Source organism: Artibeus jamaicensis, unplaced genomic scaffold (genome assembly GCF_021234435.1).
Source record: "Artibeus jamaicensis isolate MK-2021 breed Jamaican fruit bat unplaced genomic scaffold, CSHL_Jam_final contig_386, whole genome shotgun sequence".
Lineage (NCBI taxonomy): Eukaryota > Metazoa > Chordata > Mammalia > Chiroptera > Phyllostomidae > Artibeus > Artibeus jamaicensis.
In genome coordinates, this window is record NW_026521811.1 from 1,969,629 (window position 1) to 2,546,344 (window position 576,716).

At 39.0% G+C, this 576,716-nt stretch overlaps 4 protein-coding genes, 1 long non-coding RNA gene, 1 other non-coding gene and 2 pseudogenes across 7 annotated transcripts in view; 4 read left to right on the forward strand and 4 right to left on the reverse strand.

Moving 5' to 3' along the window:
- Positions 1-91,152: 91,152 nt before the first annotated feature.
- On the reverse strand, positions 91,153-115,766 carry TMEM64 (transmembrane protein 64; the record flags this gene model as incomplete). Its single annotated transcript, XM_037163197.2, has 3 exons — positions 91,153-93,001; positions 106,285-106,440; positions 114,981-115,766. Coding segments are annotated over 3 exons (1,131 nt in total), but the record flags the coding sequence as incomplete, so codon positions are not given.
- On the reverse strand, positions 107,885-108,045 carry LOC119062291 (U1 spliceosomal RNA). The gene has a single exon (XR_005084954.2). It is a non-coding gene; the product is annotated as a U1 spliceosomal RNA (small nuclear RNA).
- A 316-nt stretch (positions 115,767-116,082) lies between the features above and the next one.
- CUNH8orf88 (chromosome unknown C8orf88 homolog) lies at positions 116,083-308,183 on the reverse strand. Its single transcript, XM_053664719.1, is given in 5 exon segments — positions 116,083-116,322; positions 286,869-286,975; positions 297,296-297,371; positions 306,439-306,512; positions 308,105-308,183. Coding segments are annotated over 5 exon segments (576 nt in total).
- A 12,050-nt stretch (positions 308,184-320,233) lies between these two features.
- LOC119047619 (tigger transposable element-derived protein 1-like) lies at positions 320,234-321,306 on the forward strand (annotated as a pseudogene).
- A 1,002-nt stretch (positions 321,307-322,308) lies between these two features.
- Positions 322,309-361,673, reverse strand: PIP4P2 (phosphatidylinositol-4,5-bisphosphate 4-phosphatase 2). Of its 2 annotated transcripts, XM_037143063.2 has the most exons (8): positions 361,393-361,673; positions 346,044-346,189; positions 341,389-341,495; positions 340,274-340,397; positions 337,852-337,924; positions 333,675-333,727; positions 324,665-324,755; positions 322,309-323,888 (listed from the first exon to the last, which is right to left on the reverse strand). In XM_037143063.2, exons 1-8 carry the CDS (start codon positions 361,496-361,498, stop codon positions 323,716-323,718), a joined length of 873 nt encoding a protein of 290 aa, XP_036998958.2. In that variant the 5' UTR covers positions 361,499-361,673; the 3' UTR covers positions 322,309-323,715. The 2 variants fall into 2 exon arrangements, with proteins under 2 accessions (XP_036998958.2, XP_036998959.1); XM_037143064.2 differs by lacking the exon at positions 337,852-337,924.
- Positions 361,674-477,670: 115,997 nt separating this feature from the next.
- On the forward strand, positions 477,671-478,159 carry LOC128627339 (deoxyuridine 5'-triphosphate nucleotidohydrolase, mitochondrial-like; annotated as a pseudogene).
- Positions 478,160-505,863: 27,704 nt separating this feature from the next.
- Positions 505,864-506,322, forward strand: LOC119059604 (cytochrome c oxidase assembly protein COX20, mitochondrial-like). Its single transcript, XM_037159322.2, has one exon. It carries the CDS (start codon positions 505,872-505,874, stop codon positions 506,223-506,225), a length of 354 nt encoding a protein of 117 aa, XP_037015217.2. The 5' UTR covers positions 505,864-505,871; the 3' UTR covers positions 506,226-506,322.
- A 60,428-nt stretch (positions 506,323-566,750) lies between these two features.
- LOC128627337 (uncharacterized) overlaps positions 566,751-576,716 on the forward strand; it is a 23,794-nt gene continuing 13,828 nt past the window's right edge. The window contains exon 1 of the long non-coding RNA XR_008391499.1: positions 566,751-566,783. This is a non-coding gene — a long non-coding RNA (uncharacterized LOC128627337). The remainder of the gene's footprint in view (positions 566,784-576,716) is intronic.

The window sequence follows — 576,716 nt, forward strand, 5'->3', positions numbered from 1 at the left end:
CTTTTTCTTGTTGATATAGTTTGCGGTGAGTCGTTATAGCTCCCCTGTAGTTTTTGGTAGCTCATTGTGAGCTCTTTGAACTTCCTGATAACCAGTGTTTTGAATTCAATATCTGATAGGCGACTTGCCTCTATTTCATCTAACATTCTTTCTGAGGGTTCCTCCTTTCCTTCCATTTGGGGATTGTTTCTTTGTCTTCCCATTGTTTGTGAGACTCTTCTCATTAGCCTCAGCTTCTTAGATTAATCTATTTTGACACCCTGGGTTTATGGTGTGATCTTCTGTGGTTGAATGCCTGTGAATTTCAGTGGTGCAGTCTATTTGGGTTATCCTGTCTTTCTCTGCTTCCACCCACTCAAATATGCAGTAACTTTTAGCTTCTCTCCTACAGCAAAGTTCAGTTTGTCTCTCTGACTCTACTATTGGGAGGCCTCTTCTATGGGTCCAGCTCTGGTCTTTTCGTATTTTCAAGTTGATTGTGACTCTTGTGGGTAAAAGAAAGCAAAGACAAGGAAAGAAATGAAAGGAAGAAAGAGAGAAAAAGGTAGGGGAATGGAAGAAGGAGCAATAAGTTTAGAAAGAAAAGAAGAAATAAAACAGAAAATCAGAGAAAAGTGGACAAAAGTATCGAAAGATGAAACAGTAATAAAATTTAAAAGAAAAAACAGATTACTTGAAAAAAGCAAAAAGATCAAGCAAAGGAATGGAAAAAGAAAGAAAAGTAAAAAAAGAATAAAAATAAAATAAAGTAAAATGAAAAAACAAGAAACAAAAAACAAAAACCAAACAAAAAAACAAAAAATCTCCCAAAAACAACAACAAAAAGGAAACGTTACTTGTTGGTTTCAAACTAGCTGAACCGGTTTTTCTGGTTGCAGTTGGGTGAGGGTCGATTATTGCGATTTTTTTCAGCCATCTCCTCTCAGGATCTAGACTCTTGGCGCCTCTCCCCAGCTCCCTACAATGGGGAACTAGGACTTCCTCACAGTGCTCCCCTTCCAGGGGTTACCGCCATGGGCTGGTTTGTGGTGTTTGCGGGCACCTGCACCAGCCTAGTTGCCTGGTTCCCTTGGGATTGAGCACAGACCTGCCCCCATTCTGTGGGGAAGCTCTAGGCCCTCTGCCCAATCTCGGGTTCGCTGCCAAGCTGGGTATGGAGCAGACCAGGCTGTTGTGTCTATTGGATTCAGAGCCCCACGCTGTACCTCTCAGTTCTCCTGGGCTGGCAACCACAGAGTCCTTGGTTGGGGCCCTTTGTCCTCAGCACCCTGTCTGCAAACTCTATCAAACAAGTCTCTCCTGGCACCCCACCTTGCTTGACCGGAAAGGGGGGGTGGGGTTGAGGGTCTCAGCTCTTTCCCCAGTACCCCTCAGTGCCCGAGGCTTTCAGATAGTCTAAGGGGGATGGACTGGAAGCCGGGAGCCGATCTGAGGACTGGGTGCCTACCTAGAAATCTGAGGACTGGGTGCCTACCTAGAAACTCTGTGCGCACACCATGGCACGCTGCATGGTGTGGATGCCTTCTGCTCCTGTGTTTGTCTGGGTCCCCTGTCCAACCTCAGCCGAAAAATCCTAGGGACGGAGCAGCACAGTGCCAGGCACTGGACCCCCGAACTGTGCGCAGGCTGAAATCCCCTCAGCTCCCCTCTGGTTGGGCCACTTGGCAGGTCCCAGCTGAAAAATCCCAGGGAGGGAGCTTTCTGGGCGCTGAGGGTTGGCCTAGGCGCCATCAGGCACTCGCCCAGATACACTGCGTGTCCGGGCGACTAGTCCCCCAAATTGTGTGCGGGCTGAAATCCCTTCCACACCTCTTTACCTGAGCCACTTGGCTGGCCCGGCTGAAAAATCCCAGGGAGGGAGCCGTCCGGGCACTGACCGCTGTCCCAGGTGCCATTAGGCACTCGCCACTTGGTGCTGGTCCCCCAGCCATGCACTGGTGGAGATCCCTGCTGTTTCTCTTTGCTCTGTCCCCAACAATACTGTACCGCTGCTGTCTCCCTACCGTCTGGTTCCTCTGTGACCTTTGAGGTTTCTGGATTCTTATTTTTATATATGCTTGGCAACTGCTGGCTTGCTGGCTTCTCCTCCTTCGATCGGACAGGTTTCTCTCCCTTTTGTACTAGGAACTGGTATCTGCTCCATCCTACTCCATCGCCATCTTGAAAGCTCCCCCTAGGTGTGGTTGTTAATAGCTGTGAATTTGCTGTCCTTTCACTGTTCATATGTTTATCTTCTGTTTCTAAGTCCCTTTAACATTCCATATAATAAGGGCTTGGTGATGATGAACTTCTTGAATTTGACCTTATTTGAGAAGTATTTTATCTGCCCTTCAATTCTAAATGAAAGCTTTGCTGAATAGAGCAATCTTGGATGTAGGTCTTTAGATTTCATGACTTGGAATACTTCTTTCCAGACCCTTCTTGCCAGTAAGTTCTCTTTTGAGAAATCAGCTTACAGTTTGGTGAGAACTCTTTGTAAGTGACTGTCCCCTTAGCTCTTGCTGCTTCTAGAATTCTCTCCTTCATTTTAATCTTGGCTAATGTAATTATGAAGTGTCTTGGTATGTTCCCTTTTGGGTCCAACTTCTTTGGGACTTTCTGAGCTTCCTGGAAGTCTATTTCCTTTGCCAGAATGGGGAAGTTCTCCTTTACTATTTGTTCAAATAAGTTTTCCACTTGCTCTTCCTCTTCCCCTTCTGGTACCCCTATAATTCAGATGTGGAATGTTTAAAAATGTCCTGGAGGTTCCTAGACCTCTCCTCATTTTTTTGAATTCTTGTTTTTCATTCTTTTCTGTTTGATTGTTTATTTCTTTCTTCTGGTCCACCCCAATGATGTTCATCCCAGTTTTCTTTCCATCATTATTGGTTCCCTGTGCATTTTGCTTCATTTTACTTAGTGTAACCTTCATTGTTTCATCTAATTTGTGACTAAAATTAACCAGTTTCTGTGAGCATCTTGATCACCAGTGTTTCAAACTGTGCATCTGATAGGTTGGCTATCTGTTTGTTGCTTAGGCGTATTGGCTCTGGGTTTTTGAGCTGTTCTTGAGCCATAATGTTTTGGTCTGTTCCTGCCTCCTGCCTGTTACGTATGAGGGGTGGAGCCTTAGGTGTCCACCAGAGCAGGGCAACCCAGTCACTGGGTTGTGACCCTGTATGTGGGGGCGGGGTCAGAGAGGGGCAATAGCACTTATTCCACACTCTCTCTCAGATTTGGTTCCCCTCTGCTGCTTCCTGAAAGCAATTGAGCCATTCTGGTGCTGCTTCCCTTATGTGTGGGTGTTAGGGCTGGAATTAGATAAAAGTAGCCAAAAGGAACCCGAGGCAGGCTCCAGACTGTCTCAGCAAGGAAGATAGAAAGTACGGAAAGTACAAAGAGTGCTGAACAAGATAAACCGCCTTGTGCATGACCTTGTCCTTGCAGAAAAGTATCCATTGTTGCAAGCAGAGAACATAGCCATGTGTGTTCTCTCGAGATAGCCAGTTGCTAACAGCTACGTCTGCTTCTGTATTTGCTTGCTTGCTCACCCCAATAAAAACCCCAGGCTGAGCCCTGGCTGGTGTGGCTCAGTGGATTGAGCGCGGGCCTGCGAACCAGATAATCGCAGTTCGATTCCCAGTCAGGGCACATGCCAGGGTTGCAGGCAGGTTTCCTGCAGGCCAGTTCCCAGCAGGGGATGCATGAAAGGCAACCATACATTGATGTTTCTCTCCCTCTCTCCTTCCCTTCACCTCTAAAGATAAATAAATAAAATCTTTAAAAAAAAACAAACCCAGGCTGTAAGCGCCGGGCACAATTCTCATTTGCAGCCATTTTGGCACTGTGTCTCCGGAGACACCCCGAGAGTTCGCCCCTGCGCAGGTAAAACTTTGAAACTTTGGCCCATAAAGTTCCATCATAAACTCCTGAAGGCTTCCGACATTCGTTGCTCACATTTGGGGTATGTTACATGGGCTTGTGCACCCTCCAGGATCCTGTGGGTCTCTCCAACGAACTCTCTGTTAGACTGGGGGCCTCTCCTGGCACCTCAACCCCTGAAAGTTTTTTGAATTGGTGCTTTTAAGTTTTAATTCCTGGCTCTGGGGTCCTGGTTTGTGCGGTCTGTCTCACCGCTCACTCCTTTGCCTGGTTTATCTGCCCACGAATGTGTGACCACAGTCGGCCAGCCGCCTTGTGCCCTCACTGGGTCTGCCCATTGCCACCCCAAACCTGGGATCTGCCAACCGTCCCTGTGTGCCTGGTTTGGTCTGGCACCTTTTTCCTGCACAACCTCGGTCCGCCAGCTGCTGACTCTGCCTCTTACTGGTCTGGCTGAATTGTTCATTGTTGTCAGACTTCCGTACAGTTCAATTTTCTGTCTGTTTTGGTTGTGTTTTTGTTACTAAAACTTTGTTGTCTTTAAACTTGGTTGTGCAAGGAGGCACAATGTTTCCACCTATGCCTACATCTTGGCTTTAAGTCTAAGTATTATTTTTAACAAGTTATTTTATATATGGGGAAATTCATTACTTGAATAACAATAAAATTTTGAAAAAAGAAAAAAGTAATTTTCAAGCTTTAGTATTTTACATATTCTTCTGGGACAGTGTTTTTGTGATCTGTAATTCTGTGCTTATCCTTCAGTTGTTTACTTATGAATTTAAGCATGTACTTTCCATATGTAGGACCTGCCTGGTAGGCATGGCTATTCCAACTCAATACTGCCTCTTTATTTTTCAGCAAATACTAACAAAAACATACACAACCAGGAAATAAATATAATGATAAAGCAATCACACAGGTAGAGTCATGTGGGGTCAGCCCAGCATCTTCTTCCTTAGCTTAGAAGACAGAGGATGAAGGTGGAGGGTTCTTCATTGTACTGAACTCCTTTGATGGTGAGGTTTCTAGGATTCAGCTATTCTTCTGAAAAGAGGAATTCTTGAGTATCAAGAGCCATACAAACTATAGCATCTTATCTACCTGCAGGTATTAGTGTTTAATATGAAATCACTCTGCTGAGATTTCTTATAATATAATTGCTTTTGTTGTCTCCTCTGGGTTATCCAATACCTTCCCAGCCACAGACAACTGATGACAGATGGTGGAGAAGTAACATTTGATTGTTCTTTTGTGCTTTTCTATCCAAACTGATGGAAAGCCTGGCTCAAGTGGAGCTTTGTGTTCCTTAAATGAGTTGATTCACACTTTCCCTCAGGAAGACACATCTGCAAACTCCATGAGATTTTGATTATCATAAAATACTTAGTCAGATTGACCAGGTGTTATATATCAGTTTTGGAAATGCAAGAGTTAACATGTCAGTGAAAATATTTATTTTCCTATCAGTAATTGGTAAAGGAATTTGTATAACTGGAATATTTTTTTCTTTAGATCTTTTTTCTGTTGTTGTCTCATTACTGAGTGGAGGCTGTAAAGTCTTCTCTTAACAGTTGGCAGGGCATGGGGTTTAAGGTGTCCACAGTGCTGCAGGGGTGAGCCAGTGATGAGAGCAGCAGACACAGGAGGCATAGTGACTGTGACCTTTAATAATGACCTTAGTAGAAAGGGGTCAAACATCATGGTTACTGGCCAAGACACCTTATGTTTCTGTTCTCACTTATTCCTTAAAGAAAGGTCAAGTCAAGAGCAAGGACTTCATTCACTTCAGTACAGGATGGAGGGTGGAGGGTTGTAGAGCTTTTATGATGAAGTTTCAGCAGTTAAGTTCAGGGCAGGTGGATGTCCAGATCTCCCTCTTTAGCCCTTCTATTTGTCAGTGGTACCGATGAGAAGCAATGCTCATCCCATGTGTTTGCAAAAGACATAGGCAAAGTTCTTTTCCCAACATACTCCCCACGCCATACATACATACAAGGAACAGAGGTTTGGGGACAAGCAAAGACAGGAAAAAAGGCATCTAGACATTCTTGATTTAGGTCACTAAACCATGACTCTACAATGCAGGAAACACCTCTGGGAAGTCCAGCCTGGCCAGGGATCTTCCTTTCAGGCTATGCCCTCTGACATCTCCTGGAACCTCATGTTATATACAGCTCACAGGATATCCATCTCACTCCCCAAGGCGTTTATTTTCTTAATGTGACACACTTTATTTTTAAATGAATACTATATGGTCAACTTACTAAATGTACAGCAAGTAGAAATGCAAGGTCAGGAGGCATGACTGAAGGCACTTGTTCTAAGTCCCATGAAGGAGTCATGTGTGTGTGTCCTCCAAGGTGTCCCAGCACGTGGCAGTGACTGGCAGGGGCTTGATACTGTATCGGTTGAATTAATGCTTAAATGGAAGATGTAGAATTCATACTCCAATCTCTCATCCTTTCTATACCAACATCCTGGCTGTAGCATTCAAGCCTTCAGTCCCCTCTTAAATGTTATTATTTCACAAGGACTTTGCCTGACCTCCCTCCTGAGTGACCCTAGCCACCCATTATTCGAACTTTAGCACTGTTTTCTTTCATCTGGGACAAGTAGCAACTTGCTTGCTTCTCTCTCTCCCTCTCTCTCCCTTTCTTGTCCTTTTTATTTTCCTTTGGGGGGTCCACCTCCTCCACGAACCCTGTGGAAAAAGCATGAGGATTGGCAGGGCTTATTCCCTCATGTCCCATGTGATATACCATCATCTATGGAAATGCAGAAGCTCAACAAGAAAAATGCTCCTGGAGGCTCCTTTTAACATACCGTGACATGAATATAGTGTTTCTGGAAACAGAAAACACATCTGACCTTGGAGGATGTGTATGTGGTTTTTGACCCCAATATAAAAAAAAGTAAGTGATCTGCTCATGAAGGACAGTACCTGAACACCTGTCATGGTGGCACCTGCTGTGCCAGTCCTCCCTCTGTCAGTCTGATTCATACAGGTGGAGGCAGCCATTGTGCTCAGAAAGAATACAATCAAGCATGACCATGGCTGGTAAAGCACAATTTACTCTCTCCTGTGTGACTCACCAGCTGTGCTGTCTGGTGTAAAAAGAGTGTAAGTCACTCCAGCTCTGATAAGAAAGTAAGATATTAGGTAAGATATAGGTGCAAGCATGCTCAAGTGAGTTCTTTTAGTTTTTGGAACAACAAATGTTATCCCTCTATGTCCAGCTCAGAATTAATATGGCTGATGTCAGAAACCACTAATTGAGGACTTGCAGAGGACCAGTTTTTAACTACCGAACACTCTCTAACCCTCACGTCTAGTTAATGTTGGCTGATGATTCTTCTCTCACCTTTCACCAAGACTTGACATATTTAAATGTGGCAAAGCATTTCTCCTTGGCCAGATCTCCAGCTCCTTCTCCATTATCTCACTCATTTGAATCAACAACCAGGAACTTAGCTCCTGGGAGAAGATTTTGACACGGTGGTTGAAGATTTTGTCCAGTTCACCTTTGAGGATTTCTCCTCTAATTACCAGAATTGTACTGCTGGTTTCAGGTTCAGTAACATGAGAGAGAACAGATTACACTGCAATCTTAGCTCATGGTCAGTAGTCATGGCAATACTAGAAGATAAATCTTAGAGGAAGGAATCTTCTCCAAAGGGAAGAGTTTGTATCATGGCACCAGATATTTGCAGGTTCTTTTTTGGAAATAAATATGCCCTTTTTGGTTTAGAAAAGCTGTAAAAATCTATTTTAAAGGTACAGTGTTTTTAATTTTTTTTGAAGTGAAAAACTGCATTATATTTTCTAAATATCACCAGATGCTAAATCTCCTTTCCAGATTTTTGGCTGCTTTTTAAATCGTTCCCACTTGAGAATTACATCATGTTTTTCTAATTCATTCACAGAGTCACTAAATATTTACTGAGCACTCAATCTGTGCTAGCCAGGCACCTAGCAGGATATTGAGTACTCAGGTGGTTGCTGATTGAATGTGGGTGGAAGATAGAAGCATTAATATTTGTCCTATTGTGACATGAATCAGAAAGATATAGCTGAAACATAGAATGAAGAGAAAATATTATAATTCTTGTTCTGTGACACATGTAGAATAAAAACGATACTGGATATAACTACATTTTTCATTTATAAATTGAGATTTAAGTAACAATTGCATTTCTCTGTTAACTGGCACTTCTCTTCTATCTTGGTACCTTTGTCCAGGAGCCAAAGCCTTGTGTGTTGTCTACAGACTACTACCAAGAATTATAGATACTTACAGTCAATGAGGAGTTGGTGCCATAGGTGCACAGGAGGTCCTGGATGTTCATTCTTTTGCTGTCTCTCATCTCCATCTCTCTGTCTTTCTCTCTCCCAGGGATCTCATCCCCTTGTTGAATATCAAAACAAATCTTTAAAATTGAAAAATTACAATTTCATGCTGGAAGTTTGCACTTGGAATTTTGCCAGTGCTCCAAACTCCACAAGCCTAACACTTGACTGACTTAAACATCACATAAATTCTCTCTCTTGTTCCTATTTCCTCCATGGGGATGCTCATGGCTCCACTCACCCTTATGATCAGTCTTCCCTTTTGCACAGTTGCAACTGCAGTGGGTTGGACCTTGTCACTCTGTCCTGACATTATGATGTTTCCACTTACACACTTGACCCATCAGCCATCCTCTGCAAATTATCTTGCCTGATGCAGTGGGGTCAATAGACCTATGAGTTCCTGACCCACCTTCCTGATCAATTAATATGTTTGTGTGACATCCTTGTTTGGAATGTAAGTTGGCTGAAAGAGAGAAAATGTTTGGAGCATTGTAGTTACCTGCCAGAAAAGTGGGTGAGGGGGAGCTGGGGTGCTGGGGAGAGTTGTAGATGTCAGTCTAAAACTCCAGAGACCAAGTCTGTCCTGAGGAGCAGACAGAAGGGGTAGCTTTACTTGCATCCAAGTGACAAAGGTCCACGCAAAATTGGAAGAGGATATTCTCCCCCAAGGATCCCTGGAGACTTCATCAGGGCTCAGGAAGGTGATCAGAGAGTGACTTGGCCCAGTGGGATGACAGTCATGGAAAACAGCTCTGGGCTAGCTGTGTCCTGAGACCTCTCATCAGCATTATTATGAGCAACAGATCCACACAGAAGAGGAGAGTATGAACATGTAGTTGTGAAGCACATGCACATTATTATTCCTTCAGACCTGCACAGCTCTGAGTTCCCAAATACCTACTTAGCATTAACAATCTGCACTCCCATGATGAGGCTGACATGCATTTAAATATCTTTATTTACATTTTCTTATAAATGAGCTTGTTGTTTCTTTTAGAGCTGGGGTTGGTATATGATGCATTCTTTGTAGTGACAGTAGTGCTTTGGTTAAAACATACATATTAACATATATACACATTTATGAATGATTTGGTTTTGTAACAAGGCCGGGAAAATTATATAGGTTAACCCTAAATCAAGTGAACTGTTGCTTTCTTATGTTACTGGAGGTTTACTTTTTAGGACCCAGTTCTACTCATAACTTTTCTAGTAACCAATTATCTTAGAAATTAATTCTATATTTGAATTACTCTTTCCCTCCATAGCACTTTGTCTGAATGAGAGTCTCCTTTTTCACTTTAGATTTTTATGTGCCTTTATCTCCTAGCAGGACAAAGAACATCTTACAAAGTCAGTAATATAGCTGATCAGGTGAAAATTGTTTGTGGAGTGATTATATATATATATGTGTGTGTGTGTGTGTGTGTATTTTATATATATATATACACACTGAATATATATACATATATATACAAAATATATATACAGTGTGTGTATATATAGACAAAATTTAATAAACTTCACCAAAAAACTGCTCAACCTAATAAATGAATTTGGCAAAAGGGTGGAATACAAAGTCTGTATTCAGAAATCAAAGGTATTTTTGTACACCAACAATGAATATCACAAGCAGATATCTGCAAAAAAATTCCATTTGATGTTGCAAAGAGAAAAACAAAATACTTAAGAATAAACATAACCAAGGAGATAAAAGACTTATATACTCATAAAACTACACGACACTGAAGAAAGAAATCAAGGAAGACACAAACAAATGGAAGCATGTACCATGTTGATGGATTGGAATAATTAACATCATCAAAATATCCATACTACCCAAAGTAATTTATAGATTCAATGTAATCCCTGATAAAGTACCAATGACATATTTCACAGACATAGAACAAACACTTCAAAAACTTATATGGAACCATAAACAATCACATATAGCTGCAGCAATTTTGAGAAAGAAGAGCAAAGTAGGAGGGATCACAAAACCTGATATCAAACTGTATTACAAGGCCACTGTACTCAAAACAGCCTGGTACTGGCATAAGAACACACACATGGGCCAATGGAACAGAATAGAGAGCCCAGAAATAAACCCAAGTCTCTATGGTCAACTAATATTTGACAAAAGTGGCAGCAGCATAAAACTGAATACAAATAGCCTCTTCAATAAATGGTGTTGGGAGAGTTAGACAGCTACATGCAAAAAAAAAAATGAAACTGGATCATCAACTTAAACCATACACAAAAATAAACTCAAGGTGGATAAAAGACTTAAATATAAGTTGTTACACCATTAAAGTCCGAAAAAAAGTACATAGGCAGGAAAATCTCAGATATTCCATGCAGCAATATTTTCACTGATCTGTCCTCTAGATTAAGGTACATAAAGAAAAAAATAAACAAATGGAGTCTCATTAAAATAAATAATTTCTGCACAGCTAAAGAAAACAGCATTAAAATGAAAAGAAAACCAACCGTATGGGAAAACATATTTGCCAATAATACCTCAGACAAAGGTTTGATCTCCATGACTACACTCTAAGAAGACAAGCAACTCAATTAAAAAATGGGAATAGGACTTGAACAGACACTTCTCCAAGGAGGACATACAGAGGGTACAGACACATAAGAAAAGATGCTCCGTATTGCTAGCTAACAGGGAGATGCCAATTAAAACCATAAAGTGATGGCACTTCACACTGGTCAGAATGGCCATCATAAACAAAGCAACAAACAACGAGTGTTGGAGAGGATGTGGAGAAAAGGGAACCTTAGTGCATTGCTGGTGGGATTGAAGACTTGTGCAACCACTATGGAAAACAGTATGGAATTTTCGCAGAAGACTACAAATGGAACTCCTTTTGACCCTGCAATTCCACTACTAGGATTATATCCTAAGAACCCTGAAACACCAGTCCAAAAGAACCTATGTACCCCAATGTTCATAGCAGCACAATTTACAATAGCCAAGTGCTGGAAGCAACCTAAGTGCTCATCAGTAAATGAATGAATCAAAAACTCTGCTACATTTTACACAATGGAATTTTATGCAGCAGAAAGAAAGAAGGAGCTCCTACCCTTTGTGACGGCATGGATTGAACTGGGGAGCATTATGCTAAGTAAAATAAGTCAGGTGATGAAAGACAGATACTGTATGATCTCACCTTTAAATGGAACCTAGTGAACAAAACAAACAAGCAAGCAAGATATAACCAAAGACATTGAAATTGAGAACAGTCTGACAATGACTAGAGGGGAGAAGGGATCCGATTATAGGAGAAAAATGTGAAGAGTTTACAGGAATAATTATAAAGGACACATAAACAATAAGGAGGGCATGGAAACAGAGGATGGAGGTGGGGAAGTCTGGGGTGGGAGGGAGGGGTGAAGGGAAAGGTAGAAAACTCTACTTGAACAACAATTTTAAAATGTTTTAAAAAGAAGCAAATATATGTTGCATCTTGGCAGGACAAACAGCCCAGATGTTAGTTCTGCTCATGGACTGGAGAAGGCAGGAGGCCTGTTGGTGTTCTCCATCTCAGCTTCACTGACATTGGGTATTTCCTTATGCAGGATGTTTGCAGTATCCTACATGCTTCACCTTCAACCTCTACGTACTAGATATGAAGACCTCCCACCCCATCTCTAGCTATCACAGCCAAAAATGTCTGTATACACTGCCAAATATTCCTGGGGGTACCCCCTGATTTATAATTACTGAATTATGTTCATTTATGCAATGAATTATTTCATTAAATACATTTTTCTTCCCCTTGTAATATTTCTTCATTTCTTTAATCTGAAAGCCTTTTACCCACCCTTAAAGTAGATTACAAACTACTTTAGAAAACAAAATTAATCAGCTGACTTGCATAAATCTGTAAAAATCTTAGATATTTCTGAAAATATAGTATTCTATTTCTTTTTTTAAATTTTATTTAGTTATTTTTCAAGTACAGTTTTTTGTCTATTTCTCCCATCCCAGCCCCCCCTTTAAAAATTTTTTTAAATTAGTACTCTATTTCTTAATAGTCACTGGGACTTTGCATCAAATATATATTTATTAGTGTAGGGAACTTAGAAAATTTGTCCTTAATCACATCTAGCGTATCTACTTACTTGATCTCATGAGCAGGATCTCTCTTTGAAATGAAAGATTTTACTTTTTTCTGTTCAGTAAAAAGTAATCATGAAGGCATACTACAATGCAATTGTATATCTATTATGTGTTTCAACCAATTTACACATGAGAATTTAGTTGTGAAAATTAATTAAAAATTTCTGTGGACTTATTCTAATAGCAAAACAAGGAAGAGCCCAGGAAGCCAGTGACTGTTATTGTGACAGAGAAGACCTGTCCAATTCACAAGAGGTCTTGTCTTGCTTCCTCCCTGACCCTGCCCTGAGCAACTTCCATACTTTCATTTAATCCCCAGGAACTCAGTCCACTGATGTGTATTATGTGCTGCCCGCTCTACAGACACAGCTCACAGTACTGAGGACAAGAGTGCTCATGTGGGAGCTCACTTTCTCCAGGTGGGGGTTGGGGACATGTAATAAAAACTGAAATGTCATGTCAGATTGTTATGAAGCAGGGCATTGACAGGAGTCATGGGGGTAGAAGTATATTTTGTATATGCAGTAGTAATGGGAAGGTCTTTGAAACCTTGACATTGGATTAGAAACTGGAGCTCTGGAAGGGGCATCTTTTAGGGAAAGAGCACTTCTAGTGGGGAAGCAGTTTTCTTGGCCTGTTCAAGGAGTAGATGGGCAGTGTGGCAGAAATGGGCAGGCAGGGTTAGAGGGAAAGAACCTAGGATGGCGGATGGGGGACATAGGGCTAGGCAGGGTTAGAGGGAAAGAACCTAGGATGGAGGATGGGGGACATGGGCTGTCATCAGGAATAGCTCTTACTCTGAACTGAAGAGAGACCAATCTGATCAATAGTCAGAATGACCCTCTGTGGATCAGACCAGATGACAGCCAGTGAGGGAAACACTGAAGTCTCCCCAGTTTTACTGATAAGTAACTCAAGACTTAGTAAATTAATTCCAGAAATACACTCAGTATATCTGTGGTAGAATGAAAGCTACAGTCTAAGCCTCTTTCCTTTCCTGGCAAATCAAAAGAAACATGGACCCTGAAAGCTGGAGGCCGTCAATATATCACTAACATCACAAAGAGGAAAGGGAACATTGACAACAATCCATAATCCTTAGGGATAGGTTTATGATTTTTTGCCTTTCTTTAGTATTTGTATTTTAAGTACAGCTGTCACTTGATCAACATAGTCTTGAACTGTGTAGGTCCATTTATACACAGATTTATTTTTCAGTAAATACAGTTGGCCTGCTGGCCCTCCATCCATATCCCTGGGTTTAGCATTCTGGATTCAACCAAGCAAGGATTTAAAACAGCTGCAAGGGAAGCCCTGAAATGCAGAATCTAGTCTGGGCAACCAAGCCGTAGCTCAGACTCAAAGAAGTCTACTATTGGAAGGAATGAAGAGAAATTATATATTGGGATAAAATTAGCAGTTTGTCATGAGTCAAATTCAGGGAGAATATCACAAATGCCATAGAATTAAAGTCCTAGACAATAAAATGACTACGAATCAATGGATTAGAGCAGAAATATGTTGTCATTGGAGACAGACTGCAAAGCTCATCCATTATAGCTCAGTAGTTTTTGTCTTATAAGTGAAATGCTACAGGTTATTGTAGGTCTCAGCTTGTGAATATTCCAGTATCCCATTCCTCCAGCACTGTCCCCATAATCTTAAAGCAGGTGCTTAAACTTTTTTTTTGGTGCACTGAATGAACACTGGCATTTCAATAGTGCTTAGGAAGGTCCAAGCTCTCATAAAGCACCAGACATTAGCAATGAGGGTGATTGAATCACCATATCAGAGTCTTGTGGTGCCTATAAAAGTATGAACCATTGTGATACCAGCCCTGGGCTGACCTGGTGGCTATGTGTCATATGGAGCTCGTTGTTTCCTCTTGGTCTGCTCTTCCTTGTGAGCATCAATAACTCTGAAGCTTACTGTGGTCCTGATTTGACATCTTGCCATCTAGCTTACCTCTCATATGTGTAGTCAACATTGCACTTGATAGGATGCCATAAATGAATCAACTCAATTAAGGCAACAATAAATGTTACCACCTATTGAGTGAAATTGGATAGCAAGCCTGTAATGTGTCCATGGCATTCATAGTAGCCACACAGCAATAAAATACCATACACTGCTCAAACCACTCTTAATGGCCATCTTAGAAGGAGTTTTCAGTGTTTTTTTTTCTTGAATGCAGGTGTTTCATTGGAAGAGAAAAAATATTTGTAACCTTGGCAAGTCAAATGGTTTGCTTTACATGTTGATTTAGAATTCGAGCATAAAAGGTCACAACATTTTGTGGGATGCAGTTTTAAAGGTTAGTATTTTGTGTATTTGAATTAAAGATTCTGTTAGTCCTTTAATCCCTCCTAGAAGAAAGGGATTTGGAGATTGGATAAAACTGATACCAAGTTGATAAAAGGAAGGAAAGGCTCAGAGCACAGGGCATCTTCTTACTCAGATACCACATAAGAGGGAGTCAGCTTTTCTACATGGAATGATTTGCTCTCATATGCTCAATTAGAAAACTCACTCAGGACTGACAACAAGGACAAGATTGATTCTTCATCATCCTCAGGGAAACTGAAATTTTTTGTTGACTTGAATGTATCAAGTATTGAGACTCACTCTGGTGATTACCACTGTACATTTTGAAGTTTTACTTTCTCATTTGTGAACTGTGGCAAGTATCAAAAGAATTCATTTACTTGAAAGTGTTTTTAAACTCTTAAGAACATGTAAACATGAGCTCTAATGAAGATGATGAGAAGGCTGCTCATTGAAATGAATTTTTTAATAAAAAATATTCCATTAAACTCACCATACACAAGGATTCTGTAGGTAAAATTTGTTTTTAACCTTGTCATTTCCTTTGGTATCATATTTTTCCTCATCCTATAACCATACCCTTCTCAGTATCTAATCTTTTCTTGATAACTTTTTAGGTGTGGCAATGGGAACATCTGGTGTGCATGCTCACCTCTTCCCTGGAAACCCTAACATGACAGGTCCTTACAAGACCAATATCATAAGCTCTATAGTGGATCCACTGTGAAGTGAACATGAGGGTGATTAGGTGACTTATGGTTCTCACAATGTTAATTGAATTAATATTTAAATATACTTTTGAAAAGCAAAGAACAATTTTCCTCCTCAAATTCTGGCCTGTGTCAACTGGATAAGTGGTATAGGGAGAATGGTCTGAATGAATGTCACTGATCATAAAAATTATTCATAAACTTCATCAAGTACACTACATGATCATGGAATTTAACTCTAGATTCAAAAGTGCTATTCCTGAATATAAATCTTTTATTTCCTTTTTTTTGCAATCTAATATTTTTGCAATTTTTTTATTTTAATTTTTGTATTGTTGTTCAAGTACAGTTTTCTGCTCCCCCTATTACCCCAGCTCTCCCCACCTCCCTCCCCTGTTTCCATTCCCCACCCTTTGTTATTGCCCATGTGTCCTTTATAGTTGTTCTTGTAAACCCTTCACCCTTTCCCCCCATTATCTCCTCCCTTTTCTCCTCTGGTCACTGTCAGCCTATTCTCAATTTCAATGTCTTTAGTTATATTTTGCTTGCTTATTTGTTTTGTTCACTAGGTTCCAGTTAAAGGTGAGATCATATAGTGTTTGTTTTTCACCACTTGGCTTATTTCACTTAGCATAATGCTCCCCAGTTCAATCCATGCCATCACAAAGGGTAGGAGCTCCTTCTTTCTTTCTGCTGCATAAAATTCCATTGTGTAAAATGTAGCAGAGTTTTTGATTCATTCATTTACTGATGAGCACTTAGGTTGCTTCCAGCACTTGGCTATTGTAAATTGTGCTGCTATGAACATTGGGGTGCATAGGTTCTTTTGGACTGGTGTTTCAGGGTTCTTAGGATATAATCCTAGTAGTGGAATTGCAGGGTCAAAAGGAGTTCCATTTGTAGTCTTCTGTGAAAATTTCATACTGTTTTCCATAGTGGTTGCACAAGTCTTCAATCCCACCAACAATGCACTAGGGTTCCCTTTTCTCCACATCCTCTCCAACACTCGTTGTTTGTTGCTTTGTTTATGATGGCCATTCTGACCAGTGTGAAGTGGCACCTCACTGTGGTTTTAATTTGCATCTCTCTGATGACTAGTGAATTGAGCATCTTTTCATATACCTCTGGACATATGAAATGCCACTGAAGAAGGCATTGACTTTCAGTACCAGGGCAGCAGGCTGACTGAGGGACAAATATTCCCTTCCTTGGAACATTGGTGTTTTCAATGGGCTGTGAAATGTTGCTACTGTGATGTGGCCTGTGAAGAGATGAGACAATGATGGCTGGGCCTCCTACATATGGCACAGGGAGAAGGACAGCAGTTAACACCAAGAAAGCTTTCCAGGATGCCTTCCGTTTGTTACTGATAAACAGATAATTTGGGAGGTTAGGTCGAGTTTAAAGTTGGGGGACATGAATGCAGGCTGGGGAAGTGGGACACTGCAAAGTTACTACAGGGGAGTAATAACTGTGACAGTGACAGTAGTAGTAATAGTAGTAATAACATTAGCAGTCATAAGACTGTAATATTAAGGGCAGTAGTAATAGTAATCTTGGCAGCAACCATGGAACTTTTGGAGAAGAAGGGTGCGCAGTTGGACACAGTACTTGGCAGTCTGGATGTTATTGACAGTTGGGTTTGGTCTTCATTTCTAGATCTGTTGAAACCCCACTGGAAAGAAGCTCTTGAATAAATTCACTTAGGAAATGTGAATAGAACCAGATGCTCTTTCATATTTCCTTTCTCCTGACAACCCATATACCAAATATCCATCTGCCACACTTCTTTTCAGTATTTTTCCATTACCAATAAGATCCTTTGGGGCAAGAACTCTAATCACAACACATTGGAGTGTGCCTTAAACAAGGAGATGAGGGTAAGTTGAGAACTAAAAATTCATTTTCAATTTTAATTTAGAAAAAGACTTGACTCCTAAGAATTGGACAAAATGGTGTTTACACTCAAACCAGGTGAATAGCTCTGATGGAGCCAAAGTGTTAACAGATTTGAGGGTCAGATCAAGCAAGAGGGCTTTCACTCACCCCTAATATCTGTGAATTATGACTCTGCACTCAGAAGTCACTGAGCAAAGGACATAAAACCTGATTTCCACAGCTTGTCAAATAAAGACAAAGACACCTTGCTGTTAAAGTCCCAGGAACACACCTCCTCCTGACTTTGCAGAGCTCAGGAGTGAGGACACTTGTTGGCTCCAGTGAGGCACACAGCAAGGAGCAGAGGCCCAGGGAGCAAACATCAGAAACAAAACAATTTTCTCCCTTCCTCACATGCTCAGCTGCGCCCTTCCTTCAAAAGAAACACACAATCAGTACTACTAAAATCTAGACATGTTGTAGGGAGCAGCAGCAGCATCAGAAAAGTGATGTTTAGAATCTGGAGACATAGGTCAGAGTCTTGCATTACCATTAAGTCCTTGAGTGACCTCCAGTCATTCCATGTGATAAGGATTGATATTCAAATATCTAACAACTGATGGTGTTGGGTTCATAAAAACAGATGTTGCAGAATAAAAACATGGCAGTGAGGTAGGTGGGAGCAGAGCCCAGTTCCCTCTGTGCCCAGCTGGAACACCTAGCCAATCTTCTGAGGAACAGAGTTAACAGCCAACAAAAATCCCAGCTTACATGAAGTTTGGAGGCCAAAAATTACAGAGGACATTGAAAAACAGACAGCAAGGAGATTGTGCTGGGATGATAAGATCCCTGGGATCTATGTGGGGACCAAGACTGCTGCAGCCTCCAGCCTGGGGCCTGCCAGGATATGGGGAGGAGTTAGATCACCAGCTCTTTCCCCTATGAGAACAGGAAGGGAAGCCTGGCATCAGAAAGGATCTGGATGCTGGAAGTTGCTGGGTAAAATAGAGACAAAGTGGGAGACACACAGAGGCAGTACAAATCCATTGGGACTGTTGACACTGGCACCAGAGAAATTGGGGTACGGGGTGACATCTGGAGAAGGAAAAAATTGGGCCATGTTGGACCCTGACTCGGATAGTCTCAGGACTGACTGGAAAGTTGGGCTGTGTGAAAAGACAGGTGCTTGTTAAGAACAGGGGGCAGCTGCTTAACAAGTGGGCAGTGGGCAGTTCCTTTCTTCTTTGAAAGGAACTCTCAGCAGTGCCTGGCCTGCCCTGAGGGAGATTTCAGCTGCCTGTGCCCAGAGACAGTAGCTGAGCAGAACTGTGTGCACCTAGCATATCTCAGGCTCTGTGCCTAAGATTGATTCACACTGTGAGCCCAGAAACTGAGTGGTTGATCTGGGCCTGGCAGCCTACAGAGGACCTAGGCTGGCAGAGGCTGTGAAATTGTGACCCAGACCTGGTCCCCATCCTCTCAAAACCATAGGAAGGAAGAAAAGTGAAGCACAGTCCCTCTTTTACTGTGGCATCTAGGAAAAACAGCAGAACTTGTGGAACAAGTTTAAAGTAAGCAGGAGGCTTATTTTTTCTTTTTGGATACTCTCTATTTTTTTCCCTTCCCCAGGTGACACAATAAGACATGGAGTTACAAAGGGTCCAGAAACAGATAAAAAGGGGGAACAGATTGAAAGGCTAACTACAAAAAACTGAGAAACTAAGACAAACGTCACTTTGCTATACCACAGAGCTGGCATTTTATTCTTTATGTGTATTATTATTATCTTTTCACTATTTTTACCACTTTTGTTTTATTCTTTTTTAATAATTTTATTTAGCTATTTTTCAAGTACAGTTTTTTGTCTACTTCTCCCATCCCACCCCCCACCCTGTGCTCCCCACCTCCCTCCCATTTGTCCCCTAGAGCCAGGAATATAAAGGAAAGAATAAACAAATGAGATCTCATCAAAATAAAATGCTTCTGTGTGGCTAAAAAAAACAATATTAAATTAAAAAGACAACCACTTTTATTTTATTAGTATTTTTTCTCTTCCTTATGTTTAGTTTTCCTCATTTTATTTCTCTTTAATTGCACTGTTTGACTGGTTTTTCTTATTCTCTCTTTATTGTATTTTGATTTTCCTTCTTTCATTTTATCTGTGTTCCAATAACAACTATTCTTGATCAGGTACTTTCTATTCTGGTTATCCAAATCATATATATCTTGTCATATTACTGTTATTCCAGTACTACTGTAAATAACTGTTGTACCATACAATTGTACATACTACACAGTAACACTCCCTGATCTTAGCTCACTTTACTTTAATCCTGAGCATTATTATTATTGTGGTTAACTCTATTCTTTCTCACAATACCACTACTTTCTATCCTTTATTCTCACTATATCTCATCATCTAACCTTGCACAAGTGCTGTGTTTTCTGGATTCAGCTCACAGTCATCCTCCACTCTAACAAAAGTCTTATCTCTCTTTTGACTTTTATAAAAAGTGACTAGTTGGGTGAAATATCAAAGTTAATGCTATACTTATCCAAAGAATCTCCCATGTCTTCTATTTGTTGGTACTTTAAATCCCATAAAATACTCTCATGCTATCTTAATCCATTTTGCCTACACTCTGCCACTGATCACATATAAGAAGAGGTGGGAGCTTCGAACATCAGTATACTTGCTGGAGGAGAAAAACCACCAACAAAGGAACCACCAAAAGGTAAAAACACAAGTACAACAAGAGGGCCCAAACAAACAGAAGAAAGGGCAAACCTAGAGCATCCAGACAAGGATATCAAAGAGACCACACTACTCATCCTCATAGGATTCCTAACATACCCTACAAAGAGGGCTAGCCAAGCAAAACACCAGAAAGCACAGAAACAAACAAAAAAAAAAGTAATCTAAAATAGGGGGACAAAAAAGGAACAATTAAAAGGAATGGAAAACTCCACACTGAAAGAGCTAAACAATATGGAGGTAACCAAACTATCAGATATAGAATTCAAAATAATAGTTATAAAGATGCTTAAGGAACTCAGAGACAACTACAAAAAACTGAGTGAGAACTACATCAGCATGAAAAAGGAAACAGAAACTATAAACAAAAACCAGAAGAAAAGGAACAATAAAAATCTCAGAAATGAAAAACACATTGGAAGGAAATATAAGCAGGCTTCATGAAGAAGAGTATTAAATCAGCGAGTGGGAGGACAAGGTAGAAAAAACACCCAGAACAAGAAAGTAAAGAAAACAAGACTCAGAAAGAACAAAGAGGTAGCAAGGGAGCTGCAAGACAATGTGAAATGTAATAATATCTGTATAACAGGGAAACCAGAAGGAGAAGAACAGCAAGGGATAGAAAACCTATTTGAATAAGTAATGATGGAAAACTTCCCTAATATGATGAGAGAAAAAGTCACACAAATCCAGGAGTCACAGAGAGTCCCAACCAAGAGGATCTCAAAGAGGACCACATAAAGACACATCATAATTAAATGGCAAAATTCCAAGACAAAAAGAAACTCTTAAAGGCAGCAAGGAAGAAACATGAAATAACGTACAAGGGAGCCCAATAAAGCTAATGGCTGACTTCTCAGTGGAAACACTTCAAGCCAGAAGAGAATGGCAAGAAATATTTCACGTAATGAAAACCAGAGGTCTGCAACCAAAGCTACTTTACCCAGAAAAGCTCTAAATTAAGATGGAAGGCCAAATAAAAAGCTTCACACACAAAACAAGTCTAAAATAATGTACCTTGACCAAACCAGGTCTACAAGAGCTGCTAAAGAGACTGTGTTAGGAAAATGAAATAAAAGAGTGAGAGAGAGAGAGGTACAAGAAATGGCAACGAATATATACCTATTAATAATAACCTTAAATGTAAATGGATTAAATGCTCCAGTCAAAAGACATAGAATAGGGGAATGGATAAGAAACCATGACCCACACATATGCTGCCTACAAGACCGCCACCTCAGGAAAAAACACCTATACAGAATGAAAGTGAAGGGCTGGAAACATATTTTCCAAGCAAATGAACAGGAAAAAAATCTGAGATAGCAATACATGTATCAGACAAAATAGACGTCAAAAGAAAGAACCATAAAAATGGATGCAGAAGGTCACTTCATTATCTGAAGGGAAGAATCCATCAAGAAGATATAAACATTGTAAATATATATGCACCCAACATAGGAGCGCCCAAATACATAAAGAAAATCTCATACAGCAACACAATTATAGCTGAGGATTTCAACACCCCATTATCAAAAAATGGATAGATCTTCCAACAAAAATAACAACAGAGATATTGTGGCATTGAACAATGCCTTAGATCAAATGAACTTAACTGATATATAGAGAGCCTTTCCTCCCAAAGAAGCAAAATAAACATTATTTTCAAATGCACATGGAACATTTTCAAAACTAGACCACATGATAGGACACAAAACAATCCTCAACAAATTCAAGAAAATTGAAATTATACCAAGCATTTTCTCTAAGCATATGGGATGAAACTAGAAACCAACCTCAAGGAAAAAACTCAAAACACTCAAACTCATGGAGATTGAATAGCATGTTATTAAACAATTAATGGGTCAAGAATAACATCAAGGAAGAAATCAAAAATTTCTGGAGATGAATGAAAATGAACTGACAATAACACAAAACTTCTGTCACACAGCGAAGGCAGTCCTGAAAGGGAAGTTTATAGCAATACAGGCCTACCTAAGAAAAATAGAAATATTTCAAATAAACAACCTAACTCTATACCTACAGGTACTGGAAGAACAACAAATACAGCCCAGAGTAGTAGAAGAAAGGAAATAACCAAGATCAGAGCAGAATTAAATGACATAGAGACTAAAAGCACAATGATAAGGATCAATAAGTTCAGGAGGTGGTTCTTTGAAAAGATAAACAAAAATCAACTAGCCTTTATGCAGACACATTAAGAAAACAAGAGAGAGGACCCAAATAGACACAATCAGAAATGAAAGAGGAGAGATTACAACTGAGACCACAGAAATACAAAGGATTGTAAGAAATTACTATGAAGAACTATATGCCAAGAAATTTGAAAAACTAGGTGAAATGGACAAATTTCTAGAAAAATATGATCTTCCAAAACTCAATGAAGAAGAAGCAGAAAGTCTGAACAGACCAATAACAGCCTATGAAATTGAAGCAGTAATCAACACCCCCCCACACACACAAGCCATGGACCAAATGGTTTCACAGGAGAATTCTACAAAGCACTTAAGGAAGAGATAACCCCTATCCTTCAGACTATTCCCCCAAAATCCAACAGGATGGAAGACCCCCAAACTCTTTTTATGAAGCCAGCATCATCCTAATCCCAAAATCAGATAAAGACACAACAAAGAAAGAAAACTTCAGGCCAATATCGCTGATGAACATAGACACAAAAACCCTCAACAAAATATTGGCAAACTGCTCCCAGCAATACATTAAAAAGATCATATACCATGACGAAGTGGGATTCATCTCAGGGATGCAATGATGGTACAATATTTACAAATCAATAAATGTGATATATCACATAAACAAAAGCAAAGACAAAATCACATAATTATATATATCAATAGATACAGAAAAAGCATTTGATAAGGTACAGCACCCATTTATGATAAAAAAAAACTCTCTGCTGAGTGTGAATAGAGGGAGCCTTCTTCAACATAATAAAGGCAATATATGAGAGACCTACAGTCAACATCATACTCAATGGGCAAAAACTAAAAGCTTTTCCACTAAGATCAGGAACAAGACAAGATTGTCCACTTTCACCACTTTAATTCAACATAATATTGAAAGTCCTAGCCACAGCAATCAGACAAGAAAAGGAAATAAAAGGCATCCAAATGAGAAAAGACAAAACAAAATTGTCATTGTTTGCAGATGACACAGTAGTATACATAGAAAATTCTATAGACTCCACCCAAAAACTGCTTGACCTAATAAATGAATTTGTCAAAACAATGGGATAAAAAGTTCATATTCAGAAATCAAAGGCATTTTTGTATACCAAAATGAAATATCAGAAACAGAAATTAGGGGGAAAATCTTATGTGATATAACAAAAAGAAAAACAACAACATGAATGGAACTGGAAAGCCTTGTGCTGAGTGAAATAGGCCAGGTGTTGAAAGACAAATACCATATGATCTCACCTTTAACAGGAAGCTAAATAACAAGACAAACAAGCAAGCAGAATAAAAACAAAGACACTGAATTATTTGAAGATTACTATTACATATTTCTAAAGCATTTGGCTGGATTATAGATGTTTGCCCTCATGATTTTTTATTATTACAAAGAATCAATAGAAATAGTACAAATAAGTTTTATGGCAAAGCCTCAAAGGAACAGAATTTTCTTTCATGCACTCAAATTAAATGTTTCTGTACCTGCAAATATATTGTTTTGAGAGGACTAGTCTGATTACTTGATTTTCTTTTAAACTATTTTCATTTTTGGGAGCTAGAAAAGTAAGAAAACTGAGCATAAGATGCAAATTAAGAAAACTGCATTTCCCACCACTCAATTTAAGATTTCTCTACTTTTTTAAAAATGAGAATTTATGAAGAAAACTGCCTTTCTTTCCCTCTTCCAGAGAGCACATTTCCCCAAAGATGCAGAAGTGGTCAAGGGTGAGTTTGTGTTTGCAGTGATGTGCCTGAGTAGACAGAAAGGGAGAAGAGAGAAGAGAAATTAATTCATGATTTATGTTTCCTTTGACTGGAGGAAAGTTAATTGACTACATGAGGTAGTGCAGATGAAGTCAAATGACTTGAGGAAACTTGAGCATGTGTGTGTGTGAGTTTGGACACCCAACACCTGACATTTAACAATTAGCACATATTAAATTGGCAGCTGGAAGCACCATTCTGCACCAGAACCAGTACCCAGGTCTCAGCTATCTCAGTTGCTGGTGGTCCTGCCCTTTTTCTAGGACCTGCACATATTTCTTGGAGCAACTCATTCCTTGTTTATTGCAGACTATTCACCTTCTATGTGCATCCTCCAATTAGGCAGAAAAAGTGTGAACTTTGCCAAATATACTGCTGCTGAGAAAATAGAATCTTCAGTGAAGCTCTGTATTCTGAATTTCAATTAAATATAAATTTGTAACTCAGTGGAGGAGATGATTTTTAACAGACAGGTTTGAAAAAATAGTGTAAGCAATGACATAAATATTTAAGTGTGTGATGTTTTTCTTGTGGTCATTGTTAATTTTTTATAGTAAAATATTCCAAAACATTTCAAGAAACAATTACATCAAATTTTAGTCAACAGTTTTCTTATCTGTTAACCTTTTTTAGCTCTTTTCAACCTCAGGTCAAATAAAATTACAGTCATGGTATCACCTCCTGTCTGGTCCACTGAAAATGGCAGATCTGTTAACTGAGCTTAAAAGATTCATTTCTTCCTCCTTCAAATCAGCAATGTCTGTATGCATGAAGTCAGCCATGCATTTTCATTATTCTGTTTAATGGAAATGACTATTTTCCTATCCAAGTACTAGCCAGGCCCGACTCTGCTTAGCTTCCGAGATCAGATGAGATCGGGCGTGTTCAGGGTGGTATGGCCGTAGACAGGAAATGACTATTTTATAGAATGAAAGTGGCCATGTCATGTGGAGCTGCAGAAGCAATGCCCAGGAAGTGATAGCAATTTTACACACTTTTGTCCATTTCCAGCAGGTAAAGAACAGGGCACTTGAGCCCTTTCCACAGTCTAACCACTCAGCCTCTTTGTGTCAACCCGTACCTCTCACACCTACCACTGCCATCTTCCCTGCCCAGAGCACTGTGCAGGGTCCCTTGTGGGTGTGTGCATGTCCCCTTGACTTATCATCAATCCTGGTCCCTGCAATTGCCAAGGACTTGGCAAACCTCTCTGCAACTTGTACACTGCCTGCCACTCATGTCACCTCACTACCTGGAACAGACAATTCTGTTCTTACTCTTGAGTGGTTGCCATTCTCTCAGTGAAAATTACAGCAACTACAGCAATTTTACAGCTACTGTTTTTCCTCAGAATAACTAATAATTTCTAGTTTAATATATTTGTATCTTTTCTCATATAAACCACTGTTAATATTTTCTGACATAAATATATATCTCAAGCACTTTTAATATTATCTGATATACATGTACATATGTATAGATAGATGGATAGATAGGTAGACAGATAATAAAATATGTATGCATCAGTCTCTGTCTCCAGTTCCTGGCTCAGAGCTCCTGAGTGATAAAAGCTAGGCACTCACAGACACACACACATGCATGCAAAAACACTCATGCACACATGCACACACTACAAAGGATAGCAGACTTCTCCTATTGGAGGGATGCCCCAGAAATGGTGCTGAACTCCTCATGGGAACCCTCCAGTGACCCTTGAGACACCACCAAGAGGCCTGGATTCTAGAGAATACAGCCTGAAAAACTCATTTTAGAGTCATCCTTCATCATAAAAATTCATAATTAATTCATCACAAAAAGTTAAAGTGGCCCTGGCTGGTGTAGCTCAGTAGATTGAGTGAGTGCTGGCCTTGGAACTAAAGGATCACTGTTTGATTCCCAGTCAGGGCACATGCCTGGGTTGCAGGCCAGTTCCCAGCAGGGGATGCACAAGAGGCAACCATATATTGATATTTCTCTCCCTCTTTCCTTCCCTTTCCCTCTAAAAATAAATAAATAAAATCTTTTTTAAGAAGTTAAAGTGGAACCTAATTTAATACATTTTCAGTGAAGTAGATTCTGGAAACTTTCCTCTGCAAATTCTGAATATGTGTGTTTCAGATTTTGTTACCAACCATTTTTAACCAAGTGTACTGGTCATTCTTCCCATAATTTTCAGGTTTAGATTTTCCATACCTGGTATGTATAATTCTCTTTTATTTGTATTTTACATATAAATATAGAGGAAGTGCTCTTTCTAAAACTCCATTTAAAACTCTTCATTGAGGTCCCATCCCTTTGAGAAGAGTCCACATTCATGAACATGAGACCAGAGTTAGACTTGGCCTGGTTTTGCCAGCCCTGTGCCTCTGTCTATCCCTGGTCTCCAGCTCCAGACTCTCCTCTGTGTGCCCTTACTCAACTCAGACATCTTGTTATTTTCTGAACACACCAGGATATTTAATAAGCCTTTTTACTTGCTGCTTCTTCCCTGTGATAAAACAATTTCTCCAAATACAGTAAATTTTATATTTGCCTGAACAATTTTTGGTCACCTTTACAGACAGCTCTGTTGCTTTGCTTCTTTCTTCTTTTTGCCTTTCTCAATGTGCTGTCCTCATATTCAGGAAGAATTAATTGTATGATCTTTTCTATCACTTTGCTTTAGTGATATATTTATACATTTATTAGTTTAATGCCTGTTTATATGGATAAACTGCAAGCTCCCTGAAGGCAAGTTTGTGTTTATTTTATTTGTAATTATAACTATCCCAGTGTACAGAGCCAAAATTCAAGTTTGTTCATCCATTCTGGGCGCTCCAGGCATGGTCCTGGGCACTGACAAAACAAAATTGGACAAATCAGATCATGTCTCTGCTTCTATGAAGGTCTTAAGTTGGTAGGACATTAAAAATAAAAAGTACCTCTGTATCAGATGCTGATAATGATGTTTCATAAACAATTGCTCTATGTGTGGTCACTTTTTCCAGACTGCTCCCATTATCACCTGAAGTTTATCTGTCATCAGACTTTGAACTCCTTCAGGGCAGTTTTAATGTTGTCATTTCCCTGACCCAGATGCAGAGCATTAAGGAAACAATACAAAGGAAACTTTACCTGAGTATTTTTCAGCAAAAGCAATAAAGAGCACTCAGACAATAACTTTTTATTGAAAGAGTCAATTACCATCTTTGAAAATAGATTGACTGGAACCTAAGGTACACTGAGTTTGTCACAATTCCTTCCTTCTAGATGGCATCTGACAGCTGACAGTAAACTTTCATACTTTTACATTTGCTGTATTTGTTACATTCACTATGGGTAAAGCGTACTGAGGCACCCTTTTCATCCCTTACTCTAAGCTCTTGTCCCCTCTGGTCCCTATCAAGTCCCTGGGAACTGAAGTGTGGCAGCTGTGAAAGTACTGGGTGATCCCATCCATGACATCAGGGACAACAGGGACTGCTGCGGAGACAGTCTCTGTGCCCTGGGTCAGTGTAGTATTCTCTGTATGTCACACAAACTGTAACAAGTGACCTGGGGCTGTGGGGTCAGAGGAGGGAACTGAGAAGTGTGGGGGATTTCAGAGATTTTCCTGGGAAAGTTCAGAGAGAAAGTAAACAAATAGAAACAAGCAATGGGACAGAAACAGGCAAAATAGTGGTGGGCAGGGCCCTGCAGAGTGCCCGTCACCTGCTGTTCTGTGGGTAAACAAAGGATGATGTTTTTGGTTTTTGATGCCTTTTCTAATCACATTTTTTCTTCCTACTTAAGAAACATACATTTTAGTTTATTATTTTTTCTAAGGAAGTGTCAGAAAGTTGAATAGAATTCTCGACCAGTTTTCTTGGTGTGAAGAATTATTAAATATCAACACGTTGAGGCAATTTCCTTGACATTCTGGGGACAATATAGGCAGACCTGCCTGCCAAGGTTAATGTTAAATAACATGTCTACAATTTCCCTGGAAGAGAAGCTGATAAACTTGGGTAACTGATCTACAATAGCTTCATAATTCCTAATTGTATTAACAATTATCTATTATTTATATGACACCTGTTACTTGAGGTTTATTAAAACACATTAATTCTGCCAACTCTTTTGTGACCTGAATATGAAAATCTACTGGACAGGAAGAATTATAAGAATAACACAACATAAGATGTAATACTAACAGAGCCTCATTTTATTAAGTCACATGGCCACATACATTGTCTTATTTGGTCTTCATATTAATCCTCTGAAGAAGAGAATCTCATATTTCATAGGTGGAAATGACTTCTTGACCTTTTACATATGACACCTTTTTATAGTTCCATAAATTTGAATGCTGGAATAATAGGGACTCTTAGAAATTAATCTGTTTGCCTATTTTATAGATGAGAAAAATCAAAGCCCAGAGGATTTAAATGATATGGCTGTGTCACAGACTTTCCATTCATTTTTTTAATTACTTATTTTTACCTCTTTTACAAAGCTTCTGAGTTTCCAAACATAAAACAGAGTTGGCAACAGAACCTGATTTTCTGGATCTTTGCCTGGAGTTCTTAGTACATGAGACCTGTGTCCCTGGCCCCATCCACCCTCATTGTCTGGAAGTCCGCCTTGCAGTGTACAAAATACCATCCTTATATTAGTGGCTTTTTCCTCGAATGTCAAACCCAGTCACCTCATTTCTGAACTTCAAACAATTATTTTAGCACATTTTCTGTGATTTTGCTCCCTCTTTCACTAAAGACTATACATATGTCTAAGTCTCTTTAAAATTAGTCTTGGGGAGTCAGATTGTTGTTCTGTTATAATGTCATGGTCTGGCTGCTGATGGACCTCTGACCTTCCTATCTTACTTTTCTGCAAATAGTGGTCAGAAGTTCCATCTGCTCCAACTTGCAGCCACAGCCCTCCCCATCACTGACCTGCTCTTTTAGGGACAATGGCCCCTCTGCATAAGTCACATGATGTCTCAGCTATTCCTGGGGTAAAAGCAACCTGCATTCTCAGTGATGAACACATTGTTGGGTACATGTCACACACCTGATAAATCTGTCACAATCAAATACTAGATATAAAATAATATTAGTTTCAACCTTGCAGAACCTGAGTACATGAATGCACGTGCCCCTTAGAGTGCTCATGGCCACAGAGGTGACTCTCAGGGAGTTGTGGAGGAAGCAGAGGAAACTTTGAAAACTTACTGTCTACTGTCTGGTTTACCCACACATCCCACTGGGAAAGATTTTGCTTGTTTTAGATGCCACAAACTCAGCACAGTCACCGGTGTGTTCTGGATACATCAGAAGTGATGGAAAGAGGCCTGGCTGTTCTCACACAGTGATGGGAACAGCTTGTAGGTAAAAGAACAGAAGACTTCTCTGCCAACTTTAATGTTTTAGAATTAGAGGGAGTTGTCTTACACCAGTCAGGTCACAGGCTGCAGTTTTATACTATGACACTTAAGCTTTGCTGGTCTGCGGGAGAAGAGAGAGCAAATGTTTCCTTTTGAGGGGACAATGGATAGAGACACAAACAGATACTGGAGTGGCAACACAGAGGAGCAAAATATGTTTCCCTCTGCCTACAAACAGCCCTAAAAGTGTTCCTAGAGTTATGAACCCTCACATGTTCTTGGAAGTGTTCCTAGAGTGTTCCTAGAGTTCTAGACCCTCACATGTTCTTGGAAGAATTTATGAGTTTGTGCTTTAGAAAACAGCTGTTCCCATGACTTATGAGCCAACCAGGAGAATAAACATGACTGGTTGCATTGCCTTAGGTGATGTCCCTGCTGAACACTCTCATTTTAACTTTATCCTATTGAATGACACCTGGAGGCCTGTAAGCATTGCAGAGCCAAACACAATGGATTGCAGTCAACTTCACAGACTGACTAAAGGACAGGTATTGCCTGCTCTGTATAACATAATACACCTAATGAGATTCTCCAAAAGTCCACATTCTACTGAACTTTAACACTCTCATTGATAACCTGTCTCTCTTGATCCTCTCAAAGGATTGGGGGATGGTCTGACAGATAAAGATAGAGTTAGTTAGTTTGTTTTTTTAAATCCAAAACAAATACGTTGTTTTTTAGTGATCTGTACCTCTTTCTGTCAGACACATTACCCTCATCTGTGAATCCTATCCTAACTCACAGGAAGTGTGACAGACTGTGCTACCTCTAATGCCTCTGTTATATCCACACAAGTATTTGTGTATGAATGTCATAATAACCAAAAAACTAAATAGTTCTAACACTGATCAGCTGGTGAAGGGACACACAGCAACATGTCCATGCAATGGAGCAAGTTTTGTTTCAGCAGTGACAGGGAACTAAATCCTCAGACACATGCTGTGTGACAGATGCCACACACTGAAGTCTACATATTTTATCATTTCATTTATCAGGAATATCAAGAAAAGGCAAAGCTATAAAAACAGAGAGTGAATTTGTGGTGGCCTGAGGCTGGGGGTGGGACAGAGGTGATTCTCAGGGAGGGGGAGGAACACAAAGGACTGTGATAATGTGGCAAACTCTGAAATTTCACTAAGAATCATTGAATTAGACTCTGAAGATGGGTGGACTTAGGTAAGTGAATTATATTTCAATAAAGCTGTTTTAAAAATTGTATTTTGAGAATCAGCTCAAGTAATGCTTCCCTAAGAAGTTGTGTCTCACTTCTGCTCATCTCTCTTCTGGCTAAAACCCTTCCCATGGGCAGGGGCTATCCTCACTTTATTTCACATGTACATTTATGCACTATAATAATGTGCATCACTGCATATTTATACATCTAGATCACAAGACCAGTCCAAGCATACAACTGAAAAACATATTACATATTTTTCAGTGTTTGATAAATTTTAGCCAAAGAACTAAACACCATGCTCTAATTATGAGCGACAATGAAATTAGCATAATTTAAAGAGGATTTTTTTTCTTTTAACAAAATTCAGTTATTCATCTACAACTTTCAGAAGGGCACCAGGGTCAAAGGAGTCTTAGCTCCTTGCTCCGTGAAAGTACCCACACCTTAGGCCCAGGCCCTGAAGGTTTTGCAAGCAAATCCTCATGTAGTGGCCTAGGCACTGTATGCTGGATGGACCTGGTTGAGAGTCAAAGAAAGCAAAAACATCAGTCATTAAATTTGTGAATAAATGAATGATATTTTTTGCTCTTGCAAATATAAACTGCTATTTAAAATAAGATTTTTAAGTTATGAAGATGCAGTATATATACAAGATTTGAAAACAGAATCTTAGTTTATTAAGCACAGGAAGACATCATTGGATGGATCCAGGCACATAGAATTAAATCTAATCACCATTTGGTATTGTTAAGCCATCAAAGCAATTTTCATCAGTACCCTTTTATGCATATTCCAGCACATAGAAAACAGTAAGAAATACTGGTTTCCACAGTGCCCTAATTAGACAAAAAAAAATCCATTTGGATTCATCAACTGGGAAGCTTTATTTGGATTAACCATTGATGAATGGCCCACCAGGTGCTCCCAACACTATAGTGACAAGAATTTGTCTAAATAAATTCAAAAGCAATGTATTTATGGTAGCTCTAAATTATAAATTGTATTAGAAAAAAGATTTCAGAGTAGTAGTGTTTTTCTTTTGGGGATAGTTTTCTTAACTGTTCTCTGAAATATTGACTGTTCCTTGAAAAGTTTAGTTACATGATTTGACTTCAAAAATGATTTTGTCTCTTTTTGTTTTTAAAAATTATACAGCAATTGCTAGAAATCTAAGTGAAGAAAATAGAGAATAAGCCAAATCTCTTGGAAAAACAGGGGGATAGGAGCAGGATGAGATAATAAGTCAAAGAATCTGTTAATTTATAGTTTTGAGTATATGTGTAGAGACAGATCAAGCCTAATTAAGGGACATGTTTATGAATGCCAGCAGAATAGAGCCTGATCGGCACTGTTCTCATTATTAAAAATACTGCAAAAGGCCCTGGCTGGTGTAGCTCAGTGGATTGAGCGCGGGCCTGCGAACCAGACAATCGCGGTTCGATTCCCAGTCAGGGCACATGCCTGGGTTGCAGACCAGTTCCCTACAGGCCAGTTCCCAGCAGGGGATGCACGAAAGGCAACCATACATTGATGTTTCTCTCCCTCTCTCCTTCCCTTCCCCTTTAAAGATAAATAAATTGAAAAAAATACTGCAAAAGGCCTTGCCATATAGCTTAATTGGTTAGAGTATCATCTCAGTATGCCAAGGCTGTAGGTTTAATCCCCACTCAGGGCACATGCAAGAATCAACCAGTGAATGCATAAATAAGTCAAAGAGCAAACTGATAATCTCTCTTTCTATCTCTTTCAAATCAATGAAAAACGTTACTGCAACAAACAGGAATTCTTTGTTCCTATTTAGTGCCTCTTTTTTCTTTCGTTTTTTTTTTTAGTTTCCTCAACTTTGTTTCACTCTTTTAAAAAAATTATTATTTTATCTTCATCTGAGAATATTTTTTTCATTGTTTTTAGAGAGAGAGAAGCATGGATTGGTTGCTTTCCATATGCTCCCAGACAAGGGATGGAACCCACAACCTAGGTATACGCCCTGACTGAAAATCAAACACACGACCTTTCAGTTACAAGGCACACTCCAACAACTGAGCAACACCAGTTAGGGTTGCTTCACTCTTAAGTTCAGAGAATATCTTGTGAAGGTGAACATATTTACAGAAAATGTGCCCAATTCTATTTAATATTATCATACTCTAGAGAAAATAACTGGGCCCCAGAAAGACTAAACCAACATCAGGTATGGAATAAATTTTGCATCTGTCTGAAGCAAATTTCAGAATACAGCTACAGGTCCAACATTGGGGACATCCAGTGACTTCAGAGTGACCAAAACAAGCCACCTCATTTATGGAATTTATTGAAGGTTTAGATACTTTTTACTTTACTTGGTTTTTCAGAAGAGTAGTAGGTAGTGAACAAACTTAAGGACCTTAAATAATGACAACAAAGATAAATGTTCAAATGATAGAAATTATGAAATAAAAGGAACCTTGAAAAATGTCCAGTACAGTAATCCCAATGTAATCTCCAATCATCTGCTCCAACATGTATTATATTTTCATAAAATCATCTCAAACATTTACCTTAAAATATTTGAGGATCTGTTAAGAAATGGCAAATTCATTTGCTATGCTACTATTCCCTTTCTTCCCTTTCTCAGTATTTATTGGAGTTACTGATAAGATGTATAATCTTTCAGAAAAATTTGACATATATATGACCTACATCTGTTTCTTTGGATAAAGTAATGAGGTCAGACACATCAAGAGAGAGAAACCAGGAAGAAATTTAGCTTTGTCAGATCCATGTTTCTTGAGAGAACAGCATGAGGTAGGCTGATAGAGAAACACTTTGTTCATCAGGAGGCTGCAGGAGAAATGGAAAGGTAGGATGAGCAAGTTTAGGACAAGCTGGTTTGGGTAATTTCAGTGGGCTCCAGGGCACAGAGAATACCCCTGGTTGTCTGGTCTTTGCATTGTTAGGTATAAATTGGCAGATGTATACTGACCCATGTGAGAGGGGTCTGGGAGTGTGTCCTCAATCAGCTGCTCAAAGACAAGGAATTGTGCAACAGACAACATAGTGCAGGAGGCTGCTATAGTCAGGAGGGCTGTCTCCTAACAATGACCAGGAGTCATGACTCTCTCAGTGGAGCAAAAATTTCTCTCCTGGGAGTGTCTCTTGCAACCAAACAAAAGGTATTCTGATGTTCTTCCCAAACCCTGTTGCAAATTAATAGAAATGCATAAGGCAGAGCAGAGAATGTCAAGTATGATTCTCAGAAATACTATTTTTACCAGAAATACAATCTTTACAGCTTACAGGCAAAAACAAACATTGTTAATGAGTCATTTGGTGGCAAGTTTCTATTGAATCTAACCATTGCAGCTAGAAAAACTGAGAATAATCAACAGTTGATGTGTGGAAGCTCAGTGTGTGAAAAGAACTGTTGCAGCCTGGGAGGTTGGGGAAGGTCCCTGGGGCCAAGTGATGGTGGAGGAGAATGGGGCAATGAACAGCCCAGGCCCAGCAGCAAATCTGACCCCATTACCCCTGCTGAGGGTTTACCCTTAGGGAGGGAGGAAGTCAAGAAAAATTAAAAAAAAAAAGAGTTATATGACAGGACTGGTGTGGCTCAGTGCATTGAGCTCTGAACTTCAAAGCCAAGGGCTGCTGGTTCAAATACCAGTCAGGATACATACTTGGGTTGCAGGCCAGGTACCCAGCAAGGGGAGCATGAAGTGAACCATACATTGATGTTTCTCTCCTCCTCTTTTTCTCTCCTTTCCCCTCTCTCTGAAAATAAATAAATAATAAAAAAGAATTGTATGACAGAAGCTCATTAAGTTCAATTTTGTTCCCTGCAAAGCAACTGGATATAATTTTTTTCAGAGTGTGGTTTCATTATTCTTGATTTCTTATGTTGTCATTATTAAGAGTTATCAGTATGTTGCTAAAGACATTCAGAATGGGCAGATCAAATGCTGTACCACCTGTAAAACTAATGAAACTGCCTTTCACAGTAGGGGCATCTTCTTCAGCTTCCTAGGACCATTCTCAGACCAAGTGTTTGTCAGCAGTGTGGTGTGGATGAGCCAGGACCTGTGAGAAATTCGCATGTCAAACTTTGCAAATAAAGGAACTGAAGTCCAGCGCAATTAATAAAGTTGCCTGAGATCAACACAATTAGATTGTTAGAAGACTAGATTACCAGTCTCCTAACTTTTGGTCCAGTGTTTCTTCAACTAGTCCACAATTTTGAGCCTATAAGGACCAGCAAGAGAGGGACGAGGCTGCAGAATGAGAGTGAGTTCAGCTTTGCAACTAATTGGTGACAGAGAAAAGACGAGAACCCATTTTCTGCTTCTAAGTCCAGATATTACTTCTACTGTGTAGAGGTTAGCACTGAGCAGACAGAAAAGCATTGGTAAGTAGTACAGATATAGCAGCAGGACTGATGAAAGGATGGTCAATAGAAAAGTCAGAGAAACAGCAGTAACAATTCACTCTAATTGGAGACTGCTCATTCAAGACATCGGTACAAAAGATGGAATCAATAAAGCCATCTCGTCAAACACCGCAGGTTACCCAAATTGTATGATAGACTCACCTTTAATTCAGTTTCCTATTATCAACCCATGTGTGGACACATTTGGTTGGTAGAAATATTAATGCACAAGATAAGACTAACATCCATATAATCCTCAAATTATGTTTTAACATCTGACAAAATCCTCACATGTGGGCATGCTAGCTATGATGACTCTGTTGGATCAATAATTTCAGAATAAATTTGTTCACACACCACCCTTTACCTGTTGGGCATTCAGATATATTGAAATGATGTAAATGCTGCTTCCTGATGGTTTCTAATCTGTTCCATTTATATTGTTTACCAAAAGAAACTGAGTTAGAATAATAATAAATTGCAGTGGTCCCAGGTGAATGTCTTTAGTCCAGATGCCTCTGCAGCAACACTTTGCCAGCATTCTGGGGGCTGAAGAGAGGCAATTACAATTTGACCAGGGGGTGGGAGGAGGGAGACAAGGGTGCAGAAAAAATTGTGATTGATTGTCACACAGGCAACCAGACAGCAACATGATACTCATGTTCATTTTTCCATTCAGCCCTCAGAACATCTTTATGGAAAGCACTTAGATCCCCACTGTTGGGAACCACTCTGCCTGTTTTCAGGAGTTGTAACTGCCCCCCCATGGATAAGGCTGAGTGAGCAACCTTTGGACTGTGAGCCACTAAGGAGACAAAGCTTATCTCCCTGGCAGGAGCGCTGCTTCTGCTTCATCCATGTCTAGCCCCCACTGCTTGGTCGGCTAGTCGATGATGGGTAAGACCCCTCAGAGGTGGGCAACCTAAGCCAGAGACAATCACTTGGGATGCCCTCAAGGAAGGGCTGGGGGGTGCTGCAACAAAGAAGAAGTGATAGACCCTCACCCCCGGCTATTCTGACAGCCTGAGTCCCCATTTCTGTCTGGGAGAGCGCTTTCTGGCTCTAATACACTTAAGCCTAAAAAACTATGATGGGGAGGGCAGTGCAGCTCTCTACCAACTAGAGTGGCCCTGGGGTGATGGGGCATAAGAAAGAGTTTGTAAAGTCCTGTGAAGCCTGCTTTGCTAAGAGTGCTTTCATTCCTATGATAAGGGTCTGAACAGGAAATGAGTATGTCTCCTAAAGTTCTTGCAACCCCCTTACCTGACAGTGACTCAGATTAAGCCCCCAGATTTCTTTGAAATGCTATCTATTGTTTGATTCCTACTTGACACTGATTGATGACCTGTATTCCTGTGTATTATGAACCTAATAAAAGCCATTGAGGAAGGGGTTCTTGGTCCTTCTCTGGTGAGAGACTGACTACCTCTCCTCCCCAAGCAGATCATGCCTTGGTAATTTTATTTTCATCTGTGGCAGATGGAGGGACTTGCGGGCAAAGTTTACCCCACACCCCACTTCACAAATTCAGAGGAGGAACAAAGAAGCCATCACATGTCACATGTAATTGATAAGTGACTGGGAAACAAGAATTAAAGTTTACATCTTTCTTTAGTTTTTATCTTATTGATTTTTATATTTAGAGGATCTAAAATGTTTAGAAATAAAAGACACATCTAGGGCCAATCACCAATAAATAAATGTCTCAAATTACAATTCAGATCATTAAGCACCCAAATGGTTGGGATGTATTTCGAGTTTTGGTTTGATTCAAGCCCATATGGCCCCCATTCAGAGCAGGCAGACTGCAAACATTCAGCAATAATACCATGGAGTATATGTCTTAGAAATGACTACTTATAAATAACACAGTGATTTGCATTAAAAAGGCAGAACAGGCAACTAAAAATCATAGCATATGGAAAGTTCAGTACAGAACCAGCAGCTGTGACTCACTATATGTATTTGTCAAGTAATCATGACAGCATCTTACAAATACAAAATGAGTGAACAGCAACTCAAAAATCATTCTTTTTTCAGAATGAATAATGTAAGTGATCTGGACAATTACTAACACATGCTTCAATGCAGACAGAGAGAGAAGAAGAAAGTATCAGTCACTATTATAGAAACTCACTAAATTCAGACAGTGGGGAAATTCTCAGAAAAGTATCAGAATGAATTGTAGAATCTCAAAAATAAATTCAGTTTTCTCACTTCATGTCTCAGGGAGACTCTGTTTGCATTTAAAGAGAGTTTATCTATATTTAGTAGGTTTATCTATCTACATTTGCAGTGGATTTGAAAAGTACATGCATAAATGTTTGAAGGTATTATAAGAGACTTATCATCATTTAGAAGTTTCTGGTCTTCCTACCAGAAATGTTTTTTCTTTATCACATAAATATATGTCCAATCAAAATTTCCACAAGGTATAAGTAAAATAACCTGACATTTTCAGGCTTGCTGAAAGAATAAGTGAACAAACTGACAAAAGTGTTTAAACTTGATGAAATATGATGTGTTATTTTATCTCTTAATTACTTAGCAACTTAAATCCCATTCAGAGGAATGGAGATAGTGCTTAGCTCAATTATATTTCAGGTAATAATTTTTAAAAAAGCATTGCCTTTCAGTGATCATGCTATAGCTGATAGAGTAGTCTGCATCATTTTTCTATAAAGGGCCACACAGAAATAAGTTTAGGTTTTGCAGCTCATGTTGTTTCTGTAGGCAAATGCATAATTGAGTGTGGCTGTGTTCCTGTTTCACTTTATTTACAAAAACAGACAAAAGGTAGATGTGAACTAGACTTATTAAGATGAGCTTCTAGCAATCTATATAAATATAACATCTTTACATTGATGTTATATAACACCAAATATAATGCCTCTTCCAACTATGCTCCAATTAAAAAACAAACGGTGAGCAGACCTACTTTGCTAATCCCCATAACAAAATAAATGTAATAAGGACTTTCATGTTAGAATCCACAGGGCCTTAGTAATGTTAGAATTCAGCAGCAAAATGTAAAGTTTGATCTTGGTGAGTTAGCTGTGCAAACAGTTTTTTCTGTGATCATGTCTGTTGCAAGTAACACCTGAAATAGGCAGAGTTGTTTCTGTGACAATTTCTGTTGTAACTAACACCTGAAAAAGAGAGCTTCTTTCTTCAGGGAGAAGGAAGCATATTCCAAACTCCAATTACTTAGTAAAATGTGTAAATATGTCATAACCCCAACACACTTCATACCCTTTCTTTTTTAAGAAAATTATTTTATTGTTGTTCAATTACAGTTGTCTGCATTTTCTGACCCCCTACCCCCACCCCAGCCAAACCCACCTCCCTCCCTTGCTTCCAGCCTCCCCCTTGATTTTGTCTATGTGTGCTTTAAAGTAGTTCCTGAAAACACTTTTCCCCACTGTCCCCTCTCCCCTCCCCTCTGGTTATTATTAGATTGTTCTTAATTTCAGTGTCTCTGGATATATTTTGTTTGCTTTTTTCTTTTGTTGATTATGTTCCAGCTAAAGCTGAGATCATAAGCTAGGCAGATCGGTATTTGTCCCTCACTGCCTAGCTTATTTCACTCAGCATAATGCTCTCCAGTTCCATCCATGCTGTCATAAAGGGTACAAGATCCTTCTTCTCTCCTCTGTGTAGAATTCCATTGTGTAAATGTACCATAGTTTTTTTTATCATACCCTTTCTTTTTTAAAAAAGATTTTATTTATTTATCTTTAGAGGGGAGAGGAAGGAGAGAGAAAGAGAAATATCAATGTATGGTTGGCTCTCATGTAGGGGTGCTGGGAACTGCCCTGCAACCCAGGCATGTGTCCTGACTGGGAATCAAACCTCAATCCTTTGGTTTGCAGGCCCACATGCTACACCAGCCAGGGCCATACCCTTTCTTTTAAGCAGCTGTGAATATTACCACTGTTAGAAGCTAGAATGGTGACAAATGGTCAGAATTAGCTCGTGTAGAATTGAGCTCTGAGTGACAGTCCACCGAACTTCCCTTACTTTTCTCTCTGGTGTACACTTACATCTTCATTTCAGCAGGACTGTAGACTTCTTAGGGGTAGAAACACAGGTCCTCACCAACCAGGCTGATGATCAGTACATACTTGTTTTATGAAGAAATGAAAGCCTGATGATCATTTTCAATGCTTTTTTAGGAAATCAATCAACAGAATTCTAGGGCCCTGTACCCAGGTCGTTCTACCCTGGCTTTGTCAACAGACTGAAGATCTGTTTAGGTCACTTCCTGTGTCTCCACTCTGGGATTTAGATCAAAGGCACAAATGGCTCTGGTACTACCTGCTCACTGTGAGAGAGGTTGCGCCTGCCCTACCTTGGAACCCAAGGTTCTGACTCATGTGGCTGGATCACTGTTTAATCCCCCATCAACAGAATAGGGGTTTACTCTCCATTCTGAATGATAGCAGCAAAGTCTAATGTAGATTTAGGAATATAAAAGGGAGATTTTATTTGGGATTTTCAAATAGACTTTATATATATGATCATAAAATTCTAGAGTAATCAAAGTACAGTGTACTAGAGAAAGGGTGACTATCTGTGCACCCAGGGACCTGGACAGACTCCTCTTCTTCAAGCACAGGTAGACTGTGCAGGATTCAAATTGGGTCTATCACAGAGGAGAGCAGACAGTTATTGCTCCAATGGACAGTCATGAGGGTATTTTCTTGATGAGCTGTAGGGTGATCTCCTCCCTTATTTTCCAAAGAAATAGCCCTAACATATGAATCTGAGTTAATATGGGATGTTGGGAGGTGAAGTAATCATCAGGAAGTGAGAAAGACAGGAAGGCAAGAATGCAACAAGGAGCCAAGTACCTCTGAGAGCTACCACTGGCTGGGGACCCAGGAAAACCATTGCATACACTTTAGAGAAAGGGGCCAGCAATCAATGACCCTGTGTCATCTCCCTACTGTTTGAGAAGGGGCTGGCACAGGAGGCCATGTCAGGAAGTGGGCTGTTTACACTGTGACATAGGGACATCGGTTACAGTGTCAGAGTCATGGATAACCCATTAGGGAAAGGGACTTGTATGGGACAGATCCTTGGAGACGACATTGGAGATGAGATGGTAAAATGTATTCCTGGCAGAGGGACAGCTGTGAGGGCCTCCCAGCCAGGAAGTACAGGCCACTTTGGAGGGACAGGTGTTTGTATGCACGTGGCTGGAAGCCAGGAGCAAGCAGGGTGGGGAGGAGGTGAAGTGAAGAGGAGTCAAGGATAAGGTCATGGTTAACCTCAAACCTCACACTAAAAATGTGATCCAACATTCTGTGACATTTGTGACTTGTATAGAATAGGGATAGACCATAAAGGATTCAATAGTACAAACCTGGCAATCACTGGAACCTTGACTTCCTCACTGCACTGCCTCAGCACAGATTTCTGGGCCTCACTGCTCCTTTGGCTAGTCAGTGAACAAAAGATGAAGAGAAGCCTGTAACCACTGAACAAATAAACAAATGATATTTCAGAATTTCAGACACAAGAGTGTTAATAAAAGGGCAGTGAATAAACAGTGACTGACCTGTGCAGCTGGGATCATTAGGTAGGGCTTTTCTCCTGAGGATATTTAAGCTGAAGACTCAATGACCAGAATGCAAAAGACTAATGAAAAAGCATTTGTGCAGGGAACACACCTAGAGAGACTTTTCTGAGCAGAGATCTCAAATGTGAGTTCAGATGTAGTTGAAGGCAGGTCACATGAGGACCCTCACTCTTAGGGTCAGGCTGACAGATGTCACTTGAGGAGTTCAAACATTTAAGTCATATCCTATATGTCTCTCTCTCATTATATGGAAGTGAATTTTAAAATAAATGACTCATTCTTGCCTTTATGTCTATATGTAGTTTATCTCTTGGTCGGCCTTATTGGGTGATGAAATGTTGTAATATCCAAATGCTGTGCTAGGCCTACAGTGATCTTAAGAATGTCATTTCCAGGCCCTGGCAGGTGTGGCTCAGTGGATTGAATGCTGAACTGTGAACCAAAGGGTTGCTGGTTTGATTCCCAGTCAGGGCACATGCTCTCTACAGTCAATTAATATTTGATAAAGGGGGCAGTAACATAAAATGGAGTAAAGATAGACTCTTCAACAAATGGTCTTGGGAGAACTGGACAGCTATGTGCGAAAAAACTAAACTTGAGCACAAACTTACACCATACACCAAAATAAATTCAAGGTGGATAAAAGACTTAAATACAAGCCTTGAAACCATTAAAGTCCTAGAGGAGAACATTGGCAAGAAAATCTCCGATATTTCACGCAGCAACTTTTTTACTGATATGTCCCCTAGAACAAGGGACATAAAGGAAAGAATAAACAAATGGGATCTCACCAAAATAAAAAGTTTCTGCGTGGCTAAAGAGAACAGTATTAAATTAAAAAAAGCATTGAAGGACAAATACCATATGATCTCACCTTTGACAGGAAGCTAAAGAATAAAACAAACAAGCAAACAGAATAAAAACAAAGACACTGAAATAGAGAACAAGTGGGCAGCGACCAGAGGGGAGAGGGAAGGGAACTTAAGGGGAAAAAGAGGGAGGGATTTTGAGGAACAAGTATGAAAGACACAGAGATGAGGACTGGGTGGGGGGGAATGGGAGGGAGGGGGGAGACAGCGCGGGGGGGTGGGGTGGGATGGGAGAAATAGATTAAAAAAATGTACTTGAAAAGTAACTAAATAAATTTTTTTTTGCCAAAAATGTTGCATATTTATTTTCTTCCATCTTCAATATTAAAGTGACTACACAAAAATTCACTGATTTTGATGTTTTTTAAAATGCACAGTTATGACACCCGTCACAATAAAATCTAACAAAATTGTTTCAAATGAACTTAAAGGGAATTAAGCATTACTAGAAGCATCTTACAGGTAAAAAAAAAAAACAAATGAAACTTTTGACCAACCAATATTTGGGCACCTTGTGGTCCAGTCAAGTTGCCACATAAGAACAACTATCAAAGGAGGTAAAGTTAGTGAACTGAATTCCTGCTTCTCACGCTTCCTGAGATCTTAATCATATCCTTTGGCTTATCTGAGTCTGTGTCTTCATCTTTAGAATAAACACAATATCTTTGTCAGGAGCTGATGAGAAATTCTGATAAATTGTAAGCGGTATACAAATGGTGGTTACTACTGTGATTAACAACAATAATTATTACAATAATGGGCTGAGCTATATGTGTTTGATTGCTACCAGGGGATTTCTAAAGGTGAAATATTAACCCCAAAGAGTAGATTACAATTTCAGGAGGTATGAAGATTAAGGGGAAGATATTTCTGAGGATGGAGATTTTTCTGTGGCTGCTGCCTTGGCCAACACTTGGATTCATGGTTGCCTTTGACATATTCCACAATCCTTATTCCTGAGAATAAGGATTGCATCATGGTCACAGCCATGAAAAACAAAGTGCCTCTGGCTCTGCTCTCACTCACCCTGCAAGAACTAGGAGCCCTTAAGATTCACCCCAAATAGCTCTAAACCTTCCTGCTGTTTTCAGCAACCTTGTGCTCTTGTTGGCCTGTGGTTTCACAACTACCTCTCTCCCCTGCAGCTGCTATGGCAGAGTCTTTCACCTATACCTAAGCCAAAGTGGTCCATTCACCCTCAATATTTGCCACAGGCTCTGGCAGGGTTACTTAGCCCTCCCAGACATACCTTGGCTGCCAATGGCAACTACCAATGTCTGATCAATGTGCCAAAATCCTATACTAGACAGCTGGTATCTGGGCCACCTCTGGTGGGTCACCAAGGGGCTGGTATCAGAATATCCAGGCTCTCCCCCATATGTTCAGTGTCCTGCCAACAGTAAGGCATTTCCATGCCCTTTTATTATATATCCTTCTTTCCCATTGCCTCAGGGCTTAGAAGCAGGACTACACTAGTGAAGGGTGGTGGTGCTGACCAACTCTGTGCCACTGTCCAAGAATCAAGGCAGTGTGGCAAGAAGTTAAAATTACAGGCTCTAGAATCAGTCAGCTACAGCTGAGATCCTTTAATCAGTAACTTAACCTCTCTGAGACTCATTCTTCTTATTTATAAATAAATATATTGATAGCCCCTACTTCATATGATTGTTGTGATGCTTAAGTGAGGTGATCCATGTAATGAACTTAGTATAATGTCTGGCACATTATAAATACTCAAAAAATGTATACAATTCTTATTTACTACCATCTTTCACACTTAGGGTGAGTTCTTTCCCAGAGGTCTGTGATCACAAATGCTAATAAATTGGTGGCAACCCCAAGTCACTCCCTTATCAACATGATTGAACAAGTTTAAATCCTATCATGATCATAGCTTAAGCTCAACATGGGACAATTACTATAGTCAGAATCACTGTTTTTTGATTCAACAAAGAGTTTAGGTTTATTTCACATAGCATGACTGCTAACACCAATAATTATAAAGGCTAACACCTATTGAGTGTTTGCTATATTATTGGTACTGGGCATATAATAAGCTTTCAGCTTATTTAATCTTCATGACAACTCTATAAGCTAGGTGCTATTATTATCCCCATTTGACAGGTGGGAAAACTGAAACACAGAGAAATTAAATAATTTTCCCAAGGGTACACAGCTATTAAACAGTGGAAACAGGGCTCAAGTCCAACTTTCTAGCTTTAGAGTCCCAACACTTTTCTGAAACATTAGATTTTTAAAATATATTTTTTAATTGTATTATTTCTTTTATTTAGTTATTTTTCAAGTACAGTTTTTTGTCTATTTTTCCCATCCCAGCCTCCCCCGCCCCTTGCTCCCCTCCTCCCTCCCATTTCCACCCCCCCCCCTTAGTTCTCGTCCCTGTGTCCTTCCTATTTGTTCCTCCAAATCCCTCCCCCTTTTTCCCCTTAACTTCCCTTCCTTCTCCCCTCTGGTCACTGTCCCCTTGTTCTCTATTTCAATATCTTTGTTTTTTGGGTTTTTTTTTTTCTGCTTGCTTGTTTGTTTTGTTGTTTAGCTTCCTGTTAAAGGTGAGATCATATGGTATTTGTCTTTCAGCACCTGGCCTATTTCACTCAGCATAATGCTTTCCAGTTCCATCCATGTTGTTGCAAAGGGTAGTAGCTCCTTCTTTCTCTCTGCAGCATAGAATTCCATTGTGTATATGTACCACAATTTTTGGATCCATTCATTTACTGATGGGCACCTAGGTTGCTTCCAACTCTTGGCTATTGTAAATTGTGCTGCTATGAACATTGTGGTACATAGGTTCTTTGATATTGATGTTTTAGGATTCTTAGGATATAATCCCAGCAGTGGAATTGCTGGGTCAAAAGGCAGGTCGATTTTTATTTTTCTGAGAAAAATCCATACTGGATTTTCTGAGAAAATCCATTAAATTAAAATTTAATATTAAAAAAAATTATTCAAAGATATAGTCAAAATTGTAATAAAAAACAAAAAGTAAAATGTTATTGCTACTTAAAAAAAAACAAAAAACAACCAACTGTATGGGAAAACATATTTGCCAATGATATCTCAGACAAAGGTTTAATCTCCAAAGTATACAAAGAACTTACACGAATCCACTCTAAGAAGACAACCAACCCAATTAAAAAATGGGAAAAGGACTTGAACAAACACTTCTCCAAGGAGGACACACAGAAGATCCAGAGACACATGAAGAAATGCTCAATATAGCTAGCTATCAGAGAGATGCAAATTAAAACCACAATGAGATACCACTTTACACCAGTCAGAATGGCCATCATAAACAAAGCAAACAACAGCAAATGTTGGAGAGGTTGTGGGGAAAAGGGGACCTTAGTTAGCTGTTGGTGGGATTGCAGACTGGTACAACCATTATGGAAAACAGTATGGAATTTTCTCAGAAAAATAAAAATCGACCTGCCTTTTGACCCAGCAATTCCACTGCTAGGATTATATCTTAAGAAGCCCAAAACATCAATTTCAAAGAACCAATGCATCACAATGTTCATAGCAGCACAATTTACAATAGCCAAGAGTTGGAAGCAACCTAGGTGCCCATCAGTAAATGAATGGATCCAAAAATTGTGGTACACATACACAATGGAATTCTATGCAGCAGAGAGAAAGAAGGAGCTCCTACCCTTTGCAACAACATGGATGGAACTGGAAAGCATTATGCTGAGTGAAATAAGCCAGGGGTTGAAAGACAAATACCATATGATCTCACCTTTAACAGGAAGCTAAACAACAAAACAAACAAACAAGCAGAAAAAAAACAAACAAAAAACAAAGACACTGAAATAGAGAACAAGGGATAATGACCAGAGGGGAGAAGGAAGGGAAGTTAAGGGGAAAATGGGGGAGGGATTTGGAGGAACAAATAGGAAGGACACAGGGACGAGAACTAAGGGGGGGTGGAAATGGGAGGGAGGTGGGGAGCAAGGGGCGGGGGAGGCTGGGATGGGAAAAATAGACAAAAAACTGTACTTGAAAAATAACTAAATAAAATTAAAAAAAATAAAAATAAAATAAAATTCTAAATCTACCTTGAGTTTTCTACCAAAAAATAAAAATAAAAATAAAAATAAAAATAAATACCACTCTACTTGTACAAGCTTTGGGACCTTAAACAAATTACTTTCCTTTGCTTCAGTTTTTATTTATTTTTAGAGGGAAGGGAGAGAGAAAGAGAAGGAGAGAAACACAGCCCCAACTGGGGACCTGGCCCACAGCCCAGGCATGTGCCCTGACTGGGAATCAAACCAGCCACCCCTTGGTTTGTAGGCTAGTGTTCAATTCACTGAGCCACAGGATTCAGGGTGGAATTTGTAAATTTTCAACAGATACAGCTCAGTTCAGCTTTGAGGAGAAAGTCAAAATATAGTTGTTGCCACATAATAATATCCCAGTCAGCAATGAGCTCCATGCTGGTCCCACAGACTATAATGGGGTAGAAATACCTATCACCTAGAGACATTGTAGCTATCCTACAATGTTGATGCTGCTGTGAGTGGTCTCAGTTGTCCCATGTTCCAAAGCTCTATTGGTGAGTTTTCTTGTGTGTCTCATGATATTTAACTGGTCATTTCTGGTAGAAGTTGTGGAAATACTTTCTGTGCTCTGGGTTGAGGGAGTAGAGGGGTTCCTGCCTAGGGTTCATTGGCTTTCCCTTTATCAAAACATTATTGAGTTTCACTGTTTCTATCCTTGTACTAACATTGGTGTCACCCCAGTCCCTGCCCTATGAAGACAGCGTGAATTCACACCCTAACTTCAGACCTGGTGTTTGTACTTGATGTGGTACTTGTTGTTATGGGCAGTGCAGTGACTCAGTGCCCCTTCAAGCCACTGCATGTGGACAGAGGAAGTCTGCAGGATCCGTGGCTGGAGAGTTCCCTGAGCTCTACCAACTGGGCATCTAGCACCAACATTCTGCTCCCAGTGGTGGTGGGAGAACAGGCCATAGAACACCAACCAAGAACCGCAGGGATTGCTTTTTGTGTCACACTCCTATTTAGTTCCTGCTCTCTTTCCAGCTTACCTGATATAATATTTGATACATATTTTATCCAGTGTTTCTTTATATGTAAATCTGGAAGGGCAGGGCTTGTGTGAGCAATATCCACTCAGACCCCTCTGTTGCCTCTCTGATAGCAAAATCTTTAAAATTTGAGAAGCTATGCCTACCTAGCTATGATGCCATTACCCCTCATTCCAATTCTCTTCATAAGTTTTTATTTCCTTAATCACAAACATTCTTGAATTCATGTATTTCTACTTACCCATACCCTACATCTTCCCAAAGATATAGCTCAGGAGATAGTAATGAAGACAAGGGAGCTGGGACTGTGAACCCTGACCTCACTGTGGGGACATAGGGGTTCTGCCCACTTATGACACCTCCACTGTGCTGGTCAGGCAAGATATTGATGTGGCCATGATGAGGGGTCTGAGATGTGGGGAATCTTGGCACCCTCCTTCCTGGCTTCCTCTCATTTACCCAGTTAGTAACCATTTACCAAGCACCTCATGTATGCACTCTGTATGGAACAGTCTGTTGTTTATTTCTATCTTGTGCTATGGGTCACGGTATATAATATCCACAGCACTTGGTATTATAGGTTGTGGGTGACACAGCAGAAGCTCTGGGGACACAAAGGCCTAAGTTAAACTTTGATCTTAGAGTATGTGTCACCAGCTTGTACAGGGAACCACCACAGCCCAAAATATAGTCCACTTTCAATTCAGGATGTATTTTGATAACAATAATGTGCTAATGTTGTATAATTGGATGTTAACTACACCCTGCTGGGTAAGAATCATTATATTGTGGGAGTCTTTTATTTATTCATTCATTCATTCAACAAATACTAACTCCATGCCTTTGTGAGCCGGCCACTATTCAAGCCACAAACGTCTTGACATTGAATGAGATCAGATTAAAAAAGCTGGCCAAAGGCTACCCTGCCATCTGGCTCCAGGGTCTGGATTTAAACCTAGATCTATCTAACTACAAAAATGTTAGTTAGCTACTACCCAGTACTTCCTCCTGAATGTTGCAAGTGAACCTCGGTAATTGCGGAATTGTCCTCCTTTTTCTATTGCCTCTGTTTTCTGTGTCTTCCTTCCAGCCTCTCCTGGGACTGCTTTCTCTCCATAAAAAGCTTTTGAATCTGGGACTGACTCAAATTTTCACAGAAATTTAATATAATGCAATAAATCTAGTCAAATCTCAAGTATGCCACCATATTTTTCTTTTTTTTCATTATTTAACTATTTTTGAACTACAGTATTCTGTCTTTTATTCCCATCCCAGCCCACCCACCCCCAAGCCTCCCACCTCCCTCCCATTTCCACCCCCCTTAGTTGTTGTCCATGTGTTCTTTATACTAGTTCCTGTAAACCCTTCCCCTTTTTCCCCTGAAATTCCCTCCCCTCTCCCCTCTGGTCACTGTCTCCCTGTTCTCTATTTCAGTATCTTTGTTTTTATTTTGCTTGCTTGTTTGTTTTGTTATTTAGCTTCCTGTTAAAGGTGAGATCATATGGTATTTGTCTTTCACCACCTGGCTTATTTCACTCAGCATAATGCTTTCCAGTTACATCCAAGCTATGGTAAAGGGTAGTAGCTCCTTCTTTCTTTCTGCTGCATAGAATTCCATTGTGTATATGTACCATAATTTTTTGATCCATTCATTTATTGACGGGCACCTCGGTTGCTTCCAGCTCTTGGCTATTGTGAATCGTACTGCTATGAACATTGGGATGCATAGATTCTTTTGGATTGGTGTTTTAGGGTTCTTAGGATATAATCCCAGCAGTGGAATTGCTGGGTCATGAGGCAGGTCCATTTTTAGTTTTCTTAGAAAATCCCATACTGTTTTCCATAATGGTTGTATCAGTCTGCAATCCCACCAAAAGTGAACTAGGGACCCCTTTCCCCCACAACCTCTCCAACATTTGTTATTGGTTGCTTTGTTTATGATGGCCATTCTGACCAGTGTAAAGTGGTATCTGATTGTGGTTTTAATTTGAATCTCCCTGATAGCTAGCAATACTGAGCATGTTTTCATGAGTCTCTGGGTCCTCTGTATGTCCTCCTTGGAGAAGTGTTTGTTCAAGTCCTTTTCCCACTTTTTAATTGGGCTGCTTGTCTCCTTAGAGTGGAGTCCTATAAGTTCTTTGTATATTTTGAAGATTAAACCCTTGTCTTAGGTATCATTGGCAAATATATTTTTCCATACAGTTGGTTCTCTTTTTATTTTAATACTATTCTATTTAGCTGTGCAGAAGCTGTTTATTTTGATGCCATTTGTTTATCCTTTCCTTTATGTTCTTTGCTCTCGGGGACATATCAGTAAAAATGCTTGCTGCATGAAATATCTGGGATTTTCTTGCCAAAGTTCTCCACTAGGACTTTAATGGTGCCACAGCTTATATTTAAGTCTTTTATCCACATTGAATTTATTTTGGTGTGTGGTGTAAGTTGGTGCTCAAGTTTCCTTTTTTTGCATGTAGCTGTCTAGTTCTCCCAACACCATTTGTTGAAGAGGCTATTTTTACTCCATTTTATGTTACTGCCCCTTTTGTCAAATACTAATTGCCCATAGAGCCTTGGGTTTACTTCTGGGCTCTCTGTTCATTTCCATTGGTCTTTGTGCCTGTTTTTATGCCAGTACCAGGCTGTTTTGATACAGTGGCCTTATAATACAGTTTGATATCAGGTATTGTGATCCCTCCTACTTTGTTCTTCTTTCTCAAAATAGCAGCTGCTATTTGGGCTCATTTATGATTCCATATAAATTTTTAAAGTGTTTATTATGTGTCTGTGAAATGTGTCATTGGTACTTTAATAGGTATTGAATTGAATCTGTAAATTGCTTTGGGTAGTATGGACATTTTGATGATGTTAATGTTTCCAATCTGTGAACATGGCATGTGCTTCCATTTGTTTGTGTCTTCCTTGATTTCTTTCTTCAGTGTTGTGTAGTTTTCTGCATTCAGGTCTTTTACCTCCTTGGTTAGGTTTATTCCCAGATATTTTATTTTTGTTTTTGGTATATCAAATGGGATTTTTCCCTTGATTTCTGCATCTGCTGATTTAATGTTAGTATATAAAAATGCCTTTGATTTCTGGATATAGACTTTGTAACCTGCTGTTTTACCAAATTCATTTATTAGTTTGAGCACTTTTTGAGTAGAGTCTATAAGATTTTAACTATCATGTAATATGCAAACAATGACAGTTTTGTTTCCTCCTTTCCTATTTGGATGCCTTTTATTTCCTTTTCTTGTGTAATAGCTGTGGCTAAAACTTCCAGTACTATATTGAATAGAAGTGGTGAAAGTGGACATCCTTATCTTGTCCCTGATCTTAATGGAAAAGCTTTTAGTTTTTGCCCATTGAGTATGATATTGGCTGTGGGTCTCTCATATATGGCCTTTATTATATTGAGGAATGCTCCCTCTATTCCCACTTTGCTGAGTGTTTTTATCATAAATGGGTGTTGAACCTTATCAAAAGCTTTTTCCACGCCTATTGATATGATCATGTGATTTTTTTCTTTGCTTTTGTTTATGTGATGTATTACATTTACTGATTTGTGAATGTTGAACCATCCTTGCATCCCTGGGATGAATCCCACTTGGTCATGGTGTATGATCTTTTGGATGTATTGATGGATGTGATTTGCCAATTATGTTGTTGAGGATTTTAGCATCTATGTTCATCTGCGATATTGGCCTGAAGTTTTCTTTCTTTGTTGTGTCTCTATCTGGTTTTGGAATTAGGATGATGCTGGCTTCATAAAAAGAATTTGGGAGTATTCCATCCTTCTGGATTTTTTGGAATAGTCTGTGAAGAATAAGGGTTAGCTCTTCCTTAAATGCTTGGCAGAATTCTCCTGTGAAACCATCTGGTCCAGGGCTTTTGTGTGATGGGAGTTTTTTGATTACTGCTTCAATTTCTTTTGCTGGTATTGGTCTGTTCAGGTTTTCTTCTTTTTAATTGAGTTTTGGAAGATTATATTTTACTAGAAATGTGTCCATTTCCCCTAGGTTTTCAAATTTCTTGGCATACAGTTCTTCATAGTAATTTCTTACAATCCCTTCTATTTCTGTGGTATCAGTTGTAATCTCTCCTCTTTCATTTCTGATTGTGTTTATTTGTGTCCGTTCCCTTCTTTTCTTGATGAGCCTACTTAAAGGCTTGTCTATTTGTTTATCTTTTTAAAGAACTAACTCCTCTATTTCTTGATCCTTAGAATTGTGCTTTTAGTCTCTATGTCATTTAATTCTGCTCTGATTGTGGTTATTCTCTTCCTTCTACTTGATCTGGGCTGTCTTTGTTGTTGGTCCTCAAGTTCTTGTAGGCATAGGGTTAGGTTGTTTCTTTGAGATGTTTCTATCTTCTTTAGGTGGGCCTGTATTGCTATAAACTTCCCTCTCAGGACTGCCTTCCCTGTGTCCCATATGTCTTGGGTTGTTGTGAGTTCATTTCCTTTTCTCTCCAGAAACTTTTTGATTTCTTCCCTAATTTCATTCTTGACCCATTCGTTTTTTAATAGCATACCATTCAGTCTCCATGATTTTGGGTGTTTTGGGGTTTTTCCTTTGGGACTGGTTTCCAGTTTCAGTCCCTTGTGGTCAGAGAAAATGTTTGGTATGATTTCAATATTCTTGAATTTGTTGAGGCTTGTTTTGTGTCCTATCATGTTGTCTATCTTCGAAAATGTTCCATGTGCATTTGAAAAGAATGTGTATTTAGCTTCTTTGGGATGAAAGGCTCTATATATATTAGTTAAGTCCATTTCATCTAGGGTGTTGTTTAATGCTGCAATATCTTTGTTGATGTTTTGTTTGGAAGATCTGTCCATTTTTGATAGTGGGGTGTTAAAATCCCCTACTATAATTGTGTTGCTGTCAATACCTTTCTTGAAGTCCTCTAAGATTTTCTTTATATATTTGGGTACTCCTATGTTGGGTTCATATATATTTACAATGTTAATGTCTTATTGGTGGAATCTTCCCTTGAGTATTATGAAGTGACCTTCTGGGTCTCTCTTTATGGCCCTTTTTTTGCAGTCTATTTTGTCTGATATGAGAATTGCTACCCCAGATTTTTTTTCTTGTTCGTTTGCTTGGAAAATTTGTTTCCAGCCTTTCATGTTCAGTATGTGATGGTCTTTTGTCCTGAGGTAGGTCTCTTGTAGGCAGCATATGTGTGGGTCATGCTTTCTTATCCATGCAGCTATTCTGTGTCTTTTGTTTGGAGCATTTATTCCATTTATGTTTAAGGTTATTATTGATAGGTACTTATTCATTGACATTTTTTTTACCTGTGTTCCTCTCTGTCTCTCTTTTCTTTCCTTTCCTTAAGGCAGTCCTTTTAGTATTTCTTGTAGGGCTGGTTTAGTGGAAGCATACACTTTTAGATTTCTTTTGTCTTGGAAGCTCTTTATTTGGCCTTCTATCTTCATTGATAGCCTGGCTGGGTAAAGTAACTTTTGTTGCATGTCTCTGGTTCTTATTACTTAGAATATTTCTTGCCATTCTTCTTGCTTGGAGTGTTTCCATTGACAAGTCAGTAGCTAACCTCATTGGGGCTCCCTTGTATGTTACTTCCTTTTCTCCCTTGCTGCATTTAAGATTCTCTCTTTGTCTTGCAATTTTGCCATTTTAATAATAATGTGTCTTAAAGTGGGCCTCTTTGGGTTCCTCTTGATTGGGACTCTCTGTGATTCCTGGATTTGTGTGACTTTTTCTCTCAAAAAATTAGGGAAATTTCCTCTCATTACTCTTTCAAATATGTTTTATATCCCTTGTTCTTCTTCTTCTGGTATTCCTATTATTCGGATATTATTACTTTTCATATTTTCTTGCATTTCTCTTAATCCCTCTTCATTCTTTCTGAGACTCTTTTCCTTTTCCTGCTCTTATGTGAGATGTTTTCTACTTTGTCATGTAACTCTCTAATCTGATATTCTGTCTCATCAACTCTACTTTTAATACTTTCTACTGTGTTATTCAACTCTGATACTGTATTCTTCATTTTCTCTTGTCCCTTGCTAATAATTTCCATTCCTTTGTCATGTTGATATAGTTGCGGTGAGATTGTTGTAGCTCCCCTGTAGTTTTTGGTAGCTCATTGTGAGTTCTTTGAACTTCCTGATAATTAGTGCTTTGAATTCGATATCTGATAGTTGACTGGCCTCTATTTCATCCAGCATTCTGAGGGTTCCTCCTTTCCTTTCTTTTGGGGATTGTTTCTTTGTCCTCTCATTGTTTGTGAGACTCTTCTTGTTAGCCTCAGCTTCTTAGATCCATCTGTTCTGACTCCCTGGGCTTGTCTGACGTGGGTATTGTTACTCTGGCTTTTTTCCCCTGTTGATTTTCTTAGAAAATTTGTCTCCAGCCTTTCACTTTCAGTCTGTGTAGGTCTTTTGTTCTGAGATGGGGGTCTTGTAGGCAGCGTATGTGTGGATCATGCTTTCTTATCCATTGAGCTATTCTATGTCTTTTGATTGGAGCCTTTAATCCATTTAGATTTAAGGTTATTATTGATAGGTACTTATTTATTGCCATTTCCCCCCTTTTTATCTGTATTCCTCTCTCTTTCACTCTTTTCCTTCCTTTTCTTAAAGCATTCTTTTCAGCATCTCTTGCAGAGCTGGTTTTCTGTAGGTATATTCCTTTAGACTTCTTTTGCCTGGGAAGCACCTTATTTCACCATCCATTTTAATTGAGAGCCTTATTGGAAAAAGTAGCCTTGGCTGTAGGCCTTTGTTTTTTATTACTTGGAATATTTATTGCCATTTCTTTCTGGTTTGTAGGTTTTCTTTGGGAAATTAGCTGCTAGCCTTATGGGGGTTTCCTTATATGTTACTTCCTGTTTCTCTCTTGCGGCATTTAAGATTCTCTTTTTGTTTTTATATTTTGCCCTTTTAATTATGATGTGTATTTGAGTGATCCTCTTTGTTTACATTTTGATTGGGACCCTCTGTGCTTCTTGAACTTTATTTTTTTTCACTATCCAGATTAAAAAAGTTTTCTATCATAATGTTTTTTAACAGGTTTTCTCTGCTTTGCTCTTTTTCTTCTCCTTCTGTTATTCCTATGATTTAAATGTTGTTGCCTTTCATGTTGTCCTGCTGTTTTCTTAAGCTATTTTCACATTTTTTAGTCTTTTTTCATATTGCTCTTCAATCTGGTTATTTCTTTCTGCTTTGTTCTAGCTCACTAACTTGGTCCTCTGCTTCACCCAGTCTACTTGTAATTCTTTCAAGTGTATTTTTTATTTCAGATGTTTTATTCATTTCTTCTTGTTTCATGTTTATAGTTCCTTTTTTCTTTTTCATTCTGTTTTAGTTCCCACTGAGTTTCTTGTAGTTGTCACTTAGTTCCCTGAGCCTTCGTCCCTGAGCATCTTATAACCATTTTTTAATACTATCTCTGATAGTTTGCTTGCCTCTATTTAATTTAGCTCTTCTACTGGAGATTCTTCCATTCCTTTCTATTATGAGTTCTTTCTTTGTCTCCCCATTTTAGGTGACTCTTTTTTTTCTGTGTCTCAGGATGCTCTGTTTGCCAGCTTTCTTTGTGGGGTGAACTTCTATGGTAGGGTTTCTGTGAGACTCAGTGGTGCTGTTTCTTTTATCTCCTTGTCAGATGCTCTAGGGTTGCCCTTTCTTCTGTTGGTGTGCTCTCTTTTTGTACTTGAGGTTTACCTGTTGCTGGCTCCTTTGTTGGTGGGTTCTCCCCTCCAGTGGGCTTACTGGAAGTTGCAACTCCCACCTTGTCTTGTATGCTCTTGTACAGGTGCTGATAACAAAGCAGTGTTACCAGACCACCAAACATACGCTGGCAAAATAAACCCCCCTGCCACATCAGCAATCTCAACTGCAACTGCCCTAAAATTAAGAAAGATGAAGAGAGATTGCAAGTATTATAAGATTTGTCAAAGGTAATATGAAGTGACTAAAAGGGAGGAAAGTGTTATTGTGTGGTAAGAGGGAGGATAATTGATAAGAGTTGGGATAGAACTGAACTGAAGAGAGGGAGAGAACAAAATTTAAAATGCAAGTGAAATATGAAAGGGAGGTGGAAACACTGGGGTAAGAAAAGGGAAGAGTATAATATGAGGTTTGATATAAAATTGAAAAGGTACTGGGCCATCAGGAGCAAAATTGCAGAAAAACCACAGTAGAGTCAATAGCAACAACAGGTGAATGAAGTTTAATAAAGGTGGAATGGTAATAACAATATTGTAGAAAAGTGAAAAGTAAATATAAGATCTCTACAGTAAATAAAAATGATTTTGAGGGGATGGTAGAAGCAACCTGATAAGAGTCAGGAGTAAAGCCCAGGTTGAGAGAAAGGGGGAAGAGAGAGAAAAAACAATGAAATAAAATTCTTCACTCAACTGGTCAGGGGCAGGTAAGGCAAAATGGAGTAAGACAGCTGGAGAGTATTCTATGGGATTTAAAGTACAAACAGTGAAAAAATAGAAGTTCCTTTGCAGAAGGGTGCTCTGTGGGATTTGGAATAATAATAGTATGAATAAAAAGAATAAAAAGTAAAAAACCAAGAGTAGTGAGTTATATGGAATATGAGTGAAGTAACAGAAAAAAATCAAAATGCAATGTGAAAGGGAGAATAAAAAAACAAAATGAACAATAAAAACAAACCAAAAACTAAATAAATGGAAAGAAGAAAGGGAACTTTAAAAAAACATGCAAGTTCTGCTGAAGAGCAAAGTGAAATTTTGCTCTGCTATTAGTGTTCACCTTCTGACTTCTTTCTGGATCTCTCTGGTTTTCTCTCAGTTCCAGATCTTACTCTTACTCTTGAGGGGAAAAAAAACCCTGCCCTGCTGCTTCCTGTAAGCAGAGGAGGGCTGGGCTCTGTTCTTTTTTCCCCCAGTGGTTCTGCAGCATGGGGGCTCAGACTGGGCTACAATAATCACAGGTGCCCAGTTTCTAGCTCACTACCCACAGGGCACTGTGAGGCCTGCACTCTCCACTCTGCATTTCTGCTCTGGTGGCACTGATAAGCCACCTTGCTTTACACACCTTTGATCAATCCATGAGGTGCACTGAGTGGGAGCAAATCATTCCTGCACTCCTCCCTCTTTGTTGGCCAGGTCACTGCACTCTCAAGGTCTCTGCACTAAGTATCTTAGTTTCTCTTTTGACAAATCTCTCTTTGGGCACCGCTTCTGCTCCAAGTCACCACCCAGCTGTCCACACAGTCCAACCCTCTGGCAAGTCCAGTCTATCTCAGTCATGGCCAGTCTTGGCCCACCTCCTCTCTCAGCTCCAGGTGTTACTGGGATCCCCCCAACTCTCTGGCAATGTTGTGGCTGGTGACCATCACCCCAGCCTGGGTATTCCCTTGGTTGTGTGTCACTTGTTGCCTGTTCCCCCCCCCCCAGCTACTTTATGTGTCCAGGTCTCTCCTAGTGTGGGAAGTCCAAGACCCTCTCCAGGAGAGACCTAGACACATAAAGTAGCTGGGGGGGATTAAAAAAAGGGGGTCTGGGACTTCCCTGCCCTGGGAGGGAAAGGAGCTGCTAGGCAGCTATCACTGACCAGACTCTCCTCCAATGTATGTGTGGTAGCAGCTGTCTCTGGTGCCAGGCACAGGGACCTTCTCATTGGCTGATAATACCTTCTTATCACTTGTTTTGAAACATCTTCTGCACACTTTGGCTTCATATTGGCTCAGATTCTGCTGGCTATTCACTTTGTTTTTTGAAAGATCAGCTAAGAGTCCCAGTTGGGTGCAGGAGCAAATGGGCTCAGCTCCTACCTGCATAGCCACCATCTTTGGCTCTTTTTTCTAGAGACTTTACTAACTTCTTCTTTTGTTTCTTCCCACACAGCCCAAGTTTGAACTCTATTCCAACTCTACAAGGGGACATCCAAGTGCTTTGTTCTTATCTGTTCTTGTTGTTCCCATCTATTTTTTGCTTTCCTTTCCAAGTTAGACCTTGAATTTCTTCCACTGTTACTCTTCTCATCCCTCAAACATGGTTTCTTTATAGTTCTTTCATTTTTAATGTTTTTTCTTCACAGATAACTTGCCTTTTTTCTAAAATGTTTTGAAGATTTTTCTGTGGAGAGGGAACCAAGGCATAGAAAAAGCTTTAAAATATGTTCCTGTCATTTACAGAAGCATCCTGCTGTAAGGAAAAAGGAAAGAGAAAACATTAAAGAGTTTCTTTCTGCTTTCAGCTTATGTTGATGCGTAGATCTGAGGAGAAAATGGCATTTTTTTCTCATCAGTGTTTTGTGGTCAATGAATGCTGAGAGCTGATTCTGTGCCCCTTGCTCCTTGGCCTATAGCCGCCTCCTTCATTCACCTGACCCTGGATTGGTCTCCCACTCCTGGTTCACCTTTCAGGTAGAAAGTGTTTTTTAGTTGTTTTCAGGTATTATTGCTTTGCAGTGAATGTGTTTCTAAGATGGCTTTTGGGAGAGTACTTAAAAAATGGGCACTGACCAGAGTTGGAAGATATTGGTCAGGCATGTTGGGAATAAAAAGTGAGGTGATAGACACATTCAGGTGACTGGGTGGCCCTGAGGACCTGCTCCCTGGAACATGCCATGGGAGACAGTAAGAGAGCCACACCTTGAGGAGTCTGGGCCTGTGTAGAAACTTCCAAACTAAGGTGACTCAAGAATGTACAAATAAAGAAATCAGGCTTGTATTAGTTTTGTGTATGTGTGGCTTTAAGAGGGAAAACAAATTATCTAAATTGTTGAAAATTGGCATTTATTTATTTAGTACTAAAGAACACTAAATAGATACAATCAAATTCAAAATAAAACTTTAAAGTACCACTTTATGAAAATTAAATGCCAAAAAGTCCACATAATTTCAAACTTTATTATATTATTCAAAGTTTTTTTACCTTTTTTAAAATTGATTATGCCATTACATTTGTTCTATTTCCCCCCCTCCATTCCCCTCCACCCTGCACACCCCTCCCCCACCATTCCCCCCTTTAGTTCATGAACACGTGTCTCAAGTTCTTTAGATTCTGTATTTCCCCTACTATTCTGACTCTCCCCCTATCTATTTTAGATCTACTGTCTATGCTACTTATTTTCTGTACCTTCTCCCCACTTCTTCTCCCACTCCCCTGTTGCTAATCCTCCACATGATCATTTCTATGGTTCACTCCTGATCTAGTTGTCCTCTTAATTTGCTTTTGTTTTAGGTGTGGTTGTTGATAACTGTGAGTTTACTGTCCTTTCACTGTTCATCTTTTTTATCTTCTTTTTCTTAGGTAAGTCCCTTTAACATTGCATATAATAAGGGCTTGGTGATGATGAACTCCTTGAATTTGATCTTATCTGAGAAGCACTTTATCTGTCCTTCCATTCTAAATGAAAACTTTGCTGGATAGAGCAATCTTGGTTGTAGGTCTTTGGATTTCATGACTTGGAATACTTCTTTCCAGCCCCTTCTTGTCTGTAAGTTCTCTTTTGAGAAATCAGCTGACAGTCTGATGGGAACTCCTTTGTAGGTGACAGTCCCCTTAGCTCTTGCTGCTTCTAGGATTCTCTCCTTCATTTTAATCTTGGCTAATGTAATTATGATGTGCCTTGGTGTGTTCCTTATTGGGTCCAACTTCTTTCGGGCTCTCTGAGCTTCCTGGATTTCCTGGAAGTCTATTTCCTTTGCCAGAATGGGGAAGTTCTCTTTTATTATTTGTTCAAATAAGGTTTCCACTCATGACTGTTCCTCTTCCCCTTCTGGTACCCCTATAATTGGAATGTTGGAATGTTTCAAGATGTCCTGGAGGTTCCTAAGCCTCTCTTCATTTTTTTGAATTCTTGTTTCTTCATTCTTTTCTGTTTGGTCATTTTTTCCTTCCTTTTGGTCTACTCCCTTAATTTGCGTCCCAGTTTCCTTTCCATCACTATTGGTTTCCTATGCATTACCATTTATTTCAATTAGGTTAGCCTTCATATGTTTCTCTAATTTGTGACTAAAATCAACCAGTTCTGTGAGGATCCTGATCACCAGTGTTTTGAACTGTGCATCTGAAAGTTTAGCTATTTCTTCATCACTTAGATTTATCATCTCTGGGGCTCTGAGTTGTTCTTGAGCCATGTTTTTATCTGTTTGTGCCTTTTACGTTGAGGAGTGGAGCCTTAGTTGTTTACCAGGGCAGGGCCACCCAGGTCGCTGGTTTGTGATGCTGTATGTGGGGGCGGGGTCAGAGAGGGAGCAATGGTGGTCCTCTCCTCTTGCCCAGTCTGGCTCACCGCTAGCCCCCGCCTGTTTATCTGAGTGGAAATGTGCGAGCCTGCCGCCCTGCCTGGTGCAGTCTCAATGCTCGCTTCTTCACTGGTTTATCTGCAGGCAAATGCTCGACCAACTGCAGACAGCCAGCCACGCCTCTTCCCTGTGTCTGCCTATAGCTAGCCCACACCTGGGTAGCCCGCACCTGGGATCCGTGCCTTAGGCTGCCTTTGCACCACCCCTGTTGGGGATCTTTTTGGCCAACCTGCTCCGCTGCTGGCTTCACCCCTCTTACCGGTTTAGCTGAGCATTTCATTGTTTTCGGACTCCATATTGTCAATTTTCTGTGTGGTTTGGTTGCATTTATTGTTGTTAAAACTTTGTTGTTTTTAGATTTGGTTGTTCGAAGACACAAGCTGTTTCCACCTACGCCTCCATCTTGGCAGAAGTCCCCTCAAATTTGTTTTTTAAACTGAACTTTCCTTTTTGGGGTATGTAACCATAATTAGTGGTTACTTAATTAGTGCAAAGTGTAAAAATTTAGAAAAATGCAAAAACTCTAACATGAAGTAAAAGAGACAGTGACAAAAACTCATCCATATTTGATGCTAATTTAACTCAGGGTTCTCTAATGTTCCACTTAAATTAAGATTTCTGAAATTTTTCATCCTAGCTTTGGAAAGACACACTGAGAAGCTTATTTTTCAATTCCAAATGTCTCACCTTCTGATTCTCAATCAACTCAGTAGATAAAAATCCATGCAGCTTTTGGAAAAGAAAATAGTGCACACTCTCACACTCTTCCTTGGTTGTTGCTACACTAAAATTTGGAATCAGCAGTTTTATTGCTTCTCCTACCTGACCTGAGGGATGAAGCTGCACCCACCACTAATCAACTGACACACTCTCACACACATATACACTCACACATGCATATACACACTCAAACACACTCACACATTCACACATATGTGCACAAACTCACATATACACTCATATATGCACAGACTCTCTCACATACGTACACCACATACAAAACACTCACACACATGCACATACTCTCTCAAAAAGAGAGAGAAAGCGGCATCTCAACAACCCTTCCCACACTCACTCCAAGGTTTGTGAGGTTGAGAATTGTTGACCTGCTGCCATCCTGTGGTGAGGTACAGTACTACAGCTTCATCTTTGGACTTTCCACGCAAGTGTTGCTATATCAGAAATTCCACCAGGATTAAGAATGAAGTCGCTTTCAGCAAAACAAACAAGTAAGCAAAATATAACCAGAGACAATGAAATATAGAACAAACTGACAGTAACCAGAAGGGAGGTTGGAGGGGATAATGGGGAAAAGGAGGGAAGGGTCATTAAGGAACATGTGTAAAGGACACATGGATAAAGCCAATAGGAGGTAGGGTGGAGGGTGGGAGGTGGTGATGGTTGAGGTGGGTGGCAGTGGTTGGGGGGGGGAATGGAGACAATTGTACTTTAACAACAATTAAAAAAGATAGATATAAAAATAAAGAAATACAAAATTATTTAAAAAAATTAAAAAACAAAAAGAGAATGAAGGAACTTTCAAAAGGACTCAAAATATAAGGAGGTCTTCTAAAGGAGTTACAAATTCATTTCATCCTAAAATTGAGTTAGGCCCCTGAAAACACAATGTTGTTATTATACATATACTGTTTTAATCTTCAAATTTTGACAGCTACTTCTGAAGTCTGGATTCTAAGAATGACAAGGTGATATCTTGCTAAGCTAAATATTCTCCACTTCAATAAACCAGAAATGTCTTGTCAGGCCAAGTAAGAAATATTCTCTTTAATATTCTAAGCATAACACTGACCTCTTTCCTATCTTTTCTTCTTCACATCTGACTTGCTCTTTTTCTGCTTATAGACAACTTTTCTATACTTATGACAACCACATCCTCACTCTCCTTTCCATGCAACCTGAGAAGATTTCATACACACATGCCCTGTGGCCTAGAGCACATGGCCTGAGCTTGCTGCCCTGCTGGGTGACATTGGCAAGGACCAAAACCTGATGCTCAGGTGTCCTCTGTAAATTAAAACAGGACACACAACAGGCAGTTAATCTGAAGGTTACAAATCAGAGCCCCTTAAATAGCCATTTACCATGTCTTCTCAGCAAGAATGTAGCATCTCTATCTTCTTCCTGTCCAGCAGCATTATGAAATTTCATGCATTAAAAATTTTTTGAATATAAAAGCCAAAATGCCTCCCCATACAAATTGTCCTTTTCCTTTTTATATGGCACGTTGCTTGAGATAGACGATCAGTCATTGGAATTACAGACATGAACAGTTAGAGAGTTGATATGATCACCCAATCTCTGACTTCCAGTGCAAAGCTGGCCAAATCTATGTTTAAAGTAAACATTTACAATCAAGGTCAATTCCACCATGAGTACAAGGGTTACACTGGTTTGTGCTTTAAAGTGGGGCATGAGCTGAAGAGGGGTGGATTTTAGAGGTGTTCTGTGGCCAAATTTCTTATTGATGATACCTTGCAGCAAGACACAGTGAGCTGAGCAAATGCCCAGATGTTTGGCTTCCCATGGCTCTTCAATCAGTTCTTTTTTCCTTGGAATGTCCACTACTTAAACCCTCTCTTAAAGAAACAGAGAAAATCCAGGGCCATGTAAATCCACCTTTCAGAAAGCATTTGCCACTTGCTGGTCTTCAGGGAAACAGGGTTTCGGAATAAATTGCTCACCACAGGCTCCCTCTACTCATTAAGATAATCCTCACTGGTGTTTTGTTTTTGTTTTTGAAAAGTAAAAACATTATGTTCTTGACTTGTTTTAACAGGAATGTCAACATGAGTAATATTAAATTTCATTGTATCTGTGTTAATAGACAGAAGCAAATGGTGATTTCTCATCTCCTGGCTGTGCTCCCCACTATGGTCTGACTTGACCCACACCATTCTTACACTGACTGGATGGATGTAGGGAACCTCTGACTTTTCAGCGCAACCTCACGTTGTGTCACTCTTGGTGCTGGTTCCCCATGCCTGTCCCCTTCTTTTGTAAGAAGAGTTCATAGAGTTACCTGTGGCTGGAGTGTATCATGTACGCTGGAACGTACACATCAGAATGCTCTGTGACAGTTGCGTACTCTTTTGGGGGACATGTCATCTCATCAGTGTAAAGATGACATGATTTTTGCCTGTCATTCCTTAGAATCCATGGAAGAGAAATCATTCTCATAAAATCTCCAAACTCTCCATCAAGACATCTCAGATATGCCAAGAGGGTCCTCAGTTTTATTGTTGTTTTTGTTGGAATCACACAAATCTCGTCGCATGCCTGCATTACTGCTTTTGAATAACTAAATATTTTCTGTATTTTTACCTTCTTGGCAGTTAAATACCCAACATGGATCATTCCCATGTCTTAGTGTTATGCTTCATTAAAATCCACTCTATTTGCTTTCAGGAAAATGACATAATCTCAGAAATTTTTAGATTGAGAAACTGATTTGTCTGGGGTGAGGTTCCCAGGACTGCTTAGGGACACACTTGTTAAGTTAGTCAATTCTGTATTAGGTTGACAATTAATTTGTTTAATCTGAAAATCAGTAGCATGTCTTTAATCAGCCTCCAGTGTTTTTTACAATAAAAAATTAAAAGAATTAGGAAATATTGGCTCCCAGAGAAAGCACCAGAGGATTGCTTCTTATTCCTAATATAGAAATCTAATGAGCTCACAAAAGACCAGGTGTGGTGCCAGCTCTTGCCTCTGCTTTTGCCAGCTTTCATGATGTCTTAGGGATATTTTTTAACAAAATCATTTAGTGTGCAGACCCGGTGGCCTCTCCAGGGTGGGAACAAGTGTAGGATTAGAAAACATGAAACTACTACAGCTGTTTTTAATCCGCAGCTTAAATTGGTAGTGGCTAGAGTGAAGACAGGTCCTGGTAAGGGTGGAGCTGCAGAGAGTGCCACCATCTGGTACTGAGCTCTCAAGTGCTTTTTACACTCACCAGTTGCATCTTTGACTCCCTAGCATGACCATTTCACTTGCAGCCCTGCTGAACATGATGGCTTTACCCGCACCTGGTGTGGGAGTCCTCTGCCTGAGCCCCACACTTTCATAGACCCGCTTCTCTGGAAACAGAGTTCCAGACTGGACCAGCTGGGCCTGCAAGCTCCTCCTGTGTTTGGCCCTGATAATTTAGAACATTTATCAGAAAACAAACAGGTTCAAGGCTGACCTGTAGGTAAACCAGGTAGCAGCTAAAAATGATGCCTGGGTCGTTGTAAAATGTTGAAAATGTAGCTTGTGCACAAAAAATGCATTTTATGTGAACAACAATAAAATAATGGTGTCTTGCTCTACATAAATTTAAATAAAGCCATAAGCTATCTTCACATGCCCTTATTTTTTAGTTTAATTGTCAGTGAGTTACCAGCCTTCCTGAAAAGAACCAGTGCCCTGGGCCCTGGACCCTGGGCTCTGAAATCATCTCCACAGAGAGAAAAGTGTCTCTGAGGGGTTTCTACTGAACTTTAGGCAGGACTTGGGATCCATCCCAGCAGCTGCAGAAGTGGGTCAGGACCCGCTGCCATCAGCCCCACTCTTAGGAGTAAAATTAGGAAGAGGAAGAAGCTGATTGCAAAGGTCTTTTTTTAAAGATAAATTGAACAAGCAGTTTTGAGTATAAGTTGCCATGAGCCCCAGGAAGGTTTGGGAAAGCTCTGACAGTTGGCACAGTGACTATAGAAATGACGGCAGAAGTATGCAAACTCTTGTGTGCATCTTGATGACATTACCAGTGCTGAGGTGTGGAGTGGGATGGGCAGACCCCTTTCCACTGTTTCCCACAAACATAGGACACTGAGCTGTATTACACCAACTGGACAAAAAGTATCATAGGGCAACGCTTCTAACCCACATTAACTGACTCATTTAATGTTCCATGTTTTTTTAAGTTTTATTATTGGGCTTCTAGCCCCTATTAATAAAACTGAGTGTAAAACACTAAAAGAGCATTATTTTTAAAAGGCTCTTGATAAAAAAGATTGTGACATTTAAAATACTTGAGGTCCATCATATTCAAAGTTCAAAATGTTACTGCCCTGGGTCCTGTGGCTGCTGTAACAGATAAACAGGAATTTGGTGCTTAAGGAAACGTATTTGTTCTTACAATTCTGGAGGTCAGCAGTTGGGCTAAAGTCTGGGTGTGAATAGGCTGCAGTCTCAACTGGAGTAGTGCTGGACCCTTTATCTCCCTTCAATACCAATGCAGATTTTCCAATCTCTCTACTTTCTTAACATCACTTTTTCCTCTTCAATCCTTTGTCCCCTCTTACAAGGACACTTGTGATTATATCTAGGGCCCACCAGATAATCTAGCATCATCTCCCTATCTTAAAATCCTGACTTAATCACAACTGCCAAGTCTCTCTTGCCATCTAAGTTCCCATTCATGGTTCCAGGTCTGAAAGCAGGGGCATCTGAAAGCAGGCCATTGTTTGGGCTACCGCCAGTAGTGTCCACATGGCTCCTTGACTTAACTACTACAGTGTGAGCTTAGGAAGAAAACAAGTGGAGTGCCCAGACCTGTGGGCCCCAAGGACACAAGACTCCTCTTGGCCTTGTCCACTGTGTGAGCCCAGAGCTGCTAAAATTCCCAAATGAAACAAACTCAGGCCTGAGGAGCTGTGACTCCAGATCCCAACTTTGCAAAAGAGCAGGATGCTGGGTGCCAGTTGTTGAGCAGAAGTCGAAAGCCCACTCACTGCTGTGTCCAAGTGAATACAGTTACCTGCTGTCTCCTGTAAACCTGTTCCTAGGCCTGAGCTGTCGTCCATCAACAGCACTACAGAGAGGAGAAATAAATGGCATTAACTGAGTGACAGGTAGCTGGAAAGGAGTGCAGGGCGTTTTGTGGAGAGCTGGAAATACTCTTCTTAGACAAGGAGAGTCCATTGTCTAATGGACTCTCCTAAAGTCCATTAGATAATATCAAACGTGGGATCTCCAAACTGGACAACAGCAATTGAGTGGCAGATGGAAGGAATAGCAATGATTCTTCCCAGAAAATCATGGGCAGGAGCACTTCCTGTTCCAACAGACTGAAATGTGAGCTCCAGCTGAGTTCTTGCTGCTGGGCGACCATGCACAAAGTACTTAACTTTCTCATCCTTGGTTCCCTCACCTTACAACTTTTTCTAAGGTTATTTGTGGGTTACATGGCATCATCTACTATTGAGTGCCTGAACTGTATGCTGCTCATGCAGGCACAGTGACAAAGAGGGAGGGTGCAACATTGGGCTGTGACACAACTATGGACATGCAGTTCTGAGCAGTGACTTTACCTTTGGAGTGCATTGACTGATGTGCCTGGTACAGTGGTCCCCTGGAAAGTCATTGAGGTTCTAGTGAATTCTTGAATTTCACACCACCCATCCTATACACACCTGTGACATTGGCATCACAGCTCTATATTTCTTTCTTTCTTTTTATTAAACCACACCTGAGAATATGTTTATTGATTTTAGAGAGAGAGGAAGATAGGGGAGAGAGAGAAACATCAATTTAAGAGAAAAACATCAATCAGTTACCTCTTGTACACACCCTGACTGGGGGAATCAAACCTGCAAATGTTTTGGTATACAGGACCATGCTCCAACCAGCTGAGCCTCCTGGCCATGGCACAGCTCTGTACTTCTGATTTCCTGTGCATCTGGGTTGGTGGTGCAAGCTGCACTTTTGTATCACTACATCAAGGACCTCATTGAGAGTATGGACACTGATTGGTTTTTTAAATTATTTTGTTGTTCAATTACATTTGTCTGCATTTACTCCCCCACCACTCCCCCCACTGCAGCCAAAGCCACCTCCCTCCCTTGCTTCCACCCTCCTTGGTTTTGTCCATGCGTCCTTTATAGTTGTTCCTGAAAACCCCTTCATCCCATTATCTTCTCCCACTGGTTACTGTCAGATTGTTCTTAATTTCAATGTCTCTGGTTATATTTTGCTTTCTTTTTTCTTTTGTTGATTAGGTTCCAGTTAAAGGTGAGATCATATGGTATTATTGTGACATCAAGACACCTGCTGCCATAATCACGAGTGACTATTTTCATTCAAATTTCTGTTACTGCTAGCCCTGTTTCTGACAGCTTGTTTTTCATTTCATCCTCGAAACCTCAGTCTTGCCCTATGCCCTCTCATTTTAGTGTTTACACAAAAATGAGCCTTTTACAGACATTGTGAACCAATTTTAAAAGGAATGCTATTGGTTTTCCTGGATCCCAAAGATGTGATCCATCCCTCCTTTCTTTTGAATTAATGGTTCCATGACACTGAAGATGACTCACTGCTCTCCAGCCAATGACTCTCATTCTTAGAGAATGTTGTAAATCATGAACCAACTTCTAGAGGGCATGTACTAAAATTTGTTTGTTTAAAAATTGAAGTTGCTCTTTCATTTCTGAAAGGCTTTGAAACTATTTACAAATTAAATCAAGATGAGGCAAATAAGAATACAACAAGATAAATCATCTAAAGGAAACAGTAGAATTTCAGGTAGAGTCCAGCTTTTGAACAATACAAGTATATTTGGATTATAACTCTCTGGGTACTGCAGTAAAAAAAAAAAAGAAACACACTAGGACACTAAAGTGGACACATGTGTATTAGTATCCTAAGAAAACTTTGCTTGCAACTAAACTCACATAGAAATTTACTGTAATTGCCTTTGTCATAGCTGTCAAAGCTACTGGTGTCTTATAAAGATACTTATAAAGCATCTTTATAAGATGTAACATTATTTAAACAGTATTTTTATAGCAACACTGTGAAGGCAGAGGAATATTTTACATCCTAAACCAGTGATTATTCGCCTGAGAAAAGCTACATATTAGTGTGCTGGGGTGGCCTTAACAAAGTACCATAAACCCAGTCACTTAAACAATAAAAACATAGTGTGAGAAGTTTAGGATCGAGGTGTCAGCAGGATAGGCTCATCCTGGAATCTGTGGAAAAGTTTCTCTGAACTTCTGCCAGCTTCTGGTGGTTTGCTGGCTTGACACACAGCCCCTCTATGCCTGTCTTCATGTTCACATGGTATTCACCCTGTGTGCATGCCTCTCTGTCCAAACTTCTCTATGTTATAAGAACACCAGTCATGTTGGGTTAGGAGCCCACCTCACTCTAGTCAGGACCCCATCCTAACCAAATGACTCTATTTCCAATTAAGTTCACATTCTGAGTTTATTAGGTTAGAACTTCAACACCTGATATTCTGACATTGTTGTTTTCACACTTCTGGCCCTATCATAATCATAATAACCATCATAGCAACATAATGTTCTAATTGTCTCATTAAAAATATATATCTCTTGAAGAATACATTCAGGGGAGTCCAATATTACCTCCACTCTTGTAGTTACATATCTGGTTGAACCTTCACGCTCTGAATTTAAACAGACAAAAATTGAGTCTTGTCCCCACCAGTTATCAGTGTTGAGATCTTGCACAACATCAGGTATAAATAAGGTAGCTATCCAGTTAGACTTTAAGTACTGCCCCTGCTACATAGTACATGCCAATACATTTCAGAAATTATTTTTGTAGAAATTTATATTTTGTAAAACAAAGAATAACCTTGTAACTCAATGTGAATTAATACAGAGGCACTTTGTCATATTTTATTGGTAAAGAAATATAGGGGGTACATGTTCCTATCAAAATTAATGTTTAATGAAAACATTTTATGGTACATTACTAACATCACACATACTCAAGTAACATGACACATTCTTAACATTTATTATCAGGCATAAATGATGCTAAGAACCCAGACCTTGAGATGATTCTGCGTTGGTAACAAGAGAATATGCTATTCTGACGCATTATGGTAATATCTTACTTTTTAATCAAGTAAACAGTAAGCAACTCCTAGAAATAAGTGAGAAAACAGCACACATGTTGGAATATACCATGGAAAGTCTTGTTTACATATTTCTACATAGACAGCTTCTTACATTAAGACAAGATTTTGAGTATTTTAATTTTGTGGTATACATAAACTAATTATAAATATTCTGTGGCACACAAAAATATATATTTTTGCTGCTCTGACCAAAAATAGGTATAATTGTGATTCATTCACACCAAATGGCTAACAGTGTGTTGACATGGCTACTGTTGACATTTTTTTATTTAATGATGAAAGGAAAAAGAGGTCAGTACCTCTGACTAAATAGTCAGAATTACATGTTTTAAAAATTCTTGTGGCACATTGGTTGAAAATCGCTACATTAATTCAAGATTTTCCCTGAGGTGCTAGACATGTAAGGTGCTGATATAGTATCTCCATTTCATGAGGAAATGGAGTATAACACAATGGCTTTGGTTTGGAGACTCGGTGTATGGAGGAGGTGGTATTTTAAAAAATACATTTTAGTGTGCATCTATTCCAACTCCTGATCTTATCCAACCACAGTTGGGATTGACAGTTTGCTGTGTTAAACTTTTTCATGAGGTCTGAAAAGTGATGAATGCAGTATGTGATATACTCTTCCTTGTTTAACTAGGATTTTCTGAGAGTTTCACAGAAAGAACATTGTATCACTTCACTTTGATTATTAAGTGTTTTTAATTTTTACTAAATGGTTGTTTAAGTACAGTTTTCTGTCTTTTACTCCCTTCTCAGCTCACTCCCCCAGTACTCCACACCTCCCTCCCATTTCCACCCCCCCTTAGTTGGTGTCCATGTGTCCTTTATACTTGTACCTGTAAACCCTTCCCCTTTTCCCCAGAAATTCCCTCCCTCTCCCCTCTAGTCACTGTCAGCCTATTCTCTATTTCAATGTCTTTGGTTATATTTTGCTTGCTTGTTTGTTTTGTTGTTTAGCTTCCTGTTAAAGGTGAGATCATATAGTATTTGTCTTTCACTGTCTAGCTTATTTCACTCAGCATAATGCTTTCCAGTTCCATCCATGCTGTTGCAAAGGGTAGGAACTCCTTTCTTTTTGCTGCATAGATTTCTATTGTGTAAATGTACTCTAATTCTTGGATCCATTCATTTACTGATGGGCACCTAGGTTGCTTCCAACTCTTGGTTATTGTAAATTGTGCTGCTATAAACATTGGGGTACATAGGTACTTTTGGATTGGTGTTTCAGGGTTCTTAGGATATAATCCTAGCAGTAGAATTGCTGGGTCAAAAGGCAGATCCATTTTTAGTTTTCTTAGAAAATTTCATACTATTTTCCATAGTGGTTGTACCAGTCTGTAATCCCACCAACAGTGAACTAGGGTCCCCTTTTCTTCACAACCTCTCCAACATTTGTTGTTTGTTGCTTTGTTTATGATGGCCATTCTAACCAGTGTAAAGTGGTATCTCATTCTGGTTTTAATTGCATCTCTCTGATAGCTAGTGACATTGAGCATCTTTTCACGTGTCTCTGGATCCTCTGTATGTCCTCCTTGGAGAAGTGTCTGTTCAAGTCCTTCACCCACTTTTTAATTGGGTTGCTTGTCTTCTCAGAGTGGAGTCGAGTAAGTTCTTTGTATATTTTGGAGATTAAACCCTTGTCTGAGGTATCATTGGCAAATATGTTTTCCCAAACAGTTGGTTCTCTTTTTATTTTAATACTGTTTTCTTTAGCCATGCAGAAGCTTTTTATTTTGATGAGATGCCATTTGTTTATTCTTTCCTTCATGTCCCTTGCTGTAGGGGACATATCAGTGAAAATATTGCTGCATGAATATCTGAGATTTTCCTGCCTGTATTCTCCTCTAGGACTTTAATGGTGTCACAGCTTATATTTAAATATTTTTAACAATAAAACAATTGTTTTTATTTATTTATTGTTCAAATACAGTTTTCTGTCTTTTACTCCCATCTCAGCCCACCCCCCCAGTGCTCCCCACCTCCCTTCTATTTCCACTCTCCTTAGTTTTTGTCCATTTGTTCTTTATACTTGTTCCTGTAAATCCTTCCCCTTTTCCCCTGAAATACCCTCCCCTCTCCCCTCTGGTCCCTGTCATCCTGTTGTCAATTTCAGTGTCTTTGGTTATATTTTGCTTGTTTGTTTTGTTGATTAGGTTCCTGTTAAAGGTGAGATTTTATGGTATTTGTCTGTTTCTGCCTGGCTTATTTCCCTAAGCTGCTCATTTCTATTTTTATTATTATTTATTTTAAAATTATTATTCAACTACAGTATTCTTTCTTTTACTCCCTTCCCAGCCCACCCCCCGTGTCCCCCACCTCACTCCCCTTTCCACGCCCCTTAGAAGTTGTCCATGTGTCCTTCATTCTAGTTCCTGTAAATTCTTCCTTTTTTCCTCTGAAATTCCCTCCCCTCTCTCCTCCAGTCACTGTTCCCCTGTTCTCAATTTCAGTGTCATTGCTTTTATTTTGCTTGCTTGTTTGTTTTGTTATTTGGCTTCCTGTTAACAGTGAGATCATATGGTATTTGTCTTTCACTGCCTGGCTTATTTCACTCAGCCTGATGCTTTCCAGTTCCATCTAAGCTGTTGCAAAGGGTATGAGCTCCTTCTTTCTTTCTGCAGCATAGAATTCCATTGTGTATATGTACCATAATTTTTTGATCCATTCATTACTTATATTTAAATATTTTATCCACATTGATTTTATTTTTGTGTATGGTGTAACGTGGTGCTGGAGTTTCATTTTTTTGTACGTAGCTGTTCAGTTCTCCCACCACCATTTGTTGAGGAGGATATTTTTACTCCATTTTATGTTGCTGTTCCTTTTGTCAAATATTAATTGACTATAGAGACTTGGGTTTATTTCCAGGCTCTCTGCTCTGTTCCATTGGTCCATGTGCCTGTTTTTATGCCAGTACCAGGCTGTTTTGATTACAGTGGCCTTGTAATACAGTTTGGTATCAGGTATTGTGATCTTTTCTACTTTGCTCTTCTTTCTCAAAATTGCAGCAGCTATTCGGGGTCATTTATGGTTACATATAAATTTTGAAGTGTTTGTTCTATGTCTGTGAAATATGCCATTGGTACTTTAATAAGTATTTCATTGAACCTATAAATTGCTTTGGGTAGTATGGATATTTTGATGATGTTAATTCTTCCTATCCATGAACACTGTATATGTTTCCATTTGTTTGTGTCTCTCTTGATTTCTTTCTTCTGTGTTATGTAGTTTTCTGCATACAGGTCTTTTACCTCCTTGGTTAGGTTTATTCCTAGGTAGGAATAAATAAACCTAGGTTAGGTTTATTTTTCTTGTTGCTTTATCAAATGGAATTCTTTTTCTGACTTCTGTTTCTAATATTTCATAGTTGGTCTACAAACATGCCTTTGATTTCTGGATATTGACTTTGTATCCCACTGCTTTGCCAAATTCATTAGGTCAAGCAGTTCTTTGGTGGAGATAACAGAATTTTATATGTAGACTATCATGTCATCTGCAAACAGTGACAGCTTTGTTTCCTCTTTTCCAATTGAAATGCCTTTCCTTTCCTTTTCTTGTCTGATCACTGTGGCTAAAACTTCCAACACTATATTGAATAGAAGTGGTGAAAATGGACATCCTTGTCTTGTTCCTGATCTTAGTGGAAAAGCTTTTAGTGTTTGCCCATTGAGTATGATATTGGCTGTAGGTCTCTCATATATAGCCTTTATTATGTAGAAGAATGCTTTGTCTATTACCACTTTGCTGACTGTTTTTATCATAAATGGGTGCTCTATTTTATCAAAAGGTTTTTCCACATCTATTGATATGATCATGTAATTTTTTCTTTGCTTTTGTTTATGTGATGTATTACATTTACTGATTTGTGAATGTTGAACCATCCTTGCATCCCTGGGATGAATCCCACTTCATCATGGTGTATGATCTCCTTAATGTATTGTTGGATGAGGTTTGCCAATATTTTGTTGAGGATTTTAGCATCTATGTTCATTAGCGATATTGGCCTGAAATTTTCTTTCTTTGTTGTGTGTTTATCTGGTTTTCGGATTAGCATGATGCTGGCTTCAGAAAAAGAGTTTGAGAGTTTTCCATCATTTTGGATTTTTTTGAATAGTCTGTGAAGGGTAGAGGTTAGTTCTTCCTTAAATACTTTATAGAATTCTTCTGTGAAACCATCTGGGCCAGGGCTTTTGTGTGCTGGGAATTTTTTTATTTGCTGCTTCAATTTCATCTGCTGTAATTGGTCTACTCATTGAGTTTTTGAAGAGTTTTGGAAGATTGAGTTATGGATGATGATATTTTCCTAGAAATTTGTCCATTTCACCTAGGTTTTCAAATTTCTTGGCATACAGTTCTTCATAGTAATTTCTTACAATCCTTTGGATTTCTGTGGTATCAGTTATAAGCTCTCCTCTTTCATTTCTGATTGTGTTTATTTGGGTCCTCTCTCTTTTTTTCTTGATGTGCCTGCTTAAAGACTTGTTGATTTTGTTTACCTTTTCAAAAAACCAGCTCCTGGATTCCTTGATCCTTAGAATTGTGCTTTTAGTCTCTATTTCATTTCGGTTTGCTCTGATCTTGGCTATTTCCTTCATTCTAATAGCCCTGGGCTATCTTGGTTTTTGTTCCTCGAGTTATTGTAGGCATAGGGTTAGGTTGTTTGTTTGAAATGTTTCTATGTTTTTTAGGTAGGCCTGTATTACTATGAGCTTCCCTCTTAGGACTGCCTTCACTGTGTCCCTTGTTTTGTGTTGTTGTCAGTTCATTTTCATTCATCTCCAGAATGTTTTTGATTTCATCCTCGATGTCATTCTTGACCCATTCATTGTTTAATAGCATGCTATTCAATATCCGTGATTTTGAGTGTTTTTGGTTGGTTTCTAGTTTTAGTCCCTTGTGGTCAGAGAAAATGCTTGGTATGATTCCAATTTTCTTGAATTTGTTGAGGTTTGTTTTGTGTCCTATTGTGTAGTCTATCATTGAAAATGTTCCATGTGCATTTGAAAAGAATGTGTATTTAGCTTCTTTGGGATGAAGAGCTCTATATATATCAGTTAAGTCCATTTCATCAAGGGCATTATTCAATGCCATAATATCTTTGTTGATATTTTTCTTGGAAGATCTATTTTAGATAGTGGGGTGTTAAAATCCCCTCCCATAATTGTGTTGCTGTCAATATCTTTCTTGAATTCCTCTGAGATTTTCTTTATCTATTTGGGTGCTCCTATGTTTGGTGCATATATATTTACAATGTCTATGCCTTCTCAGTGGATTGTTCCCTTGAGTATTATGAAGTGTCCTTCTGGGTCTCCCTTTATGGCCCTTTTTTTTTAAGTCTATTTTGTCTGATATGAGTATTGCTATCTGGCTGTTTGTTTGTTTGTTTGTTTGTTTGGAAAATTTGTTTCCAGCCCTTCACTTTCAGTCTGTGTAGGTATTTTGTCCTGAGGTGGGTCTCTTGTAGACAGCATATGTGTGGGTCATGCTTTCTTATCCATTCAGCTATGCTATGTCTTTTGATTGGAGCATTTATTCCATTTACATTTCAGGTTATATTGATAGGTACTTATTCATTGCCATTTTTGTATCTGTGTTCCTGTCTCTCTTTTTTTTTTATTTTTCTTAGAGCAGTCTTTTTAGCAGCTCTTGCATAGCTGGTTTGGGGGAGGTGTATTCTCTTATACTTCTTTTGTCTTGGAAGTTCTTTATCTGGCCTTATTTATTTATTGAGAGCCTTGCTGGGTAAAGTAACCTTGGTTACAGGCCTCTGGTTCTCATTACTTGGAATATTTCTTGCCATTCTCTTCTTGCTTGCAGCATTTCCATTGAGAAGTCAGTTGCTAACCTTATTGGGGCTCCCTTGTATGTTACTTCCTGTTTCTCCCTTGCTACCTTTAAGATTCTCTCTTTGTCTTGGAATTTTGCCATTTTGATGATGATGTGTCTTGAAGTGGGCCTCTTTGGGTTCCTCTTGATTGGGACTGTCTGTGTTTCCTGTGTTTGTGTGACTTTTTCTCTTATCAAATTAGGGAAGTTTTCCCCTCATTACTTTTTCAAATAGGTTTTCTATCCCTTCTTCTTCTTCTCATTCTAGTATCCCTATTATTTGGATATTATTACATTTCATATTGTTTTGCATATCTCTTAATCCCTTTTCATTCTTCCTCAGCCTCTTTTCTTTTCTTGCTCTTTTTGGGTGTATTTTTCTACTTTGTCCCTTAACTCACTGATCCCATCATCTGCTTCATTGATCCTGCTTTTGATTCCTTCCACTATTCTTCAGTTCAGAAATTGTATTCTTCATTTCCTCTTGGCCCTTGTTGATAGTTTCTATTTCCTTTTTCATGTTGATATAGTTTGCAGTGAGTTCATTGTAGTTTCCCTGTAGCTTTTGGTAGCCTATTGTGTGCTCATTGAACTTCTTGAAAACCAGTGCTTTGAATTCAATATCTGATAGCTGACTTGCCACTATTTCATCTAGCTTTGTTTGTGAGACTTCCTTCTTTTCTTTCATTTGGTAATTGTGTCTTTGTCTTCTTATTGTTTGTGAGACTCTTCTTGTTAGCTTCAGCTTCTTATATTGATGTGTTTTGGCTCTCTGGGTTTATGGTGTGAAATTTTGTGATACAATACCTGTGAGATTCAGTCCTGCAGTCTTTTTGATTTACCAAGCTCACTGGTCTTGGGCTGTCATTTTAAGTTGGCTCTGTGTTTGTCTTTGGGTTTTGATAGTTTTGGGCTCTTTCTTTGGTGGGTCTTTCCCACCAGCTGGTTAACTGAGTCATTCTGTCCACCACCTCTTGTATTTTGTTGTGCTGGTTGAAGCTGGTTCTTCCGTGTGTACAAGGTTTTGAGGATTCTCTTTTGCAGTTGTTCAGTTGTTTGTACTGGGTAGTTTCTCCACTATTTAGTTGTATTTCCAGATAGGTCCTGGGTTGAGATTTGTGTGGTTTCCACTCCCTCCTTCACCTTCTTCTGCTGTTATATGTCAGTGGTTCCTTTGTTGTTGGGTTTCCTCTTTCAGTGGGTATCCTGGTGTTCACTGCTTTCACCTACTCCTCTGATATTTCAGTGTCCACTACCATTTTTGGTTTCTTATTTTCATATATGCTGGGGTACTGTTGGCTGTTTGTTCTGTTTCTCCATAGATTAGCTAGGTTTTTCCCCCATGTGTAGGGGGAAGTGGAATCTACTCCCTCCTACTCCATTGCCATCTTCCATCAAAACTATTCTTCAGAACTGATTTTCCCAACCACACAGGGTGCCAGATGGGGTAGAAACTGCACTGTTCAAGTTCCAGCTCTCCAGGGAGCTGATTACTAATTTTTAGGTCATGTTTATTCAAAGTTCAAATTATGGAAGCTTGACAGGAGTCAGCACAAAATAGAGCCCTGCAGATTATCCTTAATGAGGTATTCTTTCATCATCTATATTATTCCTCAACTTGAAATGTTTGAAACTATTTTTTCATACCTATCTTCAGTGCTTTGCTGTGTAGAGATGGCTTAGAATTAATGGGATATCCCTATGGATCTGAATAAGAATGTGGGGAAAAGGTAGCAATATGACAAGTTTTGGGCAGGATAAGAGTGGAAAAGAAGAGAAGAAATGGGGATTTTAGAACAAGATCTTGAAACTATTTTGAAATGTTCAGTATATAATTAACTAACTAAATAATATACAGGAAAAGACTGCAGTATTCTACTCAAAAGGTTTTAAGAATTGAGAAGAAAATATTGACTTCTTTGAGCTAGTTATCAATAGGGCATTCAATAGAGTTTCTTTAAAAAGAAATATACACATAGATGTTTTTAGTCATAGTTAGTTCGGTAATATCCCCTCCTCTCTCCTGGTCTCTCTCCAGCAGAAAAGGGGATGTTTGGGGTAGAAAAAATAATATTCAAGGAGTCCTCACAATTAAAAAATATGAGTGGTATGGAAAGTTTAGAAATATTTTTTAAATATTCTGATTGCTAAAACTCACCAAAAAAGGTCAGATTTTTATGAGCATCCAGTAGTCAAACTAATAGCAGGAAAAGAGCATTGAACTCAGCCTTATACAAACTGAAAGTTTTCTTTTAGCCATTTGCTGCAATTAGTTGTACTATAGAACAGATTTGCTCAAAATATAGAGAACAGATATAAATAATAAACTCCATTCACGAGAAGCATGTCATGATACTTCTCACTAGTTGTGGCAGACTTGCATGGTGAAGCTCTTTAAAGTTCTCAGACAGTGCTGGCATCAGACAGGGTGACTGTCACACAACTGAGGAGTAGAGACATTCAGGATGTCCCATCTCACATACGAGGTGCTGGATCTTCTGGTCACAGTGTACATTAGCACAGACTAAGGGGACTGGCCACTGAGCCCTGCCTTTTCCACTTAAGGGTCACATAACGTCATTAAACTTGTTTTTTCACTGAGAAAGTAGGGATAACCCTAGAGCCTCATTTCTGTTTTATAGGGTTTTTACAAGGATTAAGTGTCCTCAAATATGTAAAAGAACAGTGTAAACTATAAAGCTCTGTAAAATTTTAATGGTTACTACACATACAAGAAAGAAGTATTCGTTATAATTCACTTATAAATGAGCTTGATGTTTTGACCTTTCAGTGTAATCCACTGATAAGTATAAAACATATGTTTATTGATTCATAGTGGTGGTCAATTAACTTTATAAGACTGCACCCCAATAAAGTATTGAATCATTGAGCAAACTGTTCAACTCAATGTCTTTTAGAACAATCATTAATAACAGTTTTCCCAGAACTTTAAATTGAGTAGCCCTGTCCCTTTGGAGATACAATGCCAACATCCTCATTTATTTTCAATTAGAACTTAATTTGCTTTAAAATATGTTATCAAACTTCCTGGCCCTGAGCCATTTTAGGGTACAAGGAGCACATCTCATCCCTCTAGTAGGTCATAGAGACAACAGTGCTCTGAGCAAACACTTCAGGATCCACAGGACAGGGTACTGTCTGCTTGCAAATAGCATTAGATAAGACAGTTCTCAAAGATGGTATAAATAATAATAACTTTCCTATGTGACAACTGTATCCAAGTAATAAAATGAGTCAGAAAGAACATTTCACTCACTAGCAATATTGATTATAAATATCTAGGAAGAAATTATAAATTATTTTTCAAATAACATTGTAGAAATCTTGGATTAACAGTAACATGTATTACTGAATCAGAAAACTTGATACATTAAATGGTGTAAAATTGATTTAAAGGTTTAGCTAAACATTAAATACTCCAGAATGATCAAGACAATTTTAAAGAATAATAAAAAGAAAGGAATTTCTTACTGGATGTAAGAATGTTGTGTAATGTTACAGACATTAAAAATTTGGTGCTGGCACTAGAATAGATAAATAAATCAATGACACATAATAGAAAGGCCATATATAACCTCAGATGTGAACATGAAGTTATGTATAGCAAAAGACACATTTAAAACAGTGCCCAAATTTATTTATTCGGACAACTGGACAATCCGAGAGAAAACAAGTAGATAGATTCCTACCCTAGTGAGGTGAAAAGGACACCTGGGCTGGAGATTTGCATTTGGACATGGCTCTGAACATCCTGGCACAAGGGCCAGGACATGGGGTCTTAGTCGCCATTCCTGGGCCTACATGCCCCTGTCTACAGGATGGGTGTGTGCATTTTCCTACTGGGGTTGCCGGTGAACCCTCTGACATAGGACAAATGGGGTCTCAGCACAGCAGGATGTTCCAAGTGCTCAGCAAACATCAGGAAGATTGCTCAAAGAACAGTTTACAAGAAACTTTCCTGACAAAGAGCCCAGAATTAACATCAAATGTAAACACTTTATGCTTTTGTTCTTACAGAATTTCTATCTCTCTTGGTTATCAGAGTCCTTTCATGTGTCAGTCTGAATCACTTCAGTGCCAGTTCATTTAGATAAAAAGTCAAAGATAGAAACTATGAAAGCAGGAAGCAGCGTCCTGAGGGCCCAGGATGAGGTCCTGGGAATGACATTAGCAGGGCGGTGACTTCCACCCTGCAGCCTTTGCTTGTGCTGGTGGAAATTTAATTCTAGAATATTGAAGTTGTTGGGAGAGAAATGGGAAACAGTTTTAAGGGAAAGGAGAGCTGGAAAAGTACAGTATTCACTCACATGAGTCTCCTAAATCTACTACCTACCCGTGTGCCTCACTACATAACACATACCTGCTAAGCATTTTATAAGCTGTCTTTATCTTCCTGTTTTCAGATGTGACAACCAAAGTTCACAGATAATAATTGCTTGGCCGAGGTTATGTAAAGAAACAGAGGTTGTAGTCAGAGGGAGCACTTGTTCTTTTCTTCTTTTTTTTTTTTAATTTTCAGTGAGATCTTTTTTTTTTAAAAAGATTTTATTTATTTATTTATAGAGAAGGAAAGGGAAGGAGACGGGGAGAGAAACATCAATGTGTGGTTGCCCTTCACATGTCCCCAACTGGGGACCTGGCCTGTGACTCAGGCATATGCCCTGACTGGGAATCAAACTGGTAATCATTTGGTTCACAGGCCTGTGCTTAATCCACTGAGCTACACCACCCAGGGCTCTGTTCTTTTTTCTAGGCACACATATTTAATTAATAATACTTTTCTTTTATTCCCACCACCCTATCCCCTCCCACCTGGACCCACCTGTTCTCTGTACTAATGAGTTTTTCTGTTTTGTTAGTTTATTTTGTTCTTTAGACTCCACATGTAAATGAAATCATATGGTATTAGTTTTTCTCTGACTGACTTAATTCACTCAGCACAATACCCTCTAGGTCCATCCACATTGTTGAAATGGTAAGATTTCATTCTTTTTATAGCTGAGTAATATTCCATTGTGTGTATGCACCACTTCTTTATTCAATTGTTTATTAGTAGGCACTTAGGTTGCTTCCAAATCTTGGCTGTTGAAAATAATGCTATAATGAACATGGGGTTGCATATATATACATGTATTATTTTGCATTGGGGTTGTGGGTTTCTTTGGATATGTATCCAGAAATGGAATCTCTGGGTCATAAGGCAGTTCCGTTTTTAATTTTTGGAGGTAACTCCATACTGCTTTCCACAGTGGTGCATCAATCTGCATTCTCACCAGCAGTGCAGGAGGTTCCTTTTCTCCACATCTTCAACAACACTTGTTTTGTGTTGATTTATTGGTTGTAGCCATTCTGAAAGAAGTGAGGTAATACCTCATTGTGGTTTTAATTTGCATTTCTCTGATAACTAGTGATGTTGAACATCTTTTCTTATGTCTGTTGGCCATCTGCATGTCCTCTTTGAGGAAGTGTCTATTCAGGTCCTTTGTCCATCTCCTACTTGGATGATATTGGTTCCTTGTAGTAACAGCTGTTATAACCTGGGTCATGGGCATCAGAAGAACAGGTGAGGAGGCTGAGCTGTGGAGAACAGTCTGCCCCTGTTTTTTGAGCAGAAGTTTTAGGATGGTCAATGTGACTGATGTCACCACATGTGCACTGAAAATTCACTGGAGTAAAGAAGTAAAAGCCCTAAGAGATTCCTGTGGGAAATTTGTTGCTAACACAAACCATGTCTTGGTAGTTGATTGGCCAGAAAGGCCAATCTATTTAACCCCTCCACACAATAAAAAGAAATAGGTTGTATAATTGACACACATCTGTGAGACAAAAATTTTAAATGGAGCCTTTCCTGGGGTAAGATTTTCGTGATTTTTTAACAATTACAGGGGTGACAAAAGTAGGCTTTTTAGTCATTAGTACATGAAACAGAGTTTATTCTTTGTATTGTCATTTAATTATTGTACTATTTATTATTATTATTATCAACCTACTTTTGCCCAGCCCTATATTTATGCCTCCTTTCCATCAATTATGCTTACTGACTGCACAACCTTGAAAGAGTGGTTGTGAGGTGGATAAAAATCTGCAGTGCTCAGGCTGTAAACCTTTATCCTCATACAGTTGATGAGCTACCTGTCAGGATATGTTCCAATCTTATAATCCCTAAAACTTCATTTCTGCAGTGCTCATGAAAACCCTAAGCCACATGCCACTGAAGCTGGTTTTCTTCTGCTGAAATAATGCCTGTAATTACTAGACTCTATCAAGAAGATGGTGGAATTTAAGCTTATTGATTGGGGCTCATGTAGGATAGGAACCCCAAGAGCCAATGACTAAAAAGTCTGGATTTAGCTTTTGTGAATAAAAAATAGCCAGATACATACAGACAAATGTATGATTCCAATTGCATGAGGTACCTAGAACAGACACAGTCAGAGAGACAGGTGTAAGAGGGTGGGGACCAGGGTCTGTGCATCCTTGCAATCCAAAGATGAGGAAGACAACGCAGTACTGTGGTCCTAGCTCAGCGCTGGAATCAAACTATGTTCTCTGGCCATGACCTCTCTGTTAATAAATTATACCCCACAGCATTTAATCATCTTGTAAAGGGCTTGAACATACCCTTGATATGCAGTAGGAGCTCAGAAACAATTAGCTGTTACCTTGTACTCAAACCCTAGGACTGTCTGAATATGAGTCAGCAGATCATAGGAAAAATGGAGGTACAGGAGCTTCCCAAGAAATTAGAGGTGTGTCCCTAGAGGAAATGCCACACAGTTACTGTGGAAATCTTCTGCTCTGCTTCTAAGAGCAGTATCACAGTTAGACTAGATTGTGACATAAATTTTCCAAAGAATCATTCCAGATACATACAAATATGTTTCAGAGATACTGGGGGCTTGACCTCAGGCCCCCACAAGAAAGCAAATACTGCAATCAAGTGAGCCACACAAATTTGTACTTCCAGTGCATATAAACTTTGTTTGTGCTATACTATAGTCCATTAAGAGTGCAGCAGCATTATGTCTAAAAACAATGTACATACCATAATTAAAATTTTGTTGTTGCTTAAAAATGTTGACTATCATCTGAGCCTTCAGTGAGTCCCAATCATTTTGCTGGTGGAGGTTCTTTGCCTCTATGTTGATAGCTGCTGGCTGATGAGAGTGGCTGGTGGTTGCTAAAGGCTGGGGATAACTGTGGTAATTTCTTAAAATATGACAACACTAAACTTTGCTGCATTGATTGACTCTTCCTTTCAGAAGCGATTTCTCTGTAGCATGTGCTGCTACTGTTTGAAAGCATTTTATTCTCAGCAGAACTTCTTTCAACATTAGAGTCAGTCCTCTCAAACCCTGCCACTGCTTCATCAGTTAAGTTTATGTGATATTCTAAATTCTTTGTTGCCATTTCAGCAATTTGCATAGCTTCTTCACCAGGGGTAGATTCCATCTCAGGAAACTTATTTTAGTTCTAATTTTGTCTATCAAATCAGTGAGTACAAAAGGTCTATAATCTGAGTCTGAAAAGCTCAGTTCATCACATCTTCTCCTGTGTGTCTAACACAGAGATTTAACCCAGAAGGCATTTCATGACCACATGCATCTCTAGAAAACCTTCAGACTGATGTTGAAGCAGAAATTATAACTGAATTACACAGTTATAAATACATAACCAGGAGCTTCCAATCACTACTTAGGAATAATTTTCCTCTTCCTTCCTATTACTTTTCATAAATCACTCTATATTTTTTAAAAATATTTTGCTTCCTTCACTTGGTGGAAATTGTATCTACATGTAAGTCACTTTTTTCTATATGTCACTAACTTAAGTGCCCTAAAATTCATTTTTTTTATCTCAATGGCAAAGATTAGAAACTTATCAATTGCAATATATATTTTCCCATATGTTGCAAACCATCTATTTGTTTTCAGTTTATATGCAATTTTCTAGAACTTGATATTTTCAAAATGAGTTTAAAGTTCAGCCTTAATCAAATTCTATCAAGTTAAGTGGATGTGGAGTAAAACTGTCACTAAATTGGGTGATGGTCTTGAGTACTGTGCTCTGGACATCCCTTATCCCCAGGACAACAGAGGCTGGATACTTTTGGGTCACTCTTCATATGTGTGGTGACTCCCATGGGCCATGGAGCTGACTGGGACAGAGATGCAAGATGGGGAATAAGATGCTTCTGTGACTTTCTCTGATCGTGAGGAAATACTGTATTTTGATATAAGCTCAGGATGTGTCATATCAGTAAGCTGTAACACTAATATAAATTGTACATGGTTCATGTGCCTCTCTGAATTGATTATCTCTCTACTGACAATCAATTGGGATGTTTTAGAAAGAGAAAAAAGGGAATATGAGGTCTGACCAAAAGGTATCCAGCCATATAATATGAAAAATAGATATTTCTTTAAAAATATACAAGAAATATTGTACACAGGACAATGACACCTCAGTCTCCCTCAAAGGAGGCACCTTGGTACCTCACACAATCCTCCCAGTTGCCATCAGCTGCCCTGTCATATTTTCCTGAATCTCATCAACAGTCTAAAACCTCTTCCTTTTCAAAGGTGATTTTAGACTGGGGAAAAGCCAGAAGTCTCAGGGTGTGGAATCTGGGCTGTAGGGGGGTTGAGTCACCTGGGTGATTTGATGTTTCACAAAAATACTCTGCACCAGACATGATGCATGAGTGGGATTGTTGTCCTGATGAAGCTGTCAATCACCAGTTGCCCATAGCTGCAGTGATCTAAATCATCTGAATAGTTTCTAGAGAGAAAATGTTCAGGCTTAAAACAAAATTTGATGCAGATTCGTTGCTCTACTCACTCAGTCATTTTGCATGCAATGGCCACACAGTACACACATGCTTACTCAACAGCATCTACTGCCCCCACTAACTAGTACAGTGAAGTTGTCATTGTTCCTGCATGCACATTCCAGTCCACTCTCTGTGGCTGCCAGGTTATACTGATATACGCAAACCATTCTTATATTAGCAATGGTTGGACTTTTTCCAGACAGACATTGTATTGTCCTTTTGACTTTCATATAAAAAAATAGTGCAACTTCTTTTCCCTTCCTTATTATTTCATTCTCTCTTTTTTTTTTTTTAGATTTTATTTATTTATCTTTAGAGGGGAAGGGAAGGAGAGAGGGAGAGAAACATCAATGTATGGTTGCCTTTCATGCATCCCCTGCTGGGAACTGGCCTGCAGGGAACCGGCCTGCAACCCAGGTATGTGCCCTGACTGGGAATCGAACCGCGATTGTCTGGTTCGCAGGCCCGTGCTCAATCCACTGAGCTACACCAGCCAGGGCTCATTCTCATCTTCATTCCCCCCTTATGGCACCCTAGATGGCTCCCCACCACCAAGGAATCCTCTTTAACCTTGTTGGTTTCCTTCCAAGTTCTTTTTCAATGGTTTAATTATAAAGATTTTATTTAATTATTTTTAGAGAGAGGGGAAGGAAGGGAGAAACAGGGAGAGGAACACCAGTGTGAGAGAGAAACGTCCATAAGTTACCTCTCCCATGAACCCCAAGCAGGGAATTAACTTGCAATTCCCTGACCGAAAATTGAATCAGTGATCTTTTTTTATTATTAATTTTATTTCGTTATTTTTCAAGTACAGTTTTTTGTCTATTTTTCCCATCCCAGCCTCCCCCGCCCCTTGCTCCCCACCTCCCTCCCATTTCCACCCCCCTTAGTTCTCGTCCCTGTGTCCTTCCTATTTGTTCCTCCAAATCCCTCCCCCTTTTTCCCCTTAACTTCCCTTCCTTCTCCCCTCTGGTCACTATCCACTTGTTCTCTATTTCAGTGTCTTTGTTTTTTTTTTTTTCTGCTTGCTTGTTTGTTTTGTTGTTTAGCTTCCTGTTAAAGGTGAGATCATATGGTATTTGTCTTTCAGCACCTGGCCTATTTCACTTAGCATAATGCTTTCCAGTTCCATCCATGTTGTTGCAAAGGGTAGGAGCTCCTTCTTTCTCTCTGCAGCATATAATTCCATTGTGTATATGTACCACAATTTTTTGATCCATTCATTTACTGATGGGCACCTAGGTTGCTTCCAACTCTTGGCAATTGTAAATTGTGCTGCTATGAACATTGTGGTGCATAGGTTCTTTGATATTGATGTTTTAGGATTCTTAGGATATAATCCCAGCAGTGGAATTGCTGGGTCAAAAGGCAGGTCGATTTTTATTTTTCTGAGAAAATTCCATACTGTTTTCCATAATGGTTGTACCAGTCTGCAATCCCACCAACAGTGAACTAAGGACCCCTTTTCCCCACAACCTCTCCAACATTTGTTGTTTGTTGCTTTGTTTATGATAGCCATCCTTACTGGTGGAAAGTGGTATCTCATTGTGGTTTTAATTTGCATCTCTCTGATAGCTAATGATATTGAGCATCTCTTCATGTGTCTCTGAATGTTCTGTATGTCCTCCTTGGAGAAGTGTTTGTTCAAGTCCTTTTCCCATTTTTTAATTGGGTTGAGTGTCTTCTTAGAGTGGAGTCGTGTAAGTTCTTTGTATATTTTGGAGATTAAACCTTTGTCTGAGGTATCATTGGCAAATATGTTTTCCCATACAGTTGGTTGTCTTGCTAATTTAATACAGTTTTCTTTAGCCACGCAGAAGCTTTTTATTTTGATGAGATCCCATTTGTTTATTCTTTCCTTTACATTCCTTGCTCTAGGGGACATATCAGTAAAAAAGTTGCTGCGTGAAATATCTGAGATTTTCTTGCCGATGTTCTCCTCTAGGACTTCAATGGTGTCACAACTTACATTTAAGTCTTTTATCCACCTTGAATTTATTTTAGTGTATGATGTAAGTCTGTGCTCGTTTCATTTTTTTGCATGTAGCTGTCCAGTTCTCCCAACACCATTTGTTGAAGAGGCTATCTTTACTCCATTTTATGTTACTGCCCCCTTTGTCGAATATTAATTGACTGTAGATGGGTTGATTTCTGGGCTCTCTGTTCTGTTCCATTGGTCTATGTGCCTGTTTTTGTGCCAGTACCAGGCTGTTTTGATTACAGTGGCTTTGTAATACAGTTTGATATCAGGTATTGTGATCCCCCCTACTTTGTTCTTCTTTCTCAAAAGAGCAGCTGCTATTCGGGCTCGTTTATGGTTCCATATAAATTTTTGAAGTGTTTGTTCTATGTCTGTGAAAAATGCCATTGGTACTTTAATAGGTATTGCATTGAATCTGTATATTGCTTTGGGTAGTATGGACATTTTGATGATGTTAGTTCTTCCAATCCATGAACAAGGTATATGTTTCCATTTATTTGTGTCTTCCTTGATTTCTTTCTTCAGGGCTGTGTAGTTTTCTGCATACAGGTTTTTTACCTCCTTGGTTAGGTTTATTCCCAGATATTTTATTTTTCTTTTTGCTATATCGAAAGGGATTTTTTTCTTGATTCCTGCTTCTGCTGATTCACTGTTGGTATACAAAAATGCCTTTGATTTCTGGATATTGACTTTGTAACCAGCTGTTTTGTCAAATTCATTAATTAGTTCGAGCAGTTTTTGGGTAGAGTCTATAGGATTTTCCATGTACACTATCATGTCATCTGCAAACAGTGACAGTTTTGCTTCCTCCTTTCCTATTTGGATGCCTTTTATTTCCTTTTCAGTGATCTTTTGTTTTGTGGGATAATGCCCAACTGAGCCCCACAGGGCTTTCTCTATCATTTAATCCTACACGGAGGTGCAGGTATTTACAAGCATACCGACTCACAGAAACTCATCATAGGAATAAGAAATACAAAATTTTTTCAAAAAATGGCAGTATTTTTACTTAATATTCTACATCTTTCTTGTTTCTTTCACAAAACAGTACTTATTGGAAATGCCTCTGATTTACTGGTCAACATCTGGTTCTTCCTTCATGGAAGTAACTCTGTGTCCCACAGTGTGGACACATTAGTTTATTTGGCTACCCCCATGAACAATGTTCACTGTCTACAGTTGTTTGACACAGGACAATGCCAGATAACGAGGTATCAGCAATGCTGGTGCTGACCTTGAAGCCATAGGCTGTTCCTTCCCTGGGGAAGGTTTGCTGGATGTTCTCTGCTTATGGCCTTCCTGACTCATCAGTTACTTCTCAGTTTCTTGGAGGGTAAGGGAAACTGGAGCCAACATCAACTTCTGTTCAGAAACCAACAGATTTCAAAGCTCATCTCCCCAATATCAGAGCTCCCCAAGCCAACCTGGAGAAGCCCCCGCTCTTGTTTTCTCTACCACAAACCTACCACAGAATGAGGTCTCACCTGCACCCAGTAACTAAGTACAGAGGAGGAAGGTACTCAGATTCAATGTTTCCAGAATATACCCCAAGTTCATCTAAATAACCCAACGCACTGCTATGACCCTTGCCTACAACATGATTCCAAGCTGTTCTACTGAGTACTTGAAGTAAAAATGTGATGGTAAAACCAGTTAATTAACAACATCTGAGTAATGAACTAAATTTAGTTGAAACTACTCAATGCTCTAACCTGGCTGAGGTCAATTTAGTGTAGGACTGACTGTAAGAGATAATGTAGCTTTTTAACTAGCAAAGAATCCTTTAGTCTTTCTTACACTCCTTTATGGTCATGAATTGTACCCTAAGATGAATATCCTTTCATCAAAACATACTCTAATTGTATACCTACTTTAAGAATTGTGTAATTTTCAAGTTATTCTTTTTTGGTTCAATATACATTCTACTTTGGTTCAATACACATTCTGTAAGCCTTTCACCCAGCAGGATACTCTACAGAATAAGTCACTTTTAAGACAGAGGTATCAGTAATTACTCAATTTAGATAATAAACTTTGTTGAAACATGGCAGAATGATTAAATATAAATTTACCATATACCCAGTTTTAACCTCACCATGCATGTAATATTCTGAAAAATGCTCAATATTTAACTCATATTACAGTATACTATTGGTGTATGTTTTCTCCAGGCCCATCCACAGAGGGTGAACAGAGAGAGCAGAAAGCACTGTAGTTACAGGTAGTGTTATCAGTGAATCCTCTGGATACCACCCCAGCTGACAGTCGTTTGCAGCATGGGGTCACCCCCTTTGGCCTCTATTTTGTGTTCTAGCAAGCAATTTGGACTGAAAATGGCTACAAAAGATGAACATATGGCAGTGTTGGATCTGCTACAAATTAACAAGGACAATGTTATTCTGGGAAACAGTTATGGCAGCTGGAATGTTCTGTCAAAGAAAGTCATGGAAGCAGCAGGAAATAAGACTGGTAATATTTCTATTTACCCCAGACAGCTTGGCCAACCTAGGACAAATGTTTGACTAGCAGGTAGTGGGATACAGTTATCCTCCCTTATGCATGGTTTCTTGCCCTGGTTTTAGCTACCCACAGTCAACCATGGTCCAAAATACTGAACTGAAAATTCGGAAATAAAGTATTCATAAGTTTTAAATTGTGTGCTGTTCTGCGCAGTGTGATAAAATCTCAGGCCTTCCCACCCAGTCCCACCCAGGACATGATTTGTTCCTCTGTCCAGCTCTCCACCTGGGGTAGTCACTTAGCTGTCAGATTTATCAGATGGACTGTTGAGGTATCACAGTTCAAGTCACCCTTATTTTACTCAATAGCCCCAAAGCCATTTATGAAACTTTTATTATAGTATTTTGTTAACTATTTTATTATTAGTCATTGCTGTTAATCTCTTACTGTGCCAAATTTATAGATTTAGCTTTATCACAGGTGTGTATATGTAGAATGCATACTACACAGAGGGTTTGGTATTATCCATGATTTCAGACATTCACTGGGGGTCTTGGAATGTGTCTCTGCAAATAAGTGAGGACAAGTGTATTAGAAAAACAAACACAATGAAGAGTGAGAGCTGGACATCAGAATGTAAGAATCATCTGTACATAGAACCTGTGCTGTAACAATAACCCCTCAAGGACTGGATATTAACATGCACATTTCTAAAAGTACATGCTCCATTCTTCCCCTGGGGCATGTCTCTCTGTCCATTAAGTTATAGAAGAAAAGAAAGGGAAGAAAGAAGGAAAATCAAACTTTACCTTTTATTTCCTCAGGCACACATGTAATCTGGAATTCCAATTAGCTTTTACTCATGAGATGATGTTTAAAATCTCATCCACCTTAGAAAATACTTTAGATATTTTAAATCTCAGCCATCTTAGAAAATAGTTTGCAGGAATTCAAACTATTTGCAATTCAGAAGTGCCAAGTTATAATTCAGTTGTGGGGCAAGTAGAACAGTTTATGTTCAGTACTTGAGGTTACTAAAACTTCTGATTTAAATATCCTGTGGGGCAAGTGATTCCTCTGGGGAGAAATTTCCAGCTTAGAGTTGATCTTTAAAAAAAATTATATCCTAAATAGTTTACTGTACAGAAATCAGCAATGTCTAATTTAAACATCAGAGCGTGTTATAGTTGCCATCATTCTGACACAGTGATGGGCGTGGCTGAAACAAAAGCCCATCCCTGAGGTCACACTTTACCCTCTCAGGGGAAAGTCATCTTACAAAGGTTTGCAGCTGGTTACAAAGGCATAAAACAAGATTATGGCTGGCTCTGAAGAAACCCACAATTACTTCTGAAGATAAATTCAAAATACACATTCCAGTGGAAGAGATTTGGTTCTATTATTTTCACAAACCATAAAGTATAGATTTTGAGTCATTTCACAAATCAGATGATCAAATGAAAATAGACATGTAAGCACTTATTAATTCATATACATGTTTGTAAAAGGAGGTGCTATTTAAAAATAATTTACATAACACAATTTGGCACATAAATGAAATGAGTAACAATAAATCAGAAAATGTGTGAGTAACAATAAACCAGAAAATGTGAAAAATGTATGAAACGGCCCAGAGAATTAAAACTAGAACATATTTTCCATCAGATTTAGAAATTAAGTATATTGTATGCTTTTTAAAATGGGCATAAAGCAACTTTATACTGCACTTAAACACTCTGAGAAATCTAAAACATTTTACTTTCTAAATATAAACTGTATGACCAGAGGCAGTATTTGGGCAACATAAAAAAATCATATAGAAACATGTTGCTGCCACAGATCTAGGGTGTAGGGGGCAGGACAACACTTTGTCCTGGTCAGACAACATGTTTGACACCAGCAGCAGGGGTCAACAAGCAAATAGCATCACTGCAATGGAGGATGGAGACAATGACAGAAAACTGGGGGACTTCCAGCCAAGATGGAGGCATAGGTGGAAACACGGTACCTCCTCGCACAACCAAGTTTAAAAACAACAAAGTTTTAGTAAAAAAAAACACAAGCAAAACACAGACAATTGAACTATACAGAAGTCCAGCAACAACAAACCATTCAACCAGACTGATAAACCAGGTGAAGGAGTGAGCAGTGAGACAGACCACATAGGCCCCAACAGCGGGAAGCAGCAGAGGGGACTGCTATTGCCCCTCTTTGACCCCGCCCCCACTACAGCATCACAATCCAGTGACTGAGTTGCCCTGCCCTGGTGAACACCTAGGGCTCTGCCCCTGATAGGTAACAGGCACGAACAGACCAAAACATTATGGCTCAAGAAGAACTCAAAGCCAATAGAACTCAAAGCCAGAGCCAATAACTCTAAGTATCCAAGAAATAGCCAACCTATCAGATGCACAGTTCAAAACACTAGTGATCAGTATGCTCACAGAACTGGCTTTTAGTCACAAATTAGAGGAACAAATGAAGGCTAAACTAATTGAAATGAAGGGAAATGAACAGGAAACCAATAGTGATGGCAAGGAAACTGGGACTCAAATCAAGGGAGTGGACCAGAAGAAAGAAAAAAATGACCAAACAGAAAAGAATGAAGAAACAAGAATTCAAAAAAATGAGGAGAAGCTTAGGAACCTTCAGGACATCTTTAAACGTTCCAACATCCGAATTATAGGGGTACTTGAAGGGGAAGAGGAAGAGCGACAAGTGGAAAACTTATTTGAACAAATAATAAAGGAGAACTTCCCCAATTGGCAAAGGAAATAGACTTCCAGGAAATCCAGGAGGCTCAGAGAGTCCCAAAGAAGTTGGACCCAAGAAGGAACACACCAAGGCACATCATCATTACATTAGCCAAGATTAAAATGAAGGAGAGAATCCTAGAAGCAGCAAAAGATAAGGGGACAGTCACCTACAAAGGAGTTCCCATCAGACTGTCAGCAGATTTCTCAGACCTTATAGGCAAGAAGGGGCTGGAAAGAAGTATTCCAAGTCATGAAATCCAAAGACCTACATCCAAGATTGCTCTATCCAGCAAAACTTTCATTTAGAATGGAAGGACAGATAAAGTGCTTCTTAGATAAGATCAAATTCAAGGAGTTCATTATCACCAAGCCCTTATTATATGAAATGTTAAAGGGACTTATCTAAGAAAAAGAAGATAAAAAAGATGAACAGTGAAAGGACAGCAAACTCACAGTTATTAACAACCACACCTAAAAGAAAAGCAAACTAAGAGGACAGCTAGATCAGGAGCAGAACCATAGAAATGAAGATCACATGGAGGGTTATCAACAGGGGAGTGGGAGGAGGAGAAGGGGAGAGAAGGTACAGAGAATAAGTAGCATAGATGGTAGGTAGAAAATAGATAGTAAGGGAGGGCAAGAATAGTATGAGAAATATAGAATCTAAAGAATTTGAGACACGTGGACACAAACTAAAGGGAGGGAATGGTAGGGGAGGGGGTGTGCAGGGTGGAGGGGAATGAAGGGGGAGAAATAGGACAACTGTAATGGCATAATCAATAAAATATATTTTTAAAAAACTGTGCCTTCATGTTACTATTTCAGAAACAGCAAATCCATACTATTTTAAGTAAAAAATGAAGTGATTTTATTATATAAATGATGATTAACAGAGTACAGAAAATTTACTTATTTTTTTACCTTTACATATTTACTTAAAGTACCAAGCAACAATTGGAAGACTGATTACAAACTACCAAAAGGTATTTATTTGGTGAAATTATTCAAGTTATAAAATGTTAAGTAAATAAATGTACTCTAAAATACATTAAGTGTAACACAAGTATAAAAGTAGTGATCTTAAATTGATGACAAACTAACCAACAAACAAGAAGCATAAGAAAAATTTTTCTAGTTAGATAGAAAAGAGTGAATCAAATGTATTGTTCACTGTAACATAATTTTAAAAGCCAAACAAAGCAAAAGAACTAAAGAAGCAATTAGAAATAAAAAAAATACTCCAATACTATACTTTTTTCTACCAATAAAGAAAGAAGGATTTGGAGGCCAAATTATGTATTGTCAACTCAGATGGTTTGTACTGAGGTCTTCTGAGTATGGACTTAAAGCAATCCTCTCATTGTTACTCAAAGGTAAGAAAACATATGTATTATGAAGGAAAAGAAAAAATTATACCTGCAATAGCACAAAAAACTTACACATTAAAATCAAATGCACTTCAGTGTAAGACTAGACTAATCTGTTTTCAAAGAATTCTTTTGCATTTTAGTAAATCAGGGCAAAGATTTTACCCTAAAAGAAAAGGCAAGTTGGAAGTCTCCAATAAGTTAGAATCTTCTTGCCAAAAATGAGGTACCTTCCAGAAAATTTGCAGTCATATCTATAATCTTGGTTATTAAAAACAAACAAAACACTGAGTCTTTAAAGTCACAATTAAAGTCTATTAAAAATATTAGGTGATAAATGAATACAGATGTCATATGAATCCTGTGACAAATTACTGTATGCTAAACTCATAAGTACTACTAAAAATATAGTTCACATTTCAGAATTCCTGAGTCTTATCAGAGAAAAAAAAGTACTGAAACAAACTAAACAAACCTACTCAACAGTAGGGCAAATACAGATTTTGGATATTAAGTTTACATCATATTAAGATTATAGTTTTAAAGCTGAAGGCAATGGGACAAATATATATGTACTTCAATGAAATGATAAACACAATTTTAAAGCTTGTGTTTCTTAAAGAGTTTATTTATTTATTTTTCTCCTCTAAAGAGAGAGAAGGGAAAGAGAGGGAAAGAAATATCAATATGTGGTTGCCTCTCACGTGCCACCAGCTGGGGGCCTGGCCTGCAACTCGGGTATGTGCCCTGACTGGGAATCGAACTGTGACCCTTTGGTTCACAGGCCTGTGCTCAATGCACTGAGCTACACCAGCTAGGGCTTAAAGCTTGTGTTTTTAAAAAGGCATTTTGATCAAATAAGGCCACCTGAGTGACATCTTCAATGATGGTAAGCTCAACATTTTAAAGAAAGAACATTTTTATTTCAAAGCTTAATGATGAATGTAAAAAGAAAAAGTATATTTTAATGAAATGCTTGAGTAAGACTGCTGTGGGACCTAATGGGCCTGGGTATGTGCAAAAAGAACCATCAAGGCTATCTTTTACCAGCACCAGTCCTTGGGGAAGGGTCAGCTAAAGTTTCAGAACTTCCAGAAACCCCCTTTAGTTGTTAAACTTAATCACTGAGATAACCTCCAGTTGTCCTCCTTAGCACCCTTCACAGGGTGGGGCAGAGTAATTTCTGTGAGCAGAGCTATTGCCTCCCCTCAGGCTGATGCCACTTGGAGGGGAATACTCTGCCTGAGAAAGATGGCTTAAGGAGATGAACCTAAGGAGAGTAAAGTGATGCAACAAGATTAACTTCTCTTGCTTTGCACATTACACAGTGAAAATATAAGGTTTCTTAAGAGCACTTCATTCTTATGTCTAGGATTTTGGCTTGTGTGAAATGGCGTAAATGGCCCTGCAACAATGCAGTGCCTGCAAAAATACATTCAACTCAAAGTTAATGTCTGTTTCTAACTAGGAAAGCACAGGGAAGCAATGTGGTCCCACTTAAAAAAATAAAACAAAACAAAATCTGTTTATCCTTTCTGGAAAAACTACCAAAGCAAAGGGTACCCAATAGTATTGTACATTTAAAACTGCATACTTTTACTGGTCTTTATAAGTAAGAAAGATGCATACAGCTATTCGGGCACTTTATAAATAAAGACTAACCACAAAAATAACTGGGTCACTTCTCTGTTCATAAGTACCCAGAAAGAAAAAATTAAAAATATTAAAGTGCAGACCAATAGGCCTTTATGGGCATAACAATAATAATGGGGTGCAGCCAAAATTGCATCTATCTTCCAAAACAAGCTATGCAATTTAAAAACTAGTCAGTTTTGTTTGTGTTGTAATCGGGTTAGTCCTTGTCTCTGTCTTTGTGAGGAAACTGCACCTTGGACAGCATACCAGGCTCTCAACAACCTTGCACTTCACTAGAGTCACACAACATTGATTCCAGCTCCAGAGAATGTCAGCATCCGCTTGCTGTATGAAGAGCTGCTGGTATCTGGCTGACTGTCTTTTGTAAGTGAGGTTTTCAGTTCCATTTCACAACTTACAATAGCCGCATTCAATTCCATTTGCGCTCGATGGACAACATAAAACATGAGGCCTATACTTATAATAATCTGTAAATAAAATTAAATGACAATTAATATTTTATGCAGAAAAAGGAAATAAATACAATAAATATTTGGCTTAGAAATGCTTTAAACAGGATGCTTCTCAAATATGCTCAGGTGACATTTTTAAATAGTTCAGAGTCACTTATTCTTCTATTGCCTGATTCTACTGGGAGTATGAGCCAGAATCTATAAGTAACCATTATATGTTGTCAGGTAAACACAGGCAGGTATATATCCCTTCTAATCTATGTAAACAAAATGTTTGTTCCATAACAGTCATACCTATCTTGGATCCAAGATGGTAGAAGAATAAGTGGAAGCTGCACAAACCTCTTCCCAGGATCAAAATGAAATTACAACTAATGAATAGATAAAACACCCTAAATAACCAACAGAATACTAGCTGGAGAGAAGCCTAACCAAAGACAGATAGAAGAAACTGCTTGAGTTCAATGTGTCTGGTACAGAGTGTCAAGGAGGCATGAGAGGGCTGGCTGGGATCCCATGGGCAGCAGCTGAAGTTCCAGAGGGATAGTTCAGCACCTGTGAGGGAGGGCATACCCACTGAGAAGTGTGGGGTCTAAACTTCAAGCTGGGCTCTGCAGCCTACAGCACAGAGCTGGAAAGGAACCCAGATAACATACAGTTGTGAAGAACAGCGGGTATTCTTTCTGCCAGGGAGAGATGGCTGGACACACAGAGAGCCTCCTAAAGGGCCAACACAGCCACTGACTCTGGACTTTGGCAGAGGGATGGCACAGAGTGGACAAAAGATGCATGAGGAAAGTCTGGGTCTGGTGTCTCTATGGAGAGACCTGAAGGAAGAGCCATCAGAATTCCTGTGCTCACTCATTACCCATACAACAGAGGCCATCTTTCCCAGGCAGAGTATTCCCCTCCAAGTGGCATCAGCCTGAGGGGAAGCAATAGTTCTGCTCACAGAAATTACTCTGCCCCACCCTGTGAAGCCAAAGTCAGGTTGCTAAGGAGTACAACTGGAGGTTATCTCAGTGATTAAGTTTAACAACTAAAGGGGGTCTCTGGAAGTTCTGAGACTTTAGCTGACCCTTCCCCAAGGACTGGTACTGGTAAAAGCCAGCCTTGATGTACAGCTTTGTTCTTTCTGCACATACCCAGGCTCAGTAGAGGGAGCAAAAAGTTGTATATCGCTGATAGCTCTGACCAGATTACTCAGGGCCAGTCATAAGTAACATGTGACATACGTGTCAACCAGTGTTTGTAGACCTACCTAATATATATAAATAAAAACAAAGAGGCAGCCAAAATGGGAAGACAAAGAAACAGGCCCCAAAAGAAAAAACAAGAGAATCCTTCAGAAAAACTAAATGAAGAGATACAAGCAATTTATCAGATATAGTTTAGAGTAATGATTATGAGATGAACATGAAAAACAACATAGAAATAATAAAAAATGACCGGTCAGAAATAAAGAATATAGTAGATGAAATTAACAATATATTAGAAGGTATAAAATGTAGGATAGATAACACAAAGGATCAAATCAGTGGTTTGGAAGACAAGGTAGGAAAAAAAAAACAAGCAGAGTAGCAAAAAGAAAAGAGAATGAAAAAGAATGAGAACAGCCTAAGAAACATTTTGGACAACATGAAGTGTAACAACATCTACAACATGGAGCTACCAAAAGGAGAAGAGAGTGAGCAAGAGATCAAGAACCTATCTGAAGAAATAATTATCAAAAACTTCCCAAGTCTGGTAAAATAAAAGACACAAAAGTCCAAGATGTGCAGGGAGTCCCAAATAAAATAGAGCCAAAGAGACTTACATCAAGATACATCATAATTTAAATGGCAAAGGTTAAAGACAGGGAGAGAAACCTAAAAGCTGAAAGAGAAAAGCAAGTAGTTACCTCCAAGGGAGCTCCAATTAGACTTTCATCTGATTTCTTAACAGAAACATTTTAGACTTGGGATTGGCATGGAATATTCAAAATGATGAGAAACAAGGACATACAACCAAAGCACTTTACCCTGCAAGGCTATCATTTAAAATTGAAGGAGAAATAAAGAGCTTTCCAGACAAGAAAAAGGCTAAAGGAGTTTGTTAACACCAAAGCAGTACCGTAACAAATGTTAAAGGGCTTCCTTTAAGAAGAGGAAAGAGAAAAAGAGAGGAAAATAGTTTAAAAATAAAATGGCAATAAGTCTGTATCTATCAATAATCACCTGAAAAGTAAATGGCTTAAATGCTACAACCAAAAGATTGAATGGATAAGAAAACAAGACTCATATGTATCTGTCTCCAGGAGACCCACCTCAGATCAAAAGATACTCACAGACTAAAAGTAAAGAGATGAAAAAAGATGATTTCATGCAAATGGAAAGGGAAAAAAGTTGGGTCAGCAATACCTATTTGACAAAAGAGACTTTAAAATCAAGGCAAAACATTTATGCACCTAACACAGGAGCACCTAAATATGTAAAGCAAATCTTGATGGATATAAAAGGAGAGATCAGCAGATATAAGTCATAGTAGGGGACTTAACACCTCATTGATGCCAATGAATAGATCTCTCAGACAAAAAATCAACAAGGAGACAGCGGCCTGATATAACATACTAGAGTAAATGGATTTCATTGATATCTTCAGAGCTTACACCCCCAAACTGCAGAATATACATACTTTTCAAGTGTAGATGGAACATTTTTTAGAATAGACCACATATTAGGACATAAGTCTCAATGAATCTAAGAAGACTGAAATCATATCAAACATTTTCTCTGACCACAATGCTATGAAACTAGTAATCAATCACAAGAACACTGAAAAATATACAAAGACATGGAAGTTAAGTAACATGTTATTAAACAATTAATGAATGGGTCAACAAGATTGGGGATGAAATCAAGATAACTTGAAACAAATGAAAATAACACAAAAACCCAAAATCTGTGGGAAACAGAGAAAGTAGTTCTCAGAGAGAAATTCATAGCACTATAGGCCTCTCTTAAAAAACAAGAAAAAGCACAAATAAACTATCCAATTTTACACTAAAAAGAAATTGGAAAAAAAAAGCCCAAAGTGAAAGGGAAATGATAAAGATCAGATCAGAAATAAACAAGAGTCTAAAAAGATGATACAAAGATCAATCAATCCAATAGCTAGTTTTCTGATAAGATAAAAAAGACTGACAAAACTTTCACCAGACTCATCAAGAAAAAAAGAGAGAGACCCAAATAAATAAAATCAGAATTGAAAGAGGAGAAAATAATTACTGACACCAAGATGGAGGTATAGGTGGGTACACTTTGCCTCCTTGCACAACCAAAAGAAAGACAGCAATGAATTCAAAAACAAAAAAACAACCAGCACTGCCAGAAAATCTAACTATATGGAAGTCTGACATCCAAGGGGTTAAAGAAGAGACATTTACCCTGACTGGTAGGAGGGGTGGAGATGGGCAGCTGGGGCAGAGAAGATGCACAGCAAGGCTGTTGCTAGAGGACTAGGCAGGCAAAGAAGTGGCAGATAGTCCCACATTTGTATGCAGATAAACTGAGGACAACTGGAGAACGAGATAGACTGAGCAACCCAGGGTTCCAGTATGGAAAAAGAAAGCCTCAAAACCTCTGCCTGTAAAAACCTGTAGGTGTTGTGGCAGTGGGAGAAACTTCCAGACTCACAGAAGAGTTTGTAGGAGAGACCCACAGGGTACTAGATACATACACATAAGCCTACCCATCCTGGAATCAGCACCAGAAGGACCCAATTTGCTTGTGAGGGGGAAGTAACTGAAAGCCAGTCAAGAGCCAAGGGAGCAGCATTGCTCCCTCTTTCACCCCTCTGTCACATACGGTGCCACAACACAGTGATGTGGGTTGCCATGCTTCAGTGAATACCTAAGGCTCTGACCCTTACAATGTAACAGGTGTGCAAAGAAAGCATCATGGCCCAAATGAAAGAAGAGAAAAACTCCAAAAATAGAACTGAGCAATGAAGAAATAGTCAATCTATCAGATGCAGAGTCCAAAACACTGGTAATCAGGATGCTCACAGAAATGATTGAGTACAGTCACAAAACAGAGGAAATAGTCAAGGCTATGCAAAGTGAAATAAAGAAAAATGTATAGAGAAACAATAGTTGAAGGGAAGGAAATGTACTCAAATCAATGATCTGAAGCAGAAGGAAGAAATAAACATTCAACCAAACAAAAAGAAGAAACAAGAATTCAGAAACATGAGGAGAGGCTTAGGAACCTCCAGGGCAACTTTAAATGTTTTCAACATCCAAATACTAGGGGTGCCAGAAAGAGAAGAGGAAGACCAAGAAATTGAAAACTTATTTGAAAAAATAATGGAGAACTTCCCTAACTGGCAAAGGAAACAGATTTCTAGGAAGTCCAGGAGGCCCAGAAGGTCCCAAAGAAGTTGGACCCAACAAAGCACACATCAAGACTCATCATAATTACATTAGCCAAGATTAAAGAAAGGAGAGAACCTTAAAAGCAGCAAAAGGGAAGAGTTACCTACAAAGAAGTTCCCATAAGACTATTAGCTGATTTCTCACAAAAAAAAAAAAAAAAAAAACCTCACAGGCAAGAAGGGGCTGGAAAGAAGTATTCAAAGTCATGAATACCTACATCCACAATTAATCTATCCAGCAAAGCTATCCTTTAGAATGGAAGGGCAGATAAAGTGCTTCCCAGATAAGGTCAAGTTGAAGGATATATTCATCACCAAGCCCTTACTGTATGAAATATTAAAGGGACTTATCTAAGAAGAAGAAAAAGATGAAAAATATAAATAGTAAAATGACAATAAACTTACAACTGTCAACAACTGAACCTAAAAACAAACTAAGCAACCAAGTAGAACAGGAACAGAATCACAGTACTGGAGATCACATGGAGTGTTATCAGTGAGGAGGGGGAGTGAGAAGAATGGGGGAAAAAATATAGGGAATAAGAAGCATAAATGGTAGGCAGAAAATAGACAGGGGGAGGTTAAGAACAGTATAGGAAATGGAGAAGCTGAAGAACTTATACGTACAACCCATGGAGATGAACTAAGTGGGTGAAGAATGCTGGTGTGAGGAGATGGAGAGCTGAGGGAATAAAGTATAGAAAAATGGGACAACTGTAACAGCATAGTCAATAAAATATACTTAAAAAAAGGATAACCAACACCAAAGAAATACAAAGAAATATAAGTAAATATTATGGACAACTACACACCAACCAAACGGACAACCTAGACTGAATTTCTAGATGAATTTCTAGAAACATATAATCTTCCAAAATTAAATCAGAAGAATCACAGATCTGAATAGACAGATTACAACTACTGAAATTGAAGTATTTAAAAAACTCCCTACAAACAAAAACCCTGGACTGGATAGCTTCACAGGTTAATTTTACCAAATATTGTGGGAAGAACTAACATCTCTCCTCCTCAAACTATTTCAAAAAATTCAAAAGGAGGGAAAGCTCCCAAGCTCATTTTACAGGGCCAGCATTATCCTAATTGTAAAACTAGATAAAGACACTTCAAAAGAAGAAGAAAATTACAGGCCAATATCCCTGATGAACATAGATACTAAAATCCTCAACAAAATTGAATACAGCAATATATGAAAAAGATCAATACCATGATCAAGTGGGATTTATTCCAGGAATGCAAGGTTGCTAAAACATTCACAAATCAATAAATGTAATTAACCACATAAACAAAATAAAGAATGAAAATCACATGATCATATCAACAGATATGAAAAAGCACCCATTTATGTAAAAACTCTCAGAAATGTGGCAATACAGAGAACATACCTCAACATAATAAAGGTCATATATGACAAACCCACTGCCAGCATCATACTCAATGGGCAAAAACTATAGGCATTCCCTTGAAGATCAGGAACTAGACAGGGATCTCCACTTTCCCCTCTTGTATTCAACATAGTACTGGAACTTCTAGCAATAGCAATCAGACAAGAAGAAAAAATGAAAGGCATCCAAATTGGCAACAAAGCAGTAAAACTGTCATTATTTGCAGATGACATGATACTGTACACAGAGAACCCCAAAGAATCCACCTAGAAACTACTAGAAGTGAGATAAATAAATTCAGGAAAGTAGGAGGATAAAAAATCAGTATCCAGAAATCAGTTGCAATTTTATAAGCCAGTAATTAACTAACAAAAAGGGAAATTAAGAAAATAATTCCACTCACAATTTCTTCAAAAAGAAATAAAATACCTAGGAATATATCTAACCAATGGTGTAAATACTTATACTCAAAAAATTATGAGACACTGTAGAAAAAAATTGAAGATACAAATAATTGGAAGCCTATACCATGTTCATGGATATGAAAAATTAACATAATTCAAAATGTCCATACTATCCAAAGCAATCTATAGATTCAACATAATCCCTATCAAGATTATAATGTTGTATTTGACAGAACTAGTATTTCAAAATAACAAGTATTGTTAACAATACTTCAACAAGTACTGATAACAAGTATTTCAAGCCCTGGCTAGTGTAACTCAGTGGATTGAGTGTGGGCCTGCAAACCAAAAGATCGCGGTTCAATTCCCAGTCAGGGCACATGCGTGGGTTGCAGGCCAGTTCCCAGCAGGGGATGCACAAGAGGCAACCACACATTAATATTTCTCTTTCTCTCTCCTTCTCTTCCCCTCTAAAGATAAATAAATAAAATATTTTTTTTAAAAAGTATTTCAAAAATTTTTATGGAACCACAAAAGGCCCCACATAGGAACAGTAATCCTGAGTAGAACAAAGTTGGAAGAACCATGCTATGTAATATCAAAGTATACCATAAGGTCACAGTAATCAAAACAGCATGGTTCTGGCATAAAAACAGACATATATCAATGGAACAGAATAGAGAGCCCAGAAATAAACCCATACCTTTAAAGTCAATTAATATTTGACTGAGGAAGCAAGCACATACAATGGCCTAAAATAGTTTATTCAAATATAAATGGTGTTGGAAAAATTGGATACTTGCAGGAAAAATAAAACTAGACCACATTCTTATACCATATACAAGAATAAATTCAAAATAGACTAAAGACTTAAATATTAGACCCCAAACCATAAAAATCCTAGAAGAAAACATAGAAAATAAAATCTCAGACACTGCTCATAGCAATATTTTATTCGATATATCTCCCCAGGCAAGGGGCACAAAAGAAAAAACAAACAAATGGGATTATATCAAACTAAAAAGTTTCTGAACAGCCAAGGAGACCATCAACAAAATGAAAAGAAAACCCTATGTGGAATGTAAGAACATACTCACCAATTAATCTGATAAGCAGTAAACATCCAGAATTACAAAACTCAACACCTAAAAAAACAAACAATCCTATGAAAAAAATGGCCAAAGAACCTGAACACACACTTCTCCAAGGAGGTCATACACGTGACCCACAGACACATGAAAGGATGCTCAACATCACTAATCATCAGAGAAATGCAAATTAAAACCACAATAAGATATCATCTCACACCTATCAGTATGGCTACCATCAATAAATCAATAAACAAGTGCTGGCAAGGATGTGGAGAAAGGAGAACCCTGTTGCACTGTTGGTGGGAATACAGATTGGTGTAGTCACTGTGGAAAGCAGTATGAAGATACCTCAAAAAATTAAAATCGAGTCTTCCTTTTGACTCTGTGATCCCACTTCTGAGAATATATCTGAAGAAACCCAAAACACTAATTTGAAAAAACATAAGCACCCCTATGTGCATTGCAGCACTGTACATAATTGCCAAGATATAGAAGCAGCTCAAGTGTGCATCAGTAAATGAGTGGGTTAACCAAGTATGGGACATTTACACAGTGGAATACTACTTAGCCATAAAGAGAATAAAATGTTACTCTTTGTGACAGCATGGATGGACCTGGAGAACATTATGCTAAATGAAATAAGCCAGTCAGAAATAGACAAATACCATATGATTTCACTTATGTGGAATCTAATGAACAAACTGAACAAGCAAAATACAGACAGACTCATAGATAAAGAACAGTGTGACAGCTATTGTGTGACAACAGTGTGGCAGGGGGATTTTAGGGTGTGGAGGAATTGAGCAAAAAGGAACAAGGACTCATGAACATAGCAACAATATGGTGATTAGAGGGGTAGAGTGGTGTAAGAGGATTACATGGTAATAGAAAAATACAAAAAATAAAAATAAAATACTATTAAATAATAATTTAAAAAGAGAAAAGTCAGACCTGTCTCTGCACTAACAAGTTTCCTTTAGGAATAAGATGTGCTCAACAGAGGTAACTGCTGGCTGAACGTCACTGATATAATTAACATAGCTTCTATCTCTGTACAATGATAAATGCCCACAGGGATTTCTAAGCCCACTTAGAAGCACCACCATTTGCAGATGAAATACCTAGTGCAGTCAAAATTAGAAATATTAAGACCCATGGAAAACTAAAATTCCAACTTCAAAAATTAACAAGAAATTGTTGAATCTGAAAGTCTGTAGTTAGGAACAAATAAAAACAAAAGAAAACATGGCGATGGGTTGAAAATGCCACTCAAAGGGATTCTAGAGGAAGCATCACACAGAAAGTGTGGTTCTAGTCTTGGTTTAGTTGCTCAATAGTGATGTGATTTCAGTGAAGTCCCTAAAGCCATGTGGCTTTGATTTCTTGCACTCAACAGGAAGCTGTGGTCCCTATGTTTTAGCAGGCAGCACGTAGTTCATCAGAATGTCTCAGCAGCCATCTCTTCTAAGTGGTATTTATTCAAAGTTCTTTTATAAATCAGTTTTCTAGAGCTTAGAACCAATATTAAAAGAGAAAGAGGGTGGGGTAGGTGTTGTGTGATGTCCAAGCGTTTCCAAAGGCTGCTCAAACCACAGGTAACCCTAAAACAGAACATTGCTGTATTAAGCCTACCCATAATTTTAAATTTTATAGGAACAGTGTTCTAACTCCAAGTGCTGAGGGTGGTGGGGGTGAGGTAGAGGCAGTTTGGTGATGGAGGAGAGGTAGACTTGGAACAGGGGGACCTGGAACTCGGTCAGGGGGAACCATGAAGCACCTATTATCACTCAATACAATTCTAAGCAAATTAGATATTTTAAAGGTAGGGCTTTGAAGCTTGTTTCTTCTCTAACATGTTCTCAGAAAAACAAGATACAATTACTAAAAACCCTAAGTTTGATACTTAGCAGTGCAAAGTGACACCATGTAGAGATAGAGAAGGAAACACTGTTAGAACTAATGGGGAGAGATGCTAAGCATGGATGAGATGCCAAGTCCTGTTTGAGACAAGCTGGATTCGAGGTGCAGTGAATGGATCTGAAATAGGGAATGAAGCCTGAGCTGAACATTTACTAGGGCCCTAACACAGACAAACATAATAGCAATGGATGTACCAAGAAGAAGAGTTTTTAGAGTGAGACTAGAAAGCTTTGGCTATATATAGTGTTGAGAAACACTGATTTAGGGATGAGAGGAGGAAAAGATTCTGGTAAATGGACCAGGAAAGTGGAAAAGAAATCAAGATGCTAAGAGAAGAAGGTGTTCTTGTTCTGCAGTCTGACTGAGATGAGGGTAGTGGCAGATGTGGCAGCTTAAAAAACAGATGTGGCAAGACAACAGGAAAGAGGCTCAGACCCAGAGGCAAACCTTTCATTTCCCAGCCAGGTAAGCTGGATCCATGCACATGGAGATGTCCTTCTGGACCCCAGGGCCTGTTGGTTTGTAGTGGCTCTCCACATGCCACTTTCTAAGCTCAGTAGAGTATAAAATTTAAAAAATGACTTTTAAAAAGTTTCTTTATTAAAACAAAAACTTCAAGCACAGGATCTCTTCACCATCAACTAGAAAGCATGAGCAAAACATGGGAGGTTAGTAGAGTTCTCAAATGGAAACTGAGGGGTTTTCCATTTGAAGACCTGATTTTGCTGTTAAGCAAGAAGAGAGTCTATGAAGAATTGAGAGGCAAATAGAGGAAAGAGTCAAACTGTGATGAGGGGAGATGGATTAGAAAGTGTCACTAAGGAAACAGCTGGGATATGGAGCAGTGCTGAGAGACCAGCTGATGTCTGTAAACAATCTGTCTGGTTGTATAACTTCCCCAAAGGAAAAAGTGCAAAGCAGATGAGACAGATTTATCCAGAGTAGGGCAGGTGGGTGGACAGAAAAATATGGGCAAGGACAAGCATAACTGAATGAACAGACCATGGGATCTCAGCAAGATTCCTACATGTGGGAATCTTGATTTGGAATAGTTGTGCCTCCTGTAAGCATCTATGTGCTATTGCAAAATTCTGTGGACACTATGGACTCTGCAGACAGCTTTAAAACTGTTGCAGATTTGTGGTTCATTTCTAGCTAATGTGAGAAGTATCACAAAGACCCTAACTCCACCAACTGTAACTAACCTTCCTCCTTTTATCTTATGCTAATTTCCCTCTTTTCCCCTCGCTTTTCATTTATCTTCTGTGAGCTGAACCAAGTCCTTTCAGAAACAAATTTAGTTGTAATATCAATAGATCAGATCAAAGCATAAATATGTCTGCACTTTTTTGTTTGTTTTGGTGATTTGCCTAGGTTAAGAAATATTTGTCTTTTATCCATTTGTATCCTAAGGTTAAGTTTGCCAGTTTATGCAAAGTAAAAAAAAAAACAAAACAAAAAAAAAACAAAACAGTGGAAAAAGAAGACCCTACACTTTAAGATTCACCACTGACAAATGCCTGCTGTAACCCCAATGATTGCAGGTAGTTAATGAGATGCATAGAAATATACAGTACTGAAAACCTTCTGAAAGCTGTTAACATGAGGAATTCTAACTACTCAAAAACATAATGCAAGGGGAAAAAAGAGGTTTTAAGTGGATTACTCATTTTCAAGAAACTAAAGAAAAACAAATATGCTTAAATTTATACTAAACAAATCTGAGAATGCAGTGTATATCAGAATATTATAGTACTCAGGATGATTCTAAACAAATTATTACATAAATATAATGCATACAAAACTTAATAAGTGATTACCATTAATAAAAATAAACCAATTATAATAAAACTCCAAACCTAGATTCAGATTATTTAAAAACATTTAACTCTGAATTAAAAATAGTAAAGAAAAAACCCTGACTCTCCAAATATCAAAAATATTACAAAGTTTTCCTTCACAAGTCCTTTTATTGACAAGCTTTATTTATAGTTCATTATAAACATTCCTGGGTTTACTGTTTACTAGGCTTGTACTGCATAAGCATAAGGGAAATCAGTCTGGCTTTATTTATCATAGCAATGTTGATACAAGATACAATAGCTTCAAAAACAAGAGAAAAATGTCATTAATAGTATATCTGTAACATGATACCACATATTCAGTAATAGTATGAATTAAAACTAACAAGTACAGTATAAATAATTTTGGTTGGCTGTCTAGCTAGTACTATTGTTCAGCAGACTATGGTTCACTGGTCATGAGCATGAATGGTCTCTAGAGTCAACTGCCTCATCCTGTCCTTACATCTGTAACCTTAGACAAACTACTATCTGCTAGTGTGCTGACTAACAAGCTCTTGGAGATCACAGGTTGGGAATCTTGACTTGAAGCACCTGTTATTTTCCATGGTGTAAATATTTTTGCCATGATTAATTTTAAGCTACAAATGTTACATCACTGAGGGAAGTACTGTGAAGAGACGTCCACAGTGGTCTTGAGGTAATAAAAGTAGAGACCTCCTACAATTTTGCTAGGAATTAAATGAGCTTAAATATGAGGTCTGTCCAGAAAATGTGAAGTCATTGTTAATATAATGACAATGTTTTGCGTGCCTTCAGTGCAACATGGCAGTCAAGGAGAGTGGACTGGAATAAGCAATGTGTGAACAATGACACTTTCACTGTACTAGTTAGTAGGAGCAGTAGATGCCATTGAGTGAACATGTGTATTGTGTGGCCAGTTGCATTCAAAATACCTGTGTGAGTATAGCAACAAGTCTGCATCAGATTTTGTGTTAAGCTTGAACATTCTTCTGTGGAAACTATTCAGATGATTCAGACAGCTGCAGCTATGGAGAACTGGTGATTGGCAGCTTCATCATGACAACACACCCACTCACGCATCATGTCTGGTGCAAAGTTTTTTGAGAAATATCACATCACCTAGGTGACTCAGCCCCACTACAGCCCAAATTTGGCACCCTGTGAATCTGCGCTGCCTTTTCCCAAAACTAAAATCACTTCTGAAAGGGAAGAAATTTCAGACCATCAATGATATTCAGGAAAATATGATGGGGCAGTTGATAGAGATGGGGAGAACTGTGTGAGGTCCCAACGTGACTACTTTGAAGGAAACTGAGGTGTTATCGTCCTATGTACAATATTCCCTGTATCTTGTATCTTCTTCAGTAAATGTCTCTATTTCTCATATTACATGGCTGGATACCTTCTGGACAGATCTTGTATATGGCATGTAAAGCACTCATTAAAGGTTAGCTATCATCTTCATCATCAGCATCATCTTACTAAATCATCAAAATTTATGATAATTTTATCCTTTGGTATGTCTCAGGAGTAAAATGTATCACAACTAAAGAAATAAAATTTTAAGTCTTCCTATATGCAATTTAAAAGCACTGAATAAATGTGTCTAGATAGCAGGACTCTCCTCTGTTATCAACCTCTAATATGGTATTATATATACCCCAAACTATATTACAATTTGCATGGTAATAATACTGCACTATAAAAATCTTATTTAGATTTACAGCAGAATGCTTTACTTTTTATAAAGCAATTACTTTCTGGAAAACATTTGTTCTACCTCAAAATATACCAGAAAAAAATTTATACTGCCTGTATAATATTCTAAAAAGTACCAATAGAAGAGTTCAATAATTTGAAGATAAAGTAAGATAAAAACCCAACCCCACTAAATCTCACTAAAATTATTTTTAGAAACAGTAGTAACGCCTTGCACTAACTCAAAATAGAGCATTTAGTATTTGATGTAGTGAGGACTTCGAAAATAATCACTGCAGAAAGAACCTGGTTTTTGTTATTCCCTTTTTTGTTTAAGAGAATATTCATAAGTATCAATTCAGTTCTATATACTTTCATATAGCCACACAATAAAAAATATGTTGTCAAAATACTAAGTAAAATGAAAGAACAAAAAAAGACATGAAAAGGAAAAATCCTCTTAAATTATTTTCAATAAAATATGTTAGGTTTAAAACAACGTCACACAAGGATAAAAAAGGAAACCCCTGGCCTTCAACTCACCTGTAAACAAAAAACAAAATATCCACTAATGGTCTGTTCTGTGATGACATCTTCCATGGTCCGCAAGGTGGTACCGAGGTAGGAATTCAGGAGCTGGGTAGGAAGCAGTCCCACTGAAGATGCCATCAGATAGTTGGGTAAAGAGAGATCAGTCATCTAGAAGACCAAATTAAAGGGAATGGGATGATGACTTATTACCAAGAAAACTTTCAATGTTACATCAAACTGTGTGTATAAGTCTTGCCAGTGGTTTTTCCTTGGGGATAGAGGGAGCTGAAATACTTTACAGAGACCTAACTATTAAAAATAATCATAAATGGAATAGATACAAATATAGAATATTCAGAATGAAATACAGTTAAAACATTTTGAATATTCTATTATTCTAGATTAAAAGATAACATGACTATCTCTTTTTTCTTACATGTACATAAAATGTGCACAAATGGATCACTCTGTAAAAAGTCTTCCTCATGTCATTCTTCTTCATAACACTTAAATGGCAGTCTGGTCACAGGTCTTTGAAATCATGTCTGGTGCAAAGTTTTTTGGGAAATATCACATCACCTAGGTGACTCAGCCCCACTACAGCCCTAGAAGGACTTCCCAGTGCTGGAACTCCATCAGCTATACCCTGTCTTGGAGCATCAAAAATTTTATCTGTAAAATGAGGATAATAACTGCCACCCTACATGATTATTGTCAGGTCAGAATCAGAAATATTTTCCAGCAAATGCCTAGAACATGAGTGACACTCAAAAAAGGTAGAAATTATTATCATCATGCAATTCCACTACTACTGTGTGGATGCAGCTCAATTTAACAATTCTTTTGGTGTGGAACATTTAAATAACTTCCTTATGTTTTTCTTTGTATGTATGTGATTATGTATTCCTTTGTTGCCATTATAAAATTTTAAAAAACTATAATGAAAACCCTTGTACACTAACCTAACTATACTAACTACACTAACCATTATAGGAGTCAGTGTCCAAAATATTCCATAAAACCCATCTCCCAGTATTCACACAGTCTGTGATCCTTTCCCTATAGCTCAGGCTATACCTGGTAAGGTGTTTTAAGTAGCTCTATGGATAGGCCCAAGAGGTGAGGAACGGATGTCTTCAGGGAAGGGAAGCAAAGACCTGAGGCCTGTCCAGAGGCAAATTATTCACCAGTCAAACCTTAAAATGACTGTAGCCTGGCCACACCTTGACTGCAGGTGTTAGAGAGAACTGTCAGAGGCACCCAGGGCACTGCAAAGGGATTCCTGACCCACAGAAACTGAGATAATTTATTGTTTAAGCCACTCACTTTTGGAGTGAACTCTTACACAAGTTACTAATACAAAGTATTTTTCCACTTCTTTTAGGAAATTCACTAGGAGTGAAAATACTGGATCAAACTGTAATAACTGCTTTCCCAAAAAATGTCCACAAAGACTTACATACCTATCAATAAGTAATATACTACTGTCCATTTCATTATATCAACTTTAAGTATGAAATTTCAATCTTTCCCAGTTAGACAAGGATAAAAGTATTTCATCGTTGTTTAATCTGTACTATTTACACTGGTATTAGTTTTTTTCCTTTTTGCCAGTGAGAAAATGAACACAGTCCCCCACACCACAAATTATGCAGTTAAGTTTCCCACATTTGGGGAAATTGCAAGGGTCAGCACATCCAGAGTACAATGGATAAGTCTCGCCCTGGAAAAACCACCTTTGTGATCACGGTATCTCTCCTGCCAGGTAAATATAATAATATTAGTTTTAAATATACTTGGTTTTCTATTTGTATTTCTTTATGGCTTTATTTGTTCACGTCTGCACCTTTTAAAATTTGAATGTTAAGTATTTTCCTTATTTACTCATAAGGGCTCTTTATATAGTAAGGGCAATCTTTTGACTATTCTATGTTGCAAATATTTCCCTCTACAGTGTCCCTTACATTTTAATTTTGTTTTGGCATACAACTGTTTCTACATTTTTATGTAATCAAGTATTATGAATCTTTTCCTATGATTTTTTCATTGCTTTTAACTTTAGAAAAGTCTTTTTAGATCCTAGTGCTAGTTTTTACCTATTATTTCTTTTTTTATTAAATTTTCCTTTGTAACATTTACCACTTATTCCTCCTAGAATTTACTTGGCTTAAACATGAGAATATAAACTATTCCTCCCCTTCCCCAATAACTAATTTTCCTAGCATTAGTTGTGGAATAATTAATAACTTTTCTCATGATTTGTGATGTTTACTTTATTAGAAATAAAGTAATTGTATATACCATGATCTATATGGGGCTTTAATATGGTCTACTGATAGCTTAAATCTTGTACTGTAAAGACTATCAGTTAATATCTTTATTTCTCTCCTTTTAAAATATTTCTCTCCTTTTAAAAATTGTCATACTATTCTTAGTTATTTCTTGTTACAGATAAATTTAGGTTACTTTGTCATTCAAAAAATATTACTCAATTTTATAAGGTAAAGATTGTGATAAATTTACAAATTCATCTGGATAGAGCTAAAATCTTCAGAATATTCAGCATTCTTATCCAAAATGTTTCTATAAATTCTCAGAATATTTTACACCTCTTATTAATATTTACTAGTTTTATTCATGTATTATACATGATATTCATTTATTTCCAAGCATTTTATATTGTTGTTGCTACTGCTATTAATTTTAAGAATGACTTTTCCATGTCCTCACCTTGGTATTACTAGTATGTGAGAGTTCTGGTTCTTCTTTCACTGCAATCTTATTTTCAGTAAAGCAACATTCATCTGCACTCACAGATGATTAACTAGATGCAGTTCTGCTGGTTTGGAAGTTCACTCACAACCCGCTAACTAATTACTGACTCAGCAACTGCCCCACCAAGATCTCAGTGGCATCAACAGAGACGGAAAGTTACAACTAACCTACCTTGAAGGATTACACATGACAATACACACCAGCCCTTTAGAAACAAGCAAAGTAGGAGCCTTGTGTGCACAGCATTAGAGTGAACAGGATAAAAATTAGCTGCAGGAAAGGGGCCAACAGTGATCCGTGGAAGAAGAGGCTTTGGAAACAACTCTGAAAGGTATATCTGGGTTGGTAGGTAGGTGGGATGAGGAAGAGAATAAACAGGAACAAGACAGTGGGCAGGAAAGCATGGGCTGTACTGGACACTAGCATGCAGTCTAGGTTGTTTCTAGGGCACATGCAGAGGAATCCTGCAGAATGGGAAACCCTGCAGATGGGAAATGTACTTGGGTGATGCCTGTAGGGGTCCTGGAGTGACACTGGGGGGGTCTAGTTAAGGAAAGACATTAAGTGGGGTTAAGTTTTAGGAAGTTTCCTGACAGTATGGAACTCGTACTGGGATAAAGGACTTTTCTTTAGAATAAACATGTTAAATATATAAAATAAGTAAATATGACAAAAATTAATCTTATAATAATATTTTGCAGTTAGTAATAAAACATTACATGTTCTAGATATTATCTTCAAAGTGAATATATAATGTCAATGCAAATATTCAGACCATAGTTTAAATGTAATGAAGTTTCTCCGAATAGTTAAAAAGATCTTTACAGAATATGACAAACTATAGGTTTATAATTTTTACTCATTCAACAAAAATTTATCATATGCCTTCTCTACACAGGGCCCCACTCTAAGCAGACATAAAGATACAAATATAGAAAACCACAGCCATCTCTGTGGTCATTTTAAGTCATTTTGTGATATACTTAATGACAAAATGTTCATTACATTCAGTAAAAGGTCATAAAACTCATTTATAAAATTTACTTACAATGTTACAGAAGCAAAGCATTGCATTAACAAATACAAAGACCAGAAAAATAAACACTAAAATACTGACTGTTTTCTTCTTCAAGTAAAAATAACTTGTACTTTTCAAAGTTCTTACAATGAACACTTATTTTGTAGACAGAAAAAAACAAATACTGTTAAAATAAGTTTTTAAAAGGCTTCTCTGCTTTTAAAGATTTTTTTTTAATCTAGGAAGAGATAAAAGACTATAATACAATAGGCTAGAGATACAGATTTGTGAACTGTAAACTCATTTGGCACAGAAACTAGGAGGTCTTTGAAAAACTCAGCTCTTCTCAGACCAGAAGAACCCGGTAAGTCCAGGACTCTCCCATTTACCAGTAGTTTGATCTCGGATTAGCTACTTCACATACCATGCCTAGACTGACTTAGCTGTTAGGTAAGGATTAGGGTTGATGTGAGCATTAAATAACATGCATGTTACAAGAACAGAGTCTTGCATTTAGTAAGTGCACTATAAATATTTTTAAGTTAAAAAAAATCTCTGAATGTCGGTGTTCTCATTTTGGCATGCAGATAGAAAGAAATAGTACACAATGAACAAATATGTATTTTAACACAGCTACCCAGCAGGTATTAAACACATTTTACAACAGAAAGTATGGGTCAAAAAAAGTAACTATAAATAACTAAAGATGTCACAGTAAATGTTAAAACCAAGTCTGATTTCAACTGTGAGGCATTTGTTCCCTAAAGAACTCAGCTTCTCCATCACTGATACAACCTTGAAAGGCTGTTGTGATGATTAAGGTATTTCATGCATAAAATTCTGCTCTGTAATATGACATGGTATATAACATAGGAATAAGAGGATCTTTCATGCTATGGTCTATGTTTTTAAAGTTATTTTAGGTTTCAAAGATTTAACGATTGAAATAAAATTTCCCACATGGATTTAAGAAATAGAAACGATCAGTCTTGACTTTTTAAGTTACTCTATAGCCACAGAGAAAAGAGGAAGAATTATTTTTAGGGTCTCCTGTGCAATGAGAACAATAAAATTGTTCTCCCTTTGCAACTCCCTTTTGGAAGTTGCAAGCACTGACACAAATACTATTACCTATAAAAACCCAATAATCATGTACTATTTTTTGAATTAAAGGTAACATTTCACAGGTGGTAACTTTAAACTTTAGAAGTCCAGATGACCCCAAGTGGGCATCTTAAAGGAGAGCCTACAAGAAATACTTTCAGGTTTACTAAATTCAGAATGAAATGTTATTCCTGTGAATGTTTCCAGTTTTCAACTTTATCAACAATTTCCTTCTAGACAGCTTTACTCTTTTAGAATTTTATCTCCTCCTATACCTGCATTAATTGTCCTTTCTTATCAAACCAGTTTCTTTTCCCAGCAATTGATAAACAGAAAACCCTAAGTTTCAAGGCTACAGACAAGATTTGCTGTTTTAATCAGAATTATCATATCTACCTCTTAGAGTGAGAAGAGTTATATAAATTAATGTATTAAAGGGCATGTAGTAAACTTGGGATGGCAGAAGAGAGGCTGGAGAATAGTTATGAGGGCTTGAAATTTGTCCTGATGAAAAAAGAAAACCCATTTGAGGGTTTTCTGCAGGGGAGTACCAAGATCAGACCTGGCAGCAGTAAGACCTACAGAAACAAGATTACACAGAAAACAAAGGAGAAAAAAGCTTTAACTATTTCCTGGCAGAAATATTAGTGCATCTTTAAAAGAGGAAAAAATTTAAATGTGTGGGAAATTATATTTCTTATGATCTAAGAATTGATACTCTAAAGTTTACGTAGTTATTTTCTATTTAAAGAGTTTCCAGCCCTGGCTGGTGTGGCTCAGTGGACTGAGTGCCCACCTGTGAATCAAAGGATTATTGGTTTGATTCCCAGTTAGAGCACATGCCTGGGTTGCTGGCCATGTCCCCAGTAGAGGTGAAGTGAGAGGCAACCACACATTGATGTTTCTCTCCCTATCTTTCTCTCTCCCTTCCCCTCTGTCTAAAAATAAAAAAATAAAATCTTTTTTTTTAAAGTTTCCAAAGTGGGCTGTCAGCCTGCTTATCCCTTCCTAACACACATAGGAGCAGGAAGAATTATGGTTGAGAACAGGTAAGAAGGAGGAAAAGCCCTTCCTTCTTTGGTAAATTCACCTTTACAACCAGCTCTTGCCTCTAAGTGTAAAGGCCACTAGCTACACCACTGATAACAGTAACTGCTAACAGTTACTGAATGTTGACTATGTGCCAGGGAAAATACTGCCTTCACTGCACTAGTTCAATTAACCCTAACTCAGCAGACATTGTTGAAGGTTGTCTGTTTCTAAACCTGTGCCTCTCAGGACCACTACACTTCAGTCCTCTTTGAGGTGAGACCAGATACATTTCTTTAATCCATGGGCATTGAGAAAATGACTAGGAGGGAGGGGGCGGATAATTTAAAATACAAGAAAGGAAAAAGAAAATAAGAGAAATATGCCTGGAAAAGAGGGCAGCAGTGGAGGGCCAAAGGAGCCTGGGAGTGGAGAGGGTAGGAGCAGAATGAAGGTCTCAAAAGTAGAAGGAAAAGTCACCCTAAAACAACATCCACCTAAGCTTTCTTTTCACTTACATACCATAAATGAATTGAGTAAGCTGTTCAGGTTGAATGAACAAGATGTATAAGACTTGGCTTCACAAGGCTCTTTATGCATGACCACAAGTAAGAATTTTCAGTGTGATGCACCTTATAAACCCAACAAGCTCACCCCTCAGCTGTGCCAGCTCAGAGGGAGGTAGGGGCCCACCCTTAACAAGCTCCAAGACAACTGAGCCTCTGATTCTTACATGATAAAATTGTGCTAATAGCACCTATTTCAAGAGACCTTTTTTTCCTTCTTTTCTCTTGACCCCACAATGCCAAATTGAGAGTTGTCCCTGGGGGCAAGCTGTTTCAACTACATAATTATCTTAATTTGCACATACAAAATACAACTTCTTACTCACTTAATGTTAAAGAGACATTATCAAAAGCACCTATTTTTAATTAATAAATATGTAATGAGTCCTTATTCCTTATTATATAACAAAAGGAAGAAACAAAGCCATCAATGACATCTTGTCATCAGACTATAGTATGAAGTTTGACTCTATCATTTATTTACTACCTAGGTGACTTTGGGTAATTACAGTAATGTCTACTAAGGTCAAGATGTATTAACACATGTTTGTTAAGCCAGGCTCTATTACATGTATTTACCTGATGTACTCTTCTTAATAATCCTACAGAGTGGTACCACTAGTTTCCCCATTTACAAATAAGAGACTGAAACACAGAAAGAATAAGCAACTTGACCAACAGAGTCTGAGCAGCAAGACTCCCTGCACCAGCTCTGTGTTCCTTACTATCCAACAATGGACTACATGGCACACACAGTCACCTGCTGCAGGGCTGGTTTAAAGGCTAGACCAGTGAATGGAAAGAACCTAGAACAGCATGACCACAGCAAATGGACAAGAAAGGGATAAGGATTATAAGGATACAAGTATACTGAGGAACTAAGCAAACTTCCTTAGTCCAACCATCATTCAAAGTCTTAGGACACTTGATATTACCTGAGCTTGATGAAAGTTAACGTTTACACTTCTTACTGTAGGAGGTTGTGAAAGGGAAAAAATGAACCCTGAGTCCCTACCAATCTCCTGTAAATAAATGCCAAACTTGATCTCTACAGATAACACCTTATGTACTTCCAGGCCTCCACCAAAATTCAGTCCAGTCATTGATGCTGCTGGTTAGAGGCAACTCAAGATTTGCAAAAGGATTTCAAGAGAAAAGAAGAAAAAATCTTAATTTTGTCACAAAGAGGAAAGCTTTTTAGAATTATTATTAATAGAAAACAAAATGACAAAGTTTCTAGAGAGTAAAAATTATTTATTTTCTAAAGAAAACAATGTGCTAGAACCACTAACAATATATAATGCAAGCACTTCTATGGTTTTGAAAGCTATCTCTGTTTACTCTCACACAGTTTCTCTAAGTCTAGGTGAAAGGCTGAGTTCTTGAAAAATTTCTGCAAACTCTGCAGAATCAGTTAATTTGGGGAATTCAGTAATCTAGTCCAACCCCACAGGCAGGTAGATTGGTAATGTGTGCCCAAGTCACATCAACTGTGTGAAGAGGAGTCCTTTCTTGCAGGGCGTCAGTCTCCTCACAGGCAGAGATTCTGTTCCTCCATCAACTGCAGAAGGAGCAGACAAGCTACAGGAATTTAAGTACAATAGCAGAACATACAAGGGCAGAAAGTCTGGAGGCGTGTAAAGAAGAAAAACATGCTCACTGTGCACACGGTTACCTGGTGATTTCAAAATGAAGTTCCTTCAAAGAAATAAGGATGAGGATTTTCCTCCTTACATTGTATTTAAAGCAAATTAGGGGACAAAGACCTATTACAATTAGGAAACCGGGTGTGGAGTCAGCAGCTACAAGCCCCAGTGTTTACCTCATGTCATTAAACAGTGTAGTCAAACTGATTCAGGCGACAGAGAAGGCTAAAAATGCAGCTGTTACCCGTTGACTGTTGCAACGCTACTACAGAACATGAAAATTGAGCCTCAGTTCAACTGGAAATGGACATTTGCTTTCATCTCCAATTTCAGCCACGAGGGCTGTTCAACCAAACGCGTGCAGAAACGGGTTATTCTTCCTCTGCCAGACTCCCACTGAAGGCCTGTCCCTGATCAGCCTGCTGTGAACACTCCCAGGCTGCCAGAAAAAGTCACTGTAACTGATACTGTTGTCAACCTCTCGCTGGCACTGATCCCATAAAGCGCCCTCTCAGGCGTCCCAACCGCTTTAACACAAGCAAGAATAGGAGGGCCGCGGACGTCACTCACCGAGAACACTGCGTTCTGTAGCCCAAAGGGAATGGGAGTCAGCCTGGCCAGCGCCACCACTTTGAGGCCGCCAGCTCCCTCCACCACGCGGATGACCGCGCTCAGCCGCTCGCTGCCCCTCACCCGGGCGGCCACACGAGCCGCCAGCAAACGCCGGCACACCACGTGCGCGACGCCGGTGCCGAACAGGACGCCCGCCGCCATGAGCGCCATGCCCAGTACGAAGCCATACAAGTAGCCAGCAGCCACGCTGAGCACGATGTAACCCCAGCCGCAGGGGAACGATACCGCCACAAAGCCCAGCACGAAGAGCAGCAAGCCCAGCAGCGGCGGCAAGCCCTCGGCCCAAAGTAGCAGGTGCTGCAGCGAACGCCGGGCCAGCGCCAGCGAGGCCAGGCCCAGCGCGGCCAGCAAGCAGCCCAGAGTCAGGCCCCGGCAGCTACAGGCGCCGCCCGGGTACCAGCAGCGCGCCCGCCCCACCTCGGCCACACCGCCCACTGCCCCTGGGCCGCCCGCCGGGGCCGCGCCCTCAGCCGGCAGCTCCGAGGCGCGGGCAGGCCGGGGCACTAAGACCAACGCTGAGCGGGGAGTCGGCCACGTCCGCCCTCCCTGCCGCAGGGTCCGACAGCTCGGCGTCCGCACGCGCTGCCTCAGCCAGCCAGTCCCTCCGCCGCGGCGCCAGTCAGGCGTCGGCCCTCCAAGGCGCCGCGTCCGCTCAGGGGCAGCGAGGCCCCATACAGGCCTGGCGCCGGGCGGCGGGAGTGGGCGGCAGGCAGTAGGCGGCGATCAACAGTCTGATGGGCAGAGGGTCTGCCAAGGGTGGATAAACCGGGGACCTTCAGCTGCGAGCCCGCCCCTTTCCGGCTAGGGGGCGGGGTTCAGGAGTGGGGCGGGGTCTGGCGCCCTCGTCCCTCTGAACCCGCCCCTCGTGACGCACAGAACGACCCGGCCTGGGGCAGGAAGTGGGGGTCGCCTTTCTGTATCCTCAGACGGGCGCGCACAGCCCTCTGGTCCGGCTTGGTCTGTCCCATGCTCGGACCTGCCTCTGTCTTTGTCCGTGGTCTCAAGGCCTCTGTGGGACTCGCAGCAGATCTCATCTCCCTTAGGGACACTCGGTTGGCTCTGTGGAGGGCTTGCTAGTCGTAAACCTCCCCGGGTGGCGAGAGTCTACCAGGGTCTCAGGTAACCAGGCCCACCTGGATCGCTTCCTCCCAGCCCCCGGCTGAGTCAGACGCTTGGTCGAGGGGCCCTCAGACTCGCGGGCGTTTCCTCTTCCTCTTGTTTTTTTTAGGTTCGTGTCCCTGTGTTCCGCGCTCACGGTACCGCCGGGACTCAGCGTCTTCTGGGAGCGGAGGTTGACCGCACAGTCTCATTAGTCGTTGTGAGGACTGACAACAACGAGTTGCTGGCCTTGGTCTGGGATCGGGAGTCCGTGTCACCCTTGACCTCACCCCGGTCGCTAGGGACCTGACGGGACACTTTGGGGACAGCTGTCATCAGGTGCTTGCAGAAATACTGTTGGGTAAATAAAGGATCACAGTTTATAGGGGAGTCACGCAGGCAGGAGAACCACAAAGGGACTTAAGAAGCCATGAGGGCGGAGACAGTGTGCCAGTCACGGAACAAGAAAGACAGAAGCATCTACAGGTGGCTGTAATTGGATGTGGGAAAGAGGGACAAAGAGTCAAACTTAACACCCGGTCAGAGAGGAGGAAGGGTTGCTTGGCTGGGTGAAAACGGTAAAGAGATTAAGAAAAAAAAAAAAGTCGTAGACACTGGCAACAGTATTGTGATTAACAGAGGGAAAGGGAGGTGGGGGGAGGTAAAAGAGGGTAAAGGAGGAATAAATGGTGATGGAAAGAGACATGACTTAGGGTGATGAACACACAATACAATATATAGATTATAGAAATGCACACCTGAAACCTATGTGAATTTACTAACCAATGTCACCCCAATAAATTCAACAAAAAATAAAAAAGCATAATGCCTGGGTTTCTTATTCCAGGTAGGGGCAGGTACTGGGAACACAGTTTATGGGACAGGTAAAGAGTTAAGATGTGGCACATGAGAGAGATGTGAAATGTCTTGTGCAGTTCCACAGCAGCATTTTAGTATGCTTTTGAAAACGTGAGTGATGGGGCATGCCTGGGAAAGTGTGATGTTGATGTATAGGCATCAGTGGAAGCCTTGATGGTAGAGGCGCCACGAGTCCGGTTTTCATTCAAGTTGAGTCCCATTCATTCAGGATGAGCTGCACAGCACGTTATGCTCAGGAACTGTGAGCACTGCATTAAGTCGCTGATGCACAATCTTCCAGAACTCTCTCTTTGCCATGGAAATTGACAGTGTTCCACCATACCCTATCAGTCTGGGTCTTGGAGGGGGGATGATGTCCAATAAATCCCCACTACCCATGAGTGAGAATATAAACCTTGGCTGTTTTAAGCAGCTGAGATTTAAGGGTTTTATTTGTCACCAGAGCAGATCTTTGTCACTTCTGACCGAAGTGGATGAGAAAAGAAGAATGAAACCTTAGGGATACCGGAGTGTTCATTAGACTATTTGCATACAAGATAGAGAGACCTGTAGACCACCTTGATTAAAAGGGTGAAACACCAGTATTCATGTGTATATGAGTAGCTGTTAAGAACCTAGGGACCTTGAAAGACAAGCTGGTCTCATTTCTTTTCAATTGTATCTCTGTTCCTTACCTTTGATCTGTTGTCACACTATCAACTGGCAATTGATTTTTTTTTATCCTGTAATCCACATTGGGTAGGAGGACAATCCAGTTGCAAGAGCCTTTTGCTTGAAGCCAATCCTGAGCATCAAACTGGCCCAAGGTTGATTCACTCAGGTAAGGGGCTCACCCTAATCCAAACAGTGCCGCTCCAACACAAGATACTACTTAGCTCTCCTGGACTGGGAGCTCTGGTCAGGGCAATACAAATTATAATGGGACCTTTCCAGTTTTGTCCCACTCCAATTTAGTTTTTTCACAGACTTGTGAAAGTTACATTTAACAAGTAGAAATAATAGTTAATTGTGAAGAAGGGAACAATAACTCCATTATGAAGCAGTGTGATGGGTGCATCAGAGTGGTGCCACATGATTTGATGGCAAAGGGAGGGAGATAGATGATTCCAATGGGGTGGCTATTTCCAAAGACTGCTCTTAGTTCTGTTGCTGAATTATATGTAACTAGACACTTGGAACTGAAGTCTCTCTCAATACCCTGAGCTAATTGTGAGTTTAACCAATCTCCCCCAGCTCTTTCTGTGTAGCGTTAGTTGTGGTGGGAATTGCTCTAATCTCATCAATACACATCTTTCTAGCATGTTTCCAGTCTTCCTCTTCTTCACTGCTCTTCTTTACATGTCTGACCCAGAAGAAGGTCTTGATGCAGATGGCAGATAAGGTCTAGTGGAAATGGGGGAGGCATCTACTCATATCAGTTAAGTAATCATTTATATAATTAAGGAGAATTATAGGCTGCCTCTGTAAGTATAACTTCCAGTCCAGAATTGTCAAAAGATTTGTGTTATCAGTTTAAAGTATTTTCAACTCTGTAGAAAATAGTATCTCAGGGTTCAATTATAAAACTCTGTGAAAATGCCAAACCTTGCAGTTATTGTAATTCTGTTACTGTACCAGTTGCTGTGCACATAGTGCTGCTCAGTCTAGCCACCATATCAGTTAACACCATATAGGATATTAGGGAGAGAATGAGTATAGATTATCCTCTTTAAATTTTTGTTTAGAAAGTAAGAAAAAGAAAAATTTAAATACTGTCAATGAAAAACTGATATTATTTCCACAGAATAAATCTTTTTTAGGCACACATAATCATATGTCATTCAGTAGTATTAAGTATGTATAGCTTTTCAACTCTTCTCATAAATTAAGACTGAAATAAAATATATAACTAGTGAACATTTTTAAAAATTGGATTTATGCCAAGACTATTTGTGTCAGTCATTGGGTATGAATTAGGGAGAAAGGCCACACTCTGTTCATCGCTGGTATAGAGTGACCCATTTGGCTGACATTCTTCCCCTTGTATCTTCATGTTAGTCCCTCTCAAATCTGTGTTCTCAGTTGAACAGGAAGAAGCAGGACACCTCCCTAGGAAAGAGGATTCATCTTCAGTCAAAAGAAAAGAGTTAAGAAAAGCACAGGAAGAGTAGACAAGTTGTCTACTCAACCACCAAATAAGACAGTTACTCTTCTATAATTAGTGAAGGCATCTGTGATCCCATCATTTTAAAATACACACTGAGGGTGAGACTTTGCCCTCAAGGATTCATGTTCCAGTGTGAGAAGCATAAACAACATAGCACATGTTGTAATACATAAATGTATTACATAAATGTGATACATGTTGTAATACATAGTACAATACATGTTATAATATATAAACATGTATTACATCCTATGACAGCATAGAGGAAGGAATAACTACCTAGGAGTCAGAAAGTTTTAAATTTTGCAGCGCAGCAATATTTGAGCTGGATGTTGAATAATGAATATATACTTATTTATACCCTGCTCATTGCAGAAGGATTTAAAGTATCTTATAGGAGTTGATCATGGAGGAGCAGTATAGCATTTCGGAAGTGACAAAGGAAGTGACAAAGCACAGACGTATGAAAGGACACTGTGTTTGGGAAATGGCGATGAAATCTGAAGGCAGACACAAGGCAGATCTCATGGTCATTGTGTTATCCTCAAGAAGTGGTCAATATTAAAATGAAGGAGAAAATCCTAGAAGTAGCAAGAGATAAGGGGACAGTCACCTACAAAGGACTTCCCATCAGACTGTCAGCGGATTTCTCAAAAGAGACCTTACAGGCAAGAAGGGGCTGGAAAGAGGTATTCCAAGTCATGAAATCCAAAGACCTACAACCAAGATTACTCTATCCAGCAAAACTTTCATATAGAATGGAAGGACAGAGAAAGTGCTTCTCAGATAAGATCAAATTCAAGAAGTTCATCATCACCAATCCCTTATTATATGAAATGTTAAAGGGATTTACCTAAGAAAAAGAAGTTAAAAAAACATGAACAGTGAAAGGACAGCAAACTCACAGTTATTAACAACCACACCTAAAACAAAAGCAAACTAAAAGGACAGCTAGATCAGGAGTGGAAACATAGAAATGAAGATCTCAAGGAGGGTTAGCAACAGGGGAGTGGGAGGAGAAGCGGGGAGAAGGTACAGAAAACAAGTAGCATAGACAATAGATAGAAAATAGATGGGGGGGGGCAAGAATAGTATGGGAAATATAGAATCTAAAGAACTTGAGACACATGGTCATAAACTAAAGGGGGGTAATGGTGGGGACTGGGGGGTAAGGTAGAGGGGAATGAAGGGGGGAACAGAACAACTGTAATGGCATAATCAATTAAAAAATAAATTAAAAAAAAAGAAGTGGTCTTTAAACTTGAGCACATAAAAGTCCCCTGGAGGGCTTTTATAAACACAGATCACTGGGCCCCATGTCCAGAGGTTTGGATTCTGCAGGTTGGGGTGGAGAAAGGCAAGAATTTTTACAGTTTTTAAAAATTCCCTAAGTGATGCTGATTTAGCTGGTCTTGGGACCGCACTTTCAGAACCACTTCCCCAAAGTTTAGATTTTATCCTAAAGTCCAGCAATTTTTAACCTTTTTCATCTCATAGCACACATAAATGAATTCCAAAAATTCTGCAACACACCAAAGAATACATTTCCTGATGATCTGACAAAAAATAGATATAATTTTGATTCATTCACCTCAGATAGCTATTGTGTTGGCTGTTGTCATTTTTTAAATTTGACAATGCAGGGAAAAGAGGTCAGTGCCCCTGACTAAATAGATGAGTAGGATATTTTTAAAATTCTTGTGGCACACCAGTTGAACATCACTGCTATAGTCAATTGGGAGTACCTGGAATTTTTATAGCTTGAGAAAGAATCAAATTTGGATTTAGAAAGTTTCTTGCCAGCTATGAGGAGAACCTGGAGGGGGGCGGGAAACATTACTAGATTATGTCACATGTGCAAAAGACAAAGTTAGTGGGTCTCAACCTATTCATGGAAAGATGAAATAGACTTGAGAATGTCTTTAGGCTTGATCAAGATTATGTGCAACAATGGAATATGAAGAATGAGGGAAAGAAGAAATATCAGGATGTCAAAATTACATTTTATGGTGTATATGAAACACTATAATATTTGTTTTAAAAAAAAAATCTTATGCCACCAAAATCTTTAAAATGATTTCAACAAATTCACAAAGTTTCAGATCACTTTCTTGCCAGTGTTAGGCCTTTGCACCTAAAGTAGAGATGGTTTGGCCATGGTCATTCAGCAGTTACACCTAAAGATGCATGACATGAAGCCCACTGATAAAGGATCAAGTCTTCCTAAGGCAGAATCCTCTAGGAGTGCTGTTTACCCACTGTGCCCAACTGTGTATCAGAACCTTAGCTACAGCTATCTTTTCAAACTCAGTAGACTCTAAATAACTGCAGGAGGTGCCTCCAACCATGAAGGATAAATTGAGGCTGTCTGAAATCACAGAATGAAAAGTGAAGTATGTATGAGTCACATGACCCTAATTATATTGAATGCATAATAATGGATGGTAAGGTTTTAATTTAATTTCCAGGTTCTCCACCAACCATTGAGTTCTTAGCAATGTGTGCCTCAGGAATTTTTTTTCCTATTCTCTCTTTAATGTTGTTCTTCTTAAGGTGTCCAGATTCTGCTGACCCTCTTCTTGTGTTTTGTGCTGTTCTCTCCTTTTGCACGGCTGTCGAGATGGTCAGCTTCTTGTACAAACCCTTTATCTTTTTGCAACTTTTTTTCCATCAATGTAATATCTGCCAATGGCATTTCTGAGAAGGTTGCTTTCTTTAGTCCTCACTGCTAAGTATGTACAAGGCACTAGTTTGTGTTGCTTTTGGAGCTCATTAACCTTCTGTGACTCTTGCACTGGGCTACAACCTCTGTGTCCTGCTCCTAGGGTGATGGGGAAGGGGTAGTATGGGGATTCAGTAAGTAAATATATTTTGATCCTTTTGACCAGAAGAGTGACTTTCAGTTTGGGTCTAAACTGAAAATAAATTCCTCCCTTGGACAGAAATGTTGCCCTTTCTTTAACTACACATTAATCATAGTCTTTGGCTGTAGCCCTTCAGGAACTTTTCTGATTCACTTGGTCACTAGTGCGGTTAGAGTGGATTAGTAAGTAACTCCTTCTTCTAATCACCTAAGCCCTGAACTAATTGAGGGAGACACATGAGTCAGGGGAATGAAGATCAAAACTTTATTACTGATAGGTTTGATGGAAAAAGTCTTAAAATGAGAGTCAAAGACACTTGCTGCCAGTTTAGCCCTTTGAACAGCTCACCATAGGGAAAGTTTGAGTCTGTAAGGCAGGCACACTGCCCAAAGCCATTGTCTGTCACCCACCTTACCAGGTATTTTATTCCATCACCACATGGAGGAATAAAGGGGTAAAAAGCATGGAATGAAGATAAATACTTCCTCATGGAAATGAGAAGATCAGTCACTCAAGACACATGTTTTATAATAGATTTTAAATATAGTTATAAGAAAATAACAATGACTATGACAGTGTTTAACAATGGCTTTCAAACTGTAGAAAATAATTTATTCCTTTAAGATAATTAATGTCTATCACAATTAGCAATTTAAAAAATGTAGAAAGTAATATATATTTTCCAGGTTATGAATGAAGACAGTAAATGCTGTGATTTAAATGAATAATGTGTTGGCTTCACTAGTGATGTGTTCAACTTAAAAAATATATGATTAGGAGAGTGAAAAGTTTTAAAAGTTGTTTCATGCTGTTCATTGCTTACTCCATTCCTCTGTCCTCCGTAGAGATAGAGTGACAGCTGGATACATGACCAGCAGCTGGAAATGCTATTGGCCAGTCTCACTTGCAGCTCAGAGCAAAAGTGATGTGGGCAACTCTAGTTTCACTTTCTTAAAAGGAAATGCCTTGCTCTTTACTTTCTCCCTCCTTCCTGGGCTAACTAACACATTAAAGGTACCAGGGACCTTTAATGACCTAATGGAGCAGAGCCATTCTATCAGCCTATCCTGGCCAGACTAGAAGATGATAGAGAAGTAAGTTTCTACCTTATTTAGGCCACTATATTTTTATCAGCTTAACATTTATAATAACTAGTATAAATATTTATGCATATTTCTAAAGATACTTATTAAAATATGCAATAGAAAGAAATTTATACAATTAGCTCTTGTTGAACTGAAGCCCTCCCAAACATGTCTACTCAAAACCTATGAATGTGAGCTTGTATGGAAAAAGGGTCTTTGGAGACTTACTTGAGGGTCTAGAGATGAGATCATCCTGAAGTGACCATGTGAGCCCTGAATCAAATGACAGAAGAGGAAAATACAAAGAGTAGGGGAAGCCATGTGAAAAAGCTGGAAGAGTTGGGAGAGATTCTCCTCTGGAGCTCTCTCACTGCTGGTGAGACTGTGCAACAGTCTGGGAGCATGGCTGCCCAGCCTATACCTTGAGTTCAGGCTTCTGGCCTCCAAAACTGTCAGAGAATAAATTCCTTTTCTTTTCAATCCTCTTCATTTGTGGCAAGTTGTTATGGCAACTACATCACATAAACACAAGACAAAAATTACATGATCATATCAATAGATGCAGAAAATAATTTGATAAAGTACAGCACCCATTTATGACAAAAGCACTCAGCAAAGTGGGAATAGAGGGAGCATTCCTCAGAATAATAAAAGCCATATAGGAGAGGACTATAGCCAAAATAATTCAATGGGCAAAACCTAAAAGCTCTCCAACTGAGGTCAAGAACAAGACAAGGATGTTGGCTTTCACCACTTCTATTGAACATACTATTGGAAGTTCTAGCCACAGCAATCAGACAAGAGAAAGAAATAAAAGACATCCAAATTAGAAAGGAGGAAGCAAAACTGTTTTTTTTTTTTTTCCATTGTACTTCTTCCATTCTTGGCTTCAGTTTCTTTTTTTTTTCTTTTTTTTTAAATTTTTTTATTGATTATGCTGTTACAGTTGTTCTATTCCCCCTTTCATTCCCCTCCACCCTACCCCCCCATCCCCACCATTACCCCCCATTTAGTTTATGATCATGTGTCTCAAGTCCTTTAGATTCTATATTTCCCATGCTATTCTTGCCCCCCCCATCTATTTTCTATCTACTGTCTATGCTACTTATTTTCTGTACCTTCTCCCCCCCTTCTCCTCCTCCCACTCCCCTGTTGCTAACCCTCCTTGAGATCTTCATTTCTATGTTTCCACTCCTGATCTAGCTGTCCTTTTAGTTTGCTTTTGTTTTAGGTGTGGTTGTTAATAACTGTGAGTTTGTTGTCCTTTCACTGTTCATGTTTCTTTAACTTCTTTTTCTTAGGTAAGTCCCTTTAACATTTCATATAATAAGGGATTGGTGATGATGAACTCCTTGAATTTGATCTTATCTGAGAAGCACCTTATCTGTCCTTCCATTCTAAATGAAAGTTTTGCTGGATAGAGCAATCTTGGTTGTAGGTCTTTGGATTTCATGACTTGGAATACCTCTTTCCAGCCCCTTCTTGCCTGTAAGGTCTCTTTTGAGAAATCAGCTGACAGTCTGATGGGGACTCCTTTGTAGGTGACTGTCCCCTTAGCTCTTGCTGCTTCTAGGATTCTCTCCTTCATTTTAATTTTGGCTAATGTAATTATGATGTGCCTTGGTATGTTCTTTCTTGGGTCCAACTTCTTTGGGACTCTCTGAGCTTCCTGGATTTCCTGGAAGTCTATTTCCTTTGCCAGATTGGGGAAATTCTCCTTTATTATTTGTTCAAATAAGTTTTCCACTGGTGGCTGTGCCTTTCCCCCTTCTGGTACCCCTATAATTCGGATGTTGGAGCATTTAAAGATGTCCTGGAGGTTCCTAAGACTCTCCTCATTTCTTTGAATTCTTGCTTCTTGACTCTTTTCTGTTTGGCCATTATTTGCTTTCTTCTTGTCCACTCCATTGATTTGATTCCCAGTTTCCTTTTCATTGCTATTGGTGTCCTGTGCAATTCCATTCATTTCGATTAGTTTCGCCTTCATATGTTTGTCTAATTTGTGGCTATAATCAACCAGTTCTGTGAGGATCCTGATGACCAGTGTTTTAAACTGTGCATCTGAGAGTTTTGCTATTTCTTCATCACTTAGATCTATGGGCTCTGGGGCTTTGAGATATTCTTGCGACATTTTTGGTCTGTTCTGGCCCTTTAAGTGTGAGGAGCGGAGCCTTGGATTCCCAGGTCGCTGGGTTGTGACGCTGTATGTGGGGGCGTGGTCAGAGCAGGGAAATGGCGACCCCCTCTGCTGTTTCTCACAGCTAGGCGAGGATCAGCGCATTAGGTGGTTCACCTGGGCCAGGCCACTCAGAGTCGCTGTATGTGGAGGTGGGGTCAGAGCAGGGAAATGGCGGTGTCCTCCACTGCCGCTTGCCGCGGGGACCCACCGGGCTCAGGTCCAACCGCCCACTTCCTTGCCTGTCCACCCACGCACAAATGCGCGACCACAGTCAACACGCAGCACCGCTCCCCGCTGTCTCCCCCGAGGTCACTGGCCTGGTCGCTCGCTCAATCGCTCACTAGGTCCAAACCTGCGCCTGGATTCCGCGCATATGGATTTGGCGTGCCTGAGTCCGCCCGACCGAGTTTTCCTGTGCAACCCCGTTTCACCAGCTGCTGGTTTCTCCCCTTAGCGGTCAGGCTGAAGAATTTGTTGTTAACGGACTTCTAAAAAGTTTAATTTTCCGTGTTCTGGCTGTGTTTTCTGTTGCTAATATTTAGTTGTCTCTAAACTTGGTTGTGTGAGAAGGCACGGCACATCCACCTATGCCTCCATCTTGGCAGAAGTCCGCAAAACTGTTATTGTTTGTAGATAAAATGATAGTGTACATAGAAAATTCTACAGACTCCACCAAAAAACTACTCAACCTAATGAATGAATTTGACAAAACAGCTGGATACAAAGTCAATACTCAGAAGTCAAAGGCATTTTGTATACAAACAATGAAACATCAGAAAGAGAAATCACACAAAAAAATTTCATTCAATACAGCAAAAAGAAAAATAAAATACCTAGGAATAAACCTAACCAAGAAGGTAAAAGACCTGTACTCTGAAAACTACACAACACTGAGGAAAGAAAATAAGGATGAAACAAAGAAGGGGAAGCATGTACCATACTCATGGATTGGAAGAATTAACATCATCAAAAAGTCTATATTACCCAAAGCATTTATAGGTTCAATGCAATCCCTGTTAAAGTGCCCATGACATATTTCACGGATATAGAACAAACATTTCAGAAATTTGTATGGAATCATAAATGATCCTAAAAAGCTGCAGAAACTTTGAGAAATAACAACAAAGCTGGAGGGATCACAATACTTGATACCAAAGTGTATAACAAGGCCAAAACCTGGTACTGTCATAAGAACAGACACATAGACCAATGGAACAGAATAGAGAGCCCAGAAATAAACCTCATACTCTGTGGTCAATTAATATTTGACAAAGGGGGCAGAATCCCAAAATGGAGTAAAAATAGACTCTTCAACAATTGGTGTGGGGAGAGCTGAACAGGTACATGCAACAAAATGAAACTTGCTCATCAACTTACCCCATATACAAAAAGAAATTCGAGGTGGTGAAAGACTTAAATATAAGTCATGACACCATAAAAGTCTTAAAGGAAAATGTAGGCAGGAAAATCTCAGGTATTCCACATAGCAATATTTTCACCAATGTGTCCCCTAGAGTAAGGGACATAAAGCAATGAAAAAATAAATGGGATCTTAACAAAATAAAAAGCTCGTGTTCAGCTAAAGAAAATAGCATTAAAATGAAAAGAGAACCAACTGTATGGGAAATTTTATTTGCCAGTGATACTTTGGACAAGGGTTTGATCTCCAAAATATATAAATAACTCACTTGAGTCCACTCCAGAAAGACAAATAACCCAATTAAAAATGGGCAAAAGACCTGAACAGATACTTCTCCAAGGAGAATATACTGAGCACCCAGATACATATGAAAAGTTGCTCAGCATCACTAGCCATCAGAGAGATACAAATTAAAACCACAATGAGATGCCATCTCACACCAGTGAGAATGGCTATCATAAACAAATCAAGAAACAACGAATCTTGAAGAGGTTGTAAAGAAAAGGGAACCCCTGTTCACTGTTGATGGGAATGAAAATTGGTGCGGCGACTGTGGAAAACAGTATGGAACTTCCTCAATAAATTAAAAATGGAACTGCCTTTCGATCTGGCGATTGCACTGCTGGGATTATATCCTAAGAACCCTGAGACACCAATCCAAAAGAATCTGTACACTGCAATGTTCACAACAACACAATTTATAATAGACACATGCTACAAGCAACCTAGGTGCCCAATCAGTGTATGAATGGATCAAAAATCTATGGTTCATTTACAATATGGAGTACTGCACAGCAGAAAGAAAGATGGAGATCCTGCCCTTTGCAACATATCGATGGATCTTAGAGCATTATACTAAGTGAAATAAGACAGGCAGCAAAAAACAAATACCATATGATCTCACCGTTAAGTGGAACCTAATCAACATAACCAACAAGCAAGCAAAATATAACCAGAGACATTGAAATTAAAAACAATGACAGTAACCAGAGAGGAGGTGGGAGGGAGTGATGGGGGAAAAGAGGGGAGGGGTTATCAGAAACAGCTATAAAGGACACATGGACATAACCAAGAAGGATGGAATCAGGGGAGGAAGGTGGGGGTGGCTGTGGTGGGAGGGAGTGGTGGGGGAAAATGCAGACAACTCTACTTGAAAAGCAATAAAATTTTTAAATAAAAAGCTGCATAAAAAAATTGAAATCATCACAAGAATCAAATATAAGGACTCTATACAAGGAAGAACATTCAGCCATTACAAAGCTTCTGTGATTCAACAAAGTTGCCTTCACTTGTCAGAAAGCCAACTTGTCTATATTTTTCAGTTGTTTAGAGGGAAACATGAAGAGATAAGTGTAAATACTTTTGGTGTTAACCACTGCCCAGACAGGGCATAGATCCCCTGGAAACCAAAAATAGCTTGGCTATGCACTGTCCTCTGGAGTTCTAGATTGTCAACGTGGCCAAGATGATGGCCCAGCTAAGCATGAACACAGAAAACTTCCTGGAGCTATGACTAGAGAGAGATGACTTTTCCAGGCTTAAATATTTTTTGAGTCTGGGACTTTGACCCAGTACTAGTTAAATCACTGATGCACACCAAAGTGTCAGAAATGTCATCACTTACTGATAGAACATAGTCCTGCTTGAGCTTGTTCTTAAAGCTCCAAAGGCTTTTTCTTAAGCTAAATTTTTTCTCTAAGCTTTTACTTATCTTTTTAGTTCTATTCCTTAGCACCAGTAGAATATGAATGTTTTATAAAAAGTCTTTCTAATATTTGAAGACAGTCCTTATATCCTTATACACCAATGATGTTACAGTCCCAAAATAATCAAAGGGTAATGGTATCAAATGTTTGTTCCCAATGGCAGAATTTTGTTCCTTCTGAAGTAGTAAAAGTTGTTCATCCTTTATTTGTGGGTGGCAATTAAATCCTGAAGCATGATGAGATGGTAGCTGAATCCACTTTATCCCTTGAGTTACCTATCACATGGCTGAAGTAGACACATTTTGTGGGCAAAGGAAGAGAACATTGAATAGGTGCCCAGGGTATCATAGTAGGTTGATCTGAAAGGTTTGTCGCACAACCTGTTCTGCATTTAAAGATATTTTTTAAATTTATAGATTTTGGAGAGATGAAAAAAACGTCAATTTATTGTTTTGCTTATTTATGCATCCACTGGTTGCATTTTATATGTGCCTTGAGTGGAGATTGAACCCACGACCTTAATGTATCAGGTTGAGTCTAACCAACTGAGCAACCCTGTCAAGACTAGTCTGTTCTGCATTGTGAAAAATTGTTTGTTGCACTTTAAAAAGTGAGCAAGGGATCTCTGTTAACCTGTGCTTCACCATAACTGAAGACTTAGTAGAAAGCTCCAAGACCTCAGTGCCTGAAGAACCAATCAGGGCATAATCCCAGGGGCCAGGATCATCAAGTCTGGCATGACTCAGGTACACAGTTAAGAAATCATAGAAGAGAAAAAAGTAATGTAGCTGTACCTAAAGTCCAGAGTATGACAGGCTGAAATGGAATGGGCAGGTTGGGTGTCCCAGGGTTGAGCTTAGTGACACAGGTTGATAAAAGGAGGAGTTCCAGCAGAAAAATTTTCTAAGCACTCAAACAAGGCCCACACTGGCCATGAGCAAACCAGCAGGGACAGAGTCCAGAGGGAGCATTCAGCTCTGTATCAAGACTCAGCTGGAGGAAGGATGCAGCAGGAAGATCTCTGGGATTAAGCAGCCTCCTTGGCAGAAACAGACAGGCCATCAGGTGTGTGCTGTTTTCCAGAAAGAGGCATGATTTAGCTGATACCTGTGGCTAGTGACTTACTTGGGTTTGGAATGCTCTTCCCAGGTCACACATGGAGTCACAGGGGCCCCAGTGCTGAGGAAGAAGAGAATAACACCCTTTTCACAAATTTTCCTCAACTTCTCCCAAGGGCCTCCTTGGCAGAAGTCACAGCAAGGCAGAAGATAATGTCACAGTCAGTAGTTTTGTGGTTGTGACTGACAGAAACAAATGATTTAGAGAAGTAATCATCTGGCTTCTGTTTCTGAAAAGTCCAGAGACAGGTGTCATGTGTACTGTAGCTAAGTGCTGTAACAGTGGTGCTAGGTTTCTGCCCCATGGCTCTCTGCTGCTCTGTGTTGCTGTTATTGTGAGCAGACACTCCTGCTGAGAGGTCAAGGTGATGTTTAGAGGTGAAGGCGATTCTAGAAGGTCAAGGTTTATATTGTTGCCAGCCTGGGTACTGGATACTCTAGGCAGTTCTCATGTATTGCATTATCCTTACTTATTAAGAATTTTAAAATTAGAAAGACTATCTGTGTACATGACTAAGAGAAACACTATTTAATTATATGCTACACATACTAACTTTTGCAAAATTTTAGAGACAGAGAACAGAAGTCTTACAATCTTACCAAGACTCTGCACTGTCATGCCATCTGAGTAAACTTTCACATTTTTAGCTCTTTACTTGCATATCAGAATTCAAAATATTCCAAGGCCAGATTTTGAAATCATTTGCAGGTATATTGTTCTTGATAAAATGTGGTTAATTATTTCTAGCAGTAGAATATATCTGGATGTAGAGTGTAGCAGTAATTGTTTTAATTGCTGTCTTCAACTCTTCTATTTTTATATCCATTCTGTAGGACTTTTATAGTGTGGAAGTCACTACAATTTACAAATGCTATTCCTTTTCTCAGTGGATGTTATTTTTATCATTTGCAAATTTCCCTCTCTCCAGTCTGTCTTTCCATTTGGAGTTCAGCATGTACTTTTGGACTTAGTCCCCTGCCCACTCTCAATCCCATCACTTTGCAGTCACCTCATTTCTTCCATTGTTCTTTGGGGTATTCACAGTTATACTAATTCCTTTCATCTTTTCTGTTAAAGCCATTTGATTTCAAACTTTTTAAGATCATTTTGTATTTTTAATCTTACCTAGAGGATTATTTTCTGGCTGCCATCTCTTTCCTTCAATAAAGAACTTGGATTCTCTTTTAATTTTAGTTGAACTATCTCTTCCCATCAACTGCAATACACTTGCATGCAAATGGTGAATCAAAATCAATTACCACTCAAAATAAAAACCATACACTGAGGAAGCTAGGTGAATTATTTATTCATATAAATGCAGTGTGCTTTCTTACCTCACCAGTATCTGTCAAGTGGATGAAATCCATTCAGTTAAATGTTAACCCCAAGTTTTAAAAATGTATTTACTCACTTCCATCCCCCATGTCCAATGTACCATACAGTTCTGTGAAATTCACATTTCACAGATATAGGACAAATTTATATGGAATAATAAATGACCTTGAGTAGCTGCAGCAATTTTGAGAAAGAAGAACAAGGTAGGAGGGATCACAATACCTGATATCAAAATGTATTACAAGGCCACTGTAAATAATAAAATCTGGTACTGACATAAGAACAGACACATAAATCAATGGAACATAGTAGAGACCCCAGAAACAAACCCATGTCTCTATAGTCAATTAATATTTAACAAAGGGGGAAGGAGCATAAAATGGAGTAAAAGTAGCCCCTTTAACAAATAGTTCTAGGAGATTGGACAACTACAGGAAAACAAATGAAACTTGATCATGAACTTATGTCATACACAAAAATAAACTCAAGATAGATAAAAGGCTTACATATATAAGTCATGACACCATAAAAGTCCTTAGAAGAGAACATAGGCAGGAAAGTTGCAGATATTCCATTCAGCAATATTTTCATTAACATGCCCCCTAGAACAAGGGATATAAAAGGAAGAAAAAACAAATGGGACTACATCAATTTAAAAAGCTCCTGCATGGCTAACGAAAACATTAGCAAAATGAAAAGGGAACAAACTGTATGGGAATATGTTTGCCAATGATACCTTGGACAAAGGTTTGAACTCCAAAATATATAAAGAACTCACATGACTCCACATCAGGAAGACAAACAATCCGATTAAAAAATGGGCAAAAGACCTGGGCAGACACTTCTCCAAGGAGGACATACAGAGGGGCCAGAGACACATGAAAGGTATGCTCAGCATTCTTAGTCATCAGAGAGATGCAAATTAAAACCACAATGAGCTACCAGTTTACACTGGTCAGAATGGCCATCATAAATTAGCAAATAATAAGTGCTGGTGAGGCTGAAGAGAAAAGGGAACTCTCATACACTGTTAGTGGGAATGCAGACTGGTGCATCCATTGTAGAAAACAGTATGGAATTTCCTCAGAGAACTAAAAATGAAACTGCTGGGATTATACCCTAGTAATCCTAAAGCATCAATTCCGAAGAACCTATGCACTCGAGTGTCCATAGCAGTGCAATTTACAATGGCCAAATGCTGGAAAAAGCCTAGTGCCCATCAGTAAATGAATGGATCAAAGAACAGTGATACATTTACACAATGGAATACTATATGGTGGAAAGAAAGAACGAGTTCCTACTCTTTGTGAAAGCATGGATAGAACTGGAGAGCATTATGCTAAGTAAAACAAGCAAGGCAGTGAAAAACGAATACCATGTGATCTCACCTATATTTGGAATCTAATCAACAAAAGAAACAAGTGAGGAAAATAGAACCAGAGAGATTAAAATAAAGAGCAAATTGACAGTAATCAGAGGGGATGGAGAATGGGGTAATGGGAGAAAGAAGGCAAAGGGTCAAGTCAAGGAACATGTATAAAGGACCCATGGACAAGGACAACAGAGGTCGGGATTGAATATGAGAGAGGGGCTGGGTAGGGAAGGGGAGAGTAATGGGGAAAAAGGAGACAATTGTAATTAAACAACAATAAAATTTTTTTAATGAAATGAGTTATCTACTTATTTATTTACTCAACAAGTATTTATTAATCATTTGTAATGGATACCATTTGCCACATATTATGTATAAATGAATGAAGATTAACTCATATTTGTGGGAAGCAGGCACATTGATGGACCCAAAGTTGTTTTACAAATACCTCATGGAGGACTGACTTCTTGCCCAAATGGAGTTTATTGTCCCTAGGTATGTGCCAGGGGAACGTAAAAGAGCTCTCCACTAACATTTCTATGTCTAGGCCTGTCATTAACCTAGGATCTTTACAACAGTTACTTCTTGGTCACAAAATGCTATTTAACATATTTATATCACTGTTTGAGCAACCTATCTTCTAACAAAAGTTAGATTGTCTGAAAGTTATTAGTAGAAGACTGATTTTCAAAAAAATAGTTTCAAAATAGAAAATATGGATGATGGTGGCCAGATAGGTGGAAATGGAGTCCACTTCCCCCTGCACACAGGTGAAACATCTAGCTGATCCTCTGAGGAACAGAGTGAACAGCCATCAATACCCCAGCATATATGAATATTGGAGACCAAAATTTGTAGAGGACATAGAAAAATAAGGCAGTAAGGAGCGAGCTTCAGGACAATAAGGTCCCTGGTTTCAGCATGGGGACCAGGGTGGCAGCAGATCCAGGCCTGGCACCCACTGCATCTGTTGTAGGGTTCTTGGGAGAGAGCCATGTCAATGGCTCCCTCCCCTGCTAAACAAGATTTGAACAGCACCAGGAGAAACCAGGTTGCTTGAAATCTCAGGGAGGGGAATAAGGACAAAGTGGCAAACACACAGGGGCTGTGTGCGTCAGCTGGGGGGAATTGCGAGTTGGGCCGTGATGGGCCCTGACCAAGGTAGTCCATGGTCTGGTTGGAGAATTAGGTGGTATGAGAGGTCAGGCCCTTGTATGGAGTGGCAGGCTCCAGCAAGAAGAACTTTTCAAAAAGAAAGAGTGAAAAGGAAACACTGGGTGGCTGTTTGGGAGATTCTCCTGCAGCAGCCTACCCAGCCTTCTCCCCATGTAGCTGCTCCTGTGGTGGCTCAGAAGGCCCTGCACCCACACCCAAACCCCCCGAGAGAGTGTGTACTGTGGAAGGCCCTGCATGCACCCCTGCAGGCCCAGAAACCGTGTGCACCCGATCTGTGGGACTGGCTGCTAATAGTTTCACCACACCCACGGGCCCTGGAAGGAGCCTGACTCTGCCACCAAGAGGTAATGCTCACCCAAACCCTGTGCCCTCAGGGAAGCAGCAGAGGAGGCATGCACCTCAATCCACAGCAGCACCCCTGTACTGCAGGGCCGAACAGGAGATGCCCCTGCAGAGGAGCACTGCAGGGCTCAGGCAGTCTGCAATCCCCAGAATGACTTAACACAGTGGAGAGGCTGAACTAGCCTGAAGAGGTTCTGAGAGTCCCTAGCATCTAGGACAGCAAAGAGTGAGAAGGGGGTGTGTGAACTGTCCCTAATTGGTGCACCTCAAGGACAGCACAGCTGGTGGACTAAAGGCCTACGCTGGGCACAGAAGGGCACTGGAGGCCCAACAGTGAACTGAGGAACTGGGGCAGCAGCTAGTCAAGTGACACTCAGGAAAGGAGAAAGCAAAACCAATTCCCCTCCCCGTAAGCATGCTGCAGCCAGGAAGACCAACAGAACTGGCTTGGCCCATTTGAAGCCAGCAGGAGGCTTTTTTTTAGTATTTTTTTCTCTTAACTCCTTCTTCCTCTCTTTCCTTCTTTCTTTCTTTTGATTTCTTCTTCCATTCTCTCCCTTTTTATCTTGTCTTCCTTCCACCTCCTCCTCCTTCCTTTATTTTAAATTCCCACAAGTGAGACAATCCTAAATCCTCAAACCCTAGCACTGTGAAAAGACTAGAGTTGGACCCAAAGAAGGGTTACCCCACTAGCTGAGACTGTGAGACAAGTTTCACTTGGATACTATAGAGAACTTGAAAGTTATTGTATATTTGTATTATTATTTTTTCATTATTCTTACATCTTTTACTTTATTAGTTTTTTTGTATTTCTCTTCTTTCTATTTAGTTATCTTTGCTTGTCTGATTGAATTACATTGTTTGACTGCTTTCCCTTCTTTTCTTTTCCATAGTGTATTTTTAATTTACTGTTTTTCACTTCACTTGTGTTCCATTAGCACAATATTCTAGGTCCTATACTTCCTATTCTTGTTACCCAGATCACATAGAGTCTGTCATATGATTGGTACTCCATTATTATTGTAAATAATTGCTGTTCCATACAATTGCAACTTGTACTACACAGCACCCCTCCCAGGTCTTAGCCACTTCACTGTTTCCTGAACTTTATTACTGTTGTGGTTAACTCTATTCTCCCACACACTACACCTATTTTCTATCCTTTTCTTTTGCTTTACCACATAATATGACCTCCCAACAAGCTCATTACTTTCTAGACCCAACTCACAATTCTTTCCCCCCTAACAAGAGTCTTATCTACTTTCCACCCTTTCTTAAAAGTGGCTAGTGGCTAGGTGAAATACCATGGTTCACATTATATATATATATATATATATATAAAGGATCTCCTATCTCTTCTCTATAGGTTGGTACTTTAAATATCATAGGATACACTCTCCCTGAATTAAACCATTTGGCCTTCCCCCTCCAAGGATCACAAAAAAGAGGAGGTGGAAGCTGTGACTATCAGGAACCTACTGGAAGAGGACACCCACCAACAAAAGAACCACCAATACATAACAACAAAAGAAGGTGAAGGAGGGGACTTCCGCCAAGATGGAGGTATAGGTGGATGTGCCGTGCCTTCTCACACAACCAAGTTTAGAGACAACTAAATATTAGCATCAGAAAACACAACCATAACACGGAAAATTGAACTTTTCAGAAGTCCGTTGACAACAAATTCTTCAGCCCGACCGGTAAGGGGCGAAACCGGCGTCTCGTGAGGGGTTGCACAGGAGGACTCTGGTCAGACGGACCCAGGCGCGGAATCCAGACGTGCGAATCCAGACGCACGGGTTCCAAACGCAGGATTGGACCTAGTGAGTGACCGAACAACCCACCGGGTGAGCGACTGCTGAGGAGACAGTGGGGAGGCAGTGCTGCGTGTCGACTGGGGTTGCCTGTCTGCGGGCGAGCGGACGGGCGAGGGAGTGGGCGGTTGGACCGGGCCCGGCGGTCCCCGTGGCATGCGGCAGTAGAGGGCGCCGCCATTTCCCCACTCTGACCATGCCCCCACATACAGCGTCACAACCCAGCGACCTGGGAGTCCAAGGCGCCGCTTCTCACATTTAAAGGGCCAGAACAGACCAAAAATGTCACAGGAAGACCTCAAAGCCCCAGAGATAAATCTAAGCGACGAAGAAATAGCAAAACTCTCAGACGCACAGTTTAAAACACTGGTCATCAGGATCCTCACAGATCTGGTTGATTATAGCCACAAATTAGAGAAACATATGAAGGCTAAACTAATTGAAATGAATGGAATTGCACAGGAAACCCAGAGAGATGAAAAGGAAACTGGGACTCAAATCAATGGAGTGGACCAGAAGAAAGCAAATAATGGCCAAACAGAAAAGAGTCAAGGAGCAAGAATTCAAAGAAATGAGGAGAGTCTTAGGAACCTCCAGGACATCTTTAAACGCTCCAACATCCGAATTATAGGGGTACCAGAAGGGGGAAAGACACAACCACCAGAGGAAAAATTATTTGAACAAATAATAAAGGAGAATTTCCCCAAGCTGGCAAAGGAAATAGACTTCCAAGAAATCCAAGAAGCTCAGAGAGTACCAAAAAAGTTGGACTCAAGAAGACACACACCAAGGCACATCATAATTACATTAGCCAAAATTAAAATGAAGGAGAGAATCCTAGAAGCAGCAAGAGCTAAGGGGACAATCACCTACAAAGGAGTCCCCATCAGACTGTCAGCAGATTTCTCAAAAGAGACCTTACAGGCAAGAAGGGGCTGGAAAGAAATATTCCAAGTCATGAAATCTAAAGACCTACATCCAAGATTGCTCTATCCAGCAAAACTTTCATTTAGAACGGAAGGACAGATAAAGTGCTTCTCAGATAAGATCAAATTCAAGGAGTTCATCATCACCAAGTCCTTATTATATGAAATGTTAAAGGGACTTATCTAAGAAAAAGAAGTTAAAGAAACATGAACAGTGAAAGAACAACAAGCTCACAGTTATTAACAACCACACCTAAAACGAAAGCAAACTAAAAGAACAGCTAGATCAGGAGTGGAAACATAGAAATGAAGATCTCAAGGAGGGTTAGCAACAGGGGAGTGGGAGGAGGAGAAGGGGGGAGAAGGTACAGGAAATAAGTAGCATAGACAGTAGATAGAAAATAGATGGGGGGGCAAGAATAGCATGGGAAATATAGAACCTAAAGGACTTGAGACACATGGACATAAACTAAAGGGGGGTAATGGTGGGGATGGGGGGCAGGGTGGAGGGGAATGAAGGGGGGAATAGAACAACTGTAACAGTATAATCAATTAAAAAAATAAATTTAAAAAAGAAAAAAAAAGAGGCAAGAAAAAAAAAAGAAGGTGAAGGAGGGAGTAGAAGCCACAAAAACACAACCCAGAACCTATGTGGAAATACAAATAAGTGGTGGAGAAATTACTCAAAACAAACAACTGAAGAAGAGCCAGAGAGAATCCTCAAAACCTGCTACACGAGGAAGAACTAGCTTCAACACAACCTTCCCACATCTGCGCAACAGAATACAAGAGGTGGTGGACAGAATTACCCTCACTTAACCAGCTGGAGAGAAGGAACCATCAAAGAAAGACCCAACAATGATCAAAATGCAAAGACAAACACAGAGCCAACATAAATGACAGCCCAAGACTAGTGAGCCCAGGAGATCAAGGAGACTGCACCACTGAATCTCACAGGTCTTCTACCATAGACATTACACCATAAACCCAAGGATTCAGAACAGATCAATTTGAGAAGCAGACGAACAAGAGGAGTCTTACAAACAATTAGAAAACAAAGAACCATTGCCCAAATGAAAGGAAATGAGTAAGCTTCAGAAAGAATGCTAAATGAAATACAACTACGTCAACTATCATATATTTATTTGAAAGCAGTGGTTATCAGGAAGCTCAATGAGCTCACTGAGAATAGCCAGAGACTACAGCAAACCTACAATGAACTCATTACAAACTACATCAACATGAAAAAGGAAATAGAAACTATCAACAAGAACCAAGAGGAAATAAAGCATACAATTTGTGAACTTAAGAACACAATAGAAGGAATCAAAAGCAGGATCAATGAAGCAGAGGATCACATCAGCAAGCTGGAGGACAAGGTAGAAAATAACATCCATATAGAGTGAGAAAAGAAAAATACACTCAGGAAGAATTAAGAGAGATTAACAAAAATGCAGGACAACATGAAACATAAGAATATCATTATAATAGGGATACCAGAATCAGAAGAACAGGAACAGGGAATACAAAATCTATTTGAAAAAGTAATGATAGAAAACTTCTCTAATTTGATGAGAGAAAAAGTCACACAGATCCAGGAAATACAGACAGTCCCATTCAAGAGGAAGCCAAAGAGGCCCACTTCAAGACACATCATAATTAAAATGGCAAAATTCCAAGACAAAGAGAGAATCTTAAAAGCAGCAAGAGTAAAAGAGAAAGTCACATACAAGGGAGCCCCTATAAGACTAGCAGCTGACTTTTCAATGGAAATGCTCCAAGACAGAAGGGAATAGCAAGAAATATTGCAAGTAATGAGAACCAGAGGACTACAACCAAGACTACTTTATTTCAGCAAGGCTCTCGACTAAAATGGAAGGCCAGATAAAGAGATTACCAGACAGAAGAATTTTCAAAGAATATATCTCCTCCAAACAAGTGTGAGAGAAATGCTAAAGTGTTTGCTTTGAGAACAGGAAGAAAAACAGTGAGAGAGGAACACAGGTGCAAAAAAAAAAATGGCAATGAATGAGTGCATATCAATAATAACCTTAAATGTAAATGGATTAAATGCCCCAATTAAAAGACATAGAATAGTGGAATGGATAAGAAAACATGACCCACTCATATGCTGCCTATAAGAGACCCACTTCAAGACAAAAGACCTACACGTACTGAAAGTGAAAGGCTGGAAAGAAATATTCCAAGGAAATGGAAAGGAAAGGAAGAGCCAGAGCAGCAATACTCATATCAGACAAAATAGACTTCAAAAGAAGAGCTACAAAATGAGACCCAGAAGGTCACTTCAGAATACTCAAGGGAAGAATCCATCAAGAAGACATAAACATATATGCACCCAACATAGGAGCACCCAAATCCATAAAGAAAATATTGCAGGACTTTGACAAAGATACTGACAGGAACACAATTATAGTAGGGGATTTTAACACCCCATGGTAAAAAATGGACAGATCTTCCAAACAAAGTATCAACAAAGATTATGGCATTGAACAATGCCTTAGATCAAATGAACTTAACTGATATATGTAAAGACTTTCATCTCAAAGAAGCAAAATATACATTCTTTTCAAATGCACATGGAATATTTGAAAAGATACACCACATGGTAGGACACAAAACAAGCCTTAACAAACTCAAGAAAATGAAATCAGAGAGAGGGGAAAATGAAGTAGGATGGAGCATATTCCACTTTCCCCTACACATGGGAGAAAAATGTGGCCGATCTACATAAGAACAGAGCAAACAGTCAAGAATACCCCAGTATATATGAAAATAAGAGACCAAAAATTGTAGCCAACACTTGAAAAAAACAGACAGTAACAAGATGGCTGTGGGACAATAAGGTCCCAGGGACCATTGCAGGGACAGGAGCAGCTGTGATCTCAGCCCAGTGCCCAGTGCACAGTGCTGAGTCTACCACAAACTCCTTGGGAGCTGAGGGCCAGCCACAGAGCCCTTGGGAGAGAGCCAGATCAACTGCTCCCTCCCTCCCTGGCCAAGTAGGGTTTGAGCAGCACTGGGAGAGACCTGGTTGCTTGAAGTTGCAGAGGACAATAAGCACAAAGAGGGAAAAACACAAGGGCTGTGATCACCCACAGCATCTTTGGTCACCGGCTTGGGAGAGTTGAGAGTTGCAGTGTGAGGCTCTGACCTCGATAGTCACCAGTTTGGCTGGAGAATTGGGCTGTATTAAGCGCCAGTCTTGAGTAGGAGGAATTTCTCAAAAAGTAAAACTGTTTGGGGGATTCTCCTGTGACAGTCGCTCAGCCTACTCCTTACCCAGCCAGGCAAAAGTCCCTGCATTCTCCCATAACACTGGATAGAGTTCACTCCCAAACCCGCAGACCTAGGTTGTCTGTCCAGGCATGCGCCCCAGCACCCCAGTCCACGCAATGACCCCCAGGGAAAGAGTGCTCTGAAGAAAACCTGGATCCCCTGTGTGGGGTGCTGGGGAGAGGTGCCAGGCTAGCTCTTGGGAGAGTGTTCAAAGACTGGCTGAGTACACATCAGGAAGGGAGAAAGACCACACCAATCTCTCCACAGCCTCCTGCAGCAAGGGAGACCAGAAAAACTAGTTTGGCCAGTTTGAAACCAACAAGAGATTGGGCAAAGGGGAAGATCGCAGTGGAGTAGAAGGGGGAAGGATTCTTCGTCTGCCCACACATGGGAGAAAAATCTGGCTGATTTGTGGAGCAACACAGCAAATAGCCAACAGTGCCCCAGCACATAGAAAAATAGGAGACCAGAAAATGTAGCGGGCACTGAAAGCCCAGATGACGAGGACATGGCTGCAGGTCAATAAGGTCCGAGGTACCAGGGATATATGAGAGACCTACAGCCAACATACTCAATGGGAAAAAAACTAAAATCTTTTCCATTAAGATCAGGAACAAGACAAGGTTGTCCACTTTCACTAATTCTATTCAATAGAGTATCGGAAGATTTAGCCACAGTGATCAGGCAAGAAAATAAAATAAAAGGCATCCAAATTGGAAAGAAGGAAACAAAACTGTCACTGTTTGCAGATGACATGATAGTGTACATGGAAAATCCTATAAACTCCACCCCAAAACTCCTTGACCTAATAAATAAATTTTTCAAAACAGTGGGATACAAAGTCAATATGAAGAAATAAAGGCCTTTTTTTATACCAACAATGAAACAGCAGAAGCAGAAATAAAAAAATCCCTTTCAATATAGCAAAAAGAAAAATAAAATAACTAGGAATAAACCTAACCAAAGAGGTAAAAGTCCTGTATGCAGAAAACTACCCAACACTGAATGAAGAAAGAAAACAAGGAAGACACAAACAAATGGAAACATATACCATGTTCATGGATTGGAAGAATTAACATAATCAAAATCTTCATACTACCCAAAGCAATTTACAGATTCAATGCAATACCTACAAAAGTACCAATGGCACATTTCACAGACATAGAACAAACACTTCAAAAATTTATGTGGAGCTATAAATGACCTCAAATAGCAGCTACAGTTTTGAGAAAGAAGAACAAAGTAAGAGCAATCACAATACCTGATACCAAACTGTATTACCAGGCCACTGTAATCAAAATAGCCTGATACTGGCATAAAAACAGGCACATAGACCAATGGAACAGAACAGAGAGCCCAAAAATAAACCTAAGTCTCTACGATCAATTAATATTTGACAAAGGGGGCAGCAACATAAAATGAAGTAAATATAGCCTCCGCAACAAATGGTATTGGGAGAACTGGAAAGCTATGTGCAAAAAAATGAAATTTGAGCACCAACTTACACCTAAACAAAAATAAATTCAAGGTGGATAAAAGACTTAAATATAAGACGTGACACCATTAAGGTCCTAGTGGAGAACATAGGCAGGAAAATCTCACATATTTCATGCAGCAACATTTTACCGATATGAACCCTAGAGCAAGGGACATAAAGGAAAGAATAAACAAATGGCATATCATCAAAATTAAAAGCTTCTGCATGGTTAAAGAAAACAGTATTAGAATAAAAAGAGAACCAACTATATAGAAAAACATATTTGCCAATGATACCTTGGACAAGGGTTTAATCTCCAAAATATACAAAGAATGTACACAACTCCACCCTAAGAAGACAAGCAACCCAATTAAAAAGTGGGCAAAGGACTTGAGCAGACACTTCTCCAAGGAGGACATACAGAATATCCAGAGACACATGAAGAGATGCTCAATATCACTAGCTATCAGAGAAATGAAAATTAAAACCACAATGAGAAACCAATTTACACCGATCAGAATGGCCATCATAAACAAAGCAGCAAACAAATGTTGGAGAGGTTGTGGAGAAAAGGGGATACTAGTTCACACTGGTGGGATTGCAGACTGGTACAACCACTATGAAAAACAGTATGAAATTTTCTAAGAAAACTAAAAATGGATTTGCCTTCTGACCCAGCAATTCCACTGATAGGATTATATTCTAAGAACCCTGAAACACCAATTCAAAAGAACTTATGGGACTTCCGCCAAGATGGAGGCATAGGTGGATGTGCCGTGCCTTCTCACACAACCAAGATTAGAGAAAACTAAATATTAGCAACAGAAAACACAGCCAGAACACAGAAAATTGAACTTTTCGGAAGTCCGTTAACAACAAATTCTTCAGCCTGACCGGTAAGGGGCGAAACCAGCGGCTGGCGGAGCAGGGTTGCACAGGAAAATTTGGTCAGACGGACTCAGGCGTGGAATCCAGGCGCAGGGTCAGACCGAGTGAGCGACCAAGCGAGCAACCAGGCGAGCGACCGCGGGGGAGACAGCGAGGCAGCGGGGCTGCGTGTTGACTGAGGTCTCGCATTTGTGCGTGAGTGGACAGGCAAGGGAGTGGGCGGTTGGACCGGGCCGGCAGGTCCCCACGACAAGCGGCAGTGGAGGGCGCCGCCATTTCCCTGCTCTGACCCCACCTCCACATACAGCATCATAACCCAGCGACTCAGAGTGGCCCGGCCCAGGTGAACCACCTAAGGCGCTGCTCCTCCACACCCAGCTGTGGGAAGCGGCAGAGGGGGTCGCCATTTCCCCGCTCTGGCCACGCCCCCACATACAGCGTCACAACCCAGCGACCTGGGAATCCAAGGCGCCGCTTCTCACACTTAAAGGGCCCGAACAGACCAAGAATGGCGCAGGAGGATGTCAGAGCCCCAGAGACAATAGATCTAAGTGATGAAGAAATAGCAAAACTCACAGACGCACAATTTAAAACATTGGTGATCAGGATCCTCACAGAACTGGTTGATTATAGCCACAAATTAGACAAATATATGAAGGCGAAACTAATTGAAATGAATGGAATTGCACAGGACACCAATAGCAATGAAAAGGAAACTGGGACTCAAATCAATGGAGTGGACCAGAAGAAAGCAAATAATGGCCAAACAGAAAAGAGTCAAGGAGCAAGAATTCAAAGAAATGAGGAGAGTCTTAGGAACCTCCAGGACATCTTTAAATGCTCCAACATCCGAATTATAGGGGTACCAGAAGGGGGAAAGGCACAGCCACCAGTGGAAAACTTATTTGAACAAATAATAAAGGAGAATTTCCCCAATCTGGCAAAGGAAATAGACTTCCAAGAAATCCAGGAAGCTCAGAGAGTCCCAAAGAAGTTGGACCCAAGAAGAAACACACCAAGGCACATCATAATTACATTAGCCAAGATTAAAATGAAGGAGAGAATCCTAGAAGCAGCAAGAGCTAAGGGGACAGTCACCTACAAAGGAGTCCCCATCAGACTGTCAGCCGATTTCTCAAAAGAGACCTTACAGGCAAGAAGGGGCTGGAAAGAGGTATTCCAAGTCATGAAATCTAAAGACCTACATCCAAGATTGCTCTATCCAGCAAAACTTTCATTTAGAATGGAAGGACAGATAAGGTGCTTCTCAGATAAGATCAAATTCAAGGAGTTCATCATCACCAAGCCCTTATTATATGAAATGTTAAAGGGACTTACCTAAGAAAAAGAAGTTAAAGAAACATGAACAATGAAAGGACAACAAACTCACAGTTATTAACAACCACACCTAAAACAAAAGCAAACTAAAAGGACAGCTAGATCAGGAGTGGAAACATAGAAATGAAGATCTCAAGGAGGGTTAGCAACAGGGGAGTGGGAGGAGGAAAAGGGTGGAGAAGGTACAGAAAATAAGTAGCATAGACAGTAGATAGAAAATAGATGGGGGCCAAGAATAGCATGGGAAATATAGAATCTAAAGGACTTGAGACACATGGTCATAAACTAAAGGGGGGGTAATGGTGGGGATGGGGGGTAGGGTGGAGGGGACTAAAGGGGGAATAGAACAACTGTAACAGCATAATCAATTAAAAAATTAAAACAAAACAAAACAAAACAAAAAAACCAAAAGAACTTATGCACCCCAATGTCCATAGCAGCACAATTTACAATAGCCAAGAGTTGGAAGCAACCTAGGTGCCCATCAGTAAATGAATGAATCAAGAAAAACTATGGTACATTTACACAATGGAATTCTATGCAGCAGAAAGAAAGAAGGACCTCCTACCTTTTGCAACAGCATAGATGGAACCTGAAAGCATCATGCTGAGTGAAATAAGCCAGGCACTGAAAGACAAGTACCATATGATCTCACCTTTAACAGGAAGCTTAACAACAAAACAAACAAGCAAGCAAAAATATAACCAAAGTCACTGAAATAGAGAGCAGGCTGACAGGGACCAAAGGCCAGAGGGGAGGGAATTTCAGGTGAAAAGGGGAAGAAGGATTCACAGGAACAAGTATAAAGGACACATGGTCAAAAACTAAGGGGGTGGAAATGTGAAGGAGGTGGGGATCACTGGGGTGGGGGAATGGGATGGGAGTAAAAGACAGAAAACTGTACTTGAACAACAATTAAAATAAATAAATTTTTAACGATTTTATTTATTTATCTTTAGAGGGGAAGGGAAGGAGAGAGGGAGAGTAACATCAATGTATGGTTGCCTCTCTTGCATCTCCTGCTGGGAACTGGCCTGTAACCCAGGCATGTGCCCTGACCGGGAATCGAACCGTGATTCTCTGGTTTGCAGGCCTGCGCTGATTCCACAGAGCTACACCAGCCAGGGCAAAATAAATAAATTTTTAAAAATGAAATCATATCAAGCATTTTCTCTGACCACAAGGGAGTGAAAGTAGAAACCAACCTCAAAGAAGAAAAAAAAAGCCCAAAACTCTTAAAATTATGGACATTGAATACCATGCTATTAAAAAATGAATGGGTCAAAAATGAAATTAGGGAAGAAATGAAAGTTTTCTGGAATCAAATGAAAATGAACTCATGACAACCTAAAATTTATAGGACACAGTGAAAGTCGTCCTGAGCAGGAAGTTCATAGCAATACAGGCCTACCTAAAAAAGACAGAAACATTTCAAATAACCTAACCCTATGCCTACAAGAACTTGAGGAACAACAACAAAGACAGCCCACAGCAAGTAGAAGGAAGGAAATAACCAAGATCAGAGCAGAATTAAATGACATAAAGACTAAAAGCACAATTCTAAGGATCAGTGAATCCAGGAGCTGTTTTTTTGAAAAGATAAACAAAATAGGCAAACCTTTAAGCAGGCTCATCAAGAAAAGAAGAGAGAACCCATATAAACACAGTCAGAAGTGAAAGAGGAGAGATTACAACTGATACCACAGAAATAAAAAGGATTGTGAGAAATTACTATGAAGAACTATATGTCAAGAAATTTTAAAACCTAGGTGATATGGAAAAATTTCTAGAAAAACATAATCTTCAAAATGCAATAAAGAAGCAGAAAGCCTGAATAAACAAATAACAGCTGATGAAATTGAAACTGTAATCAAAAGCTTCCAACACAGAAATGCCTTGGACCAAACAGTTTCACAGGAAATTTTTACAAAGCATTTAAAGGAGAGTTGACCCCCATCATTCACAGATTATTCCCCAAAATCCAAACTGATGGAAGTCTCCTTAATTCTTTTTATGAAGCCAGCATCATCCTAAATCCCAAAGCAGATAAAGACATAACAAAGACAGAAAACTTCAGGTCAATACTGCCAATAAACTTAAATGCTAAAATCCTCAACATTATATTGGCAAACCATGTCCAGCAATATGTTAAAACGGTCATATACCATGATCAAGTGGGATTCATTCCAGGGATATAAGGATGGTACAATATTCACAAATCAATAAAAACATAAATACACCACATAAACAAAATGAAACAAAAAATCACATGATCATATCAATAGATGCAGAAAATGAATTTGATAAGGTACAGCACCAATTTATGACAAAAACAGTCAGCAAAGTCACAATAGAGGGGGCATTCCTCAACATAATAAAAGCCATATATGGGAGACCTACAGCCAATATCATACTCAATGGACAAAAACTTAGAGCTTTCTTGTTAAGATCAAGAACAAAACAAGGGTGTCTGCTTTCACCATTCCTATTCAACATAGTATTGGAAGTTCTAGACACAGCAATCAGACAAGGGAAAGAAATAAAAGGCATCTAAATTAGAAAGGAGGAAGTAAAACTGTTATTGTTTGTAGATAACATGATAGTGTACATAGAAAATTCTACTGACTCCACCGAAAAACTACTCAAGCTAATAAATGAATTTGGCAAAACAGTTGTATATAGTTAATACTCAGAAATGAAAAACATTTTTGTATACACACAATGAAATATCAGAAACAGAAATCAGGAAAAAATCCCATTTGATATAGGAACAAGAAAAATAAAGTGCCTAGGAATAAACCTAATCAAGGAGGTAAAAGACCTGTTCTCAGAAAACTACACAAAACAGAAGAAAGAAATTAATGCAGACACAAACAAATATAAGCATGTCCCATGCTGATAGACTGGAAGAATTAATGTCATCAAAATTGCCATACTACCAAAGTGATTTGTAGATTCACTTCTATCCCTATTAAAATAACCATGACATATTTCACAGATATAGAACAAACATTTCAGAAATTTATATGGAACCACAAATGATTCTTTTTTTTCTCTTTCTCTACTTTATTTTTTTAAATTAATTTTATTTAGTTATTTTTCAAGTACAGTATTTTTCCTATCCCAGCCTCCCCCGCCCCTTGCTCCCCACCTCCCTCCCATTTCCTCCCCCCTTAGTTCTCGTCCTTGTGTCCTTCCTATTTGTGCCTCCAAATCCCTCCCCCTTTTTCCCCTTAACTTCATTCTTTCTCCCCTCTGGTCACTGTCTCCTTGTTCTCTATTTCAGTGTCTTTTTTTTTTCCTGCTTGCTTTTTTGTTTTGTTGTTTAGCTTCCTGTTAAAGATGAGATCATATGGTATTTGTCTTTCAGCACCTGGCCTATTTCACTCAGCATAATGCTTTCCAGTTCCATCCATGTTGTTGCAAAGGGTAGGAGCTCCTTCTTTCTCTCTGCAGCATATAATTCCATTGTGTATATGTACCACAATTTTTGGATCCATTCATTTACTGATGGGCACCTAGGTTGCTTCCAACTCTTGGCTATTGTAAATTGTGCTGCTATGAACATTGTGGTGCATAGGTTCTTTGATATTGATGTTTTAGGATTCTTAGGATATAATCCCAGCAGTGGAATTGCTGGGTCAAAAGGCAGGTCGATTTTTATTTTTCTGAGAAAATTCCATACTGTTTTCCATAATGGTTGTACCAGTCTGCAATCCCACCAACAGTGGACTAAGGACCCCTTTTCCCCACAACCTCTCCAACATTTGTTGTTCATTGCTTTGTTTATGATAGCCATCCTGACTGGTGTAAAATGGTATCTCATTGTGGTTTTAATTTGCATCTCTATGATAGCTAATGATATTGAGCATCTCTTCATGTGTCTCTGAATGTTCTGTATGTCCTCCTTGGAGAAGTGTCTGTTCAAGTTCTTTGCCCATTTTCTAATTGGGTTGGGAGTCTTCTTAGAGTGGAGTGATGTAAGTTCTTTGTATATTTTGGAGATTAAACCTTTGTCTGAGGTATCATTGGCAAATATGTTTTCCCATACAGTTGATAGTCTTGCTAATTTAATACTGTTTTCTTTAGCCACAGAGAAGCTTTTAATTTTGGTGAGATCCCATTTGTTTATTCTTTCCTTTACATTCCTTGCTCTAGGGAACATATCAGTAAAAATATTGCTGCGTGAAATATCTGAGATTTTCTTGCCGATGTTCTCCTCTAGGACTTTAATGGTGTCACGACTTACATTTAAGTCTCTTATCCACCTTGAATTTATTTTGGCGTATGGTGTAAGTCTGTGCTCAAGTTTCATTTTTTTTGCACGTAGCTGTCCAGTTCTCCCAACACCATTTGTTGAAGAGGCTATCTTTACTCCATTTTATGTTACTGCCCCCTTTGTCGAATATTAATTGACTGTAGAGAGTTGGGTTGATTTCTGGGCTCTCTGTTCTGTTCCATTGGTCTATGTGCCTGTTTCTATGCCAGTACCAGGCTGTTTTGATTACAGTGGCCTTGTAATACAGTTTGATGTCAGGTATTGTGATCCCTCCTACTTTGTTCTTCTTTCTCAAAAGACCAGCTGCTATTCGGGCTGGTTCCATATAAATTTTTGAAGTGTTTGTTCCATGTCTGTGAAATATGCCACTGGTGCTTTAATAGGTATTGCATTGAATCTGTAAATTGCTTTGGGTAGTATGGACATTTTGATGATGTTAATTCTTCCAGTCCATGAACAAGGTATATGTTTCCATTTGTTTGTGTCTTCCTTGATTTCTTTCTTCAGGGCTGTGTAGTTTTCTGCATACAGGTTTTTACCTCCTTAGTTAGGTTTATTCCCAGATATTTTATTTTTCTTTTTGCTATATTGAATGGGATTTTTTCCTTGATTCCTGCTTCTGCTGATTCACTGTTGGTATACAAAATGCCTTTGATTTCTGGATATTGATTTTGTAACCAGCTGTTTTGCCAAATTCATTAATTAGTTTGAGCAGTTTTTGGGTAGAGTCTATAGGATTTTCCATGTACACTATCATGTCATCTGCAAACAGTGACAGTTTTGCTTCCTCCTTTCCTATTTGGATGCCTTTTTTTTCCTTTTCTTGCCTGATTGCTGTGGCTAAAATTTCCAATACTATATTGAATAGAAGTGGTGAAAGGGGACATCCTTGTGTTATTCCTGATCTTAGGGGAAAAGCTTTTAGTTTTTTCCCATTGAGTATGATATTGGCTGTAGGTCTCTCATATATGGCCTTTATTATTTTGAGAAATGCTCCCTGTATTCCCACCTTGCTGAGTGTTTTTATCATAAATGGGTGCTGTACCTTATCGAAAGCTTTTTCCCCATCTATTGATATGATCATGTGATTTTTGTCTTTGCTTTTGTTTATGTGATGTATTACATTTACTGATTTGCGAATATTGAACCACCCTTGCAACCCTGGGATGAATCCCACTTGGTCATGGTGTATGATCTTTTGGATATATTGTTGGATGCGATTTGCCAATATTTTGTTGAGGATTTTAGCATCTATGTTCATCAGCAATATTGGCCTGAAGTTTTGTTTCTTTGTTGTGTCTCTATCTGGTTTTGGAATTAAGATGATGCTGGCTTCATAAAAAGAATTTGGGAGTTTTCCATCCTTCTGGATTTTTTGGAATAGTCTGTGGAGAATAGGGATTAGCTCTTCCTTAAATGCTTTGTAGAATTCTCCTGTGAAACCATCTGGTCCAGGGCTTTTGTGTGATGGGAGTTTTTTTTTATTACTGCTTCAATTTCCTTTCCTGTTATGGGTGTATTTAGATTTTCTGCTTCTTTTTCACTGAGTTTTGGAATATCGTATTTTTCTAGAAATGTGTCCATTTCCCATAGGTTCTCAAATTTCTTGGCATACAGTTCTTCAGAGTAATTCCTTACAATCCCTTCTATTTCTGTGGTATCAGTTGTAATCTCTCCTCTTTCATTTCTGATTGTGTTTATTTGTGTCCTCTGTCTTCTTTTCTTCATGACCGTACTTAAAGACTTGTCTATTTTGTTTATCTTCTCAGAGAACCAACTCCTGGATTCATAGATCCTTAAAATTGTGCTTTTAGGTTCTATGTCATTTAATTCTGCTCTAATCTTGGTTATTTCCTTCCTTCTGCTTGCTTTGGGCTGTCGTTGTTGTTTTTCCTAGAGTTCTTGCAGGCCTAGGGTTAGGTTGTTTGTTTGAAATGTTTCTATATTCTTTAGGTAGGCTTGTACTGCTATAAACTTCCCTCTCAGGACTGCCTTCACCGTGTCCCATACGTTTTGGGTTGTTGTAAGATCATTTTCATTTGTTTCCAGGAACGTTTTGATTTCTTCCCTAATTTCATTCTTCACCCATTCGTTGTGTAATAGCATACCATTCAGTCTCCATGATTTTGGGTGCTTTGGGTTTTTTTCTTTGGTGTTGGTTTCCAATTTCAGTCTTTTGTGGTCAGAGAAGATGCTTGGTATGATTTTAATTTTCTTGAATTTTTTGAGGCTCGTTTTGTGTCCTATCATGTGGTCTATCTTTGAAAATGTTCCATGTGCATTTGAAAAGAATGTGTATTTAGCTTCTTTGAGATGAAGGGCTCTATATATATCAGTTAAGTCCATTTCATCTACGGTGTTGTTTAATGCCACTATCTCTTTGTTGATAATTTGTTTGGAAGATCTGTCCATTTTTGATAGTGGGGTGTTAAAATCCCCTACTATAATTGTGTTGCTGTCAATACCTTTCTTGAAGTCCTCTAAGATTTTCTTGATATATTTGGGTGGCCCTATGTTTGGTGCATATACGTTTACAATGTTAATGTCTTCTTGGTGGATTCTTCCCTTGAGTATAATGAAGTGACCTTCTGGGTCTCTCTTTATGGCCTTTTTTTTGAAGTCTATTTTGTCCGATATGAGAATTGGTACCCCAGCTTTTTTTTCTTGTCCGTTTGCTTGGAAAACTTGTTTCCAGCCTTTCACTTATAGTCTGTGATAGTCTTTTGTCCTGAGGTGGTCTCTTGTAGGCAGCATATGTGTGGGTCATGCTTTCTTATCCATGCAGCTATTCTGTGTCTTTTGATTGGAGCATTTAATCCATTTCCGTTTAAGGTTATTATTGATAGTACTTATTCATTGACATTTTTGTACCTGTGTTCCTCTCTGTCTCCCTCTTATCCTTCCTTCTCTTAAAGCAGTCCTTTTAGTATTTCTTGTAGAGCTCATTTGGTGTAGGCGTATTCTTTTAGGCTTCTTTTGTCTTGGAAGCTCTTTATTTGGCCTTCTATCTTGATTGAGAGCCTTGCTGGGTAACGTAGCCTTGGTTGTAGTCCTCTGTTTCTCATTACTTGGAATATTTCTTGCCATTCTCTTCTTGCTTGGAGTGTTTCCATTCAGAAGTCAGTAGCTAACCTTATTGGGGCTCCCTTGTATGTTATTTCTTTTTTCCCCCTTGCTGCCTTTAAGATTCTCTCTTTGTCTTGGAATTTTGCCATTTTGATGATGATGTGTCTTGAAGTGGGCCTCCTTGGGTTCCTCTTGTTTGGGACTCTCTGTGATTCCTGGATTTGTGTGACTTTTTCTCTTATCAAATTAGGGAAATTTTCTCTCACTACTCGTTCAAATATGTTTTCTATCCCTTGTTCTTCTTCTTCTCCTTCTGGTATTCCTATTATTTCGATATTAGTACGTTTCATATTGTCTTGCATTTCTCTTAATCCCTCTTCATTCTTTCTGAGCCTCTTTTCATTTTCTTGCTCTTTCTGTGAGATGCTTTCTACCTTGTCCTCCAACTCACTAATCCTATCCTCCACTTCATCTATCCTACTTTTGAAACTTTCTACTGTGTTTTTCAATTTGGAAATTGTATTGTTCATTTCCTCTTGTCCCTTGCTGATAGTTTCCATTTCCTTTTTCATGTTGCTGTAGTTTGCAGAGAGATCATTGTAGTTCCCCTGTATTTTCTGGTAGTTCTCTGTGAGCTCTTTGAACTTTGTAATAACCAGTGCTTTGAAGTCACTATCTGATAGTTGATCAGCCTGTATTTTATCTAAGATTCTTTCTGAAGTTTCTGCTTTTTCTTTCATTTGGGGATTGTTTCTTTGTCTTCCCATTGTTTGGGACTCCTCTTGTTAGTCTCTGCTTCTAAAATTGATCTGTTTTGAAACCCTGGTTTTATGGTGTGAACTTCTGTGTTATGATCCTTGTGAAGTTCAGAGGTGCAGACTCCTTGAAGTTTCTTGATGTTCTTTGTCTCCACCTACTCTCATGCTGGTCCTCGTGCTGGTCCCCGCGTTGGTCGCCTACCACTGCTGAATGTCCCGGCTCTAGTAGCCGCCTCCTCAAGCACCCAGGCCCGTTACTACGGCAGTGGCACAGGGGCTGGGAATGTTCCGGCTCTTGTATCTGGCTCCTCTGCCACCCAGGGCTTTCACAGGGGTTTGGAGTGTCCCGGCTCCCGTACCTGACTCCCTGGCATCCAGTCCAGTTGCTATGGCAGCAGCACAGGTGCTGAGAATGTTTCGCTCCTGTAGATGGCTCCTTTGCCACCCAGGGTTGTCACAGGGGTTTGGAGTGTTCTGGCTCCTGTTCATGACTCCTCAGCGTCCAGTCCAGTCGCTATGGCAGTGGCACAGGGGCTGAGGACATCCCGGCTCCTGTAGCTGGCTCCTCTGCTGCCCACGGCCATCACAGGAGTTTGGAGCGTCCCAGCTTCCATACCTGATTTCCCGGCATCCAGTCCCATCATTATGGCAGCAGCACAGGTGCTGAGAACGTCCCGGCTCCTGGCTCCCATTGCTGTCTCCTCAGGGCCCAGGCCTGTCTCTATGGCAGTGTCACAGGGGCCTTTGGTGTCCCAGCTCCTGCAACTGACCCTTCCGTTTCCCAGGCCGGTAGCTATGGCATCGGCACAGGGGCCGAGAATGTCCCAGCTCCAGTTCCTGACTCCTCTGTCTCCCAGGACCGTCACAGGGACTTGGAGTGTCCGGCTCCCGTACCTGACTCCCCAGCTCCCAGGCCTGTTGCTCTGGCGGCAGCACAGGGGCCGGGTGAGACCCAGCTCCAGTAGCTGACTCTGCTGCTGTCTGGTGTTTCAGCATCAGTCACAATCTCTGGTCTTTTAATTTCATAAATGCTGGGTAACCGATGGTTTATTGTGCTGTTTCTCTATAGATCTGCCAGGATTTTCACCCATGAGTACAGGAGCTAGCATCAGCTCTGTCTTACTCCGTCGCCATCTTCCCAGCATCCCCCCACAAATGATTCTGAATAGCTGCAGCAATTTTGAGAAAGAAGAACAAAGTAGGAGGGATTGCAAGACCTGATACTAAACTGTATTATAAGGCTACTGTAAACAAAAATAGGCACATGGACCAATGGAACAGAACACAGAGGCCATAAATAAACCCAAGTCTCTAAGGTATTTAATATTTGACAAAGGGGCTGGGCTTTATTAGCCATACCATGCAGACAGGTTTCCTCTAATCATAGTATCTTTTTCCTTACATTTAAAAAAAGATTTTATTTATTTTTAGAGAGCAGGGAAAGAAAGGAAGAGAAGGAGAGAAACATCACTGTGTGGTTGCCTTTCCCATGTCCCCCACTGGGGACCTGGACAACAACCCAGGCATGTATCCTGACTGGGAATCCAACTGTGGTTGTTTGGTTCGAAGGCCCAGGCTCAATCCACTGAGCTACACCAGTCAGAGGTTTGTTTGTTTGTTTGTTTTTAAGATTTTATACACAACTCTTGATCAGGTACTTTATTATATTCTGGTTATGATAAGAAATCATATTTCTTATAATGTTGTTCTACTATTATTGTAAATAATTGTTTTTCATACAATTGTACACACTACACAGTAACCCTCTCTGACCTTAGCTCACTTCACTTCAATCCTGAGCATTATTATTATTATTCTGGTTAAATCTATTCTTTCTCACACTATGTCTACTTTCTATCCTTTACTCTCACTATACCTCATCATCTAACCTTATACATGTGCTGTTTTCTGGATTCAGTTCACAATCTTATCTCTCTTTCAGGTTTTATAAAAAGTGGCTAGTTGGGTAAAATGTCACAGTTAATGCTACACGTATCCAAAGAAATTCCTACCTCTTCTCTACTGGCTGGTACTTTAAATCCCATAAAATACTCTCCTGCTGTTTTAATCTGTTTTACCTATGCCCTTCCACTGATCACATACAAGAAGAGATGGAAGCTGCAAGCATCACTATACCTCCTGGAGGAGAAAAACCACCAAGAAAGGAACTACCAAAAAGGTAAAAACCCAAGTACAACAAAAGAGCCCACACAAACAGAAGAGAGGGCAAGCCTAGAGCATCCAGACAAGGAGATCAAAGAGATTACACCACTGAACTTCATAGAAGTCCACCCTACAAAGAGAGCTAGCAGAGCAAAACATCAGGAAGCACAGAAACAAATGAAAAGAATCACCTAAAATAGGGAGACAAAAAAAGAATATTCAATCAAAAGGAATGGAAAACTTCCCACTAAAGGAGCTAAATAGAATAGAGGTAACCAAACAATCAGATATAGAATTTAAGATAATGGTAATAAAAATGCTCAAGGAACTCACAAATAACTACAAGTAACTGACTGAGAACTATAAGCATGAAAAAGGAAATAGACCTTATAAACAAAAAACAGGGAGAAATGAGCATTAAAATCTCGAAAATAAAAAAAACATTGGAAGAAGTTACAAGCAGGCTGGATGACGAAGAGTGTCAAATCAGTGAGTTGGAGGACAAATTTAAAAAAAAAACCACCCAGAAGGAACAAGAAAAGGAAAAGAGACTCAAAAAGAATGAAGAGATGGTAAGGGAGGTGCAAGACAAAATGAAATGTAATAATATCCATATAAGAAGGCAACCACAAAGAGAAGAAGAAGGACAAGGGGTAGAAAGCCTGTTTGCAAAAGTAATGATGGAAAACTTCCCTAATCTGATGAGAGAAAAAAGTCACACAAACCCATGAAACACAGAGAGTCCCAATCAAGAGGAACCCAAAGAGGCCCATCTCAAGATACATCATAATTAAAATGACGAAATTCCAAGACAAAGAGAGAATCTTAAAGGCAGCAAGGGAAAAACAGGAAGTAACATACAAGGGAGCCCCCATAAGGCCAGCAGCTTAATTCCAATGGAAATATTCCAAGTCAGTACAGAATGGCAAGAAACATTCCAAGTAATGAGTACCAGAAGTCTGCAACCAAGCCTACTTTACCCAGAAAGGCTCTAAATTAAGATGTAAGGCTAAATAAGAAGTTTCCCAGACAAAAGAAATCTAAAAGAATACACCTCCACCAAACCAGCTCTGCAAGAGATGCTAAAGGGACTGCCTTTAGAAAAAGAAGGAAAAGAGTTAGAGAGGAACACAGGTAAGAAAAAATGGCAAAGAGTAAGTACCTATCAAAAATAACCTTAAATGTGAGTGGATTAAATGCTCTAATCAAAAGACATAGAATATCTGAATGGATGAGAAAGAATGACCCACACATATGCTGCCTACCAGAGACCCACCTCAGGGACTTCCGCCAAGATGGAGGCATAGGTGGAGACGCCGTGCTTCCTCACACAACCAAGTTTAGAGACAATTAATTAATAGCAACAGAAAACACAGCCAGAACACAGAAAATCAACTTTTCAGAAGTCTGATAACAACAAATTCTTCAGCCTGACTGATAAGAGGGCGAAACCAGCAGCTGGCAGAGCGGGGTAGTATAGGAAAACTCGGTCAGACAGACTCAGGCGCGCGGAATCCAGGCGCAGGGTTTGCCCTGGTGGGCAACTCAGCAAGCAATTGCAGGGAAACAGCAAGGGAGCAGGGCCGTGGGTTGACTGTGGTCATGCATTCATGTGTGGATAGACAAGCAAGGGAGTGGGAGATTGGATGAGAGCCAGCAGCCCCAGCGGCAAGTAGCTGTGGCAGGCGCAGCCATTTCCCGCTCTAACCCCGCCTCTACATACAGCGTCATAATCCAGTGACCTAAGTGGCCCTGCCCTGGTGAACAACCTAAGGTTCTGCTCTTCACCCAGCTGCGAGAAACAGCAGAGGGGGCCACCATTTCCCCGCTCTGACCCCGCCTCCACATACAGCGTCACAACTCAGCAACCTGGGAGTCCAAGGCTCCGCTCCTCATACTTAACGGGTGCAAACAGACCAAAAATGGCTCAAGAAGATCTCAAAGCCCCAGAGCCTATAAATCTAAGCAATGAAGAAATAGCAAAACTCTCAGACACACAGTTTAAAACACTGGTGATCAGGATCCTCACAGAACTGGTTGATTATAGCCACAAATTAGACAAACATATGAAGGCAAAACTAATTGAAATGAATGGAATTGCACAGGACACCAATAGCAATGAAAAGGAAACTGGGACCCAAATCAATGGAGTGAACCAGAAGAAAGCAAATAATGGCCAAACAGAAAAGAGTCAAGAAGCAAGAATTCAAAGAAATGAGGAGAGTCTTAGGAACCGCCAGGACATCTTTAAACGCTCCAACATCCGAATTATAGGGGTACCAGAAGGGGGAAAGGCACAGCCACCAGTGGAAAACTTATTTGAACAAATAATAAAGGAGAATTTCCCCAACCTGGCAAAGGAAATAGACTTCCAGGAAATCCAGGAAGCTCAGAGAGTCCCAAAGAAGTTGGACCCAAGAAGAAACACACCAAGGCACATCATCATTACATTAGCCAAGATTAAAATGAAGGAGAGAATCCTAGAAGCAGCAAGAGATAAGGGGACAGTCACCTACAAAGGAGTCCCCATCAGACTGTCAGCAGATTTCTCAAGAGACCTTACAGGCAAGAAGGGGCTGCAAAGAGGTATTCCAAGTCATGAAATCCAAAGACCTACAACCAAGATTGCTCTATCCAGCAAAACTTTCATTTAGAATGGAAGGACAGAGAAAGTGCTTCTCAGATAAGATCAAATTCAAGAAGTTCATCATCACCAAGCCCTTATTATATGAAATGTTAAAGGGACTTATCTAAGAAAAAGAAGTTAAAAAAACATGAATAGTGAAAGGACAACTAACTCACAGTTATTAACAATCACAACTAAAACAAAAGCAAACTAAAAGGACAGCGAGATCAGGAGTGGAAACATAGAAATGAAGATCTCAAGGAGGGTTAGCAACAGGGGAGTGGGAGGAGGAGAAGGGGGAGAAGGTACAGAAAATAAGTAGCATAGACAGTAGATAGAAAATAGATAAGGGGAGGCAAGAATAGTATGGGAAATATAGAATCTGAAGAACTTGAGACACATGGTCATAAACTAAACAGGGGGTAATGGTGGGGATGGGCGGGTAGGGTGGAGGGGAATGAAGGAGGGGAATAGAACAAGTGTAACAGCATAATCAATAAAAAAATTAATTAAAAAAAAAGAGACTCACCTCAGGACAAAAGACCTACACAAGCTGAAAGTGAAAGGGTAGAAATAAATTTTCTAAGCAAACAGACAGGAAAAAAAGCCAGAATAACAATACTCATATCAAAAAAAATAATAAACTTCAAAACAAGGGCCAGAAAAAGAGAACCAAAAGGTCACTTCATAACACTCAAAAGAAGAATCCATAAGGAGACAAAAAAATTGTAAATATATATGCACCCAACATTGGAGAACCCAAATACATAAAGGAAATCTAGAAAAACAAGAAAGATATTAGCAGCAACACAATTATAGTAGGAGATATCAGTACACCACTTTAAAAAATAAACAGATCTTCCAAACAAAATATCAACAAGGATATTACAGTATTGAACAATGTCCTAGATCAAATGGACTTAACTGATTATATATATATATATATATATATATGTGTGTGTGTGTGTATATATATATATATATATATATATGCAACTTTGCCTGCAAGTCCCCCCGTCTGCCACGAATGAAAATAATACTAGCAAGACATGATCTGCTTGGGGAGGAGAGGTGGCCAATTTCTCAGAGGAAAAAGGCCAAGAGCCCCTTACTCAATGGCTTTTATTGGGTTGTAATGCACAGGAATACAGGAGGCAAGGATGAAACAGTAGATAACATTTCAAAGTAATCTGAAGGGTAAGTTTGAGTAAGTGTCAGAAAAGGGGGTTGCAGGAACTCTGGGAGACATAGTCATTTCCTGCTCAGACCCTTAACATATGAATGAAAACACTCTTAGCAAAGCAGGCCTCACAGGATTTTTAGGAACTCTTTCTTATGCCAGATCACCCCGGATCCCACTCTAGCCAGTAAGAGGCTCCACCTCATCCCCATCACAGGTTTTCAGGCTTAAGAGGATTAAAGCCAAGAAATGCTTCTCCCAAAGGACATGGGGACTTGGACTATGTCAAAATAGCCAGGGGGCGAGGGTCTATCACTCCCTCTTTGTTGCAGCCCACCCGAATCCTTCCATGATGACCTCCCAAGTGATTGTGTCTGGTTTAGGTTGCTCCTCACTCTGAGGAGTCTTACCCATCATGGACTAACTGACCATGCACTGGGGGCAGGGGAGTAAGCAGAGGCAGCATTTGCTACCAAAGACAAGTTTTGTCTCCTTGTGGCTCGCATTCCAAAGGTTGCTCACTCATCCTTACCTATGGGAGGCAGTTACAATTTCTGAGTTACAAAACCAGGGAGAGTGGTTCCCAACATATATAGAGCATTTCATCCCAATGAAGCAAAACATACATTCTTTTCAAATTCACATGGAACATTTTCACAGATAGACTAATGACAGGACACAAAAAAAGCCTCAACAAATTCAGGACAATTGAAATTATATCAAGCATTTCTTTGACCACAAGGGAATGAAACGAGAAAATTACCTCAAGAAAAAAAACTCCCAAACACTCAAACTCATTGAGATTGAATAGCATGCTATTAAACAATGAATGGATCAAGAATGAGATCAAGGGAGAAATCAAAAAGTTTCTAAAAAGAAATGAAAATGAACACACAACAGCTCTAAACTTATAGGACATAGCAAAGGAATTCCTGAGAGGGAAGTCTATAGTGATACAGGCCTACCTAAAAAAAAAAAAAAAAAAATCAAATAAACAACTTAACTCTAAACCTATAAGAACCTGAAGAACAACAAGAAAGACAGCCCAGAGAAAGTAGAAGAAAGGAAATAACCGAGATTAGAGCACAATTAAATGGCATAGAGACTAAAAGCACAATTCTAAGGATCAGTGAATCCAGGAGCTGGTTTTTTGAAAAGATAAACAAAATAGGCAAGCCTTTAAGCAGGCTCATCAAGAAGAGAAGAGAGAGGACCCAAATAAACACAATCAAAAATGAAAGAGGAGAGATTACAACTGATACCACAGAAATACAAAGGAGTGTAAGAAATTACTACTCACAACTGTATGCCAAAATATTTGGAAACCGTGGTGAATGGACAAATTTCTAGAAAAATATAATCTCCAAAACTCAATGAAGAAGAAGCAGAAAGCCTGAACAGACCAATAACAGCAAATGAAATTGAAACAGTAATTAAAAAAACTAAACCCCACATAAAAGCCCTGGATCAGATGGTTTCACAGAAGAATTCTACAAAGCATTTTAAAAAGAGCTAATCCATATTCTTCACAAATTATTCCAAAAACCCAAGACAAGGGAAGACTCCCTAACTATTTTTATGAAGCCAGCATCATCCTAATCCCAAAACCAGATAAAGACATAACAAACAAAGTAAATTTCTGGCCCTTATCACTGATAAACATAGATGCTAAAATCCTGAACAAAGTACTGATAAACCACATGCAGTGGTACATTAGAAAGATCATACAGTATTACCAAGTGGTATTCATCCTAGGAATTCACAGATGGTACAATATTCACAAATCAACAAAGGTAATGCATCACATAAACAAAAGCAAAGACAAAAATCATTTGATCATATCATAGATGAGGGAAAAGCATTTGATAAGATACAGCACACATTTATGATTTAAAAAACTCAGCAAAGTGGTAACAGAAGGAGCTTTCCTGAATATAATAAGGACTATATATGAAACACGTACAGTCAAGATCATACTCAATGGGCAAAAACTAAAAACTTCCCCACTAAGATAAGTAACAAGACAATGTTGTCCACTTTCACCACTTCTATTCAACACAGTATTGGAAGTCCTAGCCACAGCAATGAAACAAGAAAAGAAAATAAAAGGCATCCAAATTAGAGAAGAGGAACCAGGACTGTATTATTTGCTGATGGCATAATAGTGTACGTAGAAAATTTTATAGGCACCACTGAAAAACTGCTCAACCTAATAAATACATTTACCAGAATGGCAGAATACAAAGTCAATATTCAGAAATCAAAGGCATTTTTGTATACCAACAATGAAATGTCAGGAAAAGAAATTTCCATTTAACAGAGCAACAAGAAAGATAAAGTACCTAGGAATAATCCTAACCAATGAGGTAAAAAACCTGTACTCAGAAAACTACACAACAATGTAGAAAGAAATTAAGGAAAACACAAACATATGGAAACATATACCATGTTCATGGATCAGAAGAATTAACAACATCAAAATGTTCCTACTACCCAAAGCAATTTATAAATTCAAGGCAATAAAAAATACTTCAAGAATTTATATGAATTCATAAATGACCCTATATACCTGCATCAATTTTGAGAAAGAGGAGCAAAGTAATAAGGATCACAATACCCAATATCTAAAAATATTACAAGGCCATTGTAATAAAAACAGCTTGGTACTGTCATAAGAACAGACACATAGACCAATGGAAAGAATAGAGAGCCCAGAAATAAACCCAAATCTTTATGGTCAATTAATATTTTATAAAGTGGGCAGCAGTGTAAAATGGAGTAAAAATAGCCTCTTCAACAAATGGTGTTGGGAGATCTGGACACCTACATGAAAAAAAATGAAACTTGATAATCAACTTATACCATACAGAAAAATAAATTCAAGTTGAATAAAATATTTAAATATAAGTCAGGACACCATTAAGGTACTAGAGGAGAACATAGGCAGGAAAATCTCAGATATTCCATACAGCAATATTTTCACCAATATGTCCCCTAGAACAAGGGAAATAAAGGAAGAAATAAACAAATGGGATCTCATCAAAATAAAAAGTTTCTGCATAGCTAAAGAAAGCAGCATTTAAATGAAAAGAGAACCAACTGTATGGGAAAACATATTTGCCAATGATACCTCAGACAAGGGTTTGATTTTCAAAATATATAAAGAACTCAACAGAACTCCATTCTAAGAAGACAAGTAATCCAATTAAAAAATAGGCAAAAGACTTGAACAGACACTTCTCCAAGAAAGAAATACAGAGGGTCAAGAAACAAATGAAAAGATGCTCAGTAACATTAGCTATCAGAGAGATGCAAATTAAAACAACGAGGCACCACTTCTCACCATTCAGAATGGCCATCATAAACAAAGCAACAAACAACAGATGTTTAAGAGGTTGTGGAGAAAAGGGAACCCTAGTGCAGTGTTGGTGGGATTTCAGAGTGGTGCAACCATTATGGAAAACAGCAGTATGGAATTTCCTCAGAAAACTAAAAATGAAACTGTCTTCTGACCCACCAATTCCATGGCTAGGATTCTATCGTAAGAACACTGCAGCACCAGTCCAGAAGAACCTATGGACCCTAATGTTCATAGCAGCACAATTTACAATACCCAAGTGCTGGAAGGAAACTAAGTGCCCATCAGTAAATGAATGGATCAAAAAAACATGGTACATTTACTTAACGGAATTATATGCAGTAGAAAGAAACAAAGAGCTCCTACCCTCTGCGAGAGCATGGATGAAACTGGAGGGCATTATGCTAAAAGAAATAAGCCAGGCAGTGAGGGACAAATACCATATGATCTCACATTTAACTGGAATATAATCAATAAAAGAAATAAGCAAGCAAAATGTAACCAGAGACAAAGGAATTAAGAACACTTTGACAGTAACCAGAGGCAAGGTGGGAAGGGATAATGAGGGGAAGGCTTTTCAGGAACTACTATGAGGGACACATTGTCAAAAACAGTGGGGGAGGATGGAAGCAAGGAGGTGAGTGGGTTTGGCTGTGTTGCGGGGAGTGGGTGGGGGAAAATACAGACAAGTGTAATCGAAGAGCAATAAAATAATTATTTATAAAATGTAAAAAATTATAGTACATTTACACAATGGAATACTATGCAGCAGAAAGAAACAAGGATCTCCCAAGCTTTGTGATAGCATAGATGGAACTGGAGAGCATTATGCTAAGTGAAATAAGGCAGGTGGTGAAAGACAAATAACATACGATCTCACCGTTAAGTGGAACCTAATCCACAAAACAAATGAGCAAGCAAAATATAACCAGAGACATTGAAATGAAGAACAATGTGACAGTAACCAGAAGGATTGTGGTAGGGGATAAGGTGAAGGAGGGTGGAAGGGTTTTCAGGAACAACTAACTATAAAGGACACACAGACAAAAACAAGGGGATGTGGAATCAGGGGAGGGAGGTCAGACTGGATTGCATGGGTTGAGTGGGGGGGTAAATGCAGAAAGCTGTACTTGAACAACAATAAAGTAATTTTTAAAAAATTGTTGATAAGGTGAAAGGAGGTTATCATGAGCTAAATTACATAATTACTTTGGCTGTGATGGTCACCTGGCTGTTTGAAGCTGGGTATGTTACAGAACAGAGCCGCACACATACAAGGCCAAGCAGGGGTCACTATATACTATTACCAAAAGGACCCCCTACCAGGTTCGTTATATCCACCACCAGATAGGAAAGACATCTCTCAATGCCAGAGATTTGTGAAAAGGAAAGGAAAGGTTTATTTAATGCTATACAGACTTGAAGTAGTGACTTAATGTCTTCATTAAACTATCAAAGTCCTTTAGGATACCCACAGATGCCCACAGTGCTTCCTTCTCCCCCTACCCTAATTCAGGGCACAGTAACTCTGAAAAAGAAGCAAACATCTGTGTTTCAGGCCTCTGGTACCATCAGCTGTGTCACCGTTCAGACAGGATCTCTAATTAATCCAAAGCCATGTGGCACATTCTCATGGCCTACTGGCTAGAGTTCTTTCACCCTTCTTCCAGGCAGTCTCTCCTGCTTCCCAGGCCACGTGGCCAAAGGGAGCACCTCAAAGCCATGTGGTCCTCTTCTACCAGAGCTGAGGGGTTCCCGCCCTGGCCAAACCACATGGTTCTTCTACCCAAGCTGTAGGGATCCCCACTCTGGCAAAGCCACGTGGTTCCTCTCTCCAATGGCTGCTATGTCTCGGTTTAAATTCTAGTACCATTCTTCCTCTGTACCCCCATTTCCAACTCCTTTTACAATCAGTTAGACCTGCCAGCATTCCTGTATCATTCCAAGTTTAGTGAGCTGCCATCCTGAGTCTGGGCAGGTGTAGCCCCATGTCATGGAGCCAATCTTCTCCAAGCTCTCCCCAAGTTACATCTTGGCGGGGGGGGGGGTCCCTTTCCATCCCCCTGGCTCAGAGCATGGCTACCGCTATTTAACATATCTATGCAACCAGTTAAAGACTATAGATATGTTAAATGACCACGCCCTGGATTAGCTGCAAAGCTGAGGTTGTACAAAACAGCTCTGCATGTTCCTGCTCCATGTGTCCCTTTCCCCACTCACACCTGTGGGGGGAAGGGATGAGGACATCTTATATATCTTTTTTTTTTAAGATTTTTTCATATTATTATTTTTTTATTGATTATGCCATTACATTTGCTCTATTCCCCCCCTCCATTCCCCTCCACCCTGCATACCCCTCCCCCACCATTTCCTCCTTTAGTTCATGAACACGTGTCTCAAATTCTTTAGATTCTGTATTTCCCCTACTATTCTTACCCTCCCCCCTATCTATTTTCTATCTACTGTCTATGCTACTTATTTTCTGTACCTTGTCCCCCCTTCTCCTCCTCCCACTCCCCTGTTGCTAACCCTCCATGAGATCTTCATTTCTATGTTTCCACTCCTGATCTAGCTGTTCTTTTAGTTTGCTTTTGTTTTAGGTGTGGTTGTTAATAACTGTGAGTTTGCTGTCCTTTCACTGTTCATCTTTTTTATCTTCTTTTTCTTAGGTAAGTCCCTTTAACATTTCATATAATAAGGGCTTGGTGAAGATGAACTCCTTGAATTTGGTCTTATTTGAGAAGCACTTTATCAGTCCTATTCTAAATGAAAACTTTGCTGGGTAGAGGAATCTTGGTTGTAGGCCTTTGGTTTTCATGACTTGGAATACCTCTTTCCAGCCCCTTCTTGCCTGTAAGGTCTCTTTTGAGAAATCAGCTGACAGTCTGATGGGAACTCCTTTGTAGGTGACTGTCCCCTTAGCTCTTGCTGCCTCTAGGATTCTCTCCTTCATTTTAATCTTGGCTAATGTAATGATGATGTGCCTTGGTGTGTTCCTTCTTGGGTCCAACTTCTTTGGGACTCTCTGAGCTTCCTGGATTTCCTGGAAGTCTATTTCCTTTGCCAGATTGGGGAAATTTTCCTTTATTATTTGTTCAAATAAGTTTTCCACTGGTGGCTGTGCCTTTCCCCCTTCTGGTACCCCTACAATTCGGATGTTGGAATGTTTAAAGATGTCCTAGAGGTTCCTAAGCTTCTCCTCATTTTTCTGAATTCTTATTTCTTTATTCTTTTCTGTTTGATCATTTTTTCTTCCTTGTGGTCCACTCCCTTGATTTGAGTCCCAATTTTCTTTCCATTACTATTGATTTCCTTTGTATTACCATTCATTTCAATTAGTTTGGCTTCCATATGTTTCTCTAATTTGTGACTAAAATCAACCAGTTCTGTAAGGATCCTGATAACCAGTGTTTTGAATTGTGCATCTGAAAGACTGGCTATTTCTTCATCGCTTAGATCTATCGGTTCTGGGGCTCTGAGTTGTCCTAGAGCCATTTTTGGTCTATTCTTGCTATTAAGTGAGCGGAGCGAAGCCTTAGTTGTTTACCAGGACGGGGCGACCCAGGTCGCTGGTTTGTGACGCTGTGTGTCGGGGCGTGGTCAGAGAGGGAGCAACGGCGGTCCTCTCCGCTAGCCCAGTCCATCCAGTCACACTACTCGCCCCGGGCTTGTTTATCTGATCGGAATTGTGCGAGCCTGCTGCCCCACGCAGGCTTCCCTTCTCACTGGTTTCTCCGCACGCAGATGCTCGCGACCCAACGAGACAGCCCGCCTCACCTCTTCCCTGTGCGCTCCCATAGCTAGCTCGCATCAGCGCCTTCGGCTGCTCTGCACCGCGCACCACCCGGGGATTTTTTCTTGCTAACCTGCTGCGCTGCTGGTTTTGCTTCTTTTACCGGTTTAGCTGAGCATTTAGTTGTCCTCTGGACTCCGTATTGTGGATTTTCCGTGTGGCTTGGTTGTGATTGTTGTTAAAAATAGTTGTTCTTAGATTTGGTTGTGCACAGAGGCAAGGTGGATCCTCCACCTATGTCTCCATCTTGGCGGAAGTCAAGATTTTATTTATTTATCTTTAGAGGGGAAGCTAAAGTAGGAATCGACCTGACGGTGCCGACGCAACGCCCGAAGGCTCTTATATATCTTTTTAACATTTTCTGGACACCCTGAGTTCTGGGCCCCATTCCAAATTTCTATTTGGGGCCCCCCTCTTGGCTGCACCCTGTATCAGGTAAACATCCAAAATTTAAATGCATATATATATATATATATATATATATATATATATATATATAACAATTCTCTTCCTGAAAGTTATTTTTCAAACAAGCATATCCTATAATCTCTTTCATGATTTGAAGAAAAAAATAGACAACTTCTGATTTTGCTAAGCATGTCTGTCCCTTGCCTCTGACACTGGCTATTGGAGCCCATGCTGTGTGTTTTTGGAGCCTCTGTGGAAAACTTCATCTTAACCTTGACTCTCACCTCTATTTCTAACTCCTTATATTCAGCATTTGGGCCTCCCAGGGCCACATTCCTCTCACTAGTTAGGTATCACAATCTTTTCATTTCTGAGAGGTCTTACTTTAAAGAGGAAGAAGAAATAGCAATAGAACTCAGAATTTCTCTCTGGGGAAAGCATCATCAATTATTATGTATACCACACTATTACATACTCTAATTACTATGTAGGATTTATCATTAAAAATTCCCTGTACTGACACACAGACAAAATTCAGTAGGGGTGGGATCAAGGGAGAGAGGTGGGGATGGCCAGGGTCAGGGGAATGATGAGGGGAAATGCAGACAACTGTACTTGAACAATAATAAAAAATGCAAAAAAATTCCCTTTACTTTAGGTAAAACATGGAAGATGTGATAATACTAGCCAGGAAGCAATGCAACATCCTTGTAGACTCATAAAAGACAGGTTTTCATTCTTTATTATATTTTCATTCTAATCCTTTGAAATATTTCCTAAAAATAAAAAATATTATTGGACTTCAGAGCAACCACAGGAAAACATTTTCTGAAAAGCTTATTTGACATTTCACCTATTGCTTGAAATGATCTTGCATGTGTGCATATTTAGGAAAGAGAGGTGGAGACTCGGAGGTGGAAAAAGGAGACAGGTGTCTTCAAGTTGCTAACTGGTCCCCTAGGACAGAAGTCCTGTGTCAGGGCTCTCTAAACTTTATAACCTTCCTCCAATCTGGGCCAAATGTCTTCCTAGTGAGGCAGAAGGGAGCCCAGGTCCTTGGAAAGTCTGCTCCTCTAAGTCTTGGGGACATGATCACCTAGCAGACAGGGCTCTCCTGAAGGAGTCTGTGGACTCAGAAAAGAAGTCCTGACCATAGGAGTTTGCTACCCCTATCTGGTCAAGGAGTGGGTAGAACTGACACCTCACTTAGTTCATATGAATTTCAGGTGACTCATGTGTGTGTGTGTGCAGTTAAGACAAAAATGACAAGGTGGTAAATGGGAAAACATGGAACAGAGCTCACAGAAGCTGGGTAGGCTCAGGAGCCAGGTGGCACACACATGGCAGTCACATCACTGGTTCTTCGTGGATCTTTACTATAGCCTCTCCCAAACTCTGGGCGGCAGACCTGAATTACCTGAGCTAGGTTTGCAGAGACTCCCCTGTCTTTCCTTCCCTGGAGCTAAGGGCTCCAAGGGGCTATAAACAAAGAGAAAAGTGGACTTCAGTTACCACCTATGTTTGCAGAGCACCTGAGGTTTTCAGTGTGCTCAATGTGTATTATTTCATTTGTCCTCTATAACTTCTTTGTGAAGAACATTAGAACATGAAAATATACTTGTGGAAACTAAGTCACAAACTGGTAAATTGGTTTATTTGTAATCAAGCGATCTGGGGCTCATGCACATGGCAGCTTGCTGTGTGACCCAACACTTAGTGTTGAGAGAAACAGATTTTAATTTACAGGATTCCAGCCTTGTGGATGCGGGGAGGGGCTGGGAGCATTCCTGCTTGTTGCCCTGTTCTCCCACAAGACTCAGAACTTACCTTGCTCCCCTCCAGGCTATAAACCAAAACCATACCCCAAAGTTCCCCATATCCCTATCTGTTCTTAAGCCAGCTGCACAAACAGTTCTTGATCTCCTCAGGAATACACACTTGTGGGCTTCAGAGTCTCCATCCTCTTGCAGCAGATATCTCCTTCAGAATCTGGGGTATGTTTTGCTTAGCCTCCATGTAGTAGTCCAAGAAAACATGTTCCATGTTGCAATGGATTATGGCGAAGTCCAGGAAGGCACATGTCTCAAGACAGTGGCTTGTCTGTGCGACCTTCAGAGAGGCAAAAGTCTACAGTCTCAGCATTCCTGGCCACAGTTCAAACTTCCAGGGATCTCCCATAAATCCATGCTTAGTTTGGTAGGTCCCAGCTCTATCAGCTCTGCTGGCATCTTCTTCAGGAAGGTTTCCCAGCAGATTTTCTTTTTCTTATTCCAGCTCCTTCTTTACTACAGACTGCATGTCTGCATCCTGCACTACAACTTGCAAAGCTGCATCTCCTCATGGCTACCTCACTTTCAAACAGCATGGCTGCATCTTTCTCTCTCCCATGGTGGTCCAGCTCAGCTCTCTCTCTGCCCATCCTTATTTTAAATCCTGACCCAGAGCTTCCTACAGTGACCTTATCTTGGCTCCTCCCACAATGTGTTACATTTGCCAGTTACTCTGTTATCTTTTATCTTTTTTCAGCTACCATCTTTAGTCAGGCAAGCATTCATGACATAAAAGTCTCACCTCCCTGCCTCTCTTTAAGTCTCATCCCCACTCCCCACCTACTACAGCATGAGTTCTTAGGGTGGTAGCACAATTATTAACTAGCTATCAACTTGCCATAGATACACAAGTTATCCTAAGCTATTTCATCTCCTTTATTCCCACCCCCAACCAAGGGCTGTGGGCAATATGCCCTTTCGGGGACCCCTTGCTCTGCACCCCATTACATATTGATATCACAAAGTATGTGAGATTTAAACCAACAGACTGCCACTTGAAATTTTTTTAATTTAAGGTTTATGGTGGTCCCATATTTGAAACAGATTACAAATATGCAATTCTATCTTGTATCATGGTGCAAAAAACTCTGGTCTTAGATACAATTGGTCTTTGAAACAGTTAAACTCATCAGAGTTTAGCTGTGAATTAGCAAAGGCTGGAGACTTCCATGTTCTTGGTAAAGTTATTTTTTTATTTTGTTTTTGGCAAATGAACAAATAGGTGTCCAGAGTTTAGTGTAATATGTGAACATATGAAAGAAATTACAGGAAGAAGCAGATGATATTAAATGCTAAAACAGTAATAAACTGCTGAAATCAAAGGATGAGTGGTACATAAGCAAAGTTATAGGTAAGGGAAGTTTATACTTTTTAAATATACTCTATTGTCATCAGAGTAATAGGTGGAAATTTACTTATAAAGCAGGGAAAGTTATAGGCTATGTCAAACAAGGGATATTTAGCTTTTTACTTAATACGAGAGTGAAATATAGCCAAAGATATGTTAATATACTCGAGCAACATGCAAACGTATAGGTGGTCTCCTGAGTCTGGGTAGATTAACAAAAGACCCAAAAGCATCCCACTAGTTCAACTGTGTCTTTCCAAAAACTTTACTGACTATTCCAACACCATTTCTTCATTATTTATTCACTCTCTCAATATGCCACATTTATCATTTGCTAAATACTTACACTCAGGCATGTGTGAGCTCCTGTCCTCTTCTACTTGTAAAACTATCCTCCAGTGTCATAACCACATTTCTTGAATACTTCAGTATATTAGAAAATGTGGAAATACAAGTTGATTAACTCCTCTTTTCCAACCAGTTTATTTTCTATTTGACCACTTTTTACACAGTTTATAACAGCTATAATTGTTTCTTTTCAAGTCCTAAGGAAAAATATTTTTATTGAATTTGCATGAAACTTGTAAGTAATTTTGGGAGAATTGTCATTTTGTAATTATTATGCTTTTTTATGCAGGTGCATACCTATTTCTCCATTTAGTCAAGTATTCTTTTATGTCTCATTAAATCAATGTATAGATAATTTAACATTTTTGTTGCTTCTATATATGGTGTTCCCCTTCATATTCCCAACTTAATGGTGTAGTACATTGGAAAATAATTGATTTTTGTAGATGTAGTTGGTAATTAGGTTAGCTACTGTCCTGAGGAGCTCTATTTGTGACATTTCATTTATCTTCCTCTGATGATATCACAGGCTTGAACACTGAAATCCATTGCCACATAGTGCAAGAATCAACCAATTTTGATCTGTCTTCCAGGAAAAGTAACCAGGTTCTGCAAGGTCTTGTTTTCTGACTTGCTTCTCTCATTTTTCTTATCTGAAATTTGAAGATAGACTTTATTCCTGTTGTTGTTATGTAAGGTTTTGAATTCTACTTCAGTGTTATAGCTAATAGTTAATTATAACTCTATATTTTAAAATTTTATATATTATAGAACAAGATAAGTTTTCAATTACCAAATATAAATTTTAAAATGTTGTCGCAAAATACAACAAATACAAACTTGTAAAACATTAACGGATTTTTTATATATTTTCATCAGGAGAGAAAAAAACACAGAAATAATGAAATGATGAACACATATCGTATTTAACTTTATTGCCAATACATTGATACAGGCCATGAATAAACTTGACATTCAAAAAATGGAGATTAGAGTTAGTTGTGTAGTCAGATGAAGCTTTAAAAAATGGGCTGGATTTTAACAGAGAAAGATGGTAGAAGTCCACAAGCAAGGACTCTTCTTTGGTCTTTCAAGTAGGCTGTTCTGGGGTCTGGTTCTACCAGAGGCACTCATTTACATCTATAAAAGGATGTGGGTTATTGATGGGCAGGGTCAGTTTTGCCATATTTCACCTTATTTAGTTTCTTGTATGAGTGTACAAATACCAGGCAGTGATTTTGCAAATAATCTTGAGTTGAGGAAACTTCAAAACAAATTCCTAGAGCTGCGACAGTTAGAAACCCCAGGTAACCTCTGATGTAACCCAAATCCACAGGGATCCCTGTAAATAATTGTTTTTTGTGGTCACTTTTTACTGTCAGGCAATCCATTCAAACCCAGTCCATCCACCCCCAGCTAACCAAAAATAAGATGTGATGAGAAGTTATTGTTTGGTGTCATTACTTATGGTTTTGAATAGCTGTGTTCTTCCTCTTTGTTGCAATCTTTTTTTAAACATGGATTTAAAAATTTTTTTTATTGTTGTTCAAGTACAACTGTCTCCATTTTCCTACCACCACTTTCCCCTGCCCCACCTACACCCGTCTCCCATGCTCAATCCTACCTCCCTTTGGCTTTGTCCATGGGCCCTTGATTATAATCTTTTTAAAAGATTTATCTTTTTTCAATTGCCAGATGGAACACTTATGTTCTAACTCTTCTGCCTAATGAAATGATGTATACAAAGTACACATTTTATTTAAACAAAAAAGCTGGTTTATTTTGCCCAAAGATATTGTTCTCAACTACAGTTACTTTGGTGAAATTAAAGCTCTATTTCTGAGAAACTGATCCTTGGAATGTTAAAAGCTCATAATGGAAAGAGAAGTTAATGCAAACATTTCTAGGAGATACTCAGCTCAGCTATATGATCTTCTGTCATGAGAATCAGATTTGGTGTGACTCAGTCTTTTTGACTGAAGTAAAAAAGTGCAGAGGGAAAGTGTTTCATCTTTAAAAATTGGTCTGTGTTGTGTTTCTCAAATCAGACAGGCATCAGTTATTATCATATTGAATTTGTTTTTTTCCCTTTCTTGTTTTCCACTGCAAACAAAAATATCAAGTATTACTTAAAGATTATTTAGCTTGCCAAAATTTTTATTTGAATAGTATATTAAAATATAAAATTAATTTGTGGTGCGTTGCACCTGTGTATCCCCTGTAAGTCCAGGACAAGAGAGTAGGTGGCCACCCAGTGCTCTGTGATGACCCTGTGGGAAGATTTATTCTGTGACCTGATGGTTGTGCCCGGGCAACATGGCCTGTGAGGTTAAAAATGATCTGGAATCTCTGGGGTGGTTCAGAGGGGACACATTCCTAGAGTTTCTCTACACAGGAACAGAATTCAGTTTCTCTCCACTGGAACAGAATTGACTTTCTGTTTTGGATCACGTTCACTTTTCAAGACTACTGATGGCTCTGCAGGTGGCCTGACTTCTGATAGTCTGGGAAAGTGGTTCTTTCATTGTGCACAAATGTGTCAGAATACTGGCTGTGTTTTTTATTCTTCAAGATTAAATATCTACTCAAGCAACCCCTGAGCTTTTGTTTTGGAACAAAAATAATAATAATAATGACTTAATTATGGCTGACATTTATTGATCAATTACCACTTGGCAAAGAATATACTAAACACTTTCAGTATCTTATTTAATTCTAATATTTTATTTATTTAGATTCTGCTTTTTTCCTGTGTCCAAAGAAAGTGAAGGTAAAAAAAAACAACAACAAGATAATTCATTCAAGATCATAGCTAAGATGTGGACAAATTCTCAAGCCATTGCCTCATGAATTATCTTTGCTGGTTCTCCTTAGCTTGAATCAACTGTAGTTTCTAGTCAATTAAAAAAAATAAAACTCTTGGTTGTATGGAGAGAAAGAAGAAAATATTTTAGGATTTGTTCATCATAAAGTTACCTACCACGGGGCAACAAATTCCCACCACAATTAGCAGCTGTTGCATGCAGCCTTTGAGGGACAGGAATCCAGAAGTTATTTAACTGACTCAAAGATTGTCATGAGGTCACAGTCAAGTTTTGAGTTGGGAACTGCAGTCATCTGAAGTTCCTTGAGAAACTGCTGCCAAGTGGTTATTGGCACATTCAGAGGAAAAAGAGACAGTTAGTCATGTAGCTTCAGTTCTCATCTAACAGGCCTTTCCATAAGATGCTCATCACAGCTGGCTGTCTGAAAAGCAAGTGATTGTAAAGAAGAAACAGACAAAGACAAAGAGACTAAGATTATAATATAAACTCAGCAGTAACAATTTATCACTCCTACTGTATCCTATTCATTAGAGGCAAGTCAATAGGTCTTGACTGCACTCAAGAGAGAAGAATTAAACTCCACTTCTTCAAGGGAACAGTATCAAAGAATATGTTTACAGATTTTTAAACCACCATTGTGGTCAGCTTCTAACTTTGTGTGTTGAGATGAAGGGGGGATCTTTACCCATTTTTTCTCTATTAATATGTTTCCATTAAAATAAACCAAATTGATTTTTAGTACTCTGACATGTATGTCTGCTGCTTGTCTTAATTGAGTGCTCTTAGTGCTGAAAAATAGTGAAGATCAATTGTGTTTCATCTTTAAAATGATGCCTTAAGTCATATACACAAATGTATGTATAATGAAATAGTAGATATCAATAGATCCAAAGCATGTATGGGAGGGACACAAAAACCCCAAATTTATTTATTAAAAAGTGTGTACTTATTCTTACTTGTTTAAATTTGAGTCACCTTCAAAGTACTCTCCATTTGATGCAATACACCTATTGAGACATTTTCCCCCTGCTCATTTTGAATTAGTTGACTTTGATGCCTTTTAGTGCTTCTGCAGTTTTTTGTTTTACCCCTTCCACATCAGCAAAATGTTTCCCTTTTAGGACTATTTTTATTGGGGGAAACGAAAAATGTTGCTTCAGGTAATATTGGGTGAATAGGGAGGGTGGGGGTGTGGGTCATGCCATTTTTTATCAGAAAATGCTGAACACTCAGCATGGGTGGGCAGCTGTGCTTGTAAATCACCCATCATGAAATGGGCAAATGGGAAGATGGCCGCAGAGTAGAACAAAGGATTTCACTTCCCCCACACACCGGAGAAAAATCGGGCTGATCTGTGGAGGAGCACAGTGGACAGCCAACAGGGACTCAGCATATAGGAAATTAGGACTCCAGAAATTGGAACAGACTCTGAATGACCAGACGGTGAGGAGAGACAGCTGCTGGTCAATTAGTTCCAAGGGAACAGTGCAGAGGCCACAGGCCCTGTGCCGGGCAGCACCAGGGCCCAGGCCGCGTCAGGCCCTAGGCTGGTCTGCCTCAGTCTCTGGGAGCACCTCAGTCTCTGGGAGCTGAGGGCTGGCAGCAAGGACCTTGGGAGAGAGCCAGTCATTATCTCCCTTCCTACCCAGCCGGAGGCATAGTTTGAAAAATACCCAAAGAGATCTCTTTGCTTAGAGTATTAGGGAGAGGAGTGGGTATGAGGAAGCAAAACGGGGAGCTTTGATCACACTTGGAGTCTGTGGTCGCTGGCTTGGGAGAATTGAGAGTCACCCTTGCACTCCCACATAGCACTGGGAAAGGTTCCAGCCCAAGCCAGTGGGACCAGAGAAGCCTGGCTGGGAAAGCACATCCACACCCCAGGCCAGGACTGCAAATCCTGGGGAAAGTCTGCTCTCAGTGTGGCACTGAGGAGAGGATCTTGGGAGACTGGCTGAGTTCACCGAGAAGGAAGAAAAGCAGCACTAATTGACCCTCAGACTGCTGCAGCTAGTGTGACCAGAAGAAAGTGCTTGACCAGCTAGAAACCAACAAGAGGGGTTTTTTTGTTTTGTTTTGTTTTTAATAATCTTTTATTTTTTAACTTTATTATTGTTTTATCTTTCAATTCTTTTACCCTCTCTCGTCTTGTTTCTTGTTTTATTCCTTCTTCCTTTCTTTCCAATCCTACCACTTCTTCCTCCCTTCTGATGCCTTTTTTTTCTTTCTTTCTTTTTGACCTCCTTTTCCTCAAGTGAGACAAAAGACTTGGAACCAGAGTTGGACTCAAAGAAGGGGCATCCCAATAGTAGAGATAGAGAGACAAAATTCACTTAGCTATAAGAGAAAAACTACAAGTCACTACATATTTGGACTTTTTTCATTATTCTTACATCTTTTATTTTAATAGTATCTCTGTATTCCTCCTCTTTAGGTATAGTGTTCTTTACCTTGGCTGGATATATTGTATCACTTGACAGGTTTCCCCTGTCCCCTCAATCACAGTGTATTGCTAATTTACTGTCCTTTACTTCCCCTTGCCCAGTTAGCAAACTATTGAAAGTCCAATACGCCCTAATCTTAGTATATCATAGATTCTGTTGTATGATTGTTGCTTTAATATTGTAAGTAATAGTTGTTGCATGCTGTTGTAAATACTACACAACACTCCCCCCCCCAGATCTTAGCCCACTACAATGTTGCCTGAACTTTAATACTGCAGAGGCTGACTGTTCTCTCTCACACTACACCTATTTACCATCCCTCATTCTCATCTTACCTCAGAATCTGACCTCCCTCAACCTCACTCCATTCTGGATTCAAATCACAAGCCTTCCCCTCCCCAACAAAAGCCTTATCTTCCTTCCACCCATCATGAAAAGTGGCTAGGTGGGTTGAAGATTATGGTTGTCACTGTACACAGTTGGGGGAGCACCTATCTCTTCTCTGCCATCTGCTACTGTAAATATCATAGACTACCCTCCTGCTGTCATAAACCAGTTTGCTTTCCCCTCCAACTGATCACACACACACACACACACACACACACACACACACACAAAGAATAGGTGGAAGTGGTGAACACCAGGATACCCAAAGGAAGAGGAAACACAACAGCAAAGGAACCACCAACAGATAACAGAAGAAGGTTAAGGAGGGAGTAGAAACCACACAAACCTAAACCCAAGACCTATCTAGAAATACAACTAAACAGCAGAGAAACTTCCCAGAGCAAACAACGAAACAGAGCAAAACAGAATCTTTAAAATCCTGTACATGCAGAAGAACTAGCTTCAGTGCAACCCACTCTCACCAGCACAGCAAATTATAATGGGTAGGGGACAGAAGAACCATCAGTTCACCAGCTGGAGGGAAGAACCCACGAAAAAAAAAAGACCCAGAAACAACAAAAACCCAAAGACAAACTCAGAACCAATGTTAAGGACAGCCCAAGACCAGCTATCTGGGGAGATCAAGGAGACTACACCACTGAATCTCAAAGGTATTATACCACAGAAGTGCACACCATAAATTCAGGAAGCCAGAAGAAATCAATTTAAGAAGCAGAAGCTAACAAGAAGAGTCTCACAAACAATGGGAAGACAAAGAAACAACTCCCCAATGAAAAGAAAGGAGAAAACCTCAGACAGAATGCTAGATGCAATAAAGGCAAGTCAGCTATCAGATATTGAATTCAAAGCACTGGTTATCAGGAAGCTCAAAGAGCTCAAAATGAGCTACCAGAAACTACAGGGGAGCTACAATTAATTCACTGCAAAATATATCAACATGAAAAGGAAATAGAAACTATCAGCAAGAGCCAAGAGGAAATGAAGAATACACTTTCAGAGATGAAGAACACAGTAGAAGGCACCAAAACCAGGATCAATGAAATAGAAGATTGGATCAGTGAGTTTCAGGACAAAGTAGAATAAAACACCCAGAAAGAGCAATAAAAGGAAAAGGGGCTCAGAAGGAATGAAGAGGGATTAAGAGAAATGCAAGACAATATGAAAAGTAATAATATCCAATAATAGGGGTACCAGAAGGAGAAGAAGAAGAGCAAGGGATAGAAAATCTACTTGAAAAAATAATGATGGAAAACTTTCCTAATTTGATAAGAGAAAAAGTCATACAAATCCAGGAAACACAGAGAGTCCCAATCAAGGGGAACCCAAACAGACCCACTTCAAGACACATCATCAGTAAAATGGCAAAATTCCAAGACAAAGAGAGAATTTTAATAGCAGCAAGGAAGAAATAGGAGGTAACATACAAGGGAGCCCCAATAAGGTTAGCAACTGACTTCTGAATGGAAACACTCCAAGCAAGAAGAGAATGGCAAGAAATATTCCAAGTAATGAGAACCAGAGGCCTACAAACCAAGGTTACTTTACCCAGCAAGGATCTCAATGAAGATAGAAGGCCAAATAAAGAACCTCCAAGACTAAAGAGATCTAAAAGAATACACCTCCACCAAACCAGCTCTGCAAGAAATACTAAAATGTCTGCTTTAAGGAAAGAAAGGAGAAGCACAGGTATAAAAATGACAATGAATAAGTACCTATCAATAATATCCTTAAATGTAAATGGACTAAATGCTCCAATCAAAAGACATAGAATAGCTGCATGTTTAAGAAAGCATGACCCACACATATGCTGCCTACAAGAGACCCACCTCAGGACAAAAAACCTACACAGATTAAAAGTGAGGGGTTGGAAACAAATTTTCCAAGTAAATAGCCAGGGGAAAAAAAGGCAAGGTAGCAATACTATTATCGGACAAAATAGACTTCAAAAAAAGGGCCATAAAAAGAGACCCAGATGGTCACTTCATAATACTCAAGGGAAGAATCCACCAAGAAGACATTAACACTGTAAATATATATGCACCCAACATAGGAGTACCCAAATATATAAAGAAAATCTTAGAGGACATCAAGAAAGATATTGACAACAATACAATTATAGTTGGGGATTTTAACACCCCACTGTCAAAAATGGACAGATCTTCCAAACAAAATATCAACAAAGATATTGTGGCATTAAACAACACCCTAGATGAAATGGACTTAACTGATATATATATATATATATATATATATATATATATATATATATATATATATATATAGGGCCCTCCATCTGAAAGAAGCTCAATACAAATTCTTTTCAAATGCACATGGAACATTTTCGAAGATAGACCACATGATAGGACACAAAACAAGCCTCAACAAATTTAAGAAAATTGAAATTATACCAAGCATTTTCTCCAACCACAAGGGACTGAAACTGGAAAACAACCCCAAAGAAAAAAAACCCAAACACTCAAAATCATGTAGATTGAATAGCATGGTATTAAACAACAAATGGGTCAAAAATGAAATCAGGGAAGAAATCAAAAAGTTTTGGGAAACAAATGAAAACGAACTCACAACAACCCAAAACTTATGGGACACAGCAAAGGCAGTCCTGAGAGGGAAGTTCATAGCAATGCAGGCCTACCTAAGGAAGATAGAAACATTTCAAACAAACAACCTAACCCTACGTCTGCAAGAACTTGAGGAACAACAACAAAGACAGCACAGAGCAAACAGAAGGAAGGAAACAACCAAGATTAGAGCAGAATTAAATGACATAGAAACTAAAAGCACAATTCTAAGGATCAATGAATCCAGGAGTTGGTTCTTTGAGAAGATAAACAAAATAGACAAGCCTTTAAATAGGTTCATCAAGAAAAGAAGAGAGAGGACACAAATAACACAATCAGAAATGAAAGAGGAGAGATTACAACTGAAACTGCAGAAATACAAAGGACTGTAAGAAATTACTATGAAGAACTGTATGCCAAAAGATTTGGAAACCATGGTGAATGGACAAGTTTCTAGAAAAATATAATCTCCCAAAACTCAATGAAGAAGAAGCAGAAAGCCTGAATACACCAATAACAGCAAGTGAAATTGAAGCAGTAATAAAAAATCTCCTGAAGCACAAAATCCCTGGACCAGATGGATTCACAGGAGAATTCTACAAAGTATTAAAGGAAGAGCTAACTCCTATTCATCATAGGTTATTCCAAAAAATCCAAAAGAATTTATTTGGGATGGAAGAATCCCAAATTCTTTATGAAGCCAGCATCATCCTAAACCCAAAACCAGATAGAGACACAACAAGGAAAGAAAACTTCAGGCCAATAGTGCTGAGGAACATAGATGCTAAAATCCTCAACAAAATATTAGCAAACCGCATCCAACAATACATTAAAAAGATCATTCACAACGACCAAGTGGGATTCATCCCAGGGATGCAAGGATGGTTCAATATTCACAAATCAGTAAATGTAATACATTACATAAGCAAAAGCTAAGACAAAAATCACATGATCATATCAATAGACAAGGAAAAATCTTTTGATAAGGTACAACACTGATTTATGATAAAAGCACTCAGCAAAGTGGGAATAGAGGGAGCATTCCTCAATATAACAAAGGCCATATATGAGAGACTTACAGCCAACATCATACCCAATGGGGAAAAACTGAAAGTTTTTCCACTAAGATCAAAAACAAAACAAGGTTGTCCACTTTCACCACTTCTATTCAATATAGTATTGGAAGTTTTAGCCACAGTGATCAGAAAAGAAAAGGAAATAAAAGGCATTCAATTAGGAAAGGAGGAAACAAAACTGTCACTGTTTGCAGATGACATGATAGTGTACATGGAAAATCCTATAAACTCTACCCCAAAACTGTTCAACCTAATAAATGAATTTGGCAAAACAGCAGGATACAAAGTCAATATCTAGAAATCAAAGGCATTTTTGTATACCAAAAATGAAACAGCAGAAGCAGAAATCAAGAAAAAAATCCCTTTCCATATAGCAAAAAGAACAATAAAATACCTAAGAATAAACCTAACCAAGGTTGTAAAAGACCTGTATGCAGAAAACTACACAACACTGAAGAAAGAAAACAAGGAAGACACAAACAAATGAAAGCACATACCATGTTCATGGATTGGAAGAATTAACATCATCAAAATGTCCATACAACCCAAAGTAATTTACAGATTCAATGCAATACCTATTAAAGTACCAATGACATACTTCACAGACGTAGAACAAATACTTCAAAATTTTATATGTAACCATATATGACCCAGAATAGCAGCTGCACTTTTGAGAAAGAAGAACAAAGTAGGAGGGATCGCAATACCTGATACCAAACTATATTACAAGGTCACTGTAATCAAAACTGCCTGGTACTGGCATGAACACAGGCACATAGACCAATGAAACAGAACAGAGAGCCCATAAAAAAACCCAACTCTCTACTTTCAATTAATATTCCAAAAAGGGGGCAGCAACATAAAATGAAGTAAAGATAGCCCCTTCAACAAATGGTGTTGGGAGAACTGGACAGCTATATGCAAAAAAATGAAACTTGAGCACCAACTTACACCATACACCCAAATAAATTCAAGGTGGATAAAAGACTTAAATATAAGCCATGACACCATTAAGGTCCTAGTGGAGAACATAAGCAGAAAAATCTCAGATATTTCACACAGCAATGTTTTTACTGATATGTCCCCCAGAGCAAGGGACATAAAGGAAAGAATAAACAAATGGCATATCATCAAAATTAAAAGCTTTTGCATGGCTAAAGAAAACAGTATTAAAATAAAAAGAGATCCAACTGTGTGGAAAAACATTTGCCAATGATATCTTGGACAAGGGTTTAATCTCCAAAATATATAAAGAACTTACATGACTCCACTCTAAGAAAACAAGCAACCCAATTAAAAGTGGGCAAAGGACTTGAACAGACAGTTCTCCAAGGAGGACATACAGAAGATCCAGGGACATATGAAGAGATGCTCAATATCACTAGCTATCAGAGAGATGCAAATTAAAACCACAATGAGATACCACTTTACACCAGTCAGAATGACCATCATAAATCAACAAACAACAAATGTTGGAGAGGTTGTGGAGAAAAGGGGACCCTAATCCATTGTTGGTGGGATTGCAGACTGGTATAACCACTGTGGAAAACAGTATGGAATTTTCTCAGAAAAATAAAAATTGACCTGCCTTTTGATCCAGCAATTCCACTGATAGGATTATATCCTAAGAACCCTATAACACCAATCCAAAAGAACCTATGCACCCCAATGTTCATAGCAGCACAATTTACAATAGCCAAGAGCTGGAAGCAACCTAGGTGCCCGTCAGTAAATGAATGGATCAAAAAATTATGGTACATATACACAATGGAATTCTATGCAGCAGAAAAAAGAAGGGGCTCCTACCCTTTTCAATAGCATAGATGGAACTGGAAAGTATTATGCTGAGTAAAATAAGCCAGGTGTTGAAAGACAAATACCATATGATCTCACCTTTAACAGGAAGCTAAACAACAAAACAAACAAGCAAGCAAAATGAAAACACAGACACTGAAATAGAGAACAAGGGGACAATGACCAGAGTGGAGAGGGGAGGGAATTTCAGGGGGAAATAGGGGAGAATTTATAGGAACTAGTATAAAGGACACATGGACAACAACTAAGGGGGTGGAAATGGGAGGGAGGTGGGGAGCACTGGGGGTGGGTTGGGATGGGAGTAAAAAACAGAAAACTGTACTTGAACAATAATTTTTTAAAGAAATGGGCAAATGCATTGAAAGAATCATAAAAAAATTTTTTTCACTGAAGCTGAATGCAGCCTCTCACAACAATGCCAGCTGGCACACTAATACAGGTGGGTTCCTAGAATACTCACCCTGTGGCCTACCCTTCAGAAGATAATTTCACTTTTTGGTGGTTCCCTTTCATATAACCTGACAGGCAGTATATTTTTCTGTGTTTCAGAAAATATTAAAGATGGCTGTTGTGAAGCAAGCTTTTAAAGAAGCACTTCAAAGACACCAGCTTTCAGAGTTCCAGTTTTTTAATGACTGAAAATCCCTTCCTTAGAAATTATTCATTTCAGTCACTGGTTCAGCAGAAAGGCCTTGCTACAAAGGCAAGGTATTCACTTTTGCAAAGCAATGCCCTCAGGAAGCTTCCTTGGAGCAGAATGAATAATGGACTATCTAGAATGCAAAGCTTTGAATAGATTTTATAGGAATGGTTCATACTACTACAGTAGGAATAGAAAATAAGAAAGTATCACATTGTTCAATTAACCTGGAAGTTATCAGGGAGTAGATAGCATTTAAGCTGAACTTCAAATGATGGAGCAAAAGTCTGTGGGCAGAGATTGAGAGGACATGGTGGGAATGGAAATCAGTTTAAGGAAAATAAGTAACATAAGCAAATGTGTGAGGAACAATAAATTTTGACAGAAATTTGGAAATATAGTATGTTTTAAAACTGAAAAGGTCAGCATTCATGCTATCTCTACCAGAACCAATAAGTAGAGACAAGGATCAAATCTTTATGGGCACTTTATTCAGAAGCAGAGTGATCTGAGAAGATTGTGGGTTATATACCCTATTATCTTAATATCTCATCTCAAGCCAGTCATTTTTATAAGGAGAAGAAAAGGTAGGTAACTAGGTAAGGTGTTTGGAATTCAGAAAAAAAGAGTATTTAAGTATTTTGAACTTCAGGAAAAAAGGTTAATCAGATATAAGCTTCAGTCTGGTGATTTTCCTAGCATTCCTTTGTCTGCTGACCAACAATTCTTTACCTGTACCCTAGTCAGCAGACATTGTCTCCTTAGAGCACAATGACTCAGATACCATCTTGATCACTTTCAGTCCTATGGGGCACGAAGGTTGAATTGCTTGTGGGCCTCCTGGAGTCAAGGTAGGTCCAGTCATGAATTTCAGTTTTCAGAATAACAGCTTTCTATAGGCACTAATCACTAAACCTATTAACTATAACTAAATAAAATTAACTTCTTTGTTTAGGCTGAAAGGCAAATCGGCTAGGAAGTTTAGAGTTTAATTGTTCAGCAGTGGAGGACATTGAAAAATTTCAAGAGTGGGAGTAGGAAAAGTTGGTTTCTGTGGGTCAGTTACCTAAGTGAGCTCTTGTTTCATATATATTTATTTAGTTTCCTGCCACCTCTAAAATGAGAATAATGTTTACTCCAGTCATAATGTTGATCTTTATTTTTTAAAGAAAAGGTATTGGTTACATTATGCTACTTTGTGCATATCTATGTGTACATGGATTTAGGCAATTTTTATGAACTTGAGAAAGTTTTTCACTATTTTCAACAAGCATTACTTATTCCATCTAAAAATATAATGGACTATGATATTTTTTGTCATTTAAAAATGTCATTATTATTCTGATTCATTTTTAGTCATTGACAGTTAAAATGAATTAATAACAAAGCCAAGATTGCCAGTACAAAGTGTTTTCCTGTTTAAGTGTATGTTTACTGATCCACACATAGTAAAAGCCAAGATTTTTGGCTTACTACAAACAAAATGGCAGTTATACAAAATGTTCAGAGAATATTTATGTAAGGATTTTGTTGTTGTTTTTTCAGGAACATCAAAATATATAACTCATCATTCCTTTTTCCTCACATGGTTCTTCTGTATTACTCTGAAATCAGTATTTCAATAAATAACATTGGGGTACATGAGGGGTTAACTCATATGTTAAATCTGTTGTAGGAGAGATATGTCTTGATTTGCATTAATAGGAGAAATAATAATTATCTTATAATAAACATCTGTTAGTAACATGGCTTCTGCTTTCAAAAACATTAGTAGTTAATTGTGTAATGTGTACATTATTAAAACTGTAACAGTAAAGAGACAAATGAAAAGAAAAATCACCTATATGACTATCACCCCAAGAAAAAGGGCTGTTTTCATGTTTGTGTTCCCTTCCAAATCTTGCTGCCTTTAACTTTCTTTTTTACCCTGTGGTCATCCAGTCCCAGTGATTCATGCCTTCATGTTGTTCACATTTATTTTCTTCTCTCTCAATTTATGGTCTGGCAATGTTCAGCACAACCACTATAACTCTTACTGGGGTTCTTTTTCATTTAATTTTATTTCATTTAAAAATATTTTTAAATGTTTCAATTACAGTTGATCACAATAGTATATAGTTTCAGGTGTATAATCAGTGATTAGACATTTATATACCTTACAAAGTGATCATACCAACAAGTCTAGTACTTACCTGACACTACATAATTATTACAATAACATTGACTGTATCCCCTAAGTTGTACTTTACATCCCCAGGTCTGCTCTCTAACCACCAATCTATACTTTCACTGAGGTTCCTTGTAATGGCATCAAATTTGTTATTCTGCTTCCAGGGCTGTGCAGATGATGCTTTACCCTGAAGGATGAAAAATATTTCAAAAAAATACTACCCTAAAAACTTTACTCTCACCTCATTAACCTCAGGAAAATAGGAAGACTCTTTTCCAAATATGCATAAGATCCAGAAAACTCTGAGCCCTTCTTGCCCATCTCATGACTCTGCCCACCTCTCTGGTCCCAGTCTTCCAATCTTTATTGTGGGATTTCTTCCCCAGCCGTACTGAGTGGTTTACAATTCCTTGAATTCTGTATGGTTTCTCGATTCCATCAGGACCTTGCCATATAGTGGCCCTTATGAGTGTATGAATTTTTTTTCCTCCCTAGGTTCTTTCTTAGGACTCCAGTTATCCACTTTCTTTTCATCTGGCTGGCTCTATAATATTTCTGGTGATGCTACAGGACTTATCTTACATGTCAGTTCTACTGGGAAGCCTTCCCTGACCCCCAACAAGGGGAGCTGTGTACTTTCAAAGCACCTCTTGCATATCCCCATACATGGTAAGAGTAACAAATAGGAAAGCATCACTTGTCTAATGAATCTAGAAATTATCAGGAAGTCACTCGCATTTAAATTGAACTTCAAAGGATGGAAAGAAGGTCTGTGGGCAGAGGTTGCTGGGATGTGGTGGGAATGGAAGTCACTTTAAGGAAAAGAAGTAATGCAAGCAAACATATGAGAAACAAAGCATTTTGATTGCTGCTATTACTTTCCACTTGTTAGTCATCTCAACTGTCTTGAGGTATCTTCTGCTAGAACTAGTTAAGGCAACTGGCAAAATTTTGAATATATATTAGCTAACAGAGCTGAGGGATACTGCATATCACTGTTAATTAGGAATCAGCTAGAAGGGAACAGGGGCTAGGTGACTGTAATCCAGTTCTGGGCAGGCAGGGAGCCAAAGTGACTGTTGCATCAGAAGCTGGGAAGGAGGAGAGGAGGGAAGATTCATAGAATTTCCATCAAAGACTGTTTCTAAAATTTGAAACAACTGCTTGCCTAGGGCATCAGTATACTTTTCTGATTGTCCTACTCATGAAGACTCCCTCTCTCTAGCTGCTGGGTCCCTTTGGTGCCAGAGGCAGACAGGGTCCTGGCATAGAGCCAGCTGGAAGGGCTAGAAAGAAGAAAGGGGTTAGCTGCTTTAATCATGGTGCTCATATAATTTTCTATTTCAATGATGCTATCTTAAAAAAGCTATCGGTTGGCTCTGGCTGGGTTTCTCAGTTGGTTAGAGCACCATCCTCCACATCAAAATGTTCAGTAATTGTTCAGGGAACACACTAAGGTTGCCTGTTCGATCCCAGTCAGGGTGTATATGGGAGGCAACTGATCTATGTTTCTCTGTCACATTGTTTCTCTCTCCTTGCCTGCTTCCTCTCTCTCTAAAATCAATAAAAACATATCCTGGGGTGAGGATAAAAAAACCCCAAACTGTTGGTAAGCATCAAGTTTTCTCATAGTTGGGATTTTTCCTTTGTCCATTGTGTTGAAACTTGTCTTTAAAATGGTTTTGCCTATCACATATGTTCAGCTCATAATCTTTTGTTCTGACATTTCAGAGCTGTAACCAAAATTATAATGTGTCAGGACATGGTAGGTGAAGGTGAGTAATATTTTTAGTGTTTCTAGAAACACAAGCCTCATTTTCATAATAAAATATGAGTGAGAAGGAAAAAGAGACATATAACATAAATATCATATGAAATAGGTTGATGACATATTTAGTTATCTGTTCTTAACAATTCTAAATACTTTTCCCATATAAATATTTTAATAATGATGAAGATATATAGATACTGATTCTTATATGTATGGAAATACAAGATACTAGAAAAGAGATAACTATTTATTTCCTTGTCAATTTTGCCTTAATCTGAACAGATCACTCCTTACCCTACTATAAGGAAAACTGTACTCCCTAAACTCCTGAAATCAGGATGTTCACAGAGCTGTTTCTGGAAATAACAATTTCAGAATCCTTTAAAAGACTACCTTGAGGTTGTGACAAGACCACCCAAGGTAAAATAGAGAAACGCAAATGAAACCCATAATGAAAAAGGAAAAATACCAATATATACAATAAAATTTTAAAATAAAGTATTATAAAAAATGGTTGTTTTTAAATGTAATGTATAAATATATATAATAAAAACAGCAAAAAGGAGGAAAAAAACAATTTCAGACTCAAGTATCTGAAAGTATCTTGATTTGAATCCCAGTTCTGCTATAAGCAAAGGTGCAACCAAGGCAGACTCTGTGCACCATTCTTTCATTTGATTACCATGTTTTTCAGACTATAAGATGCACTTTTTCCTCCCAAATTTGGGAGCAATGATGGTTGTAAATGCTGCTGTTGAGTTCTGTTTACATTTACATCGGCGAAATATTATGTTATTAAATATTTTACCACATTTTTTGCTTTAAAAATTTCTTTCCTATTTTCCTCCTTTAAAACCTAGGTGCATCTTATGGTCTGAAAAACAGGGTAACTGATGTAAATAAATATTAAGAACTATACTTTCTCCCAAGGTTGTTAGGAGGATGAGATGAGATGTGTGTGAAGGTGTCTAGCAGTGTGTGTGGCCCATAATAGGCAGTCAAGAGAGACCAGTTAAGTTTTCATTTACAGGGTTGTTCCCAAGTTTCAGCCTTTGTTTTTGGAAAAGGTTGCTAAGCATGTGGTTGGGAGCTTTATTCAGCTATGGTAGATTATTTTTTAGAACACCCAAAATATTTTGTTTGTATATGGAAGAAAAATAATTCAACTGAGCAGCTAATGAATAATCTAATAAAAGTTTGGAACATTGCTTCTCCAAAGGAAAACAAATCAGGAGTTCCCATCCTGACTCTTTTTAAATAGATAATAACTGAATGCTGTGTGAACCTTTCTTTCCATGTAAGGACATCCACTTCATTTGATTATGAAAACCAAGTCAGGAGTTAAAGCTAACCACTGGTTTCTGGAAGAATTCAGTCTGGTAAATGCAGGGATGCATGTGTGTTCCAGCCTGACTAAGGAGGTTGCTACTTATGGGCAATGTCTGTCAATGACAATCATCAACCCAATGGAAATTAATTCTTTAGGTATAGGGAACATCTGGAAACAAAACATTCCTCCTAGTCAGCCACCTCCTCATGAATGTAACCAAAACAGATTGCAACCACAGAACAGACTCCTATAGCCCTGGGAGGCACAAGACAGAGTGTGGGACCTGCCTCCCCACAGTTGTAAGTATTCGGGGGCAGAACCCATGCCTCTGAATCCTGGAGGGAAGCAGAGAAAAGGTGTGGTGATGAGGGTGAGGGTGCTTTCTCCATCACATATAACAAACACCAGGATCACCCATCACATTCGGGGTGCTAACAGGCACCAAGGATGACAGGCACATTCAGGGTGTTAGGCACCAAGAGGAACAGAATAGGGAACAAAAAGTGATGTGACAGAAAACACTGTTTATTAATACCTGCTCCACTTTCCTGGTCACTGTGCTGTGTTTTTTTGGCTGATAGAAAAAGCAAGTGTTGATACAGAGAAACAGTAGGAAACTGGGAAACCCTTTCTGTCCCACAAGATTTAACACAAAATAACCGGGTCTTCAACCTGAGCAAGGAATGGACAGCTGTGGGGAATAGCCTGTGGTCATGGGCTGTTTTCTTCCCCTAATGATAGGCTGTCCAGTCCCTTGGTGTTTTCTCATGCAAATCAGAGATATAAGTAAAACTCATTGCTAAATGTTTGATGAGAGGGTAATTTTTCTGAGTTACTCATTTTAGACAAGACTTTATGTACAGGGTCTTTGTGTTATGCAGCTTATGGGACAGTTTATAAATGAGTCTTAAAGTAGCAGCAGAAAGATAGCAGCAATAATTTAAATTTCAAGCTAAATTCTTGGCAGCTCTTCATCTTCTGTTTTCACAATTCTGGGGGTTGTCTGAGGAATTAGGATGCAAATTCATTGCAGATCTACTTCTTCTCCTTACCCGCAATTCCAAAATTCAAAAAGTTCTGAATATTGAGTGCTTTGGTTTAATTGTTTTTTAGTAAGTTTAGCACCAAAATCCATTTGGTAGCAAAAACTATTTTAATATTCTGAATTGTGATGCAAAAACACCAGTGAGGTCATCAAGGGTGTTGCCACAACTGCACTGTGGGTGCCTGTCTAAATTCTGAAAAATTCAGCGTTTTGAAACATACCTAGTTTCAGTAAAAGAATGAGTTAAGGTGGCTAGATTAATCTATGTTCTGTGTTAATAGACCTTATAATTATTATTTCAGACCATTGGGTAGTAGTAGTGAGATAGGAGTCATGCAGGCAAAGTGAGTGTAGAGGAGATGGAGCCAGGATGTAGCAGCTAGGCAGTTTGTAGTCGGGATTCCGCCATGAGGCCTGCTGCAGTAAGGCAGAAAATGGCATGCTGCTGCTCTGATTATGCCCACTCCAGCTGACTCAGAAGCCATCAAAGACTCTTCCTTGCAAGATACTGACTCGGTACACGGGACATATGGAAAGGCCACTCTCTTGGGACTTGTGCCTTTCCTGGACTTCACCATGATCCAATGCAACATAGCACATGCTTTTCTAGACTATTATACAGAGGCTGATGACAATGTACCACAGATCCTGAAGGAGAGAGCTGCTGCAAGAGGATGACAACTTTGAGATCCGTAAGTGTGCTTTCCAGAGGAGATGAACTGTTTGTGCAGCTGGCTTAAGATAAGGATGTGCAGAACTATTGGGTATAGATTTGGCTTTTAGTCTTTTGGGGAGCAAGGGAAATGCTGGGTCTCAGGAAAAAACAAGGCTCCAAGCATATGTCAGCCCCCCGCCATTGGTGGAATCTTTGTTACAGAATGGACCCATGGTCGGGGGATAAGATTCTGTTACTGCATGGATCCCTCCTCCTCCGGGTTCCCTCTGTATTACATTCGCCTTGCCTGCTGCCTTTAGGAATTATGGTTCTCAATGCTAGAGTTTGGTAAAAATGAAAGGGACTATTTATCCAAAAGTTATACAGATTTAGAGTAATGGCAGAAAGCCACCATTAAAAACCTCAAAGTCCCTTAAAACACCCACAAACACATACAGTCCTTCCTTTTCCCCTTTGCCCAACCAGGCCAGTCAGGGGTACCATTTCTCTTATGGGAATTCTTTTATAGGTAACTCTCTCCTTTCCTCTTGCTGCTTTTAAGATTCTCTCTTTAGCTTTAATCTTGGGTAGCTTAATGATGATGTGCCTTTGTGTGTTCATCTTTGGGCCCAACTTCTTTGGGACTCTCTGAGCTTCCTGGACTTCCTGGATGTCTATTTCCTTCACCCGATTGAGGAAGTTTTCCTTAATTATTTGTTCAAATAAGTTTTCAGTTTCTTGCTCTTGTTCTTCTTTTGGCACCCCCATAATTTGGATATTGGAACATTTAAAGTTGTCCCAGAAGTTCCAAAGCTTCTCTTCATTTTTTTTTGAATTCTTGTTTCTTTATTCTGTTCTGGTTGAATGATTATTTTTTCCTTTTGTTTCAAATTGTTACTTTGAGTCCTGGTTTCTTTCTTGTCACTCTTGGTTCTCTGAATATTTTGCTTTATTTCACTTTGGGTATCTTTTATTTTTTTAACCAAGCTCAAGCAGTTCTGTGAGCATTTTGATTACCAGGGCTTTAAATGCTCCATCAGCTAGGTTGGCTATCTCCTCATCACTTAGCTCTCTTTCTAGAGTTTTGATCTGTTCTTTCATTTGGGTAATATTTCTCTGTCTCAGCACTCCAGTCTGGTTGACTGTTTCTTTAATTCATTGGTTGTTGGAGTTCCATGCAGTTTGATTTTCTGGCACTTCTGCTTGTTTACTGATTTTAAATTGCTCGTTATCCTTTTTTTGGTTGTGCAAGTGATTGATGGGCTTCTACCTCGCCTCCATCTTTGCCAGAGCTCCATGATTTTTATTTTTAATTACAATGGAGGCTGAGCTGGAGCTGAGGGTAGTTTTGCTCTCAAGATTTGCTCTCTATTGATATTATCATGTAGTTTTTATCTTTCACTTTGTTTATGTGATTTATGAGGTTTATTGATTTGCATTGTACCAACCTTGCATCTTTGGAATAAATCCCAGTTGATCATGGTGTATATTTTTAATGTATTCTTGGATCTGGTTTGCTAATATTTTGTTGAAGATCTTAGCATTTATGTTCATCAGGAATAGTGGCCTATAATTTTCTTTCTTTGTGGTATATTTATCTGATTTTGAAATTAGAATACTATTGGCCTCATAAAATAAGCTTGGGAGTTTTTTCTCCTCTTGAACTTTTGGGAATAGTTTGAGAAGGAGGGTTATCAGTTATTCTTTGAATGTTTGGTAAAATTCACCTGTGAATTTGTCCAGTCCAGGATATTTATTTGTTGGGAATTTTTTGATTATTGCTTCAATTTCGCTAGTTGTAATGTCTGTTCAGAGCCTCTGATTCTTCCTAATTCAATTATAGAAGATTGCATTGTTCTGAGAATTTATCCATTCTTCTAGATTGTCCAATTTGTTGGTAATATTTTCTTGCAATCCTTTGTACATCTTTGATATCATTTGTAAATTTTTCTCCCTCATTTCTTATTTTATTTTGGTCTCCTTTTTTTTTCTTGATGAGTCTGGTTAAATGTTTGTCAGTCTTATTAATATTTCCAAAGAACAAGCTCTTAGTTTTTATTGACCTTTTTTATAGTTTTAGAGTATATTTTATTTATTTCTGCTATAATTTATAATTTTATTCCTTCTACACACCTTGAGCTTTGCTTGTTATTTTTTCCAGTACCTTTAGTGTAAATTTAGATTGTTTATTTGAGATTTTTCTTGTTCCCTGAGGTGGGCTTGCAATGTTATGAACTACCCTCTTAGGATTGCTTTCACTGTGTCCCCCAGATTTCGGGTTGTTGTGTTCTCATTTTTATTTGTTTCAAGACAGGTTTTGATTTCTTCCTTGATCTCATTGTTGACCCATTCATTGTTTAGTTACATGTTATTCAGCCTCCATACAGCCTCCTGTATTTGTGTACTTTTTCAGTTTATTTTATTGTGGTTGATTTCTAATTTCATATCAATTTGGTGACAGAAGATGCTTGATATAATTTCAGTTTTATTTAATGTATTGATGCTGGTTTTGTGCCCTAACATATAGTCTGTCCCAGAAAATGCTCCCTGTACATTTGAAAAGAATGTATAGTCTGATGGTTTCTATTGAAATAATCTGGAGATATAAATTGAGTCCACCTGATCTAGTGTGTCATTTAAGTCCACCATTTCCTTGTTTATTTTCTGTCTGGAATATCTACCCATTTGTTGTCAATAGGGAGTTAAAATTTTCTATTATGATTGTATTACTGAAAATCTTTCTCTTCATGTGCCTCAAGATTTGCTTTATATCTTTAGGTGATATTATGTGGGGATTGTAAATAATGCTGTAATGAACATAAAGGTGCTTATGTTCTTTTGAAATAGTGTTTTGGGTTTCTTCAGATATTTTTCCAGAAGAGAGATAGTTGGGTCAAAAGGCAGATCTATTTCTTAATTTTGAGGCATCTCTACACTGCTTTCCACAGTGGCTACACCAGTATGCATTCCCATTAACGGTGCAAAAAGATTCCCTTTTCTTCTTATCCTTGTTAGCACTTGTTTATTGATTTACTGATGATAGCCATTCTTACAGGTGTGAGATGATATCTCATTGTGGTTTTAATTTACATTTCTCTGATGATTAGTGATGTTGAGCATCTTTTCACATGTCTATTGGCCATTTGTATGTCTTCTTTAGAGAAGTGCCTATTCAGGTCATTTGCCCATTTTTTAATTGAGTTGTTTGCTATTGAAGAAGTGTGTTAGTTTGATGTAGTTCTATGTGTTTCCAAGGGAGATAAAAAATATTTTTTTCTTTTTGCTGCTCTTAGTATTTTTCTTACCTTGTCTTCCAAATAGCTGATTCAATCCTCTGCTTTATTCAACCTACTTTTTATTCTTTCCAGTGTATTCTTAATGTCAGATATGTCATTCTTCATTTCCAACTGGTTCTTTTTCATGGCTTGTATTTTGTCTTTTATGCTGTTGAGCATTTTTATAACCATTAGTTTGAACTCTATCTCTGATTAATTGTTCTGCCTGCATTTCATTTAGCTCTCTTTATGGAGACTCCTCCTCTTCTTTCATCTGGGGCCTGTTTCTTTGTCTCCACACTTTGGCTGTCTCTTTGTGCTTATTTGTAAATAAGCACAAAGACTCCTAGTCTTTGTCAAGTGACCTTACATAGTAGGTGTGCTGTGGGGTCCAGTGATACAGTCTCCTTGATTACCTGAGAAAGATGCTCTAGGAATGTCCCTTATGTGGGTTATGTGGACCCTCCTGTTATAATTATGTCTTAATCCCACTCATTGGTGGAACTGATCCTCCAGATGGCTGACCATGAGTCACAATGTCAACCTTGGTGTGCAAGCTGCTGTACAGGGGCTGACAAAACAAAATAACAAAAACAAAAATAATAAGAAAATAAAATGAAACATAAGAATAAGAAAAGAAACACACAAATAAGAGAATAAGAAATAAAAAAGAATATGAAAAACAGGGAAAATTAAATAAAAGTTAAAGAATCAAAAATAAAAGTAGATTAAGGAAAGAAAGGTTAAAAAGTAATATAAAGGAGAAAATAGAAAATAAGACAGCCAGAAAATAACAAAAATGCAAAAAAATACAGTTTGCCTCAGCAGAGTTTTGTGCCTGCTGTGATCTCTCTTTGCATATGCTGTTTGTGAAATTTTTAGATCTGCTTTGATGTTGTCTGAGGTTGACCACTTTGATGTGTTGGTTGTGGGTCTCTTAGAGGGGAACTCTGATGGGCCTCTTTGGGGAACCAAAGACATGTGCCTGGCTCTCATTAACCAGTTTGAAGCTACAAGTGATCCACAGGTTGTGGCTGCCTCTGCTGGGTCTGTTTGTAGGTAGAAGGATCAAGTTGCACTGCAAGGCTGCCTTTTTACCAGCACAGGGCCCAGGGACAATTCAAAAAATGTCCAAAGGCACCTTCGCCTGCCTCCACCTGCCAGCTGGCCACTAGAGTTAGTCACAGAAAAGGTTCAATTGCTAAAAAGAGTCTCTGGAGGGATTGGAAGGATGGGGCTATTGGATCTCCCAAGAGGGAGAGGTGCTGTTCAGGCTTCAGGAAAAATGGGTGTAATTCTCTGCCCCAGGGCCACTACAGGTAGTAGGACCTCTGGGGCCCAGAGGTTGGGTCTTTCAGAAGCCAGGAGGATGTTTCTATCTGGTCTGTCATGATGGGACTTCTCCAATCAGCTTCACCGGAAAGTAGGGAGAATGGCCCCAGAAAGTGGGGAGAATGGCTCCACTGCAAAGCCGGTCACTGACACCTCCTAAGTCTGCCCAAACCTCTACACCCTGGCCTATCTGCTCACTCTTCAGCAGGACTTAAGAGTCACAGGGTGGAATAATATAAATTCTAGAGAGTGGGGTAACTACTTTACCCCAGGCTGATGCTTCTCAGAGGGGATTGCTCTGCCCAAGAAAGAAGGCTACTGCAGTATCAGAGAATGACTCAGTACAAGGGTCCTGGTAGCTGTTCCCCCATATCTTTCCCCAAAGCCACAAAATCTTGACTCCCCTCAGGTCACTCCAGTTCACACCACCCTCCTTCTGCAAAAGCCCAGTGTAAATACCTGCAAACAAAATCTGCATGTTGGCCCTTCAAGACAGTGCTTTTGTCTCCAGAAGGCTCCACATTTACCTTACCTACTAACCCCAGGTGGCTTTCTTTGCCTTTCTTTGGTTATTTCTCCTCTTCAAGTAGTCCTTAGTTGGTATTTCAGGGTAATTGTTTCCCAGTTTAGTTGTATATTCAATTTAGTTCTGGGAGGAACTCAGTACAAGATCCACCTACTCCACCGCCATCCTAAAAAAAAAACATATTGAGAGATTTTATCATGAAAGAATATTAAATTTTCTCCATCACTTTTTCTCCATTATTGAAATGATCACATGATTTGTATTTTTTATTCTGTTAATGTAATGTATCACATTAATTAATTTTTATATCTTGAATCATCCTTGCAGTCCAGGCATAAATCTCACTTGCTCACAGTGTATGATCTATTAAATATGCTGTTAGATTTGATGTGTCAGTGTTTTGTTGATGATTTTGCATTTAAATTCTTCAAGAATATTGGCTTTGCTGGTGAATTCTACATTTAAAGAAGAATTTTTTTAAAATTTTTTATTGATTATGCTGTTACAGTTGTTGTATTCCCCCTTTCATTCCCCTCCACCCTACCCCCCCATCCCCACCATTACCCGCCCTTTAGTTTATGACCATGTGTCTCAAGTCCTTTAGATTCTATATTTCCCATGCTATTCTTGCCCCCCCATCTATTTTCTATCTACTGTCTATGCTACTTATTTTCTGTACCTTCTCCCCCCTTCTCCTCCTCCCACTCCCCTGTTGCTAACCCTCCATGTGATCTTCATTTCTATGTTTCCACTCCTGATCTAGCCATCCTTTTAGTTTGCTTTCGTTTTAGGTGTGGTTGTTAATAAGTGTGAGTTTGTTGTCCTTTCACTGTTCATGTTTTTTTAACTTCTTTTTCTTAGGTAAGTCCCTTTAACATTTCATATAATAAGGGCTTGGTGATGATGAACTCCTTGAATTTGATCTTATCTGAGAAGCACTTTATCTGTCCTTCCATTCTAAATGAAAGTTTTGCTGGGTAGAGCAATCTTGGTTGTAGGTCTTTGGATTTCATGACTTGGAATACCTCTTTGCAGCCCCTTCTTGCCTGTAAGGTCTCTTTTGAGAAATCTGCTGACAGTCTGATGGGGACTCCTTTGTAGGTGACTGTCCTCTTAGCTCTTGCTGCTTCTAGGATTCTCTCCTTCATTTTAATCTTGGCTAATGTAATGATGATGTGCCTTGGTGTGTTCCTTCTTGGGTCCAACTTCTTTGGGACTCTCTGAGCTTCCTGGATTTCCTGGAAGTCTATTTTCTTTGCCAGGTTGGGGAAATTCTCCTTTATTATTTGTTCAAATAAGTTTTCCACTGGTGGCTGTGCCTTTCCCCCTTCTGGTACCCCTATAATTCGGATGTTGGAGCATTTAAAGATGTCTTGGAGGTTCCTAAGACTCTCCTCATTTCTTTGAATTCTTGCTCCTTGACTCTTTTCTGTTTGGCCATTATGTGCTTTCTTCTGGTTCACTCCATTGATTTGGGTCCCAGTTTCCTTTTCATTGCTATTGGTGTCCTGTGCACTTCCATTCATTTCAATTAGTTTTGCCTTCATATATTTGTCTAATTTGTGGCTATAATCAACCAGTTCTGTGAGGATCCTGATGACCAGTGTTTTAAACTGTGCGTCTGAGAGTTTTGCTATTTCTTCATCACTTAGATCTACAGGCTCTGGGGCTTTCAGATCTTCTTGTGCCATTTTTGGTCTGTTCGAGCCCTTTAAGTGTGAGAAGCGGCGCCTTGGACTCCCAGGTCACTGGGTTGTGACGCTTATGTGGGGGCGTGGTCAGAGAGGAGAAATGGCGACCCCCTCTGCTGTTTCTCACAGCTGGGTGATGAGCAGCGCCTTAGGTGGTTCCCCTGGGCTGGGCCACTCAGAGTTGCTGGGTTATGATGCTGTATGTGGAGGTGGGGTCAGAGCAGGGAAATGGCGGCGCCCTCCACTGCCACTTGCTGCGGGGACCTGCTGGGCCCTGGTCCAACCGCCCACTCCCTTGCCTGTCCACCCGCGCACCAATGCTCGACCACAGTCAACATGCAGCCCCACTCCCCTGCTGTCTCCCCCACGGTTGCTCGCCTGGTTTCTCGCTCGGTCCCTCACTAGGTCCAACCCTGCTCCTGGACCGTGCATCTGGATTCTGTGTGCCTGGATTCTGCGTGCCTGAATCCGTCTCACCAAGTCCTCCTGTGCAACCTCGCTTCACCAGCCGCTGGTTTCACCCCTACAGGTCAGGCTGAAGAATTTGTTGTTAACAGACTTCCGAAAAGTTCAATTTTCCGTGTTCTGGCTGTGTTTTCTGTTGCTAATATTTAGTTGTCTCTAAACTTGGTTGTGTGAAAAGGCACAGCACATCCACCTATGCCTCCATCTTGGTGGAAGTAGCTCAAGAAGAATTAATACCACCAACCCTTCTTAAACTCTTCAAAAAGGGTTGAGTAAGCATAAACACTACCAAAACTCATTTTCTAAGGTCAGCCAGAAAAAGAAACCTCGAGGAAAGAAAATGCTAGGCAGATATCCTGACTTAAATTCTTGACTTTATTTCTTTATTTTGAATATCTTAAATATTTTCCTACATTTTCTTCTGGCATAAAAATTTTGCTTTAGAGGCAAGATGGCAATGGAGTAGGACAGCAGATTCCATCCAGTTCTTTGTACACAAGGCAGAGAAACCTGTGGGCGGAGGAGAAGCCAGCAAGCCAGCAGTTGCCCAGCATATGTGAAAATAAGGGACCAGAAATCTCCACAGTCACAGAGGAACCAGATGGTAGGGAGACTGCAGTGGTACAGTAGAGTCTTGGGGACGGAGCAAACAGAGGACCAGCAGGGAATCCAGGGAGTTGCACAGTCCCGGGACCAGTGATCGGCGCATGGCGCCCCTTGATGAGCGCCCAGCATTCTGGACCAGTGACCCGTGCAAATCCCTATTTTGGATTCATCTGAAGACTGTGGCCTCCCAAAACAAAGTCAGGAGCTGAAGAGTTTTCAGCTGGTGCATGGTGGAGGAGCCAATGCCTGCGAGCAGTGTATCTGGGCGATTGCCAAGCGTGCTAGGGCCAACGTCCCCCAGGCTGCTCCCTCCCTAAAATTTTGCGCCTGGGCCTGCCAGCGGACCCAAACAAACACAGAAGCAGAAGGGATTTCAGCCAGCGCACAGTTCGGGGGATCAGTACACAACCTGCAGCCCGCCTTGACATGCGAGTACACAGCCTTTTGCCAGCGACCAGCCCTCAGATCGGCTCCCAGCTTTCAGTTCCTCTCCCTTGGACTATCTGGAAGCCATGGGCCTGCTGAGGGGTCCTGGGGAAAGAGCTGAGATCCTCAACTCCCTCCCTTTCTGGCCAAGCAAGGTTGAGTGCCAGGAGAGACTTGTTTGCTAGAGTTTACAGAGAGGGTGTTGAGGACTCTGTGCTTGCCAGAGTGTGGTTCTGAATTCAATAGACACAACTGCCCAGTGGGCACAACACCCAACCTGGCAGTAAACCCTAGGTTGGGCAGAGGGCCCGGAGTTTCCCCACAGAACTGGGGCAGGTCTGTGCCCTGTGCTCAATGCACTGGGAACCAGGCAACTTGGCTGGAGCAAGCACCTGCATGCACCCTGCAACACAAGCCACAGCAGTAACCCCTGAGAAAAGACCACTAAGAGGAAGTCCTAGTTCCGCATTGTAGCGAGCTCAGAGAGGCACCAACAATCTGGCTCCTGAGAGAGGGTTGGCAGAAAAATAACAACAATCCACCTTCAGCCAACTGCAGCCAGAAAAACTGGTTTGGCCACTTTGAAACCAACAAGCAGTGTTTCTTTTTTCTTTTTTTGTTTCCCTCTTTTTTTTTTTAATTTTATTTTACTTTATTTTATTTTTTATTTTTATTCTTTTTTAACTTTTCTTTCTTTTTCCTTTCCTTTTCTTTATCTTTTTGCTTTTTAAAGTAATCCGTTATTTCTTTTAAATTTTATTACTGTTTTATCTTTTGATACTTTTGTCCTTTTTTCAAATTTTCTGCTTTATTTCTTCTTCCTTTCTTTACAAACTTATCGCTCTTTCCTCCATCCCCCTACCTTCCTTTTTTTCTACCTTTTATTTCTTTCCTTGTTTTTCCTTTTTTTTTTACCCACAAGAGACACAAACAACTTGAAAATACAAAAAGGCCAGAGCTGGACTCATAGAAGAGCCCTCCCAACAGTAGAGTCAGACAGACAAATTGCACTTTGCTGCAGGAAAGAAGCCACAAGTTGCTGAATATTTGATTAAGTGGAAGCAGAGAATGACAGGATAACCAAAAGAGACTGCACCACTGAATTTTACAGGCATTCCACCACAAAAGTTCACACCAGAAACACAGAAATTGAAAACAGATCAATCTAAGAAGCTGAGGCTAACAAGAAGAGTCTCACAAATGATGGGAAGACAAAGAAACAATCCCCAAATGAAAAAAAAGGAGGAACCCTCAGGAAGAATGTTAGATGAAATAGAGGCAAGTCACCTATCAGATACTGAATTCAAAGCACTGGTTATCAGGAAGTTCAAAGAGCTCACAATGAGCTACCAGAAACTACAGGGGAGCTACAATAATCTCACCGCAAACTATATCAACATGAAAAAGGAAATGGAAACTATTAGCAAGGACCAAGAGGAAATGAAGAATACAATTTCTGAATTGAAGAACACAGTGGAAAGTATTAAAAATAGAGTTAATGAGACAGAAGGTAGGATTAGTGAGTTGGAGGACAAAGTAGAAAGCATCTCACAGAAAGAACAGGAAAGGTAAAAGAGGCTCAGAGAGAATGAAGAGAGATTAAGAGAAAAGCAAGACAATATGAAATGTAAAAATATCCAAATAATAGGGAATACCAGAAGGAGAAGAAGAAGAAAAAGGGATAGAAAATATATTTGAATGAGTAGTGAAAGAAAACTTTCCTAATTTGATGAGAGGAAAAGTCACACAAATCCAGGAATCACAGAGAGTCTCAATCAAGAGGAACACAAGGAGGCCCACTTCAAGACACATCATCATCAAAATGGCAAAATTCCAAGACAAACAGAGAATCTTAAAGGCAGCAAGGGAGAAAAAAGAAGTAACATACAAGGGAGCCCCAATAAGGTTAGCTACTGACTTCTCAATGGAAACACTCCAAGCAAGAAGAGAATGGCAAGAAATATTCCAAGTAATGAGATACAGAGGCCTACAACCAAGGCCACTTTACCCAGCAAGGCTGTCAATCAAGATGGAAGGCCAAATAAAGAGCTTCCAAGACAAAAGAAGTCTAAAAGAATATGCTTCCACCAAACCAGCCCTACAAGAAAGACTGAAAGGACTGCTTTAAGGAAAGAAAGGAAAAGAGAGAGGCAGAGAGGAACACAGGTACAAAAATGGCAATGAAAAATACCTATCAATAATAACCTTAAATGGAAATGGATTAAATGCTCCAATCAAAAGACACAGAATAGCTGCATGGATAAGAAAGCATGACCCACACATATGCGGCCTACAAGAGACCCACCTCAGGATAAAAGACCATCACAGACTAAAAGTAAAAGGCTGGAAACAAGTTTTCCAAGCAAACGGACAAGGAAAAAAAAGCTGGGGTAGCAATTCTCATATCAGACAAAATAGACTTCAAAAAAAGGGCCATAAAGAGATACCCAGAGGGTCACTTCATCATACTCAAGGGAAAAATTCACCAAGCAGACATTAACATCATAAATATATATGCACCCAACATAGGACACCCAAATAGATAAAGAAAATCTTGGAGGAATTCAAGAAAGATATTGACAGCAACACAATTATAGTAGGGGATTTTAACACCCCACTGTCAAAAATGGACAGATCTTCCAAACAAGATATCAACAAAGATATTATGGCATTAAACAACACCTTGATTAAATGGACTTAACTGATATATACAGAGCCCTTCACCCCGCAGAAGCTAAATACACATTCTTTTCAAATGCACATGGATCATTCTCAAACATAGACTACATGATAGGTCAAAAAATGAGCCTCAACAAATTGAAGAAAATTGAAATCATACCAAGTATTTTATCTGACCATAAGGGACTGAATTGGAAACCAACCCCAAAGGAAGAAACCCAAAACACCCAAAATTATGGAGACTGAAGGGTATGCTATTAAACAATGAATGGGTCAAGAATGAAATTAGGGAAGAAATCAAAAAGTTTCTGGAAACAAATGAAAACGATCTCACAACAACCCGAAACTTATGGGACACAAAAAAGGCAGTCCTGAGAGGGAAGTTTATAGCAATACAGGCCTACTTAAAGAAGATAGAAACATTTCAAACAAACAACCTTACCCTACGCCTGCAAGAACTCTAGGAACAACAAAAAAGACAGCCCAGAGCACGTAGAAGGAAGGAAATAACCAAGATCAGAGCAGAACTAAATGACATAGAGACTAAAAGCACAATTATAAGGATCAATGAATCCAGGAGTTGGTTCTTTGAAAAGATAAGCAAAATAGACAATCCTTTAAGTAGGCTCATCAAGAAAAGAAGAGAGAGGACTCAAATAAACACAATCAGAAATGAAAGAGCTGAGATTAGAACTGATACCACAGAAATAGAAGGGATTGTAAGAAATTACTATGAAGAACTGTATGCCAAGAAATTTGAAAACCTAGGGGAAATGGACACATTTCTAGAAAAATACAGTCTTTCAAAACTCAATGAAAAAGAAGCAGAAAATCTGAACACACTTATAACAGCAAAATAAATTGAAGCAATAATCAAAAAACTCCCATCACAGAAAATCCCTGGACCAGATGGTTTCACAGGAGAATTCTTCAAAGCATTTAAGGAAGAGCGAACCCCTATTTTGCACAGACTATTCCAAAAAATCCAGAAGGGTGGAAATCTCCCAAATTCTTTTTATGAAGCCAGCATCATCCTAATTCCAAAACCAGATAGAGACACAACAAAGAAAGAGAACTTCAGGGCAATATTGCTGATGAACATAGACGATAAAATCCTCAACAAAATATTGGCAAATCGCATCCAACAATATATCAAAAAGATCATACACCATGTCCAAGTGGGATTCATCTCAGGGATGCAAGGTTGGTTAAACATTCACAAATCAGTAAATGTAATACATCACATAAACAAAAGCAAAGACAAAGACCACGTGATCATATCAATAAATGCAGAAAAAGCTTTTGATAAGGTACAACACCCATTTATGATAAAAACACTCAGCAAAGTGGATATAGAGGGAGCATTCCTCAATATAATAAAGGCCACATATGAGGGACCTACAGCCAATATCATACTGAATGGGCAAAAATTAAAAGCTTTTTCACTAAGATCAGGAACAAGACAAGGATGTCCACTTTCACCACTTCTATTCAATATAGTTTTGGAAGTTTTGGCCACAGCGATTATGCAAGAAATGGAAATAAAAGGCATACAAATAGGAAAGAAGGAAACAAAACTGTCACTGTTTGCAGATGACATGATAGTGTACATGGAAAATCCTATAGACTCTACTCAAAAACTGCTCGAGCTAATTAATAAATTTGGCAAAGCAGCAGGATACAAACTCAATATCCAGAAATCAAAGGCATTTTTGTATACTAACAATGAAACAGCAGAAGCAGAAATCAAGAAAAAATCCCATTTGATATAGCAAAAAGAAAAAATATCTGGGAATAAACCCAACTAAGGAGGTAAAAGACCTGTATGCCGAAAACTACACAGCACTGAAGAAAGAAGTCAGGGAAGACACAAACAAATGGAAATATATACCTTGTTCATGGATTGAAAGAATTAACATCATCAAAATGTCCATACTACCCAAAGCAATATACAGATTCATGCAATAACTATTAAAATACCAATGGCATATTTCACAGACATAGAACAAACACTTCAAAAATTTATATGGAACCATAAACAACCCAGAATAGCAGCTGCACTTTTGAGAAAGAAGAACAAAGTAGGAGGGATCACAATACCTGATATCAAACTGTATTACAATGCCACTGTAATCAAAACAGCCTGGTACTGGCATAAAAACAGGCACATAGACCGATGGAAGAGAACAGAGAGCCCAGAACTCTCACCCAACTCTCTACAGTGAATTAATATTTGATAACGGGGGCAGTAACATAAAATTGAGTAAAGATAGCCTCTTCAACAAATGGTGTTGGGAGAACTGGACAGCTATGTGCAAAAAAATGAAACTTGAGCACCAACTTACACCATACACCAAAAGAAATTCAAGGTGGATAAAAGACTTAAATATAAGCCGTGACACCATTAAAGTCCTAGAGGAGAACATCGGCAAGAAAATCTCAGATATTTCACGTGGCAATATTTTTACTGATATGTCCCCTAGAGCAAGGAATATAAAGGAAAGAATAAACAAATGGGATCTCATCAAAATAAAAAGCTTCTGTGTGGCTAAAGAAAACAGTATTAAATTAGCAAGACAACCAACTGTATGGGAAAACATATTTGCCAATGATACCTCAGACAAAGGTTTAATCCCCAAAATATACAAAGAACTAACAAGACTCCACTCTAAGAAGACATCTAACCCAATTAAAAAATGGGTAAAGGACTTGAACAGACACTTCTCCAAGGAGGACATACAGAACATTCAGAGACACATGAAGAGATGCTCAATATCGTTAGCTATCAGAGAGATGCAAATTAAAACCACAATGAGATACCACTTTACACCGGTCAGGATGGCTATAATAGACAAAGCAACAAACAACAAATGTTAAAAAGAGTGTCGGGAAAAGGGGTCCTTAGTTCACTGTTGGTGGGATTGCAGACTGGTACAACCATTATGGAAAACAGTACGGAATTTTCTCAGAAAAATAAAAATTGACCTGCCTTTTGCCCCAGCAATTTTACTGCTAGGATTATATCCTAAGAATCCTAAAACATCAATTTCAAAGAACCTATGCACCCCAATGTTCATAGCAGCACAATTTACAATAGCCAAGAGCTGGAAGCAACCTAGGTGCCCATCAGTAAATGAATGAATCAAAAAGTTATGGTACATATACACAATGGAATTCTATGCATCAGAGAGAAAGAAGGAGCTCCTACCCTTTGCAACAACATGGATGGAACTGGAAAGCATTATGCTGAGTGAAATAGGCCAGGTGTTGAAAGACAAATACCATATGATCTCACCTTTAACAGGAAGCTAAACAACAAAATGAACAAGCAAGCAGAATAAAAACAAAGACACTGAAATAGAGAACAAGGGGACAGTGACCAGAGGGAAGAGGGAAGGGAATTTAAGGGGGGGAAGGGGAAAAATTTGGAGGAACAAATATGAAGGACACAGGGATGAGCACTAAGGGGGGTGGAAATGGGAGGGAGGTGGGGAGCATGGGGCGGGGGGGTGCTGGGATGAGAGAAATAGACAAAAAATTGTACTTGAAAAATAACTAAATAAAAATAATACTAAAAAATTTTTTGCTTTGTAAAATCTCATTATAATATAGTTTTGTGTATTTTCTTACCCTGTAAGTCATTTGTTCTTTACATTTAGCACACAAAATATTTTTACCTTGTGTTTCGAAGTCCAATAATGATACTGAAACATTTCTTGATGTGTTTGTACTAAGTTGATGTTCTTTGATGTATCATATGCTTTCAATATCTAATTTAAATATCTTTATCTCAGAAGAGCATTTTTGAATATAGGTTCCATATATTTTCTATTACATGGCTGGTTTCTGCACTTCTTTTTTAGAACTGTGTTGAAAATATGTAGGATATTCTTTGCCTATCTTTAATATTTGTCACTTCCTCTCAATTCCCTTTTTGTTTCTGGTCTTTATATTTAACATTTTCTTTTGATATTTAAAGATTACAAGCTGCTTGTTTTTATTTATGAAGGCATTATTTGTTATCTTTATATATACTTGTATCTAATTTAGACTTCATTTCCAAAAATTTTTCTTCTATTTCTGATTCATTTCTGAATTATATAACCTTATTTCTGGGTTAATCTCATTCACATTCATATTATTTATTTCATTTCTTCAATATTTTCTTCATGTTTACTAGCTCATTTTTATTTTTATATACTTTTAAGGTTTATATTTTATTCTCATTTGAGAGAGAGAGAGGGAGGGACAGAGAGAAAATGTCTATGTGAAAGAGAAACATCAATCAGTTGCCTGTTACAAATGCCCTGACTGGGTATCAAACCCATAGCTTAGGTATGTGCCCTGAATAGGAACTGAACTGAACTAGCTATCTTTTGGTGTACAGGATGGGGCATTTTGTGTACAGCCTTGACAAGTGTGGCTCCATTGGTTGGAGCCATACTGGTCAGGGCTTCTATTTCATTTTTTTAAATATATTTTATTAATTATGCCATTACAGTTGTTCTATTTCCCCCTTCATTCCCCTCCATCCTGCACACACCCTCCCCCACCATTCCCCCCTTTAGTTTATGACCATGTGTCTCAAGTTCTTTAGATTCTATATTTCCCATACTATTCTTGCCCTCCCCCCTATCTATTTTCTACCTACTGTCTATGCTACTTATTTTCTGTACCTTCTCCCCCCTTCTCCTTCTCCCACTCCCCTGTTGCTAACCCTCCATGTGATCTTCATTTCTATGGTTCTGCTCCTGATCTAGCTGTCCTCTTAGTTTGCTCTTCTTTTAGGTGTGGTTGTTAATAACTGTGAGTTTGCTGTCCTTTCACTGTTCATCTTTTTTATCTTCTTTTTCTTAGGTAAGTCCCTTTAACATTTCATATAATAAGGGCTTGGTAATGATGAACTCCTTGAATCTGATCATATCTGAGAAGCACTTTATCTGTCCTTCCATTCTAAATGAAAGTTTTGCTGGGTAGAGCAATCTTGGTTGTAGGTCTTTGGATTTCATGACTTGGAATACCTCTTTCTAGCCCATTCTTGCCTGTAGGGCCTCTTTTGAGAAATCGGCTGACAGTCTGATGGGGACTCCTTTGTAGGTGACTGTCCCCTTATCTCTTGCTACTTCTAGGATTCTCTCCTTCATTTCAGTCTTGGCTAATGTAATGATGATGTGCCTTGGTGTGTTTCTTCTTGGGTCCAACTTCTTTGGGACTCTCTGAGCTTCCTGGATTTCCTGGAAGTCTATATTCTTTGCCAGGTTGGGAAAATTCTCCTTTATTATTTGTTCAAATAAGTTTTCCACTGGTGGCCATGCCTTTCCCCCTTTTGGTACCCCTATAATTCAGATGTTGGAGCTTTTAAAGATGTCCTGGAGGTTCCTAAGTCTCTTCTCATTTTTTTGAATTGTTGTTTCTTCATTGTTTCCTGTATGGCCATTATTTTCTTCCTTCTGGTTCACTCCTTTGATCTGAGTCCCAGTTTCCTCTTCATCACTATTGGTTTCCTATGCAATTCCCTTAATTTCAATTAGTTTAGCCTTCATATGTTCTTCCAATTTTTGACTAAAATCAACCAGTTCTGTGAGCATCCTGATCACCAGTGTTTTGAACTGTGCAGCTGAAAGTTTTGCTATTTCTTCATGGCTTAGATTTATAAGCTCTGGGGCTTTGAGATCTTCTTGAGCAATTTTTTGTCTGTTCATGCCTGTTAATTATGAGGAGCAGAGACTTAGGTGTTTACCAGGGTGGGGCCGCCCAAGTTGCTGGGTTGTGATGCTGTATGTGGGGGTGGGGTCAGAGCAGGGAAATGACGGCCCCCTCTGCTGCCTCTCTGTGCTGGGGCCAGCTCGGTCGGTCCCGGTGTCTCACCGCCCACTCTCTTGTTGGTCTATCTAAGCACCAGTGCGGGACCATAGTCAACCCGCTACCCTGCACCCACTGGGTATGCCAGTCGCTCACTGGGTTGCTCACTGAGTCGCTCACTGGGTCCGCCTATTGCAACCCCACGCCTGGGATCTGCGCGCCTGAGTCCATCTGACCCAGTTTTCCTGTGCAACCCTGCTCTGCCAGCTGCTGGCTTTGCCCCTCTTACCGATAGGCTGAAGAATTTGTTATCAGACTTCCAAAAAGTTCAATTTTTCTGTGTTCTGGCTATGCTTTCTATTGCTAATATTTTGTTGTCTCTCAACTTGGTTGTGGAAGAAAGCACGGTGTCTCCACCTATGCCTCCATCTTGGCGGAATTCCGAAATCTCTCATTTTTAAATACTTGGTTACACTGTTTATCTGTTATGTGAGCTTGTCTTTCTGCTGTGTTTTTATTGTCTTCAGAAATGAAGACAAATACAGCTGTTCAAAATAAAAATCAACCATGTCATGGGTTGATACTTCAGTTGAGTCTGCTATTTGACTATCAAAAGGCAGCACAGGCAACAATATAAACAGACTTGTGAAGTAAACTCACCAGTGTTTTTGGGTCTCTGTAAGTCAATAACTTAGGAAGCCAGTGAATACATTTTTAAAATGGTTTTGACTATCCAGTGACATTGTGTTCCTCCTTCAGGGCAGAAGGAGAGCTTGAGATGCCTAAACTTTCCTGCTCTGTCTGGAATTAACATTGTTGTCTTGATTTTCCCTCAGGCTCACTAGAAGAAAACAGTCATTGGATGAACCAGCTAAGCAGACTCCAGAAACTGATAGACTGGAAAAGAAGGCGAGTACTTCCTTTTTTTTCCTCTTCTCTTCTTGTCACTTTTCATTAGATTCTGATATATTTTTTCTTGTCACACTGTATCCTTGGCTGTCCCATGGACAGCAACACAGCTATCATTCCAGGAAGGTTGTGAATGGCTGTTCAGGAGTTATTTGGCAGGAGTTAATTATTATTAAGGCAAATGTAGAAGCTCATGATAATTCTCATTCGCTCTACCCTCACCCCAAGTCGTACTTAAATTAGGATATAGGGATGAAAGTTAAATAAACCTGCATTATGCCTGACTTGTCAGTTATCAGCAACATGGGCAGCAATGCACTCAGTGATGCATGGCACCTCTGGGGGACCTGGTGATGTCTGGAAACATTTCAAGGTGACTCAGGGAGTGCCTTGCCTAACACTGAAAATGAAACTGCATACTCAGTTTCTAGAAATAGCCTATGAAGTAATTTTTAGCATTAAAACTACTAAGTTAGCAAGCAAGTTAGGATAGGATCATGTGTTCTTCAGAATTCTATGTTGTGTTTCCAGTTATTGTGTTTTCATTAACTAATTCAGTTAGTACCAAGTAGTGCAGATATTATAGTGATATTCTCATTAAACAGTTTTAATGGGAGTGGTGGCCTTTGTTAATTATTAAGAATACAAGTTTTCAGTGCATGCCCAGCACCAAGTAAAGAACATTTATTTTTGAGATAGAGTTACTGACTTTGAAGAATCCACAATCTACTTGTAAAAGCTCTATTCCAAAAATAATGAATTAGATTTTTTTTAAGAATGTGGTAGTGCAGTACCAAGTTCACAGTTAATGCTCAGTAAATACTTGTTGAGGTCCTGAGATGTCACAAAGAAGAGAGCAGATGCTAAAATATTTGGGTGCTGCTCTGAGGAAGTGATTACTGCAAGCCTGACACCTAAGGACCTTGTGTGGCTTGCATGGAGCCTTAAAAATGATGTCAGCTAGAAATTTTGCTTGCAAACAACAAAAATCACTCTTTAACAATAAAAAATAATTTTCTGGAAGAGTATAGGAGTGTTCATGGAATCAACAGACAGTCTAGAGACCTGGATTCAGGAAAAGTCAAGAGACAAAATAACTCTAGAGGTCCAGGTAAGCAAGAAATACTCAATTTTCTCTCAGGTTACCTCCCCTTGAATAAATGAGTCCCAACCATTTCCAGTCTGTTCAAATTTTGCTCAAGATTCCACTTTCCAGGAGAGAAAATGTAGTTGATCTTATTGGGGTAACATGCTAATATCTGGGATCAGGGAGAGGAGAGCCCTTGACCATTCCAGAGCCCTGTATTGAAATGAGAAGAGTTAATTAAATGAGAGAAAACAGGTTATCATTAAAAGTGGAGTAAATGCTGGTCAGCTAACAATCAAATGAACAAACAAATATTTGCTGTAGAGAAGTAAAAATTTAGTAAACAGGGCAGCTAGAGACAGTATTCAGGTAAGAAGCTGTCATGACCAAGGTTAAATAAGCCAGCCTGTTAGACTCTTCCATTTAGACAACTGGTTACAAATAAGATTATGTAGATGGATGGGGCCACAATATGCATGGTTTTGCAAACAGACTATGGGTTTGAACTTGGTCTTAGAGACAATAATAGGCATTTATTATTTTTCAACAGGTAAGTGACATAGCCAAAAAAATATTTTAGATAGAAAATTGGATAACAAAAATTCAAAATGGATTCAAATGAGAAAATTCAAAGATAGACCTACCAGAGCCAGCAGGAACAAAGGCATTTAAAACAGGTTGCAGACCTGGGCCCACTAGGCTCACTAAGAGATGGTCCTTGACTTGCAGACCTGAGCCCACTGGGCTCACTAAGATATGGGTCTTGATTCTCTCACTTAGAGATGGGTAGAGTGGGACCATTGATGGGTGTGGTGGGTAAAGGTGTCTGAGAATTGGAACCTGAATGTCTGAGACAATTACCATTAACAGAAAAGGCAGAGACCAGAGAGATACTATGTGAGGAGAGGTGAGAAGGTGAACTGGTTTATTAGATGTGTTCATTTCAAGATACAATAGGAAACTTTGGCAGAAGTACTCAGGTATTTGTAGGTAAGAAGTTGAGTCATCTCCACAAAGATGAAAACTCAAGTCCCAAGAATGGTGAGGCCTCTGACTGAGCCCAGGGGATGTGACCTTGGAGAGTAATTGACCCTCAGCAGCCCCCACATCAGTTTACAATTATCACTTTCTAGTCAGACAACCTAAACTGAGAGCTTGCTCCAAATCAATTTTCCTACTCCTGATTTCACTAATTGACATGTGAGTTGAGGCTAAAGAGATTCATAGGGAAAAAGTGGCTATGAAAATTAGTTTTGCAATAGTGGAAGCTCTGAAAATCTATGACCTCTGTTTGGAAACCAAAGCTTAAGAAAACACCAGAACTCAATTGTTAAATAATTTTGGATTCATTTAAAGAACACAAGTACCTCTTTTTGAAATACCTAGTTTTTAGAAAACCTGTCTTTATTTGGTGTCTTAAATTCATAGTTATTTTTAAAAATTACCTCAAATTTAGAAAGTAGATTTTTTTCCAACTTTAAATCAAAGTATTGTCACATCTCTTTCATTTCTAGTTTTTCTCCCTTCCTATTAAATGATTTTATTTTGAGGCCCAGGTCTGAGGTTTGCTGGATGTGACAGTACAGAATTGGTTCCAGCTTTTGGGGGGCTTGGACTGGCCTTTCTTAAAGAAAGGAAAGGCTCAGTGTTCTTCTACATCTTTTTCTTTACTTTGCTGAATTAGGGTTTTGGAGAAAAACAACCCAGTTGCCAAACAGTAACCAAGTGTATTTCCCTGCTGACTATTTTGTCCTCAGCAGTTGTTAGCACCAGGTTTTCTCTCCCCATAAAAGCAAATATATCAACCAGGAAACACATTACATTTTCTCTTGACTAAGTATTTATAACTCCTGCCTGTAAATCAATCCAAATATTACTCATAGAAGGAGGGACTTGGCATCACTACAAATTTCCCCAGGCATTCCTTTCGATTTCAATGTCCATGAATATTTATAGATACACATTGAGATTTTATCCCATGTAATACTTGAACTCTACAGAAAACACATGTAATGTTTAACAAAACAACAACAACAAAACCTTTTCATTGTTCATAAAGTCCTAAATGTCTCATCAGATCACAGGACATCCCTATTTGAAGGGGTAAAATTAAGGATATAACTTGTTTTAAGTTTTTCTTACCTTAGATTCAAGAAGGTAGAACTAAAAAGTGTTCCTGAGTTGGGGTTAGGGAAGGAGGTCACTGTTGTTACAGTTACTATCTTAGGGCACTTTTAATAATCCAGTTCACCTCTGTATGTACTATATGTTTGCCTCTGTAGAAGAGCTGTGGTTTAGAGGGGACATTCCTTCAGCCACTTATTTATTGAACTAACATTTATTGAGTGTCTACTTTATGCCAATGGGAGGCCACCAGTGAGCAAAGATAAGGCCCTTGGTTTCTGGAGAGACAAAAAAAATTATCAAGTAAACAAACCCATGAAATAGGAAATTTCAGAGAGTGAAATATGCTATGAGGGAAAGTAGAGATGGTAGGTTAAATACTTAAAGTGGGTGTCTGGGGAGGTGGTTCCAAGAAAGTGGTATTTGAGATATGAAGGAGCCAGAGAGGTGAATACCTAGAGGTGAGGATTTCAGGCAATGAATCCCAGAGAAGTTAAATGGCTTTCCTAAAGCACTACCACAAGGGAACTGCATGGCTACACCTCTGTCATCAACTAGCTCATGTCACTTTAGGGAGTGGATGTCTACACCTTCTAATTTTTGTACAATTGAAGAACAATTGAAGAAATTGAATTATGCACAATCATCACTTAAGCAGAATTCTAGGCTATACATTCTTAGAATGAAATCCTCTGAGAGTACTTGGCTTCACAGAAAAGTCCAGAGTTTTAGTAGTCCTTAATTTTTAGCAAATGTTAATAGTATTTTCCTTTGTTTCATATTCCCTTTTGAATAGAGCAAATTTAGCTAGTGTATAGCTATATTGTAGCAGTACCACTAACATCTATCTTGATCTCCCAAGCAATGGGGCAGGAATCACAGTAATCACTACTCAGCCTTTCTTTCCACTGTCCTACCCTTGTCCTGTATGTTCAATGAATCTTCTCCTTACTTTGTTCTTTAAATGGCATCAGTAAACTTTCAGCAACAACCGAAATGGCTCCTCACAACTGATACAGTGGGTGAAAGAGTCTTTATTGGAACAGCTCAGTTTTAAAACATCAGAATTATTTTATTTCCTTTCAAATAAAGTGGTTCTCTGGGTTCAACATTAGCCTTAAAAAAAAGCTGCCACTCAAATATATAGTGTTCCTTTTAATTAACTGATTTCTTGCCCCCTCCTCCATTTCTGTCTCTAACTAAAGTACCTCAAACTTGAACTTCTGGAAGAAGTCATTGAAGGCAACAGTAAATCTGTAAGTACATTTTTAGGTCAAATTTTAGAAATAGGTACTTGACTTCTAGCCAAGATGGAAGTATAGGTTAGTATCCTTTGCCTCCTCACACAACCAGAAGGACAACAACAAATTTAAAAACAAACACAACCAGAACTGACAAAAACTGAACTGTGTGGAAGTCCAATAACCAAGGAATTAAAGAAGAAACATTTATACAGACTGGTAGAAGGGGTGGAGATGGGCAGCAGGGCAGAGAGGACTTCTGGCAAGGCAGCAGCTAGAGGAGCAGGTGAGGCGACAGCTGGCAGACAAGGCAGTCCCATGTTTGCATGTAGATAAACTGGGAGAAGCAACTTAGGAATGAGACAGATTGCACAACCCAGGGTTCCAGCATGGGGAAATAAAACCTCAAATCCTCAGACTGAAAAAAACCATGAGGGTTGAGGTGGCAGAAGGAACTGCCAGCCTCATAGGAGAGTTTCTTGGAGAGACTCACAGGGTTCTAGAATGTACACAAAAATACCCACCCAGAAATCAGCACCAGAAGGGCCCAATTTGCTCCTGAGTAGCAGCGGGAGTGATTGAAAGCCAGCAAAGAGCTGAACCAGCAGCATTGTTCCCTCTCCAACCCCTTCCTCACATACAATGCTGCAGTGCAATGATGTAGATTGCCCTGCCCTGGTGAATACCTAAGGCTCCTCCCCTTAATGGTGTGCTGAGACAAAAAAAAAATGGACCAAATAAAAGAACAGATCAAAGCTCCAGAAAAGATATAACTAAACAATGAAGATAACCAACCTATCAGATTCACAGTTCAAAACACTGGTAATCAGGACACTCACAGAACTGATTGAGTTCAGTCACAAAATAAAAGAAGAAATGATGGCTACACAAAGTGAAATAAAGCAAAATATGCAGGGAACCATCAGTGAAGGGAAGGAAACTGGGACTTAAATCAATCAATTGGAACAAAAGGAAGAAATAAACATCTAACCAACCAGAACAGAATGAAGAAACAAGAATTCAAAAACATGACTTCCACCAAGATGGAAGTGTAGGTGGAAGTACTGCACTTTCTCACACAACCAAGTTTAAAAACAACAAAGTTTTAGCAACAAAAATGCAGCCAAACCACAGAAAATTGAACTATACAGAAGTCTGACAACAACAAACCCTTCAGCCAAACCGGTAAGAGGGGTAGAGCCAGCAGCAGAGCTGGGTCGGGCAGGAAAGATCCCCTGGACTGACCCGGGTGTACAACCCAGGTGCACCAACAGCCGTGGATGGATCCCAGGTGTGGAGTAGCGGGCAGACCCACTGAAGGCTGACCACAGTCACACATTCATGCGCAGATAAACCGGTGAAGGAACGAGCAGTGAGACAGACCACAGGCCCCAGTGGGGGGAAGTGGCAGAGGAGACCGCCATTGTCCCTCTGTGACCCCGCCCCCACAGACAGAGTCACAAATTAGTGACCTGGGTGGCACCTCTCTGACCACGCCCCCACATACAGCATAACAACCCAGCGATTGGGTTGCTCCACCCTGGTGAACACCCAGGGCTCTGCCCCTCATAGGTAACAGGCACGAACAGACCAAAATATTATGGCTCAAGAAGAACTCAAAGCCCCACAGCCAATAACTCTAAATGACCAAGAAATAGCCAACCTATCAGATGCACAGCTCAAAACACTGGTGATCAGGATGCTCACAGATCTGGTTGATTTTAGTCACAAATTAGAGGAACATATGAGGCTAAACTAATTGAAATGAAGGGAAATGCACAGGAAACCAATAGTAATGGAAAGGAAACTGGGACTCAAATCAAAGGAGTGGACGAGAAGGAGGAAAAAAATGACCAAACAGAAAAGAATGAAGAAACAAGAATTCAAAAAAAGGAGGAGAAGCTTAGGAACCTTCAGGACATCTTTAAACGTTCCAACATCCAAATTATAGGGGTACCAGAAGGGGAAGAAAAACAGCCATGAGTGGAAAACTTACTTGAACAAATAATAAAGGAGAACTCCCCCAATCTGGCGAAGGAAATAGACTTCCAGGAAATCCAGGAAGCTCAGAGAGTCCCAAAGAAGTTGGACCCAAGAAGAAACACACCAAGGCACATCATAATTACATTAGCCAAGATTGAAATGAAGGAGAGAATCCTAGAAGCAGCAAGAGATAAAGGGACAGTCACCTACAAAGGAGTCCCCATCAGACTGTCAGCAGATTTCTCAAAAGAGACCTTACAGGCAAATTGGGGCTGGAAAGAAGTATTCCAAGTCATGAAATCCAAAGACCTACAACCAAGATTGCTCTACCCAGCAAAACTTTCATTTAGAATGGAAGGACAGATAAAGTGCTTCTCAGATATGATCAGATTCAAGGAGTTCATCATTACCAAGCCCTTATTATATGAAATGTTAAAGGGACTTACCTAAAAAAAAGAAGATAAAAAAGATGAACAGTGAAAGGACAGCAAACTCACAGTTATTAACAACCACACCTAAAAGAAAAGCAAACTAAGAGGACAGCTAGATCAGGAGCAGAACCATAGAAATGAAGACCACATGGAGGATTAGCAACAGGGGAGTGGGAGAAGGAGAAGGGGGGAGAAGGTACAGAAAATAAGTAGCATAGACAGTAGGTAGAAAATAGATAGGGGGGAGGGCAAGAATAGTATGGGAAATATAGAATCTAAAAAACTTGAGACACATGGTCATAAACTAAAGGGGGGAATGGTGGGGGAGGGTGTGTGCAGGATGGAGGGGAATGAAGGGGGGAATAGAACAACTGTAATGGCATAATCAATAAAATATATTTTAAAAAAAGAATTCAAAAACATGAGGAGAGGCTTAGAAACCTCCAGGAGAACGTTAAGTGTTCCAGTATCTGAACCATAGGGGTGCTAGAAGGAGAAGACGTAGAACAAGAAATTGAAATTTAATTTGAACAAATAATGAAGGAGAACTTCTCCAATTTGGAAAAGGGAACAGACTTCCACGAAGTCCAGGAAGCCCAGAAGGGCTTGATCCTAAAGAGGTTGATCCCAAAGAGGTTGATCCTAAAGAGAAACACACCAAGGCTCGTCATAATTATATTAGCCAAGATTAAAGATAAGGAGAGAATATTAAAAGCAGCAAGAGAAAAGGAGACAGTTACCTACAAAGGAGTGACCATAGGACTGTTAGCTAATTTCTCAAAAGAAACCCTCCAGGAAAGAAGTATTCAAAGTCACAAAAGCAAGGACCTATATTCAAGATTACTTTATCCAGCAAAGCTATCATTTAGAATGGAAGGGCAGATAAAGTGTTTCCCAGATAAGGTCAAGTTAAAAATGTTCATCATCACCAAGCCTTATTATATGAAATGTTAAAGGGATCTATCTAAGAAACAGAAGATCAAAAATTATGAACAATAAAATGACAACAAACTCACAACTATTAACAACCAAACCTAAAAAAATACAAAACAAAAACTAAAACTAATCAAACAATAAAACAGGAAGAGAATCAGAGAAATGGAGATCACATGGAGGGTTATCAGAAGGGAAGTGGGAGGAGTAGAGAGGGGGAAAAGGTACAGGAAATAAGTAGCATAATTTGTAAGTAGAAAATAGACAGGAGAGGTTAAGAATAGTATAGGAAATGGGGAAGCCAGAGAACTTATATGTATGACCCACGGACATGAACTAAAAGAGGGGAGAAAGCAGGTAGGAGGCAGTGTGCAGGGTGGAAGAGAATAAGGGGGGGGGAATGGGACAACTGTAATAGCATAATCAATAAAATATATGAAAAACAGAAATAAGTAGTTGAAAATACTTAATTTCTTCAAAATTAATTACTATATCAGTGAAAACTTGAAAAAGTATGATCCATGGGCACATTTCATTTTTCTACAGTTAAGAAATATTCTTTTCTAAGTATATTTTATTGATTATTCTATTACAGTTGTCCCATTTTTCTCCCTTTATCCTCCTCCTCCTTATGCCTGCCCATCCTCTAGCATTCCCTGCCCTTAGTTCATGTCCATGTGTCATACATGTAAGTTCGTTGGCTTCTCCATTTCCAATACTATTCTTAATCTCCATCTGTCTATTTTGTGCCTACCTATTATGCTTCTTATTCCCTGTACCTTTTCCCCCAACTCTTCCCATCCACTTCTCTACTGATAACCTTCTATGTAACCTCCAGTTCTGTGATTCTGTTCCTGTTCTAGTTTGCATAGTTTTGGTTTTTGTGTTTTAGATTCTGTTGTTGATAGTTGTGAGTTTGTTGTATTTTATTGTTCATAGTTTTTGATCTTCTGTTTCTTAGATAAGTTCCTTTAACATTTTATATAATGAGGACTTGGTGATGATGAACTCCTTGAACTTGACCTTGTCTAGGAAGTACTTTATCTGCCCTTCAATTCTAAATAATAGCTTTGCTGGATAGAGTAATCTTGGATGTAGGTCCTTGCTTGCCTTTCATGACTTTGAATACTTCTTTCCAGCTCCTTCTTGCCTGTAAGATCTCTATTTTTTTTAATTTTTATTGTTGAATTACAGTTGTCTGCATTCCCCCCCCACCATTCTCCCCAACCCCAGCCAAGCCACCTCCCTCCCTTGCTTCCACCCTCCCCCTTGATTTTGTCCATATGTTCTTTATAATAGTTCCTGAAAATTCCCCCCATTGTGTCTTTTTAAAAATATTTTATTTATTTATCTTTAGAGTGGAAGGGAAGGAGAGAGGTATCAATGTATGGTTGCTTCTCATGTGTCCCCTGCTGGGAACTGGCCTGCAACCCAGGCATGTGCCCTGACTGGGAATCGAACTGCGATCCTTTGGTTCACCATCCTGTGCTCAATCACTGAGCTACACCAGCCAGGGCCCATTGTGTCTTTTGAGAAATCAGCTCACAGCTTTATGGGAATTCCTTTGTAATTAACTATCTCCTTTCCTCTTGCTGCTTTTAATCTCCTTATCTTTAGTCTTGGGTAACTTAATTATGATGTGCCATGGTGTGTTCCTCCTTGGGTCCAATTTCTTTGAGACTCTCTAGGCTTCCTGGACTTCTTGTAAGTCTATGTATTTCACCATATGGGGGGGTCTTTTGTTATTTGTTCAAACTAGTTTTCAATATCTTACTCTTCTCCTTCTAGCACCCCTATGATTTGGATGTTAGAATGCTTAAAGTTGTCCTGGAGATTCCTAAGCCTCTCCTCATGTTTTTGAATTCTTGGTTTCTTCATTCTGTTCTGGGGTTGGATGTTTATTTCTTCCTTTTGTCCCAATTGATTGATTTGAGTCCCAGTTTCTTTCTCTTCACTGATGGTTCCCTGTATATTTTGCTTTATTTCACTTTGTGTAGCCATCGTTTCTTCTTTCATCTTGTGACTGAACTCAATCAGTTCTGTGAGTATCCTGACTACCAGTGTTTTGAATTCTCTATCAGATAGGTTCTCTATCTACTCATTGCTTAGTTTTTTTTTCTGAAGTTTTGATCTGCTTTTTCATTTGGGCCATATTTCTTTGTCTTGGCACACTTGTTATGTGATAAGGGGTAGAGACTTAGGTATTCACCAGGGCAGGGACACCCTCTTTACTATGTTGGGGGCATTGCCTGTGGGGGAGGGGTCAGAGTGGGAACAATGCCACTTGCTTGGCTCTCATCTCACTTTCTGTCTCTTCCCTCACTTCCCACAAATAGATTTTGCCCTTGCAAGTGCTGATTCTCATGTGAGTGGGTTTGTGTACATTCTAGGACCCTGTGGGCCTCTCTAGTGAGACTGGGAGCTTCCACCACCACTGTAAAGCCCACAGAATTTTGTTGTTGTTGTTGTTTTTCTCTGCCTTCCCCATAATTTTTTATTTTTTATTTTTTTAAATTTATTTATTTTTTTGAATTGATTATGCTGTTACAGTTGTTCTATTCCCCCCTTCATTCCCCTCCACCCTGCCCCCCCAACCCCACCATTACCCCCCTTTAGTTTATGTCCATGTGTCTCAAGTCTTTTAGGTTCTATATTTCCCATACTATTCTTGCCCCCCCCCATCTATTTTCTATCTACTGTCTATGCTACTTGTTTTCTGTACCTTCTCCCCCCATCTCCTCCTCCCACTCCCCTGTTGCTAACCCTCCTTGAGATCTTCATTTCTATGTTTCCACTCCTGATCTAGCTGTCCTTTTAGTTTGCTTTCATTTTAGGTGTGGTTGTTAATAACTGTGAGTTTGTTGTCCTTTCACTGTTCATGTTTCTTTAACTTCTTTTTCTTCGATAAGTCCCTTTAACATTTCATATAATAAGGGCTTGGTGATGATGAACTCCTTGAATTTGGTCTTATCTGAGAAGCACTTTATCTGTCCTTCCGTTCTAAATGAAAGTTTTGCTGGGTAGACCAATCTTGGTTGTAGGTCTTTAGATTTCATGACTTGGAATATTTCTTTCCAGCCCCTTCTTGCCTGTAAGGTCTCTTTTGAGAAATCTGCTGACAGCCTGATGGGGACTCCTTTGTAGGTGATTGTCCCCTTAGCTCTTGCTGCTTCCAGAATTCTCTCCTTCATTTTAATTTTGGCTAATGTAATTATGATGTGCCTTGGTGTGTTCCTTCTTGAGTCCAACTTTTTTGGTACTCTCTGGGCTTCTTGGATTTCTTGGAAGTCTATTTCCTTTGCCAGATTGGGGAAATTTTCTTTTATTATTTGTTCAAATAGTTTTTCCACTGGTGGTTGTGTCTTTCCCCCTTCTGGTACCCCTATAATTCGGATATTGGAGCGTTTAAAGATGTCCTGGAGGTTCCTAAGACTCTCCTCATTTCTTTGCATTCTTGCTCCTTGACTCTTTTCTGTTTGGCCATTATTTGGTTTCTTCTGGTCCACTCCATTGATTTGAGTCCCAGTTTCCTTTTCATCTCTCTGGGTTTCCTGTGCAATTCCATTCATTTCAATTAGTTTAGCCTTCATATGTTTCTCTAATTTGTGGCTATAATCCACCAGATCTGTGAGGAAGCTGATGACCAGTGTTTTAAACTGTGCGTCTGAGAGTTTTGCTATTTCTTCGTCGCTTAGATTTATCTCTGGGGCTTTGAGGTCTCCCTGCGACATTTTTGGTCTGTTCTGGCCCTTTAAGTGGGAGAAGCGGCGCCTTGGAGTCCCAGGTCGCTGGGTTGTGACGCTGCATGTGGGGGCGTGGTCAGAGTGGGGAAATGGCGGCGCCCTCTATTGCCGCCGCGGCCGCGGTCTATCGTCACCGCGGCCGCAGTCTATCGCCGCCGCCGCCGGTCCAACCACTCACTCCCTCACTCGCGCGCAATAGGCAACCACAGTCAACACGCTGCACCGCCTCCCCACTGTCTCCTCTGCAGTCGCTCACCCGGTGTGTTGCTCGGTCGCTCACTAGGTCCAATCCTGGGTTTGGAACCCGTGCGACTGGATTTGTGTGTCTGGATTCCGCGCCCGGGTCCGACCGAGCCCTCCTTTGTAACTCCTCACCCGACGCTGGTTTCGCCCCTTACCGGTCGGGCTGAAGAATTTGTTGTTAGCGGACTTCCGAAAAGTTCAGTTTTCCGTGTTCTGGTTGTGTTTTCTGATGCTAATATTTAGTTGTCCCTAAACTTGGTTGTGTGAGGAGGCACGGCACATCCACCTAAACCTCCATCTTGGCGGAAGTCCTCAAGCCCACAGAATTTTTACATCCAAGGGTTTTGAATCTTTAGTTTCCTGTGCTGAAACCCTAGGTTTCGTGGTCTGTCTAGCCCCTGCATTGTTCCTCCTGGCTTATCTGTGCATCCGTGTGGGATCTCCTGCACAGTCCATTGCTTTGCCTTGCTGTGCATCCTCTATCCGGCTGCCCACCAGTCTGGATGAATGTTTACTTAACTCTTTTGTTGTTGCACTTCCATGCAAATGACTTTCTGACAGTTCTGGTTGTTATTTTTTTTAAATTGGTTGTTATCCTTCCTTCAGTTGTACAAGGAAGTGAAGCATTTCTCCCTACACCTCCATCTTGGCCAGATCTCCAAGATTAACCCTAATAAGTACTTTTGAAAGCACCTGCCATGTAATACCTGCAGAATGAAAGTTGTGTATGTGTGTAAATTGGTGAGTCACTGAATAATAGAATAGATGTTACTGGCAGAGAAAGGCAGCATTCAGATCAAATTATAAATACATTTCAGGAATCTAGGCTGATACTCGGTTCCATTCAATTATTTCCTGTATTGAGCCAGGGCTGGGCACATCATAAATGCTCAGAAATAATTTTTTCTAAGAAAAAACTGATACCCAGAGAAAAGGGAGCCTTTCTGTGCATCCACAGTATGTAGAGATAGAAAGGAAATAAACAAGTTGATTCTAATAGATACATTATGTACAACAAAAAGAAATTAGTGACTAAATTAACTAATTGAAAAGCAACACATACCCTGCTTGGTTATTTTACTTTATTTTCAGGCAAATATTTACAGCACATTCTATTTTGGGAAACTGGATGTTTGCATTTATATTTAGCAGAAATTTAGATTTTAAAATCTTGGGTATGTACAGAAAAAACACATTTCTAATACCTTAAATTTATAGATCTTGTAGGCTCAGTCACATTTACACAAAACAAAGATAGGACATATCTTTCATCTCTGCACTTAATTCTGCAGGCACTGCTTACCTGATACGAGGTGAGACTCGCTTGTCCATCTGTGCAAAATCATAGCACAAAGGAGTCTTCAGGTTTCACGATTTTACGATTGAAGATTACAGACCTTTTGAGATTATGATGGAAGCTATGAATTACCTTCCCAGGAAAAAAAATAGATGTGCACATTAATTTGTAGCTTATTTCTGGGACTTCATGATCCCTCCGTTCACTTCCCCATCCCTGAACCCCATCTATGAACTCCCAATTTCTATTTAATTCCTTTCATTCTACAGTATTATAAACCTTTCCACCAAAAAGTCAATGAACTAATAACAATAGTTGCTACATCCTACCTTGATGTAGCAAACTAAGTAAACAACTCTATGAAAACACTTATTACAGTCAAATAGCAATACAAGTGTATTAAAATTTGTGTGTATTTACCACCACCTGCTGGTCACACTTAGGAAATCCTAAATCTATGTTTAGTTTGCCTATTATAATGGTTATATTCTTTATTCTCTAGTAAATAAACATTCTTGTTTTTCTAGCCTCTTATTTTGATTTCTAATCTGAATATTTGTAAAATATCAGACTAAATAAGCTGGACTTGTGGAATTGCTACCAAACAAGAGGTCCAAGGGGGGCAATATTTGGCCCACCTAGGGATGCCAAAAACTGCTACAGAACAAGGGTCCCTCCCAAGGACAGAATACTGATATCTACTGGGCTCTTCTGTCTGCCGCCAATCGGAAAGACATCTTTCAATGCCAGAGATTTGTGAAAAGGAAACAAAATGTTTATTTAATGCTATGCAAACCTAATGCCTCCACTAAAATATCAAAGTCCTTTAGGGTACACACCTATACCCACACAGTGCTCCCTTCTCCCACTGTCCCAACTCCGGGTACCGTAAATCATGAAAAGAGCACATGTCTGTGTTTGAGGCCACTGGTATCGTCAGCTGTGTCAGGCAGGATCTCTAGTTAATCCAAAGTACTGTGGTACCCACTCATGGTCCATTGGCAAGAGTTCTTTGTACCCAGTTCCAGTCAAAGTCTCTCCTGTTTTCCAGGTCACGTGGCCAAAGGGGACACCCCAAAACTGCGTGGGCCTCTTCTACCAAAGCTGCAGGGATCCGCACTCCACCAAAAGCATGTGGCTTTCTTCTTCACCTGGCTGCAGGGATCTCCATTCTGGCAAAGCTGCATGGTTTTCCCTTTCACCTGGGAAAGAGAGGTCTGCACTCTGCCAAAACCACATGGCTCTTTCTTTCACCTGGCTGCAGGGGTGTGCCCTCTCCCCAAAACTGCATGGTTCTCCCCTACGTGACTGCAGGGGTCCTCACTCTGCCCCAAACCATGTGGCCCTCTCCTCACCTGGGCAGTTATCCCCTCATGTCCCGGAGCCAGTCTTTTCCAAGCTCTCACACAGGTGCCCTCACTCAGGGGCACAGCCCCTAGTTACATCCTGGGTAGAAGCCACTCCCTTCTCCCTGGCTCAAATCATGGCCACAGCTATTTAACATATCTATGAAACCAGTTAAAGGTCATCGATATGTTAAATGACCATTCTAGAGGTTAGCTGCAAAGCTGTTGCTATGCAAAACAGCTGTCAATAGCCCTGCTCCATTTGTCCCTTCCCCCTGGGGGGAGCTGAGGACATCTTATATGTCTCTCCAATATTCCTATACACTTTGGATTCTGGACACCATTCCAAATCTTTTTTGGGTCCCCCACTTGGCCGCACCCTGTATCAGAATTACTTTTTAAAAGACATCTTTGTTTAGGAGGGTGCGACCAGGGGGGCCCCAAAAGGATTTGTAATGGGGTCCAGAACTCAGGGTATCCAGGAAATATTGAAAATATGGGATGTCCTCACCCCCCACAAGTCTGAGCTGGGGAGATGGGATACATGGAGCAGGGCCATTGAGTTGTTTTGCTTTGCAACAGTTTCTCAGATAACCTCTAGAATAGTCATTTAACATATCTATAACCTTTAACTGGTTTCATAGATATGTTAAATAGCTGTGGCCAAGTTTTGAGCCACGGGGATGGAAGTGACTTCCACCCAAGATGTAACTGGAAGGCAACTCCCCAGCCCCCGTTACAGTGCCTTCATGAAAGCTTGGAGATGATTGGCTCCATGCCATGGGGCCACGTCTGCCCAGACTCACTATGGCAGCCCAGTAAAGCTGGAAGGATACAGGAGTGCTGGCAAGTGTGGCCGAGTATGGGAAGAGTCGGAAATGAGGCTGCAGAGGAAGGTTGGCACAGGGATTTAAATGCAGATGCGGCAGCCATTAAAGACAGAACCAAATGCTTTTGGCCAGAATAGGGACTCCCAGAGCCATGTGAGAGAGAATCACCATGTAACTTTAGCAAAGAGAACCACATGCTTTGGCCAGACTGAGGGGACCACCCCTGCCCCCTGCAGCCATGAGAAGAATCATTGTAGGGGAGCGGTTTGTCTTGGCCTGGCAAATGTGACTCAGCTCTGTATGGAAAACCTACAGATGTGAAGTGCTCGGCAGGAGCCAGACCTTCAAACCGAGTTTTCCCATGGGGATCAGGCCTAGAAAATACTTACAGACTGTTATGGCTTGCTCTTCTTGCTAAAACTCCCTCACTCTGGTCTAAAGCAACAAATGTATATTGTTTACCCTCAAGGTAATTTCCAAAGCCTGAGTGAGCTATCCCAAGGACAGAGCTAATCAGCTCATTGCCACCCCCCTCTGCATGCTATTTTTATTTCCTTGATTGTACCTAAAATGTAGACAATAATGATCTATGTGATAGATAATAAATCTCTCTATGATGTAAGACCCCAGGAAAACAATAAAAGCCTGTCTAGGCAAGGGCTGGGGCGCTCCCCTCTTGAGAGTGACTGAGGAACCATAGGCACTCTCCCCTTGAGAGAGTAGTCGTGCCTGTTCCCTTTTCCCACACAAGATTGTTGTCACTTGTGCATTGATTTTTGTTGTCAACCACAACAGGCAGACTGCTGGACAGGGCCTGCATCATCCAGCACCCAAACAGGGACACGAAGGCCATGAACCAAGGCTATCAGGTTGTGGTCAACACACCAACATGGGTGGAATGTGCACAAAAGCCCAGGTAAGGGCAGACTAACCCGAGTGTTTTTCAGAGGACATAGGGTGTGTTGTATTTTAGGAAAAAGGGGTATTTTTCCAAGGTCGTTCTCTCGGCGACCGCACTTTCTTTAGTAAGCAGAAGCCTTCCTCTCTCTCTCTCTCTGGCAATTGCCGTACCCTGGGGGCACACGTTGAGCATTTAAGAGCCACAAGGGTGCTCGCTGCAATAAAGATGTTGTAGACGATCGGCGGGTAAATACACACTCTTGGAGTCCGGAACCAAATTGATAAAAATTTTAATGGCCAAAGATTTTCCTGCGCAGGGGCGAACTTCCCCTATTGTGACCGGAGTCACGTAGCTACTCAGAGCTACAAAATGGAAGTCGCACCTGGCTTACAGACTACTGGGTATTTATATTTTCTAGCAAGCAAGCAAAGGCATACAGAAGCAGAGGTGGCGGTTAGCTATTGGCTTATTTAAAAACGGCGGGGGTCCCTGATTGGTGGGTGCTGCTGCTGGAGGGCACTTTCTGGCGGGCCTGGGTTAGTTACCTTATTTGGCTAGAATTTTAAACCCAATTGTTCCCTGATGTTTGTTCATTACCCTGTTCCAGGAACTGCAGATTTAGGGTTGGGTAATGCCCTAGCTGTAATTTTCCTAGCTGGGTATAACAAAAGACACCTATGACAGGATAAGTTGGACATGGGCCAGGACAGAACACTAGGTTTCCTGCCAACTGCAAGCAAAAGCCCATGAAATGAGAGGTACACTGTAAAAAACACTCACAAGACCATCCCTGCGGCACAATCCCCAATCAGGTTTTAGGCTTTGGAGAGAAAGCAATGAACTTTCCTTTCAATTAGCTTTTTTACAAGAGTCTCTGCACATTCTTTCTTTAAAAGCTGCTTTTTTTCAGCCCTTTTGATTCTGCCTTTTCCCTCCCCCCAACTGCAAATAAAAAAGCAGATAGTAAATGAGTGTTTCGGTTTCAACTGGACTCTGAAGATTGCTTTGAGAATTCATAGTTAGTTAATAGGGTTGTTTACGAGTGTCTCAGCCTCTTGCTGAGCATTGAAGATAAGAGGAAAATCCTCCCTCCAGCTTGAGATCTCAGGCATTCCTACCTGAGTAGGGAGGGGCCTTGGGGAGGTGTCTGGGGTCAATCCCTTTGACGTGTAGGGGCCTAAAAGGAACTTCTAATCACAATAATTTAACTTTGGGTTCAGTCAGGGAGTGTGATATAAAGGTTGGTCACCTGGCGCTTTGAGCCCTCCCTCGAAGTCTTAGAGGCATGGGAAAAACCTGAAACCCATAAGCAGGGTTAGGGTACAGTGTATACCACGCAGCCCTCCCTGACGGTTTTTGCCAACATTACATTTTTAACCCATCACACTATACTCCCTAATAGCTAATTAGATAGGGTTTAATATGGGCTGCAGAATCTGAAACACCAGGAATTGAAAGTAAAAATGGAAACTTTTAAACAAGTATAGGCTCTCTAAATCACAAGAGTAATGTTTTATGCTACTTTTGCAGTTTTTTTTTACTTTTGTTTTTAATTTAGTTATTTTTCAAGTACAGTTTTTTGTCTATTTCTCCCAGCCCCCCCTGCCCTGTGTTCCCCACCTCCCTCCCATTTCCTCCCCCCCAGTCCTCATCCCGGTGTCTTTCATACTTGTTCCTCAAAATCCCTCCCCTTTTTTTCCCCTTAAATTCTCTTCCCTCTCCTCTCTGGTCACTGCTCACTTGTTCTCTATTTCAGTGTCTTTGTTTTTGTTCTGTTTTCTTGTTTGTTTTGTCATTTAGCTTCCTGTTAAAGGTGAGATCATATGGTACTTGTCTTTCAATGCCTGGCCTATTTCACTCAGCATAAAGCTTTCCAGTTCCATCCATGTTGTTGCAAAGGGTAGGAGCTCCTTCTTTCTCTCTGATGCATAGAATTCCATTGTGTATATGTACCACAATTTTTTGATTCATTCATTTACTGATGGAACCTAGGTTGCTTCCAGCTCTTGGCTATTGTAAATTGTGCTGCTATGAACATTGTGGTGCATAGTTTCTTTGAAATTGATGTTTTAGGATTCTTAGGATAGAATCCTAGCAGTGGAATTGCTGGGTCAAAAGGCAGGTTGATTTTTATTTTTCTGAGAAAATTCCGTACTGTTTTTCATAATGGTTGTACCAGTCTGCAATCCCACCAACAGTGAACTAAGGACCCCTTTTCCCGACACTCTTTTTAACATTTGTTGTTTGTTGCTTTGTTTATGATAGCCATCCTGACTGGTATGAAGTGGTATCGCATTGTGGTTTCAAGAATGAAATTAGGGAAGAAATCAAAAAGTTTTGGGAAATAAATGAAAACGAGCTCACAACAATCCAAAACTTATAGGACACAGAAAAGGCAGTTTTGAGAGGGAAGTTTATAGCAATACAGGCCTACCTAAAGAAGATAGAAACATTTCAAACAAACAACCTTACTCTACGCCTGCAAGAACTTGAGGAACAACAACAAAAACAGCCCAAAGCAAGTAGAAAGAAGGAAATAACCAAGATCAGAGCAGAACTAAATGACATAGAGACTAAAAGCACAATTATAAGGATCAATGAATCCAGGAGTTGGTTCTTTGAAAAGATAAACAAAATAGACAAGCCTTTAAGTAGGCTCATCAAGAAAAGAAGGGAACGGACACAAATAAACACAATCAGAAATGAAACAGGAGAGATTACAAATGATACCACAGAAATAGAAAGGACTGTAAGAAATTACTATGAAGAACTGTATGCCAAGAAATTTGAGAACCTAGGGGAAATGGACACATTTCTAGAAAAATATAATCTCCCAAAACTTAATGAAAAAGAAGTAGAAAACCTGAATAGACCAATAACAGCAAAAGAAATTAAAGCAGTAATCAAAAAACTCCCATCACACAAAAGCCCCGGACCAGATGGGTTCACAGGAGAATTCTAAAAAGCATTTAAGGAAGAGCTAACCCCTATTCTTCACAGACTATTCCAAAAAATCCAAAAGGATGGAAAACTCCCAAACTCCTTTTATGAAGCCAGCATCATCCTAATTCCAAAACCAGATAGAGATACAACAAAGAAAGAAAACTTCAGGCCAATATCACTGATGAACATAGACACTAAAATCCTCAACAAAATATTGGCAAATCGCATCCAACAATATATCCAAAAGATTATACACCATGGCAGTTTTTTAAAAGCTGCTAAATATCTCCCTGGTAAGGAATCTTTAAACTTAGTTATTTAGGAAAAGTTGGGCAGAAGTTAAAATAGCACCAGGTGGTGTGAGATAAAGACTAGAGTCTCAGTCCCTCCTTTAAAGGATTTAATTTGAAAATACTAGTTTGCCTGAATTTTATTTTTGTTTCTGTTTTAAAAGTAACATCTCAGTCTCAAAATATTTTAATAAATAGAGTGAGATCTCTAATATTGTTACATCATAAAGATTCTACTCAGAAATAATTTAAATTTATTAAAAAAAGAAAAATATCTCACTTCCCTCAGATAGTGAAAAATACAGAAATGAAAACAATGAGAAAGTGTGTCTTTTAACCATTCTGAATCCTCTTTCTAAAGACCCAGGGACCGCTTCGGTCCTGGAAACAAACTATGCCGAGCTTAATATCTTCCCTCCCTCTTCTCGAACCTCCCTAAAAAATTTTCAAAGGCACTAAATAATGAGACAGCTCACTTTTGAACACACTGCAAGAATGCAGTAATCACCAAAAAAAAAAAAAAAAGACTTTGGCCAGGATAGCGGCATAGGTGGAGACGCTGTGCTTCCTCACACAACCAAGTTTAGAGACAACTTAATAATAGCAACAGAAAACACAGCCAGAACACAGAAAATTGAACTTTTCAGGAGTCTGATAACAACAAATTCTTCAGCCTGACCGGTAAGAGGGGCGAAACCAGCAGCTGGCAGAGCGGGGTTGCACAGAAAAACTTGGTCAGATGGACTCAGGTGCAGAATCCAGGCGCAGGGTTGGATCTGGTGGGCAACTCAGCAAGCAATCACAGGGAAACAGTGAGGGAGCAGGGCTGCAGGTTGACTGTGGTCACGCATTCGTGTGTGGATAGACAAGCTAGGGAGTGGGTGATTGGACAAGAGCCAGCAGCCCCAGTGGCAGGTGGCAGAGCCATTTCCCTGCTCTAACCCTGCCTCCACATACAGCATCATAATCCAGTGACCTAAGTGGCCCTGCGCCGGTGAACAACCTAAGGCTCTGCTCTTCACCCAGCTGTGAGAAACAGCAGAGGGGGCCACCATTTCTTCGCTCTGACCCCGCCTCCACATACAGCATCACAACCCAGCAACCTGGGAGTCCAAGGCTCTGCTCCTCATACTTAACGGGTGCAAACAGACCAAAAATGGCTCAAGAAGATCTCAAAGCCCCAGAGCTTATAAATCTAAGCCACGAAGAAATAGGAAAACTCTCAGACTCACAGTTTAAAACACTGGTGATCAGGATCCTCACAGAAATGGTTGATTATACTGACAAATTAGACAAATATATGAAGGCAAAACTAATTGAAATGAATGGAATTGCACAGGAAACCAATAGCGATGAAAAGGAAACTGGAACTCAAATCAATGGAGTTGACCAGAAGAAACCAAATAATGGCCAAACAGAAAAGAGTCAAGAAGCAAGAATTCAAAGAAATGAGGAGAGTCTTAGGAACCTCCAGGACATCTTTAAACGCTCCAACATCCGAATTATAGGGGCACCAGAAGGGGGAAAGGCACAGCCACCAGTGGAAAACTTATTTGAACAAATAATAAAAGAAAATTTCCCCAATCTGGCAAAGGCAATAGACTTCCAGGAAATCCAGGAAGCTCAGAGAGTCCCAAAGAAGTTGGACCCAAGAAGAAACACACCAAGGCACATCATAATTACATTAGCCAAGATTAAAATGAAGGAGAGAATCCTAGAAGCAGCAAGAGATAAGGGGTCAGTCACCTATAAAGGAGTTCCCATCAGACTGTCAGCCAATTTCTCAAAAGAGACCTTACAGGCAAGAAGGGGCTGGAAAGAGGTATTCCAAGTCATGAAATCCAAAGACCTACAACCAAGATTGCTCTATCTAGCAAAACTTTCATTTAGAATAGAAGGACAGACAAAGTGCTTCTCAGATAAGATCAAATTCAAGAAGTTCATCATTACCAAGCCCTTATTATATGAAATGTTAAAGGGACTTATCTAAGAAAAAGAAGTTAAAAAAAAACATGAACAGTGAAAGGACAACAAACTCACAGTTATTAACAACCACACCTAAAACAAAAGCAAACTAAAAGGACAGCTAGATCAGGAGTGGAAACATAGAAATGAAGATCACATGGAGGGTTAGCAACAGGGGAGTGGGAGGAGGAGAAGGGGAGAGAAGGTATGGAAAATAAGTAGCACAGACAGTAGATAGAAAATAGATGGGGGGCAAGAATAGTATGGGAAATATAGAATCTAAAGAACTTGAGACACATGGTCATAAACTAAAGGGGCGGTAATGGTGGAGACAGGGAGGTAGGGTGGAAGGGAATGAAGGGGGGAATAGAACAACTGTAATGGCATAATCAATAAAAATAAATATATTAAATTAGAAAAAAAGAGTAAATGCATTTGCCAATAGAAAAAAACTGTTTCTAAAAGTTATGAATATGTTCATAAATTTGTCAATCTAAAGCATACTATAAGTGAGATAAGAGGTGTAACGTGTTAAAGAAATATTAAAAATCCTCCTTGTTTATGCTGGAGCTGTGAACTTTATTTTAAAATTAAATATAAGTGTACTATCTCCCAAGGAGAACTAGCCCTTCTCCGCAAAAAACCAAGTATTATTATTTAACGTGGTACCTGTAAACACTAATTGTTTCCTTGCAGAACTGGCTATTCTCTTGAAAGAAAACAATTAGTTTTCAATTGAGTCACATAAGGCCCCTGGCACATAACCACTTTTGTCTAAAACATGTTTAAGCAGAACACCCCTCATACTCCTCATTTTCCTTGCAAACTCTAAACCAAAGAACTACCAAGTCCTAAAAACAAGACAATTAACTTGCTGCTCTTACTCACTGCAGCCTTTTAAAAACAGCAGAGAGCCTGTCTTTCCAAGTAAAGAAAAAAATGGAACTTTTAAAACTGGGGCTATTTTTCAGTCAACTGCTCCCTACCTATTACAAACCAGAAAGCCAAAAATTAAGACCTTAAAAGAGCCCTTCCAGAAGGGCAAAAGACCAGACCCCCAAAGCTAAACAGAAAAAAGAAATAGAAAAAGTTAAAAAATGTTTCTTTATCATTCTCAAGCTAAGCAAATTATTAAAGAATGCCCTGACTATCAAGCCCTTAGTATGGCACCTCCATCCACAGGAGTTAATCCTCAGAGACTAAGCTCTCAAATAATTTGACAAACAGATATCACTCATTATGCCCACTTTGAAAAATTCAAATACATTCACATTTCTATTAATACTTACTCTGGTGCCCTACATGCATCTGCTTTAACAGAAAAATCTACTAAACATATGCAAGCCCATTAGCTTGAAGCCTTCAGTCATTTGAGTCAGCCTCAGCAAATTAAAACTAATAATAGCTCAGAATATCTTGCCCATTCTACTCAAGCCTTCCTTCACATTGGACATCCAACATAAAACAGGAATACCTTATAATCCAACTAGTCAAACAATTATTAGACGGGCATATCATACCTTTAAAAATCTTAAAAAACAAAAAAGGAGGAGTCAGGAGTCTACCCCCCCAAAATTTGATTATGTTAGCTATGTTTACCTATAATTTTCTAAATTCTGATGAATCACTCTACACTGCAATTGAGAAACATTTTCAAAAGAAAGAACCAAAGTCATCTTATCCTCAAGTTTTATACAGAGATCTACTGGGAAATAGTACTTGGCAGAATCCTGTAAATCTCTTAACATGGGAAAGTGGGTATACATGTATTTCCATCCCTACAGGTCCTGTCTGGCTTCCAGCTAAAAGGGTGAAGTTTTATAACAAAACAGACATCAAGCTCTACTCCCTGAAGATGAAAACCAATCAGCTAGCAGACCAGGTGGCCCAACTGACCCTGGCCAAGTAGAAGAAAACAAGCACTGGGTTCTAGTGCCAAAAAATGCAGTTTATGTTACTAAGTATTTACTAATTTATTTTTCTGTTCTTATTGACACTTTGTGTTTTCCTTTAAATGAGCAACTTTATGCTGCAAGCAAAAAGCAATACAGTAATTATTATCAGTTTTCCATAGTAACTATAATTGGCCTGCATGCCCAGGAGAAAATTTATCACACTCAATCCCTCTCCAATTCCTCCTTGTACTTTAGGCATAAGCCACAAACACTCAGTCTCTTGGTCTTTGTGCAGAAGACTGAATGCTACTATTGCTTTTCTTCCCAAAAGTCCTTTTGTAGTGGAGAACTAGGGAGCTAATTAGAAAGTACTGGGTAAATTGAACAAAACAATAATTTCAGCTCTGCCTGAAATCCCATATACTAATATGTGGTGGAAGGAGCCTGGTACTGGGGCGCCCATAAACAAAATTGTTCCTCCCAACCACACTAGCCCTTAACATTACAATTGTTGGAAAATGGCCTTGCCTTTTATTACTAAAATGCATCTGTATATAAGAATTGTATGTAACTTTAAAGATATCCAAGGATGTTTTTATCAAATTAACCTTCTAAAACAAAATTAAGTCACAGTTTATACCTCTCACCCCTACTTGTTTTTAGCAATTCTAGGAACAACTCAAATCTTATATAACAAATCAACAAAAATTTATTCTTTGCTTGTTCCGGCAGGCTCCATATATGCCAGCTGTCTTACTCATTTCAATATTACTCAGTTAAGCCTCACTACAGTTTATATAGTTAGAAGACAAACTCAGATATAAATGCCAGTTAATGTAGCCAGAGAATGAAAAAATCCCCATAACATAATAGTACTTAGCAATGCGCTGGCCTCTTTAAAAGTCTGAAAGTTTGTTGGCACTTTGATTACATTTATTGTTTCTACTATAGTTGTCGCAGCTACTGTGGCCACAACAACCACTGCCCTTATTGGGTCAGTTCAAACTGCTCATACTGTTGATGTTCTCCTAACCAATTCCACTTTAGAAATGCTTCAACAGGCCCAGATTGATCAAGAAATCCTGACTCAACTTTCTGCAGTTAAATCATCACTCAACTAGATCAGTGAATGCCGAAATGCGCTAGTGATCCATAAACAGCTAACCTGTAATCCTAATTTCTCCAAACTGTGTGTCACCCCACTACGATAGAACTCCAGCCAATATTCCTGGAGTAATATTCAACATCACCTAAGAGAAACTTTTTCTACTAATTTAAAAAAACAAATCAATAAATTACAACTAAAGTTACACAAACAGTTGCAGAATATTCAATGTTTAATTAAACAAAAAATTCTTCAGACCCTTAATAATAATCTTATCTCATTAAACCCAAAACATTGGTTTGATGAACTTAACCTAAGATTATGGGTCACTGGAGCCTCTGTTTTTTTGCTAATTTTAATAATGTTTTGTATATTACAATACATTTACAAATTATTTGCCCAGGGTCACAAAAGAAACCAGCAAGTCTTATGGGATGTATCACCACAACAGACTTAACAAAAAAAAAGGGGGGTGGGAATTGTAGGGGAGCAGATTGTCTTGGCCTGGCAAATGTGACTCAGCTCTGTATGGAAAACCTACAGATGTAAAGTGGTGGGCAGGAGCCAGACTTCAAACTGAGTTTTCCCGTGGGAATTAGTGCCACGTCCACTGCCGCGTCCACTGTTGGATCCCTCTCTCCGTGACAAGGTCCTGAGAGGGGGTGTAAGACTTCAAGGAAGCAGTTTCCAACCTGGTGGATGTGGCATGGAAGGCCTTGCAATACCTATTGTGATTGTGCTTGCTTTAGAGATCATGACCTTTTTTGCTTTAATCATTATGAATACCCTGGCAGTGATTCAGATAGTGTGCCTGGACCTTTCCCGGCTCAATGAGCAGAATAATAATATCATACTAGAACGTCAGGGAATATAAGCACAAGGAAACAATCAGAACAATCTGAGAATTCAAGCTTAATCAATAACAATCATTAGAAAAACACCCAAGATAAGATAGAATACTCTAGGAAATCAGGAGATAATCTCACTACTTTCTTAGAAAGAATTAAAATACAAAACATGTTTATAAAAAGTACTCCTAGAGAAACTTAAAAGAAGTACCCTTGAAAGCCCCCTGCTACATAGGAACAGCCCCTCCTTTACCTTGAATAGGAATATATATCAACTAGACAGGCAAAGTAATAACAAAAGCTAGTTAGTTATTACAAACTGAACAGTTACTAGGGAGTCAGAATTTATGGTACACAGAAAAAACATTTTAAGCAAAAAAAGGTAGATAGCTAAATTAGACATCACGAGGGCTTTATAATAAATCTCCTATTTTCTCTACTCAGTCTAGTGTATCCTTATACCCTATACCAAATTCTGAGAAACTTTAATATACAATAAGATATTTTTAACTGTCTGATTAATGGCTCTCCTAGTTAAAATAATTTTTAACTGAATCTCTGGGAACTTTTGTACTTTTACTGATTGCCTTTGTATTGATTTTTTCTGCTCAAATGATCATGTTATACTACAAATATTAATCACTACCTGAAATGAGAATTATAAAAACCTGCTTGTACTTGCAATAAACGGAACAGAGCTTCACTGTCCTTTGAGGCGTGTTGTCGTCTGTTACCCAGCGCCGACGCCTTGCCCTCACCTGTGGGACCCCCTGACCCGCTGCGGCTGGACCGCGGCAAATTAGGCCTAGAAAATACTTACAGACTGTTATGGCTTGCTCTTGCTAAAATTCCCTCACCCTGGTCTGAAACAGTAGATGTTTATTGTCTATTCTCAAGGTAATTTCCAAAGCCTGAGTGAGCTATCCCAAGGACAGAGCTAATCAGCTCATTGCCATCCCCCTTTTCATGCTATTTTTATTTCCTTGATTGTACCTAAAATGTAGACAATAATGTTCTATGTGATAGATAATAAATCTTTCTATGATGTAAGACCCTAGGAAAACAATAAAAGCCTGCCTAGGCAAGGGTTGGGGCGCTCCCCTCTTGAGGGAGTGACCAAGGCACCATAGGCACTCTCCCCTTGAGAGTAGTCGTGCCTGTTTCCTTTTTCCACACAGGATTGTTGTCACCCGTGCATTGATTTTTGTTGTCAACCACAACAGGCAGACACTGCTGGACAGGGTCTGCAACAATCATCATGTAGCTTTAGCAGAGAACCACCATGAGGCTCTGGCAGAGAACAGACACACAGCTTTAACAAAGAATCACCATGCAGCTTTCTATTTCTTTTCCTGAGATACTGTACCTGGGACTGGGCAAAGGGGGAAAGAAGGACTGTGTGTGTTTGTGGGTGTTTTAAGGGACTTTGGGATTTTGATGAAGACATTAAGTCATTATTCTTAAGTCTGTATAACTTGAATAAATATTTCCTTTTCACCAATCTCTAACATGGAGAGCTTTAATTCTGTGGCAAAGGGAAAGGCAAACCTAGTACAGGGGGAACTCAGGAGAAGGGGAGGTCAACTTAATAATATTGTGGGACCCGCTTCCCTGGTGGCCAATCCAGGAAAACCATGGGAGACCACATGTGCAATAGCTTTAAAGTAATGCAACTACTTGTACATGCACAGTAAAAGTCTGCCAAAACTAGCCAGGAAGAATCCATCCTATAAGAATAGAGTCCCTCCAGCCCATGAGGTTAGTCTCTGCTTGGAGTTGACCTGCTCCCGTGTTCTCTGCTATAAACTGTGTGTTTGGCTCAAGTCTTCATCCCAATCACCAAGGATCTGGTTACTTGTGCCCACCTGTGACATTTGTATTTGTCTCCCACTCTCAAGTTTGTGAATCCAACCCATCCTCCTTTCTTTCTACCTGAATTTGGACATTGTCTCTCACCTAACCTGTCTCTGCATTTCTAGCCTTCTTTCTGCTTCCTACAACTGCTCTCCATCGGTATCTCAGTCTGCCATCGGAATGATTTTTTAAAACACAGCTCTAACCTGTCACTCCCTGTATTAAATCCACAGTGGCCCCTCAGTGCTACAGGGTTAAACCCAATCTTCAATTTTTCTTTTCCAGCACCCCATCTCCTGACTCCTCCAAATCATGTCATATGGGATTTTAGACACGGGCTAGTCAAAGGACTGGAAGGAACAAATCTGTCTTCCTTGAATTGGAAAAGCTTATTTTTTTAAAGTACAATTACAAACAGTATTAGATTAAAAAGACAACCAACTGTATGGGAAAACATATTTGCCAATGATACCTCAGACAAAGGTTTAATCTCCAAAATATACAAAGAACTTACACGACTCCACTCTAGGAAGACATTGAACCCAATTAAAAAATGGGAAAAGGACTTGAACAGACACTTCTCTAAAGAGGATATACAGAATATCCAGAGACACATGAAGAGATGCTCAATATCGTTAGCTATCAGAGAGATGCAAATTAAAACCACAATCAGATATCACTTTACACCAGTCAGGATGGCTATAATAGACAAAGCAACAAACAACAAATGTTGGAGAGGGTGTGGGGAAAAGGGGACCTTAGTTCACTGTTGGTGGGATTGCAGACTGGTACAACCATTATGGAAAACAGTATGGAATTTTCTCAGAAAAATAAAAATTGACCTGCCTTTTGACCCAGCAATTCCACTGCTAGGATTATACCCCAAGAATCCTAAAACATCAATTTCAAAGAACCTATGCACCACAATGTTCATAGCAGCACAATTTACAATAGCCAAGAGTTGGAAGCAACCTAGGTGCCCATCAGTAAACGAATGGATCAAAAAATTGTGGTACATATACACAATGGAATTCTATGCAGCAGAGAGAAAGAAGGAGCTACTACCTTTTGCAACAGCATGGATGGAACTGGAAAGCATTATGCTGAGTGAAATAGGCCAGGCATTGAAGGACAAATACCATATGATCTCACCTTTGACAGGAAGCTAAAGAATAAAACAAACAAGCAAACAGAATAAAAACAAAGACACTGAAATAGAGAACAAGTGGGCAGCGACCAGAGGGGAGAGGGAAGGGAACTTAAGGGGAAAAAGGGGGAGGGATTTTGAGGAACAAGTATGAAAGACACAGAGATGAGGACTGGGGTGGGGGAATGGGAGAGAGGGGGGAGACCGGGCAGGGGGCAGGTGGGATGGGAGAAATAGATAAAAAAAAATGTACTTGAAAAGTAACTAAATAAAATTTAATATTAAAAAAAAGAAAAGTAACTAAATAAAATTTAATATAAAAAAAAGTACAATTACAGGCAGAATGTGGACTCTTAAAATTGATCTGGGCAGAAAGCTGAGAGATAAGTATGTATGTAAGAGAAAAGAGGAGAGGACCCCAGGCCGTAGAAACTAAGGTGAGCAGCAGTGCGTGGTCCAGGCAACTCAGGCAGGACCTCAAACAAAAGCAGCCAATCAGGAAGAGAAGCAAGGCCGAGTTCAGTAAGAGCTATGGAGGTTTATGGACCCTCTAAAAAGCCACACTTGAAGGCAAGGTGAGGGCAATGGTCTGCACTCATGATTCTGAATCCTGGCACAACTGATAATATTTTTTTGATGGATGAATGAATGTTATATTTGTGATATCTATTGTTGGGAACTACCCCGCCTGGTTTCAAAGCTGTAACCACCCATGGCTAGAGCTGAGTAAAAAGACCTTGAGACCATAAGCAACTACAGAGGCAAAGCTTATCCTCCCAGCCAGGGGCACAGCCTCTGCCTGCTTCACTTCACCCTGTTTGGCCCCAGGTAGATAACTGGTTAGCCAATGATGGGTTAGACTCCTCAAGGGAGGGATGACCTAAAGCACTGTCATGATGGGGCCATCAGGGAGGGACTTGGGGGACTATAGATTAAGGGGGTGATGGACCCTCACCCCTCCTGAGCCCTCCATTTGTCTGCAAGAAGTCTCCTAATCTCTTGGCTGCCTTACTTCCCCTGCTTATCTTAAGCCTGAAACAATGCCAGAGGTGGGTGTGGCGCTGTACTGGAAAAGGGTGGTTTGCAGGGCAATCAAGCCTAAGAAAATGCATAAAATCCTGTGAAACCTACTTTGCTAATACCCTCAATTTAAATGATGAGGGTCCAAACATAAAATGAGTTTGTTTCCCCAAGTTTTATGGCCTTTTAGCTATCTGACTCTGACTCAGAATAAACCCTCATAGTTATTTGAATGTTATCTATTGTTTGATCATTACAGCCTGAGATGACTGAGCTTTACTTACATGTCCTGTATCCTATACAAATTAAACCCAATAAAGCCCATTGAGGAACAGGCTCAAGGCCCTTCTCCTTTGAGATATTGGCCACCTTACCCTCCCCAAGCAGATCACTTCTTGGCAGACTAATTTGCATCTGGGGGTGTGGGTGCGGTGGGCGGAGCCCCTCCTATAATCTGTAACACACCATGATAGTCTTCATGATGCCAAATCAGTAAAAAAAAATGTTATGTCACACAAACTTATTGAAGTTATTGACTAGACAAAACTTCAATTTTCTGGTATTTCCTATACAAGTGGATAAAATAGCTTCATACCACACATAGAGATGATTAGGAAAATCAAGTTGCTTCTTGTCTTTATTTTCCTGCAGTTAATTTTGATTTATCTTTTCCATTTCAGTATTTCTATATAGAAGCTTCCAAATTAATCTTGCTACATGATTTATGGGTTCTGGGAGAATAGTAATGTGTGAAATAGATACATTACTAGCAAGCTTTCTTTTAATAATTTATTCACTCATTCATATTTATTTCATTTTTCCAGCATGGTGGAATGTGCATGATGATTTCTGGGAGTTGTAGGAAAAGCTCTATGCATATTTCCTTTACCTAACCTTAAAATGTAGCCCATTTGATTATTTTCTGAAATCTCACTCTTTGAGGAATTTATTTCTTGAATTAAAAACAACTTTTCCCTTGGAGAAAATACTTTTGGTAATATTCCCACTTTAAGTTTTTTACTGATTCAGTAAAATACAAAAAGTAACAAAATTTAGATATGGGTCATGGGTGTCTTAGGAATGAGGAGAAATTATTGTGAGGGGGACTTAGGATGCAGAAAAGGACAAGAATTAAGTTTATTTCCTAATTTTTCCTAAGCTCTGTGGTAATTTTATTTTACAATAAAACTATAGATGATGATAAAGGTCATCACAGTTTAACTTTTATAAATGTCTTGAAATACTGCATATAAAAGGGAACAACAATAAAATAATTTTAAAAAAGAATAGTATAGGAAGTGTAGAAGCCAAAGAGCTTGTATGTTTGACCCATGGACATGAACTAAGGGGGAGAATGCTGGAAGAAATTGGGGTACTGGGTGGAGGGGGATAAATGGGACAACTGTAATAACAATCAATAAAATATACTTTAAAATTAAAATAATTGCTAATAAGTAGAAAGTATATAAAATTAGAAAAATGGGATGAAGGAAATGTTTGTTATTCTTATATATAGTTCTAGTTGGTTTTAAATGGCACAGAGAATATAGATCTCCTATTAAGTTCATATTTGTATTAAATATGGTAATAGAAGTAATGTAATACCTGGAAATTTAGTTGATACATATTTCACCTACAAGTTTTATTTTTGTGCCTATTTCAAGGCACTTGGTGCTATAATGCATAATGATACCTGTGGAACTTCAGGCAGAAGGGAACCCTAAAGCAACATTCTCAACTCTGTGCTTCCTGGCCTACTCTTTAAGATAGATCATGTTTCTTTTTATTCTCTAGGGGCAGAAAATCTATAGTCCCTTTTCTTAGCTATCCTATTTTTTTTTAATTTTTATTTAGTTATTTTTCAAGTACATTTTTTTGTCTATTTCTCCCATCCCAGCCCCCCCTGCCCCGTCTCCCCCCTCCCTCCCATTCCCCCCCCCTCCAGTCCACATCCCTGTGTCTTTCATACTTGTTCCTCAAAATTCCTCCTCATTTTCCCCCTTAAATTCCCTTCCCTCTCCCCTCTGGTCCAAACAACAAATGTTGGAGAAGTTGTGGGGAAAAGGGGACCTTAGTTCACTGTTGGTGGGATTGCAGACTGGTACAACCATTATGGAAAACAGTATGGAATTTTCTCAGAAAAATAAAAATTGACCTGCCTTTTGACCCAGCAATTCCACTGCTAGGATTATACCCCAAGAATCCTAAAACATCAGTTTCAAAGAACCTGTGCACCACAATGTTCATAGCAGCACAATTTACAATAGCCAACAGTCGGAAGCTATCCTATTTTCTAAGCATCCTAACAATCAAGATATTCTTCCATTTAAACTTCTTGCTGAAGTTAAAATTTATCTCCTTTTGTTTTACTTCCATAGAGAATTAATGTTCTCTTTTTATAAATACTTTAAAGAAAAGTTTCTGATGGAATTGTTAAATTACTACTACTAAGTCTTTTTTTTAAGCCTAAGTAACTATAAAAAGAAGTCTGGACTTCTGCCAAGATGGAAGCATAGGTGGAGATACCGTGCTTTCTCCCACAACCAAGTTGAGAGACAACAAAATGTTAGCAACAGAAAACATAGTCAGAACACAAAAAATTGAACTTTTTGGAAGTCTGATAACAACAAATTCTTCAGCCTGACCGGTAAGAGGGGTGAAGCCAGCAGCTGGCAGAGCGGGGTTGCACAGAAAAACTCGGTCAGATGGACTCAGGCGCGCGGATCCCAGGCGTGGGGTTGCAACAGGTGGACCCAGTGAGCAAGTCAGTGAGCGCAACCCAGTGAGTGACCGACATACCCAGTGAGGGTGCAGGGTGGCGGGTTGACTGTGGTCCTGCATTCGTGCACAGATAGACCAACAAAGGAGTGGGCGGTGAGACAACTGGACCAAGCAGGCCCCAGTGGCGAGAAGCAGCAGGGGGGCGCCATTTCCCTGCTCTGACCCCGCCCCCACATACAGCGTCTTGTTTCTTCTGTTCTGGTCAACTGTTTATTTCTTTTCTCGTCAAAACCTTTGATTTGAGTCCCAGTTTTCTTTCTTTCACTGTTGGTTCCCTGTATATTTTTCTTTATTGGACTTCTCATAACCTTCATTTCTTCCTCTATTTTGCGAGCATACTCAACCAATTCTGTGAGCATCCTGATTATCAGTGGGGTTTTTAAAAAATATTTTATTTATTTATTTTCAACAAGAGAGAAATAAAGGAGAAAGAGGGAGAGAAACATCAATGTTGGTTGCCTTTCAGGTGGCCCCCACTGGGGACCTGGCCTGGTATGTGCTCTGACTGGAAATCAAACCTGCGACCCTTTGGTTCACAGCCCACACTCAATTCACTGAGCTACACCAGCCAGGGCTGATTACCAGTGTTTTGCACTGTGAATATGATAGGCTGGCTATCTCTTCATCATTTAGTTGTGTTTTTACTGAAGCTTTGATCAGTTCTTTTTTAAAAAAATCATTGCTGTTCAAGTAATTGTCTACATTTACTCCTCACCATTCCCCCTACCTTAGCCATCGCTACCTTCCTTCTCTGATTTCTACTCTTCCTTGGTTTTATCTATGTATCCTTTATAGTTGTTCCTGAAAGCCCTTCCACCCTTTCACCCCATTTATCTCCTAACACCTGCCCTCTGGTTACTATAAGATTGCTCTTAATTTCAATGTCTCTGTTTCTATTTTGCTTGCTTGTTTGTTTTGTTGATAAGGTTTCACTTAAAGGTGACATCATATTGTATTTGTCATTCACTGCCTGGCTTATTTGACTTAGCATAATGCTCTCCAGTTCCACCCATGAAGTTGTAAATCAAATTGTAGGAGCTGCTTCTTTCTTTCTCCTGTATAGTATCCCATCATGTCAGTGTACCATAGATTTTTTGATCCATTCACTTACTAATGGGTGTTTAGATTTCTTCCAGCACTTGACTATGGTGCATTATGTTGCTGTGAACACTGGAGTGCATAGGTTCTTAAGGATTGGTGTTTCAGAGTTGTTAGGATATAATCCTAGCAGTGGAATTGCTGGGTCAAAAAGGAGTTCCATTTGTAGTTTCCTTAGGAAATTCCACTGTTTTCCACAATGACTGCACCAATCTCCATTCCAATCAACAGTTCACTAGGGTCCCCTTTTCTCCAGATCCTCTCCAACACCTGTTGTTTGTTGATGTTTCTGATAGCCATTCTAACCAGTGTGAAGTGATACCTCAATGTGGTTTTAATTTTCATCTTTCTGATGGCTAGTAATGTGGAGCATCTTTTCATATGTCTCTGGACTTTCTGTATTTCCTCCAAGGAGAAGTGTCAGTTCAGGTCTTTTGCCCATTTATTAATTGTGTTATTTGTCTTCCTGGAGTGGAGTCATGTGAGTTCTTTATATATTAGAAGATCAAACCCTTGTCTGACATATCATTGGCATATATGTTCTCCCATACGGTTGGTTCTCTTTTCATTTTGTTTTCATTGGCTGTGCAGAAGCCTTTTATTTTGATGAGGTCCAATTTGTTTATTTTATCCCTTATGTCCCTTGCTCTAGGGGACCTATCGTTGAAAATAGTGCTGCATGGAATATCTGAGATTTTCCTATCTATGTTGTCCCAAATTATATGTAAATCTTTTATCCATCTTGAATTTCTTTTTGTGTATGGTGTGAGTTGGTGATCGAGTTTCATATTTTTGCATGTAGGTCTCCAGGTCTCCCAACTCCATTTGTTGAAGAAGCTATTTTTGCTCTATTTTAGGCTTCTGTCCACTTTGTCAAATACTAATTGACCATAGGGGCTTGGGTTTATTTGTGGGCTCTCAATTCTGTTCCATTGGTCTATATGTCTGTTCTTATGCCTGTACAGGCTGTTTGGATTACAGTGGCCATGTAATATAGTTTGATATCAGGTATTGTGAACCCTCATACTTTGTTCTTCTTTCTCAAAATTGCTGCCTCAATTTGGTGTCCTTTATGGCTCCATATAAATTTTTGAAATGTTTGTTCTATGACTCTGAAATATGCCATTGATACTTTAATAGGGATTGCAGTGAATCAATCCATAAATTGCTTTGAGTAGTATGGACATTTTGATGATGTTAATTCTTCTAGTCCATGAACAGGGCACATGCTTCCATTTATTCGTGTCTTTCTTAATTTATTTCTTCAGTGTTGTATAGTTTTCTGAGTATGGTCTTTTACCTCCTTGGTTAGGTTTGTTCCTGAGTATTTTATTTTTCTTGTTGCTATATCAAATGGAATTTTTTCATTTCAGATATTTCATCATTGGTATACAAAATGCATTTCATTTCTGAATATTGACTTTGTATCCCACTGTTTTGCCAACTTCACTTATTAGGTCAAGTAGGTTTTTTGGTAGAGTCAATAGGATTTTCTATGTTTACTATCATGTCATCTGCAAACAATGACAAACAATGACAGTTTTGCTTCCTCCTTTCCAATTTTGATTCCTTTTATTTTTTTTTCTAGTCTGATTGCTGTGGCTAGGACTTCCAATACTATGTTGAAGAGGAGTGGTGAACATAGACATCTTTGTCTTGTACCTGATCCTAGTAGGAAAAATTTGTTTTTACCCATTGAGTATAATGTTGGCTATAGGTTTCTCATATATGGCCTTTGTTATGTTCAGGAATGCTCCTTTTATTCCCACTTGACTAAATGTTTTTATCATAAATAGGTGCTTTACCTTATCAAATGCTTTTTCTGCATCTATTGATATCGCCATGTGATTTTTGTCTTTTGTTTATGTGATATATTACATTTTTTGATTTGTAAATACAGTACCATCCTTGATCCCAGGAATGAATCCCACTTGATCATGGAGTATGGTCTTTTTAATGTATTGCTGAATACGGTTTGCCAATATTTTGTTGAGGATTTTAGCATCTATGTTTATTAATGATATTGGCCTGAAGTCTTCTTCATTTGTTATATCTTTATGTGGTTTGGGGATTAGGATAATGCTGGCTTCATTAAAAAGTTTGGGCATCTTCCATTTTTTAAAATTTTATGAAATAGTTAGTGAAGGATAGGGGTTAGCTCATTCTTAAATGCTTTGTAAAATTCTCCTCTGAAACCATCTGGTCTCAAGGACTTTTGTGTGCCAGGAGTTTTTTCATTACTGTTTCAATTTCTCCTGCTGTTATTGGTCTGTTCAGGTTTTCTGCTTCTTCATTCAGTTTTGGATTATACTTTTCTAGTAATTTGTCCATTTTACCTAGGTTTTCAAATTTTTTGGCATTCCATTTCATAGTCATTCCTTAAAATCCTTTGTATTTTTGTGGTATCAGTTGTAATCTCGTTTCATTTCTGATTGTGTTTATTTCGGTCCTCTCTGTTTTTTTCTTGCTAAGTCTGATTAAAGGCTTGTCAATTCCATTTATCTTTTCAAAGAACCAGCTCCTAGATTTATTGATCTTAACAATTGTGCTTTTAGTCTCTATGTCTTTTAATTCTGATCTGATCTTGGTTATTTCCTTCTACTTGCTCTGGGTTATCTTTGTTGTTGTTCCTCCTGTTCTTGTAAGAGTAGGGTTAGGTTGTTTACTTCAAATGTTTCTATCTTTTTTAGGTAGGCCTGTATCAGCATGAAATTCCCTCTCAGGACTGCCTTTGCTGTGTCCCATAAGTTTTGGGTTGTTGTGAATTCATTTTCATCTGTTTCCAGAAACTTTCTGGATTCTTTCTTGATCTAATTTTTGATCCATTCATTATTTAATAGCATGCTATTCAATTTGTGTGAGTTAGAGTGTTTTTGAGTTTCTTTCTTGAGGTCAGCTTCTAGTTTCAAGTCCTTGTCAGAAAAAAATGCTTGATATGATTTCAATTTTCTTGAATTTGTTGAGACTTGTTTTGTGTCCTATCAAGTGGTCTATCTTTGAAAATGTTCCATGCGCATTTGAAAACAATGTGTATTTGCTTTTTCGGGATAAAATATTGTGTGTGTGTGTGTGTGTATCAGTTAAGTCCATTTGATTTGGTGCATTATTCAATGACACAATGTCTTTGTTGGTATTTTGTTTAGAAGATCTGTCCATTTTTGACAGTGGGGTGTTAAAATCTCCTACTATAATTGTGTTGCTGTCAATATCTTACTTGAAGTTTTCCAAGATATTCTTTATATATTTGGGTGCTCCTTTGTTGAGTGCATATATATTTACTATGTTATGTATTTTTGGTGGATTCTTCCCTTGAGTATTATGAGGTGACTTTCTGGGTCTATTTTATGACCTTTTTTTTTTAAATAAACTAATTAGATTTTTTAAAGATTTTATTTATTTATCTTTAGAGGGGAAGAGGGGAAGGAGAGAGGGAGAGAAACATCAATGTATGGTTGCCTTTTGTGCATCCCCTGCTGGGAACTGGCCTGCAGGGAACCGACCTGCAACCTAGGCATGTGCCCTGACTGGGAATCGAACCGCAATCGTGTGGTTCGCAGGCCCGTGCTTAATCCACTGAGCTACACCAGCCAGGGCTATGACAATTTTTTTAAAGTCTATTTTGTCTGATATGAGTACGACTACCCTGGCTTTTTTTTTTTCTGTCCATTTCCTTGGAATATTTCTTTCCAACCCTTCACTTTTATTCTATGTAGGTCTATTGTTCTCAGGGGGGGTCTCCTGTAGGCAGCATATGTGTGGCTCATGTTTTATTGTCCATTCTTCTATTCTGTGTCTTTTGATTGGGGCATTTAATCCATTTACATTTAAGGTTATTATTGATAGGTACTTTATCATTGCCATTTTTGTACCTGTGTTCCTCTTTGCCTCTCTCTTTTCCTTCCTTTCCTTAAAGCAGTCCTTTCAGTCTTTCTTGCAGGGCTGGTTTGGAGGAGGTATATTCTTTGAGATTTCTTTGGTCCAGGAAGCTCTTTATTTAACCTTCTAGTTAATTGAGAGCCTTGATGGATAAAGTAGTCTTGGTTGCAAGCTTCTGGTTCTCATTACTTGGAATATTTCTTGCCATTGCCTTCTGGCTTGGAGCATTTCCATTGAGAAGTCAGCCTCTCATATTATTAGGGCTCCCTTGTATGTTACTTCCTGTTCTTCCTTTGCTGCCTTTAAGATTCTCTGTTCATATTGGAATTTTGCTATTTTAATTATGATGTGTCTTGAAGTGTATCTCTGGGAGCCTCTTGATTGGGACTCTCTGGGTTTCCTGGATTTATGTGACTTTTTTTCTCATCAAATTAGGAAAGTTTTCCATTATTACTTTTTCAAATAGGTTTTCTATCCTTTTCTCTTCTTCACCTCCTTCTGGTATCCCTATTATATGGATATTATTGTGTTTCATACTATCCTGAATTTCCCTTAATCCCTCTTCATTCTTTCTGAGCCTCTTTTCCTTGTCTCGCTCTATCTGGGTGTTATAGTGCAAGGGTGTTATCCCTCACACTACCTTGGAATCCAGCTCATTAATCTGTTCTTCTGTTTCATTGAGCCTGCTTTTGATCCCTTCTACTGTGTTCTTCAGTTCAGATATTGTATCCATTTTCTGTTGGCCCTTGTTGATAGTTTCTATTTCCTTTTTCATGTTGATATGGTTTGTAGTGAGTTCATTGTAGTTTCCTTGTAGTTTTTGGTTATTTTCTGTGAGCTCATTGAGCTTCCTGATAACCGCTGCTTTGAACTCAACATCTGATAGTTGACTTGCCTCTATTTCATTTAGCATTCCTTTTGAGACTTCCTCCTCTCCTTTTATTTGGGGATTATTTCTTTGTCTTCCCATTGTTTGTGAGACTCTTCTTGTTAGTCTGCTTCTTAAATCTGTTCTGACTCCCTGGTTTTGTGGGGTGAACTTGTATGGTAGAATACCTGTGAGATTCAGTGGTGCAGTCTCCTTGATCTCCCAAGCTCACTTGTCTTGGGCTATCGTTTATGTGGGCTCTGTATATATCTTCAGGTTGTGATTGCTGTTGGGTCTTTCTTTGGTGGGTCCTTCCCACCAGTTGGTTAAGTGATGGTCACTTTGTCCACCACCTCTTGTATTCTGTTGTGCAGGTGTGGGAAGGTTATGTTGAGGCATGTTCTTCTTTGTATACAAGGTTTTGAGGATTCTCTCTTGCTCTTATTCAGTTGTTCATTATATGTAATTTCTCCACTATTTAGTTGTATTTCCAGATAGGTCTTGAGTTGAGTTAGTGTGGCCTTCACTTCTTCCTTCACCTTCTTCCGTTGTTATCTGTTGGTGGTTCCTTCATTCATGGGTTTCGTCTTCCAGCAGGTATCCTGCTGTTCATAGCTTCCAAATACTCTTTTTTGTGATCAGTTGGAGGGGGATGGCAAAATGGTTTAAGACAGCAAGCATGTATTCTATGATATATACAGCGCCAGCTCATAGAGAAGAGATAGGAGATCCTTTGTATATGTATAGAGTTAACTGATATTTCACCCAACTAGCCACTTTCTTAGAAAGGGTGGAAAGAAGATAAGACTCTTGTTGGTGGGTGGGGAGGATTGTGAGTTGGATCTAGAAAGCACCAAGCTTTTGGGAGGTCAGATTATGAGGTAAAGTGAGAGTAAAAGATAGAAAATAGATGTGGTGTATAAAAGAATAGAGTAAACTCTATTACAACCGTAATAGAGTTCAGGAAACCTTGAAGGGGGCTAAGATCTGGGAGGGTGCTGTGTAGTATTTACAATTGTATGGAACAGCTATTATTTACAATAACAATGTAGCAACAATCATATGAGAGTCTATGTGATCTGGATAACAAGAATAGGAAATATAGGACCTAGAGTACATGCTAATGAAACACAAGTAAAGTGAAAGACAGTAAATTAACAATACACTATGAAAGAGAGAACAAGGGAAAGCAGTCAAACAATGCAATTTAACCAGCCAAGCAAAGAAGACTATACAGAAAGAAGAGAAATACAAAAATACTAATAAAATAAAAGATGTAAGAGTAATGAAAAAATAATACAAATACGCAATAACATGCAAGTTCTCTGTAGTAGCAAAGTGAAATTTGTCCCAGCTGTTTGGATGCCCCCTCTTTGGGTCCAACTCCGGTCTTGTCATAGTTCCAGGTTTTTTTCTCTCTCCTGTGGGAATTAAAAAAATAGAAGAAGAAAGAAGAAGGAGGAGGAAAATATAAAAAGGTAAAGAAAGAAAGAAGGAATAAAACAAGAAAGAAGGAAAGAGAGGAAGAAGGAGTTAAAAGATAAAAAATAATAAAAACAGCCCTGGCTGGTGCAGCTCAGTGTATTGAGCGCAGGCCTGTGAAGCAAAGGGTTCCTGGTTCGATTCCCAGTCAGGGCACATGCCTGGGTTGAAGGCCAGATGCCCAGTAGGGGACGCATGAGAGGCAACCACACATTGATGTTTCTCTCCCACTCTTTCTCCTTCCTGTCCCCACTAAAAATAAATAAATAAAATATTATTATTAATAATAATAATAAAAACAAACAATTACTTTTTTTAAAGCCTCATGCTGGCTTTAAACTGGCCAAGCCAGTTTTGGTGGTTCTTCCTGGCTGCAGCAGGCTGAGGGGTGATTGATTTTGCTTTTCTCCCTTCCTGATCAGCACTCAGTCAGCCTTCAGCTCAGTTCCATAGCAGCTTCTGGTCCACAGACTGAGGTGCACTGCCCCAGACCCTGGCCAGCAGAGTCCGCCTGTTGTGGCTGAAGATGAGAATCAATGTACAGGGGACAACAATCCACAGGCACAACTACTCTCTCAAGAGGAGAGTGCCTATGGGTGCCTCAGCCACTCCCTCAAGAGGGGTGTGCCCCGACCCTTGCCTAGACAGGCTTTTATTGTTTCCCTTGGGTCTTACATCATAGAGAGATTTATTATCTATCACATAACACATTATTGTCTACATTCTAGGTACAATCAAGGAAATAAAAATAACATGTAGGGGGGAATGGCAATGAGCTGATTAGCTCTGTCCTTGGAATAGCTCACACAGGCTTTGGAAATTACCTTGAGAATAGACAATAAACATCTACTGTTTCAGACCAGGGTGAGGGAACTTTAGCAAGAGCAAGCCATAACAGTCTGTAAGCATTTTCTAGGCCTGATTCCCATGGGAAAACTCGGTTTGAAGGTATGGCTCCTGCTCACCACTTCGCTTCTGTAGGTTCACTTCTGTAGGTTCACTTCTGTAGTTTCGACTCATACAGAGCTGAGTCACATTTTTCCAGACCAAGACAAACCAGTCTCCTACAGTGCACACTCTCCCTGTGACTTTGGGTGTGAGTTTTCAATCCTCTTCAGTGTGTACTCTCCTCCGGGTCTTTGGGTGTGGGCTCAGAGCCTTCAGCAGAATGCACTCTCCCTGGGTTGCAGGTGTGACTGCTTGGCTGGGCGCCTGCAGTCCCTCAGGTTTGGGTGCACATGCTTCCCAGGGCTATGGGACTTTGTGCAGAGCCTTCCAAGCCACCTCAAGGGTGCCTCGCCACTGGGTGGGGAGGAAGCCAGAGTGGCTGCTCTAGGAGAATTCCCCAAACAGCTGCGAAGGGTCTCTTTTTTTCCTTTTCCTTTAGAGAAACTCCTCCTGCTCAAGCCTGCCACTCTGTACAGAGGCCTGGCCTCTCACAAACTTCACCTTTTCAACCACACTGCAGACTGGGTCAGGGCCAGTCAGGGCCCACCTCTCAACTCTCCTCAGGCTGCATCCACAGACTCCATGGGTGGTCACAGCCCCTATGTGTTTGCCACTTAGTCCTTATTCCCTTCTCTGCAACTTCAACCAACCAGGTCTCTCCTGGTGCTGCTCAAACCTTGTTTGCCAGGGGAGGGAGCCATTGACCAGCTCTCTCCCAAGAACCCTGTGGCAGACCCAGCAGGCACTGGGCCAGGGGCTGCAGCTGCCCTCATCCCAATAGACCCAGGGACCTTATTGTCCTGAAGCACTCTCCTTACTGTCTGGTTTTTCAATGTCCTCTACAATTGTTGGTCTCCTATCTTCATATATGCTAGGGTACTGCTGGCTGTTCTGTTCCTCAGTAGATTGACTAGCTGTTTTGCCTGTGTGCAGGAGGAAATGGGCTCTGCTCCCACCTATCTCACTGCCATCTTCAGGTATTTGAATATTTTTGAGTTTTTTTCCTTCTACTTGGTTTCCAGTTTCAAGCCATTGTGATTCAAGAAAATACTTGATAATGACTTCAATGATCTTGAATTGGTTGAGGCAAATTGTTGATCTTGCTTTGTGTCCTACCATATGGTTTCTCTTTGAAAATGTTTTGTGTGCTTTTGAAAATAATGTGTATAAATGTGTATTTTGCTTCTTTGGGGTGAAAAGTTCTGTATGTATTAATTAATTCCATTTGATCTAGAGTGTCATTCAATGCCATTATACCCTTGTTGATTTTTTGTAGGAAGATATACCCATTGTTGACAGTGGGTTATTAAAATCTCCTGTGAACACTGTTGCTGTGCATATCTTTTTTGAAGTCCTCCAAGATTTTCCTTATATATTTTGGTGCTCGTATGCTGGGTACACACATGTTTACGAGGATTGTATCTTCTTGTTGGATTACTCCCTTAGGTATTATGTAGTGACCCTGTTTGTCTCTTGTTATGACCTTTCTTTTGAACTATTTTGTCAATGTAAGAATTGCTACAATAGCTGTTTTCATGTGTTTGCTCGGAATATTTTTTTTTCCTTCCCTTCACTTTCAGTCTGTGTATATCTTCTGTTCTGAGGTGGGTTCCCTTGTTGATAGCATATATAACAGTCATGGTTTTTATCCAATTATCTATCCTATGCGTTTTGATTGGAGCATTTAATCTATTCACATTTAAGTTTATTATTGAGAGGTACTTCTTCATTGCATTTTTTCCCTTTGCACCTGTGTTCCTTTCTCTGTTTTTCTTCATGTTTTTTAAGTGTGTACAAAGTTTATCTATCTATCTATCTATCTATCTATCTATCTATCTATCATCTATCTATCTATTTATTTAAATTGTTGTTCAAGTACAGTTTTCTGTCTTTTACTCCAATCTTCTTAAAGCAGTCCTTTTAGCATATCTTGCAATGCTAATTTGGTTGGAGATATACTCTACTAGTCTTTCTTTTTTTATTTTTGGCTGGGAAGCTCCTTATTTCATTTTTCATTTTAACAGAGATCCTTGGTGGGTAGTCTTGGTTGCAGGCCTCTCCTTTTCAGTACTTGGAATATTCTGTGCCATTCCATTCTGGCTTATAGTGTTTCTGTTGAGAAATCAGCTGAAAGCCTTATCTGAGCTCCCTTTCTTACCAATTGTTCCTGCCTTGCTGCCTTTAAGATTCTTTGTCTTTAAATTTTGCCATTTTAATTATGATGTGTCTTTGAGTGGGCTTCTTTGGGTTCAACTTGATTAGGACCACCTGTGCTTCTTGAACTTGCATGACATTTTCCCTACCAAGTTAGGGAAGCTTTCTGTCATTACTTTTTTAGACAGATTTTCTATCCCTTGCTCCTCCTCTTCTCCTTCTGGTATCTCTACAACATTAATATTCCTATGTTTCATGTGTTCCTGCAGCTACCTTAACCTATCTTTTTTACTTTTTTTGCTTTGTTACTCTAGGTGTTTTTCTCCACCTTGTCCTCTAACTCACTGGTTCAGACTTCTGCTTCATGTAGCCAGCTTTTAATGCTTTCTGGTGTATTCTTAATTTCAGATATTATATTCTTCACTTCCTCCTGGCTCTTATTCATGGTTTCTATGGCCTTTTTCATGCTGATGTAGTTCCCAGTAAATTCCTTGTAGTTATCATTGAGCTCCTTGAGTATCCTCATAACCATTATTTTAAACTCTATAGCTCATAGATTGCTTGCCTCAATTTCGTTAAGCACTCTTTCTGGGGATTCCTCCTTTCCCTTCAGCTGGGAGTTCTTGTTCTCCCCATTTTAGGTGACTCTTATTTTTTTGTGTGTGCATTAGCTTGATGTTCTTTGACTCCCTGTCTTCATGAGGTGGCCTTCTGTGGTAGGAGACCTATGGGACTCAGTGGTATAGTCTCCTTCATCACCTGAGCTTGTGCTCTTTGGATGCCCATTATGTAATTTATGTAGGCTCTCTTGTAATTTGGTTTGGTTTGGTTGTTATTGGGTCATTCATTAGTGGAATTTTCCTCTGGCTGGCTAAGAGTCACTGCTCACCACATCTTGTAAGCTGTTGTACAGGTGTGGATGGTGCAAAGAATCCTCTGGATTCCTTGGCATCAAAAGTCATATCAACTGAGATTCCATTGATTGTTTAGGTCACTTGTCAGAAGATCACTCGAACATCCATTTTGGGGGTACAAGCATGTGGGCTCAGCTGCCATCTACTCGGCTGCCATCCACCATAGCTTTTTTTTATCCACTTTCTTATTGATGAGAAAAACTTAGGCTGTTTCCTGATCATGTTTATTGTACATAATACTGCTGTGAACATAAGGGTGCATATATTTTTTCATATTCTTGTTTCAGGATTCTTAGGATATATTCCCAGAAGCAGAATCACTGAGTCAAAACAGTTCCATTTTAATTTTTGGAGGAAATTCTACATTGTTTTCCATAGTTCCTGTACCAGATTACATTCCTACAAACAAGTGCACAGTGTTCTTTTTTTCTCCACATCCTCACCAACACTTGTTATTTGTTAATTTTTCAATGGTAGCCATTCGGACAAGTGTGAAGTGATATCTCATTGCAGTTTTAATTTGTGTCTCTCTGATGATTAGTGATGTTGAGCATTCTTTCCTGTCTATGGGCCATCTGTATGTCTTCTTTGGAAAAGTGTTTATTCAGGTCCTTTGCCCAGTTTTTAATTGGATTGATTATTCTCCTGGTATTGAGTTATATAAGTTCTTTGTATATTTTGGAGATTAAACCCTTATAGATGTATCATTGGCAAATATGTTCTCCCATATACTGGGTTCCCTTTTCATTTTGCTGATAGTTTCTTTAGCTGTGCAGAAGCTTTGTAACTTGATATAGTGTCATTTAAAAATTTTCCCCTTGTTTCCCTTGCTCTAGGAGATACGTGTGTATTGGCAAAATATTTTACTGCCTATGTTTTTTTTCTACAATTTTTGTAGGTTTGTGATGTACATTTACGTCTTTTATCCATTTTGAACTTATTCTTATGTATAGTGTAAGTTGGTTTTCCAGTTCTTCTCCCCCGCCATGTACCAGTCCAGTTTTCAAATTAGGGTAGACTTTGCTAATTTAGGAATACATGGTAACTGAAAAAGTAAAATCTGGAATCAAAGATAGGTGAGGTGATGGGATGTCTCTTACATTCTCAACCTAACCTCTAGTCATATATTTACTGTAGATTTTAAGGACAGATATGTCTGGCTTAGAGATGATAGACTTGTAGGAATTCGCTGGTATATCTCAATTTAAAAAAAATTTATTTAATTATTGTTCAAGTACAGTTTTCTGTTTTTTTACTCCCTTTCCAGCCCACCCCCTTCCAGTGCTCCCAACTTCCCTCCCATTTCCACCCCCTTAGTTGTTGTCCATGTGTCCTTTATACTAGTTCCTATAAATCCTTTCCCCTTTTCCCCTGAAATCCCCTCCCCTCTCCCCTCTGGTCACTGTCCCCTTGTTTTCTATTTCAGTGTCTTTGTTTTTATTTTGCTTGCTTGTTTGTTTTGTTATTTAGCTTCCTGTTAAAGGTGAGACCATATGGTATTTGTCTTTCAATGCCTGGCTTATTTCACTCAGCATAATACTTTCCAGTTCCATCCATGCTGTTGCAAAGGGTAGGAGCTCCTTCTTTCTTCTGCTGCATAGAATTCCATTGTGTATATGTACCATAATTTTTTGATCCATTCATTTACTGATGGGCACCTAGGTTTGCTTCCAGCTCTTGGCTATTGTAAATTGTGCTGCTATGAACATTGGGGTGCATAGGTTCTTTTGGATTGGTGTTTTAAGGTTCTTAGGATATAATCCCAGCAGTGGAATTACTGGATCAAAGACAGGTCCATTTTTAGTTTTTTTAGAAAATTCCATACTGTTTTCCACAGTGGTTATACCAGTCTGCAATCCCACCAACAATGGATTAGGGTCCCCTCTTCTCCACAACCTCTCCAACACTTGTTGTTTGTTGCTTTGTTTATGATGGTCATTCTGACTGGTGTAAAGTGGTATCTCATTGTGGTTTTAATTTGCATCCAGTATATCTCAAATTTAATCTTCAAATAAGAAAGCCATTGATATGGCTGAAATTTTTCCTGATTCACAACTTGACTCAAGCAATTTCAATGGGATGCACTATAGCACTGGGAAAGTTACAGCTGAGTGTTTTAGCACAGGTTATTAAGGAATAGACTTCCGTGATTCCCTTGAATTTATTCAAAAAGCTTTAGCTTACATATACCAGACTTGAAATGTGTTATGAGAACTAGAATACAAATAAGTTTTGTTAATATTACTTCTACAGCCTTTGTGACAGAGTGCAAGAAGCAAGATCCATACCTGATTTACTCTCACATACCCTGCCCTTATGTAGTATTAGTACAGTTAAATGCACAAGGAAATGCATTTCCTCAAAAAAGGAATGAATAAGTGTTTTGATATCATTGTAAATACATTGGTTTTCAGTCATAAAAATTTCCAACAAACCCTGGCAATTGTAATTTGTGTCTACCCATCTTCACTTTCCTATCTTAAAACCACTGGCTCAATAATGTAGAAGGGAAGAAATATGCTTGTTCTTAATGGCATTTTGAGTCTTTCCATGTAAGAAAATACTTGAATAAGAATAAAGTAGAGAGGTCCTAGCTGTTGTGGCTCGGCGGATTGAGTGATTTTCTGTTGACCCAAAGGGTCGCCAGCGTGATTTGCAGTCTAGGGCAGATGTCTGGGTGTGGTCCAGGTTCCCAGTAGGGGGCGCAGAAAAGCCACACATTGATGTTTCTCTCCCTCTTCCTCCCTTTTCCTTTCTAAAAAAGAAATTTAAAAAATCTTTAATAAAAAGAATAAAGTAGTCAAGGAGGCTAAGGAATTAGCAGGAAAAATATCATGGCGAGAATACAGTATTTACAGTAACCTGATAGGTTTTTCTGGCCCAACTATACTTCATGATCTTGGATTAACTTCTACATACTCTTAGTGTTGTTAGTATATGCAATATGTTACTCTTTCTCTAGAGCATTTTCTAATTTAGAAAAATTGAGTGTGTATAAAACTGGATCATTTCTTGTTCTCAGAGTCCAAATTCAATACAATGTTTTTAATTGCTGGCTCTATTTTCTTTCAATTTTCATATAACATCTAATTTCAACAATGACCACTGGAATTTGACAGAACAGAAAGAAAAGTTAGGCCTGATTTCTAACGCAACTTTTTAAACCTATCTCACACAAGACTTTAACATCTGTTGGGGTATCCAATATTTTAAAGTGAAAGTTTTATAACCTTCTTGGACAAAAACCTGGAATTAGCTTATATATATTATGGTTTTAATTGTAATATGACTTCTAATATTTTTAGTAACTAGTTTTGTGCATTTTTTGTGTTCTATATTTCTAAAAGGTAAAGATAAAAATGATGAAAAATATTTAGCTGCATATATTTAGACCTAAAAAATATCTGAAGAAAAAAAAGCTATTCATTTAGAAATACAAGATAAGTAGTTTTGTATTTCTAAATGAACTCACAAATTATGATTTATAATTAGATTGTTTTTATTAATATTTTAAGTCTTTTATGTAATATAGAGCTTAAGAAATAAAGCAACTAAATCAGCCAGCATCCAGATATAAAAAATATAAACCAAGATATATTGCTATGAATTCTGAAATATAAAAATCACTCAAATGAGGCAGCAGCCCATTAGGCATCATAAAACGCCCACATAAAAAGAGTACGAGAATTCAATCTGTGGAGCAGAATATCCCTTGGCAAAAGAGAAAGTCTATGGTTATGGAAAAGTGTATACTCAAGAAAATAAGATCCTATTGTCAGCAAGAGTATTATTTAAAATGCTTTGAAAATAAATTTTAATCCTTTAATTTGTCTGTTTCTCAAAGCATACAACCAGACTTACTTCTTTGCTAATGGTTTGTCTTCAGGATATTTATATTCACTAGGGAAAACATTTCCAATTTTACAATGTATATATGCTGAAAAATATTTACAACACACCCACTTGTACCCAATCTTTCAGAAATGAGTACATCAAGGCATAGTTTGCAAACTACTGGTCATTACTGGATAGATTAAAAGATAACATGATTTTATCTACAGGTCATTTATAATCTCATTGCCAAGACAAACTCTATTAATATATAACAAAAATTTTCAGTTAGACTATGGCCATATTCCAGAAGATACAGTACAAACCACAGCTGCATAGGAAGAGTTCAATTTCAGCTCAAATAGTTAGGAATTAATGTCTAAGAAAGGTTAGTAATTTAGGGGGAAATAATCTCTTTAAGAATGATTTCACCTCGATCATACTTACTCCTGGCAAGTATTTTTATCACTTAAAACATTGCTTTTCTCTTCTCAGTGTCATGGTGGATCCTGAACAATTAGATGGCTCCAGACATTCTCTTTATGATCAAAGTGCAAATCACCTGTCTATCAAAATGTGAATTAGAAAATTTTCTGCAGCTATTAATTTATTCTATACTTTTAATACATTAATTCTAAGATGTACACTCTTCTTAAATGTCTTATGTGACTTTCTCTTTCTTGTAAAATTTACCTCAATTTTCAAAGTTCACTGTTATTCTCAACATTTGTTGTTTTGCTATACTGTAACCCCAAATCTTTTGTTCATAAATTCTAATATGTGAAAAAGCATATAATTAAGGGAATAAAATTGTGAAAAAGAACCTAATAAATAAAATATTTAAAATGTGAACTTTTAGAATATTATTTCATAGAACAGATCTATAGATGCATTATAAACTATAAAGGTTACTGTATAAAGGTTAGATCAGTGTTTTATGATTTTTGATTAGCTGGTTTTCTATGAGTGAAGTTTATTCTATAATGCCTACTCCTATGATTATTCACTTTATCTTATTTTAAAAGTTAATAGATTATCCAGTATGACGAGTTCTTATATATGCAGACAGACAGCAAGGAGTCAAGGACACAGAAAAAGGTTGTGTGAGGACATGGAAGTCAGCCAACAGCATACTAAGGAATGACTCCTCAGGAGAAGCCAACCTGCCAGCACCATGATCTTGGACTTCTGGTCTCTAGAATGTCAAGAAAATGCTTCTGTTGTTTAAGGTAAAAAAGAAGTTAATACATCACATTGCATAAAACACTGTTGACTATAACCTATAGAATCTCTATCCATCAGATTATAAACTGGTTTATCACAAGTGAAAAGTTCTGTGAAAACTGCCATTTTTAATATAACACCACTGTATAATTTATTAGCATCATAATTCCATGGATATGAGTCAAACAAATCAAGAAAAGCAGAGAGTTTTACTTTGGGAAAATCTGGTTCAAATTTTATGACATGTAATCTAGAAGGTTAATTTTTCTTATGAAAAATAGACATTTGTATTCCAAAATACTTGAATTAGCCTAAGTGAACAAAGAAGAAATACAGCACAAGCACACATTTTAGAGGATTAATAAAATACAAAAGGTACTACTTTCCAGTTTAAACACTAAAATGACTAAAAATCTTAGTTCCACTACAACTAAAACTATGTATCTTGTATTATACTCTGCTGTACAAGCTAATAAATTAAATTTTTTCCATAGTAAAATCTCTTGGGTTGATAAATGCTGCTAATGAAAAGACAATACTTATAGAAATTTGTTACTATGTTATTCTCTAGTCCAAATTCCTTTGAAACCACAGGTCTTCCAGGAAAAAACTATAAGTTAAGTTATTCCATTTACTTTTTTTAATGTTGGAAAGCTAAAAAAAAAGCCTAAGTCAAAATTTTTTAATATTTTAAATGTAAAATTTACCCCAAAGTATTTTCTCAAACTCATTTAGAGAACAGCAAATTTTACCAATATTTTTGTATACACTCAGTCCTCATTTGATCTAAATAATGTTTTCATAGAATCCACTAGACATAAGTAATACATTTTGACCTAATACATACATGCGCAAACATACATATATGTGTAAATATATGTCTTGGGTCATTTCTGAAGATGGGAAACATGATGAAACACCACCCGGCTCAAGAAGTACAAGATGGATGAATGGACGTTATGCTAACCTCCTTTTGGGACCAATCTTGAATTACAATTAAGTTACAGAGAAATCACTTGGAATAAACAACTCAACAAATAGCAAGAGAGAAGATTTATAACCTTAGACAGACATAAGAATCAGTTTCAGCACAACCTGACTGGTAAACAATGTGGTAAAGATTTGAGAAGGCTGGCTGGCCACTCACAGGTGGCAACACTTAGATCCCAACTCAGAAAAGTGGGATCTACACCCTAAGCTGGGATCCCCAGCCTAGAGCACCAAAGCCCATAGAGTACATAGATAACAACCAGCAGTGAAAAGCATCAAGGTTGCTCTCTACCAGAGACAATGACAGGAGACACACAGGCTTTTGAAAGGCCAACACACAAATTTTCATTTACAGTCAGTTACCCTGGGCTTGGCAAAAGTTGGGGGCAGAGTGGGCTAGAGACACCTGAGGAGAGGCAGGAGGCAGAGCTTTGGGGAGAGGATTGAGAGAGTAGATGATGAGATCCAGGTGCTGAGTGATCCCCCATATGGCAGCAGCCATTGTGTTCAGACAGACTACTCTCCTCCCAGTGGCAGTAGCCTAAAAGGAAACAATAACGCCAATGCCAGGAGAGACTCTGCCCTGGCCAAAGTGTGCTTAAGCTTGACGGCTGACTGCAGAGTGACTAAGTTAACAACTGAGGAGAGAGCTAGAGATACTAGATTCCTGGCAAAGGGGATGGGCAGACTGAACTAGAGACACTTGAGGAGAGGCTGGGGAAAGAGGCTTTGGGTAGAGAACTGAGAGAGCAGCTGGGATTCCAATGCTGAGTCATCCCCCATTCAGCAGCAGAAATCCTGCTCAGGCAGACAACTCCCCTCTGAACAGTAGCATCCTGAGGGGAAACAAGAGTCCTGACCCAGGAGGGATTCTGCCCTGCCCTATAGCCATTAAGCCTGACTGTTGAGTGTAGAGTGACTACATTAACAACTGAAGGAGACAGCCACAGACAGTAGATCCCTGGAAGTCTCTGACAGGGTCAACATCTGACAGCCCCACAGGCAGTTCCAAAAGAAAAAACAGTGCACTTGCAGAATAGCATACAGGAAGTGGTGGGCAGAGTGACCCTAAGACAACCAGCTGGGGGAAGGACCCACCAAAAAATGACCCAACAACAATCAAAACCTATTTACATCCAGAGTGCCAACATAAATGGCATAAAGGGCATTCCAAGTGCATCAAGATCAGGAGATCAAGGAGACTGCACCACTGAATCTCACATGTCTCTTACCATAGAAGTTCACAGAAAAAAGTCAGGGAGTCAAAACAGAACACTTTAGGAAGCAGAAGCAAACAACAACAGACTCACAAATAATAGGAAGACAAAGGGAAAAAAAACCAATCAACACCCTGGCTGGTGTAGCTCAGTGGATTGAGCGCAGGCCTGTGAACCAAAGGATCATGGTTTGATTCCCAGTCAGGGCACATGCCTGGGTTGCAGGCCAGTTCCCAGCAGGGGACACACAAGAGGCAACCATACTTGATATTTCTCTCCCTCTCTCCTTCCCTTCACCTCTAAAGATTAAAAAGAAAAAAATCAAAACCTCAGTGCTAAATGAAACAGAAGTTAAGTCACCTATCAGATATTGAATTTAAACAATGGTTATAAGGAAGCTCAATAAGCTCAGTTGAGAGGGAAAGGGGAGGAAAATGGCCACCGAGTAGGACGGAAGGTACTCCAGATCCCTGTACACGTGGGTGAAAAGCCTGGCTGAGCTACTGAGAAACAGCGTAATTAAGTAATAGATCCACAGCATTTATGAAGTTGGGAGAGCAGCGATTGTTAGGGAGGGAGACGCCAGTCAGCGGCAGGTACAGCGGCAGGTTAGTGGCGCATAGGGGAGTTGAGCGGAGACAAAAATGGCAGCGGGGACGGTGCCCGAGGCCAGACGGCCCCAGTGCTACAGCCGCAGCAACGGGGCTGTGACCAGCGAGGAGGCATCCTCCCCAGGTGCAGGGGTAACAAGCAGCCCTGGTAGGCAACCAGTGCGGGGGCAACAGTGTTCTCTTCCCCCCCCCCCCATTATGGGCAGCGGCAGGCAGAGGCCTGTGTAACTGACTTTACACAAAGAACAGAGAGCAACAAAAACGAAGGCTCGTGTTCATCTGCAGACTCTGTGGTTGCCAGCCAGGAAGAATTGAGAGGTCTCGGTGGTTGCCAGCCCTGGAGAATTAGGAGATGCATCGTTGCCACCGGTCTGGCTGGAGATCCGGCTGGGCGGAGAGGCAGGCTGTCTAGGGAGGTTTCTAGGGAGGTTTTTTTATTATCATTATATCCTTTTTGAAAGTTGACTGAGGTGCCCTCCTGCGATGGCTTGGTTTGCTTACCACCCAGCCTGGCAGTGAGGAAGTATTGTGCAAGAGAGCAAGAAAATCAGGCAGACTGGTGGGAGAGCGGGCGCCTGCATCCCAGTCTAGTAGCCTGGCTGGCACGCGCTGGCAACACAGCCAACAGAGAGGTCCTGCTGCAAAAAGAAAAACTGGTTTGGACAGTTTAAAACCAACAAGGGAAGTTTTTTTGTTTTGTTTTGTTTTGTGGGGTTGGGTTTTTTTTTGTAATCTCATTTATTTTGAATTTTATTATTGCTTTATCTTTCAATACTTTGATCCTCTTCTTTTCTTTTTCCTGTTTTAGTCCTTCTTCCCTTCTTCCCAAACTTATCGCTTTTTCCTCCCTTCTCTTGCCCTTTTTGTGCTGTTTTATTTGTTTGTTGCAGCATACTTGTATTATTTTTCTTTCATTATTCTCACTTCTCTTATATTCTAACAGTATCTTTGTATTCCTCCTACTCCTGTATAGGCTTCTTAGTCTTGGCAGGTTATATTGTATTATCTGACAGGTCTCCTTTGTTCTTCCCTACACAATGTATTTCTAAATTTCTATACCTTACGCCTCTTGTTTTCCTTTAGCACACTACTCGAAGCTCTACACTCCCTATTCAGACTGATCTCATAGAGTTGGTCACAGGATTCTTGCTCTAATAATACTGTAAATAATAGCTGTTCTATATAACTAAATACTTCACAACTAATCTCCCAGATCTTAGCCTACTTTACAAGTTCCTTAATTCTATTACTGGAGTAATTAACTCTATCTGCTCATACAGTACCCTATCTACTATTCCTTACTCTCAATTTACCTCAAAATCTGACCGTCTGCAAACTCACTGCTTTTAGTCTCAACTCACAAGCCTTACCTCCCCAACAAGAAGCTTATCTTTTGTTCATTCTTTCGAAAAGTGGCAAGTTGGGTTGAAGATTACAGCTAAGATTATATATAGCCTAAAGATGGTCTATCTCTTCCCTACCGGATGTGATTGCAACTATTATAAAATACTCTTCTGCTGTCATAAATCATTCGGCCTGCCCCTACAACTGATTACACACATACAAAAAAAGGAGTAGGTGGAAATGAAGAACATCAAGATATTGGCAGGAGTCTGCACCACTGAAATTCACAGGTATTCTACCACAGAAGTTCACACCATAAACCCAGAGTCAGAACAGACCAATTTTAGAAGCTGAGGCTAACAAGAAGAGTCTCAAACAATAAGAAGACAAAGAAATAATCCCCAAATGAAAGAAGAGGAGGAACCCTCAGAAAGAATGTTAGATGAAATAGAGGCAAATCAACTATCAGATATTGAATTCAAAGCACTGGTTATCAGGAAGTTCAAAAACCTCACAATGACCTACCAGAAACTACAGAGGAGCTACAATGAACTCTCCGCAAACTATATCAACATGAAAAAGGAAATAGAAACTATCAGCAAGGGACAAGAGGAAATGAAGAATACAATTTCCGAATTGAAGAACACACCCGAAAAGTTTAGAAATGGAATCAATGCAGCAGAAGATAGGATCAGCGAGTTGGAGGACAAAGTAGAAATCAACTCGCAGAAAGAGCAAGGAAAAGAAAAGAGACTCAGAAAGAAAGAATAGGGATGAAGAGAAATGCAAGACAATATGAAACATAATAATATCTTAATAATAGAAATACCAGAAGGAGAAGAATAAGAACAAGGGATAGAAAACGTATTTGAAAGAGTAATGAGAGAAAATTTCCCTAATTTGATGAGAGAAAAGGTCACACAAATCCAGGAATCACAGAGAGTCCCAATCAAAAGGAACCCAAGAAGGCCCCTTCAAGACACATTATCATTAAAATGGCAAAATTCCAAGACAAAGAGAGAATCTTAAAGGCAGCAAGGGAGAAAAAAGAAGTAACATACAATGGAGCCCCAATAAGGTTAGCTACTGACTTCTCAATGGAAACACTCCAAGCAAGAAGAGAATGGCAAGAAATATTCCAAGTAATGAGAACCAAAGGCCTATAACCAAGGCTACGTTACCCAGCAAGTCTCTCGATCAAGATAGAAGGCCAAATAAAGAGATTCCAAGGCAAAAGAATGCTAAAAGAATATGCTTCCACCAAACCAGCCTTACAAGAAATACTAAAAGAACTGCTTTAAAGACAGGAAGAAAAAGAGAGAGACAGAGAGAAACACAGGTACAAAAGTGGCAATGAATAAGCACCTATCAATAATAACCTTAAATGTAAATGGATTAAATGCTCCAATCAAAAGACACAGAATAGCTGCATGGATAAGAAAGCATGACCCACACATATGCTGCCTACAAGAGACCCACCTCAGGACAAAAGACCATCACAGACTAAAAGTGAAAGGCTGGAAACAAGTTTTCCAAGTAAACGGACAAGGAAAAAAAGCTGGGGTAGCAATTCTCATATCAGACAAAAAAGACTTTAAAAAAAGGGTCATAAAGAGAGACCCAGAAGGTCACTTCATCACACTCAAGGGAAGAATCCACCAAGAAGACATTAACATCATAAATATATATGCACCAAACATAGGGGCACCCAAATACATCAAGAAAATCTTATACCTCAGACAAAGGTTTAATCTCCAAAATATACAAAAAACTTACACGGCTCCACTCTAAGAAGACATCTAACCCAATTAAAAAATGGGAAAAGGACTTGAACAGACACTTCTCCAAGGAGGACATACAGAATGTTCAGAGACACATGAAGAAATGCTCAATATCGTTAGCTATCAGAGAGATGCAAATTAAAACCACAATGAGATACCACTTTACACCAGTCAGGATGGCTATCATAAATAAAGCAACAAACAACAAATGTTGGAGAGGGTGTGGAGAAAAGGGGTCCTTAGTTCACTGTTGGTGGGATTGTAGACTGGTACAGCCATTATGGAAAACAGTATGGAATTTTCTCAGAAAACTAAAAATTGACCTGCCTGTTGACCCAGCAATTCCACTGCTAGGATTATATCCTAAGAATCCTAAAACATCAATTTCAAAGAACCTATGCACCACAATGTTCATAGTAGCACAATTTACAATAGCCAAGAGTTCGAAACAACCTAGGCACCCGTTATTAAATGAATGGATGAAAAAATTGTGGTACATATACACAATGGAATTCTATGCAGCAGAGAGAAAGAAGGAGCTACTACCCTTTGCAATAACATGGATGGAACTGGAAAGCATTATGCTGAGTGAAATAGGCCAGGTGTTGAAAGACAAATACCATATGATCTCACCTTTAACAGGAATCTAAACAATAAAATAAACAAGCAAGCAGAATAAAAATAAAGACACTGAAATAGAGAACAAGGGGACAGTGACCAGAGGGGAGAGGGAAGGAAATTTAAGAGGGAAGGGGGGAGGGATTGGGGAAACAAATGTGAGGGATGCAGGGATGAGGGCTGGGGGGTGGGGGAGAGGTGGGGAGCATGGTACGGGGAGGCTTGGATGGGAGAAATAGACAAAAAACTGTACTTAAAAAATAACTAAATTTAAAAAAATGAGAAAAAAAGAGAAAATCTTAGAGGACTTCAAGAAAGATATTGACAGCAACACAATTATAGTAGTGGATTTTAACACCCCACTATCAAAAATGGACAGATCTTCCAAACAAAATATCAACAAAGATATTGCGGCATTAAACAACACCCTACATGAAATGGACTTAACTGATATGTATACAGCCCTTCACCCCAAACAAGCTAAATACACATTCCTTTCAAATGTACATGGAACATTCTCAAAGATAGACCACATGATAGGACACAAAACAAGCCTCAACAAATTCAAGAAATTGAAATCATATTAAGCATTTTTTCTGACCACAAAGGACTGAAATTGGAAACCAACCCCAAAGATAAAAACACAAAACACCCAAAATCATGGAGACTGAATGGTATGCTATTAAACAATGAATGGGTCAAGAATGAAATTAGGGAAGAAATCAAAAAGTTCCTGGAAACAAATGAAAACGAACTTACAACAACCCAAAATTTATGGGATACAGGGAAGGCAATCCTGAGAGGAAAGTTTATAGCAATACAGGCCTACCTAAAGAAGATAGAAACATTTCAAACAAACAACCTAACCCTGTGCCTGCAAGAACTCGAGGAACAACAAAAACAGCCCAGAGCAAGTAGAAGGAAGGAAGTAACCAAGATCAGTGACATAGCACTAATGAGAAAGAGACTATAAGCACAATTCTAAGGATTAGTGAAACCAGAACTTGGTCCTTTGAAAAGAAAAACAAAATAGACAAGCCTTTAAGTAGGCTCATAAAGGAAAGAAGGGGACACAAATAAACACAATCAGAAATGAAAGAGGAGAGATTAGAACTGATACCACAGAAATAGAAAGGATTGTAAGACATTACTATGAAGAACTGTATGCCAAGAAATTTGAAAACCTAGGGGAATTGGACACACTTTTAGAAAAATATAATCTCCCAAAACAAAATGAAAATGAAGCAGAAAACCTGAATAGATCAATAACAGCAAATGAAATGGAAGCAGTAATCAAAAAAACCCCATCACACAAAAGCCCTGGACCAGATGGTTTCACAGGAGAATTCTACAAAACATTTAAGGAAGAGCTGTGTAGGCGCCCAGGAGGCCTGAGAGGGGTCGAGGATAGGGTCCTGCACCGCAGATGTGGTGACTGGACCTGGTTTCCGGCCTCGGGGCTATCTTGGGATTGTTCTCTGACCCCTTGAGAAACTAGCCGCCTTTCCTTTTCCATCAACTCATATCTTTGGCCTGTGCGTCTTGTACCCGGAAGGTGTGTTAGTCTGAGAACATCCTGACTCTAGGGGAAGAGATAAACTTTGTAGGTCAAGGAAGTGAGCTACGGGCCAGAAGGCTTCTCCTTTGTTCTCTATGTACTCAAGATTGTATTTAAGACTGAAGACTGCGCAATAAACTTGCCTTATGCCAGCAGAGCATTTGGTCCTCTCCTTTGTTTTGTCCCTCGCTCAGCCTCACGACCACCCTTGCTGCAGCAGGCTGCGGCAGAGCTGACCTTTATTCTTCACAGACTATTCCAAAAAATCCAAAAGGTTGGAAAACTCTCAAACTCTTTTTATGAAGCCAGCATTACCCTAATTCCAAAACCAGATAAAGACACAACAAAGAAAGAAAACTTCAGGCCAGTATTGCTGATGAACATAGATGCTAAAATTCTCAACAAAATATGGGCAAATTGCATCCAACAATACATAAAAAAGATCATAAACCATGACCAAGTGGGATTCATCCCAGGGAGGCAAGGATGGTTCAATATTTGCAAACCAGTAAAAAACTAAAATCTTTTCCATTAAGATCAGGGACAAGACAAGGATGTCCACTTTCACCACTTCTATTCAATATAGTACTGCAAGTTTTAGCCACAGCTATCAGACAAGAGAAGGAAATAAAAGGCATCCAAGTTGGAAAGGAGAAAACAAAACTGTCATTGTTTGTAGATGATAGGATAGTGTACATGGAAAATCCTATAGACTCTACTCAAAAACTGCTTGAACTAGTAAGTGAATTTGGTAAAACAGCGGGTTACAAAGTCAATATCCAGAAATCAAAGGCATTTTTTATATGCTAACAATAAATCAGCAGAAGCAGAAATCAAGAAAAAATCCCATTCGATATAGCAAAAAGAGAAATGAAATATCTGGGAATAAACCTAACCAAGAGGTAAAAGACCTGTATGCAGAAAACTACACAGGCCTGAAGAAAGAAATCAAGGAAGACACAAACAAATGGAAACATATATCGTGTTCATGGATTGGAAGAATAACATCATCAAAATGTCCATACTACCCAAAGCAATTTACAGATTCAATTCAATACCTATTAAAGTACCAATGGCATATATCACATAGAACAAACATTTCAAAAATTTATATGGAACCATAAATGAGCTCGAATGAACAGCAGCTGCTGTTTTGAGAAAGAAGAACAAAGTAGGAGGAATCACAATACGTGATATCAAATTGTATTACAAGGCCACTGTAATCAAAACAGCCTGGTACTGGCATAAAAACAGGCACATAGACCAATGGAACAGAACAGATAGCCCAGAAATCAACCCAACTCTCTACAGTCAATTAATATTCGACAAAGGGGGCAGTAACATAAAATGGAGTAAAAATAGCCTCTTCGGCTATTTTTAGCCTCAAATGGTGTTGGGAGAACTGGACAGCTACGTGCAAAAAAATGAAACTTGAGCACCGACTTACACCATACACCAAAAGAAATTCGAGGTGGATAAAAGACTTAAATATAAGCCATGAAACCATTAAAATCCTAGAGGAGAACATTGGCAAGAAAATCTCAGATATTTCATGCAGCAACATTTTTACTGATATGTCCCCTAGAGCAAGGGACATAAAAGAAAGAATAAACAAATGGGATCTCATCAAATTAAAAAGCTTCCGCATGGCTAAAGAAAATAGTATTGAAATAAAAAGAACCGACTGTATGGGAAAACATAATTGCCAATGATACCTCAGACAAGGGTTTAATCTCCAAAATATACAAAGAACTTACTCAACTCCACTCTAAGAAGACAAATGGCCCAATTAAAAAATGGAAAAAGGACTTTAACAGACACTTCTCCAAGGAGGACATATAGAGGATCCAGAGACACATGAAAGGATGCTCAATATCGCTAGCTATCAGAGGGATGAAAATTAAAACCACAACGAGATACCACTTTATACTGGTCAGGATGGCTATCATAAATAAAGCAACAAACAACAAATTTTGGAGAATTTGTGGGGAAAAGTGGTCCCTAGTTTACTGTTGGTGGGAATGCAGACTGGTAAAACCACTATGGAAAACAGTATGGAATCTTCCAATAAAACTAAAAATGGACCTGCCTTATTACCCAGCAATTCCATTGCTGGGACTATATCCTAAGAACCCTAAAACACCAATCCAAAAGAACCTATGCACCCCAATGTCCATAGCAGCACAATTAACAATAGCTAAGAGCTGGAAGCAACCTACGTTCCTCTCAGTAAATGAATGTATCAGAAAATTATGGTACATATGCACAATGGAATTCTATGCAGCAGAAAGAAAGAAGGAGCTACTACCCTTTGCAACAGCTTGGTTGGAACTGGAAAGCATTATGCTGAGTGAAATAAGCCAGGTGGTAAAAAACAAATACCATATGATCTCCTCTTTAACAGGAAGCTAAACAACAAAACAAACAAGCAAGCAAAATAAAAACAGACACTGAAATAGAGAACAGGGGGACAGCAGCCGGAGGGGTGAGGGGAGGGAATTTCAGGGGGAAAAGGGAAAGGATTTACAAGAACTAATATAAAGGACACATTGACAACAAGTAAGGGGGGGGGTGGAAATGTGAGGGAGATGGAGGGTACGGGGGGTGGGCTGGAATGGGAGTCAAAGACAGAATACTCTAGTTGAAAAATATTAAAAGAAAAGAAAAGAAAATTAGATTTTTATATCTTGGCCAATTTTTTACCCTATTATTCCTTTATACTATAAGTTCCAGTATATGTGTGTGTGAATGCTCTCTCTCTCACATACACACACACAAAAGGTGTATAATTTGCCATTATATTGGTTTGCTTTATTATTTGCCTATTTTCAAAGTCTTTTGATGGTAGTTACAAAAATTTTGACAGAACCTGTTCCAATTTTGAATCTGAAGAGCCCTTCCACAATGTGCTGCTACTAAGGCAGATTCTCCAATCACACTGCCATGCTTCTTCAGGAACTTCTTAGTCCCCAAAGAGTGGGTATAATTTCTGAATCTGATACTGACGTGGACTGGCAGAAATAACATTGTTATTGGCCGTAACTGGTATTTTTGAAACCATTTTATAACCATTGTTCTCACAAAGAGTTTGTATGTCAGTAGTCCTCTAGGTTTCAGTCTTTTGATCCTTTCTTACTGTATATAGTCAGAGCAAAGACTGTTTTATTATATATGCCTTTGTTTGCCATAGGTATAGTTTGATTAATCATTGTATATGTCCATTAATGTTCTGTGCTTGGTATGTAAATTAAAAGTCGAGCCAGGTGTTGTTTCTTTTTCCTTTAAAAAATAATCTGAAATTATTAAACACATGAAACCAAACATGGGCATGCTCTCTTGCTACCGCTGTTCACCCCACATTGACCAAACTCTCTTTTGTTATTGTTCTTTTTTAAAATTATTGTTCAATACAGTTGTCCCCATTTTCCCTATACCAATCTCCCCCACAGCACCCACCCCCAACTTCAGTCCTACCACCATTTGGCTTTGTCCATATGTCCTTTATACATGTTCCTTGTACAGCCCTTCCCCTTATTTCCCCCATTATCCCCATCCGCTCTCCCCTCTGATTACTGTCACTTGTTCTTTGTTCTTTTTTTTCTTTTGTTCAAGGAGCATATACAGACACCTCTAATCAGAGCACAGATCACTTAAATACTTAATTGGGCTAAATGGAAGCAAAAACCATAATGCATGACATACTTCCTGCTCAAGGAAATCTTCAGACATTATGTCTGTGCAAGATCAGGCTTAAAAATAATGAGCAATGTCTAGCATTCACTCAGAGTATTTTGGGCACTATGGGGAAAACACCCAGACTAGATTTGTTTTCCCAAATCTAAAAAGGTTCTTTAAATAATCTTTTACCAAAATATAAAAATGATAGAAATTATATTACAATCTATTTATTCCCTAATCAACCAGAAGAAAATATAATAGGAACTTTAAAAGACAGTTTGTCATAGGGCATGAAAGTTATTTTGTCCAGAAAAGAGGTCACTTGCCATAACTTTATGGAAAAGATTTTGTTGGCACTCAGTAACTGCTCTTTCATTCAGTGTCTGATTTGCACCAGGCCATATGCTGGGCATTGGCCAACATCAATAGCAGGAGAGACATCTTTGCTGCCCCTAAACTTTAGGAAGGCCAGGATCTGGGGCAGGTGATCTAAAAATAAGATGCACAGGTTGGCACTGACCAGGTCAGATGAGCCTTATGGACAGACATAGAAGGGGTTTGGACAAAGGCATAGAAAAATCATTGAAAGCCAGGGCCAGCAGTCTCTGTATCTGTTGCATTGTAGAGCCAACTCTCTGGCTACAGAACAGAGACTGAATGGACAACAAGCAAGACTGGAAGCCAGGAGTCCTGTGACAGGTACAGAGGTGGGGCAGTGAGGAGGAAAAAATGAGAGGGCTTGGGAGTTAGGAAGTAGACTTGAAAGGATTTGGTGAATTACTGGACATTGGGTTGGAAGGATTGCAGTTCAATGGGTCTGAGTTGGTGCCCAGGAAGCTCAATGTCTTTAAGAAACATGAGCCAAGAATTTGGGAAAAACATGGCATTGCCCCATCTTCATGATTAAGAGGCTGGAGACCTAAACCTGGTGAGTGATGCTCCCTAGGTCACTTAGCCTGAAAATGTGTCACCTGTCTTGGTTAATTGGTACTTCATACTTATTTCTGTTTCAGTCTTCTGCCTTTCCTTGTTCTCCAGCAAACCCCTGGGCAGAGCAGAGGTGGCAGATCTGTCACACAGAGCATTAGGATGAGCGGCACTTGTGCTAGTAGAAGATGAGATTAACAAAATTTGTTGAGGGTCTGTCCTCATGTCAGACTTTGGCTACATGCTATACTCGTATTTTATCTCATTTAATACAGTATCATTATCTCCAATCTGATCAGATAAATTGAGACTCAGAGAGGTTATGTGATTTGTCTAAAGTCACATAGTTAAGACTTTATGGATCCTTCTTGTTCTGATTCAGGTCTATCAGGTTCCAAAGGATGTGAACAAGCTTATGCCATTGTCTAGTGCCTCTGCTGACCTGAAGCCACAGTGGGGTGAGGCTAGTGGGACCACTCCCTTTTTTACCATCATAAAACTACAAGATGGCATGTGGCTGAGCCGGGTTCAACTGAAGTCCCATCTTAAACCTAAAAGTTGTAATTAATCCCTGTTGGTATGATGCGGACCCTGTCTCATGGGGTCTACCATATTGTGGATGAGATACGAGAAATTCACACAGACTACCCATTCCTATTGAGGCAAAGGGATAGCATAGCTTTTCTCTCAAGAGGAGAAAAAGCCTTGGCCCTTGCCTTGAGTGGCTTTTATTGCTTTTCTGGGCCCATTACATGATGGTCCTCATTTACTATGCACAGGTTTGCTTTTGGTGGTTACCTTTTACAGAGAAAAAAAGAGAAGATGATACCGCTAATCATATCACAGAAAAAGAATATTTGCAAATGCAACAAGAAAGGTGGTTGAACCAATTATACTCCATACTGAGGAGGTATAGCAGACTGTAGGAAGTTACAGTAAGCACTTTCTGTCTCAATTCAGGGTGAGGGAGTTTTAGTAAAAGCAAGTCTCAAAGCTGCCTAGGTACATTGCAGGCCTGATTCCCCATGGGAGAACCTATCCATGGGTGTGGGTCCTGGGCATCAGACCTTGCTTTCCACTGGGAGCTGGGCTTATGCCACACAGAATGGTCTCCTACATTGGTAGGATTAACACTTCTGCTGAAATTGATTTTTTTAATTTATAAATAATTGTATTATTTATTTACACTTTTTATTATTGTTCAAGTACAGCTGTCTGCATTTACCCCCCACCACTCATTCCCACCCCATCCATCCCCAACTCCCTCCCCTGAATCCACACCCTCTTGGTTTTGTCCATTTGTCCTTTATAGATGTTCCTGAAAATGCTTCCAACCTCCCCCCATTATCCCCTCCAATCTCCCCACTGATTACTGTCAGTTTGTTCTTAATTTCAATGTCTATGGTTATATTTTGCTTGCTTGTTTTGTTCATTAGGTTCTACTTATAGGAGGAAATCATATGGTTTTTCTTTTTTTACCAGCTGGCTTATTTCATTTAGCATAATATTCTCAAGTTCAATACATGCTGTTGCAAAGGGTAGGAGCTCATTCTTTCTTTCTGCTGCATAGTATTCCCTTTTGATTCAATCATTCACTGATGGGCACTTAGGTGGTTTCCAGCACTTGGCTGTTGTAAAATGTTTTGCCATGAACATTGGGGTACATAGGTTCTTTTGAATTGGTGTTTCAGGATTAGTAGTGTATAATCACAGCAGTAGAATTGCGGGGTCAAAATGCAGTTTCATTTTTAGTTTCCTGAGGAAATTCCATACTGTTTTCCACTGTGTCTCCACCAGTCTTCATTCCCACCAACAATGTACTAGGGTTCCCTTTTCCCTACAACCTCTCCAGCACTTATTGTTTGTTGATTTATTTATGATGCCCATTCAGCTGGTATGAAGTGGTATCTCACTGTGCTCTTAACTTGCATGTCTCTGATGCCTGGTGATGCTGAGCATCTTTTCATGTCTCTGGGCCCTCTGTATTTCTTCCTTGGAGAATTATCTGTTCAGGTTCTCTGCTCATTTTTAAATTGGATTATGGTCTTCCTGGAGTGGAGTCATGTGAGTTCCTTATGTATTTTGGAGATCAAACTCTTGTCTGAGGTATCACTAGCAAATATATTTTCCATATAGTTGGTTCCCTTTTCATTTGGCTGTTTTTTTGTTTTGTTTTGTTTTTAGCGATGAAGAATCTTTAAGTGTCATTTATTTATTCTTTTCTTTACGTTCCTTGCTCTAGGAGACATATTGGTAAAGATATTGCCATGTGGGACTTCCGCCAAGATGGAGGCATAGGTGGGTATGCCATGCCTTCTCACACAACCAAGTTTAGAGACAACTAAATATTAGCAGCAGAAAACACAGCCAGAACACAGAAAATTGAACTTTTCGGAAGTCTGTTAACAACAAATTCTTCAGCCTGACCAGTAAGGGGCGAAACCAGCAGCTGGTGGAGGGGGGTTGCACAGGACAACTCGGTCAGACAGACTCAGGCACGCGTAATCCAGGCACGCAGAATCCAGGCACAAGGTTGGACCTAGTGAGCGACCGCAGGGGAAACAGTGAGGGAGAAAGGCTGCGGGTTGACTGTGGTCACGCATTTGTATGTGGATAGACAAGCGAGGGAGTGGGCGATTGGACCAGAACCCAGCGGGTCCCCACAGCAAGCAGCAGGGAGGGCGCCGCCATTTCCCGGCGCTGACCCCACCTCCACATACAGCATCATAACCCAGCAACTCTGAGTGGCCCAGCCCTGGTGAACCACCTAAGGCACTGCTCCTCCCCCAGTGGCTCGAAATAGCAGAGGGAGTTGCCATTTCCCCGCTCTGACCATGCCCCCACATACAGCCGTCACAACCCAGCGACCTGGGAGTCCAAGGCGCTGCTCCTCACACTTAAAGGGCCAAAACAGACCAAAAATGGCTCAAGAAGATCTCAAAGCCCCAGAGCCTATAAATCTAAGTGATGAAGAAATAGCAAAACTCTCAGACGCACAGTTTAAAACACTGGTGATCAGGATCCTCACAGAACTGGTTGATTATAGCCACAAATTAGACAAATATATGAAGGCAAAACTAATTGAAATGAATGGAAGTGCACAGGACACCAATAGCAATGAAAAGGAAACTGGGACTCAAATCAATGGAGTGGACCAGAAGAAAGCAAATAATGGCCAAACAGAAAAGAGTCAAGGAGCAAGAATTCAAAGAAATGAGGAGAGCCTTAGGAACCTCCAGGACATCTTTAAATGCTCCAACATCCAAATTATAGGGGTATCAGAAGGGGGAAAGGCACAGCCACCAGTGGAAAACTTATTTGAACAAATAATAAAGGAGAATTTCCCCAATCTGGCAAAGGAAATAGACTTCCAGGAAATCCAGGAAGCTCAGAGAGTCCCAAAGAAGTTGGACCCAAGAAGGAACACACCAAGGCACATCATAATTACATTAGCCAAAATTAAAATGAAGGAGAGAATCCTAGAAGCAGCAAGAGCTAAGGGGACAGTCACCTACAAAGGAGTCCCCATCAGACTGTCAGCCAATTTCTCAAAAGAGACCTTACAGGCAAGAAGGGGCTGGAAAGAGGTATTCCAAGTCATGAAATCCAAAGACCTACAACCAAGATTGCTCTATCCAGCAAAACTTTCATTTAAAATGGAAGGACAGATAAAGTGCTTCTCAGATAAGATCAAATTCAAGGAGTTCATCATCACCAAGCCCTTATTATATGAAATGTTAAAGGGACTTATCTAAGAAAAAGAAGTTAAAAAAAACATGAACAGTGAAAGGACAACAAACTCACAGTTATTAACAACCACACCTAAAACAAAAGAAAACTAAAAGGACAGCTAGATCAGGAGTGGAAACATAGAAATGAAGATCTCAAGGAGGGTTAGCAACAGGGGAGTGGGAGGAGGAGAAGGGGGGAGAAGGTACAGAAAATAAGTAGCATAGACAGTAGATAGAAAATAGATAAGGGGAGGCAAGAATAGTATGGGAAATATAGAATCTAAAGGACTTGAGACACATGGTCATAAACTAAAGGGGGGGTAATGGTGGGGACAGGGGGGTAGGGTGGAGGGGAATGAAGGGGGGAAATAGAACAACTGTAATAGCATAATCAATGAAAAAATTTAAAAAAAGATATTGCTGTGTGGAATATCTAACATCTTCTTGCTTATGTTCTTCTCTATGACTTTTATGGTGTTGCAGCTTATGTTTAAGTCCTTTATCTATTTTGAGGGTTTTTTTGTGTATAATATAAGTTGGTCATCAAGTATCATTTTTTTGCATGTAGCTGTACTGACTTCCCAACACCATTTGTAGAAGAGGCTGTTTTTACTCCCTTTTATGCTTCTGCCCCCTTTGTGGATATTAATTGACCACAGAGACATGGGTTTACTTCTGGGCTCTGTGTTCTGTTCCATTTGTCTATGTGTCTTTTCTTATGCCAGTAACAGACTGTTTTGATTACATTGGCCTAAAAATAAGTTTGATGTCAGATATACTGATCCCTCTCACTTTTTTCCTCAAAATTGCTATGGCTATACATGATCATTTATGGTTCCATGTAGTTTTTGATTGATTGATATATATCTGTGAAGTATGCCATTGGTAATTTTTAAAAGATTTTGTTTATTTATTTTTAGAGAGAGGGGAAGGAAAGGAGAGGGAGAGAAACATCAACGTGTGCTTGCCTCTGGCATGCCCCTCACTGGGGACCTGGTCAGCAACCCAGGAATGTGCCCTGACTGGAAATCCAACCAGAGATCCTTTGTTTCACAAGCCTGCCCTCAATCCACTAAGCTACATCAGCCAGGATACTGCCATTGGTATTTTAATAGGGATTGCTTTGAATCTATATATTGCTTAGGATAGTACGGACATGGTATATGCTTCCATTTATTTGCATCTTCCTTAATTTCTTTCTCCAGTGTTGTGAAGTTTTCTCAGTACAGGTCTTTTACCTCCTCATTTAGATCTATATGTTAAGTGCTTTATTTTTCTTATTGCTATAGCAAATAGGACTTTTTCCTGATTTTTGTTTCTGATATTTATTGTTGGTGTACAGAAATGCCCTTGATTTCTGAATATTGAATTTGTATTTTGCTGCTTTGCCAAATTCACTTATTAGGTTGAGTAACTTTTTTTGTGGAGTCTATAGGGTTGTATATGTACACCATCATGTCATCTGCAAACAATGACAGTTTTACATCCTCCTGTCCAATTTGGATGCCTTTTATTTCTTTTTCTTGTCTGATTGTTTTGGCTAGGACTTTCAATAATATGTTGAATAGATGTGTTGAAAGTGGACAACCTTTTAACTAGGTTGCTCGTGATGTTAGTGGGGAAGCTCTTAGTTTTTGCCCATTGTACATGATGTTGGTGTAGGTTTCTCATATATGGCCTTACTATATTCAGGAATGCTCCCTCTACTCCTACTTTGCTAAGTGTTTTTTATCATGTGGGTTGGTTGCTGTAATTTATCAAAAGCCTTTTATGCATTTATTTATATGATCATGTGATTTTTTTCTTTAATTTTGTTAATGTGATGTAGTACCTTTCTTGATTTGCAAACATTGTACCATCCTTGCATCCCAGGGATGAATCCCAGTTGATCATGGTGTATGATCCTTTGAATGAATTGCTGGATGCAGTTTGTGAATATTTTGTTGAAGATGTTAGCATCTATGTTTATCAGTGATATTGGCCTGTATTTTCCCTTTGTTGTTGTGTCTTTGTTTGGTGCTGTGATTAGGATGAAACTGGCTTCATAAAAAATAGTTTGGATGTCCCTCTTCTTGAACTCTGTGGAATAGTCTGAGAAGGATAGAAGTTAGCTCTTCCTTAAATATTTTGTAAAATTCTCCTGTGAAACCATCACATCCAGGTATTTTGTGCTGGGAGTGTTTTGATTACTGCTTAAATTACAACAGCTGTTATTGATTGTTCAAGCTTTCTGCTGCTTCTTCATTTAGTTTTGGAAGATAATATTTCTCTAGAAATTTGTCCATTTCACCCAGGTTTTCAAATGTCTTGGCATATAGTTGTTTGTAGAAATCTCTTACAAGCCTTTGTATTTCTGTGGTATGAGTTGTAATTTCTCCTCTTTCATTTCTGATTTAGTTTATATGGGTCCTCTTTGTTTTTTTTTCTTGATGAGTCATCTTAAAGGCTTGTCAATTTTGTCTATCTTTTCAAAGTACCAGCTCCTGGGTGTACTGATCCTTGGAATTGTGCTTTTAGTCTCTGTCTTTTAATTCTGGTCTGATCTTTGTTATTCCCTTCCTTCTACTTGTACTGGGCTGTCTTTATTGTTGTTTCTCCAGTTCTTATAGGTGTAGGTTTAGATTGTTTATTTGAAATTTTTCTGTATTTTTTCAGGTAGGTCTGTATCACTATGAACTTCCCTCTCAGGACTGTCTTTGCTGTGTCCCATAGGTTTTGAAGTATTTGTTCACTTTCATTTGTTTCCAGAAACTTTCTGATTTCTTCCTTGATCTTATTATTGACCCATTCATGATTTAATAGCATGCTATGCAGTCTCCATGAGTTTAAATGCTTTTTAGTTTTTTCCTTGAGGTTAGTTTCTACTTTCACTCCTTGTGGTCTGAGAAAATGCTTGGTGATTTCAATGTTTTTTAACTTCTTGATGCTTTTCTGTTATCCTATCATATGGTCTATCTTTGAAAATATTCCATGTGCATTTGAAAGAAATGTTTGTTTTACTCCTTTTGGATGAAAGGCTCTCTATATATCATTTAATTCTGTTTGATCTAATGCATCATTCAGTTCCACAATATCCATGTCAATATTTTGTTTGGAAGACCTATTCATTGTTGACAGTGGGATGTTAAAATCCCCTACTATAATTATGTTGCTGTCTTTAGCTTTCTTGAAGCCCTCCAAAATTTTTCTATATATTTGAGTGTTCTTATATTGAGTGTTTATATATTTATGTTTATGTCTTCCTGATGTGTTCTTCCCTTAAATATTATGAAGTATCCTTCTGTGTCTCTTTTTATGGCCTTTGTTTTGAAGTTTATTTTGTCAGTATGAATATTGCTACCTTGGCTTTTTTATTCCTGCCATTTGCTTGGAATATTTTTTCCAACCCTTCACTTTCAGTCTGCATAAATCTTTTGTTCTGAGGTGGATTTCTTGTATGCAGCATATGCGTGGGTCATGATTTCTCATTCTTCCATGTACTCTATGTCTTTGGATTGGAACATTTAATCCATTTGCGTTTAAGCTTATTATTGATAGGTACTTATTCATTACCATTTTATCCCCCTGGCACCTGTATTCCTCTCTCTCTCACTCCTGTTGTGTATCCTCTTAAAGCAGTCCTTTTAGCATATTCTGCAATTCTAGTTTGGTGTAAATGTATGCTGTTAGCCTTCTTTTGTCTGCAAAACTCCTTATTTCACCTCCCATTTTAATTGAAAACCTCACTGGGTAGTCTTTGTTGCAGGCCTTTGCTTTTCATTATTTGGAATGTTTCTTCCCATTTGCTTCTGGTTTCTAGTGTTTCTATTGAGAAGTAACCTACTAGTCTTATCGTGGCTTCCTTGTATTTTACTTCCTGTTTCTCCTTTACTGCCTTTAAAGATTCTCTCTCTTGAGTTTAGCCATTTTAATTATGATGTGTCTTGGACTGGGCCTTTTTGAATTCTCTTGATTGAGACCCTCTGTGCTTCCTATACTTGTGTGATTTTTTCACTCATGGAATTAGGGAAGTTTTCCATCATTAATTTTTCAAACAGATTTTGTACTCCTTGCTCCGTTCTTCTCATTCTGGTATATCTATTATACTGATATTATTATGTTTCATGGTGTCCTGCCCCTCCCTTAGCCTCTCTTCATGCGTTTTAAGACTTTTTTCCTTTTCTTGCTCTTTCTGGGTACTTTTTCTAACTTGATCTCCACCTTGAAGATTCATTCTTCTCCTTCATCACGGGTGCTTTTGATTTCTTCTGCTGTGTTCTTCAATTCAAAAATTGTATTCTTCATTTCCTCTTGGTTCTTGTTAATAGGTTCTATGTCCTTTTTCATGCTAATGTAGTTTGGGGTAAGTTTCTCATAGCTTCCCTTCCGTGTTTATAAATCTGCTGAGCTTTTTTTTTTTTTTTTTGATTGTTGAAAGAGCAACTACTTTTTATTTAGCAATTTGGCCTCAGATATATCTCTTTTTTCTTTATTTACTTATGTTTCAAGTACACTTTTTTGTCAATTTCTCCCATCCAAGACCAACCTGCCCTGTGCTCCCCACCTCCCTCCCATTACTTCCTGTCCTTGTGTCCTTCATACTTGTTCCTCCAAATACCTCCCCTTCTTTCCCCTTATATTACCTCCCCTCTTCCCTCTGGTCACTGTCCCCCTATTCTCTATTTCAGTGTCTTTTGTTTTTATTCTGCTTGCTTGTTTGTTTTGTTGTTTAGCTTCCTGTTAAAGCGGAAATCATATGGTATTTGTCTTTCAACACCTGGTCTATTTCACTCAGCATAATGCTTTCCAGTTCCATCCATGTTGTTGAAAACAGTAGTAGCTCCTTCTTTCTTTCTGCTGCATAGAATTCCATTGTGTATATGTACCACAATTTTTTGATCCATTCATTTACTGATGGGCACCTAGGTTGCTTCCAAATTTTGGCTATTGTAAATTGTGCTGCTATGAACATTGTGGTGCATAGGTTCTTTGAAATTGATGTTTTAGGATTCTTAGGATATAATACTAGCAGTGGAATTACTGGGTCAAAAGGCAGATTGATTTTTATTTTTCTGAGAAAATTCCATACTGTTTTCAATAATGGTTGCACCAGCCTGCAATCTCACCAACAGTGAACTAGGGTCCCCTTTTCCCCACACCCTCTCCAACATTTGTTGTTTGTTGCTTTGTTTATGATAGCCATCCTGACCAGTGTAAAGTGGTATCTCATTGTGGTTTTAATTTGCATCTCTCTGATTGCTAACGATATTGAGCATTTTTTCATGTGTCTCTGGATATTCTGTATGTCCTCCTTGGGGAAGTGTCTGTTCAAGTCCTCTGCCCACTTTTTATTGGGTTGGTTGTCTTCTTAGAGTGGAGTCATGTAAGTTCTTTGTATATCTTGGAGATTAAACTTTTGTCTGTGGTTTTGTTGGCAAATATATTTTTCCATACAGTTGGTTGTCTTGCTAATATAATACTGTTGTTTTTTTTTCAGCCATGCAGAAGCTTTTTATTTTGATGAGATCCCATTTGTTTATTCTTTCCTTTATGTCCCTTGCTCTAGGGGACATATCAGTAAAAATGTTGCTGCATGAAATATCTGAGATTTTCTTGCCAATGTTCTCCTCTAGGATTTTAATGGTTTCATGGCTTATATTTAAGTCTTTTATCCACCTCGAATTTCTTTTGGTGTATGGTGTAAGTCGGTGCTCAAGTTTCATTTTTTTGCACGTAGCTGTCCAGTTCTCCCAACACCATTTGAGGCTAAAAATAGCCGAAGAGGCTATTTTTACTCCATTTTATGTTACTGCCCCCTTTGTCGAATATTAATTGACTGTAGAGAGTTGGGTTGATTTCTGGGCTATCTGTTCTGTTCCATTGGTCTATGTGCCTGTTTTTATGCCAGTACCAGGCTGTTTTGATTACAGTGGCCTTGTAATACAATTTGATATCACGTATTGTGATTCCTCCTACTTTGTTCTTCTTTCTCAAAACAGCAGCTGCTGTTCATTCGAGCTCATTTATGGTTCCATATAAATTTTTGAAATGTTTGTTCTATGTGATATATGCCATTGGTACTTTAATAGGTATTGAATTGAATCTGTAAATTGCTTTGGGTAGTATGGACATTTTGATGATGTTATTCTTCCAATCCATGAACACGATATATGTTTCCATTTGTTTGTGTCTTCCTTGATTTCTTTCTTCAGGCCTGTGTAGTTTTCTGCATACAGGTCTTTTACCTCTTGGTTAGGTTTATTCCCAGATATTTTATTTCTCTTTTTGCTATATCGAATGGGATTTTTTCTTGATTTCTGCTTCTGCTGATTTATTGTTAGTATATAAAAAATGCCTTTGATTTCTGGATATTGACTTTGTAACCCGCTGTTTTACCAAATTCACTTACTAGTTCAAGCAGTTTTTGAGTAGAGTCTATAGGATTTTCCATGTACACTATCCTGTCATCTACAAACAATGATAGTTTTGTTTCCTCCTTTCCAACTTGGATGCCTTTTATTTCCTTCTCTTGTCTGATAGCTGTGGCTAAAACTTGCAGTACTATATTGAATAGAAGTGGTGAAAGTGGACATCCTTGTCTTGTCCCTGATCTTAATGGAAAAGATTTTAGTTTTTTACTGGTTTGCAAATATTGAACCATCCTTGCCTCCCTGGGATGAATCCCACTTGGTCATGGTTTATGATCTTTTTTATGTATTGTTGGATGTGATTTGCCAATATTTTGTTGAGAATTTTAGCATCTATGTTCATTAGCAATACTGGCCTGAAGTTTTCTTTCTTTGTTGTGTCTTTATCTGGTTTTGGAATTAGGGTAATGCTGGCTTCATAAAAAGAGTTTGAGAGTTTTCCAACCTTTTGGATTTTTTGGAATAGTCTGTGAAGAATAAGGGTCAGCTCTTCCTTAAATGCTTTGTAGAATTCTCCTGTGAAACCATCTGGTCCAGGGCTTTTGTGTGATGGGGGTTTTTGATTACTGCTTCCATTTCATTTGCTGTTATTGATCTATTCAGGTTTTCTGCTTCATTTTCATTGAGTTTTGGGATATTATATTTTTCTAGAAGTGTGTCTAATTCCTCTAGGTTTTCAAATTTCTTGGCATACAGTTCTTCATGGTAATGTCTTACAATCCTTTCTATTTCTGTGGTATCAGTTCTAATCTCTCCTCTTTCATTTCTGATTGTGTTTATTTGTGTCCCCTTCTTTTCTTTATGAGCCTACTTAAAGGCTTGTCTATTTTGCTTATCTTTTCAAAGAACCAAGTTCTGGATTCACTAATCCTTAAATTGTGCTTATAGTCTCTTTCTCATTAGTGCTATGTCACTGATCTTGGTTACTTCCTTCCTTCTACTTGCTCTGGGCTGTTTTTTTGTTGTTCCTCGAGTTCTTGCAGGCACAGGGTTAGGTTGTTTGTTTGAAATGTTTCTATCTTCTTTAGGTAGGCCTGTATTGCTATAAACTTTCCTCTCAGGACTGCCTTTCCTGTATCCCATAAATTTTGGGTTGTTGTAAGTTCATTTTCATTTGTTTCCAGGAACTTTTTGATTTCTTCCCTAATTTCATTCTTGACCCATTCATTGTTTAATAGCATACCATTCAGTCTCCATGATTTTGGGTGTTTTGTGTTTTTATCTTTGGGGTTGGTTTCCAATTTCAGTCCTTTGTGGTCAGAAAAAATGCTTAATATGATTTCAATTTCTTGAATTTGTTGAGGCTTGTTTTGTGTCCTATCATGTGGTCTATCTTTGAGAATGTTCCATGTACATTTGAAAGGAATGTATATTTAGCTTGTTTGGGGTGAATGGCTGTATACATATCAGTTAAGTCCATTTCATGTAGGGTGTTGTTTAATGCCGCAATATCTTTGTTGATATTTTGTTTGGAAGATCTGTCCATTTTTGATAGTGGGGTGTTAAAATCCACTACTATAATTGTGTTGCTGTCAATACCTTTTTTGAAGTCCTCTAAGATTTTCTTGATGTATTTGGGTGCCCCTATGTTTGGTGCATATATATTTATGATGTTAATGTCTTCTTGGTGGATTCTTCCCTTGAGTATGATGAAGTGACCTTCTGGGTCTCTCTTTATGACCCTTTTTTTAAAGTCTTTTTTGTCTGATATGAGAATTGCTACCCCAGATTTTTTTCCTTGTCCGTTTGCTTGGGAAATTTGTTTCCAGCCCTTCACTTTTAGTCTGTGATGGTCTTTTGTCCTGAGGTGGGTCTCTTGTAGGCCGTATATGTGTGGGTCATGCTTTCTTATCCATGCAGCTATTCTGTGTCTTTTGATTGGAGCATTTAATCCATTTACATTTAAGGTTATTATTGATAGGTGCTTATTCATTGCCACTTTTGTACCTGTGTTTCTCTCTGTCTCTCTCTTTTTCTTCCTGTCTTTAAAGCAGTTCTTTTAGTATTTCTTGTAAGGCTGGTTTGGTGGAAGCATATTCTTTTAGCATTCTTTTGCCTTGGAATCTCTTTATTTGGCCTTCTATCTTGATCGAGAGACTTGCTGGGTAAAGTAGCCTTGGTTGTAGGCCTCTGTTTCTCATTACTTGGAATATTTCTTGCCATTCTCTTCTTGCTTGGAGTGTTTCCATTGAGAAGTCAGTAGCTAACCTTATTGGGGCTCCATTGTATGTTACTTCTTTTTTCTCCCTTGCTGCCTTTAAGATTCTCTCTTTGTCTTGGAATTTTGCCATTTTAATGATAATGTGTCTTGAAGGGGCCTTCTTGGGTTCCTTTTGATTGGGACTCTCTGTGATTCCTGGATTTGTGTGACCTTTTCTCTCATCAAATTAGGGAAATTTTCTCTCATTACTCTTTCAAATACGTTTTCTATCCCTTGTTGTCCTTCTCCTCTGGTATCCCTATTATTCAGATATTATTATGTTTCATATTGTCTTGCATTTCTCTTCATCCCTATTCTTTCTTTCTGAGTCTCTTTTCCTTTGCCTGCTCTTTCTGTGAGATCTTTTCTACACTCTCCTCCAACTCGTTAATCTCATCTACTCTCTTATCGACTCTTTTTAATACTTTTTATTGTGTTCTTCAATTCGGAAATTGTATTCTTCATTTCCTCTTGTCCCTTGCTGATAGTTTCCATTTCCTTTTTCATGTTGATATAGTTTGCAGAGAGTTCATTGTAGCTCCACTGTAGTTTCTGGTAGCTCATTGTGAGCTCTTTAAACTTCCTGATAACCAGTTCTTTGAATTCAATATCTGATAGTTGACTTGCCTCTATTTCATCTAACATTCTTTCTGAGGGTTCCTCCTCTTCTTTCATTTGGGGATTATTTTTTTGTCTACCCATTGTGAGACTTTTCTTATTAGTCTCAGCTTCTTAGATTGGTCTGTTCTCACTCCCTGGGTTTATGGTGTAAAGTTCTGTGGTGGAATGCCTATGAAATTCAGTGGTGCAGTCTCTTTTGGTTATCCTGTCATTCTCTGCTTCCACCTACTGAAATATGCAGCAACTTGTGGCTTCTCTCCTACAGCAACGTGAAATTTGTCTCTCTAACTTTACTGTTGGCAAGCCTCTTCTATGGATCCAGCTCTAGTCTTTTCATATCTTCAGGTTGTTTGTGTGTCTTGTGGGTAAAAGAAAGAAAAGACAAGGAAAGAAATAAAGGAAGAAAAAAAAAGGCAGGGGAATGGAGGAAAGAGTGATAAGTTCAGAAAGAAAGGAAGATGGAATAAAGCAGAAAATCCAAAAAAAGAGGACAAAAGTATGAAAAGATAAAACAGTAATAAAATTAAAAAAATAACTGATTACTTAAAAAAGCAAAAAGATAAAGAAAAGGAAAAAGAAAGAAAAGTAAAAAAAAAGTATAAAAATAAAATAAACCCCAAAACAATAACAACAACAAGAAAAAAGGAAACATCACTTGTTGGTTTCAAACTAGACTACCCGTTTTTCTAGCTACAGTTGGCTAAGGGTTATTGTGATTTTTCTGCCAGCCCTCTCTCAGGATCAAGACTGTTGGCACCTCTCCCAAGCTCCCTACCATGGGGAAGTAGAACTTACAGCGCTGTTTTCCTAGGGGTTACCACCATGGGTTGGGTTGCAGGGAGGACAGGCGCCTTCACCAGCCAGGCTGCCTGGTTCCCATGGGATCGAGCACAGACCTGCCCCCATTCTGTGGGGCAACTCCAGGCCTTCTGTCCAACCTTGGGTTCACTGCCAGGCTGGGTGAGGAGCAGACCAGGCAGCTGTGTCTATCGGAGTCAGAGCCTCACTCTATGCCTATCAGTTCTCCGGGGCTGGCAACCACAGAATCCCCAGTTGAGGCCCTTTGTCCTCAGCACCCTCTCTGTAAACTCTAGCACACAAGTCTCTCCTGGCACTCAACTTTGCTTGGCCAGAAAGGGAGGGAGTTGAGGATCCCAGCTCTCTCCCAAGGACGCCTCAGCAGGCCAAGGGCTCTCAATGAGTCGGAGGGAGATGAACCAGAATTTGGAAGCTGATCTAAGGGCTGGGCGCCAACCTAGACACGCTGGGCTCATGTCAAGGTGCTCTGCATGGTGTGCACTGGTCCCTGGACTGTGCACCAGCCAAAAACCCTTCTGCTCCTGTCTTTGTTCCTCCCAAAAATTCCAAGGGAGGGAGATGCACGAGGAACTGCTCTGGAGCGCTGGGCGCTCTCCCAGACACGCTGCGCGCCAGGCACTGATCCCCCGAACTGTGCACCTGCCGCATACCCTTCTGTTCCTCTCTTTGTTTTGGTCCCTCAGCAGGCCCCGACCTCCCAACGAGGGAGCTGTAAGGGGAACTGGTCCGGAGTGCTGGGCGCCCGCCAAGGCAAGCTTGGTGCCCACCAAGGTGTGCCACACGCTGAGCTCTGATCCCCGGACTGTGAACACCCCAAATTCCCTGCTGTTCCTGTCTTTGCTCTGTCCCTGAGACTCTACTGTACCACTGCTGTCTCCCTATCATCTGGATCCTCTGTGACCGTCAAGATTTCTGGTCCCTTATTTTCATATATGCTGAGGAACTGCTGGCTGCCTGGCTTCTCCTCCGCCAATGGACAGGATTCTCTCCCTTGTGTACAAGGAACTGGAATCTGCTCCGTCCTACTCCATCACCATCTTGCCTCCCAAGATATAAACATCTAATTTTAAAATAATTGGGAAAGCAGAGCATGGCAGTTGGAAGCTAGTGAGGCAGCATCACAATGATTCCTAATGAGGGCCTCGTTGAGGCTGGACTCTGAGGAGATGAAACGAAAGATGCTTGAGGATGTGATTTCCTCCATATGGAACTTCCTTATCTATGTGGCCCTTCTGCGAGTCACTCCTTTTATTTTAAAGAAATTGGACAGCATATAAAGATTGAACATCACATGCGAATGCATGATATGAAGAACCTGGTTACAATTTCTGCTCTGCAAATGAATAGGCCCAAAAAGATATAAGAGACTCTAAATGGACATGAAACTTCCACTTAAGAACAAGTTTGGCTGTGGTAACTGACCTTCACAGCTAAAATAGAAAACTATTTAGGAAGTATGAAAAGACATTTCTTATGCCTGTGATATTCAACCTCTATGAATATTGCTGTAATTGTAAATAATGTCAAATTCCATTTTCTAGCAAGTATTAATTATATAAGAGAATTTCATCTGCAATAGCCGTGTTGTCAGTCATTTCTGTTGACCTTTTTACGTCTTTTTGAAATGCATTTACTGAAGAAGTACTCTAGTCATGTTTATGGAAGCCAGCACACAACTGAAACAACATTTAAGCATAGGACCATTTGTCTGTATTTTTAATAAATGTACCAATTAAGAAAAAAAATAATTGATAAGTTTGTGGCTGATGAAGTTTTTTTCTATTTAAAACACCATGTATTTTTCTGGGGAACAAAATAATGAAAAGTAGGGTACTAAATAACCAAGATAGGAAACCAGCCATGGACTTCAAGCTTGAAACTGGGTAACAAGCCTGAAGACCAGGAAACAAAATGGTCCTGGTTTCAGGAGTTCAGAATTCAATTTAAAATAAACTTTCTAGCAAATATGGCCTAAAATGCTTTCTCAATAGACTCAAAGATGAGAGCACCTGAGAGTACAGAAGTAAGGAGAGTTTACACTTACCTTTATATCAGCAATATGTTTTGGCACTGTCTTGGAAGAAAATTTTGTTTTTAAAATAGTAATATTCAGAGTGACAAATTCCAAGAGCTTGTACAAAAGTTCTAGGAGCCAAAAGTTTAAGCACCAAAATTCTTCATCTATACATGTTCATGTTATAAGAAATTAAAGAACTGAATCTGTATGTACCTTAATTATTTACAAATGCCTAAATTTTTTCCTCTTTGGAAATAATGTATTTTGCAATTACTTTTGTTCATGTGATCTGATCGATGACACAGTAGCAGCATTTTTCACTTTCAGTTTCATTCACCATTGTTTCCAAACCATCAATCTTTGCTAATTATGAATCTTAGACAATGTTATTCAAAACCTAGAGCAATCATATATTTGAAAACAAAAGCCTATTAAGTATTGTCCCTCATTCCCCTGAGAACTCCACAGCCTAGGCCTCTGTAAAGACTGTAAAGATCATTCAAGTGCTGGTCTTAAATCAGTGTGAAAGAAAACAGCAGCAAGTTCAGCAACAAGAAATTATATGCTATATATACATTGCAGCAAATACTTTATATTTGAGAATATTTATAGATTACATTTTCATTCTATTATTACAAGTGATGAAAAACAAAAGACTGAAAGTAGCATGCAGATTATAAATACACAATCTTCCTGTGTCATTAACCACATTTTTACTTGTCTTTCTTCCCAATTTATTTACAGAACTCCCTGCAAAGCTGAAACTGATTAGAAAATTTTTTGTAGTTTTATATATATATATATGTGTGTGTGTGTGTGTGTGTGTATCTCATTTTAGAAGAAACCAAATACCCAACCATCAAAATGAAAAATAAATTGAATTGTCACAGTCCATTACAGTTATTGGTACTAGATCCACTTTATTTGCAGGTGTCCAAACATAAAACAAATAATTCTTTATCTTCAAATTCATCTGTTTTTAAAATGTTCCTTAAAACTTTTGTTGTTTTCTTATAATATAGAAGAAAATGTTAATGAATACAGCTTTTACTAATTCATGTATCAAACGTAATACTGTGATCCTACTGTTTATAAATCTAAATGCATGTTATTGTAGAAATTAATAAAGTAACTCTAATTTGTCAAATAACCAAACAATTCTTCTATGTTTAATAAAACACATGTAATTCCTTTTAAATATATTATATTGTATTCCAAACCTGCTGTTTTCTTTTTGTGGTACTTAATTTTCAAAAAATGTTATTCATGAATATATCAAAATTAAACTCAATTCTAATATATAAGGAGTGTTTAAAATAATAAGTATGTACAACTTTTATTTTAAAAACAAAATATTAGAGATTGAAAGTCTACAATTAAAAAAGTGACTATTTTATAAAGCATTGAAGTTTACAGACCAAAGGTCACATGTTCCTAAGATCTCTAAACAAACAGAAAAGTTTAAACATAACTAAAAACATTTTTTTCTCTTTAAAATATTCCTGTATGTGAAGTGTTATGAAAAAAAGTTTAAATCCCTGCTTTAATTTTAAAAATAAGAATGGGATGGAGATTTGCAAGTTAGGGAGTTTAAATTAAGAAACACTGGTGTCTATATGAGTAAGTTAAAATTTTAAAAATTGTAATTAAGAAAAAGTTGTGAAGCCAAAGAATTCAAAATTCAAAAAATGGAGAACACAGGAGGTAGTCTGTATCTCAATTTAAGCCATTCTCAGCATATCTATATTCGCAGCCCTTCTCAATAAAATCCCAGTTGTTTTTCTTTCTTCTTGTTTTCTCTCTTTTTTGTATACCATTATAGTGTTTGTGAAAACTCTAAATAGAGGTCCTTCACTTCTATGGAAGCAAAAAACACAGAATGAAAAATCAATATATAATGAGAGATAAGCACCATCACAAGCACTTTCATATATTGTTGAGATTTAATCCTAACACGTGGGTATTATCATCCTTATCTGCAAAGGGAGACCAAAATATCAGGTTTGAATTCCAATTAATATGGCAGCATAGGTAAATAGGGCTTGCTTCCTTGCAAAGCCACATCAAAATTACAACTGAACTATAGAACACAACCATCACTCAGAACTATAAGAAATCAAGTTGAATGGAGTCTGACAACTACAGAATTAAAGAAACCATATCCATCCAGGCTGGTAGCAGGGGCTGAGAAGAGAACAGGCTGGTCTCACATAGACATGTGGTGGATACAAATTTGGAAGGTATGTTTCAGGAGTGAGGAGTCCCAGCCCCACAATAGGCCATCAAGCCCAGGGTTCCAGTACCAGGAAGATAAGTCCCCATAAGTCCCCTAGTTTTCTGGCTGCAAAAACCAGGAAAGATTGAGTCCTTGCGTAAATCCCTCCCATTGACCTTCCAACAGGAATAAGAGCTCAACTACAAGGGGAAGGTATATGCAGTCCACATGAAGGAAACACCTCAAGTACCCTGTTTGGGTGATGGGGAGGCTGTGCCCCTGGACCCTACAGGATACCTACTACATTAGGTCATGCTATGAAGACAGAGAATCATACCAGCTCTACCTAATACATAGAAACAAACACAGGGAGGACATCAAAATGAGGAGACAAAGAAAGATCCAGTCCAAAATGAAGGATATACTAATTGAAATAAAAAACGAATTATAGAGAAACAACAGTAGAGGGGAGGAAGTGAAAAATTAAATCAATGATTTGGAAAATAAGAAAGAGCAGAAGGAGAATAGAAAGAGCAAGAAATTGGAAAATTTATTTGAAAAATAGTGAAATGAAACTTCCCTAATTTGGTGAAAGAAATAGATGTGCAAGCTCGGGAAGCACAGAGTTCCAAACAAGATGGATGCAAAAAGGCCCACTCCAAGACATATCATAATTAAATTGCCAAAGGTTAAAGATAAAGAGAAAATCTTAAAAGTAACAAGAGAAAAGTAGTTAGTTACCTACAGAGGTGTTTCCATTAGACTGTTAGCTGATTGCTCAAAAAACAAAATAAAACAAAACAAAACTTAGCAAGCTAGAAGGCACTGGCAAAAAATATCCAAAGTCATGAAAAGCAGGAACCTACAGCCAAGATTGCTCTACCCTGCAAAAATATTTAGAATCAAAGGACAGGTAAAGAGCTTCTCAGACCAGAAAAGAACTAGAGGAGTTCATCATTACCAAACCAATATTATATGAAATGTTTAAGGGACTTATTTAAGTGTCCATCAGTAAATAAATAGATCAAAAAACCGTGTGGTACATTTACAAAATGGAATAGTACATAGCAGAAAGAAAGAACTCCTACCCTTTGTGACAGCATGGATTGAAGTGGAGAGCATTATACTAAGTGAAATAAGCCAGGAAGTGAAAGACAAATACCATCTGATCTTACCTATAAGTTGAACCTAATGGACAAAAAACCAAATGAGCAAAATAGAAGCAGAGACATGAAAATAAGGAACAAACTGACAGTGACCGAAGGTGGGGGGAGGAATAACAGGGGAAAGAAGGAGAAAGATCTAGTCAAGGAACTCATACAAAGCACCCATGGTAATGGACAATGGGATGCAGTCTGACTGAAAGAACAGGGGGTGGGTGGGGCAGGTTAGAGCAATGAGGGAAAAATTGAGACAACTGTAATAGAAAAATTTTAAAATAGCCCTGGCTGATGTGGCTCAGTGGATTGAGGGCTGGCCTGTGAACCAAAGGGTCACAGGTTCAATTCCCAGTCAGGGCACATGCCTGGGTTGTGGACCAGGTCCCCAGCTGGGGGCACTTGAGAGGCAACCACACATTGATGTTTCTCTCCCTCTTTCTCCCTTCCTTACCCTCTTTAAAAATAAATAAATAAAATCTTTTAAAAATTAAAAATAAAAAAGAAAAATAAACAATGAAACAATAAAGGAGGCTTATTTAAGAAAAAGATCAAAAATATAAACAATAAAAGGGAAATAAATACATATCTAACAACAACTGAATCTAAAAGACAAATGAAGTGTCACTGGTTCAATGTCCAGTCAGGGCACATGCCTGGGTTGCAAGCCAAGTACCCACTTGGGGGCACACGAGAGGCAATCACACATTGATCTTTCTCTCCTTCTCTTCCTCTCTCTCTAAATATAAATTAAAAAAAATACAAATGAAATCAATAAGAAAAAAGAGACAGAAGCATGGATATGGAGACTGTTTTGATGTCTGTCAGGTGGGAGTAAGTATGGAGGAATGGGTAAAGAGATGAGGGTATTAAGAAGTACAAATAGGTAGTTACAGAATAGCTATGGGGAAGTAAAGTACGGTATAGGAAATGGAGTAGACAAAGAACTTATACACATGACCCATGGACCTGAACAATGGTGTGGGGATTGCCTGAGGGAGTAGGGGACACTGGGTGGAGAGGGTAAAAACTGAACAACTACAATAGCATAATTGATACAATATAATAAACAAACAAACAAATAAATATTGCTAGGATGACTGGAGATCTACATAGAGGAAAATAAAAAAAGACTTTTACCTCATATCATGCAGCAAAATCAATTCCAGGTGGATTATTGAACTTAATTGGAAAACAAGACAATAGTACTTTTAGGAGAAAATATGGCATGCTCTTTTCATAACCTGTTGCATTTTCTTAAAATACAACAAGTTCATTCTATTTATTCACTAGAGTGGGAATTACATATAGAAATTGGTTATATCATACATTTACATTTACGTACTTTTCTGAATTATTTTCACAATGAGAACAATTAAAAATCAAGAGACAACAAAATGAAAATATCAATGACAAATATTTTGGAATCAAAATTAGAAAAGCACTTACTGATTTTTGAAGTACAATAAGATGATCAGGCAGACAGTCTGTTTTTTTCCTGAAGATGGAAATACTTGAGAGCTTCAGCAGGAAATCTCTGCTGTATTTAATTCTCTCTGTGTACATTAAACATCAAATGAAATGTTATAAAACACAGAATTTTCTCAGGTCATCTTTTTGACTCAGTACTTTCTGGGTGTCCCTTAACTGTCCATTATTTCATTAAATGAGTAGTTTCTATGCAAAAATGCCTGGCGGCAGAGGGTGCTTGCCTTCAGTTTTTCTTTTACAAGAAAAGGAAACCAATTAACCAAGGAAAAACTGAGGAAACAGACTATTTCAGAAAGTTGGTAATGGTATTTTCTTTCATGAGATAATTTAAGCCTACTAAAATGACCTTGTATTATAAAATATAACAGCAGTAATACATATAGGAAACAGATTCTACCAAAATGGAATGCTAATAAGCCTCTTTATATTAATGTACTAAAAATTTAATACGATCAAAATAAATTCAAGAAATATTTATTTTACACCAACTCTGTATCAGGCACTGTGTTAAGTAATGCTGAACAAGATCCACGACAGGGTCTCTATCTTCAAGGAGAAGTGTTGTGGACCGCTCTGCCTGGTTCTAGGAATTGTAACTCTACCCCCTGTGGCTAAAGGCCAGCGACTTCTGGAATGTGAGCTGCAGGAGACAAAGCTTGTCTCTGGTAGCAAATGCTGCCTCAGTTTCCTCCCTGCCCTCAAAGCTTGGTCAGAAGTCCATGGTGAGTAAGACCCTTCAGAGGAGGGCAACCTAGGCCAGACAGGACCACTTGGGAGACCATCATGGAAGGACTTGGGGGGCTGCAACAAAGCAATGAACTCTCATCCCCTCCACCCCCCCCCCGGCTTTGAGATCCCCATGTCCTCTGGGAGAAGTGCTTCTTGGCTCTAATCCCCTTAAGCCTGAATACCTGATGGGGAGCGGTGCAGCTTCTTGTCTTGCTAGAGCCTGTCCTGGGGAAAAATCTGGCATCACAAAGACTTCTTGACAAACTTGTGAAATCTGCTCTGCTAAGAGTGCTTTCATTCATATATCATAAGGGTTTGAGAGGAAATGAGTATGTCTCCTCAAAGTTTTGCAACCCACTTTCCTGACAGACACTGACTCACACTAAGCCCTCAGAGTTCTTTGAAAGGTTATCTACTGTTTGATCCTTGCTGCCCTGTATTCCTGTGTAATAGGATCCAATAAAAGCCCTTGGAGGAAGGGGCTCTCTGCCTTTTTCCCCTGAGAACCTGGCCACTGCTCACGGCCTTTTTCCTCTAGGAAACTGGCCACTTCTCCTCCCAAAGCAGATCACATCATGTCTCAGTCATATTTACTCTCATGGGGGCACATGGGGGGACTTTCGAGGAAACTCGCCCCCACAGGGAACAATGATTTAAATACCTGCAAACTTCTCATCAGAAAGTATCACAAAAATAAATCTGGGCCAGAAAAAATGGAGGAGTATCTTTAAAGGGCTATCTGACATAGAGTTCCAAAACCCTTTGGAATTTCCTGGGGAATAGAAATGTATTTCATTTTAATCAGATGGCTCTGGAAGGGCTATTGGATGGGGGCTGGTCATGAGAAAGAACAAGTCACAATTAGAAGCTTGGAAGTTTCAGCCCTTCCCCCACTCCCTGGTAAAGAAGGAGGGGCTAGAAATAAAGTTAATGATTGGTCATGCCTATATGATGAAGCCTCCATAAAATGCCAAAAGTATGGGATACAGAGAGCTTTCAGGTTGGTGAACAGAACCATGTACCAGGAGGGTGGGGTATCCCAACTCCACAGGGAGAATGTTCTGGCCCTTGGGACCCTTCCAGACCTTGTCTTATGTATCTCTCATTTGGCTGTTCAACTATATCCTTTCTCATATTGTGTATTATATAATACTGGTAAATGTGATTTATGTTTAAGTTCTATAAACTGTTCTAGCAAATGATTGAAACCAAGGAGGAGGTCTTGAGAGCAATCAATTTGTAGCAAAGGTAGACAAAATTTCTGGGTAATCTAGAAACCTACTTGAAGTGTTGACAAAAGTGGAAAGTTCTCTTGAGGGACTAAGCCCTTAACCTGTAGGGTCTGTACTAACCACAGTTAGTATCAGGATTGAATTACATTATAAGACATTCAGCTGATGTTAGAAAAAATTGCTTGATATATGGAAAAACCACATATATGATGTCAGATGTGAAGTTCTGTGAGTATAGGAGAGTATTGAGAGTGGAGCAGAAACATAGGAGGAGTATACATTTTTCCCTTCCTCATATTTAATGGAAAAAAATTTTCAGGAATACACGTGAAGCAAAATATATTTCTAGACTGACAAAGACAAAACATTTGTCACCAGCTAATTTGATTTACAGAGAATGCTAAAATTTAAAAAAAAATCTTCAGGTTAAAGGAAAATCATACTTGATAGAAACTTTAATCTTCAGAAATAAAGAAAAATAAAAGAAATGGTAAATGAAGAGCATGTAGTCAAGATGGAGTAGGTAAACTCTGAGCTCTCCTCTTCCCATGACCACGTCAAAATTATAACTAAATTATAGAACAGGCATCACTGAGAAACACCTTAAATCTAGCTGAACAGAACTCCTATGAATAAGGATATAAAGAAGAAGTCATGTGAAGGCTAGAGGGGCAGAAATATAGAACAGGCTGGTCTCACACCCATGAGTGGTGATTAAAAATTGGAAGGGGTATCTCAGAAGCAGAGGTCCCCCATAAGGAGTAAGGGGTGCCAGCCCCACACTAGCCTCCCCAACCAGGAGCACCAGTGCTGGGAAGAAGAGACTCATCAGGGGAAATACATGCAAGAAAGACAAAGGGCTGCTAGAGAGCAAGGCACTGCTCTTAAATGGCCTGCACACAGATTTGCTTGCTCAAAAGCTCACTCACTCTAAACTTGAGCACATGAGGAACAACTTGAAAAGTGCCATGGACAGATATAGAAAAACTAAATTAACTAACTTCAAGTTGAAGGCTGGAGAGAGAGATTGGGGCAACTCCAGAGACAAGAGTGCCAGCAGGCACCATTGTTCTTTTGTGGAGCTCTCTCCCTACCCAGGTGACCCAACACAGGTAGGTGATCAATCTCAATTAACCTGGCTAATATAATTCTCTCTACCCTGGTCACTCCCAGAGACTCCACCCCACCCAACTCTGTCACCTGGCCCCAGCCTCTTCCAGAGGCTCCACCACATAAATAGTCTGTCTCATCTCTCGCTACAGACCTTCCTCAAAATCTGTGAATCTCACACAACTGCTGGCTTCAGACTCTCTCAAAGGTCCACAAACAACACAAGCAGTTACCAGGTTCAGCTTGCATTGTGGTGCCCACCAAAGTGTCCCAAGTCCAGTACAAGTCTCAACCTGGCTCAATTCACACTCTCCCAAGCACCTCCAACCCAAGCACAAGCAGCAAGCAACCTCACATCACTTTGTAGCTCTTGACAAGTGGACCCAAGCCTGGCACAAATGGCAGCTGATATAGGCCCAAAAGAGAGCATTTCCCAAGATGCTCCAGACACAATATATGCCTTCATATATTGTGTATATACACAATATACGGCTTCAGATTACAGCCAAACCCTACCCAACCAGAACCACAATTTACATATCAGAAGGATGGCCTCATTTGGCACCAGAATCACAACAAAGCAAATGACACTCTGTGGGGTCAGGCCCTGTGTAACAGCTTCTCCTCTGTAGTTGCTGCAGGCCCTCACAGGCAGTCATCCTGAGGATTAATTTCCACCCACTAATGTGCTACCAGCGATCAATGCCCAAATACAATAGGAGAGCTCACACAAACCACTTAGAAGACATCTCTGGAGCACATGACTCCGGTGACCAGGGAGAATGCACTACTGGGCCCTATATGACATCTACTTTATAAGGCCACTCTGTTAAGACAGGGAAACATAACAGATCTACCTAATATATAGAAACAAGCACAGGCAATCAGTAAAATGAGATGAGAACCATGTTCCTAATTAAAGAACAGAACAAAACTCCAGAATGAAAGAACAAAATGAAAAAGAAGCAATCTACTAGAAGCAGAGTTTAAAATACAGTTTATAAGAATGCTCAATTAACATTGAGGAAGAGTATATGAACTCAGAGCTTCAGTACAGATATAGGAAACATCATAAAGGTAGAAAATATAACAGAACTGAGGAATACAATAACTGAAATGAAGAATACATTAGATTGAATTAACAACAGATTATATGAAACAGTGAACTGAATCACTGCTTTGCAAGATAAGGTAGTGAAAACATCCAGTTAAAACATCAAAAGAGAAAAAAATAAGGACAGTATAAGGATACTCTGGGACAACTTCAAGTGTACCAACATTTGCATCATTGAGGTGCTCAGAGAAGAGAGAGAGCAAAGAATTGAAAACATATGGAAAAAATAATTATGGAAAACTTTCCTAACCTGGTGAAGGAAACAGACATACAAATCTAGGAAGCACAGAAAGTCCCAAACAAGATGAATCCAAGAGGTCCATACCAAAACACATCATAAGTAGAATGCTAAATTGTCTAAAGACAAAGAGACTCTTAAGAGCCACACACACAAAAAAAGACAATCTGTTACCTACAAGGGAGCCCCCAAAAGATTGTGAGCTGACTTCTCAACTGAAATGTTGCAGGCCAGAAGGAACTGGTACAGATTATTCAAACTTATGAGAGACCAAGACCTTCAACCAAAGTTACTCTAGCCAACAAGGTATCATTTAAAATCTAAGCAGAGGTAAAGAGATAACCATATAAGAAAATCTAAAGGGATTTATTACCACAAGGCCAGTATCACAAGAAATAGTAAAGGGACTTTTTAAGAAAAAAATATAAAATATATGAAAAAGAAAGTATAGGAAAGAAAAATATCGCAATGACAAAGGCAAGAGTAATAGCAGTGGATTAATCAACTATAAAGGCAGAAATTGGAAGATTATGTTTAATTACAACCATAAGTTATGGGATACAAACAAACCCACATAAAAGAGATAAAATAGTGTCAAAAACATAAATGTGTGTAGGTGAATAAAATCTGTAGTGATTTAGTATGTGTTCAATTAAGCAACCATCAATTAAATAGACTACTATAAACATAGTTTGGCATATATAAAGCACATGGTAATCACTAACCAAAACTCTGTAAGACATATACAATCAAAAAAAAAAAGAAGAAAAGAATTCAAACATAACACTACAGAAAGTCAACATTCAAAAAAGAGAGCAAGAGATAAAAAAAAAGTAAAAGAGAAGAACTACAAAAAATCGGAAAACTATTAGTAAAGTGGCAGTAACTACATACCTATTTATAATTATTTTAAATGTAATTGAATTAAATGCTCTAATCAAAAGATGTAGTAGGGTAGCTAAATGGATTACAAAAACAAGACCCATATACATGCTCTCTACAAGAGACTCACTTCAGCTCAAAAGACACTCAGACTGAAAATAAAGGAATCAGAAAAGATATTAGGATGGGAAAAGATTTTATGCAAATGTGAGTGAAGCTGGGGTAGCAATACTTGTATCAGACAAAAAAGACTTTAAAATAAGGACTGTAACAAGACACAAATCAGGGCATTTCATAATAAATGGTCAATCTAACAAGAGACTTAACTGTTGAAAACATTTACACTCCCAGTGTAAGAGCACCTAAATATATAAAATGAATATTGACAGAAATAAAGGAAGAGATCAATATTAATATAATAAGTAGGAATTCTAATACTCCATTGACATCAATGGATAGATGACCCAGACAGAAAACCAACAAGGAAACAGTGGTCTTAAATGATACATGAGACCAGGTGGATTTAACTGATATTTTTAGAATATTTAACCGAAAAGAAGCAGAATATACATTTTTTTCAAGTACACATAAAAATTTTCTAGAACCAACTATATGTTAGGCCACAAAATTATCCAGAGTAAATTTAAGAAGACTGATATCATGTTGGGCATCCTCTTCAATAGCATGGTATGAAACTAGAAAATCAAACTGAGAAAAAAGCTGAAAAGTATACAAACACATGGAGGCTAAATAACATGCTACTAGATAGCACATTATTTAAGATTGAGATCAAGGAATAAATCAAGAAAACTTGAGACAAAAATGAAAATAAAATGACTCAAAATCCATGGGACAAAGACAAAGCAGTTCTAAAATTCATAGCAATACAGCACTTCCTCAAAATAAAAAAACTCAAAGATTCCTACTTCATATCTAAAGGAATGAGGGAAATTAAGAAAAAAAAGAGCTTAAAGTGAGTAGAAGTAGAGAAATAGTAAAGATCACAATAGGAATAAACAAAATAGCCTTAAAAATTACAAAGATCAATGAAATCAAGAGCTGGTTCTTTAAAAAGATATCCAAAATTGATTAAACTTTAACCAGTGTCATCAAGGAAAAAAGATATGGACCAAATAAATATACTGAGAAATGAAAGAGAAGTGACAACTGACACCACAGGTACACAGAAACTATAATGAACATTTACACGCCAACAAGTTGGATAATCTGGAAGAACCAGAAAAATTCCTAGGACCATACAGTCATCCAAGACTGAATCACGAAGAAAAAGAAAATATGAACAGCCTGATAACTACTAATTAAATTGAATCAGTAATTTAAAAACACTCACAAACAAAAGTTCTAACTAGATGAAATCACAGGTGAATTTTACCAAACATTTAAAGATAAATATAGATGCAAAAATACATAACAAAATAATAATAAAAAATAATTCAACAATACATTTAAAAGATCATGCACCATCATCAATTGGGATTTATTCCTGAGATGCAAGTTTGTCTCAATATCTACAAATCAGTTAACATGATACAGCACATATATAAAATGTAGGATAAAATCACATGATTATCAACAACTGCAGAAAAAGCATTTGACAATATACGCGTATGATAAAAACTCAGCAAAGTAGGGACAGAACTTACCTCAACATAATAAAAGCCATATATGACAAACCTGTAGCTAACATCATAGTCAATGGTGAAACGTTAAAAGCCTTTTTAAAAATTAGGAACAAGAAAAGGATGTCCACTTTTACCATTTTTATTAAAGATAGTATTAGAAGTCTTAGCCACAGAAATAAGACAAGAAAAAGAAATAAAAGGCATCCAAATTGAAAAGAAAGAAGCAAAACTGTCATTATTTGCAGATTACATAATACTATATAGAAAGAACCCTGAAGACTCCACTAAAACCCTATTAGGCCTAACAAATGAATTAACTAAAGTATCAGGATACAAAATAGATATTCACAATTTGTTGCATTTGAATACACCAATACTAAACTATCAGAAAAAGAAATTAAGAAAACAATCCCATTTACAATTGCATTAAAAAGGATAAAATTGTAATAAATTTAACCAAGAAAATAAAAGGTCTGTACTCAAACACTATAAAGATAAAAATAAATGAAATGATATACTGTACTCATAGATATGAAGCATTAATACTCTAAAATGTCCATACTACCCAAAGCAATGTGCAGATTCAGTGCAATTCCTATCACAAACCAATGGAATTTTTCACAGAACTAAAACAAATAATCCTAAAATTTATATAAAACCAAAGAAGACCCATAATAGCCAAAGCAAGCTTCAGAAAGAACGAAGGTAGAGGTATCATGTTACCTGATGGCAAAATATACTTCAAGGCTATAGTGGTCAAAACTGCATGGTACTGGCATAAAAACAGATGCAGGTACACACATACACCAATGGAACAGGTTAGAGAGCCCAGATATAAGCCCATGCTTATTTGGTAAATTAATTTATGAAAAAGAAGGTGAGAATATACAATGGGGAAATGACAGTCTTTTCAATAAGTGGTATTGGGAAAACTGAACAGATACAAGCAAACTCATAGGAATGAATCTTTATGACCTAGATTTCAGCAATGATTTCTTAGATATGACACAAAAATCATTAAGAGAACTAGAGAGAGACACAGACAGAGAAAGGGGAGAGCAGAAAGGGAAAGTGGTAAAGAGAGAGAGATAAAGGGGTCTAGTATCAAGTACTCTTACAACTTAACAACCAGAGGTAAACAATCCAATTAAAATATGGTCAAAGGACTTAAATAGAAATTCCTCCAAAGAAGAAATACAAATGGCCAACAAGCACATGAAAAAATGCTCAAAATGATTAGTCATTAGAGAAATGCAAATCAGTATTACAATGATATACTACTTCATACCAACTAGGATGCTACAATAAATAAAAATCCTAACAAGGATGTAAAGAAATTGGAACCTTCATATGTTGCTAATGGGAATGTAGAATGCTATTTCCACTATGGAAAACAGTTTGGCAGTTTTTGGGAACTGCCCTGTCTGGTTTCCTCAAAATGTTACACTTATAATCAGCATGTTACCAAACAAATCTACCACTAAGTGTATATCCAAGAAAAAAGGAAAACAGATGTTAAAACAAAAACTTGTAAACAAGTATTCATAGCAACATTATTTGTAATAGCCAAAAAGTAAAACTAACCCAAAAGTCTATCAACTGAGAATTAAGTAAACAAAATGCAGCACATCAACACAACAGAATGATATTCAGCAATAAAAAGGAAGTACTGCTATACATGGATGAATCTCAAAAACCTATAATAAGTAAAAGAAGCCAGACATAAAAGGTCACCTATTGTAAAATTCCATTAAATGAGATGTCTGGAATAAGTATATCCATCAAGACAAAAAACAGATTAGTTTTGCCAGTGGCTGAATGGAAAGGAGAATAGGAAGTAGTTGCTTACTGGGTACAAAGTTTCTTCTGGGGTAATAAAAATATTCTCAAATTAAATAGTTGTTATGGTTGCATAATATGATACTAAAAACCACTGATTGGTGCATTTTTAAAATGTTTCAAATGGTGAGTTTTACTTCAAGAGAAAAGAAACAAAAAATTGCCAAAAGATGCATCAAAATAATAGTAAAAGTTCATTCCAGCGTGACTGAAGAGCAACTGGTTTGTCCTGTAATAGGACAATGGAGGGTTATCAAAGGAAAGTCTCTTCTAGGATTCTGAGCATAACAAAAATATTATAGACAAAATTATTGGAGCATTTGAGAGAAACAATTAATAGTTGCACAGAAAACCAAGGCAAACATCAGCTATATGAAAAGGAGATGTGTATCTCTTAGCTAAGCAACTGTATTTATGTAGTCACATAATACAAAGACTGATAATGCTTTAACTGAAACTTATGAAATAGCTATGTAGTGGGAAGGGGATACAAAAGGTGAAGTGTGGGGACTGATGAAGAAGATGTAAGTTCTCATTTTCCAAAATATATAATATCAAAAAATGAGAAATTTGAAAATAATTTAAATATTATTTAGAAATATGAAATTAAATACTAAGAAAAAAGCTAATACAGTATTTTCATAACTTTTAATCTACATGCATAAATTGACAAATATTTGGACTCTAAATTATTTATTTTTTCATTTTATTAAAAGTATCTGGTGTAGAAGAGACTACTGATCCTTCATCAGAGTTCTTCCCTTCAGCTTTAGTAACAGAATTAGCTGGCTGTGCAGCTCTGCTTTGTGCAGCGTGACTAAGCTCTGGCCAATGAAGAATTAAATGGAAGTGTCATATGTAACTTCTGTGTCATACTTTTAAGGAATACTTCCTTTCCTCTAACTTCCTTCCTGACGGCTACATAGGGTACATGATGGGTGGAGCAGAAGCATTCATCTTGGGCAATGACAGAGAAACCATATGTTAAAGAGAGCAAAGCAAGTAAGACAGTACAATTGACCTTTCCACAATATGGGGGTTAGAGCTGCCAACTCCCCACTCAGTCAAAAATCCATGTATAATTTTTGATTTCCCCAAAACTTAACTACTATAAGCCTACCATTGACCAGAACCCTTACCAATAACATAAACAATTAATACATATTTTGTATATGTATTATATATAGTATTCTTAAATATATAATCTAGAGAAAAGAAAATGGTGTTAAGAAAATCATAGGGAAGAAAATTATATTTATGGCATTTACCAAAAAAATTAACATATAAATGGACCTTCACAGTTCAAACCCATGTTTATCATGGGCCAGCTGTATACATAGGCCAATAGCAGCTTCACAGAGCTGAACAAGTACACCAATTTAAAATTTTACATGACACAGAAGATATATAAATGAGCTTCTACCTTTTCAAGCCATTGTTATTATGGTCTCAACTTTGGAGCAATCAAACCTATAGTCTTAATAAAATGAACAGAAATCGACCAAAAGAATACAATAAAATTTCTCATGTACCAAAGGTTTGCAACTAAGCAAATATTAAGTCCACATAAATGCTAACATTCTCTTATAAAAATTTACCCTTTTTAACTGGAGACTGATGTTGCTGTTGGTCATTCAGTCCTTGAGAAAAGGTTTGCATTCCATTCATCTTACTCTGTTGAAAAAATATTCAAAAATATTCTAAACAATCAAACTATTAGCCAAGGCAAATTTGGGGGATAAAGAATAAGTAATGTCATAAGTGTACTTGTTAAAATAAGCAACATTTATTTGGGGGATGCAAGGTTGGCACACTATTCCAAATAAATAAACTTGAAACAACCATATAAACAAAATGAAGAATAAAAATCACATGATAATATCAATAGATGCAGAAAAGTATTTGATAAAATCTAGCATCTATTTAGGATAAAAACTCTCAAAGAATCAATGAACCCAGCAGCTTGTTCTCTGAAAAGATAAACAAAATTGACAAACATTTAACCAGATTTATCAAGAAAAAAGAAAGAGGACCCCCAAAAATAAAATCAGAAATGAGAGGAAAAGTAACAATTGATACCACAGAAATACAAAGGATTGTAAGATTATTATGAAGAACTATACGCCAGGGAACTGAACAACCTAGGCAAAATGGACAAATTTCTGGAAACATACAATCTTACAAAACTGAATCAGGAAGATGCAGAAAACCTAAAGAAACTGATAACATGTAGCAAAATTGAAGTAGGGATCAAAAGACTCTCAGCACGTAAAAGCCCTGGACCAGATGGCTTCACAGGTGAATTTTACCAAACATTCAAAGAACTAACACCTACCCTTCTGAAACTATTCCAAATAATTCAAGAACAGGGAAGATTCCCAAACTCTTTTTTACAAGGCCACTACTCTTTTACAGTGGCCTTTTTACAAGGCCACTACTAATCCCAAAACCAGGTAAAGGCACAACAAAGAAAGAAAAATTACAGGTCAATATCTCTGATGTATATAGATGCTAAAATCCTGAACAAGTATTTGCAAATCAGATCCTGCAACAGATCAAAAACATTATACACCATGTCCAAGTGGGATTTATTCCAGGGATGCAAGGATGGTATGATATTTGCAAATTGATTAACATAATACTTCATAGAAACAAAAGGAAGGAGAAAAATCATATGATTGTATCAATAGATGCAGGAAAAGCTTTTGGTAAAATTCAGCACCCCTTCATAATAAAAATACTCAGCAAAGTGAGAATAGAGGGAGCATATGCCTCAACATAATGAAGGCCATAAACAAAATACCTACTGCCATCATCATGTTCAATGGGTAAAATCTAAAACCACTTCCCTTAATATCAGGAACAAGACAAGTGTGTCCAGTTTCACAACTTTTATTCAAAATTGTACTGGAGATCATCCAGTAGCCTAACTGGGGCACATTCACATGGTGGCAATGGCAGGTGTTCCAGGAGCAGCAAGAAGAAAATGTACTATCTAAAACCCCTTTGACGGCCGTGGGTGGCAGAGGAGCCAGCTATGGGAGCCGGGAAATTTCCAGCCCCGGTGCTGCTGCCATAGTAAGGGGCCTAGATGCTTGAGGAGGCAGCTACTAGAGCCAGGACATTCAGCAGTGGTAGGCAACAACACAGGGACCAGCGTGAGGACCAGCATGAGAGTAGGTGGAGACAAAGAACATAAAGAAACTTCAAGGAGCCCTGGCTAGTGTAGCTCGGTGGATTAAGCACAGGTCTGCGAACCAGAGGATCGCAGTTCAATTCCCAGTCAGGGCACATGCCTGGGTTGTATGCTGGTTCCCTGCAGTCCTGTTCCCAGCATGGGATGCATGAAAGGCAACCATACATTGATGTTTCTCTCCCTCTCTACTTCCCCTCTAAAAATAAATAAATAAAATCTTAAAAAAAAAGAACTTCAAGAAGTCTGCACAACTGAACTTCACAAGGATCATACCACAGAAGTTCACACCATAAAACCAGGGTTTCAGAAAAGATCAATTTTAGAAGCAGAGACTAACAAGAAGAGTCTCAAACAATGGGAAGACAAAGAAACAATCCCCAAATGAAAGAAAAAGCAGAAAATTCAGTAAGAATGTTAGATGAAATAGAGGCTGATCAACTATCAGATAGTGAATTCAAAGCACTGGTTATTATGAAGTTCAAAGAGTTCACAATGAACTACCAGAAACTACAAGGGAACTACAATGATCTCTCTGCAAACTACAGCAACATGAAAAAGGAAATGGAAACTATCAGCAAGGGACAAAAGGAAATGAAGAATACAATTTCCGAATTGAAGAACACAGTGGAAAGTTTCAAAAGTAGGATAGATGAAGCGGAGGATAGGATTAGTGAGTTGGAGGACAAGGCAGAAAGCATCTCACAGAAAGAGCAAGAAAATGAAAAGAGGCTCAGAAAGAATGAAGAGGGATTAAGAGAAATGCAAGACAATATGAAACATAATAATATCCGAATAATAGGAATACCAGAAGGAGAAGAAGAACAAGGGATAGAAAAAGTATTTGAACGAGTAATGAGAGAAAATGTCCCTAATTTGATGAGAGAAAAAGTCTCACAAATCCAGGAATCACAGAGAGTCCCAATCAAGAGGAACCCAAGGAGGCCTACTTCAAGACACATCACCATCAAAATGGCAAAATTCCAAGACAAAGAGAGAATCTTAAAGGCAGCAAGGGAGAAAAAAGAAATAACATACAAGGGAGCCCCAATAAGGTTAGCTACTGACTTCTCAATGGAAACACTCCAAGCAAGAAGAGAATGGCAAGAAATATTCCAAGTAATGAGAAACAGAGGCCTACAACCAAGGCTACTTTACCCAGCAAGGCTCTCAATCAAGATAGATGGCCAAATAAAGAGCTTCCAAGACGAAAGAAGCCCTAAAGAATATGCCTCCACCAAACCAGCTCTACAAGAAATACTGAAAGGACTGCTTTAAGGCAAGGAAGGATAAGAGGGAAACAGAGAGGAACACAGGTACAAAAATGGCAATGAATAGTACTTATCAATAATAACCTTAAATGTAAATGGATTAAATGCTCCAATCAAAAGACACAGAATAGCTGCATGGATTAGAAAGCATGACCCACACATATGCTGCCTACAAGAGACACACCTCAGGACAAAAGACCATCACAGACTAAAAGTGAAAGGCTGGAAACAAGTTTTCCAAGCAAACAGACAAGAAAAAAAAGCTAGGGTAGCAATTCTCATATCAGACAAAAAAAGACTTAAAAAAAAGGGCCATCAAGAGAGACCCAGAAGGTCACTTCATAATAACTCAAGGGAAGAATCCACCAAGAAGACATTAACATTGTAAACATATATGCACCAAACATAGGGGCACCCAAATATATCAAGAAAAACTTAGAGGACTTCAAGAAAGATATTGAGAGCAACACAATTATAGTAGTGGATTTTAACACCCCACTATCAAAAATGAACAGATCTTCCAAACAAATTATCAACAAAGATATTGTGGCATTAAACAACACCATAGATGAAATGGACTTAACTGATATATATAGAGCCCTTCATCCCTTCATCCCTTCAGCCCTTCAAAGAAGCTAAATACACATTCTTTTCAAATGCACATGGAACATTTTCAAAGATAGACCACATGATAGGACACAAAACGAGCCTCAAAAAATTCAAGAAAATTAAAATCATACCAAGCATCCTCTCTGACCACAAGGGATTGAAACTGGAAACGAACCCAAAGAAAAAAACCCAAAGCATCCAAAATCATGGAGACTGAATGGTATGCTATTAAACAACGAATGGGTCAAAAATGAAATTAGGGAAGAAATGAAAACGTTTCTGGAAACAAATGAAAATGATCTCACAACAACCCAAAACTTATGGGACATGGTGAAGGCAGTCCTGAGAGGGAAGTTTGTAGCAATACAGGCCTACCTAAAGAAGATAGAAACATTTCAAACAAACAACCTAATCCCATGCCTGCAAGAACTCGAGGAACAACAACAAAGACAGCCCAGAGCAAGCAGAAGGAAGGGAATGACCAAGATTAGAGCAGAATTAAATGACATAGAGACTAAAAGCACAATTTTAAGGATCAATGAATCCAGGAGTTGGTTCTTTGAGAAGAGAAACGAAATTGACAAGCCTTTAAGTAGGCTCATTAGAAAAGAAGACAGAGGACACAAATAAACACAATCAGAAATGAAAGAGGAGAGATTACAACTGATACCACAGAAATAGAAGGGATTGTAAGGAATTATTCTGAAGAACTGTATGCCAAGAAATTTGAGAACCTAGGGGAAATGGACACATTTCTAGAAAAATACAATCTTCCAAAACTCAGTGAAAAAGAAGCAGAAAATCTAAATACACCAATATCAGCAAAAGAAATTGAAGCAGTAATCAAAAAACTCCCATCACACAAAAGCCCTGGACCAGATGGTTTCACAGGAGAATCCTACAAAGCATTTAAGGGAGAGCTAACCCCTATTCTCCACAGACTATTCCAAAAAATCCAGAAGGATGGAAAACTCCCAAATTCTTTTTATGAAGCCAGCATCATCTTAATTCCAAAACCAGATAGAGACACAACAAAGAAACAAAACTTCAGGCCAATATTGCTGATGAAGATAGATGCTAAAATCCTCAAAAAATATTGGCAAATTGCATCCAACAATATATCAAAAAGATCATGCACCATGACCAAGTGGGATTCATCCCAGGGATGCAAGGATGGTTCAATATTCGCAAATCAGTAAATGTAATACATCACATAAACAAAAGCAAAGACAAAAATCATATGATCATGTCAATAGATGTGGAAAAAGCTTTCGATAAGGTACAACACCCATTTATGATAAAAAACACTCAGCAAAGTGGAAATACAGGGAGCATTTCTCAAAATAATAAAGGCCATATATGATAGACCTACAGCCAATATCATACTCAATGGGAAAAAACTAAAAGCTTTTCCACTAAGATCAGGAACAAGACAAGGATGTCCACTTTCACCACTTCTATTCAATATAGTATTGGAAGTTTTAGCCACAGCAATCAGGCAAGAAAAGGAAATAAAAGGCATCCAAATAGGAAAGGAGGAAGCAAAACTGTCACTGTTTGCAGATGACATGATAGTGTACATCGAAAATCCTATAGACTCTACCCAAACACTGCTCGAACTAACTAATGAATTTGGCAAAACAGCTGGTTACAAAGTCAACATCTAGAAATCAAAGGCATTTTTGTATACTAACAATGAATCAGCAGAAGCAGAAATCAAGGAAAAAATCCCATTCGATATAGGAAAAAGAAAAATAAAATATCTGAGAATAAACCTAACTAAGGAGGTAAAAAAACTGTATGCAGAAAACTACACAGCCCTGAAGAAAGAAATCGAGGAAGACACAAACAAATGGAAACATATACCTTGTTCATGGACTGGAAGAATTAACATCATCAAAATGTCCATACTACCCAAAGCAATATACAGATTCAATGCAATACCTATTAAAGTACCAATGGCATATTTTACAAACATAGAACAAACACTTCAAAAATTTATGTGGAACCATAAATGACCGAGAATAGCAGCTGCACTTTTGAGAAAGAATAACAAAGTAGGAGGGATCACAATACCTGATATCAAACTGTATTACAAGGTCACTAAATCAAAACAACCTGGTATTGGCATAAAAACAGGCACATAGACCAATGGAACAGAACAGAGAGCCCAGAAATCAACTCAACTCTCTACAGTCAATTAATATTTGACAAAGGGGGCAGTAACATAAAATGGAGTAAAGATAGCCTCTTCAACAAATGGTGTTGGGAGAACTGGACAGCTATGTGCAAAAAAAATGAAACTTGAGCACAGACTTACACCATACACCAAAATAAATTCAAGGTGGATAAAAGACTTAAATGTAAGCCGTGACACCATTAAAGTCCTAAAGGAGAACATCGGCAAGAAAATCTCAGATATTTCATACAGCAACGTTTTTACTAATATGTCCCCTAGAACAAGGAATATAAAGGAAAGAATAAACAAATGGGATCTCATCAAAATAAAAAGCTTCTCCGTGGCTAAAGAAAACAGTATTAAATTAGCAAGACAACCAACTGTATGGGAAAACATATTTGCCAATGATACCTCAAAGGTTTAATCTCCAAAATATACAAAGAACTTACACGACTCCACTCTAAGAAGACATCTAACCCAATTAAAAAATGGGCAAAGAACTTGAACAGACACTTCTCCAAGGAGGACATACAGAACATTCAGAGACACATGAAGAGATGCTTAATATCATTAGCTATCAGAGAGATGCAAATTAAAACCACAATGAGATACCACTTTACACCAGTCAGGATGGCTATCATAAACAAAGCAACAAACAACAAATGTTGGAGAGGGTGTGGGGAAAAGGGGCCCTTAGTTCACTGTTGGTGGGACTGTAGACTGGTACAACCATTATGGAAAACAGTATGGAATTTTCTCAGAAAAATAAAAATCGACCTGCCTTTTGACCCAGCAATTCCACTGCTAGGATTATATCCCAAGAATCCTAAAACATTAATATCAAAGAACCTATGCAGCACAATGTTCATAGCAGCACAATTTACAATAGCCAAGAGCTGGAAGCAACCTAGGTGCCCATCAGTAAATGAATGGATCAAAAAATTGTGGTACATATACACAATGGAATTCTATGCAGCAGAGAGAAAGAAGCAGCTACTACCTTTTGCAACAACATGGATGGAACTGGAAAGCATTATGCTGAGTGAAATAGGCCAGGTGTTGAAAGACAAATACCATATGATCTCACCTTTAACAGGAAGCTAAACAGCAAAAGAAACAGAGCAGAAAACAAACAGCAAAAGCAAACAGCAGAAAAAAAATTGTATTGGAAGTTCTAGCCACAGTGATCAGACAAGAAGAAATAAAAAGCATTCACATTGGAAAGGAGGAAGTAGAACTTTTATTATTGTCAGAAGATTATGATATTGTACAGAGAAAACTCTATAGTCTCCACCAAAAAGCTCCTCAACCTAATAAGTAAATTTGGCAAAATAGCATATACAAAGTCAATATACAGAAATCAATGACATTTTTGTTCTTTCTGATTACATTTTTGTGCTTTCTGAAAGTTCATTTTGAACTTTCTGATAGTTCAACAATGAACTATCAGAAAGAGAAGCTAGGGTGGATATCCCATTTACTCCAGAAAGAAAAATGTAAATAAATATATTACCTAGGAATAAATGTAACCAAGGAGGTAAAAGACCTGTACTTGGAAAACTAAAGAACACTGAGGAAATAAATTGAGGCACATACAAATAAGTGGAAACATATACTATATTCATGTATTGGAAGAATTAACATCATTAAAATGTTCATACTACCCAAAGAAATCTGTAGATTCAACAGAATTCCTATTAAAAGAACAATGGCATATTTCACAGACCTAGACCAAATAGTCCAAAAATTTATATGGAACCAAAGAAGACTCCAAATAACCTCAGCAATCTTAAGAAAGAAGAACAATGGTGGAGGAATTACAATACCTGATATGAAACTTTATTGCAAGGCCACTATAATCAAAACAGTATGGTACTGGCACAAGAACAGACACATAAATCAATGGAACAGAATACAGAGCCCAGAAGTAAACTCATGTTTTGTGGTCAATTAATATTTGACAAAGGGGCATGGGCATAGAATGGAGTAAAGATAGTCTCTTCAATAAATGGTGCTTGGAGAACTGGACTTGTAAATGCAAAAAAATTAACTACAGCACCAACTTACACCATACCCCAGAATAAACTCAAAATGGATAAAAGACTTAAATATAAGTTGTGATAAAAATAAAAGTCTTGGTGGTAAAATATAGGCAGTAAATTTTCAGATATCTCACATAGCAATATTTTTGCTGATACATCTCCCAGGGCAAGGGGAATAAAGGAAAAAATAAACAAATGGAACTACCTCAAATTAAAAAGCTTCTGTGTGGGTAAAGAAACCATCACCAAAATAAAAATGAAACCAGCCTTATGATAGAACATATTTGCCAATCATACATTGGACAAGGGTTTGATTTCCAAAATATATAAAGAACTCATATGACTAGACACCAGGGAAGACAAACAATTCAATTTAAAAATGGGCAAAGGAACCGAAGAGACACTTTTCCAAGGAAAACTTACAGAGATGGTCCATAGGCATAGTTCAACATTACTAGCCATCAGAGAGAGACAAATTGTAACCAGAAAAAGATATCACCTCACACTTATCAAAATGACTTTCATTAATAAGTCAACAAACAAGTGCTGGCAAGGATGAGGAGAAAATAGAATCTTAGTACATTGTTGGTGGGAATGCAGACTAGTTCAGCCACTGTGAAAAACAGTATGAAATTTCCTTAAAATATTAAAAATGGAGTTGCCCTTTGACCCACCAATTCCACTGCTGGGAATATACCCTAACAATCCCACAACACCAATTCCAAAGAATTTATATACCCCAGTGTTTATAGCAGAGCCATTTAAATAGCTAAGATTTTGAAACAGCCTAAGTGTCTATTATTAAATGAGTGGATTGAAAAACTGGTACATTTACACAACAGAATATTATGCAGCAGAAAGAAGGAACTCCTACCCTTCACAACAGCATGGATGGAATTGGAGACTGTCGTGCTAAGTGAAATAAGCCAATTGGTGAAATACAAATACCATATGATCTCACTTATAAATGGAATCTAATCAACAAAATAAACTAGTGAGAAAAATAAAACCAAAGTCACAGAATTATGGAATAGACTGATAGCTATAAGAGGGAAGGGAAGAGGTAGGGCCTGACAGAAAGAAGCTGAATGGATTAGTCAAAAACATAAAAAAGGACTCATGGACATGGACAAGGGTGTGGAGATTGACTATGAGAGTGGGGAATGAGCTGAAGGAGGATGAAGTACAGGAAATTGGGACAACTATAATAGCATACACAAAAATAAATAAATGAAAATTTCTAAAACAAATATAGCAAAATATTTAGATTTGAAATTGCTGGGTAACAGGTATAATGAGTATTTTATTCTCTTTAATATATGCTTGAAATATATCATAAAATTTAAAAATATTTAAGCACTTAGCATAGTAGCTGGCACACAACAGCCATTTGATAAATGTTACTTTCCAGTCAGGCACAGTTCATGTTATAATGTCTAAGACTTACTCTACTAACTCCACTTTGTAAGTACTGAGCATTGCATGGATATTCATTTTAAAAGTTGAAAGGGAATACTGTTCCTGTTAGGAATGAAGAAAAGAAAACTATTTTAAATATCCATGTCTTCAATAGAAGATAAAATGGCACCTAAAAATCTTAATTATTCAGGATAGTCTAAATACTATTTTAAAATGTTTTCTGATCATTCACTTATTCAACACATTGTGTTAATTATAAACATGAAAATCAGAGATAAAAACCTTTGCAGTCTATTTTAAGCACATGCTCATAAATAATGATTATAAAATAAGTTATAGGAGATGTTCAGAGAAAATGCTGGGGGAGAGCTGAGTGGTTTGAGGTGTCAAGGAAGTCATCACAAAAATAAATAATTCAATCTGGGTTTTAAAAAATATTTCTTTAGGGACGTAAGATAGACAAGAAGTATAGAAGTATGTTGAGAAAGCAAAAATTAATTCCTGATTTACTAAACTTTGCCTAGTAAAACCCTACTCTCGTCTGGATCTTCAAAAGATATAATGATTCAATGAGAAGTTAGGGCTACTAGTGCACCCCCATTTACCTCTACAGCAGCCTTGGACTGAAAGGAGCAGTGAAAAACTAAATCTGTAGAGATGAGGGGGTGGGCAGTGTAAAAAAGTAAGTCACAGAAAGGAGCTGCTGACAATGGCTTTATATCCTTCCCTTTAGGATAAAATCTAAGACTTAACCCTATACAACTGTTTCTTCAGCACACTAGAAGGTTATAGCATCAGCACTGCTAAGCTATGATTCAGAAAACCCATTAATTTAATTTATCTGTCCTAAGTCACAGCCACCTTCAAAGGAAACATGCATGAGCAAAGTGGCCTACCTTATAAGAACCAAGGATGGTGAAAAAATGGAGTGAGGGATTGGCGCCTTTTCTATCTTTTCCACTTCACCTTTGAACACAATAAAAAGTTATTTTCGCTTTTTTTCCTAAATTAGAATACAGAAGCCATTCTGGCAACAAAAAATAAAAATAATAAAATGGTTAATATTCCAATTTAGTAATTAAATATCAAGTGTTTCAAGAGTTTTTTCAGAAGAGTAGTTTTTTAGTGGGCTGGGCAGAGGAGAGCAAAGAGGGAACAATTGGGACAACTGTAATAGAATAAAAATTTTAAAGTTTCCCATAACAAAACAAAAATTTTAATTTTTAATATTTCATTTGTTTAGATTTCCTGAATAATTAGAGTATATGTTCCAACTCAAGCACAGCCCTAATCTGTAAGTTGTTTTGCACTAATCTTTTTTCTCTTTGGAGTTAAGTATATTTTTTAAAGGCTTGTTCTCTCTCCAGCATGAGTGCTCTGCAGTCATAATAAAAGGGCACAGTTTGCATTGAGAGTATCATTCTGCACAGAAGCCAGTTAACCATAAACATTAGACATAGAAAATACACAAAGATGTTCTCATGTCAGAGCTATTATCCTACCTTACTTGATCTAGTAGACTAGTAAGAGTTCTTTTCTTTATAATACTTTAAAAATTTTTTGAGATCAATAGTTTTCATTATTTCTTTAGTATGTACCATAAACAATTACTTTATATATTATATTTAGCCTTTCTGATGCTAACTGGCCATTAACCCGTTAATATTTTAAGACATGTGCCCTAGATTACTCACCAGAGGCAGAAGTCAGATGATGAACAGGTCTTGCTGATCGAAGTGATTTACCAATCAATTTTTTGGTTTCTATTATCATGAAGACCTTGAGGTTCCATACTTTGGAGAAAAATTTTCATCTTCTGGACACATTTTTATCTTCTGGATACGATAACCAAGGTGCTTTAACATATATACAAATAACCACAACATTTATTTCAAGATACCTCTTTTATAAGTTAAGGTGGAAAACAAAAAAGAAGCATTTAAAACAATATTCAACAACTTTAGAGCTTCTGCCACAACTGAATATTCCCTTTTCAAAACATTTTCCTTCCTTAACTTCCCTCTTTTCTTTTGGTTTATTTCCTATTTCTTTAATTGCCTATCTTAATTTCCTCAGCTGACTCCTCTTTTTATCCCAATTAAACTTAGGAATTCTTCCAAATTTGGCTTTGGTTCTGCTAACCTTACCTATTCTCATTATTGCAACTATCTATACCTCCATGGTAAATAATATCCAACATAAACCTCTCTTTTAAATTCATTTATTTCTCTAATTGCACAAAGATATTTTCATTTATATCTTATCATAGGCACCTCAAATTCAACATATTCAAAATCAAAACCATCCAAAGCTGTCTCTCCTCCCATATTCCTTAAAGTCATCATGAACTCTCTCAGACTACCCTTGATTAGAAACACTCTCAACTGGACATCCTGAGTTAGAGACTCCACACCACAATCAGTCTCTAATTCCTGTCCATTGCATTTCTAAAATATCTCTCAAATTTATTTTCTTCACTTCCACCACTCCTCTTTCAGTTCCACAGTAGTTCTCAATTCTTCTCTTTAATCACCCAATCTGATTTAAATATTTCCTCTCCCTATGTTCCTGGGACACAGTGAATATGGCTACATCAGGGTATTCAGAAAGGATGTGCCAAACTATAAGGTACAATTTATTTGTATTTCATATTAGGCAAAAGTGAGAGACAGAATCTTCTTAAACTGAACAAATGGATAAATACAGCCTGTTTCTCTCCAAACTATGATCCCTTTACACACATACCTGTTTAAACTTCAGTTCCCAATCACCTCCTGCATTATTAATAATAGAAGCAGAAGCCAACATCCCCATCTCATGCCCAGCAAACCATTTACCTAAGTTACATTATTTAGTATTCAGAACAACTCTATAAATTAACCACTATTAGTAGTTAGAGTTTAGGTCTCAGGTCAGCCTACTTAGTTTCATATCATGGCTCTACCACCTATTAGAACAATGGAAAACAATAGCTTCCACCTCCTAGGTTTGATGTGAAGATTAAATCAGAAAATCTGTATAAAGCATTAGCACAATGCTGGGTACATGGTAAGACTTCAATAAACGTTAGCTTTATTTTTTATCCTAATTTTATATAAGGCTTAGGAAGTTAGGTAACTTGCCCAAGGTCATGACTCTACAAAATTATGGCTATGTCCATGCCTTTAGCCAGCATTCTACAACCAAGCTAGCTCCAACCTTTCTTTCCAACCTAGAACCAGGCAGAACTATTTAAGTTCTGGTGAAGTACCCTTGTGTGCTCACAAAGCACCCCTGTGTCTTTTTCCAATGTAGTACTTACTGCGATAGCTGCAATTACCTATGATCCTGTAACAGGGTGCAGCCAAGAGGGGGGCCCCAAAGAGGGATTTAGAATGGGTCCCAGAACTCAGTGTGTCCAGGAAATATTAGGATGTCCTCGCCCCTTCCCGCCAGGTGTGAGTTGGGGGAAGGGACACATGAAGCAGGAACATGCAGAGCTGTTTTGTACAGCAAGGGCTTTGTAGCTAATCTCTGGGATGGTTATTTAACATATCTACAACCTTTAACTGGCTGCATAGATATGTTAAATAGCTGTGGTCAAGCTCTGAGTCAGGGGGATGGAAAGGGACTTCCCCCTCAAATGTAACTGGGGGCAACTCTCTCTGGTTACAGCACCCATGTGAGAGTTTGGAGATGATTGCCTCCACACCATGGGGGCACACCTGCCCAGACTCACAATGGCAGCCCAGTAAAGCTGGAAGGATACGGGAGTGCTGGCAAGTGTGGCCGATTGTGGGAGGAGTCAGAAATGGGGCTGCAGAGGACTGGCACAAGGATTTAAACCCAGACTTGACAGCCATTGAGGAGAGGACCACACAGCTGCAGCTTTTCAGGGAGAGCCACGTACTTTTGTCCAGAGTGGGGACTCCCACAGCCCTGTAAAAGAGAATCACCATGTGGCTTTAGTAGAGAACGTCCACTCAGCTTTGGCAGAGTGGCGGACCACCCTTGTCCCCACAGCTTTGGTGGAGAGAAGAGGACCATGCAGTTTTGGCCAGAGTGGAGAATCCCTGCAGCTTTGGTAGAAGAGGGCCACAGGCTTTGAGGTGCTCCCTTTGGCCACGTGGCCTGGGAAGCAGGAGAGACTTGGCCTGGAAGAAAGGTGAAAGAACTCTTGCCAGTAGGCCATGAAAAGGTGCCACATGGCTTTGTAATAATTAGAGATCCTGCGCCTGGATGGCAACACAGCTTATGATGCCAGGAGCCTGAATCATGGATGTTTGCTTCTTTTCCTGAGTTACAGTAACCCAAATTAGGGCAGGGGGAGAAGGAAGCACTGTGGGTATCTATGGGTATCCTAAAGGACTTTGATATTTTAATGAAGACATTAGGTCACTACTCTAAACCTGTATAACATTAAATAAACATTTCCTTTCCTTTTTACAAATCTCTGGCATTGAGAGATGTCTTTCCTATGGCGATGGACAATCGAACCTAGTGGGGGTCCTTTTGGTGATAGTATATTGTCCACCCCTTGGCCCTGTGTGGACCTGTGTGGGGGCAACTTTCCTTGCAAGTCCCCCCGTGTGCCACAAATGAGAGTAAACATGACAGAGACATGATGTAATCTGCTTGGGGAGGAGAGGTGGCCATTTTCCCAGAAGAAAAAGGCCAGTGGCCAGTTTCTCAAGGGAAAAAGGCATTGAGCCCCTTCCTCCAAAGGCTTTTATTGGGTTGTAATACACAGGAATACAGGGTGGCAAGGATCAAATAGTAGATACCTTTTCAAAGAAATCTAAAGGCTTAATATGAGTCAGTGTCTGTCAGGAACAGAGTTTTAGGATTTCCTGCTCGGACGCTTAACATAAGAATGAAAGCACTCTTAGCAGAGCAGATTTCACAGGTTTATTGTAATAGCCATTAGTAGTAGAAACATACAAACAGCCGTTAGGCATCTGCAGTTCCTGAGACTGGGTAATAAATAAATGTCAGGGAACGGCTGGGTTAAAATTCCTAGCCAAATAAGGTAACTGACCAAGGCCCGCCAGATAAGACCCCCAGCTCCCAACCACCAATTAGAGACTTTCGCCGTTTTTTTAACTTAGCAACCTGGCTAATGGCTAACTGCCACATCTGCTTCTGTAACCCCGCATTCGCTTGCTCTGCCCTATAAGAACCCCGTAGTCTGTGAGCCAGGCACGACTCTCATCTGCAGCCCTTTTGGGCACCGTGTCTCTGGACACCCCCGAGAGTTCGCCCCTGCGCAGGTAAAGCTTGGCCACCAAATTTATAATTAGACTATTATTTTGTAATCAATAAAATTAGAGATCTTTGAAACCTATCTTCATCTCCGAGAGCGTGCATTGACTCATCTGTTGCCTACAACATTTATCAGGAAGTCTTTGTGATGTTAGATTTTTCTCCCAGGACATGCTTTAGCAAGGCAAGGAGCTGCACCCCTCCCCATCAGGTATTCAAGCTTAAGGGGATTAGAGACAAGAAGCACTTCTCCCAGAGGACATGGGGATCTCAAAGCGGGAGGGTGGGGGGTGGGGGAGATGAGAGTCCATTGCTTTGTTGCAGCCCCCCAAGTCCTTCCATAATGGTCTCCCAAGTGGTCCTGTCTGGCCTGGGTTGCCCCTCCTCTGAGGGGTCTTACTCACCATTGACTTCCGACCAAGCTTTGGGGGCAGGGAAAAAACTGAGGCAGCATTTGCTACCAGAGACAAGCTTTGTCTCCTGCAGCTCACATTCCAGAAGTCGCTGGCCCTTAGCCACAGGGGGTAGAGTTACAATTCCTAGAACCAGGCAGAGTGGTTCACAACAGACCTGTGTTCTGTAACAGTTTTTGGTGTCCCTGGGTGGGCCATTAATTGGCCCCCCCATCTGTTCTGTAACAGTCTGACTATGTAATTATAGCCCTTTTACTCAGGTATATTTCCAGTGTCCACCACAGTGCATGTTCAATAATATGTTGAATATATAAATGTTGTTTTGTTTCATCACATATCTGTACATTCAGGTGCTCTGTCTGAAGTTGCCTCACTCATTCTGCTGCTCCTCTTCTAAATTGCTATTCATCCTTTAAGACAAAACTTAAGTTCTTGCTACATCCTTGGAAAATGAAAATATCCTCATGTCTCAATAGTAACAGTAAATAAAATAGTTCACATAGTTATCTCATGTGTAATAAATTGACAAACTAATAATAATAATAATAATAATAATAACAATAATAATTTATCTTTCCTCCTACACTGGTCACTACTGTATTTTGTCTATCAGTTTTTCTAAAATGTAGCACAATAAATCTATTGCACTCATACCTCAAAGATATTGCGATTTAGATTACAGACCACCATGATAAAGAAAGTATCGCAGCAAAGCAAGTCGTAATCGTTCTGCTGGTGGAGGGTCTTGTCTTCCATTTGTAAAAAACACAACACATGTGAAATTCAATAAAATAAGGTATTTCTGAACATTCATTTTATTTTAGTAGACTAAGCTGAGGTAAAAAAAAACCACTAGATCTTATTTATCTTTGCATCATAATACCTGAAACATAATGACTTTCACCAAATAAATCTATAAATTTAAATACCTTTTAAATATAACTAAAATCTTCTTATGCTGAAACGGGATGCAGTTTTTCAAATTTTGATGCCATCAAAACAAAGTCAAAGGTAAAACTCACCTGACTTTGCACTGGCTCATTCAGAAAGAATTGTAACCAAATAATCATAAGCAGATCATTAGTCTAAGTGTCTGTTTTCCTAAGTATAAAATTGGGTTAATAACTACCTTTTAGCTTCAAATATATGCTCTCATATATTCTTAAATGCCTTTGTATATAATTCAAATTTTAAAATCATAAATTTATAAACAACATTTCAAAGTTAGAAATGATGAATAAGCACAGAATAGTTATTTTTTCCTAAACTTTAGAGGTAAACAAGCCACTAAGTACTCTAAGTTAACACCTATATAGCTTTGTAATGTGTCTGTTAACAGGTATTTCAACATAGTTATTAACAACTTTCTAAACAAAATTAGTGTCTGTATTTGCTGGCAATACAACTCTAGCATAACAGAAAAAAGTTATAAGCATAGTCGTAAAAATATTTCAAATATGTATTAAATATTTTTAATGTGGGAGGGAATATTTAAAATAAGGATCACAGAGAAATCTAATATTGCATAATTTAATGTTTATCATACTAATTTTAGTTGAGATCCTAATACTAGTATGTAGTCACTTTCCATCGTGTTTCCCATATGAAACAACATGAATCAGAATACAACATGAATCAGAATACAATAGAGTACTCTGACACATAGTTTCTTGTTTTTCATTGCTCAGCTGAAGTTGAATCAGTAGGTTGTGACATCTTTTCCAGTTCCCGAGCAATGAAAATCCACAGTATTCAAATAAAGGATTGTCAAAAGTTGGGGGATTACAGAACTATTATATAATTTTGAAACACAAGTAAATAATAATAAAAAAAGAACTTTTAGTGCTGCCTATCCTTTCAATTTGTAGTAGGAAAATTGCAGCAAAGGTTCCAAACATAGGAATCTACAAAGTTAGGGAAATTATAAAAGATGGTGCCGTAGACACACTGACATTAAAGGGAATGAGTTTAGGATGCATACTACATAACAGCATCATGTCTTGAACAGTGTTATTAATGAAAAACTAATTATTATAAAAGTGATCCACAGGATCATAATCTACAAAGGACAGGACACCACAAACCGAAGCCCAGTTCAAAGCTCAGTTTAGGTTAAAAAGAATAGACTTAACTGAACTATGAAGTCAGTATATAAAATATTAATAACTTCAATTTTATACTATAATGCCTGCTTCACTCACCGAATGTATAGCTCCAACAGTTTCTTAAGACTCAAGTGTAGGTATTTACATCAACTGATACAAAGGGCAACAGTTGCAAAAGAAACAATCCTACCTACCACACCAAGTATCAAGTAGTGGACCTCATAAAGTTTGCAGGTGGGGCAAAAGTAGGTTTACAGTTGTAAATGTGCAAAACACAGAGTTTATTCCTGTATTATTATTTATTAATCATTGTACCATTTCCCACACAAACAACTGTAAACTGACTTTTGCCACACCCTGTACACTAATCTTTTAAAATTAAAACTCTTTTTTGAGGTCTTATCACACACTAAATGCTCTAAATATATTATCTTTAAGTTCACTTACTTAATAACTGCTACTAATGAGTACTGACTATAAAGTTATGCCCTCATCTGTAAACTTGAGTGTTTGGTGAATAAAAGAAAGAAACCTGACTCTCCACTATTCCATGTGGACATTTTGTATGGGTTAAAAAATTAACTAGGAGTAGGGGGGACTTCCGCCAAGATGGAGGCATAGGTGGACGTGCCGTACCTTCTCACACAACCAAGTTTAGAGACAACTAAATATTAGCAACAGAAAACATAGTCAGAACACAGAAAATTGAACTTTTCGGAAGTCTGTTAACAACAAATTCTTCAGCCTGACCGGTAAGGGGTGAAACCAGCGGCTGGTGGAGCGGAGTTGCACAGGAAAACTCGGTCAGATGGACTCAGGCGTGTGGAATCCAGGCGCAGGGTTGGACCTAGTGAGTGACCGAGTGAGCGACCAAGGGAGCGACCGTGGGGGAGACAGCAGGGGAGCAGGGCTGCATGTTGACTGTGGTCGCGCATTTGTGCGCGGATAGACAAGCGAGGGAGTGGGCGATTGGACTGGAACCCAGTGGGTCTTCAAAGCAAGCAGCAGGGAGGGCACTGCCATTTCCCTGCTCTGACCCCATCTCCACATACAGCATCATAACCCAGCAACTCTGAGTGGCCCGGCCCAGGTGAACCACCTAAGGTATTGCTTCTCACCCAGCTGTGAGAAACAGCAGAGGGGGTCGCCATTTCCCCGCTCTGACCACACCCCCACATATAGCGTCACAACCCAGTGACCTGGGAGTCCAAGGGACCGCTCCTCACACTTAAAGGGCCAAAACAGACCAAAAATGGCGCAAGAAGATCTCAAAGCCCTAGAGCCTATAAATCTAAGGGATGAAGAAATAGCAAAACTCTCAGGCGCACAGTTTAAAACACTGGTCATCAGGATCCTCACAGAACTGGTTGATTATAGCCACAAATTAGACAAATATATGAAGGCAAAACTAATTGAAATGAATGGAAGTGCACAGGACACCAATAGCAATGAAAAGGAAACTGGGACTCAAATCAATGGAGTGGACCAGAAGAAAGCAAATAATGGCCAAACAGAAAAGAGTCAAGAAGCAAGAATTCAAAGAAATGAGGAGTCTTAAGAACCTCCAGGACATCTTTAAATGCTCCAATATCCGAATTATAGGGGTACCAGAAGGGGGAAAGGAACAGCCACCAGTGGAAAACTTATTTGAACAAATAATAAAGGAGAATTTCCCCAACCTGGCAAAGGAAATAGACTTCCAGGAAATCCAGGAAGCTCAGAGAGTCCCAAAGAAGTTGGACCCAAGAAGGAACACACCAAGGCACATCATAATTACATTAGCCAAAATTAAAATGAAGGAGAGAATCCTAGAAGCAGCAAGAGCTAAGGGGACAGTCACCTACAAAGGAGTCCCCATCAGACTGTCAATGGATTTCTCAAAAGAGAACTTACAGGCAAGAAGGGGCTGGAAAGAGGTATTCCAAGTCATGAAATCCAAAGACCTACAACCAAGATTGCTCTATCCAGCAAAACTTTCATTTAGAATGGAAGGACAGATAAAGTGCTTCTCAGATAAGATCAAATTCAAGGAGTTCATCATCACCAAGCCCTTATTATATGAAATGTTAAAGGGACTTATCTAAGAAAAAGAAGTTAAAGAAACATGAACAGTGAAAGGACAACAAACTCACAGTTATTAACAACCACACCTAAAACAAAAGAAAACTAAAAGGACAGCTAGATCAGGAGTGGAAACATAGAAATGAAGATCTCAAGGAGGGTTAGCAACAGGGGGAGTGGGAGGAGGAGAAGGGGGGAGAAGGTACAGAAAATAAGTAGCATAGACAGTAGATAGAAAATAGATGGGGGCCAAGAATAGCATGGGAAATATAGAATCTAAAGGACTTGAGACACATGGTCATAAACTAAAGGGGGGGTAATGGTGGGGACAGTGGGGTAGGGTGGAGGGAAATGAAGGGGGGAATAGAACAACTGTAACAGCATAATCAATAAAAAAAATTTTTTAAAAAAAGGAGTAGGGACATTTATGTATGAAGCCTTGCTGAATAAATGGATATGTTCTAATAATTTCTGTTCCTTCTATTTATAATTTTTCTTACAATATAAAATAAATTATGGGATTATTATGCTTTCTTTATTCTGTACACAGGATATGCTGTCATCATATCAATCATAAATTACAATGTAAGAAATATACTATGTACTGTACTTAAAAACTGGGGATTATACTTAATATTTCCAGCTTGACCTTACAAATTTGTTGAAAAGTTGCTAATGGTTCTGCTGCAATTAAGAAAAATGATCATATATAAAATTAAAGAAATAAACTGAGATAAGTAAAAAAGACCAGATTTCATCTACCTCATGTATATTCCCACATGATAACCAAATAAGATTTAATTTCCATTTTCCACTTCTAAATAGTACTTTTGCAAAGTTAGGATTCCTTGAATCCAAATACTGCTTGTAAGTTAAGAGCACCTACAGGCACACCTCAGAAACATTGCAGATTCGGCTCCATGCCATCCTATTAAAGCACGTGTCCTGGTGAAATGTGTTATAAATAAACACAACACTAGTGGTGTGCAAAAAAAGTGGAGTGCAAAAAAGTGGAGCCCAATACAAGGAGGTGTGCCTTAACCAATAAACCAAGATGAAAAGTATCATAAAGAGCATAGAGGGAATTAAGAGACAAACCATCATGATAGATAATGAAGACATTTTTTCATCAGGTTACACATTCAGGTTAAACATTGAAACTGAAATATCAAAAAGTCTTAAGCCTATAGAGTGTGTTCCATGATGTTTTCTATTTTGCACCTTCTCTTTGCAACTGACCAAATATTTTTCTCTGTGAAGTATCTTTCAAGTCAACACAACTGAACATTTAGGTGGTGCTTGTGGTTGTCAGAATGTGCAAACTGTCCTTTTACAGGCTTTTACAGTAGCATTGCCTCAAATACGATTAAATAAAACTTTTGACACAAATATTGAATGAGTCTGTTGCATGTCTGAAACTAATATATGATATTTAATGGTATATCCTTACATCTTCATTAACTATTTAGTTTTCTGTGAATTGACCATACATGGTTTTTGTTTGTTTGTTTGTTTTCTTATCAGGTTTTCTTTTCTTGTTGACTATAATTTCAGGTAAGTAGTTACTAGTTTGACATTTATTTTATTAGTAATAAAAACTACAGTAATATATAAACACATTTGCCCAAAATCATATATATACTGCATATATATATTACTCTGTGTGTATATACATGTATGTGCATTCATGTATATACATGTGTTTATACATATACACACACAGTAATATACTTTTAAAAATATGTGCCCAAAACACATTCGGGGAACTGGCAAAGAAAAGTGGTTCCTACTCCACTTTCTAGGATCAGGTAGGGTAACGAGAGCGCACAGTACCTATTTCTGGGCGTTTTGGTTTGGTTTGGTTTGGTTTTCTTCGCCACTCTACTGGAACTCAGCAGGAATGGCATGAACTTCGCAGGGCTTTCCCCTCCTTCCCACCTGCCGGCTCCCTTTCCCTCCATGACCTAAGCGCTTCTGCCCTCCCCTCAGTGTTGCGCAGTGCAGACATGCCCAGCAGCTCTTCCTACCCTACCTGACCTCTGGCCCTTGCGCATCTTGTCCTCCCCAGCACCTGGCACCTACCGCTTCAACATCCGTAAGGATTCGGGCTAGCAGCGTCAACATCTTTAGCCCCGCGGAGGTACTTGAGAGCTCCGTGGTCCCTCAGGCAATGACCTCCGCTGCCTGTAGGCTGGAGTTTGGAGCCTCCTGAGCGAACCCCAGGCACCTGGGGGGAAACGGGGACAGGGCCAAGGGCAGCTGGGAGACGGAGGCATGGAGGACAGTGCCGAGGAGGGCTGTGCGGGACTGGACGCTAAGGGGAGCGCTGTTGCTGGTCTAGAGCGGTTGGGAGTAGCGTAGAGGCAGGTTAGGAGGGACCAACGGTGGCTGGGGAACCGGGCCTAGCGTATCCTGGGGCATTGGAGGGCATGGACTGGGCGGAGGGCGGCTAGGAGAGTTTCATGGGCAGGTCAGGGGTAGCTGCAGAGGTGGGGCTCAGGGCCTGGGCCAGGGTACCTGGGGAGCTGGTGGGTGGAGCCGAAGGTGGTGGGAAGAGCGGGAGGGTGGGACACGGCTCCCGGTGGGGTGGTCGGGGAAGGGGTGGAGGATGGAGAAAGGGCGGAACACAGGTGCAGGGTCTCTCTCCAAAGTACATTTCCCCCTTTAGTTCATGAATACGTGTCTCAAGTTCTTTAGATTCTGTATTTCCCCTACTATTCTTACCCTCCCCCCTATCTATTTTCTATCTACTGCCTATGCTACTTATTTTCTGTACCTTCTCCCCCCTTTTCCTTCTCCCACTCCCCTGTTGCTAACCCTGCATGAGATCTTTATTTCTATGGTTCACTCCTGATCTAGCTGTCCTCTTAATTTGCTTTTGTTTTAGGTGTGGTTGTTAATAACTGAGTTTGCTGTCCTTTCAACTGTTCATCTTTTTTATCTTCTTTTTCTTAGGTAAGTCCCTTTAACATTTCATATAATAAGGGCTTGGGTGATGAGGGAATGGGGGGGATAGAACAAATGTAATGGTATAATCAATTTAAAAAATTAATACTTGTAAGAAAAAAATAAAAAAACCAAAGTGCTGACAGGCTTGCTGGGCAAGGACCAGACGGCAGGAAGAGCTAGTGGGGCCACAAGTGGGGCCCTGCTCCTAGGCTAGCAAGTATCTCCGGCTGCTGTGCACACGCGGTTCTTGAGGTCAGAGTGGTGGCCCTGCCCAGGAGTAGATAGGGTTGAGTAGAGGGCTGTTATGTGTGACAATTTGAGGCTCATAATTTATGTCGACATAACTCCTTCTGGATGGAACCCTTTGTTTTCAATCTTTTTTTGCAGGTTTATTCCCAGCCCTGGGGACAATTGTGGGGACAGTTATTGGGGCTGCATGACAGGATTATCTAGTGATTTGCAGCAGGAAGAGGAGTAAAGTGAGAAGCGTGTACCGGTGGGTATGAAAGAAGAGAGGTTGTGTAGATCCCATTTTGAGCCTTTTACAGTATTGTTTTTTCTAATTATTTGAAAGATCACTCTGACAACAGTATGAAGGATAGATTTTTTTAGAAAACATAGCAATATTAAATCTGCCATAGAAAGGTTTTCTCGAAAGTGTTTGCAATAACCCCAGGAGAGAACAGGGTCAGGAAAGTTGGGAAGTGAAATCAATGGAGTTTAGTGACAGTGGATGGATGAGGTGAGTGGATGGATTTAGGGTGACTCAGGTTTCCGATTTACAAGAACAAGTAAGTAGCCAACAGTGACATAATGTAGGGAATACAAAAAGCCGAACAGGTTTGGGGAAGGAAACATGAGTTCAGTTTGGGACTTGTAAATATGACATTATAGTAAGATAATTAAGTTGAGGTGTCTGAACAGTTATTTTATATAAAGGCGCAGAAAAGATATGCCCAGGCATGTTTAACATATAAATTCATAGGCATATTATAAATAAATCAAAATATTGGAAAGGGTTGTTGATTGAAAAAACTTACACATTCTACTCGAGATGGCATATAGGACTTGCACAGTTAGAACAGTCAGTGCTGGCTTCAGATCTACAAAGGATGGGCCTGCTTTCTTGTTAGGGGCTTATGCAGCTGGTGATTCTAAGTTGAAGACAATGCTCATTTACTATTCTGAAAATCCTAGGGCTGTATCTACTCTACTTGTTCTTTAGAAATAGAGTCACAAAGCCTGGATGATATTACTTCTGTTGTAACATGGTTTACTGAATACTTTAAGCCCTCTGTTCAGAATAAAAGATTTCTTTCAAAATATTACTGCTCACTGAAAATGCACATGGTCACCCAAGAGCTCTGATGGAGATGTACAAGGAGATCAGTTTTGTTTTTCATCCTTGTTAACACAACATCCATTCTGCAGCCCATAGATCAAGGAGTAATTTTGACTTTTAAGTCTTATTATTTAAGAAATACATTTTATAAGGCTACATAACTGCTGTATACAGTGATTCCTCTGATATATTTGGGCAAAGTAAATTGAAAACCTTCTGGAAAGTATCCACCATTCTAGATGCCATTAAGAACATTCATGTTTCATGGAAAGAGGTAAAAGTATATACATTAATAGAGTTTGGAAAAAGTTGATTTCAATCCTCATGGATGACTCTGAGGGGTTCAAGACTTTAGTGGAGGAAGTAACTGCAGATGTGGTGGAAACAGCAAGAGAATCAGAATTAGAAGTGGGACCTAAAGATGTGACTGAATTGCTGCAGTCTCATGATAAAACTTTGAAGGATGAGGAGTTGCTTCTGAAGAATAAGCAACAAAAGTCATTCCTCGAGATGAAATATATCTCTGGTGAAGAGCTGTGCACATCACTGAAATGGCAACAAAAGATTTAGAATATTCCGTAAACTTAATTGATAAAGCAAGGTTTGAGAAGACTGACTCTAATACTGAAAGAATTTCTACAGTGGGTAAAATGCTGTCCAACAGCAGCACATGCTACAGAGAAATAGCTCCTGAAAAGAAGAGTCAATCAAAGCTGCAAACTTCAGTGTTGCCATATTTTAACAAATTGCCACAGTCATCCCAGTCTTTAGCAACACCACCCTGATCCCTCAGCAGCCCTCAACATGGAGACAAAGACTCCCCACCAGCAAAAAGATTATTACTCTCTGAAGTCTAACATTATGGTCAACATTTTTTAGTAATAAAGAATTTTTAAATTAAGGTATTGTATTGTTTTTTATAATATTTTTTTTCTTTTGTGAACTGATTTTTCATGTCATTAGTCCCTCCTCATATTAAAAAGATTAACTCTTTCTACTGTCTTGAATATAATCTTTGCCAGTTTGTCTTATGGCTCTGCTTTTGATTATTTTCATATAGAAGTGTTCTTTTTTTCTTTTAATCATTCACTGGATACTTTCCTGTATGATTTCTGCTTTAGGGTTTTACTTAACATAATATTATGTAAATATTTACCTATATTTTATAACAAAATATATAGTCCAGATCCAAGGGCATGTAAGAAGTTAACACACTAATTCATTCAATCATTTATTTATTGATGTAACAAATATCTATTAAGCCCGTATACATTAGGCACTGTTATAAATGTTAGCAATAAAACAGCAAGCAAGATCACCAGGGTTCCCACTATCATGGAGTTATACTCCAAAAGGAACACAATCATGCAGCATGTAAAGAATGGGACCAAAGTAGGTTTATAATTGTGAGTACATAAAACAGAGTTTATTTTTATATTATTAGTTGTTAATTATTATATTATTCTCCATACAAACAGCTGTGAACCAACTTTGGCTTCACCCTTTAATTTAATATGAGATTTCAAATTAATAGGAAAAGAATGGATTATTAAACATATAATGCTGTTACTAGTTAACCATTAAGAAGAAAATAAATTAGATTTTTATTTCATACCTTACATAAAGTATATTACAAATAGATATAAAATCTATATTTTTAAAATAAAATCATAAAAACACTAGAAAAATAAGTAAATATTATATAAAGAAATATATGTTCTCAAATGTGAAAGCTTCAGAATAAGATCTCAAGGCAATTTTGGAAATCATATCTTATTTTTTAAAAATGGAGTATAACAAGGTGAGTTTTGAACAATAAGCTTTATTAGTGTATTTTCAAAGGTACATAAAATCCTGAGTTACCTTACTTACTCACCATTGGTTATTATTCACTCTTCAAAGTTTACATGTATTTTGCTGCAAACTCTGCGATTACATTTTTATACAAATCAGGAACATAAATAAATTGAAATACTGTTGTTACCCCTGGAATAGCCAATTAATGTACTTAGATCATCTCATTTTTTAATTCTACATTAAGAGTTTTAGAACATAGTTTTTCAACGGAGCAATTTCTCAAAACTGCAAAGATAGGCAGTATAAGATCTGATTCCTTAAATCTTACTGAAGTCTTTGAAAACTGTTGATTTTGGCCTTTAATCTATTTTCATGAATAAATTTGTAATTATCTGACCAGTTATATTTGAGAAGAATCATAAGAGTAATGACTATCTCTAATCTCAACATTTCAGCTAGTGTAAAATTTCACAGGCTCCCTTCACATACAAGCAGTCCACAATTATCTCAATAAGAAAAATTTACTATGATTTAATAAAGAGGCGGTCAATCCAAATGTAAATATATCTTTGTTTAAATGGTTACATACTATAAAACATGTTGTGTAAAATAATTCCTCTAGGCTCTATAAAGAAAAGCATACAGCTGATTAACATTAAATTCATAAGTCTAGACCAGAACTTTTATAATTGGTAAATAGAACAACAGAAAAAATAAAAGACAAAAGTGCTGTGATCTTTGCAAAACAAAAATTATCCAGCATCTTCAACTGTGGACAAATAAATATTTTCCTTCTTGTATTTTAAATTACTACCAAAATAGTATATCTTTCTACAAACAACAAAAACAAGCATACAATATCTAAAAATGTTTTTTAACTGACATGAATGTCAATGTCAAGTCTCCAAAGGTACAGTCAAATTTTTTTCCCAAGTAAGGTCACTATAATTTTACGTTAAAGTTATAATAAGCAGTTCAAGCAAAATACATATTGCTTGCATTTTAAAGCAGGTGATTTTGATAGTTTGATTAAAATGTAAGTATAAATGTAAAGCTATTGTAGAAACATTTATAAACATTTCTTGGGCATACTCTCAGATCAGCAAGTAATGGAATAATTGATTTAAAAATGAAAAGTGATATTAGATCTAATGCTTGATGACAAGTCCAAAAATATCTTTAAGTCATGTAAACATGAGGAAATGGACTTTATTACTTGGAGCTTGAAAACCTAGCAGCAAAACAAACTATTATTTGCATATGATGCAGTGCAATGACCTTTTATTCATAAAAGACTCCCAAAGTCTTAAAACTTCATACATGAACCAGAATGAAATTCATTAGGATAAATGATTTAAAGATGTCCAGAGCAAGTTATCAACAAATGCTAGATACTCTCACCTGCATTGCTTACTTGTAAGCAAGCTTATGCAAAACTGTGTTCTGGATAACTCACTCTTATGGCTCCCCAATAACAAGCTCGGATGAGGCAGATCAAGCCTAAGAGATAAGCAATTGCCCATGAAACATAGGTTGCATGAAATCGCCTTGCAAAATCTTGGGTGGCAACCTGAAATAAAAAGCAATATAAAAATAAAAAGTTGGAAAAAATTTTAAACTACTTGCTTAGAGAATTTATGTTAATTTACATGTGATTTTTATGAACTATATCTCTGAGGCTACAAAATCCCCATAAAATATGAATTGGTGTACTTTTGACTATCACTGACAGGGTAAAATTTAATAAGATACCACTAGTTATAGGAACCATGAATTTTTATGAAGTAAGCAAAGAAGCCCACTAAAACATATTCATATCTCTAAAAGGAACTTAATGTATATAATTCCACCTGGCTAATGATATGCAGACAGGTGCAACAAAGGTGCATGGAAAGTAAATGGCAGCAAAACAGATCAATCTCTTCCTCTTCTGGGATCATATCCAAGTCAACAGCTTAGTTTCAGTCTCCTTTGAAAATAAGTGAACATTGATAATAACCTGTGCTTCACTTGAAGAAACAGAAGAACCAGCATAGCTGATTGAGTATCACTTTGGCTTTAGCTGGAGCCAAATTGGTTCTGGCATTAAGTGAAAACAAATGGGCTTTTGTTAAACAAATGGTAAAGTCTCCAATGTCAAGGACCTTCAAAGGGGTCCCAAGACACCATTTCTTCTGGACTGGCAAGCTTCACTAAAAACAGGTCTATGGACTGAACTTCCAATTGCCCATAGTCCTTCAGAAGTTTCTGGGCCTGATATGCCAGGGAGGCAGGCTCTTCAGGTCTCACCATTTGCTTGAGATAAAGTTGAGAGGGAATAATTCTAATAGAGAGTAGAGTACTCACAGTTAATCCAACTCCAATGAAAATACAGATCATTCCAATGGTAATATATGCACAGCAGCGTCTTTGTGGAAGAGCAGTACCCACTGAGGAACTGTAAATTAATGAGAGCAATACAGAATATTATTTACATAATCACTCTCCATTTCATCTGTGAGTACTCATCTATGGCTTTAGTAACATACACACTTCCATTTATTTCTTCAGCTTGGGAGACAAGAACATGCATAAAATGTCATTTTAAGGACTAACATGAATCATAATCATAAATATTGAATTTTTGATATATTATTGTGGCTTTAAACAAAGTTCAAGCCTTGGTCATTGACAATATCCACAAAAAAAACAGTGTGGTCAATAATGATCTTCCAAGACAAAAATATATTTTCAAAAATTGTATTCCAGAGTAGAAAATTAGTGTCATCTTACAAATACCATTTAATTTTTAAAGCCATTTTGATTTTATGTCAACAATAGAGTTAAAATACTAAATCATGTACCTTTGCATCTGCCTCCAGCAGTCTAATCTACCATAGATTGGAAACCAATAACATTTATTAGAATTATATATTGAATAAGTCAAAGGTTCTTTTAAATTATGGTTTTTTTAATTTTTGCTTTTCACTGAAGAAATAAATTTGGATAGGAAGAATTAACATTGTTAAAATGTCTATACTACCCAAAGCAGTCTATAGATTCAACACAACTCCTATCAAAATACCAAAAGCATATTTTATAGAACTAGAATAAATAATCCAAAAATTTATATGGAACCACAAAACATTCTAAATGAATATTGGAGCAGCTTTTCTGTGGGCCAAAAGAAATTAATTTAGTACATTCATTTCAGTTTGTGAATTCTGCTTAGAAAACTCATGCCAATTTTCATCACAATTTAAATAGTCACTAGCTCTGGGAAATCTTCCCAGAAAGGAACCTACTATCCTTCTACAACTCAAGTGCTATTTCATCACAAGAATAAGGCAATGACCAAAAAGCACCTATTGCATAGACAATAAAATCTTTTATACTTTGAATAGATATGTGGTACCAGTATGTAATATATAGTATTGTTCTGCATGTGTTAAGACTTTATGGATATGTGTTAGACTGTATGTTTCTGTGACTTGCCTTTTTATTTTCTTGATACTCTACATGAGACTCTTCCATACTTATATATGGAGGCCTAGTTCATCCATTTTCATGACTATCTTCCTTTATATGAAAATACCAGTTTACTCTCCCTGTTGATAAATAGCCAGGATTATTTTAAATTAATTTTTTGCTATTACAACAAGGCTGCTTTAAACTCTTTTAGGTTTCCTCATGTACATACACAGGAATTTCTCAAACATACACCTAGGAATAGAATTGCTGAGGTGCATTGTAGACATGTCTTCCACTTTAATAAATGTCAAAGTTGTATTTCTACCAAAACTGTATGGAGCTCCCATTGCTCCCCCTCACCTTCTTCAACATTTCCATTCTTTCTTTTTTTTTTATGTTTGCCAATTTCATGAGTTGGAACGATATTCTATTAGAGTTTTAATCTGTATATCTCTGATTTCTAGCATGCTGAACATCTTTTCAAATGCTAGTTGGCTATTTTCTAGTAATTGCTTCTTTTTCTAGTAATTGCTTGTTCATATTAATATTGTCCCTTTGTATCAGGCTATCTTAGCTTACTGATTCACATATCAACATAAGAAACATCCAAACCTGTAAGAATTTTTATGAGTTCATTTGAGTCAAGCTGATGACAATTACCAGAAAGCACAAAACAAAACAAAACAAAACAAAACAAAAACTTAACCCTACATCTAAAAGAACTAGAGGAACAACAACAAACAAAGCCCAGGGTGAACAGAAGGAAGGAAATAATCAAGATCAGAGTGGAATTCAAAGGTAGGCCTTTGCTTTATCTATCATTTTACTTTTTATCCAATCCCAAGGTTTCCTCACTTTGCTCTTTCCCTGCCTCTCTAATCTATCACCAGTGGATTTTATGTAACCTTCTTATGCCTCCTCTTTTAATTGTAATATATAAAATAAAGTGCAAAATGGCCATTTTCTGGAGTATTTTCTGTCCTTTGAGATTTTGCTTCCCAGCAACTGTCATCAGTTTGGTTCAAATAAACTCATAAAAATTCTGATAGGTTTGGATGTTTGTTTCTTTTGTTGACAAATGATAACAAAACCCAGAATACAATAGTTTAGGAAAAGTATATTTCTCTTCCATATCGGAATTTGAAGGTAAATTTATAGCCTCGGTCTTGTAGCTGCCTCACTTCATGATGCCATTGACTCAGTACAAGTACAAGTCTCTTGCTGCCACTGCCTCTTCCTGCCAATTGTGGAGTTACATAGGTGTTTTGCAGGTTTACAGGAATGAGAAAGGGATTAGCCAGGTCATTCCAGGCCTAGCAGCATGAGATTAAGGGACAGAATCAAGGAAGTATATTGTATATTTATGTAAGTTGAAGACTGTTTAGGCAGGGACATACAGAGTTGTATAGAGGTGGAAGAAAACATTAACAGAGATACCACTAGAGAAGTTAGGCAAATACCTATACCTAGAAGACTGTATATACCTTACTAAAGAGTTTGTAGTTTGTTTTTGGATTTTAGGCAGTGGGTGTATAATAAGTCCATATGGTACACTGATGTCAGTAAGTAGAAAATGTTCTTCCTCAGGATACTTTACATGCCACTAATAGCCAAACCTAAGAACAATAGAAACAGCACCTCTGTGGATTGTTCAGTGTTTAATCTACACAACTCTACACCATAGCTATGAATCTGGAAGCTACTAAAAAATCTGAAGTCAGAGCATTTAAAATTCATATTTGCATTTGAGGACCATCACTCCAGTAAATGGATAGAAAACTGTAAGCCTAGAGGCTAGGAGATACATGAGAAAGCTGGTGTGGTTGTCTTGTAGAGATCTTGAATGCATGAATAGTGAGACTAAGAGAACAGAATTAAAATGCCAAACAGAATTGATGGGATTTGTTTCCATTTAGATGGGGAATAAATGCACTTAGATTTCTAGCTTGGGCAGATGGGATAACATTCATTAATATAATAAATTCATCAATACATTAATATAATCAATTACAGAATGAGGTTAAAAAAGCTGGATATGATGAGTTTGAGAGGACTATGGACAACAGGGCTGAAACAATAATAGGTAAAATAGTGAATATAGATTGTATAGTTATATTTGAAGCTCTGAAGAATGAGCAGGGGTGATTTAAAGGCATATTGGTTGGGTTTACTGACATGCAAATAACAGGGGAACCCATGAAAAAGCCTAGATGTAATGTGGTCAAGTCGCAACCTTGGAGAATAAAAATATTTGACAACTTGGCAGAGAAAGTGACATCAACAAAGGTGATAGCAAAACAATGATCCAAGATGTAAGAGAAAAATGGGAGAAAATGGTATCTGGAAACTAAGAAAATAAATGTTAAAAAAAACACAGGATAATCAACAGAACCAAACACTACAGAAAAAACAAGCAAAATGAAGACTAAGCAGATCTATTAGAACTTGCAATTGGGATGTGAATTTTGTGAGAACAAATTCAGTGTCCTGGTGGCTAATTGTACTTTCCTCCAGAGAAAATGGGATGCCATGATCACATGAAAGGAAGAGGCCTGCTTTGTTCTGAGAAGAAAAAATGAAGTGAGCAAATACAGATAAGTTTCTAAGCAGGACATGAGAGGAGAGGGAGTTCACAGAGAGTCTCAGTCATCTCAGAGAGAAACGAGGCAACTCCTCTGCTGAGAAAAAGACTAGTGGGTACAGAGATGGGCATTTCAGAGGAACAGTAACTATCTGGAGATAACTTATTTGGGAGCTATGGGTAAGAGTTAATCAAGAACATTTAAAAAGGGAATACCAAGCAAGGGTTTAGCTAAGTGTAAAGCTATATGCTTGTAAAGAGCTAATTAATATAGAATTTCTTCAGCTCTCAGTTATCTTGGGATGAAGGAAGAAAGAAGTCATGGCCATGTTGATCCAAGATTGGTGGTTTGAAAAGTAAATGGATAGATGTGAATTTCAAAGGATGAATACAGTCAATCTAGCAGGGACTTTGCAGGGATTGTTTACTCTCTTTTTTATACCCACAAGATGAAATCCCTTGAAGGCAAGGTTATATTTTTTATTTTGAGCACAGTACCTAGCACAGGACTATTTGTTGAATTCATGAATAATATAAAAGAAAGCACTAAATAGCAAAATAAAAGAGTTAGTCTGCAATTGTTTAAAATAGTAGGAGGGGATCCACAAAGAAATATATTAGTGACATGGAAAAATGTTATTTAATTATCATTATCATCACCATCTCTACTAGTCTTAGGCCTATTAGTATATTTGCATGGAAATGTAAGCTGGCTTGTATTTCAGAATTCTAGGACTTCATCTTCTAGCCAGCAGTGTCCACAAAGTGCTCAATTGAAAATGAACCTCACCATCAGCTACAACTGAGGTATGATTGTATGAGTAAGAAACAATGATATGAAAAAGGACTTCATGGTCTCAGTACCCCTGAGGGAAGCCTTCCCTATATGTCTTATGATAATTTCACAATAATGATTTAGTAACTCTTATAACTTAAAAATAATTTCAGGATATTGTTATTTGTGTTTAAAGAAATAAAATTCTGTAACAGAATCTTACTTCAACAGATGATTCATCATTTTGTTATGAAGAAAAACATTCAAAGAAAAAAGAAATCCAGGTACCAGCTCTGAGTGTTCCTTTGATAACAGCATCTCTGCTCAAATAAATGCCTTGAGGCCTCCATGTTTAGCGTGTGATTCCAATTCTATCAATATTCCTCTAGAATACTATTTAAGCTTATTTAGTCCATGTGAATTTCTATGTAAGTTGTTTCTTAAGTAATTGATAAAAGTTTTTCTTCACATTGACTGTCTCGTGATGTTTTAACCACTCACAGAATATCTAGACATTCAATATTTCTTTATCATTTGCAAAATATTGCCACTGTTATAAAATAATTAACCAAGCAAAATCACTTCAGCTAAATCTTTAAGTACTCTAACAGTTCCTCATCTGTAAAATGAGGATAATAACTCTTGCATTCCTAGATTGTGGGGCAGATTACAGGTAGTATGTCTATGTCTAAAAGCAACTATCACTGTGCTTAGCACAGAGCCTGCTAATCGCAATGTCTTTGTTTTTTTTATTTTCTACAGAATTTTAAAATTCAATTTAGTGTTCTCAGTGAGTATAGCTATAATTTAATTTTCTTTTTGTAAAATACAAATAATACAGAGAAAAATGGATCATTCACATACTTATGTGGGGGGGAGTGTCCCTCGAGTATATATATTTTCTGCATACTTATTTGTAGTTATTCACTTTGCTTTTCCATATGCACACTTCTAATTGATTCAACAAAGTGAAGAATTCAGATTTATTTATTAATTTCACAAATAAATAAAAAAGGAAATATCTAGTCCTGGCTGGTGTAGCTCAGTGCATTGAGCATGGGCCTCTGAACCAAACAACCGTGGTTCTATTCCCAGTCAGGTCACATGCCTGGGTTGCAGGCCAGTTCACAGTGGGGGACACACAAGAGGCAACCATACATTGATATTTCTCTCCCTCTCTCCTTCCCTTCCCGTCTAAAGAAAAAGAAATAAAATCTTTTTTAAAAAAGGAAATATCTATTCCTTTGAAGCTAGAAATAGGCTGCGAAGAGTTATTCTCTCAGAGCTATATTTAGCTGGAATCGGTTTTAGTAGAGATAAAGGGAGATATTTAGTTACATATTCTCTATTTCTTAGGCAGTTTTTAATTATTTTTTCCTAGAAATCATTCTTAGGATTTCTCTGCTATCAAAATAGATAAGGTATTTATATCATTATAGGAGACTGTGGGAAATGTAGACCAGCTCCCACCCAGAAAGGCCAGTGGAAATCGAGCTCTGGCACACAGGACCCATGACCCTGGATAGGTTCTCTCATGGGGAATCAGCCCTGCATTGTACCCAGGACACTTTGAGACTTGCTTTTTGCTAAAACTCTCTCACCCTGAATTGAGGCAGAAAATGTTCACTGCATATCTTTAAAGTAACTTCCTAAAATCTATGTTAAACTTCCCAAGAATGAGTGTAACCAGTTCAACCACTTTTTTCTTTGCATTACAAATATCCTTCTGTGATATAATTAGCAACATCCTAACCACCAAAGTCGAACTTATGCATAGTAAATGAGGACTATCCTCAATGTAATGTGCCCAAAAAAGCAATAAAAGCCTGTCCAGGCAAGGGACGGGGTTGGCCCTCTCTTTCACTGAGAGAGCACCATGTCATCCCTTTTTCTCCACAGATTTCTGTAATCCATGTGAATTTGTCTCATCTCATCCATAACACTGTGGATACTGTGGGCCAGTGTCCACATCATATCATACTAAGGATCACACAAAATAAACTAAGAACTAATATTTTCAATATTCAAAACTGAATTGTCAAAATGTTCCAGTTTAATTTCCTTAAGTTATAGTTCACACACACATATAAGTAGAGAATAATAATTTTTCAATTCAAATTTTATTATCTAAATAGATGTTGTGCAGACAGACTATTGTTAATCCAGCAGGCCTGAGACTGCAGTCCTTAGAAAGATCTGCTTGCTAGGTTGGCCCTTGGCTGGCATCTGGAATCTTAGATTTCTAGAAAGTTCCCACTATTCCCTAACTAAAAAGAGTAGCTTAAAAATGCCTAAATAGAGAGAACAATATGGTTAATGCTAAACACCTGCTTTCCTTTTGGGAGTCTGGAAATGAGGTTCATGCCATGCAGTAGGTGCCTAGGGGACAAGCTCCAATAAAAACCATGGACACTGAGTCTCTCATGAACTTTTCCCATAGACAACATTTCATGAGAATTGCAACACTCTTTCGCTAGGAATTAAGGGGGCCCTGTGTGACTCACTGGGAGGGAACTAAGAAATTTGCTTCTCTTTCCTCCAGACCTTGCCCCATGTGCCTTTTTCTGTTGCTTATTTGTTTTATATATTTTCACACTAATAAACCATAGTTGTGAATGTAACAGGGTGCAGCCAAGAGGCGAGCCCCCCAAAAAGAGATTTGGAATGGGGTCCAGAACTCAAGGTGTCCAGGAAATATTATAAAGACATATACGATGTCCTCACCCCTTACCCACCTCCCACAGGTGTCAGTTGGGGGAAGAGACAAATGGAGAGGAGCCAGTGAGAGCAGTTTTGCATAGCAACAGTTTCACAGATAACCTCTAGAATGGTCATTTAACATATGTATAACTTTAACTGGTTTCATGGATATGTTAAGTAGCTGTGGCCATGCTCTGAGCCTAGGGGATGGAAGCAACTTCCACCCAAGACATAACTAGGAGGCAACTCCCCCTGAGTATAGCGCCTATGTGAGAGCTTGGAGTTGATTGGCTCCACGCCATGGGGCCCTGCCTGTACAGACTCACTATGGTAGCCCAGTAAAGCTGGGAGAATATGGGAGTCCTGGCAGGTGTAGCAGATTGTGGGAGGAGTCAAAAATGGGGCTGCAGAGGAAGGTTGGCGTGGAGATTTAAATGTAGATGTGGCAGCCATTGAAGAGAGAACCACACACTTTCAGCCAGAGCGGGGACCCCTGCAGCCTATGGAGGGGAGAACCATGCACTTTTGGCCAGAATGGGGACTCCAGCAGCCATGTGAGAGAGAATCACCATGTAGCTTTAGCAGGGAGTACCACATGGCTTTGCCAGAGTGGGGACCCCTGCAGCCAGGTGAAAAAGAGAGCCATGCACTTTTGGCAGAGTGCAGACCCTTTCAGCTTTGGTAGAAGAGAACCATGTGGCTTTGGGGTGCTCCCTTTGGCCATGTGGCCTGGGAAGCAGGAGAGACTTTGCCTGGAAAATGGGTACAAAGAACTCTTGCCAGTAGACCATGAGAAGGTGCCACATGGATTTGGAGTAATTAGAGATCCTGCCTGGATGGCGACACAGCTGATGGTGCCAGAGGCTTGAAACACAGACATATACTTCTTTTTCAGAGTTATGGTACCTCAAATTAGGGCAGGGGTAAAAGGAAGCACTGTGGGTGTCTTTGGGGCATCCTAAAAGACTTTAATATATTAATGGGGACACTGGGTTGCTACTTTAAGTCTGTATAGCTTTAAATAAACCTTTCCTTTCCTTTTCACAAATATCTGGAATTAAGAGATGTTTTTCCTCTGCCAGCAGACAGATGAGCCCAGTAGGTAGTCTGGACAGTATTAGTATACTATCCTTGGGGGGGGGCTGTTGTTCTGTAACAGTTTTTGGCATCCCTGGGTGGGCCAAATATTGCCCCCCTTGGACCTCTGATCTGTAATACGAGTATAAACATTTAGTACTAATTTCTAATAGTTCCCCTAGAAATTCATGGAATCTTGGGGTGACTTGGGGAACTCCAACATAAAATGTCTTTAATCAAAATATCTTCTATTTTTCCCATTGTTACATTGTTTTTTATTTTCCTTAAGAACACCATTTAGAAATAAAAAGAAATAGATTCAATAGTTAAGATAGATAAATAATTATGTAAGCTTTGCTATCAGTTAATAATCTTCTTAGGAGAGGAGAAGAGCTAACAACTACCTTTTCTTTTAAATGGTAGCCTATTTTTTAAATATAAATTATTGATTATTTTCAATAGATTATAACCTCTCAGGACATTTGAAAATGTTACTGATAAGTAACATTTACCAGGTTACTGATAATTTTAGTACTTTCTTAGAAATTGATTTCCTTTCAGAGAGAGAGTGATAATCAAGCCTAATCATTTAAATTTCACAATGAAATATATATTGAGTTTTAATTTTTTTTGTTTTGAAAAGCATGAATATATCAAGCATCCATTCATTTCATGGCTCGCCTTAAATCAAAATCTACTTAAATGAGAATTCTGGAATCTTTAAACTGTTCTCCAGTATTTCCTAGTAGCATTTCCAATGGTAGAAAACTTACATATTTTTGCAGTGTGGGCATTTTGCCAGAGTGTTGAACCTCAGTTCCATCCACTGTAAAATAAATAAAGAAAGGGATTGAAAAGAAAAGCAACAGAAAACTATCCAATCTGATAGGATGTTTCTTTTAGTTCAAATGTCATTGTGGATCACAACAAAGCAATCATCTTCTCATGGTTGTATGATCTTTTCCTTCTGGCACTTCTCCTTCTGCCTTAAAATAAATTTTTGAATTCCCATCTGAAACAGTTCCCATGATTTTCCAAGGTTCTGACGCAATCTGGGTTTGCTTTACAAAGAAAACTGAATGTACTGCTATATTTAGGGTCATTTCTTTCAGATTTATGTCTTAGTTTACTCCTAGAGTATAAAAACTTATTTCATGTACCTTCAAAGTTTTTTTCCTTTAAATCTTGAGAACTAGCCTTTTAAATACATAAATATTTAGATTTATTACTAAAATGCAGTTTTTATTCTATTAATGTAGGAAATCCACAAAATAAATAAACATATTGGATACATGTAGAACTCAGGTTAGAAAGCTACTTCCTGTTCTGTCCTTGCTTAGTCTATGTAACAAAACACACTCCTGTGATGCAATCTTCTCCTTCAATTTCCTTCCCTGTACATATAGGTAGGTACTAGAACAGGGTACCTTCCTCACAGGAGTGTTATGCAGATACTTGAAAAGGATTACTGGTAGTAAGCTCACTGGTTAAAAGAATGTACAGTATAAATTTAAAGTAAATTTTTACCACAAAAAATATTTTAAAATACCTTTCTCACCTTCTATCTTGTTTGCTTTTGTATATACTTTTTTGTAAAGTTTGTATTTCCTTTACAGTTTTAGGAGAATTCCTTTAAGCACATTAGCAGTTTTATCATCAAACAATTTTCTTTTATTAAAATTAATTTTGTTTAGGATTCACATTACTCATTTCTCTTTTTATATCTTTTTAATTCTAGGTAATTCAACTCTCTACTGTTCGGATGTCTTAAGAAGCTTCCTTATATTCATGCAGGACTAGCTGAAGGCTATATATTCCCTGAATAGCAGGACTTGCTGAAGGCTATATATTCCCTTTATTCTTCTGCAAAATATTTCTAAGCAATGTCCCTCAAAATAATATGGTTAGCTCTGGCTGGTGAAGCTCAGTGGATTGAGTGCGGGCCTGTGAACCACACAATCGTGGTTCAATTCCCAGTCGGGGCACGTGCCTGGGTTGCAGGCCAGTTCCTAGCAGGGGACTCACAAGAGGCAACCATACATTGATATTCCTCTCCTTCTCTTCTTCCATTTCCCCCCTAAAGATAGATAAATCTTTTAAAAATCTTAAATAATAATAATAATAATAATAATAATATGGTTAGATGATCCCCACAAAATGGTTTGGAGCTTAAAAATGTTTTTACATACCATATTAAAACCCCTTCTAGGATATTAGCAATGATGCATGCTAAAAGTATGCGTCTAAAGAATGCACCCATAAAATTTTTTGTTTATGTAATTTTTTATTCACATAAATCCCAGTGACCACAGAACTCTTTACTCACATAACATCTATTATTGTTCTATAAAATGAGTATTCTATTGAATATCCTCTGGAAAACACAAATTTAGCTTTTCTAAACATTATCCATGGTTCTAGCCAGGCTGTGAAATAAATAGTATGAATAGTGTGAATTCCTAGTAAATTTAACTTTAGTTGTATAACACTGATGTAATAAAAAATGTTGTTGAGGATTTGATCTATTGCATTGCTCTTTTAGTTTAATCCATGAGAATAATTCTCTTTTGAGTTGTAGTTTTCCAATAAACGTTCTCTTATGTAACTTTTTAAAGCATATTCTCCTTGTAATAAACTGTGTTTTCCTCCTTTTGTTGACTTTAAAGACTCATAGCTAAAATTTAGTCTCATTTTAACAACTGCCCAGGATTAAATTTTATGCATACTTATATTCTTATGCATTACATCATATTTTTTCTGCCCTTGTTTTTACTCTTCTTGATTTTTTGATATTTTATTTTCAATGCTATTGAACTCCGTGACTTGTCTCAATTATTTTTGGGCTTTGTAACTGAAGGGGAAAACAAGGCAGAGAATAAGCAAATGAATTACCCTAAGAGTTAAAAGCTTTAAGGGCAAAGAACATACTACAAAGGATATGACCATTTATGATCAGCATAAATATAAAACTAAGGCAAAGTTCTCGAGTCAGAATTAAGAACTTTGGAGTTAGTTTGTTCTTCATACGCTGAGCATCTCTTATTTATCTCAAACTCTCAAGGGTAACAGTCATCCAATAGATATATACTGGATTTCCTTAATCACCAAACACTTTGTTTACTAGGAATTTTGAAATCAGCTTCAGAGGGAGGTAGGGAGCACGGGACGAGGTGGGCTGGGATAGGAGAAATAGAAAAATATACTTGAAAAATAATTTTTAAAAAATTTAAAAATTAAAAAAAGAAATCAACATCAAATACCATATATTAATCCAAAACAGCCTTTCCTGCTAAAAAATTACAGTTTCTAAGTATAACAACTGTGTTAATATGCTAATATAATTCACTTGCCTGCAATGATTATTAAGTAAGAAAGAGCCAGTTTTAGAAATTAGTCTTTGGCTTGCATATTATTTCAGTGATTATCTTCTGGAAGGAAAATATTTAAATGTATAAATTTCCTTAAGTAATAAAAACCATAGCACAAATATATTAATCTAACTTCTCAGTCTGGATCATTCTCTAAAATTCACTACCAGATGATTTCAAAAAATTAAATATAAACTTTTAAAATAGTTGTCTTTATTCTTCATTCCCTTATCCATCTGCCCTATTATTAGTATGTATGGTCAATTCTCCCTCTGAAATTCTTATACTATTCATGACCATGATCATCACTTTTCTGAATAACAAAAGCCAAACATCTACTATTGTGCTTCCTCAGGCTTGCCTCCATGCAATCCATTCTGTGCACAGAATCCATATATGCAGAATTAATTATAAAGCCATATATAGCATTCTACTGCTCTCTGGGTAATGTCATTTCCTCTAGGCTAGGCACTTCTATGTGTGCACTAAGAACACTGTATTGCATGTAATTGTTTTAATTGTCTTTCTTCTATTAGATTAGAAAAACTCATGAGGGCAGGGACCGTACCTTCTTCTCTCAACATCACTTAGCCTCATGCCTGAAACTCACCCAATATATATTTTTGAACAAATACAGTCAGCTCACTTATAATGTGGCTATAAAGATTATCTGTGGCAAAGATTTGGAAAATAAAATATAACTAGGCAAAATGCAAGGTAAAAATGGAGGGGAGCTCATTAAAGTAAGTGGAAAAAATAAACTTTGAAGATTTAAAAATAGTATTTCAAAATATAATTTGCTTATATATAAGAAAGAAAAATATTTGTTAGTCAAAATAATAAATGTATTAATGCATACAGTGTATTATTCTGTATTAAATCAATAGATAATATTTTTTAAAAATTTGTTAAAGACCCTCACCAAGTATATATCCTCCAATCTGTGTAGTTTGTTGCTGATTAAACCAGTGAATATAAATGAAAGGAAGATTTATCTTGTTCTCCTAAATCAGAAAAATACTAGCAATTCTGGCTAAATGTAGTAGATTGGACACATGTATGCATTGCTGTTTCCTTGCCCAAACCTGAGTAAAGTGATAGTAAATGGATTTTTAAATGTATAATACAATAAGGACAAAGAGAATCAGAAGAGTAATGGCCTCAGATTTTCAGACAGTGGAAAGCTGATGTACACATGGCACCTAACTTCATGAAAGGGTGCCTGACCACCTGTAGAGGTCCTATTAGTAAAAAGCAGGCTGGTTCACATGAAGAATAGGAGACAGCTCAGGTGTTGGGGTTAGCAGGTGCTTTCTCTCAAAGGTGGAATTTAAGGGTAGTGGTAAAAACAAGAGTATTGGTTGTACTTCCCTCCACACCACAATATCAGGATCCTCTCCTCTCCCAAAACATGCAAGAGAAGAATGATTCATTCTAAAAGGAAATGGACTAAAGGTTTGTGACCTAAACAACATTAGGCACAGCAGAGGGCAAGAATAAGATAGCATTCTAAAAACAAAAACCAAGTGAAAGTCTACAGTTTGAACAGTGGGTGAGACCTTTGTCCTATTACCTTTCTTACCTTCTAGAAAGTATCTTCCAAGCATAACCCTCACAAGAGATCCGAGATATGGAACACCCCATCGAAACTTAACCTAAAAGAAAAATGACTTATTGACACTAGTAGTCAACAATTCTTCACAGAAGGAGAAGGAGGAGAGGAGGGGGAGGGCTGGAAGAGGGAGGGTAAAGAAGATGAAGAAATAGTTTACCTCCTACTGCATGCTTAGAGATGCCAGAGATTTGCCCTCCAATAAATAAACTTTTCAGTAAAGTTCCTATCACCAAAGGAAAACAGTTAGAAAAATGGGTAGAAAACAGAGACAAGGCATAAAAAAGAACAAATCTCAGAAAAAATATAATAGCTGCAAAAAGATGTTGTAAAGAAGATAATGCTCTTCAGAAAAAGGAAAGATTAATCAGAGAACACAAGGAAACTCATGCAAGTTAAAAAATAATTTAGATCAGTAAGTAAAAGGAGAAGCCAAAAGGGAAAATAAAGTGTTTGAAAGAGAGAGAGAGACAGTTAGTCAGTGGAGGTGATTTATCATAAAAAGTCCCAGAAAAAGGGAACAAAGCAAACGAGTGGACTAGGAGGAGCCACTGGCAATTCAGCGAGTTTGCACACATATACCCGAAGGCACATTGACTAATTTCAGAGCCAGGGACAAAATAAAAGAGGAAAGAGGACTATAAAGAAGAAAAAGGGTCCAAGCAGTTGAATTTCTCAATAGCAGAGCAAATCCTTAAAATGTTTGAGAGGAAACAATGGTCAACCTATAATTCTAAATCTGAACAAACTGTAAAGTGAATGTGTGATTACATTAAAAACTGTTTAAGAAGTAAAAATGTTCAAATTTCTTTTTCTGTATCTTTTCTCAGAAAGCTAAGAGAAGATGTACACCACTTAAGGGAATAAACTCCCTAAAGTTTATTTCCCAGGGATTCCCACATGGGAAATGGTACACAAAATTCCAAGGATAATATGAAAGGAAGTCCAAGGGTGACAGTTGTGAGGCAGGATGCTGAAATAACAGATTCCTTCTCTATACTGATAGAAATTTTATAGTGCTGTGAAAGAAAATGAAAATAATTAATAATTTGAACATACAAAATTAAATTTAAGAGGGGGAGGGAAATTATTAACAAATTCAAGAAAAATTTAAAGCCAGAAATGAGAGAAATGGAATACATTACTTGACTCAGCTGTGATCATAGATTACTTAATTATAAGAAATGCAAACACCAAGTTTACTTGAATAAAATATTATATTTCTACCATGATTATGGAATGAGAAAAAATATGAATGGGGCAGGGATGTGATCAGTGCTAAATCCTCAATCTGCATTTTACAAGATAATAATATCTAAAATTGTTTAATCAAAAAGAAAAAGGATAAGCAAACAATTTAAACATATGGAAGTAAATGTCAGCAGAGCAGCTGAAAGAGATGAAGGTTTCTGTGGGACGGTATTTGGGGATAAATTAGATAAAGAGATGACCAAGATTTTCAATAAATCTTTATAGTCCTATTTGACATTTGAAATTATGTTCACAAATTACTAAAATACAAGTTGGAAGAAAAAAAAAAGCAAATCATCTATACTTTTTTAAGCTCATTCAGCCCTTAGGGGCAGGTTTTGTTTATATAGAAATTTCAATCTCCTGAGCTCCACCCATGCTTGCCCTCATGTAGGTTTCTTTAATTTTTCTTAGGGAGTTTTTTGTCTCCAATGAAGGCTGAATAACAAAAGAAAGCCTATTTTTACCCTTCCTGAAAGGGTAACTTTTAAAAACCAAACTTAGGGTTAACCACAAAAGCAGTAAAATAAGTACTTAAATTTTGTGCATATCAAATTATATACCTTCTAAATTTTTACCCAGTGGTTTATCTAGTTACAAATACCAGAGTTAATTCCCTATATTCCAAGTTTCTTTTCTTTTCTTTTCTTTTCTTTTATTTATTTATTTATTTTATAATTAATTTTATTTAGTTATTTTTCAAGTACAGTTTTTTGTCTATTTTTCCCATCCCAGCCAAGTTTATTTTCTAAATAAGAAAAATTTTGATAAATTATAGTAAGAGTTTTTTTCCTGAATCTATCAACCTACACTTTGTGCTCCACTGAGGAGGTGAGGGTGGGGCGAGATTCTGCCACCAGTCAGGCCAACAGGAACTAGTGCTATTTCTCTTCTTTAGCCTACCCAGAGAGGCCCCTTTTGGCAAGTGAACCAAGCAGAGGATGCACCTTTTGTCTAATTCACAGAATATACTGCATATTCTAACTGCATGTCTGATTTACTATCTTTCTTTAAAAGGCTCCACTTTAATCTTTTACTCAGTTTATACTGGACAAAACTATAACACCATAAGCCACTGTTCATGTGGTCATTTTCAACACTTACAGATTGATGTCACTGTAACAAATGTCTGATTACTTACCAGGAATGTGTTTCCACAGTGTCCACACACAACCCTTGTACCTTCTGGCTGGATTGGCAATGCAGGTTGAGCTGGTTGTTCTTCAGAAATAAGCATTACTGGGCCAAGGTTAATTATACGTCTACTGTAGAAAGAGAAAGGAAACAACTTCATTATCCCACCAATGGGGTGGGAAAAACTTGTGATGTATGGCCTAAAACACAGAATATAGCATTGAAAATAGGTTATAGAAATTGTTTTAAAAAGTAGATGAATTAAGCATTTGGCTTTGGAGCCAAAATCACAGAAAGCAGCAATAGTTAATATTAAAAAAAACAAAAACAAAACAAAAAAACAATTTAGGAATCATTTAACTGCCATTTGCAAGTTCTTATAAGTTCAAATCAGAAAATAGTTCTTGTTTCCTATCTAGGAAGACAACTTGAGCTTGGTAGAAGACTCGATAAAATAAAATATTGTACGTCAACCAATAGTGTGTGCTATGAAGGTATCAATATGCTGAGTCACAGCCACATTTCCTGGAGCAGGCTGGTATTCCTTGATGTCTACTTAGTCACATTTGAACAGAAAGGGAAGTGGAGGAGCTCCTTTTCTCTCAGGCAAATGGTTTATGAACTGGTCCAAAAGGCAGAAACCACAAGGAAAAAAAAAGGGTCTTGGTATTCTACAATCTGGGCATATCCATGGTGGCATTTGGCATGGGCATATAACTCCAGAGTTTATTGTACAGATTATGTTCATTAAAAATTAGTGCAGCACATGGCAGATACACAATGATGATTAAAACAGAAAACTTCTAAGTTAAGATGAACTATGTCAAAGGCAAACTAGTTATTTTAAAATGTTTAATAACTAATTGATTTATTATAGTGCATTATGTATATAATATCAAGAAAACTTCTCTTGCTCATTCAGAAATATTATATCTTACAAATACCTGTGACATTAATTTCAAACTGAGCATACAATTCCTTTAACAAAGAAAAATAGATTCTATAATTACTATGAGGACAAAAACCCTGTTTAGAATAATGCCTGGCACATATAAGCCTTTAATAAATACTTGTTGAATGAAATGAATAAGTGAATGAACAAATGGAGTCTTCGTCTCTTACCAGTTAGGTCTTGGACAGCCTATTCGCTGAGATGTGTCCTTACAAATGAGGAGACAATTACAAGGGCATCTGACATATTTCTTCCCTGTTGGGGGATATTTGATTGGCTACATAAGGGAAGAAAATGCAAACACAGCAAAATTAACCAAAGTACAGATTCCCAAAGTTTGTTTGTGTATAATAAAAGCAATAATTCCTTCACAACTAAGGTCATGCTACCTCAGCACAGTTTAAGGAAAAGTGTATCATAAGTGCTTTTAAATAGCTCAAATGTTGGTAAGCACTCTGGGAGATTTGGGGGCTGTAGAGATATTTCAAAATCATTTTGTATGGGACTTTTAATATGGGAAAAATATTTAGAGCACACCAAGAGTTGTTTTCCATTTGAAGTTCATACGACAGGATCATCTATCTGGCCAGATGCAAACATTCACTGGGGGCTTGTGTACCTGTCTGGGAAATGCAGGCTTTGTAAGAATAGTGGACAAAGAGAAGTATATGAAAAATTTGAACTTTTCCAAAATTTTCCTCACTAGAATATCAGAAGTAATTAATTGTATAACATCTTCTAACTTAAAAAAAGCATTTCTTTTTTTTTCCTTTAATTTTACAATCAATTTTAAAGCCAGAATGAATAACACCAAAGAAAACACTTCCTTCAATACTAGGTCTTAAACTTATTAAAGTAAATTTCTATGATGGACTGAGAGGAACATAACCTCATTCCTGTGGCATGCCTGTCAAAAATGTATAATCTGAATGTAATCTTGAGAAAACATCAGATAAACCCAAATTTAGGAACATTTTACAAAAATATCTTCCATGTACTCTTGAAAAAATGTCAAGGTAATAAAGGGCAAAGATATAACTTAAATTTCAGATAAAGAAAGGTTAAAAAACATGATAACCAAATACAACACGTAATTCTAGATTGATTTCTAGATCAGATTTTTAATTTTAATAGAATATTGGACAAACATGAATTAGATCAAAATATTACACAACAGATTATATCAATGCTAATTTCTTGCATTTGATACTTTTCCTGTAATTGTGTAAGTGGATATATTATTTTTAAATAAAATCACACTAAAATGTTTAGGGGTAGATGAGCAACATGTCTGCAATTATCTTAAAAGATTATGAAAAAAAGATTATTCAGAGAGAGAAAGCTAATGTAGCAAAATGTTAATATTTGAGGATTGTGCATGAAGAGCCTTTGGGAATTCTCTGTACCATTTATTATTATTTTTACAACTTTTCTGTAAGTCTAAAACTTACTTTTAAAAGATTTTTAAAAATTTAAGTTCATAATCTTGGTAGAAATATGTAAAAGTTAGGAATAAGCCACCTATAATTTATTAAGCCATAATATAGAGAAAATAAATCTGAATATCTAAAATTAATAAACATCTAGAATGTATTACTATACTATCTAAAATATCCAGAAAACCAGAATTTGGCTTAATTTTTATATCATCAAATTTTGCTGTTCAGTAAGCATGTGCTTGGCAAATGAAAAGATTTTCTATTTTATTCCCATTACACTTCTAGACCTCAGTTCCTCATCTTGTAAACAAGGTGACTGAGCGAGAAAATTTTAAGTAACAGCTTCAGTGCCAGACATAGCCCAGGCCATGTCGCATCTGGTATGCAGTGAAAGGTAGGAAATGACTTTGTCTTTATGCAGAAGTCTTAATATTCTTACTTGGCAAAGTAAACTTGAATGTTCTAAGCATTATGCTGGGTACTTTACCCCTAACAGCAACACTGTGAGGCAGGTGTTATTATTATTATACCACTTTTCAAGAGGAAACCAGAATTTAGAGAAGTCCTCAAGCATATATCACTGCTAAGTGGCAGAGTTAAGATTCAAACTCCAGTGTGTTGACCTCTTAATCTGATTCATCATCAGTTCTGTAGCCAACTAGCTCCACTCTTTAGGACTTCTCAAATTTTCCATTCACTTGTCTTAGAAATCACTTCTCCTTTAACTTTACATTTTGTGTTATCTAAAGTTTGCTAAAATTTATCCAGATTCTCTCTCAGACATATCTCTACTTCCCTTTCCAATTTTATCTACTGAAATAAAAAGGACTTCTGTTAGCCTTGTTTTTTGTTTTTGTTGTTGTTCTGTGGATTTTTTTTTTCATCTCCAGAGGAATATCAGGTTCCTCACAGGGGTGGTTGATGTGAGGACAATGAATCACAGTAAAACTGAGCTTTTGTGTTCAACCCTGATTCACTATATGCATTCTTTTCAATCTACAGAGAAGCTCCTAATTGCCTAACACCTCATTAAATTCGTAACATTAAGATCAAATTACACAAACATTAGTAAGTAATGATAAAACACTCCTCAAAGATTTTTTGTCTCTCCTTTATCATGTTACTGATTTCACACATGGCAATCTGATTGAATACTACCCATTTTCTCTGGAATATTTACATTTCTTTATATAACAGGGGTGCATAATGATATGAAAATTTCAGCATAATTTTCTTTATGTCCAAAAGTAATTTATTTGTAGTCAAATTCTCTTGGTCCTGTATGAATTCATCACCTCTAAGTAGTCAGATTGAGGGTGGTGGCTAAATCCACAGTGACTTTTAGATTCCTGTATAAATAACCTAGTCTGTTGTGTTTACTTCCAAGTGCAAGTGTAAAGTTTTAAAATGCCTTTTTTCCTATTCATGAAAAAAATGAAAGTTTGTATAGCTGGAGTGTTGTATATTTGTCTGATATGATTTCAAATTCACCTTTTTATTACTTAAAGGAAGTTGTTTTAATCCATTTATTTAAGGCAAAGATTTTAAAAGGTTGTTTTTAGAAGTCAAGTTATGTCAGGACATCACCACCTGCTCGTTGTTGTGGATAAGCACCCAGCCGGCTCCTCCGGGTGCTGAAGGGCCCAGCTGGGGGCTTATCCACAAGACCAGGTAGAAAAGTAACTATGGCAAGGGGATCTTTAGGCTACATACTGAAGTTCGTGAAAACTGTCGGAGGGTTTCTGTCTGAGCAAGGCACACTTTGCTGAACAGCTCTCCGAAGATCCTGAAACACTCCTGCCCTAGACAAAGCGATTCTTCGATTCTTCGGATGGCTGTGGCTCTCAGCTGTGCACTAGCCCTGAAGTACTAATAATCCCCAAAGTAGGCAGCCTATGAGACAACACCAGAGCCTTAGTTCCCTAGCAGCATAACTTAGCAACAAGGGACTTTGATTTTGGAGCTGGCAGCTGGAAGTCAGGTGAAGCTGGCTCTCTGAGAAATCCTCTGTAACAGGTCCACCTCTGTTAAATTTGGATTTTATTCCTTTTATCTCCCCTTGCGTGGAACAACAGTGTGATTAACCTGCCATTTGTTTGAATTGCAATATTTCTGTACTGGCTTTTAAAGAGGTATTGTCTTGTATTATATATTATTGCCTTATGAGATTATTCTAATTCCTGTGACAAACTTGTAATAAATCAAAGACAGAATCAGTCTCTGAGCATAGTTTGCTGCATCTTCCAAAACAAAAACAAAACAGTAGAGGAACAAAAGAAAATATTAATATCGAATCTAAGGATACCTTTGGTATCTTTTTAAAATTATTATTTATGTCTAACACCTCATACTTGCTTGCCAAGTCTAAAAATAGCACTTAGGAGGTTAATACTAATTAAGTTTAATAAGTGTTCAACTTAAAAAAATAGCTGGTTTTGTTATCACCTACCCATACAAAAAAGTTCTCCAAATAATGTCCTTTATAGGAAACAAGATTTACAATAGAATATATTATTTCATAACTTAAGGTTTTATTTGATCACTTTTATATAAAATATATAAAGCCCAGTATCCATATTTGATGGTTTTTAGAGGTACAATATACTAAGTGATTTCTCAAAGACTTTTTTAAAGAGAAAAAATATATAAAGAACAAATATTAAATTTTATTTAATTGCAGATTTAAAGGAGATTGACATTTAAAAAATAAAGCCTAACCATAAAGGCAGAAATATATTTACTCTAATCAGTATGCACTTCACTAGTTTATTAATTTAATCTATAAAAATTTTACTTAAACTTTAGCTACTCTTTCCAAAGTTCAGTAAACAAAATTTGTCCCTCAAAAAATTTTTAACATTTCACTAAATTAATATCAAGTAAATGTAATAAAACACAAAACTTCTTATAAATAATTTGGCACAGAAGTCAATAATAAATCATAACCAGAAAAAAAACTACTGACATTCCACAGACATAAAATAAATTTAAATAATTTTCCACATAATTACCAAGTTCACATTTGTGGTGTACTTCAGTATATTTTAACTTTAGCGAAAATAAGAATGGGTTTCATGGTGATGTAGATAAACGCTGAAGATAATTATAAATAAATGTCTATGGTCAGTCTCATTTTAGAAAATAAAGAGCCAAATGATATTATATTTAAATTCACCATGATACTTTTGTAATGATGTAAGCTTTAAATTAAATATCTGAGGCATCCTTGTATGTTAAATGTAAGACAGAGACATAAAATAAATGATAAAAATATGCCATATCTGTGTCCACATTTACTTTTAAAGTACATTATTGGTATACTTCCTATTGGTAGGGAGAGATGTCAGACAACAGCTGATGCTTTTATTAATGGAAATCTCACTTACTGTAGCTTCATTGCAAACTGTGCACTTAACCACATGCTGATGAAATTTGCCATCCAAGTTGATGAGTGACTGGCACACACGACAGTTTATCACTGGAATGCCACCGGTATCTGGACTGGCAATGGTGGTGTATGGAGGGGGAAGTTCTGAAAAAAAAAATACCAGTGATTGAGTCACACATATTATGGCTGGTTTGAGCAAACAAACAATAGAAATAAAGTAGGGAACTATAAAAAATATCCCCTGTTCTTTCAGTTGTGTGTTTAAAGCTAGTCAATTTATTGAAATTCCAGAGCAGAAACACACATGGGACTGTCTTGTGAAGTAGAATAGTTCCTAACTCAGATAAAATCCAAGACATTTTACTAAGGTCTACTGCAGTGACCCAGTTCCCATTTACAAACTCATACCCAAACATCCATTGCATTCTTATGTGCAAACCCTCAGCACTTGATTAGAAAAATGATGATATATGCCTGAAAATCGTATGCTAATGATCTAACTACCAAGAAATAAAATAATCAATGAAAGCAAAGTTTTAATTTTATTTTAATATTGCTTTTCCATCCAGTGTGGCCCAGGAGAGTGCATGTTACCACATCAATGGGTAAGTGAAAGCAAAGTTTTTAAATAGCTTATAAATGTGTAGCTATCATGCTGAGTTTATACTACATAAATAGTGTAGCTATCATGCTGAGTTTATACTAGAACCAATGTAATACCTGTTAGCTATGACAAACAAAATAGAGCTTTGGTGTCAGTCAAGGAAAGACAAAAATGAACCTAGAAAAAATAAACTTATCAATATGGAACAAAGCTAATTAGGATGGAACTAGTTAATATTAGGCACAAAACAAAAATAAACTTAATTTTTTGTTTCAAATTTTTACTTAACATCAAAAACCTAAGAATTGCACTAAAGTATAGGTAAAAAATATTATGCCTGGAATGTTGTTTAAATATTCCAAGAAAAAATGAAGAAATAGGTAAAACATGAATTGTAAAATATTGATAACATGATATAATGATAAGGAAAGTCATTTTGTTCTTGGTACTTTTGTACGTGTTTGAAAATTCTCAGAATACAAAGATACACACAGAGAGAGACGCTGTTTTTCGATAGGCCTAAGGTTGACTGGGTAAAAGGTAGAAGCCCAGTTTCAGATTCTCATTTATCTATCTGAAGTGTACATTTGTTAGGAAAATCTGACAAATGATCTATATATACTACTCTATGATGGTACTTCTAAGGGGGACCATCTAACCTCCTGTACATTTCTCAATTGAGAAACCTCAAAAGAGTATTTCAAGGGGCACCCGTGAGACTATAAAATACAATCACAATAGCTAATCATGAAAAAAGATACTTTTGAAACAGATTTTCTACCCACTGGATTGGATTCGGAACTCTGTGGTATTTTAAAATGAGTTAGAGCAGAGCATATTACATATGTTTAAAATTCACATATGACCACCTGGCATCATTGCAGTTTATCATATAAATATTTTTCAGTCTTGCAAAGGATTAGCAACAAATATTATACATTCAAATAATCCATAAGAAGCTGAATTTCTGGGGCAGCCAAGGTTCTGAACTGGCCACTCTAGAATGATGATACATACACATTTCTGGAAGGTTTATATCAGAATACTACTGAACACTGAACTTGAAAAGAAACTATAAAGCCTTAATGGCTCAGGTGGTCGGAGTGTCATCCCATACAACAAAAGATTACACATTGGATTCCTGGTCAGAGCACATACCTAGGTTTGGGGTTCAATCCCTGGTTGGGTGAATAAGGGAGGCAACTAATCAATGTTTCTCTCTCTGTGTCTCTCCCTCTCTCAAGTCAATAAACATATCCTTGGGTGAGGATTAAAAAAAAGAAGCTATAGATGTCTTAAATTTTTAAAAGTAGCTTTAAATCCTTGAAAGAATTTGAGGTTCACTTAGAGTGACCTGTATTGTAATTAGAAGACAAAAGCAGACTAAAGGAACAAGGAAGGAGTCAACACAGATTTGAGCCCTGGTAAAATGCAGAGAAGTTTATCAGATATCAATAAAGAAAGTATTGTCCTGGCTAAAAAATCCATATCTCATGGGACAATCAAGACACACTGCCTGCCTGGTATATAATAATAAATATTATTTTAACAATATTATTAACAATAGCATCATTAATAAAAGTGAGTTTCCTCTCTTGCTTTTCCCTTGTTATAAAGTAGCATGAAGCAGTTTTCTTATAATTCTAGGTCTCTATTTTACATAGTATGATAGAAATTTAAAGACAAGATAATATCATGAAGAATACAAGTGCATTGGAGGTGAGGGAAGGAGGCCACACATTACAACCACACAAAAGGACCCAGGCAAAAGTTTTGCTCAGAAAAAATTTCAGTGGGTGACATTAAGAAGCTTTTGAAGTGCATCAGATCCATCAAAACCCTGTGAATTTTTCCTCTAAAATTTGCACTATGTAATTTTTAAACTCTCAAAAATAAGGCTTTCAATAACAAATATATGCCCAAATCTATTCTTTTGGAAGCTTAGGAAGTGGAGGGAGGGGGAAAGAATACAAAGTGAGTATCATAAATCAAAATGGGGGGATTATAAATTCTGTGAGGCTTGCTTGGGACAGCTCTGCAGTAGTGTCTGGTCTATGACAATGCTCACTAAATATTTATTATATGGAAGAATAAATGAAAGAGTAAATGAATGGGTGAATCTCTGAAATTTATTGAACATATTTCTCTTAAGAAAATAACATTACACATATTACTGCCACTCTCCTTATAGAAGAGCTGGGTCCTAGTAGGGGACTCAGCTTAACTGAAAAAAGAAAAAGAGGTCTTTTCCACATAGAATAATATCTTCCTTAAACCATGCACAGAGAGGGAAGGCAGTCAGGGGACATATGGACTCACCAGAGGAATAGAATACATTCAGGAGATCAATAGAATGACAGATGCTGCCACCTAATTGCTCCAGTAAACAATGCCCTCAGGCCTATCATTTCCGTTTTCTGTCCATTACTTCAGCTCTAAGGTGATTTAAACATACTTCTTGTACTATTGTCCAAGGTAACCTTCACTTATAATTCATTATCTTCTTATAAGGGACTTGAAACTCCAGTAATTTATTTCAGTGAGTAAACCTACAATAACTAGCAACTTAGATTGTTCAGTTGGTCACTTTTTACATTAAAAAGGTCAGCAGATCACCATTATTGTACTATTTTAAATTTCTGCCATTCATAAAATGTCCACTGTAAACTTAGAATGAGGGATCATTAAATATTAAGAGTCAAAAATCTGCATCTTGAAAGTCTCATTACTTGAACAATAGTCATTTTCTTTATGGAGTTTGCCTATATAAATAATATTTCTATTCCATGTGAGCAGTACTGTTTATATCAGCAGTTTTTCATCCTGAAAAAATCTCTCAGATTTTCAGAATTGTACAATGTTATAAATTCAAGCATCTTAGGAATTATATAGTCCAATTCCTTTATTTTATGGAAGAAAAAACGAAAGCCCAGAGATTCTAACTTTCAAATAGTTTTTCAAGCACTTCAGCAAAGGCAAGAGATGACTCCTGTTCCAGAGGCCCCTGCACAGAGCTGCCTCTCTTAATTAATAATTTTACTACAAGGAAGAGATGTAAGGACTAGTGAGGGTTCTGTTGGACCACTTAGACAGACTCAGGTTTGAGTTAAAAGGAATTGGGATGAGAAGAAGAAAGAGTCAGGGGAAATAAAAACTAGAAGAGAGTATGAAAAACTAAAACTCATAAAAGAGACAAGAAGAAAGAATATATATCACAAGGCATACATAAATGCCCTTTCTCAAACACTCAAAAGGACCTTTATTATTCTGTAAACCCACAAGTGATCAAATTACATTTTTCCCATAACAAACATCAACATAATTTATCTATTTGATGGCAAACAACCCTTCCATTTCACAAATTTATCGTGGTGTATTAATCTGTATATCATTTGTTCACCAGACATATCTCCAGCATTTTAAAGTTTGACATTGTTTGGTTGGACTGCTCTGACCTTTATCATCTCAGTTATGTCTTTGCTAATCTCTTCAATGGAACATTTTCCAGTTAATTCATTTATTTCACTAATACACTGTTTTTAAAAAATACTGAATTTATAGGAGTGAAATTGGTTAATAAAATTATATAGTTTTTAGGTATAATGTATTGTGTGCTCACCACCCCAAGTGAAGTCTCCTTCCATCCTCATTTATCCCTCCTTTATTCCCTTCTATCACTCCCTACCCCTCTTTCCCTCTGGTAATCACCATACTGTTGTGCCTATGAGGTGTTTCTTTTTCTTCTTTTTTTTTTTTGCTTAATCCCTTTCACCTTTTTCACCCAGCTCCCCAACGCCCCCACCTCTAATAGCTGTCAGTCTGTTCTCTATATCTGTGAGTCTATTTCTATTTTGATAGTTTATTTTGTTCACTAGTTCCACATGTATATGAAATAATATGGTATTTGTCTTTTTCTGACTGGCTTATTTCACTTACCATAATACTTTCCAGGTCCATCATGCTGTTGCAAAAGGTAAGATTTCCCACTTTTTTATAGCTCAGTAATATTCCTTTATGTAAATACACTCATATTTAGCCCTTCATGCCTTTGATAAATGTATCAAAAATGAAAAATGACATCAGATTAAAATGAGATAACTTTTAGGACACAACGATTATAGGATGGGCAAGAGAAGTATAAAGGACAAGTTTGTGAGGAAAGCTCGTTTTTTTTTTTCTCATCCTCGGGGTGTTTGTGGAGTAGGGGTTAGGGACAGAGTGACAGAGAAAAGGAAGCCCACCTGCTTTCCCCTCCTCTCTGAAACCAAAGAAACAAAACTTTTCCAGGAGACTCAGGTTCTTTTAGAACCAGGGTGCCCTTAGAAGGATCCATCTCGCTAAAGTCAAGTTGGAAGATAAATGTGGTAGTTATTAGGCTACTGATGCTCAACTCCAAACCTACCCTTCTCTGCTTTGTCCTTCTGGGGCTGGAACTCTGAAAACCTCATTTGGCTTTGCCAGCTGGATACACATTATGTCCTATTAATAGGTGACAATAAAGGGAAACCACAAGATTGGAGGAGGAAGAAGGGACTTACATCCCTTTCCCCAGACATACAAATTTTCTCTAGAGCAAAGACTTCAGCACTGCCTGGCATGTGCCTCTCAAAAGTCATGCTTCAGTTCTGCATGACCCCTCCTTGAAATGACTTCATTTTAATAATTCCAATCTCTTCCCTTATTCTCTCTGCCTTTGGGGTACTAGCTAATTCTTGCATTAGATATCCCCTAATATGTCAGAATAATATCTTTACCTTTTAGTTACCTAATTAACAACTTTCTATGTAATTAACAATTATTTTTACTATATTTTACTCTGTTGTATCTATCTTCAAGTCCTAACTAACATAAAAACTCACACCAGGAGTCATCCCAGGAAACAACCCTCAGAAACAGACTAGAGGAGTAGTTTGGTCATATCTTGGGCTGGACTGCAGTGCTGAGCTCCTCTCCAGTGGGACACGGTGTGGTGACAAATGGCAGCATGCAATGGCACTCTCATGAATCAGATTTTCCCTTGTGGATGATTGTGAGGTTTGTGTCTCCTTCACTTGACCACTATGGCAACAGTAATCGCCATATGAATTGTGATATGGGGTGGATTTTCATGAATGTACTGGAGGCTTTACAGAGAGAAAATGAGAAGTTCTCAGCTCACATCCTAGTTAGAGAACCAGAGAACTTCTATCATAGCCCTAAAAGTATCACTTATTTCTAATTTTTACAGGAATTACACTGTTAGAAATAAAACACAAAATCTGAGTATGTAGATTGCAAAATTATAATTTCAGGTACATTCACAGTCTTGCTGAGTATCTCATATGAAAGGAGACTGATTGCAGAAGAGTTAAACACTGGAATTGGAATGGGACCACCTGGCTGCACTAAACAGAGAACAAGTAGAAAAGAATGAGTAGAGCAGAGAATGAATAGAAAGCAGTTTGTCTTCTCTTGTGTCTGAAGAGATGAACCTTAACTTACAGGAAATGTCTGTCATAACCTCACCTCAGGCAGTTGTCTTACAGAGGACAGCCTTTCCCCCTAAGACCTGTCCTTCAACCCTAGTCAAGACATATGACTAGGTTCTGATTTCAAATTGCCCTAGAAGGTCAAGTACAGGTGTGACTCAGGATGAAGCAGCTGACACAAGAAAATTGCAAAGTTTTGATAAAGTATATTGTCAGATACCTGGAGAATATGAGTACTGTGAAAGAGGATAGAATCTAACACTGCATTGAGCCAAATGTAATGATATGGGTGCACCTTCCAAATGTTCTAGATTTGATGTTTTTTCAAAGCTGGAAGTAGCCGAATCATTTTACTTGGTGGTTGATGAGACTTGACCTTACATTTATTGAGCTGACATGTCAGACATCCCTAGCATAATATAGAAGAAGCAATCAAAGGCCTAGAGAGTTAGAAATGTTGGAGTGAATTTATTATGAAATCTGCATACCCATGCCCCACAAATCCCATGAAAACCTGGAGGAGATACCTTTCACTAAGGCATAGATACACCCATCATTTAAGGAAACACATGTCCTATGTGGGCCAGGCAGAGCAGCACAGGATGACTCTCTGAGATTATGGAAGAACAGAGCAATGGAGGCTAAACAGCAACACTTAAAAGCCAAAGACAAGGTGGGTGCACTAATCATAATGGGAAAGTCAATCTTAGAAAACTTTGACTCACAAAAGGCTTTGACAGTAGCTAGCTGAAATAAGTCTAGGATTGAAATGGATTGGTAACCTACAAGAACATGACTTGGTTATATATAATAGAAAATACTAGATCTTGTAACCAGCAACCTGACTTTAGTAAACACAGTGGAGGAGAGTCACAAGTTTCTAATCAGTATATAACAAAGCAAGTTCACAGACCCAGAACACCTTTACTGAAGAATTCATTTGTGGCTTTGAAGAATGATATACCATCACTAGTATAAGTAATAACTGTAAATCTCTAAGCCTTCCTCAAGAGACCTGAGTCCATTACTAGAGTGACTAGGGAAAAGAAAATTACTACATTTGTTAGGGATTAATAGAAACTCGCTCTTAAATGGTGCTAATTCTTGACTCAAAATTCTACTGTGGTCCACCAAAGAGAGGGCTCATGGCTATCAGGCTACAGGTGATGGCTTACCCCAGGACCAATTTACAGTAGCCCCTGTAGATTCGAGGATTCACTCTGAAGTTCTTTTCCCAGTTCCTTAATATATGAATTGGATATTCTTGGCAACTAGCAAAATACCCAATTGGTTCTCTGGCCCACTGATTAAGGTAGGTAGGGTCATATATAGGTCCCTGGTTACTGGAAGCAATGCCACTATGAAAGATCTGAAAGATGTAGGAGTGGTGATACCTGTCATATTTTCATTCGGCTTGCCTGTTTTTAAATTTGACTGCTTCTCCAGGAAGTCCCAGGTTTATAATGGAAGGGTGTGTTATAAGGCCTCTCTATGAGCTCTGATGCCAGAGAAAGTCCAGAGGTCTTTAGCTATAATCAGGTGACAAGCAGAAGCCAGCTGGACACACTATGGTACATTCCCAGAAGTTAGTTAGTATACAGTCTGTAACAAGCACCGATTCTGTACCAGACGCTGTGCTAGATATGTTAGGGAAACCATGGAAAATGAGGTATACTGTGCAGCTCAAAGATCTGATGTTCTTAACATGTAGTAGGGCACAATTTCATGAGGCAAGTGTTTTCACAAGAACATGTACATAAAGCACTTCTGTCAAGATGATGGAGTAGATAAATACTGTGCTTTCCTCCTCCCACAACCCCATCAAAATTACAACTAAATTCTAGAATAGTCATCCTTTAGAACCACCTGAAGACTAGCTGAACAGACTCCTATAACTAAAAATATAAAAAAGAGCCACATACACACAGAAAAAAAAAAACACATCAAACCTGGTAGGAGGGCCCTGGCTGTTGTGGCTCAGTGGATTGAGTGCTGGCCTGCAAAATGAGGGGTCGCCAGTTTGATTCCAAACCAGAGCACATGCCTGGGTTGTGAGCTGGGTTCCCAGTTGGGGGCATGCAAGAGGCAACCAACTGATATATCTCACACACCAATGTTTCTCTCCCTCTCCTTCTCCTCTTTCTAAAAGTAAATAAATAAAATATTTTTAAAACATGGAAGATGGGTGAAAATGTGGAATGGGCTGGTCCCACACCCATGTTTTACAGAATGGGGAAGAATATCTTGGCTGAGGAAGTTCCCCTGTGGAGTGAGGGATGCTACCTGCACTCTGGGCTCTCCAGCCTGGAACACCAGGGCAGGAAAGAGGAGTCACCACAATATGGGGCTGTGAAAATCAACCAGGAATTCTGTCTGGGTGACACAGAGGGCTGTATCTATTTTTTTAAATTGTGGATACATTCTCCTAGGTATAATCAGATTCCTTACCAGAAACTGTCACAGACTATGATTGCAAAAGGGAACATGGCATATCACTCTTTCTCAGGCGGGAAGCTGAGTCCCAGAGATGTAAAGTAATGATTCTAAGGTCAACGGCTCATAAGAGGCAGAAATTGTGAGGTCCCCCAAGCCAAACAACACCTGGAGTCATATTGTCCCTGAGACCATATTAAGAGATTTAGTTATAGAATGCTTGGGAAACTTGCTTGAAGGCCAGAAAAATGAGCTATGCTTTCCATTTTTTTTCATATGCATATATTTTTTCTTACATAGAAAAAGAAATTCACTTTACAACAGGAACCAGGATAAGAACAAAAATCTAGAAAAGTGCCAAAGCAACACAAACTCTGAAGCACCCTCACCTCCCAAAAAAGACTAGAAGTCCTCCCAAAAGAAGAGAAAACAGCAAGAAGAATGTATTCCCTTTCAGGAGCTATTAAAGGAATGTCACTCCCAGGTTATAATGTATCTCTTCAGCTTTATAAAAATTAAACACAAAACAGCTGAGCACAAAAAGCTGTATTCAGGTTTGTCTGCTTTTCCCCAAAGTGAAAGGATTAGGGTTTCTATTTTGATCACCTCTCCGATAGCTCCTTTTTGAACAGATGCCATGCTATATCTACTGGCAAAGCTTACAAGATTTTAACAGAATATTCTACCCTAATAGTTTGACATTCCTGGAAAAAGTTTGTAGAATCCTTGGAAATAAAATAGAAAACTGAGAGCATCACCTGTCACCACAGCAAAGTGTTATCATACATATAATAAATAATTAGGGAATGAAATGTATTCTTCAGCCTTGATATCTGCTCACACTCAGAGTTGTACATCCAACTATCTGATCAACACCTCCAGTTGAGTGATGACTACAGGTATTCCAATTCAGCTTATCCAAAACAGAATATTGATTTCCAGTATCCTCCCCTTTCCTGCATACAAACTTTTCTTCCTGATTGCCCATGTTAGATAAAGACACATTTTTTACCTAGTTGCTTAGGTCATTTTGGAGATTTGTGATTCCTTTGTTTCCATTTACAGTATGCCCTGTATCCCACAACTTCTACTGCCCTGCCTTAGTTCAGACATATGCCACTCGAAGTCTTCTGATTCATCTCATGTGTTACTAATCCCTTCTCAATTTCCCCCCATCATCCACTGCCCACATACCAACCAGAACAATCTTAAAAAGTAAAACATTTCATGTCTCTCCTTAGCTCTAAACCTTCCATGGCTTCCCATTATCCTTGGAATACAATCCCATTCCTGACAGTGGCCTACAAGGCTCTCCTGGTTGTCCCTAATCCAGACCCCTGACTGCTTCTACCATATCTGCCCTACCTCACATACTCTAACCCATTGTCCTTTTTGTTTTAAATCAGCATGTTTTATACTTGTTGCTCCAACTGCCCGGTATACTCCTCCCCAAAGTCTTCCAACAGCTGATTCCAATTCGTTTTTTCAGCTCTCTAAGCAATTGTCATCTTTGAGGTATCTTTCCTGAACACAAGATCTGAAACAATCCAATGTCACCAGTTACTGTCTGTCCTCATGCCCCTCTGTGTTCCCTCCACTCTGAAATTATAATAGTCCGATACTTCCCTCTCACTGGAGTGCAAACTCTCCAAAATCTGAGACCATATACTAGCTGCTCAAATATTTGAGAGGATGACTGACTGAATGCAACATTTTGCAATTAACGTTTTAAAGATGCTAGCTAGTGCAAGGAGAAAATGTGGGCATTATAAATAGAATACAGGAAACATGGAGCCTGATGCCTACTGAACAATGGGAAAGGAAATGGGCCCCCACAATAATTGAAAACTGGAAGCAGATACACTTCACCAAATTAGGCTCTGTTTCCCCTTCATAAGAGTGTGGCCTCAGCAAAGGGAAGGTTTTGAATCAAAGTTTTTGATTCGAAAGCTAGTTTGAAAAAATTCCCTTAAATGGATCCTTAGCTTTAGCATAGCCCCAAATCAAGCTCCATGAAGACCCTCCACAGCCCTGTCTGGACTTTCAGTGAGCTTTAGGTAGCTGTTCTCAAATACACGGCATCTGTTTCTGCTCATTGTGACAACCTGGCTTTCAGAGGGTTTCAAAATCCTTGGCAAATAAGGTAAGAATTTAACCCAATCTTACAGTGCTTTGTATGTGTGGTGTGTGTTATCTCTTCCTACCAATCCACACCTAACCTTAAATTCTGCAAGGATGCAAGGATGTTCAGAAGTCAAGTGTGTCTAAATACAGGGCAGGGCAAAATTAGGTTTCCAGTTCTTTGTCTAAAAAAAGACATGCAGGTTATGATTCTTACAATAGCTTTATTAACTCACACAAATATCACCCACAACTGTAAATCTATTTTGCCCATCCCTGTATATTCAAGGACTTTCTTGAAATGGGTTGAATGTTTGTGTGTTCCCTAGAAATTCATACCCTTAGCTCCTAACCCCCAAGGTGATGCTATGAGGAGGCATGGCTTCTTGTAGATATTAAGTCATAAGGGTAGCCCTCTTGAATGAGATGCACTCCCTTGCTCTCTTCCCACCATGTAAATATCTGTCAAAAATGTAAATAAAATTACTTCTCATTTAAATTTCATGTTCACTAGGTATAATGCTATATAAAATTACTTTCTCATTATCTAATTATCATTTACCAGTTAAGAAAAAAAGTTAGGCCCTGGCCAGGCAGCTCAGTTGGTTGCAAAGTCATCCCAATGTACCAAGGTTGTAGGTTCAATCCCTGGTCAGGGCACATACAGCAATCCACCAATAAATGCATAAATATATGAAACAACAAATCAATGTTTTTTTTCTCTTTCCCTCAAAAAAGCTAAAGTTTAAAAAAGAAGAAGATGAAAAAGGAGAGGGAGAAGAATTAGAAGAAGAAGGAGGAGAAGAAGAAGGAGGAGGAGAAGGAGAAGGAGAAGAAAAGTTATTCTACCATAAGGCAGGAAGATCATTTTGGCTAAACCAGTAGTTAAAAACATGACAACAGGCTCAAAATGAGTCACTTATGCTAAGCCCCTAATGTCACCAAATGGAGACTTAATCATACCTCCAGCTTCTCCCCGAAATGGAACCTTAAACCAGTCAATAAGTAGCTACTTGATCTGTACTAGTGAGGTTATCTCTCATCTTCTAGGAAAGTGACTGTTACAACCAATCTATATTTTGTAGTGTGACTTCCTTGTTCCACTTTCTTCTGTTTATAACAGTCTTTCATTTTGTAGAGCTCCTCAGAGCTCCTCTCTCTGTATTAGATGAGACCCTGCCCAATTCATGAATCACTGAATAAGGACAGTTTCTTTAAAATTACTCAGTCCAATTTGTTCTTTAACACATTGAATTTCTTCAGTTACTTGGTTTTCTAGAATGAAACTTCTTTTTCTCAGTGGCTGAACTGAAACTTGTACCTGATTGTTTAATTTGAGGAGTCTTATCAAATTAAACAAATATACAACAAATGATGAAATCCATAGACAGATCTATGAGTATGACCATTTGGTGGAATAATCTAGCCACTATATGATAAAAAAATGTATGCAACATAGAAGGCTTGAAAATGTACTACAAGAAAGTTGCTTAAATCCAAATTCTGACTCTTAATAAATTTTCAAATATTTCATCTTAAATAGTGACTGGAGAGGACTTCCGCCAAGATGGAGGTATAGGTGGATGTGCCGTGCCTTCTCACACAACCAAGTTTAGGGACAACTAAATATTAGCATCAGAAAACACAACCAGAACACGGAAAATTGAACTTTTCGGAAGTCCGTTAACAACAAATTCTTCAGCCCGACCGGTAAGGGGCGAAACCGGCGTCTCGTGAGGGGTTGAACAGGAGGACTCCGGTCGGACGGACCCAGGCGTGGAATCCAGACACGCGAATCCAGACGCACGGGTTCCAAACCCAGGATTGGACCTAGTGAGCGACCGAGCAACCCACCGGGTGAGCGACTGCTGAGGAGACAGTGGGGAGGCGGTGCTGCGTGTTGACTGCGGTTGCCTGTCTGCGGGCGAGCGGACAGGCGAGGGAGTGGGCTGTTGGACCGGGGCCCTGCGGCCCCCATGGCTTGCGGCAGTAGAGGGCGCCGCCATTTCCCCGCTCTGACCACGCCCCCACATACAGCGTCACAACCCAGCGACCTGGGAGTCCAAGGCGCCGCTTCTCACATTTAAAGGGCCAGAACAGACCAAAAATGTCGCAGGAAGACCTCAAAGCCCCAGAGATAAATCTAAGCGATGAAGACATAGCAAAACTCTCAGACGCACAGTTTAAAACACGGGTCATCAGGATCCTAATAGATCTGGTTGATTATAGCCACAAATTAGAGAAACATATGAAGGCTAAACTAAGGGAAATGAATGGAATTCCACAGGAAACCCATAGAGATGAAAAGGAAACTGGGACTCAAATCAATGGAGTGGACCAGAAGAAAGCAAATAATGGCCAAACAGAAAAGAGTCAAGGAGCAAGAATTCAAAGATATGAGGAGAGTCTTAGGAACCTCCAGGACATCTTTAAACGCTCTAATATCCGAATTATAGGGGTACCAGAAGGGGGAAAGACACAACCACCAGTGGAAAAATTATTTGAACAAATAATAAAAGAAAATTTCCCCAATCTGGCAAAGGAAATAGACTTTCAAGAAATCCAAGAAGCACAGAGAGTACCAAAAAAGTTGGACTCAAGAAGGAACACACCAAGGCACATCATAATTACATTAGCCAAAATTAAAATGAAGGAGAGAATCCTAGAAGCAGCAAGAGATAAGGGGACAATCACCTACAAAGGAATCCCCATCAGACTGTCAGCAGATTTCTCAAAAGAGACCTTACAGGCAAGAAGGGGCTAGAAAGAAATATTCCAAGTCATGAAATCTAAAGACCTACAACCAAGATTGCTCTATCCAGCAAAACTTTCATTTAGAATGGAAGGACAGATAAAGTGCTTCTCAGATAAGATCAAATTCAAGGAGTTCATCATCACCAAGCCCTTATTATATGAAATGTTAAAGGGACTTATCTAAGAAAAAGAAGTTAAAGAAACATGAACAGTGAAAGGACAACAAACTCACAGTTATTAACAACCACACCTAAAACGAAAGCAAACTAAAAGGACAGCTAGATCAGGAGTGGAAACATAGAAATGAAGATCTCAAGGAGGGTTAGCAACAGGGGAGTGGGAGGAGGAGATGGGGGGAGAAGGTACAGAAAATAAGTAGCATAAACAGTAGATAGAAAATGGGGGGGCAAGAATAGCATGGGAAATATAGAACCTAAAGGACTTGAGACACATGGACATAAACTAAAGGGGGGTAATGGTGGGGATGGGGGGGCAGGGTGGAGGGGAATGAAGGGGGGAATAGAACAACTGTAACAGCATAATCAATTTAAAAAAATAAATTAAAAATAAATAAATAAATAAAATAGTGACTGGATAAAGTTGAAACATTCACTGGTAAGTACTTAAACCCATTCTGGACCATATAATTTAGGTAGCAGTAAAATATTAATATCAAAGTTGCCCATTAAAGAAAATTCTACATCTGGTATCCTCTGGCACAAGTTTAATGCTGACCAAGAAAAACATGAGTTGTGTGCTTTTTAGGGTGAGTCTTTGTTCCATTTTGTACCTTATTTCTCAACACTGATAATACTAATTATTCACAGCTAAATATCTTTTCCCTTTGTCCTATCTTGTTAAGTGTGGATTAAAAGCTCAATTGTTGCTTTTCAAGATATAATGTGTTAAATGAAAACTTTTAAGTACTGGACAAGTTCAATGTGCTCTACAGCTTGATCCAATTCCAGACTTGAACTAGGAAAAAGTGTGTACAAGAAACAAGATCTGCCCATATTGTCAAAATTAACATTTACTTCCTAGGATTTTTAAACTTCTCTCACATTCTACTAAAACAAGATGAACTTAAGCTACAGTTGCAAAAGCCATATTTGACCAGTCTTTTCACTATTCTCAAGCTTTTTTAAAGTATTGCCTTCCATTTTCTATACTTCTGACCCTCCCTTATTTCTCCTACAGTAATCAACTCAAAGGCATAGGACAAAGATCTTTCAATAAATTTAATAGTTTGGTAAGTAGACCCCTCTTCCTTCTGTAAATCCCACAGCTATCAAATCTTTTTGGATTCTATCTTGAGAAGAAAAATGTATAGAAATATATGCAGTATTAATTTGGGTTACTTTTTATAAGTTCATTTCAATCTCACCTAGATATGTATAAAAATATTCCATCTTCCCTTCTCCCCCTCCTCATTCACAAGCTAGCACATAGTCTTCAATCAGGAGTAACAAGGAAGGGCAAGAATTTCAGACATACCAGGAATATTGATTAACTCTATTCCTTTTGGTAAGGCAATTCCCTGATTGAACAGAGCACTGAAGGGTAAACCTAGAAGATGCATATCTTTCGAGCTGAGCCTTTTCAAGGACAGATGCCAAGGTGAGCAGTACTCCTGAGGTTTCTCAGCAACCTGAAAGGGTTCGTGAATGATTGTGAGAGATGAGCACTACTCCCAGCTGTACTTGGGTCTGCTCTGAAACAGAGAAGTCCAGCTCAGAAATTCAAGTCGCATCCTGTACCCGTGAGGGGTGGCACACACACACACACACACACACACACACACACACACACACGGAAGCCTGCAGAGAGGGGTCAGGCCTGCAGGCTCTAAAGCAGTCAGCATCCGTTTCCCACACCAGCGGACAGCTCCCCTTAGCCGGAGCTGCAGCCACTTGTCTTTGCTGTCCTAGGTCTTTCCCACTGGGTAGGAAGGTCGATGCTGGCCTTACCTCGGGGGCTGCTTTCTTGCAAGTACAGCGGGGCGGTGGGGGTGACATTTCCCGAATGGGGGGCAGACAGCAGAGGCGAGCATTCGTCCTCTCCCTCAGCAGCCATGACTGCGGCAGAGGCGAGCCGGCGGGACCAACTAGGCTGCGGCTCTGTGGGAAGGGCTGGGGCTGCGACCACTGGAGACCAGGATATTTCTTGGGGAGGGAGGCCAGGAGGGGAGTGCACCCGGGATCAGAACAAGGGGAGGAGAGGCAGAGGAAAAGAAAAAGCGGAGAGCAGAAGAGGGGGAGGAAAGAGGGAGGAGACTTGAGGGGCGGGAACTTTAGGAATGAACCAAGGAGGAGGGGCAAAGGGGGAGAAAGAAGAACTGGGAGGGGCAGAGGACCCAGTAGGAGGGGTGACGGGAGGCGAGGACCAGGGAGGAGTGCTAGACGGCGGGAGGGGTAAGCAGGAGGAAGGGTCTGCAGCCCTTTTTTGTCTAAACTTGATGTTTCCTTAACTAAGGAGAAGGGTGAGGAGCAGCCTGGGAGGGGTCAGGAGGAAAAGCTTGAGTCTCCAGTCTAGGAGACCTGCAGCAAACAAGGATCTCAAGTTCAGCCCCTCCAGGGAGGAATTATTTGCTGTCAAACTTCGCAGCTCAATCCTCGGGTTATCAATTTTTTCTCGAGGGCTGCTTCTTTTGTTAGAAAATCATTTTTCAACATCTGTTGTCTAAGAGAAAGTAAATTTTCGATGATGCTTTGTTAATTTTTAAGTAGCTATTTGGCATTCTAGTAACAATGTCTTATTGAAATGATGCATACTGGTTTAGGTTTCATTTCACAAAGTAGGTTACCATTTTAGTTTTGTTTTTCTACTAAATTGTCCCTGGCACATAGACAATAATGAAGTTTATGAATAACTAAGACAATGAAAAACTATTTCTTGAGATAATGCTTTAAAATGATCTTTTACATGTAAAAGCAAAAAAAAAAAAGCACTGTTCTTATTTTGCTTTCTGTGTTTATTTTATTATCCTTTTCCTTGTTTTATTTTTTTTTTGGTAGTTTGTTAAAGTGGTTTAAAAATCATAGTTTTGAACATACCCAGGTAAAAATGCAATAGGAACATAGTCATTGGCTTGTTAGTAATTTTTCTGCAGTGTTTCTCTGTATCATTCAACAAATATTTATTATGTTCTTGCACAGTCTACAAAGGTGAATAAGGCAAATCTTAGTCCTCAGGTGCCTGCGAGCCAAGTCAAAAATAAACCAGCCTTGGCTGGTGTAGCTCAGCGGATTGAGTGCTGGCCTGCGAACCAGGGGATCTCAGTTGGATTCCCAGTCAGGGCACATGCCTGGGTTGCAGGCCAGTTCCCAGCAGGGGACTCATGAGAGGCAACCATACATTGATATTTCTCTCCCTTTCTCCTTCCCTTCCCCTTTAAAGGTAAATGAATAAAATCTTTAAATTAAAAAAAAAAGAGTCTAGTTATCCTAGCTGTAGATCTAAAGTGATATGCAAAAAAAGCAGACTTTAGACAATCAAAACTACTTAACAAAGGTCTTCATTTTGCTCTCTGAAGATACTTTCTTCAAAAAGTACATTTAGGCACCAGATGAAAATCCAAAGAAAAATTAAAGAATGATGTCTTCTAATATTCATCATCTTTTGTGGGTCAGTAGTTTCAGGATACAATATAATATAAGGATTCTCCTGTGATAAAATACAAGGGCATTTATAGGTTTCCAGGAACCTGGGAAGTGAGGGGTCAAGGTTCAGCATTCCCTGCAAAAGTAAACAACTTAGAAAATAAACAACAAAATTTTTATAGCTGCTGGATAGAAGCTATTGAGCTAAAGAAACTTTTAAGAAGAATCAACAAAATCCTATTACTATAAGTGTCCTATCCTGTTACTAGTCATACTCCATGGTAACAGTGTGTTCACATTTCAATTACTTGCCCTCCCTTGACCCCCAGCTGACTTTGTGGGGATAAACTTCTGCACATCTCTCATTCTCCATGGCATCTACGGCATCTAACATAATGCCTGGCATAGTAATAAGTGCTTAATAACTGTGTGTCAAATCAGTAAGCAAAGGAGTATATAAACAAATCCTGCACAGTCCCAGCATCTCAATATAAGAAATTTTTTTAAGTTAGGAATATTTCTTGATTTTTTGATGAAGATGATAATTTTGCCCTCTGACTGACTAGTGTTTTTATTGTTTAATTATATTTCTACAATTAGGATTTCTTTATTGTCTATGTAAAAATTATCAGTATACATTTTTCTTTCTTCTTTTATGGTTTCTCTGTTTCAGACCTCCTTTGAGGGTATTATAGCTATTGGCAATTACCCTTCTTATAATATAAAAAGTAGTGGATCTACTGAGATTATAATTGTAGCAATGTTGAGTTTTACAAAAATTATAAAAGGTTTATTAATAACCACCACTTTGTCCTAGTTTAAAGATATTACTATAGTTTATAGTTGCTCAAAAATGGTGTGTAATATTCATCAGGCCAAGGCATTAGTGATTGTATCTTACCATCTCTCTTCAGATGAGCTAATATGTCATTTAGAATAATAGTACAATATAAGTACATAATGTGTGCACTATTAAGAGAGATATCTCATTACTTACTTAACTACTGAAGATATAGTTTCAGTTATCTACAACCGTATAATAAACTACACCAAAACCCAGCAGCTTAAACAACATTTGTTATTTTTTATGATTCTGTATGTGGAACTAGTGGTTATTCTGTCAGTTTTTCCTGGGCTTACTCAGGCAGCTAGAAGACTGGCTGAGGGATAGATAGACTCAGTTGAAACAGCTGGGATGACCAGGCACCTTTCTCTTTCTCTCCCTCTCTATAGTCTTTCATTCTTGGCTGTTCACATGCCTGGTAGTCTCAGAGCAGTAGTCCAGCATGTTCCAGCAGCACAATTGAATAGCTCTATGCAGTCTTGGCTGAGTAGCTCAGTTGGTCACAGTGTTGTCTTGATATGCCAAGGTTGTGGGTTTAATTCCTAGTCAGGGCACATACAAGAATCAACAAATTAATGCATAAATGAGTGGAATAACAATTCTCTCTCTCTCAAATCAATAAATAAAAATTAAAAGTAAAAAAGGCTCTCCACAGCATCTCTTCATATCTAGGCTCTTCTACCACATTCTTCTACCTTTTTCAGCCTGCTTTCTGTCCAAAGAAAGTTGGGGACCAAGATGTCTCTTTTTATAATCAAAGAAAGTCACAAGGGCAGTTGGGAAACCAGGTTCCATCTCTTCATAGGAGGAGTGGCAATGTCACACTTCAAAAGAATGTGGAATACAGGAGACATGATTCTTTGAGGCTATTATACAGCATCTAGCATAATATGTCCTCTGGTCACAGTAATTCATTCCCAAGACTCCAATGTCTCATTTAATCACCAAAATCATTGTTTGTGTATCTTGTCACCTAAATTAACTCCAGGTGCAGACAGTCCTCCTTAGGTATGATTCTACAGGTTTATTTCCTTGGGCACAGCACCCATTGATTCAGAGCACTGTGAACTAGAAAAACAAATTGTGGACCCTCCTCCTTTCTTCCTATCCCAGCCTCTAATGCTTAATAGTAAAACATGAACAGGATAGCAGCAATAAATAATCCAATTTTTTAATACAAGAGGAAGGAGGTAATTTGTTTTCAGAAGTGAAGGTACATAGCATACATGAAACCATGACATTCTCAAATCTGATCTGGAAGATGGTGGCGAGGTAGATGGGAGAGGAGCCCTGTTCTCCCTGTGCCCAGCTGGAACACCTAACAGATCTTCTGAGGAAGAGTAAACAGTCAGCAGAATCCCAGCTTACATGAAGTTTGGAGGCAAAAAATTGCAGAGGACATTGAAAAACAGATGTGAAGAGATGGTGCTGGAACAATAAGATCCCTGGGTTTTGCACAGGGACCAAATCTGCTGTGGCCCCTGGCCCAGTGCCTGCCTCAGGATCCAGGGAGGAGAGTTAGATCACCAGCTCCCTCCCCTACCAGAGCAAGGAGGGCAGCCTGGCACCAGGAGGGACCTGGATGCATGAAGTCACTGGGGGGAATAGAGATGAAATGGGAGACACACAGAAGCAGTACACATCTACTGGGACTATGGATGTTGGCACCAGAGAAATGAGGTGCCAGGCAATATCTGGAGAAGGGAAAAGTTGGGCCGTGTTGGACCCTGACTTGAATAGACTCCCAGACTGGTTGGAAAGTTGGGCTATGTGAAAAGCCATGTGCTTGTTAAGAACAGTGGGCAGCTGTTTTGTAAGAAACTCTTGAGCAGCAGCTGGCTTGCTGGAGGGTGATTTCAGCTGCATGTGCCCAGAGACTGAGTGGCTAAGTGGAACCACATGCCTGAGCTTGTCTCATGCTGCATGCCCAGAGACTGAGTGGCTGATTTGAGCCTGGCAGCTCATGGAGTACCTGGGCTGCAAGCCAGGAAACTGTGAATATTGTGGCTGGGACCTGGTCCCCATCCTCTCAAAACCCTAGGAAGGGAGAAAAGTGAAGCCCAGCCTCCTCTTCCTGTGGCATCTAGGAAGACCATCAGAACTCCCTGAACAGGTTTAAAGACATGAATTATTATCAGATTATTATTTTTCTCTTTTTTTTTGTTCCTCTCTCTTTTTTCTTTTCTTTTTTTTCTTCCCCCCGAGTGAGGCAATAAAATCTGAAGTTATGAAGGGTCCAGAAACAGATTAAAAGGGGGAGCACAAGGCTAACCCCCAAAACTGAGAAACTGAGACAAATGTCACTTTGCTATCCCACAGAGCTGGCATTTTATTGTTTATGTGTATTATTATTTTTTCATTTTTTTTTACCACTTTTATTTTATGAGTATTTTTTAATTTTTCCTCCTTATGTTTAGTATTCCTTGTTTTATTTCTCTGATAATGGCATTGCTTGACTGGTTTTCCTTATTCTCTCTTTATTATATTTTAATTATCCTTTTAAATAATAAGGATATCATGTTCCAATAATACACAGCTCTTGGTTGGGTACTTTCTATTCTGGTTATCCAAATCACATATTTCTTGTCATATTATTGTTGTTCAATACAATTATACATACTACACAGCAACCCTCCATGATCTTAGCCCACTTCACTTTAATTCTGGGCATTACTATTATTGTGGTTAGCTCTATTATCTCTCATACTACACCTACTTTCTATCCTTTAATCTCACTATACTTTATCATCTAACCTTCCACCAGCACTCTGTTTTCTGGATTCAGCTCACAATCCTCCTCCACTCTAATTAGAGCCTTATCTCTCTTTCACCTTTTATAAAAAGTGGCTAGTTGGGTGAAATATCACAGTTAATGCTGTACTTATTGAAAGAATCTCATCTCTTTTCTACTTGCTGGCACTTTAAATCCTATAAAATACTCTCCCACTGTCTTAAACCATTTTGCCTACCCCCTGCCACTGATTACATATAAGCATAGGTGGGAACTGTGATCATCAGTATACTTGCTAGAGGACAAAAACCACCAACAAAGGAACCACCAAAAAGTAAAAGCTCAAGTACAACAATAGATCCCACACAAACAGAAGAAAGGGAAAACCTACAGCGTCCATACAAGGAGATGAAAGAGATCACAACCCTGAACTTCACAGAATTCCTAACATAGAAATTCACCCTACAAAAACAACTAGCAAAGAAAAACATCGGGAAGCATAGAAACAAAAAGGGTCACCTAAAATGGGGAAGCAAAAAAGAACATACAATCAAAAAGAATCAAAAACTCCTCAAGAAAAAAGCTAAATGAAGTGGAGGTAACCAAACTATCAAATATAGGATTCAAAATAATGGTTATAAATATGCTCAAGGAACTCATAGCCAGCTACAAGAAACTGAGTGACAATGACATCAGCATGAAAAAGGAAATAGAAAGTATAAACAAAACTAGGAAGAAATTAACAATAAAATCTCAGAAATAAAAAAAAAAAACACAGTAGAAGGAATTCCAAGCAGTCTGGAGGAAGAAGAGGATCAAATCAGTGGGCCGAAGGACAAGGTAGAGAAAATCACGCAGAGAGAGCAGGAAAAGGGAAAGAAACTCATAAAGAAGGAACAGGTGATAAAAGAGCTGCAAGACAACATAAAATGTAATAATATCCATCTATACAGTAGAGATACCAAAAGGAGAAGAAGAAAAGCAAGAAATAGACAACCTGTTTGAAAAAGTAGTGATGGAAAACTTCTTGAATTTGATGAGAGAAAAAGTCATACAAATTCAGGAAACACAGAAACTCCCAATCAAGAGGAACCCAAAGAGGCCACCTTCAAGACATATTATAATTAGAATGGCAAAATTCCAAGACAAAGAGAGAATCTTAATGGCAGCAAGGGAGAAGCAGAAAGTAACATACAAGGGAGCCCCAATAAGGCTGTCAGCTGACTTCTCAATGAAAACATTTCAAGCCAGAAGAGAATGGCAAGAATTATCCTAAATAATTAAAACCACAGGCTTGCAACCAAGACTAATTTATTCAGCAAGGCTCTCAATTAAAATTGAAGGCCAAATAAGAAGCTCCTCAGACAAAAGAAGTCTAAAAGAATACAGCTCTACCAAACCAGCTGTGCAAGAGTTGCTAAAGGGAATGTTTTGGGGAAGGAAGAAAAAGAGTAAGAGAGAAAGGAATACAGGTACAAAAAATGGCACTGAATAAAAACCTATCAATAATACCCTTAAACATAAACAGATTAAATGCTCCAATAAAAAGACATAGAATAGCTGAATACATAAGAAAGCATGACCCACCCATATGCTGCTGACAAAAGACCCACCTCAGAACAAAACACCTACACAGACTGAAAGTGAAGGGCTTGAAACAAATATTCCTCCCAAATGAACAGGAAAAAAAAGCTGGGGTAGCAATACTCATATCAGACAAAGTAGACTTCAAAAAAAGGGTTACACAAAGAGACCCAGAAGGTCATTTCATAATATTCAAGGGAAGAATCCATCAAGAAGACATAAACATTGTAAATATATATGCACCCAACATAGGAGCACCCAAATACATAAAGAAATCTTGGAGGACTTCAAGGAGGATATTGACAGCAACACAATTATAGTAGGGGATTTCAACACCCCACTGTCAAAAATAGATAAATCTTCCAAACAAAATATCAACAAAAATTGCAGCATTGAACAATGTTCTAGATCAATTGAATTTAACCAATAGGTATAGAGCCTTTCATCCCAAAGAAGCAAAATACACATTCTTTACAAATGCACATGGAATATCTTCAAAGACAGACCACATGATAGGACACAAAACAAGCCTCAACAAATTCCAGAAAATTGAAATCATATCGAGCATCTTTTTTGACCACAAGGGCCTGAAACAAGAAACCAGCCCCAAAGAAAAACTCAAAAACACTCAGACTAATGAAGATAGAATAGCATACTATTAAAAAAATGAATGGATCAAGAAGGCGATCATGGCAGAAATAAAAAAGTTTCCAGAAACAAATGAAAATGAACTCATGACAACCCAGTACTTATGGAACACAGCAAAGGCCACCCTGAGTGGGAAATTCATAGTGATACAGGCCTACCTAAAAAAGACAGAAACACTTCAAATAAACAACCCAACCCTACATCTACAAGAACTCAAAGAACAGCCCTGGCTGTTGTAGCTCAGTTGATTGAGCACAGGCTGTAAACCAAAGGGTTGCTGGTTCAATTCCCAGTGAGGTTACATGCCTGGGTTGCGGGCCAGGTCCCAAGTGGGGGTTATGTGAGAGGCAACCACACATTAATGTTCCTCTCCCTCTCTTTTTCCTTCCCTTCCCCTCTCTCTAAAAATAAATAAATAAAATACTTTTTAAAAAGAACTCAAAGAATAACAACAAAAAGCCCAGAGCAACTAGAGGAAAGGAAATAACCAAGATCAGAGCAGAATTAAACAACATTTAGACTAAAAGCACAATTCTAAGGGTCAATAAATTCAGGAACTGCTTCTTTAGAAAGATATACAAAATCAAAAAGCCTTTCAGCAGACTCATCATGAAAAAAAGAGAGAGGACCCAAATAACCACAATCAAAATGAAAGAGGAAAGATTACAATTGATACCACAGAAATACAAAGGATTGTGAGATTACTACAAAGAACTATATGCCAAGAAATTTGAAAATCTAGGTGAAGTAGACACGTTTCTAGAAAAATATAATCTTCCAAAACTCATGAAGAAGCAGCAAAAAGCCTGAACAGATCAATAACATCTTACAAAATTGAAGCAGTAATCAAAAAACTCCCAGCACACAAAAGTCATGGACCAGATGGTTTCACAGGAGAATTCTACAAAGCATTTAAGGAAGAGCTAACACCTATCCTCCACAAACTACTCCAAAAAATCAAAGAAGGTGGAAGACTCCTAAACTCTTCTTAAGAAGCCAAAATCATTCTAATGCCCCAAACAGATAAACACGCAACAAAGAAAGAAAACATCAGGCTAATATCACTGATGAAGTTAAACATTAAAATCTTCAAACAAATACTGGCAAACCACACCCAACAATACATTAAAAAGATCATACACCATCACTGAGTGGGATTCATCCCAAGGATGTAAGGATGGTACAATATTCACAATGAAATAAATGTAATATATTACATAAACAAAAGGAAAGATAAAAATCACATGATCATATCAATAGATGTGGAAAAAGCATTTCATAAGGTACAGCACTCATTTATGATAAAAACACTCAGCAAAGTGGACATGGAGGGAGCATTCCTCAACATAATAAAAGCCATATACGAGAGACCTACAGCCAACATCATATTCAACAGGCAAAAACTAAATCTTTTCCACTAAGTTCAGAAACAAGACAAGGTTATCTACTTTCACCACTTCTTTTGAACATAGTATTGGAAGTCCTAGCCACAACAATCAGACAAGAAAAGAGACTAAAAGGCATCCAAATTAGAGAAGAGGAATCAGAACTGTATTATTTGCTGATGACATGATAGTGTACATAGAAAATCCTATAGAAACCACCAAAAAATGCTCGACCTAATAAATGAATCTGGAAAAACAGTACCATACAAAGTCAATATTCACAAACCAAAGGCATTTTTGTATACCAACAATGAAATATCAGGAACAGAAGTCAGAAAAAAATTCCATTTGACATACCAACAAAAAAATAGAATACCTAGGAATAAACCTAACCAAGGAGGTAAAAGACCTGTACTCAGAAAACTACACAACACTGAAGAAAGAAATCAAGGAAGACACAAACAAATGGAAACATATGATGTGTTCATAGATCAGAAGAATTAACATTATCAAAATGTCCGTACTACCCAAAGCAATTTATTGATTCAACACAATACCTATTAAAGTGCCATGGCATATTTCACAGACATAGAACAAACACTTTAAAAATTTATATGGAACTATAAATGTCCCCAAATAGCTGTAGCAGTTTTGAGAAAGAATAACAAAGTAGGAGGGATCACAATACCTTATATCAAACAGAATTATGAGGCCACTGTAATCAAAACAGCCTGGTACTGCCATAAGAAGAGACACATGGACCAGTGGGACAGAATAGAGCATTCAGTAATAAACCAAAATCTCTATGGTTGATTAATATTTGACAAAGGGGGCAGCATCATAAAATGGAGCAAAAATAGCCTCTTCAACACATCATTTTGGGAGAGCTGGGCAGCTACATGCAAAAAAGTTAAACTTGCTCACCAGCTTACACCATACACAAAAATAAATTCAAGGTGGATAAAAAAATTAAAAAATAAGTCCTGATACCATAAAACTCCTAGAGGGGAACATAAGCAGGGAATCTCAGATATTCCATAGACCAATATTTTCACTGATGTGTCCCCTAGAGCAAGGGACATAAGGGAAAGAATAAACAAATGGGATCTTATCAAAATAAAAAGCTTCCTCATAGCTAAAGAAAACAGTATTAAATTAAAAAGACAACCAACTGTATGGGAAAACATATTTGCAAATGATACCTCAGACAAGGGTTCGGTCTCCAAAATATATAAAGACCTCGCACAACTCCACTTTAAGAAGACAAGCAACCCAGTTAAAAAATGAGCAAAGAACTTGAACAGACACTTCTCCAAGGAGGACATACAGAAGGTCCAGAGACATATGAGAAGATGCTTAGTACTGCTAGCCAACGGAGAGATACAAATTAAAATAACAATGAGATATCACTTCACACCACTCAGAATGGCCATCATAAACAAATAAACACACAACAAGTGTCGGAGTGGTTATGGAGAAAAGGGAACCCTGGTTAGTGCACTGTTGTTGGTATTGCAGAGTGGTGCAACCACTATGGAACACAGTATGGAATTTCCTTAGAAAAGTAAAAATGGAGCTGCCTTTTGACATGACAATTCCACTGCTAGGGATTTCATCCTAAGAACCCTGAAATCCAAAGAACCAAAGAACCTATGCACCCCAATATTCATAGCAGCACAATTTACAATAGCTGAGTGCTGGAAGCAACCTAGATGCCCATCAGTAAATGAATGAATCAAAAAACTACAGTACATTCACACAATGGAATTCTACACAGCAGAAAGAAGGAAGGAGCTCCTACCCTTTGGGACATCATGGATGGACCTGGAGAGCATTATGCTAAGTGAAATAAGTCAGGCAGTAAAAGACCAATACCATATGATCTCACCTTTAAGTTGAACCTAATCTACAAAATGAACAAGCAAGCAAAATATAATCAAAGACCTTGAAATTGAGGACAGACTGACAGTGACCAGAGGGAAGGGGGGAGGGGATAGTAGAGGAAAAAGGTGAAGGGTTTACAGGAACAAGTATAAAGGACACATGGACAATAACAAGGGGAGGGTTGTGAACAATGAAAAGAGATGGGGAGGGTTGGAGTGGAGGGGAGGGGTTAGGAGAAAAGGCAGAAAACTGTAGTCGAAAAACAATAAAAAATTATAAGAATCTTTAAAAAAAAAGATTCTGTAATCCAATTGAGCATGTCCCTAGCTCCCTTGATGCTAATGCCTGGGGATGCTCCTTTAATACAACATACTCTGCTCCCATATTTCTGGGTTTCCTTATCCATTGCTTTACTTGGTTGTTGGTCCTACCACTCAATTAAAGTCTTTTCCATAAAATATGAGTGGGCTCTTTCTAGCTGCCAGGTTGTCTGAAAATCATGCAAACTTATGTCAGTCACATGTTAATTGCATCTGTCAGTTATGTATCTCTGAGCCAGCGCTTCAGTGAGGTATTCAGAGATTTCAGTGAAATTAAATAAGGAGACTCAGCAAAGTGGTTAGGAATTTTGGAAGGCCCTGTATTTTCACTATGTCCTGCAAGCATCCCATGAAGGTCCTGGTTCTAGGACCTCAGTTTTCATATTTGAGGTGAATGCCACTGTGCTTCTCTGACCTGTTGTGTGGTGAAAGACTGCCAACCGAAAGAGACACCAACCAAGGCCCACATTGAAATCATAAAAGTGTTGTGCCAGTATAAGTAATTGGAGGGGTCTTGTCTTTCCCAGGGAGGGTGCCAGGAGTGGAGATTCTTCCCTTGTGGAAAGTAGGACCTAAAGCCATGTTTAGAGCATGCTCAGTAGATCAATGACTCAGGGGGGTGATACAACTCCTCAGCATGCACAGTACAGTGTGGAAGACAATATGTGCTTATCTGAAGGGTAATATTACCCTCTCAGGGCAACATAAATCACATGTGCCCATCAAGATTGCACAAAATAACATGTGCCTCTCAGAACTGATGTAAATATGTGCCCATCAGAGCTGACGTATACAGCATGTGCCTATCAAGAATGAGGAAAATAACATGTGCTTATTCAAATTAAGAAAAACATGTTTACAATAAATTGTGAAAAATCAACATGACTTTGCACCAAAAGAAACATAAAAACAAGATTTCAGGCCATGGAAAACACATACAGAGAGCAAGTCACTTTGAGACACCCTGCACATTCTGTCTCAAGAGAGAAAGACCTACCTTGTTCTTCTGTCCCTCTGACTCTGCCTTGTAAGAGGTCAATCACCCTCAATTCTCCCAACTTGGACCTCATCTGGACTCTTGGGACTCAGGTTTGTTATTCCCCAATTCTCTTGTGTGATGTTATTGCTGATTATTTCTGAGTGATTATTATTGTTATTATGTTAGTATGGATTTAGATTGAACCTGCATTAATAAAAGCTGAGTGAATAGCATAGTTAACTGTTGACTCACTATTATTCCTTAGTTCTCGTGTCACCTGTAGGGCTGGTGGTTATATAGTCAGTCTCTCACTTTCACTTCCTGGTCAGATGGCCCAGTTCAGATGACCCAAATAGGGATTGAGGGCTGACTTATAGGAAAGACTATCTTGTGAAACACATGCTCATGCCACACAGCCAGAGGCATTCCTTCACTGAGGATAGGGCTACAGAGGGTCACATTCACCATTTATACAGGGCTCATGGCTGGCTCTCTCTCATTGTCTACTGAGAGAGAAAATAGGAAGGGGTAGGAGCCTAATCCTCCTCAAATCTTTGGTTTCAAATAATCTATCCAGAACCAGTGTCCAACCTTCCCAGGATCAAAAAGAAAACACATTGGAGACACAGGAAAATGTATTTCCCTAAAACCTTAGATTTGCTGTTACAGTTATCATTAGCTTAAACAGAAGCAACAGTAGCCTTGAAATCTCAAAGTTCTAGGTATGTGGAGACTAAAGGCATTTTCATCAGAAAGAAGGAGGAATTTAATAATGAAATGGAGATAGACTGTTTTTAAGATCCTGATAATAGAGAAGAAAACAGTAAACTTTGTGAGTTACTGATTCAGAAGATTTTATTGATGCCTACTGTGATGAAAATGAGATGGTGTTGGAAAGGAGACTACAGTGAACAGGAGACAACGGTGGAGAAGAGACAGTACTGAAGAGGAAACTGTGGCAGGAAGGAGACTGTGATGGGGAGGAGACTATGATGGAGTGGAGACAGTGTTGGAGATGAGAGGAGCTAGACAGGAGCCCATGACAGGTAGGAAATCATGGTGGAAATGAGATTGTGAAGGTGAGGAAAGTTCAGCAGCGAGAAGACTATGGTAAAGACAAGATTGTAATGTGTAGGAAACATTGGTGAGGAAGAGACTGTAAGGAAGAGGATACTGTGATTGGGAGGAGAATGTGATAGGGAGGAGAATGGGAATGAGACAATGGTGGAAACAAGACTGTGGTCAGGAAACAAGACCATGTTGTAGAAGAGACTGTGGTAGGGAAAAGACCATGGCTGAGAGGAAACTGTGGTAAGGAGGAGATCCTAATGAAAAGGAGATGTGAGGGAGAGGGGAGAAAGAAACTCCAGCTACACATACAACTCAGGATGCCTAGCTAGGAAGTGAGTCCTGTTTATTAGGAAAGACCCAGGGGTGTCTGAACCCCATGTTTGTGTAGCAGGATAAAGCAGAAGTTCCTAAACAGATCAATCTAACCCTCTTTTCCCAGGGATACTTGGTAATGTCTGGAGGGTGTTCATGGCAGGTAGAGGCCAAGGATCCTGCTAAACACCTACAATGCACAGGAAAGCCCCCATCACCAAGAATGCAAGTAGTGGCAAGGGTGAGAAACCTGGACATCCCAGCCAGGAGTTACCCAAGATCCTAGTTCACCCCATCCCTGCCCTGTAATTTGGTCAAGTTGAAGAACTTTTTGTTGATCACTCTTAGTGGGTGAACAGGTGCCCCGGTTTTAGACACTAGGAATGGAAGATCTCATTAGCTCCCTAACTGATGGCCTGTGTCACCCAGCATACCACTCCCTCCCTGCCCCTCTATTGTGAAGCAGCACCTAAAAAGTCCAGGCAAGCAGCTGTTGGCTTTACTGCTAGAAGGTTTGGTTTTGGTCTCCCTGGTAATTTACAATCTGGCATTTGGGGTAGAATGTTTCAGTTGTGCAAGATGAATAAATTTTGGAGTTCAGCTTTACAGCATGGTTCATGTAGTTAGCAATACTGTGCTGTGCACTCGAAATTTGCTAAGAGGATGGATGTTATGGTAAGTGCTCTTACAACACACTCAAATGGCAATATAAATGAATGAATAAATGAATGAATGAATGAATGAATGAATGAATAAAATATTTGAAGTGATGGATGTGTTTATGGTAAAGGTTTAAGAGTTGTAAACTTGTTTCCAAACTCATCAAGTTGCATACATTAATTATGTATGGCTTTTTGTATGTTAGTCATACCTCCATAAAGTGGCTTTAGAAAAATAAAATGAAATAGGAGAAGATATAATCACCCAAAGGACTGAGCAATTACCTGCCACAGTAAATACACAACTAATGTGATTATGTTTTAACCACAGCTCAGGACTGGGAGATGAGCCCACAAACACTTGGTGCCTGTGGTCACTGATCCCAGCCCAGCCCAGACCAGTCAAACAATGCTTCTGATAATTGCAAGGACCAGAGAGACCAGCTCCAGATGGTGCTTGTTCCTGGCAGTTGGAGATGGTGAGCTGCTCCAGACACACAACACTTTTCTCTGGTTACCTGCTATCCTCCCTGGGTGACATTTCTTGTCACCCAGGTCTCTAACTTGCAGCTCCTATAAAAATTTAGTTTTCAGATTGTTGTGGACAGTTTGAAGTGTAAGATTTCTGTTGCCTTTGTTCCCTGTCCTTGAGTCTGAAAATAAAGGTGGGAAAACTCTACACACACTGTGAAAGCAGAAATAAGTGCTTTGCCCTCAGTGCCTCAGACATGAAAGGAATGGCAAACTGCAGAACTCATTTTATACACAGCTCTCTTTAAGAACATTCTATGTACATAAAATAAAATTGAACTGAAAGAAATCTCATTACTGAACTTTTGCTTTACAGAAGACACTTTGGTATAGAAAGCTCTAAGAAAATGTGTTTTTTTAGAGGAACAAAAATGGGCCCTGGTTGGGTAGCTCAGTTGGTTAGAGTGTCATCCCGATATGCGAAGGTTGTGTTTGATTCCCAATCAGGACTCATACAAGAATCAACCAGTGAACGCATAAAGAAGTGAAATAACAAATTGATGTTTCTTTCTCTCTTTCTCTACAAAATAATAAATAAGTTTTAAAAAAGGAATTAAAAACAGGTGAGATTGTAAATCCAAAGTATCTTTTATGGATAGAGTCTGTTTTTTCTATAACTAAAAGGGAAGTTAGCTGACTGTACAACCTTATTTGAGCTATACCTCCTCACTGCCACCAGACGTGTTAGGAGAACCCCAGAGAGCTGATTAGTTGGGAGGAACTTATAGTCTTGGGGCTCCCCTTCTGAGAATACAGAGGGTAGCCCTGGTGCTCTTGGTCCTGAAAGTCCTGAGGTGGGTGAAGGCAGGGGGAAAGTAGAGGTGGGTGAGAACACAGCCTGGCCAAGATGGCTAATTGAGCTATTTGTATTTTGTTTATTTTAGATTCCACTTGATTAATGTGTATTTTTATAGGGAATCACCCACTTTCTCTAGCTTTTCAGTTTAATGCAATAGATTTATTTTACTTTCAACTCCTCCTGTTTTTCCAGTTTTCTACAGAACTGTTACAAAGAACAAACATTAATATATTATTATTGATTTAAATCTATATTTTATTTGGGTTCCCACATTCAAGGCTCAGTCTCAGTCTTGGTGCCTCTGTTAATTACCTCTCTGATCTTCCAACCAGAGAAGTTAATGTGACAACTGGAGTACCTGGTGATTGAATTGGGTGATATGATAGGAAATGAGACCAGGAGAAGTAATGAGACTGATAAAGAGTCTCAACACTGTGAAAATGATAGAGACTTTATTCTCTAGGTTGAGAGGAAGCTGTTGGTAGTTCTTACACACAGGGAGTGACAGGCTTAGTCTCCAATTTGGAAAAATCAAGCTCATCAGTGTGGAGGTAGGACTAGATGACAGAGGGAAAGGAAGCAAAGAGATCTATGAGAAAACTGGTGAGAGGTGGTGCAGCTTGGGCTGAGACAGGGACCATGAGGTTACAGGGGAGCAGGGATTACAAATACCAGAGAATACTGTGGCTAATACCTTGAGGATAAAGCCAGCACAGGTGCCAGAGTTAGTACCTAGGGGGAGCTTGGCTTTTGGGTCACAAATAGGAGAGCTCATTCTGCTAAAAGGAGGCTATTTGCTAAATTCTTGATTTATCTGGTTTATAGAAGATTAAAAAAGGGACAAAGAAGGGAAGAGAGAGGGAGAGTGAATGCTGATTGCATGTTAGACAAGCTCACTCACTGAATCCTCAGTCATCTTGAGAGGGAGTGGTTATCCCCATCTGACATCTAGGAGACTGAGTTTACATCTATGTGCCTTAAATCACACAGCTAGTAGGTGGTGGAGTCAGAAGTCAGCTCTGTGCCTGCCTGAAGTTCAGGCACTTCCCCATAAGAAATACCATCCTAGACTCCATTCTGAAGAGTTAGAAAGCTCTTGTCTGTTAAGACTTCAGAGGAAGGGAACAAGGACAGAAGCAGATTGGTGATCAGGACAAAAGAACAGATTTTAAAACTCCAGAAGGCATGCAGGGTGTAGAAGCAAGGAAAGAATGTTATAGGAACCTGGTGCTAGTTGTACTCCAGTGAATGGCCAGGCCACCTTCTACACCTGTCCCCTTCCCCAGCTTCTTGCTCCAGTCCCACCCAAACACCAGCTTGGATGAGTGCATGGCAAGCTAGACCATTAGATTTTGTGAAGATTTTCTTTAAATAGGATGACTGATATTTAACCCAAGTAAACAAGACTATTTGCATTACTCTACTTGTCCAGGTTCCTGTGTGTGCAAGTTCTTCTGGCACATCTTGGCCCACTTAGGTCCTGGTTCTCAACTCAAACGTGTGTTAGAATCACTCTCCAGTTTAAATATCTGTATAATAGAGATTAATAATTGTCCCTGCCTCCTTTGGCAAATTAAAGCAGTAGGTGAGATGAGTCACGTAAAGGGCCTAAAACAGGAATTGCCTCAAAGTGAGCTTAATACCAGTGGTCTGGATTTTAATTTTTACGAGTGGTGGGGAAAGTCCTTAAGGCAGAGTAACACGCTTTGTTGCCATCTCATGTGTGTCTTGGAATTAACACCTGAATGCAGGTCAGCCTGCAAAATTTTTCTCTGCTGCTACAGTATCTTCTGTGTTTCTTAAGAATACCTGAGTGGAAATCACCAAGGAAAGCTATTCTTTGTTCCATCTAGTGTGCAACTACTGAATAACAAATAAGCCATTGTAAAAAGTTTTGTCTGCCTACTGGTATGCATCTTTGAAATACACTTGAGTGGAGCTCACCAGGAAAAACTTTTCTTTGCTGTCATCTAGTGTGCAATTTGAAAATAACAAGATCGGAGGTCACCAGGAAACATACAACTCTATTGCTATCTAGTGTGCAACCAGTGAATAACCCTGACAGTCACCAAAAAAAATCTTTTCTCTGCTGCCATTTAGTGTTTACCTTCAATAACATCTGAGGGCAGGTCATGAAGAAAAGCCCACATCTGTTGCCATCTAATGTGCAAATTATGAATAAGTAAATAGTAAAAGTCACCAAGCATGCATTTCTCTGCTGCCATATTGTGTGCATTCTGGAAATAAGAATTTAGTGGAGGTCACCGAAAAAGTTCTTCTCTACTGCTATTTAGAGTGCAAATTGGGAATAATATCTTAGTGGAGGTTATCAGGAAAGGCACTACTATTCACAACCAGTGAATAACATCTGAGTTATGTAACTATGAAAAGTCAATTCTCTATTACTAATTAGTGTTCATCTTGAGAATAACACTTGAGTGGAGCTCACTAAGCAAAACTTTTCTCTATTGAGAATGGAAATTCTTATTCTCATGAGGAATGATACTTTAGGTATCATGGGAATAATACTTTAGGAAAGTCACCAAGAAAAGTTAATCTGGGAGGCAATCAATTGTACAAAATTGCTTGTAACACCTGAGTGAAGTTCACCAGGAAATTAACTACTCTGTTGCCATCTAGTGTGCAAGATGTGCATAACACTTGTATGTTACTAAAAAAAAAAAAAAAAAAAAAAAAAAAAAAGATATTTTCTCCTGCCATCTAATGTACATCTGGTAAACGACACCTGACTGTTCTCGCCCAAATTAATTTTTCTCTGTTGTCATTTAGTGTTCACCTTTGGAATAACACGATATTGCAAGTTATGAAAAAAAGCATTTCTCTGCTATCATTTAGTGTGTATCTTGGGATGACACCTGTGTGTGTATCATAAATAGTTGTTCACTGCTGCCATGTAGTGTGCAATATTAAAATAACACCTAAATGAAACTCACTGAGAAAATCTTTTCTATGATGCTGCCATCTAGGAAGCAACCAGTGAATAACACCTGAGTGTATATTATCGTACAAAACTTCTCTGCTACTATCTCGTGTGCTAAGTGAAAATAACACCTGAGTAGAGGTTACAAGAATAGGATATTCTTTACTGTCATCTAGTGTGCAACTGCTGAATAACACCTAAGTGTATGCCATCATAAAAAGTAATTATCTGTCCGGCTGAGAGGTTCAGTTGATTGGAGTGTCATCCTGTACACCAAAAGGTTGTGGCTTTGATTCGCCGTCAGTGCACATACTTAGGTTGAGAGTTTGAACCCCATCCAGGTGAGGCACATATGGGAAACAACCAATTGATGTTTCTCTCTCACAGTGATGTTTCTTTCTTTATCTGTCTTCCAAATCAATAAACATATCCTTGAGGGAGGATTAAAACAAATGAAAAGCAATTCTTTGCTACCATCTCATGTGCATATTGATAATAACATCTGAGTGAAAGTGAACAGAAAACACTATTCTCTATTGCCATCCGGTGTGCAACTGGTGAATAAAATCTGAGTTTATGTTATCATAAAAAGTTATGGCTACTATCTACTGCGCATATCTGAAATAACAATTGAGTGGAGATCACCATGTATATATTTTAGATAACATCTGAAAGAAACTCACCAGTAAAAGCTTTTCTCTGCTGCTATCAAGTGAGCAACCCGTGAATAACACCTGAGGGTATGTCATCTTAGAAAATTGTTTTCTCATTCCAATTACAGGGCCTTGAAAGAGTCCTGAAATAGAGAACAGGGGGACAGTGACCAGAGGGGAGAGGGAAGGGAATTTAAGGGGAAAAAAGGGGAGGGATTTGGAGGAACAAATAGGAAGGGCACAGGGACGAGAACTAAGGGGAGTGGAAATGGGAGGGAGGTGGGGAGCATGGGGTGGGGGGCTGGAATGGGAGAAATAGACAAAAAATTGTACTTAAAGAATAACTAAATAAAATTAAAAAACAATATTAATGAAATCCTAAAAAAAAAAAGAAAGAAAGAAAATTGTTTTCTGTGGCAACACAGTGTGCAGATGAAGAATAACCCCTGAGTGGAATTCTACAGAAAATGCTTTTTTCTGCTGCCATGTCATTTGCATCTTGAAAACAGCAGCTGAGTGGAGATCATGACTAAAGGGTATTCTCTGCTGCTATCTAATGTGCACCAGTGAATAACAACTAAGTATAGGTCATCATAAATGTTAGTCTCTGCTGTCATCAGTTTGTATCTTGCGACTAACACCTAAGTGGAGGTTACCAGGAAAAGCTGTGTTCTTCTGGCATCTAGTGTGAATGTTTGGTATAATACTTCAGTGGAGCTCACCAGGGAAGGTTCTTTGCTGCTGCCCTTTAGTGTGAAATTAGCAAATAATAACCGAGTGTATGCCTGAATGTATCATAGAAAGTAATACCTGAGTGTATCATAATAAGTAATCCTCTGCTGACATCTATTGTGTGTTTTGAGAGTAACACCTGATTGTAGGTCATCAGAAAAGGTTCTTCTTTTCTGCCATCTCCTGTGAATCTTAGAAACAACTCAGTAAATGTCTCTGGGAAAAAGCTCTTCTCTGCTGCCATCTAGTGTGCAAGTTGTGAATAATACCTTAGTGTATAACATTACAAAACATTTTTTGCTGGCATGTAGTGTGAATCTTGTGTGTTACACAAGAGTGGAACACACTGGAAAAGGCTTTACTCTGCTGATATCCCTTGTTCATTTGAGAATAACACCTGAGTTGAGGTCACCAGTCAAAACCATTCTTAACTTCCACCTAGTATGCATCTTGGGAATAACACCTGAGGGAAGGTCACCAGGAAAATTTATTCTTTGCACTTATTTACTGTGCAACTAGTGAAGAACACCTATGTGTATGCCATCATAAAAATTAATATCTGCTGTCATCTAATATGCACCTTGGGAATAACCCCTGGATGGAGATCACCAAGAAAAGCACTTCTCTACTGCCAACTATTGTGCAACTTGGGACTAGCACCTGAGTGTAAGTCATGAAGAAAAGCACTTCTCTGTTGCCACAGGTGAGCAAATTAGGAATAACACTTTAGTGAAGGTCATCAGGAAAATGTATTCTCTGCTGCCAGCTAATGTGCATCTCAAATAAAACATGGAGTGGAGATTACCAAGAAGTGCTCTTTGCTTCTGCCATCTAGTGTGTGGCCTGGGAATAACATCTGAGTGGAGATTACCAGGAAAATTTCTTCTCTGTTGGTATTAGTGTAAACTGTGATAATAAAACTGGAGAGAAGGTTACCAAGAAAAATTCTTCTGAGCTGCATCTAGTGTGTACCTTGGTAATAACGCCCAAGAGGAGATCACCAAGAAAAGCTCATTTCTGATGTCCTTTAGTTTGCTCATTGGGAATAACACCAGAATTTAAGTTATGATGATCAGCAAATCTCTGCTTCCATCTATGTTTTTCTTGGGAGTGACATGTGAGTACAAGTAGTGGTTTGGGACCAGTTCACCAAGTGTATTTCTTTCCTATAAGTTATATAAGTACATACTAGGTACCATGAGCAGTAATTATTTTTGTTACATTTAAAATGAGAAAAAAATAAAGAATTTAAATAATAAAGAAGTATGCAAATAGCTTCTAGTCTTTTGTATGGGTGGATATTAAACCATCTCTCCAAATAAATGTCATCTTTTCATTATAATCTTGTGAAATGTTTAAATAAGCACTCAAAGTTTTGCAATATTGTCAGCTTCTGGCATTGATGGTATTTTGATTATGAAAAGGCATTTTTGATCATTTTTATCATCCATTCTCTCTGTTAGAACAGAAGACTATAGTTTATTTTAAGTTTACCCAGCCACCTGAGAATATTTAATTTTCAAGCCACACTCCGGCCATGGGTAGCAATAGAAAGAACTCATCTGTACAGTATTATTCATGACCCAGTATCTACTACTTACTCATTATGTCTCCGAAAAAGAATTTAACAGTGCATTTATACGCACCAAAGTAGAGAAGGTTTTCCTTCCTGGTTTGTGGTAGACATAACAATAACAGTTATACACTGGCATGTCTCTCTGTACACTTAAACTGCTATTATCATTACCACTATCAACTTTAATTAAAAGAGAAACAACCTAGTAAATGATTCATGGACATTTTAATATTCAAGATTTTTTCTTAAATAATATGAACACAACAATTTAAAAACAAAGGTATCTTCTAGAAATTTAATGTTTAACTTGTAAAATAATTTTCTAAAATTCTTGGTCAGAGTATTTGGGACAAAATTAAACTGATAATATCTGATATCATCTATGATTTGCCCTATAGATTTGCTGTAACCTAAACTAGTGAGATTTAAATAGTTGAATTTTGTCTAATTCTTGAGGGTTTTTTTCTTCACTGACTTAATTACCAAATTAAGAAAACAACCTGAGGCCTGGCAAGGTAGCTCCATTTGTTGGAGCGTTGTCTTGTGCACCAAAAGGCTTTGGATTCAATCCCTGAACAGTAAATACACCTAGCTTGTGGAATTTATTTTCAGAGGTACATACAGGAGGCAACAATCGATCAGAAACAACCGATCTATGTTTCTCTCTCAAACAGAAGTCGCTCTCTCTACCTTGATCTCTCTCTAAAATAAATTGAAAAAACATCCTTGGGTAAGGATTTTTTAAAAATCTGATTCATTTTTATGTTATAAAATGTACCTTACTCTCAATGTAGTTAAATATATTTATCTAGAGTATTAGCAGGTATTTCTTATCTTAAAGAAAAATCAGAGGCTTCTGGCCAAGATGGAGGAATAAGTAGATAAACTGTGCCTCATTCCACAACAAAAAGAAGGACAACAACAAATTTAAAAACAAAAAACAACCAGAACTGACAGAAAATCAAACTGCATGGAAGTCCCACAACCAAGGAGTTAGTGAAGAAACATTCATCCAGACTGGTAGGAGGTTCAGAGATGGAAAGCCAGGATGGAGAGGACTTACTGCAAGGTGACCACTGGAGGAGAGGGCAGTCCTACTTTTGTGTGCAGATAAACCAAGAGGAAAAACTGGGGAGCAAGACAGACCGCACATCCAAGGGTTCCAGCACCAGGAAATAAAGCCTCAAAACCTCTGACTGAAAATACCAGTGGGTGTTGCAGCAGTGGGAGGAACTCGAGGCTCACAGGAGAGTTATTTGGAGAAACTCACAGGGACCGAGAACATACACAAACTCACCCACCTGGGAATCATCACCAGAAGGGTCCAATTTTTTTATGGGTAGTGGAGGAAGTAATGGAAAACTGGCCAAGAGCCGAGAAAGCAGCATTGTTCCCTCTCAGACCCTTCCCCCATTTTCAGGGCTACAACACAGTGACCTGGGTTGCCCTGCCCTGGTGAATACCTAAGGCTACACATCTTACTATCTAATAGGCATGCTGAGACAAAAAAAAAATGACACAAATGAAAGAACAGATAAAAGCTCCAGAAAAAATCCAACTAAATGATGAAGAGATAGCCAACCTATCAGATGCAAAGTTCAAACACACACATATATATATATATATATATATATATATATATATATATATATATATATATATACATATATATATACATATATGTAGTTGAATAAATAAACTCCATCCAACTTTGTACAAAATATCTGAGTTAGTCTGGAGCCTCTCTGCAGCCCACAGATATTCTTAATCTGTCCACAACAAGGACAAAATCCATGATAAGAAAATTAGTATATATAATTTTTTAACAGGTTGCTTTCCAGGTGCTTTTCTGAAGTCTGAATGGCCACAGGCCAGTGAGAAAAAAGGCAGAGAACTGCTCATGAGAAAGTTGAAAGTTGTAAATATGAAGAACTACAGTATTTACGTCAGTATATTATGCACAAGAAAGCACCAGGTATGCATAAGCCATGGCTGATACAATTAACGCCACTAAAAATTACATGAATTTTATTTAACAACCTACATTCAGAGAGGCAAACTGAGGCTTTAAGGGATGATGAATATTCCCAGATAGAAGCTAAAGGTAGACAGGGTCACCTTGCGCTGTGGAGAAACCAGTAACCACCTAGTGGAAAGCTGGTCCACAATATACTGTGGGGTATTAAATGCCATTTAGTTGAGTAGCTAGGTTGTCATATACATGGATGTTCTACATTGAATGGTGAATACTACAGATACATGGGACACCATTTTATAATGCTTCCTGGATAGCCTTCAAAGTGCAAGTTTCATTCACAGATAAGCTAATGTTATCTTCACACTAAGTAATTAGAAAAGAGACATAATGCAGGCATCATCCCTAGGAACCACCAAAAGGATTATGGTGTGAACATCACCCAGAAACTCTGAGTTCTTTATAGACATGGATGGAGTAATGAAGATTTTTTAAAAAGATTTTATTTTATTCTTTAGAGAGGGGAAGGGAGAGAGAAAGAGAGGGAGAGAAGCATCAATGTGTGGTTGGCTCTCACCCACCCCCCTATTGGGGACCTGACCCACAACCCAGGCATGTGCCCTAGGCTAGGAATTGAAATGGTGACCTTTTGATTCACAGGCCAGCACTCAACCACTAAGCCACACCAGCCAGAGTGGAATGGAGATTTTTAACATAAAAATGTTCTGCGCTATAAATGTACAATTTCTGTTAACTTGTTTGAAAACATACATGTAATTATTTCCTTCAGGGCATTTTGTTAGGTGAGGAACAACAGATGTTCCTGTAGGAAGTCTGTCTTAAGAGCTTTGTTCCAATGAGTCTGCAAGAAACACCCTGAGTACAGAGACTAAAATATAGAACCTGATAGATTTGAATGGCTGCTAAATCTCCTTCAGGTCAGAACTGACAAGCCTTGAAAATACATCTGTCAACATTCCCTCTAAGCTACTGAGGCTTGATCTGCCCCTGACATGAAACAAAATGACCTGCAAGATGCCATCCTTTTCCAATTTAGAGACACTGTGCACACACACAAAAAAAGACACATTATAATAACTTTTAAAATTTCAAGTAAGGATGTTGATTGTTCTTTCTTTTGCAGTAAATCAAGTTTCATACCTTCATGATGAGCGTTTTAGATTTAGCAAAAGGGCAATTGAACAATTCAGGTGGTGAGATAGTCCACTACAGGGAAAGAATTTGAGTAAGTAACACAGAAATAGACAAGCCTTTATGTGGCAAATTAACTTCTGATAAATCCTTATAGTATCAATGAAACAAGGGGCTATGAAGGAGCACTGAGAGAGCATGAACAACTTGACATCAGGTAGGTTTAAAACGGAAAAAATAATTATGCCTGCCTTGTAGGTCAGATCCCCACTAGGGGGTGTGTGAGAGGCAACCACATATTGAAGTTTCTCTCCCTCTCTTTCTCCCTCCATTACCCTCCAAAAACAAAGAAATAAAACCTTTAAAAAAAACAGAACTCAGAACCAGATGCACACTCCAGCCAAGATGGAGGTATAGGTAGAAACCCTTTGCTTCCTTGCACAACCAAAAGGAAAATAACAACCAAATTAAAATCAATAAACAACCAGAAGTGCCATAAAATCAAATGACATGGAACTCTGACAACTAAGGAATTAAAGAAACAGTCAAACCAGGCCAACCAGACCGGTAAGACAGGCAGATGGAGAAGACCCATAGTGATGCTTTGTAACATGCAGGCGGGGCAGTCCTAGAGAAAAGTAGTGTGGCAGCAGACCATGTGGGGCTGGAAGAACAGGAAACTGAGACTCAGAGCTGACTGAGGAGTACAGTTGGGATTGCCAAGGTGGGAGAAACTCCCAGTCTCACAGGAGGGTTCCTTGGAAAGTGGGCTAGAGCCTAGCAGGTAAGCTACATTGTTCCCTATCTGCCCCCCCCCATATAAGGAGGAGGGGCAGAGACTGGCAGACAGTGCAGAGTAGTTGCATCAAGGCATTGGCTGCAGGATGGGGGCAGGTGAGGCTGTGGCTGGTGGACCTGATTGTCCCACGTTTGCATGTGGATAAACCGAGAGGAACACCTGGAGAGTGAGACCAACCACACAACCCAGCATTACAATGTGGGGAAATAAAGCCTCAAAACTACTGACTGCAAAAACCTGTGGGGGTTGAGGTGGTGGGAGAAACTCCCAGACTCACAGGAAGGTCCATTGTAAAGACCCACAGGGTCCTTACATGTACCCAAAGCCATCCACACAGGAATCAGCACCAGAAGGGCGCAATTTGCTTGTGGGTAGCAGAGGAAGTGACTAAAAACACCTGAGAGTCAGGTAAGTGGCAGTGTTTTCTCTCAGAACAATCCCCAGCACACAGTCCCACCACTCAGTGATGTGGGTTGTCCCCACTGGCAAATACCTAAGGCTCCACCCCTTACTACATAACAGATGCACTGAGACAAAAAAAAAGTGCAACTTGAATGAAAGAACAGATCAGAGCTTCAGAAAAAGTACAACTAACTGATGAAGAGATAGCCAACCTATCAGATGTACAGTTCAGAACACTGGTAATCAGGATGCTCACAAAAATGGCTGAGTATAGTCACAAAATAGAAGAAGAAGTGAAGGGTATGCAAAGAAAAAAGAAAAAAAGAGGAAAATATACAGGGAACCAACAGTGACAGGAAGGAAATCGGGACCCAAATCAATGATTTGGAGCATGAAAAAGAAAAAAAAAACATTCAACCAGAACAGAATGAAGAAACAAGAATTCAAAAACATGAGGAACCTCAGGAGAATTTTAAACATTCCAATATCTGAATCATGGGGATGCCAGAAGGAGGAGAAGAGCAAGAAATTGAACACTAATGTGAAAACATAGTGAAGAAGAACTTCCCTAATCTGACAAAGGAAATAGACTTCCTGGAAGTGCAGGAAGCTCAGAGAATCCCAAGGAAGTGGGCCCCAAGGAAGCACAGACCACGACACATAATAATTACATTACCCAAGATTAAAGATAAAGAGAGAATCTTAAAAGCAGCAAGAGAACAGGAGACAGTTACCTATGAAAGAGTCCCCATAAAACTATCATTTGATTTCACAAAAGAAACCATATAGGCAAGAAAAGTCTAGAAAGGAGTATTCAAAGTCATTTAAACTACTAGAAGAGGAATGGATTCACAGAAATGGAGATCATATTGAGGGAATAAGAAGCATAAACAGTAGGTACAAAATAGACAGAGAGATGTTAAGAATAGTATAAGAAAAGGAGAAGCCAAAGAACTTACATGAATGACCCATGGAAATGCACTAAGGTGGAAGAATGCTGCTGGCAGTTGGGGTACAGGGTAGAGAAGAATAAAGGGGAGAAAATGGGCAACTTTGATAGCACAATCAATGCTATATATATAAATTGAAACAGAAAATCTCAAAGGATGCCACAGGGTTAAAAAATCATGAAAAAATTATAAACAATTACACAAGAATGCATTTGAAAACCTAGATGAAATGAAGTTTCCTCAAGAACATAGAGCCTCCAAATGCTCAAGTACAAAGGAACAGTGACAATCTATAGAACAATCCCCAGAAATAAAATGAAGCCATAACAAAAATTCCCAACTTTAAAAAAATGGAAACCACGCTTGTATTCTACTATTCAAATGTGTTTTTCCATTGGTCATTGATGAGTACTTGTTTTAATGATACTTTGAGGCACCTGTAAACTGGTTTCATGCAAACAACTTCTGCAGAGTATAACCACAGGTCAATGCACTCATCTCACCTGAAGTTCAAATGAATGATGTCTCTGATACTACATAGTGTTTTACTACTTCTGTGCAAATATGTTTTGAAATGACACTTTTGTGGTAAGTTCGATAGAGAAAGAGCTGCTGAAATTGTGTTTCATCAGCAAACATGGTGCAGAATGAGCAGGTGTGTATGAGCTTGAAAGGTCAATAAGCTCCTCTAGTGCAGTTTTCTCCACTGTAATATTTCCAGCAGAATGGTGTAGCTCTGATAACACATGCATGTACACTGTACAATGAGACTTGGACTCTATAGGTTTGTGAATGTGTACATGAATAGGAACTTAACAGTACATTTTGGGAACTTCACATGCATTTCACTGTGATAATAATACAATTAAGAGTTTGGAGTCTTCTAAATCACTTGGGAATGAAAATCTTTCAAACAAATCAGGTTTTAAACAAGACCTATCTACAACGTGTAACGTCTGAATAATCTATTCATTAAAGTGGAAGACAAAATGACTGTTGGTCTCAGATAGTACATGCTGTTTTCAGATTATGGTTGAAGTATCTTTCTGAAATATAAATTCCATGGATTGTGTGATAGCAAAAGAGCTACTGCAATTATTCTGCATCAGCAAGTGAATGAACATTAGCATAGCACTATGGGGTCTTCAAAGGAGAAGGAACTTCTACAGTAGAGTTTTCCTGTGTTTGTTTCCCAGCAGAAATGTGGCCTAACTAAGGCCTGCACTTCAAGCAAATTGCCTAATTTGGAAAAAATAGTTCTGTGAATGTAAAAAGGAATCTAAAACTAACAGTCTACTTTCTGTCACTGGGTGCAGTTCTCTCTGACAAAATAGTAGAGAGTGGTTGAACCCTTCAAAATGCCTTGGGAGTGTGGTTGTTTGGTACAAAGTGGGTTTAAGCAAAAACTTTCCACAGTGTTTATGACCCCAGATCAGTGGACTCGTTTCAGTAGAGATGCTATGAATGGCATGTGTTATAATACAAACTGTTTTTAGCATACTGTGCAAAAATCTTTTTGAAATTTCAATTCTGTGCAGTGTTTCATGGCATAGGACATCCTGAAATTATGTTCTATCAGCAAATGAGTGAATGCCAGCTTGGCACTATGGATCTTGGAAGGAAATGAGTTTCAACTGCACTTTTATGTATATCTTCCAGCATAAAGTGTTGCCTAATTCATACATGCATGTACAACCAACTACATGTCCTGGACAAAACTGTTTTGTGGGTATCTAAATGAATATGAACCCAAGACTCCCCTTTCTGTAGCCAAGTGCATTTTTCTCTGATAGAACAGTAATGAATAGTTTGAACTCTAACAAATCACTTAGAATGAACAATTCCATCTTTTTTAGGTAGGCCTGTAATTGCTACGAACTTCCCTCTCAGGACTGCCTTCACTGTATCCCATAAGTTTTGGGTTCTCATGAGTTCATTTTCATTTGTTTTTAGAAACTTTTTGATTTCTTTCCTAATTTCATTCTTGACCCATTCATTGTTTAATAGCATGCTATTCCATCTGCATGATTTTGAGTGTTTTGGGTCTTTTCCCTTGGGGTTGGTTTCCAGTTTCAGTCCCTTGTGGTTGAAGAAAATGCTTGGGATGATTTTAATTTTCTTAAATTTGTTGAGGCATGTTTTGTGTACTATCATGTGGCCTATCTTTGAAAGTGTTCCATGCACATTTGAAAAGAATGTGTATTTGGCTTCTTTGGGATGAAGAGCTCTATATATATCAGTTAAGTCCATTTCAGCTGTCTTTTTACCCAGCAATTCCACTGCTAGGATTATATCCTAAGAACCTTTAAACACCAGTCCAAAAGTACCTACGCACCCCAATGTTTATAGCAGCACAATTTACAATAGCCAAGAGTTGGAAGCAACCTAGGTGCCCATCGGTAAATGAATGGATTAAAAAACTATGGTACATATACACAATGGAATTCTATACACTAGAAAGAAAGAAGAAGCTCATGCCCTTTGCAACGGCATAGATGGAACTGGAAAGCATTATGCTGAGTGAAATAAGCCAGGTGGTGAAAGACAAATGTCATATGGTCTCACCTTTAGCCAGAAGCTAAACAACAAAACAAACAAGCAACCAAAATATAACCAAAGACACTGAAATAGGGAAGAGGTGGACAGTGACCAGAGGAGAGAGGGGAGGGAATTTCAGGGGAAAAGGAGAAGGATTCACAGGAACTAGTATAAAGGACACAAGGACAACAACTAAGGGGGGTGGAAATGAGAGGAAGGTGGGGAGCACTGGAAGGGTAAGCTGGGATGAGAGTAAAATACAGGAAACTGTACTTGAACAACAATTAAATACATTTTAAAAGAATTAAAATAAATGGTGGGGGCAAAAAAAAAGAGCAATTCTGGAACAAAGCCAGCGTGAGACTGTACCTCAGCTCCCACTCAGAAAGGGCAGTGGGAAGTGAGATCCGGCACACAGGAGCCACACTCATGGATAGGTTCTCCCATTTAAAAAATTAATAAATTGAAAAAGTACACTATCAAATTTAATTTACAAGGCCAGTATACTGTGATACCACAACAGTATGAAGACACTGTCAGTATATGTATATAAAGAGAGTTACAGGCCTGCATTGTTGATATGTGTCCAGGTCAAAATTCTCAACAATACAGGAACAAACCAAATTCAATAAATTTTTTAGATGATTATGTACCTGCATCAACTGTATATTTACCACTGATTCAGGAATGGCCCAATATCCAAGAAACAATCAGTGTGATTCATCACATCCAAAACCAAAAGCAAGGGGCATATAATTATTTAAGAGATGCAGGAGAATCCTTTGAAGATCTAAATATGCATTACTGATAAACAACTTAAATGAATGCTAGTAGAAGGAAAACTCTCAGCTTTATAAAGGCTATATATGAAATCTTCACAGCTAACATGATACTCAGCTGTGAAATAATGAAAACATTTTTAAGACCAAAAACATGTTAACAATATCTACTCTCATTACTATTATTAAAAATAATAATGGAATACTGAGACATAGAATTTAAAATTGTAGGAGATCATTCTGCATGGCATGGGCCCAGCTCCCAGTGGAAAAAAGCAAGGTCCGATGAACAGGACCCATGCCTATGGGTAGGTTCTCCCATGGAAAATCAGTCTTGCAATGTACCTAAACTGCTTTGAGACTTGCTTTTTCTAAAACTCTGTCATACTGAGTTGAGACAAGAAGTGCTTACTGGAGCTTCCTGAAATTAATGCTAAAACTCCCCTCTATGGAGTGTAATTGGTTCCACCAGTTTTTTCGTTTTTGTTAGCAAATGTCCTTCTTCTGTGATGTAGAAGCACTGGCTCCTTTGTTTTCTGTAAAAGGTAACTACCTAAAGCAAATCTGTGCATAGTAAATGAGGACCATCATGTAATGTGCCCAGTAAAAGAAATAAAGGTCTCTCATGGTGGAGGCCAAGGTATTTTCTCCCATTGAGAGAAAAGGCAGGCTCTCCCTTTTTCTCCACAGGACTTGGTAGTCTGTGTAAATTTCTCATAACTTATCCACAATGTGGTGGACTCCACGACCTGGGGTCTACATCAATCAATAAAATGCATATAAATAAAAAAGAAAGAAAATTGTCAGCAATTGTAGATGACATGTCACTCTACACAGCATTTTTTGTTGTTTTTTCTTCTTTATTGTTGTTTAAGAATCCTTGTCTCGATTTTCCTTCCAATACTCCCCCCCAGACCAACAATCCCAACCTTTCACCCTCGATCTTACCCCTGTTAATTTTCTCCATGTGTCCTTTATATACGGTATGTTCCTGAGAACACTTACCGCTCCCAAACTTATCCCCTCCCAACTCCCCTCTAGTTACTGTCACATTGTTCTTTTTCAATGTCTCTGGTTATATTTTGTTTGTTGGTTTTGTTGATTAGGTTTCACTTATAGAGGAGATCACGTGGTATTTTTCTTCCACCATCTGGCTTATTTCACATACGAGTGTGTTCTCCAGTTCCATCCATGCTGTTGCAAAGGGTAGGAGCTCCTTATTTCTTTCTGCTGTATACTATTCCATCATTTAAATGTACCATAGAGTTTTTGATTCATTCATTTACTGATGGGCACTTAATTTGTTTCCAGAATTTGACTTTGTGAATTGTGCTGCTGTGAGCATTGTGGTGCACAGGTTCTTTTGAATTGGTGTTTCAGGGTTCTTACAGTATAATCACAGCAGTGGATTTGCCAGGTAAAAAGGAAGTTTAATTTTTAACTTTTTCTGAGGAAATTTCATACTTTTATGCACAGTGGGTGCACCAGTCTGCATTCCCACCAACAGTGCACTTGGGTTCCCTTCCCTCCATATCCTCTACTTTTTCTTTTACTTTTTAATTACTTTATTGTTGGTCCATTACAGTTGTCTGCACTTTCTTCCCACCAGTAACCCCCAACCAAGCCAAACCCATCTCTCTACCTTGCTCCCACAACCTCTTCAACACTTGTTGTTTATTGATTTGCTTATGATGGCCATTATCACTGTTCTGAAGTAGTAGCTCACTGTGCTTTTAATTTGCAACTCTCTGATGGCTAGTGATGCTAAGCATCTTTTCATTTGTCTCTTGGCTCTCTGTATGTCCTTGGAGAAGTGTCTGTTCAAGTCCTTTGCCCATTTTTAAATTGGGTTATTTGTCTTCTTCCAGTGGACTCAAGTGAGTTCTTTATGTATTTTGGAGATCAAACCCTTGTCTGAGGTATTATTGGCAAATATGTTTTCCCATATAGTTCCCTCTTTTTATTTTAATGCTGCTCTCTTTAGCCCTTCAGAAGATATTTATTTTGATGAGATCCCATTTCTTTATACCTTCTTTCATGTCCCTGCTCTAGGTGACATATCAATGAAGGTATTGATGCAGGGGATATCGGAGATTTTCTTGGCTTATGTTTTCATCTAGGACTATTATGGTGCCAGATCTTATATTTAAGCCTTTTATGAACTTTGAATTTATTTTTGTTTATGGTGTAATTTGGTGATTAAGTTTCATTTTTTGCATGTATCTTTCCAGATATCCCAACACCATTTGTTGAAGATGCTCCTTTTACTCCATGTTATGCTTCTGCCCCCTTTACCAAATATTGATTGACCACAGAGACTTGGGTTTATTTCTGGGCTCTGTCTCTATTCTATGAGGGAGGTGGGGAGCACAGGGTAGGGGAGGCTGGAATGGGAGAAATAGACAGAAAAAACTGTACTTGTCTCCATTCTACTGGTCTATGGGTTTGTATTTACACCTCTACCAGCGTGTTTTGATTACTGTGGCCTTGTAATACTCTTTGATATCAAGTATTATGATATCTCCTATTTTGTTCTTCTTTCTCAAAATTGCTGCAGCCATTTGAGGTGGCTCCACATACATTTTTTAAAAAATTGGTTCTATATGTGTAAAATATACCATTGGTGCTTTAATAGTGTTAGAGGAAATTGGCAGTTATTTTAAAACATAGCACAGCACCCAGGGAATGACATTGTTTTTGTTTTTTTTTTTATCTTTGTTTCTTGCTTGTCCCTGTGCACCAGAGATAATGATTGCTAGAGATAACATTTGTGTGCTAGAGACAACATTGTGTCTCTGTGTGCTCTAGAGATAACATTTCACTTCTGTAAGGTGCTTCTTGTTTTTCCACCAGAAGTAATGGTCTAAGTGACAGACCACCCCTCACCCTATATAAGCAATTGCTCCCCACTGATCAGGGCCCAGAATTTGGAGACTGCCTCCTCTGGGTCCATGTGTGTAAATAAAGGAACCACTTCACTTCCTCCAGTGTTCAGCCTGAGTTCTTCCCATAATATTTTGATTCCCTGACTGGGAAACGACTCACATGAGCAGGCATTCGCCTCCAGTGAGGTGGCCTTGGGAGCTCTGTGGAGCCCTGTAATGGAGAGGAAGTGCATGCCCCAGTTATTTTGGGTCCTCACTATCCCAGACTCCGCAGTTAGCTGCCGGTGAGACCCACTCTCTACCTGAGCTGGAGAGGGAGTGAACTGGTCCAGCTTGGGGAGCTGTGCAGCCTTTGGATTGGTAAGTGTCCCAGGGACTAGGACCTGAGACTACACCCACCCCTTGTGGTGGAAGGAGAGACTGATCACCTCTCAGGCAGGCAATTAGCCGTAAGTCCTTTAAAGGACAATTGGCCACTTAGTAGGGGAAATGTATCCCCAGTTGGTTAGAGCAGTCCTACTGGGGCAGGACTGTATAAACTCTCAGATGTTTGTAGGAGGTTTGTCTGTGTGTTTGTGTGAGTGACTGAGTAGTGGCTCCACGGATGAAAATCTACAGAGTCTGAGTGGGCCCCAACCTGCAGTTCCTCGTTCTGTCATATGGCATAACGGCTGGGAGTTTAACCCGGATTTTATGTGGGCAGCCTTAGCTAAGACAGACCCAAGTTCCTCGCCAGAAAAGAGGCCAGGCTGGCGAAACTGAAAACCCCATCCCTTTGTTTGTCTGTGCCATTGTGGGAGGGACATCGTGGGCACAGGACCCTCAACAGTACTATACTGCATGTTGTAGAACTTTGATCAGTTTTGGGGTCAGGACCCAGACATGAATCGAGACCAAGTAGAAACTTTCTGTACATCAGAGTAGCTTACCTCTGTATTGTCTTTACTTTTGGGTACTTAATATGTTTTGCTTAGCTTGCTCAGCCCCTGCTACAGCCCCAGTTTGCAAATGCAGCATGCCAGGAGAAAGAATAAGGATAGGAGGAGGCATAGTATCCTGGTACATGGAGCCAAGAGACTTCATGTCAAGCACCTCTACATACTCAGATTGTATTAGAGGCTCGTTGCTTTGCAGCTGGGGAGGGAAACTATGTCAGACAGGCATTATGGTTGAGAGTTTAGGGTATCAGAGCTGGAAGTGTACACATCATGGGCCCCCAGGTAGACAGGTCTGCTGGAACCACTATCCACAGCTGAGTAGCCTAAGCCAGGCAGAATTTGAAGCAGCCAGGAAAGAGGGAGTAAAAGAAGTAGCAAACTGTGTCAAACAAGTAAAGGTAGAATACTGAGGCACCAATCTCACTGTGTTCCAGGAAGTACTGCAAAAGATAAGCCTAGCAGTACAGGTCAAACATCTAGTGGAGATTATATACTCAGCCTATTATAACTCCAGCAATTCTACCCGGGGATGCTGGATATACCTGCCTCTCCAAGAAAAAGGATACATCGGGACTTCAGTTCTGCAAACTGGAACCATACCAGAAGGTCCCTCCAGACCAATCAGACCATGGCCCAAGGCCCAGTAGCTTCCAGAGTCTTTCTAGATACAAAAGGAATAAATGTCACTTGTTTAATAGCTAATAAAACCATAAAACCTCCCCTGACGAGAATGATGTAGGTTCCCTCAACCTCCAGATTTGCTCCAATCAGCTCAATATCCCCAACAACAGCAGTTTCTGCACAGAACCAAGATTATTCCTCCTATGTGGGCAGGCAGCCTACAAGCGCCTCCCCGTGAACTGGACTGGGATATGTCTAGAAGTCTTCCTAGCCCCCAGCATAAGCATTTAGACCCCATGAGAAATGCTGAAACTCTTCAGGTAGGGATGGAGAAAGCCTGCCCGGGTTAAGAGAGGGGCAGCTATAGCCACCATGGCTGGGGTAGAAGTAGCTGTAGGAGACAGCCCAGGTATTGGAGTGCTAGGACTGTCAGAAACCACCTACTAACAATGCAACCCAGCTTAATAATGACATGGACAAAGTGGCAGACTCACTGACTACAATCCAACAGCAGATTAACTCCCTAGCAGAAGTCACCCTCCAGACTGGTGGGCCCTAGACATCCTCACCATGGAAAAAAGGGGGACCTGTACATTCCTAGGACAGGAATGTTGCTACTATGTAAATCAGCCAGGGATTGTAGCAAATAAAGTTAAAGAAATTAGGGAGAACATAAACCACCGTGTCAAAGAAATAGAAAGTTGAAATTGGAGAAATTGGGGAATAAATCCTCAAGCCTGGCTCCAGTGGCTGCTTCCCTTTCTAGGACCCCTAATTATTATTTTATAAGCTTTGGGCCCTGCATATTGTGGGCCATAATCCAGACGCTAGAGGCCACAGTGACTAGATGGGTCACAGCAAAAGTCCTCGCCCTCCAACAATACCAATATAGGTACCAAAACTTACTGAAGTCTAGAAACCTAGATAACAGCCAGCTATAGGTGATGCTAAAGTAGCCAATAATGGTGTATAGCATCAAAAGGGGGGAATATTAGCGGAAATTGGCAGTTATTTTAAAACATAGCACAGTACCCAGGGAATGACTTGTTTCTTTTTTCTTTTGTTTCTTGCTTGTCCCTGTACACCAGAGATAATGATTGCTAGGGATAACATTTGTGTGCTAGAAACAACATTGTGTCTCTGTGTACTAGAGATAACATTTCACTTCTGTAAGGTGCTTCTTGCTTTCCCACCAGAAGTAATGATCTAAGTGACAGACCACCCCTTACCCTATATAAGCAATTGCTCCTCACTGATTGGGACCCAGAATTTGGAGACTGCCTTCTCTGGGTCCGAGCACGTAAATAAAGGAACCATTTTGCTTCTTCCAGTGTTCGGCCTGAGGTCTTCTCATAACAATAGGAATTGCATTAAATCCATCAATTGCTTGGCCATGGGAACACACCCACCTCTGCAATAATATCTCTCCCCCATTAACTCGGTAACAATGGCAAATGAACAAGTATCAATAAGTCTATAAAGAGATGAAGACTAGTATAAGAAAAGAGAATTAACCTATAGTATAAATTCTAGTGACTTATTATGCACTAAATTGTTGGACAAAAAATAATGTTGAAAAGCTATGCAGGAAAGAAAATATCACAAATCATCAAGAAGACTACAGTTAATTTTGCCTTGGTAGCCTTCAGTATTTAGCACTGTTATTTTATTTTTTTGATCTGCTTCTAGTAGTGTCAGATGTTGGCCTTGTCTGACATTAGGCAGCCTGCTCTTAGACTTCCAGGTGTTTGCTGTCTATAGTTGTTTTTTTCCGTTTTTAATTAGTCACTTTACACTTAGCAATCAGGCTTAAGCCCCATAGGGTGGGACAGAATTCCTCTTGGGGCTGTGGCTTTTGTTTCCCCTCAGGCTGCTGCTGCTTGGAGGAGAGTAGTCTGCCAGAAAAGAATGGCTTCTGCACTATGAAAGTTGATTAAGCATCAGAATCTGTGCAGTGGTCTCTCAGCAATGCATATACTATTCTATTTCTTCTCCTGTATCTTTTGAATATTCATATGATTGTTTTTGATGTGTTGAATCACATCAACTTTTTCCTGAATGTTGAGCCTTTCTTGCATCATAGGTATAATTCACACTTGATCAGGATGTACAATCATTGTAATATATCATCAATTTGTTTTGGTGTATTTATTGAGAAGTTCAGTGTGTACATTTATCAAGAATATAGGCCTGTGCCTTTGTTTTGCAGTATTTTGCATTAGTTAGGGTATCACAGTAATGCTGGATGGTCTCATAAAACAAATTTGTAAGTGAACTTCATCAATTTATGGAATAGATATGTACTAATCATGTTTTAATATGTGTTAGAATTAGATTTGGAAGATGGTGACAGAGTAGGAAGGAGCAGATTCCAACTCCCCCTACACACAGGAGAAAAACCTGGCTGATCTACACAGGAACAGAGCCAACAGCCAATAGTACCCCAGCATATATAAAAATAAGAGGACAAAATTTGTAGTGGACACTCAAAAAGCAGATGGTAAGGAGAGAGCTTCAGAAAAATAAGGACCCAGGGACCAGTGCAGGGACTTGGGCGGCTGTAGCTCCAGGCCCGATGCCCGGTGCTCAGTGATGGCCTGATGACCACAGACTCCTTGGGAGTGTTGGGCCTGCCACAGGGTCCTTGGGGGAGAGCCGTGTCAACTACTTCCACCCTCCCTGGCCAAGCAGTGTTTGAGCAGGACTGGGAGAGACCTGGTTGCTAGAAGTTGCAGAGAGGGGAATAAGGACAAAGAGGCAAACACACAGGGGTTGTGATCACCTGCGGAGTCCCAGCTTGGGAGAGTTGAGACTCTCACAGTGATGCACACTGACCCCTATAGTCAGTGCCTGGCTGGAGAATTGGGCTGTACTGAGCAGCATGCTTAAGTAGAAGGAATTTCTCAAAAAGCAAAACTATTTGGGGGATTCTCCTGAGACAGTCAATTGTCCTATGTTGGGAACCTTACACCTGGCTTCTAGCTAAAAACATTGCATTGATTACAGGAACCTGTGCGCTCCACGAGCCAATTGGCTACAGGCACATGAGGTGTCCACGAGTAACAGTTGCACCCAAGTAAGCAATAAGCGGGCCCTTCTTTGTCTCAAGCTAGCCAATAGCAAGCAACCTAATCTCCTTCCTCTCCCTCCCCCCCCTATATATATATATATACCCAGTTCGGAAAAATAAAGTTTGCAGCTTGATCAGAATCCTTTGTCTTGCTGCCATTCTTTGCGCCTCCTGTCCCATCCCCCTTCATCCGTTACAGGTATATCGGTGGACCCCGTTGACTGCCTCGGGGGCCGAGGCAACTGGCGCCCAACGTGGGGGCCTGATAGCTGCCGGAACAAAGCGCTGTCCCCGCCAGTGACTTCCCCGCACAGATTGGATCACCGCGATTACTCGACTGCGAGACAGATCCAGGAGCCCCTCCCCTCGACGGCGAACTCGGCCAGGTAAGGCCCCCAATCATGGGACAAGCATGTTCACAAAGTGATATTTTTATAAGTCAATTAAAGCAAACTCTCAAGGTGCGAGGAACTCGAGTTAAGAAAAAGGATTTAGTTTTATTTTTTGACTTTATATTCAAAATGTGCCCCTGGTTCCCCTAAAAGGGGACGATTGACCCGCAGTGTTGGAACCGGGTCGGAGATTGCCTTAATGACTATTATCGAGTCTCTGGCCCCCAGACCGTCCCTATCACCGCCTTCAGTTATTTTAATCTTATTAAAGAAATCTTAGTCACTCATGGGCATTCTCTGGATGTCCAGAGCCTCTGTAAAGAGGGAAGAGAAGTTCTAAAAAATCAATCCCGGCCCCCCTCGAGGGCCCCTTCAGCCCAAAATCTCTGTAAAGAGGGACAAGAAATTTCAAAAAATCAATCTCGGCCCCCTTTGAGGGCCCCCTCAATTTGCCCCTCAATTTCTATTAACATAGAGGAAGAGATTAAAAAAAACCCTAACCCTTCCCGTAATTCCTCAAATAACCATGTCGACCAATTAAACCCAGCAGAAGAGGCCGAACTCGAAAAAGAGGCATCTTCTTACAATAACCTTGACTGGCCTCCTCTCTCTTCTGCCCCCTTACTTAAAGATCTCCCAGCTTTTCGGCCGCCCTCCTATGCACCCTCAAACCTACCGCCTGTGGCCACCCGTATTCTGGCCCCCATTCTAAACAACCCCGAGCCACCAACAATCCACCAAAAACCCCTTCTTCAAAAAACCTCCATTCAAGAACCCTTGATTCTCATTCGAGAAATCAAGGCCGTGGCTAAAGAATTCACTGATTTGACCGTATCCACCCCCACTGAATTACTAGCTCTCCTCAAACCGCGGGGAGTAGACCTAGATACCCAGACTGCTGACATTTTAATAGCCACACATCAAGCTCTTAACATATCTAACCCTCACCTAGCCGAGGATTGCTGGTTATGTATGAGCCTAGGCACCCCCATGCCTTTAGCTATTCCTGTCAATATATCCACCCTTAATAAATCACAGCTACAATGTAACCCTAGTTTACCTTTTAGAGTCCAACCTACAATATTCCCACCTTCCCCGTGCTTACAAGGCATAGCTCAAAATAATAGCTTCGACATTCCCATTGGCTTTATAGAGTTTACTAGTTGTAGAAGCATAACCAATTATAGTAACCCTCTTTGCCCAGGTCATGGACAAATTTTCGTTTGTGGAAACAACCTGGCCTTTTCAGCCTTGCCCGCTAACTGGACCGGGCTATGTGTCTTGGCTACCTTACTACCAGATATAGATGTTCTCCCCGGAGACGAGCCTGTCCCCATTCCCAGCTTAGACCATATTGCGGGGCGACAAAAAAGAGCATTAACATTCATACCCCTATTAGTTGGATTAGGCGTCTCTGGAGCAGTTGCCACAGGGACTGCAGAATTGGGAGTCGCAGTCCATTCATACACAAAGCTCTCTAAACAACTAATTGATGATGTCCAGGCTCTGTCCAGTACCATTAGTGACATCCAAGACCAAGTAGACTCCCTAGCAGAAGTTGTCCTTCAAAACAGACGAGGTCTAGATTTACTTACTGCAGAACAGGGAGGTATCTGTTTGGCTTTACAGGAACACTGCTGCTTCCATGCCAACAAACCAGGCATCGTCCGAGACAAGATAAAACAGTTACAAGAAGACTTAGAAAAAAGAAGAAAGGAACTTTCCAAACACCCCCTTTGGGGTGGACTCAACAGAATTCTCCCCTACCTCTTTCCCCTCTTAGGACCTTTAGTTTCTATCACCCTCATCCTCTCCTTTGCCCCCTGGATTCTTAGACGTATAACCAACTTAGTCAAAGACCAGCTTAACAGTGTACTAGGAAGACCTATTCAGGTGCACTATCAACAATTAGAAATGCTGGAACATGGAGCGGACTCTGAGCAGTACAGCCGCTGGGGTGCTAGCCCACGATTCCTGCCAGGTTCCCCTCCTGCGGGAGCAGCATAACCCTCGAAGGTATGCTTCACAGCCAAGTAGCTGTGATAGACACTGCTGGGTGCAAGGCAAAGCACTGCAAGGAGAGGCCTGTATATACGGCCACTTCGAGTCTCCTGAGAGGTAAGCTGACTTGCAAAGAGGTTGGTACCCAACTCCTCTCCTCCCAAAAGGTACCCTAAAGCTCAGAATGAGCCCAGGAGGAGTCAGACCTCTGCCTCCCCCAGCCGGTTAAAGTCTACCCTACCTACATTCTCCTCACCCTCAAAGTAATAAAAAGGGGAGGAGATGTTGGGAACCTTACACCTGGCTTCTAGCTAAAAACATTGCATTGATTACAGGAACCTGTGCGCTCCACGAGCCAATCAGCTACAGGCACATGAGGTGTCCACGAGTACCAGTTGCACCCAAGTAAGCAATAAGCGGGCCCTTCTTTGTCTCAAGCTAGCCAATAGCAAGCAACCTAATCTCCTTCCTCTCCCTCCCCCCCCTATATATATACCCAGTTCGGAAAAATAAAGTTTGCAGCTTGATCAGAATCCTTTGTCTTGCTGCCATTCTTCGCGCCTCCTGTCCCATCCCCCTTCATCCGTTACAGGTATGGCGGACCCCGTTGACTGCCTCGCGGGCCGAGGCAGTCCTACTCCCCACCTAGCTGGGTAGCGATCCTAAGGTTGGACAGATAGCCCTGCATTCCCCCATAGAATGAAGAAGGGTTAGCACACAAACTCGTGGGACCCAGGCAGCCTGCCCTAGTGTGTATCCACACCCCAGCCTAAAGAGATAGCCCCAGCGAAAGAGGGTTCTGAAGAAGACCTGGATCCCCCAACTAAGGCACTAGACTAGCTCTTTGGAGAGTGCTTGCAAGACTGGCTGAGTACACATTGAGAAGAACAAATGCCACACCAATCACCTCTCAGTGTGCTGCAACCAACAAGACCAGAATAACTGGTATGGCCAGTTTGAAACAAACAAGAGGTGTTTTTTGCTCATTTGTTTTTTAAGTAATCTTTTATTTTGTTTTATCGTTCAATAACTTTTTCCATCTTTCTTGTCTTATTCCTTCTTCCTTTCTTTCCAATTTTATCTCTTCTTCCTTTCTTCTCCTGACTTTTTTTTTAATATTCACAAGAGAGACAAAAAACTTGGAACTGTGAAAGGACCAGAGTTGCACCCAAAGAGACGGCATCCCAACAGTTGAGACAGTGAGATAAATTTCACTTTGCTATTGCAGAGAAAGTAAAAGTTACTGCATATTTGTATTATTATTTTTTATTATTCTTATTTTATTTTAATAGTATTTTTTGTATTCTTTTTTTCTGTATAGTCTTCTTTGCTTGGCTGGTTATATTGTACCATTTGACAGGTTTCCCCTGTTCTCTCCTCCACAGTGTATTGCTAATTAACTATCCTTCACATCACTTGTGTTCCTTTAGCACACTATTCAAAGTCCTATACCCCCTATTCTTGTTATCCAGATCACATAGACTCTGTCATATGATTGTTGCTCCAATATTATTGTAAATAATAGCTGTTCCATATAATTGTAAATACTTCACCACCCTTAACCCTAGCCCTAGTCCTAGTCCTAGCCCTAACCCCAACCCTAACCCTAACCCTGACACTGACCCTGACTTTGACCCTGACCCTAAACCTAATCCTAGCCCTAGCTCTATCCCTAGCCCTAACCTTAACCCTAGCTCTAGCCCTATGCTAACCCTAACCCTAATTCTAACCCTAACCAGATCTTAGCCCACTTCACACTTGCCTGAACTCCATTACTGTAGTGGTTAACTCTATTCTCTCACACACTACACCTATTTACTATCCTTTACTCTTACCTTACCTCAGAATCTGACCTCCTACACCATCACTGCTTTCTAGATACAACTCACAATCCTTCCCTCCCCAACAAGAGTCTTAACTTTTTTCCATGTCTTTTAAAAGTGGCTAGTTGGGTGGAAAATCACAGTTACCACTATACATAGCCAAAGGATCTCCTATCTCTTCTCTACCAGCTGCTACTGAAAATATCATAGAATACTGTTCTGCTGTCTTAAATGATTTTGCCTTCCCCTTCAACCAATCACACAAAAAAAGAGTAGGTGGAAAGTGGTGAACATCAGCATAACCACTAGAATACAAAACCCAACAACAAAGGAACCACCAAAAGATAACAAGAGAAGAAGGTGAAGTAGGAAGTGGAAACCACACAAACCTCAATCCAGGACCTATCTGGAAATACAACTAAATAGTGGAGAAACTACCCAGTACAAACAACTGAACAAGAGAAAAAGAGAAAGTTCAAAACAATGTACAGATGGAAGAACTAGATTCAACACAAACTGCTCTCACAAGCACAACAAATTACAAGAGGTGGTGGCCAGAGTGACCCTCAGCTAACTAGCTGGTGGGAAGCACACATCAAAGAAAGACCCATCAACAATCAAAACCCAAAGACAAACACAGAGCCAACTTAAATGACAGACAAAGACCAGTGAGCTTGGGAGATCAAGGGGACTACACCACTGAATCTCACAGGTATTTTATCGCAGAAGTTCACACCATAATCCCAAGGAGCCAGAACAGATCAATTTAAGAAGCTAAAGCTAACAAGAAGAGTCTCAGAAACAATGGGAAGACAAAGAGACAATCCTTAAATTAGAAAAAAAAGAAAAGAAAGCCTCAGAAAGAATGCTAAATGAAATAGAAAAAAGTCAGCTATCAGATACTGAAGTTAAAGCTCTGGTTATCAGGAAGTTCAATGAGCTCAAAATGAGCTACCAGAAATAACAGGGAAACTACAATGAACTCACTGCAGACTATATCAACATGAAATAAGAAACAGAAACTATCAACAAATGCCAAGAGGAAGTGAAGAATACAATTTCTGAACTTAAGAACACAGTGGAAGAAGGTCCACTGAAGGAAGGTCCATTGATCAAAAGCAGGATCAATGAAGCAGAAGATCAGATCAGCAAGTTGGAAGACAAAGTAGAAAAAAACACCAAAAAAAAAAGCAAGAAAAGGAAAAGAGTATCAGAATGAATCAAGAGGGATTAAGAGAAATTTAAGAAATATGAAACAATAATTTAAGAAATATGAAACAACAATAATATTATATTGTTTCTATTAAGAAATAGAAACAATATAATAAAATACTAGAAGGAGAAGAAGAAGAGCAAGGGATAGAAAACCTATTTGAAAAAGTAACAATGGGAAACTTCCCTAATTTGATAAGAAAAAAAGTTTAAAAAATCCAGAAAACACACAGAGAATCCCAATTGAGAGGAACCCAAAGAGGCCCACTTCAAGACACATCATAATTAAAATAGCAAAATTCCAAGACAAAGAGAATCTTAAGGCAGCAAAAGAGAAAGTGGAAGTAAAATACAAGGCACCCCAATAAGGTTAGCTGCTGACTACTCAGTGATAATGCTCCAGGCAAGAAGAGAATGGCAAGAAATATTCCTAGTAATGACAACCAGAGGCTTTCAAATAAGACTACTTTACCCATCAAGGCTCTCAATCAAGATAGAAGGCCAAATAAAGAGCTTCCAAGACAAAAGAAGTCTAAAAGAATATGCTTCCACCAAACCAGCCTTACCAGAAATACTAAAAGGACTGCTTTAAGGAAAGGAAGGAAAACAGAGAGACAGAGAGGAACACAGGTACAAAAATGGCAATGAATAAATACCTATAAATAATAACCTTAAACATAAATGGATTAAATGCTCCAATCAAAAGACACAGAACAGCTGTATGGATAAGAAAGCATGACCCACACATATGCTGCCTACATGAGACCCACCTCAGGACAAAAGACCATCACAGACTAAAAGTGAAGGGCTAGAAACAAATTTCCCAAGCAAACGAACAAGGAAAAAAAAAAACGCTGGGGTAGCAATTCTCATATCAGGCAAAATAGACTTCAAATAAAGGGCCATAAAGAGAGACCCAGAAGGTCACTTCATAATACTCAAGGGAAGAATCCACCAAGAAGACATTAACATCGTAAATATATATGAACCAAACATAGGGGCACACAAATATATGAAGAATATATTAGAGGACTTCAAGAAAGATATTGACAGCAACACAATTATAGTAGGAGATTTTAACACACCACTGTCAAAAATGGACAGATCTTCCAAACAAAATATCAGCAAAGGTAGGGTGGCATTGAACAATGCCCTAGATGGCATGTACTTAACTGATATATATAGAGTCCATCATCCCAAAGAAGCTAAATACACATTCTTTTCAAATGCACATGAAACATTTTCAAAGATAGAACACATGATAGGACAAAAAACAAGCCTCAACAAATTCAAGAAAATTGAAATCCTACCAAGCATTTTCTCTGATTACAAGGGTCTGAAACTAGAAACCGACCCAAACTAAAAAGACCAAAAACACTCAAACTCATGGAGATTGAATAGCATGCTATTAAACAATGAATGGGTAAAGAATGAAATTAGGAAAGAAATAAAAAAGTTTCTGGAAAGAAATGATAATGAACTCATGACAACTCAAAACTTATGAGAAACAGCAATGAAGGCAGTCCTGAGAGGGAAGTTCATAGCAAATACAGGCCTACCTTAAAAAGATAGAAACATTTCAAACAAACAACCTAACCCTATGCCTACAAGAACTCGAGGAACAACAACAAAGATAACCCAGAGCAAGTAGAAGGAAGGAAGCAACCAAGATCAGAGCAGAATTAAATGACATAAAGATAAAAAGCACAATTCTAAGGATCAATGAATTCAGTAGCTGTTTTTTTAAAGATAAACAAAATAGACAAGCCTTTAAGCAGGCTCATCAAGAAAAAACAAAGAGGAACCAAATAAACACAATCAGATATGAAAGAGGAGAGATTACAACTGACACCACAGAAATGCAAAGGATTTTAAGAAATTACTATGAAGAACTGTATGCCAATAAATTTGAAAACCTAGGTGAAATGGACAAGTTTCTAGAAAAATATAATCTTCCAAAATTCAATTAAGAAGAAGCAGAAAGCCTGAACAGACCAATAACAGCAGATGAAATTGAAACAGTAATCAAAAAACTCCCAACAAACCAAAGCCCTAGACTGGATAGTGTCACAAGAAAATTTGAAAAGCATTTAAGGAAGAGCTAACCCCTATTCTTCACAGACTATTCCAAAAAATCCAAAATGATGGAATACTCTCAAACTCTCTTTATGAGGCCAGCATCATCCTAATCCCAAAACCAGATAAAGACACAACAAGGAAAGAAAACTTCAGGCCAATATCGCTGATGAACTTAGATGCTAAAATCCTCAAAAAAATATTGGCAAACCACATCCAACAATACATTAAAAAGATCAAGGATGGCTATCATAAACAAAGCAACAAACAACAAATGTTGGAGAGGTTGTGGAGAAAAGGTGTCCTTAGTTCACTGTTGGTGGGATTGCAGACTGGTACAACCATTATGAAAAACAGTATGGAAATTTCTCAGAAAAATAAAAATTGACCTGCCTTTTGACCCAGCAATTCCACTGCTAGGATTATATCATAAGAATCCTAAAACATCAATTTCAAAGAACCTATGCACCACAATGTTCATAGCAGCACAATTTACAATAGCCAAGAGTTGGAAGCAACCTAGGTGCCCATCAGTAAATGAATGGATCAAAAAATTGTGGTACATATACACAATGGAATTCTATGCAGCAGAGAGAAAGAAGGAGCTCCTACCCCTTGCAACAGCATGAATGGAACCTGAAAGCATTATTCTGAGTGAAATAGGCCAGGTGCTGAAAGACAAATACCATATGATCTCACCTTTAACAGGAAGCTAAACAACAAACAAGCAAGCAGAAAAAAAAAAAAAACAAAGACACTGAAGTAGAGAACAAAGGGACGGTGACCAGGAAAAGAATTTAAGGGGAAAAAGGGGGAGGGATTTGGAGGAACAAATAGGAAGGACACAGGGATGAGAACTAAGGGGGGTGGCAATGGGAGGGAGGTGGGTAGCACTGGGCGGGGGAGGCTGGGATGGGAGAAACAGACAAAAAACTGTACTTGAAAAATAACTAAATAAACTTTTTTTAAAAAGAAGAAGAACAAAAAGATCATACACCATGACCAAGTGAGATTCATCCCAGGGATGCAAGGATTGTTCAATATTAGCAAATCAGTAAATGTAATACATCACATAAACAAAAGTAAAGACAAAACTCACATTATCATATCAATAGATGCAGAAAAAGCATTTGAAATGGTACAGCATTTATTTATGATAAAAACACTCAGCAAAGTGGGAATAGAGGGAGCATTCCTCAACATAATAAAGGCCATATAGGAGAGACCTACAGCCAACATCATACTCAATGGGCAAACACTAAAACCTTTTCCACTAAGATTAGGAACAAGACTAGGTTGTCCACTTTCACCACTTCTATTCAATATAGTGTACAATGTTTTAGCCACAGTGATTAGACAAGAAATAGAAATGAAAGGCATCCAAATAGGAAAGGAGGAAACAAAACTTTCATTGTCTGCAGATGAAATGATTGTGTACATAGAAAATCCTATAGGCTCCACCCCAAAACTGCTCAACCTAATAAATGAGTTCAGCAAAACAGCAGGACACTAAGTCAATATACAGAAATCAAAGGCATTTTTGTATACTAACAATAAATCAGCAAAAGCAGAAAATTAAGAAAAAATACCATTTGATATAGCAAAAACAAAAATTAAATATGTTGGAATAAACCCAACCAAGGAGGTAAAAGACCTGTATGCAGAAAACTACACAACACTGAAGAAAGAAATCAAGGAAGACACAAACAAATAAAAACATATACCATGTTCATGGATTGGAAATATTAACTCATCAAAATGTCCATATGACCCAAAGCAATTTACAGATTCAATGCAATACCTGTTAAAGTGCCAATGGCATATTTCACAGACATAGAACAAACACTTCAAAAATTTATATGGAACCATAAATGACCCCGAATAGCAGCTGCAATTTTGAGAAAGAAGAACAAAGTAGGAGGGATCATAATACCTGATACCAAACTGTATTACAAGGCCACTGTAATCAAAACAGCCTGGTACTGGCATAAAAACAGGCACATAGACCAATGCAAATAAACAAAAAGCCCAGAAATAAACCCAAGTTTCTATGGTCAATTAATATTTGACAAAGCGGGCAGCAACATAAAATGGAGTGAAAATAGCCTCTTCAACAAATGGTGTTCAAGGAACTAAGCAGCTAAGTGCAAAACATTGAAACTTGAGCACCAACTTACACCATAAACAAAAGCAAATTCAAGGTGGATAAAAGATTTAAATATAAGTTGTGGCATCACGAAACTGAGGAGGAGAACATTGGTAGGAAAATCCCAGATATTTCTTTCACACAGCAACGTTTTTACTGATATGTCCCATAGAAAAAAGGAAATGAAAAAAGAATAAACAAATGGGATTTCATGAAAATAAGCTTTTGCACGACTAAAGAAAACAGTATTAAAACAAAGAGAACCAACTGTTTGTTTGTGAAAACATATTTGCCAATGATACCTCAGACAAGGTTTTAATCTCCAAAATATACAAAGAACTTACATCACTCCACTCTAAGAAGACAAGCAACCTAATTTAAAATTGGGGAAAGAACTAGAACAGATACTTCTCCAAAGAAGACATACAGAGGATCCAGAGACACATGAAAAGATAATATTGCTAGCTATCAGAGAGATGGAAATTAAAACCACAATGAGATACCACTTCACATGGGTCAGAACGGCTATCATAAGCAAAGCAACAAACAAGTGTTGGAGAGGTTGTGGAGTAAAAGGGACACTAGTTCACTGTTGGTGGGATTGCAGATTGGTACAACCACTATGGATAACGGTATGGAATGTTCTCAGAAAACTAAAAATAAATCTGCCTTTTGACCCAGCAATTCCACTTCTAGGATTATATCCTAAGAACTCTGAAACACAAATCCAAAAGAACCTATGCACCCTCAATGTTCACAGTAGCACAATTTACAATAGCCAAGAGTTGGAAGCAACCTAGGTGCCCATCAGTAAATGAATGGATCCAAAAACTATGGTACATTTACACAATAGAAATCTATGCATCAGAGAGAAAGAAGGAGCTCCTACCCTTTGCAACAGCATGAATGATACCTGAAAGCATTATGCTGAGTGAAATAAGCCAAGTGTTGAAAGACAAATACCATATGATCTCACCTTTAACAGGAAGCTAAACAACAAAACTAACAAGCAAGCAAAATAAAAACAAAGACACTGAAATAGAGAAGAGGCTGACAGTGACCAGAGGGGAGAGGGGAGGGAATTTCTGGGGAAAAGAAAAAGGGTTTACAGGAACAAGTATGAAGGACACATGGACAAAAACTAAGGGGGGTGGAAATGCGAGGGAGGTTGTGAGCACTGTGGGGGGTGGGCTGGGATTGTAGTAAAAGAAAGATAATTGTAATTGAACAATTTAAGTAAATAAAAATAAACAAATAAAAATGTATACTTGTTAGAATTCTTTAATAAATTGCTCTGAGGCTGGGGTATTCGTTTGGATTTTTGGATTACTAATTCAAATATATTGCTAGCGCCCTGGCTGGTGTAACTCAGTGGATTGAGCGCGAGCCTGTGAACTAAGGGATCATGGTTCAATTCCCAGTCAGGGCACCTCCCTTGGTTGCAGGCCAGTTCCCAGATGGGGACACAGATGGGGACACATGAGAGGCAACCATACACTGATATTTCTTTCCCTCTCTCCTTCCCTTCCCCTCTAAAGATAAATGAATAAAATCTTTAAAATATATATTGCTAGTAATTTGTTTGTTCAGACACTGTTATTTGTCCTGATTTAGCCTTCAAAGTGAGTATGATTTTAAAATTTCCTATTTTACTAAATGGTCAAATTAATTGTACATAATTGTTGATGGTATTCTTTAATAATTCTTTGTATTTTTTAGCATTGATTATTGTTTCTCTTTTTCTGATTTTATTTATTTTTGTTGTCTCTTCTTAATGCTTCATGGGTCTAATTAAAGGCCTTTCATAGTTATTTACTGCTTGAAAGAAGGAGCCATTAGTTTTAGTATTCTTTGCATTTTTTCTCTACTTTCTTTATTATGATACTGATCTTTGTTTTATTTTTATTTCAACTTATTTTTGGTCTGTTACTCGTTTTTCTAATGTATTTAGAATCTCAAAAGATTTTGCTGAAAGTATTTTGCTCTCTAGTTTCAACTGTACTGTTATAGGCTCCTCTTATAGGAGCGTCTTGTAAATGCACATTTTTTAAGACCATATTTAATGTTGATTTGTTTGAGTGTAGTTGTGTGTTTTCTGTTTCTTTTAAATGTTTTACAGATTTTATTTATTTATTTATTTGCTTATTTATTTATTTATTTATTTATTTATTTATAGTAGACAAGGAGAAGGGAGAGAGATAGTGAGGGAGTGGAACATCAATGTGTGTTGACCATCACATGCTCCCTACTGGGGATGTTGTCTGCAACCAAGACATGTGCCTTGATTTGGAATGAAACCAGTAACCCTTTGGTTCATAGGCCAGCTCTCAGTTTACTGAGGCCAACCAGTCAGGGCTTTTTATAAACTATTTTTATTTGTTGAATGTTTGGTAGTATGTTGATTAATTTCCAAATGTATTGTTTGTTTTTGTTTCCTTTCCTACATTTGATTTCCAGTTTCTTACCATTGTGGTCAGAAAATATGGTTAATAGAGACCTGGCTGGTGTGGCTCAATTTACTGATCACTGGCTTGTGAATGAAAGGTCACCAGTTTGATCCCCTGTCAGTATACATGCATGGTTTGCAGGCCAGGTCCCCAGCTGGGGGCACATGAGAGGCTACCACACAGTGATGTTTCTCTCCCTCTCTTTTTCTTTCCCTTGCAGTCTCTCTACAAATAAATAAATAAAATGTTTTTAAAACAGAAAATCAAAATGTGGTTAATATAACTTTAAACATTTAAATTTATTGAGGGCTGTTTTTCTCCCAGTACAAAATTTATCTTGGAAAATTTTCTATGTGAAATAGAAAAAAATGTATACATTACAGTTTTAACTGCAGTGGTCTATAAATATCTATCAAGAAAACCTGTTTTGCAGTTAGTTTAAAATGAATTTTCAATTGTCTAAAACAGTTTTTTATATTTTTATATTATTTTATTGTTTTTTATTTACACTTATTTCCATTTTCTCCCCACTACTCCACCCCACCCTATTCAAACCCACTTCCCTCCCTTGCTTCCACCCTGCCCTCTGGTTTTGTCTATGTACTTTATAGTAGTCCCTAAAAACCCTTCTCTCCACTGTTCCCTCTCCCTTCCCTGTGGCTTTGTTAGATTGTTTTTAATTTCAGTGTCTCTGGTAGTGCCCATCAACAAATGAGTGGATCAAGAAACTATGGTACATTTACACAATGGAATTCTATGCAGCAGAGAGAGACAGAAGGAGCTTATATCCTTTGCAACAGCATGAATGGAACTGAAGAGAATTATGCTATATGAAATAAGCCAGGCAGTGAGGGACACATACCATATGATCTCACCTTTAACTGGAACACAGTCAACAAAATAAAACACAGCATTTTAAAATAAGATTATTCTTTTTTATTCATCTCATACCACATTTAATTATCAAGAGGATTTTTTGAAATAAATGCTTTTGACCTTAGCATTACAGATGAGAAAGTAAAAGATCTTTTTGACACTGTAAATTCATAACAACATTAATAGCATGTGCAATTTTTTATCCAGAAACTGTCTGTTTCCTCAGCCATTCCTATTACATAATAATTCAGTGGGCAGGTTGAAATAGATTAGCAAAATAGATGGAAAAGTATATTATGTGGCACTAGCAAGGAAGGGGCTTGTGGTAGTATTTTTAGAACTGACTTTGTGGGGTCTGAAATTGACAAGGTCCAGCCACAGGCCATCTATATGGAACAGAATGAAGATGATACAGTTTATTATACAAAGGCATTAGTAAAAGGCCAGCAGTTAAAGTGCAAAGAAATGACAAGGTAGCAAAAATTTTAGAATGGGGTTTGACCAAATCCAGGGTACTTTGAGGCCCTTCTCCTCCGAAGTGCCATTCTCTCCCCACAAGGACATTTGCTACAAAAATGGGAGGTACTTTCTCTAGATTCTAAGATCACTAACCTTTAGCTATTGTCTTGTGATTCTTCACTCTAGTCCATATTTGAAAAATGCCTCCAGATACAAAGAATGCTAAGAAAATAACACATATGACATATGTGGAGCATACATCAAGTGACGTGCCATTCTGTGACTTGATCCTTTGACCAAAACTGAAGATCAAGTGTTGTGTCTTCTCTTTTTATTGAGTTACAGTAAGTCTTTCAGGGTGGGCTTGCTTGAATGAGGTATATAGGATATAGAGTTGAATGTGTGAACTGCATCCAAAATGATACTACATATTTGAGTGGGTCTGGCGATTTTCAGCTACCCCCAGAAAACTTTAAATAGCCCACAATAAAATCAAATACCTGGACTAGGAAAATGGCATCTGAAACTCCTTGGAAGTTTGCTTTCCAGGTGTTATTTTCCAACCTTGGAAGACCACAGGAAGGGAAGATGGAAGTAGAAAGCCTTTTATGAGTGAGTGAAAATTATAACAATCAACAAGCACAGCAGCTCCAGCAATATATCCTGCAAAACCAAGTCCCAGGTAAACACCAACTACAGCTGATTCAATATAGCCATACAAACTCATATAAAATATATTTTGTAACAACTTTCACAGAAGCAAACCAAGGTTCAGAGAGATGAGGGTTTAGCCCCAAGACACATCCTAGAAACGGGTAGTGTCACTATATGACATGGAGTTGGCCGGTTCTCACTTAGTGAAATACTTGTCCAGATTATTTTGGGTGCTGTTGAATGTCACAAAGGAAAAAAGGTAGGTAGTCATGTAAATGAAAGTCCTATATGTGAAGTTGAGTACCATGGACACTCTGGGCACTTCAGCATTATTCTTTTGGAGGTACCTCATTGTGCAAGCATCATCCACTGAAGAACTGATGTCATCCTTGCAGTAAATGATATAAAAAGGGACATAATACAGCCACATTACATTTAACAAGCAGAAGTATAAACTTCCAGAGGTCACCCTGGAACACTCAGCACTTCAGAAATGTTTTGCAGAAACAGAAGTGCAGAAGACCAAAAAAATCACTTATTAATAATGTTTAATTTGAGTTTAATGGTGAGGAAAATTATTCAATTATTATTTTCAAGGTATGTTGTTAGCTGAGGAATAACTGACCCACCTTTATGGGTAGTTTGTATCAAGAGCATTGTCTCAATGAATCTGAAACCCACAACATGATTACAGAAATAGGAATGGGAGACAACCGTACTTGAAGAAAAATCTTGAAATGAATAAAATCAAATTTAAAATAAATAAATATAGAGTGCAATAAAAAATGTCTTAGAGATTATTAAAAAGAAAAGAAAAGAGAGGCCTCAAGATTTCAAATTGCCCCTCAAAGGCTTACACGCCAGAACTACAAATCCCATAAAATTTGGATGAACCGCATTTTGTTTCAGCTTTGAACTTTCACTTACCTGTGGAAAGGAGAAAATGTCTGCAGAATGCTTTTTCTTCCCAATCCGCAGACAGTGTGAAGAAACAACACAAATGAGAACCTTCTTGAGCTCAATAGACATAATGATTGCTTTTGGTTTGCTTTAAACTGAATTTTGATACTCTTATTATGGAGATTCTGAGTTTCTTATTTTAAATTTTAATTTATTTTTAAAACATTTTTGACTTTTATAATTGTTTAAGTAAAGTTTTTTGCCTTTCCCCCCACCCTACCCAGCACTTCAGCCTTCCCCAGTTCTCTTCCCTGTTTCCAACCCCTCCTGGTTATTTTCCATGTGTCTTTTATACTTGCTCCTGCAAACCCTTCACCCTTTTCCACCATTATCACCTCCCATCTCCCTTCTGGTTTCTGTCAGCTTGTACCAATTTCAGTGTGTGGTTATATTTTGTTTGCTTGTTCATTATGTTGATTAGCTTCTATTTATAGGTGAGATCACATGGTATTTGTCTTTCACTGCCTGACTTATTTCACTTAGCATAATGCTCTCCAGTACCATTTATGCTCTCACAAAGGGTAGAAGCTCCTTCTTTCTTTCTGCTGTGTAGAAATCCACTGTGTAAATGTACCATAGGTTTTTGATCCATTAATTTCCTGATGGGCAGTTGGGTTGCTTCCCACACTTGGCTACTATAAATTATGCTGCTATTAACTTTGGAGTGCATAGGTTCTTGGAATATATTCCTAGCAGTAAAATTACCAGGACAAAAGGAAGTTCCATTTTTAGTTTTCTGAGGAAATTCCATAATGTTTTCTATAATGGTTAAAACTGTTGTCAATCCCACCAACAGTGCAGTAGGGCTCCCTTTTCTCCACAACTAACACTTGTGCTTTGCTGATTGGTTTATAATGGCCATTTCCACTGGTGTGAAGTGGTCTCATTGTGGTTTTAATTTGCATGTCTCTAATGACTGGTGATACTTACCATCTTTTCATATGTCTCTGGGCCCTCTGTATGTCCTCCTTGGAGAGTTGTCTGTTAAAGTCCTTGGCCCATTTTTAATTGGGTTGCTTATCTCTTACAGTGGAGTTATGTGATTCCTTTATATATTTTAGAGATAAAATCATTGTCTGAGGAATCATTGGCAAATATGTTTCCCCATAGGATTGGTTTATTTTTTTTATTTTAATGCCTTTTTAATACATGCAGAAGTTTTTATTTTGAGTAGATCCCATTTCTTCATTCTTTCCTTTATGTCTGTTGCTCAAGGTGACCTACCAGTGAAAATATTGCTGCATGGAATATCTAAGATTTCTTTTCCTATGTTCTCCTCAAAAACTTTTATGGTGCCATGACTTATATTTAAATCTTCTACCACATATAATTTATTTATTTTTTTCCAGTTTGCTGTTTTTTAAAAAATTTTATTTAGTTATTTTTCTTTATTGAATGGTGTAATTTGTTGTTCAATTTTTTTTGGATGTAGCTTTCCAGCTCTCCCAACACCATTTGTTGAGAAGGTTATTTTTGCTCCATTTTATATTGCTGCCCCCTTGGTCAAATATTAATTCACCATAGAGTCTTGAGTTTATCTATAGGTTCTCTATTCTGTTTCACTGGTCCATGTGTCTGTCTGTTCTTATGCCAGTACCAGGCTGTTTTGATTACAGTGACCTTGTAGTACAGTTTGATAATTGGTAGTATGATCCCTTCTACTTTGTTCTTCTTTTTCAAAATTGCTGTAGCTATTTATGTTCATTTATGGTTCCATATAAATTTTTGAAGTGTTCCTTCTATATCTGTGAAATATGCCATGGCACTTTGATAGGGATTGCATTGAATCTATAAATCACTTTGATGATGTTTATTCTCCCCATCCATGAACACTGTAAATGGTTCCATTTGTTTTTGTCTTTCTTACTTTCTCTCTTCAGTGTTCTGTAGTTTGCTGAGTACAGATCTTTTACCTCCTGGATTAGGTTTATTCCTAGGTATTTGATTTTTCTTGTTGCTTTGTACAGTGGGACTTTTTTTGTGATTTCTGTTTCTGATATTTTATTGTTGGTGTGCAAAAATGCCTTTGACTTCTTAATATTGACTTTGTATCCCGCTGTTTTGCCAAATTCATTAATTAGGTTGAGAAGTTTTGGGGTGGAGTCTATAGGATTTTCTTTGTACCCCATCATGTTATCTGAAAACAATAGTTTTGTTTCCTCTTTCCCAATTTGAATGCCTTTTATTTCTTTTTCTTCTCTGATTGCTGTGGCTAAAACTTCCAATACTATGTTGAATAGAAGTGGCAAAAGTGGCCAACCTTGTATGGTTCCTGATTTTAGTTGGAAAGATTTTAGTTTTTTTCCATTGAGTATGATGTTGGCTGTAGGTCTCTTATATATGGCCTTCATTACGTTGAAAAATGTTTCCTTCATTCTCACTCTCCTGAGTGTTTTAATGATAAGGGGTACTGTACCTTTTCATTTTTTTCCATAACCTTTTTGATTTCTTTTTTCATCTCATTCTTGACACACTCACCATTTAATAACATGCTCTTGAATCTCTATTAGTTTGAATATTTTGGGCTTTTTTCTTTGAAGTGGTTTGTAGATTCAGACCCTCATGGTCAGAGAAAATGCTTGATATGATTTCAATTTTCTTGAACTTGTTGAGGCTTCTTCAAGTCCAACCATGTGGTCTATCTTTGAAAATGTTCTATGTGCAATTGAAAGGAATGTGTATTTTGCTTCTTTGAGATGAAAGGCTGTGTGTGTGTATATGTGTGTGTGTGTGTGTGTGTGTGTGTGTATATATATATATATATATATATATATATATATATATATATATGTAATCAGTTAAGTCCATTTGATCTTGGGCATTGTTCAATGCCACAATAACTTTATTGATATATATTTTGAAAGATCTATCCATTTTTCACATTGGGGTGTTGAAATCCCCTACTATAATTGCATATCTGTTGAAATCTTTTTTGAAGTCCTCCAAGATTTTCTTTATTGTATTTGGGTGCTTTTATGTTGATTATATAACTATTTATAATGTTTGTGTATTCCTGATGTTTTCTTCTTCTGAGTATTATGAAGTCATCTTTCGAATGTCTTTTATGCCCCTTTTCTTGAAGTCTATTTTGTCTGATATGACTATTGCTACCCCAGCTTTTTTTCCTTTTTTTTACATTGGTTATTTTTTTCTAGCCCTTCACTTCCAGTCTGTGTAGTTTATTATTATTTTTATTTCTGAAATGGGTCTTTTGTGGACAGCATATACATGGGTCATGATTTCTTATCCATTCAGCTATTCTATCTCTTTTGATTCTAACATTTAATCCACCTAAGTTCAAGGTTTCTGTTGATAGGTATTTATTGATTGTCCTTTTTCATACCTGCGTTTCTCTTTCTTACTGTTTTTCTTTCTTTTCTTAAAGCAGTGCCTTTAGCAACTTTTGTAGAGCTGGTTAGGTGGAGGTGTATTCTTTTAGACTTCTTCTTTCCTGGAAGCTCCTTATTTGGACTTTCATTTTAATTGAGCCCCTTACTGGTTTAACTAGTCTTGTTTGCAGTACTTTGGTTTTCATTATTTGGAATATTTTTGCCATTCTCTTCCACTCTGGAGCATTTTCATTGAGAAGTCAGCTGCTAGTATTATCGGGTCTCCCTTGTATGTTACTTCCTGTTTCTCCTTTCCTGCCTTTAACATTTCTCTTTGTCTTGGAATTTTTTCATTTTAACTATGTGTCTTGAAGCTGGCCTCTTTGTGCAGGTCCATGAATTTCTACTCACACTTAGAAAGCTCTTGGTCTATTTCTTCATGGGCCTGTTGGCATTCTGAGTCTGAAAATTCACATTGAAAGCAACCTGTCATGTATTCTCAGGTGTCATCCATGGGGTCCTGTTTCTTGTTCTATATTTCCAGCCAAATTAGGGATCTCTGAAAGTGGCAGTGAAGCTCTAGGCCATCCCATATATTAGGGATAAACTCAAAAGGCATGTGTGCTACTTTCTAGTCACATCACTTGTTTGTGGCAATTCCAGGTTTGACCTGAAACTGTTCCTTATCAGTTCACATCATCATCAATTTTAGAAAGAAAATCCAATGAGAGATGGGAGAAAGCTGAAAAACTGGAGAGCTTTTATCATGTGTTCTCACCAGGGTTTCACAACTGACTTTGTACAGTAAAACTTCCACAGTGTCTGAACTCATGCCCTCTATATTGCATGGGCCGGTGATGGTGAATTTGAGGGTGAAGTGCACCAGAAAAGGGCAGGCAGCTTTATTGGAAAAGAATTGAAGGTCCACACTTTAAGACAGGATTGATTTACATTTAAATTTCTGTCACATCCTCCTCACCATCAACTCAAATTTTTTTTCCCAAAACAAGTTTTTGGAAATATGAGGCCTTTCTACTCAACACAAAGGTTTCACACATTTCAAAGTCCTGTGATTTGTCATTCTGGTCATGATTTATACAGTGTTTCCAGATGCAGATAAGAATATAAAAATAACATCTGTAACTAAATAGAAAAGTGACTTCAAATAATTTATAATGTGACTGTCCAACCCTTTACCTAAAACTTAGTTTTAGGCTCGTGTCTGCATGTTTTATTGAGATATGCTATGTGTTAGAGAAAGTAACACAGGTAGCTGTGAATGAATGAACTCATTCCAAAATCATGATCTTGTTCTTTGTTTCACTTTGAACTGAATTGTGATTCTCTCTTTTTAGGGATTCTAGACTTAGAAAAGTGACAACTACCTGAAGATTGAAGTAGGTACATGAATGAACTTCATCCAAAATCACTCCAAGTACTCTGAGTGGTCCAGCTGTTTCTCTGCTGCTGCCAGAGATCTCCAATCTGTCACACCAAAAACCAAAAGTGGGACTAGATACATGGCTCCATGAAATTTGGACAGGTGTATTTCCATGAGCTTCTCCAAAATTGCAATGACCATAGGCCCATGATAAAGAAGGCTTGTCATAGGGGAAGAAAAATTCACAAAATGAACATACACAGTGGGTCAAGCAGTATATTTTAGTCTGAGGCCCAAAGAAGCACCTGCCATGTCTAATCCAATTAAATTTACACAAACTATTCAAGGTTTATTTTCTACCATCAACTTGTTCAGAGAATCCAAATAAATCTCAGAGACATTAGGGGATATTTCAAAGGCAGAAGCTGGAGGCAGGCTGTGTCACCTTGTTCTGAGAAGGAAAACAGTGCTCACTTAGTTATCAGTCTCTACAAGATGTTTCAGATGGTGCTGAATGTCATAGAAGTGAAGAGGTAGGTAGTCATGGAAACAATGGTTCTGCATGAGAAGATGGTATTGTGGACACTATAGAACACTTTCGTTTTAGGTTTTCTGAAGGCCCTTCCAAATGCAAGTCTCAACCAAAACAAGCTGATGTGCTCTCCACACTAAGAGAAATAAGACAGTACTTAAGGAACACCACCAGAAAATACTGGAAGAACCAATATCTGGTGCTCAACCCTGAAACGTCCAGTTTCTGAGGGACACAAAGGCCTGTGCTAAAAAAAAGATCTGACTCAGGAAACTACAGTTTAAGATGAGTTAGTATGGTGTATTCTTAATTTTTTTCTTCAATACATGTTTTAATAGGAAAACTTACCTATTGGTGACAATGTCATTACCCCTCTTCGATGGCAGCTAATTTCTTGCATGCAGCCTGACGTTGAATTTATCATTTTTTAAAATCACTCTGCGCTTGTGTTCAGGTTCAATTCTATCACAGTGGTTCTTATGTGTACTTTTTTCAATGATATTTTGAGTTATCTGTCAGGTATTTAACATCAAAACGGATGTGTCTTTCCTGAGTCACCTCAGATTTCTGCCCTGAAATGGGCTGTCTTCCTAAAATCTTAAGTAGTTGTCACTTTTCTAAGTCTGAAATCCCCAAAAAAGAGAGAATCACAATTCAATTTAAAGTGAAACAAAAAACAAGCTGTATCTTTATTTAAAATTCACATTCTCATTACATATGTTGTTCCTGCACATGGTCTCCAAATTGGGGAGTAGTGACACTTACCAGATTATTTACCTCCATATCAGGGGCAGATCAAGCCTCATAGCATAGTGGGAATGTGGTTCACCCAGACTTTAGAGGGTTCTCAGTGCTAGCCTGTAGGACCACAAGCAGCTAACTGATATCTGTATGCTTCTCTCTCTTTTTTCTATAATCAGGTTGTTTGATTTGTATTTTCTCAAAGTCAGAAGGGGGACTCAGATTTGGTAGCATGTGCAAATATCCATTACCTATTTATTTGAGATGAAATCTTATGATGGAAAATTTTGAAGACATACAAAGAAGAAAACACTGATACATGCACAAACGTGGGTGACTCTACAAGTAGTAAACCTTGTGCTGCATGATATGAGGCCAGTTATCAAATATGACAGAGTGTCATTCCATTCCTAAGCCATTTCCAGAAGCATAAAACCCTAGAGTGAGAGAGCAGATTGAGTGGTCTTGAGTAGGAACTGGGAGACTTGTAGTGTTGGTGATAGTGGTGTGGTGTGAGGTAGGGTAAGGTGGATTGGGATTGGGTAAGAGTGGAGATGAGAATGGAGGAAGAATGAGAACAGCAAAGAATCTACACACTTAATGACACTAGGAATTGGTATTATTCTGAGTGTTTTGTTGTTTGTTGTTTAATGTTTTCTCTCCCCAGATCCTAAGAAAAATTAACCCATAGAGTTAAACAAAGATCAGCAAGTGCACACTACTGTAATTTTTTAAAAAATAAAAATGAAGGCAGGGCGAGGAGTGGGAAGTAATCACATGTTTACATTTCTGCATCACCAGGCATCAATATGCTGAAAGTGATGTGACCTCATTTCACATGTACATGAAAGAAATTGACGTTTGAAATATTCTATGTGTTATTTCTAAATTATATGAATAAATGAAAACAGTGGCAGTGGCTGTTATGAATACCTACCATGAACCTCTAAACTGTCTTCCACTCCCCACTGCACAATATGCACTTCCATTCTCCTCATTCCCTATACCCTTTAAATGCTTGCCTCTATCAGCCCTCCACATCTCCTATCACTCTCAGCCCAGCCATGTGGTTGACCTTTTTCCTCTGGAAGCTAGAAAAGTGACTAGCACTCTTCTTGGGACTGACTACTGGGACCATACTGAACCATCCAAGTTAGAAATATGGCTAGTCACTCAGCAGCTAGGCCTCCTCTAGTATCATGGCAGCAGAAGGGAACTTTAGAAACTTGATTCTTTCTCTTCCTCTCTCCTCCTTGCTCTGTCTCCTCTCTGTCCTTTCTTCCTCCCTTTTCTGTTCCAACACCCCTGGGACTAAAATGGTCACTATTGCAAGAAATGACTCCTGCCCTATGCCTCTACAGTGGCAACACAAGGCCATTTGGTGAACTTGGAAAAGTCACACAGGGCTGCCACCTGGGGCAACTGGTTCTACGCCAATGTAGAATATCCTCAAAGAAAGGGGTCAACTGGGTACCCTTTGTGGGCAGAGAAACTTCACTGGAGTTGCTTTGTGTTGTAGTAGCAGATGCCACGGTGAAGCATCTATAAATAATATGCCATAACAGTAATGGTAATCATTGCAATGATGATATGATACATGGTTGTGTTTACTTTTTTTTTCAAATGAGGGGTATAACATTAATACCCTCATCATAATTTTGCATGGAGAAAAGTGAACAGATATTGTGTGCTGATTGCAATATAGGCAAGGTAAATGTTGAATCACTGTATTATACATCTGGAAGCAATAGGCTGTTTAATACCAACCATGTTTACAAAAAAATAGTAAGTATTACATAACATTCATGCCCCTGACTTCCATCCTCCTCCAACTGGAGAAAGGTTAACGATCTTATGTGCAGTATTTTTAAGTGAGAAACTTGGCAAGTATGGGACTGAAGTGTCAGCTTCTTATCCCAGTTGCTGTGCCCACCAGTCTAAGTCCAGGACTGCTCAATTTGTCAACTTCAGCTCCCAGGTAAACAGTCAGAAAGGCAGCCAGAGATGCACCTTGTAAAGCAGAAAGCCATGGGTGCCTGGTACAGGAAAACCAGGCATGGATACCTGCTCAAATGATCAGCTAGGTAGGGTTTGGGAATAGAAAGAAGCTGACAAGACAGCAGGCAAGACAAGAACAGTGCCCAGGTTTCACCCCCAGGACAGCTAATTGCACTCCATAAATTGGGGACTTTGGAGAAAAGAGTGTAAAAAATGATTCCAAAGGCTGAGACTCAGGCTTACCCATGTTCAAACACACTTGCCCTCTGAGTGCCTCTATGCAGAGCCCATGGCTGTCCAAACCTCTGGAACTTGACTTGACAAGAAAGTGTGCTTTGGTGACAAGAACCCAGGCCCACACACACATGGGGGAGTAGACAGCAGCCTGAACCCACATAGGCAGAGTGTGGCCTTTCTCTTCACATCTTCAGATCAGGACTTAAAAAATATTTTAGAGGTGCTGCCAAGAAAGGGAAGGACCCCAGGAGCAAAGGCAGCCAGGTGTGTTCCACCCTGTCCATCCACCCCATTTACAAGTCAGTAGACACCTCTGGAGCTGACTCCAGGCATCAACATCTGCTGTTGACAGGCAGCATCACCATTTTGACTTTGGGTCCCAGTGGTAGAAGGGACAGCATGAGTCAGTGCAGGTCAACCCTTCCAGGTGTCCTTGGATATGCAGGGAGCCTCTATCTCAATAGTCCTGCAGGTCCAATCTTCAGAACACAGGCTGTGCGCTGATGCCCCTCACTGCCTGCACAATCACCCTAGTGTCACTAGCACACTGAAGTTCATCCTCCTCTATCACGACTGCCAAATCACCAACTTGAAAGCACTGGAGGAAACAGACATACAAAGAGCTTACAGGTGGCTCCTAACAAGTGGCTTGAATATCAGCTGTATTTAACCAGATCGCAGAAACAATCGATTTTTGCAGCCATCCCTGGAAGGGCATAGAAAGAGTGTTGAAAAAGATTAAGAAGAAATCAGGAAAAGAGAAGGGCCTATTAATCAAGGGCTCTAACTAGTGTCTGTACCATGGACTATGTAGGTTAGAACTTCACAAAGTCGAGTTCCATGTTCTCCATAGGCACAGGTTGAAGATAGTACAGTTTATAGTGAAAATTCATAAACAAAACACCATCAGTTAATGGAAATAAAGTGACAACTGTTAGGGTGGGCAAGGATAGGAGAAAGCCCCAGCTGGACTACAGCCAATATGGCCCCCGGACTACAAATTAAGATGGCCTATGATCAAAATGGCACCTGGAAAATCTGGCTAATGTCCAATCAGAGAGCCATAAGGGCAGGCTTTGCCAAAAGGGACATCCACATAGCACCTGAGTCTGAGGCCCACCAATGCTGTATCACCACTTTGTTCAGAGAGGACCAATCCCCAGCTCCCACAGGAAGTCAATGGAAATAAAACCCCACCATTTTTCGTATTCAGATGATTAGCTTCTCTGATCTCTGAAGAGTAGGGAACCTCATCCGGGTGCATCTACCTCAATAAAGCTCTATATTTTGCCTACTTTTGTGACAGATTGACATTTTTTCCTTGGGAGAGCCTGAGAAAAACCTTTCAACAATTATTTTAGAAAGTCTCTTCAATAAATGGTCTTCAAAAATCAGAAAATAATATGTGCCAAAAAAATCTGGGCAACTCTATAACAGCATTTACAAGAAAAAAATAATTAAACTAATAGCAGTCCTGCTTTCTCTCCCAGAATTTCAACAGATGAAAATTTCATGCACATTACATTTATTTCTGATTCATTCTAGCCCTTTCCAACTTCCATTTCATCACACTGACAGCAGCACCATACCTTTTCCTGCTTTCACAATGACATTATTCCTGCCCACCTATCTTTGCTTTCAAACTGACAACAAGTCCACACACCATTTTCCTGGATTCAATTACTCCAGTCCTGCATACTTCTCCCTGTCTTCCAAATGAATCCAGTATCAATCATGTTGCCCTACCTTCCAACTTGTGACAGTCCCCCCTGTGTATGCTTAACTTCCAATTAACAAGGGCCTTGTTCATTTGATCCTTACCAGCCCTGTTTCTATACATTTTTTCACTCAACTCCTTTTTCATCAAAAGCCCAGAATCTAAAAACACCAGTGAACAAAAATACCAATATTGGCTCTCCTTGATTCTGAGTGAAGACTGAGCTTCCTCAGGTAAGACATCCCAAGATGTCCAAGCAAGACACATCAGAGACTCTTGCTCCTGGTTCTCTAAAACTGGGTCTATTTTTAAACTTCAAGGTTTTCTAGCTCTCCACCTAGGATATATCTCTCTTTAGAAGTCCCAATTTTTTCTGAATGCTTTCAACCTTTGGAGCCTAACAAATCCCATGCAATATTTATTAGATAGAGCAGGACAAAATGTAGCAAATCTAATGCTTTTCACTAAATACTTCATGAAAGACACACCTTTGATATATGGCAAATGCCACATCCTCAGCTTATGCCATTGCAAAACCCACACCACATATTAATATTTTGAAAGCTAATCCCCAACATGCATAGTGCATGCATTCACACTGGGGCTCTTACGTTCACAAATTATAGACATTTTAAGTGAAATAATCTACTTTTAGCTTCCTTCCACATCATAAAATATTTGGCAGCACCTTGATACATACAGAATAAATGCCTCCAGAATCTCCACCACACAAACATATAGAAAAGAGAAAGACACAGATTAATTGAGAGCATCAGAAATTAAGAGAAAGATGAAAACATCTGGCTAGTGTAGCTCAGTGGATTGAGTGCAGACTTGCAAACCACACGATCACAGTTCGATTCCCAGTCAGGGCACATGCCTGGGTTGCAGGCCAGTTCCCAGCAGAGGACTCACAAGAGGCAACCATACATTGATGTTTCTCTCCCTCTCTCCTTCCCTTCCCCTCTAAAGATAAACAAATAAAAAATTTTTTTAAAGAAAGATGAAAACACATAGAGCCATGACTGATATTGCCCAGCGTGTTGGGCATCATCCTGTGAACTTAAATTTAAGTCTCTGGTTTTATTCCAGTCAGGGCTCATGCCCGGGTTACAGGCCATGCCCCTGTTTGGAGAATGTCAGAGAGTGCAAATAAATATTTCTCTTTGTTTATTTACCTACCTTCCCTCCCCTCTAAAATAAATAAAATGTTTTTTTAAAAGATGAAAATAGTTATGTGGGACCTAATAAAAAAAAACCAGCAAGCAAACTATAAGCAGAGACATTGAAATTAAGAAGAATCTAATTCTAATCAGAGAGGAGGTGGCAGGGCATAATTGGGGGATGGAGGGAAGGGATTCGGGAACAACAATAAAGGACACATATATAGAACCAAAAGGGTATGGAATCATGGGAGGAAGGTGAGGATGGCGGGAGCGGGGAGTGGTGGGAGGTAAATGTAGACATCTATGCTTGAACAACAATAAAATAATTAAAATAACAAAAAAAATGAAAATATACTTTGGAGATCAAAGCCTTGTCTGAGGTAAATATGTTTTCAAACATGGTTGGTTTCCTTTTCACTGTGTTGATGCTTTTTTTATCCATGCAGAAGATTTTGTTCTGGTGAAGTCCCATTAGTTCACTCTTTCCTTTATATGGACCTTGCTCTAAGGAACATATTGGTAAAAGTATTGCTGGGTGGAATATCTGAGATTCTCCTGCCTATGTTCTTTTCTAGGACTTTTATGGTATTGTTACTTATTTAAATGTTTTATCTACATGGAGTTCATTTTTGTGTATGGTGTAAGTTGGTCGAGTTTCAATTTTTTGCTTGTAGTGGTGCAGATATCACAACACACCATTAATTGAAAAAATTTATTTTCACTTCATTTTATGTTTCTGCACACTTTGGCAAATATTAATTGACCATAGAGACTTGGGCTTATTTCTGGGCTCTCTATTCTATTCCATTGATCTATGTGTCTGTTCTTATGACAGTACCAGAGTGTTTTGATAACTATGGCCTTATAAAATTGTTTGATGCCAGGTATTGTGATCCCTCCTACTTTGTTCTTTCTCAAAATTGCTGCAGGCTTTCAGGGTTGTTTATGGTTCCAAATAAATTCTTGAAATGTTTCTTTTATATCTGTGGATTATGTCATTGGTATTTTACCAGGGATTGCATTGTATGAATAATGAAAAGTTGCTTTGGGTCATATGGAAAAATTGATGTTGTTAAAACAACATGCTTCTAAAGAATTAATAGATCAAATAGGGAAACAGAGAAAACTAAATCTCCTTGAAAAATCTCCTTGTGTTTTTCCAACACAATTGGAAAAACAACCTAACAACATTCAGTATGGTAAAACAGTTAAATGTTAAGAGTATAGGTATATAGGGCTATGAAAAGAGTTGGGGAATAATTTAAATGTTAAGAGTATAGGTATATAGGGCTATGAAAAGAGTTGGGGAATAATCCAAAAAATATGTGAAATTTATGCCTGAAGAAACCAGACACATGAAAACACACAAACACATAAATAGAAGAAAATTTATAACAAAGATCTGAGTACAAATGAGTAAAACAAAAATATAAGATATTGACTAATAAAATGAAGCTTGATTTATTGGAAAATAAATAGAATGGACAATCCAATAGTAAGACTCATCAAAGAGTAACAAAAAAATGAATGAAATAAAAAATGAAAATGAACATTTCATCTGATGCCACAGGTTTAAAAAGTATTACAAACCATTACAAACCATCATATTTAACAATCTAGATGAAATAGATTTTGCAGAAATGCATGCAACCCTGTGAACAAAGGGTTGATTGTTCAATTACCAGTCAGGGCACATGCCTGGGTTGGGTGCCAGATCCCGAGTAGGGGATCCACAACAGGCATCCACACATTGATGTTCTCTCCCTCTGTTTCTATCTCCCTTTCCACTCTAAAATTTAAATAAATAAAACCTTAAAAATAAGAATTTATCAATATGTTCAGAGATAAACAAATTTGCTTAAAACAAATTGATAAACAAAATGTGTTTTGTTATATTTGCTTAAAACAAATTGATAAATGACATTTGTTATAATTATAGATTATAATTAAATATGAATTACACCAAAAATAATATCTGCGTCAACATTTTAAAACTTGAAGGTGACTGTGATGAAGATGGCAGTGAGTTAGGTGGCAGCAAAGTCCACTTCCTTCTGCGTATGGGTGAAACGCCTAGCTGATATTCTGAGGAAGAGTGCACAGTCATCAGTATCCCAGCATACATAAAGATGGCAGACCAAAAATTGTAGAGGATATTGAAAAATCAAATGGTAAGAAGAGTGCTTCAGGACAACAAGGTCCCTGGGACCAGTGCAGGGACCAGGGGGCCTCCATCCTCAGGCCCAGTACCCTGTGGGTTTGTCATGGGATTCTTGGGAGAGAGCCAGGTCACAGGCTCCCTCCCATGCCAAACAGGGTTTTACAAAGAAAGTAATATACCAGGAGGGACCTGAATGCTTGAAGTTATGGGGGGTGGGGGATAAGGACACAGTGAGAAACACAGGGGTGGTGTACACCCACTGAGACTGTGCATGCTAGCTGGGAAGAATTGGGCAGTGAGAGACCCTGACCCTTTCAGTCCCATTCTGGTTGGATAGTTGGCCTGTGTGAGAAGCCCTGCACTTGTTTGGAGCAGCAGACTTGAATAGGAGGAATTTTTCAAAAAGAAGAAGAGAAAAAGGATGCACCCAGTGACTATTTGGGGAAATCGCAGCTTCCTGTATTATAGGAAAATGAAGCAACCAGACACTGAGGGATTCTTGAGTACAAGGTTTATTATTTAATGCGCACGGGCCCAGAGGAGTCAGTCTCCAAATTCTGAGCCCCTAACAAAGGATTCTTGGGGTTTATATAGTCTATGAGGTCTTCCTGTCCACGTGACAAAAGTGGGATACAGAAGCAGAATGTGCTAATTGTTCTATCAGCGGGGGTGCTAGTCCCAGCCCTACTGACTATCCGGCTATCTACTTTCCCAGTGGGGGTGCTAGGTGAGTCAAAGGTTTTCCAAAGCTTCCCACATTATTCCCCCCTTTTATGCTAAACAACATTAGTGCTTGTTTTAGCATAACAATATTTTTGTAGGAATAAACAAGTCCCCCCTTTTCCTGGATTCAGAGCATTAATGAGGTTTCTTTCCTCATCATCTTTCTCCTCCTGTGATCTACTATCATGGAGGGATTCTAAGACCCCTTTCTCCTTTTGGACTATTACACACTTCTCTGTAGAACTACTCGCACAGTTCCAACAAAGCAAACAAAGATTCAGAGCAAAAAGAATACAGATGGTGTAAAGACCAGGTATTTCCCTTGCTATTACCTATAATTCTAGTTCTATTATTGCAAAAGAGCAGTCAGAAACCAAGTTTTTTTTTTCTTTCTTTTTTTAAAAAATATTTTATTTATTTATTTATTCGAGAGAGGGGAAGGGAAGGAGAAAGAGTGGGAGAGAAATATCAATGTATGGTTGCCTCTCATGTGTTCCCTGCTGGGAACTGGCCTGCAACCCAGGCATGTGCCCTGACTGGGAATCAAACTGCGATACTCTGGTTTGCAGGCCCGTGCTCAATCCACTGAGCTACGCCAGCCAGGGCTTCTTTTTTTTTTTTAACCTAAAATACTTTCATGTCTTTGTTCCCTACTTGCACTGTCCCAACTCCGGGTACTGTAAATCAGGAAAGAGTACACATCTGTGTTTCAGGTTGCTGGCACCATCAGCTATATCAGGCAGGATCTTTAGGCAATCCAAAGTTATGTGGCATTCCTTCACATTCCACTGGCAAGAGTTCTTTTTTGTACCAAGTTCTAGTCAAAGTCTCTCTTGCTTTCTAGGCCACATGGCCAAAGGGGGAACCCCAAAGCCATGTGGGCTTCTTCTACTAAAGCTGCAGGGGTCCTCACTCTGCCCTAAACCGAGTGGCTCCCTCTTTCACCTGGGTACTTATCCCCTTATGTCCCGGAGCTGATCTTTTCTACACTCTTATACAGGCCTCCCCCTTCAGGGGCTCTGCTCCTAGTTACATCCTGGGTAAGTGACTTTATTCCCCTAGTTTTAAGCCTGGCCACACTATTTAACACATCCATAAAACCAGCCAAAGGCCACAGATATGTCAAATAATCACTCTAGAGTTCAGCTGCAAAACAGTTGCTACGCAAAACAGCTCTTAATAGCCCCGGTTCCATTTGTCTCTTCCCCCTGGGGGGGGGGGCGGTGAGGACATCTTATATGTCTCTCCAACATTCCCATACACTTTGAATTCCGGACACCATTCCAAATCTTTTTTGGGGGCCCCCCCTGGCTGCACCCTGTATCAATATCTCTCCTTACAGATATACACCCACTTTATAATCATATAAAGGAAAATGGATGAAGGTCTCATCTTCTTGTAACTACTTTCGGCTGGAAGTGGACTCTGTCCTACCTACTCCTGGGTCAGGGGTGCCCTGAAAAGGGGGGTGCAGCACGGAGGGAGTCCTTCCTGTAAGGGGAAAGACCTTACAGGGTCCTGGTCAGTTGGCTGTCACCCGGATATCGCAGGCTTGGTGTCCAAAGGCTGGCATTACTGGACCGCTGTCATTCTGGTCAGCTCATATTCTGGAGGTGACAGATTAGGCAAGAAATTGGAAGCACAATTTAATCATAACTATTAATTGACAAAGGCAGACACTTCAGTAATGAATGGCTTATCTGGTGGAAGGTGTACAAGGCATGTTACACCTATCTATAAACTTTTATGCTCCACTATACTTCACTAAGGCTGAGGGGAATACATTAGGATTTCCCTCCTTTCAGGTTTCTGAGCCCTTTCTGTCCAAGCTATCAAGACAGAAAAGGGAAAATCAGTTCTAAAGTGAAGCTCATAGACCGCCCCAGTCCTTCACCAACCCAACTACTTAGTTCAACCAAACCGTTGAGTCTCAGTGGGGCAATGACAAAGATGGGCTCCTTAAGTGAGGCCTATATTGCAACCAATCTCTCACAGGCATAGGCAAGTCATAGGCATACGCCCTATGAAAACAGAAGAACACACAGGTTAATTCACACAACAATCCCCAAACCAGTCTCTGCGCCTGTGAGACTTTCTTTTGGGAAGACATTCCATTGCAAGGTCCTTCCTACAATGACATTTAACAGTGGCAATCTGACAGGTCCTTTGCACCTGTAAATTGTACATCTTTGGTGACATCACAAAACTGGTTTTAACTTTGAAATGAGAGCAAATTTTCAAGACAGTTAGCTGTACCATTCTGATGTGCAATACTGAGCACTGTGATTTTCCTTGAACTACAATTTTTCTCCTTAAGATCACCCTCACTGTTATTATAGGGACTCCTTTGGGTCCCGCTTTTGATTTTTGACTGTTTGTTTGCATAAACACACCAAGAGCAGCCTGGATCACTTATGATCCTTAAGTCTGCTTTGCTGGAACTCACACAGGGAACCCTTAGATTGACTCCTCAGTCTGCCCCTCGGGGCACAGAAGCAGGGCCACACACCTGCCATCTGGCTTCGCCTGTACCAATTGTTTCACTCAAATCCTTGAGCCTCTATTGTGCCTTCAGGTTCTTTTTTAACCATCTTTCAGGAAAGCAACCTCTGTTCCTTCCCTGGAAAGACTAGTACGAACCGCACAACTTACCAGAGTACCAGGCTTTTCTTGTGGGCTTTTGCTAGCTTAATAGGTCAATCCTAGTTCCTCTGAGCTTTCTGGTAATGACAAGAACCCATACATGCCTCCTTCAGGCGTGACATTCCAGTCAAAGTCCTGGTTAACAAAACTACTATTAATGACTGGTCTTATTGGTTTTATGCAAAGAAACCTTATGTTATCATTCATTCCTTCAGAGTGCTAAATTCTGGAGGGTTCAGGTAGAGAGAAAAATACAAAGCGTGATGGAAAATCCTTTTTCTTCTGATACCTACTAAGATTGCATCTCCATGCCTTATACCTTCTATTACTAACCCTACATAATTTCTTTCTAAAACTTTCACATCTCTATTTATTTTTATAACTTCTCACAGACTTTCTGCAATAGTCACAAACCTTGTATAGCCTTTTTACCTATCTATATAATTTACTTTTAATCTCTGTTCTTTTCTTACACTGGGAAGGACTCTACTTAAACTCAGTATCTGGCAGCTAAAAGTCCCTAGTACTATAGGCATTTTCTATAGGCATCTTCTACTAAAAGTCCCTAGATTTTCAGGGACATTATTATTATTATTATTATTATTATTATTTTACCTTTCTGAAGCTTAGACCTTGCAAACACCCTATAAGTCAGATGGTCAGCCTTGGACCTCAGTTTATGACTTTCAAAACTAGAGCTATTCCTATCAGAACCAGTTACACAGAGAACCGGACTGCTGCTACAGTGTCCACACAGCAGCAGCATACAGCTCATAATCGGAAAAGAAGCCTTAGCCAGTTCTAAGATGGTGACACCCATGAATGCTCTGTCCTCTAGGTGGTTCACTCACATGGCTCATCTATTTTACCTAAAATAGCAGTACCCTGACTCTGGTTCTGCCTACCTGCAAAGGTCCTAGGACTCCGGTTTAAGGAATCCCGGAAGCCCCCAAGGCCCCTTCTACCTGTGGGTGTAGAGGCACCACAAAGCTACCCTCCACCCATTGGGGTGGTTTACTGAGGATGCAGTCACCAGTGGAGGCGGGGCAGAGGTCCCACCGGACTCTGAAGGTGGGGGCCCTGCAGCTCCATTGTCAGGAGTCAAGGAAGACTGGGTTAGTTTTCTTCCCTGTGAACGACTCCAGATCTCTGGCCAGTCCCCTCCCCCCCCCCAGGGGAGTGGGAGAGTCTCTGAAGCCCTGTGGCAGTCTGGTCTGGGTCCAAGCCAGCTAGGCTGAGGGCTGTAGGCGCCTGTAACCCTGGCTTTTGTCACCTGCCAGTGGGCTCCTTCTTTTTCCTTTCAGAGTAGACATAGAGCAAAATCTGAAACACAGTTTCAAAACAACATATAGGTAGAGGCATTCTCTTGCACCAGTGGGTTCACTGATGCCTTGCAGAGGTATGCTGCTTTGTCTCTGGCTGAAGCACACAGCAGACCCAATTAATCCTTCCTGGGCAGCAAAGATTAAACAGTAGATAACGTTTCAAAGAGGTCTGTGGGAGTGTCTTTCAGGAAGAGAGTTGCAGAAACCCTGGGAGACACACCCATTCCCCCTCTGACCCTTATCATATCAGTGAAAGCACTTCTAGCAGAGCAGATTTCACAGGTTTATCAGTAAATCTTTGTGATGCCAGATTTTTCCTAACTCTAGCAAGGCAAGGGAGCTGCACTTCTCCCTAGCAGGCATTCAGGCCTAAGGTGATCGAAGTCAGAAAGTGCTTCTCCCAGAATACATGGGGACTCAGGGCTTTGTCAAAGCTGGGGGGGGGGGCGAGAGTCTATTGCTCTGTGTTGTAGAGCCTTCCCGAGTTCCCTCCATGAAGGTCTCCCAGGCAATCAAGCCTGGCCCAGGCCGCCCCCACTCCCCCGAGGTGAGGGGTCCCACCCGCCACCGACTTCCGACCAAGCTCTGTGGGCAGGGAGAGGAACCCGAGGCAGCGCCTGCTACCAGGGACAAGCCCCATCTCCTGCTGACGGCATTCTAGAGGTTGTCTCTCGCCCTTAGCCCCAAGGGGTAGAGGTACAATTCCTAAAATCAGGCAGAGAGGTCAGCAATATCTCTCTATTCTTGTTTATAAAATTAAATCAAAATAGGCCTGTGAAATCTGCTATTTGTTATTCTCGAATGCAATTACAAGGAACAACTTCTATATACATCATAGAGTACAAACAGGAATTAAAATAAGGCATTCCCAGGTTGTTATAACTCAAACTCTTAAATTCAGTCAGTTGAAAAATGATATAAACACATGGGATAGACAAAAGTAATGAAGGAGCCAGGGAAATGAGGAAGTGATTGTTCTCAATTTTAGCTGCTTGCTCGACCATAAGGACAGGGTGCACTTAAAGGAGGTACAGAGCTGATTGTATAAAGTCAGCTCCTGGAATGCCAAGCGGGGGGGAGGGGGTAAAAAGACCACAACCACAGTATGAGGTTTAAGAGCCAATCAGCCATACTATCACGAGCTGTCCACAAGCTCTAGTAACCAGTCCTTGGTCAGATCATGCACCTTAGTATAGCCCCTGAGCCAATAGCTAATTGCCACCTTCTGCTTCTGGAAGTTGCTTGCTTGCTCGCCTCTATAAGAATCTTAGCCTGTAAGCGTTAGGTGCGACTCTCATTTCCAGCCTTTTGGCACTCGTGTGTCTCCAGAGGCACCCCGAGAGTTCGCCCCTGCTCAGGTAAAACTTTGAAGCTTTGGCCAATAAAACTTCTCTAACCACCCCGGCAGTCTCCAACTCTTCTTGCTCGCGAGGATGGGATGTAACAGTACCAGGTCTGGTTACATTTCAATTTTGGGAAGAATTAGCACAGACTTTACAAAGTTACTTTCAGCATGAAGAATCTGAAAAAACTCCTGCTTGGTTAAGCATTAAATGTCCTGCAGCATTAATTTAGTCCCTTTAAGTTGGTAGAAAAAGTCTCTCTTAGGTGACCACTCCAGGGGTGTTGGTTGGAATTCCACACAGCTTGGAGAAATCTGGATCAGGAGAATTTAATGTGTGAAGGTTCGTCACCCATTGGGGAAGCCTTTTCTGTGATATGGCTTCACTCTCATCGCCTGCAGTTCTAAAGGTCATTCTGAAAAGCAAACAGCATACCCTCTTCTCCAAGTTAAGAGTTGGCCAATAAACTCTTTAAGTTTATGGCCAATAAACTTAAACTTGGGGGAAAGGCTCAAGACTCTTTTAAAAGTATGATGAGCCCGTTTTACAATTGCCAGACTAGTTGGATTGTAAGGTCTTTATTGGCAAATATCTTAGAACTCAAAATTCCTCACACTGCAAGTAGGGGCACTAGAAAACCAGCTTCAATGCTACCAGCCCCGCCCACTGGCTGAAATCTTATCTGTTGCTAGGAAACAGCTAGCGGGGCGTCTCTGCTCTGGTCAGCATTCTAAATCTCTTTGGTAGTAGCCTGGGGGGGCTGCCGTTGGCGTACTGAAGTCGCGCCAGGACCCCGAGCGGCAGCGTGTCACCACCGGGGACATGCATTTGCCGGGGCAGTGCAGCTCGGGAAGTGGAGGGCACTCCCAAAGAAGACTGAGGCCTCGTGTCAGCAGGGAACCCTCCTCCTGCTCTAGGCCTGACAGCGTGACTAGCCCAACCGGTGCCAACTGGGGAAAGTCCGCTCTGCCCCCAGCCGCGGGGCCCCTGGCTCCCACCCGCCGACCCTGTCTCCGGGGCTGGGGATGGGAGAGTGATTGCGCTGGGAGGGGCGGCCCCGCCCTTTGGCAATCTTGATTGTCCAGGCTCTTGACCTGAGGAGATAGCCCCCCTCCCGGCACTTCCACCACCTGGGTGCCGATGGGGGGGGGGGGGAAGAGGAGGGGGAAGGGGGTCGCGCAGCCCTTGTTCCTGGTACGCGTGCTTTTCCGATCAAAGAAATTCTTTTCTGAGTTTCAGATTTACTTATAAAGCTGAGAGGGCTCGGAGCGCTGGATATGTGCTTACCCGCCGAGCCCCAAGATTGGGTGTAGACACACAAAGGACAGGGGCACATTCACTCCTACTTTCACTCTCAAGCACTCTGAGTTTAAACAATCCCTCCCCAAGTGAGGGTCATGTGGTCAGACTCAGCATGAATCTGACCCAAATTCAGGTCCCTCCCCAAGTGAGGGTCAAGTAGTTGGACTCAGCATGAATCCAACCCAAATTTCTGATTTGAGGTGATCAGCCTCTCTCCAGTCTCGGGTCAAGTCTGGTCTCGGGTCAAGTCGTAGTCCAAATCCCTCGCTTCCCGCCTGGACTGGAGTTTGGGCTGGCGGCCGTCGCCCCAACTGGCTGGGGCCTGAGAAATCTCAGGGCACATGCACCCCCGGCTTCCCCAGTTGGACCTCCGGCCACCTCCCCACTTATCCAGTCAGTGGCAAGTTGCCCGAATTTGTGAAAGGTCACTTCCCGGCCAATGCACCAAATGTTATAGGAAAATGAAACGACCAGAAACCCAGGGATTCTGGAGTACGGGGTTTATTATTTAACGTGCACGGGCCCAGAGGAGTAAGTCTCCAAATTCTGAGCCCCGAACAAAAGATTCTTGGGGAATACATGACAAACGTGGGATACAGAAGCAGAATGTGATCATTGTTCTATCAGCGGGGGTGCTAGTTCCAGTCCTACTGACTATCCGGCTATTTGCTTTCCCAGCAGGGTGCTAGTTCCAGTCCTCACTATCCGGCCGCCCGCCCTCCCAGACGGCCCCATCATTCTCTCTAGGGCGCCTGGGGCCTGGGCAAATAAAGGTTAAACAGAGGTTTTTCAAAGTTTCCCATATCATCAGGGCTAAGGCTGGAGGGGCAGTCTTCTCCCACACAGAAGTCATCTCAGGCAATCCTTCCCTGCAGCACCCTCTTCACATATCTGAGTCTCCACCTACCTGGCTAATGCTATAGCCCTATCCTAGTGCTTCCCTGAGGCCTTGACCCACAACACTTGAGAATTCACCCAAGCCATATCCAGAGGCTGATCCATACAAATGGCCCCTCTTGCCTCATGGTGCACACTCTCCTAAATCTCTCCAAAAGGCTGGATCTGCCCTCTGCACGCTCTATACTTCTCTCTCAGTGATCCAGGAAAAGCAAAACATTTTTCTCCACATTTTTAATTTTTCATATGCAGTTTTCTCCTTTTTCCCACAACCCTCTCACCCAACACAACCACCCCCTCTTCCCTCCATTGATCCTACCACCTTCACTTTTTTTCCATGTGTCCTTTTTATTTAATTGTTGTTCAAGTACAGTTTTCTCTCTGTTGTTCAAGTACAGTCTTCCATCACAGGCCACCCCACTGCTGTCCCATCCCTCCCATTTCCACTGCTCCATAGTTATTGTCCATGTGTCCTTTATACATGTTCCTGAAAACTCTTGCCCTCTTTCTCATTAACCCCTTCCACTCCCTTCTTCTTACTGTCAGTGTGTTCTTTATTTCAATGTTTCTCTTTATATTTTGCTTTTCTGTTTGTTTTGATGATTTGTATTCTCTTATAGGTGAGATCATATGGTATTTGTTTCACCACCTTGCTCATTTCATTACCAGAATGCTTCCCAGATCCATCCATGCTTTCCCAAAACTTAGGAGCTTCTTCTACATTATGAACATTGACACACCAACTGAATAGAACATGTGAACCCCAATATTAATAACACAACAATTTATAATAGCCAAGTGCTGGAAGCAACCTAAGTGCCCATGAAAAAAAATGAATGGAGCGAGAAATTATGGTACATTTGCACAAGGAGAAGGACATTTTAAAGTGAAACATAAAAGTAGATTGTTTCACGCTAGGGAGGTGCATTGCACTACAAGAAAATCACTGAGTCTAAACTTTGTAAAGATTTGTTTGCAGTCCCCAGAGGGTTAAAAATTATAAGTCAGAAAACATGACACCTGGCCAAAGTGTTCCTGAGATATGGCATCAAATTCCAGGATATCAACCACTTCCTTCATGAACTCCATTCTTGCCAGAAAAAACAAAAACAAAAACAAAAAAAAAAGAAAAAAGCTTGATGTACAATTTCTCACCAACATGCGCAGAATTTCCCAGTTCACCAAAGCAAGGACAGAGTAGCAAGACCATGGTGGCCCTTAAAGTCCAGAATTAACTTAATTGTATATACTGCACACTTTTTTAAGATTGTATTTATTTATTTTTAGAAAGGGATGGCTTTGGTTGAAACTGCTAACAGAATAACAGAGGTCATTGCAGTAAAAACAGAATTCTGAAAGCATGTAATAGCACCACACACTGTTGGAGATCAGCTGACCCTCTCTGACAGCAACAAAATAAACCTGAGCTTTTCACAACGTTTTCCCCCTGAAGCACAGCTCCTCAAACCACACCTGAAAGTTTGACTTCCTCTGTGACCATTGGGTTTCTCATCTGTGAAATCTGCATCACCATTTCCACCTACCTGAAGAGACAGATATTGAATTTTTCTGCAAAAATCACAGACCTCCTTCATTTGCTCCAAAAAACGTGACCAGGACTGGCTTAGAAACAACAAGACCTATGTACAAAATAATAATAATTATTTTTAATAGTGTCTCCATTTCCAATCCACTTTGAGCTCAGGTAAGAAGGCTGTGGGAAATTTAAAATATTCTACAAGACCATTTTCCAATATTCTGTTTCCTGATAGCACCATAATCATTCTAACAACATGTAATTTTTCAGATAATGCGCTGCTAAAAACAACAGTTGTCAAAATATTTATTTTCTACGTGACATAACCTTGAAGTTCTCCCTTATAAGCAGGAAGCTGAAACCTTTCCATAAAAAGCAAAGTATTCAAAAGATGTGAAATAAAATCCTGGGGTGGAGTAGGAACTCTGAAGGAAATCATTCTCACTCAGGGAAACCAGGTTGCTGTAGTTCTCCAACATTACATCCCAGTACAAATTCCGCTGACCTGGGTCTAGACATTCCCACTCCTCTGCAGAGAAATCCACTGACATGTCCTTGAAGGTCAATAACTGATGATTAAAAAAAAAAAAAAAAGAGAGAGAGGTGCATTTAAAAAAATTATTTACTTATTTTTTAACTACAGTTTTCTGTCTATTTCTCCCATCCCAGGCCCCCCCCCCCCCCGCCCCGTGCTCCCCATCTCCCTCCCATTTCCACCCTTCTTAGTTCTTGTCCTTGTGTCCTTCATACTTGTTCCTCCAAATCCCTCCCCCCCTTTCCCCTTAATTTCCATTCCCTCACCCCTCTGGTCACTGTCCCCTTGTTCTCAATTTCAGTGTCTTTGTTTTTATTCTGCTTGCTTGTTTGTTTTGTTGTTTAGCCTCCTGTTAAAGGTGAGATCATATGGTATTTGTCTTTCAACACCTGGCCTATTTCACTCAGCATAATGCTTTCCAGTTCCATCCATGTTGTTGCAAAGGGTAGGAGCTCCTTCTTTCTCTCTGCTGCATAGAATTCCTTTGTGTATATATACCACTATTTTTTGATCCATTCATTTACTGATGGGCACCTAGGTTGCTTCCAACTCTTGGCTATTGTAAATTGTGCTGCTATGAACATTGTGATGCATTGGTTCTTTGAAATTGATGTTTTGGGCTTCTTAAGATATAATCCTAGCAGTGGCATTGCTGGGTCAAAAGGCAGGTCCATTTTTAGTTTTCTGAGAAAATTCCATGCTGTTTTCCATAATGGTTGCACCAGCCTGCAATCCCACCAACAGTGAACTAGGGTCCCCGTTTCCCCAGAACCTCTCCAACATTTATTGTTTCTTGCTTTGTTTATGATAGCCATCCTGACCAGTGTAAAGTGGTATCTCATTGTGGTTTCAATTTGCATCTCTCTGATGGCTAGTGATATTGAGCATCTTTTCATGTGTCTCTGGGTCCTCTGTATGTCCTCCTTGGTAAAATGTCTGTTCAAATCCTTTTCCCATTTTTTAATTGGGTTGGTTGCCTTCTTAGAGTGGAGTCGTGTAAGTTCTTTATCTATTTTGGAAATTAAACCTTTGTCTGTGGTATCGTTGGCAAATATGTTTTCCCCTAATTTTAGCAAGGCAACCAACTGTATGAGAGGTGCATTTTTTAACAATGCATAGGTGAGACCTCACTGGCGTCTCATATGAAAACTGTTAGAAGTGGTTTTGACCTAGGATATATCCTGCATCATTCAGTAAGGCCACTTTGACCCTCTAACACTCTCCAATGTATTTTGTAACACCAACAAGTGAGGATGATACATGCGCACAAATCCACTGGGAAGGCATTACTTTTCAGGCATTAGAATTTAAAATGTAGAAACAGACACAGGCATTCGTATTGCTGAGTGTTGTATTTCTATCATTCAGAATCAGCTGTGTATACTTCTCAGCTACAAAAAGTGTGATGAGTTATAAGTGTAATAAACTTCTTTAGGTTTTATTCAGGCAACAAAATATGTACTTTTGTAAAAATGCAGATTCTGATTCAGGAGTTGTGGGAGGGGCCCACATTTCCACATGTTTCAGAAGCTCACTTGTTTAGGTATGTTTTATTGATTTACACTCTTATAATTATTCTTTTGCCCTGCAACCCACGTCTCTTCATAACTCCCCCACTAAGTTCATGTCCGTGAATCATTCAGAAGAGTTCTATGACTTTCATAAATCCTATACTATTTTAAATTCCCCCTATCTATGTTATACCCATCATCTATGCTTCTTATTCCCTGTACCTTCACACCAATTCTCCCATTAACCCTACCCAGTTCATCACCCTCCATAAGATTTTCATTTCAGTCATTGTGTTTCTGTTCTGGTTGTTTCCTTATTTTTTCTTTTGTTTTTCTATTTACAAGTGCAGTTGTTAAAAGTTGTGACTTTGTTGTCATTTCACTGTACGTAATTTTGATCATCTTCTTTTTTTAGATTAAGTCCCTTAAACATTTTATGTAAGGGCTTGGTGATGATGAACTCCTTTGAACTGACCTTATCTGGGAAGCACTTGACTTGTCCTTCCATTCTAAATGGTAGCTTTCCTGCTTAGATTAACCTTGGATGTAGGTCCCTTCCTTACCTGACCTTGAATAATTGTGTCCAGCCCTTGGTGTCTGCAAAGTTTCTTTTCACAAATCAGCTGATAGTATTATGGGAACCCCTTTGTAGCTAAGTCTCCTTTTGTCTTCCTCCCTTTAAGGTTCTCTCCTTACCTTTTATCTTGGGTAATAGAATTGTGGTGTGTCTTGCTGTGTTTCTGCTTGGGTGCAACTTCTCTGACTCTGTGAGGTTCCCTCACTTGCACTACTATTTTGTTCACCACACTGGCAAGTTTTCCTTTGTTATTTTTCAAATCAGTTTTCCATTTTGTGCTCTTCCTCTTTTCCTTTTGGTTCCTCGAACTTTAGAATGTTGGAAGTTTTAAAATTGTTCCAGAGCTTACTCAGCCTCTCCTCATTTTACTCAATTCTTGTTTCTTCATTCTATTCCAGATGAATGTTTATTTCTTCCTTCTGGTCCAAATATTGACTGGAGTCCTAGTTTCTTTCATTTCACTGTTGATCCTCTGTATATGTTTCTGTATGTCACTTTCTATAGCCTGCACTTCTTCCATTTGTACCTCTACTCAACCATGTCTGTCAGCATCCTGATTACCAGTGTGTTGATTTCTGCATCTGATTGGTTGGCTATCTCTTTGGTGCTTAGTTCATATTTAAAAAAGAGATTTATTTTTAGAGAGTGGGTACAGAGGGAGAAAGAAAGTAAGAAAAACACCAATGTCTGGTTGCCTCTAGTGTGGCCCATACTGGGAAGCTGGCTGGCAACCAAGGCATGTGCCCTAAGTAGGTTTTGAACCATCAGTTCTTTGGTTCACAGGGTGGCACTTCATCCACTGGTGAAGAGCAGCCAGGCATTTTTTGCTGGATTGTTTCTCTGCTGTTTCATTTGGGCTGTTATTTTTTGTTTAATTGCACCTCTTATGTTCCAAGGTGTGGAGCCATAAATATTTGTCAGTGCAGGGAAACTCACCTTTCTGTGTTGTGGTGCGATTTGTGGGGTAGTGGTCAGAGAGGAAATAATCCTGCTTGCTCATCTCTCACCCAGCTTTCAGTCAACTCTCCTGATATCATCAAGCAAACTGCCCTTTCTGGTCATGATACTGTGGTGAGTGGGCTTGTGTACCTCCTAGGAGCCCATGGCACCCTGCAACAGACTCTTCTGTGAGACTGAGAGTTTCTCCTGTGGCTGCACCTCCACAGGTTTTTATAGCCAGAGGCTTTGTGGCTTCAGTTTCACATGCTGGAACACTGGATTACACTGTGTTGTTTCCCTGTTATTCTTCTCATTTATGCGCACATGAATATAATATCACTTGATCCACTAAGTGCCATCTCAGCTCACCAGTCTACCAGCCACTGACTCACACACCTGGTATCCTAGCTGCCTCCTTGCTGTGCATCATCTCCACCCTGACATAGTATCTCTGACCCTCCTATCAGTTTGGATGAATGTTTCTTCTTTAACTCCTTGATTGTCAGACTTCCATACAGTTCTATCCCTGGCACTTGTGGTGGTTTGTTATTTTCAAATTGATTGTTATCCTTCTCTTGTTTGTGCAGGAAAGCAAAGCATGTCAACCTATATCTTCATCTTTGCCTGCAGCGACAAGCTCACTTTTTACTAATGAAACCACTGTCTTTGATCCACATGCCATACTTCTCTATAGCACTAAAAGAAGAACACAGAAAAGAAGTCACACATGCTTTGGAGTTGAACAAATTTTATAAAATTTACATATCTCAAGAAGTAAGTATATAGCAGCCACAATTTTTAAAATTTATTTATTTAATTGTTGTTCAGGTACAGTTGTTTTTTACTCCCATCCCAGCACACTCCCGCCAGTGTTCCCCACCTCCCTCCCATTTCCACAACCCCTAGTTTTGTCCATGTGTCCTTAATACTAGTTCATGTAATTCCTTCTCCTTTCCCCCTGGAATTTTCTCTCCTAACCCCTCTGGTCACTGTCGACCTGTTTTCTATTTCAGTCTTTGGTTACATCCTGATTGCTTGTTTGTACTGTTTTTTAGGTTCCTGTTAAATGTGAGATCATATGATATTTGCCTCACTGCCTAACTTATGTCACTCAGCATAATGCTTTCCAGTCCATCTACGCTGTTGCAAAGGGTAGGAGCTTCTTCTTTCTTTCTGCTGCATAGAATTCCATTGTGTAAATGTACCATAGTTTTTGGATCCATTCATTTACTGATGGGCACCTAGGTTGCTTCCAGCACTTGGCTATTGTAAACTATGCTGCTATGAACACCGGGGTGCATAGGTTCTTTTGGATTCGTGTTTTAGGGTTCTTAGGATATAAACCTGGCAGTGGATTTGCTGGGTCAAAAGGCAGATCCATTGTAATTTTCTTAGAAAATTCCGTTCTGTTTTCCACAGTGGTTGTACCAGTCTGCAATCCCACCAACAGTGATCTAGCGTCCCTTTTCCCCACAACCTCTCCAACACTTGTTGTTTGTTGCTTAGTTTATGATGGCCATTCTGAGAGGTGCAAAATTTTATTTGAAAATTTAATAGAGCTACTTTGACAACAAGATTACTTTTGATATTAAAATATTTTCTGAAACATACACTAAAAGACAGACTTTAGTTTTACTGAGAACTGAAGAAACTATTTTCAAAAAATTATAGCCAAATACACAGAAACCTCATGATGTTCACTGCTCTGTTTGTAATTGAGAAGAATGAAGAGTAAACATCTTAAAAGAGTAAACAAAGTAACTCAATAATTAACATTTTATGCACACAAACATGTACGTATGGAAACTAGGTAGAAATGAAGAAAAATATAACATACAATTTCTATATCAATATAAATCAAGGTTATTTTGTGATTCTGTAAATCTGGTGAATCTCTGTGAAAGATACCATTTGTGTTTTATAAAGACAATAAAGACAAATACACACATAATGATAGAAAAGGAGTTAGAGATATGGTTTCTTAGTGTTTTATTTATTTGAAAATTTCTTTGTATCATGAGTGGTGAACTAAATCTTACCAATTTATCTAAATTAAACATATGTTTATAACATGATTCTTGTAAAATTACCTGAAAATATGAAAGGTGATACACATGTAGAGCACATGTGTGACATGAGTGTGCAATATAACAAAAATTTACAGGAACAAGACCTCACTGATTAAATCCTCCCTGTCAAGTGCCAATGGTATCTACGAAATAAATGTATGGCCTTCATTTCCCAAAGCAAACAGAAGTTAAAAAGACAACAAAACCGTTCAGATGAAATGTGATAGCGTTTACACACACTCAATAATTCCCTGTTAGACTCTTGTTAATGATAAAGAAAAACTATTAACTCTACACTGAAAAGAGCATCTCGGTCAATGACTATTATGAGGATTTGATCAATTTATATTCAGTGACTCAGGCATGCAGAAGGCCATGTCCTTATTGGTGTGACACTACTACCAAAATACATCAATAAGAAAGTCATTAGGTGAAAATAATAAGTAAACATTCATATTTTCCAATGTCAATCCACATGTACCTCTCATGTTCAGTACACTCATTGTGTATTTAAATAGCAACGTTTTCTTACCAATTCAGTGACAAAGTCTATTCTACTGACTCTTGTTTTTCACAACAGTGATTCTCACTGGAAAATCTGCATTTACTTACCTCTGATGTACAGAGGTGATGCTGCAGCCACATGAACGTAAACATATATACCTGCTTCTCCAATTCCCAAGCCTCTGAGCCCATCCCAGCAAATATTTTGCACATGGCTGCCTTCCCAGGTTGATCTATCACAGAGAAGATTTGTTCTGTGTTTGATGGTTACTAATTAAAGGAAGGAATTCTTGACCTGGAGCAGCATAGATAAAGATAATGGATAGCAGGCCCTGGGAAAAAAAAATAAGTACTGTACACAAACTACTGTCCTTGACGATCATAAATAGAAAATGAAAGTACAAAAACAACCTCACTATCCAACAACATGAAAGAAATGAAGGTTGCTGGTTCTTAAACCAATCATAGTAGGAGGAAAAGCACACACAGCCTCAGACACAGGGGCAGGGCACATCTTTTACCTGAGAAGCTGCCATATCCTCCTGGTCATGATCCTCCTCCTCTGGGTTTTTTTCTCAGCAGACCATATGCTGAGAAGCCAAGTTAGCAGTGTGAGAATGTGTCTTATAAGGTACAGCTCTTTGATCTAATCTCACCACAATCACTGGCAGAAGGATCTGGAAATACTGAAAGGCCCACCCTCTCCTCTCCTTTGTCATGAGGAGGCAAGATAATGAGCTGCTACATGGAGACCACACTAAGTTTGTTTTTCTGCCTTCATGTGCTCTCTCCTTCCACAGAAGTCCACCAAGGCCTACAGCAATAAGAACCTGTGTTACTCTCCTGAACACCACACCCAAGGGAGCAGTCTGTTATCTCCCCTGAACAAAGCCTGCTTTCCACCCTCACAGATACATTCCAGAGTCCTCCCGCCAATCAATGGGTTCACCTGAGCATGTCCTGGGGCTACTCATTCAACAAGGATTACCCACCCAGAGAAGTTTAGTAATTCTGAGAGGGAGCTCAGCTGACCTCACTTCTTAGATCTCCTCAGGTGATCTAATAACAACCTGAAGGGGTACAGGTTACCTGTAAAAAGCATGCAAAACCTTTTGCAATCAAAGCCCCACTTTGCATCCATAATCTACCCTGCTGCCACTGCACTGGCTTTCACAACTCCTCCAAACCACTCTATCTCAAGTGCATCTTATTACATTCCGAGAATATCTACGGGGACTTCAGCACACCTGCACCCTGGGGAGCAATTCGGGTTCCATGGCCTGGGAACTGAGAGGCACACAGATTGGTAGCTGTACTTGACTTGTGACTTTAAATAATGAGGGGTGGGCCTGCTGCCCAGGCAATGTCTCTGTGCAGAAAATTCACAATATAGAATGGGGGAGAAACCTCGGGTGGAAGGGCCTCAGAGTTCCCTCCAAAACTGGCCCTCCACCCCGCAGCGAATCACTCAGGGTGTGGGGCCATCTCACCTGTATTCTAGACTCACCCTTGTGGGGGCACAGCAGCCAGAATTTAAACCAAGGTAGCGACCCTTGTGCTTCCCTTGCACGGGAATGTGGACTGAGAAGAACAGTATCAACCGAAAATACCAGGCAGATGAAAATTCACACGACGTTCCTAGCTCTGTTACTATTGCCTGAAGTCTCAGAAATGACTTATGCGCATTCTATCAAAGCTCACAGGGCTGACAGTCTGAGTGGAGCATCTCCTGTGATGAGTGGCCTCTGAATACAGGCCTGGGGATTGGAGAGACTTGCGTGGCAAAGGTGGGGAGAGGTCGCTGGGTGGGGTCCAGGGTTCCCCTCTACATATTTCTCCTTGGTTATATTCTTTCCGTGACCACTCCAGTTTACTTCAGGACCATTTTGTACTGCCTCTACATCATTATAAAATTTGTGAGATTTCCATCAAAAATGAAGATTATAATACTCCCATAAACTTTAGATGATTCTTTGACACACTCTATTTTTAATCCTTCTCTTACATTCATATTTACTATATTTTAGTACTGTCTGGCTCTCAATTCAATATATTACAAAAGCCACTAAAGCCCAGCTGGTGTCTGAGAATACTGTTGGATGTGGTGGAAAATCCTACAATTTGGTGACCACGAGTGTCAGATTATAGTGTGATAGTGAGTGGGGTCATATTAGTCTGACTAAAGGGGTCAAGGAGGATGGAAAACAATCTAGAAACGCTTCTCTCCAACACAAGAGGGAAATTATGTTGTTTCTTTATAAGAACACTCTGCCTATCAAAAGAACAACACACATGCTTTAAACATGCAAGACACCGTGGGCAAAACATTGTGGGCCCCCAAGCAATTCTGTATGAAGTTTACAGAAAGTTTTTTTTTAAAGTCCTACCTGCTCATGACTCCACTAACAAATGAATATAAACTTCTAATGCGACTCCTCTGATTCAAAGCACATTGTAGAGTCCTCCTCACATAACAGGTTCTGAGAAAACACAGCAGTATCACCTCAGTATTTTTCCCATTCAGTAGAAAAAGTTGGTAACCATAGGACTCTGGACCACAAGTGTACACTTTTGCTGGGCAGAATGTAGTTCAAGAATCTATTTTGGGGGGCCAGAGAGAGGAATGATCCTTTCCTTGACTCCAGGTGTCCTGAGAGTAAATATCTAGCCCTTCTGTTTCCTATCCCTTATTGTACCTGCTAACCTCTAGTAGAAAGTATACCTTCCTCCTGAAATAAGCAGTTTCCCCTACTTTCTTTCTCCTAATGATATTTAATCATGTTACAGTGTTTTATGATACAACTTTGTACAAATGTAAACAATACAACATATATTTCAAAATAGCACTTTGTGTGAAACCCGAGTGCTCCCTTTTTAACTACCTATACCCACCATTTCTAGCAATACATGTCTGGCTTTTGAGGTTTATTCCAGGGACTTTGTGCTTCTCAGTCTTCCCTAGAAAAAGAAGTATAGTTTCCCATATCTAATACAGTGTGTTTATAATGAGGAATTTCATTGGAGCCAATTAAGTTAACTGGACCCTTACTTCAAATGGCCTGAAGGTCATATTCTTCATTTAGATTGTGCCAGGGTTTTCACTTTTAACGTCAAGTGCACCCTCAAATTATTTCCTAACGTTCAATTTAAGACTCAGGGAAGAGGTACAGTTACATTCTTGTACTCCTGCCGGCAAATGAGTTCCTTCTTTTTTGAAGTCAGGACTATTAAAATATGGTTTTCAATGCAGTGGAAAAATTACAATCACCTATAAAAAAAGTTTTTTGTGTACGATGGGAACAAGTTATACCTGGAGGACACTGGGTGTCAGTTGACATGGCCACAGCACTGCAAACCTCACTTTCTCTGCTAAATGGGCTGGCTCTGAATATGAGTATCAGTCAGGAAGAAATGGCCCAATAGCCTGCAGACATTTGACAATGGAGCTTTTATCTTTGTTTAAAAACCCACCACGAATCTTGGGATCTGTTCTCTTCATCACTCTATTTACTTTTACTTTACTGTGTGCTGCTTGATCCCCACAAACTTGATTCCCAAACACCTCACCACAGTCAAGTCACACATGAATAGACTTCTGGTGACAACCTGTGACATTCCAATTCATTGAGTGAATCAAGGATGGAGGAATTAAGAGAATTCACTGGATGTTTTTCCACTTCTTCCACTATGGTGACTCCAAGTGAAAATTAACACTAAAATGGTTTGGGTGTGAATGTATGAAATTTCGAGTTTAGTAAACAAAATATAGGTTCCCATTGTGTAGTGGCAACCAGAATAATTTTCCTGAGTGCTTCAAGCTCGAAACAAATATTTTATTTTTTCTATTTTGCTAAGTGAAAATAAGCCAGGAGGTGAAAAACAAATATCATATGATTACATCTATAGGAGGAACCTAATGAACAAAACAAGCAAAATTGAACCAGAGGCATGGGAACAAGGAAAAGACTGACAGCAACCCAAGGAGACAGGGAAGGGGATATGGATGAAAAGAAGGGGAAAGCAGCTAGTGAAGGAACATGTATGAGAGATTCAAAGACATGGAAATAGGGTGGGGATTGAGTGTTGGAGTCTGGGAGGGGGGCTGGTGGAGTAAATCAATGAGGGGAATACTGGACAAGTGTAATAGAACAACAATAAATGTTTAGTAAAAGAAAATAGGTGGAACAACAAATAATGTTTCCCTTTCTATCTGTTTCTTCCTATATCTATAAAAATAAGTGAATTAATAAAAATTAATACAAATAAAATTAAAAGTGTCTTGGTAAAATAAACATGATCTATGCAGGGTTATAAGTCGTGGTCCAATTTTAACATTAAAACAGGAAACGTATTCTCTATTACAAATAAAAAGTGGAAATATTAGGGCAGAAGTTCAGTGTGAATCATACACTTACAAATACTATTCCAGTTGTTCCTATAACTCTGACTGGCAACTGCTATATTCAGAATTTCTAAGAATAAGACACATTTATGAACAATCTTGAAAATACAAGCTTTCTATTTACTTAAGAAAAGCACCATTTACTATTTCCATTTACTTAAGAAAAGCACCATTTCTTCTGTGTTGTATCTATCATATGGTCTCTCAGTAGGAACTTATCACTCTCTTCCCACAAAAAGCCCAGTGCTGCATCTCATGGTCTGTTAGTAGAGCATACTTTCTGGAAACCTGAAGTGGTATTTCTACAGATGGGCACACTGAATCTAAGTACGAACTTACAGTTTTAGATAATTCCCTGTCTTCTCTGATGCTTAGGTACACCATTAGGAATTTCATATTGAGTGTCCAAGTTTTCCAGTAGCAATGAAGAGGAAGGAACCCTACCTAATGAAGTGAGAGCTTTATTCATATTGATTGCTTCCCAGAGAGCATCATGGATGCCCTTTAAGGCATTCCTATCATAACTAGATATTGATCCTTTTTTTACAATTCACAAATAGTAATGTAGTCATTGTAAAATATCAGATAATTGGTATAAACACTAAAGATAGTGAACAACTTGAATACATTCTTGTGCCTCTGATATGCAATATTAGCTGAGTCTTGACATACTTTGACTTGTACTTTCTCTGTGGTTTTTCCACACTTTCACTGTCAAAATTTCCACACTTTTGTAGATTTCTCTTGTATTAATGGTGCTTATTGTTTTTCATGTCTTGATAACATGTGTAAAATAGATTATTGACCAGATGTAAATATCCATAGGTTTTCTATTAATTAAGTTTCCAAATAAATGGTTTACGTCAAAAGCTAAAATTACAACAAAAGTAAAGTTATGCTGAACACAGTGGAGAAATTTTCAAATGCTGATCTTCCAATTTACAGAACTACTGAAAAAATATAATTGTTTAGTAATGAAATACTGGTCACATGCAGTTCCACTTAATTTTAGAGTAGCTATTTAAAAACACCCTATAATAAATATACTCCTGTTGTGCACAGTTACCTTAGTTTACCAGAAATGGGAGTTGTACCACCATAATCCTCAAATACACATATTTACAGTTACCATACTGCTAGTGTTAACATTGAAAAAGCATATGACACACATATTTTAAATGTAATCTGAACATGAATTAAGGTTAAATGACAGGTTGTATATTACTGTGATAAATAATCCAAAAACAGGATTCCCTAAAAAATAAACTGAATAAAGGGTAGTTTAAAACTATGAAAATAAATATAGCATTCAGAAATGAAAAAGGATACATTGTTACTTCAGCCAAGATGGAGGCATAGGTGGAGACGCCGTGCTTTCTCACACAACCAAGTTTAGAGACAACAAAATATTAGCAACAGAAAACACAGCCAGCACACAGAAAATTGAACTTTTTGGAAGTCTGATAACAACGAATGCTTCAGCCTGACCAGTAAGAGGGGCAAAACCAGCAGCTGGCAGAGTGGGGTTGCACAGGAAAACTCGGTCAGACGGACTCAGGTGCGTGGATCTCAGGCTTGGGGTTTCAAAGGGCGGACCCAGTGAGCGACCCAGAGAGTGACTGGCGGATCCATGAGGGCACAGGGCAGCGGGTTGGCTGTGGTGGCGCATTCTTGCGCAGATAGACTAGCGAGGGAGTGGGCAGTGAGACGGGACCAAGAGGGTGCCAGTGACTGGGGGCAACAGAGAGGGCCCCCATTTCCTGGCTCTGACCCCGCCCCCCAAATACAGAGTCACAAACCAGCAACCCTGCCCTGGAGGCCCCGCCCTGCCCCTAAGGCTCCACTCCTCATACTTAATGGGCACAAACAGACAGAATATGACTCAAGAAGATCTCAAAGCCCCAGAGCCCATAACTCTAAGCAACGAAGAAATAGCAAAACTTTCAGATGCACAGTTCAAAACACTGGTGATCAGGATGCTCACAGAACTGGTTGATTTTAGTCACAAATTAGAGGAACATATGAAGGCAAAACTAATTGAAATGAAGAGAATTGCACAGGAAACCAATAGTAATGAAAAGGAAACTGGGACTCAAATCAAGGGAGTGAACCAGAAGGAAGGAAAAAATGACCAAACAGGAAAATATGAAGAAACAAGAATTCAAAAAACTGAGGAGAGACTTAGGAACCTCCAGGACATTTTAAATGCTCCAACATCCAAATTATAGGGGTACCAGAAGGGGGAAAGGAACAGCCACCAGTGGGAAACTTATTTGAACAAATAATAAAGGAGAATTTCCCCAATCTGGCAAAGGCAATAGACTTCCAAGAAATCCAGGAAGCTCAGAGAGTCCCAAAGAAATTGGACCCAAGAAGAAACACACCAAGGCACATCATCATTACATTAGCCAAGATTCAAATGAAGGAGAGAATCCTAGAAGCAGTAAGAGATAAGGGGACAGTCACCTACAAAGGAGTTCCCATCAGACTGTCAGCGGATTTCTCAAAAGAGAACTTACAGGCAAGAAGGGGCTGGAAAGAGGTATTCCAACTCATGAAATCCAAAGACCTACAACCAAGATTGCTCTATCCAGCAAAGCTTTCATTTAGAATGGAAGGACAGATAAAGTGCTTCTCAGATAAGATCAAATTCAAGGAGTTCATCACCACCAAGCCCTTATTATATGAAATGTTAAAGGGACTTATCTAAGAAGAAGAAGATAAAAAATATGAACAGTGAAAGGACAGCAAACTCAGTTATTAACAACCACGCCTAAAACAAAAGCAAAGTAAAAGGACAGCTAGATCAGGAGCAGAACCATAGAAATGAAGATCTCAAGGAGGGTTAGCAACAGGGGAGTGGGAGGAGAAGGGGGGAGAAGGTACAGAAAATAAGTAGCAGAGACGGTAGGTAGAAAATAGATAGGGGGAGGGCAAGAATAGTATGGGGAATACAGAATCCAAAGAACTTGAGACACATGGTCATAAACTAAAGGGGGGGTGCAAGGTAGAGAGGAATGAAGGGGGAAATAGAACAACTGTAATGGCATAATCAATAAAATAAATTTTTTTAAAAAGAAAATGAAAAAGACAGGAAAAGATTTTAAAAGATAAAGCTTTTCCTAGTATGGCCTGAATTCACAGATCTTCTATTGAAGAAAATTCAGATCCAAGCCACATTAAGATACTACCTTTGAATTCTTACAATTAGTGTCCTCAAAAAAGGAGAGACAAGGTGACATGATGGAAAATGGAAGCCTAGCACATCATGTGTGGGAATGTAAATTCATGAATCCACTACAGAAACAGTACAAAGATCCCACTGATTACTTTGGATACAAAAACCATTTGATGAAGGCAATCCAGTCAGGAAATACATCCAAAAATCAGAATCGCTACCTAAAAGAGAAACCTGTATACGAGTGTTCATTGGAGCATTCTTTACAAAAGCCGATATACAAAACAACCAAAATGTTTAAGAACAGATGTGTATAAATATAATATTTTTATAAAAGTAATTAGAATGGAATATTTATCAATCAGCCATACCAGACTAATACTGCCTTTTGTACCAACATGCATGAACTATGGGAACATTCTGAGCATTCTGCTAAGCGAAATAAAACAGGTAGGAACAAATTAATAATCACCGTAAGATATCACATACATGTCTCTAAAACAATAAAGCCTAGGCTCAAGATTACAGGAAAGGTAAACCCTTCACTCAAATGCTTCATGAGCACATCAGAAATACACTAAACTCCAGAAACCAGAATTTAGAACCCATCTGGTGTGGCTGAACAAAAGTCCCACAAATAAGCACAAAGAAATATAAAAACGGGTAGAAGGAGCAAAGATATGAAAATGGTAAGTCCCAAATGCCCAATTTTGTGTGGTGGATAAAAACTGGGAGAAGCAGCTTGGCTGCAGAAGTTCCCACTAAAGAGTGAAGGTTCCTAGCACGACACCAGAAACTCTCACCCCACATGCCACTGGTGGGAAGACAAGTGCCCATAACCTCTGGCTGTAGAGATTAGGAAGGGTTTGATGGAGGGACACAGAAGGTACCTGGAGTCCCATGTGTTCTCATTAATGGGTTTCAGAATGTACTTACAAGGACTCAGTCACTCTGAGCTTTCACATTGTGGCAGCAGTTGGACACACAGAGAGCAAAGGAATGGTCTGGCATGATGGTGAGAACTGGAGGGGCAACTTTCCCCCAGATGCATGTGCTGTCATAGGTAATTGTTTATTCTACCAGTGGTAATCAGAGTTATAGTAAAGTAAGTCTAGCTTTGAGGGACTGATCCCAGAACAGTAGATGTGTCACAGTACTTAGGGTGAAAGGACAGTTGTTGCTGCCAGTCCTCATAGTCAACTGACCCAGGTGTAAACCCATCCCATTAAGGTGCAAAAGAAATCAAGGCTAAACTACGATGGGAGTGTGTACACTGCCCACAATGGAAAGGAGGGCACAAGTGGAGCTGCCAGCTTGGGTGAACAGGGAGACTGTGCCAGTGGATTCTATAGGGCACTCACTACAAGAGTCCACTCTACAAAGGGCAAACAACATAGGAGATCTACACAATAAATGGAAGCAAACACAGGGAGGTGGCCAAAATGAAGATTGAAAACCTTGTCCTAATTGAAAGAACAGAACCTAGAGACATTGAAATTAAGAACATCGTGACAGTAACCAGAGGGGAAGTGGAAGGGAATAGTGGGGGACAAGTGAAGAAGGGTTTTCAGGAACAACTATAAAGGATGCATGTACAAAACCAAGGGTCAGTGGAATCGGGGGAGGGAGGTGGGAATGGCTAGGGTAGAGGGGAGTGGTGGGGGATAAATACAGACCACTGTACTTCAACAACAATAAAATTTGAAAAAGAAAGAAAGAAATGACCACTTTTTTGGTAAAGAAAGAAGATAATGAATATTCAGTAAGCAGCTAGATGTTACTACTACACATTTAGATTCTAAAATTAATCCAGATTAAAGTTCTTGATTTCCGTCACATGTCAATTTGCAACAGTACAGAATATTCAACATGTATTGCGTGATAATGTGAATCTATAAAATATAAACTTTATTAAAGTAATTTTCAAAAAAAAAATAACCAGAACTCTGAAGATTTACCTGTTTGCATTTCGAAAAATTATTTTAGTGTAAAGAATACTTGTCTCCAATTTAAAAATTATCATTTGCTCTCGTGGTATAGCTCTGTGGGTGGTGTGTGGGCTACTAACCAAAGTGTGGCCAGTTCAACTCCGATTCAGGGCACATGCCTGGGTTGTGGGCCAGGTCCCCAGTGGGGCCACCTGAGAGGAAACCACACATTGATATTTCTCTCCCTCTCTTATTCCCCCGTTCACTTCTCTCTAAAAGTAAATAAAATATTTTGAAAATATAGTTGAAAATTAAATTAGCATTTGTTAAGCAGAGCACTTTGGTATTGGATACTGAGCAGCAATTATATAAATACCACAAGAGAAACAGAGAGAGACAACTTTATTCCCCAGAGATGCTGGGACACATACACAGCAGGCCTGCAGATAATACAGTGAGGTTGTGGCTAGATGCTGGGAAACTACAGGAGATGCCGGGAGACCTGATTTAACTCAAGGTCATGTGCAGAGGATTTTGGGGTCCTGGAGCTCAGTTTAGATTGTTCAGAATAAACCAAAAAAACCAACATCTTCATAAAATATGCAGAGGTCCTATCAAATGGTCATGTGTGGTGAAAGCCTCAGGTGGAAGGAAGACTTGCTCAAAGCAGCTGCCAGGAAGTCAGGTCAAGAAGGAACACTTCTTAGAGTGGAGTCGTGTAAGCTCTTTGTATATTTTGGAGATTAAACCTTTGTCTGTGGTATCATTGGCAAATATATTTTCCCATACACTTGGTTGTCTTTTTAATTTAATACTGTTTTCTTTAGCCACCCAGAAGCTTTTTATTTTGATGAGATCCCATTTGTTTATTCTTTCCTTTATATTCCTTGCTCTAGGGGACATGCCACTAAAAAAGTTGCTGCCTGAAATATCTGAGATTTCCCTGCCTGTGTTCTCCTCTAGGACTTTAATGGTTTCACGACTTGTATTTAAGTCTTTTATCCACCTTGAATTTATTTTGGTGTATGGTGTAAGTCGGTGCTCAAGTTTCATTTTTTTTTGCACATAGCTGTCCAGTTCTCCCAACACCATTTTTTGAAGAGGCTATCTTTACTTCGTTTTATGTTACTGCCCCCTTTGTTGAATATTAATTGACTGTAGAGAGTTGCATTGATTTCTGGGCTCTCTGTTCTGTTCCATTGGTCCCTGTGCCTGTTTTCATGCCAGTACCAGGCTGTTTTGATTACAGTGGCCTTGTAATACAGTTTGATATCAGGTATTGTGATCCCTCCTACTTTGTTCTTCTTTCTCAAAAGTGCAGCTGCTATTCGGGGTCATTTATGGTTCCATATAAATTTCTGAAGTGTTTGTTCTATGTCTGTGAAATATGCCATTGGTACTTTAATAGGTATTGCATTGAATCTGTAAATTGCTTTGGGTAGTATGGACATTTTGATGATGTTAATTCTTCCAATCCATGAACACAGTATATGTTTCCATTTGTTTGTGTCTTCCTTGATTTCTTTCTTCAGTGCTGTGTAGTTTTCTGCATACAGGTCTTTTACCTCCTTGGTTAGGTTTATTCCCAGATATTTTATTTTTGTTTTTGCTATATCGAATGGGATTTTTTCCTTGATTTCTGCTTCTGCTGATTCATAGTTGGTATACAAAAATGCCTTTGATTTCTGGATATTGACTTTGTAACCCGCTGCTTTGCCAAATTCATTAATTAGTTCGAGCAGTTTTTTGGTAGAGTCTATAGGATATTCCATGTACAATATCATGTCATCTGCAAACAGTGACAATTTTGTTCCCTCCTTTCCAATTTGGCTGCCTTTTATTTCTTTTTCTTGCCTGATCGCTGTGACTAAAACTTCCAATACTATATTGAATAGAAGTGGTGAAAGTGGACGTCCTTGTCTTGTCCCCGATCTTAATGGAAAAGCTTTTGGTTTTTGCCCATTGAGTATGATGTTGGCTGTAGGTCTTTAATATATGACCTTTATTATTTGAGGAATGCTTCCTCTATTCCCATTTTGCTCAGTGTTTTTAGGAGCCCATCAGTAAATGAATGGATCAAAAAATTGTGGTACATATACATAATGGAATTCTATTCAGCAGAGAGAAAGAAGGAGCTACTACCCTTTGCAACAACATGGATGGAGATGGAAAGCATTATGCTGAGTGAAATAGGCCAGGTGTTGAAAGAGAAATACCATATGATCTCACCTTAAACAGGAAACTAAACAACAAAACAAACAAGCAAGCAGAATAAAAACAAAAGATACTGAATTAGAGAATAGGGGGACAGTGACCAGAGGGGGGAGGGGAGGTAATTGAAGGGGAAAAAGGGGGAGGGATTTAAAGGAACAAGTATGAAGGACACAAGGACAAGAACCAAGGGGGGTGGAAATGAGAGGGAGGTGGGGAGCACGGGGCGGGATGGGCTGGGATGGGAGAAATAGATAGAAAACTGTAGTTGAAAAATAATTAAATAAAATTTTTTAAAAAAGAAGGAACACTTAACTGTGACTGTGAGATATTATCTACTGTGTGAAATTACAGCAGAAGGTACTGGCAGTTCAAGGCTCCTAGTTACACAAAATAAACGGTATCAATAATGTCAGCAATATTATAAAGTAGCTTGCCTGAACTCTTCAAAAAGTACATATTATCTATTGTAATTATTAGAATGCTCCACTACGTACAATAAAATATATCAATAATGGGGTATTTTTCACATTATTTCATGTCTAAGGAAACCATGAAAATAAACTGCTAATGCCATAACTGCACTGCATTATGGAATGACAAATTGTTGTCTATAAACTTCAGTAAAGTTAGAGATGTTAACACGATTCAGTACATTCAACTTTATTAATAAATATGTAAATTCAAAAATTACGTAAATAAAGAATCAAAATACAATTGTGTTACCATTTCTCAAACCAGACATTGCAAACATTTGGGGAGTGTTACTGTTCTTGCATATTAAGATCCCAGAGTGTGGTTTTCTTTGGTTTCTAACTGGAGGCTAACTGTTGATCAAACGTGGATGTACAACATTGTTATGCACTGAGGGATAAAATGTCCATATTCTATCACATATGACTGATGGATTTTTTATTCCAACCACACCAACTAATATTTAACTATGACTATGATGAAGATACATCAGGATTTTAACAAACTGACATTTTCCTTCAAGGGAGATTTAGAAAAGCAGTTAAAATTTATATCGTTTCTATGTTTTACTATAACGCAAAATAGCATGGCTTCCATTGAAACATACAACAAATTTCAGACTAACCTATAAACAGCAACTTGAAATAATTTTTTTCATAACTGTGCATTATAGTGTCCTCAACCTTCTATGCAAATGCAATTGTGAGTGATGTTCACCTACTATACAAGAATTCACAGCTTGCTAAGGAACCCAGTGATTTCACTCACACCAGGAATAAAAATATAGTAGCATCAACTGATAGGAGACTGAAATCAGTTTAACGTTTCCTTCTCAAAATATTGCAAATGCTGTCAGTATACTATAGTTTATATTCTGACTAATTATACATTTCTAGACATAAATCCCCTTGACATTTTGAAGCACACTGGAAAGTTATGATTGGTGTTCCTAAACTTTGGACAATTCTCTTTACTAAGATTCTGCTTTAGAGCAATATCTGAAACCTATCATTTACTCTCTACTCTGGATTATGATATTTTGAGCCTCTTTTTCCATTGTATACTTTCCTGAATTTTTACACCTTTCAAGCAAGTTTTATGTATAAATCCTTTTGGGTTATGAGAACTGTGTAATTTCACAAAAGTGTTTCACTCCTTATGAATATAGAATTCCGCCCCACTGTGCTTTCCCTGATATACAACAAGGCTGTAGGTCCAGCTATACAATTTTCTACAATCTCTGTTTTAATGGTTTTTTTATAGTGTGAATTCACATATGCCACATAAGGAGTGAATGTTGAAAAACGTGCTTTAAAATGTTGGGTACATTTAGGATATAGGTTAAAATATTGCCACACTCTCTATGTTTGAACAGTTTTTCTCCAGATGGATGTTTCTCATATTGGGTAAGGCATCTCTGATGAATAAAACACTTGTTATATACACTACTTTGTATGGTTTCTCTTCTGTATGCATGACCTGATGTCAAAACGTTTTGTCACCTTGTCCACATTTATAAGCCTTGTGTCCAGTATGAATTCTCTGAAGTTTAATAAGGATGGAAAGTAGCTAAAGGCTTTATTACATCATACACATTAAAAGGTTTCACTACAGTATAAATATACTTTATGATGAATGAGAATTGAGGACTAGTTAAGCCTATCCCAGATAAGGTACATGTATAAGCCATTCCCATGTTGTGAATTATTTGATGTTGAGTAAGGTTTGAGTGCTGTAAACATGCTTTACCACAGGCTCAACACTTACAAGGTTGCTCTGCTGTATCAATTCTCTGATGCTGAGAAAGGTTACAGTACAGGTTAAAGGCTATACCGAATATTTTACGTATATAAGGTTTCTCTCTAATATGAATTGTCTGATGTTGAGTAAGGGTTCAGGTCGAGCTAAAGACTGCCACATTGAGAACATTCACGAGGCTTCTCTCCAGTGTGAATTTTCAGATGTCAAGAGAGGTGTGAGTTCTGCCTAAAGGCTATCCCACATTGCACACATTCATAAGGCTTCTTTCTCTCCAGTGTGAATTTTCTGGTGTTTAGTAAGTGTTGACCGCCACCTAAAGGCTTTGCCATACTGAGTACATTCATAAGGCTATTCTCCCATACAAATTTTCTGATGTTTAGTAAGTGTTGACAGGTCTCTAAAGGTTTCTCTGCATTGTGTACATGCATAAAGCTTCCCTCCAGTATGCATTTTCAGATGTTGAGTAAGGTGTGTGGTCTAAAGACTTTGCCACATTGTGTACATTCGCAAGGCTTCTCTCCAGTGTGAATTTTCTGATGTTGAGTAAGTTGACTGCTGCCTACAGTTGACTGCTGCCTAAAGGCTTTGCCACATTCAGTACATTCATAGGGCTTCTCTCCAGTATGAACTCTTCGATGGCACCTAAGGGTTGAGAACCCTGCAAATGCTTTACCACATTGTGTATATTTCTAAGGCTTCCTTCCAGTATGAATTGTCTGATGTTGTGTAAGATTTGAGAACTACCTCAAGGTTTTCCCACATTTTCCCCATTCAGAAGGCTCCTCTCCAATATGAATTGTCTGAGGTTCTTTGAGGTTTGAGGATCTCTTAAATGCTTTCCAACATTCTCTGCACATAGGAGATTTTTCACCAGTATGAATTCTGTGATGCTGAGGAAGATTATAGGATTCTCTAAAGGCATTGCCACATTTACTACATTTGAAAAATTTCTCTTCTGTGTTTATTTTCTGACTATCATTAACATTCGCAGACTGGCTAAATGTTTTAGTGCATTCTCTACATTTAGCATTTAGTTGTGTCCCGTTTGAACTGTGCAATGATTAGAAAGGGTTGATGTAATCCAAAATATTTTGCCACATTCTTTACAAATTTCAGTCTTCTGTCCAGGATAAATTTCTTTATGTAGAGTTACACCTGAGAACCAGTGACCTGTTTTACCACCGTCTTCACATTTATGTTCTTTGCTTGGACATCTTTTATTAAGTGTATTTAAATTTGATATTTGATTGAAGAATTTCCTGCATGTTAAATATTTGCAAATTGTCTCCCTGAGAGCAACATCCATTTCTTCAGTGCTCTTTGAAGATTCCTTTAAGAATTGGATATTTTTACTTTGCTTGTTTGTCTTCTCCACAATAGGAAAAACCTGTTGAGTATTGCGTTTTGACATTTCATCAAAGACTTTTCCACCTTCATAATGACTATCCGTAAGCCGACTCTTTGGCTGGATGTTAGGATTTGACTCATGGGTAAAATTCTTCCAATATTCACTGCATTGACTACTTCTGTCCTCATCACACACACTCTGGTAAACACCAAACACAGAAAGGGCTTTAGCGTCATCTATAATTTCATTAAACATGTGCACTTATTCCTAAAAAAATATACTGTGACCCCTATAAAACCATGTTGCTTGTATTAAAAATCATGCTCAAGTTCAAGAAAATATTATACGGTGGAATAAAAGGAAACATTATTTCTAAAAAAATACAATATTTCCTGAAGAAACAGAATGTCAAATTGATCACATATAAGCTTTCTACATGCATTCTAAATGACTACATTGTACAAATTATTGACTGAAAAGTTATTCCCACTCCACATTTTGAAATATTGAAATGATTATCAACACAACAAATTATGAGATATACTAGATGTTCCAGACTGTCTTTAGAACAGTGGTGTTAAACTCATTTTCACCATGGGCCACATCAGCCTCACAGTTGTCTTCAGGGGGCTGCATGTAATTTTAGGACCATGTCAATGTTACTGCTTCTTATTTATAGGCAAGGGGTTTGGCACTGTCTCCAGGTACCAACAAGGTTCAGGGTTAGAGAAAACAAGGTCGAGGGCCAGATTCAGCCTGGAGGTCTTGTTTTTGCCACCTATGCTTTAGAAAAATATGTACACTTAGAATATTGTTTTCAGTCTTTTTATTTGGAAATACATTGGTCTGTAAAGGATTTAAAGTGGAAGTTTCCCCAAATTTGTAATATTTTTCACATCACTAGAATACAATGATTTTTCATGAACAATTTTTTACAGTTACTTCTCTCCATTCCATCATCCTTTCTTTGTTCTCATAGCTTACTCATCAGTATCAAAGGACTACCTCTCATATCTTACCAGTGTTTCTTCAAAAAATTGATCTTCTATTCCTGACCTTTCCAAGAAGAACTGGTTGTTACCTGCAGATGACACAGCTGACAGACACAAAAGAAAGGTTCACAGGTATAACACACAGGTGAATGTACATTGATCTTACAAGGATTTTTTAAACAAATCACAGTTTTGAATACTTCAAAAAACTTAAATAATTGCAGGAGAACAAAGTGTGGTACAATGAGAAAACATCACACAAAAGGGGAACAATGGCTGCTTACACTTGTAAACCACTGTGCTCATCTCCCTTGGAAAAAAAATGGAAATAGGATGAAGAAATGCCACATTCTCATTGTTTTCTAGACAAACAGAGGGTCCAGTGTATTCAATGCTCACTGTTTTCCTGCATCTTCAAAATATGTGTTTCTGTTTTGTAGAGCACACAGTGCTCAGGCCCTAACAGCACATGGTGAACACATTACACTGTACACTAAAAAGAAACGATAATAGTTGAAATAACTCAGACCAGTGGACTGAAGACCAATATGAAGAATAAAAAGATGTCATGGAATATGAAAAGAAAACAGACATTAGACAAACTTGCAACCCAGAAACACTCAAAAACAAACACATCCAATATTTACAGAAATTAGAGTTTAAACTAGGGGTGAATGTTATTTCTTTTTCTCTTAACCTGGAGAAAGCAAGTTCATAAAGCCTAGTTGTTTCAGCTCTGAACCTCAACAAATATATCAAGACAGGAAACAAAAAATGAAGGTCAAATAAAAAAACTAAAGTGCGTGTACAAAAAATAGCCCTGCTGGTGTGGCTCAGTGGATGGAGGGCTGGGCTGCAAACCAAAGGGTTGCTCCTTCTATTACCAGTCAGGACACATGCCTGTGTTGCCCTCCAGGTCAGGTACTTGGTAGGGGGTGTGAGAGAGGCAAGTACACATTGATGTTTCACTCCCTCCCTTATCCTCTGCCACAAATAAATTAAAAATCTAAAAATAATGTGCATCTACTAAACCTGACATTACCTATATTGAAAATTTTAATTATTGGATAAAGCACTGAAAATACCCACCTGAAAATAGAAACATAGGAAAATATGACATCTATTTAATAGCAGCAAATCTGTGAATGACCAAAATAAAAATGAAAAGAGAGAAAATGTAAAAATAAGCCAAACAAAGAATGGGAAGGTGAAAAATACAATACTCAAATTAAAAATATATTAAAATAAAGAAACATCAAGTGGTTGCCTGTGTATGTCCACAACCAGGTCCCAGGCCCACAATCTTGGCATGTTCCTATTTTCAGAAGTAAACTGGTGACCTTGATTTGGAGTGATGATGCTCAACAGAGTCATTCTAATAGCCCTTAATTCACTAAACAAAGTGATTACATGAAACTCCTTTTTTTTTTTTTTTTTAAACACCCAAAGGAAATGTGAAAAAGGAAAAGTAATTCAAGGGCATGGCACCAAATATAAAAACTGCTGCACATTAAAGTAAACTATCAGTAAGTTAAAATGACATGTTGTAAAAGGAAGAGTATTTCTATAAATTGTGCCTGATAAGTACTTAATATCCAGGTTATATGAATGACCTCTACAAAACATCATCATATAACAAGTAACCCAGTTTCTAAAACGTGTGTGTTTACTTACTTACTTATTTATTTAACTAATTTATAAGGAAAAAAATCAGGAATACACAATAGGATGAGACAAGTTCTGTCATAAATGGATTGAGAGAAAATGAACCAATATACACAAAACATCATTAGTAGACCACTTTCTCATGACATGTCCCAAAATTAACTCAAAATGGATTAAAACCTAAAATGTAAGACCTGCAACAATAAAAACAGTAACAAGAAAGGACAGCTTCCAAACTCTGTCATGACTCTTAAAAAATATTCTTTTAGATATAGCATGTTAGGTAGAGTGGACAGGAGCAAAAAAAAATATAACACTACAATGACATAAGTTTTTGCATAACAGAGGAAATCATTAAGAAAACAAATGAACCGATCTACTGAAAAAGAGAAGATATCTACAAAAATAATGCTAAATATTCAAAGTATACAAGGAACTTACACAATGCCAGATAAACAATGTCATGGAAAAATGGGGAGCACTGGCTTGAGCATTCAATGAATTGAGTGCTGGCCTGTGAACCAATGGATCACCAGTTTGATTCCCAGTCAGGGCACATGCCTGAGGTGTGGGCCGGGTTCCAAGTTGGAAGTGTGCAAGAGACAATTACACATCAAGGTTTCTCTCCTTTTCATTCTGCCTCCCATACCCTCTCTACAAAAAAATTAAATTACGGGAAAAAAACGGTAATATATAATAGAGAGAAAAATGGGAAGAGGAACTGAATAGATATTTCTGTAAGGAAGACATAAAGATGGCCAATAGACACATGAAAAGATGTTCAGTATCATTCATCATTTGAGAAACGCAAATTGAGACTACAATCAAATACCACGACATGCCTATAATGATGGCAATTATCAGTGCATCAACAAACAATGACTACTGGCAATGATGTGCAGAGAGGAGAACCCTTGGGCACTGTTGCTGAGATTATAAATAAATTGGTGCAGCCACTGCAGAAAACAAGAGGGATGGCCCTCAAATATTTACAAACAACTACCATAGGACACACAAATTGCATTTCTGGCAGTTATCTAAATATGAGTACACACATTTCAAATGGTATATACACCCTTATATCCACTGCTGCATCCTTTACAATAGTGGAGATGGAGAATGGAATAGAATACCATTTTATTTTAGTGACGATAGACCTATTCTGGAAAAAAGGCCAACAACGGTGAATGAAAATTAACAAGAACGGTATGCACCTCATGGATGTATCCTGGCAGCCAAGAAGAGTGGACTGGAATGTGCATGTGTGAACAATGATGACTTCACTGTACTACCAGGGGGGCAGTAGACCCTGCTGAGTTAATATATGTACTGTGGGGCTTTCACATTCAGAATGACTGGGAGAGTAGAGCAATGAATCTGCATTAAATATTCCAAAAATTTTCAAAATTTCTCCATGGAAATTATGATTCAGATGGTTCACATGATTCAGAAGGTTGCCACTATGGGAGACTGGTGAATAGCAGCTTCAGCAGGAAAGTGCACTGTCCCTGCATCATGCATGTGACATGCAGAGTGTTTTGGGGAAATGTGAAATCATCCTGGTCACTCAGATTCCCTATAGGCCAGATTTGGTGCCATGCAACTTCTAGTTTTTCCCAAAACTAAAATCAGCTTTGAAAGGGAAGAGATTCCATGCAGTTGATGATATTCAGGAAAATATGGTGTGGCAGCTGATGGTAACTGGGAAAACTATGTGAGGTCCCAAGGTGCCTACTTGGAAAGGGACTGAGGTGTCAGTGTCCTATGTACAGTGTTTCTTGTATGCCTTTCAGTAAATGTTCTTAGTTTTCTTATTATGAAAACTAAAATATTTTCAGTTTTTATATTATGTCTGGAAACTCTCTGAACAGACCTTGTTTAATGTCTGAAAATTATATCTCAATACATCTCCTTCGAGTCATGTCTCATGATGTGTTCATTGAAAAAAAGAAGAAAAAATGATTGTATGTATGACTTCCATGTTACGGATAAATTTAAAAACACTTAATTGTATACACTGTATACTTTTTTTAAACATTGTATTTATTATGTATAGAGAGAGGAAGGGACAAAGAGAGGGAGAGAAACAAGGTGTGGTTATCTCTTGCACACTCCCAATTGGGGGCCTGATCAGCAAACCAGGCATGTGTCCTACATTGGAAATCAAACTGCAGAAAGGAGAACCCTTGGGCACTGTTGCTGAGATTATAAATAAATTGGTCCAGTCACTGCAGAAAACAAGATGGATGGCCATCAAATATTTACAAACAACTACCATAGGACACACAAATTGCATTTCTGGCAGTTATCTAAATATGAGTACACACATTTCAAATGGTATATACACCCTTATATCCACTGCTGCATCCTTTGGCTTGCACGGGTGCTCTCAATGCACCTAGGCATGCCATCTAGGGCCACTGCATAGTTTTCAAGGCAAATTGTGTATCAACTGTCTCCAATTCATAGTATTAACATTTAAACCCCATATCTAAAATCAAAGAGTAAAGAAAAAACAAACAGAAAAGCAATAATTATCATGAAAAGAAAAGAGAATTCATGAGCTGAGAAAAAATATTTGTATGCCCTGACTGGTGTGGCTAAGTGGACTAAGCACCTGCCTTTGAACCAAAAGGCCAGCAGTTTGGTTTTTGGTAAGGGAACATGCCTGAGTTGTGTGTTAGCTACCTATTTGGTGGTGTGTGAGAGGCAACTGATCAATCTGCATCTTATGCATCGATGTTTCTCTCCCATCTCTAGAAATAAATAAATAAATTAGATTTGAAACAATGGGTAAAAAGTTCCTGTCTAGGAGAAGGAAGATGGTGATGGTCCAGGAGGGAGCAGATTCCACTTCCCCCTACACACAGGAGGGAAACCTAGTGGATCTATGGAGGAACAGAGCAAACAGGTAACGGTACCCCAGCATATATGAAAATAAGAGACCAAAAATTACAGCGGACACTGAAAAACCAGACAGTAAGGAGAGTTCCTCAGGACAATAAGGTCCCAGGGACCAGCACAGGCACCAGGATGGCTGTAGCTCCAGGCCCAGCACCTGGCTCCAGCACTGGGTGTACCACAAAATGCTTGGGAGCAGTGGGCCTGCCAAGAATCCTTGGGAGAGAGTCAGGTCAACTACTCCCTCCCTCCCCAGCCAAACAAGGTTTAAGCAGAACCAGGAGAGTCCTGGTTGCTTGAAGTCACAGAGATGGGAATAAGGACAAAGAGGCAAATATACAGGGGCTGTGATCACCTGCAGAGTTTGTGGGCACATGCTTGGGAGTGTTGAGAGTTGCACAGTGATGTGCACTGACCCTGATACTTACCAGTCTGGCTGGAGAATTGGGCTGTATTGGAGTGGCAGGCTTGAGTAGGAGGAATTTCTCAAAAAGAAAAACTGTTTGGGGAATTCTCCAGCAACAGCCACTTGGCCTACTCCCCTCCCAGCCAGGCAGCAATCCTGAGGTTTCCAGGAAGGTTGCATGTGGAAGGCCCTGTATACCCCCATTGCACTGGGAAGGATCCTAGGCAGCCTGGCTGAAAGTGTGCATGTACACCAGCCCACAGTGCTAACCATGAGGAAAGAGCCTCTGAGGAAGACCTGGATCCCACACCAAAGACATAGAGGAGAGGTGCCAGTCTAGCTCCAGAGGGACTACCTGTAAGACTGGATCAGTACACACCTGGAAGAAAGAACAGACATACCGATTTCCCCTCAGCCTGCTGCAGCCAGCAAGTCCAGAAAAACTGGTTTGGTCAGTTTGAAACAAGAAGTGTTTTTTGTTTTCTTTTTTAGTAATCTTTTGTTTTTGTTTTTTCTTTCAATACCCGTTTATTTTCTTTCCTTCTTTCTTCATTTTATTCCTTATTCCTTTCTTTGCAATTTTATCTCTTCTTCCTTCTGCTGCTTTCAATCCCCACAAGTGAGACAAAAAAAAAAAAAAATCTGGAACTGTGAAAGAACCAGAGTTGGAGAAAAGAGGGTGCATCCCAACAGCTGAGACAGTGAGACAATTTTACTTTCCTATTGCAGAGAAATTGCAAACTACTGCATATTTGCGTCACTATTTTTCATTCTTCTCACATTTTTTATTTTAATAGTATTTTTGTATTCTTCTTCTTTCTGTATAGTCTTCTTTGCTCGGCTGGTTATAATGTATAATTTGACAGGTTTCCCCTGTTATCTCTTTCACAGCATATTGCTAATTTACTGTCCTTCACATCATGTGTGATCCTTTAGTACACTACTCAAAGTCCTATGACCCCTATACTTGTTATACAGATCACATAGATTCTGTCATAGCGTTGTTGTTCTAGTATTATTGTAAATAATAGCTGTTTCATATGATTGTAACTATTTCACACCACCACTTGGAGATCTTAGCCCATGTCACAGTTTCCTGAACTCTATTACTGTAGTCGTTAACTCTACTGTCTCACACACTACAAATATTTACCATGATTTGCTCTCAGCTTACCTCAGAATCTGACCTTGCACAACCTCACTGTTTTCTAGATCCAACTCACAATCCTTCCCTCCCCAAAAAGAGTCCTATCTTCTTTCCATCCTTTCTCAAAAGTGGCTAGTTGGGTGGAAGATCACAGTTAACACTATACACAGCCAAAGGATCTCCTATTCTTCTCTACCAGGTGCTACTGTAAATACCAAAAAATACTCTCTTGCTGTCTTAATCCATTTTGCCTTCCCCTCCAACTGATCACAAAAAAGAGTAGGTAGAGTAGTGAACACCAGTATACCCACTGGAAGAGGAAACCCAACCACAAAGGAACCAACAACAGATTACACGAGATGACAGTGAAGGAGGAAGTGGAAACCACACAAAACTCAATCCAGGACCTATCTGGAAAGACAACTAAATAGAAGAGAAACTACCCATTACAAACAGCTGAACAAGATCCAAGGAGAATCCTCAAAACCTTGTACACATGGAAGAACTTGCTTTAACACAACCTGCTCTTCTCCAGCACAACTAATTACAAGATGTAGTGGACAGAATGACGCTCAGTTAACCAGCTGGTGGGAAGGACCCACAAAAGCAAGACCCAACAACAATCAAAACCCAAAGGCATACACAGAGCCAACTTAAATGATGGCCCAAGACCAGTGAGCTCGGGAGATCAAGGAGACTACACCACTGAACTTCACAGGTATTCAACCACAGAAGTTAACACCATAAACTCAGGGAACCAGAACAGACCAATTTTATAAGCTGAAACTAACAAGAAGAATGTCACAAAGAATTGGAAGAGAAAGAAACAATCCCCAAATGAAAGAAAAAAAGGAAGCCTCAGAAAAAAATGCTAAATGAAATAGAGGCAAGTCAACTGTAAGATACTGAGTTCAAAGCACTGGTTATCAGGGAGTTCAATGAGCTCACAATGAGCTACCAGATAGTACAGGAAAACTACAATGAACTCACTGCAAACTATATCAACAAGAAAAAGGAAATATAAATGATCAAAAAGGCCCAAGAGAAACTAAAGAATACAATTTCTGAACTGAATAACACAGTGCACGGAATCAAAAGCAGGATCAATGAAAGAGAAGAATGGATCAGCGAATTGGAGGACAAAGTAGAAAAAAACACCCAGAAAGAGCAGGAAAATGAAAAGAGTCTCAGAAAGAATGAAGAGAGATTAAGAGAAATTCAAGACAAAATGAAATTTTGTCCCCTCTGTGTCTTCCCACAAGCAAATTGGGCCCTTATGGTGCTGATTCCTGGGTGGGTGGACCTGTGTACATTCTAGGACCATGTGAGTCTCTTGAACAAACTCTCCTGTGAGGCTGGAGTCTCTTCCAGCACTTCAACCTTTGAAAGGTTTTTCAATTGGTGCTTTTAGGCTTTATTTGTCATCACTGGGGCCATGGGTTGTACAGTTTGTCTGGCTGCTCATTTTTTGCCTGGTTTTTCCATGTGCAAATGTGGAACAGTGGTTAGCCAACCTTTTTGTGCACCTTACTGCGTATGCTAGTTTCCTCTCCAGGCTCAGGTCACCAAATACTGCCTTTTCCTTCCAGGACACCTTTCTACTGACAGTGGCAGTTGACTCCACCCCTCTTACCGGTTTGGATGAATGATTCGTTCTTGTCAGACTTCCATACTGTTCAATTTTCTGTCTGTTCTGGTTGTGTTTTTGTTTCTAAATCTTCATTGCCCTTAAATTTGGTTGTGCAAAGAGGTACAGAATTTCAACCTTCATCTCCATCTTGGCCAGAAGTCTTAACACCATATTTCAACAGTCCTGACTTCAAAAATGAAGGAACTCATTTGCAGGCAGGATTTCAAGACTGTAATATACCTCATCCCTGAGTTTTAAATTGAATATTAGGAATTAATTTGAGGGTCCATTTGAACTTAAAACTGAAAAAAACACCGACACATGCTAAGTGAATGACATGGCCCTGAGTCCCTTTGAAGTAAGAGTCCAGTTAACTTAAATGGCTCTGGTGAAATTCTGATCACTAAAACAATATATTAATGATCAGAAACTGAATATTACTAAGACAATGTATCAGTGACCAGAAACTAAATAATACTAAAACAATGTATTAGTGATCAGAAACTAGTTCTCCCAGGGATGACTAAAAAGTGCAAGGACCCTGGAATAAACCCCAAGAGCCACAGAGGTATGGCTAAAAATGGTGGGTGTAGGTAATAAAAAAGGGAGCAGCACTCTCGTTCCACACAAAGTGCTATTTTGAAACACATGTACTGTGTGTTGTTTACACTTGCATAAAGTTGTATCAGAACACTAGCTGTAACCTGATAAACTTAAATAAATATTGAAATTATAAAAGCCTATTAGGAGGATGAAGCTGAGAAAATCTGCTTATTTTAGGAGGAAGGCATACTTGCCAGTACAGGTCAGTAGGCACAATCTGGCACAAGGAAACAGAAGAGCTACATATGTATTCTCAGGATAAATAGAGTCAAGAAAACCATTATTCCTTCCTCTGGCCCCCCGAAATAGGTCCCTCAACTACATTCCAGGTAGTAAAACTACACATTCCTTTTTGACCAGAGTCCCTTGGGTACCAACTGAATGGGAAACATATTGAGGTGTTATTGTTGTGTTTCCCCAGAACATCTTATGTGGGGAGGTTGCTACGTAGGACTTTGAATCAGTTGAGTCTCATTGGAGGTTTATATTCATTTGTGAGTATAATCATCCATAAGTAGAACTTTTGAAAAACTTTTTGTGTCACTGGAATTCATGTAAAATTTATCAAGAATTGCTTGGGGGCTCACAAAATGTTCTTGCTATAGTACTATGTGTATATTTAAAGGATGGGTATTTTACTTCTGATAGGCAGTATTCTTACAAAGGAAAAATTCAGTTTTCCTCTTCTTTTGGAGAAAAGCATTTCTATGGTGTTTTGTATCCTCTATGACCCCTTTAGTCAGACTAGTATGACCACACTCACCATCACACTAAAATCTAACACTCCTGGTCACCAAACAGTAGGATTTTTCACCACAACCAGAAGTTCTCTGCGACACCAATTGCGCATTAATGGCTAGGGTAATGGATTGAATTGAGAGTCAAGCAGTACTAGAATACAATAAATATAAACATAGTAGAAAGGTTAAAAATACAATGTGTCAAAGAATCATCTAAAATTTATGGGAGTATCATACTCTTCATTTTTGACAGAAGTCTCCCAAATATTGTAATTATGTTGAAGCTGGAGAAATTGTTTCCTAAGTCAAATACAGTGGTCAAGGAAAAATATAACTAAGGAGAAATGTGTAGAGTGGTGCCATGGCCTGACACAGCAATCTCTTGATGGCTCCACCGCTCAAGTTTCCGCCATCACCAGGCCTGTATTCAAATGCTGCCCATCGCCTGAAGTGCTCTACTCAGAAGCCCACTTCTGTGAGAGTTGGTAAAAGGTGCATGTGCACTTTGTGAGAATCCCAGAAGTAGCTATAGAGCCAAGAATGTCCCGCAAATCTTCATCTGTCTGGTGCTTCCAGTTTGATATTGATCCTCTGAGTTCACATTCCTACACAGGGGAAGCCCGAGGGTAGCTAGTTTGTCTGAAATACTCGCTGCTGTGCCTCCAGCAACTGGCAAGTCCAGAATACAGGTGAGACATCCCCACACCCTGACACCTTTGCTGCTGGAGGAGGGGACATTTTCACAGAAATTCTGAGGCCCTCCTGCCCAAGGTTTCTCCACATTTCTTTCGTGAATTTTCTGCTGAGAGACATTGCCTGGGCAGCCGACACACCCCTCACCATTTAAAGTCACAAGTCAGGTAGAACAATCAGTGCGCCTCACTGTTTGCGAGCTATGGGACCTGAATTGCTCCCCAGGGTGCAGGTGTGCTGAAGTCCCCTTAGATATCCTCAGAGTTTAATACGATGCACTTGAGATAGGGATAGAGGTTTGGAGGGGTTGTGAAAGCAAGTACAGTGGCAGCAGGGCAGATTATGAATGCCAAGATGGACTTTGAAAGCAAAGAATTCTGCATGCTTTTTACAGGTAAACTGTACCTCTTTGGGTTATTAGATCACCTGAGGAAATCTAAGAAGTAACATCAGCTTAGCTCCCTCACAGAGTTATTAAACTTCTCTGGGTGGGTCATCCTTGTTGAATGAGGAGCCCGAGGAGATGCTCAGGTGGACCCATTGATTGGCAGGAGGGATCGGGAATGCATCTGTGAGAGTGGAAAGCAGGCTTTGTTCAGGGGAGATAATAAAATGCACTGTTTGGTCTGGGGTTGAGGAGAGCAGCGCATGTTCCTATTGGTATAATAGTTTGTGGACCTCTGTGGCAGGAGAGAGTGCATGAAGACAGAAAAATAAACTCAGTGTGGTCTCCATGTAAGAGCTTATTGTCCTGTCTCCTCAGGAAAAAGGAGAGGAGTGGGTGGGCCTTTCAGCATTTCCAGGATCTTCTGCCAGTGATTGTGGTGAGATTATATAAAAGGGCTGCACCTTTGAAGACACATTCTCAAAATGCAATCTTGACTCCTCAGCATATAGTTGGCTGAGTAAAGACCCCAGAGAAGAAGGAGGAACAGAAGGACATGGCGGCTTCTCAGGTAAAAGATGTGTCATGAGTCAGAGGCTGTGCTTGCTTTTCTTCCTAATATGATTGGATCAAGAACCAGCAACCTTTATTTTTTTTCTTTTATGTTCTTGGATAGTGAGGTTGTTTTTATCTACTTATTCCATTTTTTATTTATGATTGTCATGGGCGATAGAGTATGTACAGTACTTTCCTTCTTGGTCCCTTGGCCTTCTGTGAGTTATCTTTATCTAGGCTGCCCCAGGTCAAGAATTCCCGCCTTTAATCAATGACTGTCAAACACTGAACATATCCCCTTGTGACAGATCAACCTGGGAAGGCAGCCGTGTGCAATATGTTTTTGTGATGTGCTCACAAGTTCTGGTATTGGTGGACCAGGGAAATGTATGTTTATGTTCATGCGCCTGAAGCATCACCTCTGTACATCAAGGGTAATAAAATGCAGACTTTCCAGGAAGAATCACTCTGAATGTTCTGAAAAAGGAGAGTCACTAGGATAGACTTTGTCACTCAATTGTTAAGACAGCCTTGATATTTAAATACATGATTACTGTAGTGAACATGAGAGGTATATGTGGATGGACATTGCAAAAAATGGATATTTGCTTATGATTATTTTCACATAATGACTTTCTTATTTATGTATTTCGGTAGTGTCACACCAATAAGCACATGTCCTTCTGCATGCCTCAGTAAGCCAATGTCCATTGTTCCAGTCCACCTGATAGTCACTTGGCTGAGGTGCTCTCTTCAGTGTAGAGTGAATAGTTTTCCTATTATCATTAAGAAGAGTCTAGCAGGAAATTATTGAGGGAACTGAAAAAATGATTACATTTCATCTGGGCACTTTTTTTTTGTCTTTTTAATTTCTGTTTGCTTTGGAAAATGAACACCCTACATTTATTTCACAGAGATCATTGGATTTTTAAAAAATTTTATTTAGTTATTTTCAAGTACAGTTTTTTGTCAATTTCTCCCATCCCAGCCCCCCTGCCCTGTCTCCCCACCTTTCTCCCATTTCCTCCCCCACCCCAGTCCTCATCCCTGTGTCTTTCATACTTGTTCCTCAAAATCCCTCCCCATTTTTCCCCTTAAATTCCCTTCCCTCTCCCCTCTGGTCGCTGCCCACTTGTTCTCTATTTCAATGTCTTTGTTTTTATTCTGTTTGCTTGTTTGTTTTGTTGTTTAGCTTCCTGTTAAAGGCGAGATCATATGGTATTTGTCTTTCAATGCCTGGCCTATTTCATTCAGCATAATGCTTTCCAGTTCCATCCATGTTGTTGCAAAGGGTAGTAGCTCCTTCTTTCTCTTTGCTGCATAGAATTCCATTGCGTATATGTACCACAATTTTTGGATTTTGACATGCAGGGTGTAATCAGTGAGGCCTTGTTCCTGTACACTTTTGTTATATTCCACACTCATATCACAGACATACTCTACATTATCACTTTTCATATTTGCAGGTAATTTTACAAGAATCATATTATAAACATATGTTTAATTCAGTTCACTTGGTAAGATCTAGCTCCCCACTAATGATACAGAAACATTTTCAAAGAAAGAAAACACTAAGAAACCATAGCTCTAACTTCTTTTCTATCATTATGTTTGTATTTCTTTATTGTGTTTAGAAAACACAATGGGTATCTTTCACAGAGAGATTCACCAGATTTACAGAATCACAAACTTATCTAGATTACATTGATATAGAAATTCTGTGTTGTATTACTTTCCATTTGTACATAGTTTCCCTATGTATGAGTATATCTGACTATGTGCATAAAATGTTAACAATGGAGTTATTTTTTCTTTTTACTCTCTTAAGATGTTTTCATTCTTCTCAGTTCCAAACAGAGCAGTGAACTTCCATGAGGTCTCTATGTGCAGTTGCCTGTGTTTTTTTTTTAAATTGTAGGTCAAGTTTGGAGAAAAACTCATGGCCTGCATTTTACTGTGTTTTAGAAAATATTCTCTTATGGAGAATAATCTTGTTTTCAAAGTATCTATACTAAATTTTAAAATAAAATTGTGGCTTCTATATTTCTTACTTCTTGGGAAATGTAAATTGTAAAAAATTTGTTTGACCCAAAGTCATGTGTGACTTTATTTTCTTTGTCTTTCTTTCTGTGCCATTGAGATGCATGGCATGTGTACCAGAGAACATGGCTTCATTACTAAACAGTGAGCTTGTCCCTGCTGGCCAACTTGGAGGTGTAGGTACACGTTTTGCTTCCTTCCACAAACAAAAAAGGATAACAACCAATTGAAAGCAAGAAACTAGCAGAAGTGCCCAAAGATTAAACTGTATGGAGTGTGACAACTAAGGAGTTAAAGAAGAAACATTCATCCAGACTAACAGGAAGGAAAAATGTGGACAGTCAGTGTGGAGATGACTCACAGCAAGTAGGCAGCTGGCATATCAGGAGCGTGAGGCAGCATCTGGAGGACAAGAAATGCGAAGGCAACAGTTGATGGACCTGATGGTTCTACATTTGCATGCAGATAAACCAGGAGAACAACAGTGGAATGAGAGAGACAGCACAATCCAGGGTTCGAATGAGGGAAACTGAAGCCACAAAACCACTGCTTGTAAAAACTTGTGAAGGTTGCAGCAGTAGGAGAAACTCTCAGTCTTACACAAAATTCTATTGCAGGGATCCTAGGATGTACACAAGACCACTCACCATGTAATTAGCACCAGAAAAGTCAGTTTGCTTGAGGGTAGTGGGAGAATTGACTGAAAGATGGGTGAGAGATGAGCAAGCAGGATTGTTCCCTGACACCTCCCCTACAAACAGCACTAAAATACAGCAAAGTGGATTGCCCTGCCATGGCAAACACTTAAGGCTCCACCCCTAGAAATGTAATGGGTAAATGAGACATAGAAATATGGCCCAAATGAAAACAACCAATCAACATTCCAGCAAAAGGTGCCTGGCTGCTGTGCCTCATGGAATGAACTGCCAGCCTGTCAACCAAACAGTTTCCAGTTTAATTCCAAGTTAGGACAAATGTCTGGGTTCCTGGACAGGTCTCTAATATGGAGCATGTTAGAAGCAACCACACATTGATGTTTCTCTTACTCTCTGCTCCCACCCTCCCCACTCTCTACAAATATATAGACATTTTTTAAACAATGAACTAAGCACCAAGGAGGTAGCCAAACACTCCATGCACAGTGGAAAGCACTGGTAATCAGGGTGCTCATAGAAATGTTCAACTAGAGCTACAAAATAAAGTAAGAAGTGCAGGCTCTACAAAACAAAATACAGAAACATATACAGGAGATCAACAGGCAAAGGAAGAAAACCAGGACTCAAATCAATAATTTGGACCAGAAGGCAGAAATAAATATTCAACCAGGATAGAATGAAGAAATGAGAATTTAAAAAAATGCAGATAGGCTGAGTTACCTCTGGGGCAATTTTACACCTCCCAACAGTCTAATCATAGGGGTGCCAGAAGGATAAGAAGAAGAGAGAAAATGGAAAACTGATTTGAAAAATAATGAAAGAAAACTTATTGGGTCTGGTGAAAGAAAATAGACATGCCAGTAAAGGAAGCTGAATTCAAAAGAAGTTGCTCCGAATGAGGAACACACCAAGGCATATCACAATTCCATTACCCAAGATAAAAGATAGGGAGAGAATTTTAAACCCAGCAACACAAAGGAAAGTGACCCACAAAAGGGTTGCGATAAGACTAGCAGCTGACTTGTCAAAATAAACCTTGCAGGCAAGAAGGGGCTGAAAACAAGTATACAAAGTCATGTAAAGCAGAAACCTACATCCAACATTAATCTAACCAGCAAATCTGTCATTTAGAACAGAAGAATAAATCAAGTGCTTCCCAGATAAGGGCAAGTCAAATGAGTTCATCATCACCAAGCCTTTATATGAAATGTTCAAGGGACTTAATCTAAGAAAAGGAAGATGATAAAAAATACAAATAGTGAAATGGGAATAAACTCACAGTATTAACAACTGAACCTATACAGCAAAATTAAAAGAAACACCAAATATGCAAACAACTAGAAGAGGAACAAATTGACTGAAATGGAGGAGATCATACAGAGGGTCAAGAGCAAGGTTGGGGTGAGGGGAAAATGGGGGAGAAGGTGCAGGGAAGAAGAAGCATAAACAGTGGGTACATAATAGGGGGACTTTAAAACAGTATAAGAAATGGAGAAGTCATGGAACTTATTTGTATGACCCGTGGACATGAACTTAATCAGGCAATTATAGAGAAGGGGCGTTGAAGCATGAAGGGGGGAAAGGGGAGAAAAAATGGGATAGTTGTAACAGCATAATCAATATCACATACCTAAACAAGTGAGCTTTTGAAAAAATGTGGAAACACAGGACTCACCCACAACTCTTAAATCAAAATCTGCATTTTAACAAAACTGCATTTTTGGTTGTCTGAATGAAACCTAAAGACGTTACTTACATTTTCAACTCACCATGCATTTTGTAGCTGAGAAGTATACACAGCTGATTCTGAATGATACAAATACAATACTCAACAATCCATATGCCTATGTCTGTTCCTTCATTTTTTAGTTTATTTTCCTGAAAAGTAATGTCTTTGCACTGGATTTGCAGACATGTATTATCCTCACTTGTCAGTGTTACAAAATACATTAGAAAGTGTTAGAGGGTCAAAGTGGCCTTACTGAATGATGCAGGATAAATCCTAAGTCAAAACTACTTCTAACACTTTTCATGTTAGATGACAGTGAGAACTGTGCTGGTGTCTCCTTGATAAATTTGCCTCTCTTTTGTTCCAGCAATCTTTGACCTTCAAGGACATGTCAGGAGGAATGGGAATGCCTGGAACCAGCTCAGCAGAAATTGTACTCAGATGTGGTGTTGGAGAACTGCAACAACCTGGTCTCCCTGGGTGAGCCTGACTTCCTTCACATTTCCTGCCCCACCCATAGGATTTTCTGTATATGGCATCTTTTGCAGACTTAACTCTGTATGATAGACTTTCAAAGTCAATATCACAAGGGAGAACTTGGAGGTTAACTCCTGTGGAAAATAAAAGCTCCAATAAATATGGTCCTTAGGAACCCACTGAAAAATCTATGTATTTTTACAATAATTAAGGTGCTATCAGGAAACAGGATGATCTTCTAGAATATTTTAATTTTTCTGCAGTGTTCTTGCCTCAGCACAACACAGATTGCAAATTGGGAATCTTCATAAAATAATAATATTTATTTTGTATACATGCCTTGTTGTTTCTAAACTAGTCCTGGTGACATTTTTTGGAGGAAAAGAAGGAGGACTGGGATGTTTCCAGAAAAACATCAACATCTGCCCCCCCAGGTAGGTGAGAATGCACATGCAGATGTCACAAATGAGTAATACAAAGGTCTCAGAGGAAGCCAGGACTTCAAGTGTGTTTTGGGAAGCTGTGCTTTAGTCAAAAGGATTTTGGAAAGCCCAGGCTTATATCTGCTGTTGTCATAGAGGGCCAGGTCATCTTCAAAGTATTTCATGCTCCTACATGCTCTCAGAATTCTAGTTTTACTCCAGTGACCTCTGTTATCCTACTAGCAGTTTTGGCCAAAGCCCTCACTCTCTAAAAATATATACATACAATCTTTTTTAAAAGTGTGTGGTGTAAACTATTAAGTTATTTCTGGAATGTGAGGGCCACCATGGTCTGGCCCCTCTTGAACTGCTTTGGGGACTCGGAAAATCTGTGCATGTTGCTGAGAAATTATACATTAAGCCTTTTTTTCTTTTTTTTAGTTTTGTTTTTGTGCCAAGAACGGAGGTCATGAAGGAAGTGGTTGAGATCCTGGAATTTAATGCAGAAATTTCTAGGGGCCTGTGGACAGTTGTTGTTTTTTCTGACTTATAATTTTCAGTCCTCTGGGGGTTGCAAACAAGCCCCTCCAAAGTTTAGACTCGGTGATTTTCTTGTAGCACAATGCACCTCCCCAACGTGAGCCAATCTACTTTTTTGTTTCACTTCAAAATGTCCTTGTGCTCGTGCACCTGCATGATAATTTCTTGATCCATTCATTTCCTGATGAACACTTAGGTTGCTTCCAGCATTTGTCCATTGTAAATTGTGCTGGTATGAACATTGGGGTGCATAGGTTCCTTAGAAAAGGTGTGTCAAGGTTATTGGGGTAGAAGAACCTCCTAAATTTTGGGATAGCATGAATGAATCTGGAGAGAATCATGGTAATGAATAAGTCAGGTGGTGAAAGACGAACACCATATGATCACACCTACAAGAAGAAATTAATCAACAAAATGAACAAGCAAGCAAAATGTAACCAGAAACATAGAAATAAAGAACAAATTGACAGTAACCAGAAGGAGTTGGAAGGGGATAATGGGGAGATGGAAAGCAATGGTTTTCAGGAAAATATATAAAGTTCACATGGAAAAAACTAAAGAGAGGTAAGATCAATGTGGGGAAGTAGGGATGGCTGTGTTTGGGGAGTGATGCAGGAAAATGGAGACAACTGTATTTGAACACCAATAAAAAATGTAGACTTTGTCCTTTGACTCTGCCTGGGCCACTGAGTGAGAAGTATAGAGAACCCAGAGGGCAGATCCAGCCTGTCTGAGAGATTTAGGAGAGTCTGCACCATGAGGCAAGAGGGGCCATTTGTATGGAAAAGCCACTGGATATGACATGGGTGAATTCTCAAGTGGAGTGGGGCAAAGCCTCAGGGAATCATTAGGACAGGGCCATAGCATTAGCCAGATAGGTGGAAACTCAGATATAGCACCTTCTAGCTCTATAGTGGGGAGGGCTCAGCAGGGAAGAATGGCCTCATATGACTTCTGTGTGGGAGAATGCACTTCCTCCAGCCTTAGCCCTGAAGCCAGAGAGTTGAGTCTCTCCCCGAATGTCCCTAGCACCTTTCAATTTGCTGTCCCAAGGCTGAAGGTCAGAATTTGTTAGTCCCTGTAGGTCTGTGTCAGGCCCTTTAAGAGAAAGACTTGGACACCAGCATCTCTCACTGTTAGTCAGCCATTATCACTGCTGGTTTTCCAGGGTGATTCCTTTTATATGATAAATTTTCCAAACATTGTTGACTGATGTTTTAGTATTTATTTACATATTATGAAAGTAAATGGTAATATTAATCAGTACTTAAGACATTGTGGGACTTGATTCAAATATAAATCAGCCATACATCAATTGCCATTAAATTTAAGTGCACATTTTTTGTGCTTTTCCTTACACTATTCATGATGTATCTTGTCTCTTTTCTGTGCTTGTTTAGTGGTCAATGGCTATTTCTTTCTTTGAGTTACCAAAAGGTCTTCATTTTATATCTGTCCCTAGCTGAATTTATATTCTCTACATGTCAGATATAAACTTTTCTAAGTTGGCCCCAACTGGTGTGGGTCACTGGCTTGAGTGCTGGCTTGCCAACCAAAGGTTGCCAGTTTGGGTCCCAGTTGGGACATATGACTGGGTTGTGAGCCAGGTCCCCAGCAGGGGCACAAGTGAAGCAACTGTACATTGATGTTTCTTACTCTCCTCTCCCCTTTGTCTAAAATTAAATGATAAAGTCTTAGAAAACAGCTTTGTAAATTGAATGTAATGTTTGAAAAGATTTGATTCACGCCTTCCTGTCTTCTGTGGCAACCTGTGCCAGCGTTCTGCTTTGTCATGCCTTGACCTGAAGAGATGCGCACCATCTCCCCCAGCAAGCAGTCCCCGCCTACAGAGGACAGCATGGGGCTTCGCTTAGTCCTGCTCTCAGAGTACAGCAGCGCTGGGACCAAGGGATCCCTGCAGGTGGCTGACTCTGACCTCTACAGTGCGAATGATTGCACAGTGCGACCTATGGAGAAAGCTTTTGGGAAAACCAACAGTCAGATTACTCTGCCTGCTGGTTGCTATGTAAGAGTAGTTCCACATTCTGGATTGGCTGCAAAACACCTCATAGAAGTAGCAGCTGGTGTCATAGATGAAGATGATAGAGGAAGTACTGGTGTTGTACTGTTCAATTTTGGCAAAGGATAGTGAAGTTAAGAGTGTGACCACAATGCACACTTCATTTGTGAATGGATTTATTATCAAGAAATAGAGGAATTTGAAGGTTTGGATGACACGGAACAGGGTTCTGGAGGCTTTGCTTTCACTGGAAAGAATTGAAATGTATGCCAAGAACAGAAAATGACAAAACATTTTTTTTCTTAAAAATAAGGAGCTTTTGTTTAGTGTTTTGGTGCTTAATCAAGCTTTAGCTTCCAAAACTACTTAGCTCTCTTATAACCCCAAAAATGGTACATTTTTGTGTTTTTCTGCACTTGATTGTTGTATAAATCTGCATGGTAACCTAAACAGTTTACTTTTTCAGTCAAATATACATCAGTTACTGATTCCCCCCAGAATTATTATTATATAATTTTCTAAATGCTGCCCCTTGAACAGTTTATTTTTCAGTTTACTTTATAAATGATAAGCAAAGCTTTTTATAAAATAGGTTTGAATTTTTTCAGATTCTTACATAAACTGAACTAAAAGATAATTTAAAAGTTTAAAAAGATTTATAGCTGTCTCTTTTAGATATCTTTTATCTTAAATTTTGATAAGAAACCATATAAAAAATCTATGTTTCTAACTATCTGTAATGGTACAGTTAATTCATATTAAATATATTTGTTTAATTGTGCATCTGAATTTTTGAAACTTCCAACTCACAGAAATGGGGCAATATCCATTAAACAACCACTTCCTCATTTTCTGTAAAACCAAGGCCCAGGTAACTACCTTTTGTTTACTTTGAGTTGGACTCCATTAGAACTCATATAAGTGGAAGCCTGTAGCATGTGTCTTTGTGACTTATGTGCTTCACTTAGAACATGTTTTAGTTTGTCTTTATGGTATCAGGTGAAGACATACTTTCTATTTCCTGAAAGAGCAGGATTCCATTGTATATATGTACTATATTTTTCTAACTTTTTAAAGATTTTATTCATTCATTTTTAGAGAGAGGGGAAGGGAAGAAGGAACAGAGGGGAAACACCAATGTGTACTTGCCTCTCATGTGCCCCTTGTTGGGGACCTGGCCCGAAACTTAGGCATGAGCCCTGACTTGGAATTGAACCAGCACCTCTTTTGTTCACAGGCTGGCACTCCATCCACTGAGCCACACCAGTCTGCACTATATAGACTACATTTTTAAATGTATTTATCCATACTACTGGGGGTTGTTTCTACCTACCAGGCTTTTGTGAATAATGCTACAATTGACACAGGTGTGCAGCTGTCTCTTGCAAATCTTCAAATGAATATTTTTGGGGGGGATATACCCCATGATCTTTGTATATCTAGATGACACTCGATCCAGCTGAGCAGTGGGTCAGGCAGATTAAATTCTCTTAATTCTATAAGTTTATGTTTCTTTCATTCCTTGATAGATTATTTCTGTAGTGCTAAATAATATTTCATTGTATATATTTCAGTTTACTTATCTATTCACCTGTTGACAGATATCCTCATTGTTTTGAATATTTAGAATTTATGAGTGAAGCTTCTAAAAATAGTCCCTCATAGGCTTTTGTTTAGATAAAACTTTTAGCTCTTTGGTTAAATACTATGGAGCACACTTTGTGGATTACATAATAAGTGTAGTTTAGTTGTGTGAGAACTTCCAACCTCTTCCCAAGTTCCTGTAGCATTTTGCATTTTCACCAACAAGGAATGAGGGATCCGTTTGCTCCACATGCACAGTAGAATTTTCTCTTCTCAGTGTCTGGATTCTGACCTTTCCACCAGGGCTCTCATGTTGCTCAAATGTGCACTTTCTTTAGTTTTCATTCTTTTCATGTTCATTTTCTGAAAGACATAAGATGTGGAGGGTCTTTTAGACACCAAATTTTTATCTATGTATTTTAAAAATATTTTATTTATCTATTTCTAGAGAGGGGTAAGGGAGAAAGGGAGAAAATTGTCAATGCCTAAGAAACACATTGGTCTGTTGCCTCTCACACACCAACAAATAGGGTCCTGTCACACAGCTCAGCATGTGTCCTTACCAAGAATCAAGCTGCTGACTTTTTGGTTCAAAGGCAGGTGCTCAGTCCACTGAGCCACAGCAGTCAGGGCTTACAAATTTTTTTTTTCTCAGCTCAGGGTTCTCCTTTTTCCTCATAAAGATACTTGCTTTTTTTTGTTTGTTTTTTTCATTAATGTTTGATTTAAGACATGGGGTTTAAATGTTAATACTATGAATTGAAAAACAAAGTTGGTTAACAATTCAAGTTGAAAAGTATGCAGTGGCCCTAGCGGGCATGCCTCAGTACATTGAGCACCAGCTTCCAAACCCAAAGGTCACCAGTTGGATTCCCAGTCTAGGACACATGCCTGGGTTGGGGACCAGGCCCCCAGTAGGGGGAGTGTAAGAGGCAACCACACACTGATACTTCTCTTCCATTCTTTCTCCATTCCCCTCTCTAAAAATAAATACAATCTTTAAAAAAACTGTGCAGTGTACACTTTAATATTTTTGAGTTGTTCAATAACTTGGAAGTTATATTTGCAGTCTTTTTTATTTTTTTATATTTTCAATTATATTATTATATTCAGTGACAGTCACCTGTATTTTCTCCCCACCCCTCCTCAACCTCCTCTAAATCCACCCCCTCCCTTGCTTCCATCCTCCCCCTTGGTTTTGTACACATGTCCCTATAGTAGTTCCTGAAAATCCTTCTCCCCACTGTGCCTTCCCCCTCCATTCTGGCTATTGTTAGATGGTTCCTAATTTCAATGACTCAGGTTATATTTTGTTGGCTTTTTTCTTTTGTTGATTATGTTCCAGGTAAAGGTGATATCATATGGTATTTGTCCCTCACCACCTGGCTTACTTCACTTAGCATAACGCTCTCCAGTTCCATCCATGCTGTTGCAAAGGGTATAGGCTCCTTCTTTCTCTCTGCTGTGTAGAATTCCATTGTGTTAATGTACCATAGTTTTTTGATCCACTCATTTTGATGGGTACTGAAGGGGCTTCCAGTACATGGCTATTGTAAATTGTGCTGCTATGAACATTGAGGTGCATAGGTTCTTTTGGATTGGTGTTCAAGGGTTCTTCGGGCATAATCCCAGCAGTGGAATTGCTGGGTCAAAAGGCAGTTCCATTTTTAGTTTTCTGAGAAAATTCTATACTGTTTTCCACAGTGGCTGCACCAGGCTGCTTTCCTACCATCAGTGCACTAGGGTTCCCTTTTCTCTGTATCCTCTCCAGCACTTGTTTGTTCATTTGTTTATGCTGGCCATTGTGACCACTGTGAGGTGCTATCTTATTGTGTTTTTAATTTGCATCTCTCTGATGGCTAGTGATGCTGAGCATCTTTTTCATGTGTCTCTGGACCCTCTGTATGTCCTCCTTGGAGAAGTGTCTGTTCAATTATTTTGCCCATTTTTTAATTGGTTTTTTTTTTTTCTTCCTGGAGTGGAATCATGTGAGTTCTTTATATATTTTGGAGACCAACCCCTTGTCTGAGGTGTCATTGGCTAGTACGTTTTCCCATATGGTTGGCTCTCTTATTTTAATGCTGTTTTCTTTAGCCATACAGAAGCTTTTTAATTTGATGTGGTCCCATTTGTTTATTCTTTCCTTTATGTCCCTTGCTTTAGGGGATACATCTGTGAAGATGTTGCTGTGTGGAATGTCTGGTATTTCCCAGCCAGTGTTTTCCTCTAAGACTTTTATCATGCTATGGCTTATATTTAAGTCTTTTATCCACCCTAATTTTTTTTTTTTGTGAATGGTGTAAGTTGGTGCTCATGTTTCATTTGTTTGCATGTAGCTGTCCAGCTCTCCCAACACCATTTGTGAAGAGTCTATTTTTGCTCCATTTTATGCTCCTTCCCCCGTGTCAAATATTAATTGCCCACAGAGACTTGGGTTTATTTCTTGTCTCTCTGTTCTGTTCCATTGGCCTATGTATGTGTGTTTTATGCCAGTACCAGGTTCTTTTGATTACAGTGACCTTGTAATATAGTTTGATATCAGGTATTGTGATCCCTCTTGCTTTGTTCTTCTTTCTCAAAATTGCTGCAGGTATTCAGGGTCATTTATGGTTCCATATAAATTTCTGAAATGTTTGTTTTATATCTGCGAAGTATGTCATGGGTGCTTTCATAGGGACTTCCCTGAATCTATAAATTGCTTTGGGGAGTAAGGCCATTGATGATGTTAATTTTTCCAATCCATGAGCATGGTACATGCTTCTATTTGTTTGTGTCTTCCTTAATTTCTTTCTTCAGTGTTGTATAGTTTTTTGAGTACAGGTCTTTTATCTCCTTGGTTAGGTTTATTCCTACATACTTTATTTTTCTTGCTTCTATATAAAATAGAATTTTTTCCTGATTTTTGCTTTTGATGTTTCATGTTGGCATACAAAAATGCCTTTGACTTCTGAGTATTGACTTTGTAACCAGCTGTTTTGCCAAATTCATTTATCAGATCTAGTAATTTTTTGGCGGAGTCTATAGGATTTTCTATGTATACTATTATGTCATCTGTAAACAGTGACAGTTCTGTTTCCTCCTTTGAAATTTGGATGCCTTTTATTTCTTTTTCTTTTTAATCTAATTGCTGTGGCTAGGACTTCTAATACTATGTTGAATAGAAGTGGTGAAAGTGGGCGTCCTTGTCTTGTTTCTGATCTTAGGGGGAAAGGTCTAAGTTTTTGTCTTTTGAGTATGATGTTGGCTATAGGTCTCTCATACATGGCCTTTATTATGTTGAGGAATGCTCCCTCTATTCCCACTTTGCTGAGTGTTTTCATAATAAATGGGCACTGTAACGTACCAAATGCTTTTTCTGCATTTATTAATATGATCGGGTTATTTTGGCCTTTGCTTTTGTTTATGTGATGTACTACATTTACTGATTTGCAAATATTGTACCATCCTTGCATCACTGGAATGAATCTGACTTGGTCATGGTTTATGATCTTTTTAATGTATTGTTGGATGTGGTTTGCCAGTATTTTGTTTAGGATTTTAGCATCTATGTTCATTAGTGATATTGGCCTGAAGTTTTCTTTCTGTGTTGTGTCTTTATCTGGTTGTGGGATTAGGATGATGCTGGCTTCATAAAAAGAGTTTGGGAGTCTTCCATTATTTTGGACTTTTTGGAATAGTCTGTGAAAGATGGGGGTTAGATCTCCCTTAAGTGCTTTGTGGAATTCTCCTGTGAAAGCATCTGGTCCAGGGCTTTTGTGTGACAGGAATTTTTTGATTACCACTTCAATTTCATCTGCTGTTATTGGTCTGTTCATGCTTTCTGCTTCTTCATGGAGCTTTAGAATATTATATTTTTCTAGAAATTTGTCCATTTCATTTAGCTTTTCAAATTTCTTGGCATACAGTTCTTTACAGTAATTTCTTACAATCATTTGTATTTCTGTTGTGTCAATTGTAATCTCTCCTCTTTCATTTCTGATTGTGTCTTTTTGGGTCCTCTCCTTTTCTTGATGAGCCTACTTAAAGGCTTGTCAATTTTGTTTATCTTTTCAAAGAACCAGCTCCTGGATTTATTGATCCTTAGAATTGTGCTTTTAGTCTCTATGTCATTTAGTTCTGCTCTGGTCTTGGTTATTTCCTTCCTTCTACTTACTCCAGGTTGTCTTTGTTGTTGTTCCTAGAGTTCTTGTAGTTATAGGGTTAGGTCATTGATTTGAAATGGTTCTATCTTTTTTTAGGTAGGCCTGCATCATCATAAACTTCCCTCTCAGAACTGCCTTTGCTGTGTCCCATAAGTTTTGGGTTATTGTGAGTTCATTTTCATTTGTTTCCAGAAACTTTTTGATTCTTCCCTAATCTCATTCTTGACCCATTCATTTTATAATAACATGCTGTTCAATACCCATGATTTTGAGTGTTTGGGTATTTTCCCTTGAGGTTGGTTTCTAGTTTCAGTCCCTTGTGGTTGGAGAAAATGCTTGACATGACTTCAATTTTCTTGAATTTGTTGAGGCTTGTTTTGTGTCCTATCATGTGGTCTATTTTTGAAAATGTTCCATGTGCATTTGAAAAGAATATGTATTTAGTTTCTTTGGTATGACGGGCTCTCTATATAGCAGTTAAGTCCATTTCATCTAGTGCATTGTTCAGTGCTATATCTTTGTTGATATTTTGTTTGGGAGACCTGTGGATTTTTGACAGTGGGGTATTAAAATCTCCTACTATAATTGTGTAGCTGTCAATATTTTCCTTAAAGTCCTCTAAGATTTTCTTTATGTATTTGGGTGCTCCTATGTTCGGTGCATATATATTTACAATGTTTATGTCTTCCTGATGGATTCTTCCCTTGAGTATTATGTAGTCACTTTCTGGGTCTCTTTTTATGGTCATTTTTTGAAATCTATTTTATCTGATATGAGTATTGTTACTTTGGCTTTTCTTTTTTCCTGTCTATTTGCTTGGAATATATGTTTTCATCCCTTCAGTTTCAGTCCCTGTAGGTCTTTTGTTTTGAGGTGGGTCTCCTGTAGGCAGCATATGTGTGGGTCTTGTTTTCTTATCCATTCCACTATTCAGTGTCTTTTGATTGGGGCATTTGATCCATTTACATTTAAGGTTATTATTGACAGACACTTATTCATTGCCATTTTTTCATACCCGTGGTCCTCTCTCTTTCACTGTTTTTCTTCCTGTTTTTAAAGCAAACCCTTTAGCATCCCTGGCAGAGCTAGTTTGGAGGAGGTATATTCTTTGAGGCTTCTTTTGTTTGGGAAGCTCCTTATTTGGTCTTCCATTTTAATTGAGAGCCTTGCTGGATACGATAGTCTTGGTTGCAGGCCTCTGGTTTTCATTACTTGCAATATTTCTTGCCATTTACTTCTGGCTTAGAGCATTTGCATTGAGAAGTCAGCTGCTAGTCTTGTCAGCATCCCTTGTATGTTACTTCTGTTTTTTTCCTTGCTGCCTTTAAGATTCTCTCTTTATCTTGGAATTCTGCCATTTTAATGATGGTGTCTTGAAGTGGGCCTCTTTGGTTTCCTCTTGATTGGGACTCTCTGTGTTTGCTGAATACGTGTGACCTTTTCTCTCCACACATTAGGGAAGTTTTCCATCATTACTTTTTCAAACAGGTTTTCTATCCCTTGATGTTCTTCTTCTCCTTCTGGTATCACTATTATATGGATATTATTATGTTTTACTTTGTCCTGCATTTCCCTTAACCTCTGTTCATTTTTTCTGAGCCTCTTTTCTTTGTCTTGCTTATTCTGGCTGTTTTTTTTTTCTACTTTGTCCTCCAGATTGCTGATCCGATCCTCTGCTTCACTGAGCCTACTTTTGACTCCTTTTATTGTGTTCTTCAGTTCAGAAATTGTATTCTTCATTTCCTCTTGGCCCTTGTTGATAGTTTCTATTTTCTTTTTAATGGTGATATAGTTTGCAGTTAGTTTATTGTTATTTCCCTATGGTTTTTGGTAGTTCTTTGTGAGCTTCAACCTTTTTTTTAACTATTGCTTTGAGCTCAATATCTGATAGTTTACTGGCCTCTATTTTATTTAGCATTCTTTCTGAGAATCCCTTCTTTTTCTTTCATTTGGAGATTGTTTCTTTGTCTTTCCATTGTTTGTGAGACTCTTCTTGTTAGCCTCAGCTTCTCAAATTGATCTGTCCTGACTCCCTGTCTTTATCCTGTGAACTTCTGTGGTAGAATACCTGCGAGATTCAGTGGTTCTGTCTTCTTGATCTCCTGAGCTCACTGGTCTTGGACTGTCATTTATGTTGGCTCTGGGTATGTCTTTGGGTTTTGATTGCTGTTGGGTCTTTCTTTGGTGGGTCCTTCCCACCAGCTGGTTAACCGAGGGTCACTTTGTGTACCACCTATTGTATTCTGTTGTATTGATGCTGGTTCTTCCATGTGGACAAGATTTTGAGGATTCTCTCTTGCTGTAGTTCAGTTGTTATTTCTGGGTAATTTCTCCACTACTTAGTTGAATTTCCACATAGGTCCTGGGTTTCATTAGTGTGACTTTAACTCCCTCCTTCACCTTCTTCTCTTGTTATCTGTTGGTGGTTCCTTCGTTGGCAAGTTTCCTCTTCCAGCAGGTATCCTAGCGTTCACAGATTCCACATACACATTTCTGTGATCAGTTGAAGTGGGAAGGCAAAAAGATTTCAGACAGCAAGAGAGTATTTTCTGATATTTATAGTACCAGTCCATAGAAAAGAGATAGGAGATCCTTTGGATGTGTATAGTGTTAACCATTATATTTTACACAACTAGCCACTTTTTAGAAAGAGTGGGAAGAAGATAAGACTCTTGATGAGGATGGAAAAATTGTGAGTTGGATCTAGGAAGCAGTGAGCTTGTGGGAGGTCAGATTATAGGTAAAGTGAGAGTAAAGGATACAAAATAGGTGTAGTGTATGAGAGAATAGAGTTAATCACTACAGTAATAAAGTTCAGGAAACCATGAAGTAGGCTAAGATGTGGGAAGGGTGTTGTGTAGTATTTATAATTGTATGGAACAGCTAATATTAACAACAATAATGGAGCAACAGTCATATGACAGAATCTATGTAATCTGTACAACAAGAACAGGAAGTATAAGACCTACAGTTTTGTGCACATGGAATAGAAGTGAAGTGAAAGACAGTAAATTAACAATACACTATGAAAGAAAGAACAAGGGAAACCAGTGAGACAAAGCAATTTAACCAGCTAAGCAAATAAGACTAAACAGAAAGAAGAGAAATACTAAAATAATAATAAAATAAAAGATACAAGAATGAAAAATAATAATACAAATATCAATAACTTACAAGTTCTCTGCAGTAGCAAAGTAAATTTGTCTTTCTGTCTCAGCCATTGAGATGCCCCCTTTTTGGGTCCAACTCCAGTCTTTTCACAGTTCCACGATTTTTTCTAACTTGAGGGAATTTTAAAAAAAGAAGAAAGAAGAAGAGATAAAAAGGGAAAGACAGGAAGAAGAAAGAAAACAGGACAGAAGAAAAGAGAGGAAGAAGGAGTTAAAGGATAAAAAAAGTAATAAAAAAAACCCAAAGAATTACTTTTTTTCCAGAATATTTTGTTTATTTAATTGTTGTTCAAGTACAGTTTTCTGTTTTTGACTCCCATCCCAAACAACCCCCCAGGCCTCCCCACCTCCCTCCAATTTCTACCCCCACCCAGTTTTTGTCCATTTGTCCTTGATATTTGTTCCTGTAAACCTTTCCCCTTTTCCCCTGAAATTCCCTCCCCTCTCCCCTCTGGTTAGCCTGTTCTCTATTTCAGTGTCTTTGGTTATATTTTGCTTGTTTGTTCATTTTGTTGTTTAGGTTCCTGTTAAAGGTGAGATCATATGGAGAATTGAATAGCTACATGGAAAAAAATGAAACTTGAGCACCAACTTACACCATGGGCAAAAATAAATTCAAGGTGGATAAAACATTTAAATATAAGCTGTGACACCATTAAAGTCCTAGAGGAGAGCATAGGCAGGAAAGTCTCAGATATTTCATGCAGCAGCATTTTTAGGGATATGTCCCCTTAGAGCAAGGGATATAAAGGGAAGAATAAACAAATGGAATTGCATCAAAATAAAAAGCTTCTGCACAGCTAAAGAAAACAGAATTAAAATAAAAAGAATTAGTTTAAGAAAGAAAGAAGCCTCCTGCTGGCTTCAAACTGACCAAACCAGTTTTCCTGGTCCTTCCTAGATGCAGCAGTTTGAGGGGTAGTTGATTTTACTTTTCTCCTCTCCTGATTGGCACTCAGTCAGCCTTCAGCCCAGTTCTTCAGCAGCCTGTGGTCCTTCAAGTTCAGGTGGGCACTCTCCCTGGGTGTATGGGTGTGAGTGTGGGGTCTTCAGAGGTGTGCACCCTCCCTGGGGTTTCAGTTGTAGGCTTGGGGCCTTCCACAGAGCAAACTCTCCCTGGGTCACAGGTGTGCACACTTGGCTGGGCACCTCCAGTCCCTCAGGTTTGGGCATGCACATGCACATTCCAGTCCACTCTCCTTGGCTGCCAGCATACATCTATGAATGGTGCACACCATTCTTATTACATTACAGTAACAATCGTTGAACAATCTGAGTGCATGCAGGGCCTTCTGCGCCACCTCAGCAGGACCAGGCAGCTAAGTAGGAAGGAGGCCAGAATGGCTGCTGCAGGAGAATTCCCTAAACAGCCGCCAAGTGTCTCTTTTCACTTTTTCTTTTTGAGAAATTCCTCCTACTCAAGCCTGCTTCTTTATACAGAGGCCTGGCCTCTCACACAACCCAACTCTCCAACCAGACCTGGGACTATCTGGGTCAGGGCCTAACATGACCCAACTCTCAACTCTCCCCAGCCAGTGTCCACAGACTCTGTGGGTGCTCACAGTCCCTGTGTGTTTGCCACTTCATTTTTATTCCCCTCTCTGTGACTTGAAACAACTTCAGGCAACCAGGTCTCTCCCAGTGCTGCTCAAAACTTGTGTGGCAGGGGAGGGAGCCACTGACCCACCTCTCTCCCAAAAACCCTGTGGAAGACCCAGCGGGTGCTGGGTCTGTAGCTGCAGCCACCCTGGTTTCCACATTATACCCAGTGACCCTATTGTCCTGAAGCACTTTCCTTACCATCTGATTTTTCAATGTCCTCTATAATCTTTGGTCTCCTGTCTTCATATATACGGGGGTACTGTCGGCTGTTTGTGCTGTTACTCAGTAGATTGGCTAGGTGTTTCACTGGTGTGTATGGGGAAGTGGGCTCTGCTCCCACTTAACTTGCCGCCATTTTCCCAAAGCTCTGCTTGCAGTCTTTTTTTTCTTTCTTTCTTTTAATAAACATATGTTGAGTCATGTCTTGAAGCCAACGTGTTGAGATATAACTTTTTTGACATTAAACAAGGACTGTTCAGCAGGTATCCAGACATGTAATATGAAAACTACACATATTTACTGAAGAACATGCAAGAAACACTATACATAGGACAGTGTGACACCTCAGTCCCTTTCAAAGTAGGCACCGTGGGAACTCACACAGTTTTCCCAGTTACCATCAGCTGCCCTGTCGTATTTTCCTGAGTGTCATCAACAAGGTGAAATCTCTTCCATTTTGAAGCTGATTTTAGTTTTGGGAAAACTGGAAGTTGCATGGTACCAAATCTGGGCTATAGGGGAGCTGAGTGACCTGAGTGATTTGATCTTTCACCAAAACACTCTGTATGTGACATGATGCATAAACAGTGCACTCTTGTGCTGAAGTTGCATTCACCAGTTTGCCCATAGTGGCAGCCTTCTGAATCATGTGAATAGATTCCATAGAGAAATGTTAAAACGTATCGGAATATTTGATGCAGATTCATTGCTCTACTCTCCCATTCATTTTGAATGTGAAAGCCCCACAGTACACATGCTGACTTACCAGGTTCTACTGGCCCCTCTGGTAGTACACTAAAGTCATCATTGTTTACACATGCACATTCCAGTCCATTCTCCTTGGCTTACAGCATACATCTATGAGGTGCACACCATTCTTATTACATTACAGTAACAATCGTTGAACATTTTCCTGGAATACCCCTTCTGTCACTAAAATAACATTGTTTTTTATTCTGTTCTGCATCTTCATTATTGTCAATAATGCTAAAGTGGATATAGGAGTGTACATACCATTTTGAATGTGTGTACTGATAGTTTTTGGATAACTGCCAGAAATGGAATTGCTGTGTCCTGTTGTACTTGTTACTAAATATTGGAGGGTCATCCATCTTTGTTCTTTGCAGTGGCTGCACCAATTTCTTTATAATCTCACCAACAGTGCATGAGGGTTCTCCTTTCTCCACATCATTGCTGGTAGTCATTGTTGTAGTCATGGTTTGTTGATTTATTGGTCATTTCCATTCTGATAGATGTGTCATGGTATTTCATTGTAGTCTCAATTTGCATTTCTTTGATGATGATGCTATTGAACATTGTTTCATAGGTCTATTGGCCATCTTTATGTCCTCTTTACAAAAATATCTCTTTAGTTCCACTGCCCATTTTTCTATCTATTCTATGTTATTTATTTTATTTTTAATTTTATTTATTTATTTTTAGAGAGACGAAGGGAGGAAGAAAGAGAAAGAGAGAAACCTGTATGAATGTCTCTTGTACACTTCCAACTGGGAACGTGGCCCACAGCATAGGCATGTGCTCTGACTGGGAGTTGAACTGGTAATCCTTTAGTTCACAGGCCAGCACTCAATCCATTGAGCACACAAGCCGGTCCTCCCCATTTTTCCATCAGACTGTTTTGGGTTTTTTTTTTGGTGATGTGTAAGTTCCTTCTATACTTTGAATATTTAGCATTATTTGTGGATATCCACCCCTGTTCAGTAGATTGGTTTGATTGTTTTCTTGATGTTTTCTTTTGCTATGAAAAATATTTTATTGTAGTCTTATTTGTTTATTTTTCTCCTGTCTACTTTGCCTACCATGTTATATCTAAAATAATATTTTTAAGAGTCATAACAGACTATACAACAGAGCTTTCTTCTAGGGCTTTCATGGTTTCAGGTCTTACATTTTAGGTTTTAATCAATTTGGGGTTAATTTTGGTACATGTCATAAGAAAATGATCTACTTATAATGTTTTGTGTGTATTGGGTCAGTTTCTCTCACACTATTTATGAAAGAATCTCTTATCTCATTGTGTATTCCTGATTTTTTTGTCTGATAGATTAGTTAATGGCATATATTTGTCCATTTTAAAAGTTGGATTACTTGTTTTATCACGATGTTTTGTAAAAGTCCTTCATATAACCTAAATATTAACTGCTTCTCAGATACACTTTGCAGGAATTTTATTCCTGCTATAGGATGTGATCTTAACCTACTGGTTGTTTGCTTTAATGTGCAGGAATTTTTATATTTGGTGTAATGCCACTTAATTATTTTTGCTTCTTTACATTTCCTTTGGGTGTTACAATAAAAAAAAACTAAAATGTCATATAATTTCTTTTTTCAGTGAATGAAGAGCTATTAGCTTTAGCCCTGGCCTGAGTGGCTCAGTTTTTTGAGCATCATTCCTCAAAACCCAGGTCACAAGTTTACTTCTGGGAAAAGGAATATGCCTGGATTGTGGGCCTGGGACCTGGATGGGGACGTAAACAGGCAACCAATTGATGTTTCTGTATTTTAATGTATTTTTAAATTTGAGTATTGTGTTTTTCAGTTTTGCATTCTCTGTTTGGCTTATTTTTACATTTTCTCTCTTTTCTTTTTTATGTTGGTCATTAACAAATTTGCTGCTATTAAGTAGCTGTCATATTTTTCTAAGTTTCTATTTTCAGGTGGTTATTTTTGATTCTTTATCAAGTAATTAATATACTTCAATATAGGTAATGTCAGTTGTTATAGATACATTTTAGTTTTCTCATTTGAGGTTGGTTTTCTGTTTCTTGTCTTGATATATTAGTTGAAGTTCAGAAGTAAAAAACTAGACTTCATGAACTTGCTTTCTCCAGCTTAAAAGAAAAAGAAATAAAACTCACCTATAGTTTAAACTCTAATTTCTGTAAACACAGGGGGTGCTGTATGTTTTTGAGTGTGTGTGAGTTTCAAGTTTTATATAGTGTCTGTTTCTTTTTAAAACCCCATGATATTTTTTTATGCTTGATATTGGTCTTCAGTCCACTGTTTTATGTGGTATTTCAACTATTACCCTTTCTTTTTAGTGTGCACTTTAATGTGTTCACCATGTGCTATTATGATCTGGGCACTAGGTGTCCTGCAAAACAGAAACACGTATTTTGAAGATGCAGAAAAACAGTGAGATCATTGAATACACTGGACCCACTATCTGTCTAGAAAACAACTGGTAACAGCAAGTTTTCTTATCCCATTGCCATTATATGCCTAGGGATATGAGCGTAATTTTTGTCAAGTGAAAGCAAGTGTTCTCCTTTTGTGCAACTTTTTCTCATTGTACCATACTTGGTCTTCCTGCATCTAAAGTTTTTTGAAGTATTCAATGAAATGATATGTTTAAAAATTACTTTATGTTCAATGTACATTCACCTGTGTGTCATACCAGTGAACCTTTATTTTGTGTCTATCAGTTGTGTCATCAGACAACCAGGACATCTTGCAAAGGCCAGGAATAGAAGATTCATTTTTTGAAGCAACACTGGTAAGATATGAGAGGTATGCCTTTGATACTGAGAAGGAAGTATATGATAAGAAAGAAAAGATGTTTAAATGGAGAGAACTAACTTTGAAAAATTATTGAAAATATATTGTTATCTAAAGATGTGAAAAATATTACAAATTTGGGAAAACATCCTCTTTAAATCAGTTACCTTTACAGATCAATGTAATTCCAAATAGGAAGACTGAAAACAATATTCTAGGTGTATATATTCTTCTAAAGCACAGGTGGCAAACTAAAGTCCTCCAGGCTGAAGCAGGCCCTCCACTTTCTGTTATCCAACCCAGAACCTTGTTCCTACCTGGTGGCAGTGCCAAACTCCTTGCCCCTGGTTAAGAAATAGTTACGTTTACATGATCTTAAAATAACATGCAGCCCAGTGAAGCCAACAGTAAGGCTCATATGGCCCCTGGTAAAAGTGAGTTTAATACCCCTGTTCTACACATAGTTTGTATGTGTAATCACTTGAATTGTTTAAAATGTAGAGTGGGAATAAATTTTTAGTCTATAATTTGTACAATATAATCATTTAGAATGCATGTAGAAAGCTTAAATGTGGTCAATTTGACAATCTCTTTCCTCAAGAAATATATATTTTTTAGAAATAATGTATTATTTTATTCCACTGCTTAAAAATTTCATGAACTTGACCATGACTTTTAATATAACCAATGTGGTTATATAGGGATCATGGAAATGGTTATTTGTTAATAAGTGCACATGTTTAATGAAATTATAGATAGCATTAAATGCATTTCTGTGTTAAATGTTTACCATAGTACATGGGATACAGACAGAAGTAGTCAATGCGATGAACATTGGAAGAATTTTACTCATGAGAGTCAGCTTCTAGACAGCCATTATGAAGGTGAAAATGTCTTTGAACAAATGTCAAATAACAATACTCATCAGGTTTTTCCTACTGTGGAGAAGACAAACAAGCAAAGTAAAAATATCCAATGTTTAAAGCAGTCTTCAAATAGCACTAAAGAAATAAATATTGTGGTCAGGGAGAAAGTTCACCAATATTTACCATGCAGGAAATTCTTTAATCAAATATCTAATCTAAATAAACTTAACAAAATAGGCCCCAGCAAAGAACACAATTGTAAAGACTGGTAAAATAGGTCATTGGTTTTCAGGTGGAACTCTACATGAAAAAAATTATCCTGGACAGAACCCTGATGTTTGTAAAGAACGTGGCAACGCAATTTGGATTACCTCAACCCTTTCTAATCATCACACTATTCACACTGGAAACAAGCCTGATAAAGGTACAGAATGTGCTAAAACCTTTAGCCAGTCCTCAAATTTCAATGATAATCAGAAAATTTATACAAGAGAGAAATTTTTCAAATGTAGTAAATGTGGCATTGCCTTTACAGAGTCCTGTAATCTTGCTCAGCATCACAGAATTCATCCTGGTGAAAACCCTCATATGTGTAGAGAATGTGGGAAAGCCTTTAGGTGGTCCTCAAACGTTACAAAATATCAGAAAATTCACACTGGAGAGAAACCTTATGAATACACACAATGTGGCAAAACCTTTAACTTGACCTCAACCCTTACTCAACATCAGAAAATTCATACTGGAGAGAAACCTTATGAATGTACACAATGTGGCAAAGCCTTTAGCCAGAACTCTAACCTTATACAACATCAGAAAATTCATACTGGAGAGAAGCCTTATATGTGTAAAATATGTGGTAATGACTTTAACCTGTCCTGTGACCTTTCTTGGCATCAGAAAGTTGATATAGGAGAGAAACCTTCTAAGTGTTCAGCATGTGATAAAGCATTTTTACAGTCCTCAAACCTTACTTAACATCTAATAATTCGCATAGAAGTAATGCCTTATACATGTATTTTATGTGGTAAAGGCTTTAAACAGTCCTCAATGCTCATTCTTCATAAAATATATATACTATACTGAAGCCTTTTAAATGTACCTGACCGGATAAAGCCTTTAGCCACTTCCAACACTTAGTAAACTTCAGAGAAGTCATACTGGACACAAGGCTTATAAATGTATACTAGGTGGCAAAACGTTTTGACATCAGGTCATGCATACTGGAGAGAAACCTTATAGAAGTAGTGTATATAACGAGTGTTTTAGCCATCAGAGCTGCCTTAACCAATATGACAGACATCCATTTTTAGAAAAACTATACAAATGTAGAGACTGGCAATATTTTAACCTATATTCAAAATGTACCCAGCATTTTAAAGCCTTTTCCCCCTAACATTCACTTCTTATGTGGCATATGAGAATTCACACTATAAAAAAATTGGAAGTGAAATTGTAGAAAATCATGTAGGTTGTCCTAAAGTCTCATTATACATCAGAGAAATGCACAGTGGGGTGGAATTCTATATTCATAAAGATAGACTTTTGTAAAATTACACAGTTTCCATAACCAAAAAGAATTTATACCTAAAAGTGGCTGGTAAGGTGTAAAAATTCAGGGAAATATGTAATTGAAAATCAGGCTCAAAATATCATAATTCAGAGTAGAGAGTTAATGATAGGTTTCAGGTATTGCTGTAAATCAGAATATTACTTTAGAGAATTACACAAAGTTTAAAAATACCAATGATTACTTTTCAGTGTGCTTCAAAATGTTGAGGGGATGGATGTCTAGATATGCATAATTACTCAGAATATAAATTATTATGTATTGACAACATTTGAAATATTTTGAGAAGCAAATATTAAATTGAATCCAGTCTCCCATCAGTTGATGCTACTATGTTTTTATTCCTGGTGTGTATAAAATCAATGGGTTTATTGTTGGTTCCTTAACAATTTGTATATTAGGTGAGGTTTACTCATAATTACATTTGCATAGAGATTGACTCTATAATGCACAATGCATGAAAAAGTGTCACTGAAGTTGCTGTTTTTAGATTACTCTGAATTTGGTGTATGTTACAATGGAAGTCATGCTATTTTGCATTATAGTAAGACATAGAAATATTATAAATTGTGTTTTTCTAAACCTCCCTTTAAAGAAAATGCCAATTTGTTAAAATCCTGATGTGTCTTCATAGTAGTCATAGTTGAATATTAGTTGATGTGGTTGAAATAAAAAGCCATTAGCGATATGCGAGGGAATATAGACAGTTCATCCCTCAATGCATAGCATTGTTATACGTCCATGTTTGCTCAACAGTTAGCCTCCAGTTAGAAAAACAAAGAAAATTGCACTATGGGATCATAATATACAAGAATAGTGACACTCCCCAAATGTTTGCAATGATTGTGTTGAGAAATGGTAACACAATTTTATTGTGATTTTTTATTCAGATGAGGTATGAATTTATACTTTTTATTAATAAAGGTGGATGTACTGGAACATTTGTGTGTCTTTAATGTTACTCAAGTTTATAGATAACAATGTGTCATTTCATAATACAGTGCAGTTACTTAGCAGTTTCTTTCCTTGGTGTCCTTAAACATTAAATAATGTGAAAATTCCTCCTTACCGATAATATTTTTATTGTACCTAATGGAACATTCTGGTAGTTACAATAGATGATATGTGTTTTTTGAAGAGTTCAGCTAAGCAACTTTATGATATTGCTGTGGTGGCATTTATTTTCTGTAACTAGGAAGCTTGAACTGCCACAACCTTCTCCTGCAATTTTACGCAGTAGACAGCATCTCACAGAGTCACAGTTAAATGTCCCTTCTTGACCTGACTTACTAGCAGCTGCTGTGAGCAACAGTCTTTCTTCCTCCTCAGGCCTGTCACCACACATGGCCATTGGATAAGATCTCTGCACACTCTACCAACATCTTTTTTTGGTTTATTTTGAGCAGTCTAAACTTAGCTCAAGAACCCCAAGGACCTCCACAGAAGAACCATAATAAAGTGATGTGTCCTGGGATCTTTTTTTTTTTAAATTTTTTTGATTATGCTGTTACAGTTGTTCTATTCCCCCTTTCATTCCCCTCCACCCTACCCCCCATCCCCACCATTACCCCCCCTTTAGTTTATGACCATGTGTCTCAAGTCCTTTAGATTCTATATTTCCCATGCTATTCTTGCCCCCCCTTCTATTTTCTATCTACTGTCTATGCTACTTATTTTCTGTACCTTCTCCCCCCTTCTCCTCCCACTCCCCTGTTGCTAACCCTCCTTGAGATCTTCATTTCTGTTTCCACTCCTGATCTAGCTGTCCTTTTAGTTTGCTTTCATTTTAGGTGTGGTTGTTAATAACTGTGAGTTTGTTGTCCTTTCACTGTTCATGTTTTTTTAACTTCTTTTTCTTACATAAGTCCCTTTAACATTTCATATAATAAGGGCTTGGTGATGATGAACTCCTTGAATTTGATCTTATCTGAGAAGCACTTTATCTGTCCTTCCATTCTAAATGAAAGTTTTGCTGGATAGAGCAATCTTGGTTGTAGGTCTTTGGATTTCATGACTTGGAATACTTCTTTCCAACCCCTTCTTGCCTGTAAGTTCTCTTTTGAGAAATCCACTGACAGTCTGATGGGGACTCCTTTGTAGGTGACTGTCCTCTTAGCTCTTGCTGCTTCTAGGATTCTCTCCTTCATTTTAATTTTGGCTAATGTAATTATGATGTGCCTTGGTGTGTTCCTTCTTGGGTCCAACTTCTTTGGTACTCTCTGAGCTTCCTGGATTTCCTGAAAGTCTATTTCCTTTGCCAGATTGGGGAAATTCTCCTTTATTATTTGTTCAAATAAGTTTTCCACTGGTGGCTGTGCCTTTCCCCCTTCTGGTACCCCTATAATTCAGATGTTGGAGCGTTTAAAGATGTCCTGGAGGTTCCTAAGACTCTCCTCATTTCTTCGAATTCTTGCTTCTTCATTCTTTTCTGTTTGGCCATTATTTGCTTTCTTCTGGTCCACTCCATTGATTTGAGTCCCAGTTTCCTTTTCATTGCTATTGGTGTCTTGTGCAATTCCATTCCTTTCAATTAGTTTCGCCTTCGTATATTTGTCTAATTTGTGGCTATAATCAACCAGTTCTGTGAGGATCCTGATGACCAGTGTTTTAAACTGTGCGCCTGAGAGTTTTGCTATTTCTTCATCACTTAGATTTATGGGCTCTGGGGCTTTGAGATCTTCTTGTGCCATTTTTGGTCTGTTCTGGCCCTTTAAGTGTGAGAAGCGGTGCCTTGGACTCCCAGGTCGCTGGGTTGTGACTGCTGTATGTGGGGGCGTGGTCAGAGCGGGGGAAATGGCGACCCCCTCTGCTGTTTCTCACAGCTGGGTGTGGAGCTGCGCCTTAGGTGGTTCCCCTGGGCCGGGCCACTCAGAGTCGCTGGGTTATGACGCTGTATGTGGAGCGCACTCCAACCTCCCACTCCCTCGCCTGTCCACCCGCGCACAAATGCGCGACCACAGTCAACACGCAGCACTGCTCCCCCGCTGTCACTCGCCTGGCCGCTCTATCGGTCGCTCACTAGGTCCAACCCTGCACCTGGATTCCGAGCGTCTGGATTCTGGGCGCCTGAGTCCGTCTGACCGAGTCCTCCTGTGTAACCCCACTTCACCAGCCGCTGGTTTCACCCCTTACCGGTCAGGCTGAAGAATTTGTTGTTAACAGACTTCCGAAAAGTTCAATTTTCCGTGTTCTGGCTGTGATTTCTGTTGCTAATATTTAGTTGTCTCTAAACTTGGTTGTGTGAGAAGGCACGGCACATCCACCTATGCCTCCATCTTGGCGGAAGTCCCTGGGATCTTCTAAAGTCTCCCAGCATTCTGCTTCATCCTCACATGTAGCTGCTATGTGCCGGCTGTTTATGTCTCCCAATCTCTGTGAGGAATAAAGGTGTCTGTTTCAGTTTCTCTTGTGGTCATTTATATAACTGCTGCTCACTATCCAGTACAAGGGTGCCCTGCTTAACAAATGCTAATTTTATTTTTTCCTTTATTTTAAAAAAATATTTTATTTATTGATTTTTAGAGAGAAGGAAAGGGAGGGAGGAAGAGAAACATCAATGTGTGGTTGCCTGTCTGTCACGTGGCCCCACTGGGGACCTGGCCCACAACCCAGGCGTGTGCCCTAACTGGGAGTCGAACCAGCCACCCTTTGTTTCTCAGCCCAGGCTCCACCCACTGAGCTACACCAACAGGGCAAATGCTAATTTTTAAAAGTGGAGACAACTCTTCTTGAACAACACTAAAATAATTTTTTAAAAAGTGCAAACGAGTATAATTTCAGAGTTCTTATTAATACTTTTAAAAAATTACTTCAATAAAGTTTATTTTTTATAGATTCACATTATCATGTAATGTATCTTGATTATTCTATACCATTGCCATATGACAGGAGTCACCTCTCAAAGTCATTACATCTGGATTTAATAATTTTAGAATCTAGATGTGCAATAGTGACATCTAGTTGCTTACTGAGTATTCATTATCTCCTCTCTTTAAAAAAAAAGTGTTCTTTTTTTATCTTTTATTTTTTATTTTATTGTTGTTCAAGTACAGTTGTCTGCATTTATCCCCTGCCTCTTCCCCACACCCCAGCAATCCCCATGTGCCTCCCCTGATTTCACCCCCTGCTCTTCGTTTTGTGCAGATGTCCCCTATAATTGTTCCTGAAAACCCATTCTCCCTCCACCCCCCATTATCCCTTCCCACCTCCCCTCTGGTTACTGTCAGATTGTTCTTAATTTTACTGTCTCTGAGTCCTATTCTTTCAATTAGGACAAGGTTTTAATTTTCATTTGGGCCACCTCCCTGTATTTGCTTCCATTTATTGTGTAGAGCTGCTTTGTTTCTTGCCCTTTGGAGAGTGGACTCATGTAGTGAGTGCCCTATAGAATCCACTGGCACAGTCTCCCTCCTCACCCAAGCTGGAGGCTCCACTTGTATCCTCCTTTCCATTGTGGGCAGTGTACACATTCCCACCATAGTTTAGCCTTGATTTCTTTTGCACCTCGATGGGATGGATTTACACCTGGGCCAGTCAACTATGAGAACTGGCAACAAAAACCGACCTCCAATCCAAAGTACCGTGGCACATCACCTGTTCAGGGATCATTCCCTCTGAGCTAAACTTACTTCAGTGTGACTATGATTACCACTGAGGCTGCTTCTTTAGTTTGTTACTTGTGGAGGTGGTTGGGTGGTGCTATGTTGTGAGTGAAGCTGTCTGCCAGATGTCTTAGCTTTGGGACATCCCCCTGTGCTGTCACTTATGCCCTCCTACGTGACTTGCTATGAGAGTCAAAAAGATCTTCAGGAAGCTAGTGCTTTAAATTGTCTTAGAGGTGCCCAGAAGAAGCCAAGTTGTGCAAAATGGTCTGCCGCTGATGGCATCAGGCATAGGGCTGCACAGCAAGTGTTACAGTATGTGTAGAAGACAGATGTGGCCTGTTTGATAGATATTAGAAAGGTCTGAAGCATGATCCAAGACAGGGCAGATCTTATGGAAAAACCACCAGAAACAGTTTGAGCAGGACTGCAGATTTGGTGGGGCAAGATATCAGAGAGTCAGCAGAGCAGAGCTAAGAGCTTAGCCAGGTGGTAGAAGACTCAGGTATGGTGTCCACCCTCCTGAGTCTCATGATACCAGTGGGTGTGCTTTGGGAAAAGAAACAATTACCTCTTACAGCACATCTGTCTGAGAGAAAGTTGCCCCTCTAGCCCTCATCAAGATGGCAGATCATTTCCTCTCTGCATGTTCAATTGTTGCCACAATGGCAAAAGTCTGGGTGACTGAGTCCTTGTAAGTCTGTGCTCATGCCCTTTAAGGGAAACACATGGGACTCCAGTTCCCTAGGGTGTCCCTCCACCAAATCCTCACTGTTTCTATAGCCAGAGACTATGGGGACTTGTTTTCCCACCAGTGGCATGTGGGGCAGGAGGTTCTGGTGTTGGGCTGGGACCCCTCACTCTTCAGCAGGAACATCTGCAGCCAAGTTGTTTTCCCAGTTTTTAAATATTCCGTGGCTGGGTGTTAGTGGAAGTAACAATTTTTATATCTTTGCTTCTACCTATTTCCATGTGGCCTTTTATATGCTTATTTCTGGGACTTCTATTCAGCTAGATTTCAGGTGGTTTCTGAATGATGGTGGTTCTGGAGTTTAGTTGTAATTCTGATGTGCTCATGGAGCATTTGAGTATAATATTTACCTTCTCCGGAATCTTGACCAGAACCCCTAGTCTTTCTTATGTTCAATTTCACACATATATGAGTGATTATACATTTTTGCCTACCTCTGCTTTATTTCATTTAGCAGAATGTTCTCACAGTTCATGTGTGTTGGTACAAAGGCTACATTTTTTTCTTGTATGGCTGTACAATACATATTCCATTCTAAAGTCTTTATGTATAAAATATTATTGAAGTATTGATATATTGTTAAACATCTTGGTTGTTTTTTGTGTATTGGCTTTTGTAAATGATGCTCCAATAAACATGGGTGTGGAGGTATCTCTTTTAGTTTGTGATTGTATTTCTTTGATATATTCCCTGACTGGGGTGTCTTGAACAGTTTTCTTTTCTAAAGTAATCTGTGGCTGGGCTGGGAGGAGTGGTTGGGTGAAAAGGCAGACAAATGTAATTGACAACAACAATTACAACTGAACAACAATAAAATAAATAAATAAATAAAATTTAAAAAGACACTTTAGAGTTAAATTGAAAAAAAATAGATGTGGGTTTTGCCCTCTTTGAATGCAAATCTAGGAACAGTATGAATAATTCTTGAAACAATACAACTGGAACAAAGTGTAAAAATAAATAAACAAACAAACAAATAAATAAATAAAGTCATCCATGGGATGTTTGCACTAATTCCATAGTGGTTTCACGAATTTTCATTCCCACCGATTGTTTGCTAGGATTCCCTTTTCCATAATCTCGCTGACACTTGTCTTTGCTGGTTTTGAGGACACTAATCATAAGAATTGAAGGTGGCATCTTAATGTGCTTTGGACTTGAATTTTCTCCAAGAGAAGCACTGGGAATTGCAATGATATTGGGAAAGTATTTTGTTTTGAAAGTATTTTCCTGATCTTTTCATGTTCTCAATGCTATATATTTTTTTACAGTTTTAAAATGCCCTTTCTTTACATTATGTTTATGAAATCCTATCTTGGATTATTTACCACAATAATATATGGCTGTTGTTTAGCATCTATTCATGTTCAGATTACATGTCAAAACTGTGTATTGTTTTCTTTCTCAGTGTTAAGATTAGTGATAAGGTTTCTGTAAATCAGTGTGTATTTGGGGATTATGGTTCATTTCAGGAATACTAAGGTAACTGTGTACAACATGAATGTATTTGTTATAGGTTGTTTGTAAACTAGTTACCCTAAAAGTAATTTGAACTACATGTGACCAGTACTTCATTACTAAAGAATTATATATTTTTTAGTATTTCTGGAAATTGGAAGACCATCATTTGGAAATTTCTCAACTGTGTTCATCACACCTTTACTTTTGTTGTAATTTTAATTTTCAACATAAACCATTGATTTGGAAACTTAATTAATAGGGGATATATACATCTGGTCAATAATCTGTTATCAAGACATTTAAACCAATAAAAGCCAGTAATACAAGAGAAATCTACCAACCTGTGGAGTCACAAGGTGTGAATAATTTGAAATAAAACATTTTTACCTCAAGTAAGTCTTGGAAAACATGCATCAATTTTCATGTATGAATAGAACTGATAAAGTAACAAGGAAATGCCTGTAACTCACAAAAACCATTGTACTGATAGAAGAGAGCATGGTAGGAGCATGTGAAACACAAACCTATTGCATATACATCAGCCTTAGACTAAACTTTCAGTCCCACCTGGTTAATGTGGAGATATTTTAAATGAAAAAGAAGTTTTATTAATGATATATCAACAATACTTCCTCAGTGTTACCACATGAAAAAGTTCCTTCCAACATTTTTAGTATGTACAGGAATGACTTTAAGCTTCCCTCAGTACTGAGAAAAGACAGGAGAACATGCAGGAACCAATCTGACACATGTCATGACTGTGGCAGAGCCTTGAGTGTGTTCTTTGGCCTAACTGGACATCAGTTTCCTCATAGTGGACAACAACGGTACAGAGATAATGAGTGTGTGAGGGCTTTAGCCAGTCTTCAAGGCTCATGGGCATCTCAGGATACATGCTAGGGAGAAACCTTATAAATGTAGTGAGTGAGGCCAAGCCTGTATTGTGTGCTCAAGCCTAACTACCATCACATACTGCACACATAAGAAAGCTAAAAGAGGTACTAGATGTGGCGAGGCCCTTAGGTACTGCCTTAAAATCAGGGTTCAACAGAGAGTTCATATTTGCCATGAATAGGGCAACATTTTTAATTAAATTTCACTCCTCACTAGCTAGCAGAATGTATATCTGGAAGACAGATCTCACGAATTAACATGTGGCCGTGTGTTGACTCAAAGATCAATGGTTGGGAAACATGGGAGTGAATGCTTTCCGAATGTAATGAGCATGCTACCAGACAGCAGCTGGGGTCCTACTGCCTGCCACAACCCTGTAGGTGAAATTCCAGAGGCAAAGATTTGGTAATAGCAGAAAGGAGTCTTTATTCAAATGCTTCACCATTTTGGAATAATTGTGCTTTTTGCATGAATTAGCCACTTAGACCTATCAATTCGGGCTACACTCTGACACCTGAGTTCCTCTATCATTCCCCCTGTTATTTTTAGTTTTTATTTCTATGAGGTTAGTAGTTTACAAACTAAAGCAATGTAAGATACAAAAGTTACAAAATTTTGGGAGACTGGCAGTCTTCTGCCTCACAGACTGTTCCCTCTACAACACCCAAGGAATAAACCCCTCACCCTCTGCCTGGCCAGCTTGATCCTAGGCTGTGCCCAGTGTTTCTTCCCATACAAAATACCATCTATTGGGAAACACAGGCAGCTGCAGCCCAGTCACCCAGGCATCTTTGAGGAAAAAGAGCCCAAGAGCCAGAGAAAACCAGCCCAGAAACCAGAGGGTCCACAAGCCAGAGAGCCAGGCCTCTTTTCATCTCCATGAGTTCTGGAGGCATTGGGCTTCTCAGCCAATCCCATTGCCTTGGTTGCCTTTTCCTAGGGTCCCTCCTACTTCTCCCCAGTGATCTGATGAGATGTCTCTGTATCAAGTGTGTCAAAGCCATTACTTTGAGTTCGGTATTATATAATAATGGAAAAGCCACAGTGAAGGAAATTACGTAAATGTATGTGTTTTGCCCATTTTTCCCCTCTCACAATTCCCTAGACATCAGAATGTACATCTCTGAGAGAAACCACACACAATTAATGTTCATTTAATGCTTTCACCTGACAATGAAAACCCGATATCATATTGAAATGCAATTTTACAAGTGTTTTGAATGTCATTAGGTTTTTCACTAACTGCCTATGCCTTGAGGTAATGACAAAACGTATGCTGAACTGAAAACATAAAAACACAGGGAATATTGAACTACATCTAAGGGAATCCATATGAGAATTAATTGTGTCTTTTCTGAGTTTAACACAGGACCTTACCTAGCACAGAGAAATCGCAAGTCAAACTATGTTAAAATTCAGCTTATTTTGTATATCACAGGAACAAGAGTGTATTCTAATTGTTTATTATCTTTAATGTTTATAGCAGTTACCTGAATTTTTAGAAAGACTATATTACTATTTATGAATTTTAAACAAAAGTTCAGTATCTATCATAGGAATGCTTTAAAGGCCTCTCACGATGCTCTTGGGAAGCAGTCAATACAGATAAACCTCTCACTTCTCTAGGTAGGATTCATTCATACCCATTGCTACTGGAAAACACCGACACTCAATATGAAATTTCTAATGGTGTACATAAGCATCAGAGAAGACAGGGAATTATGTAAAACTGTAAAATCTTATACTTATTAGATTTAGGGTTCCCATCTCTAGAACGATCACTTCAGGTTTCCAGAAAGTATGCTCTACTAATGGACCATGAGAAGCAGCACTGGGCTTTTCATAGGAAGAGAGTGGTAAGTTACTATTGAGAGATAATATGGCAGATACAACACAGAAAAAATGGTGATTTTTTTAAGTAAATGGAAATAACTTGTATTTTAAAGAGTGTTCAAAAATGTCTCTTATTCTTGGAAATTGTCAACATAACTGTTGCCAGAGAGAATGATAGAAAAAACTAGGATAGTATTTGCAAGTGTATGATTCACATTGAAGTTCTGGCTTAATTTTTTCCACCTTTTTATTTGCAATGTATCTTAGGTTTCCTGTTTTAATGAATAAAATTTAACCATGATTCGTAATCCTGCATAGATCATGTTTATTTCACCAAGACAGTTTTTATTTTATTTTTGTTAATTTTTATTTATTGACTTTTTTTTAGACAGAGAAAGGAGCAGAGGTAGAAAGAGAAACATTGTTTGTTGTCCCCTTGTATTTTTTACTAAATATTTTATTATTGTTCTATTACAATTGTCCCAATTTTTCCCTCATTGCTTTCCTCTGAATGCCCCCCACCCTGACTCTCACAGTCAATCCCCACCCTATTTCTTGGGTCATTCCATGGTCTTGGGTCACTCGTACATGTTGCTTGACTAGTCCCTTCCCCTTCTTTTCACCCTTGTCCTTCTCCCCCTTTCCTTTCTGGTTGCTCTCAGTCTTTGGCTTGTTTCCATGCCTCTGGTTTATTTTGCTCCTTTGTCTTTTTTGGTTCATTAGGTTCCTTCTATAGGTGAGATCATATGGTATTTGTGTTTCACTGCCTGGATTATTTCACTTGGCATAAAAGAAATAAGAAAATACTTGTTTTGAGCTTGGAGCACTCAGGAAAATTATTGTGGTTACCAATACACAATGGGAACCTATTTTTCTGTTGTTGTTTGATAAACTAGAAATTTCATACATTCACCCCCAAAACTTTTTAGTATTAATTTGCACTTGTAGTCACCATAGTGGAAGAAATGAAAAAGCATCTGTTGTTTGGTCTGTGTATTGAAATTGATGAGCCCATGTAACAGAATGGACCCATGAGGGGGAGCAAAATACTATTACTAAATAGACCCCATCTTCTCCTGGGGTCCCCAGGACCTGGGTTTTAGGTTCACCTTGCCTCCTGCCAGGGAATGATTGTCTCAATGTCAGAAATTGGTGAAAAGGAAAGGAATTATTCATTCAAAGGTTGTACAGACTTAGAGTAATGACTTAATGTCTTCATTAAAATCCCAAAGTCCCTTAAAACACCCACAAACACACACAGTCCTTTCTTCCCCCTTTGCACAGTCTGGGGTACCCTATCAAAAAAAAAAAAGAAATAAAAGTCCATGGTTCCGGTAGCCTCTGGTTCTTCCCAGCAAACCGTGTTCAGCTGGCATGCCTCCCTCAGTTCCCAGCACCATCCACTGTGTCGCCACCATGTAAATCCAAACTCGAGTGGCACCTTCTCATGGCCCACCAGCAAGAGTCCTTCCACATCCTTCTTTCCCACAGCATTTCTCCTGCATTCTTCCAAACTGCTAAGTGAGAGCTCTGCATTGCTGCTACATCTTGCTTCCCAGCTTCCTCAGCTGTGTGGCAAAGGGAGCCCCAAAGCCACATAATCCCTTCTTACTCCAAGCTATCACGTACAGTTGCTGTAACCAGGGGAGAGTTGCTTCCCAGTTGTATCTGGGGTGGAAATCATTCCCATCTCCCTGGCTCAAAACATGGCTCAAAACGTATCCATGAAACCAATTAAAAGTGGGAGATAGCAGACTCGTTCCCATGGCCGCTGCCCCGGGGCCCGGCGAGCCCGAGAAGGGGAAGCCCTTCAAGCTCCTGGGAATTTTGGATGTTGAGAACACTCCCTGTGCACGGGACTCGATATTATATGGCTCGTTAGGGTCTGTTGTGGCTGGCCTTGGACATTTCTTGTTAACTAGTAGAATTAAAAGATCATGCGACGTTGGAGCAGGAGGATTTATCGTGGTGACTCTAGGATGCTGGTTCCACTGTAGGTATAATTATGCAAAGCAAAGGATCCAGGAAAGAATTGCCAGAGAAGGAATTAAAAATAAGATTTTATATGAAAGTACCCACCTTGATCCTGAAAGAAAACAGAGCAACAGCAGCAACTGAACGGGGTCGAACGGAGACCCCAGTAGAGCTCACCGCCGTCAGTGTGAGCAAGGCCGGGCTCAGCTGGGTCAACCATGGCATGTACCGTACGGAGGCACTCCATCAAGTAAATAAAGCATGTATTTAAGTTGCAAAAAAAAAAAAAAAGTGGTAGATATGTTAAATGGCCATGCCAGAGGTTAGCTAGCTGCAAAACTGTTGCTATGCAAAACAGCTCTACTCCATGTGTCCCATTCCCCAGTTCAGACTTGTGGGAGTGAAGACATCCTATATATATATTTTTAATTTCCTGAACATCTTGAGTTCTGGAGCCCACTACAAGTTCCTGTTTGGGGGTCCTGGCTGCACCCTGTTACACTCACGCACTAAAATGTTAAGAGACTCCCTGTAACGTAAAAAAGTGTTTTACAGGGAACAGGATGGACATCCAGAGATAGTCAAGTACATGGCTTCAGAGAGTAAAGGATGATGAAAGTTTTGAGGAATTAGGGTATATACAGGGTGGGCCTGGGGTGCAGTGAGCTGCTGAAGGTATGAGCCTTCAGCTGGTATCATACAAGGAAACCCCCAAGCTGCATTTCCAGTTTTTCCAAACTGACAGAAGAGGGAGAAGATGGAGTAAGACCTTAAAGATATGAATGGTCAAGCATTTACAAATGGATTCAGACTATTTCATAAGAATCTGAATGTTTACTCTTGAAACTGCTGACTTCTTGGTTGGGAAAGACCCTGATTTTCCTTCTTCACATACTGTATTACAATCTCTTTTCTGTGGGGAGTGCCCATATGGGTTCCATTGTAGGCCATAGTTGTTAAAAATGCTTGTAAAGTACTATTTGTATACATTGCATAGGATAATATTACACCAGTTTAAGGGAAATTAATGCTTTGTCATGTTCACTAGGTAAGAACCATTAAGGAACAATTAACTCAATGGGAAAATTTCTGAAGGATATAAAAATGTTAATTTCAAACTTAGATAGGCCCTGGCAGGTGTAGTTCAGTAGATTGAGTGCTGGCCTGTGAACCAAAGGGTCACCAGTTTGATTCCCAATCAGAGCACATGTGTGAGTTGTGGACCAGATCACCAATAGGGGATGCGCGAGACGAAACCATACATTGGTGTTTCTGGCCCTCTCTTTCTCCCTCACTTCCCCTCTAATAATACATAAATAAAATCTTTTAGAAGATTATATTAAAGAAAATTTGGATAGGAAGTAATATGTGTCATGGTTCACGTAGTACTGTATTAAATTTTCTTAATGCATTTTTCATAGCATTTCTTCATTTGAAATGAAAATATACATAAAACAAAGACAGAGATGAAGTAAATGCTCTATAAATATGAAGAAAAAGAGTTGCTTTAGGCCCTGGCTGAGGTAGCTTAGTGGATTGAGCACTGGACTGCAAAAGCAAAGGATGGCAGGTTCAATTCCCAGTCAGGGCACATGCCTGGGTTGTGGGCCAGGTCTCCGGTAGGGGCAGTGAAAGAGGCAACCACACAGTGATGTTTCTCTCCCTCCCCGTATCTCTAAAAAGGGTTGCTTGAGGTCTTCAGTTCAGTGAAAGAACTGGAATGTCACAGGTTGTGAACAGAGAAGTCTTTTGCTGTGTGAGTTTGCTTCACTCGGGTGCTTGAGAATCAAATGTGTGGAAGTCAAGCGGCACACTGTACTGTAAAAGTGAATAGAATGATGAAGAGAACAGATCCCAGGACTTTGGGTGTGTTTTTAAACAAGGAGACAATCTCCATCAACAAATGGCTACAGGCTGTTGGGCCATTTCTTCCTGACTGGTATTCATACTGAGAGCCAGAACATTTAGCAGAGAAAGTGAGGTTTGCAGTGCTTTTACCATAGCAGCTTTTACCCGATATCCTCCACCTATAATTTGTTCCCATCCCAAAATAATAAACATGTTTCTTTATAGGTGATTTTAATTTTTCCACTGCATTTAACATCATATTTCGATAGTCCTGATTTAAAAAATGAAGGAACTGATTTGCAGGCAGGAGGTGTTGTTGTGTTTCCCCAGAACATGTTATATGAGGAAGACCCTACAAAGTGCTTTGAATCAGAGGAGTCTCATTGGAGGTTCATATTCATTTGTGAGTGTAGCCATGAGAAGACAGGACTTTTAAAAACACATTTTCTATCACTGGAATTCATATAAAATGCATCAAGAATTGCTTGGGGGGGGCAGAGAATGTTTTGTCTTGCTATAGCACTATGTGCATATTTAAAGGTTGTGTGTTGTTCTTTTGATAGGCAGAGTGTTCTTATGAAGAAAAACCCAGTTTTCCTGCTCTTTTGTAGAGAAGTGTTTCTAGTGTGTTTTGTATCCTCTATGACCCCTTTAATCAGACTAATATGACCACACTCACCATCACACTAAAATCTGACACTCCTGGTCACCAAATTGTAGGGCTTTCCACCACATGCAACAATTCTCTGGGACACCAGCTGGGCATTAAATGGCTTCGGTAACATATTGAATGGAGTCATACAGTACTAAACTACAGTAAACAAACATAAATGGAAGAGAAAGATTACAAATATAATGTGTCAAAGAATCATCTAAAATTTAATTATAGGAGTATTATCATGTTAATTTTTGACGGAAATCTCATGAATTTGTAATTAAGTTGAAGCCGTACGAAAGTGGTTCCTAAATCAAAGGGAGTGATCAAGCAGACACCGCCCATCGCCGGAAGTGCTCTGCTCTGATTCCCACCCCTGGGGTGTCCTTGAGTGGCGCTGGGGCGCTTTGTGAGACTGCGGGGAGAAGTCGTAGAGCCGTGAACCTCGGGCAGATATCTACCTTGGTTTATTTAGTGTTTCTAGTTCCAAACTGAACCTCTGAGTTCCCATTCTTGCTCCGCGAAGCTCGAGAGCCCCACGCTACTGGCGCTGAAATACTCGCTGCGGCGCCTCGCTTGACGGTGAGTCCAGAATACAGGTGAGACGCCCCCAAGCCCTGACCGGTTCGCGGCCGGGCGGAGGGGCCATTTTCGCGGAAACCCTGAGTTTCTCCACCCGCCCGGGGTTTCTCCACCTTCCTTCTCTGAAACACCGCCTGCAGTGTGGATTTTCTGCTGAGAGCCGGTCCCTGGGCTGCCGGCCCATCCCGCGCCGCTTAAAGCCCTGGAGACAGCTCGGGTAGAGCAATTTGTGCGCCTCGCCTTTCTCGGCCCAGGGAGCGCGAATTTTGCCTGGGCGGGTAGATGCTCAGAGCCTCCCTTCCTTTATATACTCCCCCATTTAATAAGCGCTTTAGAAAGAGAGGAGGGGAGTGGAAAAGCTAGTACAGGGACAGAAAGGCTGATTATGGGTGCCAAGTGGGGCCTTGATTCAAGAGGGTTCTGATAAAATCTTAAAAAAAAAAAAAAAAAGAAAAAAGAAAAAAAAAAAAAGCCCTGGGTGGTGTAGCTCAGTGGATTAAGCACAGGTCTGTGAACCAGAGAATCGCAGTTCAATTCCCAGTCAGGGCATATGCCTGGGTTGAAGGCTGGTTCCCTGCAGGCCAGTTCCCAGCAGGGGATGCATGAAAGGCAACCATACATTGATGTTTCTCTCCTTCTCTCCTTCCCCTCTAAAAATAAATAAATAAAATCTTAAAAAAAAAAGAGGGTTCTGAGCTTCATAAAGGTAAACTGTACCCCTTTGGGTTGTTATTAAATCCCTTGAGGAGATCAAAGAAATGACACCAGCTCTGGCCTTCCCCACAGAGTTAGTCAACTTCTATGGGTGGGGCATTATTGTTTAACGAGGAGCCCCAGGTAAGCCCAGTGATCAGCAGGAGGGCTCCAGAATGCATCTGTGAGAGTGGGGAGCAGGTTATGTTCAGGGGAGATAACGGAATGTTCTGGTGGGTATGGGGGTGTAGACAATCCCCACTGGTATGGTAGTTTGTATACATCTATGCGAGGAGAGAGCACATGAAAAGAGAAAGAAAAAACAGTTTGGTCTCTTTCAAGGAGACTTATTCTGAACTCCTTTAAAAGGACAGCAGAGCCTGGCCATTTCAGCATTTCCACCTGTGCATGTGGTGAAGCGGATTCAAGGGCTGTGCTGAGGACTCTGAAGGTGCATCCTCAAAATGCAGATGTGACTCCTCAGCATATCATCACCTGAGAAAACCCACAGCAGGACCAGGACACACATGGCTGCCTCTCAGCTTGTAAAGGGTGTGTCCTGGGTCAGAAGCTATTTTTGCTTTGCTTCCTGACATCAGTGGATTTAGAACATACAACCTTTGTTTCTTCTTCTGTTCATGGATAATGAGGTGGTTTTTAATCTACTTACTCATTTTCTTTTCTTTTTATGATCATCAAGGTCAACAGTACCTTTTCTCCTTTTTCCCAGAGGCTTCTCTGCATTATCTTTATCTAGGCTGCCCAAGGTGAGGCAGAACTTCTGCCTTTAATTAATGACCTTCAACCACTGAGCACATCCCCTGTGTGAGAAAGATCAGCCAGGGAAGGCACCCATGCCCAACATCCCTGTTTAGATGGACTCAGGCTCAGGTATCAGTGGAGGAGGGAACTGTAGGTTTTAGGTTCATGTGGCTGCAGAATCAGCTCTGTACATCAGGGGTAAGAAAATGCACATTTTATCAGTCAGAATAGTTCTGAATGTTCTGAAAAAATGGAATTGAGAGAAGGGACCGTCTCACTAAATTGGTAAGAAGGCTTGCTATCGTATTTTGTCATGTATAGTGTGCACTTTTTGCCCAAATTTTTGAGGGAAAAATAGGGATGCACATTACATATGAGTAGTACTAATTCTGTATCTATATAAATGTTTTAATTCTTTTATTTATTCTTATATATTAAAAGTGTAACTCTAGGAATTGACATATAAAATTTCTTGTGCCATAACATATTAAAAATAATGGCTACATTTTTAATACAAAAAACAAGTATCTAAATATGAATAAATTAAAAATTGAATTAGGACTTCCGCCAAGATGGAGGCATAGGTGGATGTGCCGTGCCTTCTCACACAACCAAGATTAGAGAAAACTAAATATTAGCAACAGAAAACACAGCCAGAACACAGAAAATTGAACTTTTCGGAAGTCCGTTAACAACAAATTCTTCAGCCTGACCGGTAAGGGGCGAAACCAGCGGCTGGCGGAGCAGGGTTGCACAGGAAAACTCGGTCAGACGGCTCAGGTGCGGAATCCAGGCGCAGGGTTGGACCCAGTGAGCAACCGCGAGAGCAACCAGGCGAGCGACCGCAGGGGAGACAGCCGGGCCGGGGCTGCGTGTTGACTGAGGTCGCGCATTTGTGCGCGGGTGGACAGGCGAGGGAGTGGGCGATTGGACCGGGCCGGCAGGTCCCCACGGCAAGCGGCAGTGGAGGGCGCCGCCATTTCCCTGCTCTGACCCCACCTCCACATACAGCGTCATAACCCAGCGACTCTGAGCGGCCCGGCCCAGGTGAACCACCTAAGGCACTGCTCCTCCGCACCCAGCTGTGAGAAGCGGCAGAGGGGGGTCGCCATTTCCCCGCTCGGGCCACGCCCCCACATACAGCGTCACAACCCAGCGACCTGGGAATCCAAGGCGCCGCTTCTTAAAGGGCCCGAACAGACCAAGAATGGCGCAGGAGGATCTCAGAGCCCCAGAAATAAATCTAAGCGATGAAGAAATAGCAAATCTCACAGACGCACAGTTTAAAACATTGGTTATCAAGATCCTCACAGAACTGGTTGATTATACGGACAAATTAGACAAATATATGAAGGCGAAACTAATTGAAATGAATGGAATTGCACAGGACACCAATAGCAATGAAAAGGAAACTGGGACTCAAATCAATGGAGTGGACCAGAAGAAAGCAAATAATGGCCAAACAGAAAAGAGTCAAGAAGCAAGAATTCAAAGAAATGAGGAGAGTCTTAGGAACCTCCAGGACATCTTTAAACGCTCCAACATCCGAATTATAGGGGTACCAGAAGGGGGAAAGGCACAGCCACCAGTGGAAAACGTATTTGAACAAATAATAAAGGAGAATTTCCCCAATCTGGCAAAGGAAATAGACTTCCAGGAAATCCAGGAAGCTCAGAGAGTACCAAAGAAGTTGGACCCAAGAAGGAACACACCAAGGCACATCGTAATTACATTAGCCAAGATTAAAATGAAGGAGAGAATCCTAGAAGCAGCAAGAGCTAAGGGGACAGTCACCTACAAAGGAGTCCCCATCAGACTGTCAGCTGATTTCTCAAAAGAGACCTTACAGGCAAGAAGGGGCTGGAAAGAGGTATTCCAAGTCATGAAATCTAAAGACCTACAACCAAGATTGCTCTATCCAGCAAAACTTTCATTTAAAATGGAAGGACAGATAAGGTGCTTCTCAGATAAGATCAAATTCAAGGAGTTCATCATCACCAAGCCCTTATTATATGAAATGTTAAAGGGACTTATCTAAGAAAAAGAAATTAAAGAAACATGAACAGTGAAAGGACAACAAACTCACAGTTATTAACAACCACACCTAAAATGAAAGCAAACTAAAAGGACAGCTAGATCAGGAGTGGAAACATAGAAATGAAGATCTCAAGGAGGGTTAGCAACAGGGGAGTGGGAGGAGGAGAAGGGGGGAGAAGGTACAGAAAATAAGTAGCATAGACAGTAGATAGAAAATAGATGGGGGGGCAAGAATAGCATGGGAAATATAGAATCTAAAGGACTTGAGACACATGGTCATAAACTAAAGGGGGGGTGATGGTGGGGATGGGGGTAGGGTGGAGGGGAATAAAGGGGGAATAGAACAACTGTAACAGCATAATCAATAAAAAAATTTAAAAAAAATAATAAAAAAATAAAAATTGAATTAAAAAATTAAAATATTTTTTTCTGAAAGTTGGGGTATTATACATAGCAAAATATCGAATTTAAATGTTTCATTAGTGTACTGAATGTGAGAGGTACTTGTGGGTTGACATTGGAAAAAATTAATGGTTCCTTATGATTATTTTCACATAATGATTTCCTTACTTATATGTTTTTGCCAGTAATATCACAGCAGTAAGGACATGTCCTTCTGTGCCTCAGGCACCAAGTGTCCATTGTTCAGTCCACATGTTAGTCACTTGGCTGACGTGCTGTCTTCAGTATAGAGTTAATAGTTTTCCTTTATCAATAACAAGGGTCTGGCAGGGAATTATTGAGAGATGTGAAAAATGTATCACATGTCTTCTTTTTTAAAATTATTTTATTGTTGTTCAATTACAGCTGTCTGCATTTTTCCCCCACCATTTTCCCCATCCCAGCCAAACCCACCTCCCTCTCTTTATTCTATCCTTCCCCCCATTACCCCGTCCACCCTCCCCTCTGGTTACTGTGAGATTGTTCTTAATTTCACTGTCTCTGGTTATATTTTGCTTGCCTTTTTTGTTGTTGTTGATTAGGTGTCAGTTAAAGGTGAGAGCATGTATTAAAGGGGATCATTTTTGTCCCTCATCACCTGGCTTATTTCACTTAGCATAATTCTCTCCAGTTCCATCCATCCTGTCACAAAGGGTAGGAACTCCTTCTTTCTCTCTGCTGTTTAGTATTCCATTGTGTAAATGTACCATAGTTTTTGGATCCATTTACTGCTGGGTACTTAAGTTGCTTCCAGCACTTGGCTGTTATAAATTGTGCTGCTATGAACATTGGGGTGCATAGGTCCTTTTGGATTGGTGTTTCAGGGTTCTTAGGATATAGTCCCAGCAGTGGAATTGCTAGGTCAAAAGGCAGTTCAATTTTTAGTTTCCTGAGAAAATTCCATACTGTTTTCCACAGTGGCTACACCAGTCTGCATTGCCACCATCAGTTCACTAGGGTTCCCTTTTCTCCACACCCTCATCTACACTTGTTGTTTGTTGATTTGTTTATGATGGCCATTCTGGCCATTGTGAAGTGGTATTTCATGATGTTTTAATTTTCATTTCTGATGGCTAGTGACACTGAACATCTTTTCATAATGTCTCCGGGTCCTGTCTATACAAGTCTTTTGCCCATATTTTAATTGCTTTTTTTTTTTTTGTCTTCCTGGAGTGGGATCATGTGAGCTCTTTATATATTTTGGAGACCAATCCCTTGGCCAAGGTATCATTGGCAAGTATGTTTTCTCATATGGTTGGCTCTCTTTTCATTTTAATGCTATTTTCTTTAGCCATGCAGGAGCTTTTTAATTTGATGAGATCCCATTTGTTTATTCTTTCCTTTGTGTCCCTTGCTTTAGGGGACATTTCAATGACGATGTTGCTGCATGGAATGTCTGAAATTTTCCTGCCAATGGAAAAGCTGTCACATTCATCTGGACACTTTTGTTGTCTTTTTAATTTGTTTGCTTTGGAAAATGAAGGCCTACATTTTTCCCCTAGAGATCATTGGCTTTTGCCTTGGAGAATTTAATCAATAAGGCCTTGTTCCTGTAAATTTTCATTATGTTCTACACATATCACAGACATACTCCACTTTATCACTTTTCCTATTCTCAGAAAAATTCTCAAGAATCATATTTTAAGCATATGTTTAATTCAGTTACAAAGATCTAGCTCACCACTAATGATGCACGAACATTTTCAAAGAAATAAAAGACTAAGAAACACTAGTTCTGACTTCTTTTCTATCATTATGTGTGTTTTTCTCTTTACTGTGTTTATAAAACACACGGGATACCATCCACAGATTTACAAAACTGCAAAATCACCTTGTTTGTATTGACTTGAGAAGTCTGTTTTCCATCACTTTTCATTTATATCTGGTTTCCATAGGTATGTCTGCTGTATGCATAAAATGTTAACAGTGGAGTTGTCTTGTCTTCTTACTCTCTTAAGATATTTAATTTTTCTCATTTACAGAAACTGCAAAGTAGATCCAAGAGGTCTTTGTGTATTTGCCTGTGTTGTGTTTTGTTTTGAAAAATTACAGATTAAGGTTGTAGGTCCACCCTTTACTATATGTTTCAGAAAATATTCTCATAATATATGAAGAATACTCTTGTTCTCTAACTATACTGAATTTTCAAAGAAAATTGTGGCTGCTATGTTTCTTATTTCTTGAGAAGTGTAAATTTTATAAAATTTCTCCAACTCAAAGTCATGTATGAATTATTTTCTGTTTTCCTCTTTATACTATTCAGAAGTATGTCACATGGACTACAGACAGTGTGTCACTAGTAAAAAGTGAGCCTGTTAAATTACTAAAGATACAGTACCTAAAATTGTTAATCCTTTCATTTTGTTTTGCATAGTCACACATGTGTTTTGGTTTTCTCTGCAAAGGTTGTGGTCGTTGATCAAATTGTTTTCTATTTCAAAAACAAAAAAAGCAGTGTTGCTATTCTTTTAATAATATCTTTCACCTGGAAAACAACTTGGACGTTGTGATGTATTTACCTACTGGCAGTGGGTTTACAGCTTAACAAGAGGCATACACTGTACTCTTAAAGGCATTATGTCAAGTATATTTTGATTCCTGTCCCTAATGAATGTCCAAACATATTTTCGAGAGTCCTTGAAGAGACCTTAAAGTTTTAAATTCACTTGAATTATGGTTACCCTAAATTGAATACCTTAACACATGTACATAGTTATGACATCACTTCCTTTTAAACTTGTAAATCTAAAGGATATTACTGCTGTTTTATTGTAGTACATTGTTATTTTTGTTTTTACTGAGCTAGAATAAAGGAGACTGTCTCTAACTTAAAAAAAAAAAAGTGAGCCTGTTAAAGATGTGGAAAGACAGGCCCCGCCCCCAGAACTTCTGAATCAGAATCTTCATTTTTACGAAACTACATTTTTTTTGTTGTCTGAACCAAATGTGAAGAAGTTACTTCACACTTCCAACTCACCTTGCCTTTTGCAGCTGAAAAGTATAAACAGCTGATTCTGAGTGATACAAATACAATACTCAACAATGCATATGCCTCTCTCTGTTCCTTCATCTTAAAGTTTATTTTCCTGAAAAGTAATGTCTTTCCAGTGGATTCGTGAGCATGTGTTATCCTCATTTCTCAGTGTTAGAAAATACATTAGACAGTGTTAGAGGGCCAAAATAGCCTTACTGAAGGATGCAGGACATCTAGGTCAAAACCATTCATAACACTTTTTCTGTTAGATGACAGTAAGAACTCTGCTGGTGTCTCCTTGGTAGATGTGTCTCTTGTGTTTTCCTTTTCCTGCAATTTTTGACCTTCAAGGATGTGTCAATAGATTTCTCTCTGGAAGAGTGGAATGCCTGGACCCAGATCAGCAGAAAGTGTACCTAGAGGTGATGCTGGAGAATTACAGGAACCTGGTCTCCCTGGGTGAGGCTGACTTCCTTCCAGAGCTCCTGCTCCACTTGCAGGATTTTGTTTTCTTTATTTAACACCTTTTGGGGATGCTACTTTGTGTGGTAGACTTTCAGATTCATGCTCACAAGAGAGAACTTGGAGGTTATCTCATGTAGAAAATAAAGGCTTCAAGCATTATGGTCCTTAGGAACTCATTGTCTGAAAAATTTACATATTAGAATAATTAAGGTGGTATCAGCAAACAATATTTTGGAAAATCATCTTCTAGAATATTTTAATTCTCTTGCAGTCTGCTTACCAGATCAAAGAGTGGATTGAAAATACGGAATCTTTTAAAATAACATTTATTTTATATGGGGGCAACTTTGCTCACAAAGTCCCTCCGACTGCCACAGATGAAAGTGGAAACTACCAAGATGTAATCTACTTGGGGAGGAAAGGTGGCCGATCCCTCACAGGGGAACGGCCAAGAACCCATTCCTCAAAGGGCCTTTATTGGGTTCATTTGCACAAGAATACAGGTAAGGATCAAACAATAGATAGCATTCAAAGAACTATGAGGGCTTATTCTCAGTCAGGGTCAGATAGCTAAAGAGCACTTTGAACAAACTTCTTGCTTGGACCCTTATCATTTAAATGAGAACATTGTAAACAAAGCAGGTTTCATAGGATTTTACATATTCTTTCGCCTGATCACCCTGGGGAACCCACCCTTTCCAGCACAGTGCTGCACCGCCTTCCCCATCATAGGTGTTTAGGCTTAAGTGAATTAGAGCCAGGAAGCACTTCTCCCGGATGGAAATGGGGACTCGGGCTATGTCACAATAGCCAGGGGGCAAGGGTCCATCGCTCCTCTTTGTCACAGCCCCCTGAGTCCTTCCGTGATAGCCTCCCAAGTGATCTGCGATTGTGTCTGGCTTAGGTTGCCCCTCTCTGTGTGAGGAGTCTTACCAGTCATGGACATTGACCATGCTTTGGGGGTAGGGGGTGTAAGCTGAGTCAGTATTTGCTACCAGAGACAAACTTCGTCTCCTGTGGCTCACATTCTGGAGATTGCTCACTCAGTCTTAGCCATGGAAGGCAATTACAATTCCTGAAACCAGGCAGGGTGGTTCCCAACAATTTTATGAACAGGTCTTGTTGTCTTTAAGCCTGTGCTGGTCACTGTTTTGGAGGAATTGAAGAAGTGCTGGGACGTTTGCAGGAGAAAAGTCAATATCCACCCCTCCAGGTAGGTAGAAATTAGGAAGCAGGTACACAGGTGAGAGGCCCAAAGGTCATGGAGGAAGCTAGATTTCAAGTGTGGTTTGGGAAGCTGTGCTTTAGTGAAAAGGATTTTGAAAAGCCCAGGTTTATTTCTGTTTGCTCTCATAGAGGGCCATTCATCTCCAACAGTGTTCCACGCACCTACATGCTTCCAGAACTTTGTTTTTAGTCCGGTGATCTCTGTCATCCTATTAGCAGTTGGGTCCAAAGCCCTCCCCTTGGACTCTGAGGGCCAGGAACCAGAGGGTCTGGTTCCTCTTCTGTCGCTTTGAGGATTTGTCAAAAATCTGTTTATGTAGCTGAGAAATTATACGTTGAGCCCCCCCCTTTTTTTAAATTTTGTGCTATGAATGGAGTTCATGAAGGAAGTGGTTGAGATCCTGGAGTTTGTCACAGAAATCCCAGGCAACTTGGAGTCATGTTTTCTGCCTTATAATTTCTAACCCTATGGAGGCTTCAAATAAGACCCTGTGAAGATTAGACTCAATGATATTGCAGCACAATGTACCTTCCTCAGATGAGACAATGTACTTTTCTGTTTCACTTCAAAATGTCCTTTTGCTTTATACAAAGTAAGATAAGAAATTTTCAGTTTATATTCTCCATTTTCTTTGTATTAGAATAGTTTACTTTTATCTGTTGGCATTGTAGAGTTGTTCAGTAAATTACTGCCATAGGTGACCTTAGAACATTGCTCATCCAAAGCTTCCCGGGAATGTGTCCTATGTGTTTTCACTTTCTGACCTTTGTCACATTTCTGCTGTTAAATTCAGCAGTGCTGAGATATGTTTGAATGTGCTACTTTGGCAAGAATTGAGCCACAGAATTATTAGACACTTCATATTTAGGAAAATGTTCAGTGGAGTTTTGGTGCTTACCAAGTCTGCCTCTTGGGTGTGTCTCATGTAGAAGTGGTAGGGTAGTAATCCAACATGATCTTAACCAGTGCACTGGTTCTTGGTCTTCCCTGGCAATGCAGGTTCAGCCACCACTTATGACCTGTCTTGGGCCACTTGGCACCTATTTGAGATCGATATGCAGATGGCTCCTAATTGTGATGAGTTAGAGTTGCCCAAGAGAGGCCAAGATATGATCCATCTGCAGCTAGTACCAGGCCTGGGCCACTGAGTGAGAGCTATGGGGCATACAGAGGCCAGATCCAGCTTGTTTGAGAGATTTAGGAGAGTCTGAACCATGAAGCAAGACAGACCATTCATGTAGAAAAGCCACTGGGCATAGCTTGAGTGGGCTCTTAAATCAAGTGGGGTGACATCCCAGGGAATCACTGGGACAGGGCTGCAGTGTCAGCCATATAGGTGGAGACTCAGATATGGTGCCTGCCTTCTAGCTCTGTGGTGGGGAGGGCTCAGCAAGGGAATAATGGTCTCAGACAGGACTTTTGTGTGGGAGAAAGCTGCCCTTTCAGTCTGGTGTTCCAAGGCTACGGGTCAGAGCTTGTGAGTCCCAGTAAGTCTGTGTGTGGGCTTTTTAAGAAAAAGACTTGGACTCCAGCATCCCTCAGTGTCACTCAGCCATAATCCCCATGGGTTTTCTGGTGTGATTCCTTTTTCATGATAGGTTCTTCAAACTGTGTTGGTGGACTTTTTAGTTTTTATTTATGTAGTTTTCAGATGTAGTTTTCAGATCAGTATACTTAAGGCATTGTGGGACTTAGTTCAAATATGAATCAGCCATATGTCAATTGACATTAACATTATGTGCACATTTGTCTGGTTTTTACCCTACGCTTTTCATGACTTGTTTCTTTCTGTGCTGGGTTAATGGGCAATGATTTTTTAATCCTTTGAGTTATGCAAATAGTCTTTTTCTTAAGATTTTATTTAATTTTAGAGTGGGGAAGGGAGAGAGAAAGAGAGGAAGAGAAACATCAATGTGTGGTTGCCTCTCACATGCCACCTTACTGGGGACCTGGCCCACAACCCAAGCATGTGCCCTGATTGGGAATCGAACCGGCAGCCTTTTGTTTCACTGGCCCAAGCTCAATCCACTGAGCTATGCCAGCCAGGGCCAAATAGTCTTAATTTTATGTCTGTCCATGGCTGAATTTATATTCTCTTTATGTCAGATGAAAACTTTTGTAAATTGAGTACAATTTTTGAAATGTTTTATAGCTGTCTCTTTTAGATATTACTTTTTATTTTAAATTTTTATGAAAAACCAGGTCAATAAAAATCTACTGTCCTAACTATCAGTAACTAACTATACAGTTAAGTCATTTAAGTATACTTGCTTACTTGTGCATCTAAATTCTGGTAACGTCCATATTGCGGAAATGTCATAATATCCACTAAACAACCACTTTCTCATTTGCCTGAAAACCAAGGCCTAGAGAACTATCTTTTCTTTCTATTAGGCGTACTCCATTAAAACTCACCTAAGTAGAATCCTGTAGCATGTGTCTCTTTGTGACTATGTACTTCACCTAGAATGTGTCCTCAGTGTTTGTCTTTCAGTTATCAGGTGATAACATCTTTTCTTATTTCCTGGCAGAGCAGTATTCCAGTGTGTGTGTGTGTGTGTGTGTGTGTGTGTGTGTGTGTGTAAAATACATTTTTTAATCTATCATTTATCCATTGACCTGGGGGTTCTGTCTACCTACCAGGCTTTTGTGAATAATGCTACGGTTTATACAGTTATACAAATGTCTCTTGCAAATCCTCACTTGAATCCTTTTTTGGGGGGGTATATAACCTGGAACCTTGGTGTATCTGGACAGCACTCTGACCATCTGAGCACATGGTCAGGCAGATTAAATTCTTTCTCTTAATTCTAAGAATTTAGAAATAATATATTCTAATATATTAATATATTTTGCTTTTTAATATATTTTATTGATTATGCTATTATAGTTGTCCCCCTTTATTCCCCTCTGCTCTACATACCCCATCCCACTCACATTCCCCCCCTTTAGTTCATGTCCATTGGTCATATATGTAAGTTCTTTGGCTTTGGTAACCCTCCATGTGATCTCTATTTCTGTGGTTCTGTTCCTGTTCTAGTTGTTTGCTTAGTTTGCTTTTGTCTTTGTCTTAGGTGTGGTTGTTAATAATTGTGAGTTTGCTGTCATTTTATTGTTCACAATTTTAATCTTCTTTTTCTTAGATAAATCCCTTTAATATTTCATACAATCAATAAGGGCTTGGTGATGATGAACTCCTTTAACTTGACCTTATCTGGGAAGCCCTTTATCTGCCCTTCCATTCTAAATTAAAGCTTTGCTGGATAGAGTAATCTTGGATAGAGTAATCTTTGTCTTTCATGACTTCAAATACTTCTTTCCAGCCCCTTCTTGCCGGTAAGGTCTCTTTTGAGAAATCAGCTGACAGTCTTTTGGGGACTCCTTTGTAGGTAACTGTGTTCTTTTCTTCTGCTTCTTAAGCTCTTTAGTTGACCTTCTATCTTGATTGAGAGCCTTGCTGGGTAAAGAAGCCTTAGTTGCAGGCCCCAGGTTCTCATTACTTGGAATATTTCTTCCCATTCCCTCTACTTGCTAGGAGTGTTGTCATTGAGAAGTCAGCAGCTACCCTTATTTGGGCTCTCTTGTATGTTACTTCCTATTTCTCCCTTGCTGCCTTAAAGATTCTCTCTTTGTCTTGCAATTTTGCCATTTTAATGATGATGTGTCTTGAAGTGGGCCTCTTTGGGTACCTCTTGATTGGGACTTTCTATGTTTCCTGGATTTTTTTTTAAGATTTTACTTAATCATCTTTAGAGGTGAAGGAGAGAAACATCGATGTATGGTTGCCTCTTGTGTGTCCCCTGCTGGGAACTGGCCTGCAGGGAAGTGGCCTGCAACCCAGGCATGTGCCCTGACTAAGAATAGAACCGAGATCTTCTGGTTCACAGGCCTGCACTCAATCCACCGAGCTACACCAGCCAGGGCTTGTGTTTCCTGCATTTGTGTGACTTTTTCTCTCATGAAATTAGGGAAGTTTTCCATCATTACTTTTTCAAATACTTTTTGTATCCCTTGCTCCTCTTCTTCTCCCCCTGGTATCCCTATTATTCAGATATTATTACATTTCATATTGTCTTGCATTTCTCTTAATCTCTCTTCATTCTTTCTGAGACTCTTTTCCTTTTCCTGCTCTTTCTGTGTGTTTGTTTCTACTTTGTCCTCCAACTCGCTGATCCATTCTTCTCTTTCATTGATCCTGCTTTTGATCCCGTGCACTGTGTTATTCAGTTCAGAAATTGTATTCTTTAGTTTCTCTTGGGCCTTTTTGATCATTTATATTTCCTTTTTCTTGTTGATATAGTTTGCAGTGAGTTCATTGTAGTTTTCCTGTACTTTCTGGTAGCTCATTGTGAGCTCATTGAACTCCCTGATAACCAGTGCTTTGAACTCAGTATCTTACAGTTGACTTGCCTCTATTTCATTTAGCATTTTTTTCTGAGGCTTCCTTTTTTCCTTTCATTTGGGGATTGTTTCTTTCTCTTCCAATTCTTTGTGACATTCTTCTTGTTAGTTTCAGCTTATAAAATTGGTCTGTTCTGGTTCCCTGAGTTTATGGTGTTAACTTCTGTGGTTGAATACCTGTGAAGTTCAGTGGTGTAGTCTCCTTGATCTCCCGAGCTCACTGGTCTTGGGCCATCATTTAAGTTGGCTCTGTGTATGCCTTTGGGTTTTGATTGTTGTTGGGTCTTGCTTTTGTGGGTCCTTCCCACCAGCTGGTTAACTGAGCGTCATTCTGTCCACTACATCTTGTAATTAGTTGTGCTGGAGAAGAGCAGGTTGTGTTAAAGCAAGTTCTTCCATGTGTACAAGGTTTTGAGGATTCTCTTTGGATCTTGTTCAGCTGTTTGTAATGGGTAGTTTCTCTTCTATTTAGTTGTCTTTCCAGATAGGTCCTGGATTGAGTTTTGTGTGGTTTCCACTTCCTCCTTCACTGTCATCTCGTGTAATCTGTTGTTGGTTCCTTTGTGGTTGGGTTTCCTCTTCCAGTGGGTATACTGGTGTTCACTACTCTACCTACTCTTTTTTGTGATCAGTTGGAGGGGAAGGCAAAATGGATTAAGACAGCAAGAGAGTATTTTTTGGTATTTACAGTAGCACCTGGTAGAGAAGAATAGGAGATCCTTTGGCTGTGTATAGTGTTAACTGTGATCTTCCACCCAACTAGCCACTTTTGAGAAAGGATGGAAAGAAGATAGGACTCTTTTGGGGAGGGAAGGATTGTGAGTTGGATCTAGAAAACAGTGAGGTTGTGCAAGGTCAGATTCTGAGGTAAGCTGAGAGCAAATCATGGTAAATATTTGTAGTGTGTGAGACAGTAGAGTTAACGACTACAGTAATAGAGTTCAGGAAACTGTGACATGGGCTAAGATCTCCAAGTGGTGGTGTGAAATAGTTACAATCATATGAAACAGCTATTATTTACAATAATACTAGAACAACAACGCTATGACAGAATCTATGTGATCTGTATAACAAGTATAGGGGTCATAGGACTTTGAGTAGTGTACTAAAGGATCACACATGATGTGAAGGACAGTAAATTAGCAATATGCTGTGAAAGAGATAACAGGGGGAAACCTGTCAAATTATACATTATAACCAGCCGAGCAAAGAAGACTATACAGAAAGAAGAAGAATACAAAAATACTATTAAAATAAAAAATGTGAGAAGAATGAAAAATAGTGACGCAAATATGCAGTAGTTTGCAATTTCTCTGCAATAGGAAAGTAAAATTGTCTCACTGTCTCAGCTGTTGGGATGCACCCTCTTTTCTCCAACTCTGGTTCTTTCACAGTTCCAGATTTTTTTTTTTTTTGTCTCACTTGTGGGGATTGAAAGCAGCAGAAGGAAGAAGAGATAAAATTGCAAAGAAAGGAATAAGGAATAAAATGAAGAAAGAAGGAAAGAAAATAAACGGGTATTGAAAGAAAAAACAAAAACAAAAGATTACTAAAAAGAAAACAAAAAACACTTCTTGTTTCAAACTGACCAAACCAGTTTTTCTGGACTTGCTGGCTGCAGCAGGCTGAGGGGAAATCGGTATGTCTGTTCTTTCTTCCAGGTGTGTACTGATCCAGTCTTACAGGTAGTCCCTCTGGAGCTAGACTGGCACCTCTCCTCTATGTCTTTGGTGTGGGATCCAGGTCTTCCTCAGAGGCTCTTTCCTCATGGTTAGCACTGTGGGCTGGTGTACATGCACACTTTCAGCCAGGCTGCCTAGGATCCTTCCCAGTGCAATGGGGGTATACAGGGCCTTCCACATGCAACCTTCCTGGAAACCTCAGGATTGCTGCCTGGCTGGGAGGGGAGTAGGCCAAGTGGCTGTTGCTGGAGAATTCCCCAAACAGTTTTTCTTTTTGAGAAATTCCTCCTACTCAAGCCTGCCACTCCAATACAGCCCAATTCTCCAGCCAGACTGGTAAGTATCAGGGTCAGTGCACATCACTGTGCAACTCTCAACACTCCCAAGCATGTGCCCACAAACTCTGCAGGTGATCACAGCCCCTGTATATTTGCCTCTTTGTCCTTATTCCCATCTCTGTGACTTCAAGCAACCAGGACTCTCCTGGTTCTGCTTAAACCTTGTTTGGCTGGGGAGGGAGGGAGTAGTTGACCTGACTCTCTCCCAAGGATTCTTGGCAGGCCCACTGCTCCCAAGCATTTTGTGGTACACCCAGTGCTGGAGCCAGGTGCTGGGCCTGGAGCCACAGCCATCCTGGTGCCTGTGCTGGTCCCTGGGACCTTATTGTCCTGAGGAACTCTCCTTACTGTCTGGTTTTTCAGTGTCCGCTGTAATTTTTGGTCTCTTATTTTCATATATGCTGGGGTACCGTTACCTGTTTGCTCTGTTCCTCCATAGATCCACTAGGTTTCCCTCCTGTGTGTAGGGGGAAGTGGAATCTGCTCCCTCCTGGACCATCACCATCTTCCTTCTCCTAGACAGGAACTTTTTACCCATTGTTTCAAATCTAATTTATTTATTTATTTCTAGAGATGGGAGAGAAACATCGATGCATAAGATGCAGATTGATCAGTTGCCTCTCACACACCACCAAATAGGTAGCTAACACACAACTCAGGCATGTTCCCTTACCAAAAACCAAACTGCTGGCCTTTTGGTTCAAAGGCAGGTGCTTAGTCCACTTAGCCACACCAGTCAGGGCATACAAATATTTTTTCTCAGCTCATGAATTCTCTTTTCTTTTCATGATAATTATTGCTTTTCTGTTTGTTTTTTCTTTACTCTTTGATTTTAGATATGGGGTTTAAATGTTAATACTATGAATTGGAGACAGTTGATACACAATTTGCCTTGAAAACTATGCAGTGGCCCTAGATGGCATGCCTAGGTGCATTGAGAGCACCCGTGCAAGCCAAAGGATGCAGCAGTGGATATAAGGGTGTATATACCATTTGAAATGTGTGTACTCATATTTAGATAACTGCCAGAAATGCAATTTGTGTGTCCTATGGTAGTTGTTTGTAAATATTTGATGGCCATCCATCTTGTTTTCTGCAGTGACTGGACCAATTTATTTATAATCTCAGCAACAGTGCCCAAGGGTTCTCCTTTCTGCAGTTTGATTTCCAATGTAGGACACATGCCTGGTTTGCTGATCAGGCCCCCAATTGGGAGTGTGCAAGAGATAACCACACCTTGTTTCTCTCCCTCTCTTTGTCCCTTCCTCTCTCTATACATAATAAATACAATGTTTAAAAAAGTATACAGTGTATACAATTAAGTGTTTTTAAATTTATCCGTAACATGGAAGTCATACATACAATCATTTTTTCTTCTTTTTTTCAATGAACACATCATGAGACATGACTCGAAGGAGATGTATTGAGATATAATTTTCAGACATTAAACAAGGTCTGTTCAGAGAGTTTCCAGACATAATATAAAAACTGAAAATATTTTAGTTTTCATAATAAGAAAACTAAGAACATTTACTGAAAGGCATACAAGAAACACTGTACATAGGACACTGACACCTCAGTCCCTTTCCAAGTAGGCACCTTGGGACCTCACATAGTTTTCCCAGTTACCATCAGCTGCCACACCATATTTTCCTGAATATCATCAACTGCATGGAATCTCTTCCCTTTCAAAGCTGATTTTAGTTTTGGGAAAAACTAGAAGTTGCATGGCACCAAATCTGGCCTATAGGGAATCTGAGTGACCAGGATGATTTCACATTTCCCCAAAACACTCTGCATGTCACATGCATGATGCAGGGACAGTGCACTTTCCTGCTGAAGCTGCTATTCACCAGTCTCCCATAGTGGCAACCTTCTGAATCATGTGAACCATCTGAATCATAATTTCCATGGAGAAATTTTGAAAATTTTTGGAATATTTAATGCAGATTCATTGCTCTACTCTCCCAGTCATTCTGAATGTGAAAGCCCCACAGTACATATATTAACTCAGCAGGGTCTACTGCCCCCCCTGGTAGTACAGTGAAGTCATCATTGTTCACACATGCACATTCCAGTCCACTCTTCTTGGCTGCCAGGATACATCCATGAGGTGCATACCGTTCTTGTTAATTTTCATTCACCGTTGTTGGCCTTTTTTCCAGAATAGGTCTATCGTCACTAAAATAAAATGGTATTCTATTCCATTCTCCATCTCCACTATTGTAAAGGATGCAGCAGTGGATATAAGGGTGTATATACCATTTGAAATGTGTGTACTCATATTTAGATAACTGCCAGAAATGCAATTTGTGTGTCCTATGGTAGTTGTTTGTAAATATTTGAGGGCCATCCCTCTTGTTTTCTGCAGTGGCTGCACCAATTTATTTATAATCTCAGCAACAGTGCCCAAGGGTTCTCCTTTCTGCACATCATTGCCAGTAGTTGATTTATTGATAATTGCCATCGTTATAGGCATGTCGTGGTATTTGATTGTAGTCTCAATTTGCGTTTCTCAAATGATGAATGATACTGAACATCTTTTCATGTGTCTATTGGCCATCTTTATGTCTTCCTTACAGAAATATCTATTCAGTTCCTCTTCCCATTTTTCTCTCTATTATATATTACCGTTTTTTTCCCGTAATTTAATTTTTTTGTAGAGAGGGTATGGGAGGCAGAATGAAAAGGAGAGAAACCTTGATGTGTAATTGTCTCTTGCACACTTCCAACTTGGAACCCGGCCCACACCTCAGGCATGTGCCCTGACTGGGAATCAAACTGGTGATCCATTGGTTCACAGGCCAGCACTCAATTCATTGAATGCTCAAGCCAGTGCTCCCCATTTTTCCATGACATTGTTTATCTGGCATTGTGTAAGTTCCTTGTATACTTTGAATATTTAGCATTATTTTTGTAGATATCTTCTCTTTTTCAGTAGATCGGTTCATTTGTTTTCTTAATGATTTCCTCTGTTATGCAAAAACTTATGTCATTGTAGTGTTATATTTTTTTTTGCTCCTGTCCACTCTACCTAACATGCTATATCTAAAAGAATATTTTTTTAAGAGTCATGACAGAGTTTGGAAGCTGTCCTTTCTTGTTACTGTTTTTATTGTTGCAGGTCTTACATTTTAGGTTTTAATCCATTTTGAGTTAATTTTGGGACATGTCATGAGAAAGTGGTCTACTAATGATGTTTTGTGTATATTGGTTCATTTTCTCTCAATCCATTTATGACAGAACTTGTCTCATCCTATTGTGTATTCCTGATTTTTTTTCCTTATAAATTAGTTAAATAAATAAGTAAGTAAGTAAACACACACGTTTTAGAAACTGGGTTACTTGTTATATGATGATGTTTTGTAGAGGTCATTCATATAACCTGGATATTAAGTACTTATCAGGCACAATTTATAGAAATACTCTTCCTTTTACAACATGTCATTTTAACTTACTGATAGTTTACTTTAATGTGCAGCAGTTTTTATATTTGGTGCCGTGCCCTTGAATTACTTTTCCTTTTTCACATTTCCTTTGGGTGTTTAAAAAAAAAAAAAAAAAGGAGTTTCATGTAATCACTTTGTTTAGTGAATTAAGGGCTATTAGAATGACTCTGTTGAGCATCATCACTCCAAATCAAGGTCACCAGTTTACTTCTGAAAATAGGAACATGCCAAGATTGTGGGCCTGGGACCTGGTTGTGGACATACACAGGCAACCACTTGATGTTTCTTTATTTTAATATATTTTTAATTTGAGTATTGTATTTTTCACCTTCCCATTCTTTGTTTGGCTTATTTTTACATTTTCTCTCTTTTCATTTTTATTTTGGTCATTCACAGATTTGCTGCTATTAAATAGATGTCATATTTTCCTATGTTTCTATTTTCAGGTGGGTATTTTCAGTGCTTTATCCAATAATTAAAATTTTCAATATAGGTAATGTCAGGTTTAGTAGATGCACATTATTTTTAGATTTTTAATTTATTTGTGGCAGAGGATAAGGGAGGGAGTGAAACATCAATGTGTACTTGCCTCTCTCACACCCCCTACCAAGTACCTGACCTGGAGGGCAACACAGGCATGTGTCCTGACTGGTAATAGAAGGAGCAACCCTTTGGTTTGCAGCCCAGCCCTCCATCCACTGAGCCACACCAGCAGGGCTATTTTTTGTACACGCACTTTAGTTTTTTTATTTGACCTTCATTTTTTGTTTCCTGTCTTGATATATTTGTTGAAGTTTAGAACTGTGAACAACTAGGCTTTGTGAACTTGCTTTCTCCAGGTTAAGAGAGAAAGAAATAACATTCACCCCTAGTTTAAACTCTAATTTCTGTAAACACAGGGGTGTGTGTTTGTTTTTGAGTGTTTCTGGGTTGCAAGTTTTATATAATGTCTTTTTCCTTTTCAAAGCCCATGATATCTTTTTATGCTTGATATTGGTCTTCAGTCCACTGGTCTGTGTTATTTCAACTATTATCGTTTCTCTTTAGTGTGCACTGTAATGTGTTCACCATGTGCTGTTAGGGCCTGAGCACTGTGTATCTTGCAAAACAAAAACACGTATTTTGAAGATGCAGGAAAACAGTGAGCATTGAATACACTGGACCCTCTGTCTGTCTAGAAAACAATGAGAATGTGGCATTTCTTCATCCTATTTCCATTTTTTTTTCAAGGGAGAGGAGCACAGTTGTTTACGAGTGTAAGCAATCATTGTTCCCCTCTTGTGTGAGTTTTTCTCATTGTACCACACTTTGTCCTCCTGCAAGTTTTTAAGTGTTTTGAAGTACTGAACCATGTGACTTGTTTAAAAGTTCCTTGTAAAGTCAATGTACATTCACCTGTATCTTATACCTGTGAACCTTTGTGTCTGGCAGCTGTGTCATCTGCAGACAAGCAGTACTTCTTGGAAAGGTCAGGAATAGAAGATCTATTTTTGGAAGAAATACTGGTAAGATACGAGAGATGTGCCTTTGATACTGATGAGTAAGCTATGAGAAGAAAGAAAGGATGATGGAATGGAGAGAAGTAACTGTAAAAAATTGTTCATGAAAAATCATTGTATTCTAGTGATGTGAAAAATATTACAAATTTGGGGAAACTTCCACTTTAAACCTTTACAGACCAATGTATTTCCAAGTAGAAAGACGGAAAATAATGTTCTAAGTGTACATATTCTGCCAAAGCACAGGTAACAAACACAAGACCTCCAGGCTGAATCTGGCCCTCGACCTTCTTTTATCTAACCCAGAACCTTGTTCCTACCTGGAGGCAGTGCCAAACTCCTTGTCCCTAGATAAGGAGTAGTATCATTGACATGGTCCTAAAAGTACATGCAGCCCCCTGAAGACAACTGTGAGGCTGATGTGGCCCATGGTGAAAATGAGTTTAACACCACTGTTCTAAAGACAGTCTGGAACATCTAGTATATCTCATAATTTGTTGTGTTGATAATCATTTCAATATTTCAAAATGTGGAGTGGGAATAACTTTTCAGTCAATAATTTGTACAATGTAGTCATTTAGAATGCATGTAGAAAGCTTATATGTGATCAATTTGACATTCCCTTTCTTCAGGAAATATTGTATTTTTGTAGAAATAATGTTTTCTTTTATTCCACTATATAATATTTTCTTGAACTTAAGCGTGATTTTTTAATACAAGCAACATGGTTTTATAGGGGTCACAGTATATTTTTTTAGGAATAAGTGCACATGTTTAATGAAATTATAGATGACGCTAAAGCCCTTTCTGTGTTTGGTGTTTACCAGAGTGTGTGTGATGAGGACAGAAGTAGTCAATGCAGTGAATATTGGAAGAATTTTACCCATGAGTCAAATCCTAACATCCAGCCAAAGAGTCGGCTTACGGATAGTCATTATGAAGGTGGAAAAGTCTTTGATGAAATGTCAAAACGCAATACTCAACAGGTTTTTCCTATTGTGGAGAAGACAAACAAGCAAAGTAAAAATATCCAATTCTTAAAGGAATCTTCAAAGAGCACTGAAGAAATGGATGTTGCTCTCAGGGAGACAATTTGCAAATATTTAACATGCAGGAAATTCTTCAATCAAATATCAAATTTAAATACACTTAATAAAAGATGTCCAAGCAAAGAACATAAATGTGAAGACGGTGGTAAAACAGGTCACTGGTTCTCAGGTGTAACTCTACATAAAGAAATTTATCCTGGACAGAAGACTGAAATTTGTAAAGAATGTGGCAAAATATTTTGGATTACATCAACCCTTTCTAATCATTGCACAGTTCAAACGGGACACAACTAAATGCTAAATGTAGAGAATGCACTAAAACATTTAGCCAGTCTGCGAATGTTAATGATAGTCAGAAAATAAACACAGAAGAGAAATTTTTCAAATGTAGTAAATGTGGCAATGCCTTTAGAGAATCCTATAATCTTCCTCAGCATCACAGAATTCATACTGGTGAAAAATCTCCTATGTGCAGAGAATGTTGGAAAGCATTTAAGAGATCCTCAAACCTCAAAGAACCTCAGACAATTCATATTGGAGAGGAGCCTTCTGAATGGGGAAAATGTGGGAAAACCTTGAGGTAGTTCTCAAATCTTACACAACATCAGACAATTCATACTGGAAGGAAGCCTTAGAAATATACACAATGTGGTAAAGCATTTGCAGGGTTCTCAACCCTTAGGTGCCATCGAAGAGTTCATACTGGAGAGAAGCCCTATGAATGTACTGAATGTGGCAAAGCCTTTAGGCAGCAGTCAACTGTAGGCAGCAGTCAACTTACTCAACATCAGAAAATTCACACTGGAGAGAAGCCTTGCGAATGTACACAATGTGGCAAAGTCTTTAGACCACACACCTTACTCAACATCTGAAAATGCATACTGGAGGGAAGCTTTATGCATGTACACAATGCAGAGAAACCTTTAGAGACCTGTCAACACTTACTAAACATCAGAAAATTTGTATGGGAGAATAGCCTTATGAATGTACTCAGTATGGCAAAGCCTTTAGGTGGCGGTCAACACTTACTAAACACCAGAAAATTCACACTGGAGAGAAAGAAGCCTTATGAATGTGTGCAATGTGGGATAGCCTTTAGGCAGAACTCACACCTCTCTTGACATCTGAAAATTCACACTGGAGAGAAGCCTCGTGAATGTTCTCAATGTGGCAGTCTTTAGCTCGACCTGAACCCTTACTCAACATCAGACAATTCATATTAGAGAGAAACCTTATATACGTAAAATATTCGGTATAGCCTTTAACCTGTACTGTAACCTTTCTCAGCATCAGAGAATTGATACAGCAGAGCAACCTTGTAAGTGTTGAGCCTGTGGTAAAGCATGTTTACAGCACTCAAACCTTACTCAACATCAAATAATTCACAACATGGGAATGGCTTATACATGTACCTTATCTGGGATAGGCTTAACTAGTCCTCAATTCTCATTCATCATAAAGTATATTTATACTGTAGTGAAACCTTTTAATGTGTATGATGTAATAAAGCCTTTAGCTACTTTCCATCCTTATTAAACTTCAGAGAATTCATACTGGACACAAGGCTTATAAATGTGGACAAGGTGACAAAACGTTTTGACATCAGGTCATGCATACAGAAGAGAAACCATACAAAGTAGTGTATATAACAAGTGTTTTATTCATCAGAGATGCCTTACCCAATATGAGAAACATCCATCTGGAGAAAAACTGTTCAAACATAGAGAGTGTGGCAATATTTTAACCTATATCCTAAATGTACCCAACATTTTAAAGCACGTTTTTCAACATTCACTCCTTATGTGGCATATGTGAATTCACACTATAAAAAAACCATTAAAACAGAGATTGTAGAAAATTGTATAGCTGGACCTACAGCCTTGTTGTATATCAGGGGAAAGCACAGTGGGGCGGAATTCTATATTCATAAGGAGTGAAACACTTTTGTGAAATTACACAGTTCTCATAACCCAAAAGGATTTATACATAAAACTTGCTTGAAAGGTGTAAAAATTCAGGAAAGTATACAATGGAAAACGAGGCTCAAAATATCATAATCCAGAGTAGAGAGTAAATGATAGGTTTCAGATATTGCTCTAAAGCAGAATCTTAGTAAAGAGAATTGTCCAAAGTTTAGGAACACCAATCATAACTTTCCAGTGTGCTTCAAAATGTCAAGGGGATTTATGTCTAGAAATGTATAATTAGTCAGAATATAAACTATAGTATACTGACAGCATTTGCAATATTTTGAGAAGGAAACGTTAAACTGATTTCAGTCTCCTATCAGTTGATGCTACTATATTTTTATTCCTGGTGTGAGTGAAATCACTGGGTTCCTTAGCAAGCTGTGAATTCTTGTATAGTAGGTGAACATCACTCACAATTGCATTTGCATAGAAGGTTGAGGACACTATAATGCACAGTTATGAAAAAAATTATTTCAAGTTGCTGTTTATAGGTTAGTCTGAAATTTGTTGTATGTTTCAATGGAAGCCATGCTATTTTGCGTTATAGTAAAACATAGAAACGATATAAATTTTAACTGCTTTTCTAAATCTCCCTTGAAGGAAAATGTCAGTTTGTTAAAATCCTGATGTATCTTCATCATAGTCATAGTTAAATATTAGTTGGTGTGGTTGGAATAAAAAATCCATCAGTCATATGTGATAGAATATGGACATTTTATCCCTCAGTGCATAACAATGTTGTACATCCACGTTTGATCAACAGTTAGCCTCCAGTTAGAAACCAAAGAAAACCACACTCTGGGATCTTAATATGCAAGAACAGTAACACTCCCCAAATGTTTGCAATGTCTGGTTTGAGAAATGGTAACACAATTGTATTTTGATTCTTTATTTACGTAATTTTTGAATTTACATATTTATTAATAAAGTTGAATGTACTGAATCGTGTTAACATCTCTAACTTTACTGAAGTTTATAGACAACAATTTGTCATTCCATAATGCAGTGCAGTTATGGCATTAGCAGTTTATTTTCATGGTTTCCTTAGACATGAAATAATGTGAAAAAATACCCCATTATTGATATATTTTATTGTACGTAGTGGAGCATTCTAATAATTACAATAGATAATATGTACTTTTTGAAGAGTTCAGGCAAGCTACTTTATAATATTGCTGACATTATTGATACCGTTTATTTTGTGTAACTAGGAGCCTTGAACTGCCAGTACCTTCTGCTGTAATTTCACACAGTAGATAATATCTCACAGTCACAGTTAAGTGTTCCTTCTTTTTTAAAAAATTTTATTTAATTATTTTTCAACTACAGTTTTCTATCTATTTCTCCCATCCCAGCCCATCCCGCCCCGTGCTCCCCACCTCCCTCTCATTTCCACCCCCCTTGGTTCTTGTCCTTGTGTCCTTCATACTTGTTCCTTTAAATCCCTCCCCCCTTTTTTCCCCTTCAATTACCTCCCCTCCCCCCTCTGGTCACTGTCCCCCTATTCTCTAATTCAGTATCTTTTGTTTTTATTCTGCTTGCTTGTTTGTTTTGTTGTTTAGTTTCCTGTTTAAGGTGAGATCATATGGTATTTCTCTTTCAACACCTGGCCTATTTCACTCAGCATAATGCTTTCCATCTCCATCCATGTTGTTGCAAAGGGTAGTAGCTCCTTCTTTCTCTCTGCTGAATAGAATTCCATTATGTATATGTACCACAATTTTTTGATCCATTCATTTACTGATGGGCTCCTAAAAACACTGAGCAAAATGGGAATAGAGGAAGCATTCCTCAAATAATAAAGGTCATATATTAAAGACCTACAGCCAACATCATACTCAATGGGCAAAAACCAAAAGCTTTTCCATTAAGATCGGGGACAAGACAAGGACGTCCACTTTCACCACTTCTATTCAATATAGTATTGGAAGTTTTAGTCACAGCGATCAGGCAAGAAAAAGAAATAAAAGGCAGCCAAATTGGAAAGGAGGGAACAAAATTGTCACTGTTTGCAGATGACATGATATTGTACATGGAATATCCTATAGACTCTACCAAAAAACTGCTCGAACTAATTAATGAATTTGGCAAAGCAGCGGGTTACAAAGTCAATATCCAGAAATCAAAGGCATTTTTGTATACCAACTATGAATCAGCAGAAGCAGAAATCAAGGAAAAAATCCCATTCGATATAGCAAAAACAAAAATAAAATATCTGGGAATAAACCTAACCAAGGAGGTAAAAGACCTGTATGCAGAAAACTACACAGCACTGAAGAAAGAAATCAAGGAAGACACAAACAAATGGAAACATATACTGTGTTCATGGATTGGAAGAATTAACATCATCAAAATGTCCATACTACCCAAAGCAATTTACAGATTCAATGCAATACCTATTAAAGTACCAATGGCATATTTCACAGACATAGAACAAACACTTCAGAAATTTATATGGAACCATAAATGACCCCGAATAGCAGCTGCACTTTTGAGAAAGAAGAACAAAGTAGGAGGGATCACAATACCTGATATCAAACTGTATTACAAGGCCACTGTAATCAAAACAGCCTGGTACTGGCATGAAAACAGGCACAGGGACCAATGGAACAGAACAGAGAGCCCAGAAATCAATGCAACTCTCTACAGTCAATTAATATTCAACAAAGGGGGCAGTAACATAAAACGAAGTAAAGATAGCCTCTTCAAAAAATGGTGTTGGGAGAACTGGACAGCTATGTGCAAAAAAAAATGAAACTTGAGCACCGACTTACACCATACACCAAAATAAATTCAAGGTGGATAAAAGACTTAAATACAAGTCGTGAAACCATTAAAGTCCTAGAGGAGAACACAGGCAGGGAAATCTCAGATATTTCAGGCAGCAACTTTTTTAGTGGCATGTCCCCTAGAGCAAGGAATATAAAGGAAAGAATAAACAAATGGGATCTCATCAAAATAAAAAGCTTCTGGGTGGCTAAAGAAAACAGTATTAAATTAAAAAAGACAACCAAGTGTATGGGAAAATATATTTGCCAATGATACCACAGACAAAGGTTTAATCTCCAAAATATACAAAGAGCTTACACGACTCCACTCTAAGAAGTGTTCCTTCTTGACCTGACTTCCTGGCAGCTGCTTTGAGCAAGTCTTCCTTCCACCTGAGGCTTTCACCACACATGACCATTTGATAGGACCTCTGCATATTTTATGAAGATGTTGGTTTTTTGGTTTATTCTGAACAATCTAAACTGAGCTCCAGGACCCCAAAATCCTCTGCACATGACCTTGAGTTAAATCAGGTCTCCCGGCATCTCCTGTAGTTTCCCAGCATCTAGCCACAACCTCACTGTATTATCTGCAGGCCTGCTGTGTATGTGTCCCAGCATCTCTGGGGAATAAAGTTGTCTCTCTCTGTTTCTCTTGTGGTATTTATATAATTGCTGCTCAGTATCCAATACCAAAGTGCTCTGCTTAACAAATGCTAATTTAATTTTCAACTATATTTTCAAAATATTTTATTTACTTTTAGAGAGAAGTGAACGGGGGAATAAGAGAGGGAGAGAAATATCAATGTGTGGTTTCCTCTCAGGTGGCCCCACTGGGGACCTGGCCCACAACCCAGGCATGTGCCCTGAATCGGAGTTGAACTGGCCACACTTTGGTTAGTAGCCCACACACCACCCACAGAGCTATACCACGAGAGCAAATGATAATTTTTAAATTGGAGACAAGTATTCTTTACACTAAAATAATTTTTCAAAATGCAAACAGGTAAATCTTCAGAGTTCTGGTTATTTTTTTTTTGAAAATTACTTTAATAAAGTTTATATTTTATAGATTCACATTATCACGCAATACATGTTGAATATTCTGTACTGTTGCAAATTGACATGTGACGGAAATCAAGAACTTTAATCTGGATTAATTTTAGAATCTAAATGTGTAGTAGTAACATCTAGCTGCTTACTGAATATTCATTATCTTCTTTCTTTACCAAAAAAGTGGTCATTTCTTTCTTTCTTTTTCAAATTTTATTGTTGTTGAAGTACAGTGGTCTGTATTTATCCCCCACCACTCCCCTCTACCCTAGCCATTCCCACCTCCCTCCCCCCGATTCCACTGACCCTTGGTTTTGTACATGCATCCTTTATAGTTGTTCCTGAAAACCCTTCTTCACTTGTCCCCCACTATTCCCTTCCACTTCCCCTCTGGTTACTGTCACGATGTTCTTAATTTCAATGTCTCTAGGTTCTGTTCTTTCAATTAGGACAAGGTTTTCAATCTTCATTTTGGCCACCTCCCTGTGTTTGCTTCCATTTATTGTGTAGATCTCCTATGTTGTTTGCCCTTTGTAGAGTGGACTCTTGTAGTGAGTGCCCTATAGAATCCACTGGCACAGTCTCCCTGTTCACCCAAGCTGGCAGCTCCACTTGTGCCCTCCTTTCCATTGTGGGCAGTGTACACACTCCCATCGTAGTTTAGCCTTGATTTCTTTTGCACCTTAATGGGATGGGTTTACACCTGGGTCAGTTGACTATGAGGACTGGCAGCAACAACTGTCCTTTCACCCTAAGTACTGTGACACATCTACTGTTCTGGGATCAGTCCCTCAAAGCTAGACTTACTTTACTATAACTCTGATTACCACTGGTAGAATAAACAATTACCTATGACAGCACATGCATCTGGGGGAAAGTTGCCCCTCCAGTTCTCACCATCATGCCAGACCATTCCTTTGCTCTCTGTGTGTCCAACTGCTGCCACAATGTGAAAGCTCAGAGTGACTGAGTCCTTGTAAGTACATTCTGAAACCCATTAATGAGAACACATGGGACTCCAGGTACCTTCTGTGTCCCTCCATCAAACCCTTCCTAATCTCTACAGCCAGAGGTTATGGGCACTTGTCTTCCCACCAGTGGCATGTGGGGTGAGAGTTTCTGGTGTCGTGCTAGGAACCTTCACTCTTTAGTGGGAACTTCTGCAGCCAAGCTGCTTCTCCCAGTTTTTATCCACCACACAAAATTGGGCATTTGGGACTTACCATTTTCATATCTTTGCTCCTTCTACCCGTTTTTATATTTCTTTGTGCTTATTTGTGGGACTTTTGTTCAGCCACACCAGATGGGTTCTAAATTCTGGTTTCTGGAGTTTAGTGTATTTCTGATGTGCTCATGAAGCATTTGAGTGAAGGGTTTACCTTTCCTGTAATCTTGAGCCTAGGCTTTATTGTTTTAGAGACATGTATGTGATATCTTACGGTGATTATTAATTTGTTCCTACCTGTTTTATTTCGCTTAGCAGAATGCTCAGAATGTTCCCATAGTTCATGCATGTTGGTACAAAAGGCAGTATTAGTCTGGTATGGCTGATTGATAAATATTCCATTCTAATTACTTTTATAAAAATATTATATTTATACACATCTGTTCTTAAACATTTTGGTTGTTTTGTATATCGGCTTTTGTAAAGAATGCTCCAATGAACACTCGTATACAGGTTTCTCTTTTAGGTAGCGATTCTGATTTTTGGATGTATTTCCTGACTGGATTGCCTTCATCAAATGGTTTTTGTATCCAAAGTAATCAGTGGGATCTTTGTACTGTTTCTGTAGTGGATTCATGAATTTACATTCCCACACATGATGTGCTAGGCTTCCATTTTCCATCATGTCACCTTGTCTCTCCTTTTTTGAGGACACTAATTGTAAGAATTCAAAGGTAGTATCTTAATGTGGCTTGGATCTGAATTTTCTTCAATAGAAGATCTGTGAATTCAGGCCATACTAGGAAAAGCTTTATCTTTTAAAATCTTTTCCTGTCTTTTTCATTTTCTTTTTAAAAAAATTTATTTTATTGATTATGCCATTACAGTTGTTCTATTTCCCCCTTCATTCCTCTCTACCTTGCACCCCCCACCCCTACCATTCCCCCCCCTTTAGTTTATGACCATGTGTCTCAAGTTCTTTGGATTCTGTATTCCCCATACTATTCTTGCCCTCCCCCTATCTATTTTCTACCTACCGTCTCTGCTACTTATTTTCTGTACCTTCTCCCCCCCTTCTCCTCCCACTCCCCTGTTGCTAACCCTCCTTGAGATCTTCATTTCTATGGTTCTGCTCCTGATCTAGCTGTCCTTTTACTTTGCTTTTGTTTTAGGCGTGGTTGTTAATAACTGAGTTTGCTGTCCTTTCACTGTTCATATTTTTTATCTTCTTCTTCTTAGATAAGTCCCTTTAACATTTCATATAATAAGGGCTTGGTGGTGATGAACTCCTTGAATTTGATCTTATCTGAGAAGCACTTTATCTGTCCTTCCATTCTAAATGAAAGCTTTGCTGGATAGAGCAATCTTGGTTGTAGGTCTTTGGATTTCATGACTTGGAATACCTCTTTCCAGCCCCTTCTTGCCTGTAAGTTCTCTTTTGAGAAATCCGCTGACAGTCTGATGGGAACTCCTTTGTAGGTGACTGTCCCCTTATCTCTTACTGCTTCTAGGATTCTCTCCTTCATTTGAATCTTGGCTAATGTAATGATGATGTGCCTTGGTGTGTTTCTTCTTGGGTCCAATTTCTTTGGGACTCTCTGAGCTTCCTGGATTTCCTGGAAGTCTATTGCCTTTGCCAGATTGGGGGAAATTCTCCTTTATTATTTGTTCAAATAAGTTTCCCACTGGTGGCTGTTCCTTTCCCCCTTCTGGTACCCCTATAATTTGGATGTTGGAGCATTTAAAATGTCCTGGAGGTTCCTAAGTCTCTCCTCAGTTTTTTGAATTCTTGTTTCTTCATATTTTCCTGTTTGGTCATTTTTTCCTTCCTTCTGGTTCACTCCCTTGATTTGAGTCCCAGTTTCCTTTTCATTACTATTGGTTTCCTGTGCAATTCTCTTCATTTCAATTAGTTTTGCCTTCATATGTTCCTCTAATTTGTGACTAAAATCAACCAGTTCTGTGAGCATCCTGATCACCAGTGTTTTGAACTGTGCATCTGAAAGTTTTGCTATTTCTTCGTTGCTTAGAGTTATGGGCTCTGGGGCTTTGAGATCTTCTTGAGTCATATTCTGTCTGTTTGTGCCCATTAAGTATGAGGAGTGGAGCCTTAGGGGCAGGGCGGGGCCTCCAGGGCAGGGTTGCTGGTTTGTGACTCTGTATTTGGGGGCGGGGTCAGAGCCAGGAAATGGGGGCCCTCTCTGTTGCCCCCAGTCACTGGCACCCTCTTGGTCCCGTCTCACTGCCCACTCCCTCGCTAGTCTATCTGCGCAAGAATGCGCCACCACAGCCAACCCGCTGCCCTGTGCCCTCATGGATCCGCCAGTCACTCTCTGGGTCGCTCACTGGGTCCGCCCTTTGAAACCCCAAGCCTGAGATCCACGCACCTGAGTCCGTCTGACCGAGTTTTCCTGTGCAACCCCACTCTGCCAGCTGCTGGTTTTGCCCCTCTTACTGGTCAGGCTGAAGCATTCGTTGTTATCAGACTTCCAAAAAGTTCAATTTTCTGTGTGCTGGCTGTGTTTTCTGTTGCTAATATTTTGTTGTCTCTAAACTTGGTTGTGTGAGAAAGCACGGCGTCTCCACCTATGCCTCCATCTTGGCTGAAGTAACAATGTATCCTTTTTCATTTCTGAATGCTATATTTATTTTCATAGTTTTAAACTACCCTTTATTCAGTTTATTTTTTAGGGAATCCTGTTTTTGGATTATTTATCACAGTAATATACAACCTGTCATTTAACCTTAATTCATGTTCAGATTACATTTAAAATATGTGTGTCATATGCTTTTTCAATGTTAACACTAGCAGTATGGTAACTGTAAATATGTGTATTTGAGGATTATGGTGGTACAACTCCCATTTCTGGTAAACTAAGGTAACTGTGCACAACAGGAGTATATTTATTATAGGGTGTTTTTAAATAGCTACTCTAAAATTAAGTGGAACTGCATGTGACCAGTATTTCATTACTAAACAATTATATTTTTTCAGTAGTTCTGTAAATTGGAAGATCAGCATTTGAAAATTTCTCCACTGTGTTCAGCATAACTTTACTTTTGTTGTAATTTTAGCTTTTGACGTAAACCATTTATTTGGAAACTTAATTAATAGAAAACCTATGGATATTTACATCTGGTCAATAATCTATTTTACACATGTTATCAAGACATGAAAAACAATAAGCACCATTAATACAAGAGAAATCTACAAAAGTGTGGAAATTTTGACAGTGAAAGTGTGGAAAAACCACAGAGAAAGTACAAGTCAAAGTATGTCAAGACTCAGCTAATATTGCATATCAGAGGCACAAGAATGTATTCAAGTTGTTCACTATCTTTAGTGTTTATACCAATTATCTGATATTTTACAATGACTACATTACTATTTGTGAATTGTAAAAAAAAGGATCAATATCTAGTTATGATAGGAATGCCTTAAAGGGCATCCATGATGCTCTCTGGGAAGCAATCAATATGAATAAAGCTCTCACTTCATTAGGTAGGGTTCCTTCCTCTTCATTGCTACTGGAAAACTTGGACACTCAATATGAAATTCCTAATGGTGTACCTAAGCATCAGAGAAGACAGGGAATTATCTAAAACTGTAAGTTCGTACTTAGATTCAGTGTGCCCATCTGTAGAAATACCACTTCAGGTTTCCAGAAAGTATGCTCTACTAACAGACCATGAGATGCAGCACTGGGCTTTTTGTGGGAAGAGAGTGATAAGTTCCTACTGAGAGACCATATGATAGATACAACACAGAAGAAATGGTGCTTTTCTTAAGTAAATGGAAATAGTAAATGGTGCTTTTCTTAAGTAAATAGAAAGCTTGTATTTTCAAGATTGTTCATAAATGTGTCTTATTCTTAGAAATTCTGAATATAGCAGTTGCCAGTCAGAGTTATAGGAACAACTGGAATAGTATTTGTAAGTGTATGATTCACACTGAACTTCTGCCCTAATATTTCCACTTTTTATTTGTAATAGAGAATACGTTTCCTGTTTTAATGTTAAAATTGGACCACGACTTATAACCCTGCATAGATCATGTTTATTTTACCAAGACACTTTTAATTTTATTTGTATTAATTTTTATTAATTCACTTATTTTTATAGATATAGGAAGAAACAGATAGAAAGGGAAACATTATTTGTTGTTCCACCTATTTTCTTTTACTAAACATTTATTGTTGTTCTATTACACTTGTCCAGTATTCCCCTCATTGATTTACTCCACCAGCCCCCTCCCAGACTCCAACACTCAATCCCCACCCTATTTCCATGTCTTTGAATCTCTCATACATGTTCCTTCACTAGCTGCTTTCCCCTTCTTTTCATCCATATCCCCTTCCCTGTCTCCTTGGGTTGCTGTCAGTCTTTTCCTTGTTCCCATGCCTCTGGTTCAATTTTGCTTGTTTTGTTCATTAGGTTCCTCCTATAGATGTAATCATATGATATTTGTTTTTCACCTCCTGGCTTATTTTCACTTAGCAAAATAGAAAAAATAAAATATTTGTTTCGAGCTTGAAGCACTCAGGAAAATTATTCTGGTTGCCACTACACAATGGGAACCTATATTTTGTTTACTAAACTCGAAATTTCATACATTCACACCCAAACCATTTTAGTGTTAATTTTCACTTGGAGTCACCATAGTGGAAGAAGTGGAAAAACATCCAGTGAATTCTCTTAATTCCTCCATCCTTGATTCACTCAATGAATTGGAATGTCACAGGTTGTCACCAGAAGTCTATTCATGTGTGACTTGACTGTGGTGAGGTGTTTGGGAATCAAGTTTGTGGGGATCAAGCAGCACACAGTAAAGTAAAAGTAAATAGAGTGATGAAGAGAACAGATCCCAAGATTCGTGGTGGGTTTTTAAACAAAGATAAAAGCTCCATTGTCAAATGTCTGCAGGCTATTGGGCCATTTCTTCCTGACTGATACTCATATTCAGAGCCAGCCCATTTAGCAGAGAAAGTGAGGTTTGCAGTGCTGTGGCCATGTCAACTGACACCCAGTGTCCTCCAGGTATAACTTGTTCCCATCGTACACAAAAAACTTTTTTTATAGGTGATTGTAATTTTTCCACTGCATTGAAAACCATATTTTAATAGTCCTGACTTCAAAAAAGAAGGAACTCATTTGCCGGCAGGAGTACAAGAATGTAACTGTACCTCTTCCCTGAGTCTTAAATTGAACGTTAGGAAATAATTTGAGGGTGCACTTGACGTTAAAAGTGAAAACCCTGGCACAATCTAAATGAAGAATATGACCTTCAGGCCATTTGAAGTAAGGGTCCAGTTAACTTAATTGGCTCCAATGAAATTCCTCATTATAAACACACTGTATTAGATATGGGAAACTATACTTCTTTTTCTAGGGAAGACTGAGAAGCACAAAGTCCCTGGAATAAACCTCAAAAGCCAGACATGTATTGCTAGAAATGGTGGGTATAGGTAGTTAAAAAGGGAGCACTCGGGTTTCACACAAAGTGCTATTTTGAAATATATGTTGTATTGTTTACATTTGTACAAAGTTGTATCATAAAACACTGTAACATGATTAAATATCATTAGGAGAAAGAAAGTAGGGGAAACTGCTTATTTCAGGAGGAAGGTATACTTTCTACTAGAGGTTAGCAGGTACAATAAGGGATAGGAAACAGAAGGGCTAGATATTTACTCTCAGGACACCTGGAGTCAAGGAAAGGATCATTCCTCTCTCTGGCCCCCCAAAATAGATTCTTGAACTACATTCTGCCCAGCAAAAGTGTACACTTGTGGTCCAGAGTCCTATGGTTACCAACTTTTTCTACTGAATGGGAAAAATACTGAGGTGATACTGCTGTGTTTTCTCAGAACCTGTTATGTGAGGAGGACTCTACAATGTGCTTTGAATCAGAGGAGTCGCATTAGAAGTTTATATTCATTTGTTAGTGGAGTCATGAGCAGGTAGGACTTTAAAAAAAAACTTTCTGTAAACTTCATACAGAATTGCTTGGGGGCCCACAATGTTTTGCCCACGGTGTCTTGCATGTTTAAAGCATGTGTGTTGTTCTTTTGATAGGCAGAGTGTTCTTATAAAGAAACAACATAATTTCCCTCTTGTGTTGGAGAGAAGCGTTTCTAGATTGTTTTCCATCCTCCTTGACCCCTTTAGTCAGACTAATATGACCCCACTCACTATCACACTATAATCTGACACTCGTGGTCACCAAATTGTAGGATTTTCCACCACATCCAACAGTATTCTCAGACACCAGCTGGGCTTTAGTGGCTTTTGTAATATATTGAATTGAGAGCCACACAGTACTAAAATATAGTAAATATAAATGTAAGAGAAAGATGAAAAATATAGTGTGTCAAAGAATCATCTAGAGTTTATGGGAGTATCATAATCTTCATTTTTGACGGAAATCTCACAAATTTTCTAATTACGTAGAAGTGGCACAAAATGGTCTCGAAGTAAACTGGAGTGGTCACGGAAAGAATATAACCAAGGAGAAATATGTAGAGGGGAACCCTGGACCCCACCCAGCGACCTCTCCCCACCTTTGCCACGCAAGTCTCTCCAATCCCCAGGCCTGTATTCAGAGGCCACTCATCACAGGAGATGCTCCACTCAGACTGTCAGCCCTGTGAGCTTTGATAGAATGCGCATAAGTCATTTCTGAGACTTCAGGCAATAGTAACAGAGCTAGGAACGTCGTGTGAATTTTCATCTGCCTGGTATTTTCGGTTGATACTGTTCTTCTCAGTCCACATTCCCGTGCAAGGGAAGCACAAGGGTCGCTACCTTGGTTTAAATTCTGGCTGCTGTGCCCCCACAAGGGTGAGTCTAGAATACAGGTGAGATGGCCCCACACCCTGAGTGATTCGCTGCGGGGTGGAGGGCCAGTTTTGGAGGGAACTCTGAGGCCCTTCCACCCGAGGTTTCTCCCCCATTCTATATTGTGAATTTTCTGCACAGAGACATTGCCTGGGCAGCAGGCCCACCCCTCATTATTTAAAGTCACAAGTCAAGTACAGCTACCAATCTGTGTGCCTCTCAGTTCCCAGGCCATGGAACCCGAATTGCTCCCCAGGGTGCAGGTGTGCTGAAGTCCCCGTAGATATTCTCGGAATGTAATAAGATGCACTTGAGATAGAGTGGTTTGGAGGAGTTGTGAAAGCCAGTGCAGTGGCAGCAGGGTAGATTATGGATGCAAAGTGGGGCTTTGATTGCAAAAGGTTTTGCATGCTTTTTACAGGTAACCTGTACCCCTTCAGGTTGTTATTAGATCACCTGAGGAGATCTAAGAAGTGAGGTCAGCTGAGCTCCCTCTCAGAATTACTAAACTTCTCTGGGTGGGTAATCCTTGTTGAATGAGTAGCCCCAGGACATGCTCAGGTGAACCCATTGATTGGCGGGAGGACTCTGGAATGTATCTGTGAGGGTGGAAAGCAGGCTTTGTTCAGGGGAGATAACAGACTGCTCCCTTGGGTGTGGTGTTCAGGAGAGTAACACAGGTTCTTATTGCTGTAGGCCTTGGTGGACTTCTGTGGAAGGAGAGAGCACATGAAGGCAGAAAAACAAACTTAGTGTGGTCTCCATGTAGCAGCTCATTATCTTGCCTCCTCATGACAAAGGAGAGGAGAGGGTGGGCCTTTCAGTATTTCCAGATCCTTCTGCCAGTGATTGTGGTGAGATTAGATCAAAGAGCTGTACCTTATAAGACACATTCTCACACTGCTAACTTGGCTTCTCAGCATATGGTCTGCTGAGAAAAAACCCAGAGGAGGAGGATCATGACCAGGAGGATATGGCAGCTTCTCAGGTAAAAGATGTGCCCTGCCCCTGTGTCTGAGGCTGTGTGTGCTTTTCCTCCTACTATGATTGGTTTAAGAACCAGCAACCTTCATTTCTTTCATGTTGTTGGATAGTGAGGTTGTTTTTGTACTTTCATTTTCTATTTATGATCGTCAAGGACAGTAGTTTGTGTACAGTACTTATTTTTTTTTCCCAGGGCCTGCTATCCATTATCTTTATCTATGCTGCTCCAGGTCAAGAATTCCTTCCTTTAATTAGTAACCATCAAACACAGAACAAATCTTCTCTGTGATAGATCAACCTGGGAAGGCAGCCATGTGCAAAATATTTGCTGGGATGGGCTCAGAGGCTTGGGAATTGGAGAAGCAGGTATATATGTTTACGTTCATGTGGCTGCAGCATCACCTCTGTACATCAGAGGTAAGTAAATGCAGATTTTCCAGTGAGAATCACTGTTGTGAAAAACAAGAGTCAGTAGAATAGACTTTGTCACTGAATTGGTAAGAAAACGTTGCTATTTAAATACACAATGAGTGTACTGAACATGAGAGGTACATGTGGATTGACATTGGAAAATATGAATGTTTACTTATTATTTTCACCTAATGACTTTCTTATTGATGTATTTTGGTAGTAGTGTCACACCAATAAGGACATGGCCTTCTGCATGCCTGAGTCACTGAATATAAATTGATCAAATCCTCATAATAGTCATTGACCGAGATGCTCTTTTCAGTGTAGAGTTAATAGTTTTTCTTTATCATTAACAAGAGTCTAACAGGGAATTATTGAGTGTGTGTAAACGCTATCACATTTCATCTGAACGGTTTTGTTGTCTTTTTAACTTCTGTTTGCTTTGGGAAATGAAGGCCATACATTTATTTCGTAGATACCATTGGCACTTGACAGGGAGGATTTAATCAGTGAGGTCTTGTTCCTGTAAATTTTTGTTATATTGCACACTCATGTCACACATGTGCTCTACATGTGTATCACCTTTCATATTTTCAGGTAATTTTACAAGAATCATGTTATAAACATATGTTTAATTTAGATAAATTGGTAAGATTTAGTTCACCACTCATGATACAAAGAAATTTTCAAATAAATAAAACACTAAGAAACCATATCTCTAACTCCTTTTCTATCATTATGTGTGTATTTGTCTTTATTGTCTTTATAAAACACAAATGGTATCTTTCACAGAGATTCACCAGATTTACAGAATCACAAAATAACCTTGATTTATATTGATATAGAAATTGTATGTTATATTTTTCTTCATTTCTACCTAGTTTCCATACGTACATGTTTGTGTGCATAAAATGTTAATTATTGAGTTACTTTGTTTACTCTTTTAAGATGTTTACTCTTCATTCTTCTCAATTACAAACAGAGCAGTGAACATCATGAGGTTTCTGTGTATTTGGCTATAATTTTTTGAAAATAGTTTCTTCAGTTCTCAGTAAAACTAAAGTCTGTCTTTTAGTGTATGTTTCAGAAAATATTTTAATATCAAAAGTAATCTTGTTGTCAAAGTAGCTCTATTAAATTTTCAAATAAAATTTTGCACCTCTCAGAATGGCCATCATAAACTAAGCAACAAACAACAAGTGTTGGAGAGGTTGTGGGGAAAAGGGACGCTAGATCACTGTTGGTGGGATTGCAGACTGGTACAACCACTGTGGAAAACAGAACGGAATTTTCTAAGAAAATTACAATGGATCTGCCTTTTGACCCAGCAAATCCACTGCCAGGTTTATATCCTAAGAACCCTAAAACACGAATCCAAAAGAACCTATGCACCCCGGTGTTCATAGCAGCATAGTTTACAATAGCCAAGTGCTGGAAGCAACCTAGGTGCCCATCAGTAAATGAATGGATCCAAAAACTATGGTACATTTACACAATGGAATTCTATGCAGCAGAAAGAAAGAAGAAGCTCCTACCCTTTGCAACAGCGTAGATGGACTGGAAAGCATTATGCTGAGTGACATAAGTTAGGCAGTGAGGCAAATATCATATGATCTCACATTTAACAGGAACCTAAAAAACAGTACAAACAAGCAATCAGGATGTAACCAAAGACTGAAATAGAAAACAGGTCGACAGTGACCAGAGGGGTTAGGAGAGAAAATTCCAGGGGGAAAGGAGAAGGAATTACATGAACTAGTATTAAGGACACATGGACAAAACTAGGGGTTGTGGAAATGGGAGGGAGGTGGGGAACACTGGCGGGAGTGTGCTGGGATGGGAGTAAAAAACAACTGTACCTGAACAACAATTAAATAAATAAATTTTAAAAATTGTGGCTGCTATATACTTACTTCTTGAGATATGTAAATTTTATAAAATTTGTTCAACTCCAAAGCATGTGTGACTTCTTTTCTGTGTTCTTCTTTTAGTGCTATAGAGAAGTATGGCATGTGGATCAAAGACAGTGGTTTCATTAGTAAAAAGTGAGCTTGTCGCTGCAGGCAAAGATGAAGATATAGGTTGACATGCTTTGCTTTCCTGCACAAACAAGAGAAGGATAACAATCAATTTGAAAATAACAAACCACCACAAGTGCCAGGGATAGAACTGTATGGAAGTCTGACAATCAAGGAGTTAAAGAAGAAACATTCATCCAAACTGATAGGAGGGTCAGAGATACTATGTCAGGGTGGAGATGATGCACAGCAAGGAGGCAGCTAGGATACCAGGTGTGTGAGTCAGTGGCTGGTAGACTGGTGAGCTGAGATGGCACTTAGTGGATCAAGTGATATTATATTCATGTGCGCATAAATGAGAAGAATAACAGGGAAACAACACAGTGTAATCCAGTGTTCCAGCATGTGAAACTGAAGCCACAAAGCCTCTGGCTATAAAAACCTGTGGAGGTGCAGCCACAGGAGAAACTCTCAGTCTCACAGAAGAGTCTGTTGCAGGGTGCCATGGGCTCCTAGGAGGTACACAAGCCCACTCACCACAGTATCATGACCAGAAAGGGCAGTTTGCTTGATGATATCAGGAGAGTTGACTGAAAGCTGGGTGAGAGATGAGCAAGCAGGATTATTTCCTCTCTGACCACTACCCCACAAATCGCACCACAACACAGAAAGGTGAGTTTCCCTGCACTGACAAATATTTATGGCTCCACACCTTGGAACATAAGAGGTGCAATTAAACAAAAAATAACAGCCCAAATGAAACAGCAGAGAAACAATCCAGCAAAAAATGCCTGGCTGCTCTTCACCAGTGGATGAAGTGCCACCCTGTGAACCAAAGAACTGATGGTTCAAAACCTACTTAGGGCACATGCCTTGGTTGCCAGCCAGCTTCCCAGTATGGGCCACACTAGAGGCAACCAGACATTGGTGTTTTTCTTACTTTCTTTCTCCCTCTGTACCCACTCTCTAAAAATAAATCTCTTTTTTAAATATGAACTAAGCACCAAAGAGATAGCCAACCAATCAGATGCAGAAATCAACACACTGGTAATCAGGATGCTGACAGACATGGTTGAGTAGAGGTACAAATGGAAGAAGTGCAGGCTATAGAAAGTGACATACAGAAACATATACAGAGGATCAACAGTGAAATGAAAGAAACTAGGACTCCAGTCAATATTTGGACCAGAAGGAAGAAATAAACATTCATCTGGAATAGAATGAAGAAACAAGAATTGAGTAAAATGAGGAGAGGCTGAGTAAGCTCTGGAACAATTTTAAAACTTCCAACATTCTAAAGTTCGAGGAACCAAAAGGAAAAGAGGAAGAGCACAAAATGGAAAACTGATTTGAAAAATAACAAAGGAAAACTTGCCAGTGTGGTGAACAAAATAGTAGTGCAAGTGAGGGAACCTCACAGAGTCAGAGAAGTTGCACCCAAGCAGAAACACAGCAAGACACACCACAATTCTATTACCCAAGATAAAAGGTAAGGAGAGAACCTTAAAGGGAGGAAGACAAAAGGAGACTTAGCTACAAAGGGGTTCCCATAATACTATCAGCTGATTTGTGAAAAGAAACTTTGCAGACACCAAGGGCTGGACACAATTATTCAAGGTCAGGTAAGGAAGGGACCTACATCCAAGGTTAATCTAAGCAGGAAAGCTACCATTTAGAATGGAAGGACAAGTCAAGTGCTTCCCAGATAAGGTCAGTTCAAAGGAGTTCATCATCACCAAGCCCTTACATAAAATGTTTAAGGGACTTAATCTAAAAAAAAGAAGATGATCAAAATTACGTACAGTGAAATGACAACAAAGTCACAACTTTTAACAACTGCACTTGTAAATAGAAAAACAAAAGAAAAAATAAGGAAACAACCAGAACAGAAACACAATGACTGAAATGAAAATCTTATGGAGGGTGATGAACTGGGTAGGGTTAATGGGAGAATTGGTGTGAAGGTACAGGGAATAAGAAGCATAGATGATGGGTATAACATAGATAGGGGGAATTTAAAATAGTATAGGATTTATGAAAGTCATAGAACTCTTCTGAATGATTCACGGACATGAACTTAGTGGGGGAGTTATGAAGAGACGTGGGTTGCAGGGCAAAAGAATAATTATAAGAGTGTAAATCAATAAAACATACCTAAACAAGTGAGCTTCTGAAACATGTGGAAATGTGGGCCCCTCCCACAACTCCTGAATCAGAATCTGCATTTTTACAAAAGTACATATTTTGTTGCCTGAATAAAACCTAAAGAAGTTTATTACACTTATAACTCATCACACTTTTTTGTAGCTGAGAAGTATACACAGCTGATTCTGAATGATAGAAATACAACACTCAGCAATACGAATGCCTGTGTCTGTTTCTACATTTTAAATTCTAATGCCTGAAAAGTAATGCCTTCCCAGTGGATTTGTGCGCATGTATCATCCTCACTTGTTGGTGTTACAAAATACATTGGAGAGTGTTAGAGGGTCAAAGTGGCCTTACTGAATGATGCAGGATATATCCTAGGTCAAAACCACTTCTAACAGTTTTCATATGAGACGCCAGTGAGGTCTCACCTATGCATTGTTAAAAAATGCACCTCTCATACAGTTGGTTGCCTTGCTAAAATTAGGGGAAAACATATTTGCCAACGATACCACAGACAAAGGTTTAATTTCCAAAATAGATAAAGAACTTACACGACTCCACTCTAAGAAGGCAACCAACCCAATTAAAAAATGGGAAAAGGATTTGAACAGACATTTTACCAAGGAGGACATACAGAGGACCCAGAGACACATGAAAAGATGCTCAATATCACTAGCCATCAGAGAGATGCAAATTGAAACCACAATGAGATACCACTTTACACTGGTCAGGATGGCTATCATAAACAAAGCAAGAAACAATAAATGTTGGAGAGGTTCTGGGGAAACGGGGACCCTAGTTCACTGTTGGTGGGATTGCAGGCTGGTGCAACCATTATGGAAAACAGCATGGAATTTTCTCAGAAAACTAAAAATGGACCTGCCTTTTGACCCAGCAATGCCACTGCTAGGATTATATCCTAAGAATCCTAAAACATCAATTTCAAGCAACCTATGCACCACAATGCTCATAGCAGCACAATTTACAATAGCCAAGAGTTGGAAGCAACCTAGGTGCCCATCAGTAAATGAATGGATCAAAAAATAGTGGTATATATACACAAAGGAATTCTATGCAGCAGAGAGAAAGAAGGAGCTCCTACCCTTTGCAACAACATGGATGGAACTGGAAAGCATTATGCTGAGTGAAATAGGCCAGGTGTTGAAAGACAAATACCATATGATCTCACCTTTAACAGGAGGCTAAACAACAAAACAAACAAGCAAGCAGAATAAAAACAAAGACACTGAAATTGAGAACAAGGGGACAGTGACCAGAGGGGTGAGGGAATGGAAATTAAGGGGAAAGGGGGGGAGGGATTTGGAGGAACAAGTATGAAGGACACAAGGACAAGAACTAAGAAGGGTGGAAATGGGAGGGAGATGGGGAGCACGGGGGCGGGGGGGGGGGGGGCCTGGGATGGGAGAAATAGACAGAAAACTGTAGTTAAAAAATAAGTAAATAATTTTTTTAAATGCACCTCTCTCTCTTTTTTTTTTTTTTTAATCATCAGTTATTGACCTTCAAGGACATGTCAGTGGATTTCTCTGCAGAGGAGTGGGAATGTCTAGACCCAGGTCAGCGGAATTTGTACTGGGATGTAATGTTGGAGAACTACAGCAACCTGGTTTCCCTGAGTGAGAATGATTTCCTTCAGAGTTCCTACTCCACCCCAGGATTTTATTTCACATCTTTTGAATACTTTGCTTTTTATGGAAAGGTTTCAGCTTCCTGCTTATAAGGGAGAACTTCAAGGTTATGTCACGTAGAAAATAAATATTTTGACAACTGTTGTTTTTAGCAGCGCATTATCTGAAAAATTACATGTTGTTAGAATGATTATGGTGCTATCAGGAAACAGAATATTGGAAAATGGTCTTGTAGAATATTTTAAATTTCCCACAGCCTTCTTACCTGAGCTCAAAGTGGATTGGAAATGGAGACACTATTAAAAATAATTATTATTATTTTGTACATAGGTCTTGTTGTTTCTAAGCCAGTCCTGGTCACGTTTTTGGAGCAAATGAAGGAGGTCTGTGGTTTTTGCAGAAAAATTCAATATCTGTCTCTTCAGGTAGGTGGAAATGGTGATGCAGATTTCACAGATGAGAAACCCAATGGTCACAGAGGAAGTCAAACTTTCAGGTGTGGTTTGAGGAGCTGTGCTTCAGGGGAAAACGTTGTGAAAAGCTCAGGTTTATTTTGTTGCTGTCAGAGAGGGTCAGCTGATCTCCAACAGTGTGTGGTGCTATTACATGCTTTCAGAATTCTGTTTTTACTGCAATGACCTCTGTTATTCTGTTAGCAGTTTCAACCAAAGCCATCCCTTTCTAAAAATAAATAAATACAATCTTAAAAAAGTGTGCAGTATATACAATTAAGTTAATTCTGGACTTTAAGGGCCACCATGGTCTTGCTACTCTGTCCTTGCTTTGGTGAACTGGGAAATTCTGCGCATGTTGGTGAGAAATTGTACATCAAGCTTTTTTCTTTTTTTTTTTGTTTTTGTTTTTGTTTTTTCTGGCAAGAATGGAGTTCATGAAGGAAGTGGTTGATATCCTGGAATTTGATGCCATATCTCAGGAACACTTTGGCCAGGTGTCATGTTTTCTGACTTATAATTTTTAACCCTCTGGGGACTGCAAACAAATCTTTACAAAGTTTAGACTCAGTGATTTTCTTGTAGTGCAATGCACCTCCCTAGCGTGAAACAATCTACTTTTATGTTTCACTTTAAAATGTCCTTCTCCTTGTGCAAATGTACCATAATTTCTCGCTCCATTCATTTTTTTTCATGGGCACTTAGGTTGCTTCCAGCACTTGGCTATTATAAATTGTTGTGTTATTAATATTGGGGTTCACATGTTCTATTCAGTTGGTGTGTCAATGTTCATAATGTAGAAGAAGCTCCTAAGTTTTGGGAAAGCATGGATGGATCTGGGAAGCATTCTGGTAATGAAATGAGCAAGGTGGTGAAACAAATACCATATGATCTCACCTATAAGAGAATACAAATCATCAAAACAAACAGAAAAGCAAAATATAAAGAGAAACATTGAAATAAAGAACACACTGACAGTAAGAAGAAGGGAGTGGAAGGGGTTAATGAGAAAGAGGGCAAGAGTTTTCAGGAACATGTATAAAGGACACATGGACAATAACTATGGAGCAGTGGAAATGGGAGGGATGGGACAGCAGTGGGGTGGCCTGTGATGGAAGACTGTACTTGAACAACAGAGAGAAAACTGTACTTGAACAACAATTAAATAAAAAGGACACATGGAAAAAAAGTGAAGGTGGTAGGATCAATGGAGGGAAGAGGGGGTGGTTGTGTTGGGTGAGAGGGTTGTGGGAAAAAGGAGAAAACTGCATATGAAAAATTAAAAATGTGGAGAAAAATGTTTTGCTTTTCCTGGATCACTGAGAGAGAAGTATAGAGCGTGCAGAGGGCAGATCCAGCCTTTTGGAGAGATTTAGGAGAGTGTGCACCATGAGGCAAGAGGGGCCATTTGTATGGATCAGCCTCTGGATATGGCTTGGGTGAATTCTCAAGTGTTGTGGGTCAAGGCCTCAGGGAAGCACTAGGATAGGGCTATAGCATTAGCCAGGTAGGTGGAGACTCAGATATGTGAAGAGGGTGCTGCAGGGAAGGATTGCCTGAGATGACTTCTGTGTGGGGAGAAGACTGCCCCTCCAGCCTTAGCCCTGATGATATGGGAAACTTTGAAAAACCTCTGTTTAACCTTTATTTGCCCAGGCCCCAGGCGCCCTAGAGAGAATGATGGGGCCGTCTGGGAGGGCGGGCGGCCGGATAGTGAGGACTGGAACTAGCACCCTGCTGGGAAAGCAAATAGCCGGATAGTCAGTAGGACTGGAACTAGCACCCCCGCTGATAGAACAATGATCACATTCTGCTTCTGTATCCCACGTTTGTCATGTATTCCCCAAGAATCTTTTGTTCGGGGCTCAGAATTTGGAGACTTACTCCTCTGGGCCCGTGCACGTTAAATAATAAACCCCGTACTCCAGAATCCCTGGGTGTCTGGTTGCTTCATTTTCCTATAACACTGAATCCAGACAGTTGAGTCCCTCTCTGAATGTCCATAGCACCTTTCAATCTGCTGTCCCAAGGCTGAAGTTTAGAGCTTGTGAGTTCTCATAAATCTGTGTCAGGCCCTTTAAGAGAAAGACTTGGATTCCAACATCTCTCAATCTCAGCCAGTCATTATCACTGCTTGTTTTTCAGGGTGATTCCTTTTATATGATAAATTCTCCAAACAGTGTTGATTGACGTTTTAATTTACATATTAGGAAAATAAATGATAGTTTTAAGATCAGTACTTAGTCATTGTTGGACTGGATTGTAATATGAATCAGCCATACATCAATTGCCATTAAATTTAAGTTCACATTTCTTTTTTTTTTCTTCACTCTTTTCATTGTTCCTTTCTGTGCTTTTTTAATGGTAAATGGCATTTGGTCCTTCGAGTTACAAAAATAGTCTTCATTTTATATCTGTCCATGGATGAATTTATATTCTCTGTGTGTTGGATATAAACTTTTGTTTATTGGCCCCTCCTGGTTTGGGTCACTGGCTTGAGTGCCAGCTTGCAAACCAGTTTCCTGGTTTGATTCCCAGTTGGGGCACATGCCTGGGTTGTGAGCCGTGTTCCCATCGGGGCACGTGCGAGGCAACCACACATTGATGTTTCTCAGACTCCTCTCTCTTATGTCTAAAAATAAATAAAATCTTGAGTGTAATAAAATATTGAATGTAATTTTGAAAAGATCTGATGCATGCCTTCCTGTTTTATTCCTTGCAGGCTATGCCTGCATTCTCTTCTTCCATGCTGTGCTCTGAAGAGATGTGCACCATCTTCCCCAGCAAATGGTCCCCACCTGAAGAGGAGGGCGGTACAGTATCTCAATATTGCTAGCTATAAGAGAGATGCAAATTAAAACCACAATGAGATACCACTTTACACCAGTCAGAATGGCCATCATAAACAAAGCATTAAACAACTTGTGTTGGAGAGGTTGTGCAGAAAAGGGCACCCCAGTTCACTATTGGTGGGATTGCAAACTGGTACAACCACTATGGAAAATAATTTGTAGTTTTCTAAGAAAACTAAAAATGGATCTGCCTTTTCACCCAGCAATTCCACTGCTAGGATTATATCCTAAGAATCCTGAAATACCTATCCAAAAGAAGCTATGCACTCCAAGGTTCATAGCAGCACAATTTATAATAGCCAAGAGTTGGAAGATACCAAGGTGCCCACCAGTAAATGAATGGATCAAAAACTATGGTGCATTTATACAATGGTATTCTATGCAGCAGGAAGAAAAAAGGAGCTCCTACCCTTTGCAACAGGATGGATAGAATTGGAAAACCTTATGCTGAGTGAAATAAGGGAAGCAGTGAAAGACAAATACCATATGATCTCACCTTTAACAGGAACCTAGACAGCAAAACAAAGAAGCAAGAAAAATATAACCAAAGACACTGAAATAGAGAACAGGCTGACACTGACCAGAGGGGAGAGGGGAGGGAATTTCAGGGGAAAAGGGGAAGGGTTTACAGGAAAAAGTGTGGTGGACACACGGACAAGAAATAATGGGGGCGGAAATGGGAGGGAGGTAGTGCACACTGGGGAGGGTTGGGCTGGGATGGGAGTAAAAGGCAGAGAATTGTACTTGAACAATAATAAATGAAAGAAAACAAAAATGCCTTTGATTTCTAATAGTGATCTTTTATCCTGCTGTTTTCCCAAATTTATTTATTAGGTCGAGCAGTTTTTTGGTGGATTCTATAGGATTTTCCATGTACACTATCATGTCATCTGCAAACAGTGACAGTTTTGTTTCCTCATTTCTGATTTGGATGCCTTTTATTTTATTTTCTTGTCTGATCATTGTAGCTAAAACTTCTAATACTATATTGAGTAGAAGTGGTGAAAGTGGACAACCTTGTCTTCTTTCTGATCTTAGTGGAAAACTTTTAGTTTTTGCCCACTGAGTATGATGTTAGCTGTAGGTCTCTCATATATGGCCTTTATCATGTTGAGGAATGCTCCCTCTATTTCCACTTTGCTGAGTGTTTTATATCATAAGTGGGTGTTGTACCTTATCAAATGCTTTTTCCGCATCTATTGATATGATCATGTGATTTTTGTCTTTGCTTTTCTTTATATGATGTGTTACATTTACCAGTTTTTGAATACTGAACCATCCTTGCATTCCAGGGATGAATCCCACTTGGTCATGGTGTATGATCTTTTTAATGTATTGTTGGATGCAGTTTGCCAATATTTTTTGAGGATTTTAGTATCTATGTTCATCAGTGATATTAGCCTGGAGTTTTCTTTCTTTGTTGTGTCTTTATCTGGTTTCGGGATTAGGAAGATGTTGGCTTCATAAAAAAGAATTTGGGAGTCTTTTATCAATTTTGATTTTTTGGAATAGTCTGTGAATAATAGGTGTTAGTTTTTTCTTAAATGCTTTGTAGAATTTATCTGTGAAACCATCTGGTCCAGGGCTTTTGTGTGTCAGGAGTTTTTGATTACTGCTTTAATTTCATCTGCTGTTATTAGCCTGTTTAAGCTTTCTGCTTCTTCATTGAGTTTTGGAAGATTATATTTTTCTAGAAATTTTTCCATTTCACCTGGGTTTTCAAAGTTCTTGACATATTGTTCTTCATAGTAGTTTCTTACAAGGCTGTGTATTTCTCTGTTGTCAGTTGTAATCTCTCCTCTTTCATTTCTGATTGTGTTTATCTGAGTCCTCTCATTTTTTTTTAATGAGCCTGCTTAAAGGCTTGTCGATTTTGTTTATCTTTTAAAAAAAATTACCTCCTGGATTTGTTGATCCTTAGAATTGTTCTTTTAGTCTCTATGTCATTTAATTCTTCTCTGATCTTGGTTATTTCCTTCATTCTACTTGCTCTGGGCTGTCTTTGTTGTTGTTTCTCGTGTTCTTGTAGTGGTGGGTTAGGTTGTTTGAAATATTTTTTATCTTTTATAGGTAGTCCTTTATAGCTATGAACTTCCCTCTTAAGATTGCCTTCGCTGTGTTCAATAAGTTTTGGGTTGTTTTCAGTTCATTTCCATTTGTTTCCACAAACTGATTTCTTTCCTAATTTTCCTTGGCTCATTCATTGTTAATTAGCATGCTACTCAATCTCCATAGATTTGAATGCTTTGAGTTTTTTTCCCTTGGGGTGGTTTCTAGTTTCAGTCCCTTGTGCTTGGTATGATTTCAATTTTCTTGAATTTTTTGAGGGTAGTTTTGTGTCCTATCATGTGCTCTGTCATTGAAAAATGTTCCATGTGCATTTGAAAAGAATGTGTATTTAGCTTCTTTGGGATGAAGGGTTCTATGTATATCACTTAAGTCCATGTCATCCAAGGCATTGTTCAATGCCATACATTTTTTTAAAATATTTTTTTGAAAGATCTGTTGATTTTTGACAGTGGGGTGTTAAAATATCCTACTATAATTTTGTTGCTGTCAATATCTTTCTTGAAGTCCTCTAAATTTTTCTCTATGTATTTGGGTACACCTATGTTGGATGCAAATACTTACAATGTTTATGTGCTCTTAATGGATTCTTCTCCTGAGTATTATGAAGTGACCTTCTGGGTCTCTCTTTATGGCCTCATTTTTGAGGTCTATTTTGTGTGATATGAGCATTGCTACCCCAGCTTTTTTTTTTTTCTGTCCATTTTCTTGGAAAATTTGTTTCCAGTCCTTTACTTTCAGTCTGTGTAGCTCTTTTGTCTTGAGGTGGGTCTCTCGTAGGCATTATATGTGTAGGTCATGCTTTCTTATCTATTCAGCTACTCTATGTTTTTTGATTGAAACATTTAATCCTTTACATTAAGGTTATCATTGATAGGTACTTATTCATTGTCGTTTTTGTACCTGTGTTCCTCTCTATCTTTCTTTTTTTCTTCTGTTCCATTGAGCAGTCCCTTTAGCATCTCTTGCAGAGCTGGTTTGGTGGACCTGTATTCTTTTGGACATCTTTTGTCTTGGAAGCCCTCTATTTGCCCTTCTATTTTAATTGAGAGTCTTGCTGGGTAAAGTAGCCTTGGTTGCAGGCCTCTGGTTCTCATTACTTGGAATATTTCATCCCATTCTTTACTTGCTAGGAGTGTTTCCATTGAGAAGTCAGCAGTTAACCTTATTTGCGTCCCTTGTATATTAATTCCTTTTTCTCCCTTGCTGCCTTAAAGATTCTCTCTTTGTCTTGTTATTTTGCCATTTTAATGATGATGTGTCTTGAAGTAGGTCTCTTTGGGTTCCTCTGGATTGGGAATTTTTGTGTTTCCTGGATTTGTGTGACTTTTTTCTCTCATCACATTAGGGAAGTTTTCCATCATTACTTTTTCAAATAGTTTTTCTATCTCTTGTTCCTCTTCTTCCTCTGGTGTCCCTATTATTCAGCTATTATTACGTATCATATTGTCTTGCATTTCTCTTAATCTCTCTTCATTCTTTCTTTTTTTATTTTACATTATTTTACTGATTGTGTCATTATAGTTGTTCTACCCCCCTCATTCCCCTCCACCCTGCACCCCCACTTCCACCATTCTCCCCTTTAGTTTATGACCACGTGTCTCAAGTTTTTTAGATTCTATATTTCCTCTACTATTCTTACCCTCTCCCCTATCTATTTTCTATGTACCATCTATGCTACTTATTCTCTGTACCTTCTCCCCCCTTCTCCTCCTCCCACTCCCCTGTTGCTAACCCTTCATGTGATCTTCATTTCTATGGTTCGCTCTTGATCTAGCTGTCCTCTTAGTTTGCTTTTGTTTTAGGTGTGGCTGATAATAACTGTGAGTTTTCACTGTTCATCCTTTTTATCTTCTTTTTCTTAGATAAGTCCCTTTAACATTTCATATAATAGTGGCTTGGTGATGATGAACTTCTTGAACTTGATCTTATCTGAGAAGCAGTTTATCTGCCCTTCCATTCTAAATGAAAGTTTTGCTGGATAGAGCAATCTTGTCTGTAGGTCTTTGGTTTTCATGAGTTGGAATGCCTCTTTCCAACCCCTTCTTACCTGTAAGGTCTCTTTTGAGAAATCCGCTGACAGTCTGATGGGAACTCCTTTGTAGGTGACTGTCCCCTTAGCTCTTGCTGCTTCTAGGATTCTCTCCTTCATTTGAATCTTGGCTAGTGTAATGATGATGTGCCTTGGTGTGTTTCTTCTTGGGTCCAACTTCTTTGGGACTCTCTGAGCTTCCTGGATTTCCTGGAAGTCTATTTCCTTTGCCACATTGGGGAAGTTCTCCTTTATTATTTGTTCAAATAACTTTTCCACTGGTGGCTGTTCCTTTCCCCCTTCTGGTACCCCTATAATTCGGATGTTGGAGCATTTAAAATGTCCTGGAGGTTCCTAAGTCTCTCCTCAGTTTTTTGAATTCTTGTTTCTTCATATTTTCCTTTTGGCCATTTTTTTCTTCTTTCTGGTTCACTCCCTTGATTTGAGTTCCAGTTTCCTTTCCATCACTATTGGTTTCCTGTGCAATTCCCTTCATTTCAATTAGTTTAGCCTTCATATGTTCCTCTAATTTGTGACTAAAATCAACCAGTTCTGTGAGCATCCTGATCACCAGTGTTTTGAACTGTGCATCTGAAAGTTTTGCTATTTCTTTGTTGCTTAGAGCTATGGGCTCTGGGGCTTTGAGATCTTCTTGAGCCATTTTCAGTCTGTTTGTGCCCTTTAATTATGAAGAGCGGAGCCTTAGATATTCACCAGGGTGGGGCCGCCCAGGTCACTGGTTTGTGACCGTGTATGTTGGGGTGGGGTCAGAACGGGGAAATGGTGGCACCCTCTGTTGCCTCTAGCCACTGGAGCCTGCTTGGTCCATCTCAACGCCCACTCCCTTGCTGGTCTATCTGCGCAGGAATGCAGACCACAGTCAACCTGTCGCCCTGTGCCCTTGCTGGGTCCACTGGTTGCTTGCTGGGTCACTCACTGGGTTGTTCACTGGGTCCACCTGTTGCAACTCCAGGCCTGGGATCTACATGCCTGAGTCCATCTGACAGAGTTTTCCTGTGCAACCCTGCTCTGCCTGCTTTTGGCTTCTCCCCTCTTACCGGTCAGGCTGAAGCATTTGTTGTTATCAGACTTCTGAAAAGTTCAATTTTCTGTGTTCTGGCTCTGTTTTCTGTTGCTAATATTTTGTTGTCTCTAAACTTGGTTGTGTGAGAAAGCACATCGTCTCCATCTATGCCTCTCTCTTGGTGGAAGTCTGTCTCTTCATTCTTTCTGAGCCTCTTTTCCTCTTCTTGCTCTTTCTGGGTGTCTTTTCTACTTTATCCTCCAACTCACTGATCCATTCTTCTGCTTCATTGATTCTACTTTTGATTGGTTCCACTGTGTTCTTCAGTTCAGAAATTGTATTATTCACTTTCTCTCCACCTTTGTTGATAGTTTCTATTTCCATTGTCATGTTGATATAGTTTGCAGTGAGTTCATTGTAGTTCCCCTGTACTTTCTGGTAGCTCAGTGTGAGCTCATTGAACTTCCTCATAACTAGTGTTTTGAACTCAGTATTGTGTAGTTGACTTGCCTCAATTTCATTTAGCATTTTTTTTTCTGATTCTCCCATTTTTCCTTTCATCTGAGTATTGTTTCTTTTTCTTCCCCTTGTTTGTGATATTCTTCTTGAAAGATTTAGTTTCTTAAATTGGTCTGTTCTGGTTCCCTGAGTTTATGGTGTGAACTTCTGTTGTAGAATACATAATGAGATTCAGTGGTGTAGTCACCTTGATTTCCCGAGCTCACTGGTCCTGGGCCATCATTTAAGTTGGCTTTGTGTATGCCTTTGGGTTTTGATTGTTGTTGGGTCTTACTTTTGTGGGTCCTTCCCACCAGCTGGTTAACTGAGCATCACTCTGTCTACTATCTCTTGTAATTACTTGTGCTGGTGAGGAGCAGGTTGTGTTAAAGCAAGTTCTTCCATGTGTACAAGGTTTTGAGGATTCTCTTTGGCTCTTGTTCAGTTGTCTGTAATGGGTAGATTTTCTACTATTTAGTTGTAATTCCAGATACAGCCTGGATTGTGATTTGCATGCTTTCCCTCCTTCACCCTGTTCTGCTGTCATCTATTTGTGGTTCCTTTGTTGTTGGGTTTCCTCTTCCAGTGGTATCCTTGTGTTCACTGCTTCCACCTACTCTTTTTTATGACTAGTTGGAGGGTAAGGTTAAATGGTTTAAGACAGCAAGAAGGTATTCTATGGTATTTACAGTAGCAGCTGGTAGAGAATAGCTAGGAGATCCTTTGGCTATGTATAGTGTTCACCATGATCTTCCACTCTACTATCCACTTTTAAGAAAGGATGGAAAGAAGATAGGACTCCTTTTGGGGAGGGAAGGATTGTGAGTTGGATCTAGAAAGTAGTGAGGTTGTAGGAGGTCAGATTCTGAGGTAAGGTGAGAGTAAAGGACAGTAAGTAGTTTTAGTGTGTGAGAGAATAGAGTTAACCACTACAGTAATAGAGTTCAGGAAACTATGAAGTGGACTAAGATCTGCAAGTGGTGTTGTGAAGTATTTAAATTGTATGAAACAGCTATTATTTACAATAATATTAGAACCACAATGGTATGACAGAATCTATGTGATCTGGATAACAAGAATAGGGGACATAGGACTTTGATTAGTATGCTAAAGGAACACACATGATGTGAAGGACAATAAATTAGCAATCCACTGTGAAAGAGAGCAATTGGTTTGGCTATTCCTTCCAGATATGTACTCATCCAGTTTTGCAGGCACTCTCTCTAGAGATAGTCTGGTACCTCTCCTCCAAGTCTTTGTTTGGTGTGGGATCCAGGTCTTCCTCAGAGGCTCTTTCCTCACTGTTAGCACTGTGGGCTGGGAAGTGCACGCATGCTCACCCAGGCTGCCTAGGACCATTCCCAGTACTGTGGGGGTGTATAGGGCCTTCTTCATGCAACCTTCCTCAAAACCTCAGGATCACTGGCTGGCTAGGAGGAGAGTAGGCCAAGTGGGTGTTGCCAGAGAATTCCCCAAACAGTTTTTCTTTTTGAGAAATTCCTATTGCTCAAGCCTGCCCCTCCAATACAGCCCAATTCTCCAGTCAGACTGGTGAGTATCAGGGTCAGTGCATGTCACTGTGCGACTCTCAATAGTCCCAAGCAGGTGCCCAGAAACTCTGCAGGTGGTCACAGCCCCTGTATGTTTGCTCTTTGTTCTTATTCCTCTCTCTGCAACTTCAAGCAACCAAGTCTCTCCTGGTCCTGCTTAAACCTTGTTTGGCTTGGTTGGGAGGGAGCAGTTGACCTGGCTCTCTCCCAAGTATTCTTGGCAGTCCTCTGCTCCCAAGCATTCTGTGGTACATTTATTGCTGGAGCTGGGTGCTGGGCCTGGAGCTACATCCACCCTGGTCCCTGTGCTGGTCCCTGGGATCTTATTGTCCTGAAGAACTCTCCTTACTCTCTTGCTTTTCAGTGTTTGCTATAATTTTTGGCCTCTTATTTTCATATATGCTGGGGTACCATTAGCTGTTTGCTCTTTTCCTTTGTATATTGGCTACGTTTTTCTTCCCTGTGTAGAGGGAAGTGGAATCTGCTCCCTCCTACTCTGTCACCAGATTTTTTCTTGTAGACACCAACTATTTATCTATTGTTTTAAATCTATATTTAAATAAATATAGATAAATAAATATAGATTAAACATTTTTTATTTATCTATATTTAGAGAGGGGGAAGGGAGGAAGGGAGAAAGGGAGAGAAACATCAATACATAAGATACATATTAATCAGTTGCCTCTCACATATCACCAAATGGGTTCTTAACACACAACCCAGGCATGTGCCCTTACCAAGAATCAAACTGCTGACCTTTTCATTCAAAGGCAGGTGCTCAGTCCAGTAGGCACACCAGTTGGGACTTACAAATATTTTTTTCTCAGCTCTTGAGTTCTCTTTTTTTTCATGATGATGATGGCTTTTCTGTTTTTTTTTTCTAACTTACTGTTTGATTTGAAATAATGTGGTTTAAATGTTCATACTGTGAATTGAGAGACAAATTTAGTACACAATTTGCCGTGAAAAGTATGCACTGGCCCTAGCTGGCATGCCTAGGTGCATTGAGAGCACCCTTGCAAGCCAAAGTGTCACCAGTTTGATTTCCAGTGTAAGACACAGGCCTGATTTGCATACCAGGCCCCCAGTAGTGACTGCGCAAGAGATAACTACACATTGATGTTTCCCTTTCTATCTTTGTCCCTTCCACTCTCTAAACATAAATAAATACAATGTTTAAAAAAGTGTACAGTGTATACAGTTAAGTATTTTTTTAATTGATCAGTAACATGGAAGTCATATATACAATTCTTTTTTTTTCTTTTTTTTCCAGTGAAAACATCATGAGTCATGACTTGAAGGAGATGTATTGAGATATAATTTTCAGACATTAAACAAGGTCTGTTCAGAGACTATCCAGACATGACATAAAAACTAAATATATTTTAGTTTTCAAAATATGAAAACTAAGAACATTTACTAAAATGTGTACACGAAACTCTGTTCCTAGGACAATGACACCTCAGTCCCTTTCCTAGTAGCCACCTTGGGAACTCTCACAGTTTTTCCAGTTGCCATCACCTGCCCCATCATATTTTCCTGAATGTCATCAACAGTATGAAATCTCTTCCTTTTCAAAGCTAATTTTAGTCTAGGGAAAACTGTAAGTTGCATGGCACCATCTCTGGGGTATAAGGAGCTGAGTCAACTGGGTGATTTCACGTTTTTCCAAAACACTCGGCATGTGACATGCATGATGCACAAACAGTGCATATTCATGCTGAAGCTGCTATTCCCAGTCTCCCATAGTGGCAACCTTCTGAATTATATGAATAGATTCCATGGAGGAATGTTGATATTTATTGGAATATTTAATGCAGATTCATTGCTCTACTCTCCCAGTCATTTTGAATATGAAAGCCCACAGTATGTATGCTGACTCAGCAGGGTCTATTGCCCCCACTGGTAGTACAGTGAAGTCGTCATTGTTCACACATGCACATTCCAGTCCACTCTTCTTGGCTGCCAGGATACATCCATGAGGTGCACACTGTTCTTGTTAATTTACATTCACAATTGTTGGCCTTTTTTCCAGAATATGTCTATTGTCACTAAAATAACATGGTATTCTATTCCATTCTTCATCTTCACTATTGTAAAGGATGCAGCAGTGGATATAAGGTTGTATATACCATTTGAAATGTGTGTACTCACATTCTTTAGATAACTGCCAGAAATGCAATTTGTGTGTCCTATGGTAGTTGTTTGTAAATATTTGATGGCCATCCCTCTTGTTTTCTGCAGTGGCTGCACCAATTTATTTATAATCTCACAACAGTGCCCAAGGGTTCTCCTTTCTGCATTTCATTGCCAGTAGTCATTGTTTGTTAATTATTGATAATTGCCATCCTGATAGGTGTGTTGATTTATTGATCATTTACATACTGATAGGCATGTTGTGGTATTTCATTGTAGTCTCAATTTGTATTTCTCAGATGATGAACGACATTGAACATCTTTTCAAGTGTCTATTGGCCATCTTTGTGTCCTCTTTACATAAATATCTAATCACTTCCTCTGCCCATTTCCTTTCTATTCTATATTATCTTTTTTATTTCTAAAATTATATTTATTTATTTTTAGATAGGGTAAGGGAAGAAGAAAGAAAAGGAGAGAAACCTCAATGTGTGGTTATTTTTTGCACACTTCTAACTTAGAAACTGGCCCACACCTGAGGCATGTGCCCTGACTGGGAATCAAACTGGTGATCCATTGGTTCACAGGTCAGCACTCAATCCACTGAGTGCTCAAGCCAGTGCTCCCCATTTTTCCATGACATTGTTTATTTGGCATTGTGTAAGTTCTTTGTATACTTTGAATATTTAGCATTATTTACGGATATCTTGTCCTTTTCAGTAAATTGGTTGGTTTGTTTTCTAAAGGATTTTCTTTCCTATGAAAAAAACTTCTTTCATTATAGTCTTATTTCTTTGTTTTTTCTTCTGTCTGCCTTACCCACCATGCTATATCTAAAAGAGTATTCCTGAAGAGTCATGACAGAGTTTGTAAGCTGTCTTTCTTTTACTGTTTTCATAGTTTCAGGTCTCACATTTTAGGTTTTAATCCATTTTGAGTTAATTTTGGGACATGTCATGAGATAGTGGTCTACTTAAAATGTTTTGTGTTCGTTGAGTTTATTGGTTCAGTTTCTCTCAGTCCATTTATGAAAGAATCTGTCTCATTCCATTGTGTATTCCTGATTTTTTCTTTATAAAGTAGTTAATGACATATATATACATATACATACATACATATATATATGTATACACATACACATACACACACACACACACACACACACATATATATATATATATATGCATTTTAGAAACTGGGTTACTTGTTTTATTTATTTATTTATTTTATAAGATTTTATTTATTTCCCTTCAGAGAGGGAGGGAAGGAGAGAGAAGGAGAGAAATATCAATATATGCCTCGCCCCCCGCGCACCCATGTACCCTGACATACCAATGGTGCTTCACAGGCCCCTTCACTGTGCTACACAAGCCAGGGCACTTGTTTTATTATGATATTTTTTACAGGTCATTCATATAACCTGGATATTTACTACTTATCAGGTACAATTTACAGAAATATTCTTTCTTCTATGGCATGTCATTTTAACTTACTGGTTGTTTACTTTAATGTGCAGCAGTTTTCATATTTGGTACAGTGCCATTGAATTATTTTTTCTTCTTTACATTTCGTTTGGGTGTTAAAAAAAAACGGAGTTGTCATGTAATCACTTTGTTTAGTGAATTAATAGCTATTAGAGTGGCTCAGTTTGTTGAGCATCATCCCTTAAAGCCAAGGTCACCAATTTTCTTCTGAAAAAAAGAACATGCCTGGATTGTGGGCCTAGAACCTGGTTGTGGACATAAACAGGCAACCACTTGATGTTTCTTTATTTTAATGTATTTTTTAATTTGAGTATTAATTTTTCACCTTCCCATTCTTTGTTTGGCTTATTTTTATATTTTCTTTCTTTTTATTTTTATTTTGGTCATTCACAGACTCGCTGCTATTAAATAGAAGTTATATTGTCCTATGTTTCTATTTTCAGGTTGGTAATTTCAGTTCTTTATCTAATAATTAAAATATATCAATATAGGTAGTGTCAGTTGTAGTAGATGCACATTTTCATTTTTAGATTTTTTATTTATTTCAGCCAGAGGGTAAGGGAGGGAGTAGAACATCACTGTGTAGTTGCCTCATGTGTGCCCCCTTCTAGGGACCTGACCTGGATGGCAACCCAGGCATGTGCCCTGACTGGGAATAGAACAAGCAACCCTTTGGTTTTCAGACCAGCGCTCCATCCACTGAGCCACAGCAGCCAGGGCTAGTTTTTGTAGATGCACTTTAGTTTTCTGATTTGACCTTGGTTTCCTGTTTCCTTTCTTGATATATTTGTTGAGGTTCAGAGCTGAAACAACTAGGCTTTATGAACTTGCTTTGTCCAGGTTTAGAGAAAAGGAAATAACATTCACCCCTAGTTTAAACTCTAATTTCTGTAAACACGGGTGTTTGTTTTTGAGTGTTTCTGGGTTGCAAGTTTTATATAATGTCTGTTTTTTCATACCCCATGATATCTTTTTATGTATGCTATTGGTCTTCAGTTAACTGGTCTGTGTTATTTCAACTATTACCCTTTCATTTTAGTGTGCAGGGTAATGTCTTCACCATGTGTTGTTATGGCCTGAGCACTGTGTGTCCTGCAAAACAGAAACACCTATATTGAAGATGCAGGAAAACTGTGAGATCACTGAATACAGAGGACCCTCTATTTGTCTTGAAAACAATGGGAATGAGGAGTTTATTCTATTCTTATTGTGTGCCAAGGGAGTTGAGCACAGTAGTTTACAAGTGTAAGCAACTGGTGTTCCTTTTTTGTATGATTTTTTCTCATTGTACCACACTTCATTGTCCTGCAAGTATTTAAGTTTTTGAAGTACTCAACAATGTGATTTGTTAAAAAATTCCTTGTAAGGTCAATGTACATTCACCTGTGTGTAATACCTGTGAACCTTTCTTTTGTGTCTTTCAGCTGTGTCATCTACAGACAACCAGTGTTTTTTGGAAAGGTCAGGAATAGAAGATCTATTTTTTGAAGAAACGCTGGTAAGATATGAGAGATGTGCCTTTGATACTGATAAGGAAGTTGATAACAAGAAAAGATGATGGAATGGAGAAAAGTAACATTAAAAAATTATTCATGAAAAATTATTGTTAACTAAAGATGTAAAACATATTACAAATTTGTGGAAACTTCCACTTTAAATCAGTTACCTTTACAGACCAATGTATTTTCAAATAGAAAGACTGAAAATCATATTTTAAGTGTACATATTCTTCTAAAGCTGAGGTGTCAAAACACAAGGCTTCCAGGCCGAATCTGGCCTCAACCTTCTTTTATCCAACACAGAAACTTGTTCCTACCTGGAGGCAGCACCAACCTCCTTGCTCCTAGATAAGGAGTATTAACATTTTCATGGTTTGTTGTAGGCCGCTCTGCCTAGTTTTAGGAATTGTATTTCCACCCTTGTGGCTAAGGGCAAGAGACGACCTTCAGAATGCCAGCCATAGGAGACAGAGCTTGTCTGTGGTAGCAAAGGCTGCCTCAGTTCCTCTCCCTGCCCCCAGAGCTTGGTTGGAAGTCAATGACGGGTAAGACCCCTCACAGTGGGGGGCAACCTAAGACAGACTTGATCACCTGGGAGACCTTCATGGAAGCACTTGGGGGGCTGGAACAAAGGGCAATGGTCTCTCGCTCCCCCCCCCCCCCGGAGTTTGTCAAAGCCCAAGTCCCCATGTTCTTTGGGAGAAGCACTTCCTGGCTCCAATCCCCTTAAGCCTGAATACCTGTTGGGGAGGAGTGCAGCTCCTTGCCTTGCTAGAGCGTGTCCTGGGAAAAAATCTGGCACCACAAAGACTTGCTGATAAACCTGTGAAATCTGCTCTGCTAAGAGTGCTTTCATTCATATGATAAGGCTCCGAGAGGAAATGACTATGTCTCCCAAAGTTTTTGCAACTCTCTTCCTGACAGACACTGACTCATAGTAAGCACTCAGATTTCTTGTAACGTTATCTGCTGTTTGATCCTTGTCGCCTTGTATTCCTGTGTATTACAACCCAATAAAAGGCTATGGAGAAAGAGGCTTGGGGCCTTTTTCTCCTCAGAGAAACTGGCCGCTGCTGGCCTTTGTCTCCCCTGAGAAACTGGGGAGACAGCCCACTCCTCCTCCCCAAGCAGATCTCATCTTGTCCTGGCCATATTTATTCATTCATGCGTGTCTGTGGCACCGGGGGGACTCGCAGGAGAGGTCACCCCCACAATGGTTCCTAAAATAACATGCAGCCTCCGGAAGGCAACTATGAGACTGATGTAACCCATGGTGAAAATTAGTTTGACACCCCTGTTCTAAACACAGTCTAGAAAATCTGGGAGATCTCATAATTTGTGGTTTGGGTAATCATTTGAATTGTTTAAAATGCTGAGTGGGAATAACATTTCAGTCAATAATATTTTACAATGTAGTCATTTAGAATGCATGTAGAAAGCTAAAATGTGATCAATTTGACATACCCTTTCTTCAGGAAATGCTGTACTTTTGTAGAAATAATATTTTCTTTTATTCCACTCTAATGTTTTCTTGAACTTCAGCATGATGTTTAATACAAACAATGTGGTTTTATAGGGATCACAGAAAGGTTATTTAGAAATAAGTGCACATGTTTAGTGAAATTATAGATGCCAGAAAAGGTGTTTCTGTGTTAAATGTTTACCAGAGTATGTGTGATGATGACAGAAGTAGTCAATGCAGTGAACATTGGAAAGATTTTACCCATGAGTCAAAACCTAATATCCAGCCAAAGAGTCAGCTTCCAAACAGCCATTATGAAGGTGGAGAAGTCTTTGTCCAAATATCAAATCACAATACTCATCAGGTTTTCTCTATTGAGGAGAAGTCAAACAAGCAGAGTAAAAATATCCAATGCTTAAAGGAATCATCAAATAGCACCGAAAAAATGAATATTGTTGTCAGGGGTAAAGTTTGCAGATATTTTCCATGCAGGAAATTCTTCAAACAATATCAAATCTAAATACACTTAACAAAAGAGGTCCGAGCAAAGAACATAAATGTGAAAACTGTGGTAAAACAGGTCACTGGTTCTCAGATGTAACTCTATATAAAACTATTTATCCTGGACAGAAGCCTGAAATTTGTAAAGAACATGGCAATGTATTTTGGATTACATCACCCTTTCTAATTCTCACACAGTTCACATGGGACACAACCCTGATAAATGTAGAGAATGTGCTAAAACATTTAGCCATGATAATGATAATCAGAACATTCATACAGGAGGAAAAAATGTCAAATGTAGTGAATGTGGCAATTCATTTAGAAAGTCCTATAATATTCCTCAGCATCACAGAATTCATACAGGTGAAAACTCTCCTATGTGTAGAAAATGTTGGAAAGCATTTAGGAGGTCTTCAAACCTTACACATCCTCAGAAAATTCATACTAAAGAGAAGCCTTATGAATGCAGAAAATGGGGCAAAGCCTTAAGGTGGTACTAAAACCTTACACAACATCTGACTGTTAATACTGAAAGGAAGCCTTATAAATGTACACAATGTGGCAAAGCATTTACACAGTCCTCAACCCTTAGGTGCCATCAGAGAGTTCAGACTGGAGAGAAGCCTTTTGAATGTACAAAATGTAGCAAAGTGTTTAGCCAGACCTCACACCTTACTCAGCATCAGAAAATGCATACTGGAGAGAAGCCTTTTGAATGTACCCAATGTGGCAAAGTCTTTAGGCAGCAGTAAACACTTACTCAGCATCAGAAAATTCATACTGGGGAGAAGCCTTATGACTGTGCAAAGTGTTGCAAAGCCTTTAGGGATACTTCAACTCTTACTCAACATCAGAAAATTCATAGTGGAGAAAAGCCTTATGAATATGCACAATGTAAGAAAACATTTCTACAGTTCTTAATCCTTACTCTACGTCAGAGAGCTCATATTGGTGAAAAGCCTTATATATGTAAAATATGAGGTAAACACTTTAACATGGTCTGTAAGATTTCTCAGCCTCAGAAAATTCATGAGGGAGAGAAACCTTCTAAGTGTTGAGCATGTGATAAAGCATTTTAAAGTCCTCACACCTTACTCAAAATCAGGTAATTCACACAGGAGGAATGCCTTACACACGAATCTTACATGGTAAAGGTTTTAGTCAGTCCTCAATGCTAATTCATCATAAAGTATATTTATACTGTAGTGAAGCCTTTTAATTGTAAATGATGGAATAAAGCCTTCAGCCACTTCCAACCCCTATTAAACTTAAGAGAAGTTCATTCATACTGGACACATGTCTTATAAATGTGAAATACGTGGCAAAACTTTTTGACATCAGGTCATGCATACTGGAGAGAAACCATATAAAAGTAAAGTATATAACAAGTGTTTTAGTCATCAGAGCTGCCTTAACCAATGTGAGAGACATCCATCTTCAGAAAAAGTGTATTTTAACCTGTATTCAAAGTGTATCCAACATTTTAAAGCCCCTTTTTTCAACATTCACTTCCTATGTGGCATATGAGAATTCACACTATTAAAAAAAATTGAAAGGGAAATTCTAGAAAACCATGTAGGTTGACCTATAGCCTCATTATACATCAGGGCAAAGCACAGTGGGGTGCATTTCTACATTCATAAAGAATAAATGACTTTTGTGAAATTATACAGTTCTCATAACTTCAAAGAATTTATATGTGAAAGTGGCTTGAAACGTAAAAATTTAGGAAATTTTGTAATTGACAAAGAGGATCCAAATATCATAACTCAGAGTAGAGAGTTAATGATAGGCTTCAGGTATTGCTGTACATTGAAATATTAGTATAGAGATTCAGGCAAAGTTTTAAAAAAATCATTTCTTTTGAGTGTGCTTCGAAATGTCAAGGGCATAAATGTCTATATATGTATAATTACTTAGAATATAAACTATAAGTCAGGGCACATGCCTGGGTTACAGGCCGATTCCCTGCAGGCCAGTTCCCAGCAGGGGATGCACAAAAGGCAACCCTACATTGATGTTTCTCTCCCTCTCTCCTTCCCTTCCCCTCTAAAGATAAATAAATAAAATCTTAAAAATATATATATAAACTATAGTTTATTAACAGCATTTAAAATATTTTGACAAGGAAATATTAAACTTATTCCAGTCTCTTATCAGTTGATGCTACTATGTTTTTATTCCTGGTGTGCGAAATCAGTGGGATTATTGTTGGTTCCTTAACAACCTGTGAACTCTTGTGTATTAGGTGAGCTTCATTCATGATTATATTTGTATATAAGATTGAGGACACTATCGTGCACAATGTATTAAAAATGTAAATGATATCACCTTTAACAGGAAGCTAAACAACAAAACGAGCAACCAAAATAAAAACAAAGAATTAGAGAACAAGGGGACAGCAAGCACAGGGGAGAGAGGAGGGAATTTAAGGGAAAAAAATGGGAGGGATTTAGAGGAACAAGTAAAAAGGACACAGGGACAATAACTAAGGGGGGTGGAAATGGGAGGGAGGTGACGAGCATGGGGTGGGGTGGGCTGGGATGGGAGAAATAGACAGATAACTGTACTTGAAAAATAACTAAATAAATTTTTTTTAAAATCTAAATGAAGTTGCTGGTTTTAGGTTACTCAGAATTTTATTGTATGTTACAATGGAAATCATGGTATTTTGCATTATAGTAAGACGTGAAAATATTATACATTCTAAGTATTTTTCTGAACCACACTTTAAAGAAAATGTCAATTTATTAAAATTCTGATGTATCTTCATGGTAGTCATAGTTGAATATTAGTTGATGTGGTTGGAATTAAAAAGCCATCAGTGATATGTGAGGGAATAGAAACAGTTTATCCTTCAGTGAATAAAATTGCTCTATGTCCACCTTTGCTCAAGATTTCGCCTCCAGTGAGGAAAAAAAAAAAGAAAACTGTACTGTAGGATCATAATATACAAGAACAGTAACACTCCCCAAATGATTCCAATGTGTGTGTCGAGAAACGGTAACACAACTGTATTGTGATTCTTCATTTAGATGATGTGTGTATTTATATAATTATTAATACAGGTGAATGTACTGGAATGTGTTTATGTCTTTAACATTACTGAGGTTTACAGATAACAACGTGTTATTTGGTAATGTAGTGCAAATACGGCATTAGCAGTTTCTTTCCACGGTGTCCTTAGACATTAAATAAAGTGAAAAATTTCCTATTATTGATATATTCTTTTATACCTCATGGGCCATTCTAATCATTACAATAGGTCATATGTGTTTTTTGAAGAGCTCAGGAAAGCTGCTTTATAATATTGCTGTGGTGGCATTTATTTTCTGTAACTAGGAGCCTTGAACTGCCACAACCTTCTCCTGCAATTTTACACAGTACACAGCATCTCACAGAGTCATAGTTAAATGTCCCTTCTTGACCTGATTACTGGCAGCTGCTCTGAGCAACAGTCTTCCTTCCACCTCAGGCCATTCACTATGCATAACCATTAGATAAGATCTCCACACATTTTACCAAGATTTTGGTTTTTTTGGTTCATTTTGAACAATCTAAACTTAGCTCAAGAACCCAAAGTCCTCTGAACATGAACTCTAATGAAATCACATGTCCTGGGGTCTCCTACAGTCTCCAAGCATCTGGCTTGATCCTCACGTGTAGCTCCTACAGGCCTGCTGAGTATGTCTCCCAAGGTCTGTGTGGAATAAAATTGTCTGTTACAGTTTGTTCTGTGGTCTTTTATATAAGTGCTATTCACTGTCCAGAACCAGGGTGAACTGCTTAACAAATGCTAATCTTTTAAAATTTTATTTATTTGTTTGTTTGTTTGTTTGTTTATTTATTCATTCATTTATTTATTTATTTATAGAGAGAAAGGAACAGAGGAATTAAGAGGAGAGATACATCAATGTGTGGTTGCCTCACACGTGGTGCCACTGGGGATCTGGCCCACATCCCAGGAATGTGCCCTCACCAGGAATTGAACTGGGCACCCTTTCGTTCATAGCCCACACTATACCCACAGAGCTATACCAGCAGGGCAAATGCTAATTTTCAAAAGTATAGTCAACTGTTCTTCAACAACACTAAAATAATTGTTATAATGCAAATGAGTTTAATTTCAGAATTCTCATTAATACTTTAATTGCTTCAATAAAGTTTATTTTTATAGATTCACATTAACAAGCAATATATCTTTACAATTCTATACTGTTATCATTTGACAGGTGACAGGAATCAAAGGGGTTAGATCTGGATTTAATTTTAGAATTTAGGTGTGTAGTACTGACATATACTTGCTCACTGAGTATTCCTGATCTCTTTACTGAAAAATGAAAGTGTTCATTTTTTATTCTTCCTTTATTTTTATTTTATTGTGTTCAAGTACAGTTGTCTTCATTTATCCCCACTTCTCTCCACTTATTCCACCCTCCTTCCCTTTTGCCCATGTGTCCTTTCGGGTTTTTAATGAAAACCCTTTTACGTTTCCTCCTCATTATCTTCTCCCAAGTCCCCTCTGGTTACTGTCAGATTGTTCTTAATTTCAGTGTGTCTCAGTTCTCTTTTTTCAGTTTGGACAAAGTTTTTCATCTTGGTTTTGACCACTTCCCTGTGTTCTTTTCTATATATAGGGTAGAGCTGCTGTGTTGCTTGGCCCTTGTAGAGTGGACTCATGTACTGAGTGTCATACAGAATCCACCAGCTCCCTGTTCACCTGAGCTGGGGGCTCCACTTGTGCCTTCCTTTCCATTGTGAGCAGTGTACACACTGCCATTGTAATTTATCCTTGATTTCTTTTGTACTTTAATGGGATGGATTTACATCTGGGCCAGTCTACTATGAGGAGTAGCCACAACATCAGACCTCCAATCCTGAGCACTGTGGCACATGAGTTATACGGGAGTTGATCCCTCGAAATTGGACATACTTCAGTGTGACTCTGGTTACCAGTGAGGCTGCTTCTTCAGTTTGTTACTTGTAAGGTTGTTGGGTGGTGCTTAGACATGAAATGAGCCTGTCTGCCAGATGTGCTAGCTTTGGGAGATCCACCTGTGCTGCTACTTCTGCCCTGCTAGGTGACTTGCTTTGAGATACAAAATGATCTTCAGGTGGCTGCTATTTTAGATTGTCTCAGAGGTGCCTAGGAGAAGTGAAGCTGAGAAACACAGCCTGCTGCTGTTGGCATCAGGCCAAAGGTCACATTGCAGGTGTCACAGACTATGGGGAAGTCAGGTGGCCTGTTTGATAGATATTAGAAAAGTCTGAAGCAGGATCAGGACAGGCCAGATATATGGAAAAGCTAGTAGAAAGAGCTTGTGTGGGCCTGCCATTTTTGTGAGCAACATATCAAGGAATCAACAGAGCAGAGCTATGAGATGGAGCCAGGTAGTAGGAAATTCAGGTATGGTGTCCACCCTACCGAGTCTTGTGGTGGCGATTAATTTTCTTGTGGAAAAGGAACAATTACCTCTGACAGCACATCTGGGAGAAAGTTGTCCATCCTAGCTCTCACCATGATGCCAGACTATTCATTTGCTCTCTGCCTGTCCGACCAGTGCCATGATACTGAAACTGAGAGTGACCGAGTCCTTGAAATGCTGTTCTCAGTAATTCTGTTCTCATGCCCTCTAAGGGGAACACATGGAACTCCAGGTACCTGCCATGTCCCTGCAGCAAACACTCACTGGTTTCTACTGCCAGAGGTTATGGGGACTTGTCTTCCCACCATGGCATGAGGGGCAGGGGATTCAGGTGTCATGCTGGGAACCATCATGTTTAGCAGGAACTTCTGCAGCCAAGTTATTTCTCCCAGTTTTTAACCACCACACAAAACTGGCAATGTGGAACCTACAATTTTCATATCTTTGCCCATCTACCCATTTCTTAGTGCCTTTGTTTATGCTTACTTGTGGGACTTCTGTTCAGCCAGATCAGTGGGTTTCTGAATAATGGTGGTTCTGTAGTTTAGTTGTAATTCTGATGTGCTCATGGAGCAAATGAGTATAGGGTTTACCTTTACTGTTATCTTGATCACAGCCCCTAGGCTTTGTTATTTTAGATTACTTGTATATGGTATCTCACAGCAATTATTCATTTTTTCCTACCTCTGCTTTATTTCACTTACCAGAATGTTCTCATACTTCATGTATGTTGGTACAAAAGGCAATAGTTTTTAGTCAGAAAACTGAGTAAAAAACATTCCATTCCAATTTTTTAAAATGTTATTTTCTATTCATCTGTTGTTAGACATTTTGGTTGTGTGTGTGTGTGTGTGTGTGTGTGTGTGTGTGTATTGACTTTTGCAAAGAATGCTCCAATGAACTTTAGTATGCACCTTTCTCTTTTAGGTAGCTATTCCATTTTTTGGATATATTTCCTGAGTGGGATGTCTTCATGAAATGGTTTTCCTTTCTAAATTCATATGTGGGATCTTTACACTGATTCTGTAGTGGATCCACCCATTTACATTTCCACCAATGGTGTGCTAGGATTCCCTTTTCCATCATCTCACCAACACTTGTCTCTGCTGATTTTGAGGACACTAGTTATAAGAATTGTAAGGTAACATCTTCATGTGGTTCAAATTTGAGTTTTCTGTAAGAGAAGACCTGGGAATTGGGATCATGTGAGGAAAAGCATTTAGTTTTGAGGATATTTTCTTAACTTTTTCATGTCCTCAATGCTATACTCTGTTGTACAGTTTTCTACTCCCCTTTCTTCAGGTTATTTTTTAGGGGCTTCTGTTTAGGATTATTTACTAAAGTAATGTATGGCCTGTTGTTTAGCACTTATTCATGTTCAGATTCCAAATTCATGTTCACATATCAAAAATATGTGTATCATTTTCTTTCTCAGTGTAAGAGTAGGAGTATGGTTACTGTAAATTGGTGTGTATTTGGGGTTATAGTGGAAAAATGCCCCTTTGTAGAAAGCTAAGGTAACTGAAAATCATGAGTTTTTATTATAGGGTTTTTGTAACTAGCTACTCTGAAATTAAATTGAACTGTATGTGACCAGCATTTCATTACTAAGCAATTCTCTTTCTTTAGTATTTCTGGAAATTAGAAGGCCATTATTTGGAAATTTTTCAACTCTGTTCAGCATACCTTTACTTCTGTTGGAATTTTAGTTTTCAACAGAAACTATTTATTTTGAAACTTAATAGGAAACCTAGGGATCTTTACATTTGGTCAATAATCTGTTTCCCACATGTTATCAAGACATGAAAACCAAAGAAAACCAGTAATACAGGAGTAATCTATCAAACTGTGTAAATTTTGTGAAACTGAGAAAACACAGAGAAAGTACTAGTCGCACTATGTCAAAAGTCAGCTAATGTTGTATATCTCAGGAACAAGAATGTATTCTAATTGTTCATTATCTTTAGTGTTTATACCACTAATCTGATATTTTAGAAAGACTATATTACTATTTTAATTTTTTTAATTAATTAATTTATTTTTTAAATTATTTTCCAACTACAGTATTCTTTCTTTTACTCCCTTCCCAGCCCACTCCCTTGTGCCCCCCACCTCGCTCCCCTTTCAACCGCCCTTACTGTTGTCCATGTGTCCTTTATGCTAGTTCCTGTAAATCCTTCACCCTTTTCCCCTGAAATTTTCTCCCCTCTGGTCACTGTCAACCTGTTCTCTATTTCAGTGTCATTGTTTTTATTTTGCTTGCCTGTTTGTTTTGTTGTTTAGCTTCCTGTTAAAGGTGAGATCATATGGTATTTGTCTTTCACCGCCTGGCTAATTTCACTCAGCATAATGCTTTCCAGTTCCATCCATGCTGTTGCAAAGGGTAGGAGCTCCTTCTTTATTTCTGCTGCATAGAATTCCATTGTGTATACCATAATTTTTTTGATCCATTCATTTACTGATGGGTACCTAGGTTGCTTCCAGCTCTTGGCTATTGTAAATTGTGCTGCTATGAACATTGTGGTGCATAGGTTCTTTTG

What these genes read in the sequence shown, in the direction of transcription:
- LOC119059604 (XM_037159322.2), top strand. Translation starts at nt 505,872, where the DNA reads ATGGCCGCTGCCCCGGGGCCCGGCGAGCCCGAGAAGGGGAAGCCCTTC.
- PIP4P2 (XM_037143063.2), bottom strand. Translation starts at nt 361,498, where the DNA reads ATGGCTGCTGAGGGAGAGGACGAATGCTCGCCTCTGCTGTCTGCCCCC. An exon ending in CAGTTTGCAATGAAGCTACA is followed by an intron (nt 341,496 to 346,043) that starts GTAAGTGAGATT and finishes TCCCTTATGTAG; the next exon opens with CCAATCAAATATCCCCCAAC. An exon ending in GGCTGTCCAAGACCTAACTG is followed by an intron (nt 340,398 to 341,388) that starts GTAAGAGACGAA and finishes CTCTTTCTACAG; the next exon opens with TAGACGTATAATTAACCTTG.